The 485252-nt window shown below is 39.0% G+C and overlaps 1 protein-coding gene, 1 long non-coding RNA gene and 2 pseudogenes across 3 annotated transcripts; 3 read left to right on the top strand and 1 right to left on the bottom strand.

Annotated features, from left to right (window-relative positions):
• Positions 1-225: 225 nt before the first annotated feature.
• AKT3 (AKT serine/threonine kinase 3) lies at positions 226-314196 on the bottom strand. Of its 2 annotated transcripts, XM_041751210.1 has the most exons (14): positions 314121-314196; positions 303280-303443; positions 174632-174757; positions 145309-145420; positions 131622-131766; positions 123614-123745; positions 95256-95321; positions 93823-93891; positions 68969-69091; positions 61005-61133; positions 48573-48787; positions 41664-41751; positions 10011-10113; positions 226-3615 (listed from the first exon to the last, which is right to left on the bottom strand). In XM_041751210.1, the coding sequence occupies exons 2-14, from the start codon at positions 303323-303325 to the stop codon at positions 3530-3532; spliced, it is 1440 nt and encodes a 479-aa protein (XP_041607144.1). In that variant the 5' UTR covers positions 303326-303443; positions 314121-314196; the 3' UTR covers positions 226-3529. The 2 variants fall into 2 exon arrangements, with proteins under 2 accessions (XP_041607144.1, XP_041607151.1); XM_041751217.1 differs by lacking the exons at positions 303280-303443; positions 314121-314196 and adding an exon at positions 251367-251385.
• On the top strand, positions 32570-34251 carry LOC121488917 (annotated as a pseudogene).
• Positions 97524-148360, top strand: LOC121488929. Its single transcript, XR_005987217.1, has 3 exons — positions 97524-97793; positions 130350-130407; positions 148323-148360. It is a non-coding gene; the product is annotated as an uncharacterized LOC121488929 (long non-coding RNA).
• On the top strand, positions 219158-261022 carry LOC121472809 (annotated as a pseudogene).
• Positions 314197-485252: the final 171056 nt, after the last annotated feature.

The following is a 485252-nucleotide window of genomic DNA, read 5'->3' as shown; positions in this document are numbered from 1 at the left end:
AACCGCACTGCTGCCATCTTAGTGAAGTAGGAGCACGGCCATCCTGTGTGTGACCTGGGCTATGAGAGACGGACGTCATTCTCCTGCACACTTTATATGGGGGGGGGGGGGGGGGGTAATACCAGCTGGAGCTATTAAGAATCCTTTTTTTTTTTCCAGAAAAGAATAATGTTCCATTTTCTGAGACTACAGAACCACGTCCAACAACAATAAACAGAGAAGTAGCAGATTGACATAGTGCTTTATTTAAGCCGTCTGTACGAAGGAAAATAATGTGCATCCCTATCATATACGTGTAAAAATACTAAGGATGTACAGTGTACAAAAACAGTTTCTTGTAGTTATTTCACATCCTTGTGGGTCATATGCTTAAAGAAATGAACAGTTTTAGTATGACCGACAATAATAGTAATACAGTTTTTCTTGGGTTCATAGTTGCGTCTGCTTAAAATCCTTAACCAGATGACTAGATCTTGCGCGGATCTAATGAAAGAACTAGCAAGGTCAAGAAATGTCACAAACTATAAAGCTACAGGGAGGTAATTCAATTACCAATTTAGAGGTTTTCTTTTTATTTAAATAAATACTTTACATTTCATGCTTGCCTGTAACGCACTACCAGGAGCAAGATAAGGAGATTCTACTGTAGACAGTACGAACAGTAGCAGCAAAGTGTGTACGTTGAGGTGTAATACAGAGACCCTGCAGTTAGTAGGGCGGCCCTCCCCCCTGCCCTCGAGGAGAAGCGAGGCGCCCCTGCAAGAACAGTCAGCTGGAGGGAGCCGGAACCAGGACCGGGCGCTGCAAACAATACTGGACTGACGCTACGGAGTGAGTGTAGAAAGCAAAGCTGTGAGCAGCCTGCCAGCGACCGAGCAGACGCGGCCCGTCGCCCCCCCCCCCCCCCATGGCGGCGCGGAGGCGAGAGGGCAGGCGCCAGGGGAGTCGGGCGGGGCGGCGCGGGACCTCCACGCACGCGCGCGCACGGACACGCACACGCACGCACGTACTCGTGTGCGTACGCACGCACCCTCACGCACGTGTCCGCTTTCCCGCCCTCCCTTCCCCCCCGGGGGCGAGCGCGAAGCGGAGGAGGCTGCGCCTGGAAGCCACGGAGACGCCTGCGGCCCGAGGGAGCGAGCCCGGCTCGCGGCCTGGCCAGCGGTCACCCGTCCTCAGGAGGCGTCCTTGGCCAAGGTCACGGAAGTCCCCTGAGAGGGGGGCAGCTACGGAAGTGCTTGGTGTACGGGGTCGCCTCCACCTCGAAGGGCCGAGAGGCTCCGCGGCTCCGCGGGACGGGGCGCCTCAGCCGCCCGCTCGGCCTCGCACCCGCGCCCCTCGGCCCTGACGATGCGAGACGACTTACAGGACACACCTTCTAGGCTACTCTCTGGTCCAGGTGAGACAGTCAACAGAATTCCAAGGGGGAAGAAGTGAAGCTACATGTGTAAGTAAGAATGAACTACCATTTCCTGTAACTTCCTACTCCATGCTAAGGATGAACTTCACTCAGGTAGGAAGATGAAAAATTAGGATAAAACCTATGTCTGAATATGTCTTAGCTGCCTTAGTAAAATGCCCTTTGACCCCCGTCAGTCCCAGTGGCCTGCCCACCGCCAGCAGTGGTGTCTCGTCTACAGATCCACACTCCAGCGTCCGAGGCTAAGACATCTGCATATGAATGGGATTCATCCTCCTCAGAAAGTCACTTGCTCCTCTGACAACAGTGATCCCACGTCACGCTGCCGTCCTCCACGGGGAGCTGTCAGATCGGGTGACCACATCCTTCTCCAGGATCGCAGCCACGGCCCCGGCCCCTGGACTTCATAGGCTGCTTTGGAAAATGTCAGCTCCTAGCACCAAAGGGTTTAATCTGAAGATCATCATTAATGAAGGAGAAAGATGAGGTTTGCATACATGTCCCCTTTCAGTGAGAAATGTTGGAATCTGGGGACATGAGTATATACAGAAAAAGAAAAGTTGGAGGTGTTCTTTTTGTGTGTTGTTTTGTTTTCTCCCTGATGGCTTAATTCAGTGATAAATGTACCATGATCGGAATAAACACACCAGGTTCTTATCCCTTACTGCCTACTCTGAATACTCGAGATGTGTGCATTTTGCCAAGTACGGTGCATTTGTCACGGTCACGCAGATTCTGTTTCCTTCACGGCCCCATGTCACCAGGCCGTCAGAGCATTTCCATCTCAAATGAGCAACAGCAACATCCTTCCATCTCCTTAACCCCTCAGCACGGAGACCTGGGGATTTTCTCACTTTGAGCACCAAGGGGTTCAGTGCCAGCATCTCTTCTCCCAGAGCCCAATTCTAACCAATATGTACAATTTCAGAGCCTCATCAGATTTTGTTACAAAGGAGAAAAAGTGCATGATTCTCATTGGCGTGTACATTCCTTGCACATGGGTCAAAATAAACTGCAGTGAGTCTAGTTCATGTAAGTTGGAGCTGCATTTGCTAACATGACACACAATTTTTCTTCACTAAGAAATAAATACTACTGCAATATAAACAAAATCATAAAAGGACATTCAAAGGTTTAACATCCGAGAAAAAGCTAATCCACGAAGAACTGAAAGTCAAAACTTAAAACAAATAAGGCAAACACCTGTTTACCTTGGTGTACAAATTTTGGTGAAAAGCAGGATCATTATACCTGTCTACATTCTTCAGCCATCAGAGGTGATAAATATCAAGAAGGGAAAAAGGTTTTCAAGCACGGGGGGGGGGGGGGGGGGGGATGCTCTCTGGTGCAAATCGTGTCATAGAGCCTGTAAGCGACCTTGCCTCTGCTGTGCATATGCCTCCTTCCCTGGAAGAACAGTGTTCATCTTGCCAACGACCGCCCGTGAAATCTGGATGTCCAGGTGGAATAGCGGGCTTCCTCAGCAGTGTCCAACAGGGACTACGTGTGTATCTATCGCTCTAGCTCAACAGTTGTTCGGTCCTTCTCTCAGATGCTTCCCTATGGATTCCGGCCAGGTCTGGGTGCGAGATCCCCATGGTACGCACTGATCTCCTGTGCCTTCCTAAAATTCTGCATATGCACATCACCACCCTGCCACAATTGTTTGTTCTGAATTATAAACTAAATCTTCTTAGTCTAATTAGTTTTTGATTTATCTTCTAGAAAGTTAAAAAATGTACCTAGAATCAGTGTATCTCATTTAGCCTTCACTGTTAGGGAAAAACAAAAACTAAAAGATCGAAAGATGACAACTGGTGCACAAATGAACAATGGTGGGCTCATGACTTCCAAAGATTGTAAAATTACCTCTTAAAGTTGCTAGAATAGTAAGACAGTAGCAGCAGCAGCATGAGACCGTAGACGGAGATACAATTTCATGCAAAAACAAACAAGTGTGTTTGCGTACATGTGTGTTCTTGTGGGGGTGAGAGTGGGCTGGGGTGTCTGGAGGCGCTCCTGCTTTGTAAGAGCTACGACTGCTGTGATGTCCAGGAATCGTCTTCAGGAAGAAATCTGGGATGACAGTGAAGGAGCAGAACGAGGGCCTTACTCCCGGCCGCTGGCGGAGTAGGAGAACTGAGGGAAGTGCGGCCGCCGCTCGTTGTCCACGCAGTCCATACCGTCCTCGTCATCTGCAGGCAGAGAGTGGCCACTTAACGTCATGGTTACTCTTTGCAATGGTATCACTGGTCTATGTGGTTCTAACTTCTAGCACAATGAACATCAACAATGGCAGGTTCCTACAAACTCATGGCTCTTAACATGGAGGAATTAAACTAACTCCCCAAACGATCTCCCTTTTAAGCACACCATCTGTGAAGAAATACCACCATCACATCGTCTCCTTCAAGCCATGAACATCTTAAGGTTCAAGACACTATAAGGAACTACTATCGAAGAAAACCAGATTTTTAAAAATAAGATGGAGCGAACAATCTTCAGTAATCTTCAATTTCATGAAACTACACGTCAACATTTACAGAAGCCAGTCAGTCCTAAGGCACCAGAAGTATCCGTCTGGCATCTGGTCCCAACACCTTCAAATGTGTGGTTTATTTATTTATTTTTTTGGTTGGGGGGATGCTTTAGGTGTGACTGTGAAATCAAGCTTTGTATGCATCCTTGATCTGACACTGTTGACATTATTTACTCTCCATCTCATACCTGCCTTTGGTCACCATTCCCAGGTTCCCTAAGATGCAACATAATTTTTTTTTTTTAAGATTTTATTTATTTATGTGAGACGTAGAGAGAGGGGGGAGAGAGAAAGAAAGTGCGTGCACACAAGCTCCCTGCTGAGCAGGGAGCCTGACACGGGACTGGGACTTGCTCCCAGGACCTTGATATCATGACCTGAGCCAAAGGTAGACACTTCACTGCCTGAGCCACCCAGGTGTCCTGTAAGATGCAACTTTAAACCAGACTGAAGAGAGTAAGACAAAGAGGGTGAGATGTCAGCATCTAACACTAGCTCTGCAGGAAACCAAAAGTAGGCAGAGACATGAAGGCCTGGAAGGAAGCCGCTTTCACTTGGGCTGCCCCTTTCACCTTCCCTGCCTTCCTGTATTTGAAAGATCTCAGATGATCCCCACCCCGAAGCCCTTCTTGTAATGTTCCTAGTGATTAAAGTCCTGCACGGCCAGGAAGCTCTTCCTTGTATGTGGTCACGTATTTGGTCACCCCGGCCATACCATCTCCTGTGTACCTGCTCCAGGCACTGGGCCAAGTCCGGCCACCCTCAGGGCTCCCCATCTATGCAGGAGGTGCCTACGAAGCCTCTCCTGCTTTCCTCCAGTTGTATGGGGTCAGATGCTGTCCCACGGGGGAAGCACCAGAAGAGGGGTTCAAACACCTAACCTTTTCCTCAAGCAAAATAATTCTACTTCCTCAGATCCCTATAGGGAGCACAGTGTCAATTCTTTAAACTTTCTAGCCTCTCCAGGAGCATGGATGTCACATCAGCACACAGGCCTTTGTATGGGGGGCACCAACCCTATCACACAAGGATAATACTCTATACTCCCTGAGGACATGCATTCCTCTGGAGAGCAAATGTTTGCGCTCTTTTCTCACTGTCCTTCTCTTCAGTATTCTATTCTGAATACAGAAGATTCTAGAAATGGGGTCAAGCTGCTAACCAAAATTTGTGGCCTCGAATGTACTAGAAAATATCACTGGATTAGGTGGGAACCAATCCATGAAGAGGATTTGGGAATCCCTGCTCCGTGTAGACCACTGATCTCTGCCTCCTTATCAAATACTGGTTAGGTTCCCAAGCAAACCACATGCATCACTCAGATCAAATACCTTCCACAGTATTTTTGGCTGCACGAAAGGCAGTATGCACTTTCTGGTGTTGAGTCACAAAGAATAAAAACTAGAGAAAAGGCAGCTGAAAGCTTCATGTTCACATTCTGACATATGCCAATCACATTTCAAAGAAACAGTTTCCCCACTAACAGCTTTGTTTGGCTGCATGTTTCTGCGCAGTGAATGTGCACAGGGCCCCCAGACTGCCCGTGTGGGAGGCTGGGGCCCACATAGCCCTGGCTCCCTGGGTGGCCCCAGGCCTGGCCCTGGTCAGCAGGCCTTTCACATTCCACGGGAAGCACCGGGCTTCCAGTCCGAGGAGGAGCATCTAGTGCTCTAGGCTGCACGTCAGCTGAGAATTAAGAGAGTCTTCATTCTGTCACTCTGGTAACAAACAAATCACGTTTCCAAACATAAAGAAATCTCAACCTCACAGATGAGCAAGCAAGAGCCCACACCCTGAGGTTCTTTAAAGCCTGATTACACCACTCGCTTCGGCTTCCTCCTGCTCAGTCACAGCAAGGGGCCAGTATCTGATCCTGTTGGGGGGGTGCCCTGTGCCCACAGGTGGGGGGCTGTGGAGGGAGGGGCAGCAAACTGCCCCAGTCAGAGACTGTCACACCCCCCAACAGCTACAAACGTGTTCCTGCGATGCTGATGACATACAGGAGCCATGCTAAAAACACAAGACATGTCTGAAACCAGAAAGCAGGGATCGACTCCCCATCCCAAATCAGAATCCAAGGCCCAAGGAGCCTAACTAATTTCCTTACAGTGTTCAGCAAATGTAATTACATGCATTAAGAGCTACTCGATCTCAAAGAAATCCTCTTTTCTTGTAAGAGGAAGGCAGAGGACCATTAAGGGACAGAATGCAAGACGACACATTCCAAAATCTGTTCAATTAACACCAGGGAGAACAATCTGGCATGTGACCGCAGCTGTTTGTAGGCAAGAAACACTTGGCCGTCTAACTGCTGATTTGTCCTAAAAAGTAACTCTACTCTGTCCTAAAAGCCAGGTGGCAAGTGGGAAAACAGCAGTCACTGAGAGTACCACAGAGGGCTCTGATGAACAAACCTTCATGCTCTAGCGGCTTCAGGGCCACTCGCCAGCAACACCCCTCAAAGCTGCGAGAAGATTTTGTTACAAGTAATCATAGGCTGAGGTTTCCTTGAATCCCCTTTGATCTACCTCTTGAGGAGATCTAGGATCCTTCCAATGACCATCCCACTGAAGACCTGGCCCCTGTGCCTGGGGCAACCCAGGAGCTACAGCTCTCCAACCTTGCCCAAGGCAGGGGTAGGGGTGGGTGGGTGGGTGGGGGTCCTTCCAGGTGCTGTCACCTGCTCCCCCTGCCGAGGCGCTGAGCCGGGAAATCCAACAGACACAGGGTGCTGCTGCTGGACTCGAGTTTCCGGGGTCAGATGCCTGCAACAGCCACAGGTTCACAGGCCTCCACAGCAGGTGGATTCTGGAACCCACGATGTGAGGGACTCCAATGTGTGAGCCTCCTGCTGATCCCTGTCTCAGTCCAGAACCCGGAGTCACTGGGCATATAGAGTGCTCCCTGAGTCTACAACGATGTAGAGTCTCTCAAGAACAGCCTGCTGTTAGTGATGAAACATTCTATCATGATGTGCCATTCTTTTACTGATAGAGAAGCTGAAACGCCAGGTTCAGGTGATATTCTAGAAACCCTGCTGGGTGACTTAAGACACTTTCAACATCTCTGTCTCATTTTATAAGTTCTGGAAACAAAGCCACAGTGTGCCTGTTAATGACATATTCTCAGGGGGACAAGTGCTGTGGGAGTCTGGAGTGAGGGGAAGGCAGGCAAGGTGACCCTTGAAGGGATCTGGATCTTGACAGCCAGGGCTCTGGAATCCAGTGAGTCCTGACGGCCAGGGCAGCAGACACTGCAGAGCTTTAGACTGAACTCATCCATAGTTACGGACGTGGGTGCTGCTCTACCGGTATCTATCAGTTGTCCCCTGACCCCAGATTTGCACCCACTCTCATCTGTAGGGTGTTCGTCATTCTGGACTCAGCCTCACGCTTCAGGCAGTGTGTCCAGAACAAAGAATGCTCCAGACTGGTTCACCCGGCACTTCAATAAAACCAAAACTAGGGTTCTTCGAAGCTGTCCAACTCCGGGTACTTTCTCAGGGGGATGGCTTCCCAGGCACAGCTAGGTCTCGGGGACACTACCCAGCCTTGCACCCCCTTTCCAGGGAGGGAGTGGCAGGGCCAGGTGTGACACAGTCACTCCACCGGGCTCTCTTCACCTCTTCAGCTCCTTTTCCTTGAGATTCAGCCTCTAGGCTCTCTTCCACATGAGGATGGGACTCCTACCCTTCTCAAGCAACTACGCGCTCTGGCTCTGCATTTGTGGAGCCTTCCTATCCCTGTGACTCCAGAGACCACATGTTTAGGTGTCTTAAACGACTCCACAAATGTCATAGCTCTACTACCAAAGAGAGCAGCCTCCAAGAGGCCGAGGCTGAGGGACCTTACCCTCTCAGTGCCACTGTGGCGTCATGCAGGGAGGGAAGTCGAAGCACAAAATCCCGGCAAGAGTGCCATCTGTAAAGACTGGGCCTCCTCCCGGCCGGGAAACCACAGGCCCTTGCCATAACGTGTTTATTCCTTCGCTTCCTACATATTTGCTGACTACCGACGCCAGGCCAGATACCCAGCAAGGAGCTGGGGCCAGCAGCGAATGGGAAAGCAAGCCCCTCTCCTCAGGGTTATGGCCTCTGAGTTGCACAGACAGTAAACAAAGAAACAAACACGTTAACCAGAAGATCAGCAAGTTGTCAATGTACAGAATCAAGGGGTGGGGGAGGCGTTGGCCAATGGGCTGCACAGTTCTTTAGATGCTGGGAGGTTAAAGAAAGCTCTCTGGCGAAGTGACATTTAAGCTGAGATCTGAGGGAGTAAGAGCTGTTCATGCAAATGTCAGGGAAAAGAGCACCACAGGCAGAGACAATGGGCGACACGCATCCCGAGGCAAGGCAAGGCACGGCGCCTTCAAGGGGTGGCCCATCACAGGTGGGGTAGGGGGGTGGGGTGCATGGCAAGGTGGAGCAGGAGCAGGGACCCAACAGGGCTGTGCACTTCAGTGTGAGCAGTTTGGATTGAGAGTGCAGAGTTTGAGCCATTGGAGGCTGGTGGGCAGGGGAATGGTGGGGTCTGATTACAGTTAAGGTCCTATCCCAGTGATGAGGCCGAGCAAATGCTCTTAAGTGGAAAGCCTCAGGGGCCATTCCAACACCTCCCTGGTCTGCCTTGCACTTGAGACAACGAGACCCCCCACAGTCCACCTGGGGCCAGGGGAGACTGTGCCGAGGCCTGAGCCCCCTGTAGCCCTGAGCTACTTGCCCACCAATCTACAGGCTTTCCAACACTGTCTTCTACTCTGATGGATGCTAAAATGTCAGCAATGGCACACAACACAGCATGGGGGCCCATCGTCCCACTGGGGATACGCCATGAGCAGCTCTTCCACGTTAATAGTTCACAGCTTGGCCATGTTGGGGAATCCCACCCCAGCTACTGCTGATGCTAACTGTGCGACCTGGGAAGCTCAGTGTCTCTCTGGGTTTCAATTTCTTCTCTTCCAAAATGAAAGTTAAGAGGTCCTTAACTTCTGGAAAGTCTAAGGAAAGAAAAGTGCACACATGCGGACATAATCATATTTCTCATCTCAGGGTGCGTTCACGGGCCTTTGCTGTCAGGCCACGGGTTGAAAACTCTAGACCAGGATGGCTCCTGGTTTGTCTTTCCACATCCAATCAGGTGACTGTATCCGTGGTTGGAAGGACATCGTGAGTCAACCTTCCCTCTTGTGGATACTCGCTGTGTACACCAGTACTTCTAGCTACTCTGGAAGTACTGGTGTACTTCGACAAAGGAGAGAAGGGAGAAGAAAAGTAGGAGGGGATCTAAAGAAAAGAAAAAAAGAGCTAACACAATGGGATTGGGAGCCAAAAGATGTATGACCTGAAGGAATCTTTGGCTTTCCAAATATGACCCTGAAAATTGATTTTATCCTCATTGCTAAGCTAATGATAACAGATTCATAGTTCTCTATCAGTACGAGAGTGTTTATTAGTTAAATCTGATACCTTATTTAGGATATTTATCGAAGTGTGTACACACTAGTATACGTGGAACAAAAGTGGTACATGAATGTACTGTTTTAATAGACATGTAATTTAATTTATATGTTTCAACAAATTACTGGCACACTATGTCTTCACAAATATTATTAAGACAAAGCTAAATTTTAAAAAAGGGTGATTCAATTTAATGTAATTTTTAAAAACTATTAAGTAAGCACGAGACCAGAAGGGGGCACGTGGGTAAACTGTAGGGCAAACACGGGAAGAGTCAGTTTCTGGTCCTTCTGGCTGATGGTGGAAGAATGTATTAGAACAGTAAGGAAGGAAAAAAAAAAAAAAAAAAAGAACAGTAAGGAAGGGCTATGTTGTCTACAAGCTAGTCGGTAATTCCCAGTCTACAATTTTTCTTACTCCCCTAAACTTCTCTCTCAGCTACCTGTCTTTGACACCTCCACATTCCTAACTCCATATTCTTAAGTGGAACGGAGTAAGCCACTGTGGAATTTGATATTGAAAAGATCCAACCAAAAAAGCGGCTGTTGTCTTCTGTTCTATCAGAATATTATCAACAGCCCATTCAATTTACTTACACTTTTCAGGTGGTGTTATTGTAATAGTCTGCGCTGTAAATTCTTCATCGAAATATCTGGTATCTGTCTCAGATGTTACTTGAGGCTTAAAAGGAGGTACAAGCTGCAAGCAGAACAAAGAAAGTACTGTTAACAGATTTCAGTTTAGGAAAATTCATTTCTAGGATAAAATTAGAGAGCAAATAATGAACTCAGCAGTGCCAGAGACCAGACCGCTGAGTCACTGCGTACAGGAGACATGGCGTTTGGCTTCCCAGTCAACAGTCTGAGCACAGAACAGGAGGTACTTGGTTGTTCTGTATAACATTTGAGGGATTATGTGAAATAGAACAAATGAGAACCAAAGAATAGGGTGGAAAGAGGATACTGCAAAGTCCTAATTTCCCCCCAATCACACACATACACACAAAGCATGTGGATGCAAACCCCGGTGACAAAATGTAGGCTCTCCCCCATGCAGTGAAAGCATGACTCATCCCATCTTCCTTCCTGACGCCTGGTCCAACAGTTTATTATGAAGAACACAACTTAATGATAGTTATTCTCTAGGTCACAAAGTGCTGGACTTGAAAAGAACCACACCCGCTTACTTGAGATGGGCATTAATGCCTGCCCTGCTCTGGGACAGGGGTCTTGGGAGCCCCTGAAGCCACAGGTGAACATTTTGTCCCAAGGCTGCATCTAATTCTCAAAGGGGACTAGGATCCAAAAGAGGGTCAGAGTAACTACTCTGAGGACTGAACAGGGCTGGACGCATTTGCCTCAGAGTTGTACCCGGCATGGGGGTACGGGGCAGGGGATGTCTGGGGCTGCTGAAAGCCACAGAAGCCCAAGCCTCTGTGACCTTCACTAGCAGGGATGAGCAGAAGCAGGGATGGGACTCCTAGATCTCATGGCTCTGGCCAGAGAGTCTATGGTTCAATGTTCACAGAGGGGGTCCTGTCCCAGGGCCTGGCGTCCCAGTCCATGCTCTCATGAGTACCCTGCTGACCAGGAGATGCTGCTTGTAGAAAGAAACTCCCAAGCAGACAGAAATACAGAAAACAGAGAGACAGAAATCTGTATGTTTTATAAAAATTTTACTGAAACAAACAGAAACACACAACTGGCTTTGGCTCAATACATTTTCCCACTCTTGTCACCAAATTTATGTTAAATAATAAGGCAAAAATCTTTACATTATTCTCTAGACAGACTATGTTTTAAAAAACCAGGGAGTGAGCAGAAGGAAAAGCATGTTTTAGAATAAAGGACCACGCATCTCGGTTTATGGCACATGTAACAAGGCATTTTTTAATCTCTGGGCCTCTTATCATCCTTTCTCTCTGCCCAAGGACACAGCTCTTCTAAAGTCTCTGTTAGGAGCAGGCACTTTTTTGGGGGATGACCCTATTTAGGGTCCACTTCTGATGGGCAGTGGCTTCAACAAAACAACATGGCTCTCCTTCCACTCCCCTGATCTCACCTGGGCCAAGCTCCTGTCATGTGGGCCCTGCTCTGTGACACTGCCTGGGCCATGCAAACATTCACTCTGCTGATGGCAATCTTCCCTCTTCCACTCAAGACACAAGGGCATGCATTTCACGTGTGCCACACACAAGCATACAAGAACAGCAAAGGTGATCAGGACCAGACAACTTGGGGATTTCCTCTTTGGAAACAGAGAGGTCACTGGTTCTACCTACAGGAGACTGGAGGCTGGGGTTCTGGCTGGGGTCCCCATCCTACAAATGCCCCCCAAATGGTTCTTCCTTATCCTTCTGGTCAAAACTTCACCACAAGAAATGTTTTTTTTTTTTTTTTTTTTTTTTTTTTTTTAGCAGAGGTGGGCTTCTGGGCATGTGGAGTAGGCTGTGCTTACCTCTGCCCACTCGTCCCATCTGCTTCCTTCTGAGGGCAAAACCAGAAATCTGCCTCAGGTTTGGGGGAAAGGTGCTAACCTTTAAGTGAGAGAGAGTAGCTGACACTCAACAAAAGCTGGAACAGATCTTGAAAGTTTCCAGTGGTTACAGGGGGCTTAAGCTAGCCTCTGTTCAGGAGCCCCCATGCACCAGAAGGCTTCCCTGACCCCACTCTCCGACAGCCACCCTCCCGCCACCTCTCATCCTCACTTTGCCTCCCTTTACCTTCACAGGAGTTTCAACATCTGACTCAACACACCTACATGTGCACACACAGACATGCGCAAAACACATATATTTGTTCCTTGCTACCACCATTATACCTTCTTCCAACAAAACCTAAGCTCTGTGATGGTGAGGACTTATAAGAACAGTTTTACTGAGGTATGACTGATATGCAACAAACTGTACATGCTAAGAGTGTACAATTTGACACATTTTGACATATGTATACACCCATGAAACCATCACCCAAACCAGGATGGTGAAGTGTCTGTTTTCTCATGAGCCTATTGTGGGCTGTCCTCCCTCCTATGCCCTGGCAGGCAACGCCTGACATGTTTTCTGCCACGATGGATCTGTTTGTATTTTCTGGATTTTTATGTACATGGAATCATATAGCATGTATCCTTTGATTTTTGGTATTTAGCATGATTACTTTAACGTCCATCCCTGTCACTTCAAGTGTCACTGGCTCACCCACTGTATTGCTGGGGAACACTCCATACAGGTGTGCCACCATCTGTTTATCCATGACCTGTCAACGGACACTTGGGTTGCCTCTAGTTTGGGGCTATTGCAAATAAAGCTGCTAGGACTCTTGGGTGTCCCAAGTCTTTGAACAGAGATGAGATTTCATTTATTTTGGACAAATACCAAGGAGTGGACTGGCTGGATCACATGCTAGATGTACACTGAACTGTTTAAGAAGCTGCCAGACTGTTTCCCAAGGCAGTCACTTCATTTGACATTACTATCACCGTGTACAAAATTTCCAGTCGCTCCATGATCTTGCCAGTGCTGGTTTGGTCAGTCTTTTCACTATCAGACATTCCAGTGTGTGTTGGTGTTTCACTATGGGTGGAATTTACATTTCCCTAATGAATAATCATCTTTTTTGTTGAGTTCACTTCTTTGGTGAAGGGTCAGTTCAAATATTTGCCTATCTTTTTTTTTGGTCAATTAGTTTCAAGAGTTCTTTACATAATATGCACGCAGGTCTTTAATCAGATTTGTGATGTGCAACTGTTCTACCAGTCTGTGGCTTTTCCTTTCATTCTCTTGACAGTGCCTTCTGAAGAACACACATTCTTAATTACACATAGTCTGATTCATCAGTTTTTCTTTATGGGTCATGTACTGCCTTCATCTACAGAATCTCTGCATAACCTAACACCACAAAGGTTTTTCTCCTGTGTCTTCTTCCAGAAGCCTCTACACTTAAGGGCTGTGATCAGTTTTGAGATAACTTTGGATATGCTGCAAATTAAAAAAAAAAAACAAAACAAAACAAATGGGATTTCCAATTGTTTCATCACAATTTATTGAACTGAACTATCTTTCACTTTTATTTTAAGTCAATCATACATAAGGGTCTAGATTTTTAGGTTATTTGTGGGTAAATAAAAGATGTTATCTGTCCAGGGGCCACCTTGGTGGCTCAGTTGGTTAAGTGTCCAATTCTGGATTTTGGCTCAGGTCATGATCTCGGGGTTGGACTGAGCCTCGCTTCGGACTCCACACTCAGTGGGGAGTCTGCTTAAGATTCTCTCCCTCTGCGTCAACCTGCACGTGTGTGTGCGTACACTAACAAATAAATAAAATTTTTAAAAGATTTTACTTATTCATGAAAGACACAGAGAGGCAGAGACACAGGCAGAGGGAGAAGCAGGCTCCCCATGGAGAGCCGGGTATGGGACTCGATCCCAGGACCCCAGAATCATGCCCTGAGCCAAAGGCAGATGCTCAACCCCTGAGCCACCCAGGTGTCCCCAAATGAATCTTTTTTTTTTTTTAAAGATGGGGGTGCCTGAGTGGCTTAGTCAGTTAAACGTCTGCCTTCAGCTCAGGTCATGATCTCAGGGCCCTGGGGTCAAGCCCCATGTCAGGCTCCCTGCTTATTAGCAGGGAGTCTGCTTCTCCCTCTCCCTCTGCACTCCCCCTGCTTATGCCTGCTCTCTTTCTCTCAAATAAATAAATAAATAAATAAATAAATAAATAAATAAATAAATAAAATCTAAAAAAAAAAAAATAGATGCCACCAGTCCATAACAAGCTGTCCTGATTACTGTAACTTACTCTTAAAATTGGGTGGTGCAGGTTCTCCAACTTTGTTTTCTGTCAAAGTTGTTTTGGCTACCCTAACTTCCTGGCATTCCATTCCATATGAATTCTAGAATCAGCCTAACAATTTCTACAAAATAGCCTGTTGGCATCTTGATTAGGATTGTGTTCAATTATGTATTCATTTTGAGAGAACTATCATCTAAAAAATATTGAGTCTTCTAAATCATGAACACATTAGATCTCTCCATTGCTTTACGCTGTCTTTAATTTCTCTACAATATTTTTTAGTTTTCAGTGTGAAGGCCTTTCACATCTTTTCTCCATCCCTAAGTACTTCATATTTCTGTTGCTATCATAAGTGATATTCTTATTCATCTCTATTTTGGATTGTCTGTTGCTGCTGTATAAATTATTTTTGTGTGGTGCAATCTTTTACATATTTACTTTGTATCAAATAACTAATGGGTTAAACTTTCTTAGTTTTTTTTGTAGATTCCATCTGATTTTCTATAGATAACCACATTGTCCATGAAAAGACAGATTTACTTCTTTCTTTCCAATCTGATACATTTACTTTCATTTTCTTGCCTTACTGCATTGGCCAGAACCTCCAGTACAATGTTGAATAGCAAACGTCTTCACCTTATAAAATCACTCAGTCTTTCCACAGTAGGACGTTAGTGGTAAGTTTTCCCCAGATGTCCTTTATCAGGGTAGAGATGTTTCCCATTTCTAGTTTAGGGGGGGTCTTTTTGTTTGCTTGCTTTTGTTTAAATCAGATGCGTGTTGGATTTTCTTGAATGCTTTTCTGCATCCAATGAGATAACCATGTATATTTATTACTGATATGATAAATCATAATGATTGACTTTTGAATATTAAACCAATATTGTATTTCTAGAATCAACCCCACTTGTTAATGATGTGCTTTCCTTGTATTTATTGATTTACTTTGCTAAAATTATGTGAAGTATTTTTACATATATGTCAATTAAGGAAATTAGTCTCTAGTTTTCTTGTATTATCTTTGCTTGATTTGGTATCAGGTTAAGTGAGCCTCATAGAATGAAATGGACATCCTGCTTTTATCTTCAATTCTCTGTGTAGAACCAATACTATTCTTCATTTAAATGTTTGGGAAAAGTCACTGGTGAAGCCATAGGAGTCTTTTTTGTGAGAAACATTTTAACTACAAATATAATTTCTTTAACACATACCAGGCTACTCATGATATCTAGTTCTTCTTGGTAATTTGCATTTTTCTTTCTTTCTTTCTTTCTTTCTTTCTTTCTTTTTGTTAATTTGCATTTTTCAAGGGATTTGTCCATTCAGCAAGATTGTTGACTTTTTTTTTTTAAGATTTTATTTATTTATTTATTCATGAGAGACACAGAGAGAGAGAGAGAGAGGCAGATACACAGGGAGAGGGAGAAGCAGGCTCCATGTAAGGAGCCCAATGTGGGACTCAATCCCAGATCCTGGGATCACACCCTGAGCCAAAGGCAGATGCTCAACCACTGAGCCACCCAGGCGTCTCAGATTGTTGACTTTATGGGCATGAAGATTTTTCATACTATTTCCTATTATCCACTTAATATCCATTAAATCTGTAGCGACATTACCCCTCTCATTCATGATATTAATAACTTGTCTTCTTGCTTTTCTGTTCACTTTGGTTAGAAATTTATCAATTTTGTTAATCTTCTCAAAGAACCACCTTTCATCAATTTTCTCGATAATTTTACAGTTTTTATTTCACTGACTGCTGCCCCAATCTTTATTAATTCCTTTCTTCTGTTTACATTGACTTTAAATCATTCTTCTTTTTCTAGTTTCTCAAGATGGAAGATAAGGTCACTGATCTCAGATCTTTCTTCATTTTGAATATTGTCCTCTGGTACCACCCATCGCCCTTGAAGTATTACATTAGCTGTATCCCACAGAAAAACATGTTTTATTTTCATTTTTAGGCAGTCCAAAACACTTTCTACTTTCCCTTTTGATTTTTTTCTTTGACCCATGGATTATTTAAAATTGTACTTAGTTTCCAAATACTTGAAGAGTTTCCTTGTATTTATTATTTGACTTGCTAAAATTATGCAAAGTATAATTTTATATATAACTATATATACTATTATATATTATATAATATAAATGTTATATTTACATATAATATATATCTTTGTTTTGATTTCTAATTTTATTCCTTTTTCATTCAAAAGAACATGCTTTAAATTATTTGAATCCTTCAAAATCTACAGAGTTGTTTAGCTCAAAATATGGTATAACATGGCAAATGTTCCGTGTGATCTTGAGAAGAATGAATGTTCTTCTGTTGTCGGGTAGTGTTCTATAAATGTCAACTAAACTACTAATGTCTTCTATAACCTTAATGACTTTCTCTCTGTTTCTTCTATCAGTTACTTAGAGATAGGCATTGACATATCAAACTATAATGTGGATTTGTCTATTTTTTCTTGCATTCCTATTATGTAGCCCTACCCTTTAAGAAATGAGGACACTTGGTAAAATGACTTGCTAAAGATGATACAAGCAGCAACAAGAGTAGCCAACCCTCCACCTCTAAATCCCAAGCTCTCTCTAGTGTGGTGCCTGGACAGACATGGTGTGAAAATGCTTTTGCTTTTGAGTGCTTCTCCAGACATAAGTCAAAGTCAAGCCATGCATGCTGGGGGCATATTTTCTCTCCTCAACTCACACACAGAAGCAGAGGACAACACAGTAAAGTATAAAAATCTAACAGGGAAGCTAGAACCCTAATTATGTACATGGGGAAAAGTGTGAGAGAGAACATGCAAAGAACTGCCACAGGTCCCAAAAGAGGTGCTACCACACACCATCCTGGGTATGCCTAGCCACGGGTTTTCCCAGAGCATACATTCACTTTAAACAACTGAACACATTTCAAATATTCATACTTATGGGCTGCATTGTGCCTCCTCCCTCAAATCCACATTATTGGGAGTCCTAACCCCCCAGTGACTATATCAGCAGAGAGGGTCTTTTAAAAAGTGATTACATTAAAACAAGGTGTTACTGTGGGCCTTAGTCCAACCTGACAGATGTCCTTGTAAGAAGAGGAAATACGGACACACAGAGAGACTCCAGATGCTCGATGCTCACACACGGAGGAAAGGCCATGTGAGGAGGAATAGATAAGGTGGCCATCCATAAGCCAAGCAGAGGCTTCAGAAGAAACCAGACTTGCCAGTACCTTGATCCTGAATGTCCAGTTCCCAGAACCATGGGGAAACAAATTTCTGTTAAGTTGCACCAGACTGTGGTGCTATGTAATGTTAATTTTCTATTTTGCCTTTAAACCAGTATCATCTTAATTTTCCCTCGCTTGCTCTGGACATCTCTCTCAAAACACTCCTGTACCAACTGACACACTGCAGACTCTCATTTAGGAATGTACAAGTACTGGCAGAGTCAGAAGCACGCAACTGGAAATCTCAGCTACCTTTATATGTTAACTCAATGGATGCCATTAACTGTGAATCTGACAATGAATGCATTAAACCTTGAATGTATCTGTCTTTAAAAGCTCGTTGGTTTTCAGGAAATGTAGTTCCAGACGATGTAAACAGGAAGATCACAGTGCTGGGTTCAGGACTTCCAGTTTACCGAAGAGGCATTTATAGGATTGTGTTTCCTTGTGCAGCCTCAAGACCACAGAGTGGTAGCAACAATGCAGCCCCTGAAATCCTTCCATGCTGACCCTCTACCAGATTTGACATGGTACCCAGTCACTCTGTGTTTCTTCATAGTGTAAGTGAAAGAACAGAGAAAACATGCCCCTGAACTTGTTCAAGTAGGTCACAGTCCCCATTCGTGGTGTGGCTACAATGACCGCAGAGGAATATGGACACCAAAGTCTCTGAGGGTCAGTCTTCCCCCAACCTTCCTCAGCAACAAATCAATTGTTATTGTCCGGTCTCTATGTTCTTCTGTTTTCAGTGTTGGTGTTCTAAAAAAATAGCAGGGCTTGAAACTTATAGGGAAAGCTGATACAGACAGTGACTACAGAACCTTAATGGTCATCCTGTTTGAATGTCCACCACTCTAATATGGATCAAAAAGCCTGGGAACACACACACTGCCAACACTACTGAATGCTTAGATTTACTATGGATGATAATTTACTGCTGTAATCCTGCCTTATTAAAACAATTCAAGAGAGTAACTGAGCTTAGATAGCGATTCTAGTTTATTTAATCTCTGTTCCTCTGAAAACCCGTTTTTGCTTTTGTTTTTCTTTTGACAGAGAGTGCAAGTGGAAGGTGGGAGTATAGAGGGAGAGAATCTCAAGCAGGCTCCATGCCCAGCACAAAGCCTGACACATGGGGCTTGATCTCACAACCCTGAGATCACGACCCAAGCTGAAATCAAGAGTTAGATGCTCAACCAAGTCACCCAGGTCCTCCTCCTGAAAAACTGGTTTTATGGTGCTTTGTATGTGTGTATATATATGTATATGCATGCACGCATGTACACACACACACACACACACACACACAGGAAAAATGAGAATATGGAAAGAGGATTTATTTCTACCAAAACTAATAAATCTGTGGCAAACATTACTTAAGTATATTATCTGCTAAGCTTTATAATACCAATTAACATTTGAAGATGATCAGAAACTCAAATAACTATACTTCATTTTCACAAAACCACACAATAGCAATTCAGGTCCATAATGTTGACCTTGATCCCATAAAAAAATGCACCAAGGTTCCCACAGAATGTATCACACTAATATACCAATATTATATCATAAGTTGAACTCAGCAAAGTGAATATTTTAGCTATAACAAACATTAAATGTTTAATTAATACATCTGTTTTCCCTGCTGGAATTTAGAAGGTTTTTTTTAACACACAGTATGCATGGTTTGCACTGCTTTGAAAGTAATCCCCCAAAATCTGAACTCATGCTTTCTTTTCCTTGATCAATTTCCTCATTTATTTTTTTTAAAAGGTTGTATTTATTTATTCATGAGAGAGAGAGAGAGAGAGAGAGGCAGAGAGACACAGGCAGTGGGAGAAGCAGGCTCCAAGCAGGCTCCAATCCAAGCAGGGAGACTGATGTGGGACTTGATCCCAGGTCTCCAGGATCAGGCCCTGGGCTGAAGACGGTGCTAAACTGCTGAGCAACCCGGGCTGCCCTCAATTTCCTCAGTTAAAAAGAGCTTCACAAACATTCTGCTGGCTGTGGGTCTATGGACAGGTGATGCTGCTCACAAACATCCACAGGCACATCATATCATTTGAGCATCTCAGTTATACTTGGAGAAGAGTTGCTTATGGAGGTAAAATAACTTTCATCAGTGAAACAGAGCCCTTTCTGAAAGGCAGGGGATGTTAGTAAAAAGACTCTGCTGCTATGGCAGTGACGATGGGCAAGCCGCATCCCTTACAAGCCTCAGGATTTCACTAAGAACCTGCTGTAATAGTCCACTGTTCATCCTCCCTCCAGCTGACTGCACAGGCGTGGCCCAGCATCAGCAGTGTGGCAGCCACTCGTCAGTATTTCTGATTAGAAATGTTCATGAACATGGGCACAAATGAGGAAGTAAACTGGGGAGAAATGGTGTAAGCTGAAAAAAACTCAAGACCCTGTATCAATAGACAAAAACCAAACCAAAGCAAACAAAAACCCTGTAAAATATGAGTAGACTCCCAGGCAGTCACAGTACTGCCTTGTACAGACTTGTACAGACTTAGTCAAAGTCTAAACCTAAAATACAGAAAAAGATACAGTAATAATAAAGCTCCCAACGAGATTTATAGTATTTTTCCAACGACATCCATATCATATTTCCATGAAGATGACCAAGAACCTATCCCTGTGCCCACCTTCCCACCACCATCACAGCCACTCTCTCATGATTACATCAGACCAACATCTACAAAGGACCCAGTGATCTGAGTGCCTCTGGGCTTGGGGATAAGATTTTGGTGGCAAAGGAAGAAGGAAAGTAGGGAATTTAAAAGCTGAGCAGGAAAATGTGGAGGTTCAATTTGAGGGCAGAAAGAATCTGGATTTGTGAGGAGCTCCTATGGCCCTGTCACAGTGTTCATTCATGGATTTGTGGAAACTAACCAGAATTGGATGAAGAATCCCAAAGGCAGGAGCTAAGCTGTGCTGGCCCCCAACAAGGGTAAAAGGAGGGAGGTAAGGCATAAGAGGACCTAAACACACATGCATATTTCCTAAGTTGATTATGCATGCAAGGACCCCTGCAGGTGTGCACAGGCCAGCTAGGCTGCAGAACCACAGGATGGGAGCTATAACAAGCAGCACTACCTGCTAATTCTGGCACCTCTCAGTGAAGCTATAGCTTAAGTGATTCAACATACCCAAATCCTTATGAAGAACAAAGAAGTGGGGTTTTGAGTACCTCTTCTTTTCAACACATTTTTAACTGAATTATAAAATATTTCCATTGAAAAATCTTGTAGATCTAATCCAATCCCCTCATTTTAAAATGAAAAAAATGAGGCCCCAAATTTTCATACTAGTCGGTTATCCAAAAGCATAAGAATATAAATAAAATTCCAATTACTTTTTTTTAAAAAAAGATTTGTATTTGTTTGAGAGAGAGCAAGTGAGAAAGAGCATGAGCCATGGGAGAAGCAGAGGGAGAAGCAGACTCTCCGCTAAGCAGGGAGCCCAACGTGGGGCTCAATCCCAGGACTCTGAGATCATGACCTGAGCCGAAGGCAGATGCTTCGCCTACTGAGCCACGCAGGTGCCTCTAATTCCAATTACTTGTAATTCAGCCCTGAGGTCACACAAATGCAATAGTCTGCTAATTTGTGCCTCCTTTACTAAACTGTGAGCAACTTGGGGACATGGATCTTCCCTTTAGATGCTCAGCACACTCCTAACCCTTGCTACAAAGTGGATGAGCAGTAAATGGTGAGTTACCAGTGTAAAACAGTCATATGAGGTCCTCTGGTCTTGCAGTGATTGTGGCCCACTCAAGACAAAAGGTGATGCAAACTGCACATTTTCTAGGAGAGTCTGAGTCTGTTACTAAGAGGTGGCACAAGCAAACAAGGGAAGAGCCGAGTTATCTTTGGGAGGTGCACTGAAATAACCACACATTCACTGCTAATTCATAGCATCTAAAAAAGCTCTTTAACCTACACACATTCTTTGGAAGGCTGCACAAATGTGAATTTGGGGGGTACTTCTTTGCATGAATAAAAAGTGTCACCAGAAGCAAGACTATGTTTGACTTGCAATAATGCATAATCAAAAATAAATACTAAGTTTTGCTTCTGTTAATAGCCAAGCAGCTCCTGTTGGATCCACCCTCCTGCAGATAATTATAAACTCAGGAAAAAATCAGAACGTTCTGGGAAGCAACTGGAAACAGGTATGTATTGGAAGGAAGTTGAAAGTAGGAAGAAGGGAATGGTCCTGAATGAATTCCCCACTTTTGTGGCTCTTAGCTCCAGTCTATACCACACAGGGTTAAAATCTGGATGAGACATCTACAGTCTTACATCACAAAGAATGAAGGTTTGGGAGAAGCACAGCAGCTTCAAGTAGGGGAGCAAGGAGGGAGAATGCCACATTCTGAATACAGTCTGCCCAGGTCTCTGGCTGACTCCCTGAGCCATGCACACTCAGGGCAGACTGAGCTCTCTAGGGATGTCTGAAGAAACCAACCTCAAATTTTAACTGACACTCACTGGGGAGGACAAAGAGGCTGCAGTTTGACTTAAGCCATCATAAACTGTCCATAAATACAAAGAAAAAAAAATCAATATTCTTGTTGTAATCTAATAGATTTCAGAGGCCCTATTGTGTCTCAGTCACAATGCCCAGGACATATTCCAAAATGACTCAACATAAAAACAAACAGCAGAAGATGGCCCACGTACCACAAAGAGACAATGAGGGAGGCTGATGTGAACCAGGCCTGGACTTTGGGATTAGCAGACAAAAATTCAAAAGCAGATTTTATAATTGCACTCAATGATGTGAAGTAAAATATGTTCCTAATGCTTAAAGAGATGTAGAAATGGAGACTATTAAAAAAGGAGAATCAAATGGAAAATCTAAAATGGAAAAATACATTTGAAATAAGAAATTCACCATATGGGCTTACAGCAGTTTAAAGATTACAGCAGAGTCAGTAAACTGGATTTATCAATAGAAACAATTCAATCTGATGACCACAGGCAAAAACTGGGAAAAAATGAACAGAAATTCAAAGATCTGTGGGATCATGTCAAAGGGTCAAAGGTATTGTAATGGGAATTATAAAGGAAGGAGACAATAAGACAAAAAGTATATTTCAAGAAATAATAGCTAAAATTCTTCCAAAGTTAGTGAAAGGTAAGAGATTCAAAAGGCTCAGAGAACTCCAAGTAGGATAAATACAAAGAAAACCTCAGCTACAAACAGTCTAGTTTGAAAACCAAATCTCAGTCAGGATTCAAACAGAGAAGCAGAAACACTGTGTGTGCGTGTGTGTGTGTGTGTGTGTGTGTGTGCGCGTGTGTGCGTGTGCGTGAAAGAGAGACAGAGACTGAGAGGGAGAGAGAGGGAGAGTGAAGGAGGAAGAAGAGGGAGGAAGAAAAAGAGAGGGCAGAGAAGGGGATTAGGGGGCTCTGAACTCAATCAACTTAGGGAGGAGGCTGGCCACACAGTCTCTGTGAGGCTGCTGTCTTCATGTTTAAGGACATGTGGAGCTTGGCATCCATGGGACAGGAGGTGGGAGGGGAGGATGCATGTAAAGCAGGGAGAAGAGCTATGTGAAACCCAGAAGCATGAACTGGAGCCCATAGGATGGCTGAAATCCATGTCATGGTCACCACCTTGGACCTCAATGGTGTGGCACTCCTGCACAAGCTGGGGACCTGCATCATGAGGCTGAACATGCACGCTGGCCCAGTAGTAGCAGAGGTGACCGGGCTCACAGGGGGACCAGGAGCAGATGCAGGCCTCACCCCTGCCTCAGGGTCAGCCCTGGGGAAGTGAGCTAACAGTCAACCCACAAGAGCAGGAGCTACCAGTGGCTGTTGCTTCACTTCTGCTCTTGGAATCTTACAGGAGAATTCTGGAAAATGTAGCTCAGCCTACTCAGTGATTTATTCTAAAGCCATCACACAAACGAAAATATCTTGAAAGCAGCAGGAGAAATGATGACACATAATTTACAAAGGAACACATAATTGAATAAGCACTCACTAAACTATCAGCTTACGACTTTATATTCAGTGAAAATATCCCTCAAAAGTGAGGGCAAAATAAAGACACCATCAGATAAAGAAAACAAGTTCCTTGGCAGCATACGTGCACTATTGAGAAATCCTCATTTCTCAGTTTCTTAGACTGAAGGGGAGTGTACCAGAAAGGAACTGGGTCTTCAAGAAGGAATGATGAGAGAGGAGCACTTGCTCTGCTTCCCACAGCAGCACCAGGGACCCCGGGTCAATAACAACATCCACTTATGTGTACACTTTATAGAGTGAATCAGAGCTCAGCAAAAACAATATTTTTTTTTAATTAAGAAAAAAAAAAAAAAAAAAAAGAAGAGTATTTGAAAGGGTGAACATGGAAAAAGATAACAAATACTTAAAGTTCTAATTTAGCATCCGGACAGAGGTGAAGGTTAATATTCAAACTGGAACACAGAAGCGTAAGGAAGGAGCCAAAGACTTAAACTCATATAATAAGGTGTGGAAGATCCTGGTGACCCTTCCTCCCCACCCCCCTCAAGCATTATTTCATTCAGGCCCGGCTCTGTTCCTCCCACTAGGGACTAGAATATAATTGCCCATTTAAACAGTTGCCATTTCACTGAAATGAGTATCAAATGAGTGACCAAAATAAATTATGAAGTACCTAAATTACTCTCTAAAAGCTGTGGAGGCCGAGAAAAATTAAGGCCATCCCACCTAAAGTTTAGTATTAGCACAAGTACAGCCATCTTAGGCCCCTGTGAATAAGAGCTGAACTTTACAGGAAAAACTGCAGAATGTCCTCGCCAGGGAATCCCATATCAGAAAGACAACAGAGCCCACGCCTGTGGTAGAAATTCACATATTAGAATGAGAACAGAGCTCAATGCCCTTGAAAGCCCCATATCAGAATGTAAACAGAACTTGAGAAATTCCTCCACTCCTTCTAAAAATCCCCTAGACCAGCCTATAAAAAATCCAGCTGTAACCCACTTCAGGGTCCAAGTCCCTGCTGGGCTGTGTCGGGTATACTTGGACCCAAGCTCGAGCTTGCTAATAAACCCTCATGCGCTTGCATCGGTGTTGGCTCCTTGGTGGTTTCTCGGATTCGCAATCTTGGGCACAACAAAAGCAAGTTTTCTTTTCTTCAGGGAATCTCTGGCAAGTACGTACAATTGTGATAAGTAAAAGGTAGATCAAAATGAGGTAAGATTCTCGTAAGATCACAATGAACCAAAGATTCCAAATCTATCTTCCCTAAAAGCCCCTTTCGTGGTTTTCATGTTTTATAGTAGTTTGTTTTTTCCTTACAAAGACTAGAGCTTCAGCAGTCTCTATGAACTTCTGTAATCTTCTGCCTCGGCTGGTCCCTCCCCCCACCACACACTGGCTGGCGCCCCTGCCCTGGCCCTGATGAGGGTCCCCCAGTACCCTCTCCTCAGGCAGTTAACGTGGGCTTCATATTTTCTTCTCACTCTAAGAAGGCAGGACTCCTGGAAAGAAGGCAGGGCCTTCAGGCAGGAACTACTACCTCAGCTTCAGGACCAAATAGTTATAAAAACATTTGCCTCAGAGGGCGTTTCCCTTTCTTTCCCATCAGTGTCACCAAGAAGGCACCCCACCTCTTCTGTGAAGACTAAGCCCTCTGGCAAGGCCTCACAGTCTTGCTTGTTCTTATCTCACTTTCCCCATGTTTATCAGTCTCGCACCTACAATCTCTATATTACAATACATCTTGCTGTCTGCATAGAAACTTACCTTGTTCCATGCACCTCCACTTCCAGAGTCCTGATTGGATTTTCCCCCAGGGACAGACCAACACAAGAGCAAGGCCAAATCTAAAATCTAATCCCTTCTGTAGGCTGTTTCCCCGTTCACCCCTACTCCTTCCTTCATTATTCTTCCATTTTCTTGAGGAGACTACGCTTGGTGCTTCCATTTCTTTTACCTCCCGCTGCACTTACAAAATTTAAAAAGAACTATTTTGAACATAAAGGAAAGAATAGAAAATAATATAAAACAACTAAATCTGACTGATGTTATGTTCAGTCATAGATAGTTTCACACTTCTGGATATTTTTAAGATATAAAACATGGAGATGCAGCTGCATACCTATTGCTTTCTATTTCTATTTCTATTGCTTTCTCCTCATTAATGTTCACCCATTTAAAAAAAAAAAGATTTATTTATTCATGAGAGACACACAGAGAGAGACAGAGACATAGGCAGAGGGAGAAGCAGGCTCTGTGCAGAGAACCAGATGTGGGACTCAATCCCAGGCCCCGGGATCATGCTCTGAGCCGAAGGCCGATGTTCAACCACTAAGCCACCCAGGCATCCCTGTTGACCCATTTTTAATCCCCCAAAACTACAATTACATATAATTCAGGCAAATATTGTGGTGCTCTATATCATTGCATGTACTTTTCTCCCATAGATAGGCTATGAGAGAGATAATTTTCTTTAGTTCATTTTCAGTTTTTACAATAATGGTATCATTCCCTAAATACCTTATGTAACTTGATTTTTTATATTTATGTCTTTTTGAGATTTACCAATAAATACTTAAATAAATCAATTTACCAATTGATACTTATAAATCCAACCTATTCATTTTTTTATTCAGTATAGTATTCCACTGTTAAAATAAGACAAAATGCAATTATTACATATTCCACTATCAAAGATCTATTAAGGTTTTTTTTTTTCCTTTAAAAATCAAATACCCCTTATTTCTTTTTCTTATTTTTTTTTATCATCTTATCTTATTAGAATCTATGATAAAAGCTGCCTAGGGGCACCTTGGCGGCTGGCATAGTTGTTGGTTAAGCACCTGACTCTTGGTTTTGGCTCAGATCATGATCTCAGAGTCCTGGGATCAAGCCCTGTGAGGGGACCCACTCTCAGCTGGGAGTCTTCTTGAGATTCTCCCTTTCCCTCTGCCCTTCTCTCTCTCTCCAAAAAAAAAAAAAAAAAAAAAAAAAGCATTTTGACAAAATCCAGCATCCAAAAATGTTCAGAAAATAAAAATAGTGGAAAATTTTGTCAATCTGAGAGATGATGCACATAAAAAAACCCTACAACTAATACCTTAGTTAGTAGGGGCTATGTGAATGCTATTTCCCTCGTATTAGTAATACTTAAATGTCTGCTCTCACCATTTCTTTATGACATTGTTCTGGCGATCCTAGTCAGTGCAATAATGAAGAAAAAAGAAAAGGCATACAAATTGAAGTATCTCCTAAAAGGGACTAGCACTAGCAAATCAGTTTAACCTGATTAACTACTAAGGTTATCCTGATAAACTAGCCTGAAAAACTCATAAGACCTCAACTCAAAACCTGTTTACCTCTATTTCTTCAGTTTCTTTTATCCAGTACATGTCTGGCTTTCAACAGAAAATTACAAGGCATATTAAAGATAAAAAAAAAATACAGTTTGGGGATCCCTGGGTGGCGCAGCGGTTTGGCGCCTGCCTTTGGCCCAGGGCGCGATCCTGGAGACCCGGGATCGAATCCCACATCAGGCTCGCGGTGCATGGAGCCTGCTTCTTCCTCCGCCTGTGTCTCTGCCTCTCTCTCTCTCTCTCTGTGACTATCATAAAAAAAAAAAAAAAAAAATACAGTTTCACAATAAGAAGCAAGCACCAGAACCAGGCTCAGATATGGAAGAGATACTGGGATTATCAGACTGGAATTTAATTCCTCTATGAAAATACAGCAAGGGTTTTTTTTAAAAAAAAACATTTTATTTATTATTCATGAGAGACACAGGGAGAGAGAGAGAGAGAGAGGCAGAGACACAGGCAGAGGGAGAAGCAGGCTCCATGCAGGGAGCCCGATGTGGGACTTGATCCCAGGACTCTGGGATCATGCCCATGGCCGAAGGCAAGTGCTAAACTACTGGGCTACCCAGGGATCCCACAGCAAGGGTTTTTTAATGGAAAACTGCACTACATGTAAGGACATATGGGTACTATAAGTAAAGTAATTAATTCTCTAAGAAAGAATAAAAAGGAAATGCTATAAATAAAGAAACACCATCAGAGAAATCAAGAATGCCTTTGATGGGCTCATTAATAACCAGAGCATGGCCAAGGAAAGATTCAGTGAGCTTGAAGAAATGTTAATAGAAACTTCAAAAACTGAAATGGAAAAAGAATATATGAAAATGGACTATTCAAAAATCATTAAGCAATTATAAAAGGTATTATAAATGGGAATATGACAGGGAGAGAAAGGAGAAGAAATACTGAAGCAATAATGACTACGCATTTTCCAAAAATAGTGCTACCCACCAAGACACATATCTTCTAAGTTCAGAAAATAGCACTCAAGATAAAGATCCCCAAATCTACACCATATCATATTTAAATGACAGGAAAATGAGATACCTGATTGGCTCAGTGGTTCAGCATCTGCCTTTGGCTCGGGGTGTGATCCCAGGGTCCTGGGATCAAGTCCCATATCAGGCTCACTACGGGGAGCCTGCTTCTTCCTCTGCCTATGTCTTTACCTCTCTGTGTCTCTCTCATGAATAAGTAAATAAAATCTTCAAATTGCAGGAAATCAAAGACAAGGACAAAATTTTGAGAAGCCAGAAACATACACATGTGCACACCAAAAATCTTTTCTATAGAGGTTCAAAGACAAGAATTATACTGAATTCTCTTCAGTAACCATGTAAGTGAGAAAAAAAAATACAGTAAAATACATAATATTGAAAGATAAAAACAATGACCTAGAATTCTGTATCCAGGAAGATTAGCTTTCAAAAATAAGGAATAATGAAGACTTTCCTAGACAAACAAAAATTGAGGCAATTTTTCACCAGCAGACCTACCTTGCAAAAACTGTTAAAAAAAAAAAAAAGCCATCAGAAAAAAAGAGAATGATACAGGACAGAAGCTTAGTTCTATAGAAAGGAAGAAAGCTAGAAAAGGAACCAACAGAGGTAAAATATTTTTTTTTCTTTTTCTTTTTTTTTTTTTTTTTTGAGAGAAGGACAGGGGTGGGTAGAGGAGGCACAGAGGGAGAGGCTCCATGCTCAGTGCAGGGCCAAGTGTGAGGCTTGAGCTCACAACAATGAGATCATGATCTGAGCCAAAATCAAGAGTCAGACACTTAACTATTGACAAGCCACCAAGGTGCCCCCCTTTTCTTATTCTTAATTAATCTACCAGGTAACAGTTTGTTTGAAATAATAATACAATAATATATACAACAATTATAGCTTATGGATGAGTGAAATTAATGAGTAATGTTACTTGGGACAGGAAGGAGGAATTAGAAATACTGCTTTAAGGTACTTACACTATGAAATGGTATGGTATTATTTGAAGAAGGACTTCAGTTAATTATAAATATATATTGAAAACTTAAAGAAAAGCACTAAAACAATGTAAAAAAAATATGAGATGCTAAAAGAGGAGAAAAAATAGTCTTAGAAAATGCTCAGTTAAAACCAGAGAAGTCAGAAAAAGAGTACAACACACAAGAAGATACAAAGAACAGGACAATGACTAGAAAGCAGTAACAGTTATAGCAGATATTAATCCAACTGTGGTAATAATCACTTTAAATTTCAATGGTCTTGGGCAGCCCAGGTGGCTCAGCGGTTTAGCACCACCTTCAGCCCAGGGCCTGATCCTGGGGACCTGGGATCAGTCCCACATCAGGCTCCCTGCATGGAGCCTACTTTTCCCACTGCCTGTGTCTCTGCCTCTCTCTCTCTCTGTGTCTCTCATGAATAAATAAAATCTTTAAAAAAATATATAAATTTCAATGGCCTAAAAACACCAACAAAAACAATGACTGTAAGGTGTATAAAAACCAAAGAATCGATTATGTATTATTTACAAGAAATCCACTTTAAATGTAAAGACACTAAGAGATTAAAAGGGGATGGAGGAAGACTTGCCATGCTAATGGCAAAAGAAAGCTGGAGTAGTTGCACTATTTTCAAACAAAGCAGATTTTTTTTTTTCAAAGCAGATTTCTGAGTAAGGAAAATTATCACAGATAAAGAGGGATATTACATAATGATAACTTGGCCAATTCTCCAATAAGACATAAGAATTGCTAATGTGTATGCATAGAACAACAGAGTATCAAAACACAATAGACAAAAACTGATAGAGCTACAAGAAGAAACAGATTAACTCACTATCATACTTGGTGACTTTACCACCCCTTTATAAGGGTCTGACATATCCAGCAGGAAGAATATTAGCAAGGGCATCATTGAACTGAAAGACACCATCAGCCAATTGGATCCAACTGACATTTACAGACCACTTCATCCACAACAGCAGAATACACATTCTTCCCAAGCTCATAGACCACTGACCAGGATAGGTCACATCCTAGGCTAAAAAACATACCTTAAAAAATTTAAAAGAACAGACATTCAAGGGAATGCTCTCAGACCATAGTGGAATTAAACTAGAAATTAGTAAGAGACAGATAGCTCAAAACCCCCAAATACTTAAGAGATTAAATAATACACTTCTAAGTAATGTATGAGTCAAGTAGGAAGTCCCAGGAGAAGTATTTTCAACTAAATGAAAACGAAAGTACAACTTATCAAGACTCATGGGGTAACAGAACTTAATGGAGAATTTATTGCACTTGAATGTATTTATTTGAAAGGAAAGATCTAAAGTAATTATCTAAGGTTCCAGCTTAGGAAACTAGAAATGAAAGAGCAAATAAAATCTGTGATAAGAAAAGAAATAAGTTCCAGAGCAGAAATCAATGAAACTGAAAAAAAAAAATTGACGAAGAAAATCAACAAAACCACAAGCTAGATCTTGTCAGCTAAAACCTCTGCCACATTGAGCAATAAATTGTTTTTCTACCAAGTCCTCTGGCATTTCTGATAGTGTTTTGTGCTTGTAGATGCTACTATTTGGAGAATATTGTACATTATGCCAAAATGACCTTTCACATTTCATACTTATATACTGAAATCAACTTCGCCCAAAGTTACTATTGTTGTTTATAATATTTGACTGTTAAATCTCCAATCATCCTCTTATTTTTTCTACTTTTCTGTGTAATTTTGTTTTAGGAGACATTCTTATAAGGAACATCTTGTTATATTTTGTTTTTAATCCAATTTGAGGGATTTTAAAACTTTGGCCATTCACATTTTGCACTCTAACATTTGGACAGCTGTCTGTGTTCTTTTGTATCCGCAGTGCAACATCCCATGATCAATGAAAGGGTAGTTTATTTTATTTTTTTAAAAGATTTTACTTATTTATTCATGAGAGACAGAGAGAGAGGCAGAGGCATAGTCAGAGGGAGAAGCAGGCACCCTGTGGGGAGCAAATGCGGGACTCTATCCCAGGACCCTGGATCATCACCTGAACCAAAGGCAGACGCTCAACCACTGAGCCACCCAGGCATACCGGAAGTAGTTTTAACATTAAACCATAAGAGTGTCTGGTAGATATTTGGAGCTTATCTTTATTTGATCCAAAGCTTAAAAATGGGCCATCATTAGAGCAGGTAAGGAGTGTTATCAGTGTGAATGTCCGGGAAGTATATTTGTAGCTATGATCTGTCTTCTCTGCTAGTGTTTGTGTTATACTGGAACCTTGCTTCACTGACGGAAACCACAGTGATCACTAACATCTGCATAACTGCCATCAATCACCAAACTCCTCAAGATGAATTTTTCAGCCAGAAAATAGAGTCATGATTTAGTCAGAAAGGTGTCCCTGCAACTATTGCATGATTCTTCACAAGGGATTTGGATACACCTTGTAAAAACATGTCCTCAAACCAACTTCCCTTCCCGACTGGACATTTTCTAACACACCCGTGGCTCTCAAGTGTCCTTACACCGTCCTCCCTCCCCAACTTTCTTTCCCATCGATTTTCGCATCCCTCTCCTGCTCACAGAAGAAATATACTCCCACAGCCCTCGGTAACAGAGTTCCCAGATAGCCATATCCATTCCTGTTCTCACTTCCAGTGCTAGTCCTGTATTTCTAGCCCTTGGGTAACTGCATTCAGAATCAAACATTACTATCACTGTGCAGTCTCTTGATTTTCCGAGGTTTTCTTTTCCGAGCTCTCTTGCCTAAAAGTCTATACGAACAAAAGCTGAAAGGGTCCAATCATGTTATAGCATTTCCCTACTGGAGGAGATACTGTCCTGGTAAGCAGGTGCATCAAGCAAACAGGAGGAGCTAACCTTGCAGGAACTACCCCAAATCAACAGGCGCCCTGCTCCATTTTTTGCACCCAGTCTCAATCCACCCTGAACTGTAGGTTCTTCACAGTCAGCAGATCTTCACGGACTTCATTTCTCACTGCCTGATTTATTCTCACGTTGGCCTCCACTTCTGAAACGTCACATTCCCATCATATCCTATCCTCTGTTTCCTTCAAATACCCTCTTTTTCCAGGAATCTTTCCAAGCCCAGGGAGTCATGTCTGAGAAGTGAAGCTACATAAATGAGCCTTTGAATAAAGGTTAAAGAAAAGCAACAAAGAAAAAGCCCAAAACCAGATACCAGATGGAAGCAAGGATCTACATAAAGGAATGGAGAATGATAAAAGTTTAAATACATAGTTTTAGTCTTATTAAAACATAACTCTTGAGAGCAAAATAAAGGTCTCTTATGCTATGATGTTTATAACATGTGAAAGTAAAATGATAGCATAAAGAATGGGAGACAAAACTAATGTGCTGTTGAATGTGATGTGGTTCTAGTATCCATTGAAAGCAATCTGTCAGAAGTTAAATATGTTTATAGCAAACTCTAGAAACAACCTCAAGACAATAAAAAGAAGAGATAGCTAGTAAGATAGGAGCCAAGACAAAAGAGAATCATAAAATATTCAATAAATCCAAGAGAAGGCAGACAAAGATAAAGGAACAGATAAAAAATGAAACCAAAAACAAATCCCAAAATGGCAGGTATAAACCCAACTCTGTGAATACTTACATTAAATAAAAATGGGCTTCAGAACCCATTTAAAAATCATATATTACCTAATGAATAAGAAAAAAGGCACAGAATGGTGGCTAGGGAGGCCCATGTCTTCCTCCTCCTCCTGCTATGGGACCAGATCTCTTGATGGTGTCCAGGTAAGCTTTAAGTCTGGCTGGTGCCACCTGTCTCTACAATGCCCTCCAAGAAACAGAGTCAGGCTGTTGGCAGCAAAAAGATGGAGCAAAAAAAGAGAAAATTACGGAACATAAATTATTTATTTTTTTTTACAAAGAGGGAGGGAGAGCATGGGAGGGGGGCAGAGAGAGAATCTCCAGCAGACTTCACACTCAGTGCAGAGCCTGACATGAAGCTCAATCTCATGACCCTCAGATCATGACCTGAGTCAAAATCAAGAGTTGAACACTCAACCAACTGAGCCACCCTAGTGCCCCTAAAGTATTTGATCTAAAGAATAATAAGGGCGCAAAAAAAAAAAATAAGTTTATCAAAGCTATCAGTCATCAAGTTCAATTTAGTCAACAAAATCCATGTCAGATAGCATAAAGTGAAGCTGAAAAGAAACCGAAGACAACAAGAAGGAATTGCAAGAGCTAAATGAGCTATTTAAATCTATACTTGTTCCTCAAAAAAACAAGCAAAGGTGCAGATTCAAATCGCGGTATGTGTGCTCTTTGAGCAAAGGCAGTAAACAAAGGGAGGTAATTGTACGTTGTCCCATAATTGACTCTGGGGAGAAAATGTGATGCAAGACATAAAGAGCTTGAAAAAGATACTATGGATAAGTGAGATGAGATAAAACTGTAAACAGTGAACAAAAAGCTGGAAAAGAGGAAAAAAACCCTTAAATAGTGTGCAAACATTTCTTGAAGCTTTTGAAAACAACCAATATGGCTGGCCTGAGGGGATGATACTTATATGTTTCACTGTGCATTTCCTCCTGGATTTGTGTGAAAGAAAGATATAAAGAAGGAAGAGAAAGAAAATGAAATTGCATGAGATCTAATTGCGAGTGTTTTGCCTAGGTTCAAATATTACCAAAATCACCCTTGAACCTTTTCCTGCATGAAAAGAAAGGAAAAGACAAGAAAACACTGATGGAACTTGAACAAGATATGGAAGGAAGGCAAGCATACATCAAAGCAGGGAAAGCACTGGTGATCAGTGGGCATGAAGAGCTGGAATTTCATCCTGCTTTGGTGGGTGATAATGAGGATGCAGATAGTATCTGTGACATCCAGGCAAGAGGTGGGGAGGTGGGGGAGTGGGGGTGGGGTGGGGGGTGAGATATGATTCAGTGCACACAAACAATGGAGAATTAAACCTGTACATTCCAAGAGATGTAGATGAGAGAGGCAGAAAAGAAACCAGTCCTGAAAGATTCAGTACGTGTACTTCAGAAAACAATGAAGTGAGCCTTCCAGAGGTAGGGCTGAAGTGGTGAAGGAAGTGATCTGGAAATAGCACAACAAAGGGAAGAGGCAGGAACTTGGGAGTCAGGGCTGTTGTTCCTATCAATGAAAATCTCTGTATTGTTGAAGATTTGGATCAACTAGAAGAGTTAAACGCAGTAGATTTTTATCTTTTTTTATTATTTTTTTTAACACAGTATATTTTTAAAATGACACTAAACATGTCAATGAAAACAGTAAGCCAGTTCAGCAGGAGTGGAGAAGGACTACATTAATTTTTCCATGCGGAATCCTTCAACAAGATATTTCCCATGCCAGTTCTGAAAGGCTTAACCTCCAAAAAAGAAGTCCTCTCCCTAAGTCTTGTCTTCTGACATTGTCCACATCTCATGGTAAATTCAAAGTAGCTAATGATAAATTAAAAATATAAAGGTCATTGCATAAAATGATTGATTGTTGTAACTGTCCACTCAGATAGGAAGTGCAGCTGCTTTTCCAGCTTTTGATTTTCATTGGGCATGTGTTATTAGGAGGACAATATAAATTTAAATTTAAAACACCCTTAATTTATGTAGTTTTAAGGAGTTTTAGAATTTTTATGTTTAAAAGATGCCTAAAATATGAACACTGCACTTCATAAAGGAAACTGCATATGTAGATTCATTATTGTTTACCTTTGGGCAATGGGATGGGCATTTAAAATGGAATTTCTCCTCTGCCTCTCTCTGTGTCTCTCATGAATAAATAAAATGTTTTAAAAATAAATAAATAAATAAAATACAATGGAATTTCTCTAATCTGACAAGATCAGTTGGAATGCCCTGTTTTAAACTTTTCCCTACTCTTTTTTTGCTATAAAGTTGTAAATAAAGAGTGTTATACACACGGAAACACACACACACACACACATACACACACACATAATATATGATGCTTAAAAGAAAACTCACTCAAATGTACTGACATAGGTTAAAACTAACACGATGGACATGATAAATAAAATCAAAAGAAAGCTGGAGTACTCATATTAATTATATCGGACAAAGTAGATTTCAAAACAAAGGTTACGGTTATGGATATAGAGGAACACTTCATAATGATAAAGGTGTGAACTCACCAAGAAGATATAACAAACCTAAATGTGTACACAACCCCACAATGAAGCTTCAAAATATATGAAACAAAACTAAAAAGAGAAACAAATCCACAATCATAGCCCTAGATTTCAATAATCCTTTTCCAGTAACTGACAAAACAAGTAGACAGCAAATCGGTAAGAAGAATCGGTAGTCAAGCACCACCAACCATCTTGACTAATGGCTACTGGTAGAACACTTTGTGCAATAAAAGCGGAATATACATTCAAGTGTACATAGAATATACACCAAAAGAAACCATTTTCTGGGCCATAAAACAAGTCTCAAATTTAAAAGGACTATACTATATATACTATATATATATACTATGTTTTCCAAACACAGGAGAGTTTAGTTAGGAATCAGTAAAAGAAAAATCTGAAAAATCCATATATTTGGAAAGCAACACATTTCTAAATAATCTCAGAGTTAAGAAGGAATCACAAGAGGAATTAAAACTATTTTGAAATGAAAACATAACAAATCAAAACTTGCAAAACAAAGGTAATAGCCCTTCTATGGAAACTCACAGCATTCCTTGAGTGCTATGCTACAAAAAGAAAATGGTCCCCAAACAGTAATCTTAGCTTCTCTCAAAGAAAATAGGGAAAGAAGAGCAAAGCAAACTCAAAAGAAGCAGAATAGAGAAGTAATAAATAGCAGAATTAATTAGTGAATAATGAGCAGAAAAACAATACAGAAAATCAGTGAAACCAAAAGCTGATTCTTTGAAAAAAAAAAAAAAATCAGTAGTATTGATGGATCTCTCACCACATTTATCAAGAAAAAGTGGAGAGAACACACAAATTACCAATATTAGGATTAAAAGAGAGATCATCATCACATATATAACAAACACTGTAAAGACAATAAGGGAATATTATAAATATTTTTAAGCCAATAAATTAGAAAGCTTAGAAGACAAAAGGTCCGGAAACATTTAAGAAGCAACAGACAACCAGAATAGCCTCACAACTATGAAAGAACATGAGCTCATAGCTAAAAACCTCCCAACAAATACAAAACCCCAAGCCCAAGTGGCTTTGCTGGTAAATTCTATCAAAGATTTTAAGAACAGATAATACGAATTCTAAACAAACAATCCCATACAATTGAAGAAGAGGAAATACTTCTTCATTTTAAAAAATCAAACATGATCCTGAATGAAAATCAAACAAAGACATTTTAGGAAAAGAAGATGACGCCCCAGCCCCAGTATCACTTGTGATTTAGGGATGCAAAAATCCTTAAAAAAATACATTGTATCAAATCTAGGCATACATAATAAGGACATCACAAATAGGTGAGTTTTTCCCTGGGAATGTAAGGTTCACTTAACATTTGAAAACCAATCAGTGCAATTCACCATCTTAATAGAATATAAAGGAGAAAAACTAGAGGGTCATTACAACAAATGCAGAAAAACTTGTAATGAAATTCAACAGTTCTTCGAGATAAAAACTATTAGCATACTAGGAACAGAAGGGAACTTCCTCATCCTAATAAAGGAGGTATAGAAAGCTTACACTAACATATTTTTAGAACTTGTTATACTGAAATAATTTTAGGCTTAGAGAAGACTTCTACAAGTAGTTACAAAAGATCTCCTATCTCATTATCACACCTGCCCCTAAGGCTATATAAAGCCAAAGCACAATGCTCAAAACTAAGAAATCAGCGCTAGTACAGAACTGTCATCTGGATGTCACCACCTTCCCACTGTGCCCCTCTTCTCCATCTCCACTGTCCCTGGTTCCACAGCCACTCCTGGCCTTTCCTGAAGTGGATGCTTTTGAGGCCACATGGCCAGTGATTTTGAGGAGTGTCCCCTCCAGGTGGTTCCAAGATTACGCTGAGGTCATGCATTTTGAGAAAGAATACCACAGCAGTGATACGGCCTTCCCACAGTCTCCGGTCACAGGCTACATGGCAGCAGTCGGTCTTACTACCGGTGATCTGAATCTTGGTCAGCTGGCTTAACACATGGTAGGCCAAGTTATTCTACCCTAAAGTTACTCTCTAAAGCTTTGTAAATAACAAATGTTTGAGAGGAAATACATTAAGGCTATGCAAATATTCTTTCTCAAACTTTTGCCCACTGATTTTTAACACTCATTGGTAGATCCTACATGTAGTTAAGTCCCACCCTGGGAGTCTTATGGTGATCTCCTAGTTACCTCATTCCTTCTACTTTTGTTTTGTTCTATTTTGACATTCATGGGATTCTTTAAATGTTTATAGACTTTTTTTTTTTTTTTTTTTTTTACAGATTTTATTTATTTATCCATGAGAGACAGAGAAAGAGAGGCAGAGACACAGGCAGAGGGAGAAGCAGGCTCCATGAAGGGAGCCCAAAGTGGAACTTGATCCCGGGTCCCCAGGATCACGCCCTGGAGTGAAGGCGGCACTAAACCACTGAGCCACCGGGGCTGCCCTAAATATTGATAGATTTTGAATTTTTTTGTCTTCTTAAAGTTTTAATGTTACTTATGTCTATATAATATATCTACATAGTTGAAAATTCAAAAGTTGCAAAAGCACATGTAATGAAAAGTTGAACACACACCACAGGGATCATTAACTTAGCTCCCTCTCCTAAGGCAACCAATGTTACCAGGATCTTAATATATTTCCAGCAATATAATGCATAAGAAGTATATACACACATTTTCCTTTAGGTAACTTCATTCTACATTTATTAATTGCAATTCATCTATCAAGAAAACATGTCCCTTCTCAACATTTATTTGTTCAATCATTTATTTTTGTAGTGTGGACTTACAGAGACTTACAGATATATATTTTATTCTTTGAGTCATGATAGACTAAGGTATAATTATAAATAAGCTTTAATTATTTTGTTATTGAAATTATTCCAGCTTTCACCACTGGGACTTAAGGGTTGGCTCCTGCATCCTACTAATGTACTTCTATTTATTTATCTAACCTTGTTTTTTTACTTTTTTGGCACCTGTAAATTCCTTGGCCTTGTCTTTTATCTTCTTCATCCCAGTGATGAAGTCACTACTTCTCCAAGTAACCTTGGTTCTTTTTATTGAAGAATGATATTTAAAAACTAAGACTCAGGATGCCTGGGTGGCTCAGTGGTTGAGTGTCTGCTTTCAGCTCAGGGCGTGATCCCAGAATCCGGGATTGAGTCCCACATCGGGCTCCCTGCAAGGAGCCTGCTTCTCCCTCTGCCTATGTCTCTGCCTCTCTCTCTCTCTCTGTGTGTGTCTCTCATGAATAAATAAATAAATATTTTTAAAAAATTAAAATCTCTGCACTGTGATAATTAACACCATACTTAATGATAAAAGATGTTTTCTCCATAAGATCAAGAACAAAACCAGGATGTTCACTCCATCACTTCTACTCAACATTATAGTGAGGTCCTAGCCAATATACCGAGGCAAAAAAAAGAAAGAAAATACATACCAGTTGAAAATGAAGTAAAAACTTATTTACAAAAATATAATCACCTATGCAGACTCATCTACCAAAAAAAAAAAAAAAAAGAGAGAGAGAGCTACTAACGCTAATGAGTGAGTTTTGCAAATCTGCAGGACATAAGGTACATATACAAAATCAATTGTATTTCTATATAATCATAGCAGACAATATGAAAATAAAAATTAAAAATACCATTTATACTAGAAGACATAAAACACTTAAAGACAAGTAACAAAATACCGGTAAGACTTGAACACAGAAAATTATGAAACTTTACAGAGAGACATTAAAGAAAAGCTAAATAAATGGAAAGGTATATGATGTTCATGTATCTGAAGCCTCAATCCTGTTCAAATGTCAATTCTGCCCCAAACTGATCCTTAGATTCAACACAGTATCACACAAAATCCCAGCAGATTTTTTGTATAAGACGACAAACTGAGTGCAAAGTCTACAGAGAAATTTATCTGGATAAATTCATCTTATAAAATATCCTCTTAAATCTTAAAGCTTGAAGGCACTTCGGAGATCCTGATTTTGTGTGAGTAAAATGACTTGTCCATTTCCCCATAGGAAGGAAGAAGCAAATCTAGGACATGGATTTCCACACTTCAGTTCTGTGCTCTTCATTACATTCACAATTAAGATTAATTCTTTTTTTTTTACTTAACCTAGGAAGAGATCTAGATTTCCCTTAAGGATACTAGCCTCTCTCTATGTCTTCTCTCTAGTTTTGCCACAATATATTGAAAAGTGGCCAATAATTATGTGATAATAAATCTACAAAAGAGTAAAGCTCCCAAAGAATATTAATAAAATTGTAATTAAAAAAACACCTCATCTTAGAAGTAAATTAACCTCTTATGAAACAGTTACATATTTTAAAGACATATGAGTCCCATAAAAGTGTTTCATTTTCTAAATTATTTCCTAATTTATACTGTCTGAAGAGTAGAATTATAATTGGATTCATTACAAAAGTTACTGGCATCAACATTCCCATAATTCTGTTTCTTAGTGATATAATACAAATCCAGACAGACCCGATCACATTTCCAAAGCCTTTTAGAGACAGACTCAAAACGTGAGGGTGCTATTATAATGCTGCTGTAGTGTCCTTCAAGCATGTAAGGTGGTTAAAACACCAGAGCCTCATCGGACATCCATCCAAGTAAACCTGCAGAAGAGGTCAGCTCCTGATGAATTCTGTTCACAGAAACTTCGTAATTTTTGTGGTTGTGCTTCTTTACGTAAGACACTTAACATCTTTGCTCAGATTAAGTAGCATCTATTTTTATCAATTTTAACAATTGAAACCCATGTCTCCACAATACATCATTTAAAGCTATGTTTTGGCAGCTTCTTCTCCCTGCTTGCTAGCCCCCTCCAAGCCCATTCACCTCAAGGGAGCTGGCCAGTGTCTTACTGTCACTGCTCTGGGCGTGTCGAGCTCCATGGCAGGTCAGAGCTTTCCCTGAGTAATGCCAAACTCCCACTTAACATGGAGAGCCAAAAACTGATGAAGAAATCTTTGTGGTATATTTTAGTCTCCTGACAGGACTGAAGAAAGTACATGTTTTGCCTCCTATTGAAGTTAGCAGTGACACAATTGGGACTCACAGTTGTCTCAAGGAATGTTTTCTCTCCTTCCTTCTCTTCCTCTTTCCCCCCTTTTTTACTGAGTTATCCTTGGTGATGGTATGTAAAAGGGATTTCTGTTTGTGGCTTACAGCTTTGTATGCCAAAGAAAACCTCTGACCATGTATTATTTCTGGGAGATAGAAGAAAACTCTGATCCTTCTCTTTTACAAGGGTCTTTTGTAGTGAACTGATCTATTAAAAATAGCACACAGCCATCATTAGGGTCTAAATAGGGATGCAACCCATAAATAACACCATCACTATTATAAAGTAGATGTCTAGTTTTCTACATGAAATTAATAAACATTTAAAAATGGTTACATGCTTCTCATAAGAGTTGAGAAGGATCCAACATCTACCCCAGTGCTTGGTACATGGTGGGAGTCTAAACTTTGAGAAGTATTTAATATCATACAACTATTTCACAAGAAATGCTTAGAAAACCACCATACTCTCTATTCCCATAACGTAATGCAGAAATTCAGTACTTGTCTTTTTCCTTGTAAGTCATAATGATTTCATTCTATCTTTACTTTAGGGATTAATAAAGAAGGATATTTGGCACAAAACAGACATTTTTTTAAATTTTTTTTTTAAGATTTTATTTATTTATTGAGACACAGAGAGAAAGAGAGAGGCAGAAACACAGGCAGAGGGAGAAGCAGGCTCCATGCAGGGAGCCCGACGTGGGACCCGATCCCAGGCCTCCAGGATCACACCCCAGGCTGCAGGTGGTGCTACGCACTGCGCCATAGGGGCTGCCCAAAACAGACATTTTCTAAATGATGTTGATTATGTATGTTTCTGAGAAAACAGGGAAAACTGGAATAAAATGAAATAGGACTAACTACACAAAAGAACTAAAGATTCTAAGCAATTATGGTATTACATAAAAATTTCATAGTAAAATTTTTACATGAGCATTTAAAAATCAAAATCAGTGAAATCAGTGCCTGTACTAATAATACCTAAAATAGTAGAAATAAAATAGACAAAGATTACAACAAAGGACTAGACACAATAATTTCCTGTCCTAAGGAAAAATTACAGTATTAAACACAAGTAATAAGCAGATTATAATAAAAATAAAGTTATAAAATCAGTAGCATCCATTTTGTGGACATTAAAATTCCATTTCAAATAACAGAGAAACCCCAACTAAGAAAAATATCCATTCCTTTGTTAAATATTAAATACTAAATTGCTTTTAATTCCCTTTCAAGTAAGTTTTGTAGAAATACATTTGTAGAGTTCACTTTAAAATTAAAGACATGAAGATAAGGAAAAACATTCTGATTTCGTTTTGCTAGTTTTCTTAAAGAATAACATAACATCAAGGTTTTTATTTTTTCTCCTAATATTTAGGAAACAATGAGAAGCAAACTAATGTTACTGGGATAAAAGAAAAATCAACTGACCACACTGAGTAACATTTCAACCTGCATTTTGGGAGTCAGAATCATCGATGAATTTTTGGGCTAAGAAGTTCAATATTATATTCAAATATGTAGAATAAAAATGAAGAATATCATTATATCATTAAATTTTATTCACTTAAAAATTTTTTTTTGGCCGTAAATTCATCTTAGACAAAATATATAAGGATTGTTCCATGAAAATAACTTACCTTTTTATCGTATACATCTTGCCAGTTGACTCCAGAGAAGAAACTGTGCCTCATAATTTCTTTTGCATCATCTGGGCCCCCGCCAAGGCTAAGAGACAGAAACAAGAGTGAGAGAACATTAAGAGAGAACATTAAGATATCTATATAAGCCCAAAAGGAAACAAGAAAGTGTCCATGAAATGTAATTCTCTGTGGTATACATAGTTCCTGAGATCAAGAGCTGTACCAATAAAAAGCTTTTACTGTCAGATCTGATTTCCCTAACTTGCTATTAGTAAGAGGTAGCCTCGGGGCGCCTGGCTGGTTCAGTCAGTTGAACACCTGACTCTTGATTTTGACTCAGGTCACAATCTCAGGGTCATGGGATTGAGCCCCACATTGTGCTCTGCACTCAGCGTGAAGTCTGCTGGAGATTCTCTCTCCCTCGCCTCTCCCCCAATTTTCTACCCCTGCATGCATGCTCTCTCTCAAATAAATCTTCAAAAAGGAATAAAAGGGACACCTGGTTGGCTCAGTGGTTGAGCATCTGCCTTCAGCTCAGGTCGTGATCCCTGGGTCCAGGATTGAATCCCACATCAGGCTACTTGCAGGGCGCCTGCTTCCCCCTCTGCCTATGTCTATCCCTCTCTCTCTGTCTCTCATGAATAAATAAATAAAATCTTAAAAAAAAAAAAAAAAAAGAAAAGAAAAAGGAAAAAAAAGGAGTAGCCTCAGGACAATGTGGTACCTGAAAAGAGTACAGGCTTTGGGGACAAAACTGAAACAGGCAACCAGCTCTGGAACTTATGAATATGTGACAATGAACAAGCTGCTTACTCCCAGTGTCTCCACTGTGTGTGTGTGTGTGGGCACAACGATACCAGCCTGGTGGGCCACCATGAGGGTTAGCCGTAACACAGATAAGTGCACCTAGCACAACAAATGGTAGCAATTACCACAGTCAATTCTATAAACCAGATTTTTTTTTCTTAAAAGATTTTATTTATTTATTCATGAGAGACACACAGAGAGAGGCAGAGACACAGGTAGAGAGAGAAGCAGGCTCCTGCAGGGACCCCAATGTGGCATTCCATCCCAGGACCCCGGGATCATGACCCGAGCTGAAGGCATATGCTCAACCATTGAGTCATTCACCTGCCTCTATAAAGCATATTTATTTTGGTTAAGATTCAGATTAAACTGCATCCTTGCTACCATAAATTCCGAAATAACTAAGTAATTAGTTAGAAAAAGCAACTTGTACAGTAATTGTTAATAGATAGAAACGCTAGGGCTATTTTCATACCTCAAATGAATTTCCACAGAAATGACATCACAAATCTAGGAAATACCACTGCTACATAATTTATTATGCAAAGCACAATACACACTATGAATTTAAAGATGTTCCCCCCAGCTTTGCAGGTATTCTTACTTAACAGAGAGTGGGCACAGTGTGAAATTCAGGTGCTTTCTGGCTTCCTAAGCTTCCTATAGTTCATACTAGTTACTACGAAGAAGGAATGAAAAAAGAAAAAAATAACCCACAGAGGGAAGCAAGGAGGGAGTGAAAGAGAGAAGGGAGGAAAAAAAGAATGTGGAAAGAACAAGAAAAAGAAAGGAAAGGAAATCCATTTAAATCTGGATCAATACAGCAAGCTTTCTCTGGTCTTGCTCATGGCTACTAGGGACAGTGTGTGCCCATAAATGTTTAAGAGCCAGCAATCCAGGCAAAATGATGCATGTGCAATATTACATGTGATTATATACTGGTCAATATTACTATAGATTATATAGATATGTTTGTTATAATTTTACAGATAGAAAGGACACAAGGCACAAAATTTATTAAGAATAATAAAATATAGAATGCTCTTTTCTCTAAAGTAGCCAAGTGATGCTCACAGAAAACATTTGTTAATTTTGCTAAACTTGAAAGCCACTAACTTAGGAGGAGCTCCAACACAAATACTGGCTGTTCTTGTCATTTGTGGTGAGAGTGAAACAACAAAGACACACAGTCAGACTTTCCCTGGCTTGTCAGTTATAGGAGTGACTTCTTTGATGAATGGTGAATCATCTTGGAACAGTGGAAGAATAATCTCATTTTGGAGTGTTATTCACAGTGTTATGCATACAGACAAAACAAAGTTTAAAATGTAATCTGTGGGGCACCTGGAGGGGCTCAGTCAGTTAAGTGTCTTATTCAATTTCAGCTCAGGTCATGATCTCCGGATCATGAGCTCTGGGCTGAGCATGGAGCATGCTTAAGGTTCTCTCTCCTCCCTCCCCCTTCACCTCTCTCCCCTGCATTCTCAGTTCTAAAAAACAAACAAACAAACAAACAAACAAAAAAACAGAAATAAAAATGTAATCTGTTATTAAACATCTTCTCTATTAGTTTCTAAAATCTAAACAATCAACAAAACAATAAAGCAAGCCCTGACTTACAAAGTTTGCCAACTTTGGTGATATAAATACTCCCCCATGGCTAATCTCAAGTTAGTAACCTGATGTCACTGACGCAGAAGTGGGAAAAGGTGCACAGAAGCAGGTTGTTACATAGTATTTCTGTACAGACACACGGATAAAAGCAACCTCAAAAACACTGAAAAGAGTAAAATTTAACAAAATTATTAAAGATCGATGAATTGAGTATTTATTACTTTTGTTTTTAATGTACTTCATTTGATTTGTATGTTTATAAAATTTGATTTTTAACAATGACTGTATTAAACAATCAGCTCACAAAATCCTTGAAGTTTAACATCTGGCTTTCATGAGTTGGTACATGCCAACTCCCACACAACACTGGGTAGGAAGAAACACAAATAGGTCACAATAAACAAGCAATACTATAATCCAACAGTGCTAGCTATTATTAGGTATAAGGAATACACGAACTGGGGAAGAATCCAGGATTCCCTGACACACAGTCAGAGGGGAAAATACAACCAACTTATATCTGAGTATCTGTAGTCATGATCCATGGTTCCCACAATCTAGGTCTCCTGTCCTCAGATCATACAGAACGAACCACAGCACTTACAGGGAACTTCTAGACTGGACCAGATGGTACTAGCAGCGTTCGGTGTTGTATGCAGGACTTTCCGACTGGCGGCTCTGTATTTAGTTAACGCCAGCGCTCCACCCCCCTGGCCTGGCTCTTTCTTTCTCTATTCCAAGTTGTATGTGTCCCTCCCTGGCTGGGCTGCAAATTCTTCTGACGGCAGAGACTGGTACTGGATGATCCAAAAAGCATTCTGAGCTTCTACTTAGGAAGCCAGAAAAACAGAGACACCAAAATATGCGCTGAAAAGAATTTAACGTCCCAAAGTATGCATCAAAGTGGTCTGCCTGAGCTCATGGTATTCTCTTACCCTTACGCTATTGTTTTCATTTTGAATGACAAATGAGATGATGGGGGAGGTGGGAGCTGGGCGTAGAGAACCATAATCATTTTGTAAATAGAAGGTTTTAATCCAGCTTCAGTTATTCATTTTATGTCACCCCTCTGTTCTCTAGCAATAGCTTGGCTTTGGACATTGCCAGCATTTAATCTATATTTATCAAATACATAAAAAACTAAAGTATCAGCCATGAGTACTATGCGAGGTCTAAGAATATAATCTTAGACTGCCATTTTAGAAGCTGGGAGAGATTCTTTAACACGAACTTCCTCCAAGTGTGAAACTGTCAAAAATTTCAATGTCAATGACTCCCTAATACACAATTTAAGACTTCAAAATAATATCAAAATATGATTTGCAATAAGATATTTATGTCTAAGAATAGTAAACTCCAATATCAGAATGCCAAACTAAATCCTCAGCTACTATGGGTTCTTCATTATTAGGAACATCATGGAATGTGTATTTTCCTGGTGCTACTGATTGCACTGTGAGGTCATGTTTTCCCCATAAACTGCATAGAGGGACCAAGGAGATTCTAACAGAATGAACATAAAGTAATGGAGAGTAAGAAATAAAGGCAAAATGACAAGTGACCCTTTGGGAGAACTGACAGAAATTCAGTAAAGAGTATCAGAAAAATTCGTCAGTATTTCAAACTTTGAATAGGAAGAATAATGAGATCTGCCATAACACTACCTTATTACACTTCCAAAGACTTCAGGGTCCAGTCCTTTAGTGGCTCTTACTTATCTTTTTTTCTACCTTTTAAATTCTGATGTTTCCCCGGATTCTGTCCTCCGGACTCTTCCCATTGTATAAGTCTGTCCCAACTATTCTCATGGCTCCAGCTGTCTCTGAGACGTCGGTGGGTCCCCAAACCACATAGCCAGCCACTGTGTGTCTACTAAACACTGGCAGGATTTTTGACTGCCAGCTTCACGTTTTCATCCAGGTTTTCTTATAGATCTGACTTGGAACAGCCAAAGTGAGTAGCAGCATCCTTCCCACATGCCTCCTTTGCCTGTGTTCCCTGTCTGTTAATAACACTCCATTCTCCAAACGGGTCACCTGAGTTAGGCATCCCTCCACCCACCACCTCCACTCCTTCCCCTTCCTCACCATTTCTACTTAATTGTTCACAAAATCCGAATGATTGCTCCTTTACCGTGGCCCCTGGAAGGACCCCATCCTTTATCTGGACAATCCCCTGCACATTCTCAAGGGCTCTGCCTACCTGCCCCGGGCCCTTCCGTGTTTTAATTCATCCAAGACAAAGCTGCCAGTTACCTTTCGTAACACAAATCCAATTACACTATTGCTTACTTTTAATAATTCAGTGGCTTTTTATCCCCTTCTGAATAAAGGGTAAATATTTTCTAAGAAGCATAAAGTCGTTGCAACCTACCATTCCAGCTTCCTCTCCCAGTGTTACCCAACTCAGTCTACACTCTAGTCACTGAACTTCTCAAATGGCACGTTCACTTGCAATTCTAGATTCCTTCCCACATCAGTTTCTCTGCATGAACACCTTAGCAGACAACAACCCTTCCCATCACCACCCCCAGCTAATAATTTCAACAGGCCTGAGCATCTGTGAATACCCGTTCTGTGTCCCACATTATTCTATGAACATTGACAGCAGAGCTTCTTTGTCTTGCTTATCCTTACATTCCTGATACTTTAATGCGACATTTGCCCTAAATGAAAACAGCAAATCATTGAAAATACTCGGCCTTTCCTTTAGATTAATCCCAACCTCTACGTGGCCAAACCTTCAGGGGTTGTCCTACACATGGGCCACTATCATTCTAGAAATTTTCCTCATGTTTCCTCAACAATTATCTAGTATCTGCTACGTGTTTCCCCCTCCCTGCCCTGGGGATAGGGGGAGGGGTGGGGAGTCGAGATAGGAAAAGGAATGAGAGACACAGACAGGAGAAAACACAAATATAAGTGTGTTTTACCAGCTCCTTACAGAAGGGGCCATCAAGTTACCTGAAGGAGTCTGGAAAGGATGGCTAAAAATCCATTGCCTTGAAATCCAAGCCAAATATTAGATCCCCAAATCAAGTAGATAAAATGGAAATCCTAGCTCTGTTTAAAGATCACCTATCACCAAGTGCTGTCCCTTACATTACTTGTGAAGTAATCACACTAAATGGAACACGTTTCAAAACTTGAACCAACTATAAAATGGATGCACAGCAAATAAGACACAAGAGAAATACCAAGTAGGCACCAAGAAAGTTGATTACTCTGGTTCCACAGAAATTTGCTGTAGGGTAAATCACTTAACCTCTCCAGGCCTCACTTTTGTCCTCAATCAAATGTAAATGAAAATAAACTCTACCTATCAACTGCAAGGCTACCAAAACAGCAAAAAGCACAAAACAGATGCAAATGCCCTGAAAAAGACAACCTGAAATCACTCTACAAATACTAGGTAAACTCTCCATTACCAGGATCACAAAACACAGTTTTGAGAGGTTCTTCACGAAGCAAAAGGATGGTGTTCTCTTTTATTATGTTTGCTTATTTCTGCCAAAGGTAAAATCACGATCCTCGTGAACTTAGAAGCTAGAAGTATGTGATGGAAACCATCTAGAACAAAACCCACATTTGAGGATTCATTTACTCCTTCCTTCATTAATTCAGTCTGTCAATAAATAGAAAATGGGCAGCAACCAAAAATAGAACTTTGTAAAAACATATTAGGTGAGGGAAGATTTGGCATTAAAATATTGAAATCTATCCTCAAGATGCTTAATAGCTAAGTGATTTTCAGGGCAATGCTGATATGCCTATAAATTGACAGGAAAGGATGGCTCCATACATGTATGTATACACAAACACAGATTATAGGACATTTTTACAGTAATAGTCATTTCATATATGACTTACAAATTGTATGTGTAAATGAATATACAAATATGAACAAAGAATACTACAGTTCGCTAATTAAACAAAGGGCTGTAGGATTCTTTAGGTCACAGTTGTAGCTACAAAAGAAAAACAAGTCTTGTAAAGATATTTTGCCATTAATCCTCTCAGTCACACAGGGAAAAGAGTATCTTCAAATGGCAAACAAAAAAAGTAGTAGGGCATGTTAACACAGGTTGGAACTAGAAGAGAGTAGAGAGCATGGCTATCCTTTTTATTATGCAAATAAGCATAAATATAAAGGCCCAGAGACTGAAAGGAAAGAAAAAGGGGAGGGATACTTCCTATCCCCACAATAGCAGGTATCAGGGCAATTAAGAAATTGTTCGCTCACAATATGGATAAACCCCTCAAAATCCTTATTTGGTAAAATGTGAATAAATTTCCAAGTTAGGAAAGAGTTACAGAAATTTAAAAAATCTTCTCTATAATGCAGTTAAAAATAAGTCAGTATTTCCATGGAAAGATGTCTCCACCAAATACACTGCTCCTTGGAGTTATATTTGAATTAATTTACACATCAGAATCTCTATAACCACATTCATCAGTAACCCATTGAGTGTCATTTGTGGCTTACCGTTTATTTGGATCCTTTATCAAGAGCCCCGAAAGCAATGATTTTGCATCTGAAGAGAGTGTTCGAGGGAATTTAATGTCTTCCATTAGTATTAGTTCAAAAAGCTTCTCATGATCCTGATTGTAGAAAGGTAACCTCCCACACATCATTTCATACATGACGACCCCCAGTCCCCACCAATCCACGGCTCGGCCATAGTCATTGTCTTCTAACACCTAAGAGGGAAACCAGTGAAAAGATTCGTTATTGCACATTAACTTTTAGAGCAGCATTTACAAAACGTACGAATTTTACATCGAAGTGAATCCTAACCTGCAAAGCCTAGGTAGGTTATTCTGATATCTTCACATTTAAACTAGAAAGCATCCCACAAAAGACAAGAATTACATCAGAGATGTGAAGTGTTCAATACATGTCCTGAAGTGGCCAGTGTATGAGAAAGGGGACAGGCCATGCAGCAAATTCCAAGTAAATGACAATGCAGGGTCACATGAAAATTGTTTGCATATTTGTTTTCTCTGAGGCCTACTGAACTTTTCACTCTGGTTCCAATAATGTGGACTTCAAGTAATTCAAGTCATGCTGACTGAGCATACGAGGAACCTTATACTCTCTTGCATGGAGAACTAAGTAACTCCAATCAAACTGTGAAAGACAGAAGTCATGTAGGAGGAGTCCTACAGACAGACGAGTTCAGGGAAAGGCAAACAAGATGATCAAGCTGAAAACTTCTGGAGGCCCCTATGTGTTTAAACTCTTTAAGGAAATAGTCAACAAAGTGGATATAAAGATTTACCATTTGGAGTGTGTCCAAAACTTTAGTACCTCACATAAAATTTCTGTTAAACACAAACAACAAAAATCACGGATGCAGTTTCTCTCTGGTATATGCCCTTAAACTTATTTTCCAAAATACATTCCACGCAAAATAAATTTAGAAAGAAAGAATAGAACAGTATCAGGGTATGTTAGAGCCACTATTCAAATTGAGGCATAATAATTTGCCATTTGTCTCAGGAAAGTGTTGGTTTTTACCTTTTTTATTAGGTATGTTCCTTGTCTAATGCAATTTTTTTCATCTATTTGAATCTATTAATATATTTTTTAAAAGATTTTATTTATTTGAGAGAGAAAGAGGGAGAGCATGCAAGCGGGTATTGAGGCAGAAGAAGAGAGAGAATCTCAAGCAGACTCTCCATTGAGCAGGAAGCCTGACTCGAGGCTCAATCCCAGGACCCCGAGATCATGACCTGAGCCAAAGGCAGACACTTAACTAAATGAGCCACTGAGGTGCCCCAGGGTCTTTCAATATTTTGTTTTAAATTACTGTATCTGAATAACCTTAAACCCTACTTTTATTTGATTCTCTTAGCTTTGGGATAAATAGAGCAAGAAAACCATACCCGTGAAATTTATCAATTAAAAACATCTTATAACTGATTACATAAGAATTTGATACAGAACAAACTAGTGCACATGTTCTAAACTTTCTTGGTTTGAGTTAAGTAAGTTGTTGAAGATTACCCCATGTGACCTTTATTTAAAATTTACCAACAACTTCATAGAATTGTACATGGTATGTTTGACAGTTATACTATGATTACCTATGGATACTACAAAAGGCTTGGTAGACAGTGTATTTATATGCATGGAGAATGTAATTTTGAGAAAAAAACTATGTTACTTAAAGATTAATTCAGCAATATTTTTCAAATGTTATGATGAGAAGATTTTTAATTCAGTTGTATTACAGTTCCAAGACAACACAGGAACTGCATTTGCAAGATATGAACAGGAGTCTAGTTCCTGTGTCTTTTCCGAAAATCTTCTGTAGAGTAACAATCTAAGCAAAATATTTTGGGGAAGAATAACAAATTGTAGTTTTCCCCTTTGGCTAAAAATATTTCAAATTTCTACTCGTTTGAAATGAATAAAGTAAAAACACACAGAAAAGAAGAAATAAGCTAAAGAAGCAGAAAAAATTCAGCTTGTATACTTAACTTCAGTGAAAGGAAATGTTGTACGCATGATTTTTAAATACCAGTGACTTTTGATTATTCAAGTATCTATCTCCTGTCCAATTAGTAGAATGTACTGTTTGTGGGCCTGAATCGAAGAGATCAGGATTTTACCTAATGACAAACAATTTTAAAATCTAAGTAACCTTTTACTGAATTCCTACAACACCAACAAAACAGTGGCACATGCGAAAAAGAGCCAAATGTGGTTTTTAACCTCTTTTTTCATAAAACCATAAAAAGCATAAAAGCTGGATTAACTGCTTCCCGAACCCACATTTCACCAGCCGGGTTCTCATCCCCAGCTGGCAAAACTGGCAATCCTTTATTTTTGTTTAAATACCTGGTTTGCAGCCAGAAGGGAAAGTGAGCACATAAAAAAGGGGTTTTATTTTTGAAGAGAAAAAAGCAACTGAAAAATAAAACTGTATTGTAAAAAAATCTGTTTGATAAAATAAAATATATTTTATTTAGCTTTGTAAAATGACCACTGATTCTCAAAATAAGTGGTTTTGCTTCTGAACATACGGGGGTTAATGAATATATATATACATAATGCCACAATGAGGTCTGTGTGCTCTATTACTTTGAACTGAACAAGTCTGATGTAATATATTCTCCTATCGACATGTGAAACCCAGCAATGTTGAGGAGAAAAAAACCCCTAAAAACTCAGCCAGCCCTCTTTATCTAAGAGTCTTTGTTATCAATTATAAAGAAAGATTTCTCCAAACAGCTGGAAGATGAAATACACAAGGAATAAAAATAAAAGTGATAATATTTTATATGTGGATACAGTATATAAAACATGTAACACCACTATTCAGACATCTTTTCTCTCTCCCTAAATCTAAATTATCTCAGAAGACAGTACTTCAAAATGCTCTAGAAATTTGAGTGAAATTAAAATCCATAGCCTCCTTTATATTATTTCTTAAAGAGATTTTTTTCTCCCTTACTCAAAGCACATATTTTTCCCCAAATTACAGTAACATAAAATATTCACATTCTTTAACCTAAGAGTTGCAATTCCTTCTGGCTACCTCTGATGATTTTTCCCCCCTAGAAAAAAGGCCAATATACTTCCTGGTTATCAGGAAAGCAGATCCAAAAGGTAGGATAATTGGTAACACGGAGGCCCAACAATGGCAAAGTGGATTTCAACTCCATTGCCATGCGACTGATCATATAATTTGGATATAAATGCAAATCAAAGCCTGCTCCTAGAGAAACAACCCACTGAAAGACTTGTCTTGAAGGATTAATCTAAAGAAAGTGTCCCTTTTCCACAAAATCATTGATTTTGTACATTTTTTATTTTTTTATTTTGTACATTTTAAACTGAACTCAAGGTTTCAATATGAATGCAGACATTTGGTATTTCCTTTTAACCCTATTATCTCTGTCACCACAGAGGTAGATTTACTTTGTAACTATATTTAATGCAAAAGATAGACATAAAGAACAAGAGGTGATTTGGAACCCTAAAAGCAATGTAAATATTAAACAATGATAAGAGGTCACATCGAATCAGCATCCAAACAGAACCCAAAGGCTAGGAAACAAGGCTGAGTTTCCATTTTTCTACCAGGAGCCAGAGACTGCTTCACTTTCTGATATAATAAAACTTGTTTCAAAGAGGTCATAGCAGGTATCCATTACTATAAATTATTCTGGTAATATCTGATGAATATTTGGTAATATTTGAGGTAGATGCTTCCACTTCTAAAAACAGCCAGATGAGTTAAACAGAAATCAGCAAGAGTAGCTCTTGAATGGTTACAAATTTCAAGAATGACATCAAATTATAAACTATGTATTTTAAAACGGTACCATTGGTTAAAGTTCCCAACGTTGAATACTTATTTGGCTGATGGGCACGTTCAAAAACAATACTCCCTCCAGTATTCTTTTACCAACCAGGACTTACTGGAAGACTGGAGGCCACCAGGCCACACAATGCACCTAAGGCAAGCGATTATAAGGAGGGGATGCATGCCCCGAAGTGGCTTGCTGCTCAATCAATAATCCAGACAGAACAGATGGGGGAAAAAATTAAACATCCAAACAAACTGTCTGTACACCTATGTTGTGAAAGTAAACTGCGAGCTTGCATGAACCAATTTACCACTAATTCAAAAACGAGTTTTTCCCCCGGTAACCTTGTATTTCAGGTAATGGGTATGCATGTATTTTCTATATAAACATACACTTCTATACTTTGTCATTTGTGGAAATCCATTACGTATTCTTATCATCATAGGAATCTGCTTTAAAAAAAAACAGAAAAGGGGCACCTGGGTGGCTCAGCAATTGAGCCTCTGCCTTTGGCTCAGGGCATAGTCCTGGAATCGAGTCCCACATTGGGCTCCCCGCAGGGAGCCTGCTTCTTCCTCTACCTATGTCTCTGCCTCTCATGAATAAATAAAATCTTTAAAAAAAAAAAAAAAAAGGGAGGGCTGTTAAGTCTTCTGATCCAGATTCTAAAATGTACGAAAGCTTCAGGGGAAGTATGTATTTCATGAGAATTATGAATTCCAAGGTTTCTCAGTATTTTCTTCATAAATACAGGTTTTCTGCCTGGAGCTTCACTGCTCTGTTAATTCTCAAGAGACTGAAACTGTACAGGCCACTAGCTCTTGTAAGCTGTATGCTCTGTCCTAGCACATACACCTCAGTACAGCTGACCGCGCGCTCTCTAAAGCAATCTCTGGCTAGCACAGGCAACACGCTTGAACAAGATGCAACGCTAGTGGCCGAATCACTCTTATGCACAGCTTCCCAGAAATTTCTCAACTTCCCTGGTATCCCGGAACAACAGACATCAAGGGGTTTTAGGAAACTGGGCCTTTGCCACTGAAGTTAAAACAGCTGATGTAACATACTACAGGCAATCACCAGCATGCAGCCAGTTGGGGTGGATTTTGTCTCTGTTCTTGTGCTTCAGAGAATCTACAATTACACTTTATACTTAACCTAGAATCATCCTAAAGCACTGAATGCAAATATTCATACTGTTAAAGCCAAAACACTGTACATAGCTGAGAAGAACTTTAGGTGAAAACTAGCCGCCACAGGAACTGACTGGCCTCTGGGGAAGGAGCCCCAACTTACTGACACCAAGAGACCGTCAAAGTTGAACTAGAAATATTATTTTCATTTATATTTAAATAATATCCAATTTGGGGAGAAAGTGGGATGATTTTTTTCTTTTATTTATTTATTTATTCATTAAGAGACACAAAGAGAGAGAGAGAGAGAGAGAGAGAGAGAGACAGACAGACACAGACACAGACACAGATAGAGGAGAAGCAGGCTCCATGCAGGAAGCCCGACGCAGGACTCGATCCCGGGACTCCAGGATCATGCCCTGGGCTGAAGGCAGGAGCCAAACCACTGAGCAACCCAGGGATCCCCTGGGATGATTTTTAATATTATCCAGAAACAATATAAGCAGTAAGCCGACTCACGACAGTTTCAAGTCCTTAACTATGCTTATACGAGAGCAGACAATGATCTACCTGAACTAATGACCATGCTCCTTCACTTCATTTCTGCCTTAATATTGATGAATCCTTTCTGGAGCCATTCAGGAGGATGAAGGTTTTCAAAAAGGCCTTAAGAGGATGAGTGTTGCATGAATTATAAATACATAAAGTAAAGATGCACACAGTATAAAGTTTTAGGCTACTAAAACTTTGTATTTTTACAAAATGCTTAGGCATTTCAGGACTTAGTTTCATAATCTGTTAGATGTAGTAGAATTTCATCCAAGGGATCAGCAAACTGCAACTGTGTGCTACTATTTTGACCTATGGATTAAATGTGTAAACACATGTTAACTTGGACTCATTCATCTCTCTTAAAATCTCCAAGAGACAATACTGACAAGAACCCATACTGTAATGATGTCTTTTACATCTATTCTTTGTTGCATTTAAGATAAATACATACAAATTCCATTTCATACCTTTAAATCAAGTTGGAGATCTAACTGCTCCCCCCATCTATACCACTCTGTGCCAGCAACTACCTTTATTCTTAATTTATGGATGCTCCCAGTTCAATCTGAACAAGTGACTGTGTATCTCTGGCTTTAAATTTCTAAGAAATTTAACATCCATTTGTGCTACTACCTCTATAGCATCATGATAACTTCAAGCAAAATCTTTTTCTTAAAATCATCAGCAAAATATTCTGTTCTCTTTCAGATATTTTCAAATTATACATTATACGAAAGATAGAAAAGGTGATAGGCTTCAAAAGACAAGGGAATAAAATGACAGCAAGTGAACGTTTTCTATAAATGAGGTTCTGAAAACTAAGAACGCATCAAACAATGCATCTTTAGACATTGGAAAAAAATATTTTACACTTACATGAAATCAAATTATGTATATATTTTTTCTGAATATCAACCACAACTCGATACTACGTATTTTCCAACAGCCAAGCCATTTTTCTGCAATCTTTTTGTTAGTTCTAACTTGATTATCAAATAATTTTTATTTTTACACTATTACAGAAGTGCATTTCTCTAGGTTTCCAAAACCACCTTATTCAACCTTCCCCATCTGTCACCATCTGCTTCTTTTTAGCATGTACTTTTTTGTGTGATCACATAAGCATGTGAAAAATAACTAACATTCAGATGATTATCTGCTGGTACATTTGAGGACTGGGCATAATAAAAGTGAACTGCCAAAACGTACTTAACACTTTTAATTTTGTTGGGTCTTGCATGTAAGCTACATTTGATTTTCAAACTGTTTTACAGTTGGAAAGTTGATCAGGTACTGCTAACTCAAGAGCAAAGCTGAGACTAAATAATTAGCACTGCATAAAATGGTTTGGATTCACTGAGAGCCAAATCAAATAATAAAATTTAACAGTAAGATTTTATATGTGATTTCCAGTTTCTTTTATGATTTCTCGGTTGAAAATACAGTATCAATCACAAAAACAAAATCTCCTCAAAATATATTATTGTCCATAATGTATGGCAGGTGAAGTTTCTTTCTTTCTAATATAGGAATGAGCAAAAACATGTTCATTTACAACCACAGACAGTAATGCATTTTTAGAGATGTGGGACACTAAATGCATACTTTATACATCTGTTAAGACTTTATTTCTTCAACCTCTTAAAAAAAAAAGATGATTTTTTTCCCTTAACAATAAATATCTCTAATTCTTCATCAAAAGAGGTAAGAGAACAAATACTTGTAAATACTTTTTCCCAGAAATGGCATTTTTATATCGTAAGAGTCATCTTTCCTGGTGTTCTCTGGAGCAAGAAAAAGCTTAAGTTTACTTAAAATTTGTTTTTAACATCAGCTATGACTAACATCTCAGACAGCTAACAATTGGTTTTGACTTGATTGCTAAGTCTTTTTTGAAGTATATTTTCATATATCCTTAAGTAGCAAAGCATTTCTGCCAGATTAGATTAAGACAATGGAAAAGGCAGAGGGTGACCACCACTAGATGAAGCACAGGTGACACTGAGACCTCTCCATAATGTGTAAACAAGTCTTGTGTAGGAAGAGAAAACGCTGACAGTGAACCAGGGAAGCAGTGATCAGGAACGTATTCCAGGTCTGACAAGCAACTACAACTTAGACACCATGAAGAAAGTCTGGCACTGATGATGGAATGTACTAGAAATTTCAAGGTTCAAGAAAAGTGAGAGACACCATCTGAAGGGAAGAGGCTGGTTTCAGCTCTTGCCCACCCCTCTAACTCTGATCATGTTGATCTGATGACATTATTGCCTGGCTCTCAATTCAAAAGTGACTTTTCTTTATCCAAGAAATCAAACCTCAACCCCTTTGCATTCCAGTCCCCATCTCTCTGCCCAGTCTCCTGTCCTCCTGCTTCCCGTTCAGTTCACTGCCACTAGACCCTCCCTGCAGGCCTACCCACCCTCCCACTACACTTCTCCTCCCACTATGGTGGGCATAACTCTAGTAAACCAATTATTTTCTTGCACAGTAATGATTGTTTTCTGTCTCTCTCTTTTTAAAAAGATTTTATTTATTCATGAGACACACACACACACACACACAGAGAGGCAGAGACACAGGTAGAGGAAGGTAGAGGGAGGTAGAGGGAGAGAGAAACTCAATGCAGGGAGCCTGATGTGGAACTCCTGATGTGGGTCTCCAGGATCAGGCCCTGGGCTGAAGGCGGCACTAAACCACTGCTGCATGTTATCTGTCTCTTATCACCCGAGTAAACAGCAAGCTACTCGAGGACAAAACCCATTTCTTACTATCTTTGTATTCCCAGCCCCTAACGTAACATATGATACCTAATAAATACTCTGCAAATATCTCTTTAACTAAGGAGAATGTTCTTCAGTGAAATGGCCCCTATCAGAGACCAGAGAAAAGAACTTAAAATTCTTGTTCTTAAAAGTAAGAGTAAATACATTCAAAGTTACCCCTATTTAACAAAAATGCAATGATTGACATAAATGCTTAAAATGTAAGAATTTAAATTGCATGAGAAGTTAGTTGTTTCAGGAACTGTCATCCCCAAATGGTAATGATAGTAAACGGAAAAAAAAGGGGTCGAGACTGTAATTATAGATCAATACACATCAGCCATGGGTACAGAAATGGCTGTTAAAGACCAGACATCTGCAATATTAAAAAAAAGAAAAGAAAAAGGTACACAGAAATTTCTTACTTGTTTTTAAAAATAAAATGATAATTTCTTGGGAATTATAAAGTTTCAATTTAGAAACAACTGGACTCTTCTTGCATGAAATTCTTGGTTTTGTTCTTCAGCTGATGATATAAGCATGTAAAACAGTACCTTTGCCTCTTAGATCAACTGCTTCTGTATGAAATGTGTTTATCTTCTTCAGAAATAATTTCCCCTGATTGTGACACAACTAGTTTTGTTATTCTCAATACACGATAGTATTATCTATGGCGCAGGGATAGCAGGGATACTTGAACTCCAGAGAAACAAAGAGTGAGTTCTTCATGATATTCACAAAACAACCCTATTCTAGAAAATATGATCTCATATTTGAATAAATAAGGAAAAGTGTTCCGAAAATTTTACCTAATTCACCACAAAAATGGAGGATCTTAAACTCCAGATTTTACTTTTTTTTTTTATTTTTTTTTTAAATTTTTTTTTTATTTATTTATGATAGTCACAGAGAGAGAGAGAGGCAGAGATACAGGCGGAGGGAGAAGCAGGCTCCATGCACCGGGAGCCTGATGTGGGATTCGATCCCGGGTCTCCAGGATCGCGCCCTGGGCCAAAGGCAGGCGCCAAACCGCTGCGCCACCCAGGGATCCCCTAACTCCAGATTTTATAACAGAGAAAAATAATATTGTTGGCAGCCTGCAAGGAAATAATATTTGGAAATGTACTGTACTTCAAACTATTAGCACTTATTTATAATAGTGCAACATTCTTGAAATGTAAATTTACTAATTGAAGAAGACTGTTATAATAACAAACTGCTATGAGTTAGGTACAGGTATAGGGAATGCTAGTGTTCTCTATGTATTCCTACTTCTTAATTTCTTTTAATTACCTTTTCCTTTTGAGCATTTATAAAGCATTTATTTTATTTTATTTTATTTTATTTTATTTTATTTATTTATTTTAATTTATTTATTTATGATAGACATAGAGAGAGAGAGAGGCAGAGACACAGGAGGAGGGAGAAACAGGCTCCATGCCGGGAGCCCGACGTGGGACTCGATCCCGGGACTCCAGGATCGAGTCCTGGGCCAAAGGCAGGCGCTAAACCACTGAGCCACCCAGGGATCCCCTAAAGCATTCATTTTAAAAATGACAATTATTCATGTTTATTAAATGGTCTTGAAATTGTGACTTTGGGGGCCATCATATATGTAGCTAAAATAGGAAGAGTGGCCTTTATGAGATGGACCTAGTTAGAACCCTGATCCTCTTGCTGACAAATCCCTGCTGTGTACAGACTCCATTAAAAAGAAGTTCTGATCCTCAGTTCTCTCACCTTTAAAAAAAAACATCAGGGATGCTATCACCAAAGGTCATTCCAAACATGCAACACACATATATAGCAGATGTTCAATAAACTAATATCCATCCACCAAAGATCACTGCCTCCCTGTTTGGCTCCAGCCACACCAATCTTCTTAGAGTTTGAGGGAAGAACCGAGCACGTTAATGTCTCAGGGTTTTACACTAGCTGCTCTATGGGTCTGGAAAGCTTGTCTCCTTTACTTCCACAAGAGCTTTTGCCTTCTTAGCATTCAGGTGTCTGGTCAACCATCACTTCCTTGAGCAGCCTGTCATTAGAAGATTGCATCTTCCAAAGACAACTGCAACAGTGCCTTCTGTGCTCTTCTACAATGGGGACGTGGAGATCGATGTCACCACCCCTTCAAAAGGTGTCGGCTCAGACTGCTCAAGCAGTCAGCCTATGACAGAGATAACACATGATTTCCGAAACCAGGCCATAAAAGGAGAAGCAATGCACAAATGTTCACAACAGCATTATAGCCCCAAACTGGAAGCAAACCAAATGTCCACTGATTGAACGGATAAACAAGATGTGGCATGTCCATTCAATGGAATATTAGTTGGCTGTTAAAAGGAACAAAGTACCAAGAAAATGCTAAAAACATGGATGAATCTTGAAAACACACTATATGAAAGAAGCCAGGACACAGAACGCAGTAAGAGTAAATACATTCAAAGTATGTATTTACTTAGCCTACAAAGGCTCCCCTATTGTAGGATTCCCCTGATATGAAATATCCAGAATAATGACATCTACAGAGACAAAGTAGACTATAGCTCCCTGCAGGGGAGGGGGGCTAACTGGTCTGGGTTCTGTTGTCAATGATGAAAATACTGTGGAATCTGACAGTGGTAACAGTTACACACCTGTGTGAATGTAGTAAAAAACCACTGCTGGATTTTATGGTATGTGGCCTGTACTCTAATAAAATTATTACAAATATACCGTGAAAAAGAATTTGCAAAAAACCAACAAAACATTTCTAAATGGTTTACTAGGGGAACAAAAAAGCAAAAACAATGGGAAGCAGCTGGTGACTTGTTCCCTGGGACTTCCACTTTTAGAATCCAAAGCCAGAGAAGTCCAGACCCATGGTGAGGCTGAGGCTCTAGGTCACTACTCCAGTTGATAGCATGTCATGGTACCAGCAGACTGGAGCATCAACTGCCGGATGAGTGAGGATGCTTCCACGTTCCAGCCTCCAGCCACATGGTCCCAACACTGCTGTAAAGTCCTTCTGGCTGAGGCCCCACATGCTGTGGAGCAGAGATAAGCCATCCTTGCTGTCCCCTGATTATCCCTGACTCTGAATCAGAGATCACATAAAATGCTTGTTTTTCACTATTACGATTTGGAATGGTTTGTTACAAGGCAATAGTAATTTGAATTCTATCTAAAATAGCTACCATACCACACCCTTCCCTTTATCTAGCTTTATTTCTCTTCCTGACCCTTATATTCATTAGATGACATTATGGTACTTACTTATTTTTATTGTTTTGCTCCAGAGAGCAGGGTCTTTTATGTCTCCTGTAACCACATCACCCAGGCAAATACTTAATACGTAGTTGACACACGATATATATTTATTGAATTAACAAATTAACAAATTATTATGGAACCCTCAGCATGGGGAGGTCACTGTTTGGAACCTCCTTTGGCATGAATTCCAAGATGTAGCTACTGTCATTTCATTAACTTTCCCTATAAAATACTTTCCAATAATGAAGTATGGAAATCCACAATACTATGAATATAAACTGTCTTTGTTTTGATGGAAAATCCAAGATGGCTTATAAAACCGCAAACATTCTTGCTGATGTCATTCGATTATTTGATTTTAATGAATGGATCAAAATGGGCATAATCTAGAAATAAAATGTATATGGCCAAAAATAAGAAGTGACTTACTCTACTGAAGCTATTAGTACCTTTGTGTTCAAAACATTTAACTGCTACATATTCTTGCTCTATAATACCATGCTAAACGAGTCAGAGCAAAATAGTTTTGATTCACATTGGTGGAATTTAAGAAACAAAATAAATGAGCAAAGGGAAAGAGACAAATCAAGAAACAGACTCTTTGTAGTTAAGAACACACTGATGGTCACCAGAGGGGAGGTGGTGGGAGGATGGATGACATAGGTGATGGTGATTAATAAGAACCCACTTATCATGAACCGTGAGTCATGTACAGATATGCTGAATCACTATATTGCATGCCTGAAACTGATAAAACACTGTATGTTAACTATACCGGAATTAAAAATTTTTAAAAAGTAGTAGGTACTGCAGTGTTTTTTTAAAGCTATATGGTTTACTTCATAAAACATTATGGCCATGTTAGTTTTTCCTATGAATGGAAGCATAGCCTACCTCTGGTGCCAGATACTCTGGTGTGCCACAGAATGTCTTCATGGTGGCTGCATCTGTAATCCCTTCTTTGCAAAGTCCAAAATCTGTAATTTTTATGTGGCCATCTTTATCCAGCATCAAATTCTCCAACTGTGTAGTAAGAAAAATGACATAATTTGTTTTATAGTTTTCAAAAATAGGAAAATACTGCTTTGCAAAATTATTGAATGCTGCGTTAAGTTATTTTGGAAAGAGGACATTGCTGTAGTTAATAGAACTTTCAGCACTTACAAACCCTACAGCTTCCTAAGTCATGTGTAAAAAGAAACATGTTTTATCAAATACTTCATGATGATAAAATTATTGATTTTTTAAACCAATGGCAGTAAGAACCATTATTGTGTAAGTTCTGAGTACTAAAACCTAAGTAACTTCTCAAAGATAACAGCGATCCTTTTTTTTTTTCTTAATAAATTGTGATCTAAACAACCCCAAAGAGACGAGCATCTTCTAGATATATACAGATGGTTTTCAATAATTGCTCTTGGGAATCTATTGCTATTATAAAATATTCACTTACAGAAATGTTTTTTGGTGGTTGTTGTAAATCAAACCTAAATCTTATTTTGTAAGGTAAGGCGATATCCTCTTTTTGAAGATCTTTGTAATAAAGAAATACCAACCCTTTTAAACATAAAAAGAAAAAGAATATCAAAGTCAAACATTCAACAGTTAGTGAAAATATATAGCACAAATATTATAAAACTGGAATCTCTTTGAACCCATTAATTCAAAAACACCAAAGAGAATCATAAAGACTTAACTAAAGAACCAAAGAGCAAGATCATTGACCTCAAGTGGAAATTATAAATGTCGGGAGTGGAGGTGGGGAGTGGAGGGAGGAGTTTGTGCAAAATCAATGCAATTAAAAATAGCAAAAAATAACTGATCTTTTCCTTCCAATTTGAACCCAAATTTAGGATTATCGTCACACAAGTACACATATGAGTTCTAACTTGTGATCCTGCAGCGTTATATAGACAAGGCTCCTAAGCTTCCTCAGTCATATAGATATAACCTAAAGGTACACACAAGAAAATACATACACAAGAAACACGTGACAAATGTATTAGCAGGATAAATGACATTTAGCTTAGTTAAGGAGTAGATACTGATTCTCCTCCTTTATGTGATGACATATAACAGTGCTTACCTGAACTTCTGAAGTCAATATCAATTTCAAAACAGAACTCCATATAAGAATATAAATAGATATCAATCATATAAAATGTGATATTGTACTTTGTCATATTATCCAAGGTCTTACAAATGACTTTGTAACTTAACTTTCCAAAGTTAAGGAAGCTATATTCACTAAAGAAAACATGAGAAGAGACCTAAGTCCTTGAATATAGTACTTAGATGTGGTTCTGGCTGAACTAAATGCTCAGTGCATGTTTCATGTACTGTACAGACTTCAGGGACATAAGTATGTCTTTCCTTGGTCTACAGGAAGATGAACGAACCCTAAATATATTGTTGACTCTTTCAAAAATATAAGTTCTTTAATTTTATCTAAATTCAGATATCTTGCATCTTCCTTCTGCTCCTCCACTAACTGGAACCTAAAAACCAAGCCTAATTTGCACAGTGGCAACAGGTCCTGAATACTGAAACCAGCCAAAAACATCCAGAAAGAGTCTCTCTGTCTATGTCCCTTTCTTCAGATCACCACTGCCTGGCTCTGGTCTTTCTCTTCTTCATGCCTCTTATTTTCTATCCCTTTTCCTTCTCTTTCAAAAACACCCTCTTCTACTCTTTCCCATCTCGCCCTACTGAGAAGTATATGCCAGAGAGTCTGTCTGTTGAATAAAAAATAAAAACTCAAATTAAATCATAAAATGCTGAAAGGTCTTCTGAAAATATTTAATAAATCTCTTTTCATTAACATTATAAAAATTCCTGCTTGTTTTATAAATCAGCTTTTTAAAAAGTGATTACAATAAATAGTAAGAAATAAGGCCAGCCTAAGGGATGACAGTGAGAGGTGGAGCGAGGTAGCACACTGCAGGGGAGGCAGAAGAGGGCAAAATGGTCATATATGGAGTCAGAGGACACATATTAAGTTCAAGCTTTGTCCTTTCTAACTGTGCAACCTTGAGCATGCTATTGAGTTCTATGTCCCTCAACTTCATCTATGAAACAGAGGTAAGTAACAGGAGCATCCAAGGTGGTTGCTTTGAGAATTAGATATGGAGTGCAGAACTTTACACACCATAAGCATTCGATAGATGTATTGATCATTTATTAACAGTGGAGAGCTTAATGATGAATTAAAAGTTATCACAACGGTGTGTGCTCTTCAAGACAACACAGGAAAGTTCTGGAACAGAACCCAATAAAACACTTTGGTCAGCTCATGACATTGTTAAAAACATAGTCGATATTCCTACTGAATAAAACAACAAAACATAAATACTTCATTGTTTTTGAGCCTTTTTTTTTTTTAAGATTTTATTCATTTATTCATGAGAGGCACACAGAGAGAGAGAAAGAGGCAGAGAAAGAGGGAGAACCAGGGTCCATGCAGGGAGCCCAACATGGGACTCGATCCTGGGTCTCCAGGATCATGCTCTGGGCCGAAGGCGGCTGGGCCACTGGGACTGCCCTGAGCCCGTTTTTTAATGGTGTCCACCTCCTCCCACCAACTATTTTTGCTTTCTCACCATCTTAAAATATCATTTTTTTGAGAACGACTGCCAAAAAAACCAACTTATCCATCAAAAGTATCAACAATAGAGATGCATCCCTTGCAGAAAGGATATCTCCAAATCTACTCTTGTATAAAGATAAATTGGGGGTAACCAAGTATCCAATCTTGTTTAAAAATACATAATAATTTGATGCAGATGCCTAGCAAAGTTTCTTCAAAATGTTAAAAACCATCAGTGTTGTGATTAACGAATGTGAAGGATGCACAGAATCACCTGGAAATCTTTTCAAAGCAGATCAATGGCTTAAGTATAATAAAAATCACCTGGAAATCACTTCCTTCGTGCATTTAACACTAAAGGGGACTTACTTAATCACACATTCTGTGTAAAGGAGAAATAAAAATAAAAATATTTACAAATGATCTCTTTGGTTCTTTCCTAAATCTCATGGCTAACCTTCTTCCTTTGGCTGGCTGGAAAGCACACAATGCACAGTGTCGCTTACTGTTCAGGTCTCTCTACTTGTAAATTTCAAATCCATTTGTTTTTACCTCCAATCAGTCTAGTTTCCAAGACTGAACATAGGCATTATGTTTTTGCCCCATGGGTCCCTCCACTGGCAAAAGCAATGACAAAGTCAAATAGGAGGTTTGAGAGAAAAAATTATAATTATTAACAATCTGAGTGATGATTATCTGTCCAGTTAGAGAGGGTTGCTTTCTAACATTTCGTTCTTTGAGGAAAGAAAAAAAATGTTTAGACCTTACCTCACAGGGTTCCCATAAAAAAAATGGTAACATTTTTACCCAACAGGAGTGGACAGCCTCTACCTGACAAAAGGTCTTGATTCAGTGTATATAAAAAAATATATACTAGATTTGACATCTTTTTTCCTCTATGCTTTGTGGACAAGAAATCATTGCAAGAAAGTACTATGCTCTTTCTTGTTCTTGCTGGTGTCTAGCATAAAATAAGACCCTAAAAATCCTTGCTGTCCTTAATATAGTGCTTCTCAACACTTCATAGTACAATTACAAATGAAATCTGTAGGGCGTATCAGGATCAGTGGACAGGCTGCCTGAGGCCAGAGCTGACTGAACCAGAGGCTCCCTGAGCCACCTGCGCACTGCGGGAGGCCATGGCTTGGGCACACTTGTGACCCATCTATGGTGCACAGGCTGGGAAGCTCTGATACACGCCAGGCTGGCTAAATTTTTGTACACTCCCTAATATTCTAATATAGATACACATTCTAATATCTAAGTATCGTACTTATCTCTGAGGTATCATTTTATTTAAATGGATGACACTGTGATTAAAAGAAGGAATGAGAACAGCAGTTCCCAAGGGCTCTGACAGCTGTTGGACAGTATAAGCAATCCCCCTCACTTACTCTTAGGCTCCATCATGGCACCATTATGTCAAACCCAATGTTCCATACCAAGCTGCCTTCGGGCCCAAGAATGGCGTAAGGAATGTCCTCTGCATACTGCCCTCTCAGGTTTAGGGGTATCAGAGTGTCAACATGTCATACAAGTTGACCTGTAGGAACTTAATGACCACAGAGTTAAGACTGTGTGTTGAAATACTGAAGGAAAAACGTCTCTGCTTCGACCTGCCTGAGCTAGTACAGGATTCCTGAAGTATAACAGCAGAGAACCCACCTGTGCGGCCAGGCTGCTTAAGAACCTGCCTACACATAAGGAATGTAGCCCAACAGTACAATTTGATTTTCGAGGGTGAAGGGGTTCTTAATAGCAGTGGCTTAAAATTTTTATAGAAGAGGGAATCCAGAGTGACTGACAAGAGTCAGAAGTAGGAGCTGGAGGATGGGTCTCGAGACTCGTAGGTAAAGCCAGCACACTGCTCCGGTTTAGCCTGCGGGTTTATCTGGGGCAAGTGTCACGAGCTGAAGAAGACCGAGAAGACTCTCGGACTATCCTTTTGCACCAGCATCGAGCCTTGGAACCTACCTAATCTATTTGTTGGTTTCTCATGCTAATAATGTAAATGGTCACATTAACCATGAAATGCTGTAATTAGGTAGAGAACCAGATCAGATGAACTATCGATAGAATGTGGTAGCAATTGATGTATGATTTTCTGCCCTTTGCCCTCTTATATAAAGTCTAGAGAAATTAATTCTTAAAGAATTCCAGTATCCTTATATGCACCTTTGCATATGTCCCTACTCAGCTCATTCTGTACTTGGATGGCATGGACTTTGAAAAGAAAACTTTCACTTGCAAAATAAGAACAAGCAGAAAGGAAGATTTAATATAATTCGCATCACTGATAAAATCTCAAAAGAGACTTCTTCAAATTTTTACACTATCATGAAGATATGCCAGTTTTTCCTAAGTAATCACAAAAGATTTGAGTCCTCACTAAAAGAAAATTTCATATTATGATGTGTATTGATAAACTAAGCAAACTTACTTTGAAAAGTGCAACAAAAGTTGTAATAATTTATCTGCTGCTATGAATACCAACTTCATTAGGAACTATGAACTAATAAAATATCTTAAATTAACTTGCACATGAAATAAGGTTTTCCCTCCAATGATCAATCGGGCATCAGCAAATAGGTACGGATTTCCTTGAGAGGCGCAGTTATGATAGGCATTGCAAATGGATTTGCATTTCAATAAACATAAGGTCATTAGTAAGGAGATGATCAAGACAAATCTGAGGCTGATCAGTTAAAGTGGGTACCTAAATCAGTATTTGATGATGCTGTTTTCAATGTATCTGGTGAAAATATATTTAAAAAACCCATTTTCCTATTTTTGGCAGCTTTATTCAAATTTTAGATTTACAAAGATGTCCTCTAGTTAATCCAATGCATTCCTTCCCCCATGCAGATTTCATTTCAACTCTAGACAGGCAGAAGGGTGTAAGGAGCAGGATACCGGGCCTGGATCTAGGATTCATGATTTTCATAATCTTGACCAAGTCACCACCTTAGTCCCTGACTTCAAGTAAGTCACTTGCTAGGCTTCCAGCTTCAATGACACCACCTGTCAAGTACGGACCAACTTGAAATATCAATGATCCCACCTAAAGGATCTCATTCTGTTATGCACAAACCTGTGCACTACAGATACCAATAACACTTGTATAAATTTGAATGCTAGGCTTTTAATGTCACATGTATTCTTCTCAGTGTGTATTCATGTGGCTTCTGTCCTGTGTTCTATATTTACTCAGACCTTTAAGCTAATACTATATTTTAAGAAAATAAACTTCAGAGAGCAGAGACCACCTAACTGTCTAGTAAACTTAGTGGTTTATGAATAAGTAACTACATGGACTGGTATATATGTACATATATTGCTGTTTAATGATCTTGGTCTAATTCCAACACCAGAAAGGACAGGGCAATGAAACTCTTATTAAATGCACTTTAATATACCAACATGTTGATTCATTTTATAAGAAATGATTAACAAAGACTATTGACCAAGACCATCCCGATGATATCATTCACTGCTCAATACTGGCAATCAGATGAGCATTCTTTTCCCATTTGTTTAGGTTGATAGTTCCTGCTTCCAGCAGAAGTATTCTGAATAGGTTACTGAGTACTTACAAATTATTCTCATCTCCCTGAATCGAGGAAATTCCCCTTTCCCCTATAACTAAGATCCATAGAAGATGACACTTCATGAATGGGGAGAACAGCCTCAGAGAAGAGCTACTTCTAAGTCATTCTGGAAATGCTACATAACTATACATTTCAGCATGTCATATAACTAACTTTCCTTTCAAAAAATATCTAGATTCAAGACATGTAAACATCACTGGATTATTTGGCCATGCAGACATCAAACAGGGAGGCTTCATTTTGTCACATTCCTGATTACAAAGACTTCAGGCTAAATACAATCACACTGTTGATTTGGGTTCATTTCTGGTGCACTTTGGCATCCCTGATCTAAATGGTTTACAGTCGTATAGTTCATTTTTCCTAAATATAGTATTTATAGCTTCTTTTAAACTTTAACGCATAATAGGTTATACATATACTCTAAACTTCATTGTCAGTGTACCAAATACTTTGCGAGAGGATCAGCCTTAGGGTCATTCACAGGGTAAATGTACATGATAAGAACATCTTAAAAGAACCCAGACAAGTGCTTAGAAAACTTAGGAACCCCAGGTGTTTAAAAGGAGTAAGGTGGGCGGGTGGGAAGAATTGTGATTTCTGTTACAGTATGTAAATGTATACCTCATTTCATACAGACTGGATTTCATAAAAGACTCCTATTTCTACAAATCATACTTGAAATGAATTAATATTTAATAAATCGAGCAACTCTATATCAAATCTTAAACCAAGATTACTAAATGATTTACTTTTTTACGAAGTAAGACAGTCACATTTAGAATGTGTTCAAAATGTGTCATGGTACACATTTCCTTAATGTGGCCAATCTAATTCAAAAGAGTGTCATGAGCATTGCTACTATCTTTTATGGGCAACTCCAGGGTTCGACAAAGGATGGCCTGTGAGCGAAATTTAGCCTACCACTTGGTTTTGCAAATCCAGTTTGACCAGAACATAGCCAGCCATGTTCATGCACCTACTGCTCTACAGGCACAGAGGGAAGCAGTTGCAGAGGCGACTATGGGCAGCAGAGCCTATCTAGTTTTTACAGAAGGTCTGCCAATCCCTGAGCTGTTCCGAGAGTCTTGTCAGGAAAAAGTCAGAGAAGCCAAGTCACTACTGTCCATAAAACAATCTAGTACTTTTTAAAATGGAAACTAAACAAATTAATCAAAGGCCTTATTAAAATGCTTCAGGTATTTAAACCCGTCACAAAGTGAATACCAAAATCAAATTAAGTATTTCCTCCCAATAAATATCTTATGTATTATAAACGTTTCTTCATAACACATCATAGGATGGTAGAATGTAATAGTGAAACTTAATTTAGAATGTCTCTGGCAAAGTCACTTGACACTTTGTTGGATGTTTAACGTTACTCATAAATTTCCAGAAAAAGGAAACTATTATTGGTAGGTCATATTTGATCAGAGCAGTCAAGCAGAAACTATGGCGCACGTGAAAGACTCGGACATAAAGGAACTATGTACGTATCAGTGAATGGAATTCCTGTCAAATGCAATGAACTACGTTCTTAAACAGAGAGCTTTTTTTCCCAACTAAATCTGCTTTTCTCCAAACTGTGTAACTTTGTAATTACTTTGTGTTTGTCCCTGTAGTCTCTGCAAAAACAAATTTTGATTACTTTTTTTTTTTTTTACCTTGAGATCACGGTACACAATCTTTCCGGAATGTAGATAGTCCAAGGCAGAGACAATTTCTGCACCATAGAAACGTGTGCGGTCCTCGGAGAACACCCGCTCTCTCGACAAATGGAAAAACAGCTGCAGGGTAAACAGCAGGGACAGGATTGTAATAATTACTGATTTAGTGGGGGAAATTAACACAAACATAAAACACCTCTCATCACCATATTGTGATGATAGATAGTGTACTCTCAGTGGACACTGAGCACTCTTACACAGCAGCTGGCTTATCTTCTCCAGGTTTCCAAGGGGAGACTGCGAGCTGTTAAATCAGCGTTTTAATCAATATACCAATCTTGTTTAAGGCATTCTGCTTGCTACCCATTTAACCTTCAGTTACCAGAGGAAAAAAGTATACATCATCAGATTGCATTTCCTCCTCACTATACTGTTGCTTCCCTCTTTCAAGGATTAGGTGTTGCGTTGAGACATGATTAAAATAAATGTAGAGAACAGAGATGTAATATTTCTACTTAATTATTTGATTTACATTTGATTTCAGAGAAAGGATCGTTGATGTGCTAAAACTGATGGATGTGAACTTGTGATATTCTACAACTGTTGTTGCTTCATCAAATCTCTAGAAATGTTTTCAAAGTCCAAATCAATGTTTTCTACAATGACAAACTGTAAGGCTTCATTTTGTTAATGGCCAAAAGGGACTGAGACGCTCTTGTTATTCCCCTTATGGTTCTATGTCCAAAATAACTGCCACACCAACCTCCCCTCATATAATTACCTAAAACCATAAGCTCATTCACTTCCTGCTCATCATCTACAGGACAGACCACTGCAGTCAACAGGTATTTCCTTTCTGGCTGCTCACTGTGGCCACACACTCAGTTCCCCTCTAAAGCCTAAGCCAGCTCCTTATTTAGAAAACTGCCCATCTCGTTTCTCAGTTCAAAAATGCATCTAGGGAAGGAGCAGGTTCCAGGCACTATGAATGGACTTCCAATGCACTATTTCACTGTATTAAGAAATCTGCTAAGAACAATGAAAGTTTGTTGACAGTGCTGAGTACGCTGCCAGGTATCACGGTAGGTACTTAATACACATCTGTGATTAAAGAAATGAACCAATCAATCAGTGTCTCCTTGACTATAAGATCACAAACTAACTACACCTTCCCATGGATTACGGACTCTTAGCACTTCTACAAATGTGTAAGAATTACAGTTAACCAAGATTTGTTCCTCACACACCAAATCCTAATTTAAGCAACATAAAAAAGACTCCTTCTGACAGATTTCTTTCCTTTTTCCACCTCCACTGAAGAGTCTATCATTATTTTAAGATAATTTTTACACATACCCATTGTCACAGTAGAGTGGGAGGGAATATGAAATAACAATTGCCAAAAAAAGACTGGCTTAACATTAGTTATAGTAAAACTAAAATATCTGACTAACAGTCTCTAAACTCTAATGCTCTCTACTATCTTGTCATATTTTATCAGGTCTATGATGTTCTTGATTGGAATTCCATCATCATTTTAAGTAATAGCCAGAAACAAAGAAGTTGCCAATTAAAGCTATAACCAACCATCAAGTGTAAAAGGCATTCTGACTGCAAAAATGTTAAAATACGTCTTACAAATGATCCAATATAGTATGCCAAAAATCAAACCAATGCATACAATTGTTCAGGAATATTTTTTCAATTTACTCATTTTATATAGGCAGATAATATATATTATTAATGTGTTACCATTCAAATGGGGATGAGAGGAGAAAGAAGTATCTATCACCAGTAAAGCCATTCTGAAAAATTTCTGGGTCAAAATAATTTCTGCCATGCTTTATTCAAAATATCACTAACTTGGATGAAGGAACTCCTATGATCTCTGTGTAAATTTATGGCAATCTTCTAATGGGATGAAAATATTGTTTACATTTCCGAATTTTTAGAAAAATAATGTAAAGCCTACTACTTCCTCATCTACTGTATTAAAGATATAGATCCTCCCTAAATCAATATAATACATGCAGGCTTCTAGATCTTTATTTAGACCATATTCTTCAATTTGTCTCCCAGCCAATTTCTATAAAAATATCAGCTAAAAAAATGATACTTAAGGAGAAAACTCTATTTCTCAATCTGCTGTCCTCTGATGTCTACCCGTTTTACCTTATGGGACTTATTTTTGCAAAGATAACCAAGAATTTCTTGATTGCCAAATTCAATGATCTATTTATAGTCTGTACTTCTTCCTGTTCTGGACCTGAGCACATCGGCTGTTGGCCTCTCTTTGGCTTTGGTGATACAGCTCTCTCCTGCTTTTCTACCTAATTCTCTATATCCTCAGTTTTCTACCTTGGCTTTGAACCAACTTTCCATTTAATGAGCATTAATTATTTTAAAGTCACTGTGTTGAGCACCAGAGAGAGACAAAGATGGCATACAGACATAAAGAAATCATATGAAAACAATAAAAGACCAAAGCACAAAGAAAAAAATGGAAGGGACACAGACAATTAAAATGAGCGGAACACAAATGAATACAGTTTATGAAAACATATCACTTATAATAATCAATGAAATTGAGATAAAAACAAAAATGAGAGAATTTAGTGTATCCAGAAATAGCATTGTCAGTGAAAGTGCTGGGAGATAAGTATCTTTATACACTGGTAGCTGGGATGTAAGCAGATAGCAACTTTTCACAGGGCAATTGGCAATAGATACTAAGATGATTTTTAAAATACCATAGTTCCTCTTTAAAAAAAAAAAAGGAAAGGTAGAAGTCTACAAAAGGATATTCTCTGTAGTAGTACATATAATGGTAAAAATGCAAAAACAGCCTTCGTGCCATGTGGAAAAATAAAATTAGATTTTCATCTAGTATCACACAAAATAAAATTCTGATGTAATTCATAGTTAAATATAAAATATTAAGCTAATTAAAAACTAGAAAATAAGAATGAAAAGCCCACAGGGCCAGATTTACCCCCTTGCTCTATACAACTGGGCAAAAATACATAAAACGGAAAAATGACAATTGGGAAAAAATTTATAACAGAATCCTCCTTAGATGCTGGACAACAGGCAGTGCAGGACTAAGATCTTTGTGGAGAGAAACAAATGAGTGAGACCTAAAACCACTGGTCTTCTGTCTGAGGGCACTTTGTGGAACATGACCAGCAGGAAAGGAGATCCCAAGCATAACTCAGAGGTCTCACTATTGGAAAGTGAAAAGCAGATTTTGAGGAGGGTAAGGTGGATAGCATTTGCAGGTCAGAATGAATATCAATGAGGAAGACGCTATACAAAATCTGCACATTGAGTCTGCTGCTGAACATATAACAATGCATGGGTCAGGTTAAGCTCTATGAGAACAAGCAGAGAAGGAATGGACATCTGTATGCCAAATAATTCCTGGAGGTCACTCAGAGCTGAGATGTTCAATTTCTAACCAGTCAGAACAGTGTCATTACCCAACAGCCTGGCATTCAGTAGACATTTTAAAACAGCCAAAGTTAAACACACAAAAGCTAACAAGTATGAAGAAGAGAACAAAATCCAGACATCCATGTAAAATTCCAGTGATCTGGTACTCTGATTAACAATTACGAGACAGAGAGATGCAGAAAATGTGACCTATAACCAAGAGAAAAATCAGTCATTAGACATAGACCTTAAAAATAGCAGAAATAATGGAACAGTTTGACTTCAAAATTGAGTAGAAAGACGAGATAAAGGAAAATAAAAGTAAAAGTAAATGTGACTTCTAGAGACTAAACCTATAATATCTGAAATAAAAAATCCACAAGATGGGATTTACAACAAATAGACATTGTAAGAGGAAAAAAAAACTTCAATCAATGTAAAATCAGAGTAAAAGACACTATATAAGCTGCAACTAAAAAAAAAAAAAAAAAAAGCCTCAGGAACCTGTCGACAGTGTCAAAGAGGCTGATATATGTATTAAAGGCAGTTCCTAAAACGGGGAGGGAGACACTTGCAAAATCATGCCTGAAATTCTCCCAACTTGGATAAAAATGATAAACACATAGATAAGTGTATTTCAATGAACCCCAACATGATGAAAGTTTACAAGCATGCACACACAATCAGAACCTAAGAAGTCAGACCATATGCAAATCACAGAAAAACCAAGGATAGAAAATCTTAAAAAAATTCTATGTGTGTGTGTGGGGAAACATTACATATCAAGGAACAAATAGGAGGATAATCCTAGACTTCTCAGAGGCTATATGAGTAAAAAGGTAATGGAGCAACACACCCAAACGGCTAAATAAAAAACAAAAAAGTATCTTAAAAATTCTGCATCCAGTGGGAATAATCCATAAAATAGGAAGCACATGTATGTGAGAAAAATACTAAGGCCAGGGAAAAAAAAAACAATGGAAAAGATCAAGTGACATGACCACAGGCTCACAAAGAGCCCAAAGTACTTTGCATCCTCTCCAGGAAGGATGGAAAGGCTTCCTAAGAAATGTGGCACCTAGGGGTGTCTGTGAGGTTATGGCCTCCGTAGCACAGCAATATTAGTGTTAGAGCAAAGGCTAGTGTGACCAGGCTCAGCTTAAAAGCAAGTCTGGAAAAGATCACTGTTTATAAGTAAGAACAATTTCATCCAATAAAAAGTTATCAGGCACAAAAAGAAAGGGAAATAGAACCCATTACTAGGAAAAAATATGAATAAGTAGAAACTGACTCAGAAAGTGACACAGATGACTGAAATAGAACACTGTGATAAAACAGCTATTAAGATATAGTCTAAAAGTTCAAAAAGTAGAAAGAGAAGCATAATAAGGAAATAAAATGGGAAATATAAAAGGAAAAGTCACAAATTAAACTCCAAGAAATAAAGTCTGAGATGTCCTAGATGAAAAATGAAAAACTGGATTGAAAGAACACAGTGTGCTAGACACTGGAGGAAAACCATGATAACAGACTTCAAGACACAGGAACCAAATCTAAAATTAAATACAGGAAAAGATATGAAAAAGATGGACTGAGCATTAATGAACCGTGGGGACAGTATCCCACAGTCTAACAAGTGTGTAAGTGAACTCTCAGGACAGGACTAGAGAAACGGAAAGAACAGAAAAATATACTTGAATCATGTCCAGAAAGCTTTCAAATTTGATGAAAACTCTAAGCCCAGATTGACAGTCTTAAAAAAAATGGAAAGAAATGTGAAGAAAATCCTACAAGGCGCATCAGAATTAAATAGCTGAAAGCAAGTGGTAAAAGGAAACCATGACAGGCCAGGGCGTGGTGGTAATGAGATACAGTAACCACAAGGAACAAAGAATGAGAGCAGATTTCTTGTCAGAAATGGTGCAAACCAGGAGAAAGAGGAGAGGCAGCTTCATAGTAATTAAATATAGAACTGGCAAACCACAATTTTATACATAGCTAAAATATCTTTCCAAAAATGACAGCAAAAGAAAGTCTTCTGGGGACATTCAAAAGGTTAGAGAAATCATCCTCAGAAACACTGCACTATAAATGCTCAAGGTAATGCTTCAGGCTGATGCAAAACGGTACCAGATGTAAAACTGGGTCTACACAAAGTAAAGAAGAGACTGAAAATCATAACTGTGTGGGTAAATACACGTTGGACTTTTCTTATGTTTTTAATCTCTTTAAAAGACAGTGCTGATTTTAAACAAAAATAATGCATTGTGGCATTCATAGCATATGTAAAGGTAAAATGTATTAACAATAGCACAAAGCCTGAAGGGGGAAAATGAAGGTGTACTGGTGGAAGGGTCTTACAATAGTTAAAAATGGTACAGCCTAACTTGAATATAAAATGGGGTAAGTTTGGGGTGCCTCAGTGGCTCTGTTGGTTGAGTGGCTCTTATTTTTGACTTAGATCATGATCTCAGGATCATGAGATTGAGCGCTGTGTCCAGCTCCACACTTAGCAGAGAATCTGCTTGAGATTCTCTTTCCCTCTCCCACTGCCCCTCCCCATGCTCACACCCATTCTCACTCACTCGACTCTCTCAAATAAATCAATAAACCTTTCTAAAAATGGAGTAAGTTAAACATGAATTTGTACTTAAAAACCAGCCCCCCCCCCAAATTGCAGTCCCTCCCCCTAATTTGTAAACAATGTGTTAGTGAATTTTACCAAACTCCTGAAGAAGAGTTAATAACAATTTCATGCTCCAGAAGACAGGAGGAAGAAACACTTCTCAACACATTACACGAGGCAAGCATCACTTTAATACAAAACCAAAGATATTATATGAAACAGTGCTTATATCCCTCAAAATCATAGATGTAAAAACTTAACAAAACTTTACCAAATCATATCCAACAAAAGATGATAATATGTCATGACTAGTGATGGTTAATTCCAAGAATGAAAGATTGGTTTAACATTTGAAACCAATATAATTTGTCATATTAACAAACAAAAGAAGGGAAGACCATATGATCACCGCAAACAATGCAGAAGCAGCTTTTAAGACAACTCAATGGCCACTCATACTACAATCTCTTAAAAAACTGAGGAACCAAGAGAGAACTTCCTCAACCTGATAAAAGGAATTTAAAAATGTATAGCTAACATCACACTTATTAATAATGACAGACTGAATCTCTTTTCCCCGAGACCAGGAACAAGGATGTTCACTCCTTTCATTTAGTGTACACCGGAGTTCCTAGCCAAGTGAAATAAGGATAGACAGACAGACAAATATATAAATGTCATACAGATTGGAATAGAAGTAAAACTGCCTTTATTCACAAAGAGCAAATCTATCTACATAGAAATTCCAAAGAAATTTACCCCCCAAATTATAAAACTAGTTAAGTGAGCTACAAAAGGCCATGGGATACAAGGTCAGTACACAAAAAATCAACTGTATTATATGCTAGCAACAAACAACTGGTAATGAAAAAAATACAAAAGAAGGATGTAAGGAAAAACTTAAAAAGTTATACAAGACCTATATACTGAAAATTACAAGACATTTCAATAGAAATTATAGAAGACATAAGTAAACAGATACACCGAGTACTGCTGGATCAGAACAGTGCTATTGCTGACATGTCCATTCTCCCCAAACTAATCTATAGACTCAAAGCAATCCCATCACAGTCCCAGCAGACTTTTTTATAAAGATTAAGAAGCTGATACTATACTGATACGGAAATGCATGGGATCTAGAAGGAACACCACAATTCTGAGAAACAACAGTGTTCTTCCTGATTTTAAGATACACTTTAAAGCTATAGTAATCAAGTCAGTATGGTACTGGTGTAGAGAAAAATACATCAACTGATGGAACATAATAGGGAATACAGAAACAAATATCTGGCATCAATTTTTGACAAAGGTGTCACAGTCCTTCAATGGGGCAGAGTATAGCCTTTCCAACAAAAGATGCTGGAGTAACTAGATATTTATGTGGGAAAAAAATGACCCTCAAGCCTTACCTTACCATATACATAAAAATCAACTTAAAATAGGTCATAGACCTAAATGTCATAGGTACAACTATAAAAGCTCTAGAAGGAAATATTTGTGACTTAGAATAGACAAAGATTTCTTAGATAGCAGACCAAAAAATAAAAGCCAGAAAAGACTAGAATTGATAAATTGGGATTTCAAAGTTAAAAACTACTGATGTCAAAAAATATCAGGGAGATGATGATAAGACAAGGTACAATATGGAAGAAATTATCTGTGAAACATTTGGCAAACTACTTGTAATCAGAACATATAAAGAACTCTTATAACACAATAAGAAAACAATCCAATCAGTAAGTAGGCAAAATATTTAGACAGGTCACAAAAAATGTATTTGAACAGCCAAGAAGTCTGTGAAAAGATACTTATTATCATTAATCATCAGACAAATGCAACTTAAAACCATAATACACTTCTATACACTGACTAGAAGAACTAAATTAAAATACTGACCAAACCAAGTGCTGGTGAGGATGTGGAATAACAAGAATTCTCATAAAATCAGTATTGGAAATGTCAAATGACACCACTACTTTAGAAAACAGTTTTGCAATTTCTAAAAAAAACATAAACATATGATTACTATAAACTCGGCAATGGTACTCCTCAGTATTTATCCAAGAGAAAAGAAAACTTGTACATGAATGTGCATATCCCCTTTAATAATAAGCAGTAAGTGGAACTAATCCAAATGTACATCAAGAGCAGGGTAGATTAACAAGCCTTCCTATAGCCAGGATTTGCATCAAGACTCAGCAAGAAAAGGCACAAGGCTAGGGAGAAATGCAAAAAATGGATAAACTCAAAAACAGTAGGTTGAGGAAAAGAAACGCACGGAATGGAAAATATCGTATGAATCCATTTCAAAGAAATTTCAGACACGGTAAATCAAATCTTTAGTGTCAGAAGGCAGGTCAGTGGCTGCCTAGGGCCAGGTGTGGGTGCAGGATGGAATGAGACATGGCATGACAGGCGGTGGCAGAACTTTCTGAGGCCATGGACACAGTCCACCTCTCTATTATAATGGGGACTCCATGCATATACATGTTTGTCAAAATTCATGTACCTGTATATTTAAAGTGAGGATGTCTTATTGTATGTAGATTATACCTATGCAAAGTTGATTAGGTAATGGAAAAATCTAAATGTTCAAAAATTTGGTTAGGACTTAATAAATTACAGTATATCTATATAATCAATCACTAGACAATTAGGATATATTTTAAAATAGTGAATAAAATGGAAAATATGTGTACGGTATAAAACCAGGAAAATACACCAACATGCTAAGAGCAATTATTGCTAAAGATGGTGAGATTTAGAGTGGTTTTTCTGTTTTATACATTGAAAATTACTTGTGATTATTTGTTTAATATTAATTCCCCAAAACACCATGCATTCCTTAAATACAGAGACCATCTGTCTTGTTCACATCACATACTAGGTACACAGCACAGTGATTAGCTTATAGAAAGCAGTCAAATTTTTCAACTGAACTGAAATAGCTTTGGCTTTTTGATGTTCTGCAACGAACATGCAGTTGTTACATTTATAATCAGTAAAAAATGTACAAAGCTTTCAAATACATGTACTATTAACCCTTGTGACAAATTTAATACTCTATTATAACTGTCTTCTTGGCAGATACACAAGGAAAAGAGAAAGACTAGGCAAGTACCCTATAGTTTTGCTTTCTTGGCACCACACCTAGTATTATGCACACATGTATTATGTGCTTAATATGTCAAGAATAAAGGGAAATTCAAAAATACTTTTCAAATAATTATTTAGAGGGAAAATAGAGTTTACAGTTTTAAAGATAAAGTGTTTTTATTAGAATCATAATAAAATCATATAAAATAACTGAACGTCCCTTTGTTCAAAAATAATAATGCATTACTTGGTGTTCAGGCAAAAAGTGTATGTTTAGAAATTTAGGCTCCTTTAAGGGAAAGACTACATATTTTTTTGTGTATTGTACTTAGTCATGCTGTAGGAAAACACTAATGTAAATAGATTGACTTACTAAATAAACAAGACTGTACTTCATTACAAAACCAATAATAATGTTTTTTTGAAAATAAATTGCTGTATTTTGAAAAAGTTCTATTCTTTTTTTTAACTCAAGAAAAATTGACATATTATGTCCTACTAGTTTTAGGAATACATCATAGTGATAGTGACTTGGTATTTTTATATATTATGAAATGATCTCCACAGTAATTCTAGTTATGATCTGTCACCAGACACCATGTAAACCCTATGCTGTACACCACATCCCCATGACTTATTTATTTTATAACCAAAATTTTGTATCTCTTAGTCCCCTTCACCTATTTTACTCGCCCTCCTCCCTCTGGTAACCCACAGCTTATTTCCTGTATTTATCAATAGATTTGTTTTGTTTTGTCGTTTTTTAGATTCTACATATAAGTAAAATCATACGGTATTTGTCTTTCTCTGACTCACTTCACTTAGCATAATGTTCTCCAGATCCATCCATGTTGTCATGAATGGGAAGACTTCTTTCTTTTTTTATGGCTCAGTAAGATTCCATTGTATATGTGTATATTTGTATATATACACGGGTGTATATACAAAGTAATAAAAGTAAGTTATATGTGTATGTGTGTGTATGTATATATGACATCTTCTTTATCCAATCATCTACCAGTAGACACTTAGGTTGCTTTCAAATATCCTAGCTATTGTAAATAATGCTGCAATGAGCATAGAGATGCATATATCTTTTCAGATTACTGTTTTCATTTTCTTTGAGTAAATATCCAGAAGTGGAATTTGTTGGGTCATTCTATTTTTAATTTAAGAAACTTCCATGTCATTCACCATGGTGGCTGCACCAGTTTGAATTCCCACTAATTGTGCACAAAGGTTCCCTTTTCTCTACATTGTCACCAATGCTTGTTAATTTTTCTGCTTTTATTAACAATCTAATGGGTGTGAGGCGATATCCTATCGTCACTGTTAGTTGCATTTTCTGACAACGAGTGATGTTGAGCATCTTTTCATGTGTCTGATGGCCATCTGCATGTCTTCTTTAGAAAAATGTTTATTCAAGTCATATGCCCATTTTTAACAGAGTTCTTTTTTATATTAAGTTGTGTAAATTTTTAATATATTTTGGATATTAACCCTTTATCAGATGTATTATTTACAAATATGTTCTTCCATTCAGTAGGTTGCCTTTTCATTTCATTGGTGGTTTCCTTCACTTTGCAAAAGTTTACTTTTTAATGCAACAAACTTTGCAAAAAACAAAAAAATCTAGACATAGAAAATTTCTAAGAATTATCACTGCAAGGGATCCCTGGGTGGCACAGTGGTTTAGCCCCTGCCTTTGGCCCAGGGTGTGATCCTGGAGACCCAGGATCTGTCCCATGTCAGGTTCCCTGCGTGGAGCCTGCTTCTCCCTCTGCCTGTGTCTCTGCCTCTCTCTCTATGTCTATCATGAATAAATAAATAAAATCTTAAAAAAAAAAGAATTATTAATATTTTAAATTCAGTTTTTTTCTTGCAAATACTACTTTTATATTTTTCAGTCATTCCTTGGTAATATATATATATATATAAAAAGGTGAACTAGAGAGTAACAAAATATGCTTATTTCCAATGATGACATTATTATAATATCCACTGAGCTTAAAACCTGAATATCCTGAAGATGACTAATTAATTAAGCAACAAGACATGTCAGTCTGCATCATGTGCAGATCAAGAGGTCCCTTGGGTTTACAAAAAGACTTAAGAGAATGGCTCTGGCTCACCCACAGAGAAACAATGCAATGACACTTACTGAGCCTGTTTAGGCTGCTATAACAAAATACTTAAGATTGGGCAGGTTTATAAAAAAGAGAAATTTAGTTCTCATAGTACTGGTAAATCTAAGATCAAGGCACTGGCAGACTGAGTGTCAGGTGACAACCTCCTTCCCAGTTCACCAATGGTTGTCTTTTTGCTGCATTCTCATATGGAGGAAGGGCAAGTAAACTCTCTGGGATCTCTTTTATAAGGGGACTAATTCCTCCCACAAGGGCTTTACCCTCATGACTAATCAATCATCTCCCAAAGGCCCCACTTCCTGGTACCATCACACTGGGGGTTAGGCTTCAACACATGAGTTTTCTGGTGAGAAGGGGACAAATACACAATCTACCGAAAATACAACACAATTGGAATAGTATTAATTACATTATGAAATAAACACCTCAATACTTAATTTTATAGGATCAAATGGAAGTATTCTTACATTTAACAGGCAATTCTTCATATAATTATCTTCCAGATAATGTCTATCCTTTTCACAAGCTAAGCTCATAGTTTGCATTTATTTCAACAGAAAAATTAATGCAAAGTAATCTATGTTTGTAGTTTTTAAGTAAGGTTCTTTCAGAAATGACTGTGATATAGACATAAGTATAAAAATGTCATATTCTAATAACATAGTTCAGGGCACCTGGGTGGCTCAATGGTTGAGCATCTGCCTTTGGCTCAGGTCATGATCCTGGGGTCCTAGGGTGGACTCCAACATCAGGCTCCTCACAGGGAACTGCTTCTCCCACTGCCTATGTCTCTGCCTCTCTCTGTGTCTCTCATAAATAAATAAATAAAATCTTAAAACATAGTTTAATTTGTATTTCAAGAAATACATCCTTTAGGATGCCATAGAAAATTGAAAGGATCTAAAGTCAGAGCTGCTGGACAGTGGAACAGTTGTTTGATGGCAACTGTGTTAGCCATAAATTATTAGCTAAGGCCTCAAGTCCTATTTGTCTACTTCTTGGCCTCTTTCTTACAAGTCTGAAAAAATAAGAATTCTAGTTTACCAACTAGGTGCCTGATATCTGAAAGAGTAGCTCGTACATTGGCAATTTTTAAAGAAGTAATGCAATACAAGTTAAGACAATTTTCTGGAAGAAAAAAAAAGAAATTTTTCTGGGATTAAAAAAATCACCTACTAAAAATACTTAATAATATGAAAAGTACAAAAAATAGTTTCCTTTAAAAAATAATTTTAAATTCCCAATCCAATATTGTAATTAAAATAAATTAAAATATCTTATTAAAACCATATTATCAAGATTAAAGAAGAAACTGCTCAGTTCTAATCACATTAAATATTAATAGATTTCTTCATTTGGAAAATATACTTTTAAGAAGGTAAAAAGTTCTCAAGGTAATTATTCTAAAATATTTATATTTATTAGGATATATGTGAAATATCTGGGCTATTTGTGAAATATATCCAATACCAGTACAATAAAAATAATAAACATTATCATTTTTGAGCATTAATAGCAGTACATTCTAGCAACAATCATAAAAGCTACATGTCACCTCCAAATTACAGATGACTAAATGTAATAAGTGATTATTCCCATTACTATCTATCACAATAGGCATTAATTTTTAATAGATTTATTTACTTTACAGAGAGACAGAGTGTATGTGGGGAAGGGCAGAGGGACAGAATCTCAAGCAGACTCCTGGTTGAGCACGGAGCCCTTACACAGGGCTGTATCCCATGACCTTGAGATTACTACCTGAGCTAAAACCAAGAGTTGGATGCTTTACTGACTACACCACCCAGGCGCCCCTCGAGAAGCACTATTTTTGAGTACTGCTGCTTGTTGGGTACTGTACCAAGTGACTTACATGCATAGTCCTCAAAACACTCTTATAAAATAGATAAAATCATTATCTGCATTCAGAAATGAGAAAACTAGGCTTAGAGATGTTATAAAATTTGCCCAGCATCATATAGCTTATATTAAGTGGTAAAGCTGAGATTCAAACTTAGGTTGTCTCTAAAGCATATCATCTATTTATCATACTAAAATTATAGTTTCTATTAATTTGAGATGATACATGTATAAATTATTCTAGTAAGAAGAAATTTCATAAATTTCCTTCATAATTGCATAATATGAACTACGTAAGAGAAAGAACTTATCATAGAACACAGCTTCTCAAAGTACAGAACAAGAACAGGAATACAGCACATCTCTGTTGAAAGATCAGTACACCTATAACTGTGACCTACACAGGGTCTCACTCTCAAAAAGCTGCCCTCACCACAGCCTCTGTGCAGGCAGTTCTTCCCCAGTTTCTGCTTCCCCAAATATTTTGCTATCAAGCCTCAGTCTAAGTGCTACTTCCTCAAACGAGTAACTCAAATTATAGTTACGTAGGTTCTCCATTATTCTCTCTCATACCACAGGGTTCTGTTCATTGCTATTATAATACATTTATTGAGTTTATTTCATAATATGGCTGTTTTAATCATCCCAGTGCACCCTAAGACCAGAACACAATAAGCACTCAATAAACATTTCTGAATGATAAACAAACCTTATTGGGAAAACATACACCTTTAAATAGACCATTGGTCAATGAAAACATGACATGAGAAATTAGTAAATTTAGGAAAAGAACAGATCTAACAAATAAAAAACATGAGAATACATATGCAAAAGATGCTATATTCATATGTAAGTACAATATAAAATTGGTTTCTACAGGTTAGTTTATACATTAAAATTTTATATTAGTAAAGAAAAAAGGTTTAAATAAATGCTTTAAGTTTCCATATTATGAAACAAGGGTAAGAAAAGCAAATTAAATCAAAGTAGCCAGAAGGAAAGAAATAATAAAGAGGAAAAATCAATGAATAGACAACCCCAAAATAATAGAAAACCAATCGAACCTACAGCTGAAAATATCCATAAAAATTATTAACCTTTAGGAAGAATGATCAGAAATAAAAAGAGAGAAGACATACACTGCAATATTAAAAGAGAGACATTAACCATTGCTCCCTACAGACACTAATGCAGTAACAACAGAATGTTATTAACAATATTAAGCAAATACCTTAAAAAGTTAGATGAACAAATTCTTAGAAAAACATAAACTATCAAAGCTCACTCAAGAAAAAATAAAATGCATGGCTATACACACACACAAACACACACACACACACACACATATATATTCTTTTTTCTTTCAATTCATTGTTAAAAACCTTCCTACAAAGAAAATTCTTGGTCCAAAAATTTCAGTGATGAAATCTACCAGAAAACAGAAGAGGCAGCAATGCCTCCCAACTCACTTCAAGAGGTCAGCATTAACTTAAATCCAAACCCTGAGACATTACATGGGATAGGGAAAAAGAGAGACCTAAAGAATATTACTAAGGAACAAATATTTAAAATTTTTAATAAGATTTTAGTAAATTGGATCCAACAAAACATCAAAGGGATAATACCTCATAACCAAGTTGGGTTTATATAAGAAATGCAAAATTGGTTTAACATTAAAAAAATCAACCAACACAATTCAAGATATTAGCAGAATAAAGAAGAAAATTATATGTCCATCAAAATAGATACAGGAAAATCATTTGACAAAATATTATACCTTATCAGGATTTCTTAAAAATCTCAGCAAACTAGGAATAATAATAAATAAATTAAAAAAAAAAAAAAAGGTCTCCAACTTGATGGAGGCGGCATCTATGAAAAACCTATAGCTAACAATATACTTTTTTGGTGAAAATATGGATGCTTTCACCCTAAAATCATGTATAAGGCAAGAATGTCTGCTCTCACTATGCTGTTTAACACTGTTCTAGAGGTCCTAGGCAATAACAGAAGAAAAATGCATGAGATTAGAAAGAAGTAAAATTGTGCCTCTTCTCACATGATGATCATCTACACAGAGAATCTCAACATATCTCAAAACTTTTTTTAGCAAGAATGCAAAATTCAAGGACAATAAATATCAATGGCATTTCTATATATTATCAACCAACAAATCAAATTTGGAAGACCAATCACTTACAATAACATCAAAAACATAAAACAGTTCAGGATAAATTTAACAAAAAATGTTCAAGACCTATACACTAAAAACTATATAATATTGTTGAAAAAAATTTAGAAAATCTAAATAATTGGAAAGATATACCATGTTCATGGATCAGAACACAATGTTGTTAATATGTCAATTCTCTCTAAATTGATCAATAGTTTAATACAACCTCAGTTAAAAAGTAGAAGACATTTACATAGAAATCAACAAGCTAATTCTATAATTTATGTGGAAATATTAAGGAAATAAGGTTGTCAAAAACAATTTTTTTAAAAAAGAGCAAAAGTGGAAGACTTTTAACTTATTGTCATGAAAGTGTTAAAATCAAGTGTGGTAGGTATAAGAATGGATAGATATATAGATTAATGCAACAATACAGAGTCCAGATATCGACCCTCATGTACATGGTCAAATGATTTTTGACCAAGATGTCAGGGTAATTTAATGAAAAATATACTGTTTTCAACAAATATGCTGGAACAATTAAATATCTAAATCTAAAACAAAACGAAAAAACCCACTGACTCTAATATAGCGCCATATACAAAAATTAACTTGAAATGGATCACAGACCTAAATGTTAGTGTTAAAACTATTCACCCTTTTAGAAGAAAACATGGGAGAAAAATCTTAAATTTGGGTGAGGAAAACATGTTGCAAATTAAACACAAAACGCACAAACCACACACACAATGTACGAAATGTATTTCATCTAATTTTGAAGATTTCACCTTCAAAAGATACTTCTAAAAAAGCCTATCAAAAGAAGATATCCAGGGACACCTGGGTGGCTCAGTGGTTTAGCATCTACTTTAGGCTCAGGTTGTGATCCCGGGGAACTGGAATTGAGTCCTGCATTGGGCTTCCAGCGGGGAGCCTACTTTGCCCTCTGCATATATATCTGCCTCTCTCTGTCTCTCATAAATAAATAATAAAATCTTTATGAAAAGAAAGAGAAAGAAAGAAAGAAAGAAAGAAAGAAAGAAAGAAAGAAAGAAGAAAAAAGAAAGAAAGAAAGAATCTCCAAGTGGCAAATCAACACAGGAAAAGATGATCAATATCATTAGTTGTCCAGGAAGTTCAAAAAACTACAAGATACCACTACACACCCAACAAAAGGGGTAAAATGTAAGGATTAACCATGTCAAGTGTGGTGACGACATTAAGTAACATACTAAAAACGCAAAATGCAATTTGGCAGTCTCTTAAGAAGTTGAACAAACATACCAAATGATACAGAAATTGCATTCCTAGATATTTACCCAAGATAACTGAAAATGTATGTCCATATGAAGTTTTGTACCAGAATATTCAGTTTTTTTCATAATAGCCCAAACTTCAAAGAACCCAAATGTCTATCTACTAATGATTGCATAAGCATATTATGATACTACCATGTAATGAAGTAAATCCATAAAAAGAAACAAGCTACTGATATATACAACCATTTTGTGACTTTTTAAAGTATTATGCTAAGTGAAAGATGCAGAACACAAATGACTAAATACTGTGCTTGGAAATTATACTCGGGGGGGGGGTGTAACGCAGTTATAATTCTTAATATTTAGGTATCATGTTGAAATGCCCTGTGTTTTTTAATTCAAGGTCACCAATTGTACATATATTGTGTCTTTGGTTTTCTCTCTTTTGTATGCTCACTCTGGATAATCCAACCTTTGTGTGAGAAGCTTAATTATCCTGAAAATGTGGTGCTGTACAATAACCTGGTCAGCTCCTACAGTTCAGTCACCTCATCTGAGATTCCAGAAATGAAAGTAAGTAAGCCTCTTAGATGTTGAGGCTAGTCAAGGCTTTGAATTGTTACCTTAGATGGAGTGATATATTGGCTTAAAGATTTATTTTAGAAAACTAGTCTTGAAATTTATTATAAAAGTATACTAAAATACAGTATATACTAAAGTATATACTAAAAATATTCCCAAATTTATTTTGCCTTCAACTTTATATGTTAAAGTGAATATTATAATGTAACTTTCTTGGCTTAGGAATTTCTGAAAAAGCTTTAGATGAAAGCTATAGAATTCTGATATAACCTACATAATATATTAATAACTAAAACAGCTAAAAAATGAACTCATCAGACTACTGACAATAAAGATATTTATATACATATAAATTTAGTAAAACTTTCAAAATCATCATTGTGAATATAAGATGATACTTTTAATTTAAAAATCACCCAAATCACACCTCCATAAATTAGTAAGTAGAATTAGAATGATGACTGTCGGCACTTCTGCCTCATGTGAATTTAAAATGAGATGATTTTGGTTCAATGAAGACAAAAATGCCAGCCAAATAATGAAAATCTGAAACAAACATGAGAAGATCTCAAGATTGGCATGAAATTGAAAGGCAAATGAAAAAAATGAAGTGAATTTTATCAACATAATTAATATAGTGTACCATGGGCTAAGTATAGGCAAGAATAGCGAATAACTGAAAGTGTCAGTTTCATCCATATCGTATCCACATAGGTAGAGGACTGTGAAGAATTTAATCGGACGAGTATACATTTCTACACAGTGATTTTCATTTATGCCCTAATGGATATCTTAACTTCCAATTTCAGCCTGGAGAGAGGTTTATAGAGGTCCAGAAAGAAATAGGGCTGGGTAAGATCTGGGGGAAGAGTCCTAAGTAGAGGTATTTTTGTTTTTTATTATTATTAGTTTTTAAAGAATTTTATTTTTAAGTAATCTCTACTCCCAATGTGGGGCTCAAACTCACAATCCCAAGATCAAGAGTCACACTCTACCAACTGAGCCAGTCACATGTCCCCTATGTAGAGGCATTTTAAACCACCACCATCTTAGTCAGTTTTCACTTTACTTTTTCTTTTTTTCCCAGAATATTTTTCTCATGTAATTTTTTTAAATGATTTTATTTATTCTAGAGAGAGAGAGAGAGAGAGAGAGAGAGGCAGAGATACAGGCAGATGGAGAAGCAGGCTCCATGCAGGGAGTCCTATGTGGGATCATGACCTGAGGCAAAGGCAGAAGCTTAACTGTGAGGGCAAGCTTAACTACAGGCGTCCCTTCTTATGTAAATTTGTAAATTTAATACCTAAGCTGCCAAAAGAGAGTTGATCTGGGTATGTTAGGAGCAGTGTTACTGCTTATGTAAATTTGTAAATTTAATACCTAAGCTACCAAAAGAGAGTTGATCTGGGTATGTTAGGAGCAGTGTTACTGGTCACATTACTCAGGTGCTTTTATAATTTGTTCTTCAGATGCTGGATGACTGTTTATCCAAGGCTGCCCTGAATTCATTGTCAAACCTTGAGATCCAAACCAAGTGTTGTACATTCCATTCTATTGCCAAGGTTCACACCTTGCATCAACCCAAGAAAAAGGAAAAATCCATGCTTCTGATTAGGAGCTAGTATTTGTCAAATCCAATGCACTTTTTTCAATTGTTATCTTGCAGGATTCACTCTACAAAGTAATACTTAATATACCATACTCAGCTTCACAGGCTTCTCTTGCCTGGGTCCTTTTGCCAAGAAGCTCCTTAGGCTTCTTTCAACACCAACAACCCTACTGTTGGTATCTCCAGGCACCATTCTTGGCCACTAATGTTCTAACTTTACATACTTTTCTCACATTGGACATTTCTTCCCTCCTTTGGTTTTAGCACTCCTGATTAAGCCTATTTGTATATCTGACCTAACTCTACCTCCCTGTTAGCCCCACTAGGTACCTCAAATATAAGATAATCACACTAGAATTCATTCTTAATCCTGTGTTTCCTGATTTTTTGAACAGTCCAGTATCCACACAATTACCCCCAAGCAGTAAACAGGAAACTGTGACATTTTTCTCTTTCCATTTAGTCATTAAATCCTGGAAATTCTAGGGGCACTTGGTGGCTCAGTCACTTGAGCATCTGACTTGGTTTTAGCTCACGTCATGATCTCATGGGTTGTGGAATCAAGCCCCATGTTGGGCTCCATGCTCAGCACAGAGTTTGCTTGGGATTCTCTCTCTTCTCCCTCTGCCCACCCCCCTACCACTCCTCAACATGCATACTATCTCTTCTCTCTAAAATAAATAAGTAAATCTTTAAAAATCAATCAATCCTGGAAATTCTAGTACCTAAACATGATTAGAATTTTATTCCTTCTAATATTGCTTCAATTAATGACCCTGTAAGTTTATAAATGGATTACTAAAAACCTAAATACAGTATCCTCTCAAGTATTTTCCTGGTTTCCAATTCTGTTTTCTTCAATCCAAGTTTCATATTGCTACAAAATATTCTGAAAGATTTTCTTACAGAAATCCTTCCATGATGCTCCACTGTCTTCAGGATAAAATCTAAATTACTTGGGAGAGAAAATCTGTCCTAATACGAAGCTATTTGTTCAGAATCTTCTGGCTTTCTTCTGCAGGACTTTATGCATCACCAATACACTGTATTATATAGCTAGGCAGGTGGGGGAGATTGGCATATTCCTGCACATTCCACATATTTTGTTTCCTCTGTACAGAAATGTGCTCCTTTTCATTCATAGTGATCGAACTTATAGTTAAGCTAAAGTCTTAGCTTAGCAATCACTTGAGGAAGGATTTCATTTCCTACCTGGCATCTTCCCCCTTTCTCTTCTCTCTTCCTTTTTGGATTGATTCCAGTGCCCATTCTCTGTATCCCACAACAAGCAGTGTTATCATAGCAATAATGACACTATAAAGTACATGCATATTCTCTTGTCTATAACCCCAATTAGATAGTTATCCTTTAAAAGAGAGTACTATGTTTTCCTTATTTCTGCATCTGCTGAGGTCCAGTTGATGGTACGTACTCGTTAAATATTTAATAGGCAAATGGACTATAATGGAATAGGTTCTAAAGTTCATACATAAATTATCAAGTATAATCAAAATCATTCTTGAAAATTCCTGAGGAAGGTATTACACTGCAGACCCAACATATTGTCTCAAAATAGTTAAGCCCAGCAATTCTTCCTCCAGTGCTGAAATACCACAGTTTCTTTAGACGGATATCTGTAGTTACAATGCGCTTAATGACAATGATTTATGAAAACTATGTATTTTTAAACATCAGAGTTTATGTCCCATGAAACTCAGTGGGTGGCAAGTATAAACTGACATAGCGTAAAATAGCAAATTTATTTCTCATCTTAAGGTGACTCTGTGAACACAGTTATTGAGAAGAACGGCAGAATCACCATTTCCTTCTTTCCTTCCTCCATTCCTTTCTAACTGTATCTATCTATTTATCGATTTTTTACATCAATATCCTCTCTCAATCCACTTCCATCAAGATTATTTAGTGCTTTAAGCAACACTGGCAAACACAGGGACAATAAAAAGCATGGCCATGAGCATGCTACATTCCATGCAGTCTCGTACTCTGTTTTATGTATATTTCATGATAAACATTCCAGAACATAGGCTAAAAGGAGACTATTGCTAATTAAAAATCAAGACAAGCATGAATTAAGTAAAAATTGGGCTAGATATAATTACTTCAATAGGCCCACTGAATAAGCCCACCTCAGGGCAGTGGTTGGATATAAAGAGATTTGAGGATGCTGCCCTTTTGGTGAGCAACATTTTATCAGAGCTTCGTTTTCTTTCCTTCTTTCTTTCTTTCTTTTTTTAAGAAAACGTTTTATTTATTTATTTGAGAGACACAGAGAGAGAGAGGAGGAACACAGGGAGAAAGACAAGCAGACTCTCCGTTGAGCATAGAGCCCAACACACAGGGCTCAATCCCACACTGCAATATCATGACTTGAGCCAAAATCCAGAGTTGGAAATTTAAGTGACTGAGCCACCTAGGCACTCCCAGAGCTTCTTTTTCAACAGGCTGGGCATCTCCTACCCACAGTTCTTAGATGCCACCCAGAGTTTCCCCACAGGGTAACTTATGGAGTGTCTGTGTGAGCTTATGGCTTCCCTTACTTTACCTCTATTTCAACCTTATTTCCAAACATAAGTACCATTTTTAGTGGGTTTTTTCTATAGCAATGGAGTTTTCTAAATTTCTAGGAAGCATCCCTGGGCAGAATAAATGTCACAATGAACCTAAAGCAAAATCAAAATCAAGTAAGTCACAAGAAAGATATAGTGAACATAGGTTTCCTTTGCAGAAATGATACATTTAAGAACAGAAATAATCACATTAAGTTTCAAGAACTAAATAACTGTTAGTATTCATAAAGTACATTCAAAAGTACATCTAAACTGTATTTAAAAGTGTATCTGATAATTAAAAAGTGTATCTGATAATTTTTTAAAAGAAAGAAAAATTGGGAAATTATATATATAAAACTTTCATTTTTACTAATATACATATTTCTTATATACATATACATATATATATGGCAATGCTGTGATTATGATCCAAGCACTTGAAAATTACAGACCACATACAGAATCAGTTCACCTGCTGCAATCCATTAAATAATTTAGTCTTTATAACACATTCTCAAAACAGAAATTCTGAAAAAAGAGAGAAATAATGTAGGAGTTTCAGTGCTAAAGAAAACCATCTGGCTAGTCTGAAAATCTGCTTTTGTGTGTAAAATTTTTTCAACAATTATCATTTAATTAATCTCAGAAGTACTCTAGGCTTAGAATGAGAGTATGGGTGCAGCGGGCCCCCCCAGGGGGCTTCCCACCACACAGACCCTCTTCCCTCCTGTGAAGTCCTGTGTTTCTTCATATGTAGTTCTGATAAAAGCAATAATTATCACTTTACACTTAGTGTGGGCTTTGTACCTTATCTCCCCCACCTGACTATAAACTCTTTGAGGGTAAGATCCAGGTTTAATTCAGATTTTATATCCCATATTACCTACTAGAGTGACTTGCACAAAGCCTCAAAAAAATGCCTATTTTATAAAGACACTCAAAGAAACTCCCTCCTGAAAAAAACATTTTCAAGTTTTTTCCCAAAATAAACTATGTAGTACATTACTTTCTATTTTTCTTCCTACTTGTCAGCAGTTTCCAGTTTAAACATCCCTGTTGATCCTTGCTCCAGAGAGAATTTATTCATCTATTCACTTAATTTATTCACTCAAACAACCCAATAAATTATTTGTCTAGTTCCTACTTTGCCAGGTAGTGTGTAAGGTGCTGGGGTTATACCAGCAAAAAAGCCCTTAAGGAGCACACAGAGTCTAGCAGGAAGGATACACAAGTAAATAGGTAATTTTAAAACAAAGTGATAATTGTTATTAACAGGTGTAAATTTATGACACTGTGTAAGACTATTTCTATAATTTAAGAGTATTTCTCCAGGTTTTTGTTTGTAATTTATCATTTTCCTGATATTATGGTCTTCCCTGGTCATGTATCTATCCATCCGTCCACATTGGTCCATCTAACTTCCTTCCTTCATTTTTTAAATATATAATATATATCTGTGGTACAAAATACACAAACTGCTCAAGAACACATAATTTAAAAAGTTGTCTTTCTCACACTGTACCCAGCCATTTGGCTTATCTTCCCAAAGGTACACACTAATGCTCAGTGCATACCTGCAGAGACAGTCAACACATACATAGAAACATGTATCACACGCACATGGTCCTAGTTTCTTTTAACTATTACAATGGTGGCATGCTTTATCCTCTTCATCTTGTCTCTTTCACTTCAGAATGTATCTTAGAAGTCATTCCCTATTAGCCCACATTGGGCTACCTTCATTCTTTTTAATGGATATAAAGTATTCCACTGCGTGGATACAACATAATTAATTTAAGCAGTCTCCTTACGGAATGCTTATCTAGGGTTCTACAAATGCTGCAATGAATCTATTTATCCATATATCATTCTGTGGTGTATCTCTGAATACGTCTGTAGAATAAATTCCTGGAAGTGAAATTGCTGGCTCCAAAAATAATGAGCACTTTTTACGTCGATAGATACTAATGTAGAGGATTCAACCATTTAATTCCCCATAAAATGGGAAATATCCACCTTCATAACATAAATTATAATCCCTATTAAAAAAATGGCTCCCTAATCTGTACCCACAGTTCTGACTCCCCACTTACTCTCTCTGATATTCTCACGTTCTTTCCACATACACATTTCCTAGGAACCTTAGGGAAAACCACCACATTTATAATCTTACCCTCAACATATTCTTTGTTTAAGTACACTGTATTTGTTATCCCCAATTCCAACCCAAAGCCACTTTTAATCCTTCTCTCTTTCTACCCATACCCAATTCACTGGTCATGAATATGGACCAATCCTGTGCCATTCTATGATGTTCACCTTCTCTGTATTTTCTCAGACACCTCTGAGTCCAATGCCTGGATTATTCTCCTCCAACCACTCAAGTGCCTCCAGTCCTGTGCTCACCCTGGTGATTCTGTTCACGTGATCCTCTCTCTGCCTGAAGTATCTCAAATCAGTTCCCCTACTGAGATCTCAGTAAGAATCAAAGGTCTACCCTTAATGCCAAATCACCCACAAAGCATCTTCTTTTTTTTATTTTCATAAAGTACTTTCTAATATGAATTTATAAACACTTAGATCTTTCACTATATATGTTCTAATTTATAGTACACTTACAACATAAATTACAAACTCCTTCATAGAAAGGATCATGTCTTAGCACATTCTGATAAACCCACACTGCCTTGGCATTTAAAATGTGATTATCAAATGAATGAATGCATTTTTGCAATTAATTCCTACAAGTCATATAATTCTACAGGAGAAAATATTCCATAGGGGATATTTAATCCACTTATTTTTGAAAAATAAGACTATTTTAAAGTCTGTGACATACAATCAATCCCCTACTTAATAATTATATTTATTTCAGAAAACCCACAATGTGAAATATTTCCAGTTAAGTGTGCCAGTAAATTATAAATTTCCCTCACAATCCAAAATGGGGAGGAGAAAGGACAGGGAACAAAGAGGTGAGATGTACCACTACGCTGACTGCATTTCTCTTCAAAGCTACAAAAACCTTTCAAATCTCTTAAATATAGTCAAAGTTACTCTAACTACTATGTAAAAGAAGAGAGAACTAGCCATGACGTGCCTATGGACAATTGCTCAAGTGAGTTTAAAATGGGATAAATCTTTTACCAATTTCACAAACACTTGAAAAGAACTTTTCAAAGCATCATAAATCCTGTATTTCCAGGTTTCAAAGTTAAATAACACGATTTCCAAAAGCACATTTGTGATAAAATATTTTACATTTAAAAAACATAGGGAAAAAAAGAATATAATTATGCTTTCCAATATGTAAAAGCAGTCATAAAAAAAATTAGTGATCAGTATGTTTCATTATAAAGGATTCAGCTCCCATCTACCCACAAATCCTTGCCAGGAAGAAGAGAACTGGTACATTATAACTTATATCTTCAATAATTAAAGAAATGATGACAATACTACCATGCATATTCAAGTGGCGGATTTACTTCTTGACTCACCTCTCCCCCATTAACATATTCCATCACAAAACACAAACGGTCTTTTGTCTGGAAGGAATATTTCAAGGACTTGAAATGAAAAAGAAAAAATGTTACATTATAATCCAGAATTCTTATAACGATACCAAAATAGAATACTTAGAAACAGTAAGCTCCACGGATGAAATGAATTGTTCTTGTCCTGATGAGTCTATTTAACTCCTTAAAAGTGTTGAAGAGTTTGGAAGAACACAAAACAAATTTTGTTTAGATCAGCACTGGCTATTGTTAGGGAAAAAGTTAAAATTAAAATTTTAAGTAAAAATACACTTAGTAATTGTGATGAGCACCTGTCAATATATTGTGCTATTTGCAACTGTATTAGTTCCTGAGGTCCCCACCCTCAGGATCTTCAAATGAGGAAGTCTAAGGAATACAGCTGGAGTAGCTATGCTCCTGCTCCTAATCCAGTTTCAACACTGCTTTTTGCATACTGGGTGCAGAACTTGAGTGAATTCAACAAAGCTGTTTCATTTAACTGTATAAGTTATAAAGGTATCAGAACTTTAGAGCTATCTTAATACACTGGACAACAGACTGACAGCAATGTAACAAAGTAAGCCTAGGTATGTAACTATTTTTCTGAAAAAACTCCTACTACATAATCCTAAATCTCTAAAAGGCTCCTCCTTTGGAACATCTACCTGTTACTTCTTTTTCCTCTTTCTTTTCTACGAGTTATTTTTCATCTTAATATACTTCTTTAGAACCAGAACAAATTATGTCTCTATTATAAGCAATCTAAGTATAGGCCTAAAAAAATTAGTTTCTTTCAAAACAAGTAATATGCATGTAAGTCACTGTTTACACTTTGTCCAGTCAAGAAAACATATCATGACTTATCCTATCTTTAATTTTTGTATTCAGGAGTCCTGTGTTTCTTCAAGTATTCTCTACCTATAGGAGGTTTCAATTTCTATGAAAAATATTCAGTAAAGATTTTCTGCCTTTCACATCTGGAGACAATGCTGCTTGATCACTGAAATATGTATCAGAAGCCATTAAGCAGAGGAAACACAAAATTCTTACATTTGATACTAAGAATTTCTTGTAAGTCTACCATTTTCTCAGTGGTCTCTGTATATTTGCTCTATGGTTTTTTGTTTTTTAAGGCAGTGACATTCATGGGGGGAAAAACTTTCAGAAAAGTAATGGCCATGTAAGAGGAGGATCACAAACACACACATATTGTAAACTTCAGCCATACACTGCAATCATTCGAAAGAAATACGACCTAGAGTCTGTCTACGAAGAAAATGGCATACGTAGACAAATGAGATTTTTCATGGCTTAGTTTTGCAATAACACTCTTGTGAATGTAAGTATCAGATGAGTACACCTGCCCTCCCTTGAACGTAAAGGTCAGGTGAGCACACCTGGCCTCAGTCACTTACTGTTAAAAAGGGGTGTCGAGTGTTCTTTAACACTCTGCTTTCCGTTAGAGTATGTGCCACTTCATCCTACAAAAGAAAAAGGTAAACCTTTAATATATGGACTAAGCACCAGCAATAGAAAATATTCACTATTTCTCTAAGACCAGAAGAGGTTAAACCCAGAGACAAAAATATCAGATGCCTATGAGGTGTAATAAACGCATATACAGTCATAGTTAATCAAAGTATATTGATAATCATATAAAAGTCACCAAATAGTTATCAGGGACACCGGTGATTGAATAGTGAACCTTTCTCCTTTGAGGCAATGCCTTAACAGCTAACATTCAGGCATGGAGTAGTTAATATTCCCATGTTTGTAGTATATTTTATTCAGGAGGATATAAAGGATGTATTTCAGTAAAGAACATAGAATTTCTAAGTCTCCTACTTAAAAGAAAAAATCAGTTCCTGAAAATAGGAACACAGAATATACAGATAAGATTTATTTATTTATTTATTTATTTATTTATTTATTTATTTATTATTATTTTTTTTATTTTATTATTATTTTTTTTTATGATAGTCACACACAGAGAGAGAGAGGCAGAGACATAGGCAGAGGGAGAAGCAGGCTCCATGCACCAGGAGCCCGACGTGGGATTCGATCCCGGGTCTCCAGGATCACGCCCTGGGCCAAAGGCAGGCGCTAAACCGCTGCGCCACCCAGGGATCCCCAGGTAAGATTTAATTATCAACTATACATTTTACAAATAGCAACAGAATATAAAATTTGTATTTTTTTTTGTTTGTGGCTTCTTAAAAAAAAAAAGTCACAACCTACTTAGGTGACAATTTTAAAAATCTGGGTTTATTTCAAACCAAAAATAAGTGTATTTCCCCAATCTTGTACATAAATCTCATCTTGACATCAAAAATGAACTAGGAGAGATTTTCTTCAACATATGGAAAACTGGAAGAATGTTTCATATTTCAAAAATAACAGCCTCTTAAAGAAGAAAGGAAAGGAAGACACTGCTGAAATTAATACAGCTGGTCTCTCTGGTCTCTGCCTCCAGCAAGAGCCTAAACAAGGCTCTTGCTGGATTAATGTCTCCACCCTGTCAGCAAATCACAATTAAATTATAAGTAAGATGTGGAGAGCAAAACATTGGGTCATTGCATTATATTTATCATCTGACCTTAATCAGACCTAGAAGATAAATGAGAAATAGATTGATCAAAAATGCTAAGCCCCGGAAGCCATTCCAAGAGGGCAGGACCAGCTTCATCTGAACAAGCCAAGTGTTATTTACAACACAGAGTTTAAAACTAATAGTGAAACAAAGCATGGGTATGAAACCACTCCTGAATTATCTGTTTAATAAAAATTAGGCTTACGTGCTCAAACAATTCAAAAGCCTCTGTCAGTCACATCATACTACAGTTTCTAAACTAATTAGAACAGCACACATCTTAATGCAAACTAAATCAGAAGCAGAAATGAGAGCATGACTTACTGATTTCTAACACCCACAGTGCCTAGCATCGTGGTTAGCACACAATAGACAATAAATGTTGGTTGAACTGAACTGTTTATCACAGGAATAAATTCCAGATGTCAGGAGTGTATGATTCCATTAAATCAATCACCCATTCCCTCCACAAATATGCAACCAAACCTACTGGGTGCAAATAGGTCCCTGAACAACAACAACAACAAAAAAAACAAGGATCTCTGCCCTCAGGGAACTTTCTGTCTCCCTACACAGATGGCGATCAATGCTAAGGGTAAGGGGGGGAAAAAATGGAGCCAGGGCTACTGCAGTTTAGGAGCATCTTGTAATGAACATGAAATACATACGGCATTACACAAGTGGCTACTTTGTGACAAACACAACCAAATTCATTAAAAGCCAAAACCCTTGATGGGCACTTAAATGCTAATGACAGTGCAGGTATAAAGTGGTAAAAAAAAAAAAAGACATAATCTCTCTGCTCATGGAGTCACAGGCTAGTGGAGAAGACATAACAGATGGGTAAATATCCAACTTCAAATAAATTACTAATTCTGATGACTGATATTAAGAAAAATGGGGGAATCTATGATCATAAATGACATAATGAAAGAAAACTAACATTATTGAAAGACTATATAGGGTGGGTAATGTGATGATGTGGGAGGCAAGGGTGTGACATAATCTAATTTCTATTTTTAAAAGTTTACGCAGGCTCTTCTGAGTAGAAGGACAACAAAAATAGCAAGGATCAAGCAGAAACAACAAGGAGTCCAAGAGAGAAACCAGGATGGGTTAGACTACTGTGGTATCAGTAGGAGCAGGAAAAAAAGGGGGACCATTTTGAAATCTTTTTGAGATATAAAACTAACAGTCATAATTCAAAAGTTACCTGCCTCTACCACGAGCGAGCGTGACTCAAAAGAAACATCTCTTTGCGGGCAGTCAGAAGAAGATACACAGAAGAGATAACATTTCTGCAGGTTATGCTTGAGGATGCTAAGTGGCTGGAAGTAGCCAGCCAGGAAAAGACTACAGAAAGGTAAGTGTGAAACCCATCTGAAACCAGAAAAGATATTCTAATACTTCAGAAAATATTTCCAGAGGGTAGTTCATTCTGTGTTTTATTTTTAAGGATTTATTTACTTATTTGAGTCAGAGAGAGTGAGTGAGTGAGTGAGTGGGGCGGGGGAGAGAGGGAGAAGCAGACTCCGCTAAGTACAGTCTTACAGGATGGGTGTTCAATCCCATGTCCCTGAGATCTTGACCTGAGCCAAAAATCAAGAGTTCAAAGCTTAACCACTTAACCGACTAAGCCACCAGATGCCCCATTCTATTTTTTAAAATAAGCCTACCACATACAATAGTTATTTTTATAAATCACTTTGTAAGTTTCAGGATAGAAGATTAGTTTTTTCCTAAATTCTGCAATCTGCCTAACCACAGGGAAGAAGCCAAGGCAAGATATATGGCAACAAATGCTAAACCAATATTTATCATAAGAATGTGAACAGAATTAATACCATGTATATATCTTTCAAATGTTAAAATGTATTTTTTACCATATTTTACATATGATCAGATTAGAATTCTTCCCCCTTAATGCAGATTTAATAGTACTATACTTCACATACTAATTAGTTTCTGCTATGAAGATAAGGTATGCATCAGCTAAAAAGTAAACACAGATGCCAATAATTTTTAATTACAGTTAAAAGCAATATGTCAAAACAAAAAGTTAAAAATAACAGTGATAAAACTTAGTGGCTAAAACAATGTGATGCCTTTCAAAAAATCCACTCGTTGATCAGGACTATAAATGAAGGGGGCTAAAAATGCTTGAGTGTGCAATAGAAGTCTAATGTTTTAATGAAAAAGCTTCTGAAAATCAGTTTCATTTATATTCACCCATGGCAAAATAGTAACTAATGAATTTTAAATCTAATTTCTCTCATAGGAATAGGATTTTATTTCTTGAGGACATGAGGCAGAGAAAAGTTCTTCTCACATTTATTTTCCCAATCATCTCCAATTTACCACTCCCTTCTACTGCAGATGGTCTAAAATTCTGCCTTCATTTGCCTCCTCCTGCCCCATCCTGTCGAGCAGTTGTTGGGTATTTCATGAGGGGTCAGGAATAGGACATGGCAGAGAACTGAACGAAGAGATCTCTAACGCGCTGGTCAGGGACAAGGGATTCAGGTCCTTTCACCCCTATACCAATTCAGCAAGGTAGGCTTTCTTATTCCCATTCTGCAAAAAGAAACTGAGGTGCCGAGAAATTAACCTGTTCAGGCTGCAGTTAAAGAGTCAGTTCTGATTCCACATCTAAGGCCCATGTTAGGGTCACTTCTGCTCCACACCACTGCCTCCCATTCAAATGCTCAGTATCTCCTTAACTGGGCACAATCACTCTGTTCACAGTATTTTCTCCAACTTGAATGCAAGACTTTAATGACCTGCTCTATCAGAAGCCAGTTGAAATCAAGATATGGCAAGTTCAAAGCACTTCCTTCCTCCCTCCATCAGAGCAATAACAAAGACCCAGAAGGGGAGGAGGCAGGTGGGAAATAACCAGAATAGGGCAGAGAGGTCTGTGCTCCATTTCACTTACTCTCAACTAAACCATGGGCACTCCCACGTTATGTACTTCTTCTGTCTTGACACCATAGGTTAGCAATCTATACATTTTTTTCCCCATAGGAAAGATGTAACACATTTAAGCTCTAAATTTGGGGTCCTAACTTCCTCTTTTCAAAACTAGGGCACTGCCCAGATCAGCCCTGTCCTGCTCTCCCACTCTCCAGGCACCACACTGTCTTCTCACTGTTCCTTAACTACTATTTCTCTTTTCTTTATGATTTTTTTCACTTTGATGCAGAGAATGAAAGCACAGTTGTCCTCGGTTGTCTATGAACACTACATTATCTTTCTCAAGGATAGTCATTTGATACTTTGTTCTTGATCCTCTTGTTCCAAATATTGCTTGGATGGAGGGCTACGTGGGCTCCTCTGACTTTGATAATGATATAATCACTTGGGAACCTAGTCTTTCTTAAATTGTACAGTATGCTGCTTGTTTATCCTGCCCCCTATTTGCACTGCATTCTTTCCTTCTACCCCTTCAAATTCCCAATATTGGAATAAACCAGTCTCTACCTTTTCACCTTTCTATCCCACATCTAAAGGGGTAAGAAATCACATAAACATACTGACTAGAACCATTACAATTCCCTCTTCAATCTCAGCTGAATCTTCAGAGGATTCTTTTACTCGTCACTCTTCCAGTCCTTATTATAGTGCTCTTAAAACGTTCCCAGGGCTACTACAATGCCTGGTACGTCTGCTACTTACACCTGTCAAGCTACTGAGCTGGGACAGAGGCCCAGGTCGTCACTTTCAAGTCTAGAAGTTTTTCTCTCTATCTCAATTTTGCTCCCACATACTTTCAAAATGTGATCTACTTTCTTTGCAGAGTATTAGTCATTAATAACATTTGATACGTTTGATGACGCATTCCTCCTGAAGACCTCTTCTCTTGGTTTCTTTCTTTCTTTTTTTTTTTTTTTTTAAGATTTTTATTTATTTATTCATGAGAAACACAGAGAGTGAGAGGCAGAGATAGAGGCAGAGGGAGAAGCAGGCTCCATGCAGGGAGCCCAATGTGGGACTCGATCCCGGGACTCCAGGATCACTCCCTGGGCCGAAGGCAGGCGCCAAACCACTGAGCCACCCAGGGATCCCTTCTCTTGGTTTCTAGAACATCACAATCTCTTACTTCCCTCATCAGTAGTTCCATTTTCTCAAACTTTTACTGTTTCCTTATCTCTGAATCCTTATTCTAGGAGTACCCTCCCAAGAACTCAGTCCTCAGATGTCTTGCCTTCACTATGATTCCAAACAGTCTCTATGGTGATGGACTTCCAAACAGATCCTTCCCTCCCCAAAACGCCTGTTTGCCATCGATGTCTAGTAGAGGACTTAAACTTGGATGTGTAACAGAAACATCATATTTGGCATCCAAAACCTAATTTCTAGGGGTGCCTGGGTTGCTCAGTCGTTAAGCATCTGCCTTTTGCTCAGGTCATGATCTTGAGGGCCTGGGATCCACCCTGAATCAGGCTCCCTGCTCAGCAGGGAGTCTGCTTCTCCCTCTGCCCCTCCCCTGCTCATGCTCTCTCTCCCTCAAAATAAATAAATGAAATATATTAAAAAACCCACAAAAAGACAAACCTAATTTCTAATCTGCCATCAAAAAGCTTTGTTTCTCTCACAGAACAAAACAAAGCAAATAAAAATCTCCATTGCTGAGAATGGCAATACCATCCTTGCAGTTGCTCAGGCCAAACCCAGGCACTGATCCTCAACCCCTTTCTCTCACACCCTACATTCAACCTGTCAGGAATCTGTTGGCTCAGCATCAAAATACAACCAGGATCTGAATGTGTCTTTCCACCTCTATTGATATTACCCTGATGCATGCCACGAGTATCATTTATCGAGATTACTGCAATTAACTCCTAGCAAACTCCGTGCTTCCTACCCACCATCTATTTTCAACTCTACAACAGAAGAAATGCTCTTAAAATGAAAACCAGATGATGTTACACTACTTAAAAATTTCCAGTGGCTTCCTACTTATCTAAAGTAAAACCTAATATTCTTATGACAGCTGCAAGTACCTACACAATCCTATCCTCTTCTTACCCATGCAAGCCACGGTAGACTCCTAGCTTAGTCTGAGAACATATTACTTAGGCTGCTTGTTTGGGGCCTTTTCAACTGTGAAGCCCTCCGTCTGCAGCAACTCTCTCCTCCAAAATACCTCAAGGGCTTGCTTTCTCAACCCCGTCAAATGCTTACTGAAATTTTACCGTAATGGTGAGGCCTTCTGTGATTACTCTATTTAAAACTGCAAAACCCACAAACATCACTCCTCATTTCCCTGCCTTATTTTATTGTTCTCCATTAGTATGTATTAGCTTCTTACATACAGTGTGACTTACTCATTTAATGTGTATTTATTGTCCATCTTCAGACTAGAGTGTAATTTCCAATGGGGGAGGTGGAGTTTGGTCAGGTTTATTCATTCACAAAGTCCCAGTGTCTAGAGCATGCATGTTAAATAATTTGGGGCTCAATTTATATTTATTGAAAGAATGAGTGAATGAATCAATAAATAATGATTCTTTAGCATATGTTACTGAAGAATGACAAGCTTCATAAATTCCAAGAAGCAAACCAGAACACAAATGAATGAACTAATTCCTCCAAGAGCACAATGAGCAGATAAAGATACAGCAGATCAAACCAAATCCATTCACTATCTGTCTCCCACAGTAAACCACAATCACTGGCACAATGTTTAATACAGAGGTTCAAGAGAATCTCAAAGAGTGGATCAGAGAAGCTGGCAGATGATGTTAAGAAGTTCTTTTTAAGGTCTACCAGCAATAACTGAAGATCCAAGGACACAGAGATATTAGTGGTCAAGCCAAACCACTGGGTTTATATTTTAGTGGGCAAGTGTGCAGGAAAAGGATTGATGGAGCAGGCTTGGGCTGCTAGACTCTGTATTCATAAGAATGGCCAATCTTCAGGACTGGCACTTGGCCAGCTCCTGGGAAATAAACTCTGACCCCTTTCAATATTCTGTATGATAGTTGTTTTTATCAGAGATCTTGGACCACACAGTACCAGTCTGACTGGATAGTTTATACAAACAACTCTAAGAATGGTGAGGGCTACACTCCTGATTTTGCTCGGAATGGCTAGAATCTGAGCAGCTAAGGGAAGTCAAGCAGTGCTGCTTGCCTATGTGACTGACCTCCACAAAAATCCTGGACGTCAAGGCTTTGGTGAGCTTCCTAGGTTGGACAACATTCTGTACATGCTGTCACACACTGATGCTGGGAGGATGAAGCATGGCCATGTGAAACCATTGGGATAGAACACCTGGAAGCTTAGACTTGGTTTCTCCTGGACTCTGTCCCATGTGCCTTTCCCTTCGCTGATTTCAGTCTGTATCTCTTGGGTATAATGAACCATAACCGTAAGTACATCAGCTTTTCTGAATCCTGTGGTCCTAACAAAATAGTTAGCCTGAGGTGGGTCTTAAGGACAATGGACACAGCATCAGCTATGGGATTTATGAGGGGTGACATCAGCAAGACAGAGGGCTGGAGGCCCAGTGCTAGGCTCCTCCACAAAACCAAAACCAAAAAAAAAAAAAAAAACAATGAACAAATACAGACTGATGAATATAGCTTTGGAAAACTTCTGGACTACAGTGAAGTCAGCAGAAAACAATAAAGCAGCAGAAATCTTATAAAGCTGAACAAACAAACAAGGATGGCTAATAGGAAAGCATAGGAAACATTTTGCAGCACTCCATCCTCAAATCCAGAGCAGCCAGGCACCAAGAGGGATCTGCTCAGTAGGATTTTATGGGAAAATTAGAGCAAGAGAACCCAGCAAGCTTTATCACCACCACATATGTTTGCATCCTTGGCTACCAAGGCTGCCCACAGTCTTCACTAACATTGAACTCAGCTGACAGCGCTGCCCAAAGTCCCCACCACTGCATCTCCTCCCTGGGACTAGAATGTCATTGCAGTGAAACCCACTCCTGGGGACCCAAGTTGCTGCTGGGCCCACTCTCTGGGATCAGGATGCCACAAAACTTGGCCATCCACAGGGCCAAGCTGCAGTTGCTCTAGGCCTTACCACTGAGTCGTAAGTCAGGGATCTGACCTACCCTATAAAGGTCACACTACTGCTGCCACCGCTCTGCATCCTCCTATGTTCAAAACTAGGACTCTAATTTGCTATAACCAGGACTGTGCAGCTGCTGCCCACCCCAGCCTGCCTCCAGCACCCAGTTGCAGCTTTTATTTGCCATAAATGGGGCTGTGCCAATAATGTTCTGTACCCAACGTTGGGTCTCAAGTTGTAGGTCTGACCATTCATAACTGGGGCTGAGTTACCCAGATCCTAATTTGGGGCTCTGACCTACAATCACCAGGGCCACACTGCTGTGGCTCTGCACCCTGCCTTTGGTGTCCCAAGCAGGGGCTTTGACCACACATAACTGGACTGGTGCTGTGAATGCTCTGTACACTGCCACTGGGTCCTAAGGCACCACTGCACTGTTATCCTGCCACTGGTGCATCTGTCTCCACCCCAAGTCCTGAACACTGTGGTGATCCCCAGAGACCCAGGTCCCAGTTCCAGAGGAAACCTGCATATACCTGCCTCTCAGATACCAGCACCCCCCCCCCAAACACACTTGTGCTCCAGGGCTCAGGTGCCATGGTAGCTCTGTGTGTACTAGATCCCATGACACCAGCTCTGCGGACACTGTCAGCACATCACATCTGGTACCAAAAGGGATTCCCCCAGCTAGAACTTCCTTTTACAGGCAAAAAAAGAACAGAGGAACCCCAGCAAACTTCATCTCTGAGGACCTGAGTAGCCCTAGACACCACTGCCATCCACAGAATCTCTACAGGCTTAGCCATAGAAGACCCTGACCACCCCTAGTCTTCATGATGTTGGTCTCAGCTGACAGAGCTGCATGGGGACCAGTCTTCTGTACCCTCCCAGGAACCAGATACTGGGCCACAGCCAGCTGGTGTGCCTACAATCACCTTCAGGCAAAAGTCTCTCTCTAAAGAAGTCAGTTCAGAAAGGCAAGAAGAGATGACCACTCCTTCATATGCTCAGACATCAACACAAAGACATTAGAAACACAAAAAGGGAAGGAAACATGACATCTTCAAAGGTACACAGTAATTTTCTAGTAACTGACACCAAAGAAATGGACTTGAGAGTTACCTAAGAATTAAAAATAATTAAAGAAGTTCACCAAGACTCAAGGAAACACACAGTAATAATTCAATAGAACTCAGAAAGAGAATACATGAACAAAACTTCAACAAAAATATAGAAATCATATAAAAGAACCAAACCCGAAATTCTAGAGCTGGAAAAAACAGGGAACAAAATGAAAAAATGCATCAGAGGGCTTCAAATCAAGCTCAGTCAAGTAAAAGAAAGAATGTACAAACTTGAAGATAGAGACCTCTTGATATTATCCAGTTAGAGGGAAAAAAAGATGTGAGAATGAAACAGAGTGAAGAAAGCCTATATGATTTATGGGATACCACCAAGTGAAACAATATTCACATGTGAAAGTCCCAACAGGAGAAGACAAAGAGGGAGGAAGGAATAGGAAATTTATTTAAAGAAATAACAAAGAAATATTTCTTATTAAAGAAATAACAACTGAAAATGTCCCAAATTTGGGGATATGACCATTCAGGTACACGAAGCTCAAAGATACCAAAGGAGATTCTACGAAAAGATACCTCTATTGAGATCAAGCCCTCAAAAATCAAAGACACAGAGAATTTTGAAAGCAGCAAGAAAAAATATATTCATCAAATACAAGGAAAGCCCAACAAGGTGGTCAGTGAATTTTTCAGCAAAACCTTGCAAGCCAAGAGACAGTAAGATGATATATTCTATGATGAAAGAAAAAAGTGCCCCCTAGGAATATTTTACCCAGCAATGTGGTCCCTCAAAAATGAAGGAGAAATAAAGACTTTCCCAGAAAAACAAAAGGTGAGAGAATTTATCACAACCAGACCTGCCTTACATGAAATGCTAAGTGAAGTTCTTCAAGCTGAGATAAAAGATGCTAAGCAGGAACATGAAAACATATAAAAGAATAGAATTTACTACAAAAGGTAAAAATATAGTCAAATTCCATATTGTTGAAATAATAGCGTGTAAATCACTTTGACCTCCAGTATACAGGCTTAAGGACAAATGTGTTAAAAATAATAACAATAAAAAAATAACAATAGCTACAGTATTTTGCTACAACATCACACACAAGTAAATGTGGACATCAATAACAGAAAATGTAAAAAAAATAATAATAACAGAAAATGTTGGGGGGAACAAGTAAATGTGTAGAATATTCTCAATCAACTGAAGCTGTTAGCAGCTTGAAATAAGACTTATTACAGTAAGATGTACTATGAACATCCTGGTAATCATAAAGCAAAAGCTTACAATAGATTCACAAATAAAAATAGAATCAGAGTATACCACTACAAAAAAATAATTCATAAAAGAGCAAGAGAAGCAGAAAGAACAAAGGAACTACAAAACAATTAGAAAGCAATAAACAAAATAATAATGGCAAGTCTTTATTACTATATTAAATGCAAATGGTTTAAATTCTCCAATTAAAAGAGAATGGCTAAGTAAATTAAAAAACAAAACAAAACAAAACAAAAAAACAAGATCCAACTATATGCTGCCCAAAAGATACTTAAGCTTTAGGAACACTCATAGGCTGAAAGTGAAAAGATGAAAAAAGATGTTGCAGGTAAAACGAGCAGGGGTAAGTAACTATACTTATCTCAGACAAAAGAAACTAACTCAAAAGCTATAATAAGAGGCAAAGAAAGTCTTTATATGATGACATAAGGGTCTGCTCACCAAGAGACTATAACAATTGTAAATATATATAATAGTTAACAAATCTGCAGATTAAAACAGACAGCAATATCACAGTAGTAGGGAACTCAAATATGCCACTTTCATCATCACATCACCCCGATAGAAAATCAGTAAGGAACTAATGTACTTAAACTACACGTTAGCCAAATGGAGCTAACAGAAACAAAACATTCTATCCAATAATAATATACGTTCTTCTCGAGTACACATGGAACATTCCCAGGATAAATCAAATATTAGGTCACAGGGCAGCCTGGGTGGCTCAGCGATTTAGCGCCTGCCTTTGGCTCAGGGCATGACCCTGGAAGACCTGGGATCGAGTTCCGTATCAGGCTACCTGCATGGGGCCTGCTTCTCCTTCTACCTGTATCTCTGCCTCTCTCTCTCTCTCTCTCTGTGTGTGTGTGTGTGTCTCATGAATAAATAAATAAAAAATCTTAAAAAAAAATTAGGTCACAACTCTTAATAAATTTAAGAAGTTTAATCCATATCAAGTATCTTTTCCAACCAATACAGTATGAAACTAAAAATGAATTACAGGGGGAAAGCTGGAAATTTCACATATATATGGAAATTAAAATTCTGTGGAATAAGCAATGGTTCAAAGAAAAAATCAGGAGGGAAATTTTAAAAATCTTGAGACAAATAAAATAGAAATACAACATACCAAAACTTATGGAACAAGCAAAAGCAGTTCTAAGTGAGAAGTTTACAGTCATAAAAAGGAAGTTTCTTACATTAAGAATAAAGAAAGATCTCAAATAACCTGAATTTACACCTTAAGGAACTAAAAAAAGAACACTCTACACTAAGTTAGTAGAAGGAAAGAAATAATTAAGATTAGAAAAGAAATAAATGCAATAGAGACTAGAAATACAATGGAAAAACAACAAAACTAAGAATTGGTTCAATAAAATTGACAAATCTTTAGTGATACAAAGATTTAAAAAAAAGATTCAAATTAATAAAATTACCAGTGAAAGAGATGACATTACAACTGATACTACAAAAATACAAGAATCCTAAGAGACCACCATAAACAATTATCACCAAAATTTTAGGTAACTCAGAAGAAATGGATAAATCCTAGAAACATACAATTTGAAGTTACAGAAAATCTGAACAGAATAAAGAGCAAGAGTTTAAATTAGTAATCAAAAAACTCCCTAGAAATAAAAGCTCAAAAGCAGATGGTTTCATGGGTGAATTCTAACATTTAAAGAATATCAATCTTCCTCAAACTCTTCAAAAATTGAAGAGAAAGGAACATGTTCAAATTTGTTTTACAAGGCTAATATTTCTCATACCCAAGCCAGACAAAAACACCTTACAAGGAAAGAAATTAATAGGCCAACATTTCTGATGAATTTAGAAGCAAAAACCCTCAACAAAGAATCAACAAACCTAATGCAAGAGCACATTAAAAGGATTATATACCATGATCACATGGGATTTATCCCTAAGATGCAAAGATGATTCAACACAATTCAGTAAGTGATATACCATATTAACAGATTAAAGGATAAAAAGCACATGATTATTTCCATAGATCCCTAAACATATTTGACAAAAATAAACACTCTTTCATGATAAAAACTCTCAATAAACTAGGTATAGAAGGAATTGTACCTCAACATAACAAAGGCCATGTATGACAAGCCCACAGTTAATATCATACGCAGTGGTGAGAAGTTAAAAGCCTTTCCTCTAACATCAGGAACAAGAGGGATGCCCACTATTAGCACTTTTACTCAGCACAATACTGGAGTTACTAGCCACAGCAATTAGGAAGAGAAAATGAGAGAGAGACAGAGACAGAGAGAGAGAGAAAGACATACAAATGAAAAAAGAAAAAGTAAAATTATCTTTTGCAGGTGATATGATCTTACATACATATAAAGAAAACCCTAAAGACTCCAGCAAAAAACTGTTAGAATTAATACATGAATTCAGTAAAGTTACAGGATACCAAACCAACACACAAAAATCCGTTGCACTTCTATATACTGACAATAAAATACCTGAACGAGAAATGAAGAAAGCAATCCTATTTCCAACTGCATCAAAAAGAATAAAATACTTTGGAATAGATTTAACCAAGGGGGTGAAAGACCTATGCACTAAAAACTACTGGAATTGCTGAAAGAAACTGAAGAACACAGACAAATGGAAATATGCTCCATGTTTTTGGGTTGGAAACATTAACATTGTGAAAATGTCAGTGATACATACAGATTCAATTCAATCCCTATCAAAATTCCAAAGGCCTTTTTCACTTCAGAAGAAAAAACTACACTAAAATTGGTGTGTAGCCAAAGAAAACCCCAAAAGTCAAAGCAATCTAAAAAAAGAACAAAGCTGGAGGCAAAACACTTCTGTATTTCAAACTATATTCCAAAAGCTATATTCCAAAGCTATAATAAGAGAAACCATACAGTAAGCAAGACAATATGGTTTAAAACAGTGAAACTGGACCTCTATCTTACACTACTCACAAAAATTAACTCAATATGTTAAAAACTTAACTGTGAGACCTGAAAATGTAAAGTTCTTAGAAGAAAACATAAGGAAAAGTTCCTTGACGTTGGTCTTGCCAATGATTTTTGTGTAGACACAAAAACCAAAGGCAACAAAAGGTAAAATAAATAAGTGAGGCTACATCAGGCTAAAATGCTTCTGCACAAAACCATCAATAAATTGAAAAGGTACAAAACAAGAGAAAATATTTGCAAGCCAAGTATTTGATAAGGGGCTCATTTCCAAAAATATAAAGAATTCATATAACTCAATAGCAAGAAAGCAAATAATCTGATTAAAAAGGGGGGCAGCCCGGGTGGCTCAGCGGTTTAGCGTTGCCTTCAGCCCACGGCCTGATCCTGCAGACCCGGGATCGAGTCAGGCTCCCATGTCAGGCTCCCTGCATGGAGCCTGCTTCTCTCTCTGCCTGTGTCTCTGCCTCTCTCTCTGTGTGTGTCTCTCATGAATAAATAAATAACATCTTAAAAAAAAAGGGAGGCGGCAGAAGACTTAAAGACTTAAAAGACTTGTCTTTTTCCAAAAAGACAAATTGCCAACAGGTATATGAAAAGGTACTCAGTATCACTAATCATCTGGGAAATGCACATCAAAACTACAATGAGATGTCCTTCATACCTGTTTGAATGGCTACTATCAAAAAAAGAACAAATATTGGCAAGAAAGTGGAGAAAAGGAAAGCCTTACACATTGTGGGTGGGAATGTAAATTGATGTAGCCACTGAGGAAAACAGTATGGTGGTTCTTCAAAATATTAATTGAACCACCATATGATCCAACAATCCTATCCTTATATATATCAGAAGGAAATGAATTCAGGATGTCAAAGAGACATCTATACTCCCATGTTCATTGTAGTGTTTTCACAATAGCTAAGATACGGAAACAACCTAAATGTCCTTGAAGAAACTTTGGTATATATACACAATGGAGTATTATTCAGCCATAAAAAAGAAGGAAATTCTGCCATTTTTGACAGCATGGATGAAACTGGAGAGCATAATGCCAAGTGAAATAAGCCAGACAGAGAAAGTCGAATATAGTATGGCTTCACTTACATTTGGAGTCTTAAAAAAAAAAAAAGCTGAAAAAAGTTGATTTCATAGAAACAGAGGAGAGAGTGATTGTATGGCCAGGGGCTGGAGAGGGGAAAATGGGGAGGTATAAGACATAGGGCACAAATGTTCAGTTACAAGAAAAGTAAGTTCTGAGGATCTAATGGGCAGCATGGTGACTCTAGTTAATACCACCATATGTTATACTTGAAAGCTGTTCAGAGTAGATCTTAGGAATTCTCATCGCACACACATGAAAGGTCAACTATGATGTTCTGACTGATATTTTAACCATCTGAATCTTGGTAATCACTCCATGATTCCAAATAATCATGTTGTATACTTTTAAATACATTTGCATTGGTCAATTACACCTCAAAGTTGGGAGAAAAAAAAAAAAAAGGTAGTAAAACTTTTTAGAACAACTCTGACTTGCTAAAATGTGGCCAGAATGGGATGCCTGGGTGACTCAGTGGTTGAGTGTCTGCCTTTGGCTCAGGGCATGATCCCAGGGTCCTGGGATCGAGTCTTGAATCAGGCTCCCAATAGGGAGCCTGCTTCTCCCTCTGCCTATGCCTCTGCCTCTCTGTGTTTCTCATGAATAAATTAATAAAATCCTTAAAAAAAAAATGTGGCCAGAACTTTGTTAGGGAAAAGGAAAAATGACAAAGCAGGTGATGATGCATGGGCAGTGGCCATTTGCCTGGCCTTGTGGTCAGTGTGATGGGCAGTGCAGAGTTAGACTACTGGAGGGATGGACTACCAAGAAGGCACAGTACTACGGAAATCATAATGGGAATTTAAGAGGTTCATCAAAGTAGGGCAAGTTGATGCTCATAGAAGTACCTTCTTCCGAGATCAGCAGGTGATTGGAACCAGCAAGTGGACATCCTCCTATGCTTGAGGTGGCCACCCGAGTTCATAAAATGAGTAGATATAGGAGAGCTGTGGCAATGCAGAGTTAGGTTGACCATCAACATATCCCTCTGCACCCCCTAAGACACAAAATATCAGTAAGAACTATCTAGTCTGCCAGAGAGAGAGAGAGAGAGTAGATGCCTAGGCGGCAGATTCCCCAAGAGGAAGACCTCCCTGCTGCACACAGTTGGCAAGTGCACTATAGCGGTCCCCACCAGCATTCCTCAAGGCTATACATGGGACCTGACAGGGACAGAAACTTACTCTGGACTGAGCTTTGCATACTCAGTGGTAGATAAAAATTCAAAATACTATAAAAAGACTAGAACAGAAGATAACATACCAGTTTGGACCTTGGTGGTCATCAGACCAAGAAACATCCTTTATAGCCCATAGCAACCAATAACAGGCAAAGAGGTAGCACATCAAATGGACAGGGTATCTAAGAGTCTGATAAAGAATTGGAATGGGAAATTGTAACATCTGTTATCTAAAATGAGAGAAGATAAAGACATGCAGGAGCCCTTCATGGAGTCCATGCCTTCAGAGGTGTGCTCATACTGAACACGAGGAAAGCTGAAGGGGCTGGGTCCCTGCTTGATAGAGTCCTCCATTTTCCTGGAGGACATGGGAAAGAGGGGGTAGCAGAAGATTGTGTTATGACTCTGAAATTCTTCGCCACATCACCACAATTTTCCTTCTTCCTACCTGATGGATGTTGTGATCCTTGGACCAGGGCTACCACTATGGGTGCTTGAAGGAGGGCTCATTCCTTAGCAAGAAATTGTAACTGTACCTGTCAGTATTATGCTGGAATTCCTAAGGGCCTGATGGGATGGACTGTGTCTTCCCTCCCTCCAGGAAAAGCAGGGTTGACAGTGAATGTGGCTGTGTTGCTTAATTGTCAAGAGAGCTCACTGGTTCTGTAACTCACCCTATGAGTGAGACTGGACTGCAGGAAAGGTATGTGGTAGACCTCCGGTACTGCAGGCAATTTGCTTCAGCACATACTTACCCTAAATGGGAAGTTCATATCTCTAGGTACTTGTCTGTATTCATTTCATGTGACTGTTGTCACAAATTATCACAAACTTGGTGGCTTGAAACAACAAAAATTTACTCTTTTACAGTTCTGGAGACCAGAAGTCCAAAATCAAGATTGGGAGCTAATAAGCTCCCTTCAGAGGGTCGGGTGCTGGGGGGTTGGGGAATCCATTCCATGATGTTGTTCTGGCCTCTGGGAGCTGCCAGGAGCTTCTCGCCTTGAAGCTCCAGGACTCTAATCTCTGCTCACCATGTGAATCAAACCTGCCTCTGCCTTAATGACAACTGTCACTGGATACCACTCAGATAATTGAGAACCATCTCCTTATCTCAAGATCCTTCATTTAACTGTATCTGAGAAAAGGGCTTTTCCAAACAAGGTCCCATTAATATGTTCCAGAAATTAAGATGTGGAAATACCGTTTTGGGGTTCAATATTCAACCATTACAGTTCAATCCTGGTGCACCAAATTCACTTTTGTCTCACAGGCAAAACATATTTACGCATTCCAACATCTCCAAAAGTCTTGACTCACACTATCAACTTTAAGGCTAAAACCTCATTTAATGAACAGCAGCTCAAAAGTCTCAAATCTCATCATCTAAATAGTGAAGTTAGGTATGGGAGAGATGCAGGGATGGCCCATCCTGGGGCAAAATTCATCGACATCTGTTGCCCTATTAAACCAGAAAACAAGATACTCGCTTCCAAAATACAATGGTGTGACAGGCATAGGACAGATATTCCCATTCTGAAAGAGAGGAATTGGAAAGAATAAAGAGATCACCCATCTGAAGTTCAGCAGAGGAGATTCCTTTAGATCCCTAGGTCTGAGAAATCCTTGGTATTTGCATTTCTGCTCTCTAGGCCCATGGAGGGCCTTGTAGCCTCTGCATCTGTGCCTCTCTGTGGCTCTGGCTTCAGAGTCACACTTCCTGTTTCAGAGTAGCATGTTTTCAGCTGCATCCACCAATTGTATCATTTCTTTTACACTGCCTAGGCTTGTAACAGTTTCAGTCTATCCTATAACTCTAAATAAGTCTTGTGCACTTTGTCTATTGATTTATTCTGAAAACTGAACACCAATGTGGTGTTTGTAATATTATAAAAATAGGTAAATATCATTTACAGCAGAATCACCTAGTATGGGTAATCAGTAAAAAAGGAAAGGTTACTGTTCATCAATAATCCTAAGCTCCTCCAGGGACAATTTTCCATGTGTCCAGGCCAAACTGTCTCTGATGCTACATCCATTGGTCATGATCATTCCATATTTCACTCTGCTTCACATTTGGACTATATCTTTCTCGAGGAAATATTTACTTTTCCTTGTAGGGTCCTACATCCTTTTTTCTCCTCCTTCTTTATTCTACCATTAGAATCGACCTTAGTCAAATGATCTACGATGGAATGACCGGCTATTTATACTATGTCACCTTGAGATTTCTTATGCACACTGAACGTAAGTTCTCTTGCCTCATGGACTCCATCTCTGACTATGACATTTCCTTCTAAATTTTGCTAAAATAAGTACGACACAATTTTGTTTTTATTCCTTAATGGAAGGTAGTCTGTTCCTTGCTTTCTGAAAACTTTTAGAGGATCTTTTTAGCTTTAAGATTCAAAACTTTCCTAATGATTTAAGAAGGTGTCTATTGTCCATTTTCTTTTCTTTCTTTTTTCCCCCCAGACTTCATTTTTATGTAGTCTCTATACCCAATGTGCAGCTCAAACTCACAATCCTGAGATCAAGAGTCACAAACTCCACTGACTCAGCCAGCCAGGGGCCCAGTTTTCTTTTCTTTGGGCTCAGCGCTCAGTAGATACTTTCAATCTGAAGACTCCTTCAGCTACAATCAATTTTATTTTCTTTGATTACTTCTAAACTCTTTCCTTCTCCCTTAAATTCTTACACATGCTGAGTGCCCTTTATTAAGCCTTCATGTCCTAACTATTCTTTCAGTATTTTCTATTGCTGTATTTTTGGCTCTTCATTCTTAGATATTACCCCAAAATTTGTTTACAATCCTTGTATTAAATGTTTTATTTTAGCAATCACGCATTAGATTTATAATTACTTTCTTGTGCTCTATTTTTCAGCCTATTTTTGTTTTGTAATACAACATTTTTTCCTACTTCTCTGCAAATACTAATTAGAGACTGTGAATGTATCTTCAGTTCTCTGTTTTGTCTGTTTTCATGAGGATCAACTATTCCTTTGTTCTTCTTCATTCTATTTTATTCTGTCTTTAGATTTTTCTCATCTGTTTGGTGATCCTCAGTCCTCTGTTCATATTCTTGAATGACTAACGAGGTAGAGTAATAGAACATGGGTTCTCTTGTTGAATGGGAAAGCTGAAAATAGATTCTACTATGTGAATTAGGAAGCGAGCTGGCACACTTTAAGACTCTGATGAGGTAGAAAACAGAAAAGCAATTTGACCACTCCATTCTGACCCCAGAAATGTCCAAGAAAAGAGGGTGCCAGCTGCCAGAACTGGGAACCTAGCCTACCTAAGTCAGACAACTCAGTAACATTGTAAGAAGGTCAATTCTATTTTTATCCTGATGACATAAACATTATACCCAATCACTGTGTATGGCTGAGGATATGAGCAGGATTAGATTGACTCAGCTCATCTAATCAAAGTGAGTTTAAAATGCTGTACAGGCATACCTTTTTTTTTTTTTTTTTTTTGCTTCACTTTATTACACTTTGCAGATAATGCATTTTTTACAAATTGAAGGTGGCAATGCTGCATCAAGAGTCTATTAGTGCCATTTTTTCAATAGCATTTGCTGCTCACTTTGTGTCTCTGTGCCATATTTTGGCATTTCTTACAGTATTTCAAACTTTTTCATTACTATTGGATTTTTTTTAAGATTTTATTTATCTATTCATGAGACACAGAGAGAGAGGCAAAGACATAGGCAGAGGGAGAAGCACGCTCCCTGGGGGATCCCGATTGGAACTCAATTTCAGGACCCCGGGATCATGACCTGAGCCAAAGGCAGACACTCAACCCCTGAGCCATCTAGGTATCCCACTACTATTAGATTTTTTTAATGGAGATATCTGATCAGTGATCTTTGATATTATTATTGTAATTATTTTGTAATGCCACGAACCCTGCCTATATAAGAAAGCAAATTTAATCAATGAATGTTGTGTGTGTGTGTTCAGAATCTTCTTCTGATTGTCTATTCCCGAGTCTCCCTCCCTCTGAGGCTTCCTATTCCTTGAGACACACAATATTGAAATTAATATTTAAACCAATTAATAATCTTGTAATGGCCTCTAAGTGTTCAAGAGAAGATGTATAATCTCTCACTTTAAATCAAAAGCTAGATGTGATGAAGCCGAGTGAGGAAGGTAGGTCAAAGCTGAGAGGCTGGAAGCTAGGCCACGCTGTGAAAGCAAAGGGAAAGTTCTTGAAGGAAATTGCAAGTGTTATACTCCAGTGAACACATGAATGATAAGGAAGCAAAACAGCATTACTGCTCATATGGAGAATATTTCAGTGGTCTGGATAGAGGATCAAATAGCCATGACATTCCCTTAGGCCAAAGTCTAACCCAGAGGAAGGCTCTGACTTTCATCAATTCTGTGAAGGCTCAGAGAGGTGAGGGAGCCACAGAAGAAAAGTCTGAAGCTGACAGAGGTTGGCTCACAAGGTTTAAAGAAGTCATCTCCATAATATAAAAGTACAAGATAAAAAACCAACTACTGTTGCAGAAGCTGCAGCAAGTTATCCAGAAGATCCAGCTAAGAGAATTCATAAAGGAGGCCACATTAAACATCAGATTTCAATACAGACAAAATAGCCTTATACTGGAAGAAGATACCATCTACAACTTTCATAGCTAGAGAGGAGAAGCCAATGGCTGGCTTCAAAGCTTCAAAGGACAGGCGGACTCTTTTTTTTTTTTTAAAGGTGATAATTCAACTGGCGACTTTTAGTTGAAGCCAATGCTCATGGGCCATTCCAAAAGTCCTAGGACCCTTAAGAATTATGCTAAATCTACCCTGCCTATGCTCTTTGACCAGAACAACAAAGCCCAGATGAGACAGTACATCTATTTACAACACGGTTTACTGAATATTTTAAGCCTACCACTGAGTAGCTCAGAAAAAAAAACTCCTTTCAAAATATTACTGCTTACTAACAACAAACCTGACTGCCCAAGAACTCTAATGGAAATGGACAACAGGATTAGTGTTGTTTTCATGCCCACTAATACAACATCCATTCTGTAGTCCATGGATCAAGGGGTACTTTTGACTTTTGAGTTGTATTTAGAAGTACGTTTCAAGGGGTGGTTGGGAAGATGGCAGAGCAGGAGGATCCTGAGTTCACCTGGTCCATGGACATACCTAGACAACAGTTACATCTGTGCAACTAACCGAAGACAATCTGCAGACACGTAGAACAGATATTCCATAGTTCACTGTAAAGAGAAAGCCATGTGGAAAAAGGTAGGAGGGGCAGAGGCACAGCTGAGAACCAAACTCTTGGCAAGACTCACCACAAACAGGAGAGACACCACAACCACAGAGACACGAGAGCCATCAGATGCTGGGTCCCTGCATCAGGAAGACAAAATCCTGCTAACAGCTGGCTCTGAAAACCAATGGGCTTAACTTTAGGAGCTTTTCAAGTCAATGGAGCTTAACTCCAGGTACGTTAAAAATCAGTGGGCTTACCCATCCTTAAAGGGCCAGCAAGTAACTCACTGAGACACAGCACAGAAGCAGTAGTTAAAAAAGCACCTGGGGTATACATGAAGATTTATTTATTCATCTCAGAACATGTGCTGGAGAGGTGGGCATCTTCAGGACACATCTCCAAGAAGAAAAGTGCTATGGGCACCATTTCTCTTCCCCTCCCCCAGTCTGGAGAGCTAGACACTTGTGGGAGCCAGCACTAGCACCCTCCTCCTACCTTGCTAACAATGCTGTTCTGCCCTGGTGTTCCCTTGAAGACCAGTCCCATTCAACCCTCTAAAGTGACTCCTGCCCTGCCACATCCCACAAGCAGCCCCATGAGGGATCGGTGACATTCCAAAGTGACTTCTGTCATGGAGAGAGGTAGGGAGATAACCCACACACTTGTATGCCTAGTTTGAGCAGCAGAACCTTTTGGCTGGGTGCGCAGAAAGAAAAGTCCTGCCACGTGGTGTGCTTACCACTGTGGCAGAAAGAGAGACTATGTGCTGACACTCAGCCTAATTGCTAATCCCACCCAACGCTGAGATCCCACTAGCCTCTGGCAGGCACCCCAAAAGCACAGGGACCAAATCCTGCCCCGTGCTCCCGCAGTAGGCCAAGCAGGTCAGGGCAGCCGACTGGGCTGAAGGCAAACATTGCTCAACCACAACAGTAGGGCACACACAGCCCACATAGCAGACACCCCTGGAGCACCTTGATTTAGTGACCAGGGAGGGGTATGGCATTACAGGGTACCACAGGACCTCTTTTACATGAGGCCACTGTTTTTAGAACAGATGTGGCTGACCTCCCTAATACACAAAACAGAGACTATAGAGACACCTAGGTGGCTCAGTGGTTGAGTGTCTGCTCAGGGAATGATCCCAGGGTCCAGGGATCAAGTACTGCATCAGGCTCCCTTTGGAGAGCCTGCTTCTCCTTCTGCTTATGTCTCTGCCTCTCTTTTTCATGAATAAATAAATAAAATCTTTTAAAAAAAAGACTGTAGCAAGAGACAAAAAAGGGCATTGCATAATGATAGAGGGATCGGTCCAACAAGATGATATCACAATTGTAAATTACATAAATTATAACTATACATTTATATAAAGCAATTTACTAACAGACATAAATTGAGAGTAATACAACAGGAAGGGACTTTAACACCCCACTTACATCAATGGTGAGATAATGCAGATGGAAAAACAGCCAGCAAACAGTGGCTTTCAATGACATATTAGACCAGATGGACCTAACAGTCATATATAGAACATTTCAGCCAAAAGCAGCAGAATACATATTCTATTCATGTGCTTATGGAACATTCTCCAGGATGGATCACATCTTAGGCCATAAAACAAGTCTCAATAAACTTAAGACTGAATTATATCATGCAATTTTTCTGACCACAGAGATGTAATACTACAAATCAACTACAAGAAGAAATCTGGGAACAACAAGTAGAGACTAAGCAACATGCTACTAAACAATGAATGGACAAGCCAAAAAATCAAAGAGAAAATTTTAAAATACACGGAGATAAATGAAAACACATGGTACAAAATTTGGCGACACAACAAAAGCAATTATAAGAGGGAATTTTATAGTAATACAAACCTACCTTAAGAGACAAAAAAATCTCAAACTAATAATCTAATTTTATACCTAAAAGGGCTAGAAAAAGAAAAACCTAAAGCTAGTAGAAGGAATGAAATAATCATTATTAGAGCAGAAATAAATGAAATAGAGACCAAAAAATATATATAAAAAATCAATTAAGTTAGGAGTTGGTTCCCTGAAAACATCAACAAAAATGATAAACTTTTAGCTAGATTCATCAGGAAGGAAAAAAAAAAGACAGGACTCAAATAAATAAAATCAGAAATGAAGGAGAAATAACAACTAACACCATAGAAATACAAAGGATTATAAAAGAATTTTATAAAAAATTATATGCCAACAAACTGGACAACCAAGAAGAAATGGATAAATTCCTAGAAACATAATCTTCCAACTGAATCAGGAAAAAATAGAGAATCTGAACTGATGAACTACTAGAAATGAAACTGAGTCAGTAACCAAGATACTTAACAAACAGAAGTCCAGGACCAGGCGGCTTCACAGATGACTTCTGGCAAACATTTAAATAATCAATACCTATTACTCTCAACTACTCCAAAATACAGAAGAGGAAGGAAAACTTCCCAATTCATTCTATAAGGCTACCACTACCCTGACACTAAGACCAGATTAAGATACTACAAAAAATAAATAAATAAAAATTACAGACCAATATCTTTGATGAACATGGATACAAAAATCCTCAACAAAGTATCAGCAAACCAAATTCAACAATACATTTTTAAAAAAACATTCACCACAGTTAAGTAAGATTTAGTCCAGGGAGGTAAAGGTGGTTCCATATTCACAAATCAGTAAATGTAATATATCACACTAGTAAGAGGATAGAAACCATATGATCATATCAATAGATGCAGAAAAAGCATTTGATAAACTACAACATTCATTCACTGTAGAATTCTCAAGTAGGGCTAGAGGAAACATACCTCAACATAGTAAAGGCCATATATGAAATACCCATAGCTAACATCATAATGGTAAAAACTGACAGCCTTTCTTCTAAGATCAAGAACAAGACAAGGATGTCTTACCCTCATCACTTTTAATCAGCAGAGTACTGGAAGTCTGGGCCACAGTAATAGAACAAGAAAAAGAAATAAAAGGTATCTAAATTGGTAAGAAAGAATTAAAACTGTCACTATTTGCAGTGACATGGTACTATATATAGAAAACCCAGAAACACCAAAAAACCACCAGAACTAATAAATGAATTCAGTGAAGTTGCAGGATACTAAATTAATATACAGAAATCTCTTGGATTTCTAAACAGTAATAACAAAGTAGTAGAAAAAGAAATTAAGTAAACAATCCCATTTATAATTGCACCAAAAAGAATAAAGATGTCATTTTTAACATAAATAACTTAAAAGGGTTGAGTAGAGTAGCATAGCAGCAGAGAAGCAGTTTTTGTATGTTACTGAAGTTAAGGTGGTATAAATTCAAATTAGAATGTTATAATTTTAGGTTGTTAAATGTAATCCCCATGGTAACCATACAGAAAATAGCTACAGAATACATAGAGAAGGAAATGAGAAGGGAATTAAAATGTTTCACTATAAAAAGATCAACTAAACATAAGACAGTTGCAGACAATGAGGACAAAGAAAGTATAAAGCATATTGAAAAAAAATAGCAAAGTGACAGAATTCCCTCCTTATAAGTATTTATTTTAATGTGAATGGATTAAACCCTCCAATCAGAAGATAAGAGATGATCAAAATATGCACTGTCTACAAAAGACTTATTTTAGAGCCAAAGACACATATATGCTGAAACTGAAAGGATGAAATATTACATACAAAGGTAACCAAAAGAGAGCAGGGGTGGCTATTTCATTATCAGACCAAAAAAAAAATTTTTTTTTTAAGTTACAAAAGACAAGAATTGACATTATATATTTACCAAAAGCTCAAATCCAGCAACAAATAACAGTTATAAAATTTTTGTACCTAATAGCAAACCATCAAGATGCATGAAGCAAAAATAAGACAATTAAAATGAGAAATAGTTTTACAATAATGTTGGAGACTTCAATATCTTACTTGCAATAATGAGACAGAACAACTAGAGAGAAGTAAGAAAATGGAAAACTTAACACTATAAACCAACTAGATCTAACAAAGACACACAGAATGTTTCACCCAACAACAGATTACACATTCTTTTCAAGTGCAGGTGGAAAATTCTCCAGCATACACCATATGTTAGGCCACAAATTAAGTCTCAACAGATTTAAAAAGACAGATATCATACCAAGTACCTTCTCTAACAGCAATGAGATAAAGTCTGAAATCAGAAACAAAAAGTAAACTGGAAAATTTATAAGTTTGTAGAAATTAAGAGTCTTTATCAATGGATCAAAGGAGAAATCATAAGGGAAATTAGAAAACACTGAGAGGTGAATGAAAAGAAATACCTACATACCAAAATTTATGGGAAATATCAAAAGCAATGCTAAGTGGAAAATTATAGCCTTAAGACGCTTATGCTTAAAAAGAAAACAGATCTTGAGGTACCTGGGTAGCTCAGTTGGTTAAGTGATTAACTCCTGATTTCAGCTCAGGTCATGATCTCAGGGTCCTGGGACAAGCCCTGTGTCAGGCTCTTGCTGAAGTTGGAGCCTGCTTAAGATTCTCTGTCTCCCTCTGCCCCTCAGCCCCAAATTCCATATGCATGCACTCTCTTTCTCAAAGACGATGACAATGACAATGACAACGAAGAAGACGACAACGATAGATCTCCAATCCACAACCACTTTACAACTTCAGGGAGTGAGAAAAGAATAAACTAAAGCTAAAACTAGCAGAAGGAAGGAAATGATAATGATTAGAGCAGAGATAAAACAGAGAATAGAAAAATAGAGAAAAATAAATGAAAGTAAAAGTTCACTTTTTGAAAAGATAAAATTATCAAACCTTTATTCAGTTAGACTGAATAGAATAAATGCATAAAGAATGAAGGAAATAGAAAATACCATTAGAACCCACAGTGATAACTGTTATAGACAAGATCCACTGATGGAAGTTAAAATGAGTGGGCAAAAATTTAAGAAGAAAAAAAATACCTGTATAGTGTCAGATATCCCTCCTAAGATAGTTAATAATTACAATGGGAAAAATGCCTACAGTAGAGAAACCTGGGGAACAATGCTTTAATCGAGTGGTTAGTGTTAACATCAACAGTAATAAGGCCCGTGGACATCATGCAATGGGAACATCATGATTCAAACCCCAGGTCTTATAAGACAGACTCTGAAATATTATATTGTTAATCATTTTACTATAAGCAGACATATTTTGTTTCAAGAAATGGATAAATGGATTTATGGTGAAAATATATCAAGGATAGTACACCACGCTGGATATGCTATCACTTGTAAAATATACCCAGTTCTATAGAGTTATTCAGAAAAGTATAATTAATAGTTAGGGAAAATAGGCTTCAAGTGAGGCTAATGCATAAAAGAAAAACCAAATAGAAATGATTTACTGATGCTTCACACAGGGTAGGTGGTAAGAGTAATAATAATCATAGCAAATACTTAGAGTGATAATGTATTTATTTTCGTTTAATACTATTTTAATCTTAGTTCAATTTTATTTTCAGTAAATGCAATTATACTTCTTCATTCATTTAATCCTGACGACAACTCTATGAGATACACATTATATTATTATCTTACAACTGAGGAAATGAAGGCATAAAGAGTAATTTGTTTGGGTTCATTAAGTAAGTAGCACTATACTAGCTCCCAGAAAATATCAGTTTAATGAACAGTGTCAGGTATGATGCCAAACATTTTGCCTATCCTAATCCTTAATATCCCTGACCAGAAATACCTTTTTAAAAAATTTCTTCAATTTAGATTTAGTTAACATACACTGTATTAATAGTTTCAAAGGTAGAATTCAGTGATTCATCAGTTGCATACAACACTAGTGCTCCTTACTTCAAATGACTTTTTTTCTTTTAACAAGTGAAATTTTGCAAATAAAAAATGCAAGGCTGTGCTGGGCTGCTCAACACATTGCAGGACATTCAGCATGCATGGCCTTATTAGCCTTATGATGGTCAGCAGTTTCTTTTTAACTGATTCACTGTGATAAGCAAATATGCTTGTGATAAGCAAATATGCTCCCCCAAAACACTGCAAATGTCTCTAAGAGAGCTGTACTGCCCCAAAAAATGGGTTGTTAAAGGTTATGAAATCGTAAGATGCAAAGCTAGGGTGTGAATTCAGGCCTATAGGACTCCAAGGTCAGTGTTATTTCCAATACCAGACACAGACTTGTGTAAGAGTTGAAATGAAAACAAATGTTAGAGACAGGAGGAGCATAGCTTCAGTGTGTAGAGCAATATGCTCCAGATGATGAAACTATACAGTTGACCCTCAAACAACATGTGTTTGAACTGCAGGGGTCCACTTAAATATAATACAGTCATGTAAATATATTTTATGTCCCTTATGATTGTCTAAATTATAGTTTCTTTTCTCTAACTTACTTCATTGTACAAATACACTATATAAGACGTGACTGTTCATGATATTGCTAAGGTTGTCCGTCAATAGTAGACTATTAGTTAAATTTGGGGGGAGTCCAAAGTGACACTGGACTTTCAACTGAGCAGGGAGTCACCCTTAGCCGCCAAGTTGTCCAAGGGTCAACTGTGGTTTGAAAGTTAAAGTAGTCCATTAAGTACACCAATAATATTATGTATCATTTGTTCAATCAAACAAAACATAAGGCATGGACCAATTTCTAAAGTATATTGAATTTGTTTATTGAGGGTATTAGGATTCAGTTCAGAACTCTGGGTGAGAATTGGCATCATTAACATGTTAGTTATTTGTGTATATCTAAGCTGAATAAAGTTATGAAAGTGGGAGTTAAAGGTTCCTGAAAAAAATACAGAGACTATTATTTCTTTTAATTTTAGGATTCTCATATTTTCAAATCTATTAAGGATGCTTTCCCATTCATTGTTATATGAGCTGTGTAACTTATGGATGCAATATGATCTGTGTAAACTTATGGGTGCAAATCATTTATGCTATTTGAATTACTTTTTTAATTTAATAATAAAAAAATTCAGAATATTGAGGAAAAATATCAAAAAGCAACACCAGTGGATTAGTGATATAGGTCAAAACAGTCAAAACATTCCCCCAAACACAAAAACATAGAATAAATATTTTTATCTCCTCAAGGGAATAAAATAGCTTCAGTATACAATGTTCAGATAATATTATAAATTTTTGAAATATATAATGTTATAAATAAATCCTGATATACAGATACTACTACAACAACAGCCTACAATCAACATTTTGGTTTTTTAATGGAATTTCTACACCTAAGTCATGTGTATGCCATGAGTGCATACCATAAAGCAAAATTTAGTAATTAACTCTAGTAATCAATTACCTTTGCAATAATCACTTCTTTCTTCAGAATCTTCATAGCATAGTATTTCCCACTTGCCTTCTCTCGAACCAAAATAACTTTCCCAAAAGTGCCTTTACCTAGTAGTTTCAAATAGTCAAAATCATTCATTGTCTGAAAAATACAAATTAAAAATATAGTATGAAATATTTGATGCAATTTATTTATAAACATATAGGTATATGTTTGCAACATCTACTCAAAAGCAAATTTAACCAATTTCTAAACACACTTAAATGAGTAAGAATCAGATTGGCAATGGCTGCCTCACCAGCAAGCATGGATACTAGAAATAATTTAAGCAATTCTCAGATACTGGAGACAATAATTTTGAACCTCAAATCCCTCAGCCACTCAAGCTATCAGTCAAGTGTAGGGGCAAACAGAAAATAAAATCATTTTCATTTACTTTCGAGGACGCAAGCCTTTTTTGGATTGATTGAAGTATAATTAACATATAGTGTTATACTAGTTTCAGGTGTACAATATAATGATTCACCAGTCCTACACATTTCTCAGTGTTCATCAAGTTAACTGTATTTTTAATCCCTTTTATTTCACCCATCCCTCCCACCTGCCTTCTCTCTGGCAACCACCAATGTGTTCTCTTGTATTTAAGAGTCTGGTTTCTTTGGTCTCTTTTTCTTTGTTCATTTGTTTTGTTTCTTAAATTCCACATATGAGTGGAATCATATGGTATTTGCCTTTCTCTGACTGATATTTTGTTTAGCGTTTTACTCTCTAGCTCCATCCATGTTGTTGCAAATGGCAGGGTTCATTCTCTTTTATGGCTGAGTAATATTCCATTGTGTATACATACCATGTCTTCTTTACCCATTCATCTATCAGTGAACACTTGGGTTGTTTCCACCTCTTGGCTATTGTAAATAATGCTGCAATAAACATAGGGATGTGCATGTATATTTCAAATTAGTGTTTTTATTTACTTTAGGTAAGTATCCAATAGTGGAATTATTGGATCATATGGTAATTCTACTTTTAATTTTTTGAGGAACTTCCATACTGTCTTCCAAGGACTCAGGTTTTTTGGGGTTTAGTAGTGCAACTATCCCCAAACAACATGGTCATCAAAAATGCCCCCACAAACTTTTCCAAATACATCTAAGGGAGCAGTACCTTTCAGGGAAGCTATTTGAGAATGTACTCTAGCAAAATTAGGATGAAATCCTCAGAAGTGAAAGATAGGTGTGTAAGAAATGTTGAAAATAACCCTGGAGCTCAGTAAGAAGAAATCTCAAAAGCAGCAGTACTATATCTGAAAAAGCAATTGGTGCAATTCAGAATAGAAAAGTTAGGGACGTCTAAGAATGCCTTTAATTAATCTGTTTTCAGGTTCATTTCTCACTCCTAAGTTAGCTGTTTCCCAGGATTTTGCCAAGCAGATCTGCTATTTGCTCTCTACAGCCCCCTTTATGCATGCTTTTCTTGCTCTATTAGTGTTCTTCCACAAATTTCCATAATTTTGATATGGTTGTCCACTAATGCCTTTCCTCTACCCAGCTTTTCATTTGCGTGGACTTGTCTCTTTTTTAATGCCTTTACTATCATTTTAATGGGCTTTTAAATAGAAGGAGAGACAACCGGGTATGCTCAGTTTATCATCCTAAATTTATTTATTTTTATTTTTTTTAAGATTTATTTATTTATTCATTCAGAGAGAGCGAGAGAGAGGCAGAGACACAGGCAGAGAGAGAAGCAGGCTCCATGCAGAAAGCCCGATGTGGGACTCGATCCCAGGTCTCCAGGATCACATCCCGGGCTGCAGGCGGCACTAAACTGCTGCGCCACCGGGGCTGCCCTATCATCATAAATTTAAATTCAGTTCAGGGCTCTATGAATAACAAGTTAAGAATCTGGGTTTTATCCTATAGATAATGAGAAGTTATTGAAGACTTTTCTGCCATTTTATAACTGTATTTTTTTCCTTTCTACCATTCATCTGAAGTAAATGTCAAGAATGTCTCAAGTCAGTGATCTCAGCTTCCACATTAAGAAGCTGAACAAGAGCAAATTCAACTCAAGAGAAAGCGAATAAAGAAAATAATAAAGATAAAAGCAGAAATCAATTACATTTTTTAAAAAAGTAGAGAATATCAATGAAACCAAAAGCTGGTTCTTTGAGAAGATCAATGAAATTGATAAACCTCTAACCAGATTGCTCAGGAAAATAAAAGCAGAAGACATAAATTGACCAACATCAGGAATAAAAGAGCTGACATTACTACAGACTCTATAGACACTAAAAGGATCATGTGGGAGTATTACAAACAGCTTTATGCCCATAAAATCAACAATATACATGAAATGAACAAATTCCCTGAAAGCCTCACACAATCAAAGCTCACTCAAACAGAAACAGATAACTTAAATAGCCCTATGTCTACTAAGAAAATTGAATTTGCAGCCAAAAACTTCTCAAAAAGGAAACCTGAGAGCCAAATGGTTTCACTGCTGAATTCTATAAACATTTAAGGAATAAATGATACCAATTCTATATAAACTCTTACAGAAAGATGAAAAAAAGAGAATACTTCCCTATTCATTCTATGAGGCCATTATTACCCTGATTATCAAAACCAGACAAAACATTTCAAGAAAACTACAGACTAAATATTCCTCATATGCATTATTTGTAAAAATTCTAAAAATGTTAGAAACAAATGCTTACATTCACTTTCAACATTATCTGCTGCCTGTAAATTTGAAAATTTTTCCAAATGTCAAGTTGTAATGTCTTAACCAGTCAGTAATATCTCCAGTTCACAAAAGAAGCAGCGAAATGTATCAGGGAAGAAAGGAAAATACATTTATTAATTCAACTAAAAATCAAACATGTGGCACTAAATATACAGAATATACTTAACAAGGTTAGTGTCATTTGAATAGTACATAGTGCTAAGAAATTTTGTTTCTATTAATAGATTTTTAAAAATCAAGGAAAACCATATAACTACAAAGCTATCTGTGCTAGGTAGTCTCCAACACTGGTTGCCACTAGTGCCCTGACTTCCTGGATGCACATGCCATCCTTCCCTTGAAGAGGTAGACTCAACTTTCTCTCTCCCTGAGCTAGCCTTGTGTCCTGCTTTAAACACAGAATAGGATCAAAGTGATAGTATGCCAGTTCCAGAAGAAGCCTTTAAATCTGGCAGCTTATGCTTTCACCCTTTTGGAAAAGTCATAATTCAAAGCAGGCTTTCATGCTGTAAAGAAAGATACTATGTAGAAAGGGCCTAGATGATGAGATACCACATACCAAGAGATCACATGGAGGAGAAACCAAGAATCCAGAAACGTGAGAAAGGCTTTCTGGGATCTTCCAGACCAGCCTGTGTGCTAACTGAATGCAAATGCTTGAGAGATCCACATGAGACCAGTAGAAGTACTCACACAACCACAAAATCTGAGAAGAAATACAGTGTTACTGTTTTAAGACATTGAACTTGGGTAGTTTATTCCATGTCGATAACTGAGAGACATCATTCTCCTAACTAGGCCATGATATTTTTTGCTCAAAGCTTCATTTGAGCAGTACTCTCTTCAATGTTTATTTAAGTACACTGAAAAATGATCTTTGCTATGTCCCATTATTAAATATCATAGAAATGGAAACTGAATTCTTAGTGATAAAAATCAGAAAGGAATTTATCAATTGTCTTATGACATTTTCAGATGAAAAGCAATATGTAATAAAATATTATTATACTGCTTAAGGATTGCACTTCTGAGAGAAAAGGAGGTTTTAAAAAATATAATAGCCTTATCTTTATATTTCACAGCTTTATCAGTTTGACTGTCAACCTTTAAAAAAAGAGAATTTGCATGGAAATTAATATTAGTAAAAGCATCGTATGTGAAAAAAATCAGAAACAGATTTTGTATCTATTTTGACAAAACTTCAGAAAATTTTAAAAGTATTTTTGATACCAAATGCTCACGTTAGCATGATATACACAATAATTATCTAGTCTTTACAAATGAAATGCAACCTATTACAAAATGTTTCCCTCTTTTAGATGATGTTAAAGGAAAAAATACAGTAAGAATTTAATAAAAGATGAGAGCATGGATCCCCTGCAGAAAAATTAATCTTCTAAAACCCAACTCCCAAAATTTATTAAGTAAATATTTTACATTTTCCTTCACATAATCTCCAGCACATCAATGTAGCTGTTTTAGGTTAAGAGATGCATGGGCATATATAACAAATGCTTAATAAATGTACTCAATTCAAATACACACTAGAATATAAGAAAAAGACTAATTATGTAGTATAAAATTTAGGTTAAGAATATGAACATATAACTGAAGACGAATATGAGAAACCTCTCGGAAAAGAATACAGGGGTTTTAGCACCTTTGGTTAAGGTTAAGAACTAAACCAAACAAAGCCCCATGGGGTACTAAGTAAAAACGGGGCTTTCAAGAAATTCACCTTTGTCCAGCCAACCTCTCCACCATTGATTAGGCAGCTGCTCCTTCTTTGGACAGGCAGTGAGAGAGCACATGATTTCTGCAGGTTCCATGGAAACTTCTTCACTCTTTCTCCACATGCCAGCCATTGCTTTGAGTTAGTGTACCCAGGCATTAAATAACAACACTCCAAGAACTGGAGCCAGACATAATGGGAAAGTAGTACATACTGCTTACACTTTACACCAAGTCAGGAGATGATAAGCAGCTACTACTCTCAGAGAGGTCTACACTGGTCACTTTAAAATTAGGCAGAACTTTGACTCCTATTGGCTATTGATCCTTCTATGCTGTGCTCCTTCACAGAACTGACAGTATAGAGAATGGTTGCTTGGCAGACCAAGAGTAGGCACTTCCGAGTCCTCTAATCAAATTCCTTTGAAAGATCATCTTTTAGTTAAAACACAGAACAGCACATAAATCTGGTTAGGAGGCCTCTGCCTCTTTTCCACCACCCAGTATCTTTCCCTAAAAGATTTTTCACCCTGTGCATCAGATACTGGGTAATACTCTATCACTAAGAGAAGTAACCATTTATCTGCTTGAGGCAAGAGAAAACAGCTAAGACAATTCTTAGCAAAGCTAACACAATTAGGAGCTATCATCTTCATCCTATTGCTCATTTTTCAAAAAAGTGAACAAAGAAGAAAATGTGCGCTGTAAATTATAAGAAAGGCATTCTTATTTCAGAGTATGCAGTCTGATATTAAAAATAATAAAAACTTCTGCAATTCTTTTTAGGATACCTGATATACACAAAGGATGTAGTACTAGAGACCCAGGAAAGTGATATGACTATCTTACCCTTTTTAACCAAGTTGTTAGGGCCACATGAAAGAGTGCTACAGAGGTTCTTTTTTTACACTCCTTGTCATTTAAAACAGTTTTATACTATCTCACTTAAAATGAAATGAAATAACAGGCGCCCAGGGTGGCTTGGTCGGTTGAGTGTCTGATTCTGGATTTTGGCTCAGGTCATGATCTCATCTAGAGATTATGAGATCGAGTCTCACACTGGGCTCTATGCTCAGCACTGGAGTCTGCTTGAGATTCTCCCTCTCCCTCTGTCCCTTCCTCTGTCTACATACTCTCTCTAAATTAATTAAATCTTAAAAAAAATTTTTTTTGGAATGGACCGAAATAAAAAAGGACAATAGAAATCAGATATAGATCAAATAAAACAATGAATCCCTCCATTTTTGGCTTTTGAGATCCAGTTTCAGTGAAAGATTTCTTAGAGAATCTACTTTAAAAACCTCACTTCCTATCACTATTCTGTGATACTCAAATTCTACTGATTTTCCCAACAGTACACCAATAAAAAATGAAATTAACAAAAACACTAAGTACAATAGCTTGACATAAATATTTGAGAAACCAAGTACAATCACAGGAGAGGGTATCTGTATAATTCTGTTCTCTAATACAACTTGGTCATATAATGAGTATAATAATTATAGTGATTATAAAGGCTTATGATACATCAATTATAAGAAATAAGTTGCACACTGAAGGTATCCAGTATATAATTAAAAGTCCTTACATGTTTGAACAAGATTATTTAATCTCTGAATGTCAGATGAATCACCTGCAAAGTGAGATAATAATGATACCTAACCTCATATGATTTTTGTGAGGATTAAATGAGATAATAGATATAAAAGTACTCCTGAGAGCAGAGCACAAAATAAATGTTTACAAGTGATAGTTAGTGAAGGTGATGATTTCTAGGATAATCCACATTGGTAACTGTGAAAAGAGGAAATCACATTGTGCTTTTATGATTTATAACCAGTCTTACCAGAAAAATAATAAAATCCTCCATATTTTTGCATTTTTACATCTTTGAAAATGTCTTTCTTCATTCAAAGTTTTTCTGGTAAATAATTTCTATATTCATTTCCAAATTCTCTCATTCATAGTAAGAGTACTTCTACTTAGGGCATTTTAAACTCCCCACTTTTAACTTACAACCACCTCAATAGCAGCTTATTACTGTCAGTTAGTAAGCAGAGTTTTAGGAGGTCTACAGACTTAGAGTATAGCTGGTATAGCTTGTTTATGAATGTGGTAGCATAGAATTCAAAGGCAAGATTAATTGGGACCTGTTTTTAAATTTATGAGCATAATCAAATTTTGTATTTATTCTGTGCATGTGCACATACATATCCAAAAGAAGCTTTCTTATCTCTGATTGTTTCTTTGTTTTTTGCAATGACTACAGAGCAAGCTGGTGTTACACTGACTTAAAAGAGGGATTCATTTCAACTAACAAGTAAAGGGTAAGTCTTTAATGAAGACACAAGGAGTTCTCAGACACTGGATCAAAATCACTCACAGAATATTATTATAATTAGAATAGAAATTTTAGATAAGGAGAAAGTAATTAATAAGCTCTAGGTTGTGACAGTATAACTTCATCAAGTTCATGTTTAGCACTTGGAAAAAGGAGGATTTGAACAAGCAGTCTAACTCCAAAGAGTTCTTAATCATTATGCTAATATCAAATTACATGGGTAATTACATTAAAAGTTAGTGTTTTCCTACATGGAGATTAAATTTACAATTCATTATAACAAATATATTCTAACATGATAATGGCACGTTCATTTACTTTGAACACTTAGATCTTTAATCTTAAAATACCATTTTCATACAAGGAAGTTGGTTTTTAATTTTTTTTAACGACTTACTTATTTAATTGAGAGAGAGAGAAAGAGCACATGTGCATGCGTACAGTGGGAGTGGGAGGAGAGAGAACCTAAAGCAGACTCCCCACTGAGTGCAGAGCCCAATGTGGGGCTCAATTCCCAGACCGTGAGATCATGACCTGAGCCAAAATCAAGAGTCAAATGCTTAAGTGACTGAGCCACTCAGGCACCCAGCTTTTTAATTTTCTATATCAATAAAAACCATAATTTATAATTCTATCAATATATAACTTGACATTTACTAATCTGGAGCACTTGAGGGAGGAAAGTCTTTTCTCTCACTAGCTCAGAAGCAGACATTAAAATAAAAAGCTATTATTTCCAAGACTATTCACTTTTCTGCTGATATCAGTGAAGCTGGGGTGCCAGGTGGGAAGCACATGAGAACCACTTCTGCTTTCAGAGCTAACAAAACACCAAATGGAAAAGGGTCAAATCATTAGGGAAAACATTATTTCCAAGTTCTAAAATGATATGATATTAAAAACAAGAGAAAAATGCAAATTATAAATCAGCATGATGGCACTTTAGTCAACAAGTACCTCAGAAGTCCTACCAGCAGTGGTAAGCACTAAGCAGTGAAAACGAGGTGACTTTTATATTATTTGGTTTTAAACAATGACAGGTATTTCAGATTTACCAGGATAAATAACACCCACATCTCTATATTTGCGTATTTGCATAACGTAAGATCATTGGCCAATACTTCATGCAACACTGTGCATATTTCTTCCATACACATAATAAGCGCTATACTAAGTAGGGAATAAATTACTATTCTCTACCTTTCTTTTATGATGGGTTGTGGAAGCATCCATCTCTTCCTCCCCTATATTATCAATTTGTGAAGTTGGACTACAATTCATTCTCTCTTCTTCTTGTCTCTGAAGTCTGTCTGCTACCGCCTGAATAGCTTCTGTCCACTCTTCCCTATAAAACAAGTACAGTTTCCTGTTAATAAAGAATGGTAAATGATTCAAATATTTCCCTTGTGTAAAATATGACATCAATACAAATAAAGTCTACTCCAGGATAATACACACGCATACATGTAAACATACCCTCCCACCCTTACTCAAAAGTTAAATTAATCCCCAAAGCATTTAACATTACAGACCTTATTATGATTGTTGGAACATTTATTTAAATGTATGTCAAAGAAAAAAAAAAGGAAAGGATGATACAAAAATTCAGTTGTCCTTTAAAAGTACAGTTAAATTTTATTGCATATATACAACTTACCTATAAAGTAAACTGGCCCCCAAAAGCTGGCTGCCCCTTAAAATCCTTCTTTGTCTAGTCATTGTTAAGTTCATCATTGACATGGTCAAGGTCTTAACTGTGGTCCAACAGAAGTTCCAAGAAAAGGTTTTCAAAGCTAAAGCCTTTCACTGTTCCCATGGTTTGTAGGTAAAATAGTCTCAGGAGCACTGTTCCCATAGTTTGTAGGTAAAATAAGTCTCAGGAGCACTGGTTGAAATTTGTGTTATAGATCAAGAATTATTCATTTTCATATAAATGCTTAAATCAGCATCTGTTTCTTAAAGTCTGTTAGAATTTTGAGTGGAATTGTATTAAATCTACAGATCAATTTGGGGGAAATTGCTATCTTAAAAAATTAAATTTTTCACTCCATAAACATAGTATTGTCTCCATTTATTTAATTTCCCAGTGCAATCTTTTATGACTTTCTGTGAAAATGTTTTGCATATCTTAAATTGAATTTATTCTGAAATATTTTATTTTTTAAAGTATTGACTTTTCATTGAAGTACAGTTGACATACAGTATTATATTAGTTTCAGGTGTACAACATAGTCATTTTATGCACTATTAAATGCTCACCACGTAAGTGTAACTACCATCTGTCACCACATAAAGTTATTACAATATTATTGACCATATCTGCGATGCCGTATTGTATTACATCCCTGTGACTTATTTATTTTAGAACCAGAAATTTGTATTTCCTAATCCTCTTCATGTATTTCACCCATCACCTCATACCTTTCCCTTCTGGCAACCAGTTTGTTCTCTGTATTTATGAGTCTGTTTGCAGTTTGTTTGTTCATTTGTGTTGGTTTTGAGGTGATTATCTCATTGTAGTTTTCATTTGCATTTCTCTGGTGATGAGTGATGTTGAGCATCATTTCATGTGCCTGTTGGCTATCTGTATGTCTTCTTTGGAAAAATGTCTATTCAAGGCTTCTCCCATTTTTTAATCAGATTGGGTTTTTTGGCATTGATTTGTATGAGTTCTTTGTAGATCTTGGATATTAACCCTTTATCAGATGTCATTTACAAATATGTCCTCTCATTCAGTAAGCTGCCTTTTCATTTTGCTGATTATTTCCTTTGCAAAAGCATTTTAGTTTGATGCAGTTCCAACTGTTTATTTTTGCTTTTGTTGCCCTTGCCTTAGAAGACAGATCCAAAAAATACTACTGAAACCATTGTCCAAAAGGTTACCACTTATGTATTCTTTTAGGGGCTTTATAATTCCAGGTCTTATATTTAGGTATTTATTCCAGTTAGTTTATATTTGTATATGATGTAAAAAAAGAAAAAAAGTAATCCAATTTCATTCTTATGCTTTAGCTGTTCAGTTTTCCTAACACAATTTACTAAAGAAACTGTCTTTCCCTACTGTATATTCCAGAATACTTTGTTACAGATGAAATGACAAAATAAGTGTGGGTTTATTTCTGGGCTGTTGTGTTCCATTGATCTGTGTGTCTATTTTTGTGCCAGTACCATACTGTTTTGACTACCATAGATTTGTACTGTATCTTAAAATCTGGGATTGTGATACCACCAGCTTTGTTCTTCTTTCTCAAGGTTGCTTTTACTATTCAGGTTCTTTTGTGGTTCCATACAAATTTTAGTTCTATTAAAAAATTGATATTTTGATAGAGTTTGCATTGAATCTGTAGATTGCTTTAGGTGGTATGGATATTTTAACAATACTAATTATTTTAATCCATGAAAGTGGTTTATCTTTCCAATTATTTGCGTCACCTTCAATTTCTTTCCTCAGTGTCTTATAGTTTTCAGAGTGCAGGTTTTCATTTCCTAGATTACATTTATTCGTTTTGAATCAATTGCAAATGAGACTGTTTTCTTAATTTCTCTGATAGTTCTGTAAGCGTGTAGAAATGCAAAAGATTTCTGTATGTTACTTTTGTATCCTGCAACCTTACTGAATTAATTTACTAATTCCAATAGTTTTCTTGGTCAAGTTTTAGGGTTTTTGATATATAGTATCATTCACCTACATACAAATAGTGACAATTTTACTTCTTCCTTGCCTAGATGAATGCCTTTTATTTCTTTTTCTTGTCTGACTGCTGGGGCTAATATTTCCAGTATTTTGTTGATTAAAAGGGGTGAGAATGGACCTTCTTGTCTTTCTCCTGACCTTAAAGGAAAAGCCAGCAAATTTTCACCATTAAGTACGATGTTAGCTGTGAGTCTGACTTATGTTGAAGTACAATCCCTCTCTACCCATTTTGTTGCAAGTGAATGTATATAGCATTTTGTCAAATGCTTTACCTACATCTATGGAGATGATCATACAATTTTTATCCTGCATTTTGTTAATGTGCTGTATCACATTTAGTGACTGATTTGTGGATATGAAACCATCCTTGCACGCATGGAATAAATCATATTTGACCACGGGGAATGATCCTTTCAATGTACTTTGAGTCTAGTTTGCTAACATTTGGTGACTATTTTACATCTACATTGATCAGAGATATTGGCCTATAATTTTCTTTTTATAGTGTATTTGTCTAGTTTTGGAATCACAGTAATGCTCGCCTCATGTATTTAGAAGAAATCCTTCAATTTCTAGAACGGTTTGATAAGCATAGCTATTAACTCTTCTTTAAATGTTTGGTAGAATTTACCTGTAGAGTCATGTGGTCTTGCACCATTTACTTACTGGGAGTTGATTACTGATTCAATTTGATTACTACTAATTGGTCTGGTTAGATTTTCTATTTCTTCTTCTTTCAGTCTTGGAAGATTGTATGTTTCTAGGAATTTATCCATTTCTTTTAAGTTGCGTAATTTGTTGGCATATAATTTTTCATAGTTAGTCACTTTTAACCCTTTGTATTTCGTGATGTCAGCTATAACTTTTGCTTCATTTCTAATTTTGAGTCCTGTCTTTTTTTGTGAAGAGTCTGGCTAAAGGTTTATCAATTTTGTTTTGCTTTTCAACAAACCAGCTCTTAGTTTCACCGATATTTTCTATTGTTTTTTAAAGTCTCCATTTTATTTATTTCCACTGGAGTCTTATTTCCTTCCCTCTACTAACATTGGGCTTTGTTCTTCTTTTTCTAGTTTCTAAAGAGTAAGGTTAGATTGAGATTTTTGTTTTGTTGTTGTTTGTTGCTAGGCCTGTATCACTGGACATGGGTAGCAAAGATTTTGAACTACTGTGTTTTCATTTTCATTCATCTGCAACCAATTTTTATTTTCTCTGCATTTTCTTCACTGACCCATTGGTTGTCTGGTAGCATATTGAGTTGAGACTCCAAAAGTTTCTGGGTTTTTTCCAGTGTTTTTCTCATAATTGATTTCTAGCTTCATATTTTTGTGGTTAGGAAAGCTGGCTGATACGATTTCAATTTTCTTAAATTTTTTAAGACTTGTTATGTGGCATAATATGTGATCTGTCCTGGAGAATGTTCCATGGGTACTTGAAAATAATGTGTATCCTGCTGTTTTTGGATGGAATGTTCTGTATATATCTGTTAGGTCTGTCTGGCCTAATGTGTCATTCAAGCACTGTTTCCTTCTTTGATTTTTTTCTAGATAATTTATCCACTGATGTAAATGGGGTGCCAAAATCCCCTCTTATTATGTTAATATCTCCTTTTAGTCTGTTAATTTGCTTTATATATTTAGGTGATCCTATGTTGTGTGCATAGAAATATACGACCATTATTATCCTCTTGTTGGACTGATCCCTTCATCATTATGTAACTCCAATCTAGGTCTCTTGTTACAGACTTTGCTTGAAAGTCTATTTTGTCTGATAAGAGTATTGTTACCCCAGCTGTTTTTCTTTCACTTCCATTTGCATAGTATATGCTCTTCCAGCCCTTCCCTTGCAGGCTATAGGTATCTTAAGGTCTAAAATGAGGCTCTTGGAGATGGCATATTGGGTCTTGTTTTGTTTCTTCCCCATTGGGTTGGTCACCCTTAATCTTTTGATTGGAACTTTAGACCATTTATGTAAAAAAGTAATTATTGATAGGTATGTACTGCCATTTGTTGGCATATACAACTGGCATGTAACATTTTCTGGTTGTTTTAGTCTTCCTGGTTCCTTTCTTCTTCTCTTCTTGTCCTCTCCCTTGTGATTTTATATTTTCCTGAGGGCTAGGCTTGGATTCTTTTCTCTTCAGGTTTTTTATCTATTAAAGGGTTTTGGTTTGTGGTTCATATGACGTTCATATATAAAACCCTACTTATGTATCAGCCTATTAAAGTTGAGGTTCAATTGAATTTAACACATTCTAAAAGCACCATATTTTTACTACCACTCTCCACATTTTATGTATTTGACTTCACAATTTATATCTTTATTTTGTATATCCATTAACTAATTATTTTAGATATAATTGATTTTACTACTTTCATCTCTTTGTCTTCCTACTAGCTTTGTAAGTGATTGATCTACTACCATTACTGTGTGTTTGTTTTTACTAGAGAAATTTTTTAGTAATTTTCTTAGTTCTCATTATGGCCTTTCTTTTCTTCTTAAAAAAAGTCCCTTTAACATTTCTTATAAGGCCAGTTGAGTTGTAACAAACCTTACTTTTATTTATCTGGGAAGCTCTTTTTTCTTTCCTTCATTGTGAATGACAACCTTGCTGCATATATTATTCTTGGTTGTAGGTTTCTTCCTTTCATCACTTAGATTATATCATGCCACTCCCTTCTGGCCTACAAAGTCTCTGCTGAAAAACCAGCCAATAGCTTTATGGCATTTCCCTTTTATATAACTTGCTACTTTTAAGATTATTTTTATCTTTAATTTTTGACATTCTAATTATTATGTGTCTTAAATATGGATCTCTTTGGTTTTATTTTTTTTCTTTAGGACTCTGTACTTCCTGGACCTGGCTGTCTGTTTCCTTCTCCAGGTTAGGGAAGTTTTCAACTAGTAGTTCTTCAAAGAAGTTTTCTTCCCCCTTTTCTCTCTTCTTTGAGAATGCTATAACGCAAATGTCACTAAGTCTGATGTTGTCCCTTACACATCTTCATATTTTTAGATTCCTCTTACTTTTTGCTGTTCACTTGGTGTCTTCAGATTGTTGATCTGTTCATCTTTATCCTTTAGTCTGCTGTCAATTTCCTCCTATTGATTCCTGCTGGGTGTGGAGGGGTAGGAGTGGCTTTGGAGGGGCACCTGCCAGCACAGGTCCACAGGGCAGGGGTACGCAGTGCTAGCAAGGTAGAAGGAGTATGTCAGAACTGGTGCCTGCCAGCATCAGGCCAACTATGTTGAAGGAAGTAAAGAGAGATGGCACTGGCAGTTCTTCCATTCCCAAAGTGCCTACAGATCCCTGATCCTCCAGCACAACCCTACAATTGGTTAATAAAACTCCTTCATATGAGCCCAGAAGCTTTCAAACTACTGCCTCTGTAGTGGGTCTCAGAGTGAGTGATATTGTGCACAGAACCTTTAAGAGCACTGTCTGCTATATATAGCTCTCCACCTCTCCTGGAGTTAAGATCCACTAATGTTCAAAGCTCTTGAGTTAAGCCTCACTGATTTTCAAAGCCACAGGCTATGGAGGCTTGCCTTCCCAGTGCAAATGCCCAGGGCTGGGGGTGCCCAAGAGCTCCTCCCAGAGGACCTCTGCACCTGTGATAACTTTCCTGCTTATGGATCAATGTGTCTGGGGTCTGGTTCCCAAGTTTGTCTCTTTATCTCCTACTCTTCTTGCTGTGATTGTTAAAATATATCTTTAGCCATGGAAGAGCTGTTCAGTAGTCTTCAGGTTTTTCTTTTTTTTTTTTTTTTTCTCTTCAGGTTTTTCTGAAAGTGAGTTGTACTATATATAGTTGCAGCAATGGTGTGTCCATGAGAGGCGGTGGTCTCAAGATGTTCCTACTCTGCCATCTCCCTTGAACAAAATCAGCTGATTTTTTTTTTTAAGATTTTATTTCTTTATTCATGAAAGACAGAAAGCGAGAGAGAGAGGAAGAGGGAGAGAGGGAGAGGGGGAGAGAAAAAGAGAGAGAGAGGCAGAGATATAGGCAGAGGAACTCAATCACGGAACCTGGGATCACACCCTGAGCTGAAGACAGATGCTCAACTGCTGAGTCACCCAGGCATCCCAATTCATTGTTTTCTTAGGATGTTCCTTTCTTTGGCAGCATTCCTCACTTTCTTAGAGATCCCTTTCTGAGTTACCTATTGCTAACTATTTTTTATGCTATTGGAATATGCTTTTAAAAATTTGTAATTTTCTAATTTTTCATAGTAGTTCTTAAAGTTGGTATTTATGTTGACCTTGTACTGAAGCCTTACTAAGAAGTTGATGTACCAATTCTAATACCTTTTATTTTTCTGGATTTTCTATACATGCAAACATGTCTACAAATAAGAGCAATTTTACCTCTTTTTCTTACCTTATAATGCCCTATATCAGATCATTAGAATAATGTTAAATAAAAGTGGTGAGAGAAGACATTCTTACTGTTCCAGATCTCAGAAATAAAGCACTAAGGCTTTTACTTTTGATTATCATATAAGCTGTAGGTTTTTTATAGATAGAAGTTGAGTAAGTTCCCTTCTTTTCCTTGTCAGCTGAGTGTTCTAGTTGAAAGGATACTGAATTTTGGCAAATGCTTTTTCTGCATTTGTTGAGATGACCATTTAGTTTTTCTACTTTATCCTCTGAATATAGTGAATTTAGTTTAATGATTTCACATGATAATGCAACTGAACTCTTAGATATACTCTATTTGGTCATGATGTATTATTCTTTTTCCATTTTTTTTTGAATTTGTCAAAACTTTGTTAAATTTTGCACTGACAGGGCAGCCCCGGTGGCCCAGTGGTTTAGCGCCGCCTTCAGCCCCGGGGTATGATCCTGGAGACCTGGGATCGAGTCCCATGTTGGGCTCCCTTCATGGAGCCTGCTTCTCCCTCTGCCTGTCTCTGCCTCTCTCTCTGTGTCTGCCATGAGTAAATAAATAAAATCTTTAAAAAAATTTTTTTTTTGCACTGACATTCACAAGTATATTGGACTATAGTTCCATCTTCTTATGATAGCTTTGCCTGGTTTTTGAAACAAGAGTGCCCTTTTAAATTGGAAAGTGTTCTCTTCCCCCATTATTCCCTCAAATAGATTGTGTAGGACTGGTAATATTTCTTTGACAGAACTCATCAGTGAGGACATGTGGACTTGGGAGTTTTTATTGAGGAAAAATATTTAAATCATTAACTCAATTCTGCTCATTGACATTGGCTGTTCAAATTTTCTAATGTTTTCTAGGGTTGATATTGGTAATTCATGTCTTATCATTTTAACAATCTTCCATGATGTTTTCTATTCTTTTTTTTTTTTTCAAAGAATTAGCTCAGGTTTATTATTATTTTTGTTTCCTATTTCATTGATTTCTGAGCTCTACTGTTTCCTCTTGATGTTTGCTTTGCGTTTACTTTTCTAGTTTCTGAAAAAGAAAGCTTAGGTTATTGATTTAACTTCTTCAAGTACAGGCATTACTGTTATAAATTTCCCTCTCAGCACTCACAAATTTTTATATGCTTTATTTTCATTATAATTCATTTTAAAATGATTTTCTAATGGCTCATGTGAATTTTGTTTTTGACCCAATGATTTTTAAGAGGTATGTTGTTTAACTTCCAAATAGTTGGGGAGTTTTTCAGGTTCTTATTCTTATTGATTTCTAAGCAATTCTACTGAGGCTGGAAAGCATATTTTATGTAACTTCAATCTTGCTAAATATATTAAAAATTGCTTATGATCCAGAATATGACCTATCCTGGTGAATGTACCACATGCATTCTCTCACTTTTGAGTGTAGTATTCTGTAAATATCAAGTACATCAAGGTGATTGATAGTGTTATTCTATGATTTAGTTGTTTTTTTTTATCCATCACTTGCTGGAAAGAATTTAAAAACCTACATATATGGGTGTGGAATTGTCTACTTTTCTTTAATTCTGTTATTGCAAAAAAAAAAAAAATTCTGTTATTGCATGCATACATATTCATGACTGTTATAACATCCATGTCAACATATCCCCTTCTATTATTATCAAGTGTCCTGGAACTCTAGAATATTATTTTGAAATCTGATTTATCTTCTTTATGGCTGTTTGTGATATATTTTTACCAATCCATTTACTTTCAACTTAGTATGTTTTTATACTTAAAGTACATTTCTTATAGACAGCACATAAGTGGACCTTGTATTTTTAATTCTGTAACTCTACCCTTTAACTGCAGTTTTAACCTATTAATATTTAATGCAATTATTTATATGGTTGTACATAAGTCTACCATTTTTTCTACTTTTCTTTCTTCCTGCCTGTTTTTTTTTCATTATTTTAAAGTTTTTCAGAATTCCATTTCAATTTTCCTGTTGGCTTCTCAGTCTTTTTTTTTCCCATATTTTAATTTTTTATTTATTTACTTATTTTTAAAGATTTTATTTATTTGACAGAGCAGAGGGAGCAGGAGGCAGAAGAAGAGGGAGAAGCAGACTCCCCACTGAGCAAGAAGCCCAATGCAGGATTTGATCCTAGGACCCTGGAATCATGACTTGAGCCAAAGGCACTTAACCAACTGAGCCACTCAAGTGCCCCTGCATATTTTTATATATAGCATTAACTTCATACAGTCAACTTACATAATGTACTCTGGGTTAATTAATTTTTTATGATTCTATTTCTCCTCGTATCAGCATTGCAGTCATTATGTACTTGCTTTCCTTTTAGCAATTTTCCTTGAAATCACGACATTCATCCTCAACTTAGCAAAGTCTAATATTATATGTCTATACTTTTAAGCCTTCTAAGAAAATGTAGAAATGTCATACAACACTAACTCCCATTTTTCCCTCAACCTTAGTTTACATATTATTACTTCAGTAATAGTATAATTTTCATATAATTAAACCATAAAATGTTATTATTATTCATCAGATCAATATTCTTTTGGTTTTATCAACTTATTTACCATTTTGTTTTTCATTCCTTCCTATATCTCTTCTCCCACCTGGGATTATTTTATTCTGTCTGAAGAATACTGTTTGTATTCCTCTTCTGCAAGTCTGCTGGTGAGAAATTCTATCAATTCTTAACTGAAGTTATTGAAATGTTTGACTGAAATATTTTCATTTTACTTTCATTCTTGAAAAGTATTTTTGCTCATTAGCACTTATTTTCTTTCAGCACTTTGAGAATATCATTCCATTATCTCCAATTATCATTCCATCCCATATATTCCATGTTAACTGTTTCTAATGATATCATCTTTTCATCTAATTGGTGGTCCTTTGAAAGCAACTTATTTTTTCTATCTGCTTTTCTCTAGAGAGCCTATGAATCTGATTCAGTTGTTTTGTCTCTGTGGTTTTTGAATCTTTGAATCTTTATGTACTTGTTTATTTCTTAATGCTTATCAAACAATGTACATTAAAAATGTAAATAGTTTGAGATTACTTATATTTGCTTTTAACAGGTTCCAAAGAGACTAGCAAAAGTGGTTCACATTAACCAAATTTAAGATCTGAAATAATTTAAAGCTAGACTTTAATCCTTTAAAGGTCAGTCTAAATCTAGTTTATCCTTAGGTACCAACTTAAAATGTATTGATGTACAATGACCACTCTCTGGTAGGCCCTGGGTTCCAGAATAAGATTCCTAGATTTGATAGTTATTCCAAATGTCAACATATCCCCTTCTGTTATTATCTAGAATTGGCAGGCACCCCTGGTAAAAGAGTGAGCTCATCTCTCTGGGTTTCACCCTTCCATTAAATTTTAGTCCCTTAATTCTTTGCAGTCAATTGCCTCATGTATGCCTTTTTTTTTTTTCCCTAACATTTTGTCCATCTTTACTAAGAGTTCTTAGGTGGATTACTGACATAAATTACCTCATTCACCATAACCAAAATATGTATATATGCTCTGCAAACAAGTATTGGGCCCAAATATCTCACTAATGAAAGCATGTAATTTCTCATTCCTAACTAATGTTGGCAAATGTATTCAATTCAGAAAACAGAATGGAGATCCCTATGAAGCAAGTAAATTTAACTTTAAAATATATATAGTACTGAAAAAAAAAATAAAATAAAATATATATAGTACTAATAGGAAACTGAAACAATTTTTGTAAGCTGATCATTTATTTAAAATAAACATTAATTAAAATGTCTAACATATGTATCCTACTAAAGTTCAATAAGCCATAGTATATATATAGGTAAATTTGATATTGTAAACAAATATAACAAAATTTTATAGGTAAAAATGATAACAAGTTTGCACTGAGAACAGTGGTGTTCTAGGAAAAACAATGTTAAGCTTGAAGTGGGGACCAAAGGAGAAGAATGATTTGTAAATGAGATGTACAAGATGAGGTGGTATAGGAAGAAGCAAGCAAGGGGAAATATTTCTGGCATAGGGGAGAAAAGAGCCAAAAAGAGCCACAAGTGATGTGAGAGTCACTATAGAATTAGTACTCGGGAAACTACATGTAGTACATTGTAGTCGTAACATAAGAGGGCATATATTCATGCACATGAACATGTGCTTGTGATTGCAGCAGAGCCATAGTGATGATAATGAAAGTGATAGCTCTAAGAAAGGGAAATTATCTGGGTCTGTAAAGTGGTTCCACTATAACAAAATAAACTATACATGAAAAATCATATTTGACAGTGAATAATTTGAAGTACATTCATTAAAACTAGAGAAAAATACAAACGTATAAGCTATCATGAAAATTATGATGCATTACTTAAAAACAAAAAACAACAGACCATCCTACCTGAAAGAAAGAGATAAAATTATTAATATCTGCAGATGCTATGCCTGCAAAAGCTAAGAACATTTTTGGGGGAAAAAAACCAGTAATAACTGAAGTTCTCCTTTACTACATGTTTGCTTTTACCTGAAATTTTTTCTTTTCTCAATTTTCTTACTTCTAAGGTCTTTTCTTTCCCTCAGAAGTTAAAAACTTTATAAGGACTCTTTAATTAAAACGATGTGGTGGTCTTAGTGCTAGAATGACAAGGAAATCAAAAGGAAAAAAAGAAAAAAAAACTAAAAATACAAATATTTGTGTATGTACCATCCGTAATCAGTGAGGACAGAATGGATTATTCAATGAAAAGAAATGAAGAACAGGGATCCCTGGGTGGCGCAGCGGTTTAGCGCCTGCCTTTGGCCCAGGGCGCAATCCTGGAGACCTGGGATCGAATCCCACGTCGGACTCCCGGTGTATGGAGCCTACTTCTCCCTCTGCCTGTGTCTCTGCCTCTCTCTCTCTCTCTCTCTCTCTCTCTCTCTCTGTGACTATCATAAATAAATTTAAAAAAATTAAAAAAAAAAAAAAAGAAATGAAGAACAGAGCTAATACAACGGTCTCATCCTTTGGGAAAAAATAGTTTCCAAACTTGTATCATGCAATAAAACAAATAGAAGATTTTTTTTTAAAGATAGGGATACATATTTCATTTACAACAAGAATGGATTTTTAGACTGGCAGAGAAAACACAGAAAATACACAGCTTTTCTAGTTCTCGCTACATTTTTCTAAGTCTTCATTACCATTAAAGTCGTATTAAATCTCTAAACACCAGATTCTAGATGAATGTAGAAAAACAGACTCCAATGGTAAATACAAAGATGCTGTTTTTTCATTTTTACTAAAACTGCTTTCTTCTAGTCATAAATGCAAATAAAAACTGTTCAGAAAAGTAAAGTAGTGATATAAGTACAGGAACTAATTTTAAAGTCTTAAGGTATGACATAAATCCAGCTTTGCAAACATAAAATGGCAAAATTAATCATGCTTCGATGGGATATTGTAAATCTACTAAGAATAATATTTTCAAAGAATATACGATGGGAACAATTCCATTCATTCAGCCAGTAAACAAATACTATGCTGGGTCCTAGACTATCCTGTACAGATAGAATATTGAGCAAGAATCGTATCTTCCTTGCTAGTCAAGAATCTCATAGTCTAGTGAGAAAGGCAAACAAAGATACCTGGTCTACAGGGGTGAGAGAAGGTTTTGTACAAAATGTGGTATTTTTAAGCTCAGAACTGAAAAATAGGAATTAGCCCAGTCACAATTATGGGTAGAAGTATAAGCAAACTGAGGACTTAGCATATAGAAATGCTCAAGGAAGACAGGGGTAGACAGGGAAAAGACCTATCAAATTGTATGTATATTCAAGACCTAAATATATCTGCACAGAATAAGACTGGAAGTATATAAAAGAAAATATTATCTGTCCTTAACTCTGACTATAAAATTATGAGTATTTCATATATATTTCAAAGTACTCATAATTTTATTTCTAGTTCTATTTTTTTTTTCTAGTTCTATTTTTATTTCTAAAGTAATCACACATTACCTTTTTGCTTACTGATCAAAAAAGCATTATTAAAAGAATATTTATTTACTAGGTTTTATGGGAGGTTATTTTTGTTTTTTGGTTTTAAATCTGAGACAAGTCTCCTAAGACCTACTGTATTCCCTTGGAAAATAAGGCTAAGAACATTTAACTTCACAAAGTTGCTGATTTGGATCAAACATGACAACATCCGTGCAGGAAAATGGTTTTGTGGTTGTGGTTGTTGGACCTAACTCAGTTAGCAGCAGATAAGAGGGTATTAACATAGAACTGGGGGTTGAGGCAGGGGTTGCAGGAATGCATAGATCAGGAGGATGACAATATGGCCTTGACGAAGATGCCACTCCCCTCTTTGGCAATGAGGACAAGTAGATGCCTATCAATCTTGGTACTGTTTTTCACACGGAGCTTGGCCCCAATATCAGAATCCTTTTCAATGTAATACTCCGGGCAGCCACCTACATGATGGTATACTACTTGAAACATTTTGCTATCACTAGCCTCAAGATTGCAAATATGAACACAATCAATTCAATCATTTTTTAAAGGTAGCTTAGTTATAAAAATGTCCCAATTTGTATTTTAATTTTTAAATGTCCTGTTTTTTTTTCTTAAGAAGTATCTTACAGCAGTTCTAGAAGTTTTGATTTAATATGTTGCAAGCCTTGATTATTCATCTAGTAGACCAGAAACAGAATTATTAACGGACTATAGGATTTTACAAATATGTTCATATATATTTACAAATGGTGAAGTCAGATACACATATATCTTTGTACCGATTGTGGCTTTTTCGCAAGATAGGAAAAAAAAAATTTCTTACCTTTCCTCTGGAGTATCTACATGAAATGTTCTCTCTATAACAGTGGTCCACTGGAGACATCTGATAATAAATGTGTTTGGCTTTGGTCGTTCTGTTTTCATTAACTGGCATTCTAGAAATAACATAAAATGTCTCTTTGAATACACTTACATTTAAACCAAGAAGTAAATAGTTGAGAACCATAGAGTTCAGTCCCAGGCAAAAGCACTGCAATCTCACAGCTTTCCATGGACCTACACTCAGGTTCTTCACAACCTGACCTCAGTATTCATTTCCAATCCAACACCCATTCTGGCCACATGCTCCGTTAACCAACCAAACTGGACCATCTAAATTTCCCCAAATACATCTTGCCCCATCCTGAATCTACGCCCTTGCTCCAGCTGCTCTGACTACCTAGAACAGTGTCCACTGATTTCACACCTACCCATATGTAATTACCTACAGTCTAAAGAATATCTATCCATTAAGGCCTAGAACCAATCCTACCTTTCCATGAAGCTTTACCTATCAATCTGGTCCTAAACCAAACATCCCCCCTCCATATTCTCATTACTTATTATTGTATCCCTTATTTTATGCTATTTTGTATTATTAGGTATCATTTACAAAGGTATTCTTATCCCTTACCTCAATTATACACCTTTTAGACCATATATACCTAAACTCTTAGTAATCATAACCCATAGAGCCAGTTGGTCAAAAGGAATAAATTATGTCAGGGAATATCTCGGAACACTTCAAAGAAAAGTAGCATTTTGTAGTGGGTGTGGATTCTAATAGTATGGGTTATAACACCAGTATTCCTGGGTTCAACTTCTTTTCCTGCCATTATGAAACCTTGGACAAGTTAATTAACCTCTCTGGTGTTCAAATATTAGAGGAAAAACAAGTACCTACATCATAGAATTGATGTGGGGATTAATAATAAATAGGTACAATACTCAGCATAGTGTGTGACACTTCATAAATTAAAAAAAAATGTTAGCTAATATTATTAGGTGTATACCTGAACTGGACTTTAAGGATACATGGTACTGGACAATAAGACAAAGTGGGGTAGGGTTGTTTACTGACACTGCTCTTTAGAAGAAACAATTTCCCTGCAGTTGACAAAATTTTGTTTCCTCAGCGTTTGCATGTTCTATCATCCTACTTCCATCATTAGCAATGATGAACTACTATCTCTAAGTCTTTGCAGGACCCAGTCATTAGCCACATTGGACTAGTTCACTGACTTCCTTATACCAAAAAAGATTATTCACCCAAGGGTCCATGCTTATTTTTCTTCTCTTTTCTAACAAGATTTAGGGTTTCAGCTATCATCTCTTGGTTGACCAATATAAAAATCCAAACTTCTTTCCATCTTGGATCTTTATTTTGTGATACCCATGATTAAATAGACAGTGGATATATCTACCTGGTTAAATTACTTGTTTCTAAAATCTACTATCTTTCCTCCTGATTCTGTTCCTCTTTCTGGCTTTGATAATTTTTCTACCATCCAAACTGAAAACGTGGGGGTACTCCTGTTTGATACTGGTAGTATCTGCCATTACCTGGCTTTTCCAAGGATGCAGTTTTACTTCAGACTCTCACTGCCAAATGCCTCAACTTCCCCGTAAAACCAAGTTCTTCCTAACTCAGAAACATGGAAGGGCTAGATCCATTACTTAAAGCTAGAAACTGTATCCTAAAATACATTGGGACTCAGCACTTGTTGTGATGAGCATCAGGCGATGCATGGAATTGCTGGATCACTATATTGTACACCGGAAACTAATATCACACTGCCATGTTAACTGGAATTTAAATAAAAACTTAAAAAAGACACCTGAACTCATCTAAAAGTGAACCAATCTCTTCTACCCTTGGTCCCCTGCCAACTTCCCCTACAGCTGCATCTCAGACAGCAGCATCTCCATCCTCTCAAGTGCTCAGGTTAGAAGCCCTGGACTCACCCTTAAGTCCTCCTCCTTTTTCTCGTATCTCATTCTCGAAATCCTGTTGGCTCTGCTTTCAAAATATATCCAGTATCACTTCTCACTTCTTTCACTATTATTGGAACAAGGCATCATTATCTCTCACATTGACCACTCTGAAAATTCTAGAATAGCTCTCCAAGCCCCTCACTGCAGTCTGTTAACAATACATGCAGCCAGAAATCTCCTTAACATGATCAACTGAAAAATAATCTGTAGTGTTTCCATTTCATGAAGAATAGAAAACAAAGGTCTTTCAATGATGAACAAGGGTCCCACGTGACCTGAGCCTCCCACCCACCCCACTTTATTTTCTGACCTCCTCATCTAGTTAAGTATTCTCTCTCAGGCTACTCTGGCTTCCATGCATTCCCTCAGACACATGCTGCACCCTCTCTCCTAGCATTCTGCCCCTCACACAGCCCATAGCTACTCCCTCACCACCTTCAAAACTCTGAGCAGATCTCACCTTCTTACAGACACCTACTCTGACCACACTCCTAAACACTGATCTGCACCCCTCATCCAGGACTCCCTAGCCCCTCTTACCTGATCTACTTTTTATTTCACACCATCATCTTCAAACATCTGAAATGACTTAGTATCTTTTTTGCTTATTGTCTGTTTCCTCAATAGGAATGTAAGTTCCATTGATAAATTCTTAGCACCAAGAACTGTGCCCACCTGTGCCTAGGCAGTGTATATTTTTTCCCCCTAGCTGACACTTAATGTGTCAGCTGAATGAATGAATGAATGAATGTTGTCCATCTGGATGAATTCTGATAGTACTAAACCAACAAGAAGGTAATTTTGATGACATAAAAAAGAGGGGTAAATTTCTGGAGCAACTTCCTTATATAGTCAAGAAGGGATGGGATTTGCTCGACAAGTAGAGGGCTGGTTCTATTCAGTATAGACAGTTTAGTGGCATAACAAGACATGGAGTCAAAAGGTTCCCAAATGCAGTCAAGGGTGTACACAGCAAGTATGAGCTGCCAGAAATGATTTTCTTGTTGCTTCTACTTTTTCAAGGCATGAGGATATAAAACCATCTTTAAGAATCAAGTTGGGATCCCTGGGTGGCGCAGCGGTTTGGCGCCTGCCTTTGGCCCAGGGCGCGATCCTGGAGACCCGGGATCGAATCCCACATCAGGCTCCCGGTGCATGGAGCCTGCTTCTCCCTCCGCCTGTGTCTCTGCCTCTCTCTCTCTCTCTGTGACTATCATAAATAAATAAAAATAAAAAAAATAATATTATAAAAGAATCAAGTTGGAAGAAGATGGACTGGTGCTTTGAGAAGATATCTAACAGCCCTCTAGGAGAATGGAACAGCACACAGACTAGGGAAATATAGCAAGACAACTGGGCTGCATCAGGGGCCTGCTGAAATTTAATGATCAAGAATTCAAGCGAATGCCAGGAATCATGGTTGTGTATTTTCCCCCAGATATATTCAGCTACATGGGTGCAGCAGGTAGGTCACAGAGGACTGGATTTCCGCCAAGCTGTAATTTCACCAAGTAAGTTTGGCAAAGCAAGAAAGAGAAGAGAGGATGCAAGACATGGTGGTTTAGAGAATCAGCTGATGAATTTAAAACGGGTAAGAAGGAAAGTGAGAAGCTGATAGTGGGTAAAATAATGAAAAGGTGGGAGAACCGACAACATAAAATCTCGTTTCACAGTTAAATATTGTACAGCAATGTTACATATCTTCTGAAATATGAATGCTAAAAAATACCAAATACAGAATGCCTATTTCTCTTTTTGTTTTAAATACAAAAGTTTTAAGATACCAACACTATAAACCAGAAGGGTTTACATGTAGATCTATAAAGCAGAGACCCAACCTGACTTTCTCTGAAGACCACTGTTCTTCCTATTTCCTTCTTCAAAAAACCCCTATTACACTTCTACTCAGTGTTTAATACAGGCTGACGTGATGTCTTAGTAAGAAGTTACTGAGAAGGTAGGAATTATGTGCACAACTCCCCACATAGCACCTAGGATATGACAGCACATAAGGGGGACACCGTAAATACCTTGTGACTGAAGTGATTCAGTGGCTTTTAATGTAAAAAGCAGAGGATAGGGGGTACCTGGGGGGCTCAGTTGGTTAAGTATCTGCCTTCAGCTCAGGTCATGATCTCAGGGTCCTGGGATGGAGCCTTGTGTCGGGCTCCCTGCTCAGTGGAGAGTCTACTTCTCCCTCTCCCTTTGCCCCTTCCTCCCACTCATGTACTCCCCGTCCCCTCCCAATCAATCAATCAAGGAATGGAGGACAGACACTTCAAAGATGGGCAGGCCCAACAGAAATATTTAAAAAATGGACTCTATAAAGCAGAAAGGAGAGAAATGCCCTATCAAGTCCACCTACTCTTCAGTTTTACCACTGTTGTGCTGATGTCAGGGTGACTAAGACAACAGACTTTAATATCAGAACACCAGATCCAAATCTAGTCTCTCTCACACAAGCAGCAGGGTGATCCTAGGCAAGGCACACCTCCAAGCCCCCAGGTTTTTCATCTTTAACAGAGCTATGAGAAATTTAAGATTTTTTAAAGGCAACGTATTTTCAACACTATACGTAAATGAAGTTTAAGTGGTATGATCTTAATAACTTCTCCATGCTATAATCTAACAAGCTATTTAAATTATTATGTATGGGATTCTAAGTAATTATCAATTACTGTAATTTACAAAAATAATACCAAAAGTGATTAATTACCATTCTCACACAGACCCCTGAAAAGGAATTGTTTAGAAATGAACAAAATGCTTGTATTTACAAAAAGGATGGTTTTAGAAAAATAATAAAATAATAATATAACGATCTAAATAGTTACACACAACTTGGCTATTTTGAGTAAATATGTGAAATATTCATGGACTCAACGACATATGCCAATTAAGGGCCAAGCACTATGGATGATTCTGAGCATAGAAAGAAAAATGAGTAAGAAACTCTACATACTTACAACATATACTAAACTCTGTTATTAATCATTCTAACACACGTCATTAAAAAGTAGTATCTCACAAGTGGTATAAAGGTTTCAACCAGGTCTTTCTGAAGCCTAGTTGAACAAAAATGTTATTATGAACAAGTAGTAAAACATAAATAAGCCTATATTTTATATGTTTCAATATGAAATACTCTATAAATGAATCCTATTTCTAAACAATACTCACTAGATTGAGATGGTAAAAGAAAGAAGCAGCTACCAAAAGCTAGCTCAACATAATTCAAGTGGAACTTGGATCAGTACCAAGAGAAGAGGACACTCTACCACCAAATCCCAAGGTTTACTGCTGTACATAAACAAATGTAGTTAAAGAGCTGAATCTGACATCAAAACACTTGACATTTTAAATTATCATGTTTAAACATGTGGGCTAATTTAAACCTGAAAACTTTAGTTCTTTCTTCCTAGCCATAATACAGAATCATGAACACATCTTAGTTTTCAGTAAAATGAAGAAAAATATGGACGTTTTCAGAACATGGTTCAAGTCTGAAAACTCTCAAAAGGGATTCTTATTCTTAAATTGACTCTTATTTTTAAAGGCAATAGTGGTTAATAAATAGATTAGCCAACACTTCATTAGAAGGATATCTTCCTTTTAATTATGTAAATGTTCCCAATTCAAGCTGAGCCATGTTAAAATTTTAAAATCCAAAGTGGAAGCTTCGAATAGCAATTCTAAAAAGCTATTACCCAGATGATTAGCTATGATTCCTGCATACAAGAAAAAAGCATGTGTTCTAATATAAAATGCCAGGTAGCTAACTTTTATAGTATCACAGCCCATGACACTTACCAGCAAAGTGTTTGTTACACTGGTACTTGAATTAGTTATACTAAACTCACCTGAGCATGTTAAACTATAAGCCAAATTTCAAGTGTTCTGCTTATTTTTACACATTCTGGACCACAGACAACCAAGTTTATTTGAAGTTGTAATTACTCTAAACATGGAGGCCAATTAGAGGAATGGGAATATGTCAAATCAAAAAATGTACGCCTAAAAGAATTTTTTATGTCATCTGATCAGAATCTATGAAAATTAGATTTTATTTCAACTTCTATAACCCTTTAAATACTAATTTTTTCTTTTAAAAATAAGTTGTACTAATATTTAACGTGAAAAACAAAGGCATAATAATAGATTCCATTTATAATTAAATCACATCATTATGTGTAACAATGCTGTCAATTATAATGACCATAAAGAGTGTATTTTAAGCCCTCAGATATAGGGCTTATTGTGGATATTCTTTAAAGGGGACAGAAAGCATTTCTTCCTTTTAAGTTTTTTCTGTCTGGGAGCCAAAATGCATAGGGCGCAAGTAAGACTCAAAACATTAGTCCTAAAAAAGATTCCTTCAATCCACAGAAAGAGATGAGTCATGGGTGTGGCAGGTGCACTGGTCAAGAGCAAGTCTAGTAGAGGCTACCTGTTCTGTGCCATTATGTGCCAAGTACTGCAGGCACTGCTGGTCCCTCAGTGTTTCCTGTTTCATCCAAGCCTATAAGGTGTTCTTGTCCTCCATTCCATAAATGAACGAATAGAAACTAGCTAAAGAGCTTGCCCCAAGACACACAGTTTGTAAGAAACGGTAGAGAGATTTACCCTCAGGTCTAGCTGAATCCAAATTGGATGCTCTTCAGGAGAGCTAGGAAAAGTGCCTTAAAGGATCAGTGGCCATCTGTCCAAGCACGGGGCAGTGCACTCCATCTTCTACACTCCCCATCCCTTCCCAGTGCATGGTGCTCCTCTTTTCTATGACATCTCTTCTCCTACAAAGAAATCCAGGACATTTTCCACCTGCTAACAATATTTGAGGAGGGGAGAGGGCCCTGATGCATTTGCTCCTGGCTCTGAACAGGGCATAAGGATGGACAAGCACGAGGATTATGCCCTAGAGAATCCGGACCCTGGCACTTCTTGTTTTTCCAAGGAGGTGGGTAGAGGGAAGGTGACTGAGAATGAGGAGCAGAGGCAGGTAGTAAGGAGGCAGCAGAATCTCTGGGTCCTCTCACTGCAGAGTCTCACATCCCACAATACCAATAAAGCTAGTAAGATTTTTCAATTACTGAGAATGAATAAGCAATTGCCAAACTCGCACTGATCCAGCTCCATGTTTGTAGCTGTTTGTGTCTGAAGTATCTACCTATGATCCAGAGTTAACACAGCCTTCTCCATAGAAGGAAAAAAGGGAGAAATAATACAAAAAGTTCTATAAAAGAGGGGAGTAGGATTGGGTTTCTAACACTATATTGCACTCTAGAAGATGTTTTTCACTTTAAGATACACATTTCAAATTCTGACATTTTAATTATCATAAACTTCATTACTCTGGTTTTAACATGGGATACTATTTGTGGACTGAAATCATGACATGTTAAAGTTACGTACATTCACGATGTTGTGTGACCAAGCTGTTTTATTTACTCTCACTGTATAAATCAGCTATGCTTACTGTAGAAAAATTCATGAACAGGTACAGCTAAAATGAAAAGAAAAGTAATCATCATTCTATATTCTACTACACAAGTCTGACCAGTGTTTATGTTTTAATGTATATTCTTTCAGATCTTCTCTAAGCATTTTTAAAAAATAACAATGACATCAAAGGCTCCTGGACGGGGCAGCTGGTTAAGCATCCAATTCTTAGTTTTGGCTCAAGTCATGATCTTAGGTCCTGCAATGGAGCCCGATATTGGGCTCCATGCTCAGCGGGGAGTCTGCTTCAGATTCTCTCTCCTCCTCCTCTGCCCCACCCACTCATGCATGTGCTCTCTCTCTCTCTCTCTTGCTCTCTCTCAAATAAATACATCTTTTTAAAAAAAGACTAGCATATGGGACATATTACATAAGTGCTCTGCTCATTTAATGTTGCAAATTTTTCATTTCAATAAATGAAGGTCTACATCATCCTACTGAATAGTGGCAAAAGAGCCCACTATACTCAGATATCACAGTAGGCAGATTATAATAATCCAAAAAACAAATAGAAGTGGACCATTCAGATGTAAACAGGATGACATCTAAGCATTTTAACATAGTTTACATAGGTACTGTGTTAAAATCTGAAAAATTATCAAAAGCACCAGTTGTTTCAACTAAATAAGAAAAAAACTACTTTATATTTGAAATATGATGAAACTAGAATTTGATAGTAAAATTTTAAAAGAATCTGACAAGAATGTATGTTAGATTCCAAATTCTCTAAGGACAAGATCAATGCTCTTTGATTACCAAGTATTGTGCCTAACAACACAGCCAATCTGTGTTAGGCACAATGTGTGTCAAATGTGTTAAATGAATAAACATAAGGAGAGAATGTAGGACAAATTTAGTCATGTAACTTGTTAAATGACACTTCAATAAAGCAATCAGCAGAGATTTCCAGAAGAGGGGACTTTCCACAGGTCAAAGAGCTTCGTCTCTTTACTAAGTGAATGTAACTGAAGTGGGGGTGATGGTAGAAGACACAGCTCTCTTCCAGACCAGTAGAGGCTTAAGAAACATGCCCATTAGATATACTGTGAGGTCCTTCATGTATTCTGCTTTAAACCAGACAGTTGCAGGGGTACCTGGGTGGCTCAGTGGTTGAGTGTCTTGCCTTTGGTTCAGGGCGTGATCCCTAGGGTCCTGGGATTGAGTCCCACATCGGGCTCCTTGCAAGGAGCCTGCTTCTCCCTCTGCTTATGTCTCTGCCTCTCTTTCTGTGTCTCTCATGAATAAATGAATAAAATCTTTATTTTTTTAAAGATAAATAAATTAATTAATATAAATAAAATAAACCAATTGTTAAAGGTATTTTAGGTGACAACTGGGGAAATCTGAATATGAATTTTTTATTAGATTTCTAATAAAAATGGTGGTACTGTAATTATGTGGGGAAATTCCTTATTGTTTACACAGATCTGTACTCAGGAATTTAGGGATAGAGGTTATAATTTCCTAATTTACATTAAATGTTTTAACAAAATGATAATGCAAGTCTGGTAAAATGGTAAATGTTAAGTCTAGTAATGGATAAGAGAGTCCAAGAAGCTATTTATCTATATGTCTGACATTTCCCATCATAAAAAGTCAAAAATAGAAACCCTCTCCAAGATAATATTAGATTCTTTCCTCAAAGTACGTCCCAAAATAAACTACCCACAGCTTAAATGGCTGACAGTGGGAAAGAAACTATTTTTAAAATATAAAATATACAGGAGAATATCTAAAAGCCACTTCTACTTAATTAAACTCATTTAATGCAATTTACACTTCAGAATATTTCACTGGGCATTTATGTTTATAGGAATCACTGCTGGAATAATCCTCTTATTTAGTACAGACTCTATAACTTAAATCCTTTGCACTTCTATTTATATCAGTGGGACAATTTCTAGTCACACATGCTCAACACCACTTTGTGTTGCTTTGTGCAGGCGCACAGCAAGGTGAGAGAACCATACACATACAGACCAAGCTGGCTGTGCACTGAGTGCACCTTCCTTCCCCTAACTACTCCTACTACTCAAAACCACGAGCTATAGTCATGGCCCTTTGTCACCTCTCCATCAGCCTTGGTGATGGTTAGGGTCCCTCCTAAAATCCCCTCATTAGGTATCTTTTACTTGTTCTCGTTTTCATTTCTTTGCTGTACCTGATATTCTTGGCCCCCACTGCACCCCCACTGTGGTCCCCAGGACACTGACCTGGCCAGTTTTGCTGCCATCTCTCTGACCACTCTCGAGCATTTTTTCTTTGGTTCTCTTCCTCCCAGCTGCGCTGCTCCCTTAGGCTTAGTGTTTTGTGTTAAACTTTTTTTTTTAATGATAATTTCATCCTTAGTACATTTAGATATTTGTTAAGTAAATATTTACTGTGTGCCCACATTTTGCCAGGGAACAAGCTAGGCACTGAGGGTAGAGCAGTGAACAAAACGAGGTCCCTCGTTTTTATAACACTTGTACTTTACTGAGCGGAGGAATGGTCAAGCAATAACCAAGTAGAACAGTTAATTTATAACACAGAAGGTACTCAAAAGGATTACAAAGAGAAATGAGGGAGGGCAACAAGTTAAAATGACAGGGAGGTGGTATTACTTTAGAAAGAAGGGTTGTTAAAAGGGCATCTCTCAGGAAAATGAGGCACCAAGCAGCCATCTGTGGGAAGAGGGACGCAGGTGGAAGGAACAGTAAGTGCAGAGACCCACCGCTAGAAGGAGCCCACAGATGTGTCTGAGAAACAACAAGGAGTCCAGAGTGGCTGGAGTAAAAAGTAGGTTCAGGACACTGCAGGAAATGAGGTTGGGAAGATCTTCAATGACCTGGTAAGGGGTACAGATGGGGAGGCTCACTGGTGGCTTTGCCTCAAATGTCACCTGATGTCTGACGACTCTCAAACTTGAACCTTCCATCTGGCAAGTCTCTCATGAGGCCCTATTATTACTTCATTCTCAACAAACCTAAATGGGGTTCATTTTTTTGTTTTTGTTTTGGATACTTCAAACTGAAAATGACCACATCCAACAGTGCTTCTACTTACCTTATTTTTGTTTCATTTTCCTAATCACCCAAGAAACACATCGTCAGACATCCTTGACTCTCAACCCATAGCTGAGGCAGGAACATTCACCTTAACAATTCTTTCATGCCTCTTTCCACTGGTAACAGCCAACCAGAAACTTACCACCAAAATCTGGATCCCTGAAGTGGTCTCCTGGATGGTCTCCCCATGCCCACCTTTCTCCCTGTCCAACGCATCCCATATATTACTGGCCTCATTGGTCTTACTCAAACTCGTATTCCATAGATCATTCTCCTCAAAAATCTACTAGTCTCTGCAAGAGAAAGCTCAATCCCATTAGTCTGACTTTCAATTTCATAAGCAAGCCAGAATCTTTTTAAAACTTTATTCCCTACTATAAAAACAATGCATATCCCACCAAAAAAACTAATAGAATTCACTAAAGTCATAGGATACGAAATTAATATCCAGAAATCTGTTACATTTCTGCACACCAATAATGAAGTAGCAGGGGTGGTTGGGTGGTAGAGTGGGTTAAGTATCTGACTCTTGGTTTTAGCTTAGGTCATGATCTTAGGGTCATGAAATCAAGCCCCACGTTGGCTCCACACTCAGCATGGAGTCTGCTTCAGATTCTCTCTCACTCCCTGCCTCTGCCCTTTTCACTTGTGCTCCCTCTCTTTTTCTCTCAAATACATAAATCCTTTAAAAAGATGAAGTAGCAGAAAGAGAGATTAACAAAAAATCCACCAAGGAGGTGAAAGACCTGCACTCCAAAAACCATAAAATTTTGATGAAAGAAATTGGAGACAACACAAATGAATGAAAAAAAAAAAGTCTATATTCATGGATTAGAAGAGCAAATATTATAGCTGGAGTCATCACAATCCCAGGTTTCAAGCTATACCACAAAGCTCTAGTGATCAAAACAGTATGGTACTGGGACAAAAACGGACCATATGTCAATGAAACAGAACAGAGAGTTCAGAAATAAACCATACTTATTTTGTCATTTTATCTGTAACAAAGGATGCTAGAATGTCCAATGGAGAAAAGACAGTCTCTTCAACAATGCTGTTGGGAAGACTGGACAGCTACACAAAAAAGAATGAAACTGGACCATACACAAAAATAAACTCAAAACAGATTAAAGACGTAAACATGAGACCTGAAACCATAAAACTCCTATAAGAGAGCACAGCAGTAATTTCTCTGACATCAACAGTAGAAACATTTTTTTAGATATGTCTCCAGAGGCAAAGGAAACAAGAGTAAAATTAACCTAATGAGACTACACTAAGATTAAAAGCTTCTATATAGCAAAACCATCCATAAGACAAAAAAGGCAACCTACTGAATGGGAGATGATATTTATGAATAACATATCCAATAAGGGGTTAATATCCAAAATATATAAAGATCTTACCCAACTCCATACCAAATAATAATAATAATAATCTGACTAAAAAACAGGCAGAAGAGCTGAATAAATATTTTTCCAAAGAAAACATACAGATGGCCAACAGAGACATGAAAAGATGCTCAACATCACTAATCTTTCAGGGGAATAAAAACCAAAACCAACCTGTCAGAATGACTAGAATCAAGAAGACAAGAAATAATAAATGTTGCCAAGGTTGTGGAGAAAAGTGAACTTTTATACACTATTGCTGGGAAGAGAAACTGGTACAGCCATTATGGACAACTGTATGATGGTTTCTAAAAAAAAAATTAAAAACTGCACTACCATTATGAACCAGGAATCTCATTCCTGGGTATACCTCCAAAACTGTAATGTGTTCATTACAGCATGATTTACAATAGCCAACTTATGGAAACAACCTAACTTCCCTATGACGGATAAATAGATAATGAACATGTGATGTAAGAAAAAACAACACATGCAATTTCATGGATGAACATGGATGACATCTGAGGGCATTACATTAAGTGAAATGAACCAGGGAAAGACAAATTCTGTGTGGCATCACATGTAGAGTCTAAAAACAACAATGAATATACTTTCTGCTGATTCTTTTTCTTTCTTTTTCTTTCTACCTGCCTACCTACCTACCTTCACTGACTCTTAAACATTCCCTGACTCCTCTTTTCTTTCAGGTGTACAACACAGTGATTCAACAACTCTGTACGTTATGCTGGGTTCACCACAAGTGTAGCTGCCATCTGTCACCATTCACCGCCATTACAATACCATTGATTATATTCCCTATGCTGTGCTTTTTAGTCTGTGACTTACTCATTCTACAACTAGAAGCCTGTACCCCATCTTCTCCCAGTGTGTCCATCACCCCCATCCCTCCCCTCTGGCAGCCATCAGTTTGTGCGCTCTGTATTTATGGGTCTGCTTCTGCTTGTTTGATTTTTTTAAATGTCCCTGAGTATCCTTTTTGTTTTTTTTGTCCCTGAGCATTCTTAACTTCGGGATCTAATTCACACAGATTCCCTCATCTGAAACACTTTCCATCCCTTCTACCTAGATTCTAGTCCCTGAAAATCTCTCATGATTCCAGTCCTCATTCTCAATTCCTGCAGATCTAGTGCACTTAACATTTACATTCCACATGCCGGTACCTGATCACACACTGTTACATGCAGGCTGTTGTTTCATGCACGTCTCCTTAACTATATTTTAAGTTTCAGGGGATCTGGTATTTCTAATTGTTCTGTTTTATTCATCACAGCCAGAATTCAAACAAACAAAAAAAAGCTTCAGAAAACATTTCTGATGTAAGAGTTTATCACAAATAATCTTCTTTCTCTTGTGTAACAATCTCAATATTTTAAAGTTCACATGCCCTTAGAAACACAATTTACTTTATGATCTTTCCCAACTCAATCTTACTTATATCTTCAAAATTTAATTGTACAGTTTAGTTTACATATATGTATAAATAAATCCTGAAAACATCAATTTGAAAAAAAAGTATTTAAAGCCTAATCAAATCCTTGATTGCACAGTTATAGCTCTAACACTTAAGAGATAACTTTCCTTCCCTCATAGAAAGGATTAGAGTTATAGAATAGTTAAAGGATTTTTCCCTTGGAGAAAAATTAAAAGATGGGCCTATCTATTCAGAGTAAGACAGGGAACAGTCCAAAGAAACAATGAGTTTTGGAAGATTATAAACCAACAAGCCTATTAATTTCATGAAAAACCTATATAAAGATAACCAGAGTCATTGTCACAATCTGACCTATCTGGAAAACTCTCTAACAACTTCTGACTTTAAGGAGAAGACAGAGATGTCTCATTTTCCATTTGGGAATACTGACTCCAGATAAGCTATCCTGACTTTAAAAAGTTTCGATCACTACCATAAAGAGGCCTCTGGGCTTTCACTATAGAACCAAAATACTTCATGTCAAAATCGGTGTAAGTGATACATTGCACTGCAAAAGAAGAGCATACTTTGGAATAAGCAGTTCGCCAGGTCCAGCAGAATTTACCAAATCAAAAACAAAAACAAAAACAAAAACAAAAAACCCCCAAAAAAACAAACAAAAAAAACTCATCTTCAATCTTTTTTCCCAATTTAAATCAGTAGGGAGACCTTGATTTCCACTACACATTTCTCCAAAATTCTTTTTGAAGAGTGAAGTACCAAGTCATTATTTTGGCCTATTATCTGCTGCCTCACCACATTAAGATTTTACATGCATTATTTTTCCCTTCATCTCCCCAATAATGTTTTAGAGCATCTTTATCATTTCTACTCCACAAATAAAAGAATGGAAGAGTCTGGTTTTTAAGTCACTTAATCAAAACCATCAAGTTGTTAGGGTTGTAAAACAGAGTCTCAAATCTACGTTTTCTAGCCCTAAATCCATGGTTCCTCTTTGTATGTCACATTCTGTTTTAGGAATGTCAGCTACTTACGAGAGAAGAAGTGAAGTTTTCTTTCTTTCTAATGAACATTGTATACTATATACTTATGGGTTTTCTGCAGTTGAATTGACAGAAACAGGTGACATATAGACAGTACTGAAATCTTTTCCCCAAAGAAAACTGTCCAAATTTGTTGTTTAGTTTTTGTGCCCTCAAAAAAACTGCCATCTATTGAGAAAATTACACTGAAAATCAGCACCAATAGACTTGGATCACATGATCATAAGACAAGGGAAGCTCTAACCTCCGAGTGGAAGATCAACTGTCAAGGAATAATACTGTTTCAGAATTTCTACATAGAAATTACATTTGAAAAATGTCTCTCTGTCAGTATTAAATTATTGGTACAAGGCTGAGAGCACATTTAGAATATTTATTGGCCAAAATGTTAAAAACTGAACAGGAATTGACATGTAACATGTACCACGTGCCTGGAATCTGATAGCCAGAATTTGTTTGGGCTTGTCAATCTAAGCCAACCCTACAGATTTGCAGATTTCTTAAAATAATAATAATCTATAAAAATCAAGAGCCAGGGGTACCTGGGTGGCTCAGTGGTTGTCTTCCTTTGGCTCAGGTCACAATCCTGGGGTCCTGAGATTGAGTCCCACATCAGGCTCCCCATAGGGAGCCTGCTTCTCCCTCTGCCTATGTCTCTGCCTCTCTCTCTGGTGTCTCTCATGAATAAATAAAATCTTTAAAAAAAAAAAAAAAGAATCAAGAGCCATTGGTGGGAAAGCAATAAAAATGTAACTTCCTACAGGCACAGATACTCCTAAGAATCTTTGAGTTTCATCAATAATACTGTTTAACAAAATATCCTACATCCACAGGATGAGGATGAAGCTCAAAGGGCATGATGCTCATGAAATAATGCTATAAAGAGAGTACTGCATGTTTATTTTCAATTACTTTATAAGAATATCCTATAGAGACAGAAACTTTAAACTTCATCAGTGTGCTTTTGGAAGCAGTAACTGTTGCTGGTTGGATGATTCAATTATCATAAACTATTCTGGCATGTTTCAAAAGCATTGCCATTTTAAAACATAAAAAATGTCTAAAAATGCAACCATAGTAATAGATTCTGAGAGCATGGGTTGGGGGGTGAGGGAGAAAGACAATGACAAATTGGTCCAAAAGGACACAGAGACTTCATAGTTGGAAGACTATTGTGCTGACAATTAGTAACAGGAAGCAGAGCACAAAACAAGTGAATGAAAAAAGCTGAACCAGCAATGAAAGACCTTATTATAGGGCAGAAACATTATTGTAATAAAGGGGCAATGTCCTCTCCTCCATGAAACTCTCACACAGCCACCCTAGCCTCTTTTCTCTCTCCCTGCATTTCATTTTTCCATTAGCATCTGCTCGATTGTGTATTATTTCCACCCCAAAAGAACTCCTCCACAGCGGTCCCAAATTCCAAGGCTTCAAGGTCCTTCCCTGCACCCCAGCCTTGGGCCTCATTTAACATTACTCAAATAAACAAATAAATAAATAAATGCATTTAAATTAACATAAAGATAGGACGGGGAAAAAACAGAAAGGCAGTGATTTAGCATACAACTGCAGAGAGATCCACAAAACACGTGTCCTTCAAGTTCAATTTGTGAAAATACAATGATCATGAGTCATACTAAATATCCAGATGATTCTGCTTCTAAAAGTTAGTGTTTCTCCTCTGACTTCTCTAACATAATTAGAAGTCGGAAATGTTCACACATTAGTGGATCCTCTGCCTTGAGCTTGTTTCCTTAAAGAGAAGTAGCCAAAAGCTCTGATACAAATCTTCCCATACTGGTTGAAAATCACAAGATTTGATCCCTGATACTGACATACAAACTCATCTAGAAGCATGGAGAGCCCGTAGCTTCTGAACTGCCCATGCTAGAAAATCTCGTACACCTGAGGTGGCCTGAGATGCTTTCTTTAGTCAAGCCGTGGTATAGAAAAATCACTGACCTTGAAACCTGAAAGCTGTGGGTCTGGTTTCCAGCTCTATCACCTGACATGACCACTGGCAAACTCCAAGAGCCTAGTTTTCCGGCTATCAGGAAGAGATATTACATATCCCAGAAACCTTTAGTAGGATTAACAACACATATAAAGTCCAGAGCACACAAGTGGTAATTATACTATTATTGTACTTCTCAGTAGACTGAATGTCTCAAGGAATGACTATGTGTTGCTGACAGGCAAATCACTGCGTGTTCCCAGGAAGGACTACAAAGATCCTTCATCCTATTTCCCTCACCACACATGACATGAGTCCCGGGTGGTTGCAGGACCAACAATATTACATAATAAACTCCTATCAAATGATTGGCCACCTAGGTATCACCTGCATACCTGTCCCCTTGCTACAGCATAAATAGAATCACTATGGCATAAAATACAGTTCTGGAGAACACTGAGAGTCTATTAAACCTACTGTGTATAATCCTGGGCACAGCACAGAGTTTCTGGGGGCACTGACTAGACCCTACTTGAAGAGGGCTGTCAGCTCTGAGCTCCACATATGATTCAATGCACTATAGCCAGATGTCAGATGGACCAGAGCCCAAATCACAGCTCTGCCCTCTATCTGCTTTGAGGCTTGGGAAAGGTTCTTAATCTCTCCAGGTTTGGGTTACATAATCTCATTTGGGGTTTTTAAGGTAATTTTATTTCATATTCTTCTTGTCAAGACAAAACGTGATCACATAAATAAAGAACCTGGTACAGAGCAGGCTCCTTATAAATACCAATTCTCTTTCCTTGCTTCCTTAGGTCCCTCTTTTCTTTTTTTAAGATTTTATTTATTTATTCATGAGAGACACACAGAGAGAGAGGCAGAGACACAGGCGGAGGGAGAAGCAGGCTCCCCATGGGGAGCCTGATGCGGGACTCGGTCCTGGGACTCTAGGATCACACCCTGGGGCGAAGGCAGGCGCTAAACCATTGAGCCACCCAGGCATCCCTTCCTTGGATCCCTCTTAATTTCCTATGTATTAATTATAAAGTGGCATAAAGCACCAAATATGATGAGCATATAATCAGTTTTTACTCTACAATTTAAAAAAATTACACAAACATCTCCTTCCTGGAAATTAAACAAATAAATCAGGTAGATATCCACATTCAGTTCAACCCAAAAACGATCTATAAACCTAATCAGGTCATAAATGAGTATAGTCAGAATGGTGTGCAAAAAGAATTATTTTTACCCTTCAGAGATGGAAGGGTATCATGGAGGAAAATGCTAGGATCAGTAATAGAGATAAAACAACAGTACAGGGATCCTTAGCATCACAGGCTGGCTCATGTTATGAGGTGTTACATATTCAGTAAGTTTTTACCTGAAACAATGAGCTATATTGGCCCATTAATAATTAACTTAATGTAAAAGAGTACACAAGTGTATGGATAAATCCACATACCTGCTTCTTATACACAGTCTGTAGGTGGAGAGCCTCCCACCCAGTACCCATCGTCTATGTCACCTTAGCTTTCCTTTATTTAAGAGGTCAGGGGTTTATGTTTTTTTAAATAAACAGATAAAAAGATAATGTACCCTTTTCCAAGAGAAAAGCTATCATTTAAAACCTTTTTAGCTGAAGAAAACACACTGGCTTCAGGAGGGGATTTTAAAAAGGAATAGTATTTCTTTGCATCAGTAAAATTCTTTGATACCCTAATAGGAAAGACAATGGACAGCAATGTTACTACATGAGCTGCACATGCCACGCCAGGTAAGCTAACAGGAAGGCTCGTGCCTAACTCTGACCCTGAGAAAACAAAGTGTCTGGTACTATCACAGCATTCTGCTACAGATTTCAAGTGCCATATTCATTCCTATCATTTATCCTCCTTCCTCCTTTGATATTTTTCACTCTATACAGGGATAAAAAAATAACATACCATCTGGAGCTTTCATTCATATCTGAGGAGCTCATACTCATTTAAATCAACAATAAGAGATTCAGCTGAACTTTCTCAGAAATAACATTTCAAATTAAGGCTATTCCTGTTACCTGGAATGTGCTTCATCTTTCGAAATCTTACTATTTCTCTAAACAATCTCAATTTCTAAGAACGTCTTCTTAATGATCCTCCCTTCTCCCAAGCTCTTCTCAATGTATTAATTGTAAAACTTACTTCAGGACTGAAGCAGGAGACATCTCAGAATACCAATCCCAATGGTCTGGGGCAGAGTTTTGCTACTGTGTTATAAACTCTCTGAAACCGAGGGCTAACCCAGACCTGTGGATTATGAAAAAAACAGAGGCTTCAAGGTTAGCCCCTCGGGATACATGGGCTAAAATCCTGGCCCAGTTATCTTCCAGATAAGTGACTTCAACCAAGTCACATCACCTTCCTCGGTCTCTAAAGGAGAGAACATGATACTCTCCTCAGAGCGCTGTGAGGATTAGATGGGAGAACACATGTGAGAGGGCCTGGCATAGTGCAGTGCCCAAAAGAAGGCTGGTTTCTTTCCTTCCTTGGTTCTGTTTTCCCCCAGTACCTAGTACAATGTTGAGACCACCAGAGACTCTCACTAAAAACTTCCTGAATATTCATTAGAAGTTGGGTTTCCTAAAACTACGTTTCAATATTCATTGTGAAACTCTCATGTTTCCAAGTTGTGTTACTTTATTTTTTTTTAAGATTTTATTTATTTATTCATGAGAGATGCAGAGAGAGAGAAAGAGAGAGAGAGAGAGAGAGAGAGAGAGAGAGGCAGAGGCACAGGCAGGGAGAAGCAGGCTCCATACAGGGAGCCTGATGTGGAACTCGATCCCAGGACCGTGGGATCACACCCTGAGCCGAAGGCAGAAGCTCAACCGCTGAGCCACCCAGGCGTCCCCAAGTTGTGTTACTTTAAGTCATACACACACAAGGTGGAGGATTTCAAAAACAGAATTCAGCCTGTGACACTGTTAGGTGGGGCATCTAGGAAAGAGAGTCAAGGAAAGAGTCCGAGGCAGAATGTTTTAAGAATAATTCAGTGAAAATAATTACATGTAGGTTGTTCTTTTATGGAAATATCTTTGAATAAATGGCAGTTAACTGTTAACCTCAGGACAGGTTCAGAGAGGGGAGGAGGGAAAGAGGAGAGGATGAAGAGGAGGGAGGGAGGGAGGAGAAGAGGGAGGGATGGAAGGTAGTGCAGGGGAGGAGAGAGTGAAGAGGAGGAAGAGGGAGGGAGGAAGGTTGGCTCTGCCAGGGTACCTTCACATCATTTAAGGTAAGCTACTGAAGCTCACCTTCCCCTAAGAACAAGCCCCACTGCATCCTCCATCTTTCAAAAAAGTCATCATCTAATGGAAAAACCAAATTATTTTAAAAATTTCCCCCAGTGGATGGTAACCAAGGGATCCTCTTAAGACAGTCAGAAAGATACTGGATAATTTTATTACTTTTATTAAAAACCAAAAACCACTTGTGATTAAAATAAGGCATAAAAACAGTCACTCGGATCATTCCCCTGTGGAAGCTCTGACCTTCAAGCTTGAAAGTTTGAAGAATCTGGTCTGCACCCAGGTCCTCGGAGGCCAGAGCCACGGAGCTGCCCCTGCACCAGCCCTGATCCTCCCTCCCCTGGCCAGAGGAGGCTACAAGTGTGGTTTGGGGGTCTAGCTCATGTGGTTTAGTCACAAGACCTCGCCCTTACAGATCAAAGTTCTTGGCATTAAATGCAATTGAGATTCCCGCCCCACCCATCCAAGCAATAGCATCTGTCCTCAACTCGAAGAGTGCTGCAAATACTTTCTACCTCAAACTTCTAGAGATCTTAAAAAAAAAAAAAAAAAAAAGAACTATCAAGCAGTTTCCTTCCCATTCCAATGTAATTTAGCTGGAGAGGGAGAAATGGCTGCCATTTAACTCAACCGAGCTAAATTTTACTGAGTATCTCCCATCCTACAGTAATAGTTTTATTTGTATAGCATTTCACAATTTATAAAGTGTGTTCACATACAGCATTTCGGGTTTTTAAATATTTTTTTTACAGCATCTCATTTAATCCTCACCATAATCCTGAGAAGTAGGTATTTATTAACCTTCATATTTAAGGATGACAAAAATGAAGATCAGAGAAGTTATGTGATTTGCCCAAGATCACACAATAGCAAAGGAGCAGAACCAAGACTCAAACTCAGGTCTTTTGACTCCAAGTCAGATGACCTTCTGGCATACAGATCCTGTAATAAATGTTATAGGAAATGTTTTAAATGAGTATACACAGGCATTGTGCTCTAGAAATTTATCATTCCCTTGGGTTCTACATAAGCCGCCCCTGCCCCTTCCACTAATTTATATTCCAACAAATGAGGTTTTGAAGGTAAAGGCCCAACTATTGATTAGATTCAAGTCAATCAGGGAAGGGGGTAAGAGAGCGCTCAGGGAAGCCTCTAGGGAGGCGATGACACTAGACATTAGAAGACAATATTCCAATGAAGGAAGTGTTACAACAGTGAGATTAACTAATAGGACACTCACATAAGTCATGTGTACATTTATGCTTATAGAAGACATGGAATTGATGAAATATTTCAGAGATGCAGAGGGTTGCTCTCACACCTAGGAGCTGGATTTGAAACTCTGGATTCCACAGCCATATCCATGAAAACAGGATTCTACTTTTTCTTTTTGCACATTTGTTGTTTATTACAGAAAAAAAGGAGAAATTCTGTGGAAATTTTTTTCTTGTGGTATTAGATGAGAGGAAGAAAATATGTGACTAATTAGGGCATTATTACTCGTTGTCATTTTCCAAACATGATTTTTTTTTTATTTTTTAAAGATTTTATTTATTTATTCATGAGAGACAGAGAGAGAGGCAGAGATACAGGCAGAGGGAGAAGCAGGCTCCATGCAGGGAGCCTGATGTGGGACTCAATCCCGATCTCTATGATCACGCCCTGGGCTGAAGGCAGTGCTAAACTGCTGAGCTACCCAGGCTGCCCTATGATCTCCTTTTAAAGTGTTTTTTAAAAAGGTTTTCTCTGGGACGCCTGGGTGGCTCAGTGGTTGAGCATCTACCTTGGGCTCAGGGTGTGATCCCAGGTCCTGGGATGGAGTCCCACATTGGTCTCCCTGCATGGAGCCTGCTTCTCCCTCTGACTGTGTCTCTGCCTCTCTGTGTCTCTCATGAATGAATAAATAAAATATTAAAAAATAGGGTTTCTCCATTCCCCATTCTAAACTTTGATTATGGATTAAAATTTGCAAATAAATGAATATAGTACCACCTATAAAAATGACAGGAGGAAAGCTGATTACAGTTGCACTCATTCACTGTATGATCAGTTTTTAAGTAAGGCATCTATTCCATACAGTGAGATGCTACTATTATCAGATATAACTTTTTGTTTGCCTAAAAATCTGATCACATTTAGTAGGGGGAAAAAAGCACCAAATCTTCAAATAGTCAAGTACATAAAATTGTTTAAAAATCACTAAAAACAAAAATGAGGTTAAGAACTTCATATGTAACTCAACCTATTAGAAGTAGCAATGTATGTCAAAAAGAAAACATACGGAATATTAAGAAGGAAAAAGGAATCCTGAAACTATATAGAGTATAAACACAGTTTTGACTTGGGCAAGTGTTTAACTGTTGATATATAATACATTTAAAAATAGGGGCATCTGGGTGGCTCAGTTGGTTAAGCATCTGACTGTTGATTTTGGCTCAGGTCAAAATCTCAGGGTCATGGGATTGAGGGGAGTCTGCTTGAGATTTTTCTCTCTCTCACTCTCCCTCCGCTCCTGTGTGCTCTGAATAAATAAAACCTTTTTTAAAAAACACATTAAAAAATCACAACGATCATCTTCCTCCCATGACAAAGGGAGAAATTTGGGATTTTTCTGAGGAAGGAGATGATACTTGAAAAAGAATTTTTTTGGAAGCAGAATCTATCCTATGCATTGCTTCAAATACTCCAGAGAGAAGAATATATAGAAGGCAAGAGATCCATTAGTAGACTATCCAAATAGTCCAGGGAGGAACTGATGAAGAATTGAACTAGGATGATAGCAGTGAGATGGCAAAGTAAGGAAACCAAGACAATGCCTTGGTGACCAATGGACTCACAGAGGGAAGAGCATGGTTTGCCTTCCATTATCAACAGGTAGATTCCTTTTTTTTTGTTTTTAATCAAATACTGATTTGGACACCTAACGCTTAAAAGTCTCCAATGGTTTCCAACTGGTTTCCACTAAAAACATCATACTGGCATTCAAGACCTTTTACAATCTGATTACAATGTATCTAATCTTGTTTTCTCTCCAACAGAAATTCTCTACCTATGATATTGCCTATTCTATTCACAAAATAAGCTACTCATTAATTCCAGACTTCATATGCTTGCCTATGTATGTTGTTAACTTCACCGTGAATATCCTTCTTCCAAAATCTGTTATGACCTATCCTTCAGAGCTCCTGTTAAAATTGTTACCTAGTCACCCTTGTTTACCTTTACCTAGTCTCTCAACTTCTATAGCCACTTATTTTCTATAAAATTTATTCTGGCAACCAGCATCCTCTCTCCTCCCATTGTTATGTGTGTCCATGACTTCCAGAATCACTGACAAATTCCTACATTCAAAAACTGCACCTTATATTCCGGTTAGTGCTAGTATGGTTCTGATGATCATTCTGATGATCCCCTGCAATGATTCTATACCTATATGGTATAGAGTTATTCTAGATTTATAGGTTGATATTCCAGGTTGTATTATATGCTATGTAAGACTAAGGATCAAGCCATAAGCAATTTCTCTATTGCCATAAATAACCACAGTGAAAGCAGTAGTAGAAATCAACTGATTTTTCTACATATTTAAAATCTCTGTGTCTAATATTTATTCAGAGGTAAAGATGTTTTTTGGCAGGTTTAAGCCCCATAATTTCCTTATCTTCTTATAAGAGAAGAAGAAAAACAGGTTAGTGAGTAAATATTTCATTTCGATTTTAAAACTGGCCTAAGCAATTCAGACTGATCTATTTTTTGAAAAAAGGAAGAAAGGTTTCAGAGAGGAAAGAGATAGTGTCAGAATGCACCAAAAGTTGCAACATGGAAGAAGGTAGTATTCTAGGAGGTGGTGCTAGGGACACAGGGACACCTCTCTGTTCCCCCCACTGAGAGTAAAGGGAGGAGATTAAAAGTAGGATGAGCCCAAAGACATGGACAGATGTTCCAACTCTCCACTGAGGAACTGCTTTACTTTACCAGTTGGGCTGGTAACTTTACCAGTTGGGCTGGTAACTGTCAACATGTTATTCATGACCATGAATACTGGGTAGCCCAGCTATTGCACTCAAAGTATGTGTGAGCACGGCTTTGCAGCAGTGCTGGTGTGTATGTGCCCGTATCCTCCTTCGGTCATGATGTAATGTTTCCTGTGCAAGGGTAATCTCATTCTACAATGAGCAATTGACCAAATCATAATTCTGATTAAGATACACTTTGCTTGAAAACAATTTTTTACTGACGTTTCATTTCCACAACACTCTCTTTAAATTTTTTTTTTTCTAATTTATGATAGTCACAGAGGGAGAGAGAGAGAGAGAGAGAGAGAGGCAGAGACATAGGCAGAGGGAGAAGCAGGCTCCATGCACCGGGAGCCCGACGTGGGATTTGATCCCTGGTCTCCAGGATCCTGCCCTGGGCCAAAGGCAGGCGCTAAACCGCTGCACCACCCAGGGATCCCTCCACAACACTATCTTTAAGAAGGAACCTTCACATAAAGTTCATATGTGATCCTCCCAAGGAAAGATGAAAGTCAAATGTTTTTATCCATATCTCAGGGGGCATGGAGTCTACATTCTGCATGCCAAAGGACACCTAGCAATTTGAAGTGTTGGAACTCGAACCCCAAATCAGATCTCAAGGCTCTTAACCTAGAGAAAATGGTACAAGGGAGTGGGGGAGGGAAATAAAATGTAAATGAGGGGAGAGAAATCTGAATTCTAACCTTGATACTTGGCTACCACTACCCTAGTTCAACAACCTAAAACAGATCACTCAATTTCTAAAAGCCTCTTTCTTCTCATCTAAAACAGGAAAAATCCGGATTAGTTGTTTTCAGACAGTCATTCAAAAATGGTTATTAGGCCCTAATATATAAGCCCTAGGAGATATAAGGAGGTATATTATTTAACGCTAGGCTCTTTATCCTAAAATAACTCAGATAAGTAGATGAGACATAACATATGAACACATAACACCAAAACAATGCAATAACAACAAAAGAGAACAGTTTTGTGAAGAGCAGGGAAGACTAATTCAGCAAGGAATGAGGCTGTGAATTTAAGTCTAAATTACATCTTTTTAAAAAAGATTTTATTTATTAATATGAAATAGAACATGAGCGAGGAGTGGGGGGCAGAAGGAAAAGAAGCAGACTCCCCACTGAGCAGGGAGCTCCAACATGGGACTCCATGCCAGGACCCCAGGATCATGGCCTGAGTCAAAGGCAGACACTTAACCAACTGCCCCTAAATCTTTTTTCTTTTTAATTTAAATTCAATTTGCCTACATATAGCATAACACCCAGTGCTCATTCCATTAAGTACCCTCCTTAGTGCCCATCACCCAATTACTCCATTCCCCCTTCTGCAACCCTTTGTTTCCCAGAATTAGGAGTCTCTCATGGTTAGTCCCCCTCTAATTTTTCACACTCAGTTCCCCTCCTTTCCCTTATAATCCCTTTCACTATTTCTTATATTCCACAGATGAGTGAAACCATATGATGATTGTCCTTCTCCGACTATATTATTTCATTCAACATTAATACCCTCCAGTTCCATCCATGTCGAAGCAAATGGTGGGTATTTGTCATTTCTAATGGCTGAGTAATATTCCATAATGTGTGTGTATATATATGTGTGTGTGTGTGTGTATATATATGTATGTATGTATACACACACATATATATATACATACATATATACCACATCTTCTTTATCCATTCATCTGCCAAAGGACACCATGATTCCTTTCACAGTTTGGCTATTGTGGACATTGCTGCTATGAATATTGGGGTACAGGTATCCCAGCATTTCACTACATCAGTATCTTTGGGGTAAATACCCAGTGGTGCATTTGCTGGGTTGAATTAAAGCTTACAGGATTAAAAAAAAAAAAATTATCCACATAAATAGAGGAGAGAAAGCCAGTCCAGTCAGAGGGAAGAGCATAAACAAATTCTCAGAGCAGAAGAGCCGTGGAGTTAGTTAGCACAGGGAATCACACACATGCTTCAGTGCTGTTGAAGTGTGACTGGCCAGCAGGAGACACAGAAAGCAGAGGTCCAAAGCAGAGGTCAGACTGAGGACATGCCCACAGGATATATTAAGGAAGCTGGATTTTGTCCAGCAGGCAATGAGGATCTAGGGCAGGGCTCTCACAGTGGAATGGCATAGTCAGCACTTACCTGTGGAAGGGTCACTGTCATGAGAAGTCATGAAAAGGAAGAATGTAAGTGGTCGAATCTAGAGGCAGAATGCCTAGTTAAGAACCTAGAGTAGAGGGACACCTGGGTGGCTCAGTGGTCGAGCATCTGCCTTTGGCTCAGTGTGTGATCCTGAGGTTCCAGGATTGAGTCCCACACAGGGCTCCCTGTAGGGAGCCTGCTTCTCCCTCTGCCTCTGTCTCTGCCTCTCTCTCTCTCATGAATAAATAAATAAAATCTTAAAAAAAAAAAAAAAGAACCTAGAGTAGAGATGGTGAGCACATGTTCTAGAGTGATTATAGGAAAGGATGGACAGAAGTTCAAACAATAAGCTGCAAAATCAGTAGAAACAAATGAATTGGGAATGGGGTGAAGATGTGAAAGGTGGGAGGGAAAGCATGGAATGGACCCAGGTTTCTGGAGGGGGTATAATTGACAAGATTATCTTGAATCCAGCTTAGGACAGGCTGAGTCCCAGAAATACGTGGGGAGAGATGTCCAACAATTGCTTGAATACAACAACCTGTCGCTCAGGAGAGAGGCCTGCCCCAAAGATATGTATTGTGGGAATAAGATATATCCAGCAGGTAATAGAAACCTTCTAAGTGAAGGTGATCACCCAGGGAGCAGGAACAAAATGAGAAGTATCCTTGGCCAGAACCAGTGATATACCATGATGCAAGCAACAGGCAAAGGAAAACCAGGAAGACAGCCTTCCAGGACACAACAGGAGAGGTTATGCCAAGAGAGAAGGGTGAACAGAGGTACGAAATGCAGTCTAAGGTGTCAATCCAAGAAAAGTAGGATGGCAGGATTTCTGCTTGGCTGAGCAGGTAAGTGGTCGCTGGAGAACCTACTGAGATTGGTTTCAATCATGTGACAGAGAGAGAAAGCTAGGCGGTGGTGGATTAAGAAAGAGAAACAATGAGCATATGCCACTCTGGGGGAATTTTAAATCAGAAAGGAAGGAAAGTGGAATTTAGTGAAGATTGGGAATAGGGATTCCAAGTCCCTGCTAGTTCTCATACTTCACTTTTTCAGATGGATAAGAAGCCTATTTTGGTAAAATTCCAAGAAAACCCACGTCTTAAATTTAAATTAAAATTAAGTAACATTTTTAATTATCAGGAAAAATAGAGGACTCGTGTAGCTATCAGCAAAATGTACACGAATATGTCTCCCAACACACTTTAGAAATACCTGGTAAAAATCGTCTCTTTTCTCACATGCTCAAGGGGGCCAGGGCCAGAGGGAAACCATTGGCCAAGTAAACACTCCCTTCATCCAACTGTTCCCTCTCTTAATGTCTCATAAAAACAGTCTTTGTCCCCCTTGGCCCAAAATACCGCTCTCCCCTACATGACTGAATTCCTAGTCCCTCTTTCAAGGGCTACTCAAACCACCCCTAGCAGAACCACAGCAGGGAGGAGACAAGTGTTCCTATCACGCCCAGAGCTCCAGAGAATCACCCATCCCAGGTCACACTAGTTCCCGTGGCAAAGCTGACCCTGGTACCTCTTTGCCAGCCAGCGTCCATCTCATTGCTTGTTGTTTTGCATGGCAGTTTAAGATGGCAGGAAGTCCAATTTTAAGAACCATCAGTTTTACCCAGTTTATCTGGTGTAAGACACATGTTAACGCCCTGCTGAAAATGAAGGAGCTGCTCCACAACCTCACTTGTTCGCTGGAGTCAATCACCTACGACTACTTGGTTTTACCAGTGAAGATTCCAGATGTCGACTAATATTTATTTCGTGGGTAGACTGACAGTCAGTCACTAAACAGGATCTCTCCCCAAGAGTGCAGCATTTATCGTCGCCTCTGCCAGTGGAAGTGTTGGAGCAGATGTTGGCAGACTGTGACATACAGTATGTCTTTAAAACTTGTTGGGGTGTGAAATTTCATAAGGTCAAAAAATGCTGCATTTTGATCAGCAGATACAGGAGTTCTGTACTTTTATAAATTATTGCAGGCAAACCAATACCATTTGCTAGTAAAATAGAGAAACTAAGAAACTGGACTTGTTTCATGTAGGAGATAATATGTGTAGTTAGTGTTTTAAAAGCCAATTTCTATCACTTTAAAGCAAATGCTCACCCAAAAGATCTATAGAATGAAAACATACTCTTAAGTCAATACAAAATACACGATATTATTTTCAATTGACAACAGGATTTTAAAAATCATTCTCTATTAAAAGAAAGCCATAAATACCTAACAAGCATTCTAGTTAGGGGAAAAATGGTTTCCTTAACTAATACATACAGATTAACAGAGTTGTCACTTCTTAAAAAATGAAATCCCTACATAAGAATCCATTTATAGAAATGGAGAGGTGTCTGGGTTTTTTTTTTTTTTTAAGTTAGTATTCTTGCCACTCAACTGATTTCACAAACCCTTTGGTTTATGGCTTTACCTTATTTTAAAAAATTAAAAAATAGTATCCATAAAACGGGCTGGGGCTCTATCCAATTTTAAAATGACTTTTATAACATTCAAGGACTTTTGTTATCTTGGGTTTTTTGTTGCTATTTGATGCTATTTTTCATTTTATTTTTTTGCTTCAATCTTTACCTCCTATCTTTCTCAAATGAAACTAACACAAAACAACATACAACCAAAATCAAAATTAAGAATGGTGTCTGGCTAAAGATTTTATCTCAAGGGTACAGACTTTAGCTCTTATGCAAGAGGCTGCTTGGTGCCTCATTTTCCTGGGAGATGCCCTTTTAACAACCCTTCTTTCTAAAGTAATACCACCTCCCTGTCATTTTAACCTAACATGAGTTTTCAAATATATTTCTGAATTGATGTAGAAAAACTCTTCCATTGATTAATCAGTAATACCATCAGCCTTAAGAGCCTGGTTATAACACAGCAATGATACCTTGCCAGTGTCACCAGCAGCAGAATCTTTCCATTTATTTTGTGCTATGTTCATGAAAATATATAATTAAATCAATTTTCATTACAAACATTTTTCTGAAGTATTTGTAAGGAAGAAAAATTGAACTTCAAACATAAAATCTCCCCAGAAAATAATTTCTAAAGTAGATCATTTGTTTTTCATCATATGATCAACAAAAAGAGCTAAGGTCATTACAGGAAACTGATTAAAAATGTACCAGGTACTGCAACATCTTACAACCAATGTCACTTAGCAACCGAGTTCAAAGGTCTCTATTTATATTTTATAAAGAAAAACTTGAGGCACATATTTGGTGAATTGTATTTATCACATTTAAGTTCTATATTCAACAATATTGAATTATATAAGACCAAATACTATCAATAACCCCTATACTAAGAAACTGAAATTCTATCAAAGCTGAAAATTTCCCAGCACTTAAATACAAACCTAAACTTTTGCATAGGCTTCTCCTGTAATGCAGTATATCTGATACATGAGGTCACACAGATAAATAAATGCAAGGTGAATCAATAATCATAATGAACTTACTTGCCACTGAAAAGTTGTTGAGGGGATAAGGTAAATCCACATCTTGAGGTTTCTCTTTATATCCTATGAATGAGCCATCTGTCTTCAAAAGGAAATATCTTGGCCTCCAGTTTTTTATATATTCTCCTACATGAGGAAAGCATGCATGTTAATGCTGGGGAAAAAAATGAACAGCAGCTTTTATGTGAAAAATAAATTATGGTACAATATATGTCCTACAACACTGGCCTCCAAAAATTTAGTTAGGCAATTTTCTTTTAACTTAGCTTACAAAAGAAAATACATAAGCCTGCAATTAAGATTCAATAAAAACTCAAACATGTTTTGTTTTTAATGATTTCACACTTTGATAATTCATTTGCACTATTATTTCTTCAGAGAATCATTCATCTGAGTACACATTTTATTCAGTTTTTCATTTTATCAGATGGTTGTTAGAGCATATTTCAACCATTTTAAAAAGCCTTGGTAAATCATCCACACACAGTATCAAGGAATTTTGATGAAAAACACTTATCATAAGGAGGAACATGAAATAGATGTTTGTTTTCCATGTACTAACTGACTAATTGTGTCATTTTTTAAGAAGAAAGGGGGAAAAGTCTGTTTTCATTGTTAAATCTTGATCAGAACTTGTTTAAACAACATTTTATTGTTCTGAATAGAGAAATTACCTTCTGTGCAACGCTGTAAATAAGTCAAGGAAATGAAAGACTGAAAGACCATGAGTTACCGGAGCTTAAAAACCACACACATGCTCACACAAACCGTAATAACTGTAAGAACACATGGTACAATGCCAAGCACATAATAATCAATAAGTGCATATGTATCAAATTTTGATATAAACTATCACCTAACTACCAAAATAGACCTTTATAGCAACCAGATCCCAAGATGCTTGCCTAAGGAGGGACTCATCTTAATTTTAAGAAACAGAGGTACTCTGTGACATCAAAAGACACAGAAGGCCAGCTGGTCTCAAAATTGTCAGTTCTCTCCTGGATATTTCTACTTGGTTCTTCAATCTCAAAATGCTGAATCACAGTCCCACAAAAAACTGAACAGAGCTCCACTTTCCCTACAGGTCAGCTTCTTCCCTGGACCGCAGCTACGCAAGCTTTAGCTAACAACACAGGGCTATTCCCTGTGCTGAGGCTAGGTCAGCGCTGCCTTGGCAAGTCTCTCATCCAGGCCAACCTAAAGGGGGCTCTCACACCTCACCCTTCTGCTGCTGTGCTGTGCCTGGGCCCAGTCCTGCTCACCCCCCTTTCATCCTCACGCATTTATCCCCCTCCAGATTAATCCTGATGTGTGTACCACTTTGATTTATATAACTTTTCTGCTCAAAAATTTCTGACTCCTTCTTGTTTAGCACTAGTCTCTTAGCATCAAACGTAAGCTCCTTCATAATCTCACCCTAACATATATTTCAGATGTAAATCAGCAGTTCTCAAAGCTCCTTACCTCACACCTCTTTACAGCTTTAACTCTGACAACTCCAACAGTCTATGTAGGTAGACTACATCTAGGTTTACTGTATCAGGAACCAAAATGAAAATTTAAATTCTTTTATTACTTCCTTTAAAAATAATAAACTCATTATGTGTAATGTAACTCATACATTTTTATGAAAATAGTTACATTTTCTAAAACAAAAAAAAAATCAGTGAAAGAGCATAACTTCTTTCCACTTAAAAAAACTCTTTGATGTTTGGCTTCACAGAAGATAGCCAGGTTCTCATACCTGCTTCTGTATTCAATCTACTGTGGTATGTTGTTTCAGTTTAAAATACAGAAAGCAATCTGGTTCAACAGGTATGTAGCCAGGAAGGGCAGGAGTATTCAGATAGTTATGGTTTTCTTTGAAGTTTTCTGAAAGGCTAACTGCAGCATAGAATTTGAAACCATGTCAAGGAAACTGTTGTACCCCGTTAAGTGAAAATCCACTGGTCTATATTACACACTGAGTGAATCTTTTATACTATGCATGGTTCTGCAACACCACACTTTGGCTATTTAGGAGACCCTGGTCCACTGAGATATACTAATCTTTCAAGTATTGACACATTTTATTAGCGAAGTATCATCAGAAAAGTAGGCACTGGGAAGCCATCAAGCTCACAATGGCAGATATATTCTATTTTTTCTTCAGAACTTGATTTTCACCATTAGTCCTAAGTACTGTGAGTTCTTTCTCCTTGCAGTGATGTATTCCAAGCACCCACTCCAGTGCTCACCACGTGATAGGTGCTGAATAATAATCTACCAAATGAATGAATAAATGAAAGAGATGTATACAAATACCATCCCAGCACATAAAAAGCACTTAAAGGGAAAGAAAAAGAAACTCTAACTTCCCTCCCAAAGGGAAAGAAAAAGAAACCCTAACTTCCCTCCCTCATTTTGCTTTACTGAAAAAACATGGCCTTGGTATTAATAAACACATGCTAAATTTGCAAAACAAGAATGCTATCTATACTCAGGGGATCCCTGGGTGGCTTAGCTGTTTAGTGCCTGCCTTTGGCCCAGGGTGTGATCTTGGAGCCCCGGGATTGAGTCCCACATCGGGCTCCCTGTGTGGAGCCTGCTTCTGCTTTTCTCTCTGCCTGTGTCTCTGCCTCTCTCTGTGTATGTCTCTCATGAATAAATAAATAATATCTTAAAGGAAAAAAAAAAAAGAATGCCACACTCACAGTTCCCATTACAAAGATGAAGCAAGTTCCTTTCTTGATTGCACTTATTATTTACTTATTGTATTTTTTTACTTATGGATTCCTATATAAAATCTAAAATCATTAGACATTAAACCTCTAATTAGTAATATCATATTTAGATTTCAAATGCTCCTATAAAACAACAGATTCATACTAGTATAAGATCCTCTAAGTCTATCAGGCTAAAAACTAAGCAATAGCTTAATAGTTACACAAAAGACAAAAAAAAATCGTCTAAAAATTTTGTAAGAAAAATGGGACAGCACTACTCTTTATTTAAGCAAAGTACTGAAAACACTTATTCAAGAAATACGAAACTAAAAGAAACAAACATCAAATTTTCATTTCTAAGAATAATTTCCTGTCAGCCACTAATGCTGTCATGCTCAGTCAAAAGACACAAAACACCATCACATAAATCTTCTATCTTTTTGGTTAAACAAATCTTGGGAAATTTAGAATATTTTATGTGGTCTCCAGCAAGACTTCCGGTTGCCAAAAAGTTCTTTTAAAAATCAATCTGTTATGTCTTCCTGACACATAATACATTACACCAAGACAGTGCAGTAGTCATTCACACAGGAGTAAAATTGAAAAGTCAAAATTTACACTCTTAATAAAATAAAAAATATTATTATTTGTCACAAATTTTGGTTAACAATTTTGAGTTGATTTCAGTTCAATCAAGTCAACAATTGTACTGTCACGTGGGGCTAACTGGATCTCAAACTTTAAGACTCCTGATTTTTGATTGTTGTTTATAATATGAACGGACTTCCTGAGAAGATGTTTAGAGTACATTTACTTATTTATTTGTTCTGGGTCCTGGAGACATAGTGGTGGACAAAAAAAATAAAAAAGACAAGGACTCTAATTCTTGGATTTTGTATTCTAGTACTATACCAGGTTTCAGATACCCCTTAAAATTCAGAGGCTTCTGAATACTTCCTGAAAGCAGATCCTTTTTTATAGGTTCCCATTAACATTCTCAAGTCAAGTTCATACAATTGCATGATGTGCTGGCCTAATTAAATATTTATTTTCTAGTTCCAAAGGAGGAACTGAAAAGGGATTCTTTTTCTGCCACAGAAATGGGCCTTAGTAAGGACACAAATTCACAAGGTAGAAATTAAAAAAAAAAAAAACAAAAAAACAAGCTTTACTGCCACCTACTAGGCCTAAAACAAAAGAACATTCCTGGCTCAAGAGTATAAAAAGTCATAGCTTTCCATGTTACCACAGCAGGACACCATGTCCACTGATGGAAAAGTAGAACTGTTCCTGCAGCCTTGAGGTTCTTGTCCAGCTGGTCTTGACAAAGGATCTGAACACTCTCCTCACTGACTCGGTAGTTGAAGCAGTGAGAGTCTGGATAAGGGACATATTCTCAGGCTGTTCTAAAAATACAGCCAGATAGTCGTTGCTTTTATGGGGCTAAATGCCCAGAACAAAGGTGCTCTCTCTGCCACCAGTCCTTTTAAGATAGACTGCTAAAAGTCAACCACATCTTGTATTTTAAACATAGCATTTACACCTAAATTTATACATGCTGTATTAAAACCAAGCTGTATCATACTTTTATATTTATAGCCCATAGGCTTCAACTAATTTAAGACACACAGCTTGGTTGTAACAGGGCGGAAGTCTTGTTTTAAAAAGCAGCAGCATTTATGGGGTATCAATTCAACATTTACATGCATTGTCATGATAAACCTGCAGAAAGCGCCACAGCCACACCTGGACAGGATTCCCAGCACAATCTCTTCCCAACTTTCTATCTACCTTAATGAAGGGTGCTTGCAACTCTTTCTCACACTCCCTGGCTGGAGGTTTTATGTATTTTGAAGAAGGCCCTTTTCAATATCAAAACACATACACTTCCCAATAAGAATCCTGATAGTTTGGTTTCTGTAGTGAGCTGAATGGTGACCCCTCAGAAGATATGTATCCACCCTAATCCCTGGGACCTGGGAACACCACCTAAAATGGCAAAAGATGGGATTAAGTGAAGGATTTTGAGAAGAAGGGCTTATCCTGGATTATCTGAGTGAGCCCTAAATCCAATCACAAATATCCCTGCAGGAGGGTAGAAGTGTAAGGCAGAGGGGGTTTTTGACACACTAAGAGGAGAGGCCATGTGATCCAGCGCCATACCATTAGCCAACAAACACCTAGAGACCCCAGGAGCTGGAAAGGCAAGGAACAGATTCTCTTCCGAAGCCTCCAGATGGGGTATGGCCTTGCCTGACCCCTGGATCTCTAACTTTCAGTGTCCAGAACTACGAGAGATTTTGCCATTGTCTTTTGTTTTGAACCACCCATTTGTTGTAATTTGTTAGGGCAGCCCTAGAAAACTTACTGCGGTTTCTTAGCACTTTAACCAAAGGCTTGTTTCTAGAACCAAAAAAAAACCCCTATTGATTAAGCTCTTGGCATCACTAATACAGAGACATAGTTAATAGTTAATACCTTATAAACGCAAAGGAAAAAAAATCTTACCTTGCTCTTATCAATAGGAAAGAATGCTATTTGTCAAATGTGGGGTTAGAGGAGGTTGTCTACTAGAGTTCAGTTTTACTTGGTTATAATGCTTTCAGGTTCTGGACTTTTGCCAGCTTTCTTAATTTATTTCCTGTAGGCTCTTAAAACAAATAAATAAAAAACCTCAGTGTTTTTCAGTGAATGTTGGCCACAGAGAACATTCTTGATTTCCCCAGCTGAGTACAAATAATATTTTGGCTTTCAGGCTTAATCTTTAATAACCATCTCAGATGGGAGATGGTAGGAGTTTAAATTCATCCTCACTCGGCACCTCAATATTTTGATAGTGTATTCAAGTGGATCATCTTTATTAGCAATATGCGTTCAACTCAAGGTTATCTGATGAAGCAGACAGGTTCATTTCCCACTACTCACCTAACTTCAAATTACATTTTTATTTGATAATAAATTAATCAACCTAAATTAATCCTCACATACTATAGATTATTTCATTAATACTTCAATAAGAATCACATTTGCATTTTTTAGAAGCTGAAATCATCAAAAAAGTGCCAAAGCAGGAGCTAGGAATGTATGTCTAAAAACTAAAAGAGATTGATGAAAACATTCAAGTGGTCTTACATCTAGAATAACCAGGAACTGACTAGATTTGTTCAGACTTACAGATGGAAAAAAGACCCTTAGAAATGAATCAGCTGGTATCCTCATAAATGAACTGTGTCAATAAATATTTGGTTCATGCATTCATTCGTTTGTAAGGCTAGGCTGTGTTCTAGAACCTGGTCCTAACTCTAATTTCACAAGAAGCAGAAAATCAGATGTGCAGTCAATTCTGCACTAGCCGAGAACAGTGCAGAAATATTCATCTATTGGAGGCCTAGCCTCCACAATCATGGGCTATGCTAAAAACACAATTAGGTAGATGAACTAAGATGTCATTAAGATAGATACAGATAGAATCCAATTGAAAAGAAGCCTATACAAGTGTAGCACTGTTTTTCACAAATCCTACACACATGATCATTTAGAACTTAATTAGACAAAACACTGAAGCATCATTTTCAAAATAAGCTACTTTCCTAGGATAAAATATGAAGAAAATGAAAGATGCTGGTTACCAACAGTTGTACTGCAAACAAATCAGGAGTTCTGATTTCTGTACAAGACAGGTGACATGGCTTTTGAAATGACTAACAGCCACTCACAGGTGAGATCACATAGGCTTCCCAAGCTAATCGTTCCCTGAAGAAGAGGGTGAGGATATGCTCGTGGGCGTGTCGGACAGAGGCACCACTGTATCATCACAAAGCTGAAACAACTATAAGCTCAGCTCTCCTGATAATACATATTTTTTGAATTTCCATGTTTAATCACAATCCACATTTTTAAGATACATTATTATTTATCTCTGACATCTCAAAGGGGGAATATGAATGATATCCACACTCGCTACATCTGTTAATAAAAAATAACTTCTTTACACCTTCTTTATTAATAGAGGGGAGAGCTAATAGTATTTATACAAAAAAGCAGCTGGCCATGTTACCACTGCAGCTTAAGGCACATGGGTCACATTTTCAGACCAAAGAAACTTTACTTAAGACAAATGCCATATTGTATAATAAAAGTCACAACAAATAGTCCTTCAATATAGGATCAAGAAATTTCTGCAGTGAGGCCTCAGTTCCTTCCCCGCTCTGCCTCACCCTTGGAATGCTCTAGGCAGGATAACACAATGCTTCGGAGGCAAGGACTTCGCAGCCTCCCAGCCTCCCAGTATGGGTCTGATTCCTGGCTCTTCCACATCTCAGCCTTAGGAACTTTAAGCTCTCTACTCCCAAACTCAGATCTGAGATCAGAGAAACACAACTGTGCCCACCTAAAGGACAAGATGTGCAAGCGCCCACCTGAGCGCAGCATGAGTTAGATTTTGTTATTAATAATATCATTGTCATTTATGGCAATATCATTTACAACTCATCTCCAACCTTACATTATATATTCCACTAATGATTATATATTCCACGTAATATATTACCATAGTACACTTATTCAGGAATATTGTCATAAGTGAGGCAACAAGTCTCACTTGGGTAATAAATGTATTCTATTGCCCCAAAAAACAAAGTCTCTTTAGCTGGTGTCGGGTATATAAAACTTGAATTCTCTGAAGAAATGAAAGGGCTATCCCACAACAAAACACAGCACTGATTTAATACTTCTTTTTCTTTTCTTTTTTTTTTAATACTTCTTTTTCAAGACAGGGGTAGGATATCAGAGTTTTTTTGTTTTTGTTTTTGTTTTTGTTTTTTAAAGACCTAAAGTCTTAGATCTCTCTGAATTATTTTTATTAAATGATACAGGGCACAGTATTGTGAAAATCAAATAATTAAAAATTTCCCAAGAATAGCTTTTAAATCCAGAGATGGCAGCTTTCAGTTAAATTAATTTATAGGACTTTAAGAAAGCATTAGTCTTAAATGAAAGTCTCATGGGACAATTTTTACCTAAGACAAAAAAAGAGGTTTAATATTAATAGCAGTGTCAAGTCGATTTTCATGATTCACAATATAGTTAAGTATTTAGTTGCTTGTTGACCGATGCCAACCAAATTTACACATGTGAACTATCTAAAAGAAAACAGAGCACAATCTTTTTTCGATAGGAGATTTTTGCAAGTAATTATTAGCACTACAAACAAAAACTGAATATATAATTCACAATAGTGTGCTATGTCTTAAATATCGTAAATATAGTAAAGCCAGATATAGTTACTGCAGAAATGTATGATGATAAACATAACAAAACATTTGCAATCTCTGAAATTGTCTGTTCCATTTTTATATAGTGGATTGCAAGTGTTCCATTCCAATTAGTTCTAAGTAAAAGCCCTATGAATGTTTCTCAGGGAAAAAAGAAGTACAATCTCTCACTGAAATTATCATCGTTCTCTCTTACAAGTGTCTTGAAAATAACCCTAAGAATTTTTTTTTGTTGGTATTTTCTACACTGCAATGAGCTAGCATAGTAACAATTTTTCAACTCACAGGGACCATCTGAAACATAATTTTTTTAAAAATGGAAGTACTTTTCTACATTCTACAAGCTTACTAAATATATGTTGATCAGGTATTCCAGCTCCTACAAACCCAAAGATCTGGGTTGTCATTCCCCTTTTTTAAGTCCTTTCAAGCATGTTCTTACCTTGCCCTTGGGCAAATTAAAAGTGTCACACTCTGAGGTGTCATCTGTGCAATCTCCTTGACCGTCATCAACCAGTGCTGGCTGTGTTTCAATAGTCTGAAATTCAATGGGGTCTACAACACCACCCAAAGCACTACAGGCTCCTGCCCCGCTCCCTCATTTTCAGGTACTGCTCATAGCTCAAAGAATCACAACCCAAAGAACAAGCTTCTTGAAACACTTTCATTTAGAACTGGGGGAAATGGGCTTCTAATAGATACATTCATTCAAAAGTATATATTGAGCATCAAAATACACACGCGCACTGAGAATGCAGGATCCAGCCACAGGACCTGCCTCACAGAGCTTTAAGTGTAGAGGGCAGCTGCAAGAAGAGAGAACTGAAAAATGTGGATGCTTTGAGCAATTAAAATGCTAGATGAAAAACTCTCCCATGTCTTTTGTCATTCTTCGTGATATAAGAAGTCACATGGAGGAGTAGGAAGATGTTCCATGCTTGGCATTTCCCAATGGGACCCTTGGGCCTTGTGGAAATGGTGCTCAGTAACACTGCGGTCTGATGCCTTCCTGTGGGGAAAGGGGAGGCAGAAGTTACTAGCACATGATCCTTCAACATTTCATGGAAGAGCTAGCTGGTTTGCTGCTGTGTTGGTTCCGGGATCAGGCACTGTACCCATTCCTCTTTGAAGCCTCATGACAGTATAAGCAGAGGCATGGTAATAGTTTAGGACTCTTCTTTCACCTAACAGAACGTAGAACACACCTGAGCCTTTCAAGTTTCAAGATCCCGCCTGTGCAGTCTTTTTCTCTCATGGTTTTCTGCACAGTATTGATTAATGAGGTCATATTGCAAAACACTCAAATGTTTAGGATGATTTCACCCTGCTTGTCTGCCTGTCACATAAGGTCACTGAGAGATTTGTCTGCTCTTGTACTGGTCAATGTTACCACTACAACTGACCAGATGGAAGGTGTTTACAATTTTGGTGATTTTGCACTGTGCTTCCAAGATGCCTTAAAAGCTTTCCAGATGTACCCACATTCCTCTGCTTTCCCACATATGCTCCTTCATGATTATTTTGAAAAGTATATTATAGTCAAGAAATTGTGCTTCCACTGCATAATGCATGAACTTGTCATTTTTATATTAGGTATAGTTTTCATATCTCCTTACTAAAGAAGGCTGGGGTCCATGTTTTGCTTTGAAGCTGAAGCAAGTGATGAGAAAAGGACTCCCACACTGAACACCACAGATGTTCCAGTGCAGCCTTTCCTAAGGTCAGAACGGCTGGCCCACTGGTACTTTACCTACTTTCTCATCTTCTGTTTTCCAGAAAACTGCACAATGATCACTCACCTTTAAGCACTATGGTATTTGTTTCCAGGTATTCTATAAATCAGTTAATCAAACAACTCTGGTTCCCTTTGTTTTTTGAAAACATTACACTTCAAACCTAAAATGTGACAGTTACCAATTATTCTTATAAATATAAGAACATCTTAATGGAATTACAGCATTAAGTTTTACTTTGAGAGAAAAGCAAGGTGAATGGAGAGAGAGAGAGAATGAGAGAGAACAAAAAGCATCCACAGAAACTAGCCAACAGAAAAATAGCATCTTGGCAATTTAATGAAGAACAAACCATGAGATTAGTTTACATAGCAGTAGATATGTTGTGGAGAATTACTCAATCTGCACTCAGCTTCCTGCTGGGTTAAATGTGAGCTAAATTATTATTTTGCTTACATTTACGCCCTTGTAGATTGTGAAAGCAGAGCTTTCTTTTTAATCTGCTTTCTGCATGATAGCAAAAAGTCTCCAACTCCACACACTGCATTAAACACTCAGTCATTCTTGCACTATTTTAACAAAGTAGAAAGGGCCACAGAACGTTAAACAATTTTGAAGAAATGGACAAATTTTAAAAGATGACATTTTCCAACTTCTTCACTTTGCCACACCATATTCTCTAAATGTTTAAATTAATGTAATTTCCTACATTATATATGTGCTGCAATAAATAGCCTCAATGAGTATCAGATACGGAAGCAGGGAGTCCATAACGCAACCTACTCACCACGTATCTCTAGCACCTACCACAGAGCAGGCTGGTATTTATCCATTAATTGAATAAATAAACCTACCTCTATGTAAACCACATTCATGTCAGAAAAGCTCTCTAAAACAGAAATCTCAGTCCAACACAACCTAGCACAACTCAGCCCATTTGTTATAACAAACCGATGGATGGACAGCATATACAGCCATCACAGTGGGTCCCTGGGGCAGCTGGCAGGAGTGGTAGTAGCGCCTCGGGAGGAGGCCCGTGCCATCTGAAAAAACCCTCAGGTGATTCAACCCTCCCAGCCCTATATTCTAATTGCTGCCTCGTAAAATAAAGCCCAACAAAACAGAATAGGGTTTTCTCTTAGACCATCACCGATGGGCGTATCTCCTGTAATAAATCTCCAGTAGCACAAGACCCCAAAATGACACATCAAGCCACAAACCCTACAGTTCTGGGTCTGAATCCATGGCCTTCCCAACACCTATGTTTTTTCCTAGGCAGTGGCTGACCGTGACTTGTCTCACAGCAAAGTGGTGAACAGAAGTGCTAATAGGCGGGATAAAGGAGACATGCTCAGGCTTTACTCCCGAGACCTCCACTCAGTGACACGGAGAGACAGGGGCCAGGGTGTCCTCACCCTGCACAGCCATGCTGAGGCCCTGAGACACTGCTGACAGGCAAAGGACAAAGTTGAGATCTGAATAAGATCTCCTGAAGTAAACAAAATCCTGCTCTGCCATACTGCTCAAGCCCTTGGAAGGAGGCAGTGTATCACAGTGGTGGGGAGTACATCCTCTGAAGTCCAAAGTTCAGACGCCAACTCTACCACTAACTGGCTGTGTGTCTCTGGGCATACTGCTTACTAGCTGTGCCTTAGTTTCCCCTTCTGGAAAATGGGGACAATAGTTCAGAAGAAATGAATTAATATTTATGAAGTACACAGAACATCTGGCTAATATGGAACATTACACAGCATTTGCTAAATGAATAAAGTATGGTTACACAAAAAAGATGCAGTGAGTGCTTAATACATGTAAACATATTAAACAAAGTGGGACACGTGGGTGGACTCAGCAGTTAAGTGTCAGTCTTTGGCTCAGGGTGTGATCCTGGAGTCAAGGGATCAAGTCCCGCATCAGGCTCCCCGTAGGGAGCCTGCTTCTCCCTCTGCCTATGTCTCTGCCTCTCTCTGTGTCTCTCATGAATAACTAAATAAAATCTTTAAAATAAAAAATAAACTAACAAAAGTAAGTGTAGTATTTAAAATAAGGTGGAATTTATAATCTCATTTGGCGGGACCATTATTCCACATTAGTTGAGCAGAATAGGTGCTGGGTCTTTGTGAATGAAATATCAATTTTTGTTACCCACTTTGCTTATATCCTATTTTCATCCCATGTTATTACCGATAACAATGAGTTATGTATCATTTATGCTCAACCAATTGAAATCTGTTGTTACAATTGATAATGCTGCTGTCACAGAAACAGTCTTTCTTGATTCAGTATCTATTAACTATGGGGGAAAAAATCAAGCACTCCACTGGATCTACTACAAAACATCTCAATGTTTCTTTCAAGTTAATTATCTCATAAAACATTAGCACATACAAAAAGCAAACACAAGAGTATACAACTCATTACTTTGACACCAGTCAAAGTGCAAGTTTTTTATTGTGCAATTATTTAACCTCAAACCACTCTGAATCTGGATATGCCTTAAACCATACACTCATGTTAGGCTTTCATAAATACTTAGGAATGATACTGTATTTCAACTGGTAGTGCATTTTATATTTACATGTAATGGCTACATGTGCAGTGAAGTTAATTATTCTTGATTTGTATTGTAAAGATGTGATTATATTTAAGTTTATAAAACGGAAGGGAATATAATGTTTCCACTTCAATGAATGTGGCTAGATATTCAAGTGTGGTTCAAATAATTTCGAACATCAGAGCATCTGTTCTCCAAGAGACAGAAAGCAAAAGATACTCAAGTAAAATCATCTCAACTTTCCTAGGTAATTTTCTTAGCCTCTTTGTAAACTGATCTAATGTAGCAATCTGGGGCCAGTCCCCTGCCTTCATGTTCTTAGAAAAGGACTGAATGGGCTTGATGTGCTCAGCACCCCAAGTATGGAGACAGCTAACATTTTCAAAAGAACAGACCAAATCAAACACTATTCAATTATTCAAAGAAGTCCATTCCTCTCCCCACAGTAAGCTTATCTATCAAATAAAGAGCAGAAGAGCTGCTCCTTAATGTTAAAAATGAATTTACTTACCGTGGCCCTCTGAGGGCAGTATTACCTAACACATAGACAGGATATTTCAGAAAACAATCTACCTATCCTTCCAATAAAAATAATCTTCTAAAAAAACCTGAAATGGGTATATTTCTCATTATACATGAATATTTCTTTCCTCATCATTATCTGTACCTCTACAGGCATAGGAGTGTGTTCTCAAGTGTTTCTAGTAACTTTGAAAGGAAAGATCTTAAAATCAAGGCATCATCAAGGAAAATTACTTGAGGTATGTCATGAAAGTCATTCAAAATCCAATGAAATGAAAAATGATATAAATGATTCTGCATTATATAAATACTAAGTTCTATTACATTTCTGTCATAATGATCTCTGTAATTTGTTATTTAAAAACTGTAGGACAGGGGGATCCCTGGGTGGCTCAGTGGTTTGGCGCCTGCCTTTAGCCCAGGGCGCGATCCTGGAGTCCTGGGATTGAGTCCCGTGTCGGGCTCCCCGCATGGAGCCTGCTTCTCCCTCTGCCTGTGTCTCTGCCTCTCTCTCTCTCTCTCTCTCTCTGTCTAGCATGAATAAATAAATAAATAAATAAATCTTAAAAAAATAAAAATTAAAAATTAAAAAACTGTAGGACACCAGAACATATGAACCTTTTAGTAAAGATAGAGTAATTCAAAGAGATTAATATTCAGCACCAAACTAGAGGTGATCAGGTATCTTCTTACAAGCAGCCAATAGCCAAAAGGCTTTTATTACAAATCCCTCGTTGATTAATAAAATATAAGACAAATGACAAATGGGTAGGACCTCATTTTCATACTGCTCCTAAAACTGTAAATTTCTCCACAGGCCATGAAGAAATTTCCTAGACCTAATGCAACGTGCACTGGGTGATTTCTGCCTTTTCCTCATAAAGTACCTATTTCACCCAAAGTAGGAAAAAACTTCTCTGGCATTCACTCATCAAAGATTTTTTTTTTAGGCTGTTCAAAACACTAACTAGCCCTACATAATACAGTGACCATCCAACTGCACACCACCAATGTCCCACAATAAACCCAGCCCAAACCACAGAGCTATCTTATGGTGAGTGACCTCCTGAGGGGAGATAAAAATTATTATATGCAGTTAAGTACCAAGCTTTCCTTTTACACGGTAAGATCTACTGACATATGGTTTCCATTTAGTGAAAATACACTCTTACATAGAATTTGTATTTACTTTTAAGAAAAGCCTTTTCTTCCCCAGGTTAAGGGATGATTCTCCTCTCAGGAACTATACCAGTACCTGGCATAACTTTGAGTAAACCAGGTTCTTAAAATATGTGCTACTGGAATTAAACAGTTTTATTCTTTTTAAATTATACTATACTACACTACAGAAAGTTTAAGGTCAAAGAAAAAAAATTCTTACATTCCATAACCTAGTTTACTAAAACAAAAAGTACCAAGAATTAGCTTAAGAGTCAGTGGAACATAATGTAAATGCAGAGAAGGGAAAGAAGGTCACTTCATAAAATTCTTTTCTGTAATAAATATATATACTTAAGTTTAAATATCTCCTCAGAGAGATGCCAGGAAACAACAGCTGCTGTTCTATGCGCTTTCACTTAAAAGTATAAAATTATGAACTTTGATGCTGTGTCCCAGTCTCAAGCAAATAAGTGACTTGCCCAGCCAAAAAACTACACGAACTTCACGGTTTCTGCCTTTGTATCTTAATCATCTTCTGTTCTAAAAAGTGCTACCAAGTTTACCAACATTTTTAATCAGATTTTCTTGAAACTAAAACACATTAAAAAATTTAAGCCAAAACATTTAGCAAGATGCCTTAAAGAATATGTCAGACAGAGAAATACTCTTCTGTTTTCAACATACTGGCCAATATTTTTAAAAATTACTATTCATGCAGGATTTTTCTGAGGCACAATTCAAATGCATCTATATATCATTAACGTTAGAAGCTCCTCCAGGTTTTTTGGATTATCCTGAAAATACACCAAGTACCGGTTTCCCTCATAGGTCTTCACTGTGGGAGTCTCCTCCTAATCTGTGACGCTACATTTCATGGACTCTGGGATATTTCTGCTTCTCTGGTCCTGGAAGTTGTTTGTGGTAAACATGCCATTATTAAAAAATAAAAAAAATTAAACGATAACAATTAACTATTTGTATATGAACACTGGCATTTATCACCATGTGTTACTACATGTGAAAATCTCCTTCTGAGAAGCCAGCATCGTGTTTATAGCATTTAGATTGAGGGTTTTTTCTTTTTTCTTTTTTCTTTTTTTTTTTAGTGTAACCAATTTATTCTTCAAAACCAAAACAGAAGTCCTTAGTCACTATACCCAGTCCTATTAACCACTTCAATAGCTAAATCAGGCAAGCACTCCCAGGTGCAGCATTCCTGGACTCTTCACCTAAAATTAGGGAGGAAAACTTAGTAAAGAAAAACACTGTTTTTAAAGGGAAAACTTTGCGGAACCACCTACACACATGTGGGTACTAACCAGGCTATGCTGATCTGACCGACACTGTGGCCAGCCCTGGCCACCCTCTTCCCCTCCAGAAAACGCTGTGCCACCCCAGCACCCAGCACTACGTGAGTCTCATCAGTGTCTCCATCTGCAAAATCAAGAGCTGGGACGATCACATCATGTTTTAAAACTCCACAAGGGGATAAAACATTATTTTTAGTGTTGTTTGTTCACTACGATCATTAAATTTAGTCACTGTGATGTGTCTGAAAATCTAATTTTAAAAATAATCATAACCCAAATACAGCTTAAGTGTGGGCCATAGCAGAGAAAAATGGTAGTTTGAAAATAATGAGATTAATACTGAATTAAAGGAATAAATACAATTTATCTATTTTGCTGAATTTTTAAGTAGAAAAAGGATTTTACAAGATACAGTATGAAATCATGCCTGAATACTCTCATACCACACTCCAAAAGTAGTTACATTCAAAAGTTTTCTTACATTCTCTTTAAACAGTCAACTTCCCTTCAGATTTATGAAACAATCATAAATAACTAGACATAGGTTCTATGAAAGCACCTTACATTTCTTACACAACCTTGAGGACAGTGCATGCTCACCAGGAACACTCAGAGCACCGTGAGGTGCCCCACTCACAACAGTTACAGACCTGCAAACCTACATATGCATCACACCTCCCAAAACCAAAATACTAACAGCTACAATGGCACAGGGTCCAGACATTCTAAATATATCAGCATCTCATTTAGTCCTCACGAGATCTCTGCGTAGTGGTTCTTGTGGCATTCAGCTAGCACGTGAAGAGACTGACCCTAAAGTAGGGAAAGTACTTCCATAAAGTCACTCAGCTAAGGGATGTGATATTTAAATCTGGTCTGTGTTAAGTTCAAAGATGCTCTGCCTTAAATGTTTTAATCACCTTAGCATGTATACTTGTCCACACCGCTCAGATTTTGTCAATGGGTCTGAAGAAATGAGAATAAGACATGATGAATAAAGCCCAAAACTGCAAGTTTGCTCTTATACAAGCTTGCTTTTGTTCAGCCACTCAGTGGCATCCTGACTGTCACATCACACTTGCTCGGTTTAATAATGCCCCTACCTAGAAAACTTAGCAGGGATGTCAGCACTGACCATGCAACTACAAATATTTATACATAATTCCACATACAAAAACAAGGGCATATCTGTGGCCTTCTAAATAAAAGAGAAAACTAACACAACAAGACAAAGGCAAGGTCCAGTGTGGCTGTTGAGTCTCTAAGCCTTTCCAGCAAACACAGATTAGAGTTCACTTGAAGAGAAATTGACAGTGAGCTCAAAAGTTTTTCTAAATAGACCTGACCTCTATTTCTTTACAAAGAGTGGAAAATAACAGATAATCTTCCTTCCGTCCTTTCAGAAAGACGTTACTCTGGACACAAAGCTCTGTCCGTTATGTTTCCCTTTCAACCACACGTTAGGCATTTCTGCTTAATAACTATGCAACAAAACCCTAAACGTTTTAGGAAAACGGGAGTTTACCAAAAGTCAAAGTAAAAACTCTTTATAATTACACCACACACATTTTTTGGTAATATAAATCCAAACGAGGAAAAAGGGGGAAAGAGAAGTCAAGGCTTCTCTTTTTGTTCTTTGTTAATTCTACTCATATACTTATTGATTTTAAGATTTACAAACATTTTAAAAAATAAATAAAATAAAATTTTACAAAAATTTAGTGTCCTGGAAGAGAAACTCCTTTGAGAAACCAGAGTTCACATCCCTGTTTCTTCTCAAGTGTTTAAAGTCAAAAGGGATTAAACAGGTATTTGGTAAACATTCCGCCTAAGTGTGACCGTAGCATTTAAAAAAAATTACAGCAATACCACATCTCTGATACTTAATGACAAGAATGGCTCAGAAGGAAACCTGCCGCCAAGCCAGTACTCCATGATGACAATGCACGCCTGTCATTTACAGAATCAAAGACGATCGAGAGAGAGAAGAAGAGTATTAACCAAGAAGGCCTGGTTCCCATGCAACTCTGCTTCACGGCTAGTCCCATCTGAGTTCAAAGTAGGACAGAATTACTTGGTAAAATAAACTCGGGACTCTCTATCTCACCCCTAGTGGTCGGCCATAAAATAAATCAATTCAGTCCCAAGTAATGGTTAAAGGGACTGAGTGTTAAACTGCTCGTGTACACAACTAGAAGCATGGCAATTTACCGGCCCGACTTCCTAACCAAAATCTCCCACTAGCAGTTAACAATTCACACCCAGTATTAAGCAACTAGATTAGCTGTCGTCTCTACAGGGCAGCCAGAAAGTCTGCGTTGCCATTTAGTGGAGAAGCTGCTTTCCGAAACTATACGTGCATAAGAGAAGGAAGAGGAAGTATTAAGTCCCTAAACTAATTAACAAAATAAGGGGGAGGGGGGAGGCAGGAAAACAATGATAATTAGTATGTACCCTTGGTTAACCAAATCCACACATACATTCATTCTGTATATGCACAAACATCAGCAGCATCATAAACCGTCTCAAGTTCTAGCCATTATTCAGTTCGACATCTGCACATGTTTATGCGTCTCTCCAAACAACCTCTTGAACACCCTGCTGGAGCTGTCATTTTTTTTCTTCTCCCTATCTGGCAGATGGCAAGTCAACAATCGGCATCAACAGCAGCCGAATATCTCCCCCTCCGTCCCTACCCCCCTAAACAGACACAATAATAACTTCTTTGTGCTTTCCTACAATGCAGCTGCTTAAACCATTTCGCTACAAGGCTGCTTTGCCTTAATAAAAAAAAAAAAAATCCCTTCTGTCAAGTCTAAAAAGCAGCATAATGTTAAGCAAGCTAAAGCCACAGCACAGCTGCAAACGGGCAGACACATTGACAGCTCCTCCCTTAACAAAGCCCTGTGAATTGAAGGGGGTTCATCTGAGGCTCACACAGTAATTAGTATAAAAAAGTCCGACAGCCTCTATTATGCTAAGGGAAAAAAAAAACTGGACAGAACTGGGCTGCTGTTTTGCGTCAAGAGTTCTGCTGCAGAGTAGATAAATCATGTTGGGTTTTTTCCTCTCTTTTTAAAGACAGTAATAAGGAGGATGAGAGAAGCTAATTTGAAAACTTGGACACAGTAATTGTACCATATGGTGAGCATTTATCCTTTCTGAAATGCACGCTAACAGTCACTTACATGCACACTGCTTTGTTTTACAGTTGTTATTCTCCCTACCATATTCATAAAATGGATTTGAATATCTGATACTCAAGAGAAGTTGTGTGTAATTAGCAACAGAACTGCCTGGCTTTAATTTATTGGCCTCGCACTGCAATCTAGTAAATGCAAAACAAAATTAAACAATGTGTCCACTTGGTAAAATGTTTTTTCCTTAACTCAATAAAAAAGAAGAACGACCAGGACAGGTTCAGAGTGTTGCTAAGTTAAGGTATGGTATATTTTAAAAATTCCAAAACAAGAAGCTATAGCTATTGAAAACATTTCTACAGACCCATTTCAAAGATACCAGATCACCAAAATGACCTTTCATTAAGACCATCTGGTTCAATTCTGTATTTCACTGAAGCAGATGTAACTCTTCTCCATACATATCAGTAAATCTAGACCTAAAAGAATTTCCTTGTATGTGTCCTAAATTTTTTTCCAAGAAAATCTGTCAATTATTAAATACTTGATTCAGTACTATGTGCCAAGCACCCTGCTAGGCACAGGGAGGAGGATATAATGTCAAAAAGTCTTCACGTATCTAAAATAAAGTCTGAATATAAACTCACTTAATATTTTTGTCTACTTCAAAACCCTATAAAAATCCACCTACTATTTGAAAAAAGTCTTCAATAACATCATTGCTTATCAAGCATCATTGCTTATCAATAACAGCATTGCTTATCAAGGTCCAATATACATCAAAGTGACATTTTTCTGACAAAATATTGTGTAAAAAACAACTGTAAGAGTTTTTCTCTAATCAGAAGTAAATTCATTTCAATGCCAGCTGTGTGCCTCTAAAGATCAAAATATAAAGTGTTTATTTATCTTCGATAAACTACACTCTAAAACCAAAATACTCGACTAGAACACATAGGATCATTGAAACTTCAAGGGGAATGAAATCATAGGTCTGAATTTCTATGATTTACATGTACCCACAAGTATTGCCCTGATCACTATTTTGGGGATATGAAAAGTAAAATACTTTACTGAATTATTAGGTCAACATAGAAATAAAGAGTCCCCACTCAAGCTTGAAGTCATCTGTGATTTTAAAAATACATATGTCAATGGTTAGTATACTAGAAGACTGATCCTACTGAAGAAGGCAGGTGTAGTTAAATTGAGAAGGAACAGCCTTATTGAACAAGCTCCCCCAATGTCCAGGATCTATCTCTATGTTGGCTTAGAAGATACAAACTTTATCATCCATTACCAGTATAGTGGCTTCTCTTCATGGTACCAATCAGGCCAAAGGACCAATTTACCTTAAGATAAAAATATCTCATTTTTGTATGCTGCTTTACAATTTATGGAATATTTTCAAATATTAAAATGATCTCAAAAGCTCATTCTGACAGATAATTTGATTTGACATATACACGGATGCTTTGTTTGGGGAATTATCTGGCCAGTAATACATGTCTGAGTCTGTAAACTTTCAAACTAGGTGAATCCTATTATGTAAATAAGGTCATCATACTGTCTGGTGTCAAAAAAAAAAAAAAAAGACTCAATCTACACAATGAGAAAAATAAATGTTTTTCTAAAACTGTGCAGAAATATATATATAGTACAGTAACTATCCTGGTTAGTGAAAGAAATAAGAGAATAAAATCATTTGGACAATAGGGTCAAAGACGTGGCATCAAATGACTGGCCTCTTTATTACGCCACAGTAAAAAGCCATTCTTTGGATAAACAGGTACTTGGTTCCATTTAGGGAAATCAGGTTGAGGAAGTGTTTGTAAGCTTAAAGCTCCATTCAGTTACAATACTTAGGATGTTGGATATGAATATAAGATCTGAAAACTGAAGGGAAAGATGAGCTTGACTTCTTTATCTGATCATTAGTGCTTCCTAGCAAAATCCATCAACAGTGTCTAAACTACCTGAAACCATTTCTCACTATCTCAATAACAGTGCAAAAAATCTAATTGTACACAAAGACAAATTAAGACTATTTTAAAAGTCCTTTCTAATATGAAGAATTTGTCAAGAGTACAAATGATAGCTCTGAAAGACTGTTTTCTTTGTGTAATCACAATTCTGAGGACTATCCTTTCCCTAAGCGGGAGACGGAGAGGGAGAGAAGGAAAATCAGGTAGAAGCAGAGGTTAAGAAAATGTGCGTAAGTTAGACCTGCACAACCAAAGGATACCAGCAAGTCCAGTAGGCATCATCATTTTGATTTACCCACCATGAATCTCTTTAAGGGCTCATGCCTAACCCCCAATCACAGAAGTTGGGAGGTCCTCTTGTTAAATGTCCCCCTAAGGGTTTAAAGGTACCCAACACAATTTATAGTGGATGGCGTATTCCTAAATACTTGTGAACAGTTAGTCAAAAGCTGTGACACAGCACTGGGCAAACAGTGCAGCGGGCTACTGGTGCCCTCACTTTGAGGGCAAACAGGATCCAAGCCTTCAAGATTCAAGACTAACCCAAGCACGTGGACTTCCTCAGCAGAAATACAAGCAATGCCACAGTTTACAATACACTTCTCATTTCTGTAACAAAAGCAAAGCAATTAATAATAATCCTTATCGTAGAATTTAAAATTAAGAGGACCTACAAGTTAAAAATGATTACTTAATATATCATTATGATGATGTAGAAATGGAAGAACAGTATTTCCAGAATCATATTCAGTAGGAAGCTTCAAAGATACACCTCGATATTTTGTCTTTAGCCTCAGTGCGCTTTCAGGGCTCTTCCAGATGCCAGGAGAAAAAACCCACTGAAGCTAATACAAACAGAGGGTTATTTATTATAAGGGTATAAACAAAAATATATATATAAGAGTATAAACACCTCATCCAAAGAAAAGAGCTAGCACAGGTAGAACTTCTGCAAAGAGATCTGTGAAATTGCAAACACCACTTCCCTTTGGTCTTGTTCAAGGACTGTGCACGGTGTGGTCAGGGTCTCTATCTGTTCTCTCTTCCCCCCTGTCCTCAGCCCTCTCCTCTCCCCCGCAGAATGTCTGCTGCATCTGTCATATTGTCTCTACCTGCTAGTTCCTCAGCTTGCTAACAGGGGCTGTTCCCTCCTAAATTCAGACTGTGGGCAGCCCATAATGGCCACTCCAACTGCAACATGAGCTAGGGCTTCACCTCCCTGTTGCTTTGCTGCTTCGGTCTTTGGCCTCTCCAATCACCTGAAGAAGCTCCTGGGTCAGATGCCCACTTATCAACCTGACTGGGACAGGGGTGTTTACCTCCCAGACAACAGGAGGTGACAGTGAGCTTCCCTCAGAAAGGGCTGTGGATAAAGCAACAGATCACTGGCATCTCCAGCACACTTGGCCAGGCTAAGTGTGTGTGTATACATGTGTATGTTTCCAGAAAGAGATTTCTAGCTTAGCAGATTAAATAACTGGAAAAATTACTAATAATTAAAGGCCTTATGGAATAAGTCACTGAATATGTTATATATATAAAAGAAACTTACCCCAAAACTGCTTTGTGTTTTGATAACCACCAAACAGAACTATTAAGGCATAGGCAGAAGTCACTTGAATCCATCATTTACTGTTAGCACATGAAAAAGTTATGTTTTTACCCCAATGAATAGTTTTATACACTATATTCAAGAAGAACACAAACTGCGGAGCAGAAGCATGCAGTGTCCCCCCTGATCTGCAGGAGGTACATTCCAAGACCCCCCATGGGGGCCTGAGACTGCAGAGACTGTCCTGCAGACAGGACTGAACCCTGTATGTACAATGTTTTTTCCCTAAAATCCCTAATACAGCTAGTAAATCTTTATATCCATGATAAAGTTTAATTTGTAAGTTAGGCAGACTACAAGAGTAATAATCCACCAGGGTGGGGGAGAGGCAGGAACTACTGTGTAAATAAATGACTTCTATGTAACCATATGACAGGTCCTGTTTGTATCACAATCTTTAGTTACAATAGGAACTGTACTCCCACCACCGCCCCCCCAACAAGGATCTAAATGTCTACTCAAAAAAAGTCTTGTTCTGTAGTTTTTAAACTGTGCATGAGGATCATTCATTTTCAAAGATGAGGCAGTATCAAAAATACTAGAAGCACTGGCCAAACCACAGACAAGCCTCCAAAGGTTATTTGTCAGACGTTTCAGGCTCAGTTGACCACAGGAAAAATGTTACTAATATAAATGGTAGTCCATTCCTCCATAAAGCCCTTAGTTGAAAAACCACTACCCAGTAGATGTAATCCCAAGACTTCATGTTTTTACAACACATCATTTTGTTCTCAATCTCATTTCACATGATCCCCCCCTCAACCTGGGAGACAGGTTGGGTATTAATATTCCCATTACTATTCTCTGCCCTAGGAGACAGCAGAGAATGGGGAGATAATTTTGTTCAGTCATTTCCAAACTGCATGTATCTGAGAGAAGAGATAAGAAATTGAGCCTCTTCTTGTTAGATGACCATGTATCAAAGACAAAAAAGAAATCGGAGTGTAAGCTTGTGCCAGATTGTTCCTTAGGTCACTAGTAACACTCAGATTCTAGAATGTTATGATTTTACAGATTAGGAAACCAAGACTATGGGCTGGCAAGGGAAATGTGCATGGACTGGTTCTTTTGACTGCAAGTCCAGTACAGTTCTAGCTAACCTATATGCCATAGAGCATACATTCTATGCTATATTTGTTAGAAATCCTGGAAACATAAATCACCTTTAGCACTTCTATTTTGAAGATGAATTATAATGAGTTCAAGACATTGAACATACAACATATCTATGGTCTTCTACACGCATGGGAGGAAGTATATGGTAAAAGAAGACTGCCATATTCTTTTTCTTTTTCTTTCTTTCTTTTTTCTTTTTTTTGAAAGATTTGAGAGAAAGAGAATGTGCAGGGGGGAGGGGGAGAGGGGGAGAGAGAGAATCACAGGCAGACTCCATGCTGGGTATGGAGCCCAAAGTGGTATTTGATCCCAGGACCAAAATCATGACCTGAGCCAAAGGCCAAGAGTTGGACACTTAACTGACTGAACCACCCAAGCACCCTGAGAACTATATTCTTTTTATGACGCATGGTATGCATAGAAAGAAAGAAAACTTTCTATCAGACGTAGCTACTGCTTCCAGACCAATGATGCCCAAGGCCCAGGTCACATAGTTTCTTAGCACTTAGCACATGTGCAGCTAAAGCAGCTGTGGACAGTGATTAAAAACCTTTATCTCTTAAAGCCACTGCCACCACTGGCAAGACTAAGGACAGGGGTATTCCTAAGTTAACAACAACACATATTCTCTTTACTATCATTTACAAAGGATACGAAAATCGGAAATATCAGGTCAGTCATGTAGTTTATTTCTAACTAACATATTATTAGCTCTTCATTTTTAAAGCTTTTTTGAAAAGCTGTCTAAGCCACAAATATTTTACCATTTGCTTTCTTTATTGGGTGATAAAATCCAGTTGTGAGGCACAAAAGGTTAAAAGCTAACAACTGAAAATATAAAGTGTAAATGTTGGTAAAATGAGTTGTTGAATGTTTTCCTCTTTAAATATTCTATCCAATATTTTAATGTCTGAAACACAAGGTAAATTTACCTATATTTAGGCATTGTATAATATGATATACTGTATTTAAGATATGCATAAAACACGGCCATAATTCAATTATCTTCATGTACCAAAAAAGAATGACTCATTCAGGAAATATTTCAAGTAATGAATCTAAATCACAGCACCCAAATATATAGGTTGGCAACTCCTCTGTTCATTTAAATATGTCACATTTTCTGAATATCATTGTTGTGTCAAGATATTCATTAACCTACAATAAGCAACCAAAAAAAAAAAAAATGCACAGAGAATGAGGAGGCAAAAATTCTTTTTTAAACAACTAATCGTGTTTTTAAAATCCTCTCCAAGGGGCGCCTAGGTGGCTCAGTCAGTTAAGTGTCCAACTCTGATTCCAGTTCAGGTCACAGTCTCAGGGTCATGAAACTGAGTCCCACATCAGGCTCTGCACTGGGTGTGAAGTCTGCTTGAGATTCTTGCTCTCCCCCTCCTTTTGCCCCTCCTCTCCTCACTCATTCTCTCTCTCTCAAAATAAATAAGTAAATTCTTAAAAAAAAAAAACCTCTCCAACTCTCAGAGTTGATTTTCTTATTCACAACATCTCCTATATCTCCAACTCCCAAGGACGGCCTCTTAATTTGCTTATATTACAATTCCAGGCTCTAAATTGTTCCTACCAATTTCCTAACACAGCACCCCTAATTTTCCTTGTGGCCTCCACTTGCTTCCCCTCACTGAGTTCCATGCAGACTCCTCCCTCCAAGTGGGGTCACACTCAACTTCTCACTCCTCAGTTCCACTTCCCTTTCTTGACTCCCACCTCTAGTTACTAACAAATGAGAATTAAATTTTAAATAAATGAAATCATTCACTCTAACCAGTGTCGAATGTATTAGTGAGCTACTGAAAGAGCTAAACCCCAAGATCTTAGTGGCAAACACAACCAAAATTGACTTGAGGCTCACATAAAGTCAAACAAATGCACCTTCTCCATAGGTGGCTCTTTTCCAGGCAGTGATTTAGGCACCCAGACTCCTTCCTTCTATAGGCCTAACCAACTCCTTGGCCTTATGATTGCCAGGAGAAGGGACAAGAGGAACTGACACAGGAGATGTTTATGAGGCATGGCTGGAAGTGACATATCTTAATGCTGCTAACAATTCAGAGGCCAGAAGGGGGCCTGTTGGCCACGCCAGCCATTAAGTCAGCTGGGAAATATGGTCTAACTCCTGCTGGTGTGCTGGTGATGGCATGCACAGAGACTGAGTGACTATGTAGCCAATCTCTGCTATATGGAACTTATTCTAAGTAAATTCTTACTTTACTGCCTTGTACTGTGAAGGACACATAAAGAATGAAAGCAACTGTTTAGCTATAAATGGTACCATGCTGAAGGCAGGCAGGCAGGCAGGCAGTCTCAACCACTAAGGAACTTAAAATCTTTTTGTAAGATACCCCAATCCCACATACACACACACACACAAAACAGTCAAAAAACACGTTTCATTAGTAAAAAGTACTAAATCACATATAAGCAAGTGTCCAATATCACTAAAACACAATAAGTGCAATCTTCCTTTGCTTTACTATTTTCTTAAGAGTTCTGAGATTTTTATCCTGTATCGGGTCTCAACCTGATGTGGCCTACTTGTGCTGATCTAAAAGATGTGAGGAGAGAAAAATAGACTTAGTAACATCACAATATTGACTTAAAAGAAGAGTTTAGCCAGTTAAAGAGATACTCTCCTCAAATACAAGTATCTTTTAAAATTATAATAGGCAATGAGTGTTAATGCAGTTTGGGACAACACAAAATGCAATCACAACTTGTCTTTTTATTTTTTTAACATCTTCCTAGCTCACGGTATATCTTTCAGAAAAAATAAGCATACAAACCATTCTTTCAAAGTAGATGCTGTAACACATTCCACTGGCAAAGAGGGCTGCCAAGGATAAATAACTAGCACTCTTACAATTCTTATATCTTCTCACTGTTTTTTATATCATGGAAGGAAAAAGAAATTAACAAACCTATAAAATTTATTATTTCACTATAACCCTATTCTATCCTGCCTTCTTAAAGAAGGTATCCGCATAATATAGGCATAGAATCAACGGCTGTCAGTGCTAAAAGGAAACATTATTAGTGCAGTATTGGATAATGCTTGCTATCTGTTGCTCCTGGACAAGGAACATCAGAGGTGAGATTACCCTATAAATAACATTTTTTAAAAGATAAAACAAATACAGGCATGATGATATGCTTCCATTTTTATACTAGATTTGAATCTCTTCATATTACATAATAAAAATCTCTAAAAGAGCCAAGCATAAGACATTCCAAATAATTTCCAAACACATTTTGGAAATGAATACATTTTAATTTTGCAGTCGCTGAAATTTATACAGCTTAAAAGGTCATAGCAGGTGTTATGTCATTCTCATGAACAAAACGTTTAACATTAAGAACAATGCATACGTTTTGACATATCTGCTGAAATCATGTTGCACGTATGCTTACATTTGAACTTGTTATCATAAAAGAAACATACTATAATATGAAACTTTAAGAAAAAAAGATATATAGGTTGAAGGAGAAAGAACCTATATTTACAATTCCATCAAAGCAGCTCCATCTAATTTCTTTATTTTTCTAAAATATATTCCATGCACGCCTTTGAGTTCATGCACATGAATAAAATGCTAAAGGAGAAAAACAATATAATTACCAGAATTTGTTTTACAAAAGGCACTCCCCAATCACAAGACATCTTTTCCAGTGACCCTCGTACTCCCAGACCAAAAAGCCTTTAAATAAAGTCAGAGGATCCTCACATTACACATAGAGAGTCAACACATTCTTTCAAATGAACAAGATGAGCAAATTCCAAGCTGGAGCAAACCTGGATGAGAACGCCCAGTCTAATCCCCACCTGAAAAGGAATAATTCTTCCTAAATGCAGAAAAATGATGTGAAGATTCATGTCTTCAATAAAGTTATCAATCAACTCAGAAAAAGAAATTTCATGACAAATCCTACCACAAATATGTAACATAAAAACAAATCACTATAAATACTTTGTCTAGGAAGTAATTTATCTTTCTCTAGAAATAGATGAAAGAAATCTGGGTACTTTTTTTTTTTCAAAATTATCAAAGCTACTTTTCATTTAACATTTCCAATTTTTATTTAAAATATTCAAAATGAAACTGTTGGTGTCTATCTGTTGTCCTTTTTTTTTAATACATCATTTTACAAGTAGTAATACGGTCTGAAAGACAATTTATAAAATCAACTAGGTGTTATTATAGTCAAAATAAGCAAATCATAAATATCTGACCAGCTCAAGAAGCATTATTGTAAAGCAGCTAAAAACTCAATCCTGATATAAGGAAAACAAAGTTGGCTGGCATAGGAGAGTATTTTGAAGTGCTTTCTGAATACCTCAGTCTCACACTCAAATCAGAAGCATCTGTCCGCCAACTGTCAAGATAATGTCTAGCCTAGGAGCTTTCCTGAATTCATCACTATTCATAGATGCCTGTCACTACTCAAAAAAAAAAAAAAAAAAAAGAAGAAGAAGAAGAAGAAAAAAAGGAAAAGAAAGCCAGCCTTTCAAAGCTATTTTCTTTTTCTATATGTCACAGTAGAGGTAAATACAGAATTTATCACTTTGAACCTAGTTGATTTTGACTCAACTGCCCTTCCATCTCCAGATCTGAGACTACAAGTTAAATGTTCTTCAGAATTCTAGACAAGCCACTGGGTCACATTAATACTTCCCACTTTATGTAGTTACTGAATTCAAGGATCTGATCCCTACACTCAAAGCCTCCACACCTCACCATTACTTTCAGAACCTGATAGAAGATAAAAGCATAACCCAACCTCCAGCCCCTAAGGAAAATGGTACAACAATGCATCAAATATTTTCACTGGCTTGTTCGATGACACTACAAAATTCCATTTAAATACAGTTGTCTCTCTCAAGAACCTTCATCTGAAACTGATTCCTACAAAATCTACATCCTTTTTTTTTTTCCAAGTCAGATACAACAAATCATACATATACATCGTCCTCAAATGATTCAGAAATGCTTTTCTGGGCCATTGTCCCAATGTTGTGTGAGACAGGAGGTCCTGAAATGAAAAAGTCTACATATACCCAAAAATAATGGAGACAAGATGCAACAGGGCAAAATCAGGGGAAAATGAGGGGAAAAAAACCAGTAGAATTCAAAGAACAGTTGAGACTATTCCTCACCGAGTACTACTCAGTTGTCCTATTTTCTACTTTACATGGTAACAGAACCAGTTGGCTACATCTCTATTTTTAGTTATACATAAACCCACATACATCAGTGAGCTATTGTATGAACAAATCAGTAATCAAAATCAAAAACAGAATCAATAAGGAAGTTCATTTCCTTCCAAAGACATAATTTTTTAAACACAAAACTGAGGGAAAATTTTTACATTATAAAACTTACTGAATCTTAGAGTTAGTTATATTTTGACATAATTATGTATTAAGAAATACCCTAGGGATCTCTGGGTGGCGCAGCGGTTTAGTGCCTGCCTTTGGCCCAGGGCGTGATCCTGGAGACCCGGGATCGAATCTCACGTCGGGCTCCCGGTGCATGGAGCCTGCTTCTCCCTCTGCCTATGTCTCTGCCTCTCTCTCTGTGTGTGTGACTATCATAAATAAATAAAAATTAAAAAAAAAGAAAAAGAAAAAGAAAGAAATACCCTAGGCAGCCCCGGTGGCTCAGCGGTTTAGCGCCGCCTTCAGCCCAGGGCGTGATCCTGGAGACCCGGGATCAAGTCCCAAGTCAGGCTTCCTGCATGGAGCCTGCTTCTCCCTCTGCCTGTGTCCTCTACCTCTCTCTCTCTCTGTGTGTCTCTCATGAATAAATAAATAAAATCTTAAAAAAAAAAAAAAACCTAAACTGAACTAGATTTTCCTACTGATTTCCTTCATAATTTAAGCAAATAAGGCCTACACTTTAGTGTAAATATGAATTACCAGAGTACTTAATGCACACATAACCATCTTGCAGGATATCGAACCTAAAAATCTGAATTCCAGTTTCTGAAAAATTGCATTTTTAATAAGCATCCTACAGGATTCAAAAGCAGGTGGAGGGGCACCTGGATGGCTCAGTCGGTTGGGCATCTAACTGTTGGTTTCTGCTCAGGTCATGATCTCAGGGTCATGAGATCAAGCCCTACCTCAGGTTCTACACTCCACATGGAGTCTGCCTGAGATTCTCTCCCCCTCTCCCTCAGCCCCCTCTCTCAAATAAATAATTCTTTAAAAATAAATAAAAATACAGCACACAGACTACAGCTCATCCTAAAAAAATATTAACTTAAGTGTTAAATTCCTATGGGGAGATGATAGATACTTAAATTTTAAAATAAAATCTATCCCTCAACAAATCACAAGTCAGCAAAAACTCACAAGGTGATGGAGAAAAATAAATAAAAGGCAACTACTGTGCTAATCTGCCCTCATATATGGACGGAGAAATCAAGTACACAAGGTGTTCCCATACCATGGTAATTACAACTACATAAGAAAAGTCTTGACAAGGGATTGGCAGAGTTCCAGGAAGGAGAATTCACTTTCACTGGGGCCCAAAGGGGAACCTCGGCCAAGTGCTGACAGGGGAGCTAACCCTGAAGGACTACCGGGCAGGATCTCAGCACCTAACCGGAATGAGGAAAATACAGGAGGCCCCCCCCGTGGCAGGGGATACCTGCTGGGCCCCCCAATGATACCTGAACCTCGGGAGGTGCTGAGTGCTCTATACACTGTGTTTTTCCCTCTGCACACACCTATGATAAAGTTTAATTCACAAATGCCTAAGAGATTAACCACAATAACTAATAATGAAGCAGTAACAATAAACTGTAACAAAAGTTCTATGAATAGAACAATAAACTATAGCAAAAGTTCTATGAATACAGTCTCTCCCTGGCTTTCAAACTATCTTGCTGCTTCTGTGTTGATGTGTGAGGTGACTTGCGATGACAAAATGCCTGTGGGATGGGAGGAACAGTCCAATGCTGTGATACAACGCAAGGCTACTGCTGAGCTGACAGAGGTTCAGGAGGAGGATCATCTGCTTCACCACTGCGGGTACTGAAACCATGGCGAGCAGAACCGCAGATAAGGGGGTGCTGCTGTACCCCTGGAGGGAAAAGTGCTCTCTCTCTCTGCAAAGGTGCAGGGAAGAGAAATTACATGTGCTTTCCTGGCTGGAACACAGCGCAGCAGATCTCAGCTGTTCTTCTGTCTCTACTTCAAAGATTAGAGTCATATATATAATCGAGCAAAAATGTCACTTGCTGCACACAGGGATCGGTGAGGGTTGGAAGCAGGGACATGAAGCACAGAAATTAGGTCCTGAATGGCAAATAAGTAAAAGAAAATAACACGTGTCTTTCCTTTTAAAGGCCACTTTGGCTCTTTCAAAATACAGCTCAAATATATGTTAATTCTTCCAAAACAACACTGCCAAGAAAAATTAGCGAAAATGGTAATGTCTTATGAGATTTGAGAGTATTAATGAAAAGGATACATATGCCAAATGTATGTGGCTAAAAGATGTCATAATATTCAAAATGAATAAGCAACACACCAGTACATTTCTCACAGTAGTAGCTACAAGTACACACAGAACTGATTACATGGATTCCACTCATTTACCAAGCACTTAGTAGAAGACCAGAAGCTACTGCCTTTTTTTGTAGTAAAAGTTACTACTGCTCATAAAGGCCTAATACAGGGCAGATTTGGAGTTTAACACCTCCAACATTAATATGTTATTATGCTGGTGGGTGCTAATGGTCCTCTTAGGTCTGTCCTGACTCTTCTATTTCTGAGCGCTATAATGGATCTTAACTTTGATCCATCTATAGCTCCAAAAGCAAGATAACATTCTCCCCAGTATCAAGACCAAATCCACTTTAATAATTTATGAAAGGTACAAGACTTGATTAAATATGTGTTTAAGGACACTTTAGTGAATCCTGGCAATAACACCTGAAAAAACTCCCTGGATCAAGTCAGTTTTTCTTAAATCTACCGGAAAAAGCAGGGTCAGTACCGTTTGACCTACCTACCAGATGGAAAACTATTTTAACATATAAGGTGAACTCAAGTAATGGAGAAAATAACCTAAAAATATAGTAAATATTTAATATGGTCCTTGACCAATATCTAAGCTTGGCTTTTATGATAACTTATAACTGTAATTTCTCAAAATAACAATTTTCATGAAAAACTTCATAGTTACTCAATATATCAAACCAATATCCTCTCAACATAGAGAAAGTTCTTCATCTAGGGACAAGTATTCAGTCCCACAGCCATACAAGAGTTGTCAAAACAACGTAAGAAAATAGATAGGAAATTCTAAATGGATCAGAATGCACAAACTGAGAGTCAAATGTGTCTTCTTCTATGGTTTGCACAGCCCTTAAAGACCAAAGCATCATCATGAAAAGAGCTGGGGACAGAGTGCAAAGAGGAACTTGTTTTACCCAAACACCTGGCATCCTACATGAATCTATCCATACGAAGCCAAAATAAGGCGTATAAAATTCTGCCAACCCCATCCTCTGCAAGCAGGTGTATAGGTAAAGTGAGCCCCAGCTCCCTGCCTGAGCCAAGTGGAGCGAGGTCAGCACTGTGGGAAAACCTGCCTCTAGCCCTGGGCCCCACTGGGTCCTTCAACAGATTCCTTCCACATCCCCAGGTTAGGGTAAAAAATAAGCAATTCACATAAGTCTAAGTGTTTCTGGTGAATGTGTACACATTAACATTTAAAAGCCCAACCTACATAATAGATTCTGGGGCTAAATACACACTACCAGTCAAAATCAGGACAAGGCAGCTCAACTTGACATCTGTTAAGGAAGGAAAAATAAAGGGCAGACAACAGACAACATTTCATCCTAGGGTCAGTCTTCATAAATCAACTTCAAAGGTTTATTATTATAAGGATTCTTGCCCTTACTTGCAATTTCTAGGTTGAATTATGCAAAGCTGAAAAGTCTAGTCTTCTTCAAAAAATACTTTAGGGGTTTAGGACTCATGACCACATCCTCTTGGTCCACAGAAAAGGAACCTCTACCCTCATACTTCAAAATATTTCTAATAAAAAAAAAAAGACCCAAGAAAATGAAACATCACAAACATTCTATCAATATCAACTCTAAAATTAAATAGACCTGAACCTGACTGGAGTTATAATAATAATAATAACAACAACAACAACAACAAGAGAACTGTAACACTGGTTTGATAGTTACTTGTAAGGGAATGTTGACATTTTATAAGAATTGACCTGTGCGGCATTTAGCTCCATCTCTCTAAACCAAGTGAAAAACCACCAGTATAAAAGCTTAATGCAAAATGTTGTGATCCTATGACATTAATAGCCTAACAGAAACCCCATACAACTTAGATACTGAAGACTGGAACTACTGCATCCCTAAGACAACTTACCATCTACACTAAAAGGATTTAGGAGACCTGGCTCAAGCACAGAATCAGACTGTTCATTATTCCACTTTCTGAAACACCCATCAATTATTCAATGGGAAGTATCAAGTGTTTGGTCTCTTTAAGATTCTTTCAATTCTTTACTGTTGTATATTTATCTCTTTTTTTTTTTAAGATTTTATTTATTTATTCATGAGACACACAGAGAGAGAGAGAGAGAGAGAGAGAAAGAGAGAGAGAGAGTGAGAGAGAGAAGGCAGAGACACAGGCCAGGCAGAGGGAGAAGGAGGCCCCATGCAGGGAGCCAGATGTAGGACTCGATCCCAGGTCTCCAGGATCAGGCCCTAGGCTGAAGGCGGCACTAAACCGCTGAGTCACCCGGGCTGCCCGTATATTGATCTTTATATAAAATACACACACATACATACACACATACACCCCTGGATGAACTCATCTTAAGCCAAACATTGGTCCTCAATACATACCAACCTTGCCTTCTTCCTTGTAAGACATGCCAAGGTTCTGTCCAGGTGGTGGAAGCAATAAACCGCAGGAAGCAATAAACCTAGTTTTGTCTTAATGCATTGTGAGGAAGATATTCAGAAAGCCAGCATTTGATACTGTCAATTATATATTTTAATTATTCCAGATAAAAAATTTAAAGAGTTTTTGAGAACTTTTAGCTTGCCAATGCAACACAGGAGCCATTGTGAATTTGGATTACAAAACTTATTTTACCTAAAACTTGACAAGAACAGTTAGGACTAGACAGGCAATCACAATATTCTTTTAGAAAACAGTTTGGGGGGGGATCCCTGGGTGGTGCAGCGGTTTGGCGCCTGCCTTTGGCCCAGGGCGCGATCCTGGAGACCCGGGATCGAGTCCCACGTCGGGCTCCCGGTGCATGGAGCCTGCTTCTTCCTCTGCCTGTGTCTCTGCCTCTCTCTCTCTCTGTGACTATCATAAATAAAAAATAAATAAATAAAAATTAAAATTAAAATTAAAAAAAAAAAGAAAACAGTTTTGGTCATGCTGTCAGTTCTTTAATGTTCAAAGGATAACCAGTTGAAAGAAAACCTCAGAAAACTAAAATCTTAGAATTTTCTAAGATTGAGTTTAAAGCACATAGCCTTAAAATTACAAACCCATTAACAGTCCACAGACTTTAAGGCAGGAATCAAATGCCAGACTTCCTAGGAGAAGAAGGAGGTTCTTAGGGAAAAAAGCACCTAAGGAGTTCTAGCTGTCTTTAGGGAAAGAGCCCTAGGTTGAGGCACAAGCCTTCTGATTATCTAGGCCTCAGCCAGAGTTTCAAAAGCCAATAAAAAAGGGAATGGCCAATGAGTTAGAAGACGCAAAGATAAGAAAGTGCTTCAACAAGGAGCAGTTGCTAACTGTGCTGAATGATAGTAAGAAGTAAAAGAGGAGCAAAAAAAAAAAAACGTCCAATGGATGAGAACCATAGATGTCATGTGTGATTCTGACAAGAGCTTTTCCAGCGAAGTGGTAAGAAATATAACTAGCCTGGAGTGGGCTAGAAAGTAGAACGGTAACCACGAGGTAAGAGAGTCTAGGCTGGGGATATAGACAAAGTATTCAAGAAATTGTATTAAAAGGGGAAGCAGTAATAGAGGAGGGAGCTGGAATGGGTAGCACGTGTCTAGGGAGAGGGCATTTGTTTTTCAGATGGAAGGTACAAGGTCATGTTGAGATGCTGGTGTGGATGATTACAGAAGGTAGTGAGGGAGGGTCCTGCACTTCGAGAGAGGGATGACATAATTGAGAGGCTTAGAGAAAATGAAGACGGATGGCATCCAAACTACACAGGAAAAGAAAAGAACAGTAAACGCGCTGTTCTAAACATTAGTACATGGCAGGAATACAAACTGGTATGACCTTTCCAGATCAAGCACTTTATACATTACAAAGAAATATAAAAATTACTATCACTGAGCCAGTAATTTCATTTGCAAAACTCTATCTAAAAAAAAAATACAGGAATGATCTTAACTATGTAATGATAAAGGAGAACTATTACAATATGATATAAAATGCTTATGAAAAGTCCTTAACAACATGGGAAAATGTTTATAGTGTTAAAAGAAAAAAGCAGGGTATAAAATTCCACATGTTGGATTTCAAATACATATAAATACATGTATAGACAAAAAATGAAAAAAACACAAAATATAAAACCTTAACTCTGGGGATAGGAGGATTATAAAAGATTATAATTTTCTTCTTTATAGACTTTTTTTTTAGATTTTATTTATTTATTCATAAGAGACACAGAGAGAGAGAGGCACAGACACAGGCAGAGGGAGAAGCAGGCTCCATGCAGGGAGCCCAATGTGGGACTTGATCCTGGGACTCCAGGATCACACCCAGGCTGAAGGCAGGCACTAAACTGCTGAGCCACCCAGGGATTCCCTCTTCTTTATAGATATTTTTAAAAATTTCCCCCCAATGAATGGGTCATTTTATTTATTTTTATTTTTTTAAAAGACTTTGAGAGAGAGAGAGAGAGAGAGAGAGCGCGCGCACAAGGGTCCTGTGCTTCACTGACTGAGCCACCTGAGCACCCCTGAACGGGTCATTTTAAATACCAGAATAAAACAATTTGTTTTCACATTGTCTATGTTTTCAGTGCCTGCCTCTGTACTTACTCCCTCCTAACATGATTAAATACTTATGTTTCAAAACCATCCTTGGGTTATTTTTTATATAAGTAAAAAACCAGTATGTCCGTATCTGGGGCATTAAAAGCAATTCATCACAATCTAGAGTGAAAGCAAAGGAGTGCAACGCCTGCTGCAACTAGATACGGTGGTGGAAGGGTTCATTCATGTTTCCCACAACCCACACTTTTAAGCTAAATGGCATAACGGCATCACTCATGATAAAGGCCACAGTGAAGTCTCCGAGGATGCAGAGAATATTTGCTTTAATATATAGCAGCAAGAACTGAGGGGGCAAGAGAAGAGGTAAAGGGCAAGACCCACATGACTTCTTGAATGATCTCAAAGCAGAGGTGACAACCATGAGCAAAAGCATCCTCTAAGGCACGCGGCAAGGCCAGCCTCAAACAAGGAGCATGGAGCCATAGCACTGAAGACTAACAGCCACAGACATTTAAAAATTGTGAGAAAGAAATTATGATTTAGACCCGCTTCAGGCAAAAAGAGTGTTCTGTGAAGAAAAAGAGAAAACAGAAGGCCCCAGAAGTGGAAAACTGAAAGGTAATTTTTACACAGCCAGTATCTCGGTTCACGGAAGGGTTCATTCCTCCTTTTCGACCAATGCCTTTGAACTCAAGAAGCTTTAGTTTATCATTTCAGCCCCTCTGTTTATTATCTGTACAACCCTGGACCATTTGCTTCACATTTTACCTCAAATTTCAGGATCCTCATATTTCATTTCAAGGGTGTAATATTCTACCTATAGAGTGATTAAGAGGATGAAATGAAATAAAACACAGAAACCATTTAGTGAAAAGCCTAATACATAATTATAGTCTTCCAATTTTTAGTTTTCTTCTCCAATTTCATTTACCACCTTCAAAATTTTTGCCATGTCCAAATGCCATCTGTATTATCTATTTAATATGCTTCTTTATATAGGTGTACATATATTTTCCCTAAATAGATTTAGTTTCACCTTGCAATACTAGCTACTAAGGGGCTATGAACACAGACAGTGGCCAGATTATATGTGACAACAAAACTCTGCCCCCCAACTCCTACAACCAGCCTGGGGAGACAAAAATCACAAGCTCTGCAGCAATCTGCCCAGAACAGTAAAGACTTGGCCCATTCCCAAATCTCTGCCCCTGCGTCCAGCTGCGACCAACCAGTAAAAGCTAAACAGGCTTCCCAAACCAATCATGTAAGATGCCCATCTCCTCATGCTAACAATAGCCCATCAGGGCACACCTGGAGCCTTCCCTATTCTTGCTATGAAGCTTTCCTACTCTTCTACCTGCCTTTGAGTCAGAGACAGGTTAAAGGTGGCTGACTCCTTATGCTATACAAACTCTGAGGAAACTATTTCTGCTCTCATTTGGGGGCAGACTGTTGATTTCCACACAGGGAAGGACAGGTCTGATAGACTAATTTTATTCTAATATGTAAAAATAAAGATTGAATAAAATGTAAAAGTCCCCCTAGGTACCACCTAAAATAATTTTTAAATGTCATACTTTGGGAAATGTTGCACTGGGTTGTAGACAGCTCTGCCAACCACCTGTAGAATTCTCACATAGGTCAACACTACAACCTCCTGGGGACATAAAGTTAAAAAGCTTCCTTTCTAATCTATATAAAAAGCATCTTCTTTATTAATACTTCTAAATTAGAACTTCTGAAGTCTGATGGCACTACCAGAATATTTTTTAAAAGGTTCTATTTATTCATTCATGAAAGACATAGAGAGGCAGAGATATAGGCAGAGGGAGAAGCAGGCTCTATTGCAGGAAGCCTGATGTGGGACTCAATCCCGGGACTCTGGGATCATGCCCTGAGCCAAAGGCAGATGCTCAACCACTGAGCCATGCAGGCGTCCCGCTACCAGAATATTTTATAATACAGGGAGGAAAGTCTCAGACCTCTAGAATGCTAACTTAGTGACTGACCACCTGTCCACTATTTAAAGGGATCAGGAAGGGAAGGCTGCATGGATTTGAATGTGGGAGGGAGCAGGAAAAGAAAACTATTACCACAGACTAACAGCTTCCATAGAAGGCTATTTGCAAAGCCAGTGACCCTGTCTGCACCCATGTATAGTTCAAGATGCAAAACTTGAGGTCTAAATAATTCCTACAATAATGGGATGCTAAGCTAGAACACTAGAAAGAGAACATATTCGCTTACAGGAAAGATCCATTATTCATCTTAAACTTACCTTTTTTTCTAATAGGTTTAAAAATGCTCCAATGTGGAATGAGCTTATTTACCCAACAAGCTTAAGTATTTCTCAATCTCTGGAATTACTAAATACATCAAATTTGTCTTTAAATAATAACTCTAAACCCTAATTGGTCTAGAAATTTGCCACATTACTGCTCCAAGGTGACTTTAAAGAACTATTGTGTAACTGACACTGGTTCGTTGAAAAAGAACAAGAAGAGCCTGTGTACTGAGAAATACGCTCAAATTCAGAAAAATAATAAATACCAATGAACAAACAACAAGTATCCTCAAAGCTAGATGGTAACACAACTATTGTGATATGCTCTTGCCAATCAGCATTGTTACGGTTTGACAAAGAATCCAGTGCACCAGACTGTAGCTAATTATGTATATTCAAGTGATTAGCAAGCACTTGTTGCCTCTTTCACACCACCCTCCAAACAGCAGCCTTTGAGAGGAGAATAGACTGCAAATTTATTGAGAGAACACTGTTAATCCTTTGGGGAGACCGTAAATGTAAACAGGACTACTCTACATCAAGGTGCTTTGACAACAACAATCATCTGCATAAACACATGCTCAACAACAAACAGGTGTTCTATTTCACAACTCGCACCCATTTGATGCTTTCAAGTAAGCATTATGCACAAACTGTTAGAAGTACTTTGAAACCAGCTGCAATTACTATAATTAGCTGCTTTCCTACATTTTGTTTCCTTTTACCTGTTCGCCACTATGCTATGCCAGCTTATGCACCCTAAGTGACCAACATTTCACGGCTTTCACTTTGAAGATATAAAAAGGAGAGAATAGGGTCAACTTAAACTAATTAAACCAGAGCCTCCTGTAGAACACCCCACCCAAAAATACTAAAGCGCAACTCAAACTTTTGTTTTAAAGCTATATTAATAAGAGAGAGTTCTTTTTCAAAAGCTATTCATGTTTTTGACTCAGAGAAGACCAAAATTACTATAGTAGTGAAAAACAGAAGTTTTTGGAAGAGGAAGTATTCTAAAGTCCATCAATTAAAGAATAAGTAAAATGCAAAAAGGAAAGAAAGAAAACAGAAAGAAAAGAAAGAAAAGAAAAGAGAAGAAAAAAGAAAAGAAAGAAAAGAAAAGAAAAGAAAAGAAAAGAAAAGAAAAGAAAAGAAAAGAAAAGAAAAAAGAAAAGGAAGAAAGTTAGGACAGCCTGGGTGGCTCAGCAGTTTAGCATCTGCCTTCAGCCCAGGGCATGATCCTGGGGTCCCAGGATCGAGTCCCACGTCGAGCTCCCTGCATGGCGCCTGCTTCTCCCTCTGCCTGTGTCTCTGCCTTTCTCTCTCTGTGTCTCTCATGAATAAATAAATAAAATATTTTTTTAAAAAAGAATAAGTAAAATGCAGAGCCATCTATTCAAATGGCATATGACACAGCAGTTAAAAGTCAGGACCTAAGAGGGCCATGTGATAACTACATGGTATGAATAGAGCGCACAAATGCAAAAGAGTGAAAAGAAGGAAAATTCAGAATGCCAAGAACAAAAGCCTAACCATCACAAAAAGTATGGAGTAACCAAATTGTTATCTACAGAGCTACAAGCATCCATCTAAAATCAGGTTTCAGACACTTATGTGGCTCAGTAGGTTAAGCATCTGCCTTCAGTTCAGGTCATGATCCCAGGGTCCTGGGATCGAGCCCGACGTCAGGCTCCCTACTCAGTGTATTGTCTGCTTCTCCCTCTTCCTCTGCCCTGCTGTACTCTCACTCGCTCTCTCGTGTTTCCTTAAATAAATAAAATCTTTTTTAAATAATCAAGATTTCCCAACCTTAATACAAAAAAACCCCAAAACATGAAAGTCATACATGGCAGGGCTTCTCAATAAGAAAACTTGGGGAGGGCTGATGCTCCTAAACTTCAAACCAGTGACAGATACGCCATCAAGTCTATGTAGGTGGAGACTGTTCAGCCCTGCGTGTCAGTGTATCTCCTGGGCCTACCCAGTGTTTCCAGAGAACAGTAAAGACTGACCAATAAATAACTCATGAATGAATGAATGTGTGAGTAAGTAAATGAGAGCATAACTGAAGGCTTAAATTACATCATACATATAAAGCAAGAAGCACAGTGCCTGGCACATACTGTGGTGAGTGATAAATATGTGTTAGAAATGGCAATCCCCAATTAGTATCAGCTATAATGATCAACATTCAAATTCCTAAGAACTGCGATCAAGGAAAAAGCAAAAAGCCTCAAATGTTTGCACTTGATGCCCAATGTAAACAAAAATCCACCAGAAAAGAAAGGTTCTAATAATAAAGGAGGCTAAAGGAAGCACAGCCCTGAAAAAAAAAAAAAAAAAAAAACAGAATGAAGAACAAGGAAGGGAGGGCATGCACAACTGGTAAAAGTGTGAGTGTCAGGAAAATACTGGCCTAGAGCAGATTGGGTCTAAAGATACTTCTTCAAAGGCAAAGCAAAACAAGAATGACGAATACAGTCATAGGACAATCTTAAAGAAACTGGGACCCATGGAAAGTGCTCAGAGTTAAGAGAAAGAAGTAGAATCCTGACTCCTAAATGAGACCATCGAGGTACCTTAGAACAAAACAGAACAGAGAGCTACGAAGACTCTGCTCAAGATTTACCTCCTTTAAAAACCCTCAAAGTCCACCTGATTCCATTCAGCCCAGTGCCCGCCACATCCTGCTACTTTCCTTCCACCTGTTCAATGAACAGTGCCTACAGGGCCAGCACTTCATGATACTTCATGGCCACGTATGGCAAACTTCAAGAGCATTTGTACAACATGATGTAAATGGAGAGCAGCTATCTCCTAAGCACCCTCTCCTACCCATCCCTTCCTCAGGAACTCTCCCCAGTCCTTACAGATTGCCTTTTCCTTCCAGAAAGGTCTGGATCCCATCCTGTCACACTGGCTAGGCCACTTCCAACAACCTGCTTCCCTTCACACAGTCACTCTTCCACTTCCTTCAGTCTGGGCTGTTCCTTCTTCATGGCCTCCAGGACGCCCTTCTTGATCCTGCTGCACACAAGCTACACGAGCTTGGACAAGTCACTTTGTTCTTCTGGGCCTCAGCACACCCACCTGCAAGACAAGGCTTCTGATGGTGCTCACTTCACAAGATTGCTAAGAAAATTAAAGGACAGTGGTCACGCGAGGTGTGGGACACAGAGCTGGGCAAGTAGTCACCACTTTTAAAAGTGCAGCTCTCTTCGTTGCTCCCTGACCTCAACTCTAGGCAGAGGACCCTTCATGTATTATTACAGTCATACCTCTTTTCCTCCCACAGCACTTACCCAAGTATGGACTCCACTGTACTCTGCTAAGGAAGCTGAAAAGTACAGAGAAAAAGCAGGAGAAAGAAATAGCAAGCAAGAGAAAAAAAAAATGGACACTTAAGACAGGGATGAAGGGAGCAAGAGAGACTAGGAAAGGGTACATTTCCGTAATGAGACCATATAAAATAAAGCTGAACTCTTGTTGTCAGGCCTTCCACATGTTTTTCTTGAGCCCACAGAGACTCCATGCTAACTAGGAGGACAACTGCGTCCACTGGGGCAAATGACTGGGTGGCAGCAATGAGGATAAGACTTCGCTATGAATCAAAAGAAACGAAATCAAGAGTCAAAATGATTCCACGTCCGAATATGAGAATCAAAGTCACAAACAAATACCAGTCTAGGCTAAAGTAGGACACACTTGTAAATGACGAAGATTCCAAAACACTGTAGTACTTTGGTCCCTTCGTACAAATTAGCTGCTTCTTTTAAAATAACATAGTAGCGTTAGGACCAGAGATTGAGGTAAACACGCCCAAATTCCATCAACTGCATCTACAGACCAGGGAAGTTAAACAGCAGAAAGCAACAAAGAACAGACTCTTCACCAAAAAAGAAATGTTTGTTTTTGCAGGTTAGCGCCACCATTTTTTTCACATTTGCATCCTACTAGTCCTACTTGGCCTCCCTATTATGCAACAGTTCTTTACAATACAGCCAGCTACCCTGACAACTGGGTTCCTCTGCCAGAGTGGCTTTGTCTAAATCCTAAAGCTGCGCTTGGCTTTGCACTGAGCCCAGTGGCTGCCTGTGATCTGAATGCCAATGAAGAGTCAGCCCTAGTTGTCTAACAAGCCAGAGACTAAAAGGTCTCTTTGGGGTCAACAAACTGTCTCGACTACTTTCATAAGCTTAAGAGACTGGAAAATGAAGCTAGAAATGCATCCTATTTCTTAGGAGGACAATAGGAGAAAGTATTAAGCATCTAACATCCATCAGATATTTTTTAGGACTTCAACTTCAAATTAGAGGGGGTCTAGTAAGCCTTCAAATGTAAATAAAGTCCTGCTTCTTCTAATAGGAATAAACTTAATCTTAAAGAGAAGTGTAAATAAGTTTCAATTATCACATCAGAGGGTGTCTAGAGAACTTATCTACTCAAAACTACATAAAAAAACCCGTGTCCCAGTCCCCACTTGGTAACTGATCGAAGGAGATGACAAATATAAAGATGGTAAATCATTACACTGTAAAATTTAGTCTGGCTACAATCTAAGAAAACCAAAATTGGTTCTCTAAAGAACCAATTCCTAGCTAGAACCTACTTAGCTACATATATTAAAATGCTTTAAAAAATCCAGTAGAAGCAGAAAAATCATTTCAACTTACATCGTTTTTGTTCACCTGTCAATGAAAAATAACACACACTATTGTTTGCTTAGTTTGCCATTCAGTTACTAGTATATATTTCCTTATATTTTTAGTACTCGGAGGCTTCCTGTTTCTTCCTTACAATTAAATCTTACTTAATCGATGCCAAATTCTGTTTTACTTCCTGGACAGCTCTCAAATTTCTGCATCTTACTCTGCTGCCACAACCCTAACTCTAGATCACCACAATGGCTCACCTGGATTCCTGCAAGACTCTCCAAACTGGTCCCTGGCTAGAGCAGTCCAACAGATATATACTGCAACCCATATGCATAATTTTAAATGTTCTCAAAGCCACATTTAAAAATGTAGAAACAAACAGGTGGAATTATTTTAAATAATATATCTTTACTTAACCAAATATATCCAAGATATTATAATTTCAAAAAATAATCAATAAAAAGAATTGAGATATTTTACATTCTGTTTCTTCCAGAGCATGAATTCAAAATCCAGCATGTACTTCACACCTACAGTACGTCTCAATTTAGATGTTGCATTTCAACAGCTTAAGTGAAATGTAATCCTACCAAAACAATAAAGTGGAAGGGAAAAGATTTTATACTGCTTCTGCTTTTAATTAGAGTTAAATGAAATTTCCAGTCTAGCTCCTCAGCCACATGGGCCACATTTCCAGTGCTGAACAGCCACCTGTGGCTCAGTTATAGGGTTTCAATCTTGGTCTCTTCCAGTCCAGACTTAATATATTCAAATGTGCAAACCATTCCCACCATCTACTAGCGTAAAGCCCTTCGTCCACTTCTCAGTGATCTTCTGACAAAACCCAACCTTTCTAGCCTGCCTACAACATGAGATTGTCCTTCTCTCCAGCCTCATCTGTACCCACTTCCCTGCACTTCCCCCTTCCCCAAGGTGGTCAACAGGCTCTGGTAGGGAACATGCTGAGCTGACACTCCTCTTCCCCACTCCCTGTCTACTGGCCACCTCCAGCTTATCCTTCAGGGTTCAACTGAGATATCACTGTCTTTTCTCAGATCCCTTCCTATCATGCAACACAAGGTCTCGGGGGGTGGGGGGAGGAGGATCACATCACTCTTGTTCACTGCTGCACACCTAGCATCTATCAAAATGCCTGGCACTTTAGAAGCACCCAATAAACATGATTTAATCAACAGTGATCAGAGCTTACCTTATGCATGCCCTCACTCAACACAGGTGGCAGGAAGATAAGTGTCCTGTGCATTCATTAACGTGGTTTTACTACCACCGACCAGAAACAGACTGACCATGAGACTATGCCAAAATGAATTCTGAAACCCCAAGACTCTCAAAGTTGGAATCTTTAGTATGAACTAGCCCTTTGTGCCTAACAGATTCTTGTGTGTCTACTAGAAGGACAGTGAAGGTCAGAGGAACATTTCCCTCACTTCTTATAAGGGGAGTTCATTAGCATAGTCCCAGGTTTCTTTCTCTCCCTTTATTCACTCTATTCTGGTGAGATGGAGTCATTTTCCTGGTGGAGAGATGTGGGGAAAACATCCTGGCATGTGGAATTCAGTCTAATCCTCTTCCTTCCTTTTGAAGTTAGTCTGCTGTAGAAAATGCAAATTTGTCTTTGTTCCTACATGAGACCAGCAAACTAACCACACAAGGCCTGCAGCCTGTTTCTCTAAATAAAGCTTTATTGGAACACAGCCACACCCATTACTCTAGATAGTGTCTATGGCTGCTTTCCTGCAGAGTTGAGTAGCTATGGTTGTGAAGGAACTGTAGGGCCTACAGAGATACTTTAGTATCTGGCACTGTGCAGAAACAGACCCATGCTCTATGGCACCGTCTTCCTTGTGCTGGCTGAAATGCACTTGGAAAGTCTGCCTGATTCTGTAATTCAATCGGCAAGTCCTTTGCCTCTCACACTAAGGTGTCCAGTTTAATCTTTATTGGTGATCTGCTGTGGCCTCTATCTTTGCTCTGTATTTCAAATACTGTATACAGGCTAGATAATGAGTAATTATTTACCCTATGGCCTCTAGAAACCTCCACACTTTGTCTCTGGAAGTCTTATAGGCATAGTTATTAAGCTCCAGAGTACAAAAACATGAGGGGAGGAGTCACAGCTAAGTACCTGTTGAGGCTACCAAGTACCTGGAAACATATCTTCTGAGAGGAACGTTGGCCCTACATCTGGGAAGCATACCTCATGGACGTTAACTTCATCACACACATAATCGTTTATCTTTCCATTTTCAGTGAAAAAAAAACTGGCCCTCTAAATGCCAGCCTAGGTCACTGAAGACTGACAGAGTTGCAGGCCATGCCTGGCTCCCTCCCTCATGGCCACTGCAGGCCGCAGGGCACCACAGAGGCCAGGCAGGGCGCCATGTGACACTGAGCCTCAAAATAAATGAACATGGGCAAAGGAGAGCCTAAGAAGCAAGAGGCAAAATGTCATCGTGTGCATTCTCTGTGCCAACTTGCCAGGAGGGGCACAGGAAGAAGCAGCCAGAGAAATGGAAGACCACATCTGCCAAAAAGAAAGGACAACCTAAAGACACACCAAAGGCGGATGAGGCCCAAGACCAAAGAGAAATGAAGATTTATCTTCGTCCTACAGGGGGAAACCAAAAAAGAAATTCAAGGATCCCAGGAGGCCTCCTTCATTCTGAGCATGGCCCCAAATCAAAGGAGAACATCTTGGCCTATGCAATGGTGATGTCACAGAGAAACAGGAAGAGATATGAATGACTCTGCATGATGATGAGTGAGTGGCCTTATGAAGAGATGGTTGCCAAGCTGAAGGAAAAATACGAAAAAGATGTTGCTGCATGCCAGGCTCAAGGAAGGCTTGATGAGGCAAAAACGGGAGTCACCACCAAGGCTGAAAAAGCACCCCCCCCCCCAAAAAGGAAAGAAGGTGGGGAGGGAAAGGAAGATGACAATGATGACTAAACTGGTTCTAGGGCAGGTTTCCTCCTGACCAGTAAAGCATCTCAACCCCCTGCAGCCAACTCACTCCTTTTAAAGAAAAAAAAAGGCACGGCTGTGTAAGATTTGTTGTTAAACTGCACAGTGTCTTGTTTTGTATAGTTCACATACTACCTACTGTGTCTTTAGACGGCCCTGGCCTGGTGGCATTTCTGACAGCCACTGACCTTGCCGGCGACAGTTGAGAGCAGGCTCCTGCTCCAGCTCGTTGTTTATGGGAACCAGAGTTTTCTTGTCTTCAGCTGCCTCTGATGCAGCTTGTATGAAGTAACTGTCACTCTGGTAACTGAATACCCCTCTGTAAACTGCACACACGCACATGCACACACACACACAAGTTGCCACTGTTTTGCTGACATTCTAAATGCTACTAAGCAAATAGTTTTTTGTATCTAAAAAAAAAAAAGACTTATAGTGTTAAGTTTTCATTTATGCCCTTTGTTTTAGGAAAACATGTATAATACCTGTATTCTTTCTGCAACAAAACAGTCTTTGGACAGTATTGATTTTTGTTTCCTTGAATGTTTCTTTCTCTTGAAAGAAATCAGTATTACTCAAAAAGTAGCCTCAGAGCACCTATTTCCAGGAATGCCAGTAAAAAACTATTCTCATAATTTATTAAAGAGCATTTATCTTTTTATCCCATACTGATGCTGTTTAACTACAACCCTTCAGAGACGATTCTATCACACATACTTGTGAAAATTTACATGCAAGATTATTAATCTTGACAATAACCATAAGGACGTTAAACGGAGGGAAAGAAGGTTTTCCCTTTACAAGTTTATAGAACACAGTCCAACAATAATCTTTCACAAAATATTTAAATAGGTCAATCAGAGAGTTGCATATTTTTATCACATGCTTTTTATTCATTTCAAGTTTGTCCTATCATTTCCCTGGAGCTACGCATCTCACATTTCCAGTTTTCTACTCATGTTGCTTAAGTAGTTTAATAGAAGAATGTTAGCAGACACATGATGATATGCAAAATACTTCTGACCTCTGTACTAACTCAGGTTTATATTTGGTTGCTGGGAATACTTCCTAAAACAAAGCCAAGGGTAAGAAATAAGCAAATGAGAGCTTTTCAAAGAAATTGCTTTTGTGCAAAAATAAAATAAAATAAAATAAAATAAAATAAAATAAAATAAAATAATAAAATAAAATAAAATAAAATAAAATGATAGCTGAAGATGAAAGGACCTTCATTGTTTTTAAATAAAGTATTTGTCATCTCAGGCCATGAGTTCTTTGTATTCACAATATTCAGTACTTAAGAGACTACAATACTACTTTCACAATCCTTCAATATATTGACATGTGTCTCCTAGGAGAGCTGTCACCTTCCTAAGTTGAAAATTAAGAAATTTAAAAGAAGAACCAGTTAGAATCATACAAAAATGATGAGATTCCATGTAAATGATAAATATGTCTCTCAGGGAATTCAAAACAAACATTTGTTTTTATGTGGTCTTCTCTTTTGGTAGCATAGCAAAACAAATGTTCTAGTCTTCCTTACTTTCTCATCAGAAACCTACCTCCCCTTATAAACATCTCCTCTGAATTCCATAAAGTCTTGAGAAAGACAGCACTCTGCTCACAGAAACATTGCACATAAAAGTACTTTCAGGGATCTCAGAGTATCTTTTTCAAAAAGTGTGTAGAACATTCACTGAAACAAAACTGTATTAGGTTAGGGAACGCAGACCAGTGCTGGCCAGCTAGATGCATGACCCTGGAGGGCACAGCCTCCATGGTCACCAGGGCAAGAGAAAGGATCAGGGAAGCAAGAACAGTGCCTCAGTCCACAGTGACACACAAGATTTTCACTCTCAGGCCACTGGCTAAAAATTAGTCACCTGGATCCAACATAACTGCATGGGAAGCTGGAAAACGTAGGAACACAGGGAAAAGTTGGTCTCTACCTCTGAAACACAGCTCTAAAAAATAATGCTGAAGGAAATGTCAAATTCCCTGTTAAGAGATAAGGGTGTAACTGATCTTCAATAAAACTAAAGTTAGATCAACATTAAGTTGCATCCTCTACCATGTTGAGTATTTTTATCCTGGTGGGGGGAAAAATGTATGCTATTTATTTAAACTATTTCATCTTGACAGTCTTTTAAAATGGTATCAACAGTCTTAAGAACACTTAAAAAGATAAGCATTTAAAATTAATTTTATGGTCTGAAATACAAAAAGCAGTTTTATTAAGTTAGAAAAGACTTCCAATGAATTTCACAATTCATCACAGTATTAGAGCAAGTGATTACACCAAATGTTTTAGATAATATATAATTTACAATGTCTCTTACCTAACATAAGAAAGTTTAATTATTTTTAAATGCAGTGTCTAAAATTATTTTAGGACTGCAAGTGAATAGCAAACATAAAAAAAAAAAAAACAACTGCTCAACTTCAGCAGTCATCAGGGAAATAAAACTGAAACCACAAAGCTATATCACCAACCAATGACTAAAATAAGAAAGACAATCTCAAGTGCTGACAAAGAAACAGATTCAATGGAACTGTTGTAAAATGCCAATGGGATTATGAAGAACCAACATTTCAATGTCAACCATGCTTCAATGGAAAAAGAAAAAAAAACAAACCAACATTTCTGGAAACTGTTTGGCAGTATCTACAGAATAAGCTGAACACATGCACATCCTGTGATCCTGCAGTCCTACCTGTAGAACTGAAAATACCCAACAAAAATATGAGCAGAACACACCAGAAGACATATGGCCAAAAAGTACAAACAACCCAAATATCCAACAGTAGAACAGACAAACTGTGGCATAGTCACACAATGGAAACATTATGTAACAAAAGGCAGGAATGAACAATATATTGTTACATGCAACAAATCCAGTGAATCTCATGAATATGACATTGGGGAAACAAAGCCAATAGATTCCATATTCAAAAGCAGGCAAAACTACGATGTAAAAGCCACTCTATTAGCTTGGTGGAGGATACTGACAATGAAGAGGTAGAAGGGAAAGGTTTAGAACATAGTGGTAATGCTCTGCTTCTTTCTATGGGTGTGTTACATGGTGTACTCACTTGGGTGAAAATTCACAGAAGGGTATTCTTGGGACTTTTAACTTTACCATATCTTATACTTTAAGAATAAGTTTACCTTAAAAATTATTACTGGCAACAGAAATAAAATCTCTTCATTTTGTTATATTTTGCAACATCATCTATTAGTTCCAATATTCTTTACTATGGCCAATGGTAATTTTTGAAATGGCTCTTCTAGTCATCATGTAGGAATCATATTTGCAATAATTATTACTCATTAAGGTCCATGTGCATTAAAAAAAATTATTTATTTATTTTTTACAGAGAGAGAAGAATAGAGAATGCGCCTATGCACAAAAGTGCGGAGGGAGGATGACAGAGGCAGAGAGACAGAATCTTAAACAAGCTCCACACCTAGCAGGGAGTCTGATGTGGGGTTTGATCTCAAGACCCTGAGATCATGACCTGAGCCGAAATCAAGAGTCAGATGTTTAACCAACAGAGAGCCATCCAGGCACTCATAAAAATATTTTTTATTAACTTCTCAAAATAGGTTTCTTGAATATGTGATGCAGAAGCTTTTTAAATTATTTGTAATGGGGGATCCCTGGGTGGCGCAGCGGTTTGGCGCTTGCCTTTGGCCCAGGGCGCGATCCTGGAGACCCGGGATCGAGTCCCACGTCGGGCTCCCGGTGCATGGAGCCTGCTTCTCCCTCTGCCTGTGTCTCTGCCTCTCTCTCTCTCTGTGACTATCATAAGTAAATAAAAATTAAAAAAATAAAAATTAAAATAAAATAAAAATAAAAATAAATTATTTGTAATGAACCTGTTGAATATTTCAGTTCTAAAATAAAAGTATGAGGTAGGTGTGTGTATATATGTATGATACCAAATATGATACCAAAGACATAGATATCACCATGCTAAATATATAGGGATTTTAGAGATAATTTAGATAATAATTCCTCTTATTTTACAAAAATAGGTAAAATGATTACCAAATATGATACCAAAGACATGGATATCACCATGCTAAATATATAGGGATTTTAGATAATAATTCCTCTTATTTTACAAAAACAGGTAAAATGATTACCCCAACGTCATAAAAATAAGTGGTAACAGATGAAATTAGTACACAGCTCTCCAGAATGAAAGTTTATTATTCTTACCTCTAGACTATTCTTCTGCCCATTTAATCACTGACACGGGGAATGAAAATTTTACTACACAAGGGGTTTTCCTACAGAAGGTCTTTGAAGTTGGATTTAGTGACTTCAACGCATATAGCAGCTATATAAACTGCAGAGAGCATCTGCAGTAGTATTATTCATGAAAATAGCTGTTAAGACAGTGCTTCAGACTCACATGGTGATCATTTCACAATATATACAAATACCGAATTAGTATGATGCATACTTGGAATTAATGTTAGTTACATAAGGTCAATAAAACTATGTTAGGTAGACCCTCAAAAAAATAAGCAAAATCTGCACTGACTCTAGAACATAACTTTAATACAAGTGTCAACACATTGCAGAAACACAAATTTCCAAAGTGGAACCAAAATGAAAAGATCTTCCAGATTCACTGATGATTTTTTACTCTGCTTTGTTTCTACTTCCAGTTAGCCCTAGTTGGATACTTTCTTCACTAAATTCAAAATACAAGTAGCACTTCTAGTCAAACATGTTTCTCTGTGTATTTTGTAGTAGTTTAACATCCACGCCTAACTTGGCATGTGAGTCCCCTATCTTCTCAGATCATCTCAGTGTATTATATATATATATTTATGTAAATCATATTCTATTTAATTATTCAGTTAAAATGTATTCCATCTTTATATACCAGTGAAGTAAACCTGATTTGTCTTAAATAATATTTTCCCTGTAAATAATACCAATATAAGCCTATATTTGATAAAGCTAGTTAAACAAAACAAAAAAATTTGACTCTTTTGCTAACCAGTATGTCACTGAGTTAACAAGGCATTAATTGTCACTTGCTTGGGATATTTGTACCACCATTGTTTTAGAGAACATAGAGAGAGATGAAGAAACTTCAAAGTTTGATAACTAGGCCACAATCAGAAATGCAGATTGAACATCTAATCCCAGGTCTGTCTCATATTAACACTCTATAGAAAAGGAGAGTCACCCCATTACCTCTGAATATATAGTGCTGCCAGTATTTTTTTAATTTATCAAAGAAATTAGTTTATTAAAGACAGTGAGCATCAGAGATGACACAGAGACAGAGATACAGGGATAGAGGAGGGAAGTAGTGAGACCGTTCCCTTAAAAATCTCCAATAAACTGTATTAATATACTTATGGAAAAGAATCAGGAAGAATAGAGAATAAAGAAACCATCAGAGATTTTCGGCCCTGGATTTTATCTCTGGAGAAGGCTTATTATCTTGAAGAACATGAACATAGGGGTGAGGTGGGGTGTGTGTTGGTGGGGGCGGGGGGGGAGTACCAGAACAGGAAAGAAACAACTGCAAGCTGCCATGCTGAGCTTAAAAACAATCACCAAAAGGGGCTTTGGGAGCTCACCAGCTGCAAAGGTTTTGTATTAGGCTGTGGCTCCACTGGGAGGATGGGCGCCCCTAAATAATGATGTCAAAAGAGTTTTTACATGCCCAGGAAGCTATTCCAAGCAAACAAAAATCTACAGTTGTTTCTAATGGAGGTTAAGACCTTGGGGGATTAGAGATAGAGAGTATAGATGGCTATTATCTAAGTAAACGTATTGTTCCTAGCCCAACAAAAGAATATATTCCTGAAAAAGAATATGTGATATTTTCACTATGAAGCTCCAAACGAACAAAACAAAAAAATGAAATGAACAATCACTCTCTCCATGCACCAACAAAAATGTCAGAAGTTTCATTTTGAAAATTACATGGCAAAGTGAATTTAAAAATAAAGAAGTAATTACAGAATAACTTCCAGGAGAATTTCATTCATGGAGCATTTTTGCATCCCACTTCATTCCTTTATAACACAGAGGCAGTAACTCATAATGATTGGCTCAACATAATATTGAGGAAGCAGAATTCTGATGGTGCTGCTGGGAAGTTCTCACTGGCCTCCTCTCTCGCTAGCATTCCACTCATTACACCTCAGTAAATATAATGTATTTGTGATTTGTGGTCATTTGTCCAAAAAAACAAAATATTTTTTTTTTCTTTTTTGCAAAAGACATGAAAAGATTCAAAGAAGCCATCCTCACAGACCAAGATATCACCTAATAACATCTGGTCTTAAAAACCAATGAAAAAGTACCTTTTTTTCCCCAACCATACAAGTCTCAAAGCAAGCTGCAGTGGCATCTCTGCCTATTTCCAGTTATTCCAAATAATTGTTTCTTTCTTTGTAGTTTACCAAGTTTGTGCCACTTGATGTAAAGGGCTTTCCTTTTTTTTTTTTTTTTAAGATTTTATTTATTTATTCATGAGAGACATTATGGAGAGAGAGGGAGGCAGAGACACAGGCAGAGGGAGAAGCAGTCTCCATGCAGGAAGCCCTATGTGGGACTTGATGCTGAGAGTCCAGGATCACGCCCTGAGCCGGAGGCAAGTGCTTAACCGCTGAGCCACCCAGGCGTCCTGTAAAGGGCTTTCCTGATTAATCCTGGTTGATTATATGATGTTACCAAACAGGCACCTTTCCAAACGAAAGGGTCAATATTACATGGGAAGTACTACAGAAAACCAACCTTAAAATATAAACTGACTTTGTCCACAAACTTCAAAAAGGGATAAATTAAAGACAATTTACTTCAGACACTGTATAAGCTTTTTGCAGAACGATTTAAGGTCATAAGAAATCACAAGCTAACTAGAGGTCATCAGTGAAGAGGGGTAGGCAAAAAGCACAGGGATATATATGGTCAGAATATCACACACACAAAAATGTGACACTACTATGCCTTTTCTACCATTATGATCTTCAAATTGTTTTATACTGAGACCCAATAGTTCTAGCAGAATCTCTCCTCCGTCAAATGAAGAAAAAAATTTAACATAAACCCTAACCCTAGCCCCAAGGTACACAGATTTAAAAAAATCAAAACACCCAGATCTTATAAAATACATAATGTGCTAGAGAATTGTTTATCTATGTTGTTGAGGAAGTCAACATGGTTGTTACTTTGTCTGTTTTCACAGGCTTATTTAATAATTATATTTCACAGCTGTCCAAAATAGTTCAGAGGTTTTAAAAGAACCAAGTTGGAAAATCTTGTGGGCAGGCAGGAAGTCGGACAAGCTCCCTAAACACAGCTCCTTTATCTGAGCAAGGAAGATAAAGAAGCAAAACTACACTTGATGATCCTATCTGCTTGAAACAGAAAACAAGAAAAATATTTCTTAAAAAAAAAAAAAAAAAAAAGAAAAGACTTCCAATGAATTTCACAATTCATCACAGTATTAGAGCAAGTGATTACACCAAATGTTTTAGATAATATATAATTTACAATGTCTCTTACCTAACATAAGAAAGTTTAATTATTTTTAAATGCAGTGTCTAAATTATTTTAGGACTGCAAGTGAATAGCAAACATAAAAAAAAAAAACAACTGCTCAACTTCAGCAGTCATCAGGTAAATAAAACTGAAACCACAAAGCTATATCACCAACCAATGACTAAAATAAGAAAGACAATCTCAAGTGCTGACAAAGAAACAGATTCAATGGAACTGTTGTAAAATGCCAATGGGATTATGAAGAACCAACATTTCAATGTCAACCATGCTTCAATGGAAAAAGAAAAAAAAACAAACCAACATTTCTGGAAACTGTTTGGCAGTATCTACAGAATAAGCTGAACACATGCACATCCTGTGATCCTGCAGTCCTACCTGTAGAACTGAAAATACCCAACAAAAATATGAGCAGAACACACCAGAAGACATATGGCCAAAAAGTACAAACAACCCAAATATCCAACAGTAGAACAGACAAACTGTGGCATAGTCACACAATGGAAACATTATGTAACAAAAGGCAGGAATGAACAATATATTGTTACATGCAACAAATCCAGTGAATCTCATGAATATGACATTGGGGAAACAAAGCCAATAGATTCCATATTCAAAAGCAGGCAAAACTACGATGTAAAAGCCACTCTATTAGCTTGGTGGAGGATACTGACAATGAAGAGGTAGAAGGGAAAGGTTTAGAACATAGTGGTAATGCTCTGCTTCTTTCTATGGGTGTGTTACATGGTGTACTCACTTGGGTGAAAATTCAGAGAAGGGTATTCTTGGGACTTTTAACTTTACCATATCTTATACTTTAAGAATAAGTTTACCTTAAAAATTATTACTGGCAACAGAAATAAAATCTCTTCATTTTGTTATATTTTGCAACATCATCTATTAGTTCCAATATTCTTTACTATGGCCAATGGTAATTTTTGAAATGGCTCTTCTAGTCATCATGTAGGAATCATATTTGCAATAATTATTACTCATTAAGGTCCATGTGCATTAAAAAAAATTATTTATTTATTTTTTACAGAGAGAGAAGAATAGAGAATGCGCCTATGCACAAAAGTGCGGAGGGAGGATGACAGAGGCAGAGAGACAGAATCTTAAACAAGCTCCACACCTAGCAGGGAGTCTGATGTGGGGTTTGATCTCAAGACCCTGAGATCATGACCTGAGCCGAAATCAAGAGTCAGATGTTTAACCAACAGAGAGCCATCCAGGCACTCATAAAAATATTTTTTATTAACTTCTCAAAATAGGTTTCTTGAATATGTGATGCAGAAGCTTTTTAAATTATTTGTAATGGGGGATCCCTGGGTGGCGCAGCGGTTTGGCGCTTGCCTTTGGCCCAGGGCGCGATCCTGGAGACCCGGGACCGAGTCCCACGTCGGGCTCCCGGTGCATGGAGCCTGCTTCTCCCTCTGCCTGTGTCTCTGCCTCTCTCTCTCTCTGTGACTATCATAAGTAAATAAAAATTAAAAAAAAAATAAAATAAAATAAAAATAAAAATAAATTATTTGTAATGAACCTGTTGAATATTTCAGTTCTAAAATAAAAGTATGAGGTAGGTGTGTGTATATATGTATGATACCAAATATGATACCAAAGACATAGATATCACCATGCTAAATATATAGGGATTTTAGAGATAATTTAGATAATAATTCCTCTTATTTTACAAAAATAGGTAAAATGATTACCAAATATGATACCAAAGACATGGATATCACCATGCTAAATATATAGGGATTTTAGATAATAATTCCTCTTATTTTACAAAAACAGGTAAAATGATTACCCCAACGTCACAAAAATAAGTGGTAACAGATGAAATTAGTACACAGCTCTCCAGAATGAAAGTTTATTATTCTTACCTCTAGACTATTCTTCTGCCCATTTAATCACTGACACGGGGAATGAAAATTTTACTACACAAGGGGTTTTCCTACAGAAGGTCTTTGAAGTTGGATTTAGTGACTTCAACGCATATAGCAGCTATATAAACTGCAGAGAGCATCTGCAGTAGTATTATTCATGAAAATAGCTGTTAAGACAGTGCTTCAGACTCACATGGTGATCATTTCACAATATATACAAATACCGAATTAGTATGATGCATACTTGGAATTAATGTTAGTTACATAAGGTCAATAAAACTATGTTAGGTAGACCCTCAAAAAATAAGCAAAATCTGCACTGACTCTAGAACATAACTTTAATACAAGTGTCAACACATTGCAGAAACACAAATTTCCAAAGTGGAACCAAAATGAAAAGATCTTCCAGATTCACTGATGATTTTTTACTCTGCTTTGTTTCTACTTCCAGTTAGCCCTAGTTGGATACTTTCTTCACTAAATTCAAAATACAAGTAGCACTTCTAGTCAAACATGTTTCTCTGTGTATTTTGTAGTAGTTTAACATCCACGCCTAACTTGGCATGTGAGTCCCCTATCTTCTCAGATCATCTCAGAGTATTATATATATATTTATGTAAATCATATTCTATTTAATTATTCAGTTAAAATGTATTCCATCTTTATATACCAGTGAAGTAAACCTGATTTGTCTTAAATAATATTTTCCCTGTAAATAATACCAATATAAGCCTATATTTGATAAAGCTAGTTAAACAAAACAAAAAAATTTGACTCTTTTGCTAACCAGTATGTCACTGAGTTAACAAGGCATTAATTGTCACTTGCTTGGGATATTTGTACCACCATTGTTTTAGAGAACATAGAGAGAGATGAAGAAACTTCAAAGTTTGATAACTAGGCCACAATCAGAAATGCAGATTGAACATCTAATCCCAGGTCTGTCTCATATTAACACTCTATAGAAAAGGAGAGTCACCCCATTACCTCTGAATATATAGTGCTGCCAGTATTTTTTTAATTTATCAAAGAAATTAGTTTATTAAAGACAGTGAGCATCAGAGATGACACAGAGACAGAGATACAGGGATAGAGGAGGGAAGTAGTGAGACCGTTCCCTTAAAAATCTCCAATAAACTGTATTAATATACTTATGGAAAAGAATCAGGAAGAATAGAGAATAAAGAAACCATCAGAGATTTTCGGCCCTGGATTTTATCTCTGGAGAAGGCTTATTGTCTTGAAGAACATGAACATAGGGGTGAGGTGGGGTGTGTGTTGGTGGGGGCGGGGGGGAGTACCAGAACAGGAAAGAAACAACTGCAAGCTGCCATGCTGAGCTTAAAAACAATCACCAAAAGGGGCTTTGGGAGCTCACCAGCTGCAAAGGTTTTGTATTAGGCTGTGGCTCCACTGGGAGGATGGGCGCCCCTAAATAATGATGTCAAAAGAGTTTTTACATGCCCAGGAAGCTATTCCAAGCAAACAAAAATCTACAGTTGTTTCTAATGGAGGTTAAGACCTTGGGGGATTAGAGATAGAGAGTATAGATGGCTATTATCTAAGTAAACGTATTGTTCCTAGCCCAACAAAAGAATATATTCCTGAAAAAGAATATGTGATATTTTCACTATGAAGCTCCAAACGAACAAAACAAAAAAATGAAATGAACAATCACTCTCTCCATGCACCAACAAAAATGTCAGAAGTTTCATTTTGAAAATTACATGGCAAAGTGAATTTAAAAATAAAGAAGTAATTACAGAATAACTTCCAGGAGAATTTCATTCATGGAGCATTTTTGCATCCCACTTCATTCCTTTATAACACAGAGGCAGTAACTCATAATGATTGGCTCAACATAATATTGAGGAAGCAGAATTCTGATGGTGCTGCTGGGAAGTTCTCACTGGCCTCCTCTCTCGCTAGCATTCCACTCATTACACCTCAGTAAATATAATGTATTTGTGATTTGTGGTCATTTGTCCAAAAAAACAAAATATTTTTTTTTTCTTTTTTGCAAAAGACATGAAAAGATTCAAAGAAGCCATCCTCACAGACCAAGATATCACCTAATAACATCTGGTCTTAAAAACCAATGAAAAAGTACCTTTTTTTCCCCAACCATACAAGTCTCAAAGCAAGCTGCAGTGGCATCTCTGCCTATTTCCAGTTATTCCAAATAATTGTTTCTTTCTTTGTAGTTTACCAAGTTTGTGCCACTTGATGTAAAGGGCTTTCCTTTTTTTTTTTTTTTTTTTTAAGATTTTATTTATTTATTCATGAGAGACATTATGGAGAGAGAGGGAGGCAGAGACACAGGCAGAGGGAGAAGCAGTCTCCATGCAGGAAGCCCTATGTGGGACTTGATGCTGAGAGTCCAGGATCACGCCCTGAGCCGGAGGCAAGTGCTTAACCGCTGAGCCACCCAGGCGTCCTGTAAAGGGCTTTCCTGATTAATCCTGGTTGATTATATGATGTTACCAAACAGGCACCTTTCCAAACGAAAGGGTCAATATTACATGGGAAGTACTACAGAAAACCAACCTTAAAATATAAACTGACTTTGTCCACAAACTTCAAAAAGGGATAAATTAAAGACAATTTACTTCAGACACTGTATAAGCTTTTTGCAGAACGATTTAAGGTCATAAGAAATCACAAGCTAACTAGAGGTCATCAGTGAAGAGGGGTAGGCAAAAAGCACAGGGATATATATGGTCAGAATATCACACACACAAAAATGTGACACTACTATGCCTTTTCTACCATTATGATCTTCAAATTGTTTTATACTGAGACCCAATAGTTCTAGCAGAATCTCTCCTCCGTCAAATGAAGAAAAAAATTTAACATAAACCCTAACCCTAGCCCCAAGGTACACAGATTAAAAAAAATCAAAACACCCAGATCTTATAAAATACATAATGTGCTAGAGAATTGTTTATCTATGTTGTTGAGGAAGTCAACATGGTTGTTACTTTGTCTGTTTTCACAGGCTTATTTAATAATTATATTTCACAGCTGTCCAAAATAGTTCAGAGGTTTTAAAAGAACCAAGTTGGAAAATCTTGTGGGCAGGCAGGAAGTCGGACAAGCTCCCTAAACACAGCTCCTTTATCTGAGCAAGGAAGATAAAGAAGCAAAACTACACTTGATGATCCTATCTGCTTGAAACAGAAAACAAGAATGGGATTTAAAAAAAAAAAAAAAAAAAAGCTGGATAGATACCATGTTCTTCCTTAACAGCTGAGGGGAGAGGAGAAAGGTCACATAAAGTAAAACTTTACACTTACGGTGTGGAAAGGCACAATCATGATAACTTAGAAATAAGTGGTTTACTAGTGTGCTTATAAAAATTCGTTAGTCCCTATAAAAGCAGAACCAATCTAGCAGACAAATAACTGAAACAGTATTCAAAGGAGAGAAAACAATTTCACAAACTTTGATGTAGTGTGATTAATTTAGTAAAAATAGGGGCGCTTGTGTGGCTTAGTAGGTTAAGCATCTGCCTTCTGCTCAGGTCATGATCTCGAGGTCCTGGGACTGAGCCCCACATGGGACTCCCCGCTCAGGGCTCAGAGTCTGCCTCTCCTCCCCACCGCTTGTGCTCTCTCTTGCTCTCTGTCTCTCAAACAAATAAATACAATATATATTTTTAATTTAGTAAAAAGTTTTTACCTGCAAAAACTCCTAAAGATTGCCTGTTTATATACATCAGGCTTTCAAAGCCTTGCATTTTGAAGAGTAATGTGTCAAGGCTAGCCCTGCCATATGATTCAGAGTGACATCTAGTGGCAACTCCGTTGAACAGTACATGTTTGGTATTCCCATTTCCTGTAACTACAAACGAACAGTCCCCAGCACATGGTAGGCACTCAAACACTACTGCATCAATCAGCTACTCTACCATTAATACTTTACCCTAATATCCTAATTTCCCCATTCCTACTGAAATTCCTCCTTCCTTTCCCACCATTCCAGGCCTTCATTCTGCCTGTTTTCCCAGTCTACAAGTTCCCCTCCACACTTGCTCACTTGTCTCATTCTCTATGGAGTCCTTGGTCAGTCCTCTATTTTTCCCATCTACTTTCCTTCACTGTACACATCTTTTAAAAAATATTTTATTTATTTATTTGATAGAGATCATTAGCAGGGCAGAGGAAGAGGAAGAGGCAGCAAGGAGCCTGATGCAGGGCTCCATCCCAGGACATCCCAGCTCATCTCAGGTGAGCTAAGACTAAGACAGACGCTTGCTTAACCCACCAAGTCACCCACGTGTCCTCACTGTACATATTTTATCAATCTCTACCCTATGTCTTTTATAAAATCCATTTTCTGTGGAATTGCTCTGAGCATGGCAATATTAAATCATGAAACTAAGCCAAATGCATCAACCATAATTCATGCAACCCTGGGCAATTACTTAATTCATCTCCAGTTGACTTGAACATCTATCAAGTCAAATTGATAGATGATTATTTACCAAAAGCAATCATGTCACATCTTCTTTATCCTTATTCAAACTCTTCTCCCCAAACTCCATCTCTCTCATCCTCTAATAAGCTCACCTCCTAGAAAACATGGAAACCATTGAAAGTAAGTAACCTCAACTTCCCGACTCTGCATTTTGAAGCAGATGCTTTATTTAGAACACCCTCTATTTCTCTTCCTCCAAGGAGGATACGGACATCCTCTTTGTCAAGGGATAGCCCTTACTCTTGTGCTCCATTTTTGTTGTTATATGTAAGATCTGGTTACATCAATGATTATACCTCTCTTGAATCTTCAAAATTCCCCTCTGTATTTTGACACCTTCCCTACAACCTATGAACATGCCCACCCCATCCAAATAGCATCTTTCTTTGACCTGTTGTAATCTATTTTCTTTCATTTTATATTAAAAAAAAACTCAAAAGAATAACCTAGTGACTCTCTTCATTTCTATATCCATTCACCACCCAATCAAAACTCCACTGGGTCCAGGGAATGGTGGGAGAACCTACCTTACAAAAGTCTGGCCAGCTAATCACAACCAGCTGCTAAGCCAGGGCTAATACTGTGTACAGAGTTCTAATCAGGGCTGGTTGGCAGGCCTCTGTTTTATTATTTAACATAACTGGAAGTTTCTTTATTTTTGATACAAAATCAAAAATCACTAAATGAGAGAATATTTTCAACTAAGAAAAAAATCTACTCAATACTGGAAAGTACCAAAAAGAAAAAAAAAAGTGATATGTATTCAAAAGCATATAAGCATATAAAGCATATAAGCATATAAGCACCTGAAAGGTGCTTGGCATAAAGCACCTTTATGGCAAAAGTGACATGGCATAGCATCTTAAGTAGCCCTGAAATGTTGACTTAATTATAGTTAACCACCAGCAGTGCTTTCTGAACAGCTCTGATTCTGAAATGAACATTCTTTGTATTTGATGATACTAATTCAGCCTTTTTTGTGGTCGATGCTATAAATGTTACGGAAATTATGTACTGCCCATGTTCATTACCTAAATTTCACATAATAATAGGTTTGTTAAATTAATTTTTCCCTAAAATAGATAAAACAATTATTCTTTATTAAGGATTAATCACTTGCCAAAATTAATTGTCTAAAACAACCTCATTTCAATTACACACTAGTCTTAGATCTGGTGTTTGCAACTTTTTATTTTTTCAAACTTAACTACACTTTAAATTTTTAAATAACAGAAACCCTTTGCAGGTTTATAAGTGGTCTGCACCCTTTATGTTCATCAGTAGCTTCTGGGTACTCAGAATGTTTTGTTCCAGAGAATAATGCTATAAATAGAAAATGCTATAAACTGGAGGATGTCATCCTAGGTCTATTTAATTCAGTAAAATAGTACTAATCAGTACCAGCTAACCCAACCTTAAATCTAGGTCCTTGGAATGGAAAGGTGAGGAAAAGGAAGTTAAAGTTTTTATCACTCCTTCTAGGCACAGAATTCACTGTAATCAAGTACTTGAAATGGGAAAGTGTACCTTGGGCATAATTTCTACATCCTTTCCAATACAAACTTTTCTCCCACACCCGCTGTTATTTCTACCAGTTTCAAGGTTCTCATGCTTTCTTATATTATGTCATACCATCTTGATCTGCCTTCACTTTCCCAAATGCCCCAGATTTCAAAATATACTTCTTCCCTCTACCAAACTCTGATCTCACCAGGTTACAACGCAACCTGATTCGGAATAAGTAAAAAGGAATAAGTAAAAAGATATGCCTAAACCTTTTAAAAGATAATTTTACAAAATAATAGTAACAAAAGGGAAAGAGTACCGTTACAGTGTCGAAAACTAGCAGTCACTACTTTAATCAAGTGATCAAAGCTAACATCACTAGCAATGGAATAAATCGAAACTCAACACCACCCCAGAGGATACAGGGACACAGCATCTCTTCTGTGATAGCGCCAAAAATGTATAACCTGAATCTAACAGTGGAAAAAAAAAAATCAGACAATCCCAATTTGAGGGACATTCTACAAAATAACTTGCATGTAATCTTCAAAAGCATCAAGACCATAAAAGTAAAGACTGTGGAGCCATTCCAGGCTAAATGAAAATAAAGACAACCGAATGCAATGCAAGATCTCAGATTAGAATTTCTTAATAAAAAAAAAAAACATTATTGAAAGAACTGATAAAATCTGAACAGGGCCTGATGATTAGAGGGTAGTGACTGTTTTATCAATATCAATTTCTCAACTTAATAGTTATACTCTCCTCATACAGAAGAATGTCCTCCTTTTTTAAGAAAAATCCACCAAAGTATTTGAGAGTCTTAGAACATCTTACACTCAAATAGATCAGGAAAGAAAAGCTTCTGAGTTATTCTTACAACTTCTCTATAAGTCTGAAATTATCTCAAAATGTAGATTAAGAGTAAATAAAATGTAAAGGTTTTTACATTTGCATTCCTTATTTGCATTTTGACATAGCTTTATCTAACAATTAAAGCTCTTAACTAATAGGTTCTATAGATAGATTTCATTCATTCATTCATTCATTCATTCATTCATTATTCACTCAACAAACACTGTGTCCCTTACTCTCTGACAGGCAAGGGGAGCACAACAGGAGCAAGTGGAGAAAAATCACTGCTTTCATGGAGTTTGTATTTGATGGGAGAGACACAAGTAGAGTGTACAGTTATGTGTAGAGTGTATGTTAAATACTGATAAGTTCCAAGGAAAAAAACACAAAACAGGGAGAGGACTAAAGTTTTAGATGAGGTAGCCAAGGACATCACTGAGAAATAACTTTTAAGAAAAACTAAAGAGATGTGAGGAAACTAGGCACAAGTACCTGGAGGCGAGGGAGAGGGAAGACGGGGGAGAGATTTCTTGACATGGAGAACACCGAGGCTTTGAGCTGGGAACATGCCTGCCATCCTCCTGGAACAGCCAGAGAATGAAGAACAAGGAAGGAATCAGTAGGAAAAAGTCAGAGAGGTAATGAGGAACTCCCCATCATCTAAAGCCTTGTAGATCCCACGGAAGATTCTGGCTTTGACCATGGGTGAAGTGGAAGCTATGGGAGGTGTCTGAGTAGAGAAGCCAGATCATCTGACTCAAGTTTTTGTTTTTTAAAGATTTTGTTGGGGATCCCTTGGGTGGCCCAGCGGTTTAGCGGCCTGCCTTTGGCCCAGGGAGCGATGCTGGAGTCCCGGGATCGAGTCCCACATCGGGCTCCCGGCATGGAGCCTGCTTCTCCCTCCTCCTGTGTCTCTGCCTCTCTTTCTCTCTCTCTATGTCTATCATAAATAAATGAATCTTAATAAATAGATAGATAGATAGATAGATAGATAGATAGATAGATAGATAGATAGATAGATAGATAGATAGATAGATAGATAAATAGATAAAGATTTTATTTATTTGAGAGAAAGAGAGAGAGCGCAAGAGCGAGGAAAAGGAGAGGGAGAAGCAGATTCCCTGCTGAGTAGGGAGCCCAACGAGGGATCCCAGGTCCATGCCAGGACCCTGAGATTATGACCTGAGCCAAAGGCAGATGCTCAACCGACTAAGCCATCCAGGCACCCTAACTCAAGTTCTTGTAAGATCACATGGAAGGTACTCCTGGAAAACAGAATAAAGGGGGACAAGGACAGTTTGGATGAGCATTAACAATCAAAACTAACTTCTCCACAGTGCCAGCCCCATGTTATAAAATACAATAAAGCAGGATGTAAGATTATAAAGTGAACTTGCCTTTGGTCAGCAGGTGAACAGAACACTGCCAGTACCCAAGAGCCATCCAAATGTCCCCTCCTGCTTGCATCCTCTTATCCTTCCCCTGGAGGTATAAACATTCTCCTGACTTTTACCTAGTTTTATTATAGTATTAGCACCTAGCTATGTCTCCCAAAATACAGAATGTTTGCTGCATTTGAAGGTCATCTACATTAGAAGAAAACCTTATGCATCATCTGTACCTTACTTCTTTCACTCAATATCAGGGGTGTGCAATTCATACGTGTCTAGTGTAGCGTTAGTCCATTCATTTTCTTTGTTGTACAGTACACCACTGTGCGTACCACAACTTCTTTATCTATTCCATCATACACAGGCATGTTCCCAGTTTCTTGTCATTGCAAGCCATGCTACTGTGTACATTCCCATACGTGTTTCCTGGTGAAAACATATACACATTACTCTAAGTCGAATTCTATTACTGAGTCAGAAGGTATGCTTATTCTCAACTTTACTAGATAATACCAAACTGTTCTAGTTGGGCCAGTGTTTGTTTTGGCCAACATTTCCAACCTTTGGTATTATCAAGATTTCTAGTCTTTACCAATATGGTGTTTGTGTAGAAACTATCGTATGGTGATTTTTATTTACAAACCTCTGGTTTTGGGATGCTTGAGTGGCTCAGCAGTTGAGTATCTGCCTTTGGTTCAGGGCGTGATCCCAGAGTCCCAGGATTGAGTCCCATATCGGGCTTCTTGCATGGGGCCTGCTTCTCCTGTCTCTGCCTCTCTCAAATACGTAAATAAAATCTTTAAAAAACAACAACAACAAATCTCTGGTTTCTAATGAGGTTGCACATTTTGTGTTTCACTTTTGTCATTCTTTCATCTCTTCCTGGAACTATGAATTGAGTGCATGCACATTCTGCAAACCATTACCACCATGACTCCATAGTTCCTTTCATCTTGTAAAACTGAAACTTTGTACCCATTAAACAGTAACTCCCCAACCCCAAACTCTGAGCCCCTGGCAACCAGCATTCTACCTACTATCTTTATGAATTTGGCTTCTCTGGGTACTTCATATAAGAGGATGGGATCATACAGTATTTGTCTTCTGAGGCCAGTTCTGTGCTACACTTCCTGCCTAACCACCTGCACAAAGCAAAGCAGTGTATCACCCCGGTACTGAAAGACTAGATTCTGGTCACTGGTAAGACCCCTATCACAGGAGGCGCACCTCACCAAGTGGAATCTCTCCTATTACCTAAGTATTCAATCAGAACAGACAGAGGAGGGGATCCCTGGGTGGCGTAGCGGTTTGGCACCTGCCTTTGGCCCAGGGCGCAATCCTGGAGACCCGGGATCGAATCCCACGTCGGGCTCCCGGTGCATGGAGCCTGCTTCTCCCTCTGCCTGTGTCTCTGCCCCCCTCTCTCTCTCTCCATCTCTCTCTCTGTGACTATCATAAATAAATAAAAATTAAAAAAAAAAAAAAAAAAGGACAGAGGACAGCTGGCTGAGGCCAGACTCTGCTCCCATGCAGCCAAGCCTGTTTACCTTACCCTTGCTTCAAGTACTTACTGAATCCCAAATATTAAGTTTAAAGCTGAGATGCTGACAGAACATCCTCCCCTGGCTCCTGAAAATTTGGTCAGTCAAGGAACAATAGTTTAGAAAGATTTCTCCAATCCCTGGGATCATGTGACAGTTAGCTACATCATAGATATGCACCAGTGAAGGCTCTGTCCCAGTTACCTAGATGTCTGGGCCAAATAAGACAATGACCATCCTCCCATGACTGTATGCAGAGATCTAAGGATCTTTCTCTGCTTAATCATCAGCCACATATACATAGGAAGTGATCTACAAAGCCCACAGGACTGCCTGATAAGGATTCAATGTTAGGTAGAAAAAAATACCAGTTAACTTAAAGACAATCTTTTCAAAGACAATTATATGAATGTATTTCAAGAAATATAATATATAAGCATTTTAAGAACGGTATGAAATGCTTATTTTATTGTTAAAGACAAAATGTCCAGAGTTTTGGTTCTTTCATCCAGGAATCTTTGTTGACTGAACTCCTGATACTAATCCAAATCCCATATCTCATAAGAAATTACGAGATGGGGCTCCTGAGTGGCTCAGCTGGCTCAGGTCACGATCAACAGGTTGTGAGATCAAGCCCCATGTCAGGCTTCACCCTGGGTATGGAACCTGCTTAAGATTCTCTCTCTCCCTCTGCCCCACTCCGCCCCCTGATGCCCACATGTGAATTCCCTCTCTCTAAAATAAAGAAATATTTAAAAAAGAAATTATGTTGCTAGAGCAGTTTCTTAAAGTCAAAATAATAGGGTTTTATCAGCATACCTGGTAATTTTAAATGAAGAAAGCATCTACAGTACCCCCCTAAATTTCTGAAAAAAAGCTTAACACTGTCATGGTAATTCTGAGTTTCTGAGAAGTTCTGGCATGGACTAAACAATGTGAAATGGATAAATTTAAAATATGTTTATTAAAATTAATTTTTCATTTCTAGAGGCAAAAAAAAATCATTTATTCTCAGGCTAGATTGCTGATCATCTGTTCTCAAAATTTTTCATGTCAACAGAAAATACTAAAATAAAATCATAACAATGAATTTACTATATATTTTTTTAACTGCCAAATTTGAGACTCTGTAATGATTTGATCAACCTAACACACCATTTCCCAGAAACAAGTTTTTTAGGGAAGGAAAGATAGTGTCAAAATTATCTTTTTTATCTGACTTATGTATAATCAATGATCCACCCTCTACAGATGGCTATGAAAGCATCCAAAAAAAATGTTGCTATGTGACAGAGTGCATCATGCTCCACAAAATGGACTGTTTTCCATACTATTAATAAGGCTATTAACAGACTTCCTCTCAAACCCTACTTTTCAATAAGTCCCTTCAAGACTTCTTCATCTTGAAATTCAAGTAATTTCAGGAAAAAAGTAAGATATGTGAATGGTTAAGATTGACCTGAGCACATCTGGCAATTGCCAATTATGCATGGCAAGGTAAGGACTGTTGACACTATGTTTAAAATGTAAATCTCCTAATCTTCCAAAATCATTCACTCTCTTGGTTCCAGAAATATTTCTAGAACTAACCATAGCTTTCCAGATTGGGGCCAAGTATTTTATAGTGAATTTTAATGTTGGCTTATAGATCTGGTATTTGTCATTTACTTACTTTATGACATAAAGACAGCCTTATCTGAACAGAAAATATTTTAACAACTTATGAAAGCAAAAAAAAAAAAAAAAAAGCTATTTCTAAGTGTAATTCCTCAATTATGAAATCAAATATCAGATTTTCCTACTGAATGAAAAATTATCATCTTTCTATTCTTCATTAAATACTGTCTACTAGCTACAGAGAATTATATGGATTATTTTCATAAAGAAATATTATCTGATTTAAAGTTTGTTATTGTTGATAATTAATAAAACCAATCAACTTATAAATCATCATTTTACTCTAACTAAAATTCCTATAAGTTTTAAATAGTAAATAAACAGCCTACCCACCAGCATTTTGTTTCTGGAGAGTCTAATCATTATAACAATCACACCAATTAAATTATTTAAAGTTTATTACTCCCAGAATAAATCCCTACTCATTTTTTATACTGGTAAGCTGTATTTCAAGGAACTTTGCTACCTTTAAAACTGAGTATTCACAGATTTTATAGATTTCATTAAATGACTGAACAGCTAGTGCTTTCCAGTGAATTTCCAGTGAAGGTGCAAGTTCACCTTCATTATCTACCTTAAGGCTTGAGGTCAGAGCCTACCTAGGACAAAATATTCTAGCAGTCCCCTCAGGGATATATGTCATTATTCCCATTGGCTAAAAGCACACCAATTAACAAGAAAAGTTTTACAACAGATTTAGAACAAGAAAGAATTCATAGAACAGATGCCCATACCAAAATTCTTCATAGAATACTCAAATGTAAATGAAGACAATTATGGTGATATCAAAAAAGTTTAGTAAATCAATTTGGAAGGTTTCTAGTCAAGCTACATCCCCTAGCTGCATGACAATTTTTAAAGTAAGTATATCCCAAACCACAGCATCTGGAGTAGAGGCCAGAAGAGTGTTAAAGTTATCTCCTTAATCATTCTAGAATTTACATACCTCTTTCCCTTAAGGTTTAAAATTAAATTCTGTTCCAGTTTATTACCTTTTAGACATAAATATGGCTTTTGCTTTAATGTCAAAAGATCTGGAAACGCACAGCCTTCACTACCTTTTCCACTCCATCTATGTCCTCAGCACAACATTAAGACAGGGAGGCGTTCCCTTGAACACCCTCCAGTGGCTGGCTCTGCAGCACAACAGAAGCACTGTCATCATGAGCTCTCAATTCACTGTGGACCACTCTGAAGGACGGTTACAAAACCATCAACTTAAGACACCTGATTACAATCCTTTCAACTGTAGTAAAAACTCAACTTTTAACAAATGAAAACTGTACATCATTACCTAAAATTGCCTCTATTTGCAAAATTCTTAACTCAAGATCTCCTCTATCAATTGTGTTAGATGCTGTAAATAACAGAATGGTTGATTTCTTTTTAATCTGTTGTCATAATCAAGCAATATTCAGAAAGTAAAAGTGGAAAGAAGGAAGGAAATTAGTCGAAATGCAAACAGTGAATCCTCCTGAAAGAAAAGTACAGATAAATGTTTAAAATAAATGCCTGTATGTGCTACCCGCCAAACGTAACTATCTAACATTTTTTTCTTGGCCCTCATTCAAGGGCAATTGGAGTTAAACAACATATACAATGAGACTATGCTTCCCCAAACAGGGAGTTTACTTATTAGTCAGATAAGCAGCGTGTGCCTGTTGAGAGAAAAAAATTATTGGCTACAGTTTTAAGAAAACCTTTCATTAAAATTTATGCCAACTTAGAATAGAATTACATATTCATGTTAACATTTAAATATAAAGCATTAAATCCTGAGCACTGACCTCTAGAAAATAAGATTGGTTTAAAAATACACTGTAACAAAGAACGGTAATGAAAGAAAAACACCAAAAAAGTCTATATTTAACTGGCTGCTCTGTCATTAGAAAGGTGCCCCATTACTACCATATGTTACTCAAATATGTTATCACACCTACAATTCATCATATGTCTCCCAAGAAATTAATTAGTTCTAACTTTTTCAACTTTGACAAAAACGTCTGCATCAGTCAGATTTCTAGTTATTGCAAACATTTCAAAATTCAAAGCTTTCTTCAGCTTATATTTAACCTTTTAATTACTATTAATGATTTAGCAACATTTAGAACAGCATTCATTAGACAGATGTCTAGTTCTAGAATTTTGAATAATGTAAAGTCATTTACACATACATTTACTTGTGGTGCACATTTACTACGTTAATTTTTCAAAATAAAGTTAATAGAACATCCAGAACCATTTACTGATACATCACTTCACAGCTGCATTTAGGTCAAAGAACACTTAAAATTTTCATTTTCTCCAGATATCTAAAACATCGTAAGAACTGAGATCAGAGAACTTACAGTAATAAAATTCTATAATTATAAAACTAATATAAATTACAAAAAAGATACATAAGAGGACATGTTCATTTGAAAGAGATTTTACATGCTATCATCAGTAAAAAAGAAACAAAAGTAACCAAGCAAACAATTTTCATGAATATTCTCTTTACCAAACTTTTTAAGAGGGGCAAGAAGAGTCCTGTTTGATTTGATTTCAAATTACCAGCTGAGGCTATCCTCAACCATGTAAACCTGCTTCCATCTCCACTATTGTTTTTAAGACTTCTTCTTCTTTTTTTTTTTTTTTAATTTACTCATGAGAGACACAGAGAGAGAGGCAGAGACACAGGCAGAGGGAGAAGCAGGCTCCATGCAGGGAGCCCAACGTGGGACTTGATCCCAGGTCTCCAGGATCACAACTTAGGCTGAAGGCAGCGCTAAACAGCTGAGCCACCCACGCTGCCCCATTTCCACTATTTAAACTACTCTGTCAAGGCTACCAACCACTTCCTAAGTATTCATTCATTAAGTATCTGTTGAGCGATGGATGACACAATAGACAAGATCCCGCTCTCACAGAGCTTACAATCTAATGGGAATGAAAGGGAAAATAAACGTAGTAAATTAGTAAATAAGAGGTAGAAAGGAGTCTGGTGAGTAAACAGTACTTCAGTAGTGCCAAGAACTAACGTCTCCCGATTCCCTAAACCCAACAAAAATCCAATAAACCACAAACAACAAAAGCTTGCAGTAGCTTCAGTAAAGCCATGGAAGACACTAGTGGATTCTCCTTCAGTTATCTAAACTAACAAAACAAGGGGTAATCTAACAATCATCTCTATCTAGTAAAGAACTAGATTTCCATTCTCAAGTTACTCCTTAGGTTGAAGGAACTGTCCAGCTTAATCAGAAGGAGGGCGGCCACTGGAACCTGCTGGAACTGCCAGGAACACCTGCTGGTAGCTCTCACTCTTCTCTTTGCAGGGCCCCAGGCTCCAGCCTCCTGCAAAGGAGAATGGCACCTGCTGACTATGTAATTATTGAGCTGGAGAAAAACTTGAGAGATATCAGATGTCCTTTAGGAAGCTTTCCTTGACCTCCTCCTCAAGGAGGCTTAAGTATGTCTACCTCTTTACTCCTATATTCCATAAAAAGCAGAAATGACATTCTTACTTATGTTTGTATTCTCAGAACCTATCTTAAGTCTGGCCCAGGAGTTTAAAGGGACTTTTCATTAATAAAAGTACCATTTTAGAAAGATTATTCTGCAACACACTATATGTTAACTAAATTTAATTTAAATAAAAGATTAAAAAAATAAAGATCATTCTGATAACAATAAAACAAAAGATTCAAAGACTGAGGTTTATAACTGCTGTGAAATTATCTGTATTGTGTATAAGTGCACTGCTCTCTACTGGGGTGGAGGGAAGAGTACCCATTCATATTCAATAGATATTTATTAGGGTCTTACCATATATAAGGTTATATTACAGGACACAAAAATGTAAAAGACTGATATGGGTTTGTACCGTCACAGAGGGTTTTTCCAGGGGTGGAAAAACCCATAATTAAAAAGAAAATAAATAATAATTTTAGAATGCAATAAGTTCTGTGATGGAAATTTACAAGGCTAACTTACACTGATATTTTATTGCTTTCTTAGACACTCAAAGGTTTCAGAGTACTTTACATAGGACGTACTGCAAGGGAAAAGATAAGACCTTAGGTAGATATTGCAGAAATACAGATAAAGAGATTAGAAGTTCAAGTCAAATCAATTAGCCTTTAATAAATATCACAGTGCCTCATGTGCCACAATGTGAGCACGAATGAAATCCCATCTTAGTCCTGAAGAGCTTGATTTCTAATGAGGGAGAGACATGTACATAGATCATCTTGACTAGATAATGCATGAGGCTTATAGAGTCATAGAGAAGAGCACTTGGCTAATCTAAAAGTAGTTAGGAAGTTTCCTAAATGGAAAAAAAAAAGGCCCATAATAATAATTTAAAAATGCAAATAGCTTACATCTTTTGAAGGAAGAATTACTAGGACAAGATAATAGCATGTACAGAGGAAACTAAAGGAAGTGGAAGATAGAAACATTTCTAGCCCAGCGATTTGAAGAAACGTAGCAATTTGTCAGTAAAGATCAGGGGAATAAGTGTTAACAAAAAAAAAAAAAAAAGATGGGCTCAGTTTTGAAGATCTAAATTCATGAAGACATTGAGATATCCATGGGAAATTTCAAAATCTTCAAAGAGAGGCACCTGTGTGGCTTGGCTGGTTAAGCAACTGACTCTTGGTTTTGACACAGGTCATGATCTCAGGGTCTTGGGATTGAGCCCTGCATCTGGCTCTACTGCTCAGTGGGGAGTCTGCTTGTCCCTCTCCCTTTGTTCCTCTCCACACTCACACACACACTCTCTCTCTTTCTTTCTATCAAATAAATAAATAAAATCTTTTTTAAAAAATAAAAATAAATATTCAACTAGAACATGAAAAAGAGGTTCTTTCATTCACTGGCAACAAATATTGTGGATTCACTAACACAGTTAATATATCAAACAGTCATGAGAGCAGAACTAAGAGTTTGCAGAGAGGTTGGAAGAAGCTCAAGAACAGAGTAAGGATGGGATATAATAACATTCTGTGAGTATCAAAAGAAAATGTGTCAGTGAAAGAGTGCTCTGACACAGGGATGAACTAAGAAAGTCAGATGTCAAGGAAGCCAAGAGAGATGTTGTGTCCAATAAGTAGTGGGTAGTAAATGATATTACATGATACAAATGCTCCTAGAAGCCCAAATGGTGAAGGCCACTGACTATGGTAAACACAGGTAATGACTAGCTTTAGAGAACAGTTTTATCAGGCATAACTCCTAGTTAATCACTAAGAGGAACATAAGGACCAATATATGAACCATATTTTTGTAACAGCAATTTATTATTTTATAAACACATCTAACATTATTAGAAGATGTGAATATATAAACAAATTTTTAAAATTGTGTAAGAGTAACAGTAACAATTTCCAGCAACAGATTAACTTTTCAAATTTGTTTTCATAAGAAAAAATTTCCAAGTTAAAAAATACTCAATAATATGTTTCTTTTTTTATCATTTAGAGATAAATGAAAGATATGTATGAAACAATGTGACATTTGAGATTTGCTTCCAAATAATCCAAGAGGTAAAGGAGTAAGTAGATGTACAGTTGGTATTAATTACATGGTGTTTTGATTATGCTGTTCTCTCTACTGTTGTACATGTTTGAAAATTTTCTAAAAGACAGCTTATTACCTAAAAGAAAACAAAAATAAATATTTGTATTTATTCTAACTCAACAGTAAATCATGCTTACAAGGATCAGAAATTAACCTCAAAGTGTCAAAAGGAATGAAAACAGTAGAATTTCTATAAACTGAACTTACCAAACATATAAATAGAAGAAAATAAGCATTAAGCAAATTCTAGAAGCTAGCTTTGGTTTCATGAACATTGTAAATTATAAAATGTCATAAGACTAAAATTTTACAGTCAAATCATGAAATATAAATGCTATGTTTTTCCCAAGAAGGTGAGATATATACATACATACATATAACTCATAATAAACATTCTGGGGTAAAATTAAATTACTTAAGGCGAAAGGTCTCCGACAGTCTTACACAGTGACAGAGGTAGGAGCTATCTGTTACAGCTGACACTGGCAGGAAGCTGTTAATTCTCACATATTCTTCCTCATTTCTGTTTCTAGATGTTTTTTCACCTGAATAATTCCAATTCATCCTTCAGGTCACCACATTACTTATTTCAGGAGTCTGACCCCAGCTAAACATACTGGGAGACAATATCACACCATATCCTCCCATGGAACCCTTATCCCTATTACAGAAACAGTTCACTGTAGCACCAAGAAGGAAAGGGCCACGTCTTCTAAAAAATCTTATTGAGATCTACTTCATATATCACAAAAATCACATTTTAAAGTATAAAATTTGTGGGTTTCAGGTTGTTCAGAGGTTGTGCAACCATCACCACTAATTCCAGAACTTTTCATCACCCTAGAAAGAAACACCGAATCCATCGGCAGTCTCTCCCCATCCCCGCCTCCTCTCAGCTCCTGGCAACCTCTACACTGCTGTCCACCTCTGGATTTGCCTATCCCGGACATTTTATGTAAGTGGAATCATACAATATGCGATCTTTTGTCTAACTTTTTCCACTTAGCAGAAAGTTTTCAAGGTACATCCACTTTGGAGCATGTAACAGTACTTCTTCATTCCTTTTCTGGATGAGTGATACTCCATTTTATGGATTACATCATATTTTGTTTATCCACAATCAGTTACTGGACATTTGGATGACTTTCACTTTGGGGCTATTATGAATAACGCTAGTATGAACATTCATACACAAGATTTTATGGAAACACAGGATTTCGATTCTCTTGGATATATACACTCAATTCTCTAGCTGTGGAACTACTGGCAACTCTATGTGTAAGGTTTTTAGGAACTGCCAAACTGCTTTCCAAAGCAGCTTCACCAGGTCACAATCCCAGCAGCCTGTCTGAGAGACCCCATCTCTGTAACCTCACCAATACTTTCAATGATCTTTTTAATTATAGATATCCTACGAGTGTAAAGTGGTATCTCCTGAGATTTTGATTTCCATTTCTCTGATGGCTAATAACACCGAACATATCTTTTCATGTATTATTGGCCATTTGTATATTTTCTCTGGAGAAATGTCAATTCGGATTCTGCCCATTTTTATTTGTCATCTTTTACAATTGAGTTAGAAAAAATCTTGATATATTCTGGGTACCTCGACCTTTATTAGATATATAAGTTATGGATACTTTTTCCCATTCTGTGAGTCATCTTTTCACTTTCTTAACAGTGTCCTTTGACCCAGAAAAGGTTTTAATTTTGATGAATTCCAATTTATCAGCTTTTCATTGGTTGCTTGTGCTTTTGATGTCAAACCTAAAAAACTATCACCCAACTGAAGGTCACAAAGATTTACCCATTTTCTTCTAAGAGATACATAGTTTTAGTTCTCATGTTTAAGTCTATTTTCAGTTACTTTTTACATATATAATGTGAGGTAGGGGTTCAAAATTCATTCTGGCACATGTGGAAATCCAGTTGTCCCAGTACCATTTGTTGAAAATTATTCTTCCCCCCTGAATGGTCTTGCCACCCCAGTCAAAAATCAATTGCCCACCGATGTATGGGTATATTTCTGGACTCTCAATTTTCTTCCATCACCAACAGGCCTACATCCTCCATGTCTTCTTTTCACAGCACAAAATGTAGGAGGCACTCAACAAAAGATTTTATAGTTAAAGAAATAATGAAAGGATGAAAGTTTTGAGCCAAGTAATACCTCAGAGAGCATTATCCTAAGCCCATCATTTACAAAGCAAAAAACTAAGACCTAAAAAAGTTGACTAACTCAAAGGCAAAGAACAAGAGACTGAGGTAGATCCAAAATTCATCTCTCCTAACTTCTGGTGCAGGGCTCTTTCCACAATGTCATGCAGCTTCTCAAGTACACCAAATTGCTTTGACATCTGCCAGTGTGCCTCTGAAAACTACATGATAGACAACTGTGCACGAGAATACTTAATCAAAGGGGAACCCTTCATAAGGGTAATTCACCAAATAGCCTTACAACCAAAATGGGCCAGAAAATAATACACCACTGAATACAATGTTCCCCTCCAGCCAACTGTCCTCCCACTACATTGTCGGCTCAAGAACACAGCTAGTCACACTTTCAGTCCTGAGGTTAATTCTAAATGGAAGGAAATCATTTATGCCACAGTCAAAATGATAAAGTGACCAGGTGCCTGGTCGCCTCCATTACCCTCATCTCTTCATTTCCTACCACCACTGTGACCCTTCACGCACTACAGAGTGTTGCAAAGAATGAAGAAATAGACAATTGACATTTGTTTTAAAGATTTATTTCTTTATTTTATTGGCAATCAACATTAATCTGATTTTGCTTGACCACCCAGAAATTTATCTGCTTGCTTCTAAAAACCAGAGAAATCTAAGAGTGGAAAGCAGAAACGTAAGGGGTAACAAGTGAACAGCTAGCTCTAAGACAAGCTTTCAAAAAGATATGGGGAGAAAAAGAAGATACATGACCATGATAACTGGGGGAAAGGGAAGAGGCTAAGCATTCAAGTTTCACTGCTGCAGTTACGTGTCCACATGAGGGAACCGCTGTGGGCGCAAATGCTCCACACACAGTATGTGTAAGCTAACTAGACAGCTTCTTGTAGGTGAGGGCATATTCCAACTTCAGTGAAACGACACTCTCTTCCCTGAACTCCTCCATGAGTCCCCCTGAGCAGCTAGCTATTCCTTCCAGAGTGCCCCCACTTCTTCTGTGCACCCGCATTATCATATGAGGATAGTGTGTGCTAGTAGGGACCTCCCTTATTTGTCTCCCTTCTAAATTACCACCCGACCGAGGCCAGAACCAGGTGTTTTCAAGTGTTGGGTTCAGTAAAAAATCTAACATTGCCTGGCACACAGTACGCACTTGATAGCTCTTTGCTGAATGAATATTTTCAAACTGTTTGTGATAGTGAACACAACTGTTCAAAAATGTCAAGAACAACAAATTCATCAGTTCTTACTGTGATCATTCCCAAACATCACGATTCTCATGTAACTCATCCATATTTCCTTACTCGAGTACAAGGATCGGGGTTGGCCAATCTGCTAAAAAACAACCTGAGTATGTTTAGAACTCAATGTTGCAGTTGTTGGCCATCTCTTTTACTAATGGACCACAAGTCGCAGGGTATGTATGGTAATTTACACAGGACCTGGGAACTCATCTCTATAGAACCAGGGAAAGGAATTCCTGAGGGTGAGATGCTGTACGTCCACCACAGAGGTTTGGGTAAAAAGAAGACGACAATGACTATTAAAGGCTGGCCTGGAAGCGAAGGTAAAAGCTTTGGAGTCTGGAAGTCCTGATCTTGAGATGTGCTTCCACTGTGACCTCCTTAGAAAGGTTATTTCATCTCCCTGTGCCTCTTGCAGGTGCTCTTCTGTAAAAGGTAAGAATGCCCATCTCACCGTTGGGATCAAATGGTCAATGGGGGCCTAGCCCAGACACCCACACACCAGCATGTTGACAGGCCTCCCCCAACAGATGTCAATGTTTGAGGGTTTTTTTTTTTTTAAAGATTTATTTATTTATTCAGAGAGAGCGAAAGAGAGGCAGAGACACAGGCAGAGAGAGAAGCAGGCTCCACGCAGGGAGCCCGACGCGGGACCCGATCCCGGGTCCCCAGGATCACACCCCGGGCTGCAGGTGGCGCTAAACCACTGAGCCACTGAGGCTGCCCAATGTTTGAGGTTTTACCATAAGGAAATTCTGTTTGGATTTTCAAAAGCCCCAGTTCAGTGTAAAATACCTGCCATTAACCGTGTCTACTCATCTATCAAAGATAGCCTGTCAAGGCCCAAAAGTACTGGCATCCCCTCAACCATGATAAAACAGGGTGAGGCCTATGGAGGGTGATCCCAAATGAAGTTAAAGGAGTAAGAAAAAGAAAAAGCAGTAAGAGTCCCAAAGATGAAGCTTTTCCTATATATATATTACATGCAGTCTCATCTAACTGTGCCACTACATACATTCTTAGAAAACTCATAAATTGACCAATAAACCAATACAACCAATTTAAGGTTATTTTTATATTTTGTAAAATGTATAAGCCCTTTTTTAATGGCTCCACTTTTACTGGCTCCATATCTTTTCTGATGTCAATTTACTGACTTTTTCCCTTTGTTTGTATCACTGCTACAATACTGATTATGTTATATGAAATCATCACAGCTTTGAGGTTACATACAATATAATAATAAAGTTAATCTTGGGCACACATCATTTTTCTTCTGAATGAAAATGTTCTTCACCTGATAATTATTTTATCTTAATATTAATTGCATACCACCTCCCTGTAAGTTTTCTTACTTTCTTTCAAGTTTGATTTCTATAGCTCCAGAAGCATATTTGTCTGGTAATTACAACTAAAATAGTATTTATTAAGAGTGTAATTTTTATTATTAAAACAAAAAGCCCCAAACTGCATCTTAATGATGCACTTTTGACCACTATCACCAAAGAAATGACATACCCTAGGATCAACTATTTGCCGTTTTCCAAACCGTCAATTGTGTGCTGAGTCACAGTGTGAATTTTGATAAAATCTTAGTACAGATGGCATGATAACTAAACCATACTAATTATTAGTAAGATTTACATAAGAAAAAGCCCATCACATTGTCTACAGATCTCACAAGACAATGTAATGTCCAAACTTACACTTCATGTGTTATTTCTGTTATTAAGGGGCAATCACTACCACTTTTTCCAAATTCCAGCCCAAATTCTCAGTCACTCACCCGCCCGCCATCTTACGAATCCTGTGCTTCCTCTCCGCCTGTGGACTCCACCAAAGAGGACTCTATAAAGTAAATGTGGAGACAATTATTGCCAAAAGTGAAAGACCTAGAGATTCTTAATAGTTCTAGAAAGGCTCATAAATTAAGTCCTTGATTCATTAAGTTTGAGAGGAGAAAGTCAAAATCCAAAAGCCAGCGAGTAAGAATAGATTACACTCCAAATCTAAAACATCAAAACAAGTCTAATGTTTGAAATACAACTTTTTAAAATCCAGCAAAATGAATTTAATATTATTTGTGAAGAAAGATCTAAAAGGCACTTCTGTTTTCCTGGGCTCACAAAAGAACTCAATCTATCAATGAAATCAGAGAAAATAAAAGAAATATTTGAATATAAATAAATCAGGAAGTACATTTAAGGTCACACACATGAATAGAATGTGAAAGTTCTCTTTCCTTCTACTGTTAGCATAGTTAGGCTCTGTCTCTAAACTGGACAATCTCATCTACCTTCTTCTCCCCTGCAGGTAGAGTAAAAGCAGCATCTCTGCCCATATGACAGAAATCCCACCCTTCTTCCCACATCCCTTCTTAATTAATATTATCACATGTTCCCTATCAATGAAGAGCAAAACCATCAGATCATTTTGAACTTTCCACCATTACGCATGTAAAATTTATGCCAAGTCAAAATAATGATAACAAGAGGTTAAATAAACACAACACTTGCTATGTTAGAGGCACAGTGCTAAATACTTTCCATAAATTACTTAATTCTAACAACCACTATATAAGACAGTGTTATAGACGGGAAGTTTACGTCCCCCTCACCACTGCAACCAAAGTCATATGTGGAAGCCTCAACTCCCCCACGTGATGGGGTCTAGAGAAGGGCCCGTTGGTAGGTAATTACATTTAGATAAGGTAATAAGGGGGGACCCTTATGATGGGATCAGTGCCCATAAAGAGATATACCAGAGAGCTTAATCTGTCTCTCTCTACCATGTGAGGATACAAGAAAGTGCTGCCCACAAGCCAAAAAGAGAGTCCTCACCAGAACCCAACCGTGCCGGCACCATGATCTCAGACTTCCCACTCTTCAGAACTGTGAGAAAGAACTTTCTGCTGTTTAAGCTGCTCAGTCTCTGGTATTTTGTTATGGCAGCCCACGCTAATTCCCTATTTTACAGATGAAACAATTATGGCTCAGACAGGCTTAAATAACTTCTCTGTAGTGGACCCAGGCTACAGTGGCTGAGCCAGGGTTTAAACCTGGTTTTAACCAATACTATTGCACTGATGTCTCTAACTATTGGTGTCTAACATGTATTGCCAGCTGTGCTCGGTGTAAGAGATCAAAATAAGGTCTCCTCAAGAACTCACACATCTAATCATACATTATAGGGATCGCCAAGGTTTCCTTAAGGTTTGATACCCAAGAAATAGTTATTGAAATAAACAGAAAAACCATCAAACAACAATGTAATTTGTTAAGTGTTAAATGAATGGGTCACATAAAACAACAGAGGTTCCTAGGACAAAGCAACTAATAACTCCAAGGGTGATTAAAACAATTACTGTAAGATACATAAAGTATAAAAAAGATTACAAAAGAAATAAATGAAACACAGTCAGAAGGGGGCACGAATAATCACTTTTGGAGGGAATTAACCAGGGATTACAAACAGAAGTAACACAAACCATCTCTTCAAAGATGAACAGACTCTCACCGCTGGAATAACACGTGATACCAGGGTGAATGGACAGTACAGAAAAAACACGGAGTCTGAAAATGACTGGCTACTCCTTTTCTGATCCCATATTCAACACTGTAGCTTATAGTATAAAGTATCTTCAAGGGTGCCCTGCTGTCACATTCCTTCCTTTTCAAACCACCCTACACAAAGCATAAAAGTAATCATCCTAAAACAGATCAGATTGACTCCCTGTTCAGAAACATTCTACAGTCCTACTCTGCCCACAAGATACTATTTAAATTCCTTAGACTAGAATGTTAGACCTCTCACAATCTGTGTCTGTTTTTCCTTTTCTTCCCAATTCACCTTGAGTCATGATTCCTCTCTGCTGAAGCTCCACCAGATTATGTGCTGCTCCTCAATGGGCTGTGGAAAGTCTCCATCTGGACTCTGGCCCACCTTCAAGACCCTGTAAAAGACCTTCTGTGAAGTATAACTTTGCCTACTATCTCACTTAGGAGACCTGTCTTATGTTCATTACATTCCTGCATGTCCATCTCCAGGAACAACTAGATCAGCTGCTTGAGGGATGGCCCTGGCCCTACAGGCCAAGATCTTAAAAAAAAAAAAAAAAAATTACAACAAATCTTTTGAGCATCTGTGTCCATGTATGATAAAGGACCAGATCCTTACGATGTGATAAGAGCAGTAAGAGACAAATATACAGAGCATTGTGAGAGAACCGCCTAACTCAGCCTGCAGAGAAGATAAACTGGTTTTTAAACAAGGAATATGAAGAAGACATAAGTAAAACAGGCACAAATATGAAACAGCACCATGTATGAAAAGAACCAGAAGAAATTCAATCTTGCTAGAATGTGAAATATAGCGCCAAAAATGACAAAGTAAACACCTAACAAGACCAAAGGCTTTATATAAAGTGTGTTAAGGAACATTATGCTGTGGGCTAGTGGCTTAGAACTACAAAGTAGAAGTCTGTGCTGTATCAAAACTAGCTTTAAGCTATTCTAGAAACATTTATAAAAAGTAGTATCCTTCATATGTGACAAATCAAACAGATTTTTTAAAGATTTATTTATTTATTTGAGACAGAGAAAAAGCATGAGCAGGAGGGTGGAGCAGACGGGGCAAGAGAACCCATAAGCAAATTCCCCACTGAGCAGGTAGCCCAACACAGGGCTCAATCCTAGGACCCGGGATCATGACCTGAGCCAAAGGCAGACACTTAACTGACTAAGCCACCCAGGCACCCCCCAAATCCACTATTAATAGACATTTGGGCTTTTTCCCATTCTGTTGCACTAGGTTGTTTTGGGTCACACATGTAAAAAAAAATCTAGCCTCATGCAGATATGGGGAGAAAAAGCTAATAAACTTTTCAAATTTGTATGAATAATCTTTTACTATTATATACAATGTTCATATAGATAATTCTGCACATGTCTTTATGAAATATGCAGCGATACTAGTAAGACACTTTCCCAGAAGTAGGAGCATATACTTGTATTTTGATATATATTATCAAATTGTCCCAGAGGGATGGAACCAGTGCAGACTGAGCATTGACAGTATCTAGATCCCCAGAGAAAGGACAGAATCTTAGGAAACTCTATCCTTTAAAAATTTAATCAAGGAAGAATAATCCAGAAGAAGAATGAGATAAGCAGTCAAAGAAGCTAATCAAAGAGCAACTATGAGCTTCTAGAAGTAAGAAAAGATGACTGCTCACAGTGTCAAATATATAGCAAAGGGATCTACTAAAATAATAGTTAACTAAAATATAAAATTTAATAATTAAAGCAGCATGGTACTCATGAAAAAACAGAATGGATCAAGATAGGGTAAAAAAATACAGTAAGGAAGAATAAGGGTAATTGAAAATAGAAGAATAAAAGAAAGCTAATACTATCATCCACTAGAAGGAACCAGAACTCTGGAGAAATGGCTGATTCTAAAACTGGAAAAGGGAAAGGATATGATAAGCCTGGAATACCTTACCATGTCAGAATGTCAGAAAAGCTTTACAAACTGATGGGACATGCCAAAGGAATACAGGAGATATAGAAGCAACCCAAGCATCTATTAACACATGAACAGATAAAGAAGAAGCAGTGTGCATATACAATAGATTATTATTTAGTCATAAAAAAAACATTTGTAGGGCAGCCCCAGTGGCTTAGCGGTTTAGCGCCGGCCTTCAGCCTGTGGTGTGATCCTGGAGACCCAGGATCGAGTCCCACGTCAGGCTCCCTGCATGAAGCCTGCTTCTGCCTCTGCCTGTGTCTCTGCCTCTCTCTCTCTCTCTCTCTCTCTCTCTCTCTCTCTCTCTCTGTCTCATGAATAAATAAAATAAAATAAAATAAAATTGCAATAACATGGATGGATGTAAAGAGTATAATGCTAAGTGAAATAAGTCAGAGAAAGACAAATGCCATATGATTTCACTCATATGTAGAATTTAAGAAACAGAACAAACAATGAGGAAAAAAAAGAGAGAGAGAGAGAGACCCTTAGGGACGTCTGGGTGGCTCAGTGGTTGAGCATCTGCCTTTGGCTCAGGTCATGATCCCAGGGTCCTGGAATCAAGTCCTGCATCGGGCTCCCTGCAGGGAGCTTGCTTCTGCCTCTCCCTATGTTTCTGCCTCTCTCTGTGTGTCTCTTCTGAACAAATAAATAAAATATTAAAAAAGAGAGAGAGAGACTCTTAAATATAAAGAAATGATGGTTGCTAGAGAGGAGGTGGAGGGATAGGTGAAATAGACACACTATTTACGTTGAACACTGAGTAATGTATAGAATTGTTGAATATTGTACACCTGACACTAATATAATATAGATAATTATAATGGTATTTTAAAAAGAAATATTTTAAAGAAAAATAAACTTTTAAAAAGTTAATAATGATAGTAAAAGATTATTATCCACTGAATAAAACCAGAATTCACGAGGGAAAATGAAATTTCTTCTTTCTCATAAAAAGTCAATTAAAATGAAAAAGGTACAAGAGAACTGGAAAATCACCATGAATCCTTAATAACTGATTCAAACAAGAACCATAACAGATGCCAAAACTGGCAGGTCAATGTCTGAGGAGTAACCAGACATTACACAGTCACAAAGTATCAAACACACAGAGACAGCACTGTAACCAGTGATCAAGGTTTCCATCACCAGGACTGGGACAGTCAAGATCATCTTGTGCCTCCTGATTAAAGGAAACAGAAGAGACAGGACAACCCATGTCTATGCCGCAGGATGAGACATCATGATGTCACATAATGAGATGTGTAAGATGACCTAAGGTGGTTTTTTTTGGGGGGGGGAGGCGGGGGATAAAGTTTATTATTGGCAATATTGAAATAATAGTATTACGCTGATTATTATTTCCTTGATTTTGATAACTACACATTATGTAACATAATGTCGTTTTAGGAAACAGACTGACATATATAAGGCCACAAAGTACATTATACCTCAAATTTTCTTTCAAATGGTTCAGAAAAAAACCTATACATTTGAACATAAATGCATTTAAACATCTAAATATTTTTAAATTTATCTACATAATTTCCCTATAAATATATTCAAAATATCATATATAAAAGACAAAGAAGGTGACAGAGAGAAAAGGAGATGAGAAGAAAAAACACAAATGTAGAAAAATACTATCATCTGAGGAATGGGTATATATGCACTTCTTTGTACATCCTCCTCTGTCAAATCCCTGTTGGTGTTTTTTGCCCATTCTTCCATTGGGTCCTTTATTCTTTTTTTTCAATAATTTATGGAAGCACACTGTATAATAAGAATGTTAGGGGCGCCTGGGGGGCTCAGTGGGTTGAACATCCAACTCCTGATCTCTGATCTCAGCTCAGGTCTTGCTCTCAGGGTCATCAGTTTGAGCCCCATCATTAGCCCCACAGGCATGAGCTCCATGCCTAGCATGGAGCCTACAAGGAAAGGAAAGGGAAAAGGAAAAGGAAAAGGAAAAGGAAAAGGAAAAGGAAAAGGAAAAGGAAAAGGAAAAGGAAGGAAAGGAAAGGAAAGGAAAGGAAAAGGAAAAGGAAAAGGAAAAGGAAAGGAAAGGAAAGGAAAGGAAAGGAAAGGAAAAGGAAAGGAAAAGGAAAGGAAAAGGAAAGGAAAAGGAAAGGAAAAGGAAAGGAAAAGGAAAGGAAAAGGAAAGGAAAAGGAAAGGAAAAGGAAAGGAAAAGGAAAGGAAAAGGAAAGGAAAAGGAAAGGAAAAGGAAAGGAAAAGGAAAGGAAAAGGAAAGGAAAAGGAAAGGAAAAGGAAAGGAAAAGGAAAGGAAAAGGAAAGGAAAAGGAAAGGAAAAGGAAAGGAAAAGGAAAGGAAAAGGAAAGGAAAAGGAAAGGAAAAGGAAAGAAGGAAAGGAAAGAGGAAAGGAAAGAGGAAAGGAAAAAGGAAAGGAAAGGAAAGGAAAGGAAAGGAAAGGAAAGGAAAGGAAAGGAAAGAGAAGTTAATCCCTTACTTTTTCCCAATACATCATGCCCTTTGTTACAGAGCAGATTTAACTTTTACAAAATCAAATCTTTAAGGATTCCTAATGTGTATTCCTAATCACAATAATGGTGATGTTTGGGTGATGAGGTCATGGGTCTTCTTTTTTTAAGTTTCTTTTTATCTATATTTTACAAATCTTTATGGAGCGCTATTTTTTTTTAATGAAAAAAAAAAGGTCATATCTTTGTATTCCTTAAAATGAGCAAAATCCAATCAGGACTTTATATGGAGCCTAGAAGACTGATCCTAAAACTCAAATAGATTTATCTAACAAATTCTCTCTTATTGGCCCTCGGGAGACAAGAGGAGCTAAGGCAACCATGAAGAACAAAAGGAGTTTGAGGCTTGCGTTATAGAGATCAGTGCTTATTGTAAAGTGGTATGGGCAGAGGAAGGGAAAGAGAAGCTAAAGAAGTACAAAGAGTCCAGAAACAAACCCACATACAAACAGAACAATAATGATGGGATTATTTAATAAATGGGATTGGGACAAATTATACTTGTAGAGAACAGTGAAGTTAGATCCCCTTCCTAACACCACATGCACATGCAATATAAAACCCTCAAAGTGGAGGAAAGGAAATCAAAATGTGAAAGAACTTTTAGGTACCTTAAAAGAAAAGAGAAGACACTCCAGTAGCTAGCCTCCAGGTCAGCCTGCAATGATATGTATACCTCACAGTGATTTGCACACCCAGCTCCTGCAGCCCCCATAGGATCTCCTCCCCAGCGAGCAGGGCTGTGACTTCAAATACTAGATCATAAAACACATCGAATTTCCACCTCACTCTGCTGTCTGCCTCCCTCACTGAGGGGAAGCCAGCCTCCACCTTATGAGGATACTCAAGTGACTCTGGTAAAGGACCAAAGAACTGAGGCCCCCTCCCAATAGCCCATACCCAGTGCCAGCCATGTGAACAGACTCTCTTTAAAAGCAGGTCCTCCAGCTCTAGACAAACCTTCAGATGATGGCAGACTAACTGCCATCTCACCTGCAAACAGAGACAGAGAGGAGAACCACCCTGCCACACTGTTCCCAAGGGCAGGGAGAGATCATAATGCTTACTGTTTGTTTTAAACTAAGTAGGCTTGAGTGGCAATTTGCTAGCATTAACAGATAATTAATAAACAGACTTCTGTTACAACCTCAATGTAGGCAAAAAGGTTCTTAACTATGATACCAGAAGCTAAAACTATAAAGAAAAAGATTGATAAGTGTATCTGTATCAAAATGAAAAAGTCTGACACAACAAAAGTTAGTCCAAGTGCAACTAAAAGGACAAGCCACAAATTGAAAGAAGATATCTGTGATTTAGATAAATCATTACTACCAATAGCTAAACAATTCCTACTAATCAATAGGAAAAAGACAAATCATCCAATACAAAAAACTTTGGGGAGAAAAGACAAGAAAGAACAATTTACAAAAGAAATTAAATAGCAACAGACACATAAAAAATTTTGAAACCCCGCTGGTAACTGGAGAAATGCAAATTTTAAACACACAATACCGCTGTCACACATCAGAATGATTACATTTGACAAACCCAAGTGATGGCAAGGAGATGACGCCTCTCCTGAACTGCTGGTGGAAGACTGGTGACAACCATTTAGGTAAGGTGAAAGATGAGCATCCTTACAACTTGGCAATTTCTACTCGCAATAATATATCCTAGAAAAAAATTTCAAATAAACATTACAAAAAACCTCTTCACACCATGGTTTGTGATAGGGAAAAAAAATAGCAACCACTTAAAGCCCCTCAATGGAACAGTTCAGTAAAGTGTGATTTATTCATGCAAAACCTCACAGCAAAGCAAATGAAGAAATAAGAAGACTCTGTGTATCAATATAAAAACATCTTTAAAACATAATGTTTAAAAAAAGGTGCAGGAGATAATGTGCAATATGGTACCATTATGTAAAACTTAAAAACATACTAGTTCTATTGTTAAACATATCTATTGTTTATATATGCATTTACACATAAGAAAAAACTTAAAATACAAATGCATGAGAATGCTAAACACTGAACTCAGTATACCCCTGTATTAAGTAGAGTAGGATGTGAGGGAGGGATGCATAAATCATAATCATTGCATAAATCATAATCATATCTAATAACATGCCAAAAACAATTAACAAAATAAGAAACTGAACTAGCAAATACTCAGCAAAATGTACATGCGCAAGCTTATTCGTAACTTTTCCTGCAATGGATATCCACTGAGTGCCTGATAAGGTCCAGGCACTCTTCAACATGGCAGTGAACAAGTTCTCACACGCTGAGCTTCTGTCCCAAAAGGTAGAGGCAGTCCATAAAAACACCAACAGAAGGTCTGGTGTTGGCAAACGCTATGAAAATCAAGCAGGTGATGTGTCAGAGATGAGGGAGGAAGAAAAGGATACTATAGAATGGGTGGTCAAAGATGCTCTGAGAAGACACCTGTTCTGAGAAGTCAATGAAAAGTTCTCTGAAAAGCCAAGAGTGTCCTGGGCAGGTGTGTAAAGTCTGCGGCGGGAACAAAGCTAATTTACCTGAGGAACAACAGGAGGAGTAAGCCTGGACTCCAGTGAGTGGGAATGTGCGGACATGACATGAGGTGGAAAAGAGGCAGACGAGGAAACCCAGGTTTCAATGGAGCTTGAAGCTTATGCAACTGGGGGAAGAGCTCTCTCAAGAAAAGGAATATACAGCTATGAAAACAAAATGAGGTCCTAATTGGGCATTTCTTTGGATTGAGAAAGGAAGCTACATCAAATTATAATTCTTGAAGAGTTGTCGACCACATCAAAACATCCTAAACTATAACATGATATTTTTAATAATTAACTCACTGGTGCACTTCTATATTAATTTTAGAGACAACAGTTTAGTCTTTTATCTGAAATAAAGGGTAAAAATTTGTTTTTTATTACTGATTGTTTAGAAAGGTTTCTTGCACCTTCACAACTATTGGTGATACCATGTAAATATTTCAAATTATTGAACTGGTGAAAACCTCTTTTATGTTTCTTTCACACTTGAGCAAGAAGATTGGAATATTCAACACACTTGCAAATGGTCTGTCCTGGCTTCTCCTCCATTGCCCATGTTCTTCCAGTATGGGATGGGTGCCACAGGACAAGTTCCAATCCCCATTCATCCTGGGCCCAACACCATCGTGAGCAGATATCAGCCGGGAGGTGTTACACTGGGTCAGCTTGCAATCACTAAACTACCCATGACAGTGACTGTCAAATCACAGTATTGCATCTCACACCCCTCTCCTTGAAGTTCCCAAACTGCCAGTGTCCACTCCAGCACAGTCTGCAAGGACAGGAAATATGACAGCAAGAAAGGCACAGTGGAAAGCTATAGCGGCCTCAAGCGATTTTGGTCCAGCCTAGGAAATGGCCACTCCAGCAAGAGGCTGTAAACATTATTAGTTCTGTGGTAAGCTCACCTCTGTCCAGGGCAGTCTGAGCCTTAAAAACTATCAAAAGCAGTTTGGATTTTTGCTTCTACGTGAGACGAGAAACCAGGGGAGGGTTTTGGTCAAAGGATCTGAATTCCATTTTAGCCAGAACACACCCAGAAATGCACTGACCTAAGGCTAGCCTCTAACTCTCCTCAAAAAGGAGTACTTGAGTACAAAATAGACCAAAATTAGGCTTTTACCTCCTGAAAAACTGTATTTCCTCTTTCTCCAATCTCTGGATTTAAAATCCTAGGAACTGGGGTGCCTGGGTGGCTCAGTTGGCTAAGCATGTGCCTTTGCCACAGGTCATGATTCCGGAGTCCTGGAATGGAGCCATGTGCTGGGCTCCCTGCTCAGCAGGGGGTCTGCTTCTCTGTCCCCTCTACTTGTGGGTGTGCTCACTCTCTCTAATAAACATCTTTTTTTTAAATAAATAAATAAAATCCCAGTAACTACAAATCCAGTCATCATCACTAGCCCCACTATGACCTGTACCTGAAAAGGAATAATTTCTCAGTTTACAAGTTTTTAAGAGCTACATTAATGTGATAGAGAATGGTAACCTTCAAACACAGGATTTTCAGTTACCGAGTGTCCTTCCACAGCTATCTTAGGAACAGAGGCACTGCTCCCAGCTACATGGCCCCATCTTGAGATCCCAATCCTAGCCTTTCCACTGGTTCAGGGAAACCTTCAATAGTGCTAAGAAATCCCCTTTCTACATATATTAGCAAAACTTAATTAGTAACTTCGTTTTTACAAACAATTAAGAACTCTGAATTGAAGAGGTAAGTATGCAAGAAGCAGGTAATAGTAAACCAATCGTCAAGAACTGTGAAGTTGTAGAAAGAGCCGGGATGGAGATGGCAAAATGATCAGAAGCTGCTGAAACCAGAAATGCTGCCGGGTGATACCCTCCTCTTCTGGGGCTACTCACCGTAGCCCCGCTGTTCCACCCTCCACCCGAGCTTTGGGAAAAGGGGTCAGAAGAGCACAGAGCTCCGTACTACACAAGCATTCATGCTACTTAAATGCTACAAAGAAATAAGATATCAGCAAAGGCCCAAAAGGGGTGCTAAGCGAGGAGTCTATGTAAGAATTGACCCCGCTTAACCTAACACCCAGAAGAACCTAACACAGATGGAATAGTTATTCTAGGTCTAAGAGACTGAGCAGAACCACTACAGGAAGAGGGGATTTGGGAAACACTGGTCCTACAGCAGCTGATGTGGATAGACTCCCAGGCAACACGTTATTCATACATAAAATCTAAATAATGAAGACAACAACAAGAAGGATTTACGCATTTCAAATCCAATATATACTACAGAAAATTTAACTGAATCTAACATTTAAGTGAGAAACTGAAGCACTTGAAAAGCTTCTGATCTAGGAAAAAAACCACTAAAGTTAATGGCTTCTCTAAAATCCAGAGTTTCAGATATAAACGTTGCGACCCATAGAGTTTCTTAAGAATCAACTAGATCTATAAGATTTGTTAAGAAACACTAGCCTCTGGTCCCTATCTTGCCAATATTTTCTTTCCACCAAAACTTTCTCTGGTTAGTTGTTCTGGAATTTACCTCCACATCTCTAAGTAACACAGTATATTTGTGTCACTGCTTCTTAAACGGCCAGGGTGGAGTATTCTCTAGTGACTGAGCTGTTTCCTAGTCTTGTCACTCTCCACACTCCCCGCCCCCACTGTTTCAATACTCCGGTTATTAGATCAATTCTGGAGGCTTGTATCATGACTACATAGGGCATTCAGAACTGAGCCAAGGAGTAAAAAAAAAAATTACCCTTCTTTTCCTGTGTAACATTTTGTCTTCCCTGGAGTTAATAATTGCCTGGCTTCTCATTTACTTAGTTTACTGCATTACTTATCCCTATATATGTATCTACTATATGTTTATCTCTTATTAACCTGAGACTCTTCAGTCTGACAAATCCCCTTTGAATATATTCATTCACGTCAGATTTCTATCAATTTCATCTCCTTGAAACAGTACCTCCCTTCCTTCTGACTTGCTCTGGTCTGGACAGGTTCCCCTGGGCCTGCTGTGCAGCCACCACCCTAGGGGCCCTTTCACCCTCTCCTGGGTCCAAACCCATCTCTCGGCTCTCCTGGATCCTCCTCTTTCTTGACATATTCCCTCCTCCTCACGGGATCTGTCCTTCTCAAAATATCTTTATTTTACTCTTAATATTGATTAATCATGGGAATCCCTGGGTGGCTCAGCGGTTTAGCACCTGCCTTCATCCCAGGGCATGATCCTGGAGTCCCGGGATCGAGTCCCATGTCAGGCTCCCTGCATGGAGCCTGCTTCTCCCTCTGCCTGTGTCTCTGCCCCTCTCTCCGTGACTTTCATGAATAAATAAATAAAATCTTTAAAAATATATACTGATTAATCATTTACACTACTTAGACTAGTTTTGGATATCATTTTTCTTCAGAATTTGAAAGGCACTGCTGCTCCATTATCTTTCTGCTCTTGCTACTGCTGAGACCTCTAAAGGCCCTGATTCCTGGTTCTTCCCATGTGCCTTAATGTGGGGTCACCATTAACTGTTGTGCAGGGTATCCAACAGGCCCTTTCAATCTGAAAATCATGTCCTTTTTCTAGAATATGTTCTTGATTTATCTCATGATTATCCCCCTCCCCCATTTCTTCTGATTTCTTTCTGAAAGTAATTCTGATGTTAGAAACTTCTGGACCAGTTTTCTGATTTTCCTAGCTTTTTCCCTCCTATTTTCCAATTTTTTCTTTTACTGTACTTTCTGGGAGATTTTCCTACTTTATCTTCTGACGTCTACAAAAACATTGTTCATTCTTCTTTTCAAAGTATCTTTATGAAATCCTCAATTGGTAGGAATAATATAATTTAGTACAGGTAAACTTTGGAGATATTGTAGGTTGGGTTCCAGGCCACTACAATAAAGCTAATATTGCAACAGTGAGTCAAGTACGTATTTCAGTTTTCCAGTGCATAGAAAAGTTCTGTTTCCAATATACCACAGTCTATTAAATATGCAATAGCATTATGTCTAAAAAAAAATGTACATACCTTAACTTAAAAATACTTTATTGCTAAAAAAAAAAAAAAGATGCTATCACATAAGCTCTCAAGCAAGTCGTAATCACTGCTCACAGATCATCACAACAAATAATGAAAAAAGTTTGAATATTGTGAAAATTACCAAAATATAACACAGAGACATGAAGGAGTAAATGCTATTGGAAAAATGGCACCAACAGATGTGCTCCTTGCAAAGTTGCCACAAGCCTTCAATTTGTAAAATTTCGTAAAATTTGTAAAAAATGCAGTATCTGCAAAGTGCAATAGAACTACGTATGCTGTGTAGCATAGCATAATGTGTAAGTTCTGGTATAGATAGATCTCTTGATAGATCTCACCAAAATACTATTAATGAAAGAAAAGAGTGACAACACAGATAGCTCCTAAAACCAGCCATGCTTAAAGTCATTTACCATTTATTTAATAAGCACCTACGCAACAAAGGTACAAGATATGTTGCTAAGGATGCGCTAAAATTTATTGAATAATTAAATATGCCAAGTACTTTATCTGCAGTATTGCTTAAATCTTACAGATGAAAAGAGAAGTAACTTGTCCAAAATCACAGAGCTGATTAAGTGACACAGCTAGAATTAAAATCCTAGTTTGGAGGTACCTGGGTGGCTCAGTCAGTTAAGTGTCTGCCTTCAGCTCAGGTCATGATCCCAGGGTCCTAAGGATGGAGCCCTGAGTCTGGCTCCCTGCTCAGCAGGGAGTCTGCTCCTCCCTCTCCCTCTGTCTCTCCCAGTTCATGCTTTCTCTAAAATAAATTAAAATAAAATCCTGGTTTGTCTGACTTCAGAAAGCAGGCTTGCTTTGCCAGCACGCTGACAAACTGCCTCATATTAACAAAAACCTCTTCTCTTCCCAGGCACATGCTTCCTCAGAAGTCTCCCTTGCAGTCAAATGTGGCCACTCGACTGAGTTCTAGCTAATGAATTATGAAAAATGAGGAGTGCTACTCCTAGGCTTAGTCCACCGAAAACCTCCCCAGAGTGATCTTTCTGTGTTCTTTCCCTCTCCGGCTTCATGCAGATGAGCACATGTTGAACCACTTGCTGATGACAGTGCAGTCACAAGACAGAAGGAGCAAAAAGCAGGAGCATCGTACTTGTTTTGGACTTTGCCAAGCAAGACACAAAATTCAAGTGATATTAATCCACAGAGATTTGAGGTTTATCTGTTTCAGCAGTCAAACTCAATGTCGTATTGCCTGGAGAAACGCATACCTTCAGAGGCAATAAGCTGGGCATATTATTATCTACCACAATATATACAAACAGCACCAAGAGTGGACAAACTTGTATTTACAGAGAAAAGCTGTGTGTGCAGATGAACAATAGCTCTCACAGCTGGAGAGATTGTGGAAGCATCAGCTTTTAACATGAGTTTGTTGATGGCTAAGATTTAGGTATTAAATATGTGGTCCAAAAACAGGCACTCCAAGAAAAAAAAAGTGACACATGCCACCAGGTGAAACCTGGAAAGGTTAAGAACCTCATGACAAATAGAAATGGTGAGCAATAGTACAGGGGAAAGAGTACATATCAAAAAGTAGTGAGGGCCAGGTTGAAATGACATGTGCCCCAGGTAATGACAAGGCCCCCAGACAAGGGCCCCAGGTAATGACATTTGGGCCACCTTCCCCACATCAATGAGCTACTGAGATATCAGAGCAGAAATCCAGCGTAAGATTGTACCAAGAACAAAGTGCTTCAGAATTAAAGACTAAGGAGTGCCTGAGACCCATCTGTCACTGGAGGACATTAGTCGTCCAGATTCCATCATTCGACAAATATTTACTAATTACTTACTTTGTGTGAACCATGGCAGTGGGAAAGGGAGAAAACACCAGTGAATGCTAAGGAAAAATCAGGCAGTGTTTGGTTACAGGCACTGGGGCTCTGGTTGAGTACGACAAAGCAAAGATTCAATGATGACTGTGGTCTCCTGTCTGCCTAGAAAAGGTGCAAAACAGTCTAATCGAACAGAAAAGGTGGGAAGTGTACCTGTTTTGGAAGAAATGGTTAGTATACTTAAAGACAGTCTGAATTTGAGAAAAGAGGCACCATTTCTCATAGTGATTACTAATCCCCACATCCAACTGATCTATTCAATCAAAAGACCCAAGTCCCTTATCTGACCTAAATGGGGGGAAGAAGCATGAACAGCCCCTTGCAGCAAATGCTAGCCGTTTGAGGCAGAATTTAGAGGCATGTCTCTGTAAGAAGATAACATCAGTCCCGTGTTTCCCAAAGAGGGTTCCATGAGTCCTCAATCATCCTCTTCCTGCACAAATCACTGCCAATATCTCTCCCCCTCCTTCCCCTCAGATCCCACCGCAAAAGGTTCATGAGAAAAAGAAACGGTGTTGAGGAACTCTGAACAATCTTACAAAGCATAAGTACTTTTTGGAATTCCACAATGTACACTCATACTAAAGAAACCTTTTATTTTCTTTAGTCCAGGTATTTCCAAAACTTATTCAATGACAGAAATCTATTTTTGAGGAAAATTCACCTACTAATGATGTATGCTTTGGGAAATGGTACACTGATGGTAAGCTACTGGAAGGCAGCTAGGACTTTTTATTAATCTTTGCAAATCTGAAACACCTGGGACACAATATATGCTGAAAGAAACAATTACAGGGTTTTTAAAACAGTACAAGCCACATATTTGTGGTCATTTCCTAACTACTATTCCAAAATACCAAGGCTCCTCCTCAAGTTCTTAGAAAAGTTCTTTAGATACCTGATAAAAGCTCTGCATGGATTCATTGTATGTGAGTCCATCTATGATCCCACCACCACTACATTAGCATACTTCTTTTTGCTTTCAAAACGAAGTCCATCCTCAAAATGAATCTCACCTGACTCACAATAGATTAATTACCCAAAATAGAGCAGTAAAAACTGTCAAATGACACGTCACAGTGACTACACAAAATAGCCCTTATACTATGAGTGCTGGATGAGAAGCCTGTGCCATAAATTAAAGATAAGAACAAGGCAAGGGAAAGGAGAAGTAAATGGTGAGCCAATCTTTTTCCCTTCCCTTCTAAACAATTCAGGTAAGGGAGGGTCACTAATTCCAGGCCCCTGCCCTCCAAAGGGCAGAGAGGAAGAAAAACACTGTGCCGCTGGGTGGGGGAGAACAACCTGTGCCCCTCAGGCTTCATTCAGTAGCTTTGGGTCAAATGAATCAACATGTTTATCTGCGAATACAGCTGAGCTCATTTGAACGTTATGCACTTGAAAGGAAACAAACTTTTTTCAAATGGAACCAGTAAAATTCAGAAAGTGTTTGTTTTCCGTTTCAGCAACTTTAGTTAAGCTCTTTGTTTAGGAAGACCAAAAATTACGTGAAATCAATCTTTCATTGTGTCAAGATGTTTATCCCAAACTGAAGAAGAGTTAAGGAAACTCAGCTCGAAGACATTTGATCTAAGGGTCAAGGACACTCAGACTTCGTAAGTTCTGCCAGCAGTTTTTAAAAGTTGCTTCCTGTACTAGGGAATGTTCACTGTTCTCGCACAAACAATAATAAAAGTCATTTATACAACCACCTTCATTAGTCTTTTCCTTTTAAATTCACTGTTCAGTAACAGCAAAGGCTACAGTCATTAACTCTGGTAAGTGCTTTGAGCTCTTAATTACCATTATATTTCTACTCGCTTAATATTTGTCAAGGAACAATTTTTTTATTCACTTATTCAAAAAATATGTCCCGAATGTCAATTACGTGCCAGATCCTTGTAGATGAAAGTCAGCAAAAGAGATGTATGTAGTCGCTGTCCTCAATAGCTTTCAATCCAGCTGAGAAGAAAACTATTATGAAAGTAGACGTGTATATAACCCAAACAATGAAAAGGGGAAAAAAAAAAACCAAACATGTAAACGTACAACACGATCTAGCCCAGGGGTCAGAAAAGGATTCCTTTGGTAATGACAGCTGAGCTGAGATTAGCATAACAAACATTAAAGATAATTTCAAACACAAACACACACACCACTCCCCAAAATCATCTGAGGAATAAGAATATCCATAACCATTGGAAGCAAAGGGGTTTGTAAGCGCAATGGTAAAATCCACAGGACTCTGAAAATACTGGTGATAGCTTCATGGGAACAGCACCAAAGAGCACTTAAATCTATAGGAAGAAAAGCAATGGCCACTTCTGGCATATTTCCATGCAAAAATAGGTTTCACAGCTAGAACTATTGTCCAATGAAAAACCAAACATCAGCTATTAATCTAGTAACATCCAATTGCCTCAAGTCCTCCAAATACATAAAATGAGTTATATTAATAAATGTATCCCAAACCTCAACACCCCATAAAACCCAGCTCGCAAAAAGATATCTAAGTTTCATGGGTCTCAGAATCACATTAGAGCAGAAGCAAACTGTGAGAAATCATCTTGCAATAGAACACTTTCATTTTGCAAATCAGGAAGGAGACCCAAAGTGGGGAAGTAACACACACACAAATGACATCACTCATCTAGTCAGTAGTAGAAAAGGAGGCTAACTAGACCCTGAATCTCCTAAGTCCCCTTCCCATGCTCCTTCCACAGCATTACAAGAGCAAATCTATCAGACTACCAGGAACACATGGGTTGCAAATAAATAAGGCCAATTTTAAAACAGGGGAATCCCATTTTGAAAATGTTACACACCTTCAATTTAATTTGTCTGCACTTCCCTTAAGTCCTAGAAAAATAATGTTCCCTCTTATCACATTCCACAGAAAGGTGAAGTGAAGGAAACTTAACAGACCCTACCGCATCCAGGAGGCAGGCTGAGTGCTTTATCTACTTTAATTTCACTTAATCATCATAACTGCCCTCTGAGTTAGACATTATTCATCCCATTCTGCTGAGATTCAAAAACATTAAATAACTTCTCCAAGGTTACACATACGCGGCAGAAAAATGGTAGAGGCAGGATTTGAATTCAACTTTGTGGGACTCCAAATCCAGAGACACTGTACCACAAAAAAGTCTTTTTTTTCTTAGGAAGATGTTTACAAAAGCAGTGAGGTCTCCCAGAGAACCCACCGATGGCCACTTAATTGCTGATGGACAGTCTTTTAAGTGTAGTCTGGGAATCCAAGAATCATTTTTTACATTACTCCAAAAGGAAGTACCAAGTTTTAAACAACTACTTTAAAACAAAATGTAGAACATACTTTTAGGTTAAATATTTTGTCTATTTTCTTTTTGGCAGTGTTATCAAACTCACTGTCTCTAGCACCCGGAAAAGCATCAGCTATCTACTTCTGTGAAACACTGGCTCACAAGCAGTAAGGAGAAGGATGTAGTAAAGCACAATCATTTAAGAGAACTGTAAGAAATTTAGTAATTCTAATTTCTCCACCAATAGCTCATTCATAGCTTCAAGTGGGAAAGAGCATACTACTAAAAAATTAAGAACCAGTAGTCCAAATAGAGCGATGCACATCAAAATTAAAGGAAGATCAATATTGGCTTGCACACCACCCACCCATATCCTTGGAGTATGTTTCCACTGTCTGGGCTCTGCTAAGTCTGTTACCAATCATGGTCAGGTTCTCAGCCTCATAGCTGAGAATGCAGCTGGTGCCTCTGGTCTGCTATCATCTCCCACCCAGTTCTCTTTACCCTCATGGAAATATGCTTTTGTTTTCTCCTTCTTTTTAGGGGGAAGAAAAAACATATTTTCTCTGATACTACTATTAGAGGGCTGGATTTTGGGGGGTTTTCTCTTGACCCTTACAGTGTCTGTTTTCTCCCAATACTCCCAAGTACCGTTCCATCCTCCACCCCTTTGTTTCTGTTTGCTTATTTTGACCTTTTTATAGAGGCTTTCCCCCAAATGTTCAATGGTCTTGGAATGTTAACTCCTATCTAGAAATGAGACTCTGAAAAAAATTGACTTCAAAGGTCTGTGTGGGGAAATGGGGCTTTTAAGTATCCATTTAAGGGTTCTGTGGTAGTGAGCCTATCCATATCTGAAGATATTTGTCTTCTGCAGGGGATCAGCAGGATAGGCTTCACAGTGCTATGGAAGGAGAGCAGAGAAAACAGGCTAAGTTCCACAATTCAGGTGTAGATTTCCCTTAATCTTCCTGTTCTGAATCAATCAGCCACCTACTGCCCCTGGTTCAGAAAGCAGACACTTCTTCAATTTTATATTTTATCATTTAAATTTTATAAAGAATAAGTCTTGGGGGCACCTGGATGGCTCAGTCGGGTAAGTGGCTGACTCTTGGTTTCTGCTCAGGTCATGATTCTCAGGGTCCTGAGCCTGAGCCCCTAGTGGACTTTATGCTCAGTGGGGAGTCTCCTTGAAGATTCTCTACCTCTGCCCCCAATGCCCCTCTACCCGTGCATGCCCAAAAGCTCTCTCAAATAATTTTTTAAAAATCATCAATCAATCAATCTTGGCCTCCTGAGGCCAGGAGTGGTGGTAGTGGTTACCTATCCTACACCAAGTGTACAGGGAGAGAACCTAAGGATCCAATCAACTCATTTTCAGCTCCACTTCTGATGCCTGCCTTCCTTAGTGTCTGGTACCTCCCAAAGCCGAGCCTCTGGGGAACTTCAGGTCACAGTCCTGTAGTTCTTGCAAGTATTATGCGCTTACAGTCTTTTCCTCCCTGCTAAATCCAATGCTATGTATCCATCTGCTTCCCTATTTCAAAAGAAGTATAGCAATTTCCATCTCCTGTTGTAATCCCATTCAAAGGGGAATGAATAGAGAGTTTTTTTAAAGCTTTAGAGATTTTCAATTTTGCAAGATGAAAAAAGTTCTGGAGCTGGATGGCTGGCTGCACAACACTGGGAACGGACTTAATACCACCAAACTGTGTATGTTTAAAAGTGGTTAAAATGGTAAATTTCCTGACATATATTTTATTTTGTATATGTTACCATGATTAAAAAAAAAAACAAAACACCTTTTTTTAAAGCAAGGTTTAAAAAAGCTACCTCCTCAAAACTTCCAAGATTACCCTATGCAAAATTATCTTTCTCCCTGGATAGGGTAAGTCTCTAGTATATCCCACAGTTTACTTTCTTTGTAGCACTTACTGTTATATGAAATTATCCTATTTAATTATCTCTGTCCTCCAATTACAGTAGGCACCTGGGCCACCTTCTAACCTCACTTATGTATTATTATAGTATTATTATTATTATTATGGTAATCAGAATATGGTAGGAAAGCACTTGATAAACATTTGGTAGATAAATGTATTAATTGGTTTCTGGGTCCCACCTAGACCTATTGAATAAGATTCCGGAATTCTCAAGCTCTGATTTATAAAAAGAGAAAATTTGCTATTTATGACCCAATTAGCACCCCTCCTTCTAGCTAGTCAAAACAAGTTGACACATCTGACCCTTAAAACAGATATTCTATTCTCAGCAAAAACCCATTTGCTTTTGATTAGAGGACCGAGCAATGGGGAAGGTGAGATAAAAGAGTTTGTCATTATTTCCAAATAGGAATTCTTGATAACATGGAAGTATTTTTCCTTTAATATAATTCTTTTAAAATGTTAGCACATATGCCTTATGAGAAAAGCTTCCACATCATAAAGATGTTTAATGATCTATTTTATCATGTAATTTGAATTCTGAGTTAGAAAAAACAAAACTGTTTTCCATTTATGCTCTTGAGAAATATAATTTCCTACAGGATTCTATTATCTTCTTTCTCCTGTCTTTAAATTTCCCCTTCCATTTCTATTGCTCCCTCCTCAGCAGCAAATATACCTACCGTTCTCTATAAAAAAAACCACTCATTTGATCTTACTACACACTCAACCTACAATCTTATCTATTCCCCCTTTACCACATCAAGCTTCTTGCAAGAGTGCTTTCTCACTTCCCGTTGATTCCTCAACCCTCAACTCGTGGTAACTAACATGGCTGTCGACCCCTTAACACAGCAACAGTCCTCCCTGGCCAGCACCTTGAGCCCCTCTGATACCATGGATTTCCCACGACTGTTCCAGTTCCGCTCCTTCCTCCACATGACTTAGATTCTGGTCATCCCATTTTAATCTGGGTGTGAACCCAGTCCAACACTGACCACACTTTACTGAGCTGATTCAGGAGCTAGTGTGTCTCCCAAAGGACAAGTTACTTGAAGGCAGGCACTACTTACTCCTCTTAAGTAAGCAGACACACAGCAAAGGTTTGTGGGAGGTTGAGAAGGAAGGACTGGACCCGGGGAGGTGGATAGGGATGAAGGGAGGGAGCGGGAGATACAGGCAACAGGTTTACTCATCTTTTTATTCCTAAGTACAAAGCGGGAAAGTGAACTATAAGAGAATCTGAGTTAATGTTTGTTCAATCTAACTGAATGCACAGATAGCACTTATTTAATGGTTTGGTTTGGCTCAATTTCCCTGAATACTCACATTTAACATTCTGAGAATTATACATTTACAAGTCTGGTTATAAAAATCATACTGTTAACTACTGTTGTCCAGTTTTAGAAATTACCAGTCAACAAAGTAATAACACACTTTAGCATTCTTCAACTTCCAGATGGCACAGTTCAGTTGGGAGTCCCTGTGAGATGAGGGGCAAGTCAAATGTTATCACTGAAGTCTAGAGAGAGGGTAGTACAGAAACTCCATATATTTCCTAGAATTAACTTTTAGATCTCAGAAGAACCTGTCATAAATCAATTGGGATAGGTTTTAAAGGGCTTTTCCAAAAGTGTGATTTCTGTTACCAAAGGAAAAAGAAGATATCCCTATATTTAAAAACAAAATACATATAAATTGCTTTAAATAACACTCTTTTGTTAGGTTTCAAGGGAAAACTAGGACTTCTGGACACTAATTAAAAGTGAAAAGGAAAACATCTCTTCACAGTTAGGAGGGCAATTCCTTAAGGAAATAAGGAAACCAAATTCTACATTATGTAGCCAGAAGCAGCATTGCTCTTGGCTCCTGCTCTCCACCTGTTCCCGATTTCAAACCCCTTTCCCAGGGGTTCCCGTCTTCCCCTTCCTGGGCTCTACCCTGGCCTATCAAAGCAGCTCACTGAACATGCACGGATGCATATACAGGCTCCGCAGTCAGGAGCACACCCTTCAGGACCACACCCTTCAGGACCAGATGCGCCTACCTGTGCTTGAGTCCTGACCCCACTACCTATTGGGTGGTGTGGAATCCCAAGATTCAGCCTCTCTATACCTCAGTTTACTCACATGCTAAAAAAAAGAAAAGGGCAAAAGAGTACCGACCTCACAAGAGTGTTGCGAGAACCAAGTTTCTAGATACCCGAGCCTTAGATGCTGGGTGGCACATATGTGATCCCAAAGTGTTCGCTAAGCAAGGGACCACCTCATTTATCATCCAAACCAGGGCACTTCTGAGATTTAAAGGAGAGACTATTAATCACTGGAGCAACAGGCATCAACCAGAACTGTCCTTGGCAAACCAGGACGGAGTCACCCAATTAGTGTAAGATGAACCATAAAATATTCTTGGTAGGCAATAGTTTCTGTCCTACAAATTTCACAGAATAACCTAATATTGTTCACTTCCAGTTAAACAAACCTACTTTAGACTATAATTCTGAAAGTGGGTTCAGTGGATGGGGTGAAAGAGTAGGATAGGTCAAAAAAGTTTCAGAAATACCAAATTAAACAAATTTCTTTACCATCTAGGTTCTACCCGAAAGTCATTGGTATACTACTAGGGTGACTTATTTGATTTTAGAGCTTCGATTAATTTTATTTTGCAAATACAAAGTTTTTATGATATGAAATTTAAGTGAGAACCTGGCTTTTTTCTAATACAAAGTATGTTACCTATCTGTGGTCACTGCTCTTTTCCTTGGTACCTAGACCCTTGTCTAGGTATGTGTAGGAATGAGTCCTACACATTCGCCGAATGAATGAATGAATGAATGAATAATAAAAAAATTTCTCATTGAAAATTGTCTCAGAAACTAAAGCTAGATCAGAAAGTAAATTTTAATTTGGGATTTTAGTTGAGCTTCTTCAGTTTTTTCTGATACACGGTTCCAGTAGAGCCCTCGGGTAAGAATGGCACTGGGTGGTCCCCTGGATTTGCCCATGACTGAATGTGTTGGTGATCCAAGAGGAAAAAATATTCCTGAAAGATAAAAATAACAATACTAGTAGCCAATGTATATGGAAAATATTATGTTCAAGGGCTTACATACATTATTTCCTTTGACCTTCACAATAATCTTTAAGTGATATCTGGCTTGGTCATGGGAACCTTAGTAGATCCCATGTCCACAACTTGAGATTTTCTTTTTTGTACGTTTATACACCTCTTTTTTGCTGGCACAATTTTATGGCGGAAATTCCAACACACTCCACCACTAAGCCTAACTACCTAACTACTTGGTAAGGTAGCTAACTAGTAAGTGCTCAAATCCTGTTATGAAATGGTCCATATGAACAATCTACATCACGTGGTCTCAAAGGGCAGCATGTTTAGGTCTCAAAGGGCACAAATGCTACTGTGCCAAAGGTCACCTATATAACCATACATTTATAACCATACACTTATAATAATCATGACTTACAATAATCTTCCTAGCTGTAATTTACCAGAAAAGATGGAATATTCATATAATACAAATAATTCCACATATCAAATTTTGGAGCTGGAAGGAACTTTACAGATTCTTATAAAGTAAAATGATTTGGGGTGCCTGGATGATTCAGTCAGTTAAGCATCTGCCTTCAGCTCAGGTCATGATCCCAGGGTCCTGGAACTGAACCCCACTCCTGGCTACCTGCTCAGGTGGGAGTCTGCTTCTCACTCCGCCACTCATGCTCACTAGGCTCTACCTCTCAGTCTCACTCTCTCAAATAAATAATCTTAAAAAAAAAAAAAAAAGTAAAATGTTATTGAAGATAAATCCAATGCATTTCTGAATTTCTTTCCTTAAACTATGTAGAGCAGGTATTATTACTAATTATTGCCATTCTTTACATGAGGGGACAAGGTTTAGCAATTTGTCTAGGTGTGCACAGCTGGTGAGCAGAGGACTTGAAGTTCAAACCCAAATCTGTCTAACACCAAAACAAGGATCATTTATTTTCTTTACGGTATACAAAGATTCTTCCTACTTAACATCTTTCTGTGACCCAAATCATTCTAGTGAAAATAATAGAACTTTAGAGCTTGACAAGATCTCCCCCACCTCTCTGTTTTACAGACCCAGTGTTGTTGAGTAGCTTGATATGCTGGGTGCACACAGCTGGTCACGGAAAGAGCTGACATAAAAATCCCAGGACTTCTCCTAGAGTCACACAGAGCTCTCTGTAGCATCACAAAAGATCAATGCTTATTAATAAAAATTATACTGATACCTATCACTTGTTAAGCACCTTTCAGAAGCCTTGAACTACACTAGGTATCCTGTGTTATTATCTTAAACCCCCCACAATTTCTCTAAAAGCCCAGAACTGCTGACTCCAAAGGCAGCTATGCTTGTGTTATCATCATTACCACTTTCAAAATCCCAACTAGAAACCCAGGTTGTGTGCGTGTTGTGATGGTTGTTTTGTTTCTCTGTGTTTGTGTTTGCTGCTACTAAAATCGACCCACGTACAGCTGCTCCATTTTTGTGAAGACATAAAAATATTGTGATATGTGGCACGGAAAACACTTTTACTTATAAAAAAGGAAAGGCTTCTAGAGTATCTTTATGAAATCATAAACTAAAGAAGCTGTTAAGGCTCATTTATATAAGCAATCAAAGGCTGATTCTTTCCTCAGGAATTTGATTTCAACACAAGACTTTCACTAGACAACCTGGTTTGTTATAGAACAAATACATACACACACATACATACATATGTGCATAAGACAGGAAAGGAACATGCCAAAATTTTAGAGCCCCCACTCCTCCCACAATCATGGTGACCTCCCTCAACCCAGGCTTTCCACTATCAGCGTATGCTGTACTCCTGGCTACAGCGATAACTGGGGATGGCAAAATTACACAAACAGAATCTACTCTAATAGTTACCACATGGCTGGTGGGAAAGTCTATCTTCTTTTTGGATAGTGAGCCATGATGCTGCTGCCCTGGGGCTGCCAGTAACCACATGCATGCTACTGAGCAGAAGCCTGCTCGACAACGAGACCATCACAGAGGGAAACAGAATAGAATAGAACCAAAGAGAGAACGTTTGACATCATCAGGCATACCTGAAATCAGTTTGTTCTCATTTACATAATCTATTAAATACATCCCCTTTTAATTTTTCTTTCATTGCTCAAGCTTGTGTTGGTTCTTGTTGCTTAAAATGTTTAAAGTCTTGATGCATTACCCTCATAGAGAAAATCCTCAGTTAAAAAAAAAAAATGACATGATGGGGATCCCTGGGTGGCTCGGCGGTTTGGCGCCCGCCTTTGGCCCAGGGCGCGATCCTGGAGTCCTGGGATCGAGTCCCGCGTCGGGTTCCCGGCATGGAGCCTGCTTCTCCCTCCTCCTGTGTCTCTGCCTCTCTCTCTCTCTCTCTGTGTCTATCATAAATAAATAAATAAATAAATAAATAAATAAATAAATAAATCTTAAAAAAAAATGACATGCTGCAAAATTCTAAACATTCAAAAATTCAACCATTTTTTACACCGAAGACATGCTTTTAAATGTAAATACTAGCAAAACTTTTAAAATTAAGTCCTGTAATGCTTTTTGTTTCTAAGCAGGTGATTTTAAATCTTTATGTATTAATAATAATCACATTTTAAAATACTATTAGATTTGGTTTTTGTTTTTTTTTTTAGATTTTTATTTATTTATTCATGAGAGAGGGAGAGAGAGAGAGAGAGGCAGAGACACAGGCAGAGGGAGAAGCAGGCTTCATGCATTGAGCCGGACGTGGCACTCCATCCCAGATCTCCAGGATCACACCCTGGGCTGAAGGCTGCGCTAAACCGCTGGGCTACCGGGGCTGCCCAGATTTGGTGTTTATTTTCTTTTTGGTATTAACATTTTTCTCAGGGTAGAAAATACCATGTGACTACTGTCCTGCCCTTTAGCCTTCCGCCATGCAGCTCTCCACCTGCAGAGGGTGCAGGCAGAGGGGACCTCCTCCCTAAGAGCACCTGGGGGCATGAACAGAGAAGGGAGGGCTAAAACCAAATTCACATAGCTCATGTGCCCATCACATGCAAGTCCCTTCTTTTCCTCTTCTCTGCCTTAAGATTCCTTCCTTGTCTCTGCTCTTCCCTCATCCTTCCTTCCTTCCCTCTGCACTGAGGTTCGCCTCTCCTCCTTTCCAAGAGCAACCCCCTGCTCTCATCTCTTCCCACACTCTGCCTGCTCTCTCCCTGCTAACAACCCACATTCCCCTCTGCCATTCCCCTCTGTGCTGACAACAAGGGGTTGTCTTTCAACATTTTCCCTTGACCAAGCAGTACCGTTTTATTTCGCCTCTACTTTTGCTGCCAAATTTTACCCCAAAAATGGCTTCAATTTGGTATTTAAGCATCTGACTCTCCCTTTTCCCCAGAAATCTGGCTACCACACCGCTCTCCCCCCAAAACCACTGAAAATGAATTCAGAGCATCCTCTTACTGTGGAACCCAAAGGCCTTTCAGTTTTCACTCCCTATGTACACTGCTGTATGTGACATTAACTATCTGCTTGTAAAACCTCTCCTCTATTAGCTCTGACCTTACTATTTTTGCGCTCTTCTTAATAACTCCTTTTGTGCTTGCCTAAAGAGTCTCTTCTTCCTCCTACTCCCCACTTGCTACTAGAGTGTTTCCTGAGTTCCTTCCTCAGTCCGCTGCTCATCTTTCCATGTTTTCTGAAAAATTATACCTACCATTAAAATCTCAACTGTGTTCTTTTCCTATATGAGAAAAAATTTTACAGGTATACATACACGAACACACTGCTGTCACCCTCTCAAATCAGGACCACTCTTGAGCCAGCTGAAAATGGCATCACTAGCACCCCTAAAACCATGACACGTACAGTCACACCCCTGACATGTGGGCCCACCTTCCACTGCCTAGGATATTCTTCCATTCTCAATCTAAACGCTGCCTATCAGACTCACATGCCACTTCCCCCATGAAGCCTTTCCACCCACACCCATCTCCAAAGCAGTATGAAGTCATAGTTCTCTCCTCCATACAGCCACGGCACTAAAGAGATAATTATATTACAGCATTTTTATGATCATAGGGAGGATATATTCCCATGTGTTTCATCTCACTCAATAATTGTTTCAGGGGTAAGGGACAAATTTCATTCTTTTTCTAGTTGCTGGAACATGGTAGGCACATGATATTTGCTAGAAAGCATTCTTAAAAGGCCTAGGTTCAGGATGTCACTGATATCTTAAAACATTTCATATACCTACATTGCTTTGCACACGTCGAAGTTCAGTGATTGCTCTCTGAACACTGAAAGCATTTATTGACTACACCAGTAACTTCGCATTTATGATCTTCTGCTGTGACTATTATTCTATTTGTATATGCATGTGTCTTATCTTCTCAACTGGCTAAGTATTTGAGAGGTACGATTTTTAATATTAAGCATATTAAACTATCTAGTGTGATTCCTTACACCCCACCGGGCATTAAGTATTACATGATTGTTCGATGAGCCTCACTGTTAGCAATTCTAAGAACCATCTGACTGATCTGTATTGACTTATTGCTTTAAATTAAACCACGGTCTTTCCAAATCCATCATTAAGGGAAAAAACCATGTGTGGAACTCAGACAATAAATATCTTTAAATCCTAGCCCAAATATTTTTAAAAGAAAAAGCAACAGTGGGTTCTTTCCTTGCAAATATGAATCTATTATACATGGACATTAAAAAGCAATTTCTCTACAATTCACAATGTAAAAATTGATTTAGGCAAGTATCATCAGTGGAAGTTTAAATCAAAGTGAAGTGTTGTTAGGAACTATGACCCTACAGATTTATAAGTGGGGAAAATAGTCTTTATACGTAAGAGACCCAGAAGTCAGCTTCTTGATCATGTATGTATCATCTATGCAATATTCTCACCAAAAAAGGTTCACCATGAATGTAATAGGAAAAATCAGACAAATCCAGAATGTGGGACATTCTATAAGACAACTGAAGACATAAAATCCACCCCTCCTCAAATTTAGAATTTCTCAGAAAGAACTATGTCATAATTTTATTATTCCAAAATAATATGGGCCAGAGACACAACCAAATTAACAGTATGGACCCTCAATTTTTAAAAATGTGCTTTTTTGGACTACCATATTAGTTGCAATTACTGAATGTATTGATTTTCTTAGGTGTGTTAATGGTACCTTATTCCTGGGGATTTAGGCTAAAAGGACATACAGACAGAGCAATACCTGCAACTTTCTTCCAATGGTTCAACCCCACCTTCCCCCCACCAAAAAAAAAGTACAAGGAAAACTGTAACTGAGAAGTTAAATAGGTTAATCAGCTTGGTATTGTAACTGTCTCAGTGTATAATCGTATCAAAACGTCACACCACACACCTTAAACATACAATTTTTATTTGTCAAGCGCACCTCAATAAGGCTGGGAAAAAAATAAATGTAGCAAAACATTAAGGCTGTTTACATACTCATTAACACTATATACTTTCAATTTTTCTGTATATTTAAAATTTCCAAAATAAAAAGTCAGGAGTGAAGGTAATCTCTTCTTCTTTCCAGTCACTTTACAGATGAGCGGAAGTAAGAGCTGAGAATATGGAGCCCCACTGTATCTAACATTTATTCATCTTATATACACGCATATGAAATGGAACCCCTGGATGGCTCAGTGGATTTGAGCAACCAGCTCTTGGTTTGGGCTCAGGTCATGGTCTCAGGCTCGTGAGATCAAGCCCCGTGTCAGGCTCTGTGCTGAGTGGGAAGTCTTCTTGGGATTTTCTCGCTTCCCCTGCCCCTCCCTTGGCTCACACAAATGCTCTCTCTCAAATAAATAAAATCTTTAACATAAATAAGTATGTTTATGAAATACATAAGTTAACCTTTGAGAAGATATACTATGTAGACATTACTTACTAACAAACAAGACTAAATGATTAAATGTAATTAAGCAGAAAAATGTTTTTCTCATTTCACACATAAAATTCTGTAGTTCTTAGTAATGATTATTGGTCAGATAATTTCCTTCTCCAATATTTCATAAAACATCCATTTGCGAACATTCCTGAGTTTGCATGCTCTTCAAGTGAGTCAACTGGCTCCTGGCCCCTGTGTGGGAGGCCTTCCTCACCCTTGCGTTTAGTATCCCCTGCCCCTACTGCCTGCCACCCGTGCACATCTGCCTTCCCAGTCTTGCAATTTCAATTTAAGTGTCTCTTCATTTGCCTTCTATCAGTGCACGGCAGATTGCCACAAGACTTCGTACTTTAACAAACCTTATCATCTCATGGTTTCTGGGAGTAAGGAACTCAGGACCAATAATGCAGGAGGCATTGCTGCTCAAAAAGGAGTAAGGAAGATAAAGAACTAGTGGGGTACCTGGGTGGCTCAGTCGGTTAAGCATCTGTCTTTGGCTCAGGTCATGATCTTAGGGTCCTGCGATCCAGTCCCATTTGGCTCCCTGCTCAGTGGGGAGTCTGCTTCACCCTCTTCCTCTGTACCCCCTCCTGCTTGTGCTCCCTCTCACTCTCTCTCAAATAAATAAATAATTTTAAATGGGGCGGCGGGTAAGGAAGGAGGTGGATGGCCATCAGTGGCTCACAGCATTTCTGAAATCCAGTGGGGCCCAGGCAATTCCTGCTGAGGGTCTGCGCTCCCACTGCTTGGTTCTATTTTTGGAGCCATCCTTCTCTTCCCAAGAGGGGAGCCCAGCTGTGAAACCATGTGGTTTTATTTTCTCAGTGTGCTTCCTGACCACAGGGACTCAGGGATCCAAATACTGCCTGTCATATGCACTGGCTCTGGCCCTATCAGTCCAATCCAAGCCAACAGTGTTTCTGGCAACTCAACAGTCTTTAAAAGAGAGAAAGAGGGACATAAGGAACCATTCTGTGGGTCCCCGGTGCATTTGCTCATGGTTTACTCCATTAGGAGACAAAGGCCACACCCACAACTCTCCTGAAGACAAGCCCCTCCTCAAGAAGTGCTGAGGCCAGCTCTCTTCTTGTCCTCAGAACCCCAAATGGGGGACTGAACAGTCTCCAATGGAACACCTGGGATCTTTCTGAGATCCCAGAGGATTTTCAAGTCACATCTTCAGCTTCACTGGCAGACCACCTTTTCCTGAAAGTGTCTCATATTGGATCTTCCCCAGAACATACTACTTAATGTGAGCAATACTGGTCACACAGAGGCCAGGAATTTTCAAACTCAACCATTCCTTGCTCCTTTTTGTTAACAATATTTCCCTTAGGTTATTTCTCTCCTTCTACATTTTAGCAACTGAACTGCTAAGCTTCCTGCTGTTGCAGAACAAGGATTTCCTTCTTCAAGTTTCCACAAACATTTTTCTCACTGTTCTTTAAGCTCTCCCGCAGCTTTCCCAGAGGCCACCAAACTCACCATCAACAGTCTACCAAGGATCTTCAGGCTTTCACTAAATGCCTCAAATCTTTCCAGCTTGTATCCACCACTAAGTTCCAAAAACAGTCCTCCATTGTAAATTTTTATTTTGGCAAAACAAAACCACCAGTACAAAATCTGTAATAGCAATCGCTATGTAACAAACTACCCCAAAAGTCAGCACTTTAAATACAATGAGCTTTCACTGCACAGTTTCAGGGGAGCAAGAGTGGCTTGGCCTGAAACAGGATCTCTGATGACACTACAGCAATGACAATGACCATGGCTGTGATCATCAAAAGGCTCTACTTGAACTGGATCTTCTTCCAAGATGGCTTACTCAAGTGGCTGACAAATTCATAATACCTTGTGGCCTGTAATTGCATATTCTTCTTTTAAAAAAAGATTTTATTTATTTATGAGGGAGTGGTGAGCAAAGGGAGAGGGACAAGCAGACTCCCCACTGAGTGCAAAGCCCCAACATGCGGCTCAATCTCATGACCCTGAGATCATGATCTGATCTAAGCATCCTAGTTTTGGATGCTTAATCGACTGTGCCACCATCCCTTCCACATTCTTGATAAGAAAAGTAGTTCAGCGGCCACTCTATCTTTACATGAATAATGCTTTTCCAAGTTAAGCACTAGGTTGAATTGTTTTCTAAACTAGTCTAATAACATCTTATTTTACATGTTTTAAATCACAAAATTTGGGTAATTCATAATTTCACTGGAGTTTTATGGGTAACCTGCTAAAATCATTTTCATAACCACTTTTATGTAAAAGCATAAAAAGTGACTAGCAAAAGCTGAAGACTGTCTCAAGGCAAAGGGGCAATCTGGTCATGTTTCACTAGATCGCTAAACCAAAGATTCGGGCTCCTCATGCCACTAACACAGTATCATAGACACCACCCCAGTGTTTCTGATACTGCCTCTAGTCCAACTACCATACCTATCTATGATGTATGTTATGACTAAAAACTTTTAATAGACTGTATAAAATTGAAGTTAAAAAAGTAAAGCAAAGGGAGATAGCTAAAATATAGAATACATTAACATAAAACTAGAAAAACATATAGCCCAAACAAAACCAGCAGGGCAGAACTAAGATCCACACTGTGGAAAAATAAGTTTGTATCAAAAGAACAGAAGCTTGAGTCACTTAAACAGTCTGAAGACAAACTATGAAAGTTCACTGAGAATGAAAGGAAAGAGGAAAAGAGATAAAACATAAGGGAAGAAATAATAAATATTGAAGATAAATATCCAATCAAAAATAGTAAGGCCCCAGGCTTCTATCATGGATTAAAGAGGACCACAAGTTTTTTGCCATTCTTCCCATCAAGAAATTGAGTCTATTTCTCCTCCCCTTGAATCTAGGTTGGCCTTGTAACTTGTTTGACCAGCAAAACAGAATTAAAACAAATGCTGTGCTAGCTTTGGAACTGGCCTTGGGAAGGGTCAGTGGCTTTCACCCTCAGATGGGGGCAACTATATGCTCTCAAGCAGCTTAGGCTGCTCTGTGGGGGAAGGGAGGCATGGAGGAATACGAAGGCACTCCCAGCCAACAATGAACCCAGGACCCAAATTTGGGGGCAAGGCTTTCTTGGATCTCCCAGTTCAGCCTTCCCATGCAGCCATAGGAGTAACCCCAAGTGAGACCACCAGGGTAGCTTCCAAGTCAAATCATAAAATCATGAAAAATAATAAACCACTGGTTTTAGCCACTAAGTGTTGGGTGGTCTGTTCTGCAACAGTAGGTAACGGATGTCACTAAACAGATCTAAAACAACACAATACTGCCAAAATCTATGGACAGAGGTGTAGTCTGCAGTAGAGTTGCATCCCAAGTCCTTGCTAGAAAATATTATGTCCTAATTTGTCTGAAAACCCAGCTTGTTTCAAAAGCCCGGTTGAAAGTAATAGCTCTTCTATTTCTTAAATTATCTTCTATTATTTACTTACTTGAAAAAAAATACTCTAAATTCTATCCCAGGATTAAATCAGGCATATAAGATCAGTAAGTTTTAATATTACATCTTCAAATTTTACAAATTTTATATCTACTTAAAGATACTTTTAAGAAAACTCCACTTGGGTTTTCTCCTTCTTGGGTGTATTCTCATTCTCTGATTAATTCATTCATCTACAGTTTTTGAGGGCTTACTAAGCAGTCGGCATTAGAGTGGCAAAGATGAACATGGAATTAAGGGCAGGTAAAAATTTAACACTCCCCTAGCTTTTCCAGAAAGTTAATCCCTGCCTCATCTGTGCTTGCAAAGCATTCTGTGCAAATCTCTGTTTTGTGATAATAATAATAGTAACAGCGAACATTTACGGAACATTTACTATGTGCCTGGCCTAATTCTAAGCCTCACATGATTTCACTCACTCAGTCCTCATGACAACCATCACGAGGTAGGTAAGAAGTATCACTACTCCCACTTCACAGATGGGGAAACTGACTCATGCAGAGTCTCTTCCCCTACTTAAGACTCTAGACTCCATTTGGGCAGGTGAGCTGTTTCTTCATCTTCATATCCTCCCCAGTCTCCAGCACGTATTTCTCTATAACTAAATAAATTTTTCAAATACTAGAAATGAGTATGATTATTTCCTTTTTTTGTTGTTGTTTTTGATCATTTCCTTTACAAGGACAATTTTTCACTCCTCAAAAGCAAAAGGTGGGACGCCTGAGTGGCTCAGTGGTTGAGCATCTGCCTTTGGCTCAGGGCATAATTCTGGAGTCCCGAGATCGAGTCCCATACCGGGCTCTCTGCATGTAGCCTGCTTCTCCCTCTGCCTATATCTCTGCCTCTCCCTCTGTGTGTCTCCCATAAAAAAATAAATAAAATCTGTGGATCCCTGGGTGGCGCAGCGGCTTGGCGCCTGCCTTTGGCTCAGGGCACTATCCTGGAGACCCAGGATCGAATCCCACATCGGGCTCCCGGCGCATGGAGCCTGCTTCTCCCTCTGCCTGTGTCTCTGCCTCTCTCTCTCTCTGTGACTATCATAAATAAATAAAAATTAAAACAAAAAAACAAAAAAACAAAAAATAAATAAAATCTTAAAAAAAAAAAAAACCTTTTAGGATTAAGGAAAAATAGGCTAGGACTAAACAAATATCTCTGATTTACAGTAAAACAAACGTAAAATTAAAGTTTGACAATTCATTGTAAACTCATAAACAAGTCTAATTTGATAGTACCATATTTTACTTAGCACCATTTTAATGCTGAAACCCACAAACATCACAATGGCAACTGCATATATGGCCAACATGCACATGAGAAAATGCTCTGCATCACCTGCCATCAGGGAAATACAAATCAAAACCACAATGAGATACCACCTCATACCAGTGAGAATGGGGAAAATTAACAAGGCAGGAAACAACAAATGTTGGAGAGGATGCAGAGAAAAGGGAACCCTCTTACACTGTTGGTGGGAATATGAACTGGTCCAGCCACTCTGGAAAACTGTGTGGAGGGTCCTCAAGGAGTTAAAAATAGACCTGCCCTACGACCCAGCAATTGCACTGTTGGGGATTTACCCCAAAGATTCAGATGCAATGAAACGCCGAGACACCTGCACCCCGATGTTTCTAGCAGCAATGTCCACAATAGCCAAACTGTGGAAGGAGCCTCGGTGTCCATCGAAAGATGAATGGATAAAGAAGATGTGGTTTATGTATACAATGGAATATTACTCAGCCATTAGAAACGACAAATACCCACCATTTGCTTCAACGTGGATGGAACTGGAGGGTATTATGCTGAGTGCAGTAAGTCAACCAGAGAAGGACAAACAGTGTATGTCCTCATTCATTTGGGGAATATAAATAATAGTGAAAGGGAATATAGAGGAAGGGAGAAGAAATGTGTGGGTAATATCAGGAAGGGAGACAGAACATAAAGACTCCTAACTCTGGGAAACGAACTAGGGGTGGTGGAAGGGGAGGAGGGCGGGGGGTAGGGGGGAATGGGTGACGGGCACTGAGGGGGACACTTGACGGGATGAGCACTGGGTGTTTTTCTGTATGTTGGTAAATTGAACACCAATAAAAATTAATTTATTAAAAAAAAAAGTTTTTTAAAGAAGTCCATGACAAAGGAATAAGAAAATAAGGGGTAATATCCATTAAAATAGGTGCATGAAAAAATCCATGTAAATATAAGACCTCATACTCTGAACAAAGTCATCTGGGTACTTTGGCTCACCCCGTACTATCTGGGTTGGTAGAGTTGGAATCATCAGCTATAAAACTTGTGACTACCATTTTCATTGCATACTCTAACTGAAAAACAAAAATGAAAATCTTTATATATAATTTACCTGACACCCTTTAAAAACTCACAATCCTTTGAATACTGGATAGAAACTGAAATTTGGATTTTATAAGAGGAATAAAGTCAAATAGGGAGTATTTTACAGACATAACCCCTAACTCACTATCACCTCAAAATATGAAAGGGAGCACAAGCCTAGTACTCCTACAACCAGACAAAATGGCAACATTTTGGAGTAATCACCACAGTAGTATATTCTAGAAATGCCCGTGCAGTAAGGGCATTCTCAACCTAACCTCTAGAAAGGCTGTTGTATCTCCTGGAAATGTGACTGGCAACCAAAGTACAAACATTATAATTGTATACATCAAAACTTTTCATAGGGGACACTGTTGGTTGGCTAACATAGTATCAACTTCCAGTCCCCGCTACCCTTGCCACTTCCCCTACAGAGGCTGAAAGACAAATATTCACTTTCTTGGAGCCGTGGGGAGACGTAACCCAGTTCTGGGCAACATGACATAAAAGGAAGTCTGATAGTGAGCTCTGAGAAAGCTGCTAGTTTCCTAATAAAAGGGACAGTGTAGCTAACACTAGCCATCTTCCATCCATCTGCCTTGAACAGAAATGTCATGCTTATTAGCACAGCCATCTTGAAACCTTAGAGCAACAAGTGCAGGACAAAAAGCCAACAAGCTACAGGCAATGCGGTAGAGAGAGTCTGATTCTCCTATAATTTTATCTTTATTTGCTAAACAGCTAGCAACTGCTCACCTTTACCCTTCTTAAAGTGAAAAAAATAACCAGTCTTTGTTTTGTTACTGTTGGCTGTGTTTTCTGTTATTTTTAGCAGAATGCCTGCCTTACAAATAGACTTACAAACATTTAGAGAATATGGTGTACAATTCTTTTAGTTAAAAAAAAAAAAAGTTATAGTACTTATATAAATAAAAAAGTCCTCTTGATGCCAAGTAAGTATGACAAATTAAATCCAGGACACATATTTTTCTTTAATAACATCTCTTCTAACTATAAAAGTCACAATATTCACTTTAGAAATTTTACAAAATACCGAAAAATATAATGGCAGGAAAAAACTCACTACCTAGAGATAATCACTTTTTATATTTGGTATATTTCCTTCCAAACAATTTTTAAAGACATCAATACACAAAAGTGTACTTTTTTATTTTTATAAACTGGGATCATGCAGGATAGGACTTATTTTTAAATAATTTATTTGAGAGAGACAGTATGAGAGAGAGAATATGAGCAAGGGGAGAAGCACAGGGAGAAGCAGACTCCCCACTGAGCGGGGAGCCCATGCGGGGCCTGATCCCAGGACTCCAGGATCATGACCTAAGCCAAAGGTAGATGCTCAACTGACTGAGCCACCCAGGCACCACAGGATTTATTATTATGAACGGATACATGTACCAATTAACAATATTTCGAAAGCATATGAAAGAATAGAAAACTGAAAAACAAAAGCGTCTCTTCCACCATTCCCCACCCCATGTGCTTGCACACACACACACAATACGCGCAGCCGATCTCTTTTCCACTTCTGAAAAACAGACACTTTTAATGTTTTTGGTATTATGCCTCTGTCTCTTGATTTATCACCTGTAACCACATCAACTGACTTCCCATTCTGAAGGTGAAAACCTGGGTTCTCCCTCACCCTTCTTCCCAATTCTTACTACTTTTATTTTCATTTTTGGTTTCTCTCTTGCTTAATATTATAAAGTTAAAAAAATACACTTAACCTCTACTTCTAGGCCAATGAATATTGAATAGAATGTCTTTGCTTCCAATTATGCAAGGTAAGGAAATTAGTATTCTTTATGGCAAATAGTTTTAGTCATAAAATTCAACCACAAGATTAAAATGTGCCTATCATTTGACCTTACCCAACCCTTAATGGAAGAAAAAAAGTATGTATTTGTTGCTTGAAGCACTAGTTCATTTAACATAGGAAAAAGTGTTAGGAAAGAAATGTAACAAAGAACAGATACAGAGACCTAGAATAAGTAAGTCTATAATCTGTAAGCCCCATTGAGGATCTTTAAGTCCTCAATGAATTGAGAAAAACAAGTTATGGACCAACATGAATTTCAAAGTTTTAAAAGATGAAGCCAGAGGAAGAGAGCACAGCATTCAGGCCCAGACAATAGGAAAGGAATACTGATTAACTCCTCTTTTACACTTATCTTCTCAAAAGAGAATCATCATAATGCAAACATTGATGCCCAAAGGTGCTGAGAAGACAGTAAGTGACTTATCGCTGAGTTCCAGTTAGCATCAATAATCTCTGAGAAATGCAGAGCAACAAAAGGGATTAAAAAAAAAACTGAAAAGGGCAAGTATCCTTATTATTTTTATTGAGGAATACAATGGATGAGTCTAAACATTAAATACTAGTAAACCTGATGGGAAATTTAGCAATATCCTATAAGAGATTATTAAATAATAGCTATTGTGTATTAATGATTTAGTATGTCCCATGCACTGTGATAAGAACTAATCAAGAGTCTTGTTATCATCACCATTTTCCAGATGAGAAATTTAAGGCATATTAAGTATTTTGCCCACAGTCACTAATAAATGGCAAAGCCAAGATCTGAAGTTAAATTCCATCCTCTTAACCAGTGGACTAAACTGACAGTACACGAATACTTAAAAATGCAAAAAGCAGACAGATAAGAATAGATTGTCTAAAGCAAGCTGTATCAAGTTAGACACTATTTTCAAAATTTCTGAGTGACCATGTTACAATGGCATAGACAGATCTCTAAGATACACTGTTAAATGATTATGATGCCATTTATGAAAAGTGAGATAAAACAAACAATCCAAATGTGTATACAGAATAAAGTGTAAAGTCCCATTTCTTTAATTATCCCTCTTCCTGCCCCTCACCTAATCTCTTGGATTCTAATCTCTTGACAAGAGACAAATATTACTTATTGTTTGGTATGTATCCTTCTGGTTCTTACCTATTTTAAGAAAAACGTTGGCTTTATAGTAGTACATTCCACTTGACAGTGGTTATTTCTGAGAAGGAAATTGGGAATGGAGAAATCTTATCATACTCTATTTATTTATACACTGCTTGGATCTTTTACAAAAGGGAGTAACATATTATGTAGATAATACAAATTGTTTTAATCATAACGCTGCTCAAAGAAAATGGCAAAAGTTTCTAAATGTGACCTCAATGGCCTTCTTGGGAGGGAAAAGTCTTATATATTAAACTACAGAACAATTAAAAACTTTTACATGACAAAAACATAAAGTTAAAAGATCTATTCGAGCCAGGAAAATATCTGTAACAACAAAATGATTAATAAAGTATTGGTATTCTACATATACAAAAAGCTCTTACAAATAAATAAAAACATGTAAAATTTATAAAACTAAAGACATAGGGCCACATATATAAAAATCAACTAAGGAAACAAACAAGCAATTCATTCAAAGAAAAAAATGGCTAAAAGCATTAACAACAAAGTTAAACCTCAGTAACAAATAAATGTAAAACAAAACAGCAATATGATGGCAGGAACTAAAAACAGTAACACCCAGTGATAATTATGGCATGAAAAAGCAGAAACTTTTACATACTAGTGATAGGAATGTAAACTGGTAACATGTGGACAACAAATTGGCATATGCAAATTATCTGCATAAACAAAACAAAACAAAACAAAACATCATAAAAGTTCCTTTGAAAGGTAAAATAGAGAAAACTGACTGCAGCCTTGGAGGACAGTGGCAGCCCTACTGTGATGTACTGTAGGAACAAATAGTCCTGCTATGCTCTTCCCTACACTGACCACACCTGCAGGATCATGTTCACTTCTGGGTACCACATTTTAAGAAAAACATCGACAAACTGAGATATTTCCACAGTAGGACACCAAAATTATGTATGAGGGCTAGAAACCATGTCACACAATGAACAAATTAAAGAGAACATTTTGCTTAAAAAGAAGATTTTAGGGAAAATATCATAGCACTCCTGAAGTGCTATGGCCTAATAGTCCAAAGGCCTATTACATGGAAAATAGCACTTGTTTCATATTGCTCAGGAGGGCAAAAGAAAGACCACTAGTACTCAGAGCTATTAAATAATGAAACACTTAGGTCTTACATAGTGAGATTTTAGTTACCCATTAATACCTGAGATAACGATCCATCAGAAATGTAGTAGAAAAGATTCTTCTAGGCTGGAAAAGTTAGGTGTCATGAACTCACAAGTACTTTGTAGTTCTAAGAGAAAATGTGGATAAATATTCCAGGACTATGACCACTAACTCTATTCTTACTATAGTGTCCAGGTTGCACCTATCAGATTTAGATACTTTAGGTACTAATCTATTCTGGGTCGATCGGAGTCCTGCACAGCCACCTCTGCCAGGAATAACCATTCAGTCATTACTACCAATTCCTAATTCTGTTTTCCTAGACACAAAAACTTGACAGATACACACCGTGATCTAGAATCCCAGCATTGCCCTTACCAAAAGTCTATCCTAGATACAGGCTGCTTTCATAATTGAGATCTATTTTGTGTTCCCTGCCTTGCCTCAGCTGTCCCAATTCTAGTTCCTTGCCCTGAAATCTGTGACATACTGTTATTTGACCTTCTAAAACTGTTTTCTTCCTCATTCATTCAAAGACTGAGAGCCTACTATGTTCAAAGTACTGGTAGATCCTAAATGCAAAATACAGTTGTATTAGACACAGTTCCTGCCCTTGGGGAGTTGAAAACGGATAAAAAGAAATAATGGATCTCTGTAATAGCCAATATAAAGCCAAGAGGAAGCAAAGTGATGTAATATTGCAGACAAGGGAAATCTCATCCTAACTTTCTAAGCCTGTGTAATCTGGGAAAAAACTGAGATTATATCAGAATGTATATTTAAAGGACACAAAGGGTTTGCATTGACAAAGACACAAGAAAAAAAATATGCCAAGTAGAAAAACTGGCATAGGCAACAACATACATAAAAGAATATTTGGTGGTAGGTACATGGTTAATCACATCAGGAAGATAATGTGATTGATTACAGAATGTGAACAGATTATTAAAGAAAGTTTCTCTCTGTCAAAGAGTATAAAAACAGTTTCTTCAAGAGAGGTAACAGAATAAGTTCTAGAGGTACAGCTTCCTTGCATTCCCCACTGGGACATACATCAATAAGTGATACTACTCAAATAGTGTAAGGATTCCACCAGATGGAAGATACTCCCCTTTTTCCATTCTCACAGGGTTTTTACACTCTCCTCCTGTCAACAGTTCTGAGCCCCTCTCTCACCAGGTCCTAATAAGAGACTTTTTTTAAAAAAAGAACTCCAATATATGTCTGAGTGTCTGAAAGAAACAAAATATGAAGCAGCATAAAATTGACAATAAAGAAATCTCAGCTACTGGTCCAGGCTAAGCCCCTAACTCCAAAAATGACCTGTTTTCTAATCTGGAAGATAAATGGGTCTAAGACAAGATGACTTCTAATGTCTCTCCTTGCTTCAAATTCCATAAATTCACTTGGAAAAAAGGTTCAGCTATTTCCAGGTGACTGGAACTCAGCCAGTTGAAACCATCAGTTTCCTCAAATCTAAATCCTGCTTCTCCCTCTGCCTACATCTCTGCCTCTCTTTCTCTATCTCTCAGGAATAAATAAATAAAATCTTTTTAAAAAAAATTCTACTTCACATGACTTGTTATGAGCAACTAAATAACAAAATTAAGCGAATTATAAAACTTAAACCAATTTTTATGTCCATACATTAAAGCCTATACCTATTAGAATTTCACTTCCAGTAGTTGTAGGGTGATTTTCATTAGACTAATCTTCCCATACATAAAATTACAAACTCTATATAAAAATATAAAAAACAACTATTTTAAGCCAGTAGAAAGCACCAAAAGTAAGCAGGAACTGGAAAGAAGTTGGTACCTGAAACAAGGAAGTGCATTGGGTGAGATTTGCAATTACCTGGCTTTCTGCTTGAGAGGGCTCCCCCATTCCTTTCAAATAAGGTGGATAAAATTTAGACCAAAAACTATATAGTCTTGTTGGCTTAAAGAGTCAAATGCTGGAGTCAGATGCCAAAATGGCTAGAAAGAGAGAGAAATCCCACAAAAATGATAATGGGGCAGCCTAAAAACCTACATGTAAACTCAACCCAAATTCTAGCTAAACCGTGAGTTGTGCATGAATAGAAAAAACTCCAGTGAGCCTGACAGCAGAAATCAAAAAGTGGACAGAAAAGCTGAGATTTCAACTTGCTCTTCACAATAGGTGAAACAAAGTGTTGAATTTGAACAGAAGGACAATACCAGTTAGCAGAAATACCAAAAGTTTCTGGAGAAAACAACAGACACAAGTCTGCAAATATATCATCACAATGAACTATATGGCTGAAAATTACTAGACATATGAAGAAATGAGAAAGTGAGCAAAGAAAGAAAAGTCAACAGAAAACAACTCTGAGAAAATCCTAATGCTGGAGTCAGCAGGCAAGGACTTCAAAGCAACTATTATAAAAATAGTTAATAAATACAGTCCACAGTAAATAATGAAGAGAGATGGCAGAAGAGTCAGTGAACTTTAATAGCTTACTAGCAATTATTCTACCTCTAGAACTGAGAGAAAAAATACTGAAAAAACTCAGCCTAATTGAAAAAGACAGCCTAATTGACCTGTGAGACATTGTCAAGTATCCTCACAGGTATAACCAGAGTCCCAGAAGCAGAGGAGATAACAAAGTAGAAAATGTTCTTTAGAACTAATGGTCAATACAATTTCCCAAGTTTGGTAAAAAAAGACATAAATTTATATATCACACAAACAATCCCAGTAAATTCAAAATAGGATATGTAAAAAGTAAATAACATGTAGGCACATCACATTCAAACTGCTGAAATCAAAGCTAGAAAAATCTTGAAAGCAGTCAAGAAAACTGACATGTTGTACATAGGTAACAACACAAAATAACAGCTTACTTCTCATCAAAAACAAGGAAAAGCAGAAGAAAATGAAATAACATCTTTAAAGTGAAAGAAACTAACAATCATAATTCTATATACAATTAAAAAATCCCTCAAAAATAAAGATAAAATGAAAACATTTTAAGATAAACCAAAAATATGAGTGTACTAGTCACCAACAGGTCTGCTCTAAAAGGCTAAAGAAAGCTCTTCAGGCTGCAAGAAAACAGTATCAGAAACTCAAAATCTATAAGAAGAAATAAGTAGAAACACTGTAGGTAAGTATACATAAAAGACTATATTTGTCCTACTATTCTTTAAAAGCCATAAAAATGACATAAAACAAAAATTAAAATATCCAGAGTTTTATAACATAATTTGTATCTAATATATATGAGAACTGCAGCACAAGGCACTCAGAAGAGGGGTAAATAGAACTATAGTATTTCAAGTTATATTTTACAGGAAGTAGTAAAATATTAACCCAGTATAGAATGTGATAAATGAAGGATGCACATTATAATCGCAACCTCAACCTCAGCACTAGTGACATTTTGAAGTAAAAATTGTTTGGGAAGAACTATCTTGTACATTATAGAATATTTAGCAGCATCCTCAGCCTACTAGATGCCAATAGTACACCCACCCCAAGTCATAACAACCAAAAATGTCTCTAGACATTGACAAATCCCCCAGGCTGGTTGAAAACTACTGCCCTATAACAACCATTAAGTAATGCAAGATTATAGAGCAGTTCAGTTTTTTTTCCATTATGGCTCAGCTAACAAGACTAGACCTTTTTTTTCTAATAGCTCTAGCCTCCTACATGAAATTTTAATACCATGGATATATGTATATGTTTACACATTTATATAATGTGTCCTATTGGAAAGGCACAAACGACTGTAATATCTATGTTTTTTGCCTCTCCTAGAACCAACTATTGCCCCCTTGGGGGAAATATCCTCTCCTCCACTGAGAACGCACACTGACAGAGGAATTTAGATGAAATACTAAAAAAATTTCAATTAACCCAATAAAATATCTATATATATACATACACACATATGTATATACATATACAATATATACATACACATGAACAGAGAAATTTTTTTAAATAAGACAAATAGAAAATAAATAACAAAACAGTAGACCTAAAGTCAATCAAATCAACAACATTAACTACAGATTTGTTTTATATTTTAATGAGGCATAACTAACAAGCCAATAGCAGAGATAAAATGAGAAAGTAAAAAAAAAAAAAAAAAAATTCTAAATCCAAAAAGTACAGGTATATGGAAAGAAGGAAACCCAACCATATTACTAATTACCTTGTTATTATTAAATATGAATGGTTTCAATATGAATGATCCAAATTAAAGGGTAAAGACTGTCAAATGAGATTAAGAAAAAAAACAGAACCAGACCCAAAAATTGCTGTCTACAAGAGAGGCAGTTTAAATATAAAACACAGATAAGCTAAATGTAAGATAACATTTAAAAAGATAGAAGATGTAAACATTAATCAGAAAAAGTCTGGAGTGGTTACATTAATAATAGACACACTGAATTTCAAGACAAAGAGTACTACCAAAGAAAAATAAGAACACTTCATATGCATAAAAGACATAATGCATCAAGAAGATATAATCAGGGATCCCTGGGTGGCGCAGCGGTTCGGCGCCTGCCTTTGGCCCAGGGTGCGATCCTGGAGACCCAGGATCGAATCCCACGTCAGGCTCCCAGTGCATGGAGCCTGCTTCTCCCTCTGCCTGTGTCTCTGCCTCTCTCTCTCTCTCTCTGTGACTATCATAAATAAATAAAAATTAAAAAAAAAAAGATATAATCATTATAAATGTGGACACAGTCAATAACAGAGCTTCAAAACATATAAAGCAAAACACAGAAAAAAGAAGCATAAATTCACAATCATAGCTAGAGATTTACCTCTCTCTCAGTAATTGATAGAACTAAAGAAAAAAATCAGTAAAGTTAGATATGGCTCATCATCACCCATCCTGACCAGACATTTATGAAAAACTACACCCACAACAGCAGAAAATTCAAGAGAGACCATATGGTGGACCATAAAAAAAAAAAAAAAAAAAAAAAAAATTTAAATAACAAAAAATTCCATGACTGAAATTTTACATATTATTTTCTATACAATCAAATAAAAAGCTGAAATCAAAACACTGAGATATCTAAAAACCCCTATATGTTTTCCAATTAAGCAATATTTTTCTAAATAACCCATGATTCAAAGAAGAAATCACAAGAGAAGTTAGAAAACACTTTACACTAAATAATAAATAATAATGAAAACACATTTCATCAAAACTTATGGAACTTACTTAATCAGTGAAGTAAGATAAATCCATAGATTTAAATGCTTATATTCAAAAAAAGAAAGGTTTAAAATCAATGATGTAATATTTTACCATAATCCAGAAAAAAATACAAGTAAATTAAAATAATAATGAGCAAAAGCAATAAAATAGATAAAAAGGACAAAGAAAACAAAGTAAAAAGCTGGCTCCTTCAAAAGATTAATGAGATGTATAAATTCCTAGAAAAACTGATCAGGGACGCCTGGTTGGCTCAGTGGTTAAGGGTCTGCCTTTGGCTCAGGGCATGATCCTGGAATCCAGGATCTAGTCCCACAATCCGGTTCCCCGCAGGGAGCCTGCTTCTCCCTCTACCTATGTCTCCGCCTCTCTCCCTCTGTGTCTCTCATGATAAATAAATAAAATCTTTAAGCAAAAAAAAGAAAAAAGAAAAAAACTGATCAAAGAGAAAAAAAAGAAAGTGGGAGGACACAATTTACCAATATCAGAATTTAATAAGGAGATTATCATTACTTAAAGAATAAGTAAATTTAAAAACTTCATGGCAAATATATCAACTTAGACAAAATGGACAAATTCCTTAAAAAAACACAATTTGTCCAAACTGACACAAGATGAAACAAAAAATCTGAATAGTCCTATATCTATCTATTAATGAACCTGGATTTGTTATCAGAAATCTCACCAAAAATGCTCCAACCTGAATGGTTTCACTGATGCCTTTTACCGAATATGTTAAGTTAGAAATAAATTCCATCTTATCCAAATTCCTTCAAAAATTAAGGAGAAGGAAATACTTCCCAACATATTTTAGGAGTCTAGCATACCCATTATACCAAAACCTGAAATGAAAATGACAGACCAAAAAAAAAAAAAGAAAAAAAAGAAAAAAGAAAATGACAGACCAATGTAAATACCAAAAAAAAAAAAAAAAAGATCCTTAACAACATATTAGTATATCAAAACTGGTAAATTAAATATATCATGACCAAATGGGATCTTTCCAGCCATGAAAGTAATACACCATTGTCAATAGTAATGGGAAAAATCATATAGCCATTTCAACAGACATGGGAAAACTTTTTGAAAAAAGTGAACACCCACTCATGATAAAAATTCTCAGCAAACTACAACAGAAGAGAACTTTCTCAACGTGATCAAAGGCAGCAACAGAAAACCCACAACTAATACAATACTGATTATTATAGAATATTATGATAATGGTAAAATAAATGCTTTCCCAATAACCCAAGAAATAAGGCCAAAAGTCCACTCTCACCACTTTTACTCAAAATTGCACCAAATTCCTAACCAGCAAAACAAGACCAGAAAAATCAATTAAAGGCATAAGGATTGCAAAGGAAGCAGAACTGTGGCTCTTTTCAAATGACCTGACCACCTACACAGAAAATCATAAAACTAACATGAATAAGTGAATTTAATGAGGCTGCAGGATACAAAGTCAATACACAAAACTCAAAGGCTGATTGGGAAGCAGAGTGTATGAGTATGTGTATGCATCACAGCAGCTCTACAATTCTTGTTTTTATGCATTTATTTTAAGAGAGTCGGAGACTTAACCGACTGTGCTACCCTAGCAGCTCTACAATTCTGTAACTCTAGAATGCATATGAAAGCCTTATCATTTGATGGTTCTCTTCATTTGGTTTTCCTGGTTAAAATTTTCAAAATAAATGTATTCAAATTATGAGAAAAATAAATTTCACATTTTTTAAGGGGGAGGTGGTGTGGTAGAGGTTGGTAGAGAGAATCTTAAGCAGGCTCCATGCCCAGCACTGAGCCCAACCTGAGATTCAATCTCACAATCCTGAAATCATGACCTGAGCTGAAATCAAGAGTCAGACACTTAACTGAGTCACCCAAGCTCCCCAAATTTCACATTATAGTAAATACATTAAATCTCAGAGTTCCAACGCCATTAGAAAATAAACTTAATTTTTTAAAGTTTATGCTCCATTTGTAACATCAATAGTTGAAATAAACTTCTCTATCATGTGATTTATTCGGTTGCTATCACAGCTCTTTACTTTCTATGGAAAAATGCTGCTGAGTAGTAAACAAAGTCATACTGTCATTTTCTATCTCCATAATCACTTCATAATTTATTTCAAAACATTTTGTGAATGAAACATGAACAAAAGGTATGCAAGTATGTACAAAGGAAAAGAGAAGGCCCTTGGACTTGGACAAGCAGCCAAAAAAGTGTGCATTTTGCTTTCCATAATAGCTTATAATTGGCCAGATCACAACAATCACACATTAAACATAGACCAGCTTACACTCTTCACATTACTAAAATATTCTGCATAGTGGCATTAAGCTATTTTGAGAGAAAACTCATACACTTATTAAGTTTTAGCTTGGAGTTACCAAATACTAAAATTCTAGTTTCTCTAAACAAATCATTTCAAAGAATATAAAACAAATATCATTCCAAGGACATGGTTTATGGATATCCTTGAACCACAAACTGTTTAGTACAAGGCAAAATAAAGGAACAATTTCTTGAAAGCACAAACTGGTTACATACACAGAACACAATGTGAAAGTTCAATTTGTTAGATTTTAAGGCAACAAAAAGTTTAAGAAATTATCACATGCATGCAGCACCATCTCTTGGATTTGTACCAATTTCAAAACAGTAAGATTATGAGTTGACTAACAACACACTACAGATTTTAACTTATCAAGAAACTGGCTCTCCACATGTATAAGAGACCACTTACCTTTTTAAGAAACAGTACTATTAAGCAAATGAAATTTTATAAATTACAATCAGCCCTGGTTAAGAGTATTGCAGTCTACTTAATTCTATAATTTAGACTTTTTAGGCTGGTTAAATTTACCACTTTATTAATGGGGTTAAGTTTCTTTGCAGCAAATATCACCACTAGCTGGAATGGGATTAAAAAACCAACAAAGCAAAACTTTTGTTTTTTGGGGTTTTTTAAAAAGATTTTGTTTGTTTGTTTGTTTGTTTATGACACAGAGAGAGAGAAAGAGAGAGGCAGAGACATAGGCAGAGGGAGAAGCAGGCTCCATGCAGGAAGCCCAAGGCGGAACTCCATCCAGTTCCAGGATCATGCTCTGAACCAAAGGCAGACGCTCAACCACTGAGCCACCCAGGCATCCCAGAGAGAGCAAAACTTTTGATATCAACTTTAGAAATCTGTAGTTACCAACAGTATAGCCATAGGCTGGTCTATGAAGGAGATCATGTTAACAAGCGCTTAACATATATGCAGATGTCTCCTAGGCTAACCATCAGGGAGGAAAATGCAAGTGGCACTTTATTATTCCATGTGTGCTACATGATGTTTTCTTGACTGTCCTCTCTAACATCAACAATACCATGTTACTGTGTTATCTCAATTAATACTTACCATTTTGTAACTGCTCCAACAATGTACAGAAAAAAAATTTCAATATTATGTTACCAGAACCAAAGTTAGGAAAGCATTTGTCCCACATAGTACCATTAATTATCCTTAAGCCTGCTTTTTTCCTTTTCTGGGATGATATTTACTGAAGAACAACTTATTTACATTAAAAATAAAAATAAAATGAGATTATATCTGGGCAGCAGCTAATAAGAACTGATTCATAAATACAAATTTGAGGAAAAGGACTTAATACTCAAAGTTAAGGGCTATTATAACTCTTTTTGTCAATACTTTTATTAATAGTTTAGAAATACTCTATACATATTAGCTCATAATGCTCATCACCACACTCTGAGGTAAAAAAGGCAGATGTTATTGAATGTATTTTCAAACCAGTATACCCAAGTTCAGGTGATGATCATCTATTTGCCCAGGGTAAACAGGCAGCAAATAATAATGCATAATGCTCTTTAGAAGAAATTCTCTGAACCAAAATATGGCCAAACAACAATAGACTACCTAATGAAATGCTTGACTAAAACACAAGGTTATTATTAAAATCATACTGAAAATCTCTGAAGGAATAAATTAAGAACGGTGGAAAGAAAGAATGCCCAGTTTGGCTTCCCCTAATATTTCAACTAATGTTTCCAAAGTACAGTTAAAACTACTATCATAAATCTTCAATTCAGTGAATCTAACTTGTCATAAGTATAGGGAAAATCCATAAATTGTACAAATAGAAGACACAACCAGCAACCTCAGTCTTTCCTTCACAAGTATAAACACACCAACAAGACCACCAGATACTTGAGGAATACAACACTACCAAAAAAGAACCAGAATAAATAAACTGAAAAAGTTATTCAGAGGAGAGAAAAAACTTAAAGTCTAGTTAGTGTCCTAAGATTAAAGATTCTATCTGTAAAATAAGAGCAGGTGGTTATGAACTACAAAGAATTCCCAGAATTATAAAGTAACAGCTGAAATAACTCAGTAAAGGGCTCAAAGAAAAAGTCAAGGAATCTTCCAGAACAAGGCAGGAAAATGAAGACATGGAAGTGAAAGAAAAATTGTAAAACCAGAGCAATGATATAGATGTTCTAGTGGAAAAAAGCTGTAAAAGAATACAGGGAAGAAAGGAAGGGAAGAAATAATGAAAGAAATACAGAAGATTCCCCAGAACTGAGGACATATAAAAAAGGGTCCACCAAATCTTTATAGGATAAGTTAAAAAGAACTACATTTCATAATGTCAAGGATAAAAAGGCATGGACAGAACAAGCTTCCAGATAACAGAAACAGGTTACCTAGAAAGAAATTATTCCTATCAGCATTAAGCCTCTTTCTTTTTTGTTAATTTTATTTATTTATTCATGAGAGACAGAGAGAGAGAGAGAGAGAGAGAGAGAGAGAGGCAGAGACACAGGCAGAGGGAGAAGCAGGCTCCATGCAGGGAGCCCAACATGGGACTCTATCCGAGGTCTCCAGGATCACGCCCAGGATCACGCCCTGGGCTGAAGGTGGCGCTAAACCGCTGAGCCACCCGGGCTGCCCCAGCATTAAGCCTCTTATCAGTGAAACTGGTTCTTAAAAGGTAATGCAAAGAAAACTGTCTCACAACTGAATTCTATATCCAGTCAAGGTATGTACCGGGTGTGAAAGTGAAAAGCACATTTTTGAATACTCTGTTAATACTCCCACATATTTTCTCTGAGAAAGTACTCCAGGAAATTTTTAAAAATTAAAAAATTAAAAAACTTCTATAACATTGTAAAATAAATCCAAAACAAATAGTGGAAAGACAGGAGATCTAAGAAAGCACAGACTGTGCCCAAGAATGCAATTAAATAACATGCTATTAGCTGAGCATCTTACCCAGAAAAAAGTCAGTTTACAATAGAATATCAACAAATACCATGATAAAAAGCCAGATATGCAAGTGATAAAATGAAGAAGGTGGACAATGGGGGCAATGTGGCAACTAGAAAACCCATGAAAAACAGTTACAGCCCAAACTAGAAGCCAAACTATAAAGTACATCCTGATCTTGAATACCAACATGGCAGAAGGAGTTCATTTGTTCTCCATGGCTCCCATTGTACCCATCACACTACTTTTTGCTCAGCACTGGATGGTAGTGTTTACTTATCACAAAATTGATTATTGCTTCTCTGAATCAAAGTGTTACTATTACAAACCTTGACAACATAAAATAAATGTCCCCCCCTGGTAGGGAACCATGAGGAATTCAGGGAAAAACTGTGAAGGGTACTGATTTTTCTCAACTCATAAAGTGGCAAGTTCAGAGATGATGCCTAAGTATTTTCTAGAATTAAGAGTGTAAGTATTGAAAGTATAACCATAAAGCCTTATCAATCTCCTTCAGGGAAGTAAGAAAAGAATAGGTATTACACATTAAATTCTGCATTTTTCACAATGGTGATACACTCAATTATGTGAGATTACTCTATAAAGTTTAGCATATAATACATAAAATTGAAATAATAATCACCAAAAAATTAAAAATAAAAAAAGGTCTAAAATGGCTATCTTTGAGGAGAGAAACCAGTTTGAAGAGGTAAAAGGTAGAAAAGACTTATATTTATCATTTTATACCTTTGTGTCCTATTAACCAATGCAGGAAAAAACACAGAGAAACCTTTGTCCATTTTTTTCTTGTTTCTGTATCCCATGCACTATATATACCAACCTTCTCTTATGGTATTTCTTCAAGACACAATTAATCAAACAAACTCAAGAACCACCCTAAATCTCTGACAAAATGCAGTGACAGCAATAGTTTACACTGGTGTTAAAACTCAAAACAAGCCCACATCCATTATCCCCATAACGGTCTTATTTTTAGAGATTAATAAGTATTACCCCAAAAGGTTTAAGTGATTTGCCATGACAAAGAAACTAGGAAAGGTAGTATAAATGTAATAGACAAGCTGAAAAATAAAGGAAAAAATGCCTTCATACAGTAGTGAAATCTGAAAATCCCTTCTAAATTTAAAATAGAACATACAACAAATAAAACTTAACAATAGTTGGCTGAAACAGTTTTTTATCATGAAACACACTTACCATATGAGCAGCAATCTCATTCCTATGTTATTCCCCAAGAAAAAATGAAAATACATCACACCAAAACATGCACTCTCTTGCTCATAGCAGCTTTATTCATAATAGCCAGAAACTAGAAACAACCCAAATAGCCATCAGCTGGTAAACAGGTGAATCGTGGTATGGCCAGACTACGGAATATGCCTCAACAATAAAGGAACAAACTAATGATATACACAACATGGATGAAACCTTGAAGTATTATGCTATGTAAAAGTAACCAAACACAAAGGGCCATATGACTCCACTTATAAGAAATATTAGAAAAGGAAGATTCCAGTGGTAGTACATCAGTAGGCTATCAGGGTTGAGGAAAGAAGACATAGGGGAAAGGGCACTTTGGGGGTGATGGACATGTTTGAAGTCATAACCAAGGTGCTTGTTACACTACCATATAAACGTAGCAAAATTCATCAAAATGTACACTTAAGACTGGTGTATTTTGTTATGGAAATTATAACTCCATAAGGATAATTTTTTAAAACTCAGTCATACATAATCCCATTTAACTACTGACGACAGCTTTTCAAGCATAGGAATTACTACAGATCCATAAGGGACATTGAGATCGCTATTTAAAAGGCAACTTTTAATCAGAAAATAGACACAGTACACAGGAACTTAAAAGTCCTGAGAATGAAATAGTCCTTGTTCTACTCAATTTGGCCACGTGGATAAACACTAGTTGCCTGGCAACCAGTCTACATCCAGATTTCTTAAAAAACACATTGACCACATTAGCAGGTAATCTCAAAGAGGATAAACTAAGCTTTACGTTGAAGAGTTCTTCTTCAGTGTTAAAAAAGAATAATAACACATATGAATTATTTATCTAAAGTAGCAGTGAACAAGAAATACTAAAACTAGATCATGAAAAATAAAAACATGAAATGAAACATAAACACACACACAACACGAAAGGCCTTTCTTCTTTTGGTCTTTCACTTTAGGACTTTCCTTAGCTAACTTACAGGACTGCCAAAGCCATTGAGTTTGTGGGTGAACTCTTTCCCCTTTTAAGCCTATAAGCCCCTCCCCTGCTACCACCCAAACTGGCTTAATATAAATGTACATGTCTTTAAATGCATACAAGTCAGACACTTTTTTAGATACTAAATCACCCAAAAGACACCTCTGTGGATGGCTTGAAAACACAAAACACGAACTTTCCACAACATGCAGCACCCAACATACCAGAAGGCCAAGTTTTCGTTAATGCTGATGATAAATGATCAAAATCAAGAATTACAAAGAATCCCTAAATAACAAGCAAATCCTAACATATATGTTAAATATCATTTCTCTCTTACTGGACATAGTATGTCTGTTAACCTGGTGAACAGCTTCAGAACAATTATCAACTCCAAGGACACCGCTGTTAGCACACTTACCAAGCATACAACTTTTTGGCTTTGGTGAGTACTTACCCCTCTTCTGAACCCAGCCTTCTTTCACAACGGTAACATCGCTCATGATGGCTCCCCTCTGAGCCCCCAACTTGGAGAAATGCTACTTTGTGGTATCAGCTTTGGGGTTTGGATTCTCTGCTGCTGCTGCTGCTGCCCTTCCCACTCTCTAGTGATGACTCAGCCTGGAAGGAAGTATTGAAGAAAGAATTTCTTTTTTTTCCATTCTTGCAACTCACATAGCAATAACAAACAACTAATTCTTTGTAAATGTCTTCAACTGGCCTGACCTCACATAAAACTCTACCTCCTCAAACTGGGGAACTTATTTATTCAATAGTTCGTTCTATAATGAAAGCGCTTCCCTGGTCTTGTGACAGATTTCAAGTGATAGTGAAACTTTTAACCTAAGAGGTTGTAACAAAAAATGTCTTAAAGAAAACCAATGTCACACCTATACAAATAATACAGAAAATCTGTTTGGTGCTATGTGTTTGAGGTGAAAAGGGAAGAAAATGAAAGTTAAGTGAACTAAAAGTACATTATCACATATGTCTAGTTTCAAAATCTCTGTGGATTTAGGAATATTTATGGCAAAGCAACTGTGAATGTTTTTAATAGCTGTATTTTATGTATAACACAATGTGCTAAGAAACCAACACATGTATACTTACTCTGCCTTATTCCAAGAAATATTTTAGACAATAGATGAATTAGAGTACAACAAATTTTTAGATTACAATAAACATTATAAATGACACAAAATTGATTATTTTTTTAAAATACAGGAAATGAAACAAAGGGAATATGAAAGTGGAAAAAATATGGAGTCTCCAAGATGTGTCAAGAACAAGTGCTTACATCTATTATCCTCAGGTAATCCTCAAAATAAACCTATGAGAGTACCATTAACTTCATTTCAGAGATGAGTAAATTGAGGTTCACAGAGATTAAGCAGCTTGCCTGGGTTCAACACAACTACTGAATGATGGAGCCCAGATCTGAAAAAAAGGCTCTCTGACTCCAGAGCCTGCAGTCCTAACTCTAAAACTAGACTGCCTTCAGATAAAAAAAATTAAAAAAATTAAAAAAAGCCAGAGTAAAAGTCTACATATTTGTAAAAGTGGGGCCACAAATTTAGCAGGAGAGCTTTCAGGAAGCAATGCAAATAAGAAAACACAATGGGTCTCGGTATTTACAGCATCCATAAATATTAAAAAAAAAAAAAAAAGTTGCTGCTTCAGAAGGAATCCATTTTTTCTAGAATAAAAATCTAAAATTTATCCCATGGGTCTTTGTAAGATACCTTGTAGTGTAACAGACAAAGTCCTCAAAAATGTCCCTATATATACAGTAATGAGTTTTATAGGGCTATTTCTCATTGTCCCTCTCAACCTAAAAAGGAAAAAGATAAAATGGAGTTAAAAATATTTCCACAGAAAGGGACCAAAACATGTGGTCCAGGGTACACTGGCATTATGTGGTCCAAAAACACAGGCAAAGAGTTTAGATAACCAGAAGAATGGATGGAGGGACTGCAGAATTATACTGTTTTCTCAGATCGGGTTTTGACAAATAGTCCATAGTGGCAAGTTCAAGGTCAGACTTCTGAGCGACTATCGAACTAAATTATGGCTCATTTTCCAATGCAAATTAAGTAGAAAGCCTAATTCACTTAGCAGTGAGGAATCAGGACTAACACTCTTAAGAAAGCCTGACAAAGTCTGTGTGGCTGAATAGCAAACCAGCCCCATATGTGCCTTTGGCACTTACAGGTAAGGCCAAGACTATCCGCAGAATCACTGGTGTCTGCTAGTGCAGAGAGTCTAAAGGGATATTAAAACCTGGGTCTATTTTCCCAAAAATATGTTTGAAAGAATTCCAAGAAAAATTCCAGAAAAATACGAGAAAAATGATGAAAAAAGAAAAAAAATTCTTTGGTCAAATAGTTCAGAAAAATTCCACAAACCATATCTTTCTCTTAGAACATCACAATTAACATATTAAAGATATAAGATGCGTATAACCTCATGTAACTCAGTAAATCCTAAGCTTACTGAACCCACAGGGCTCTTTTTTTTTTTTTTTTTTTTTTAGTCATATGTACTGATATCTAGGGGAACATGCTTTGAAAAATGGCCACATAATTCAAGACAAGATTTATTACACCGTTAAAAAAGAGCAAGAAACCTTCAGTAAAGAATCGAAACATCATTTTAGTTTGATTTAGGTAACTTTCTGAAAACTGGCTACCTACAGAACGAGGTAACTAAAAAGGTTAGCTCCTTACACCACATAATTATAAAGACATTAAATATCGGGAGCCTGAGTGCAAACTGATGACTTTAGAAGGCCTCTTTGGTAGCACCTGTAGCAAAAAGCCTCATCTCATTCAAGCCATTATTGGTTTGACTATAAAATTACATTATCTGGGTAAAAAAAAAATTCCTATCTTAATATTCTTGGTATTGGAAATGGAAGAGATCAGGGACCAACATTTATTAAGAACCAAAAAACAATACAAATTCAAGAAACATAGATAAAACATATCCCTTTCTATTAAAATAATCTGCATTACAACACATGTTCTAAAGAACACTAAAAAAATACTTTCAAAATTTATTCCATTGTTTTAAGCTGACATTTCATTGCTGGGATCTCAAACAGGTAAGGACCTTCATTTTACAGTTGAGGAAACAAGAGTCCAGATGGATGAAGAGACTTGCCCAAGGTCACACAGCTGCTTTCTGAGGAAACCAAGACCAGGCACATGTTCTTTCCACTAGCACTACCCCTTCACTACAAAACAAAACAGTGAAATATGCAGATCAACCCAAATCAATGAATTTTCTTTTAAAATGGAACTGTTTTGGGGTGCCTGGGTGGTGCAGTCCGTTTAGCATCTGACTCTTGGTTTCTGCTCAGGTTGCTATCTCGGTGTGCACGGAGCCGGCTTCAGATTCATTCTCTCCCCCCCCCCCCCATCCTGCCATTCCCCCCCTCAAATAAATAAGCCTTAAAAAAAAATAAAGAAAATGAAACTTTAAAAAAACTTTTTACATAAAAATGTTTATCTGGTACTTATATATTTAGATTAGACTGCTAAACGGATGTTAAATCAACAGGACAAAATTTACAATCATCATCAGGACCACTAAAGCCACTCATTATAGAAATGGCTTTATCCACTTGCATCTTAAGATGTTACCAAATTCTACACATAATACCCAGCTTTAAAGTTGCTCCTGGGACTCTCAGCTAAAATGATATTCTTTGAAAATAGCTTAAAAGACATTTAAAAGTATACTACTCCAGAATTATGACCAATAGGCTAGAAATAAATGCTATCTTGTGTGCATAAACTGACTCTTAAGCAATGCACCATATTCTTTGGTTTAATTTCCCTATAGTGGCAAACCTCTTGCACTAAGTCATCTATGCTCTCCCACTCAGTGTTCCATGTTGCTAAAAACACTAATCTGCAAAATGATGAGCTGGACATGAACTTCACCTCCTCCTACAGTCCCAACTTCTTCAGAAGTATGTTTCTATCCAATGAGCTAACAGGCAAAAATTTGGTTTCTTTTTCTTTTAAGCCTATTGCATTAAATATTTCATTGCTGAATAATCTAATTTTGTCTATTCTTAAAAAAAATGTCATACAAAATTCTTGGCAGATTCAATTTAGAATTTAAACAAAGCAGTTACACTAAAGGTACTTTCATTCAAAACTATTTGAGAATTTGATAACAGCATTTGAATATCACTTCACAATTTACAAAACATTTTCACATCTTGTACCTCATTCAATAGCATTACTATTTAGTAAAGCAATTTGACAGTGCCTGGCACAGAAGATATACCCAACAAATACAGAGTAAATGAATGAGTGGATGAATGAAAGAGCGAAGATGTAGCTTTACATAACTAATGAAGGACAGACAAGACAAACCAATATTGTAAGTCAACAGAGAGAGGGGTATTAAGTCATCTTGAAGACAAACCTGAACTCAAATGTTACGAAAGCACCTATACAGAAATAACTTAAATTATAATAAACATTCTTCCTTATTCATTAAAGTAGATTTACCATAGACCTGCACTAATTGTGAGGACTAGCACACATTAAAATTATCTTCCTTTTCTCTGTGTTTGATACTTTTTGTTGAGATGAGGTCAAGTTTCAAGTCCGAAACAATTAAGCATCAACGATGCTCAAAGTTATCTATTGTGGAAGGAAAAAAGAGAAAGAATGACGTATTTTCTTAATGATATTTATAAAAAAATTTTTAAAGATGTTTGTTTACTTATGGCAACAAACCACTCAGTTCTAAGCACTAAAGTTCTTCAAACATCTTTCTAAAATATCACTCAAGAAACATGTAATGTACATATGTAGTCAGTAAAAAAGTACTGATTGCCTACTCTGTGAGAAGGACCACACTGAGTATATAGAGAGGCAAGCAAAACAAACTTTTTAAAAAATCTTTTCCATGTAATAATTTGTTATCAAAGTGCTTTTACGTTATTTGCGAATTTGACTAAAAACAAATCTGTACAGTAGCTACTGCAGCTACAATTCTGAACCTAGGAAACCTGTGACCAACCAAAAATGACATTATTTCTTCGCTGTTACCATAACCAGATAGTGACAAGTAAGAAGAATGACTGCCTACAATCCATGTCTTCTATCAGTTTGGTATGCTTTCTACCAAATAACCCAATATGAACTCTCAGATGTATAATAACATTTGTGAATCACTTAAAACACTTCTTTGTATTGAAATATTTTTCAAAAGTCCAGTAAACACAATGTTTTCAAATAAATTAAAAATCAAATATAACCGTGGCATCATAAAGGAAATTATACCAACAGAAGACTAGAAGGTTGACAAAGTTGAAAGGCACAACAGCAATTTTCTTTTTTACAACCTAGAACAAGATTCACAGGTTGGCAATTTCCTACATGTTAATTCTTAAGTTTAAAGCCACTATACTATCTATAATACAACTTGCTCTAAACTATATACTTCGCTGTAATTAATGCTATGTAGAGTATACTTGCCCTGCACCACAATTTTTTACATTCTTTAGATATGCCTAGTCCAATTAAATTCGTAAAGGACAACTAATGTGCAAAGACAATAGAATCTTGCTTCTTTGAAACACAAATGACTATCAAGGGTAACCAAAATACAATTCTATGGTATCTCCCAATTTCATGAAATAAGTGAAACTAACATATGCCATAATAAATACATAAGGTTATATAAAAATTTTTAAAGGGTTTGAGGGAAAGGAAAAATACTGAAATGAAACGGAAATTCAAGGCAACTTGCTCTGTACTTCAAATAACCCTCAGCCAGCCTGTCCTTCTTAAGAGTTGTTATCCTGTTCATAAACTTGTCCTATGGGAAAGTGAGCCAAACAAACGATATATTTTGGATCCTCTCTTCAAAGTACAATAACAGATTCTGTGGACTTTCTTAAAACTAATAGATATCTTCACTGTTCCACACTATAGGAAAATATTTGAATAGGCACATAAGCAAGATTTCTAACTTTCAAGCAAAATTTCAGTCCTTTCAAACTGCCAACTCTCAAAAATCAACTTTGCAAACTTTTAAGTATGTATACAAAAACGGAGAGTATTTCCCCCTTCTCCCTACCTCAGTTTAGGACATCTAAATGCCATTTCAACCAACACATCCATTATCAACCAAATAAAAAAAACAACTTGTGCTGGGTGCTATATTTAATATTCTAATTTGAAACAACTAGGAAAATGCCTATTGGATTCCCTTGTTTCACCGAAAGCCCTGAACAAGCTACAGACAAACAATCCCCTACATTTCTCATATGAAGTGTGGCTTGTCTCTGTCTCTATGTGAAGGCACCTGTAATGTAACAGCAACAGGTTGAAGGTTGCCACTCAAAGAATTTTGGTTACACAGCTAGCCATATTCTTCCAACACACATTTAAAATCCTTCTATAATCTGCCTTGGGGACCTCCTCGACAATAAAATGAAACAAAATCTGCACATATACACAAAATACAATTGGTATAAGATCCATTAAGTGTCAGGAATCGGCTTGATGGATTTTTACCCCGGGGTTAAACCGAGAGTTAACCCATAGTTATGATATCCTATAACAAAGCTTATTTACCACAACAGTTCATCAGAAAGAACACTGGGCAGGCCCAGAAACTGGGGTCCCTGTTCCCAACTCTGCCCCACTGGAGTGATGCTACTTAAGGTCCTTTAATTCTCTGTGCTTCAATCTTCTCAGCCATAGAAATTAAAGTGTAGCACTAGACAAACTTAAATAGCTTCACAGCTCTTCCAGAGCTAATATTTAGGATTCTTCGAGTTCAAATCTACCACGGGTCTACTTCACTTATAGATGGCATTTCAGGGGACACTATCATGATTATACAGTTCCTGTCCTCAGAAGTTTAATATGTGGTTTGGAAGATAAAACATCCAAACATCAATTCCACTAACACAAAACCTGGACTGAACTCCAATACTGGCAAAACAGCATCCTCCTCCCCTTCCCATCCCCCAGACTCACGAACAGAGTCAGAGGCTTTCTTAGTTAACATAGGAGAGAAAATTTCTCACTTGAAAGTCTTCTAGGGATTTCTTCTGGTAAATCATTTGGCCTTTTCCTCTGAACATCAGCAAAATAGACCCATTTACAAAAAGTGAAATCACTGCAGTTGGTGATAAATATAAAGAGAGTACTGAAAAGCCAATCTCCAGGTCAAGAAACATACATTAATTTGTCTATCAACTACCATTTGAAGGCTACCTGGCAAAAGAAACGCGTTTACATCTAAACACCAAAAGGCTATATACCACTACAATAACATATGTAAACATCTGAGGCATTTAACCTGGCCTCTGAAACAACTGAAATGAAAAAAGAATGTTATGGATCTGTCGATATATAATTATTTTACCATATTAATGTGATTTCTGTGGAAATTATTGCACTACATTACCAAAACTGGTATGTCACTGGGAAATCTAATGGTAGGTACCAGCAACATAGGAGAAATGCTAAGGAAAAAAGTGCTTCAGAACAAGGAAAGTGGGACACCCGCGTGGCTCAGGGGTTGAGCGTCTGCCTTCGGCTCAGGTCGTGATCCCAGGGTCCTGGGTTCAAGTTCCGCATCAGGCTCCCCAAGCCTGCTTCACCCTCTGCCTAGGTCTCTGCCTCTCTCTGTATATCTCTCATGAATAAATTTTTTTTTTAAATCTTTAAAAAAAATAACGAGGAAAGTTCTACAGAAATGGGAGTTTATAATTCTGCATTAATAAGTGTCTTCTCTTGTGAAAACCACCTCAAAAGTAGCAGGGGCTGTTGTGAAGATTAAACCAATTGACACACGTTAAACACACACAACAGTGCCTGGCACATGGCAAGTGCTCATCAGGCCCTGGCTGGCACTGACTCTAAAGCTGACCTAGCGCTGCCATAAGTGAAAGACCATAATAAAATTGTCTGTCAGTTTACATCAGAAGATTCAGGGCTATCCTTTCCAGGTGACTACATAAGAGTATATGCTGTATAAAACCAGGATTCAGAATACCAATGCACACTCCTGAAACCTGGATTTAAAAACAGGGCAACTCCAAATGATTTAAATATTCTAACACAAATCTACAAAAATTCATTATGTGCAAATTTATGTCAAGAAAATAAAAAATGCAAGTCAAATTATAAAACCGATTTGGTCAAAACAAATTAAATGGTTTCTTTTTCTGCCTTGTCTTTTACAGTATTCAAATATAAATTATTGTAAGTTAAGTATCTTTTAATGCTTAAAGCGTAATCACACTATTAAGACAAGATTCTATCAAATCATGCTAAAAATGCGATTAACACGAGTTAACAATAATTGCGTTATCTTCCCAAGGATGAATTATTTGAACTAAAAAGTGTAACAACAAAAGAAAGTGTAGCTATCTTTTCACAAAAATATGCAAAGTTCATCAAGTAAACTCTAAACTTCCACAATATCAATTTGTAAAACAGGTTCCTCTTTTTCAAGAAACCCAAATTGTTGGAAATTTCCATTGAATTTTTAAGAAATAAAATCTCTCATATGTTTAAGTCAAAAGCCAGAGTTTAAAGAATCTTAAATCCCTACTTTGCACAAGAGTCTATTATGCTAAGTACATCTGTCCTATGATATGTCTAACCAGAACATATTTAGATTTGCCATGATTCTGAAAACAAATTCTCATATCTAACAGTAGTAATCTTGTGAATGAAATGTAAATAAGAAAAGTTTTTTAATCAAACTAGCTCCTGGCACACAGTTCACACTCTAATACTTGCTGGAATGAATGAAATCTTATTTAAAATATTTTTACTGCTATAAAATTACATAAACTGAAAGTCCAAAGCTGAACCCCCTTAAGTACCTTTACATACACAACTTAGAGTTGTCAAACTAAAAATTAATTTTAAGTTGGAAAACTCACTAAAGTAATCATTACAGAAGTAATCATTACAGAAAGACTAAGTATAGAGGGCAAAATGAATAGAAATAATAGTTTCCTAAGTTTTTTGGTAGAAATACTTTGGACTAGGTATTTTTTTAATTCTTTTTTTTTTTTTTCTTTATTTATGATAGTCACAGAGAGAGAGAGAGGGAGAGAGGCAGAGACATAGGCAGAGGGAGAAGCAGGCTCCATGCACCGGGAGCCCGACGTGGGATTCGATCCCGGGTCTCCATGATCGTGCCCTGGGCCAAAGGCAGGCGCCAAACCGCTGTACCACCCAGGGTTCCCTATTTTTTTAATTCTGTAGGAAAACCTACTACTGAAAACACATACCGCAAACATACAACAGAACGCTACAGCTGTACATTCATCTAAATTCCAGTGCTGTCTCATTCATGTGATATATGCACTCCCTCACTTTAAAATTAGAAGCTCAAGCCAATCAAAGATATTGGGGTCAGCCCTAGTGAGACAAACAAGAAGCAGATCTTCAAATACAACCTCCTCGGTAAACTTTCAAAATCAAGATTGTGTGTTGGCAAAAGAAAAAAAGAATAAAAAAAACCCAACAGTCCCAATGTATATACTCCAAATTATTATGCATTCACCTTAAAAAGCTAATCGTTTACTAAAAACTAGATTTCGTGATTAAAAAAAAAAAAAACCACGTTCACGTTTTACACAACCACTTCCTGGATGTGTGTATTGGTTTTGGACCACCACCTCCTGGAATATTCATATTCATTTATACATATTTTGCAAGGATATTTAAGTTCTGAAAACAAACTTTCCTAAACCATGTTTATTAGACTCATCTAGCTTTGGCTTTTTCAACTATTTCCTAACAATGTATAACCTAATTTAATGAGCTTCCACCAAAAACCAAACCCCAGGGGTTGGCTAGTAATTTACAGCCTACTAAAAGATATAAAATGACCATGCCTTTACAAATATGGAACATATGTCTAACTTGATGATTTGAAGCAGTTGGCAAGGTATTATTAACTGCAAGAAGTCATCATCTCACATGTTTTTGCTACGAGATGAACTAGAAAAGTGTGAACATTTTCTTAATGGTACTACTTAATACAGACACACAGGTTTCGCTGCAAATTTCTACTTGAAAACGTAATCAATTACAAACTGCTGGGCTCTCGACCAATTACCACACTGGTGAAATGGGTTGGTTTTATTTTCACAACGTTCCCTTGATGCAAGAAATGGGAGCATCCTACCCTTGGCTTATGGGTAAGCCTTTCCCCCTGCTTTCAGAAAATATACAGTAAATACCGGTTTTGAAACCCTGGCCCCAAAGAGACTCAATTCAGCCTAAGTGAAGATCCCCGGGTAATCCCAAACAAGGAATGACCCCGCCTGGAAGTCAGGGTGTACACGGCGACCAGCCAGGCTTCAACTTTGGGCTCTTAGGGCCCAGCAAGCATCATGGCTGATGCAGACCGATGCGCAGGAGGAGGAGGAGGAGGAGGTGGACGAGGAAGAGGCTGGTTTGTTTACTTGCAGCCTGAGCCGCCGCCGCGCCAGCAGCGACAGCATCACTGGATCCGCCAAACCCAGCATCTTCCGCACATTTCTATTCTTAGCACACAACTCCCAAGCGGATTAAAACCCCACTACTATTAAAAACACAGACGAGCACGTTACCCACCTCCCACACACACACACACACACACACACACACACACCGCCCCCCCCCCGCCCGGGCCGTCTTTTCCTGCGCGCCGGCAGCAGGGGAGGGTGGGGAGGAAGGAGACCCCGGGGGACGCCGGTGCATCCTCGCCTGCACCCCACCCCGCGCGCGCAGACAGCCCCCGCGCCGGGGAGCGCGGCAGACGGCCCCCTCCCCCCAACCCAAACACGCCGGCACGGGCCGTCCCCGCGTTATATAAGCCCGCCGCCGCCCCCGCCGCCGCCGCCGCCCCCGCCCGGCCGGGACCCCCCCACGCCGCGCGGCCCGGGCCGGCGGGCAGCGGGCGCTGCGCAGGGGCCGGAGGCGCCAGGGCCGGGGCAGCGCAGACGCGGCCGGTACCGCTAGGCCGGGAACACCCTCCCCGGCCCCCCGCGCGCCGCCGCCCCCCAGCTTCCCCCGGAAAGTGAGGGGGTGCCGGTGTCAGCGGCGCCGGGCATCCCCCGGCCTCCCCACCCACGCCCGCGCCCGCGCCTCCGGTGACCCAGCCCCCGCCCACGCCCCCGGCGCGGTGACAACCCAGACGCCCCCGCCTCCCCCCACACCCACCCCCCGCCCTAGGGAGGCCCGGGGCCGGGGGCCCGGAGGGAGAGGAGGCCCGGCGGGGAGGGGGCGAGCGGGGGGCGGTGGCTGTTACCTGCAAAGGCGGCGGCGGCGGCGGCGGCCCCGCAGCTGCTCGGGCGGCGGCGGAGGATGGAGCCGGGGGGGCGGGGGGAGGAGAGGGGGCGACTCGGGGGTCCCCCCTCCCTCCTCCTCCCCTCCTGTCCTCCCCCCACCCCGCAGAGCCTCTGGCCCCCCTGGAGCCCGGTGCGGCCGGCGGGAGGGCAGGCGAAGGCTGCAGGGGAGGGAGGAGGGAGCCGGCCGGGCCGGGCCGCGGAGCTGGAGCGGGAGGCGGCGGCGGCGGCGGCGGCGGGAGGGGAGGGCGGAGGGAGGGCGGGCGGGCGGCGGCGGGGGGAGGAGGAGGCGGAGACTCTACATGGGAATCGGATATCGGCTACAAATTCAATTCATCACCAGAAAACACCGCTCGGGCGGGGGTCGGGTCACGCCGGCGAGGCGGCGGCGGGCGGAGGCTGCGGGGCCCGGGGCGCGCCCGGCGCGGGTCGGGGGCCCGCGGCCTCCTCTGGGGGGGAGGGGGGCCGCGCCTCGCCCGGGGGACCCCGCCGCCGCCGCCGCCGCCGCCGCCGCCCCGCCCCCTCCTTCCTCCCTCCCGGGCCCCGCCGCTGATCGCTGCTCGTCGCCGCCGCCGCCGCCGCCGCCGCCGCCGCCGCCGCCGCCGCCGCGGGGCTTGTTGTTGACTTTGAGGAAAACTCCTGACGTCAGGGGCTGGCTCTCGGCGACTGGCGGGAGCGGCTTCCCCGCGTCCCCGGCCCTGCCGCCGCCTCGGCTCCCCTCCCTGCCGCGCCCTCGTCCGCAGGCTTCCCCGCGCCCCCCAACCCGCGGCGCCCCGCGCCCCCTCTCCTCTCGCGAGAACATCCCCCCCAGCCCGCCGGAGCCGGCAGCGGGGGCAGGCGCTCCCGGGCGGGAAGTTCTGGCGGTGCCCGCGCCCTCGTGGCCCGCGGCGGCCCCCCGAGGCCCGGCGGCGCCCCCGGGGAGGTGGGCGGGCCGCGGCCGCCGCGCCCCCCGCGCCCCCGCGCCCCCGCGCCCCCGCGGCCCCGCGCCCCCCGGGCTCGGCCCCGAGCGCGGAGCCTCCTCGGCTGTCGGCGGAGACCTGGCGGCGCGGCCCGAGCACGCCTCTCCGGGGAGCCGCGGCCGCGCGGGACCGGCGGGACTCTCCGAACGACACCCTTCTTGGGGATACTAGTTTGCGTGGACTTGGGGGAAGCCATGATGCCCTGCATTCACTGCGGAGGAGATGGCCATCTCTTTCCTGTGAAGTTCACGGCTCCTGAGACTGTTTGCAGTGGAGACGCGGCTTGTGCAAATGGCCATGCTCTCCTGTCCATCACGGTCCGTAAAGTTACCAAAGAAGTGGTTGGGTTTGTTTTGGTTTTTGTTTTGTTTTTTTCCTGACACCATGTTGTGTCGCTTCTGGAACACTTTGCAAAGACCTGTATTGTCTCACCACGTGGCTGTCGCTGTTGGGGTACCTGTTATTTCTCCCAACGCCAGATTCCTGGTGGTGCCCTGGCTCCTCCCGGACAAGGCGCTTCCCCGCTTCCCCGCGGCCTGCCCACCTGACAGCAGCCGAGCTCCCCTCCTGTGGGTGCACCACAGCATGAAACCTAAGAGGTTTGGAAAAGGGGGAGGAACAGGGGCTAAGTCCATTTTCCCCACTTGTCGGGGACGATGCCACAACAGAATCTGCCTTCTTGAAGACACACAAGTCTCCCTGGTGGAAAAGTCCTCAACTGCTGCTTTTCCTCTTTCCCCATAGTTCCCAACACATCAAGAACTGATTAGGGAACATAGACCGTTTCCTGATACAGTGTATCGGTGTATAAACGTACACAGTTTATTCCCATAATCATCAGACCTCTAACAGTCCCTATTGGCAAAGCCATTCGGTTACAGATTTCTTTCTTGCTGTAAAACACAGTAATGGGTCACATTTTTATTCTATGATAATCCAATCCACTGATCTTTAAGAAAATAGCGCCTATGACACCAGAGCTTAAAAGTGTCTCCAAAGCTCTTGTAAAATATTCGACTCCGATAGGTGCGGTGTTCTGAATTACTAGAATCTCTTATTAATTTTAATTTTCATTTGTTTCCAATTTGAACATCAACATCTTTGTGAGAACCAAATCTGTCCTATACGCCATACTGCCCCAAAATATTTCTCCTGGTCTCACCATATTGTATTATATATCTTTGCTGATTAAATCCTAAAATTAAGTATTATATAAACTACAGTGGATTACATACTCCGAGCTTCATGTATTTGAAAAATGATAAACTTACTTCTGTTCTACTTTGCTCTTCTATAGTAGTTTCATAAATCTCTATAATAAAAGCAAGTCAGCTTTTATTACAGAATTATTATTATTTATTATGGAACTACTATTTATTTAAATAGCATTATTCTTTCCCTTAGACCATGCTATCATGAATTTGGCAGAATCTGACCATTATGGCATAATGGTACTCCATTCGGAGCATATGCTAGATTTCTCCTCTTCATTGTCAACACATCAGAGTCACACAGGGAGCAGAGCACATTTAGCCATGAGAATGTCCCTCCTGAACTTCAGGGAGAAAGCCCTCATTCTTTCTTAAGCCGGATATTCTTGGCTAACATCTCTCAGTTGTAGTAATTTATGCATCTTAAGAAAACTCTTCACTCTTCTTGACTACCAATGACTAAATTAGATACTGAGAGCTATTTCTAAGTACTTCTACCATTTGGGGGGAGTTACTTAAACTGGAAGATACATTTAAAATTTCAGGACAGGGCAACCCGGGTGGCTCAGCGGTATAGCGCCGCCTTCAGCCTGGGGTGTGATCCTGGGGATCCCCGATCGAGTCCCGTATGGGGCTCCCACCTGCATGGATTCTGCTTTTCCCTCTGCCTGTGTCTCTGCTTCTCTCTCTCTCTCTCTCTCTCTCATGAATAAATAAATAAATAGAATCTTTAAAAAAATAAAATAAAATTTCAGGACAGTGCCACTTCTCTGCCTTAATAAAAAGTTTATCTTGTCTCTGGTGTCTAGGACAGGACATGGCACAAAGCATACACAGAGTGTTTGTTGAATAAATTAATGAGTGAAAAAATGAAAAAATCTGTACCCTGTGTACAGTTTATACAATACTTTTCTTTTGAGATGGCTTATTGGCAAGATCATAAATGCACTTTGGTGACTTGCAGACCTGAGTTCAAATCCTCTCTCAGCAGAATTTATATGTCAGGCAAGTTACTTAACTTTTCTAAGCCTTAATTTTCTCCTTTGTGAACTGACAGTTACAACTACTCAACGGCTTATTATGAGAATTAAATGTAGTGAAATATTAGACAGTATCTAAAACGTAGTAAGTGCACACCAAGCTGAAATTCCTTTATCCTAAATGTGAATGTATTCATTAACATAACACTAGCTGCTACGATAAATCAACACAAAAATCTATCCATGCTCACAATAACAGAGGTGTAGCTCTCATCCATATAAAGTCCTGAATACAGGCAAGGCTCCTCCAAACATTTATTTTTATAAATACTTAGGGCCCATGTTTCTTCCGTGTCAGAGCTCTGACACGTTCAGAGCATAACTGTGACATCAAGCAGGCAGAAAAGGGGAAAGCATGGAGATCTCTCAAGTAAGGTTTCCGCACCTCACTTCCACTCACGTTCCATTGGCCAGAATTCTCCTCCAGATCCACCTAAGTGCAAGGCAGGCCATGAAATGGAGTCTAGCCCTGGAAAGGAAAAAAAAAAAAATTAGTTTTGATGAACAGCCAGGGAGTCTCTGTCACAGTTGGTTTCTGAAATAACCACATAAAGGCCATTTTCAAAAGACCAGAAGAGTAAGTAGCAGAAGGGTCGATGGCAATAATTATTAGTACAAATTGTCTTTTTTGAGGATGTCTTTTTTAAGGTATAGGTCAAATGTCTGTGTTAGTAACACATGAGAATACCTGAAGACAGATATGCCACCAATCTGATGCCACCAATCTGGGATGCTTAAAGCCCTCTGGAAACCTCCCTCTTATTTCGTCATCAAATTTTCTCTCCCAGCTATGATACTTCGTTTGCATGAACATTATTTTTCCATTCATATTGTCCTTCTTTGTCTTGGACAACTAAGTCTGATAGCAAGCAAAGCAATCTCTGGACATTATATGCAGTCTTTCAGGACACTTGAGTCACAGAAATTACTGTCCACAGTTAAATAATTGCTCAGAGCTAGAATTCATGATCTAATTCCAAAGCAACCAGCATACATAATTATTATTCCTGGCTGTGCAGGAGAATCAAGGTAAGCAATAAAATTAACACATTCATATTATATTCCCAGAACATCATTTGAGGATATAATTTTTAACTTCGCAAGGTGGTGTATGCATTTAGGTGTTTCAGAACCTGCTCTGTGGGGACTGAACTTCTCAACAGGACAACTTGCAGTAAAGTCATGACAATGATTTTCCAACCGTCCCCTGGATAATTACCCCAACCCTTCTTCAGTTGTCTCAGATAAGTACAGTACATGAAGGTCAGATAGATTTTTTTTTTTAATAGCATACGACTGCCTTGAGTTTTCTTTGATGTCTGTGATTGCCAAAGAGGAGTTGCCTTGCTTTGTTTTATATCAAAGTATAAACAATCTAGAAAATGATGGTCTTTGCGATAAAGGATTGGTATCCAAAATATATAACGAACTGATGCAACTCAACACCCAGAAAATAAATAATCCAATTTAAAAAAGGGGAGAAGACTTGAACAGATATTTCTCCAAAGACGACATCCAGATGATCAACAGACACATGAGAAGATGCTCAACATCACTAATTGCAAGGAAATGCATAACAAAACTACAATGAGATACCACCTCACAGCTGTCAGAATGGCTAAAATTAACAACACAAGACACAACAGGTATTGGTGAGGATGGGGAGAAAGGAACACTCGTGCACTGTTGGTAGGAAGGCAAGCTGGTGCAGTCATTGTGGAAAACAGTATAAAGGTTTCTCAAAAATTTAAAACTAGAACTACCCTACAATCCAGTAATCACACTACTCGGTATTTCCCCAAAAAATTCAAAAACACTAATGCAAAGGGATACATGTGCCCCTATGTTTATACAGCAGTGTATGCAATGGCCAAGATATGGAAACAGCCTAAGTGTCCAACAATTAATGAATGCATAAGATATGGTATATATATATATATACATATATATATATATGAATATTTTGCAGCCATAAAAAAGAATGAAATCTTGCCATTTGCAATGGCATGGATGGAGCTAAAGAATATAATGCTAAGGGAAATAAGTCAGTCAGAGAAAGACAAATACCATATGATTTCACTCATACACACAATTTAAGAAACAAGACAAAGAGCAAAGGAAAAAAAGAAACCTTACTCTTAACTATAGAGAACAAACTGACAGGAGGTGAGAGGGGGATAGCTGAGATAGGTGATGGGGTTAAGAGTACACATAACCATGAGGAGCAATGAGTAATGTAGAGAATGTTGAATTACTCTATTGCACACCTGAAACTAACGTGACACTGTATATTAACTCTACTGGAATTAAAATTATAAACTTAATTTTTAAAAAATATGATAGACTTTGGAATGGACTTTGGTGTCTAGTGTAACCTTCTTGACTTTATCTTGCTCCACTGAAAGTGCTCCTGTGGGAGTACCAGAATGATTCAGTCAGTTGAGCATCCAACTCTTGATTTTAGCTCATGTTAAATCAAGTAAGATTTATTTTTTTATTTTTAAATAATATGAAAATTTTTATATTTTTAATAATTTTTTATTTTTAAATAATATAAAAAGTATATTTTTTTATTTTTAAATAATATAAAAAGTATATTTTTCAAGACTCACGTGGGATATGATCTCCTTATTCAAGTTGAGTGTCTGCACCTCCCTCCAGCAGACCAACTGTTAGGCAAGTGTGGGGCACTTATTATACGTCTTGCTTTTTATGGAAGATTCTGAAGTCACTGAATGGTGAATCTCTGCTCAGTAGTCTCAGGGCACTTCTCATACATTTTCTGTTCCTTTTCCATGTTGATAGAAGTGCAGGGTCTGCTTGGGATTCTCTACCTCTCCCTCTCCCGCTGCCCCTCCCCCATTCTTACACACTCACACTTTCTCTCTCTCTCTCTCTCAAATAAATAAATAAATAAATAAATAAATAAATAAATAAATAAAATATTGAAAAAAAAGAAAAAGTGTTACTGTGAGCCTGGAGTATACAAGTCAGAGAATAATAATTTATAAACATGCCATGCTTGCCTATAGTAGGCCTCCTACTACCTCTCATCTTCTGAAAAGTTCTTCCCTTATAGATGTCTTTTTCAAAATACCTGAAAAAATCCTTGAGCTGCATGACATCTACAAGTCTTATCTATGAGCCAAAGCTTCTTTAGATGACTCATAAGAAAAAAACTCATAAAGAGTAAGGATAAAGGCACACTCCCCACTTTTGTTACTCTTCCTGCACTTCCTCCTTAAAGTGAAAGATGGATTATCGTAACCTCTTTTTCTTAAATCTCCAGAATTCCTAAAAGCTTGTCTGCACATTTGCTTGTCCAGTTGTCTTTGCTGATAAAATGTTTTACACCCGAGATCAGGATAGTCCATGTTTGAACATTCACCTCAACTTAGTTCCATAAAAACTTGTTGAGGCAGACACAAGTACAAACCAGCACCTACTTTCAAGAGGTTCCATCTATTGGGAGACCAAATGTAAATAAGCAATGATATACCAAATACGTGTGACAACAGAAATATGTATAAAGGGATAAGAGAAGACACCATGGGAGCATTAAAAATTAATGAGAGGGGAATAAGTCTGGCAACCTAAAGAGAACTTAATGACATTTTAGCTGAGCTTTAAAATGAGATCAAAAGTTGATGGGACAGTAGGAGACATTTCAGGCAGTGAAAGAAACACAAAGAAAACTAACATCAAGGACTCCAAGGGAAAAAAATGGGTGCAGAAAAAGTTTTAGGAACATGAAAAAATTTGAGCTGGTTCTGAAGAATTATCATGAGAGGAAATATGAGTGTACATTTATGCAAGAGCAGTTGAGAAGGAGAAGAAGGAAGGCTCTTCAGAGAACTTATGATGCAGAGTCAGGAGGACCAAGTGACCAGATGGTGGGCAGGATGATGCCCAGAATTCTGTCCTCCTACCGCTCGCTGGGAGGAAGGATCGTGTGTGTGCGTGCGTGTGTGTGTGTGTGTGTGTGTGTGAGAGAGAGAGAGAGAGAGAGAGAGAGAGCATGCATACACAACTTGTTATCTAATTTGGGGAGGAGGGTTGTCAAGAGGCAGGGTTATGAAGGAGAAAAGAGAGAGTGAGCCATTTTGGACATATTAAAACTGATGGACACCTGTGAGACATCCAGGTAGATATAGTAATAAACACTGTTACTAACGTGATTGAGTACTTACCCTGTACCAAGCCCTGTGCTAAGCCCTCTATAGGAATTAACTGACTTAGTATCTGCAGCATTTGGGAATGTGAAAATATGGAGATTTAAAGACTTGGCCTGAAATTCTAGGTCTGCATCAGAGCACAGGGTGAGTGACACCATGCAGCAGTGTGACACAAGAACTGAATCTTGAGACATACTCATACTTGAGGGTAGATGGAGAAAAAAAAATAGCCAAATGAGTAAGTAGAAAAACAGGAGAGGCTATGGGAGCCAACGTAGGAAAGAGTCTCAGAAAGGAAGCTTTAGGGACTCCTGGATGGCTCAGTGGTTGAGCATCTGCCCTTGGCTCAGGTTGTGATCCCGGGGTCCTGGGATCGAGTCCTGCATCAGGCTCCCCACAGGAAGCCTGCTTCTCCCTCTGCCTATGTCTCTGTATCTCTCATGAATAAATAAATAAATGTTAAAACAAACAAACAAACAAACAAAAAAAGGAGGCTGTATTATCCAGTGGAAATGCTGTAGGGAAAGTCAAGTAAAGGAGAAAATCAAGTGAATCCCTTCTGACTTTTACAACCGAGGAGTCACTGGTTAGCGTCGTGGAAGTGATCTCATCATAATGGGGATTGAAAGCTTCACCGAACTGAGTTCAAGAGAATTCGACTGATTGAGGAGGAGAGGGTAGTGCAGTGGTGTGATAGGAACAAATATTTAATGAGACCTACTACGGGCTCAGCTTTGTGCCGGCACTTTGCTGAAGTGTGGCAGGATGAGGTTTTGAAGTATTGACTGTTGCTTTCTGGTTTCCAATTCCCCTAGCTCTTTCCCACCATTTAGAGAGCCAGAAAATAATTGCCTCATGAAAGATGACAGAGTAGATTGATAAGGAAAGGAGTCCTCTCCTGGCTTTTTAGTTTCAAAAGCCTGACCCTGGGCAGGGGGCAGGGGTGGGGGGTGGAAATGATTCTAGAACTTAAAACAGGTAGTTTGGGAGAATCTTGAGGCCAAGAACAAGGCTTCACACCACCACCACCACCACTGCTAAAACAGTCCTCCAGCTAGCTGGAGGAAGAGAATACACGGGTCGAGAGGTGGGTCTCTAGGGAAGGGCTGGCCCTGTACCCTGGCCCACGGGGCCAGCCTGAGTGCGAAAAATGAGTAAATAACCTGATGGCTTTCACAATTCCAAAACGAGGGAAGTTGTGTTTCTTTCCTTGTAAGAGACTAGGTGGAGGGAAGAAGAACCAGAGGGTGACTTGTCCCTGTGGTTAATGTGGGCATTTGGAGAGCTTCCTGGGGTTCAGCATGACAAGAGCACCAATTGGATTCCCATGTGAGTAAGATTTCTGAGATTGCATGGGGCTCTAAGCAGACACCTGAGAGCCCCAAACTCAACTGTTATGAAGGATCAGCATTGCAGTTCTAACACATCAGCAAATGACAGTGAAGAGACCAAGGGACAGCTCAGCAGTAACTCTGAAGGACCAAGAGCAAGGGGCAATTGAGGTGATTGATATCTCAGAGGATGCCAGTATGCACACAACCAAGACCAAGAGCCCTTTCTCTCCATGACTTGGTACCACAGAAGCCATTCTTCCCACCACCTTCCCTCCAGAACTCCATCATGACCCCAGACAGAAAGGAAGCTTCTAACCACCCAGCAAAATAGAGACTCCAAAAATAAATAAAGTTGAGTTCTAGAAATTAAGTTATATTTCCTAAATACTTGAATTGGGGGAATTAAATTCATGCCTACCATATGTATTCTGACACTTCCTCCTCATTACAATAGCACAAATAGGAAATGTCCTTTCCACATTACAGACAATGAACTAGGTTCAGAGAGTTAAAGGAACTTTCTAGGGCAGCAAGCAAGGGACAAACCCCGGGACTTACCCCAAGGTTCTTCTTACCCCACAGCCAATGTTCTCCCCGCTAGACCACTTTGCTCTTGGAAATAATTTGGCAGAGAAGAGGAGTGATAGCCAAAAGGGGATTTGGGGTGACGGAACTTTTTTTAAAGAATAAGAGAAATTAGACAATATAAATGGGAAAAGGGAGGAAAAGCCAGTGAGAGGAAAGATACTGAAAATGAAGGAAAAAGATTATTTCTCAAGAAATGTTCTAAAGGATGTGAAAAGAGAAGAAATATAAAAGGATAAACCTTGAATGGAAGGTGGATGCTTCCCAGAGATAGGAGAGAACATGGAAAGGCTGGGTTTGGGTAGAATTTCATAGATGGTTGGGAGAAATTTGGCAGCGCTGGAGTTTGGTGGCATGGAGGAGGAAAAGCAGGGTGGTCATACTTGGAGGGTGCATGCACGGTGAAGGCTGGACCATGGCTCCTTGTGTTCAGCACCTTGAATGTCAGATGGTATATGCCATGCGTTTGGTTGAGTTCCTTCAACACTGCAGTAACTGGGAATTCAACCTGGGAGGAAACAAGCCAACATGCCTTGGGGAAATCCAAGGTTCTGTGAATGAACAGCTCTGTGGAGGGCAACAAACTCCTTCTTCCCAGCCCTCTTTTTCCCATGCAGTTTAAAGTTACACTCCTGACCTCTCTCACTCCTACACCCTTGTCCCCAGAGATTTATCTGATTGGGGAGTTTGGAAGGAAGTAACTGGGCACTTAGCCCATTCTGGGGTCCGTCTGGGAGACAAGTCGGCTCCCCCCATGCCAATAGAGACTTCTCTACCAGGCATGGCCTGTGGTTTTCTGGTCCTGGGATGAAGTGTTAGTGACCTCACCTGCATGCAGGCCTAAATTCACATTCTCCAACCCGACCTGTACCGGGCTATTTTCTGATCTGATGCCTATCTTTTGTATTCTGTCTCTCTGTTGGGATCCAAATTCACAGAAAGGAAAGGGGACAGTTGTTTTACTCTCTGAAAACATCACCCCTGTGGTACTTTTGGAGGGGAGGAAAGAAAACACTATTTAGTGTTTGGGTGGCTTTGAGGGGGGCAAGAAATGGCCAGAGTGACAAGGAATGTGAAAAATAAACATGATGTGGAATATAAGATAAAGAAAAATATAGTGGTTGCAACGTTTGGAAAATATCCATGATCTCTACTCCTATATGCAAAGCAGTTCCCGCCTAAGAGAAGAGAATCACAAACAGAATCTACCCAGGCTCCCAGTCGTTAGATTTAAATCATTGTTCTTTTATTCTCCAGATTTTTGGCTTAATTCAAAAGATTCATAAAGAACCAAGAGTGTTTGGCTCTGTTACAGAGAACTGCATCAGCTTTTTGCTGAAATCAGTTTTACCATTAACTTAATTACATTTTATTACCAAAAGATAAGTATGCTAAATGGATCCATGTATCAAAACATCTATTATAGATTTGCAGAAGTGATGGTAAGGGTGACACTATTTTTATTAATGCCTATTTTTAAATTACTTTAATTTGACCTCATTTTACCCCAAATTACCCTCCAAATGAATTTTTCAGGCTTACTCCCAAGTTAAGGATGACTCTGAAACTTTGTCCACAGCCAGAAATTAGGCAAGATTTTGTTTTGAGAATAAAAAAGATTAAGGAACATTTATATTTTAGACCAGTTGAGTGTTTCAGGTACCATATTTTGCAGATTCCACATGTAATGTAATTCTACATCTGATGCTCATTTTTGTTATTCTATAAATGAACCAGGAAGAACAAGGTTACAAGAGCTAGAAAGCATGTATTTGGCCCTTCTCATCTGTTTGGGTCAATGTTAGGATTTCTAAGGTACCATTAAGTATTGATGAGATGAATCTATAAATCATTTGTTGCTTGCCAATTGTATCACTTTTCAATAATGATATTATCAGGGGTGCCTGGGTGGCTCAGCCAGTTGAGCACCCGACTCTTGGTTTCGGTTCAGGTCATGATCTCACAGGTTGTGAGATGGAGCCCCATGTGGGGCTCTGCACTCATCAGGGAGTCTGCTTGAGGATTCTCTCCCTCTGCCCCCACCCCACTCACTAAATAAATAAATAAATCCTAAAAATATAATGGTATTATCAGTTTTCTCAAAGGCATTCCGATTTGCTAAAAGAACGAAAACAAGGCAAGTGTAATTATCCCACTGCTTATAATAAGATTACAAGGGGCAGGAACTGGGGGAAGGGGGGGAGATAAAGCCTTCAAGTTCTCATCTTACTGTAATCTTCCTAGCCCTCTATGAGATGAGGAATGTATGAGCTACCAGAATGACTCGGCTCTCAGAGGTGATGATGGGTTTGCTCTGAGCTATCGACACTCATACCTGGGCCTCTTGTGATCAATGACACACAATTTGGAGACGGCTGACTGGGGTTAATGGTGCAATCTGTGGCTTTGGAACAGAGTTCTTCTCTATGTGAAACTAATTGGCCCATATGGGGATTAAACTGGTAACAGTGTCCTCATTTGTCAACCCTTCTATTCAGTGTTTGAATCTGGTTGCACTAGAGCAATGCCCTCAATTCAGACAGTGTGTTTTCAAATCATAATATCATAACTTTAGAATGAAGAAGAGGTAATTTTTTAAATATACAGGCAATTTATCAACCCAAATCACTGTAAGGAAATCATTAAAAATGAAATAATAATTATCCTATTGCCAATTATTCTTCAGTGAATATTCCCAAGCTGTGGGAAACAGAAGAGGAGGCAAATCAGCTTCCCATTAGGAAGCTTATTCCATTGCAAATTCTAGAATTACTTTTGAAATTGTCAAGACATGCCTTCAGAGCACCCTCCTGCCTGCCCAGTGACTGCTGAGAGTTACCACCCCAACAATCTCAGCTCTCCCAAACCATTGGGTTTCAATCGAACCTGACCTTCTTCCTCACTTTATTTTTCTTTGTTTTGATGTTCATCAGAAGGCTTTCTTTACTCCTAATCCCAGAGTATTTTTAAAATATATTTACCATTTACACAATTAATATCCTGACTTTGGAAAAACAACCAACCAACCAATCCACAGTCTGCCACAAAAAAGAAGTCCAATAGTCCAACCTTCTAAATAGACTTGAATTTGGACTTCAACTCAACTGAATACATACCTCAACAATACAGCATATTTAAAATCAAAACTTCTTTATAAATTTTTCTTTCATTTTCATCTTGATTAATCTGATGACTTCCTCCAATTCAACTGATTTTTAATGAGTGCATATAAAAACAAGACCCAGGTTGTCAATTTAATGTGCTATGGCTGCACCTATATCATAGTAGAAAAGAAGAAGCCAAAGTCGTAAAAAAAAAACCCGAGACTAACAGGGTACCAGGGGTGGGGGGATAAGACTGACATTGGAGGTTTTGAACCTGCAATGAGTTGTGAATAAGCCACAGAGATCTTTTTTAGAAATATTTATTTATTTATTTTAGAGAGAAAGCATGCACACACTAACGGGGGGAGGAGCAGAGAGAGAGGCAGAAGGATTCTCAAGCAGAATCTTGCTGAGGGCGGAGCTAAGTGTGGGGGGCAGGGCACTGAATCTCATGACTTGAGCCAAAATGGGGAGTTGGGTGCTTAACCCACTGATCCATCCGGGTTCCCCAAGCCATAGAGTTCTAATGTATAGTATAATGAATGTAGACAATATTACACTATAATCATGTAATATGATAAATATTGCTACAACAGCAATCATATTACAGTACGTAAATGTATCAAAGTATACATTGTACACCTTAAATATACACAATGCTGCACCACAAATTCACTCAATTAAAAAAATAAATGGGGAAAATCCAAGAAATTGGGGAGGTAGGGAAGATTAATAGGAAGACAAGAGGGGATGGATAAGGATGAGGGAAGGTACCAAGGTGACCATATTTACATGCAATGGAAAAGCATTTTCTTTACTCTCAGAGGCTATTTTTTCCTGTCAATTTTTTTTAAATAAGTGAATTTTACACAGTTACAGAAACAGTGAGCATTTCCCACAAGTAGCAATAAAGACCCACACACAGGAAATTGACAGGACCATGTAGACCAATAGGCATGTGACTTGGAAGAAACTTGAAAAGGCATAAAGTTCTGTGGACTTACTCTAAGCAAAGTTTCATTTTAGTCCTACTGGCAGAGTTTTCACAGCTCCTTAGTGAATAGAAATTGGAATTTAACATCAAAAGTCTAATGTTTGTAATTTGTGGGAATATTTGTATCTGCTTAAACCCGCATTTGATTCTCTTGTCTTCATGAATTCTTTATTAAAAGAACTGCTTTCAATAAATATGTGTAGGATACACACTACCTTATTATGGTAATCCAAATTCTAATTCCAAGATGACTCAAAATCAGCTCAACTGCTTTCCTGCGAAAAGAGTGCTTTATTTAGTTACAGTATGCAGTATATTATATTTGCATGAGGGAGAGGGAAGGAGAGAGAGAGAGAGAGAGAGAGACGTTGAACCAATATGTATGGAATGAAGAATGCATGTAGACTTTAAGTCCTGTATTGATTTATCTTCCATTTTTAATTGTGAACTACAATACTTGTGCAGGAAGTGTGTAAAACAGGTATAGAGGCTGGCCAAAAATGTTAAAATAGACATCTACCATCCAGGTCCAAAAACCAGAACATAAGCAACACTCTTGAATCCAGTGTTCTTCTGCCTTCAAGAGTAACCACTGCCCTTTCTCCTGTAATAGTAATCCCCTTGGTTTTCATTATAGTGTTTCCTCTAATTTGTCAGTCCATAAGTTCTCAGTTTGTTTTTGTTTGATTTTCTCCTTGTTCTAAATATTATGGATTTAAGATTTATCCATATTGTTGTGAGGAACTGGATTTACCCCCCTTTTTTTATGCTATATAATATTCTGTTGTATAAATAAATATATCGTGATTTTTAACGGAGTTTATCTCTTCTAACTCTCAAATTTAATGACAAAGTTTAAAAAATAGTATCTCATTTTTATTAATATCTGAAGAATCTGTAATGTCCTCTTTTTCATTCTTAATACCATTTATGGATATGCCCTGTCCCCCACCCCCTCTCTCCCGCTCTCCCCCTCTCCCTCTCATCCTCTCCCCCTTCCCCTGTCTCTCCTTCCCTGTTCATCTCTCTCTCCCTCTCCTGGTTGATTCTCACTAGGGGTTTGCCAACTTCAACAACGCTTTGAAAAATACAACTTTTGGTTACTTGACTATTTTATACCTGTTTTGTAATTCATTAATTGCTGCTATCTTTATTGCTTTCTATCTTCTAACTTTCTTTAGTTTTATTTTGCTGTTCTTTTTCTAACTTCTTGAGATGGATGATGAGCCTATTTATTTTAGTCTTTCTCTTTTTTCAGTATATGTATACAAGGCTATACATTTTTCTTTAACCACTTCTTTTTTAAAAAGATTTTATTGGGACACCTGGGTGGCTCAGTGGTTGAGCATCTGGCTTCGGCGGGGGTCATGATCCCTGCGATCCTGGGATCAAGTCCTACATCGGGCTCCTTGCGGGGTGCCTGCTTTTCCCTCTGCTTCCGTCTCTGCCTCTCTCTCTCTGTGTGTGTCTTTCATGAATAAATAAAAAATCTTAAAAAAAAAAGAAAATAAATGTATTAAAAAATAAAAGATTTTATTTATTTATTCATGAGAGACACAGAGAAAAGCAGAGACATAGGCAGAGGGAGAAGGAGGCTCCCTACAGGGAGCCCGATGAGGGACCACAACCTGAGCCAAAGGCAGATGTTCAAACACTGAGCCACCCAGGTGCCCCTTTCTAATGACTTCTTTAGCAAAGCTTCTATGCTTGAGATATCATATTTTTATTATCTTTTAGTTCAAAATAATTTTTATTTATGTCTGATTTTTTCCTAGGATTATGAGTATTTCTTAATTCCCCCAAAGATTAATTTGTATGGCTTCAATCCTTTAAAATTTATTGAGACTTATTTTGTGTGCTAGCTTTTGCTCAATTTTTGTAAATATTCTACACGTGCACTTGAAAAAAATATGTATTCTGTAGTTGTTGGCTGTTGTGTGCTATATATCTACATATGCCCATATGTAAATCTTTAAAAATCATATTGTTAAAATCTTTTATATCTTTACTGATTCCTTTGTCTCCAGAGTCTCAGTTACTGAGAGAGGTATATTAAAATCTCTCATTATGATGTGGATTTATCTACTTTTCTTGAAGTTTTGTCAATTTTTGATTTACATGTTTTAAGGAAACACACAAATTTAGAATTCTTATATCTTCCTGGTGAATTGTGCCTTTTATCATTGTGAAGAGATACTCTTTATCACTAATAATTTTTTTGACCATTATATACATAATGAGAGAAAGAGGGCTACTGAGCTATATAGACACAAGTTTGATTGTATGTATACGTATGTGTATGTATGTGTATTTTTATATACTTATCATACATGCATATAGTAATATTTGTGTGTGCATAAAGCTATATCAGCCTTCTTTTGGTTAATATTTACATGATTTTTTTCATCCTTTTACTTGAAATCTTTCTTTAAACATTTCTGTATACTTAACACTTTGCAAGGATTTAAGAAAATGGAATCTGACATTCTTCTCCTTTGACCAAAGCATTTAGTTCATGTACATTTCGTGTAACAATCAACAAAATTGTGTTTTTAAAAAATTGGGTTAAAAAAAATCTTCGGACACCTGGGTGGCTCAGTGGTTGAGCATCTGCCTTTGGCTCAGGGCGTGATCCTGGAGTCCTGGGATTGAGTTCCACATCGGGCTTCCTGCATGGAGCCAGCTTCTCCCTATGTCTGTCTCTGCCTCTCTCTCTGTGTGTCTCTCATGAATAAATAAATAAAATCTTAAAAAAAAAATCTCCTCTCCTATTTGATGGTTTCTGTTGGTACTGCTACTTTCTGTAGCTTAATCAGAAGCTCGCTCAGCAGATCCCAGCTCAGTGCTAGGGTATAAAGCACTAAGGTCCAGTGGATCCCTTTTAATAAAGTTGGTTTCTTGCCCAGGAAGGTCCCACTGCTACAGAGCTGAATCAGTGCTCCTGCCTTCCTCCACGTCCCTTGTGAACACAGATCAGATAGGACCTCTCCTCTTCAAGTTTGCCTCTGTCCAGGATACTGAGCAATGGAGGCCTGGCTGGTATCCTCGAACTGCTCTAGGCTTCCAGTTTCCCTAATAAACCCGAATTTGCATTTATATCCTGTCATGCCCTTGGTACATGTGTGTATGGCCCTTTGCCCAATACCTTTCTTGCTTCTTTTTCACTAATTTCTTTCTCTCTATATATATTTTTGGTTCTATATTAGTTTGGCAATTACTTTTGTCTATTATTATAGTAATTACAACCTAGAAAATCAAGATACCAATGTATAAAGCTAATACCTTTTATTTTCCTCCTGAAATGATGGGGCAGGAACAAAAAAGACAATTAAATAATGTTCAAACCTTATTCCCTCCATAAATATCAAATTAATATATTTTTGCATTTGTGCGTCTTCATCAAATATCTTTCTTTAAAAATCCCTATGGTGTATTATTAATAATATTTATACAATCAGGGATTATTTTCTTTATCCATATATTTACCATTTCTTTTCTTTCCATTCTTTTTTTGCATCTTGAATTGTCCTCCTTCTAGGAGCACATCCTTTAGCTCAATAAATGATCACAAAGCAGACCTACCCATGGCATTACCAATAGGTGTAGATATATAACATTACCAGCACTCCTGGAACATCCTCCTACCCCTCCAAGTCATCACCCTTACCTGTGTCCCCAAAGGTAATTACTATCCTAACTACTAATATCATACATGAGTTTTGGCTGGTTTTGGATTTATTTAAGTGGAATCATATTATATGAAATTTTTAAATTAATCTGGCTTATTTCTGTCAATATTTTGTTTGTGAGATACACAGGTTGTTGCTCGTAGCAATATTTCATACATTACCATTGCTGTATGGTATTCCATTGTATGAATATGTCTCATTAAGAAATAAAATCCATTCCATCATCAATGGACATTTAGACTATTTTCAGTTTGCTACTGTTATCAATAATGTTTCCATGAACATTCTTGTATATCACTTGGTATGGAGGTCATTTAGGTAGATCCCTAGGAAGAAACATTGAATCATAAGATATGTATGCTAGGCTTTGCTGTCAAAGAAGTGCCTCATATGAAAACTCACTTTTACCAGAAATTAGAACTTCTGTTGCTGCATTTCTATTTTGTAGCAAGAGAATATTTATTTTTTTCTATGTTGGCTAATAATTCTTACTTAGAATTATATTCACAACTTCGATATAAATTTTATTAAGTTCCAAATTTGTTTGGAGTACAGTAACTCTGCAGCACATATGTGTATGCATATTTATGAGCATAACAATTTACAGATAAATTGTTATATTTGTCTTACGTCTCACTAATGAGTCTTATTTTGCATTATCTTGCCATTTGATAAGTAACTCCTTTTCCAGCTACCCACCTTCATTGGTATAGTATGGAGAAGGTGTGTTTTTCCTGAACATAAAATAATTATATAACATTTCATGCTTCTTTATTCTTCAGTTAGATCATGGAGGTGAGAACCTTGGCTGCCATGTTATACTTGTTAATAGTATGTGATATAAAAGGAAATAAGACTATAATCCTGTGGGTACAAAATGAGGAAAATCACTAAGAAATTCCCAAGGCCAGAAACTTGGATTGGGAAGAGGTTAACGTGAGGAACTATTGCAAACTCTGTAAATATAAAGTTGACAGAAGCACGCTGATACCAAGTACAATTTTAAGACTATTTCTGTCGAATAAAAAGAAAAAAGGAAATAAGTATAGTTTGAGGTCATTGCTCATTAATTTTTTCAGAGTGCTAAGAAAGAAGAGGCTTAGGATTATTAATTTGTTTTCAAGAAAAGATTGTGAATAAATATATAATAAAGCAAAGCAGATAAAGGATTAAAGACTCGGGACTTTGGTTTGAGACCTAGCTTTGCCATATATCAGCTATGGGAAATTGGGCAAATACATAACGAGACTTCAGTTTTGTCATATGTAAAATGGAGATGGATAATATTGGTACTTAGATCGATGGTCATTTCTAGTTGACATTGAGAGACTTGTCAGTTTAGTAAACTATCGAGTAGAATTCTAAGTCACAGATATATTGCCTTAGTCTCCTGTGGGTGTTTTATTCCTAAAAGTTTTAACTAGCCATCATATTTTTAAAATGTAGATTTCCAACTTCTTTTTCTTAAATGAACTTTATCAAGCATTACTTACATAAATACAGGTGCCTATTTTACCTGTAGAGTTTTAAATTTGTACAAATGTATAGATCTCTGGAAGTACCACCACAGTCAAAATAAAGAACATTTCTATGACCATACAAGTTCCTCTGTGCCTCTTGGCATCAATCACCTCTTGGCATTATCACCAACAAGTTCCTCTGTGCCTCTTGGCACCTCCCTACTCCACTTCCACATCCCAGATAACTATTCATCTGCTTTCAGGAACTGTTGCGTTCTCCGCTTTTTAGAACGTCATATAAAAGGAGTCATACAATATATACTCTTGTATCTGGCTTTGTTTGCTCACCATACTGTGTTCCAGTCACCAGTGTTGTGTATACCAGTTGTTCATTCCGTAATACTACTGGATAATTACTCCTTCTATGGATATAGTATGATTTATTGATTCATCCATTGAAGGACATTGTGATTGTTTCCAGCTTTTGGCTTTTATGAACACAAATGCTCTGTACATTCCTGTATAGGACTTCAGGTAGACCTATGTTTTCATTTCTCTTGGGTAAACACCAAGGAGTGTAGTAGTTGGGTCATATGCATCATACGCTTAACTTTATAAGAAACTCCAGGGGTGCCTGGGTGGCTCAGTCATTTGAGCACTTAACTCTTAGTTTTGGCTCAGTTCATGATCTCAGGGTTGTGAGATCGAACCCTGTGTAAGGCCTCATGCTTGGCACAATCTACTTGGGTTTCTCTTTCTCTCTCTGCCCTCCCCTCACCCCCCCACACACACATTCTCTCTCTAAAATAAATAATAATAAAAAAAGAAACTCCAAATTTTTTTCCAACGTGGATGCACCATTTCACATTGCCATCAGCAGTGCCTGAGAGTTCCAGTGGCTCCCCATATCCACCAATACTTAAGTCATCCATCACTCTTGTTTTCATCATTCTAGTAAGTGTGTTATGTTGTTTCATTGAGGTTTTCATTTCATTTTAATGACATTGAGCATTTTTTCATATGAAATGTCTTTGTAAATAATTTATCTGCCTTTTATAAGAATGTTTGTCTTGTTATTAAGCTGCCAGGCATATTACATGTTCTGGATGCAAGTCCTTTGTTAGATATGTGAATTGCTAATATTGTTTCCCAGTTGGTGGCCTGCCTTTTATTTTGGTAATGATGTTTTTTGAAGTGTAGAAGTTCTTAATTTTTTTTGAAGTTCTTAATTTTAATGAGATTCAATTTATCAATATTTCCTTTATGCTTTTTTGCATCATATCTAAGAAATCTTTGCATGAAGATTTACCCCCATTTTTTTCTAAACATTTCATAATTTTGCTTATTGCAATTAGGTCTATGAGCCATTTTAGGCTGATTTTTTGTATATAATGTGAGGCAAGGATTGAGGTTCGTTTTTTTCTACCATGAAAAACATGTCCGTGTGGTTCTATTTCTGAAATCTTTATTTTATTCCATTGATTTATATGTGTGTGCTTATGCTAAGAGCACATACCATGATTTAGTAGTTTAATAGTAAGTTTCAAAATCAAGTAGTTTAAAGTCCTCCAACATTGCTCCTTTTTAAATAATTGCTTTGTTATTACAATTTCCATAAAAATTTAAATGTCAGCTTGTCAATTCCTTCCAAAAATTTTTTTTTCTGGGGTCTTGATAGGAATCGTGCAGAATCTCTAGATCAATGTGTGGAGAACTAGCATCTTACAATTATTGAATTTTCCAATTCATGAATGTGGCATATCTCACCACTGATTTAGGTATTTAAATCTTTTCTTGGGATGCCCGGGTGGCAAAAGCCACCAACTCTTGGTTTCAGCTTAGGTCATGATCTCAGAGTCCTAAGACTGAGCCCTGAATCTGGCTCCAGGCTCTGCATAGAGTCTGCTGAAGACTCTCTCTCCTTCTCCCTTCACCTCTCCCCACCCCCTCCCCCACCCCGTGCTCTTTCTCTCTCAAATAAACAAATCCTTAAATTTTTTTTCTCAATGTTTTTTAGTTACATACATTTGTCAATTGTTATGGTCTTTGAAGCTATTATAAATGGTACTTTTCATAAATTTGATTCTCTGATCATTTGTTGCTAGCAATACAAATACAACTGATATTTGTATTTTGACCTTGTATCACAAGATTTTGCCAAATTAGCTTATTGACTTCTAGTTACTTTTGTATAAATTCCATATGTATATGATCATCTTCAAGTAAAGAGAGTTTTACTTTTTCTTTCAAATCTGTTTACTTTTTATTCCTTTTCTTTGCTTTATTATACTGGCTAGGACTTCCAATATAACACCAAATAGAAGTGGGGGGACTGTGGGAAGCATTCAGTATTTCACCATTAAGTAAAATGTTATAGGTTACAGATTTTTTAATTGCTGTTCTTTATAAGATTGAAAACATTTCCTTCTATTCTTTGTTTGCTAAGAATTTTTGTTATAAACTTTTTTTTTTAGATTTTATTTATTTATTCATGAGAGATACACAGAGAGAGGCAGAGACATAGGTAGAGGGAGAAGCAGGCTCCATGAAGCAAGCCCGATGTAGGACTTGATCCAGGACTCTGGGATCACTCCCTGAGCTGAAGGCAGATGCTCAACCACTGAGCCACCCAGGCGTCCCATGTTATAAACTTATATTAACTTTGTTAAAAGCTTTTTCTGTATCTATTGGAATACTTATTTGTTTTTTTCTCCTTTGTTCTGTTAACATGGTGAATTTTATTAGTTGGGTTTTGAATTTTAAACCAACCTTGCATCTCTTGGTTAAATCCCATTAGATTGCGATGTAGGAATTTTGTAGGAATTTTATTTGCTAATTTTAAACAAGATTTTGTATCTGTTCATAAAGGATATTGGTCTGTAAGATTTTTTTTAAAGATTTTATTTATTATTCATGAGAGACACACACAGAGACAGAGAGGCAGAGACACAGGCAGAGGGAGAAGCAGGCTCCATACAGGGAGCCTGATGTGGGACTCCATTCCAGGTCTCTAGGATCAGGCCCTGGGCCAAAGGCGGCACTAAACCGCTGAGCCACCCAGGCTGCCCAGATTTTTTTTTAAAAGTAGGCTCCACATCCAATGCGGAGCTTGAACTCACAAGGTTTAAACTCACAACCCTGAAATCAAGACCTGAGCAGAAATCAGCAGACACTTAACTGACTGAACCATCCAGGTACCCTGTCTGTAAGTATTCTTGTAATGTCTTATGTGTGTGTGTGTGTGTGTGTGTGTGTGTGTGTGTGTGTGTGTGTTTTAAAGATTTTATTTATTTATGAGAGAGAGAGAGGGGAGCCAGACGCGGGACTTGATCCCGGGTCTCCAGGATTGTGTCCTGGGCCAAAGGCAGGCGCTAAACCGCTGAGCCACCCAGGGATCCCTGTCTTATCATGTTTTGGTAGCAGTGTTATATGGTCCTCCTAAAATGAATTAGTAAGTATTTTCTTTACCTCTTTTGGCTGAAAGAGCTTCTGTAGAATTAGCATTCTTTCTACCTTGCTTGATAGAATTCCACAGTGAAGCTATGTCTTGGAGCATTCTCTATGAGAATGTGTGTTGTTGTTTTTTTAATTCAATTTGTGTACTGGACATGGGAGTATTCATATTTTCAGTTTCATCTTGTGTCAGTTTTGGCATTTCATGTCTTTTATTTATTTATTTTTATTTTTTAAAAAAGAGTTTATTTATTTATTCATGAGAGACAGAGATAGAGAGAGAGAGAGGCAGAGACACAGGTAGAGGGAGAAGCAGACTCCATGCAGGAAGCCCGACGCGGGACTCGATCCCGGGTCTCCAGGATCACATCCCTGACCGAAGGCGGCACTAAACCGCTGAGGCACCCGGGCTGCCCTTCATGTCTTTTAATGAATTTTTCAATTTAATGTAAGTTGTTGAATTAATTGGCATAAAGTCAATCATAAAATTAGTTACTCCCCTCTTAATGTCTAAAGCTTTATAGTGATAGCCCTTCTTTCATTCCTGATATTGATAATTTGAGTCTTATTTATATTTTAGTCAAGCTAGAGATTTATTAATATTACTTTTTATAAAACTGGCTTTTGATTCCAGTAATTTTTCTCTATTGTATATATGTTTCTGTTTTGTTGATTTCTGATCTTATCTTTATTATTTACTTCCTTATAATTGCTTTGGGTTTATTTTAATTTAAGCCTGAGAAGCAGCTTAAGTCATTGATTTAAACTGTCATTTTTTCTAAAATAAGTATTTACATTTCTCTGTAAATACTGTCTTGGTGGCATCATACACATTTTGGTGTGTTATGTTTTCATTATCAGTCAGTTAGAATATTTTATAATTTCTGTTATGTCTTCTTTGTGGACCATAGTTTCTTCAGATGTGTATTGTTTAATTTCCATATGTTTTGGTATTTTTCAGATATCTTATAATTGATTTATAATTTAAATTCACTATGAGTAGAGATCATACTCCATGATTTCAATCCTTTTAAATGTATTGACAATTGTTTTATGATTTGGTATACCTTCTATCTTCTTGAATGTTCCATATGTACTTGAAAATAATGTAATTTTGCTGTTGTTAGATATAGTGCTTTATAAATGTCAACTAGGTCATGTTTGTTGCTAAGGTTCAAGTCTTCTAAATCCTTAAAGATTTTCTGTCTACTTGTTTTATCGATATGTTCTCAAGCTCAGAGATTTTTTTCTCAGTCATGTCTAGTCTACTGATAAGCCCAGAATGAGCATTATTCATTTTTATTACAGTGATTTTTTTTTTTAATCTCCAGTGTTCTTTCTTGGTTCTTACTAGGATTTCCAACTCGCTGCTTACATTGCCCAACTGTTCTTGGATGCTGTATACTTTATCCATTTGAGCCTTTGACATATTAATCATCATTGTTTAAAATTCCCAGTCTGGGATCCCTGGGTGGCTCAGCGGTTTGGCGCCTGCCTTTGGCCCAGGGCGCGATCCTGGAGTTCCGGCATCGGGTCCCACGTTGGGCTCCTTGCATGGAGCCTGCTTCTCCCTCCTCCTGTGTCTCTGCCTCTCTCTCTCTCTCTCTTTCATAAATAAGTAAGTAAGTAAGTAAATAAATAAATAAATAAATAAATAAATAAATCTTAAAAAAAATAAAAATAAGGGATCCCTGGGTGGCGCAGCGGTTTAGCGCCTGCCTTTGGCCCAGGGCCGGTCCTGGAGACCCGGGATCGAATCCTATGTCAGGCTCCCGGTGCATGGAGCCTGCTTTTCCCTCTGCCTGTGTCTCTGCCTCTCTCTCTCTCTCTCTCTCTCTGTGCGACTATCATAAATAAAAATAAAATAAAATAAAAAAATAAAAATAAAAATAAAATTCCCAGTCTGATAATTTCAAGATCTTTGCCATGTCTTCCAAGGGTTTTACAGTTCTACATTTTATATTGGAGCCTATGATTCATTTTGAGTTAATTTTTATATAAGGTATGAGGTTTAGCTTCAGGATCCTTTTATTTATTTATTTTTTGCATATGGATATCTAATTGTTCCAGTGATTTGTTGAAAGACTATCTTCATTCTTTGAGTTGTCTTTTCACCCTTATTAAAAATCAGTTTTCTTTACTTGTGTGGGGTTATTTTTGGCTTCTTTATTCTCTTCCATTAATCTCTGTGTCTATATCTCCACACAGGCTTCTTGAATTAGGTATAGTGATTCCTCCCTCCATATTCTTCTGTTTCAAAATTATTCTTAGCTATTCTAGTTCCTTTGCTTTTCCAGAAAAATTTTGAAATAATCTTGTCTATAGCTTTAAAAAGTCTTCCTACACCTTGATAAGAATTGCATTAAAGTTATATATCAATTTGGAGGGACACCTGGCTGGCTCAGTTTGTTAAGCATCTGACTCTTGATCTCAGCTCAGGTCTTGATTGCAGGGTTATGAGTTCAAGCCTATTTAACAACAAAAAATTTATGAATCAATTTGGAGAGAATTGATCTCTTTACCATATGTTAAGTCTTCCAATCCATGAGAACAATTTATATTTCCATTTAGATTTTCTATTTCTTTTATCAGTTTTAGGGTTTTGTTTTTGTTTTTGTTTTTTTAGTTCTTGGTAGAGATGTCTTGTACATGTTTTGTTAGGCTTGCAACTAAGTATTTCATATATTTTTAACAATTCTTTTTTTAAAAGATTTTATTTATTTATTCATGAGAGACAGAGAGAGAGAGAGAGAGAGAGAGAGAGGCAGAGTCATAGGCAGAGGGAGAAGCAGGCTCCATGCAGGGAGTCCGATGTGGGACTGGATCCCAGGACTCCAGGATCATGCCCTGAGCCAAAGGCAGATGCTTAACCGCTGAGCCTTCCAGGTGTCCCTATTTCATATTTTTAGAGAGCTTCCAAAATGATATTGCATTTTTAATTTCAGTGCCACATATTCATTGTCAATACCTAGAAATACAATTGACTTTTGTATGTTGATCTTGTATCCTGCAACCTTGCTGAACTCCCTTGAGTTCTAGAAGTTTTTCCTTTTTTTTTTTTTTGATTGAGATATAATTGACACACAACATTATATTATTTTTAGGTATAAAACATAATGATTCAATATTTTTATATATTATAAAATGACCACACACAATAAATCTAGTAAATATCCATCACCACACAGTTACAATATTTTTTTTTCTTGTGGAGAGGTGTTAAGATTCTTAGCAACTTTCAAATAAATGGTATAGTATTAACTATAGTTACCATATGGTGTGTTATGTCCACATGGCTTCTTTATTTTATAACTGAGAGCTTGTACCTTTTGATCATCTTCACCTGTTTTGCCCACCCTCCAATCTATTTTCTATCTGTGAATTTGTTTGTTTGTTCCATATATAAGTGACATCATATGGCATTGATCTTTCTCTGTCTGCCTTATTTCACATAGCATAATGCCCTCAAGGTCTATCCATGTTGTTGCAACTGGCAAAATTTCCTCTTCTTTATGGCTCAATAATATTTCATTGTGTATATATACATACCACATTTTCTTTATCCATTCATCTATCAATGGACACTAGGTTGCTTTTATGTCCTGGCTTCTGTAAATAATGCTGCAATGAACATGGGGTGTAGATAACTTTTTGAGATAGTGATTTCATTTCCCTTGGATAAATGCCCAGAAGTTGAATTGCTAGATCATATGGTAGTTCTATTTTTAATTTTTTGAGGAACCTCCATACTGTTTTCTATAGTGGCTGCACTATACTAATTTACATTCCCACAACAGTGAACAAGAGAGAATTCTCCACATTCTCACCAACACTTGTAATTTCCTGTCTTTTTGATAATAGCCAATGTTCTAAAAATTTTGTTTATTTTTTTGTTGATTCCTTGGGAATTTCTACATAGACTACCATCTCAATGCAAATAGGGACAGTTTTTCTTTCTTTTCCAATCTGTATGCCTTTTATTTCCTTTCTTGCCTTATTATGCTTACTAGAGCTTCTAGTACTAATTACGTTGAATAGCAATAGCAAAGTGGTAATCTTTACTTTATTCCTGATCTCAGGGGGAAAGCATTCACTCTTTCACCATTAAGTATGATGTTACCTGTGGGTTTCTTGTAGACATTCTTTATCAAGTTGAGAAGTTTCCCTCTATTCCTAATATTCTGAGAGTTTTTATCATGAATGGCTGTTTAATTTTGTCAAGTGCTTTTTCTTCATTGATTTATATATAATGTCATATTTTTTCTTCTTTAATCTTAACATGGATTACATTTAATGATTTCAAGTATTGAATTAGCTTTGAGTATATGGAACAAATCTTGGTCATGTACAATTCTTTCTATATATTGCTGAATTCTATTTGATAGTTTTTTGTTTGCTAAGGATTTTTACGTCTGTATTTATGAGAGATACTGGTTTGTAGTTCTCTTATTTTTTTCTGGTTTTGGTACCAGAGTTATACTGACTTTATAAATGATCTGACAAGTGTTCACTTCTTTTCAATTTTCTGAAAGAGATTATATAGAATAGGTGTTAATAAATGTTAAACATTTGGTAGAATTCACTAGTGAAATAATTTGGAGATTTCTTTTTATCAGAGTTTTAAAATTACAAATTCAATTTCCTTAATAGTTGTAGGGATATTCAAAGTATCTATCTTATTTTGGGTGAGTAATGATAACATGTACTTTTCAAAGTATCAATCCATTCCATTTTAGCTTGTCAAAGTTATGTGTGTAGACTTATTATTCTTTTGATGTCTGCAGGGTCAGTGGTTATATTCAATGTTTCACTCCTGATATTGGTAAATTGTATCTTCTCTCTTTTTTTCTTTATCAACCTTGCTAGAAGTTTTTTACTTTATCGATCTTTTTTTTAATGGATTTTTATTTCCTTATTTTCTCTATTGTTCTTCTGCTCTGAGTATCATTGATTTCTGCTGCTATATTTATAATTTCCTTCATTCTGCCTACTTTGGGTTTATTTTGCTCTTCTGTTTCTAGTTTCTTAAGATGGAAACTTAAATTTTTGATTTGAGACTTCTTGCCTTGTCTAAGATAAGCATTTTGTGTTATTGTCATAAATTTTCCTCTCAGTACTGTTCTAGCTGAGTCCATCCTAAATTTTGATAATTTGTATTTTCATTTTCATTCAATTATTTGTAATTTTTAAAAAATTCCATTGAAAGTTCCTCTTTGGCCCACAGAATTTTTTAGATGTGTATTATTTAACTTCCAAGTATTTGGTAATTTTCCTGTTATCTTTCTATTAGTGATTTCCACTTTTATTCCACTGTAGTCAGAGAACATATAGTGCATGATTTCAATTCTTTAAAAATTTTCAGGTTTGTTTTATAGCCCAGGATAGGGCCTATTTTGGTATTTACTTTGGGGGTGCTTGGAAAGAATGTATTTTGCTATTGTTGGTGCAATATTCTGTGTGCGGCCAATAGATACATGAAAAGATGCTCAACATCACTCATCCTCAGGGAAATGCAAATTAAAACTACAAAGAGACATTGCCTCACACCCATCAGAATGGCCAAAATAAAAAAAACACAAGAACAACAGGTGTTGGCAAGGATGTGGAGAAATGGGAACCTTCTTGCCCTATTGGTGGGAAAGCAAACTGGTGCAACCACTGTGGAAAACAGTATGGAGGTTCCTCAAAAAGTTAAAAGAATGATCCAACAATCACACTACTGGATATTTTCCTAAATAATACAGACACTAATTCAAAGGGATACATGCACCCTGATGTTTAGCAGCATGATCTGCAATAGCCAAATTATGGAAAGAGCCCAAATGTCCTTTGACTAATGAATGGATAAAGAACTTGTGTTATACATATACAATGGAATATTATTTAGCCATAGAAAGAATGAAATCTTGCCATTTGCAATGACATGGTGGAGCTAGAGAGTATTATGCTAAGCAAAATAAGTCAGAGAAAGCCAAATACCGTATGATTTCACTCATATGTGGAATTTAAGAAACCAAACAAATGAGCACAGGGGAAAAAATAGAGAGAGAGAGAGGCAAACCAAGAAACAGACTCTTAACTATAGAGAACAAACTGATGGTTATCAGAGGGGAGGTGGGTGGGGGATGGGGGAAATAGATGATGAGGATTAAGGAGTGCACTGGGTGTTGTATGAAAGCGTTGGATCATTATATTGTACACCTGAAACTAATATTACATTATATGTTAACTAATTGGAATTTAAATAAAAACTTAAAAGTAAATAAAATACACGTTTTTGTAAAAAAAGAAAAAGTTAGCTAAATCCTATTGGTTGATGGTGTTGTTGAATTCTTTTATATTCCTGATGATTTTCTGTGTAGTTATTTTATCAGTTTTTAAAAGAAGTGTGTTAATGTCTCCAACCACAATTGTGGATTTGTTTATACATATTTAAGTTTTATAAAATATATATTTTGCTGTTCTGTTGTTTGGTGCACACATATTTCAGGTTGAATTGACTCTTTTCTCATTATGTAATATCCCTCTCTATTCCTGATAATTTTCTTTGCTCTGAAGTTGACTTCAATAGACTTCATAGGTAACTTTTTCTGAAGTCTACTTTACCTGATATTAATGTAGCCATCCCTGTCTTCTTTTGATTAATGTTTGCATGGTATATCTTTTCCCATCATTTTGCTTTCTACCTACCTACATTATCATATTTGAAGTGTTTTACTTATAGACAGCATTTTTCATCCACTTGGCCAATCTCTGTCTTTAATTGGTATATTTAGACAATTTGCACTTAAGGTAATTATTGATATTTAAGGCATTAGCCTACAATTTAATTTTTTGATCTATATTCCCTCTGTCTTATTTTTCTCTTTTTCCTTCCTTCATGTGGTTACTTGAAGATTTTTAGAATTCCATTTTGTTTTATCAATGGAATTTTTTAGTGTATTTCTTTGTATAGCTCTTGTAGTGGTTGCTTATGTATTACATTATATATATATAATTATATATAGTATGCATATATAATATACATATACATTATATATACAAATAATCACAGCCTACTGGTCTTGACATTTTACTTGTCTGAGTGAAGTGTAGAAATCTTACATCCCTTACACAATAACCATGTCAAATATTTCCTTCACATACACAGAATCAAGTCACACGGTGTTATAATTTTTGCTTCAACCATCAACCCCCATTTAGAAAACTCAAAAGGATAAGGAAAACTTACTGAACTGATCATATTTTTACTCTTTCCAATGTTCCAAAGTTCTAGTATCATGTGTCCTCTGTTTAAAAGACTTACTTACCTCAGTCATGCTTATCGGGCAGGCCTCGAGGTGATGATTCTTTTATTTTCCTTATTATGAAAATGTCTTGATTTTACCTTCATTCTTGAAGGATATTTTTACTGAATATAGGATTTGGGGTCTTATATTTTAGTGCTCAAAAAATGTGCCATTTTTTTACAGTCTCAAAGTTTTCTGAAGGAAAATCTCTGTCCTTTGAAGTATTTTTCTCTCATATATAAGATGATGCTTTTCTCTTGGTGCTTTCAAGAATTTTTCTTTCCTTTTAGTTTTCAGAAGCTTGACTATGATGTGTCTTGGCAATGATTTCTGTGGGTTTCTTTTGCTTGGGGCTTTCTCAGCATCTTGAATCTGTAGGTTTATGTCTTTTGCCAAATTCTGAAACTATTCCATCCAGCATTATTGCCTTGAATATTTTTCAGCCTCAACTTCTTTCTCTTTTTTCAGAATGCCAATGACTACTGTCTCTTGTTATAATCTCACAGATCTCTGAGCCTCAGTTTTCTTTCAAAAATTTTTTTCAGTATATTTTCTCTTCATTGTTCAGATTGGTCCATTATTTTCTTCTACATTCGAGTTGACTAATTCTTTCCTCTGTCCTTTTCTATTTTGTTGTTGCACATTACTTAAGTCTTTTATTTCAGCTATTGTATCTTTTAGTTGAGAAATCTCCATTTGTTTCTTCTTTATATTTTCAATTTCTTCACTGAGATTTTCAATTTCTTTGCCGAAACGGTTTTATTTTGTTTGAGGGGGGAGGACTCCTCATTGCAGTTGAGTAGGCGTGGGGTTCCTGCCACCACGCTGGGCCTTCATTGATACAACAGAGCTAAGTGGGGCAGGGGTGTCTCATTATTGCTGCCCACATGGCCTGTGCTGACATGAATGTGTCCTAGTCTGCTTAGGTGGCCATAATAAAATACTATAGGCTGGGCAGCTTAAATGGTAGGTATTTATGTTCTCACAGTTCTGGAGCCTAGAAGTCCAAGCTCAAGGTTCCAGTGAGATTTGAAACCTTCCTGGTTGCAGATGGCTTCCTTTTTACTGAGTCCTCACATGGGAGAGTGAGAGGGATTGAGAAAGAAAGAAAGAAAGAAAGAAAGAAAGAAAGAAAGAAAGAAAGAAAGAAAGAAAGAAAGACTGAGAGAGTGAGAGAGTGAGAGAGAGAGAGAGAGAGAGAGCAGTCTCTGAGTCCATTCTTATAAGGACACAAATTATATCAGGGCCCTACTCTTGTGATCCCATTTAACCTTAATTACCTCCTTATCAACCCTACCCCTAAATACAATCACATCTGGGGGTTAGGGTTTCAACGTCACAATTTGAGGGGGATGAAATCCAGTCCATAGCAGGATGGATGGTCATGGGACTCCTGTATCTGTTGGAGGCCTCCTCTGACACAACCCCAGAGGGGTGAGAGAGGAGTGGCTCATTACTACCATCTGGCACAGTGTCACAAAGGTGTTGGGGATAATTACTCTTGTTATTACCTTAGGTTACATAGGGCTCTGCCCTGTCAGAATGACGTGAGGCTCTCTTGCTACCCTGGAAGAGGTGTGTCGTCATGTGAGGCGGCCTGTGAGGGGACGCATGGTCTTTCGGAGTCAGGAGCAGCCCTGCTGACAGCCCACAGAGAATGGGGGACCTCAGTCCTATAGCTACCAGCACCACAAGAACTTGGAGGAGCACCCTGAGCTCCAGAAAAGAAGTGGCCCAGCTGACATCCTGACTGAAGCCTTGTGAGACCCAGGAAGGCCAGGCCGAGCTGAGCCAGACCCCTAACCTGCAGAAACTGTGAGGATAGGAGCATATGTCCATGTCAATTCAAGGTGCTGAATATATGGAGGTTTGTTACAGGGCAATGGATACCTAGTCCAGCACTCCAATTTCTGAGTCTTTCCTTTCTATGTGTGATCTCTTCTCCCTGAGCCCTACACATTGCATCAATGACATAAAAAAGTAGAAAGTGTAAATATTCAGGGGCATGTTTAATGACTTGCCTGCAGTGAACACTGATGAAAACCTAGATACACTTCTTGTCATGTGAAGTAAGTGGGCTTAGCAGAGAATAGGCTCTTCTGGGATGCCTGGGTGGCTCAGTGGTTGAGCGCCTGCCTTGGGCCTAGGGCGTGATCCTGGAGACCCGGGATCGAGTCCCACGTTGGGCTCCCTGCATGGAGCCTGCTTCTCTCTATGTCTCTGTGTCTCTCATGAATAAATAAATAACATTTTTTAAAATGATAGGCTCTTCTGCCAAAAGTTGGAGGAAACAACAAAGGGTAATAAAATTTAATATCAGAGAAGCTGGTAACAGATGGACTGTAGGCTTTAAAAAAATGAATGTTGGAACCTCTAAGGTGAATGAATGCTTGATGACTAAAAAACGGAAGACAGGTTTTACAAGTATACAGTGAAAAGAATAAGCAAAGTTGAACTATCATGAAAAAGATTGAAAATAAAAAGTTAAAAGGAACAAATCTATGATTAGCATCAAAAAGTACATCTGTGCCAAGAAGTTAATCAAAGAATAAAACAAAACAACTTTAATAACAAGGGAGATTCTGGTAGCATAATGTCGCCTGTGAAGAAACACGAAAGTCAAGACAAAATCGCCACAGAGCAAATGCTGCTGCTGCTCGATGAGTGCTAAGGTGTCACCAAAGAAACAAGATTTCGATCCAGGAGCATCAACTTCAGTCCAGAAGCACAAATATGTCAGTCATTTCTTGCCCATTTCAAAATTCCAAAGGAATTTGGGTCCAAGATACAGCATGAGTCTCATGCTAGCCAAACATTATATTATTTTCTCCTCAATTAAATTTTCTCGGTGAGCTACAAATGTTTCCTTTGTCGCTAACCACTCCAGGTGGGCCTTGTTAGCTCTGGGTTTATTGCCAGATTGTGAAGCCCACTGCTCAAGCGAGTGCTGTCATTTCCTGCTCTTCCCACATTTGCTGCCTCCCCCCTCTTAAATCACAACTGCTTACCACTCCCACTCTCCCCTTACACTTGCACCTCCTCGTGAGCTTCCACATGGCCCTACATGGTGGAAGCAGAGTTCTCTCCTCCGTCTGACATCACCTCTCTCCTACGTACTCCTCCAATGAAGCTCACCTCTTCTGGGAAAGCAGTTCTGAGATGATCTTCATGACAAATTTCAGTAGCACAGAATCTATTAATTGAAATCATCTATCTTCAATCTGAAAGAGGTCCATGCTTCCCTCCCTGCCTTAAACACCATCCCTTCCTTTCCATATTTCCCTGAGTCTTGACTGCGGAGCAAATAACGAATTACCAGCTCAAGAGGCAGAGACTGAGCCCAGGAAAGTAGGTTATATGTAGTGTCTCTCCTTTTAAAGAATAACAGACATAATTCTTAGCTAACTGGTAAAAAAAAAAAAAAAAAAAACGTTCGTGAGAATTTAGCCTCCAGTTCTGAAAATAATATAATTTCATTGCGTAATTATTAATTTAAGAAATGCTTCTTGCTAGTTATGTGCTAGGCAGTGCTCTGTGCTGTGTGCACACTTGGGGGAGGACAGACTTTTTGGTGTGTGTAGGTAGTCAGGATTAAACATAAAGGGAAAGTACAGGGGCACCCAGATGGCTCAGTGGGTGAAGCATCGACCTTCTGCTCAGGTCATGATCCTGGGGTCCTGGGTTCGAGTCCCATGCTGGGCTCCCTACTCAGTGGGGAGTCTGCTTCTCCCTCTGCCTCTGCTCTTATGCTCTTGCTCTCTTTCTATCTCTCTCGCTCAAATAAATAAATAAAATCTTAAAAAATTAAAGGGAAAATATGGATTGTGAAAAGTGTTTTGCAGGAAACAAGGAGAATTTGGTGATAAGGACAGAGAGAAGAGAGCAAGTGAGGTGGTTGGAAGTCCTCCCTGGAATTGTTTTTTGGTGGTAACATTTTTGCTCTTTTCTTTTCTTGGTTTCCACTCTTTTTTCTTCACGGGCTCCATTCCTGTTGTGTTTCCATACCCCTACCCTGTCTTTTTCACTCAGAAGCCAGTAACCCCCTGCTGCTTCTACCTAAAGAAAGGAGCCGAGTTTGCACTGTGTGGGTTCTGGAGTCAGAGTGTGTCTGGCCTGAAATTCTGGCTTCTCCACCTGCTAACTGTGCAAACTTGTGCAAATATCTTCCCACTTTCCTTATGAATAAGGTGGTGATAATTATGGTTCCTGGATTATAAGGTAGTTGCGAAAATTAATTAAAATACAACATGCAAACTAATTAATACAGTGCCTGGCATATAGCAAAAATCAGCAGATGTTAGTGATTCCTGTTACTTCATCCTGCCACATTTAAGATAAGCTGCTTTATAGGTGTGTGGAGGGGTTGCTGATTTAGCCATCTATGGCTCCCAAAGATCCAAGCAGCCCCTAAGTATAATTAACTTAAAAAGGTTCAGTTGGAAAGTTTACTATCTATCCCACGCCCAATTTTCCTTCATAATGCAACAGTAACCCATCGAAGGAAGGAGCTCACACTCACCCTGCATGTCTCCGGGTGAGGTCACTTCTCTGAGGCTCTGAGACTTCAAGCCTGGTTGGCTTTAAAAGGTACTGGGCTACAATACTCAGGTGCCCTTATTAAAAGGGAACTCTATGATTCTCTCCGACTCTGTTCTGCTCATCTCCTTAGGTTTGTGTTAAATATACTTGGACTTCGATGCAACTCCTGAACCTTGGTGTCAGAGTCCCCGGAAGACTCCACCATGGCACTCTTCTCCTCTCTCATTCTCTGCTTAGTTACTGAAGTGAGTCTCTGAGTGTTTTTGACATCTTACCCTTCGGAATTCAACTTTTCCAGAAAAGACTGTGGCCATACCACTGATCTCCATGTGTTGGTCACAAGAATATTAGTGCTTTTTTTTGCCTTTTTTTTTTTAAATTTAAAGGACATTCATCATCAGACCAATTGCTTCTCTTTTTAAAAAGATTTATTTGAGAGAGAAAGTGAGCACGAGTGAGCACGGGGAGAGGCTGAGGGAGAGGGAGAGAGAATCTCAAGCAGACTCCTCGCTGAGCTCGAAGCCCAACACAGGACTCTATCTCATGATCCTAAAATCATGATCTGAGCCAAAACCAAGAGTCAGATGCTTAACTGGCTAAGCTACCCAGGCACCCCCTCTCAATTGCTTCTTTAAGTCTCGCTCTTGGCTCCGTGAAACCACAGCCTTATAATTTCCATCTGTGCACAATGTACTCAGTGCTCATTTCCTTATACTTTTGGAAAGCATATTATAACGCTCCTATGTCACATCTGTTTACGTGGCCACTGCTATGCTGGGTGCACTTCCTTGAACACAGAGACTGTGCCTTTTTCTTTGGTACCATGCACTCAGAATAGTGTCAGACATGGAGTAGGTGCCCAAGAATGTTTGCTGATTGAACAATGCTTAAGTATGTTCCTACACTTACTGCAACCTACAATAAGACTGTTTCTTTCCACGCAGCAAGGCCTGCTACACAAGCAAGTCTAATTACATGTAAAATTTGACAAGGTGTAAAAAAGACACATCAATGGTTTCATCACTGTTTTTATATTTTAGTAGGTGGCATTTAGATTAGCTGTGCAGAGCTATTTTCCTGCCGTAAAGGTTGTGTTAAATATTGAAATAGTTCCCACGTGTGGTGACAGGAAGTGGTAGCTGGCCTGTACTTGTGAGTGAATTGGAATATACGGTATGATTTGTACATGTGTATCATGTGCCAGGGTCCAGCCCATGCCTAACTCAGTATTAGATTTGTGCAGGTACAAACAATAACACGCCAAAGACTTGAAATGTACATGGGGAAATGATACTTAACAAAATTATGGCACAAACCTAATAAGCCTTACTAAGTATTTAAAAAAAATAAAATACAGTCCATCTGAGAGAAGCATACATTTTATTTTCATTCATTAGGGTGATCCACTCACTGACTCATAGTTCTAACTTCCTTGACTAATTTGAAAAATTAGTCATTCTATGTGGTGATGTGAACATTACAACTAATGGTCTATTATATTTTTGATTTGCATAACTTGTGAATACTATCTATAAATACTAGTATTTTCCTCAAAATTGGAAATCATATAATGGCAAAAGAAAACTCAAACCGACTATTAGTGTGACGCATACAAATTGACTTTCAAAGATCTCATATGCAGAGCTTTAGCTGCAATGAACACAAGAAGCAGCAGCAACTTTTTGACTAAACAGTCTTTCTCTTTTTTCTTTTTTTAAAGATTTTATTAGCTGACAGAGAGAGAGCATAAGTAGCGGGAGCAACAGAGGGAAAGGGAGAAGCAGACTCCCTGCTGAGCAGGGAGCCCAATATGGGGCTCGATCCCAGGACCCGATGATCATGACCTGAGCCAAAGCCAGATGCCCAACTGACTGAGCCACCCAGAAGCCTCTAAGCAAAGTTTTTCTTAACATTTTGTATCAATATCCACTCTTGCTGTAAATCCTTTACCCTTCCCTATCTCCTACTTGCCTTCCCCAAAGCAGATTTAGTAGAGAAAGGGTATTCTAGAAAAACCTTGCTTTTTTTTTTTGAGAGGGAGAGAGGGGGTCGAAGGAGGGGCAGAGGAAGAGGAAAATGAAGACTCTCCACCTAGTGTGGAGCCCCTACATGGGGCTTGATCCCAGGACCCTGAGATCATGACCTGAACCAAACCAACAGTTGGATGCTTAAATTATTGAGTCACCCAGGCACCCCAAACCTTGCCCTTTTCAAACTTTCAAATCTTATGCAAACAGCCAGTGATTATTCCTTTTTTTTTTTTTTCAGCCAGTGATTATTCCAAACATATTCTTATTTCCCTTCTGAACAGGTTTTCCTCTGTAACTGCAGCTTCACGTGGAGTGAGTTGGGGTGGGGTCCGGTTAAAGTCTTCCATATAAGAAGTGTTAATGGTTGAAATGGTTTTTCCTAAACTTTCTACCATAGAGGTTCCAGAATCCTCTTCTTGAAAAATGTACTATAGCGGTTCAATGCTATTGGCTCTCAGAAGTACACACTATCCAGAATGTCACCATGGAAGGGAACAGTGGGAGAAATGATAGGGGGCAAGTCTCACTGCGTAACTGGGGACCAGGAGATTGGATTTCCTGCAGAAAAAGGAACAGATGGAAATCATAGGCTCAGCATGGCCTTGTGTCTGACGATTTGGTTCAACATCTAAAAGGCTGCCTGATGCCTACTCTGTTCTCTCCACTGGGTCTGACAGGATCATGCTTTTTTTGTTTTTTCATTTTTTGCATGTGCAGTCATGGTATTGTGGAATCTGCAGCAAAGGACTTACTGGCAAATTTCCTCTGTGGATGTGGAACCAAACGGAGCTCATTCTTTAATGCAAACTGCCTTCCTCTGTGCGGAGCCACTGCATGAATTACAGTAGCTGGAAAGTCAATTGCCAAAAGGCAACCTGCTCCAGATTCGCTGGTTTCAGATTTAAGGATAGAGAGGAATGCTTGAGAACATCTGAGTCATGATGTACTCTCAGTTATTTTGCTAGAACATTGGGGACAAGGTGCTTGGTGTTATATACTACTTGCATCTGGGTGGGGTTACAGCTTCCCGTGTTTCCTTGAGAAGGCTTATTAATAGCAGAGGACTAAAGCGATAAGTGTGTGCCATGGATAGCAGTTGAGGAAATGACCAATGCCAGCCAACGTTTATCAGGACTTGCTGTTTGTTCTTCCTCCAGCCCTGGGGAAGCAGATGTATTGATCAGATTTTTAGAGAAAAACAGCCTGCAGTCGGTTTACTGTGCTGAGATGTGATAGCCCAGGAAACAGGCTGCCAGAAAGACTCAGAGGTTGGCTACCCTGAGCATCAAAGGGAAGGCTGTAACACAGAGGGGAGGGACAAGATGTCAGTGTTGATTTCTGGTCTGACTTCTCTTAGCCTCTTAAGGTAACATCGCTGACTTTGAATGTATCATATCCAGAATCATCATATTCCAAATTTAAGGAGTCACTGATGAAAATAGTCTTGAAGATTAAGCACTTTCTCCTTCCTACCCCCACCACTAAATCTTCAGCACTATAAAGCAGACCAGAAATTAAAAGCACTTTGTGTAGCTATGAAATTGAAAAAGGAAATATACATGACCAAAGACGTCAAACTAAAACTTAATGACAAATAAACGGGCACAGCCTAAGCCACGCTGTGTTTGTCTATGTGTATACTGTGACATTTCCTGTTGGCTTTTTTCTCCTTGACTGAACCATTATGTAGGGAAACACACTTAAGTGTGTGTAAATTTTAGAAAAGGAATTTTTTGGCTTTTATAACTGAAAAGCTCAGGGATCTAACTTCAGGCAGAGCTGGATCTAGCCACTCAAATTATGTCATCAGGGTTCTTTTTCTCCATCTTTCAGCTCTGCCTTACTCTGCATTGGCTTCATCCTCAGGATGGTCTTCCCATATGATGGTTCTTAGCAATTACAGCCTCTTCCCTCTCACTTTATTTAAGCTTAATAACCCCCAAAGAATGCAAGTTTCTCTTCCCAGTTTCAGCCGAAGTCATGAAATGGATGCTCAAGCTTGGGTCTGGGGCCCGTCTCTGAACCAATTACTGTAGCCTTGGTGATGGGATACACTCAATTGGTCAGGTGTCATTAGTGCTCCACCTTCCCCAGGAGCTACTGGCCTGAAGGTGGGTGAGGGGCTCATTCCCAAAGGAAACCCATGTCCTCTCATTGGAAGAGGGAAGGGTAAGTGCTGAGCAGACAAAGCGGCAGGTTTATGGCTTCCATTGGTAAATACGTTGAATTTATCTAAGGACACGAGAATTTTTTCTAAACAAGTCTATCAGTTTTTTCCACCCGAGCAGGAGAGCCCCTTCAGGGAGCTATATGCTTATTCAAATCATGTCACCTTTTACTTACCATGGTTTTGTTTTTGTCTGAAAACTCCATTTTTGAACTGCCTCCTGAGTCAGTTCATGAACTGTAAAATAAAAATTTTCTCATTAGTTTATAGTTACATAGCATTTTTACATGAAATAGTCAACCATATGAAAGAGATTCAGATTCTTTCCCACTGTTTGAGAATGAATATGCAACAAAAAATTCCAAAAATGAAACTTAAAAAATATCACAGTGGAAGAATTATCGGATTTAGCCTAGAACCTCCTGGTACCTATTTAGAATGGGGCAAACTTGCTTGGGTAGGTAAGCCATTTTTGACTGGGTCCTTGCCCTTAAAGAAAGCTTGGCCTCACACTGGAGGTAGCACACTCATGTGCTTATCCCAAAGACTGAGTCTCTTCATGAGCATTTGAAAGATGGAATGCTTAAATATTAAGGACCAACTCATCTACTAGTACAAGCACCGAAAGTGCTGTGTTCCCCCATACTCAATAATGCCAAGACTGGAGAAGGGTGCTCCTGAGCAGATGGCTGGACAGACTAAAGCATTAGTTTGCTGAGCCTCCGTGCTTGCTAATTAATTCTTCAGTTTACTAGGATTTACAATGATTGTTCAAAACAAGACATCCCTTAAAGTAAATGCTAGGTGAAAGTCTCAACATGGTATTGATTACAAGGTGGTTATTTCAGACAGCTGAGGTGTTGTCATTCAATAACAGAATTGCCTTACCTGCCCTGTTGGTTTAATTAAGTTGTTTTCAATTTGTAGAAAGATTATCTACAGTTTTAATTTTGGTGTTCTCCTGGATGGTGTTTTCCAATTTTCTGGTTAAAATGGTAAATGAGATTCTATAGCAGATTTCATTTTACAATTCAGATATATAATATGGTTGGCATTTATTGCTGGGAAAGCAGAATATGCAGGACTGTGGTTTGCATACCCTTTTATTGAGAATTAAAAGTTGTAAATTCTAGTTTTGACACAGCTGCTTACTATATTATCACATGTCACATAACTTCTGAGTATTCCGACCTCCCTGGGAAATATGAAAGCTCAACACTGACCTATCTCATGCAGAGCAATGAGACTGAACTTAGTATCTATTATGAAAGATATTGAGAGCAAGGTGGTATTTTTACCCTATAAAAGATTATGGAAGGGACGCCTGGGTTGCCAGCAGTTGAGCGTCTGCCTTCAGCCCAGGGCGTGATCCTGGAGTTCTGGGATCAAGTCCCATATTGGGCTCCCTGCATGGAGCCTGCTTCTCCCTCTGCCTGTGTCTCTGCCTCTCTCTCTTTCTCTCTGTGTGTCTCTCATGAATAAATAAATAAAATCTTTAAAACAAAACAAAAAGCCCTAAGCCTAAGATTTTTATTGTATGGAATTCTTTAAATTTATTAAAAGAGTTTTGGGCTGATCCTTTTTTTTTTTTTTTAAGATTTTATTTATTTATTTGAGAGAGAGAGAGAGAGAGAGAAAGAGAGAGAGAGGAAGGGGCAGAAGGAACAGGACAAGCAGACTCTCCGGCTGAGCGTGGAGCCTGATCCCAACCAAGACCTTGAGATCATGACCTAAGCCTAAATCACATGCTTAACTGACTGAGTCACTAAGGCGCTCCTAGGGCTGATTCTTTTTATATTGGAATTCTGATATTGACAGCGGTTATATGCAAATGCAAGCCATGCAACTCTATTTAGAGCAGTAAAGGAAACCTCAAGAGCATTTTTATAATGAGACAGGCTCTCCAAGTGTATATTATTCCTTCAGAATAACAAGCACATTTTGAAAGATGTAATAACTTGGACAGGTTGCTAGGCTATTGTTGTCATTTGAAAAAGGAGCACTATAATCCAAAAACCTGAAATCTAAAGTAATTCAAGGCACAATAGTTTTTTTAAATCAGACACTTATGACAAAAATAGGTTAGTGGGTGTAAATGAAGCAAGACACAAAATCTTCTTTTCTTAGTCCATTTGCCTATTAGCATGAGCATCTCTTTTTGGGAGGGAACTTTAGAGGATACTTGTGAAAGCAAATTCTTGTGTTCTCTAAATCTGGTGAAGTGGGAGGGAGAATGTGATGAGACTATCAAAGGTATAACTGGAACTAGAGAGAAGGATATTAGATTTTAAAAATATGAAAGTTGATACAATTTTGTAGGTTAATAAAATGTGTAAGTTATGAAAATTATCAGTAAGTTGGGTTATCAATAAGCAACTAGCAAACTAAGTTCTCTTGCTATGATCTAAAACACTAAATTAGCTTCTCAACTACTCAATATTAAAAAATGATCACTATGAAAAAAATGATCACTATATACTAAGAGGAAAAATTAATTACGGTTATGTAAGATTGTGATACCTAGGAATAAAACTAACCAAAGAGGTGAAAGACCTGTACTTTGAAAACTATAAAACATCAACGAAAGAAACTGAAGACAAGACAAAGAAAAGGAAAGACATCCCATGCTTATGGATTGGAAAAACAAATATTGTTAAAGTATCTATACTACCCAAAGTAGTCTATACATCCAGTGCAATCCCTGTCAAAGTGCCAACAGGATTTTTTCACAGAACTAGAGCAAACATCCTAAAATTTATATGGAACCACAAAAGATCCTGAATAGCCAAAGCAATTTTGAAAAGCAAAGCAAAGCAGGAGGCATCACAACTCCGGACTTCAAGTTATACTACAAAGTTATAGTGATCAAAAGAGTATGGTTCTGGCACAAAATAGACACAGATCAATCGGACAAAATAGAAAATACAGAAGTAAACCCACAATTATATGGTCAATTAATCTTTGACAAAGCAGAAAGAATATTTAGTAGCATAAAAACAGTCTCTTCAACAAATGGTGTTGGGAAAGCTGGGCAGCCACATGCAGAAGAATGAAACTGGACGACTTTCTTACACCATGCACAGAAATAAATTCAAAATGGATGAAAGACCTATATGTGAGACCTGAAACTATAAAATCTTAAAGGAGAACACAGGCAGTAATCTCTTTGACATCAGCTGTAGCTGATGACTCAGCTGTAGCTGAGACTTCCTTCTACATATGTCCCCAGAGGCAAGGGGAAACAAAAGCAAAAATGAACTATTGGGACTACATCAAAATAAAAATCTGCACAGCAAAGGAAACAATCATCAAAACTAAAAGGCAACCTACTGAATGGGAGGAGATATTTGCATATAACATATCTGATAAAGGGTTAATATCCAAACTATATAAAGAACTGATAGGGGATCCCTGGGTGGCTCAATGGTTTTGCGCCTGCCTTTGGCCCAGGGCACGATCCTGGAGTCCCAGGATCGAGTCCCGTGTCGGGCTCCCTGCATGGAGCCTGCTTCTTCCTCTGCCTGTGTCTCTGCCTCTCTCTCTCTCTGTCTATCATGAATAGATAAATAAATCTTTAAAAAAAAAAAAAAAAAGAACTGATACAACTAAAAAAAAATACCTGATATGTCTCAACACCCAAAAACCAAATTAAATCCAAATAAAAAATGAATGGAAAACATGAACAGACATTTCTTTAAAGAAGGCACACAGATGGCCAACAGACACATAAAGAGATGCTCAAAAATCACTCATCATCAGGCACATACAAACCAAAACCACAGGGAGATATCATCTCACACCTGCCAGAATGGTTAAAGTAAATAACACAAGAAATAATAAGTGTTGGAGAGGATGCAGAGAAAAAGGAAACCTTGTGTACTGTTGGTGGGAATGCAAACTGGTGCAGCCACTTAGAAAACAGCATGGGGATTCCTCAAAAAGTTAAAAATAGAACGACCTATGATCCAATAATTGCACTATTGGATATTTACACCCAAAATATGAAAACACAAATTCCAAGAAATACATGCACCCCTATGTTTATTGCAGAATTATTTACAATAGTCAAGATATGGAGGCAGCCCAAGTGTCCACTGGCCAATGAGTAAGTAAAGAATATGTGGAATATATACAACCAAATATCATTCAGCCATAAAAGAAGAAAGAAATCTTGGCATTTGCAACAGCATGGATGAAGATAGTATAATGTTAAATAAAATAAATCAGAGAAGGACAAATACCAAGTGATTTCCCCTGATTTGTGGAAATTGAGAAACAACAAATGGGCAAAGGAAAAAAGAGAGAGACAAACCAAGAAACTTGTAATGATGGAGAACACACTTTTGGTTGCCAGAAGGGAGGTGGGTGGGGAGGTTGAGTGAAACAGGTGATGAGGATTAAGGAGTGCACTTGTGATGAGCTCCAGGTATTGTAGGGTTAAATCACTGTGTTGTACACCTGAAACTTATATAACACTGCATGTGAAACTATACTGGAATTAAAATTTAAAATAATCACAATAAACTTTATAATACTGAAATAAGAAAAAACTAAGATTTTTATTATATAGAATTCTTAAAATTTGTTAAAGAGTTTTTGGTGAACCTCTTTTTATGTTGAAATTTTGTTATTGCAAGTGGCCACTTGATGCTTTTTGCCCAAGTCTCGAGCTTGGAGCTTCCCTGTTTATCCATTGAAGGGAATGTTTGCAAGTACCTTAAACTCATTATGTCCAAAACAGAATTCTTTACTCCTCAAACATGTTCTTTGCCCAGGGGTCCTATTTCTATAAATAACTTCACCATCCATCCAGTCAGCCCAAGCTTCAGCCTAGCTGGATTCTTGATTCCCATCTCTCCTTCAATGCCTCCTGTATTAAGGAGAGCTCAGAGAAAAGAGCCATCAGGAGATATTTGTACACTACACTTGCTTTTTTTTTTTTTTTAAAGATTTTATTTATGCATTTGAGAGAGAGGAGAGAGAGAGAGAGAGAGAGAGAGAGAGAGAATGAGCCAGGGGGAGGGGCAGGGGGAGAGAGAGAAGAAGGTTCGCCACTGAGCAGGGAGCCCCACGTAGGGCTCCATCCCAGGACCCCAGGATCATGACTTGAGCCAAAGGCAGATGCTAAACTGACTGGGTCACCCAGGCCCCCACACTGCACCTGTTTATCTATAGATAGATACAAGCAGATAGGCATACAGATTCATGCAGGCGTGTCGTAGGGATTTGATCTCACACAGGGTGGGCACCAGTTATGAATCTCTGGAGAGCTATTCTCTTTGCAGGAGGTGTTGGAGCTTAAAGCCCACAGGATGGGAAGATGGATGAAAAGAGAGGGAGAAGAGGATCTGGATTCATAGCACAAGCTGGCTCCCCTCAGGGCAGCTGACCCCTACGCCAGGTCGCCAGGTCGTGTGCCCCAGCCCCTGGAGGGGTGGGTGCCTTCCGGGGGCCAGGGCTCTGCGCGCCCCCCCAACCCCCGCCAGGGCGGGACCTCAGAGTAGGTGCAGTACCCAGGCAGAGGGCTCCTGTGAGCAGCCGCGGGGGGGCGGGGGGCAGCTACAGGCCGCTGGCTGCTTGCCTTTGTTAGAGGGTGAAGGGAGGCGCCTCCACCCTCCCGACCAGCATCTCCCTCCAGGCGCACCTTCATGGGAAAGGCGCAGGAGAGGAATTCCAGGAGGACACGCTCAGCCCGGCCAAGGCCACGCGTCCCAAAGCCACGGCAGCTCCGCCGAATCAGCCACCAGGTCCTGCTCATTGGACCTCTGGATGTCCCGCTGCAGAGCCCTTCTGTCCCCGCCACGGCCGCCGTGGTCCCTCCGCCGTGGGCTGGGCCGCTGACGCACCTCCCTGCCCGCCTCCCTCCTCAAAGTGATTGATCCTCAAGCTGGCGGATCACGATCATGGACGAGAAAACCTGCTGAAGGCTGTCCGTGCCCTGAGCAGAAAAGAGCAGGTCAGCAGTAGCCCCCGCGCCCACAGCCAGCGGCCCGCGCCCACCTGCCTCTCCCGCCCCCCAGGGCTCTGCGCTCCACGCGCCAGGGAGCTTACATTTCCCGGGAACTTCCTACCCCGCCTCTGACCCTAACGCCCTCACAGATCCTGCTTTCTCTGCTGCTAACGTTTTCTTTCCTCTTGCCCCCTTGACTCTTTCCTACTAAGCTCTGCCCCTGACTTGGGTCTCATGTAAATATGGCCAGACCAGAGGGCCTTTCCCAGTTGGTGCTGAGGCCTCGGTGGCCCCTGATCCACCCTGGACACACACACCACTCCCATTGGATGGTTTCATGGATGGTTTGATCTTCTCTGCTGCGCTCTGGGAGGACAAAGACTATGCCGGTCCTGTTTATTGCTGCATTTTCAGAAGCTGGTGCATAGTAGGTGTTCAGTAGGCATTTGCTCAATCAGGGGGAGACTGCTAGGAATTGCAAAGCAAAGCCTAAAAGCCTACCTTCCCATCCTAGCCTGAGACAGGCTAGACATAGATTTCCCAATGTGTGCAATGCATATAATGATTGTTTCATGGCATCTTATACAAGGCACTGTACTGTCTGGGAGACAGAAAAGGCACTGCTGAGGAAAAGGTGTTTAAGCTGAGACTTGGTAGATGTGTAAGTCTATCCAGGACCCCAGGGTGGGAGTGAGGCAGAGGGAAGAGGATCACAGCAGAGGCTGGAGCTCACCTGAGCAGGTGGGCAGAGGTCCAGCCCCAGGAGAAAAGACCAACCCACTAGTATGCTCAGACTTGAAATTTTTTTCCTTCTGTCTGGAGGGGGAAGCCTTAAAGAACCATGAGACAGAGGGGCTTTCCACATTTGTATTTTTGGAAGTCATCTGCAGCCATACAGCAGGTGGATTGAAAAGGTGAGCAGTGCTAGGCTTCTTCGAGTTTTCAGGGATAGAAGCTTGCTTTGTTCATGGGACGCTATTGAAAGGATTCATAGGGAAAGTGGGGAAGACTTGTAGCCACATCATCTACTGGCCGGTCCGGCCTCAAGAAACTCAGAACGACGTTGTAACTCGTTCTGCACAGGCCCTCAAGCTGTGCTGTCCTGTTGCCCATTCTGCTTTAGGCAGTCCCTGCTTCTTTCTGGAACCAGGGTGTATCTGTTCTCTGCAGCTTCTCTTCATGGCTTGGCTCCCCAAGAGGGAGGATTTGATTGGCAGCCGGTTTTAATCTAGTGTAGAGCATGCTCACCCCTACCCCACATTTGAGCAGGTCTAGACCTCCTTCCAGGCCTGTGATTGGCTGCCTTTGAGTCAGAGTCTTCCAAAAGCTTCAGCCAGTGGTTGCGGGGCTGACGGTATAACACATAAGCAAATTGACTTGGGAAACCCCTGGGTAGGGGGCTGGGCTCTAAGCTTCTCAAGAAGGAGGAGAGTGGAAAGAGCCCTCCCGGGGCCTGTTCATTGCAGGGGCTGGTCCAGAGACAGCATCTCAGCTGAGAGGCTTCTGCACCAGTGAGCCGTGGTGAGGGCTGACCAAGGACAGGGACAATGTGTACGACAAAGCAGTGGTGATTGAAAACAGAGCAAGGACATAAAATTGGCAGAACTTGATGACTTGGTTGATTGGCTTTGGGACATGAGACAGCATGACTTCTACCTAGAAATGGGGGGCTGTATCTACTTAGTAATGATTAATGTATTAGGAAGCATAGGGAAAGAAAAAGCTGATTTATCATGGGGGAAGGGAGTTTGGCTTCAGATGTGTTTGCTCTTTAGACATCTATAGGCCTCCCAGACTGATGGGCTCAACAGGAATGAGTGTGTATGGAGGAGACTCTGGATTGGCCATGCAGTTGGCGCATTCAGGAGAAAGTTCAAGGGGATGGATGGATCACCCAAAGAGACTGTGCTGAATGAAGGCAAAGCACACTGCAGGGGGTTGGGGGGGAATGGGGTGCTGCCAAGGCAGACAATCCAGTGGAGGCTGAGGTGACAAAATGAGATGTGACCAAAGCACTAGTATTTTAAGCATTTGTAATGTATCAGTTTGTCTCAAATGTCTTTAATAATTATTATATTTCTGTCTCCAATTTCTCCCTACTGCTTCTTGCAAGATTTGGATATATGTCTGAAAACTAATTATATCGGATGTTTGCATCACCTTCATATTTCCTTTAGACCATAAAAGATGTCGGTGCAAGTGCGTTGAATGGATATAGAACAGGAGGTTACATTATGGGTGATTTTTAGCTTCATTTCCCCCCATATTTACCCTCGCTTGTAATATAACCAAGTCCCAGAATTCTCTACCCTTTGGTTAGTGCTGCTTGGGAAGCGGTACTCAATTTATTAGATCCAAGCTTATCATATTCATATCAAAGAAGGGAAGTTAATATCATTCTTACCTGTGGTTAATATCTTTCTTAAGGTACATCAGCTTAAATACTCTAAAATTATTTAGCAATGCCTTTTGTCTTTATTTCCAATATGTTTCTTGACAATTTTCTTGATATTTTTAGCTGCATACTGACCTACCCAGACTGCTCTCTTTCAAACTGCAAGTTATGACAGTGGACTCTGAAATCACTTTAGACAGTCATGTCAGCCTTTTAAAAAATTAAATGAACAGGACAGAAAATACTGCAGTGTATCACATACATAAAGGGTAAGTTTGATTTGTGAAAATTGTGTTTCAGTAGAGCTTTGGTTGTATGTTGTTTGTGCATGAAGCTATATATGTGTGCTTTACAGGTGCTGAGTTGGGATATAAAGTTTATTTCTTACTGTGGATCATAGTAAAAAAATGGGGGGCACATTGGCAGCTCAGTCAGTTAAACATATGCATGGGCTTAGGTCATGATCCCAGGGTCCTGGGATCGAGCCTGGTGTTGGGCTCTCTGCTCAGTGGGATACTCTGCTTCTCCCTCTCCCTCTGCCTCCTCCCCCTGCATGTGTGCATGCGCTTTCTCTCAAATATATAAACAAATAAATACATAAATAAATAAAGGCTTAAAAAATTCTTTTTTTAGAGAAACACCATTCTGACCACTTTGGGGATTGATGCATGCTAACTCAGATTCCATCATATAGTGAACTCTTTTTCATGTTGGGAATCCCAGAAATTAGTACAAATGCCTTACATGGAGTAGGACATTAAGCAAATACTTGTAGAATAAATGAGCGAGTGAATGAATGTGTGAGCATTAGTGTAGTATGGGTTAATTTCCCCTGAACTCATTATCCTACATTTTCTGATGTTCAGGATAGGCTGTGATACAGAGAGAAAATAAGGACAAGAAATCAACTGAGTCCCTTCAGGAGCTTTAAAAAAAGAAGCCTGATTTTGACAGAAACAATTATTATGCATTGCAGCCACTCCGCTGGGCAGAGAATGCCTGAAACACTAAATGGAAGTGCTATGTATAGCACATTTATAAAGTTTTGAAATATTATCACACGGCCACAATCTTGTTCATTCCATTTATAGGAAATACATCACTTGTTTTAAAAAATTCTTTGTTCTGAAACAACTTATCCTGATTCTTGAGCTTCCGTATAAAACCCAAAATGGTCCAGACTAGTGCATATTTCATTACTGCTAGGAAAATTAAAGACAGATATTTTTATATATTTTTGTCTCCTTCACAATGAACAAAATCGTGGTGATCTGGCTTTCTCAGGTACCTAGGTCATGAGACTTTCTCCAGTGACACCTTCCCAATGGGAGCTGTTCTCTCTGGGATGAGCTAAGTTTAGTCAGGTTCTCAGATGGAACTTGAATGCAGAGAGACTCACAGCTAAAAGAAACAGAAAACACACGACTGGCAGAGAGCAACTGAAGTCAGTGGTGTGATATCCTGAGAAATTGAACCTCACACCTCTTTCCACCCGGGGAGAATGTTGAACGTCCTCTTTGGCAATATCTGAACAGCTCATGCAATTTTATCAATAGAGGAAATCTGCAATCAACTTTTTTTCTAGTTCGTTTTCCTCTTCTTATTTTTTCTGTTAGCTATTTAAGTGAATTCATTGTTTGATAGAGAGCAACCAGAATTCCTTGATGAAAATATTAAACATTTTTCATCGAAACTCTGATGGCAGAGGCTCTCCAAATTTGAAATTATTCATAGCCTTCCATATAGCTGCTCACACACGCTGCCCAAAAAGTATTATTTTGTGCTGCAAGAATAGTAAATCATTTTGTTTCAACACATTTTTGTGATCATAGTATCTCAGAGTTGGGAGGAGTAGTAGACAAATATTGGCCACATATTGGCTCAACAACTGGTGCCGGCATGAGAGGAAGCTTTTCTGGTTTGCACCAAAAGAAGAACCTAAGGATAATGTAGTGATTTACTCCCAATAAGTTAAATGATTATATTTGTAGGACTGTTCTTCATTTTATGATTTTGTAGCTATCCACTCTCTTCATGTGAAGATAACCCTTTAAAAAAATGACATGATTATGATAGTTAATTTTTTTTTTTAACTTGGGAGGAAAGACTGATGACTCAACACTGGGAAGGGATAATCTAGTCCAAATCTCCACCTAGTTTTTGAATTCTCTCCTGCTTCTTCTGTGATAACTTCATTTAGCCTCTGCCAAATTACTGCCAGAAGTAAAGGAAGGTACCATCTCATGGGGAACATGCATCTGAAGAGGATGTTCCCAGAATGCTCTCGAATACCTCATAGGACTCTCTTCATTGAGGGTGTACCTCTCTGGAAATCCCCCTAATGGTCCCATTCTACACTTGATGCCTGAGAGGAGATAACTAATCATAAAATGTGTAAAGCTGCTTCATTTGTCGGTGAGATACTTTAAGATATATTATAGTTTATTTTAATGATACCCTTTACAGTATATGCACTGTAAAGAATACTGTTAAGACAAAAAGAGTTTTGTAGAACCAAATTACTTCCAGCCCCAACTAATGACTTTTTAGCTTTAGTTCATCCAATGGAATGAAACACCAGACGGAGAAAATTGAAGCATATTTTGAATTGATTATAAGAGTATTAATTTGCACTTGGGGAAAATGGATTGACAATTTAAAGTGACCATGCTCTGACCCATGATCCTTAATTCTGACAGTTTGTACATTTTACAGTCACTGTGTCACATTATTATCACAATTTCTAACCCCTTTCTAACTGTATTTTATAGTTTGCAAAGCTGGTTCACATCCCCATCTCACTTAATCCTTATGATGAGCCTGTGATATAGTCAGGGGAGGATTTCTACCTTTATTTTAGAGGAAGTAAACTAGAGCTGAAAAACAATAAGTTGCTTGCATAAGCCCAAGTAACAGGGCCAGGGGTTAATCGTGGGTCTCCTGACTCCAAATCCATAGTTCTCCCACCAAACCAGGAAAACTTCCATCCAGGTATAAGAATGAATACTTCTCTTCTTACCTTCAAATTTGATGACATCTGATGTTAAATCTACTAAGAGAACATCAAAGAATACGTGATCAATGGTGAATCTCTGGTAAACAGACTTTTAGATCAATTTGTTCTATCTAAATAGAGTCAAACAAGCAGTAAGATCAGCCTTCTACTGTTCTGTGTACACATGAGTGGTCGGTAAATATTGTTGACAGGCTGCTGCGACAAAGTGAGCACACAAAACGTAAATGATAACTTGAGAGTCATGATACTTCTCACTGGGTGCAAATCCAAAGGCATTTCGGCAGAAAATCTGGAGAGATATATATCTGGTACATAGATTTCCTCCCAAGTCAGCTTATGGTTTTGAGTGGCCAACCCCCAAATAAGCTTTTCTCTCAGATTTTTTTCTTTCACAAGACAGACCAGTGCAGAATAGTAATAGCAATTAGTATTCTGTAAGCAGCAACCCATTTTCAGCTGCAATGGCAGGGTCCAAAGAGCCTAAGCCAGAATCCATATGACAGGAGCTCAGTTCTTTTTATTTATTTATTCTAAACACATGTGGTCTCTGTAACTCATGGCTGGGGATTGTGATTATAAGGGCAAGATGATAATTTTTTGCAAAGGAAAATGGTTATTTGCTTAGCTAGAGTTGAAGGCTGCCAAACAGACCTCTATGAAATATAGAATTAGCTTATACTTTTACCTGCTGGTCCCAGCAAGTCAGCTACGTTCAACAGTTTCTCAAGGACAAGAGAGAATTCGTGCTGGCTTTATATCAAGAAGCTAACTCCAAACAGACAAGAGAAACAAAAGCCAGAGCAGGACCGATAGATAAAAGAGCCCTTGTTAGTGGACTAAAGCGGTTGCTACAAATAGGACAGCGGAAGGAGGGTTGGGAGGGGGAAGAGTAAAGCAAGGTCAAAGAAGGATGATATCAATAGAATATCTCCAAATAGCACAGAATGCAGCAAGAAGTAGCAGCAGATGTCAGTCCAGCCCCAATGTCAACCCCCGTGGAGCTATGTAGAAAGACTTGGAAAGAAACAGCATCACTGCAGTTGGTATTAGGAGTAAAGAGAGCGCAGATGATACCTTTCTCCCCATGAATTGAAAGCCACGACTCGCCACTGGCCACAGCCTCATCTCCTTTCGGACTGGCCCCATTCAAGCTTTTAGGTTTTTTTTCTCTCTATTTCAGATCTTTACTCCCCTCCTTTCCTTTTGATTTCCTTTCTTCTTCCAGACTCTTGCTGCCAATTCTAACTCTGATCCTCACCCCACTGGCTGTTTCTTGCCTATGCCACCAGGTACTCTGGTTCCAGATGCTTACTCTGGCCTCAGCAACGTTCCAGGAGTGATGATGCATAACCAGGAGAATGGATTTACTGCAGCACTCAGAAAATTCCCATCGTGATTTTAGACATTACTGGCATGGATTGACTTTCATAACTGTGGAGGAAAGCCAAAAATGTATAAAGGAAGTCTGTTTTCAGAGTTCATATTCCTTAATTTTAGTGAATGGATGTGGGTGTTTTGAAAACTTAGTTTCTTAAGAACTGCCTAAATTTCATAATTATTTCATTTTCATCCGCTCACAGATGGCTTTGCCCTGGGTGTAAAAATTGAAGAGCCAATATAAAATGATGCTACCTTTACTCTGGCAGTTAAATTTTAAATTTCAAACATTGGTTTTCAGAACCTTGGAGAGCATCAAACGCAGCCCTCCATTTCCCTCATTGGAGCCAGCTCAAGTGTAGGCTGATTTCTTCTTTAAAAATGTAAAATGAAAAATAATGGGATGAGTTGACAGTGAAACTAGATTTTGTAAAAGAAATGCCTTCCACAATAACCTATTTTTGTAGTTTAAGTTGCTGTTGTAGTGTTGCATAGCTCTTGAGAGGTGGATTTGGAGTCAATAAGACTTGGATTCAAAACCAAGTTCTGCCAATTCCTAGTTATGTAACCTTCAGCAATCTCCCCAGGCTTTAGCTCTTCTCTTCCATAAAATAGAGCTACAAATAGTAGCTACTTCGCAGGGTTGTTTTGATGGTTATGTGAGATAATCCATGTAAAACCTTTGGCACATAGCAAGCACTCATTGCTTTCTGCATACTTTCAAATGGGTTGTTTCTGACCCAGTTGACAACAGCTGTACTGACCCGTACTGAGGCTTTGGGGCTCTTTGTGGGCTTTCTCTTTCAGGGGAAGGACACGCCCAGGAAGTAAGAAAGCAACTGACTCCCAGCCTTGACAGTTTTAGTTTCAGGTTCTGGAGTAGAGGCTCCAGCTCAATGCATTCACTACCCAGACCTTTCAGCCAAGTAGGGTTTACTTGTTTGCCCATTTCAGTAGTGTTATCAGCTACTGATACTATTTTCTTGCTTTTCTCTATGCCCCCCCCCAGATAAAACCAGATCATACATCCATTTGTTGATCTCATGTATCTGTATAGAACATCTATGTAGTGTCAGTATTGTGCTAAGTGCTTGAGATATAGAGATGAGCAAAAAGAAATATGCTTTTTGTCTGGGTGGAAATTTCTTACAATGGGAATCTTGATCCAAGTTAGAGCTCACCTCTCTCTGTTGAAGCTAAAGGGGCCAGACTCATCCTTTCTCAGTCTTCCTTTCAGTTAGGGAGCCCAGGCACAGTCTAGACCTATACTCATTCACTTAGACTCACCTGCCCCAGACCTCTGATAGGGATCTGGTGATTCAAAAATGCAGGTAGAGTGAAAGATTCTTCCTGGTGGCAGCAGTGGTAGCCCCAACACCCAATTTCTAGGGCTACAGGGATGGTGGTGCTGGCATTGGTGTCTCGTGCCTAGTGATGGCACTCTTGGGGCTGTGACTCGTTACTCTGACTCGTGTTTAACATGACTGACCACACAGTGAAATCAGCCAGACTAGTGTAGTGGCATGATATGGGCTGTGGTTCTGCCTTCGTAGCCTCTTTTTGCTCCTGACCATTTTTTCTGTGGCAGTTAATGTAGCCCTCTTGGAAATTCTATAAATGATCTATTATCCTTTTAATAATCCTTTCCTTTTTGCTAAAACCAGCTGGTCAGCTTCTATCGTTGCAGTGAAGAATCTTGACTGTCTCAGCAGAGACTCAAATCCCAGATCCATACTTGAAAGCTGGGTGACTTATTCTCCCTAAACCCCAAGCTTCTTATTTATAAAATGGAATCTACAGCAGGTGAAAGAATATACATAAAGCACTTATAATATCATATCTAGGACATAGTAGATGTATAATATATGTTAGCTCCTATGAACATATTGAATAATAATAAATGAGGACATGAGACAGGTGGCAAAACTGTGAAGCTCTCAGCTGTAACGTATGCTTCTCAGACATGAAAGAAAAGGACCACATTTATTTTAAATTATTGCAGTCACTGAGAATATGATTAAACTGAAGGAGGTAGGCAAGCTTTAAGTCAGTCAACTTCAATTTCTTTCTGTGTCAGAGCATTAAATGAGATTGCCAGATATCTATATTAAAAAAAAACTCAAATAGAGAATACATCAGAATGATTGATTGAATTTTAAATTTCACCTTGATAATTAAGTGACACATATATACAGAAATAGAATCCTTAAGTATAGGGGTCCTCAAATAAATCATTACAGGTTCTGAGAAGTTATTACAGGCTCTTGCAACCAGCAGGTATAGTTTTTAAACACTCAAAATTCATGCTTACCTTCCCTGCTTGTGAATGCCTCCACTTATGATCCTCAAACCATTCCTCCAAGAATGCAGTGACTCATTTTGGATCCTTACTGTTCCAGGGGCTCTGCACTAGTCTCTGTCATCACACTTGTGCCTGTAGCATCAAGAACTTGTGTCATGTCCAAAAGCTAATGGAACCAATGTGCTTTTTTAATGCTTATGGTCAAAATTGGCTTGGACCAATAAGCATTAGTTTTCTGGAATATTTCTTCACGAGGACCATGACAGACATAGAGATAGAATTAATATGACCATCTTTCACTTGAAACTAGATCCTTCAATATTCTTTTAAAAACATTCAAAATTTCAGTGCAAATTATTGCTTTATGGCTTGACATGGCTGTTGTTTTTTCTCTATTACTGGATGCTACAATGTGTATGGCAGTCATAAATTGTGCATAGGTATTCATTATCTAAGTAGTTCTGCTAAAGTATTTGGACGTTTTATAAATGCCTTGACTTCAGGCAAAATAACTGAAGTTGTCATCACCCTGAAACATCCAGAAAGATTGCATTCTTCGTGGGTACCCACTAGTCTTCGTTCCATTATCCTCCTTTCCATAACTAGCCACCAAACTGAAACAACTTGACTAGTAAAAGCCCTAATATATATAAACAAACTCAGGGCGTGAAGATTTACACAGCTCCAGGAATGGGTGGCCTGGACTGAAAGTCCTAGCTTATTGCCACGTGAAGGTATCTCTAACAGGCAAGATAATTTATATTTTAGGACAAGGAGATGGGATGTGGAGCAGTATTAACAAACCAACATTAAAGAATGGAATGGCAAGTGATTCAAAATTAAAAAGTTAAGTATGGATTTACAGAAATTATGAAGCTTTGCTAAGAAACAAGTTCTTGGAGAAAAGAGTTTTCAACCTAATTAAGCTGGTTTTGAGGGCTTTGGTCAATAAGAAACTCCCTTCTAAAGTCAAAATCTGGGGTAGATTCTCTTTTTAAAAACATTATTATCGTGAAAACAAACAAAACAAAAGCTGCAGGTCAAAATTGTGTAGTAATAATTGTGGTGGGGCTTAGAGATTTTACCTTCGAGCACTAGCAAATTATTTGGTACCTAGCAGAGCAGAATATTATGGTGATTCATATTTTCACATAGTTAAGGATTAGATTACAATTTAATTTCTTATCTCTATGTGAAGTTTTAATTTTTATTAAAATTACTGATGGAAAATCACCTAATGAAGAACTTATGTCTGTGTATTAACTCTAGCAATTGGGTCTCATTATCCTGAAAATCTAAAAAAAAAAAAAAAAAAGAGACAAGTTTTCAAAGGATAAATCCATTGGTTTGAAATATCATTTTTCCTGTTTCATTAATGTTGTCATGTCACTTAAAAGTCTCTCAGCTGGATTCTAAGAGTGCAGTTACACTTTCATTTCCCACCTCCAATACATGTTTAGATTCCTATTTTCCTTTTGTGCTAGCTCTTGATCTTTTTATTCTTTTTATTTTGTGATTTCTTTTATTTAAGAGCTGTCTCTTTTACTCCAGAGCTCATTTTTTCCTTTATTCCCGTTATTTGACATTTTTTGGAAGTGTCGTTTGAAAATACCCTCTTCCCTTAGACAAATTACTTTTCTTAAACATAAAAACTTCTTCAGGGTGGTGATCTGTCAAAATAGTATGCAGGAAGTAAAAGCACCGAGGCTGTTATTTATCAATGGGAACTGCGTGTCGACTGGTGTAGAAAGATTTGAAAATTACCTCTAAAGAACAGTGGGAGTCTAAGCTGAATACAGATATGAGACCATGTTGGCATGATTACTGGGGAAGAGATTCATTCAAATGCAATGCTGGCAAGGAAGGAAAAATTTTTTACGACAAAGAAATACTTGGTAAATTTTTGTTTGCAACAGCCTATTACAGTGTGTGGATTTAAATAAACCTTATTACGTTTGACATTAAATATCAAAAATGAGACAAAACAGGAGCTCTGTCAGGTTCCTTGAAACTCTTAGTGCTTGCTTTCAAAGAGAATTTGCTATAGTGGCAAACAGAAATGATGCTTTAGGGAGGGTCTGCTATGTGTTGAGTACTCTTGGTCTGTGATGCCACTTGTTTCTCACAATCTGCAAGTAGATATTGTGATCCTTCTGTATAAGGACACTGAGGCTCAGAGAGCTTGAAGAATTTCCAACATGCAAACTGGGGAAGGAAATGAACAGGGACTTGAATGCAAGACCTCTTCCTTCCAAAATTTATACTCTTTCTGGCCTGCATTTATTTGAATAAATTGGCCCTACATTTATGTTAGTTTGCCTAAAGGTATTTTTATCTGTATACACTGTCTTTTCCTCTGTGATTTAAATTGAATTCCAGCTTTATGTTTGTGTCATCAGGGGAACTAATTTGTCAGGCTACCCTTAGGTCATCCCCACCGTGCTGTCACTAGGAGAAAGTGAACACTCAGTGGAGGAAAGTGATTGAGGACTCCCTGTGCAGTCAGGCTGTGCTGAGGGATGAACTCTCACTATTTTTTAATTTATCTGCAAAATAGCAACATACTGATTAGTTGCTTTAGTTAATTTATCTGCAAAATAGCAACATACTGATTAGTTGCTTAAGCATTTATTCATGCAGTACATTTTTATTAATCTGATTAATCTACATTTTTATTAATCTGTTCATATCTAGGCTCTGGGGATACAGCAGTGAACAGGACAGACAAAATCACAGCCCTCATGGAGCTTCCTTTCTAGAGGGGAGACAGGAAACAAGCAAGATACACAAAAGCATATTTACAGTTGTGAAATATACTGTTGATGACGTTTCAGCTGAGGCCTGAAAGCCACATGAGGATCTGGAGATGCAAATGGAGGTAATAGTGAGTACAAACAAAATGCACACCTAAAGTGTTCAGGGTTCAGAGAGAAGTTCTGTGAGGCTGAGTGTGGTGATGAGGAGAGCAGGATGTGGGGGTGAACGAGGAGTTTTGGCAGGTGTGACTTATAGAACTTGGTAATGGGGACTGAGTATAAGAGGAGAAAAAAGAAGGATTCCTAGGGTTTAGTGTGAACAGCTGAGTGGATGGAAAAGCCATCTGTGGAGATGGAGGTGACTAAAGGAAGCAACAAGTTTGGAAAATCAAGAGCTCTGTTTTGGACATATTAACTTAGAGATATCTAGTAGATGCTCATCCAGAGGTGATGGGAAGCAGTTGGCTCTGAGTTTGGAGCTTGGGAGAGAGGTTTGATAGTAACTATAGTTTGAAAAAAGACAAGTTTATTATGTAGTAATATGTGTGCTTATCTGGTAACATGTTACATCACAAGATCTAGCAGTGGGTATAATAACGACTGTATTTTGAGTCATGATGAAGCAGAAATGCTATTTGGAGATGTCTGCAAAACTATAGTGTAATATCAAAATGTCTGATTTCTATTGCGGATAAAGATGAAAAGTCTTGCTAATATAACTGTGCCTTGATCAACAAATGAAAATAGAGATGTCATAGATGTCATGTTTTTTTCCCATATAAGTTCACAGAACTGAATTTCTCCATGGACTCCTTTTGGGTCTATGGACACTTCTTCCATTAAAACCAAGGTGGTAGCAAAGATGAATATGGATGAATTCTGGTTTGTGGATTTGGTGGCTTTTATTTTCTAAGGAAGGCAAGGTGATCAGCTGAGAGTGGGGAGGCAGGAAAGGGGTAAGAAGGTATGAGGAATACAATACTCAGTTCTGATAGAGGAGGCAAACTTTTAGGGAAAGGAGGAGGCTAGCTGGGCTATATAGTACTACCATTAACCATGTGGGCTCAGAAGGCAGTCTTCTCTGGTTTGGAGCCAAGTTCTGACACTTCCCTACTGTGTGACCTTGAGAATGTTGCCTCATCTCTGTGTGCCTCATTTCCTCATCTCTAAAATCAGGATATTAATTGTACCTACCACATAGTGTTGTAGTCAGAGTTAAAAGTTAATACAAATTAAGAGTTTAAATTATGCCTGAGATAAATTAGGTACTCAGTAAATGCTAATCTTTGTTTTTATTTATTTATTATTTTAAAAATGTAATTTAATTTAACAATTTTTAATTTAAATTCAATTAGCCAACATAAAGTACAAACTTAGTTGAGTACTAATATCTTTATTTTTGTTTTTTTTTAAGATTTTATTTATTTATTCATGAGAGACACAGAGAGAGAGAGGCAGAGACACAGGCAGAGGGAGAAGCAGGCTCCATGCAGGGAGCCTGACACGGGACTCGAACCCGGGACCCCAGGATCAGGCCCTGGGCTGAAGGCAGGTGCCAAACTGCTAAGCCACCCAGGGATCCCCAATATCTTTATTTTTAAAACTAGATTTATAGCAGCAGTTATGGAAATGAATGCATGGATTCAGAAGATACTTGCAAGGTAGATTTGCCAGACCTTGGAGATTAATTTGAGAGGAGTGATGGAGAGAGAGGAGTCAAGACTGATTTGTACGTTTGAGTAATCTAGTAGGTGACAATGCTACTTCCTGTCCAAGAGAATAGTGGAAGAGCAGGTCTGTGGTAGAGGATGGGGAAGAAGACAAATATAATCACTTTGCCCAGTGAGTGGTCATATAGACAGACCATTTGTGGACCCAGAATGATGGGCTAACGATCCTGAGGATTGCTCCACCCCTATGTTCATAGTTATGGCTTGGGCGTTGGTTTTAATGGATTGGTTGGAGGCACTCTCCATTTGTTATTTCTATTTCTAGTTCATCTTTGTCTAGGCTAGTGGTAAGCTGACCACTGATTTTTAAAGATCAACAGTTCTAGGATGCCAAATATTGTTTACCAACAATCCCTTATTGAATTGTTCCCACTTTTCATAATCCTGTATGTTTCTCTCTTATCACCTCCTTATGTGTTAATTTAGCCACTTCTAAAGAGAATTAAAGGCAATTTTCAATATAAATAATGGAGACTCTATAGGAGCAGAAAGCATGTCTGTTTAATTCACTGCTCTTTTCCTTGTGTCTAGCAAGTACTTTTGTATATATAATAGGCATCCATAAATAGGGTTCCAAAAAAAAAAAAAAAAAGCTTAAGAAGTAAAAATCAGGTAGAATGGGAAGAAACTATATACCAAGATCCTAAGGCAAGAGTCCAGGATTATTCTTACACTTAGGAAAAAAATTGGCATTCTTTTTCAAGTGAAGTACCACCTGGCAACTCAAAGTATTTTATATATTAAAGGATCTTATGTATGTAAAATAGAATATTAATTTAGAACATGTGCTTTTTCAACTTTCAAATATTAAGAAATAATTTTATTCAAACCTTTTAAATGAATTTTTAACATTGGTGTGTACTAGTCAGAGTTCTCCAGAGAACAGAACCAAAAAGATATTTATAGATATTTATATAATGTATATATTTATATTATATATGTTTATATATGTATATATAAAAGGAGATTTATTATGAGGAATTGGCTCACGATTATGGGGGCTGAGAAGTCCCACCATCTGCTATGTGCGACTGGAAATAGGGGAAAACCAGTGGTAAAATCCAGTCAGAGTCTGAAGGCTTGAAAACTGGGGTTTCCAGTGGTGTAAATCCTAGTCTGAGGGTAGGAGAAGGATGAGATGTCTTGACTCTAGCAGCGAGGCAAAAAAATAGGGCAAATTTCCCTTCCTGTGCTTTTTATTCTGCTTAGGTCCTTAGTGGCTTGAATGGTGCCCACTCCCCCTGGGGAGGGCAATCTACCTTTTGAGTCTACCAATTCAAATGCTAATCTCATCCAGAAATCCTATAGATACACATGATGTTTAATCTGGGTATACCATGGCCAGTCAAGTCAGTTCATAAAATTAACTATCACATAGTGTCGTCATCAACAGGAGCTGCCTTGGGAGTCATTTACAACATTTTGGGGGGGGAGTGGAGAATATTATCTTTTCATGTAATTATTTGGGAGACAGCAGCTTTTGAATCCATGTAAGATGAGGTCATTGAATTTGATCTTAAGACACAAATATCATTTGCACAAGACCAGAGAGTTGGTTTAAAACATTTTGTTCTGTAGATGTATGTAATAGGTTGGATTGTGTCCTCCAAGAAGTCATGTTGAGGTCCTAACCACTGGGGCCTCAAAATGTGACCTTATTTGAAAATAGGGTACTCATAGGTAGATGTAGTTAGTTAAGGTGAGGGCATCCTGGAATAAGATGGGCCTCTAATCTGATATCCAGCAAGAAGAGCAGACAGACATACAGGGGGAAGATGGGCATGTGATGATTCAGGCAGAGATCACAAAGAGGCACCTACAAGCCAAGGGAGGCCAAGGGTTGCCAACAAACACCAGACGCTGGGAGAGACAAGGAAGGATTTTCCCTGACAGGTTCAGGAGGGGCATATGCCTTATCGACACCTTAACTTTAGACTTCCAGGGTTCAGAATTTTGAGACAAGAAATTTCTGTCGTTTTAAGTTACTCACTTTGTCATACACTGTATGACAGTCCTAGCAAACAAATACAGCATATATTTGTGATCTTTACTACCTAATGACTTATTTTAGTGCTTGTTAAAAAATGATTCATGTAGATAAGCAAATCCTGGAGACCTAACACATTTTACAGTGATTATAACCACAAAACTATATTATAAAATTAAACTTGCTAAGTGACCAGACCTTAATTGTTCCTCAAATGGGAAGAAACGGTAATTATGTGACAAAATAGAGGTATTAGCTAACACTACAGTGGCAATCCTATTGCAATATAAATATATCAGATCAGTATGTTATATACCTTAAACTTATGCACAATGCTGTATGTCAAGTATATCTCAATTTAAAAATTTTGCTCATATCTCTTAGTAGGATTTCCCCCTGCCCAATTGTAAGGTCATATGTCCAGAAATGGCCATTTAAATCTGTGATAAATTTCTTCGCCTTCTTTTAAAGTATTCAAGACTAGCTTTTTTTTTTAAAGATTTTATTTATTTGAGAGAAAGCATGAATTGTGTGTGTGTGTGTGTGGCAGGGGTTGTTCAGAGGAAGAGAAGAAGCAGACTCCTTGCTGAGTGGGGAGCTTGACCCAGAACTCGATCCCAGGACCCTGATATCATGACCCGAGCTGAAGGTAGATGCTTAAGTGACTGAGCCCCCCATGCACCCTTCAAGACTAACTTTCATTGAGATGATATCAGGCTTTCCTAAATAATACTTTGTGGTAAAAAATAATTGGTTCAGCACCTTGTAATATGAAAAAGTTTTTAAGGGCTCAAGTATAAGAGGAATTCCTCTTGTCTGAGGGTTAATTTTGCAGGAGGGTGAAATTGCCATGTATTTGGCATCTGTTGCAGAACAAGTAAAAGTAGAGTCCCTCAGCAATAGAGGGGTTTGGTCTCCCAGTCTCCTTACCTGCTCTTGGGAGCTCAGTTTAAACTCTGCTGCTCTGAAGGGATTTTATCAGGAGAGTCAATACCTAGAGCTATTATACAGCATAAAAATAACATCTGTAGCAAAGGGTTTCTAGAAAACGGCTTTTTCCTATGGCTATTTCATTTTAAGCCCAGATAGAGGCCAAGGGTATAATATAACATACAAATGGGCAAAGGCATATTTGGGGAATCCTAATTTAATGAGGTCTGTGAGCAAAGCTTATGATCTAGCCAGTGTGGACTAGTACTGTGCTAAGCTCCCTAAGGAGGGGTAGACCATAAGCCCCTAGACTACCTTCTTTGAATCTCACTTCCTTTGGATGGGCATTTGCCAGGCCTTGGACCACAACACTCTCCAGTTAAATTTCCCAGTGAGAGCCTAAGACCTGTGTCCGTACTCTGTGTTGTTGATTGAAGGACATTCGTATGCTTGGGTACCAGACATCCTTGTGACAAGATTCACATGGGGTGTTCTTGCCCAGTGGGAGGGCTGTCCCAACTTTGACTGTCAGAGGCTGCTCTCATTTCATCATTACAGGGAGAAATGGAGAAATTTATTTTTCCCTGAAAAAAAAATGCTTTGTTTTTCTTCATTACTCATATGATTCTTATTTGTTGAAGATAAATGAGAAAATATAGAAAAACAGAAAGAAGAAAGCAAAACTCACAATCCTTGGACAGTAACATTTTGTATGCCCCTCCAGATGCAGTTCTATAGACTTTTTTTTTTTCTAAAAAAAGGTACTATGAATATGTATACTCTTCTAAAATGAGCTTTTTTCCTGTTATCAACATGCGGTAAGTTGTTTCCTTTGCCTGGACTGCTGTAACTTACTTAAGCAGTCCCCTATTGGGGGTCGCCTAGATCTGTTTCCACTCTACTGGTGTTATTGACTCTTCTTCTAGCCAAAGACAGTAGAACGACTGCATCAAAAATGTGCACATTTCAAGGCTTCTCATAAGTGTTTCCCAATCATCTCTTAAAGATTGGCTCCAACTGGCACTCCCACTGGCAGCATATGAGATGGCAAACTACCTTCTTCCATTTTGTTTGTATTGTTTGGCCAAAGTAAAATTTGGTATCTCTTTTTGATGTTTCCTTTCATTGTTTTAATCACTAGTGAAGGTAAAACTACCGTCCTCTCTCACACACACACAAACTGCCCACTCCCTCCCTCTTACACAAATTCAGGCATTTTCTGACCAATATGCTCCAAACCTTAACAAATCTGCCTGAACTCTAAAATTTTGTTTACTGCCTTGTTTTCTGAATTATCCACATATTCCCAGGTACATTGCACAGGATTTCCAGCATTTTCCAGAACAAGAAGGAGATCACTTGTCGCCAGTTAGGAAAGCCCTGTAGACCACCTGCCTTTTAGCCATCATGCTGGCAATGGCTAGGACACACGTTTGTGGTTTCCCACCTTGGTTTTTAAACCCCTCCTCTGAACCGGAGACCTTTCCTTAATCCCTGTAATGGGGAAACAAGCTGGTGGAGGGTGGCTGTTCATTGAACCCAAGGCCTTCAAGAAGCAAGGGAACTCCCACAGGGCCAGGCTTTGCAGCTGCCAGATTGTGAACAGCCGCCTGCCTCTTCCATGGGTCTTCTGCATTGGCCTGGCGTGTGACCTTGACAATGGCGGGCTCTCTCCAAATGAGACAGAGGAGATGGAAACGTAGATGCTTTTCCGTCAGGGCGATTCCCGGTGCAGGTTATGGAAAAGTTCTGGGTCGGTGGCAGGTGCAGCCTAGCGGTGAAGAAGGTGCACTCTGCAAGCCTGGATCCACGTGCGGTGCCCCAGGGCCAGTCTGTGCCTCGGTTTCTGCACCTGTAGAATGCACCTGCTTCACGGGGCTGTGAGGACCCGGGCCGGGGCGGGGGGGTGGGGGGAATCGCCCACTCCCTTTGCGGGGCTCTCAGGGCCTGGAGCATTCAAAGAGCTACCTGAGCGAGAGAATGGCCAAAGGAGAGGGGAACAGAGGGCGGAGGGGTTCAAAGTGGGGGCGAGGGAACCCCAGGCAGCACAGAGGAGCTGGTTTGAGGCAGAAGGCCAGGCTGCGTGCGGGTCTGCAAAGCCTGGGAGCAGCGAGACCTGAGTCACAGCCAGCCGGGTGTCCCCGCAGCGCAGCGGGGCGGCGCCCACACGTGGAGGCACAGCTGAGCGCCGCTGGGCCAGGGTGGGGCGGGCCGGGGTGCCGGGCTGGGAGCCCGGGTGCTGGGGGCCGGGGCGGGGGGAGGGGCGGCCCTGGGGGCCGGAGGGCCGAGGGCGGGGAGTGGGGGGCCGGGGCCCCGGGGCCCCACGCGGGGAGCCAGCCAGCGCTTTGTGCGACGCTGCTGAATGGAGCTGGTCTGTGTGCGCGCTGGCTTGCACGGATTAGTCGTGCTTTCCCATGAACTACAAAAGAACGCCCGAATCTGGGACATTTGTCATCAAGGGGCAGGCTGCTCAGGATGCAAGGTAACCGGAGCTTTTCCCGGACTGCTTCAGTCTTTCGGGACGTGGGGTCACTCTAATCCTTCCTGTTTATATTGTGAACGCGTATGCAGCGAGGCTTAGCCCCGCAACGGTAAATAAGCCTCGGGATGCCGCATTCCTAAACAGCTACGTCCTCTGGCTGCTTTCTACATTTTGTTTGGAAGGGGCACTGTTCCCTCCCGTTTATTCAGTCCGGTCACAGACGGCAGCGCGGCCGAGGCGCGACCAACTCCATTCAACTCTTGTAGAGTTTAATGCTCTTGTTTGCACATTTATTTCTGTTTTGTTTCTTCTCTCCGGGCCACCACTTTGCCTTCCTATTGCTGGGAGGGCTTCAGAAGACTGTAGCAGGTAACTGTCCACACACCTCTCACTTAACAGCTGATGCTCAGCAAATGACAGCGGTGTGATGGTGCTTGTGGAAGCCAGGGGAGAAATCCTAAGGGCAGGAACGAGTTACTCAGAATTCTCCCCCAAACGGCACATGTTTCTCTCTTACTCAAGTTTGATATAGGTCAGTACCTGGGATCCCAAAGTCTGCAATTACTCATCCGTTGTTGATGAAGTTTAAATCTTGCAACCCCATTCTCGGTCAAGAGGGGAGGAAACCACCCTGGCAGCGAAGCTTGAAGTCAGGGCTTCCAGAAGAAGGTACCTGCTGCTGAAATTGAGAGCCCACCTGAAAGGGGAGGGGGCACAGAGGGTATCGGCAGATACCCCTGAGTGCCCAAGGTCCTGGCCCCATCTTAACCTTTCCATCTTCAAGGATACTGAGCCATTTTTCCTGATTCCTTCCTTTACTAGTTCATTCCACAGAGATGTACAGGAATTACAGTATTGCGAGACTTGTGCTAAGACTAGGAAGAGCACTATGGTGGAGATCCTGCCTTATGTATGTTACAGAATTATATGATAGGTTTATATTTACATATAGTTTGGGAAAAGAGCGGGGAAGTGAGAAGATTAGCAAAGCTTCCAGGAGGAAGTGGTACTTGAGGAGTGTGTTAGCAGTGGTTCCCCAGCTAGCCCTTCTTTGGAATGACTTAAGGAGGTGACCAAAATCCTTATTCCCTGGCTTCTTCCTCCACCCACAGAGTTGGGATTTGTAAGGGCAGGGCAGGGAACCTGCATTTAACAGGCAGATGAGCTGACTGTGTGGTGGGCAGCTGAGCTCTTGGTCCCATTGAAAGCAGGGTGACAGTGGGGCTAATGGAGCAGAGGTGACAAACACCTGATGTGGTGGACAGTGAGTAGCTGCACCATTTGTTCCAAAAGCATATACTTGGTATTTCTGCAATAACTATGTAGGAAGCCTTTACTTCTAGAATTTATTTATTCCTTTAGCTTGACATTTTTATTACACTAGTAGAAATCAGTAGCGGAAAACACATATTATATAGTACTTGATTTAGGGCTCCTCTCTCTCCAACAACACACACACACACACACACACACACACACACGTACACACACTACTGGGATGCATCTAGTTAATATGAGAGAGACCCATTTTTCTGGAAGTTATGAAATATCTTAGGTAAAAGGTAAAGTCTTATTTTTTTTAAAAAACTAGACTAACACATGAATGTTTATTTTATAAGTAAAGATACTTATTTTGCAGATACTTTATAAATACATGTAGTCATAAAGGTTTTTCCTATAATCAGTGGTGACAGAAAAAACCTGCAAGGTAATTGTGGAGAAAAGTTATCGTACAGAGCTGAATTGTAAGCAACAGACCCTCTCTATTTTATTTTATTTTAATAATTTAATTTACATTTTTTTAAGAAAGTGTGTGAGTGTAGGCCAACAGGGTGTGGGGAGGGACATCAGGAAAGCGGAGAATCTTAAGCAGACTCTGTGCTCAGCCTGGAGCCCCATCCAGGGCTCATTCTCACGACCCTGAGATCATGATGTGAGCCCAAATCAAGGTCTGATGCTCAACTAACTGAGCCATCCAGGTGCCCTGACCCTCTATTTTAAGCCTTGTAATTAGTCAATGATATCAAAGTATAACAATGGAGAGATTTATTAATTTTTTTCAATTAAGGGGATATTCAAGCTTGATTTTGTTTTGTAATTAAAGCTGCAAACATTTTGATAAATACTCCACAACACACATCACCTCTGGTTATTTTCCTTCTCAATTCCTCCTGAAAGTTGTAAAGAAGCTATTTCTTCCATCTGCATGAATGTCGAACTGTTGTATGCAGTTCATGAGCACCTGCATGCAAAGATTTCTTTAAACCTAACCTTCCAGTGGAAGGTTTTTCTAAGTCAAGGGAGCTTATTCTCCCTCTTCAGCTCTGAGGTTAAGTACACCTTCCCCAGGATAGCCTTTTTGGATACCTGGGTTAGGTGGGTTCCTTCATCCTGGCCCCCATTAGCTTTGCAAAGCTTCTCCTGAATTCCCCATCAAGATCGTTTTTATCTGTTTAATGCTTGTCTCTTCCACTCTCTTATTCTCCTTGAGGACAAGAAGCCATATATATCAAGCTCAAGAATGCCAGGATCTAGTATGTGCTAATTGTTCAATAATATTTGTCAGATTGGTGACTGGGTATGAATTTTTAGAAAGTAAAATACCATCTTTTCACTGATCAGTAACTTTCAGCATTAAAATTTCCAGATTTTTTCCATGTGATTGATATAGAAAATGATCCAATCATCTTATTATTTCCTGTGTTAGATCATCTCCTTTCAAGAAGCCAGGAGACATGCTTTTGTGTGTTCTTCCAAAGAGTGTCAGGGAAGCTTTGCTAGCTGTGGCAAGCAGGGATATATCTATGCTTTTGCAATCTTTTATACCAGAGTCTTTTGCTTTTGTTTTATTCTGCACATAGCTATTTTGACTGAGCAGTTGTCTATTGAGCATATATTAAGTGTTCAGTGTTCTGCAAGGCCAAAAAAAAAAAAAAAAAAAAGCAGCATTAGACTAGGTTCTTGTCCACAAGGAGCTTACGACTTACTTGAAAAGATGAAAATGGATGTAGGAGACAAGCAGTGGAAAATTGAATAATAAGTGCATGGGACTTCGTTAGTGGGACAGGAGGGAATGATATAAAGAGGTATAGAATGAGGAAAGATGGTTGGGGCGGGACATCAATGAGGCCACCATTTCACAACTGGAGAGTCTGGGAGAGGGGGTGTAGTCTGGGTGGGAGGCATTGCATTTGGACACTTGATTTCAAGAAGGCCTAAAGAAAAGGCAAGGGACACTTGCTCAAAACAGCAGGCTCAGAATTACGGTTACTGAAAAGAGTGAAAATATCACAAAACTTGATCAAATAAAAATATTATCACCAAGAGAAATGTAAGGGTAGAGACGGGAGGAGGCTAATTGCCCTACCTATTGATCCTTACTATCTAACACTTCAACCTCTATGTAAAAGGTAAAAATGCTCTAACTTCTTAAGCAACAGATTTGCTTCTTTTTAAAAAACTTGAGTGTTTTAGGAAAACAGTATCTCTCCTGGCCAAGAAATATGTGTCTAAGAATTCCATGATACTTTTCAGTTTCACTTCAAGGTATTTTTCCTGCCGATTAGAATCAAGTCACATTAAAAAAAATAAAATAAAATAAAGTCACTTAAAAGTGAATACTTTTAATTAATAAGAGAATATATAGCATGCCATCCTTATTAAATTATTTCTGTAGTTCTCCTTTTCCAGATCTGTCTCATGTGCAGAGTAAGGTCTGCGATCATGCTCATCAGTGTTAACATCAGTTAGTTCTCAGCAGTGGGATTTGGTTGATTTGTTGTCCCCGCCTTTGTACTTCTCTATGTTGCTCATTTAAAAAATGAGTATATATCATTTTGATAAATACAATGAAGTCATTATTTTTTAAAAAATGTGTATCTGTCCAAAGGAGACAGAAACTTAGGGAGAAGGGCTATCCAAAAAAGAGACAAAGGAAACTAACTTTCCTGATGGCCAGCTTGCTGGTAGAAACTACAAGCTCCTGTCTTTCCACCCCATTGTTATATATTATAAAGCTAGATCTTTATTTACCAAGCATTGGGGAATAGAATTGATGGGGCTCTCACAATGTCTTAGTCTGGAGATATTTGGAGTGGTCTAACAACCACAATTATTTTTCTACTCATTCTTCATTATCTTTGTACTCGGGGAGGAGGTCCTAGTCCCTCCTGGGGTGAAACTTGATTGGTCCAAGTCATTCCTAGTGGTCTCATGTCCCATTGCCAGTGACTGGTGAAACATAAGCATCTGATACAATTCTGGCCAATTAGATGTGCAAGGAAGATTCCTGAATAGGAATTTTCTGTGAAAGGTTTAAGAATGTCCTCATTTTCCTACCACTTTGCATTACCGCAGAAGGATGAAATGCTTGGAGCTGGGGATCCCTGGGTGGCTCAGCAGTTTGGTGCTTGCCTTCAGCCCAGGGCATGATCCTGGAGTCCTGGGATCGAGTCCCACATCGGGCTCCCTGCATGGAGCCTGCTTCTCCATCCTCCTGTGTCTCTGCCTCTCTCTCTCTCTCTGTGTCTATCATAAATAAAAATAAATAAATAAATCTTAAAAAAAAAAAAAAAAAGAAATGCTTGGAGCTACCACTGCCATCTTAAGTCTCCAAGAAAGGACAAAGGCCACAACACAACAGACACAAGGGTGGAAGGGCAGGGGTGGAGAATGGAAAGAGAGCTTCTTGATGACACAGATTTGGTTACCAAATAACCCTAGAACTGTTCCGCTTATAGTCTTGCTATGTGAGATAATCAATGCTCTATATGTTAAAAGGTACATTTAGTTTGGTTCTCCATTCTTTTTTTTTTAAGTTTTTTTTAAATTTTTATTTATTTATGATAGTCACACACACACACACACACACAGAGAGAGAGAGAGAGAGAGAGAGAGAGGCAGAGACATAGGCAGAGGGAGAAGCAGGCTCCATGCACCGGGAGCCCGACGTGGGATTCGATCCCGGGTCTCCAGGATCGCGCCCTGGGCCAAAGGCAGGCGCTAAACCGCTGCGCCACCCAGGGATCCCCTGGTTCTCCATTCTTGTAACTGAAAGCACCCTAGCAGATATATACAACCTGGGAAGCACTGTGACATGCTCATTAGTCTGGCAATAGGAGCAGCAAGAGTCTCATAAGTTTTTCCTTTAATAAAAGCCCAGGCAGAGTGAGAGAACGGTTCTACGTTGCAAATGTCTGGTACCAGTTTGGGCCATGCCCACATGCCCGGAAGGCTGCCGTTTCTTGAAATCTTACTCTGTGCTAAATGCTTTATCTTAATAATCTGCACAACAACTGTAAAACCACTTTACAGGTAACAAATCTTGAAGCACAAGAGCAAGGCTCTGTCAGGATTTGAATCTAGATCAAAGCTCTCTTTTGATAACTGGTGTTAATTCCCAGTCATCAGATTGTTAATATTTTTTTTGTGAGGTGTATTCACAAGTAATTACTGATAACCAAGCACCACAATTAAAAAGAAATACAGAGGGGCAGATTCAAAGCTATCCCCACACGAAGCGCTGTCATGATGCTGCGTTCTAGTGAGTTCACTTTCTGTGGTGGGAGCTGTGCCCATCCTACCGCCTACCTTGGCTCCGTCATCCCCCCTGGATTTCTAGCAATCCATCCCTGCACTGGGTTATGACTGTTCCTCCAAAGGATCCTTGTAGATGGGGTCTTTTTTTAAAAGATGTTATTTATTTATTTATTTATTTATTTGAGAGAGAGAGTATGTAAGGGATAGAGAGAGAGAGGGAGAAAAGCTGTGGGAGGAGCAGAGGAGGAGGAAGAGGGAGGGAAAAGAGTCTTCGGCAGACACCGCCCTGATACCGCCCTGAGAGAGAGAGCTTGATGCAGGGCTCAATCCTCTGACCTTGAGTGGAAACCAAGAGTCAGACAAACACTCCCTTCCCCTCCCAAGAGCCACAGAGATCAGCAATGACAATCCATTAGAAAATACAATCTTTAGCCCCTGTTCACCCTTCCTTATGCTCCTCCAGAGGGGTGATGCGCTAATGTGGCAGAACCAGAGTCACAACCTCGCATGTCTCCTGCTAGGGTTGGCTGAAGCACAAGGGCAAGGGTAGGTTTTCTCACCCACAGCACTTTTGGCCCTTTGGACCAGGTGATTCAATGCTAAGAGGCCTACCCTGTATCACAGACCGTTCAGCAGTTCTGGCCTCTACTTATTACAGGTCAATAGTGTCCCCCGAGCTGTGACAACAAAAAATGTGTCCAGATGTCACCAAATGTCCCCGGGGGTCAAAATCACCCTGGGCTGAGAGTCTCCGGAGTCCTGTATTGCTGCCAGCCTCTGGCCCTCTAGAGAGCCCGTGCTTTGTCATTCTGTTGCAGGTGGCTTCTGATATCAGAAGGTGAGCCTAGAGCCTTGCTGCAAGCAGACCCCCAAAAAGACAATAAAGAAACCACATTTGTAGTAAACTAAATCATCTGGCTGGAATCCTTTCTGTTTATCTCCTTCCTCTTGCCTCTTTAGAAAAGCCGTTTTGATGTTTTGTAACCTCACCTCCACGCTAGCACAGACATCAAGAGGAAATCAGAGGTGGCGACAGCGGGGTCATGGAGAGCGTGAGTGCAGCTAGCTCCTTGCCCCCGCCTTGCCCCAGTGAGGCCAGCGTGGGTGGAGGTGAGGCTGATCATCGAGAGCATTCACCGAGAGCCACACTCTGGGCTTTGGGATCCCGCTGCTCTTCCTGCAGAGAGAATCTCCCTTTGCTGCCAACCCACCCAGGCAGATCAGATCAGATTCCCTTCTCTCTTTTCCTTTTTCTTTTATTAGGACACCAAAAGTTTTCTGATCACATCCTATTAGGATTGGATAAGCGGTAAGAGCGCAGAGTGTGGGAGCGTGTCCCCCTCCTTAGGTTGGGCTTGATCTGGAAACCTGGTGAAGAGCTGGGCCCTGCTGAGGGCGGGGGTAATGCAGGAAGCCACTGCTGGGGACTGGCCAGTCTGTCAGGAAACCTTTCTTCCAAAGAAGATTGCTTTTTCCAACCAAATGCATCTAATAGATACTCACAGAGGGTAAATGAGTGAGGAACACTTGTGGCCAAGTGGGCTACAGGCTGTAGGGCACAGTCACAAGAGCCCCCGGGGAGTCCCCTCTCTGCCCTCTGCCCTTGTGTCTGCTGCCATAGAGGGAACCTGCCTTCTCTGATCCCAGACTCACAGCTTCAGCAAGCAAACACACCTGTGTTGTTGTTGTTGTTGTTGTTTTTCTTAGCGAAATGGAAGATGTAGAAGGGCAAGGTTGCGCAAATACCGGAAGGCAACAGGAGTGGAGGCTCAGCAACCCTAAGAGCCACCTGCTGCCAGAGGAAAAGTTCTATGGCCAAAAGCAGAATGGAAAACAGTAGAAAAGTGCCTGGAAAGCCAGGAAGGAAAGAGATTTTGACTATAACCTATTTGGTGGGCAGCTGGTTTCCATGGGCCATTCTTGAGAAGGCCCAAGGAAACTTCTATGTGATGGTAGAGGTTTGGAGAATGGGATGGAGGCCAGGATGTGGCCCCTTGGGGTGGGTTGCATTTCCCGCCTTTCCCAATAGCCACCTGCCCATATCTTCCCCCCTGACCAGTATCAGGCAGAGATTCATTCCAGGAGTCAATCGTTTTCACTAGTGATTGGCCTACCGAAAGGCAAGAGATCCAAGTCTGCCAATAAGATCCACAGGGAAATCTACACAGGGCCGCCCTTCCTGAATAAGAGGGAGCCCAGTCAGGCTGAAACTTGTGTATCTGCCCTTTCTTCCTTGCTGGGATGCCAGTGAGAGAATATGATACCTAAAGCTTTGTCAGCCAGCTTTGGATTGCGAGCTGACAGATACTAGAATAAAAAGCCTATACACAAAAGACGATGGTAGAAAACAAGAATGGAGAGTTGAGGCCCTTTGAGCTGCTGAACTGCCCGAAGCCACCCAATCCCTCCAGACTCTTGTGAGGAGGACAATAAACCGTCCTTACAGCTTAAGCCACGGCCAATTGTTTTTCCCTCATGCTCTAATTCATGCGAAGGGACACACCAACAACTCTCATGTTTCCTATTTCTTTAAATGAACTACTGAAGCAAGTTCTTAGGAAATGACTTACATTTTTTTTAAACTTTTTTTTTTTTTTTTAATCCCGAGAGCTAAGTAAAAGGTTATGGAAAAATGGAATTCTTTTACAAAAATAACACACTGCATACATATTTGCTTGATATTGTGAGAACCACTCAGGCTTAAAGAAACATTTTATAATGTCTGGTTTTGTTGATCTTGGACATGGTTATTTTACTCCCTGTCAAATGATGGATTCCCACTGAGAAGCAGGCACTTACTTTCCACCCCCCCCCCCCTTTTTGTTCTGATGATGCTAACAATCCCTTGTATGACAGACACAGGAAAGAATGCAGGAGACAAATGGGGGAATGCATTCAATTCACATAAGGATTTAATGAGTCAATCTAGATTACAAACCCCTCACTGGCAAGGTTGTATCTTAGCACTGACTTGCTCTCACCTTCTCTATCATTGTTTACATTCTCTCTGCCAACAACAGTAGTCACAGAGTTTAGAGTGGCTTGCTGTTTGTCAAGAGAGATTTAGTGGCTCAAGGCTTTGAGCTGTGCCTTTAGTTCCAGCTAGATGTTTCTATGTAGTTTAGATTAATAAAACATGAAGGAATTTCCGGTATAATGCATGAGCTCTGCTTTGCTTTTTGATTGCATATTAATTATATGCATACATCTTCCTTCTAAGAAAATAGGATCACACCTCTCTAAGCTTTCACTTGTTATCCAGGTTCCAGTTGATTCTTTCTCTGTTTGTTTTTGTGTGTGTGCGTGTGTGTTTTAGGAGAAAATATGTAACAAAACCAGAGACAAGTGTTTTGGCTTTTGTGGTTACTAATGACAGAAAATTATTAAAGCACCTATTTCTCTCATCCTTCATGGGCAAGAGCCATGTTAGCAACGCCTGGGACTGAAGGTCATGCTGCCTGGTTTTGTGGGGACAGATGGCCATTGCTCATCATGTTAGCAAGAAGCTCGATGCTGACTTCTGGACATCAGCTGCTCACTGTGTATATTAACTGATAATTTAGCTTCAGGTGGCATCAGGCCTTGTGCCGTCTGATCTCCTGCCACCGTAACAGAAAATATTTGGACAGCAATACCTTACTGTCCTATACTCCATGATGAGACAAAAGCAGACTCATTAATACACCTAATAATGATCATAATAAACACTCTCGCCTCTGATCGTTTGGATTTTGCTTTGCCAAGTAGATATTCTGAATTTAGGATCCCAGGGGGCAATTTTCTAAGTTATGCATGGGGGTGGGGGTGGGAAAGAAAACTCTCCCTAAAACCCTTGTGAAAAGAATACAGCAGAAGCAGTGAAGCTGGGATGAGAGAGGGGGAAGCAGGGCAGGTTTTAGGGGAGGCAACAAGAGCTCCAGTGTTATTTGATTTCAGAATATTAACTTCCTTGCCAGTTGTGGCTTTATTGACAAATTCTCTGCTTCTAAAGTAGCTTAAAGTTCTTCAGAGCAGCTCTATCATTAATTCTCATTGAATTCCTGTAAGTCACTGTCTCCATGGGTAAATAGAAGAGCCAGGCACACAGCACAGGCAGTTCTTCCTTAGGTGCTATTATCACTGGCCCCAGGTAGAGGGTTGTAGAATTTATTAATTTATAGTCCTTATCATGTTCCACAATGGGTTGGATGTAGTATCTAGAAGATATTTTGTCTGATAATAGAGAAAGTATAAATATAGAATCAGGGCTAGGGAAAACATGGACAGGATTGGAAGACCATAATCTAATATGGCATGGAGACACACAGGTCATAAAATCTTACGTGGTCACCAAGACTTACCAACCAATTTGGATCTGAGTTTCCTGGTTACCAGAGCAAAAAAAGGAAATATGGTAAATTGCTAAATAGTCTCAGTTTCCAAATTCACATTTTTCCTGGAGAAGAGCATGCTAATTTCATAGGCAACAGGCAACAGCCTTAACTAATAAAGGCTATGATGGCAGGCTTCATAAGTGCATAGAGCTGAAGTATATCCCTGTGCCTGCGCCACAGCACACCTGGCTGATGGCCTTTCCTCCAGTGCTCCAAAAGTGCTCCTTTGTACTGAGTCCGATCTTTATGTGCTGGTTAGACTTTGAGATTCCAGGACTATGAGCAAATAACATTCTATTGCTTAAGCCACTCAGCCTCGGGACATTGGTATGCCAGCTCTAACAAACTGATACACCAGCCGTGTGCAGAATCTTGCATGTTCCTTTGCTCTCTCCTGAAGAGTCACCACTGAGCTTTCCTGACTGATTTTCCCAGAGGCTCCCTCACACAGCATTTAAGGGGGTGGGGGAACCTGAAACCCATCCCTGCCCTCCAGTGGAGTCATGACCTAGGCAGCCAGGAAGGAGGTAGTTGGTGGTTTCCCCAGCTCAGTCCCCATGCTTAAAAAAAGAAACTGGACTTTATTCCCCCAGGCTGGGATATTAACCATAGAACCAACACTGATGTCTAGTCATTTGTTTCTAAGTTACAAGGAAATACCTGGGGGAAGCAACCTAAATTCAGTAGTATATTCAACATACTGAACAAAGAATTCTGTTAAAGGGGAAGGAGGCCTACTTGGAACAGGGGTTTTTTTTCAACGTGTATAACAAATAGCACAGTAGGAAGTAGAAGTATCTCTGAGGGCTAATGAGTGTCCATGGATGCCCTTCTCCGGAGATCTTTTTTGAGGCTCCCACTGTAGGGAAAGACTAGAACAATATGAAATTATTTTATATTTGGTAAGTGCCTTCCCTTCTACTTTGCAAACTGCGTGCACATTACATTATTGCACTTGATTTTCACAGCATTCCTGAAAAGTCAACAATCACTGTCCTCATTGCTGAGAAAGAAACTGGGACTCAGAGATTAAGTGGCACGTCTAAACAGTGGAGCTAGAATTTACCTAAAACCAGGTAAGTTCCCAAAGGCCTGCCACCTAGCCTGGTTTTTTTACAAGATAGAAAAGGAGCAGTACCAAAGGGAGCTCCTCCCAGCTCTGACCTCTGTTCAATGGCAGGTTGGTTCAATACCTCTGTGCTTTGGTGTCCTCATCTGCAAAATGGGTATAATAACTTGGTCTTCCTCACACTCCTAGAATTGCCCTGAGAGTGAATGATACATTGTGCTGGAGCAATTTAAACGTTCCCTGGCTTACTGATGGTGTTAGGGTGACAGTTTATCATTTTCGCTGACTGGCTGCTTTTCTCCACCTGCCTCAGAACTTCCTTGTCTCTCCTATAGTACAGCGCCCCCCCCTTTTAAATAAAGATTTTTACTTATGTATTTATTAGAGAGAGAGAGAGAGAGTGCGTGTGCGGCGGGGGGGGGGGGGGGGGGGGGGGGGGGGAGGGGAGGGGTAAGGTAGGGGGTAGGGCCAGAGAGAGAGGGAGACAGTCTCAAGGAGAATCTCACTGAGCGTTCAGCCTGATGCATCTCCAGACCCTGAGCTCATGATCTGAGCCCAACCAAGAGTCCCCCCATCAACCCCTGAGCCACCCAGGGCCCCACAGGGCCCTTCTAAGTCTAAATTTTGCCCTGCGGCATCCTGTAGCACATTACAGACCAGCAGTCCTCTCGGGGTAGAGTCCAATCCCAGCTCCCCGTCCCACTCCCACCCCCACCCCTGGAATTTTGGTTCAGTGCTTGGCCCTGTGCGCAGTAAGTCGGTCTGAAAGAGCCCCTAACCCTGAATCCTGCCCCCCTGGGACCTCTTAGCTGGGATTCAGTTTTTTTTGTTGTTGTTGTTCTGTTTTGTTTTGTTTCAGCGCAGCCTCTTTCCCTTTCAAGGAGTCCTAAGTGTTTTCCCGGGAAGGGTCAGGGAGGACGGGCACAGGACCTCCGGGGCGCCAGGACCCCCGCCGCCAGCAGGAGCCCCGCCGCCCCCGGGTCGGGTGTGCGGGAGAGCTGCGGGGGGGGCTGCGGGGGCGGCCGCTGGGGGGACCCCTCCACCTCGGGCGGGCCGGAGAGGGCTCGGGCGGGCGGCAGCAGGTGTGGGAGCAGCTCTCTGCACCTGGCGCAGGAGGGGGACCACCCCGGGCTCGGTGCCTGCCGGGGCTCAGGGAAGGGCTTCCCGCCCGGGGGCGAAAGCGCCGTGGGCGCGGGGAGGGGGCGCCGAGAGGGCTCATTCCTGCGGCTCCTTCGAAGGTTCCCGAGGCGCACGCAGCGCGGGGCTTGGCCGGATCCGGGGCACCTGCCGCAGCCCCCCCCCCAGCCCCCGCCGCGCCCGCGGGGCAAGGCCAGGCCCGGGCTGGGTTCCGCTTCCCTCTGAACGCGCACCGCTGAGCGTCCGGGCGTCTAAAGAGAGGCCGCATCTGGCGTAAAAGGTAGAGGAAGACGTGCGAAGCCGAAGGCTCCAGCGGATGTGGGAAGGCCCTGACACCCCCGCTGCGGAGCTGGCCGCGGCTTCGGGCATCTGGGCAGGGGAGCTGCGCTCGCGGCTGCGCCCGGCCTGGACCTCGTCCTTGCGCAGACGAGGGGCCGAGGGTGAGAAAACAGTTCCAAGCACGACCGGGATCCTAGTGGGGTCTCTGGCTTTCTCTTCCACCTGCGGGGACACTGAGTGGCTTTGGGCTGCTGGGAGCCACAGGAGCTCAGGTCACCCGTGGCCTCCGTCAGTGTAGCCTCCGGTTACCCAGAAAGCTGGGATCAGCGCCTGGCCCCGGGGGGGTGGGAGAGAGGGAAAGTGTGTGCGCGTGTGGCATGTGTAAGGAATGAGGCGTTCGCTTAACGTTTTCAATGCCTGCGAGTGGTGAGAGGAGAGAGACAAGTTGGTAGTTTGGTAACGTCCTCCCCTGGCTGGAGAGGCTCACAAGCCCTCCCACCTGGCCCTCCTCACCCAGGCATGTGTGCTCCCCGCGGGCAGGTAAGGCGCAAAGCAGTCCTACTGAAAGGCGGGGGAGGTGGGGTGGGGAGCAGGGTTCTGTGATTTGATTTCCAACAAACCAGTGGAGGTCATTGTGCCCAATTGCTTACTGTGGCAGCAGGTGACTTACAAAAGCACTGTGGGAAGGTAAAGCAGCTAAGTTGGTTGTTCATATTTGCTGCCTTTCAATAAAACATGCATGGGTGGCCCACGACGTGTCAGGCAGTTTCTTCTAGTGCACGCTTCGTGGAAGGCTTTTTGGAAGAATTGAACTCTGCTCTGGGCTTTGATGTTAGTGGGGCAAAACTCCAAGATGCTAGTCATTTTCATGTTTCCATCCTCACTATAATCTTTTGCTTCATTTATTGAATATCTTTACAGGGTCACACCTGTTTAAGAATGAGTTGCGAACATCTTAGTCTTTGGTGCTGCTGGACGAAATGGGTATTTTGCTCTACACTAAAATCGATTTGTAAAAGAATTTAGCACCCCAAGCAGAAGACTCATGGTCTTACCACACACCACCTACCCACACACTGCCTTGGGCAGTACTACGAAAAACTGGGAGGACAAGAATGTTCCAGGACAGGAGGAGAGAGTGATGCTGCTTTTTCTCACGCACTCCTTCTATTTTGTAAGAAGTCTCTCTCGGCACTTGTTTTACATTTCACAATAACATTGTCATCACCTATATCAATTATTTACGGTAACCTCTACAGGTTGCTTCCTTCTTTCTAGAAATGTTTGTGATTTAATTTTTGTTTTGCTAGAGTACCTCCTTGAGTGAGCTTTTCAGAAAGAACAAAATGGAATACATTTAGAATCCTTCCATAACAGAAAAATGCTTTTAGTTTGCTCTTATGTCTGAATAATTTGTTGTCAGGTATAGAAATCTTGATCAGACAGCTTTTTTTTTTTTTTTTTTCCTGGAAAGCTGGAAAACATCACTCATTGTCTTCTGATTTTAGGGTTGACTATGAGATGGTGCCAGAATGATTCTATTTGCTTTAAAAGAAGTTAAAGCAGAGAGAGTTGCTTTGGTTTGTCAGAGAGTTGTAAGATATTCCTTAGAAAGGAAAAATTGTCCCAAACCTGGTCTGGATAGAACTGATGTATTTCTCACGATGTATTTCTCAACTTCCTTCTGGGAAGAAATTAATATTCCTGATAAAATGCTTAAGTAATTTAAAAATAAACTTTAATGAGCTTAAAGAGAGCCTGCCTCTGGGAGATTAGCTTCCCACTCAGTGGACTGTCAGTCAAGAATCTAATGATCTTTCACCAGAATTTTCTACAAATGTGTCCACCAAGAGAGAAATTTTTATGTTGGTTTGTTTCTGGACTCTCCCTTTGAAGCAAATGCTCATAATTCAATTTTCTGAAGTTTTTTTTTTTTTTTTAAATCTTCATTTGAAGTTCAGAAATCACCCAGGGTCATGTCTAAATGTGAAGTATGACACTGCTCTGGACAAATCACAAGAAGGGAGGGCAGAAGAAAGCCACAAACTTGTTCCAGGATTTTAACCTGCCAACGATGGACAGTCATTTCGGAGAGGAGAGGGCTTTGGGAAGATGGTTCTGGTGGTAGTGTGCAGAGACAAAAGCATGGACCTGCTCCTCCTCAGAAAAGCACCTGCTGGCCGCTTATCAAACTTGAGTGGACTCAAAGAGCAAGTAGATAGAGTTGATCGAACAGTGCTTTCACCTCCACCCCACCTCATCCCACCCTGTGGTTCCAAACTTAAATCCTGCCCCAGATGAGCCAAATCAAAATTTCTTGGGGTGGGGCTCAAGCCTCATGACTGTTATTTTTAATCTCCTTTGGTGATCATAAGTTGCAACTAGTGTTGAGAACCACTAGTACTAATATTCTCTGGCTGCACCAGATCCCTGTCCATTAGTCTTCTCAGGCACAGTCCCAACAACTCCTACTTTTGTTCAATTTCCCTGATACCTTGATGCCATAAAGCATCTTCATTGGTTTAGATGTATTTTTATGCACCTTAGTCATCAATGCAGCAACTATTTGTAGAATTTCATTTTGTGCCAGGATGATGCTAAAATCTGGGAATCCTAGAAAGTGTAAATAAGCATCCTATTCCCTTCCTGACTTGGGTCCCAAAGGCACTGCTCCAAGCTCTCACTGTGGCCTGTTACCTGGAACATAGAAGGCCTTTTCCCCCTGCATCCTGCTTTCACCCCCAGATCATCTGCCACTCAGTCACTTGCGCTCTAGATTCCTTCACCTCATCCCTGTCTTGTTGGAGGGGCAGCAAGCCTTCCCCCCAACAGCTGTGTATGGGAGTTTGCTTCATGTCTTCTCAAACCTTCTTTTTTTATTGCCTTGGCAACTCTATGCCTTCAGCTTGAACTAGTTTGAACTAATCTCGGTGGTTTACCTACTTAATATGACACTTGTCTGGGGCAAAACTACTCTGAGTGGAGACAGTCTTTGGTCTTTGCAATCAGCTGGAGACTCAGTAGGAACAAAATGTCCTCTAGAATGTAGAAGGGAAAAGGAAAATGGCATTGAGGTTGACTCTCAGAGCCCCTTGCCTCAAACGGTATTCCTTCTTTCTCCCATCATTCTAGTGCTTTCTGCTATTATTTGCTCATGAATAAGGCATCAGGTCCTTTTTTCCTTATCTTTTTGGCCGTGTCAGAGCCGAGAGGCACAACAGAGTGGCTGGGAAGAGCGTCTGTTTGGCTGAGTGTAAAAGGGAACGTACGATTTTGTGGTCAATTTATTTTCACCTCATTCATTCTCAGGGGTACATGGTTTTCGCCTCATTGATTTTCTGTGTTCATTGACTTGAAGCCTGCTGTGTATGGGAGTTTGCTTCACGTCTTCTCAAACCTTCTTTTTTTATTGCCTTGGCAACTCTATGCCTTCAGCTTGAACTAGTTTGAACTAATCTCAGTGGTTTACCTACTTAATATGACACTTGTCTTTTGAGTAGAAGTATTATACTATTTAATCTTTGTACCACAAATGTTACAGTTTGAAGGGTTCTTACAAATCATCCTAGTCCAGCTCTTTCATTAAATATGAAAGACACTGAAAACCAGGGAGGTGAAAGGATTTGCCTAAGTTCACACGGCTAGAAAAGCAGCAGAGCTGCCTCCTTAGGAAGGAAGGAAGGAAAAGGAAGGATCGGAAAGAGAGAGAAATAAAAAAACTTTGCCTCAGATCTATCAGTGAAGGTACTTCCGGTCATAAGTCACAGAACATTTGTCTGGCTTAGGAAATATGGGCATCCCTCATCTCCCATATCAAGAAGTCTTGAGGTGAGGTGGGCTCTAGGTGTAGTATGATTAGAACTCCGGCCCCACTTCTTGGTGATTCTAGATCTCACCAATCTCCGTGTTAGCTTTTTTTCTCAGAATGGCTCCCCTCTTGGTGCTAAGGTGACTACCAGCAACAGTAGGAGTGGTATGTTTCCTTGTTCATGCCCAGATGAGAAAGACATAGGGAGAGGGAGGGAGGGAGGCAGGGAGAGAGAAAGAATGGGTCAGAATTCCTCCCTTACAGGTTGGTTGACCAACTTAGGTGACATACCCACCCCTAAACAGATGCCAGAGGAAGGCCATGAGCTTATCTGCATTCCTCAGCCAATCTCTGGCAAGGGGAATGAGTTCACTATGATTCACTTAGACCCATAAGCATCTACCTCCAGAGTTGAGAATGGGGTCAATTTGTCATGTGTTGCTCGGGCTTCATGGGGAAAAGGTTGATCAGGGTGGAGTGGTAAGGTTGGGTAGGTACCAGACAGATCTCCTACACCAGAAACCATTATGTAGTAACTTTTATATAAATAGCACGTAGTAAACAGTAAGTGGCCAACAGTTAGTACTGTTCTTATTACTATGTATTCAAGCCTGGTGACTTCGGAGGTGAACCATACATTTCGAACTTCACCTGTGTTGGTAGGGGAGGTGATAAAGTCAGGAGAGGGCTGGCCATGATTCCTCCTGCCCATAGAAACTCTGTCCTGTGATTTGAATGGCCGGAGGGGAAAAAAATTGGCTTTCCTTCATGCTTTAAGAGGCTACCCCATCTGATTTGTAGGGTTGTGCCTGAATCAGTGTTCTACTCAAAGGTGACTTCCTTAGCATGGGGGCCATGGGGAAACATCAGTCTGAGTAAGGATCCTACTGCCTCAAAAGGATTTGATCCAACACAGAACAGAAAGAGGATTGGGGCTGCACCTGAACATTTCCTCTGGAAGAAACTATAATCCTCTCTTGCCAAAATGCGATCCTTTTCAGGGGGGGTTGGCAGTGTGTGTCACCCATCAGAGTCATAACGAGGCTCCCGACCAGCCATGTGCTTGCCCTATTCCTGGCTCAGCAGGCTTTTTCCTTCTTTCTGAAGTTTTTATTTATTACCATCCATGAATGCGAGTCTTGGGGCAGAACTCCCTCCCCACTTCGAGGCATTGTTTCGACTTTTGGCCGTTCCTAGAACTTTTTACTATTCTGAACACTAGTCATCTCAATTTATTGTCCGGGCCTTTCGCGGCTGCTCCCTTGGGTGTGTTTGATGAAGAGTGCTTTGAGGTTTGTGAAAGGCATTTTTTGAGACACTTGCAGTTAGATAACATCCCTGGGTCTCAGAGATCCCTTTTTAAGCAACACCATCATCGACATTAATCATCCTGTTTTTGATGCAGAGACAAAGGATGTGGAACTGTTTCTGCCGGGGGGGGGGGGGGGGGGGAGGCTGTTTCTAGGAGCTGTTTCTTCCAGTGTGGAGAGGCAGCTCCAGCCTGAGTTGTGGGGGCGGTGTGGAAAAGCTTTTGGCTCCTGAATTACAATAAGGATCTGAATCAAGGGAGCCCACAAAGATTTTGCCCATAAAACTGTTCCACCCTTACTTTCTGCTTTGGAAGTGAGGCCCTGAGTATTAATGTTTCCCCACTGAATGCAATTACGCATGAAGAGTGCAAACAGAGGGGACACTAAGGGATGAGTCCTTGTCTCTCTCTTCTTCTGTCCTAAATAACATCCTTGAGTTCTTAGAATCTTGAGAAGCATGTGCTAGTGTGTTTCAGGTCTGGGTGAGGAGGTTTCATGAGGCTGGGCTGTTCTGTCCTTCTCTCAGGCCGGTGGGTAGAGGCTTGTTGCCTCTGAAGCTGCTGTCTAGTTCCTCTCACAGAATGTTCTGACGCCCCCACTGGCAGACTCATTTTGGCCCCAGGTCCTGAATCAGTCCTGAGAATAGAAGGATGCCTGCCATCCCTGCCCTATCCACCACCCGGCAGCTCTGAGAGCTAAACCAAATGCCCAGCAGACTTAAGATGCCATGGTTGTGCCACATCTGTTAAGTGCCCCCCACATGATGTCCTCTGCTGTCAACCAGCCCCAGAGGTAAGTGCACATCTCTTATATGTCCCTAAAGTATTGTGTCCCACCATGACCTGTGCTGCTCCATCCATCCTCCACCTGCCTTGTTCTAGCACTTCTACCTTTAATGGCCTTTACTGAGCAGAGTCCTGCTTTGAGACGAGATTTCTACTGGACAGATTTCTTTATACTATATGTGGCATTTGCTAGCCCTCCTCTCTGGAGCTGATTATTGCTCTATTCCTCCCACTCCTGGATCTGTTGTCTCAGCATCCACCAGACTTCTGATTCCTGAGGGTATGGTTACTACCTGCGTTTGTCACCCCATGGAGCAAACCTGTTGATGCCCATCTGCATCATGCCTGGGGGCTAGTCCTTCGACATTTTATCTTAGAGTGATGATTAGAACCTGAAGGCTATGATGCCTGCACAGGACCAAGACATTTTGAATGGTCCAGGTTCCCATATGTCTACCAGAGGCTGAAAGTAGAGTGGATGTATTCTCCTCCTAAAATATGTGTAGGTGCTTCTGTATCTAATTAGATATAAGTCCATTTAATGGCATTATTGAATTCATAGCATCTTTTGTCATTATTTATCTTCTCAATCAGTGGATACCAAAAATACAAGTACAACACAATACCATGTTGATATCTCAAAAGGCTCTTTTACAGTCACTCTCTGAACTAACCTGCTCTCACCGATGTGCCACCTTCCCTGGGTAGCAGTACTCTGACAGTCATGCAAAACTCCTGAGAAGCAGTTCATTTTGCATCAAATGTGAACCTTTGCTGGCCATTTTCCCTGCTAGCTATTGCAGGGACAGGAGCATCAGGGTGGCCACCTTCTGAGCCACCTCCACACCTGGCTCAAGGCACATTGGCTGCGAGCTGTGCCGGCTTCAGCACTGCCCTGGAGTGAAAGTTTTGGGGAACATGTTTCTGAGCTTTATTTGGACTGCAACTCTTTTAGAATGTCCATATTCCTCAAGGCTAATGGAAGACTTGAGTCCTAGAAATTCCCAGTACGTTGGGAGACCCAACTTTGTTGCCATTAATCATTGAGACAACCTCTAGCTTCCGAGATCTTCTAAGCAAGCATCCATATAAACATCTGATTCTGTAGGAATTGATAGAAGGAAAAAGGCAGCCAGAATCGATAACTTCCAACTTAATGTTTTGCCAAGACTAACTGACTTGTCCTGACAGTAAATTCCTGATAGAAGAAGCTGAAAGTGCTCCCCACTCCCAGCCCTGTTACGTTCCCAATACAGTGAGGCATAGGTCGGAGACACTGGATTCCAAAGTAAAGTCTCTGAACTCTGGGGGTGAGTGAAGCCTGACCTTGAACCCAATATACTCTTCTACTGGCTTTCTGAATGTCTGAAGTTATTACAGAGGAGGAATGGCTCTAAGCTGTAACAAAGGAGCTGGTGGGCAGAGAACACCAGAACCCCCCTGCCTTCTCAGGCCCAGAGGAGCTGTCCTTGGTGGATTTTTGCCCCATCTCTGCTCTGGGGGGAAAGCTATGTAAGTAATGCCTTTGTCTCCTGAAATTCCATTGTCCCAAGTGGAGGGGAGCCCTAGCTGGAACTAGGCAAGACCAGTCAGTCCCATATGGTGTCTGTTGTCCTTGGCCCACCCTTTCCGAGGCAGTAAGTGAGCCCTGCTGGGGAAATCATGGGTAGAGAGAAGATGGAAACCCTGGACAAGCCATGCCATTACCAGTAACACCCCAAAGGAAATCTCATGAACTTTGAAAGAGACAATGCTAATAACAGAGTTCCCTCATTCTTGCTCATTTAGGAAGAGCTCTCCCGGAGGCCTGGGACAACATCCTATGCTTCCCTTGTCAGGACTATGAGAAAAGCCAAGGCTAATAAGGTGATTCAGTGTGTTCTCATGGCAATGACAATCTTTCCTCAGACCATACCTTGTGCTGTAGGTATAATGGAGAAAAGGATGGGTGTGGCCCTGACCTTCCTGGAGCTTATGTTTTGAAGGAAGACACAGGAAAAGAAATATATATATATATATATTTACATATTAGGATAAGAAAACCAAATGAGTGAAGAAAGAATGCCAGTGGAATTCCTTTATTTTTTTTTAAGATTTATTTATCTGTTTTAGAGAAAGAGAGAGAGCACACCTGAGTAAGCAGACTCTGAGCTGAGTGGGGAACCCAATGAGGGATCCAATCCTAGGATGCTGGGATCATGACCTGAACCAAAATCAAGAGTCAGATGCTTAACCAACTGCACACCCCCCAGGGATTCCAAGAATGATAGTGGGCCTCCTTTAGATAGGGAAGATCTCATAAAAAGCAATGTTTATTGCTGGGTTATGAAGGGTGAGGAGGAGCCAGTCAGCTCCTGAGTTAGGTAAGAGTGCCTTGGGCTATGGGAAGAGTGAGTTCAAACATCCTGGGGCAGGAAAGAGCTCACTCCTTTTATGAACTTAAAGGTTTCTATGAGATGAGGTCATAAAACCTGCTTCCCTGCCATCACCTAAGGGCTGGGAGAAATGCCTGAGTGAAGATGAAGTAACTGAATAACTGAGGTTAACTAGTAATCCAGAATTTAATTCAAGTTATTTCAAAGGGAGGTAAAAAAATGCTCGGAATCTGCCTTATCAGACTGACCTTGAATTCTGCTGCCTAGTTTTACATTAAGACTTCAGTAGTGCTGTGATTTTTCCTACCAAATAGAATTCTATTTTGTACCATGACATGTGCCTTTAAAAGCAGGAGAGAACTGTATTCTCAGTGGGGGGGAAATGACTAGAAAGAGGAAATCTTAGCGAAAACAAAGAAGCAAGCCAAGACAGAGACAAAGCTCTTATCTGCACAACCCCAGAGTCTGGTCAAGAAACACTCAGAGAGATCAGAGACAAGTGGTAATCTGTGATAAACAGATGGGGAGACGTGGGGGATGTGGGTGGAGGGGCCTAGGAAGAGCCTAAGGGATGGGATTTGGGGAATGGAGTTTTCTAGGCCAGGTCAGGCTGCCTACAGCCTAGTTAGTCCGAGAAGGACAATGGTGTGTAGGGCTTATATGTGAGATCAGGAACTGATCTTCGTGTGCTGGCCCAAATTTATAGAATGGAAGCCCATGTGTATGTGTGTACGTGTGCCCACACATGGAGAACATTTCACAGGGACCAAGGCAAGAATGCCAAGATCCCTCCCCGAGCCTCAGAATCCTGGGCAAGAGAAAGGCCTGCATCTCACACTCCTTTCACTTCATGGCACCTCTGACTGTGTGCAAGTCATCTCATACACATTATGACTTAACCTTACCCAACACAGGAAAGAGGCACCAAACTTGGATCATGTGTTGAGTCCTTGCTGTAGTGGAGGGGAAAGTGGCCACCAGGGCAAACCTGGAAAAAGGTTGGAGCCACGGAGTGAAAGGGTGAAGATAGAACAAAGCCAGACAAGTGGTGTTCTTCTATCTCCTCTGGTGAATGGCTGCAGGGATGCTTTCTTGGCTCAGGGACTTTGCTCAACTTCCCCCATGAGACGGAATCGTCCTCACTGTTGGTAACTAGCCTGTGACAGGTAAACCTTTGGTGACACGAGTGCAGTGCACTTTACATCCCTGTATGCTGGAACCAGCCAGATCTGCTGAGAAGAGCGGGAGGAGAAACAGCCTGAAGTCGCTCATCAGCCCTTAGTGGTCACATACCCCCATTCCAATGTTGATTCCTCCCCTTTGTTGATTGGAAGCTGCTGACAACGTATATTTTTCCTAAATAGATCCCTACCTCTAAGCTCCATTTTTCCTGCTGTCCCTGTGGAAAAAAATGCACCCACGTCACACCTCACTCCCCAAATAGCTTGTGAGATAGACTCAGTAGGATGAATTTATACTCAGATTGTAAAGGCAGGCCTTATGTACTGTCCTTTCTAGAAATATTTTTTCATTGAACAAAAACTCTGGGTGTTTACCATGCATCAGACACTGAGGTATGGCCTGGGGTGGTGGGTGAGGGGAGGAGGCATCCATCTCTTGGTGGGAAAAGCAGACACACAGTGGAGTGGATGCCTATGGAGAGTGGTCAGAATTTTCGGAAAGAGGACCCGGGAGAAAGCAAGGAACTACGGTCAAACGTTGAGAATATCAACTGCTGGTTGCAGCCAGCAAAGGAAATAGGACAGAGCAATCTTAGTATGTCCCTCCCGTGATGGCCTGGGAAAATTCTCCTATGCACCTGACCAGTCGAGGTGATGACCAGTACTTGGGAGGCTTGGCTCACAAGTTTTCTGCCCTGAACCAGGCAATCTCTGAAGTGTCTGTCGGCTCTCAATCAGGTGGAAACTAGGTTGGAACTATTTCACACGAGCCCAGGTGGATGGCAAAAAGACCGACTGCTCATTTATTCTTGAGTCCTACCTTGGCAGAGAGCAGTGTACAGTGAGCCTGACTTTGAGAAAGCCAAATGTAGAGTGACTTAATATTGTCCGAGTTTTGCTCTCTGACGATCTGATTGCCCTTTATATCTGCAATGATTCGTAGGTATTAGCTGGATTGCTAGAGTGTATCTGCAATTTTAGAGCGGCTATAAATCCATTTGTTCAAGATTCCAGTATCCTGGGGCTAATCCTTACCCTTTTAGTTCCATGAGAAAATTATGATTGTCCAAGTGACTATCCAGGCAGGATGTGGTCCTGAGAAGCAAAATGTTGCTTCTCGGGACCAAAATTGCTTTGAAAACATTTATCTGAATTGAAAGGTGATAGAGCAATTTGGTTTCACTGAAAGAGATGATTGTATAAAAGCGTAACATCTACGGTAATTCTTTCTGAAGCCGTGTGGAATGCTGCCCTCGCTGATTTAGACCACAAGCCTGGGCGGCACATCCATGCCCAGTGTGAAGTTATATGGGGCACTTATTGCATTCTTCATGCTTGACACGGGGTTAGTTTACTGGATTGCACGTGTGTGTAGACCCTTGATCGTCTGACCCTATGTGCCATGTTTCTGCAATGGGAGTCTTAAATGTTGGAAATGGCTTGTAGTCTCTGGAGGTGCTAAAAGCATATATCTAGTCTTTGGGGTCCCAAAGAGTTCTTTCCATTTTCCTGTTTGCACAGTGATCACCCAGACACTGCCCCCAGACATTGCTTCTGTCTCTGTAAGTGTCCATCAGTCCTATCAGTGTATTTGACTCTCATGATAAAAGCTCAAAATAAAATCAAACCATGCTAATAGTATTTTCAGATTTTTATATCTTTTAATTTTTAGGATTTATTTAAATCTTTAAAAAGATTTTATTTATTTATTTATTTATTTATTTATTTATTTATTTATTTATGGAGTGAGCTCAAGCGTGCATACATTTAAGCAGGGTGGGGGAGGGGAAGAGGGAGAGAGAGCATCTCAAGCAGACTCCTCACTGACCTGGGGCTCTGTCTCATGGCGCTGAGATCACTACCTGAGCTGAAATCAAGAGTCAGATGTTCAACTGACTGAGCCACCCAAGCACCCCTAGGATATATGTTTAAATTATAATGCAAATCTATTTCATATAACTTTAAAACTTTCTTTTAAACTTTGTAGCATCTTGACTGTTAAAAACTATTTCTGTCCCTCCGTTTATTACTTTTTTTATTAAAGAAGAAAGGCTAAAACCCTATAGGTTTTTGTTTTTTTCCTGTCGTGTGTCCAATTTTGTCCTCCCAAAAGATGTATTCAAACCCTTATACCTGGTAACCTGTGAATGTGACCTTATTTAGAAATTGGGTCTTTGCAAATGTATTCAGTTTCATACTAGGTCAGACTAGGCTCTAACCCAGTGATGGTGTCCTTATAAGAAGAGAGATGTTTGGATGTAGCCACAGACACATGGAAAATGCCATGTGACGTCAGAGATTGGTGGTATGCGGCTACAAGCTGCTACAATGAGGATTGCTGGCAACCATCAGAAGCTAGAAATGCAACGAGAGATCCTGCCCTAGAGCCTTATGAGCTTGCGTGGCACTATAGACATCTTGAATTCGGACTTCAAGCTTCCAAAACTGTGATAGAACGTTTCTGTTGTCTTTTTTTTCCTTCCCCATTTCTGTTGTCTTTAAAAAGAAATTTTTTTTTTATTGGAGTTCAATTTGCCAACATTTAGCGTAACACCCAGTGCTCATCCCACCAAGTGCCCCCCTCAGTGCCCATCACCCAGTCAACCCAACCCCCTGCCCACCTCCCTTTCCACTACCCCTTGTTCATTTCCCAGAGTTAGGAATCTCTCATGTTTTGCCATTTCTGTCGTCTTAAGCCACGTTTTGGGGTAGTTTATTGTGGCAGCCCTGAGAAACAAACACAGCTTCAAAGGAATCCTTCAATTCAGATTATTAGATGTTGGGTCTCTAATACAGTGTTTGCCCTGTGAAGGGTTTACGAACACCTGTGCTTATGTCTGAGATCTTACAAATGACTTTTCATCTCATGGGATGCACAGAACTCCAGAGGAATGTCAGCGGCCAAGGCAAGGTCCTGCTTTACTGGAGTTCTGTGCAACAGGGGATGGGCCAGAGAAGCTTGCACTGTTGTTTGCTACCAGAGGTGAGAACTTGGTCTCCCTGGGGATCTGATCATTGTGCGATACCTGCCAATGATGTGAGTTCAATTAAGTGACAATTAAGTGACATCAGCAAAACAACCTGGTGTATCTTCCACAAATGTATCTCCTTGGTTTGGCTATTGGTTTGATGAGTTCTATCAAGGAGACAATGACATCTGATCTAATTTTATTGTTTGACGATCGGTGGCCTGCAAGTTTTACCAGGTGGGAAGTTAGGATAAGCTTTCACAAGAGGGCTGGTGGTGCCTGGTCTCACAGATGAAATCACAAACTGTGGTTTTGTCCATAATCTAGATTACAAACACACTTCATTGTATTGTATTGTATTGTTTTTGTTTTTTGCAAAATTAGCCATTATTGAAACAGAGGAATGTACTGGCCATAACATGGTAGAGTGGATAATCTTATAGCAAGAAATAGGAAAAGAAACTCCTTTGTACAATCTGATCTTTTTGTTTGAAAGATTCCTAAGCGTTGTACATTTTTTTAGGTCTCAATCTTGTACCCAGACTCGGTTTTCAGTTTGTTATTCACCTGTGAGGAACAACTGGCTTCGAGACTCAGGCTGGGATAGTAGGAAAACTCTAGAATTCAGAATGTAATTCCATCAACCATAATAGAAAGATGCAGGATTTCTCGTAGCATGGGGAATGGGGCAGATCGACAATTCCTGAGTATGCTAAATGAATATAGTGTAACCCAGCTAAGGAGCCAGCGTGTTCACTGAAAGGATATAGTCAAAGGGAAATAAGCTTTGAAGAATCAGAATTTGCCCAGAGAGGAACACGGATGATTTCCCAGCAGAGATCTCTGTTCTCAGCACTCTTCCAAGCTTGATTCATGTTTAAATCCAGTTAAAACATCATCTCCTCTGGGTGGTTTAATGACACCTCAAAATCAATACGTTCAAGACTAGTAACAGGCCCCTGCACACAGTAGGTGCTAAAGAAAAGTATTTTTGAAAGATAAATGAATAAATGGCTCATCTGCCCCACCCCAAACCTAGGCTTTCAGAATTTCGCTGCATGAATGATGCCATTTGGATTGCGTGCTTGAGCTAGAAACCTCCGTCAGTTGATTCTTTCCTCTGATCCTGCCCTATCTCACTGATCACCATCTCAAGCCTACCTACCATATCTACCTCTGCTTCCTGAGAAAAACACATGCCCTTTGTTCTGCCTCCAGCAGAACCGCCTCCCTCTGTGGCTTCCACCCTCATGGCCTGATCACTGACTGCAGGCAGCTTGAGTCACTCCCTCCAGTGAGACTCCTACAACCTTCTGTGTCACTGTGTGTGTGTGTGTGTGTGTGCGTGTGTGTGTAAATATACACACACATTCACTATATCCCCAGACTGATGATTATCTTCCCAAACTGAAGCCCCTCCTTACTTCTCTCTGTGTCCACACTGCTCAGCCTCCGTTGAGATAGAGCGGGGATGAGAACTCAGTGACCAAATCAACGGAAAGACACTGTGCTGGGCCTCGGGGAGTCCAGGGACACAGTGCAGTCTCTGCCATCCCTGGCTGAACTGAGTTGGAGCAGCAGCCCCCGAGGAGGCTGAAGACACGCAGTGAGTTCAGAAATGGCCCAGAGCAGATGCCAGGGCAGTTGGCTGGAAGTGGAGTAACCTAGGTGAGAAGTGTCTGTTTTTGTAAGCCTTGGGCAAGACTTTTTCAAAAGCAGGTGAGTGTCCACTTAAAATAAATTGGCATCTGCCCTGTGAACTTGGGCGTGCACTGCCCTGTGTTGTGCTCTGTAGTGCATCCCCATCACTGGGGTGGGGGTGGGGGTGCGCAGCTGGTGGACCAACAAGCCATTATAGGGAGGCAGCCCTTCTTTCTTCCCTCGCTGCTAATGTGCCTTGTTAGGGTGGAGGGAAAGCATGTGATGGGATGAAGGTAGCCCCCCTCCGCATCCCTGCCAAAGGCTCTCTTCCTCCCCATGGATGGAGAACACTTGGCACCCCACAAAGACTGCTGGGTGGATCTGGAGAACCATTACTCCAGAGAGGAAGCAGTGGTCCTGCCTGGAGTCTGTCCCTGGCCTGGACTCTGTGGTCACGTGCCATAATCCAAATCAGCATAACTAAGGAAGTCCCTTGGTGGAAGTCAGGGTACCACGATAGAACTTTGTGCTCACGCTCGAGTGTGTGTCTGTTTTATTGTCTACCACTGAAAAGCTCTGCAATAAATAGGGCATGTGATAATTAGGACATTGCTGGCACCGAGCAAGTTCACAAAGCAGGCAGGTGGTTGATGTAGCATCGTGAGCCTCTCTACCCTGCTTTATCTACAAGCCTGGCTCCGGTCTTCCAAGTTTCAACAGCGGTAAGCATGGGGCTCTCAGCAAGTCAGCAGGGACCAAATTCTATTTCTTTTTATCAACTGTGAGTGGATCTTGAGCCCTACCACATTTTACTTTGATCTGAGACAATATCCAGGGTAAGATAAGGCCCTTTCAGCCTAACAAATTTATCGAAATGAGTAACTGCCCTAGAACCTGTGAGTGAACCCTGGCAGAAGTTAGGTCAGTCTTCTGAAGACCTGGCATCTTTTTCAGGGGTACCGTTTGTCAATGTATTTATTTGCGAGAGAGAGAGAAAGAGAGAGAGAGAGAGAGAGAGCAAGGGGTGGGGGAGCAGAGGAAGAGGGACAAGCAGACTCCCTGCTGAGTGTGTAGCCTGATGCGAGGCTGGATCCCAAGACCCTGAAATCAGGACCTGAGCAGAAATTAAGAGACCCTTAACCAAATGAGCTATCCAGGTGCCCCGAAATCATTTTTATTCTACTGAATGGTGGATACTTAAAGCTTGCCTGTGCAAAAGGACCATTTTGTGACTAAGTTATTGACACTCCATAGGAAGTAAAATAAAAACTAGGGAGAGAATCTCTCCATTAAGTTCAGTGTACTCACTTAGTCTCAATTATGTTTTTGCTATATATTCAGGAGTTTGAAAATGCCCTTTCTACCTGAATCAAAGCATGAGTCAATGGACAAATCCAGAATGTAGAACATTCTACAAGACAGCTTGCCTGGATTGTTCAAAAGAGTCAATGTCATGAGAAACAAATGATTTTTAAAAAACACATGGGGGTACTATTTTAGATCAAAAGCTACTGAAGAGATATAACAACCAAATACAGTGTATGGTACTGGATTAAATCTCAAATGGGAAAAAATCTATAAAGGAGATTTTTTAAAACAACTGGCAAAATTTAAATATGAATTAGGTGACATTGAATTCATGTTGATTTTCATGCGACAACAGTACTGTGGTTGTTTTGGAGAATTTGTTTTCTTAGAGATGCAGGACAAAGTCCTTAGGGGTGAAGTGACATGACATCATAATCTTCAAATGGCTCTATAGAAAGAAAAGCTAGCAATAAAGCAAATGTGAACAAATGTCTAGAATTGTGATGTTATTTCAGCTTTTCAATAGGATTGAAAAATTATAAAATAAAAAGTGGGAAGAAAAGATTCAATACTCTTGATAAAATGTTTTATTGACCCCATGTGTTTGGCCAGTATGCTCTTGCATGATGTGAGCTACTTTAAAATAAAAGCATTTTAGAAATAAACGGTTCCACCATCCCCTTTCTTTTACAAAATGGTAGCTGCAGGTAATAGTTGCTTTGTATTAACATCTAAAATAACAACTTTGCAACTCCACATTGGTTCTTCTATTTTTTTTCTTCTTAATGTTACTGGTCCATGAGTCTAGATGTCTAGAGAGTGCCACACCAGTGCTTGGCTCGTGCTGTTCGGTTCCACAACATTATTTATGTCGTGGCACATACAGAAAGTAGTAATATGTGTATGGCCAATGGGGTGAGGCTGCTAATGTCTGAAGGCGACTAGCCCAGAATTTCTGGCTGCCCCCTGGATGAAGGGGTCACCATCTTGGTGCACCGGTGAGCCATCTGGGCCACACAAGTGTGCCATTGTCATAGGTGGGACTCAACTTCCACGCATAAAAGTGCTATGAACTGCTTTACACAAAATTTGAAATGTTTGCTTGAAAAAAACCATCTAGTGTATGTCCAACCGCTGTGGATTCAGGCTTTGCTTTCAATGAAGGGATATAGGTATCTTCGTGTGTCTGCAGTTGTACTAAACACCAGTGCAGTGTCCTGTCTCTCTGACATGCTTCCATCTGATCATCACTCATCTCAACACTTGTTATGATGGATCTTGAGTTGTAATGAGGTTAACTGCAAGGCAAACTCCTACAGGAGCATATGGAGGAAGCTCAGGAGCTAATGTTCTATCTCTGGCTTTTGTGATTCAGTCCAACTTGAATGTACTGAGATGAGACAAGAAATGACTCTGAAGACTGAAGCCAAAAAAGGACAAGTTAACCCAGTTTGATCCAAACCTTTTTCACAAAGTAGCATTTGGTGTTTAAAGCTCAGTGTCCTGAAGTTCTACATAATTAATTTAAATGTATTTAAATTCTCTGTTAGGAACCTGCTCTAATGAGGAAAGAGCACTGATTGGGCTTACAAAATCCCAGTGCATCCCGATAGCCTGGTGAATCTCTTAAAAGCATATGCTCCTGGTCCTTATTCCTGAGAGATTCTGATTCAGTTGTCTAGAGATCTCCCACCCTGGTGATTCTAATGTGCCATCCAATACTGAAGCCTAGAATCAGAAATCAGAGGCTAATAGTAAGAACTGGAAATCTAAAGTGCTTTACAAATAGGAGACATTCGTTTTATTATGTAGCTACTATAATTTTCTTCCTGTCTTCCCCTCCTAATTTCCCAACATGGTTGACTGATTCTATTTGGAATGGAGTTTTTCTTGTGGAACCTCTGTAGTCTTATTCTTTCTATTACTTAGCAAGGACCCGTATGCCTGTGGTTAGCCCCAGAGAGGTAACAGGAAAGTACCTGCATGAGGACGTGTGAGTGTGCTAACAGCTGAGAGTGTGCTTTCTTTCTGAAGCCAAATAGTACTGTTGTTGTGACCTTTATTGGTCTAGATTAATCATGCCTTCACTTCCTTCCATTAACATGGGCACCTCAGCATTCTCTGTCTTGATTGTCTTCACTGTGTGCCAGGTATGATACTGAAAACAGCTGGACTGTTGCTTAATTTTAGACCTATTCCAACTTCCTTTTTCATGGTACAAATATGATGGTCAAACTATAGACATGGCAATAATAATAAGATGATTTATAGCTGAGGATAAGAGTGTGACTTTAAATTGATGCTGAGATTTGCCAGATACAGTTCATATGGTCCAAGGAAAGTAAAAATCGAGTATCCTAATGATGATGATGGTGAGAGCCAACCCACAGTGTTTACCACCTGTCAGACACTGTTCTCAGTGCTTGGTTCTCATTGATACACTCAACCTGCACAACTCTACCTGTTCTATACTCTATCATCTTTATTTTACAGAAGAGGAACCTGAGGATAGGTTGGTTCTACACTTGAGTTTGCCATTAATAAGCTGTGTGAGCTTGGATATGTCACTTAAACTCTGAGGACCTGCTTTCTTTTTTTCTTTTTAAGATTTTTTATTTATTTATGAGAGAGAGAGAGAGAGAGAGAGAGAGAGAGAGAGAGAGAGAGGCAGAGACACAGGCAGAAGGAGAAGCAGGCTCCGTGCAGGGAGCCTGACATGGGACTTGATCCTGGGTCTCCAGGATCACACCCTGGGCCGAAGGTGGCGCTAAACCGCTGGGCCACTGGGGCTGCCTGAGGACCTGCTTTCTGATTGGAGTTGTGAGTCTGCTAATGATCTCTGTTCTCCTTGATTCTAACCAAGGCAGCCCACTTCTGTCCGTTTCTCATATTGATTTGGTGCAGTGATTTATTATTTTCTACTCTTGCCCTACTTTGTTTTCCATTAACCTCTTTTCCTACTTCCTCAAACTCTTCTGCATTTTGACAGACTTCACTTGTAAGTATAAACAGCTCCTCTACATATATTGACCCTGGGTTTGGGGACTTTTTAGGAGACAAACATAAGGCTTGGAACATTAATGAGTCAAGCAATGGCATTTCCCTGAAAATAAGTAAGTGAATGGTGAAAATGACAGCAATAGTACTGGTGGAGCCATAGCTCCTCGGGGTATTATTGCCATCTTGTGTAGCACTTTCCTAAATATTGATCACATAACTGCTGGCGTAGTTGTGATTTAAAGAATCAGAGTATACTGATACACCTAATAATGAGGCAACTACCTTAGGATTTGTTATCCTTCCAAACTGAAAGTGTGGACCATGAGATTGAGGAAGTAGTAGAAAATACTCAAGAAACTTAAGAGGACTGAGGTACTCTGTTTACTCCAAGTGGCTAAGGGATCAAGGAACAGTATTGCTCTCCATGGTGACTTACTCATTTCAGAGAAGCAACTATCTAAAGGAGAAGCTAAGAGTCATGAGAGCAAACTTCAAAATCATTTGGATCTTTTGATCCACCATGTCATTGGAACCTTGAAGTGTGTGGTTTCCTATCCCTTACCTATAGATCTGAGTGTTCTCGTGGTCACTGTATTAAAAACTTCTGTAAAAAAAGGCCTGATAGGTGATGAAAAGTATTCTCCACTGTGTATGCCTACCTGGCACTTGTAACATTCAATTGTGTATTTCACATGAGACCATCTCATGGAGTTTATGGATTCCTCCAAGTATTCAAATGACTCACATCAATGAAGGCGGTAAATATGTTGGGCCAAAACACCATCGGAAATGTCTTTGTCAGCAGGGAGCAGAAGTTATATTAATTAAAATGTTCTGAGAAGGTACAGGGTGCATTCCCAAAGAGTCATCAAACTATTTTAATCCTAATTAAGGATGTTCCCTCTTGGCATCTTGGAACATAGGGGATTAGAATTGAAAAAGTCTGTTGCATTTCTAGAAGTAAGGTCATCAGACTCAGACCAGATCCCTCAAGCTAGGAACTGAGCGTATCTTGATAGAGAACCACTACTTTAGTTAATCGATATTTGTTCAGTGCCCTCCCATGTTCAGAAAAGATTATGAAAAGGTATGAGGTGAAAAGATCAGAGACAGCTCAAATTTGTGTAGTGGAGCAAAGGACTCAGGACAGTGACAAAATAATCACTGACCTTTTAAGGCAAAAGTGTGACTGAATGGAGGGTATTCTTTCTGTATATGAGTACTGGCATATCCTGAGACCATGGCCCATGTGGGGCTGGATCGTCAGCATGTCCACCTTTATCTGGGAAGAAATGATGTCACCAGGATTTTTAGCCTAGGACCTAGACAAATTCATTTGTTTTATGGTAACCTGGTGATGCATTGTGTTACAGCTTAGTGTTTTCTGTGTGGATTTGGAAGCCTCATAAAGTTGTTGAGGCATTTCCTCACTGTAGCTTGTCACTTGTATAGACTGAGTACAAATCTTTGGACGTGACTGCAAGCCATTTTATCTGTTGTCAGGAACGTCATTATCAATGCTTTGAAGCATAGTGAATAGATGCAACTCTCATCATTGGAAAGGTCAGGTTAAATAATCCAAGCTGAAAAAACAGGAGGTAGATGCTGTCCTCTGGACGTCACATTCCTGGTAGAGCATCAGTTTTCAAATGACAAACTCTGGCTCATCCTCTGCCTCCGAAAACCATTTTGGAGGAAGGAACCTGGTTTAATGTTCGGAGATTCAATGTTGGTGCTCCTTAAAAAAAGTCTTTCCTAAATGAGAAAAGAGAAAAGAAAAAAGTACTCTCTCTCTCTCTCTCTCTGTCTCTCTCTCTCTCTATATATATATATATGTATATATATATATATATATTTTTTTTTTTGCATTGCAGTGATGTTGAATATTGAGGTTGAGACTATGAAAATACTTTTTTTTTTCAACTTTAAAGATGAAAGCTCATTCTTACCCAAGGAACGGTTTGTGTTGGCACTGGTAAAATTGACATTTGAGAGAGGAAAGAGAGTTAGCTTCTGGCCGGAGGGCACGCTTCTGACCTTGCTTAGCTCTACTGGGAAAGGGCCAGGGCCAAAGGCCTGGCCTTACCACCCGGGTGCACCCTTGGCTAATACTCTGCAGAGCAGAACGCAGAGAATAGGAGTGTATGACACACACATCAATCCACATGTGTAACTCTGTCAATTAAAAGACCAATAAACAGGCAGCTTAATAGAATATTATGCCACAGATTACTCTAATCAGCTCGACATATTGATTTTTGAGCATTTTCAATTTGGTTATCAGAACAAAGTTATTCTTTTTTTAATTACTTTGCCAATTTATTGTTGTGTTCAGGGGCTTCTGCAGTATTTTCCTCTTTATCGTTTCATGTTGTAGGAGATGCCCTACCACAATTAATGTTGAATGGGTTCTTGAGAATGGGTTTCATACGATCAAGACAGCATTGACCAACTTTATTCTGTTAGGTAAAGTTGGGGTGGCAAAAAGATAGATAGAGAGATGTGAAATTGTTGTGAAGGGGATTTTTGCCTGGATTCAATCTAAACACATCTCAAAAAATTGTAAAATAGAATCTACCAGCTAAGACTAATGAGCACAGAACTGCATTGATTTGGCCCAGGGTGGACAAATAGAACATCTGGCATATTTGGCACCAATGACACAGCTGGCATTGTTGGAAACGTTTCTGCAGAAGGTACAGATGCAGAAATGGGAGAATTGGTACAAACAGTGCAGATGGAACAGTTGGAACAGATGACAGTGGGCAGAGCTGGCGATGCTGGCACAGGTGTCATAACCTCAACAGCTGGCACAAGTTGTGACAATCCTGGGATTTCTTCGTACAAGGCACATGTTCATTTTGGCTTTGGCTGCAAAGCGATAAGAGCATTTTATAATTAGTAAATGTGCCATTTAAAAAAGAACTTTTTTTCCCCTCCATCCTTAAGGACATCTACCTCCAACTGTTAAAGCTTGGAATATAGAGCATTTTTGCAAATTAGAATTTCCCTGAGAAAGCCATAATTGATAAATACAGATTTCATAGGAGAAGCAATTAGATATTTTTGTTCAGACATAGATAAAATTCATGAATGGAATTTCTTCATAGGAGTTTTGTGGGAAATAAAGGTCAGATTTTTGGAAATAAAAGTACACTTTGCATTTAAAGTGAAATTTGTTATCAAATTAGCTGCGATGTGTTTCTGAAATACAGGGACTATTCCCCAATTATGTGAAATTTCCTGTAGAATCACTCTTGAAGACATGGTACAGAATTGGAAACCGGTCTACAGAACAGGTTGGGAAAACAGAAAAAAAAAAATGCTGGAATACATAATATGGAGAAATCATGAATTGCCACTTTCAAATACCAATGGGACTTGGCTCTAATTTCATTTAAAATGCTATAATTTGGGCTTGAATTAAAAATACAATATAGTATAATCTTTTGGGCAATGACATTTAATACCAGATGAAAAGTTGAAAGAACAAAGCCACTTGTTTGTTAGTGGCTAGAAATATCACCGTTTCCTTCTTCTATTTTTGTCATAACAGCCTATTCATATTATGGGAAAGCCAAACAGTATTACCTAACTATAAAATAATAAAAACATAAGAAAAGATTAGGTAATGGGCTTTTAAATTTATGTGCACATTCTCTTGAAGATAGTGAGTGCTCCATAAATTCCTGATGAGTAAATGAACCTAGGGTCTAAGAAATACCAATATTCCGAATTTTTAAAAATCACTAATTACCTTCTCTATTGAGGACAAACCTTCCATTAGAAAGAAACGAAATGGATTAGGTCTCAGCCCTCCTTAAAGCCTCAAACTCGACACATACATGTTAGCCAGCTTCCTTCCCCCAGGGAAATCATAGATGCGAAAGATTAGTTGGATGTTATATACTCCTTATCCTCAAGTAAACCCACAATTTCTTTAGGTTTTCCGGCTTATATTAAACTAAAACCGGCATAATAAACCACCTTCTAGTTATTATCAGTGCAACACTGTGAATGTTTTATATGTGTTCTGAGACTTTTGGGAAACTACTACAGTAATAGTTAATTATTTCAAACTGGACATCAGGTTCTTGGTCATTAAAAACATACTGTCTTTGTTTCCGGATGACCCTTGCATGTTGTTACCTATGGTTAATTTAAACAAGAAACCCACAACTGTGTAAAGTTATTTAGGCATATTTGATTTCAATTTTTCCATTACTTCTGCTTTGTTATAACCTCATGTTGAACCCAGCTAAACTATTCTTATTATTCAGAACTTGAATTCTATCACTTAACGTTAGTTCATTTCTTGACTGAGATGACAAAAAATGTTTCTGCTTCAAACAGATAAAATACCTTAATTTTCTAACTGTACTTTTGTGACATAGAGAAACTAAGAGAGGAGGAGGCAAGAGGGCTTACTGTTCTCTCCGGGCACAAAGATGATGACAGATGAATCCCTAGCCAAACAGGCTGGAAATGTCCACCTTGTACCTCCTCGCTTGGTTTGAAACACTGCTTCATGGCTGAACCTCAGATGAATATTGCTTCTAATCAATAAATGCCGTATGAAAAACGATCAATTCAGGAGCGTAACAGATAGGGGTATTTCCAGGATTTGGCGTCCGTTGGGTCGGCAGGAGTGTTTCTGAAGGAAGAGGATGAGGGTGAGTCATTCCTCTGAGCCTCTGCCTTCCTCAGGAATTAAACGAAAATTAAACATGAAAGATGCAATCTGCTGTAGCAATGTGATTCCTTTATCATTGTCCCAGCCACTATCTATTTCTAAGCACATTGAACTTTCCAATTTATTGGCATCTCATCTTATGTAAATATCCTTTTCCTTCTCTTAGCTCCAAGACATCAGGATGTGCTTTCATTCCTCCCTTCAAACAGTTGCTCCACATTATGCCTCTCCACCGTCCCTGGGGTAGCTTCTCTTCTCTGCACGTGGCAACGTGGAATACAGTTTTTGGCTAGACTTAGGGTAGGGAGGTGGTAAACAAAAATTAAGCATATTATTTAAAACAAAGCCACTTATAAATGTGAACAAAAATCCAGGGGAAATTTACATATTAATTTCAAGCACTGAGGAACTATTATATTCAGACGTGATCTCCTTCCACCTTCCCTGCATGGTCCCGATGGTCCCTAAATACACATCAGCCCCAGCTCCTCTTTGGGGTCATGAGCATCCACTAGCGCACTGGGTGGGGCACCAAGCTTGTTTGTGTGAAGGCAGAGCTTTCCTGCCCCAGCCCTGCAGAAGACTGTGTTCTGATTGATGAGATGCAAAAACATGCTATAAAATGACCTATTCTTGTTACTCTGTCAGAGACGGGAAAGGAGGGAAGGAGAGGCAGGTAAGAATTAGGTGGGGTGGTTTTTTTTTTTCCTTATGGAAACAGAGTAGTCCTGTATGGACGTTAGTGGGCTATTATTGGCGACCTGTAATGTAGAACCAGCCAGATTTAAGCCATGATTGATTCTCCAAAATGATTATGCTGATAACTATCATTGTGTTATGTGAATAAACAACTAATTGAAGTGTAGATACATTTACTCATGTTTTAAATATGTTTCAGTAGAAGAATATTAAAAACTTAAAAAATAAGTAGATAGACTAGGATAATGAGCTCTCGGGTGTCCATCACCAATTATTACTATTCTGCCAATTTTGTTGCTTCTTTCTCCTTGTCATCCACTCACACTTCCCCCTTCCCTTTCCTGGAGTATTTTCAAGAAAATTCAGGATGTTATTTCACCCTGAAATACTTTGCTGTTCATCCCTAAGAGACAGGCACAACTTTTTGAAACACAGTGGCCAAAAATAACAATATTTCTTTGACCTCATCCCACCTAGTCCATCTTCAGAGTCTCCTACTTATCTCAGAGGTGTGTTTATACCATTAGCTTGCTTGAAGTAGGTCCCAAATAGACTCCTGATTATGTGTCTCTCTTTTTTTTAAAGATTTTATTTATTTATTCATGAGAGACACATACAGAGAGAGAGAGACAGAGACACAGGCAGAGGGAGAAGCAGGCTCCATGCAGGGAGCCCGACGTGGGACTCGATCCCAGGTCACTCGATCCCAGGTCTCCAGCATCACGCCCTGGGCTGAAGGCGGTGCTAAATCACTGGGCCACCTGGGCGTCCCTGATTATGTCTCTTATGCTTATTTTAATCCCTCTCTTTTCATTTCATTGATAGTTGGATAAACCAGGTTATTTGTCCTTAGTATGCCTTCACTCTGAATTTGATTAGTTGCTTCCCTGTAAAGACTTTTGATCTAGCCCTATCTCTGTATTTCCCCCATGTCAGTATTTGGAGCTGTGGGCTTGATTAGATTCATGGTCCAGCTTAGGCAGGAATATTTTATCATTGATGCTGTGTCATTACTCCCTATTGCACCATGGAGCATACAGTGTCTGGTTGTCCACTCTCAGTGATACTGAGACTGGTCGGTGAGTTCAGGTGCATATACTCTTGATCCCTAAGACTATATTAATCAATTCTCAAGCTTCTTTTCACATATGGATGTCTCAGTGTCTTTGTATAATCATCAGGGAGTCTTTCAATTGTTAACAAAAAATCTTTGATATTAATTTTATTAGGGAAATGCCAAGGGGCAACATCAAGTTTCCATCAACACAAGTGCACACACACCCCTGGAATTTTTTCCATAACATACATATATATTGTGGGAGTCTAAATCTAGATTATAACCTGCTTTTTATGTCCAAATGCATAGGCCAGTTGCAGGCTGACCAATGAATAATTGTAGATCAGATCACTGATCAGTTAGCAGTTCTACAACTGCTGCTAAATATTTGTAGTCTGGTTAATTTCAGCCATATTTGTGACCAAATTGGGTCCACTGTTCATTGATATGTAATCAGTCTACAAGTGATTGGCCCAGTGGTTTCAGGAATGCTGATGGCTAAATGAATATAACTATTCTATTATTCATTATTTGGAAATTCATCATTGTTATTGTCAAATAATCGATAATTTCAATGTGGTATGATTTGTTTTTTTTTATTGTAGATCATTGATAAAGAATAAATAGAAATATAGCAAAATATGTAGAGACACCTGAGTCCAAACTATAAACATTCAGGTTGAAAGCCTATGATAAACCACATACTAAATTTGATTGTTTTAATAGATTGTTAAAGATAAATACAATTAGAGGTATATGCAATTACATATTTAACAGACATCTCCAATGTTTTAGTATTTTTAATTCTTATGTTTCCTGATTTACTTGAAAATGGAAGTGTTAATGCCACTGGTCTAGGATTAATGAATATAAAATCAGTGTTTTTCCAGTGGTGATTCATAGTAACTATAAACACTCTCAGCAACAGGCAACAGTGGAACATTTCAAGTTTTTCTAAAACCTTAATTATGAAAAATGTCTTATTTCTGCGTGAAGTTTAAGTGGCTACTGCCCTGTGGGATGAGATGGTGGCTACTGCCCTGTGGGAGAGAGCATTTGAACAGATGAGAGAGCTGAGCTGGGGGAGGTCACATGTCGTAAGCAAGGCCACATCAGCAATAAAGGACAAAGACTTTCATCAGGATCACTGCTAAATCCAGTTTGAACTTACTGCATTCTGTCTAGAAAGAAAGAATTTCACTTACTGCTGCCCACAGAGCTTTGATTATTCTGAAGCCTAGGCCTGTCCGAAGTGCTGAAGAAGCTTCCAGTTTGAACGCGCTCCGCCTGCTTCTAGGTTCCAGTGATCTTTGGTCAAAAGCTTTGTACAGTCTGTTTCCTGTTTACCTGGAGGAGGACGTTTGACTGCCATGATTCTCATCCCTCTTGCATCTCTCAACTAAAAACCTTTTCCTCCTTTTAATGCTCGCAGGGGTGCTTTACTTTTATATGTTCTTCTTTTCTCTTCCTTTCTTTTATGAAAATAGAATAAAGTTGGAGAGGAATAAGGTACAGGCTTTTATAGAATACCTGTAAGATCCTTGGTTTCTCGATCTAAGATTTTTACTTCCTCAAATATGAAAAAGTTTGCCCTGGCAACCACCCCTTTAGTTTATGTACTTTCTCCTTCCTGATAAATGCCCAAACTGTGTTGGGAGGAATTTCCTTATGAAGCTCCACTAGTCTTCAATGTGACTTCTGCCGTTGACCCAATTTTTTAGAAGAATTGCCTTTCTTATTCTCTGGCTTCCATACTTAAAAAAAAATTGAATTAGAAATCTTCCTAATTAAATACATGTTTAAATAGAGGTACATATTGCTTTTCTTAGGATATTTTTCTAATCTTCTAATAAGACTATGGCCATTAAAATTTCTTTTAAGGTTTTATTCATTTATTTATTTATTAGAGAGAGAGATTGAGAGAGGAGGCATGTGTGTCCATGCATATATGAGCCCCTGGAGGGATGGAGGGAGAGAATACCAAGCAGACTCTGCACTGAGCATGGATCGACCTGAGATCATGACCTGAGTGGGAATCAAGAGTCAGTGGCTTAACATACTGAGCCACCGAGGTACCCCTATGACCATTAAAATTGAGAAATAATGTTTTCTCCCTGATTAGGACCCCAACTTTTGGTCTTTTCACTGGATATGGAGAAAAACATATGGTGCTTTTGAGACAGTTGCTTAAGCAAATTGAGGGAAAGATCAAGAACTTGAAATTTCTGAGCCTGAAGGGGAAGCAATGAAGGGATAAAGCTCTATGGTTTGTGGTCATTGTCAAGAAGATCTCAGCAGTCATTATATTCACTTTAAAAAGCAAAGTGAAGTATATTTAGATTATAACCAAAAAATAGCAGCAAAGACAAGGATAACCTTAAGAGTAACTTTTTAATATCAGAGCAGGATTCTAAAGAACTCTTGGAATCTTTAAGAACAACAAGAATGAAAAACAATCCTTAATCTTTGATTCCTGAGAGGCTAGGTGCCGAACTGGAGGCTTGCTGGAAAATCAGTGTTTTCACCTACTTGAAGCTAGGACTCTCTTTGCTTTGCAGAAGCCTCCTGTACAGTAGGGCTGAGATCTTTTTTTTTTTTTTTAATCATCTGAGTCTAAACTTGGGCCATTTCTTCTTTCCTCTTCCTCCTCCCAGCCTCCATCTTCACAATGACAGACTGCATTCGGTAATTGCTGTCTTTTATAATTGTTCTATCTCCAAATTGGCTGATTAGGGGAGAGACCCAGCTGTCCATCAAAATGGTGTAAAGTGGCTGAAGCAGCCATCCCCTGAGCTGAAGAAAGTTAATTGCACTTTCTGAGGCTGTCCCAGTAGGAGAGGTGCTGAGAAGAGCCCTGGGAATCCCTGTTAGTGCTATTTTTTTTCTGAGCATGTCCATTTGTAACCTGGAAAAAATGTAGTAAACAGCATGTTAATTAGATTTACAGATGAAATTAAATCAAGAAGAGTTGGGAACACACCAGTGAATAAAGAAAAATGCTGCATGGGCTTTCTGAGGTTAAAAATATGGAAAGAATCAAACAGAATGAGAATTAAGGTAGACAGTTGTAACCCCAATGCTTGGGAGGGGGAAAAAACAAGCTATAAAAGTAAGCAGCAAGAGGGAAAAATCCAGAAAGCAGTGATGCCAGAGAGACCAAGGGAGAGTGGACAACAAATTAGATGTGTTTGCAATATGCCATGGAAGCTAATGTGATTTGGGGCTGTATGTGTAGAGACATCACATCATGAGGGAGAGGTGGAGTAATTTAGTGCATTTGGCAGAAACACACCTGGAATATCCTGTTCAGGTCTGTGTATCTTGGGAACACACAGATATAGAAGAACTAGGGGGAAATTAGCATAAAGCAACAAAAGTGATTAACAGGTGATGGACTGATTTTTAGAAAAATGGACTGTGTGATTTGGCTTAAGAGTCTCAAGATTGGAGCATTTAAGTTTCAGGCTGTTTTCCTGATCTTTAACCTATGAATCAGGAATTATTAAAGCGGAATTAGTATAAAAGTATAGACCCTAGCTTAACTGGACCGAAATTGACAAGAAGGAAAATAGGAAAATTTCCTGTGAATAAAAACTATGAGATTATCTCTTTAGGGGAGTAAGAGGAGCGCCAGTCTGGAAAAATATGAGTTTACATTGTTATCATACTTGTCATTCCAAAGCCATTCTATTCATCCTGGCCTTGACCCCTCAACACCGAAGAATTCAGTGGAACTGCTCATCTTTCAGGACCCGAGAACCCTCCCCGGATGCCCGTTCCTCTGCAAAGTTCTGCCCAGAGGTGCCCATTTAAAAACTTCCCCTTATAAGTGCTTGTGGCAGATGGCTTATCTTTCCGGTCCTTTTGGATGCTTCTGGTATCTGCAAAGGCAGTGACCAAAAGCAACAATTGATCTGCCGTGTCATCTCGATGTGTGGCTGGAGGCTGTCGTTTAATCCAAGGGTTGGCTTCTGATGGCAAAGGAAAGATGAATCTAATTTTAAGAAAAATCTCAAAATGATAGCTGGAGGAACAGCATTTTGTACTAGCTAATGAGGCTAATTTGTTCTTAAAATACAAGTTGCTGTGTTTCCTAAATTTAAATTCCCTTCTGATGTAAATACAGAAGATATAAATATAGAGAAGAGATGTATGCTGTATTTTTTTATTTTGCAATTTGGAGCCCATTCTAAAAGGATCTGTCAGAGAAGTGATTTTATTCTCTAACTTCGGGGAGACCTTTATTTCCTGGCTTCAAATACATGGAAGGACAATATTAGCATGAGTTTTACAAGAAGGAGAAGAAGGTGAGATGATTTCCTCCTGGCTAGAGATTGTAAAATGCATTGTCCTACAGATTATTTCCTATACCGATGTGATTCTCAACTTCCTCATCTGGAAAATGAACATCGGGGAGTGTACTGCTTTCAAAGTAATTAAATAATCCACTGACAAATGCTTTATTAACATTTAGGTATTTAATTAAATCTGCTGGAGAGAAAGTTCTTATCCCTAAATCAGGAGGTTTCCCTGCCTTCTATTCACTGTGGTGGGGAAAAGTAATTCTCGGGTGGTGTTGCTATAGAAGATTGTCTTATTCTTTTCATTTTGAATGATACAAAGAACAGAGCAGAGTCTTTGGATAAATTAAAGCAAACAATAAAATGGAAGACCTTAACAATAAATGCCATTAATTTTCTAAAGACTGTTTGATCAGCTATTTAAGAGTTCGGACCACATCCTAGGAGAAATAGATACTCTCTGAACAGAGCAATAGCATTTAATGCATAAACTAACACAGAGCAAGGATCTAAGGTATGTTTTCATATCTAGTTTATCTAAAGGATCTCTTCAATCCTTTCACTCTATATTTTGCTTCTGAACACTGGACTCTGATTTTTTTTTCCTTTTTTTTTTTTTTTTTTTTTTGCATGTGACAGAGAAATGAGCTGCCCCAGCCTTATCTCATTTTAAGTGCAGATCTAGAAGTGGAAAAAGTTATGTTATTTATATGAATTAATTGGTCAATTATGTCTGAGATTTTGGATGCATCTCTAACAGATAAACTTTGCCATTCTTGACACCTATAATTCACTTTAAAGCAGTTAAAACTGTTACTCAAAGGAACTTAAATTGCTCCTCACTGACCCATCTATGTCTTCACAAGAGACCATATGAGAGCTACCTCAGCTGTAAAAATCAGTGCTCAGATTAAAGATTTCCTTTTTTCCCTTTCTATCTGGATTTGGCAGAGTTTCTCTAAAACTTGCTCCTCCCTATGTATTTTCTTCTTTACTGTAGTACTGCTGAAAAACGTGAAGGAAGAGCACGCCAGGTCAAAGGAAGGAAGGATCTCTGTGTGGAGCCAGGAGGCCTCGATGCAAGTTGCTAACATGCTAAACATGCTTTTGCCATCACGTGTGAACTTGTTGCCGCGGTGGCAAGACCCTGCCTCATCCGGCTGCTGTCGGCATCTCCAGTCTCGTGCTGTGCCACTCCCCTAGCCTCAGCCACAAAGGCATGCTCTCTCTGGCTTGAATATCCTGTCTTTGCTGCCTCTGGGCCTTTGCACTTGCTGTGCTTTCTGGCAGAAGACTCTTCCCCTAACTCTCTCTAGCTGGCTTTCTCCTCTTTTGGGTCTCAACGTAAATGTCACTGCTTCAGAAAGGACTTTCCCACTTACTCAGTCTCCATTAGCCCTGGTGCTGTTACCTTTTCTTTCTTTCTTTTTTTTTTTTTCTGTTACCTTTTCTATAACATACTCTCTATCATATCACCCTATTGTCTCTGCCCACCCTCTTCCTCCTCCTCTCTCTCTTCCTCCTTTTCTTTCCTAGTACTTAACACAAATTATCTTGCCTTTTTGCCTGTTTGTTGACTATTTCCTCCCCTAAAACGCATGTTCCCTGAGAGCAGAGGATGTGCCTACTTGCTCTTCACATTTTCTTCAGTGCTGAGAACAATACTAGACCCACAAAGGTGAACCAATATCTGTTAAATGTTGGACATGATTTTATAGAAATATTGCATCGCGCATTTTCCAAACATTTTTACTTGTAGAAATGGAGGAGGAAAGGAACATTAAAAATCATTGTTTTAGAATACACTCATGCATGTTTCTTAAGTACGACTATATCAAGCTATCAGGATATTATAAACGTTGCCAACTTCAGCAAACTCATCTGAATATACACACGGATGCCAGGGTAGTACCATCAGAAAAACAACAAATCGATAAGTTAGATTCTTGCAGATGAAGAAGAAATTTAAGCACTAACGAAAAGATACAGACTGGAAGGTCCTTCAGGTCAAGAGCCTTCATTTCAATAATTCTTTTGGATCCTGTAAAACAATTGTAGAACATGGAATGCACCCACAGCCTACAGAAGGGCTGAAATAGAATGGAATGTTGTCATAGTAGACGTCAGGGAAAAGCCAGTGGGGAGGATGTGAAGTAGGTTCCATTCTCATTCAAAGAGCATTAGCAGTACAAGGCATCTAGCACTGCTCCCTTGCGTTTCCCAAATTACAGAGGCCTAAAATGAGGAATAAATCCATAGAAAGGAAGGCACCTAGGCCTGCTTCCAGAGCACATGATACAGAAAACAAAAATTGCATTTCTCAAGCCCTTGTGAATCTAAGTACTCATAAAGACTCCTGGTCAGCCATGCCCTGGGTCTAGGAGAAGCAAGGAAATCTCTACCAGGGTCACTGCTACAAGTGCAAAGGGAAAATTTGCCCACAAGGTGGCAATAGCTAAAGGCCCCTTCTAAGGGTCAGGGTCAAGGTCAGGTATCATGTAAGTGCTATGCATATTCATTAAATTCCCATCACAACCCTGTGAAATACATACTATTGTCATTAACATTTTTATGGATGAAGAAACCAAGATACAGAAAAGGGAAGTGATTTATTTGCCCAAGATCAGTCTGCTAGCAAGTGACAGAGCCATACTAGAACCAGGAGAGGTTGGCTCCAGAACCTGCAGAGGCTGAAAATGCTCATGCTTTTTACTGTGAGATCTTGGTTTTGAGGATATCCTCAGTATTTTCTCTTATCTGTGTAAGCAGGAAATTGGGTGGTAATTTAAGGCCAACAGTGCCTTACCATGCCTGAGCAACATACTAGAAAGAGTGTGTAGTGATCCCTCTGTAGTCAGCCTCCTCCAAAGGGGTTGATGGAAAGAGGCCTGCTTCTTTCTGCAAGCACCACAGCATTATGCAGGGGGCAGTAAGGAAAGCATTCATGGCTTCCTGAACAGGGTCCACCTGGCTTTCTGCTGCACTCCAAATGATGCTTGGTGGCAACACTTGTCCCAAGGTCCCACACACCTTAGGAGAGGCAACACAGCAGAGAGAAAGGGACCAATGGGGACACTGGAAAGAGGCAGTCCTGGATTTTAATCCTGGCTCTGCTGCTTAATTACCAGCATGGCTGTTGGCAAATTATTTAACTCCTTTATGCCTCAGTTTTTTCTTCCACAAGATGAGATCGGTCATACTCACTTCCAGAGCTGTTGTTGGCATAATTAATGAAATAAGACCTGTGAAAATGTCTATCACATAGAAGGCACTCAGTAAACACTAGCTCAGTCTCCTGAAACCAGACCAAATCCTTACCTGGAGATAGTTGAAATTATGTTTGAGGTCTTGCATGGTGTCAGAGTATGTTTCTCAGCATGGGGCATGGAACACACAAAATTGGATTAGCAGTTTGCATTTGTGTGATAGAAATGGAGACCACTAGCACCATGTCAATTCTAAGTCACTGAAATCCACACCAGTTTTATTATTGAAGGTGTAGACCCAAGTTTAGCAATATAGGCATGTGATGAAGGGTGATGGAGAGCAATGTTTGCCCTGATGGCAACAAGAGAGTTAAGGCAATTAAACTAGATTTTACCCTCCAGAGTCCAACACTGTTTCTCCAAGTACAGTGAGTTACAGAGATAGCACATCATGTACCAATAATGAAAATAACTCTGTGAACAGCACGGAAGTAAGTAAGTTGGGGCTACTTCCACCCACACAGAGATGAATTTTATGTGCAGAAGCCCAGTGGAATATAAATGAATTGCTGTATATGAGAAATAAGGAACAAAAGGCTGAGACTCTGGGCTATATTTCAAGAAGAACCTGCATATTATTTCCCCTATCTCCCCACAGCAAGATCATGGACTTCCTTTCCTCAAGGCTGTAGCTAGTTGTAATAAAATGTCATGCACAGTGTGAGTGAAAGCCTGCATTTGGAGGCACTCTGTCTCAAGAGCCCCTGGTTCTCATCATAAACTCTCTAGATGCTCTTCTATGTGTCCTTATTCAGGGCACACTTCACTGGCAGCAGGTGTTTGTTCATTTTGATAAATGTCAGCTTCTTAACATTCACTTTGGAGAGGGAAGGGTGACAGACACCATCCTGCCCTTGCTGAACTGATGGCCCTTCCACACTGTGTGCTGGAGGGAAGAAGCATATAAGTGTTAGAGCCACATGGCTGGAGCTGGCCCTGCCTCTCTTCCCCTTGTCAATGTAGGGCGACCCAGCATCCGAAGACATGCTCCAGATGTCCTGCCATCATCTGACTGATGTAGACTCTGGGGAGCCCCCAGCCTCCCGTGATATACAAGGAGACAGGAAGCCCAGGGCTTCCAAGTGGTGCCCTAGGGGTTTCTGAAGTGCACTAATGCACTAATTGAATATCACTGTCCTGCTGCTCCTGTCCCTGCCTGTTCCTCTTTTCTTCGTTGTTTGCTTTCTGAAGGCTCACTTAATCAAATATGCCACTCAGTCCGTTGATGCTGAGGCGCTGTCCAAGGTACCAACCCTACAGTTAGTTGCTGCAAATTGCTGTTTACTACCAGAGGGTATGCTCCATTTCTGCCTCTGTGAAATCTTCTCTTTACAAATATAGTGGGTAATTATGGGTAAAGTATAAAGTGACTAAATAATATTAATTGAGATTTTTGAGATAAAATGCAATGATGTGTAACTTTGCAAGTAGTGGTCTTTCCACTATTTATTTAGAATTTTAAGGGAAGCATCAAACTGAGGTGTGTCCAACTAAATCCTTCTTTATGGATCAATAATTATTGACTTATTATCTGCTGTGTCACAGCACTGTCATAAGTCTTGAAAAGGACTTAGGAAGGTTTAGACATGGTTTAAGCTTTCACGAAGCTTACAATCAATCTAGTTAGGAAGATATAATAAATAATGTACATGTCTGAAGTAGCTCAAGCAATATGCAATTATACAGTTAAAATTTTTAAGGGAGCAATTATATAAATGCTTTATTTTAAGCTCTTTAGACTTATACATGGCCTTGGTTAGCATAAACTCATACTTTTCCTAATTTTTAAGAAAGATTTATTTATTTGAGAGAGAGAGTGCATGTTGGTGGGGTAGGGGCAAAGGAAGAGGGAGAGACAATCTTTTTTTTTTAAAGATTTTATTTATTTATTCATGAGACACAAACACACAAACACACACACACACACACACACACACACATACAGAGGCAGAGACACAGGCCTGCCTGTGGAGAAGCAGGCTCCATGCAGGGAGCCCGACATGGGCTCAATCCTGGGTCTCCAGGATCACACCCTGGGCTGAAAGCAGCACTAAAGTGCTAAGCCACCTGGGCTACCCAGGGAGAGACAGTCTTAAGCAGACTCCAAGTTGAGCATGGAGTCTGATGCAGGGCTCAAGCTCATGACCCTGAGATTATGTGACCTGAGCTGAAACAAAGAGTTAAACACTTAACAAATTGTGCCACCCAGGTGGCACCCCTAATTTTTTGACATAGCAAATACACATATGATATTTACCATTTTTAAGATGACAGTTCTGTGATACCATGGTAAATTTTATAGCATGAACTCAACTGGTCGGAGAAATTGAGAAAGGTGGAAGACTTGAGAAATATGATGCTCTCAAAAGAGATATGACTTGAGCTCTTGTTCAAAGAAGACAGCTAGGACTGGGACAGATAGCAGGGGAGAGCAGAGATGTGTCTGTGGCAAACCAGTGAGATTTACCGAAGTGTTCACATCTGGGTTGGAATCTATGCAAAGTACTTACTCATTTTTTTTTGTGACTGCTTAAGTGTGAAATAATAAGCTATACAATAATAATTCTGATAAATGTAGAGTTTTAGAATCAGTAATTTTATCTTAAACAAATTAAGAACTTGAGGGTCATTTTGCAATCTGGTTACAGCTTTTGTTTGAATACATTCAATAAAAAATTTCCCCAGAGGCTAAGTCTCAAAGAATAGCTCATTAAACATTGCTATTATTTAAAAATGGTTTCAATCTTTCTATTTTTTTTTTGGAACTTTTTTTAAAAATTTTTTATTATTTATTTATGATAGTCACAGAGAGAGAGAGAGAGGCAGAGACACAGGCAGAGGGAGAAGCAGGCTCCATGCACCGGGAGCCCGACGTGGGATTCGATCCCGGGTCTCCAGGATCGCGCCCTGGGCCAAAGGCAGGCGCCAAACCTCTGCGCCACCCAGGGATCCCTCTTTCTATTTTTCTATGTAATAAATGGCCCACTTCTATAAAGGTCACAATTGCTATCTCATCTGTTTGCAATTGACATGGCTATTGGAAACTTCTGATTTTTTTTTCAAAACTAAAATTTTCTATAGGGCTTGTCTTTCTAACAGCAAGAATAACCGGCTGAAGATGCTATGATACTTCAAAGGATACACAGGTATCATATTACATAGGAAAATGCAAAGCAAAATGAAGTAGAACAGAAATAAATCAAATTCCATGACACATAAGGAACTCCTGGTTGGAATTTACTACAAAGAGTCCTAGGGTAAAGCACAAAGTCATAACACCTGGGTCACACCCAAGTTTTGGCACCTTGGTCACCTTAGTAAAAAAACACTAGTGAGTTTCAGTGTCCTCCAAGCCAGCCATTAGCCAAGCCAACAGCACCTTCCTCTTCATTAAATGTCTAATTAGCTTATATAAGCTGGAGGTAATGCCTGTTTTTTCTAATTTTCATGGTTTTGTTAAGTATCAACATGATCATGGTATACTAAAAGAATGTAAGATGTTTTTATCAGCACAGAAGCCATCCAGAGTAACTGGGACAGGTGGATCCAACAAGCTCCATTTTAAGAGGTATTCTTGAGGCACATTTGGATTACATAGTGAAAACTGGACTGTTTGCAGTAATTCTGAGCATGATTTAAAAACTTCCACCCAGGACGCCTGGGTGGTGCAGCGGTTTGGTGACTGCCTTCGGCTCAGGTCGTGATCCCAGGATCACGATCCCAGGATTGAGTCCTGCATCGGGTTCCCTGCATGGAGCCTGTTTCTCTCTCTGCCTGTATCTCTGCCTCTCTCTCTCTGTCTGTGTCTCTCATGAATAAATAAATAAATCTTTAAAAAAATTTTAAAAATAAAAACTTCCACCCGTATGACTTTGGACTTATCTTGTGTTTACTAGAAAGCTTGTTTATTTTTAAAAAAACTTTTTAAAGATTTTATTTGTTTATTCATGAGACACACACACACACACACACACACACACACAGAGAAAGAGAAAGAGAGAGAGAGAGAGAGAGAGATACAGGCAGAGAGAGAAGCAGGCTCCATGCAGGGAGCCCAAAGTGGGACTCTATCCCAGGTCTCCAGGATCAGGCCCTGGGCTAAAGGTGGCGCTGAACCGCTGAGCCACCCAGGCTGCCCCGAAAGCTTGTTTATATATATGTTTTCACCATGGCTCTGACTTTGGGCTTATTCTGGTATTTATTAGAAAGCTTGTTTATATGTATGTTTTAACCATGGCTCTCCCATTATCTTTCTCTGTGCGAGGCCCCTTAGGTGGCATTTGCCTTGAGGGTGTGATTTTTGTTTTCAAAGAGGGAAATTTTACAAATTGTGCTTCACTTTTATTTCAGCTTGAGCTGTTTTCTCCTGGGAAAACAGCTTTTTGCTTGGCAAAAATGGATGTGAAGCATTGGCGAAAACGAAAGGCCGTTTTTATTGCAAAGAAAACTGCCTTTTGCTTTTGCCAAAAAAAAGCAAAACATATGAGACAAAACCACAAATATTTCCCTGTTTGCAAACCCTGTGAAAACGTGATTTTTCACCAGTGGTGAGAATATTTTCCCACACTACTCTTCCCATTTCTAAAAATCATGGTTTCGATGGTAAAAGTCATGTTTTACACCTATAACACCTTATTGCTATAATCAAATATTGGGAGTATTGTTATTAAACATGTGGAATATATTTCTGCTGGATGTAATATTGGAAGAACTACAGCTCGTACCAAATAAGACTATGTTTCCAACAAAGTAAAATGAAAAGGGTACTAAGCAATTGTGGGCTGTGGACACTGAGCAGGGAAGATTGCAAAGGGAAGGGGTCTGGGGTTCAATTTGGATTTAATATAGAGAATGTAGCTGAATGAATTAAGACTTCAGAGAACAGTAATGCAAGAGCATAAAAGGGTGGTAATACTATCACCCAATGCTGTAGAAACAGCATTGAAATGGTGTTTTAGAGAATTGCATCCAGTCCTGAATGAATGGTTAACTGGCAGCACAACCTTTGGAAAATCAGTTCAGCCTCCTGGGGTCTCATATTCCACTTGTGAAATGCTAAGATTCAATTAAATGACCATTCATATTCCCTTCTGATCTAAAAGTTTGCAATAACGAGATCGGAAGTACATTTGTAAAATATAGAAATTGTGAATATCAAGGGATCTCCCCTAATTGGCTCTCTTGATTCCAAAATAGCCCACTAAAGTCAGAGGGTTATTTGGTGTCTTTAATAATTTATGTGAAGAGGTGTGCATAACAAATTTAATAGGGAATTTTTGTCTCCATGGTTGTCCTTAATATCAATGTGTTTTTCCTCATGCCTGCCCTAAGTCCTTCCTGCTGTAATTAGGCTATTTTTTTATTTCCCCCAGTGAAGTAGTAAGCATTTACTCACATATTCCATATTATTAAAATATTAATACAGATGTGATTCAATCAAAGTAAAAAATTTGCTCAGGAAAGTGACATGTAAATAAATTTGTGATATGTGAAATGCTATTTTGAAAAAGGTTTAGTTTTTAATGCAAATGTATGGTGAATGTTTTATCAAGCAAGAAATCACTTTATCAAAGGAATATGTTTCCCCCAAAATGAATTTATTTTATACACATCTATTTTCATAAATATTGTAGAGAACCCTCAGAAGTTCCTTGCTGTTCCTGACCCTCATCTTTCAGATCTGGGTCTTCTGTTTCTCTCTCTCCCTAAGAGCTACCTATAATTGAATGACAGCCGTGAGTCAGGCACTGGAGTAGGCATTCATTCTTCTTCTATGTATCAGGTGTTTATTGACTGCTGATGGTGTAACCCTTAGACATCTGAAATTTTTTTCATTCATTCCCTAGAGCAAGCTCTAGGAAGGAGTTCTCATCCTGTGTAACGAGGGTGGCCTTCTTTATGGCATGGGTTGCTGAGAAAGTATTGCAGGCAGTCCTCAGAGTCCCTTCTTCCCTCTGCTGGTCTGTCTCCAAAGCTCTATCATTCTCAGCAGGGTTTTGACAGGACTTTTGTGGCTAGGATGAGATGACAGTCGGGGACTCTTCATGTGCTGCCTCTACAGAAGAACAATGCCTACTGGCAGAGGCTGCATCCAAATGCAAAGCCAGTGAAGCCCACAGCTCCTTCAGTGCCCCTTGTTCCAAAGAGGTTTCCTCCACATTGGTTAAGTGTTTAGAGGGGCTCCTTTCTTGTTATAGTTGGTGGAAGGTCTCTGGCCACAGTGCCAGGGCTCTTTGAAATCCTCCCATCCTTATTTTGTGGGGACTCAGAGTTGAACTGGCCTGGCTCTTTGGGAGAAGTCACTTCTGGTTGGTTCTGCATGGGCCAGTAACATGGGCAGACAGACGTGATTCATGAGTGGCCCACGTGCCCAGACGTTCTGGGCATGCAGGATAGGTCTGGTCACAAGCAGGCTGTGGCCTAGCTCTCATGGAAACTGCACTCCAGTGATGAGAAACCAACAAATAAACAGTAAATGGAGAAGTAAATGAGAAAAATATCAGGTAGCGGGGTGATATGCCAAGATGGTTTTGAGCAGTTAATCCTCAGCTGCATCAAACACAAAGGTCTTCAAAAAAGTTTCTAACACTCCATTTACTACCTTGACATGAAAGTAACAGATCTGTAAGTGTAATTTTAAAAATATACACTATAATAGTGTATAATGCATTTATATATAAATATAATGCATTTATAATGCATTATATAATGCATATAATATATAATGCATTTATATATAAATATAGTGCATTATAAATATATTTTCTATAAAAATATACATAGAAAATAAACAGAAAATATTTTAGTTTATGATAAATACGAAATAGATTTTTACTTGTATATGTTTACTAAATATGAAAAGGAAATAAGAGGAAAGCAATTTGTCAAAAATAATATATATATGTATTATATATATATATGCTTGATCTCAACCAGACTTGATAATGCCGTTTCTCTGGTGGTTACCCCAGCTTTATTTAGATTTTTACTTATGTTTATTTTTCACTATCAATGCTTAAAGCTTTTGTATATTTATGTCTTCCTCTTGAATGAAAAAAAGCTCTTAGTAGGCTTTTTGTTTCTTCCTCCACTCTCTCCTCCTGGCACATTGCTATTGTCTGGAGTTTTAAATCTGAAATGTTAGAGATATTTTTTGGGAGAAGGGAGGGGTAGATTATTGCTTTTTTTGTTTTAACTCGACTTTCTTAATGTATTTCTGAGTTTATTTAAAGTTTATTTTGCAAGAGTACAATTTGGTGGTTTTTGGTATAGTCACCAAGTCGTGTACTCATCACCACTGTTTAATTCCAGAACATTTTTTATTGCCTCCTCAAAAGAAACCTTGTACCCATTAGCATTCACTACTCGCCTTCCCTGCTTAGCGCTTGGCCCTCACTAAGCTACTCACTGTCTCTGGATTTCCTATTCGACATTTCATATAAATAGAATCATATAATATGTGGCCCTTTAGCTTATTTAGACTAATATTTTCTTTTCTTTTCTTTCTTTTTCTGATTCCTGTTTCTTTAGGGTGATCTGCTCTTTCCCTCTGTAAGCTTTTAGAATGAATGTTGTTTTAGCTTTCATGTTCCTCAATTTCACTGTGGTGAAAAAACACACAATTATGTTTTTTTTTTTCCCCCACCCTCTTTGATCTTGTCTAGCACTGTATGAGACCTTTCAATGTAAACATTCTCCCTTTAATTCTGGGAAATTATCTCTCCAGATTTTTTTCTTCTAATTTATTTTTTTCACTCCTTAGAGACCCTACTATGCAGACAGTGATGGTTTTACTTCCTCTTTCTATGTCTCTTTGCTCTCAGTCTCCTTTTCTTTATCTAATCTTCCAGATCACCAAATCTTTCTTCAGCCATATCCATTCTGATATTTAATTTACCCATGGAATCCTTCACTTGGAAAATTATGTTTTTCTGTATATAGTATTTCTAATAGCTTTACCTCCATAGCTACTTGATGATTCCCCTTTATGTTAGAGGCTACTAATTATGCCTGTATAAAATTATTGTTCTTTCTTTCCTGTTGCTTTTGCTCTGTCTGGAACAATTGTTTTGGTATTTTCTCTATGAGTTCATCTTTTCTTCTGTTGGGACTCCCAGCTATGTTGACTACCAATGTGCTGAGGCAAAGGGAGAAAACTTTCGTTGTGCTTTTCAGCCTAAAATAGGTTTGGAGGGTGAGGCTTCTCCTCGAAGTATACAGAATCTCCTATTGCTGACTTGCTCAATCACTCCCTGTGTTCCCTCCTATAGACATCATCTGTTCCTTAGGGAACCTTCCCCCACCCCCAGTACTTCTGTCCTAGGAGAGGTGGTTGCAGGTGAGTAGCAAGGAGAAGATGCTCAGTATCCTGCCAGCCTGCCTGCCTCTCTCCCATGTTTCCTATTCTGACGGGCACTGATGTTGCCCTCATGTGGCCTTTTCAGCTCCACTTTCCCAAGGTGATGGGCTAATGTTGCTGCATAAAATAATTTCCACCGATAAATGCGATGCAGGGGAAGAGAACCATAGGGAGGAAGGAATCCAGTGGCTCAGGCCCTCTCCAACTCCAGACCACACTGCTCCAATCCTAGTTGTGGAGCTCAGCTCTGGAGTCCTCCAGCTGTGGCCTCTCAATCACTTCTGTGGGGTCTCCACCCAGAGTTAGATTTAGAGGAAGGTGTCAGGATTCTATGCTACTTTGTTGTTATTCAGTCTTAACATATCATCATTTGTCTTTCCCAATACGAAAGAAATATTTATTTGATTTCAACCGAAGCTATTCCAGTGTTCAATTGGTAAGACATTTGGAGTAAAATGTGCAAGCCATTGGATTTTAAGTGCACTTTAATACCGTATATATACAAAAAGAGACCTTTTCCAAACTCAGTCAATGGTCTGATTAATATTTCATCTCAGAAGCCTAGACACGAGCCCAGCCAGCAACTCCATTCTGAGGCAGATAGGATTCAGTTTGTTTGGTGCCTGGCTCTCAACTTCCAAATTCAGAAAATGGGAACATGCTTGTGAGGACATCCATCTGTATAATTGCCAGCTCTGATTTCAAAAGGCAATCCAGTAATACAACTTTTGGAGAGGGTGGTTTTTAGTAAGGGGGAGTGCAATTGAATTATTTCTTCACTCAAAAAATATTTTTTGAGCACTCATACTGCACCAACTCTATGCTAATATATACATAAGACTTTCTTTTATGTCAGTGATAACTGGAGTTTTAAAGTATAAACTGACCATGGGATGCCTAGGTGGCTCAGTTGGTTAAGTGTATGACAGGATATGATCTTAGGGCCATGAGATCAAGCCCTGCATCAGGCTCTGTGCTCAGTGAGGAGTCTGCTTAAGAATCTCTCCCTCCCCCTCCCCCCCAACTCTCTCAAATAAATAAATAAATAAATAAATAAATAAATATTTTAAAAAATAAAGTATAAAATGACCATGTATTTCTGACAATACATGGTATAGCCTGAAGAATGAGTCTTATTGTCTACTTGTTCTTTTTTTTTTAAGATTTTATTTATTTATTTATGAGAGACAGAGAGAGAGAGAGAGAGAGAAAGGTAGAGACACAGGCAGAGGGAGAAGCAGGCTCCATGCAGAGAACCTGATGTGGGACTCTATCCTGGAACTCCAGGATCACACCCCGGGCTGAAGGCGGCTCTAAACCGCTAAGCCACCCAGGGATCCCCGCCTACTTGTTCTATTAAAATTCTGACCTTTGCTAAAATTTGGCCTATGTTATCCATGAAACTTTGCTCAACAACATTTTGATGGCTCAAGAAATACTGTATCAGACAGACAGCTATTTCCTTAGACTATCTAATTAGACTAGAAAAAGTTAGCATCCTGGCTTGCAGATGCACAGCTGAAAGCAGAGAACCAGCAGATGGACTCCTGGAAGGTATGAAGTAGGTGCTGTAGCCCAGATGCAGCACAGTACATTATCTGGAGAGCTAGTGAAAATACCAAGTCCGGGATCTTTCCAAAAGATATTGAACTAGTGTCTATGCGGTTGGTGGGGCCTCAGCTGTATGTGGGTCTGTCCAATGCTGGTCTGTCCTGTGGCTGTAGGGCAGACTAGATGGCAGACACCTACATGGGAAGAAGGAAAGGAGGCCCAGGGAATAGACAACATTGGAGGGTGTAGGGGCAATGAGAGAGTGACAATGTATTCAGAAGACTGCTCAGTTATTAAGTCCTGATAAATAAGATTGTGTGTCAAGATAAATGCATGAGATGATAGAATCCTTGCCAGGATGGGTTGTGAAAAGGAAGCCAAGAGTTAGATGTAAAATGAGAGAAGCAAATTGAGATCCAGAATACTGGACCACAGTAAAACCTAATTTTTAAGTAGAGCCTTGTGTCTGTGGTCATGGCATGAAGACCCCTGTAAGACTCTGTTGGTGGATAGAGATTCTTCTTCAAAGGGGAAGGTAGCTACTCATTTTTCTATTCATGAATTAATTAATTTATTCATTTGACCAGCAGCTAGATGTGGCATATTTATTCCTCAACAAATATTAAGGGTTTCCTACATACCGGCACTCTGTAAGTGGTAAAACAGGAGAGTAGGCAGAGATCAGACTGTCTAGGGCCAGGGGAAGTTCTGTCTTTGTCCTAAAAGTTAATCTGGGAAGTCATTGAACAATTCTTTTTTGGGGGGAGGGGATTTTATTTATTTATTTGAAAGAGAGAGAGAGAGCATGAGAGGCTGGGAGGGGCAGGGGGAGAGGAAGAAACAGACTGTACTAAGCAGGGAGCCCGACATAGGACTTGATCCGAGGACCCTGAAGTCATGACCTGAGCTAAAGGCAGATACTTAAGTGACTGAGCCACCCAGGTGCCCCTCATTGAGCAATTCTAAGAAGAGATATAACACAGATCACATGTTGAGAGGCCACTCTGCGGGATTGAGGAGGAAGGATTGTAGGCCATGGGCATGGCTGCAGGGCAGATCGTTGTAATTGGTACTGGCTGAATATGGGCAAGGTCTGAGGGAGAGGGATATGCCAGGAGTCCCTCCTGGATTTCTGGCTCGATCAACAGGATGGATGGTGGTGTTATTCACCGAGAGGAAATGCTGGAAGAAGGTAGGCTATGAGATCCTATTAAGGTCCTTAAAGTCCAGCTATGTCCTCTACTTCTGTTAGCCCTAATGGCCTAATGGGCCACTTGGGTTACCTCCACAGAGCATTGACTTGTTGCACTGGAAAAAACGTTTTCTAAACTAGTTGGTGACTGGTAGGAGAAGGCCATAAGGTAAAATAACTGGGCAGAGATGTAAAAGTACCGGGTCCCACCCCAGTGACCGTGGGGAGGGAAGAACAGGATGGGTTAATCTTGGAAATTCTTCACTGTAGTTATGAAGCCACTGATATCCACCCTTCTGGATTTCTGCCCCAATATTGATCAGGGTTGGCTAACAAGTACTACCTGTTAGAATGTCCTTCCCTTTAGTTTTCTCCGACTCCTCTGGAGCTTACAAACAGACACATGTCAAAAAGATAGGCAGAAGATATCATTCAGTCAGATAATGATATTTATCGAGCTCCCTGTTTACAAAACACTCTACTAGTTTTTCTACGAGGTTAAAAAAAAAAAAATGCCTCCTCCCCGCCCCCTCCCCCCCCCCCCCCCCAACCATGGCAAGATAAAACCTGGGCAGGGCTCTGTGTTCCAGCCCCCTTTCTGGCAGGGAGGTTGGCACTGTGGGGCAAGCAAGCTGCTCTAGAGAGAGGTCCTCCAGGCTGCCACTGGGAGGGGATCAGGGCCTCTAATTTGAAGGTATTGTGACCCTATGCTTGGGGTAGCTGTGCACTTGCTGAGAAACAGGTAGGGGCCAACGATGGTGAGCTGGGAAAGAGGCTTGGAGCAGACACCAGCGTGGAGAAACACAGATGCAGGTGTGAAATGGGAGCCTAAGGGGCTAGGACCCAAGGGGAGCAAACACCTGGGAGCAGTATTATGCTCCAGAATCATCTGGATAAAATGATAGCTGTTTCAGCCCTTCCAAGTTTTGTAAAAGCCCCTTGGCAGCCTGATTCTGACAAAGCTGATCCATAGGCCTTTATTTGGAAACTATTGCTGACTTTCAAGATATGATGAGAGTCCACTCTGTGTAATGGCCAGAAGTAGGGTGGGCCACTTGGGATCTGTGAGCACTTTCATCATGCTTAGGGCCTGAGCTTTGTCTTTATTAGTTAGTACATTGGCTTGGCTGTTTTTACAGAGATGAAAAACAGAGGGCTAAACCAAATAGAAGATTCCTTTCTCTTTTGTAAAAAAGTCTGAGCCGGCAAGGCATCCAGGATAGTACCTTGGCTCTGCTCCGTGATGTTATCCGAGAGCCCCAGACTCCTTCCTTCTTGCTGCCTGCCTTCCCTTGGGGTGCTTTTTCCCATCCATTTGATCAAAACCTGCTCACGAGCACTATGTCAGTGTTCCAGCCCTCAGGAAGAGAAGAAAAGGAAGCACGGGCATTAGTGAACATGGGCTGCTATAACAGAATACTGTAGACTGGAAGTCTGAGATCAGGATGCCAGCAGGATCAGGTGCCACTGAGAGCCCTCTTTCTGGCCTGTACATAACCACCTTCTTGCTGTGTCTTCACATGACAGAGAGCTCTGGTTTCTTCCTCTGCTCATAAAACCCTTAATTCCATTGTGGGGTCTCCACTGATAAGATCTCATCTAAACATAATACCCTCCCAAAGGCCACATCTCTAAAACCAGCACATGGAGTTAGGCCTTCAACATATGAGTTTCATGGGGACACAATCATTCAGTCCACCACCTGCAGCAAATGGCTCCCTTTTAACAATGTAACACAAAAGGTGCAGATGCCCCTCTCATTCACAGCCTGTTGGCCAGAATATGTTCATGTGGCCTTATCTGCTGCCAGTGAGGTGGCGGAAAGAAAATCTTTCACTGGGTAGCTATTGCCCAATGTTGGCAATAGTGTTGGGAGTTTGGTCATTAGAAGGTAAAGGGGAAGATGATACTGAGAGTTAATCAGATGTCTTTCTAAATGACTAGGAGTCACTATACCTCTCTTTCCCAAGCTATTACTTTCTATCATTATGCTCTGTCCTTCCCTTGTATGCCACCTTCCTTTGTTTATGGACCATGACCTTAGACACTATGGAGGTCACTTGAAGGCTGTGACCAGGTCTGTGTCTGTCATATGGGATGTCCTATTTTTTTTTTTTTTTGATGTCCTACTTTAAGTTGCCTGGGTTTTCCTAAGGTTGGGTGGAAGCAGGAGGAGGGACAAGGCTCAATAAATGGATGGTCTGGTGGTCCTGAGCTCACTCCTAGCAGCCGCTTACATATTGATTTAAGATACTTCCTTCAATGCTTAAGATGGGGATTCCCAGTTTTGCTTGTTTGTTGGATCTCATTGGATTAGTGCACATTAACCTGTACTTTCTACATCATATGCATCTATGTCACTACATAATAAAATCCAATATTTAGCCTACAGCATCTTACCCATCAGATATCCCTTATTCATCAAAAATTCTCAAATTTAATAGGAAAAATATTTTTTTAAAAATGTAGGGGTGTCTGGGTGGCTCAGTCGGTTAAGCATGTCCAAGTGCACTCTGAGAGTCTTCTGGGCTTTGATGCCACCTTGTCCCACCATGCTATACCGGCTTCCCAGTGTCAGAGGGGGCATCATCCATCCACTGGGTCAGTCCACTTATCTCCTTGCAGACATTGCCAAATGTCACCTGGAAGGCAAAATCACCTGCAGTTGAGTACTGCTGTGGAGAACTATCAGACATCTCCCCTACAAGGCACACTGCTCACACTGAGATTGAGGATGAGTACTTACAGAAGAGTCAGGGACTCTTCTCTCAGGACACTGGTTCTTCCCAAAGCTTCCACTGATGTGGGAAATTGGACTTCAGTCTGGGTGAAAATATATATCATATTATTTTATTTATATATCATTCATATACTTATTTGAGAGAGAGAGAGAGAGAGAGAGAGAGAGAGAGAGAACAGTATGGGGAGGCAGGGAGAGAGGGAGAGAATTTCAAGCAGACTCTGTGCTGAGTATGGAGCCTAACATGGGGCTTGATCCCACCATCCTAAGATCATGATCTAAGCTGAAACCAAGAATCCTTAACTGACTGAGCCACCCAGGCACCCCACACATCTTATTCTTAAACTTTCCACAACAGAATGATAACTGTTTCCTCACATCTGATTTTAAGGCATATTGTTCTTGCTCTAACCAAAACACCAAATCGTTGCACTGAGGCAGTGGTTAGACATTCATTTCACTCATATGTGGAATTTAAAAAACAAAACAAAAAAAGAAAATGAGAGACGAACACAAAAACCAGACCCTTAAATACAGAGAGCAAGTTGGTGGTTGCCAGAGGGGAGGTGGATAGGGGATGGAGGAAGTAGGTGAAGGAGAAGAAAGTGAAGGAAGTAGGTGAAGAGCACACTTGGTGTGATGAACATTGATAATGTACAGAACTGTTCTTTAAAAAAAAAAAAGATTTTATTTATTTATTCATGAGAGACAGAGAGAGAGAGGTAGAGACATAGGCAGAGGAGCCTATGCATCTCCCCACAGGGAGCCCGATGTGGGACTCCATCCCAGGACCACAGGATCATGCCCTGAACCAAAGGCAGACACTCAACCACTGAGCCACCCAGGCAACCCTAGAATTGTTCAGTCACTGTATTGCACGCCTGAAACTAATATGACACTGTATGCCAATTACACCTGGATTAAAAACAAAAAAAGAATGATACCCAGGGATGTCCAGGGTATACTACAGACATCTGATATTTGAGAGGCAGGCTAATCAACATGTTTATGTTCTTGTGCATGTTGTCATGCACAAACCTTACTGTGCATCACAGTCTCTGGGGATTTTGTTTAAATGCATGCATAGGTCCTATTTCCACATATTTTGATTCAGTAGTTTTGAAGTAAAGTTCAGGAAGTTACCTTTTCTGAAAAGCCCTTCCAGGTTCATGGGCTCTACTTTGAGAAATTGTATTTATTTTTCCAAGTGCTGTTTCTGTGTGAAATTAGTCAATAAGAGGAGCTCTTGCAGTAAATTAATTAATTAATTAATCTCATCCATAAATAAATAAATAAATACATGTTAATCACACCCAGAAACACCCTCACACACATTCACAATTAATATTTAACCAAATGTCTGGGCACCCTGTGGCCCAGTCAAGTTGACACGTAAAATTAACCATCATGCTCTGATACTTTTAGATGATCTGTTTTTCTGATTGCCTTATTTGCCAGTTTATTAAATTTTGTAAGGCACTGAAATTTTTTCATTCATTCTGGACAAATATTTATTGAATAATTATTTAATGCAGGCAGTGAAGATATAATAATGGTGAAGAAGAAGAATACAATCCTGCCCTTGAGGAGCTTTTAACTAAAAGGGAAAGCAATTTGAGTTTCCGTAAATGTGACAAGGTAGGGGAGGAGAGACAAAAGTTCAGAGGTACCACTAATCTTGTCTGAGGATGGGGAAAGGAGGGCTAAGATTTGAGATAACTAGGGAAGATAATGGAGCAACATTTAGGGAAATGTTGAGAACACAAGATGTGCAAGGGGTAAAGGTAAGATATACCATAGCATATTCTAAAAACTGAGACATGACCAGCATGGTGGGAGAGGAGATGTGCCACAACATACAGGCAAGAGCCAGATGGTGGGTACCCTTGTAATCATATTGGGTAATCATTGGGTAATCATTGTCACCTTAAGGACAATCAGAAGCTACTAAAGGGTTTTAAGAAGAGGAGTTTTTCACAGAATCAGATCACTCTGGATTCTGTATATACAAGTCCTAAATAAAAAATGAAAACACACTCATTATGTACCAAAGTCCAGTTTAACTGTATTTTATTGTACAATAACTTTACCTTTCTGCTATGCAGTGCATTATAGTAGCCAGAGTACCAAACTGGTATTCCATTGTAATAATTTTTCATTAACTTTCAGAATATGGGAGTGATTTAATTAGCCTAATGAAACACGGAGTGAGGGTTTATAAAGGGTAAGCCATATAGACCACCTCTGACAGAAATGCAGATTCACCAAGATGGCAGTATTGCACCTAATGTGTATTTTTGTCTCTTTCTCTCAACCTGACTATTCATTTCTCTCTTCTTGTCTGGCACTGTTTCCTGAATCACTGCTAGTGATAAGTATAATCAATTCTTATCTTGAATCACTCTACAGATTGAAGATAAGTATTAGTTAGGACTCTTCAAGTTGCAAGTGAATGAAATCCCAGCTCAAAATGCTTCAGGTATGAGGCCCAGAGATCAGCTGATGAGCTCCTGCTTATCTTTGCTGTGGGTCAGTTTGGTTCTAGGGAAGCACTCAGCTCATGGTGGCAAATGGCTGTCAGTAGCTACCCTCTTACTGAGTCTTTCCTTCTCAAGACACCCAGTAGAAAGAATTCCCCTTCCTCGACAGTCTCAACAAAAGTCTTGGATTGAGTTCCATTTGTTCTAGTTGGCCTCGGTCACATGTCCACCTGGAGCCAGGGGTGGGGCCTGTCCCACAAAAAGCCAGGGGGACTGAGTGTGGGGAGGAGGTCAATACAGGGCAGAAAAGGCTATAAATGTCCACATGAGCACCAAAGGGGGCCTGAGTGGCAGCCTTTCAAATGTCAAGCCTGAGAAGATGTCCTGATGGGTCCCCTCAGTGCTATGTTTGCCAGAGCTCACCTGAACCCTTTGGAAACATCTGGTGTTGCCCTACTGGCTCCAGACCTTTGGTTTTGATAGTTCTCTTCCATTTGCCCCTTGCTGTGGCCTTCGGTGTCCTCCTGCTCTCCTTTCCAACTGTGGCTCCGGCAGCGACTCCACCATTCACTTGTCATCCTTTAAGTTTTTCATATACTGTCCCAACCTGGTACCTACAGTTTCAAATGTAGCCACACAACACATGGGCTGAGCATGTAAAAAGTGTGAATTCTGGACGCAACTCCACTTGTATCCAAATGCCATCCACTGGATTCATTAAATGTTGCCACGCATGTCCACATGACACAGAAACAAGGCAGAGACTTGGAGATTTCAGGAGAACCTTACCCAACTCGCCCCTTTCTCTTTGGGCCCAATGTAGGCACATCCTGTCTTTGGAGTGCCATAGTGGGAAGTGTTGTCTCAATGGCCATGACCTTCCATTATTTTTAAATGGCTGTAGCCAAACAAAAGACAAATGAAAACTTTCTCTGCTTGACATTGAAAAAATTACTGGCATGTCATATGGTAATTCATTAAAGAATTCTCATTCATCAAAACAATTCATTTTTGTTTGAAGAGGCTGAATAAGCAGTTTCTTGCTGATTTCACTGTCAGCCTCTCTGGCCACATGTGGCTCCAGTTCATTTGCAGCGATTTTATTCCTATTATGAAGAGCTTCGGGGGCATATGCAGAATATTTTAAATCAAATTAGGCTATTTTACTCAGATATCTCCATATAAGCTGGTCTCTCCCTTTTACATTTTTTCTTTTTTTTTTTTTTAATTTTTTTTCATTCTTTCTTTTATAATTCTAACACCTGGGACTTGAATGTAATCACATTTTTTTTTTTTTTTGCTTTTTTGTTTCGTTTTGTTTTTTGATGGAGAAATTCACACCAAGTAGATTCTTTTTTTTTTCAGAAATTGAAATATACCTGATTGATTTTAATCCACTAATGAACTGAGCACAGGAAATTGTTCTCAGGCAATTTTAGAATATTTGTTATCATGGTATCCTAAGTGAGGGGGAATTGTTTTAGTAGTTTTCAGAGTTCTGAGCCCTTAACTAGGTTTTGTAAATGTGTGTTTCACAAAATTCTTCATGATAAAGCACACCTGGTTCGTACTCTATGTTAGCTATGTTTAAGCACAGAAAGATAGCTGCTGTGTTCTCTTTAATCTTTTCTCAAAAATCTTTAGTCAGGAGTATTTCCCAATATCAAATGCGTATTATTTATCCAGTGGATTTTATCTTTGAAAACACTGTTTCCCTTTCTTTAACCTTTCAGCTGATCCTGCTGTGAACCTGGTTCCCTTCTCTTTGACTTTATCTTACCTCTCCTCATGGCTTCTTCCCCTCCTGCAAATAACAGGGTTGTAAAGCTCAAAATGCTAACCGAGGTCACACAGGTATTTTAAATGGGTGAATAGGTTGGGAACAATAAAAGGTGTATGGGGACTCTGGGAAACCAGACTCTCTGGCCAAGGACAAGGCTGCCACCATTCAGCTCCAGCTGAGTCCCCAGGAGAGAAGTCAGCATCAGATTTGCCAGATCTCACACTTTCATGAGAAGCCAGAAATGTAGGTTTTTTGTGAAGTGTTCCAATTTTAGAAATAGACAATTACTTTAAAAATTTACAGTCATTTGTCCCCAAAGTCTGCAAATGTCCCATAGGCCACTAGAAATTGTTTTTTTCCCCCCGTGCTTTAACCATATTTGCATCCATCGTAATCTGATTATGCCAGACGCATCTTGCCCCTCCTCCACTCCCTCAGTTTTTGGCACAGTTTTGCAGTAACTTGGCAAATACCTAGTGAGGGAGAGCCCTTCTCCTAATGGCCATTCCAGGCATTGCAACTAGAGCTCTTCCAATAGTGAGTTCTTCTAGGCCTCACACTTGCCACTGGTCTAGACAGTGATTTGGGATGTGATTGGTTAGGGAAGAGGTGGCTACGTCCCTTGATGCCAGAAAAGAATAGAGCAGCTGAATTTTATTCTCAACCTGCCCACTTCCTTCTTATCGCTTGTCATCATCCCCTCAACAACGCCTTAGTCTGCACACAGCCGTACATTCTGCTGCCATTTTGTGACTTGTTTTCCCTTTTTCACCTGCTCTTGATGTTCATTTTGTTCAAACATTGTGTTGAATCTGAGATTTCCAGTGCTATAAAAGGACTAAAGAAGTGGTATGTACTAGGGGCACAAGGGTGGCTCAGTGGTTGAGCATCTGCCTTTGGCTCAGGTCGTGATCCCAGGGTCCCGGGATGAGTCCTGCATGGGGCTCCCCACAGACAGTCTGTTTCTACCTCTGCCTATGTCTCTGTCTGTCTCCGTCTCTCTCATGAATAAATAAATAAAAGCTTAAAAACAGAAAGAAGTGGTATGTGCTCAGTTATACCAATACTCTACTTAGCCCATAAATTTAGATAATTGGGAGTTCACTTTATTGTAATAATGATACCTTAGATTTGTATAGTACTTAAATTTTTAAAAGCATTTTCACAGTTATTTCATTTTTATCTTTACAAAGAAACCCTGTAGCTCAGTACTGAGACATGTCATCCTCTTTTCATAGATAGGGAAACTCCTGTCAGAAAGGTCCAGAGACTAGCCTGATGCTGGGGTCAGACACATGAGGCTCTCCAAAGAAATTCTCAGGGCAAATATTAAAATAGAATATTGGCTGACATGTGTTTTCAGTGAGTTGTTTCTCTTTTCCTGTGATTTCACTATTTTTAGCAAAAGTAATTTAATTACCAATGGGATCTATACATGAGCGAATATTTATAGAATAGGTGACTGTAGTGTCCCAATTTTTGGTCTGGTTAATCTGATTGCTGTATTTATGAGCCACCCGGCTAGTTAGTAGGAGGTCAAAGACCAGTATTCATTTCCTGAGTAGGATGATTTGCTTTTTTTTTTTCTAATTAGAACAGGCAAAGTAATATAGAAAGAGGGGGAAATGTGAGGTTTTAAGGCAATGTGCCTTGTACATTGTACATACCTTGTACATACCTTGCTAAAGTTTTTAAAAGCACTACACAACTAACTCATTACTATCTTATGCTCTAGCAAGATCTTTGGGGAAAATATATTAAGTAGGATTTTTTTTGGTAACAAACAAAAGAAAACAAAAAGGAAAACCCAACTGATTATAGCTTTATTTTTATTTTTTTAATTTTTTTTGATCATAGCTTTAAAAAACATATTCTCTCCCCCAACTGCCAAAGTTGGAATGATATGAGCAACAAAATAAATAAAGTAGTATTGGGTCATAACATGAAATATAAAATAAATACCCATAAGTCCACACTGATATGAATAAATTATTGAATAAGTAAATAGGTAAATAAATGAGATCATAAAGACAAATCTCCTGCATGTAGGAATTCTAAATTGATGTACTTGTTCCACCCTCAAGAAGTGGGGAGTGTAACTTTCCACGCCTTAAGTGTAGGCTGCTCATAATGATGTCCCTCCAAAGAGGATAGTGTGTAAAGGGAGGAAAAGTCAATCTACAGTGGAGACACTGGACAAACACTATACCAGGCAGATGGTCAAGGTTAGTATCAACTGGCCATACTGCTTTATGATAAAAGCAAAGCTAATTACTTTCCTATGTGGATGTGTGAGGTTGGCTTCCCCAGCTTGAATACAGCACTCTGGTCCCTACTAAACTTCACCCTCTTAGTGTGTCCATTTCTCCAAGTTGTGTGAATCATTTTGAAAGTTAACCCTTAAAGATTCTATATTAAGTGCAGGCATTTACTTTTCTCCTCTCTGGTCAGTGGCTGCTGACTGGCTTGACCATTCACTGTAGTCATCTCTCAAACTGACCAGGGAAGGCTGCTTGGCTCTGTTCTCTTCGTTGGGCTAGTTTGGAGGCACTTACTTGCAGTGTTCCCTGATAAGCTCTGATAAGGCAAAAATATTTTGGCAAATACCTAGTGAGGGAGATGACATGTGCATATAACAGATGCTCCACCAAAGTCCCTATACATCTCTCCAATTCTTCAGTCCTATTACAATACTGCATCCTGTCAATTTCAGCTTCTCCAACTGGTGTAAAGGTTAGATTTCCTGTTTGTAGTAACATGATTTCTAATAGGTTATGCAATAATTATTTGTAAATAATTACTACCAGTAAATGTGATCTCACAATCTTTCTTCAGATGTGAGGTAGGAGGAAATCCTAAAATAGGTAAAGTTTTATGGGTCCAAATGATGACAAATGTTGACACAAATCAGTTTACATTTGTCCTAAAACCAAGAAAAGGCAAGAAATCAGAGTGAGCATAGGAGGGAATCTGAAGATTGAGGTCCAAAAGTGTAGTTTGTTCAAGAGGCACAAACAAACAAACAAAGGAAGACCTTGAAAACCACATATTTTCTGGCAAAGAGAGTGTAAGCCGACTGTGGTAAATGTGTACTCGAGGAAACCACTGGAGTAAAATTGTTGCTCCCCTCTTACTTCTCCCCTTTATCTGTCAATGTAGACAAAAGCAAAGAATAAAACCAATAACAAACAATTGTCTAATGATCATTTCTGAACCTTCTACACCCCCTCTCTCTTACCAAAATCCCCAAGAGGCAATGATATGGGCACGAGTCTTATGATAGCTGAGGGTCTGAGTAGAACAAAAAGGCAAGAGGAACAGCAAATTAGCTCTCTTTGCTTGAACTAAAGCATCCATCTCTTCCCATCCCTGGACTTTGGTGCTCCTACTTCTTGGCTTTTGGATTTAGACTCATACCATTGGCTCCTTTGATTCTGAGACCCTGAGACTCAGACTGAATTATACTACCACCTTTCCTGGTTCTCCAGTTTGCAGGTTGTGGCAGACTCTGGGACTTGTGAGCCTCCACAATTGTGTGAACCAATTCCTATAATAAATCTCATGTATATATCTGTGTACATACATCCTATTGGTTTTATGAAATACTCTGGGGAGTTATGAGTAATACAGATTGTAGTACCGAGAGTGGTTTTAGAGAAACAGAATTTTAAGGATGAACTTCCTGAATTAGTTCTGTTGTTTCTGCAAGTGGCTCTCTAATCTGATTAAAGATGCAAATGACTCTATCTCCAATAGTATGACTCTATCTCCAATAGAGAGCACAGAACTGTTTATAAAAATATGCAAAATGTTTGCATTGGATACTCCTAATTGGCCACTTATAAGAAACAAGGGGCTAAGTAACTCCGTTTATGATCCTTTGGAACATTTCTGGAAAACTAAGGAATGACTTCAGTTGGTTGCTTTTAATGTTGCTGAACAGAATAGTGAGGGAAAAGGATGAACTCAAGCATTCAGATTCCCAGCTCGAGAAGCACCACAGAGGTGACCCAAGAGCCTGTCTGCATCCTGAAGGAGGGCTTTATCTCCTATAGCAGTGAGGCTCAGTTGCTGAAAATCAAATGCAAGACCTCCTCCCATAACCACTGAATTTACAATGCAAGATGAACTCTCAGCCTTGCAGCATTCCTACAGTTAAAGTGAGGGCTTGGTTGGGAAAGAGTGGGACCTATGCATTGGTGTGGGGATATGGGAGGACTCTGGTGAAGCTGGGGACAGTGAGCCCCTAAATCTTGTTGAATCTCCTTGCCAGCAAAGAGTTCTCCTTAATCACAGACGAAGTGGCTTTCCCACAGTGAGTTCCCTGATCAGAAGCAATGCTTTGTGTATAATCAGAAGTAATGGAACAAAATGTGAAGATATTTGTGTGCCATGTGAATGCTCACTAAAAGATAACCTCAGCAGAGGAGGATTTTAATAACCGGGTAGATGATTTGACCCACTCTGTGGATACTGGTCAATCTCTTTCCCTAGCCTCACCTATCATTGCCCAATAAGATCATGAACAAAGTGGCCCCCACGATAGCAGGGATGGAGGCTATTCATGGGCTCAGCACAATGGACTACCACTCATCGAGGCTGACCTGGCTAATGCCACTGCTGAGTGCCCAGTCTGTCAGCAGCAGAAGCCAATACTGAGCCTTCAATATGACATCAATCCCTGGGGTGATTAGGCAGCTACTTGGTGGCAGGTTGATTACATTGACTGTTTCTATCATGAAGGAGCCAGTGTTTTCTTCCTACTGGAATAGACACTTATTCTGGATATACATTTGCATCCTTCCATACAGTGTTTCTGCCAAAATTACCATTTGTGTACTTATAGAATACCTTATCCTCTATCATAGTTTTCCATGCAGCATTGCTTCTGATCAAGGATAGATATATGGCACCATAAACCTAAAACATGGAGAGGAGTAAAGGAAAGGTTCAAACTTAAACAACCATCAACAATACAGGCTGCTATATGCAGAAGATGTTACACATAAACTTAGTGGTAACTACAAATCAAAAACTACTAATAAATATGCAAAGAATAAAGAGAAAGAAATCAAAATATATCACTAAAGAAAACCGGCAAACCACGAAAGAGAGAAAGACAAGAAAGAATCAGAGAAAACCTTCAGAAACAAAAACAAGTATTAAAATGGCAATAAATACATACCTATCAGTAATTACTTTGAATTTAAATGGTTTAAATGCTCCAATCAAAAGGCAGAGGATGACAGAATGGATTAAAAAAAAAAAGGTCTATCTATATGCTGCCTACAAGAGACCCATGAGACCTAAAGATACCTACAGATTGAAAGTGAGTGGATGGAGAAACATTTATCATGTAAATGGAGGTCAAAAAGAAAGCCAGAGTAACAATACTTTTATCAGACAAAATAGACTTTAAAATAAAGACTGTAACAACAGACAAAGGGCACTATATAGTAATAAAGGTGTCAATCCAATAAGAAGATACAATCGTAAATATTTATGCACCCAACAAAGGAGCACCCAAATACATAAAACAGTAACAAACATAAAGGAACTAATCGATAATAACACAATAATAGTAGGAGACTTCAACACTCCACTTACATCAATGGAGAGATAATCTAAACAGAAAATCAACAAGGAAACAATGGCTTTGAATGACACACTGAGTCACATGGACTTACCAGATATATTCAGAATATCCACCCTAAAATAGTATGGTGAATAATCTTTCTCATGTGCACATGGAACATTCCCCAGAATAGATCACATATTAGACCACAAAACAAATCTCAACAAATTCAAGAAGATTTAAGTCATATTATGCATCTTTTCTGACCACAGTGCAATGAAACTAGAAATCAACTACAAGAAAAAATCTGGAAAGAATTGAATCTCCATTCAATAAATGGAGGTTAAACAACATGTTACCAAAAAATTGATTGAGTCAATGAGAAAGTAAAAAAAGAAATAAAAAATTACATGGAAACAAATGAAAGTAAAAACACAATAGTCCAAAACCTTTGGGTTGCAACAAATCTAGTTCTAAGAGGGATATTTATAGCAATATAGGCCTACCTCAAGAAGTAAGAAAAATCTCAAATAAATGGCCTAAATTTATACCTAAAGGAGCTAGAAAAAGAGCACACAAAACCCAAATCCACCAGAAGGAAAGAAATAATAAAGATTAGAGCAGAAATAAATGATCTAGAAACCAAACCAAACCACCACAACAAAAAACAACAACAGTAGATCAATGAAACTAGGAGTTGGATCCCTGAAAAGTTCAACAAAATTGATAAATCTCTAGCCAGACTCCTCAAAGAAACAAAATCAGACATGAAAGCAGAGAAGTAACAACTGAAACTACAGAAATATAAAGGATTGTAAGAGAATATTATGAAAATTATACACCAAAAATTAGACAACCTAAAGGAAATGGATAAATTCCTAGAAACATATAAGCTACCAAAACTAAAGCCCAAAGAAATAGAAAATTTGAACAGATCAATGACCAGCAATGAAACTGAATCAGCAATCAAAATCTCCCAATGAACAAAAAAGTCCAGGATCAGGTGGCTTCACAGGTGAATTCTACCAAACATTTTAAGAAGAGTTAACACCTATTCTTTTCAAACTATCAGAAAAAATTTTAAAAAACTTCCAAATTCATTCTAGAAGGCACAGCATTGCCCTGATACCAAAACCAGATAAAGATACCACAAAAAAAGAGAACTACAGGCCAATATCTCTGATGAACATAGATGCAAAAATCCTTGACAAAATACTAGCAAACTGAATCCAATGATAAGTTAAAAAAAATCATTCATCATGATCAAGTGGTATTTATCCCAGGGTTGCAAACTTGGTTCAATATTCACAAATCAATCGTGACACATCCCATCCATAAGAAAAAGATAAGAACCAGATGATCATTTCAATAGATGCAGAAAAGCATTTGACAAAGTTCAGCATGCGTTCATGGTAAAACCCTTCAACAAAATAAGTTTAGAGGGAATCATAAACCATATATGGCTTTAATAAAAACCACATATGAAAAACCCATAGCTAACACCATGCTCAATGGGGAAAAACTGAGAGCTTATCCCCTAGGATCAGGAATAATACAAGGATATTGACTCTTACCACTTTTATTCAACATAGTATTGGAAGTCCTAGCCACAGCAATCAGACAACAAAAAGAAATAAAAAAGGGCACCTGGGTGGCTTAGTCAGTTAAGTGTCAACTCTTGGTTTTGGCTCAGTCATGATATCGGGGTCGTGGGATGGAGCCCCAGGTCAGGCTCCATGCTTGGCAGAGCAGGGAGTCTGCTTGAGGATTTTTCTCCCTCCCCCTTTCCCTCTCCCCCTGCTCTTATACACACACTCTCTCAAGTAAATAAATACATTTTTTAAAAAAGAAGTAAATGCATTCAAATCAGTAGGGAAGAAGTAAAACTTTCACTCTTTGCAGATGCCATGACCCAATCTGCATCATCATGCTCCTATTAGAATAAGGCATATGGGAGCCAGGTAATAAATGGAGGCCTTGACCTGGACTGATTCACAGTAGGTCCACTGGGTCAATGAACTCTCCAAATGGTCATTTCCTCAATATAATATGTAATTGGAATGGGCTTACTTGGTCATTGATGGAACTTCACGTTCTCTTTGGTTTGTGAGTTTTTGGAGCAATAACTACTATAATAGAGAAGTCTAAGCAGGGAGCTCTGCAACTGCTTCCATCTCCCCAGCAAAAATACTAAATGAAAATGATATTGTAGCCTACAGAGAGTAGTAGAACATTAGTGCCGCCCATAAAGACCTAAAGTATCTGGGGAGTAGTGGTTCTAATCATAGCCCACATTTAGTCCATCAGTCTGAGCCCTATGAAGACCCAGTAGATTCTGGAAGCTGTAAACTACTGTGGACCCAACCAAGGAACAGTACCAATACCTCCTGTCATTCCAGATTTGTTGTCATCGTCATCATTGTTAGAGGAGAGAAACACAACCTCGGGTACATGGTATGTGTCCCTGATCTTGTCTGATTCTTTTCCATTTCTATCAGAGGAGAGTTCTAGAAGCAGTTACATTCATATGGAGTAGACAACAGAATATACTTACGAACTTGCCCTCAACCTGTTAACTCTTATGCTCTTGGCAATAATTTAATCCAAAGGGAACATGGACTGTCAGACCATCACATTGGTCTGCTAATCTGATGACACCAAGGTAATAGGTCTACATGAGCAGGATATGGCAAGTAATTGGAGACCTTGATGACACATGTGCTCCAGAGGCTAGGCAATAAAAAACCCTACAGGGATTCAAGAGCTCATCTTATCTGTGGACATTTAGTAAATGACAAGATAATGCACTGGGTACTTCTCCTCACTAAGAAGGAAACACACCACTTGTAAGCCTTTTTGGGTTCTGAAGGCCGCATTTACCATGTGGGAATACTACCCTGATACATTTACAGGGTAATATAACATGTAAAGTGACATGAAGGGCTGTCAACTTTGGGTGGGGCCCCTATCAGGAAAGAGCTCTGCATCAGATCTAGGCTGAGAAGCAAGCAGCCCTGCTTCTTGGACCATATGACTGACTAGCAGACTCTCTGTTATTAGAGGTATCCGTGGTGGGAAAAGATGCCATGTGGAGTTTATGGCAAGCCCGATAGGAGATTGACAACATGGACCCCTCGGGTTCTGGAACAAGGCCATGCCATCTGCAGCAGAGAATTATACACCATTGAAAAAATAGCTCCTGGCATGCTAATGGATCCTGGTTGAGATGGAGTGCCTAACCATGGGACATTGAGTGACCATGTGGCTAGAACTGCCTGTGATAATCTGGGTTCTGTCCGACCCACCAAGTCATAAGGTCAGGCAGGCCTAGGAGCAATCCATCACAAGACAGAAGCAGTACATCCAGGATGAGGCATGAACAGGGAAAGTGGAAAAAAGGAAACTCCATGACCCGGTGGTCCAGACATTCATGCCACCCATCACTGTCACACCAACTCTCCCCCCTCAGCTCGCATCTATTATGGTCACATGTATGCTCATGAGGTCTCTTATTGATCAACTGACAAAGAAGAAGGCCAAGCTTAGCATAGGAAGAGTTAGATTAGCTTCACGTGCAAGCCAAAATAGGTCATGACTGTATTATAGCCCCTCCTAGGAGTGGCCTTGAAAGACAGAAGTAAGGGGAAATCCTCCTCCATTGTGGATCTTTGGACTATGTACTTGATCATTTACTTTCAAGAAAAATGAAGTGGCCAATGCAGAGACTCAAGAGAAAGGCAGAGTCTAGGCCATAGGCTAGGAAGGAACAAACTGGAAATATCAGGGATGAGGACTCTGGGGGAGATACACAGGGCTCTAACTATGGTAGTACCTGTTAAATGCCCGCCAAAGGGCACCTGCTATGGAAGAGGCACCTACCCACCCAGATACAAAATGACTCGCCAGTGGATGCCAACCAGCTTCTACCATTAGTCACCCAAGGGCTGGTGCACTGGTGCATAGACCTTAGGGATAGAAGCTGCCTATAGGCTCACCAGGCTCGGGTTCTGCTCACCACAAGCTGGTGGAAGGAATTACCACCTTGGCGGAAATAATTGATCATCAGAGGGCTGGGTAGGGCTGCTGTCATACAATAAGGCAGGGGAGAATTTGCTGGCCTCCAGGTGATCTATGGTGACATCTATTGGTGCTGCCCTGGCAAATTGTGTTGATAGACAAGTGCAGCATGCACAGCCTGAGAAGCACAGGGTGGCCAAGAGCCAAGGGATGAGGCTTGGGTTCACCCTACCAGGTAAGCCATCTGTGTAAGAAGAGGTACTGAGAGAGGAGGATAGAGAATGGGTGGAGGCGGCAGGTGGAGATGACAAGCAGTTGCAGTCCAGGCCACCCACAGCCGCAGGGGTCATAATTTGTCCCATTACCCTTCCTCTTGAAGTTTCTCCAGGGAAAGAGACCAGGGAGACTTGTAGATGCCTGGTTTCCCAGTTGGTGTGAAGTTACCACATGAAGTAAGTGGACCTGAGTGTGCAGAACAGGACTGGAGTGGATGTGGTGCATGGCTGAGATCCCCCATCCTGATCCAGGTGGTCATCACCTCACCTCCAGCAGCTCTGGCTGCAGAACCCCTCTAGCTGCACCCCCACATCTGGGGCCAAAGGGAGCTGCCCTCTCAGGCCAGGGTCCTGCCCTGGAAGCCCCTGCATCTAATGTCTCCTTGATGTGGGGCTGAAAAGACCTGGAGCCTTTGCCTCATCCCGTCCAGCTCTGAAAAGAGACACTAGCCCTGGAGCACCTGTGCGGGTGGCCGAAGCCCTGTGGTAACAGCACCGAGGGTGCCCAGTCCTGGTCCCCTCTCTCCCTCGTGGGCGGGTCCGCGGCACCCCCATCCCTCACCCCTCCAGCTTTGTAAACTTCCTGCCAGTGTAGCTCTGCCTCCCAATCTGTTTCCCAGGAACCTTAACCCAAAATGGTCTGAGACTGGATCTGCAATAGAGAACCAACAGAAACCGCACACGTCTCATTCAATCGGAACACGGACCGCATGCTTTTAAGGATGTTTCAGCCTAAATAGGAGCATTCAGGTGAACGATGGAAACATGAGATTTGCAGTTTAGAGTTTTACAAAATTCTTTCAACTCAGGCACAAACATCTCCATCCTGCTGTCCACCCCCTCCATTCCCCCCTCTCCCCTCCTGTGTGTACCCGAGGCGTTTACTAGAACAAACAGCTCTGGTTCGGCAATGCATTTATTTGTGCTGCACCCAAAAAAGGCAGAAGGCAACACAGAAAAACAAAACCCAAAGGCAAACACTGAGAAAGTGTTGTTACCTTTCCAGCCAATCATGTAAACACCCGTGACTAACTCGTCTCTTTTTGGAGAAGCGATGAATGTTTATATTTAAACACCGATCGCAAGAAGTGTCTAGTGAAAGCCCTGAAACCTTGAGGAAAAGCTCAAGTTCCATCTTATTTGAACTTCCGTCCAATTCAATTTTTCTGTGATTTTGACCGAAATGAAATGTTTGTGGAGAACGGAGAGAAAGGGTATCTTTAGGTTTACATGGTGGGCTCCATGCGAACAGGTGCTTAAAATTCACTGCTAGATAAACTAGACTCAGATTCAAAACTTCACTTTTGTCGGGTGATGCATATTTCAAACTTTTACTTTTTTTGCTGACAGAACCTTGTTTTTTTTACCCCCCCCCCTTTTTTTTCCAGCAGGAAGGCACAATCATTCTACAATACTGCCAAATATAACAAACATCTACAGATGGGTTGGTCTGCAGCTGGAGGCTTTAACTTTGTAGTATTTATTTGAAATATCCAAGCCAGCAGAGCAGGGCTAAAGCACAGTGGGTACAATTCACAATGTTTTGGCTCTGGAGCAAATAGCAGTTGAACTTAGTTTTTCCAGCTAAAATGGAATTTATGCAGATGTGCTTTGCACTAAATTCATTAAACAATTACATCCTGGTGCAGTTTTCACATTTTTGTAAAGGATCTGCATAAGCACTAATTAGATCTAAAACAATGTTACTGAGCAAATTACAGTTCCGATTGTTTGCCTCGTCTTTGCGTTCCGCATCTGCTTTGCAGTGATGATGATAATTTAGGTGCAAGCAATACAAATGCTGGTTTTTGTTACATTTAATAGAAATATTTATTTAAAACATACTATAGATTAATTGATAATGTAACCGGCTTTACAGAGCCTCCAAATGTTTTCTCATGGACATTGAGCAGTGTAAAAGCGGAATATATGGAATTACAGTAGCTGAAACTTCTCACGCTTGTAAACTGGCATTTCTCCTCGAGGTTTGCTATTGAAAAGCAACTTTGCATTTCATTTGGCTGCAAGTACAAGCTGGGTTAGCTGAATTGCAGCAGTGCCTTTCAGAGTGCGGCATTGGACGCAGAGGCATAAAGACTCCCATAAACGGCTCCCAGCCACCACTCCCCACGCCACCCCTTCTTCGGGCACTGGTTTAAAAGGATAACTTAGTATTGGAAAACCACTCGATGCTCAAGTATTTCAGACATCAGAGCCTGCTTTCTTCCTTCCATGTTTCTCTGCTTTTTATTTCACATATCATTAAGTGTAAGAAGGCATATTAACATTTAAACATCAAATCAATCCTGCAGAAGTGAGGACATTCAGTGAAGGTTTCTATGGCAACTTTGAATGTACCAACTTAATGCAGGGCTTGCTGCAGCCCGGTTACCTCCATTAGTGCTCTGGTCCTAGACATATTCTCTAACCTGCCTGCCCAGCCATGCAGTTGTGAATCCTGGGTATCATCGTCCTGCTCTCACTCGGGATAACAGCTACTACAACTACCTAGCATTATTTTTATTCCTGGGAAGGGGGCCAGCTTGGTGAATCAGTTTGGCTGCTAGTCTCTTAAAAACTACTCCTGTTATTTGACTTTTCAAACGGTTACTTTTATTGTTCACTGGAGCCAGCCATAAAAAGAACAAACTCTGTGCCAGCCCCAACAGAGATTAAGAGGCAAAATGACACTCCAGATTTAATCAATGCAAAGTCCAAGTTTGGAAATATCTCCTCTCCAAGCAGGAATACTAATTATGAATGCAAAGCACAGCAGCTATTAATGGTGCTTTCAAAATTTAGCATCCAGTTTCCTTTACTCTGGTAGATTGCCTCCCCAACCTTTCTATGGGCCCTTCCATTTCATTCTGCAGTTCCTGCGAGGCAAGAAAGATCATAACTAGAAGAATGATAATTCCTTCTACAGACCTGATTGGTAAGCCTGAAATTGCTGTGCTGGTTGAATGTGAAATTATATCCTCCTTGAAGGAAAACATAATTTAGCACTGGAGCTTTGGGTTGTTTTAAGGTAAAATGTCACTATGCCTATGTAAAAAGGCAAAGTAAAACTTGTATCAGAAATGTTATTTTGGGGGGCGCCTGGGTGGCTCAGTTGGTTAAGCATCTGACTCTTCAGTTCAGGTCATGATCTCAGAGGGGTGAGACTGATCCCCCCATGGGGTTCCACACTCAGCAGGGAGTCTGCTTGAGATTCTCTCTCTCTTCCTCTCCCCTCTGACCCTTCCCCCACCACTGCTTTTGCACATGCTTTCTCTCTCTCTCAAATAAATAAAAAAATCTTTAAAACAATGTTATTTTTTATTAGAAAAAGAGACTAATCAGTATTTCCTAACTTGAACTCCAAATTCTTATTGTTTTACCTTGAGAAGATACTTGGTTCTGTATATTACTCTTATTTTGTGTGTTACCATAAGGGGGAAATGAGGAGAATTTAATTTTTTTTTTTTTTTTTTGAGAATTTAATTTTTTATCAAATTAGAAATAATGTGAGTTTTTTCCTCCAGCTTCCAAAAGTTACGTTTGGACTGATAGCAAATAGAGAAAGCACTGAAATAGCCCAAACACTGAAATTTTAGAAAGCTATGAACAATTGGGAAAGGGTTAGTATGACAACTTTCAAGATTATTACAGTGTTACTTGCTCCTATAGCTGATAAAATACATGCTAGTCTATGTAACTGGTAAAGAGATGGTCAAATTGAAGAACAGGGCTCTTGGTAAAACTGAGTTAATTCAACTATTGTGCTTTTGGCCGTAGGGGACTCCATTTATAGTTGGTTGGCATGAAAGAGACCATTTACTCTTCCTAAGTGTCTCTGGAAGTCCCTGGGTAATGGCCATCTCTGGGCCCTATGGGGCCTGGGACCATTCTTTGTTCCATTTTATTCCTCTCCTTCTTTTTTTCCTGGCCTTCCTCCTTCTCCCGCTCAACAAGAAGTTCTGGGTTCTTTCTCTGGGCCAAGCACCATATTAGTCATTATAGATCCAGAGCTGAATGAGCCTGAGGAGTGTGATGGGGAACAATCACGCATCTTTATCCAACATGGCCCATGCTTGTCGTTCCTGACTATCTTATGCTGTATATTGGGAAAACCCCAGAGGTTGGGTGCCATGTAGCTGTAGTTATTATGAAGTAACCTTAACAATCTGTGGGGCCAAACTCCTGAATTGTCTTCATCAGAATACATGATCCAATATAATATTAGATATTACTCATCCGATACAGTATTACATATAAACTGACCCACTGATGTCCATCCTGGAAAAATATGAATTTCTGTAATCAGAGGATGCTAAAGGTTCCAGGGGCCCCAGAATGTCTCTCCATACAGCTTTGTCTTTCTGTATAGCTGGCAATTTCTATTTCCAGCATTAAAGTGTCCCCTTAAATGAACCTTCTCTAAGAAGCTTATCTCTTTAACCAGTTTCACTTTATATTTCCCAGATTGACTTTAAATACCAGGACTCTTAAGTACTTCTGGTAGAAATTTGCTAGTCTAGATGGTATTACTGCACTGGACAAGGGGCTAATTCTCTACTTGTCGTAGTGTCCCCTACGTGTTCAGACAGGACAGCAAGAGCTCCTTGTTCCTTATACGAGAGGAGACTTTTGCATGTGGACTTCTGTATCAGAAAGACTGGTGCTATAGGAAAAGGAGCATAGGCTAAACTTTAGGCTATTGACTGTTAAATGAGTTTTTGTTTAATCTGAAAGGAATTAATCAAACCTCTTCTATCCAGTGCTTTACAACAGGAGAGAGGAAACAGTATTAGTGTTTTCTACTTGTTGATGGAGACAGACACCTAACCAGATAATTTCAAAATAAAACAGCAGGTGGGGAAGGAATGAGTACACCAGAGTCTCCTAACCCACTGTCTTTGAGGCTTAAAGAATCAGCACATGTTAACTGGGCTAAGAAGACTATAGAGGGCTTCCAGGCAGAAGGAATGGTGAACAAGTCATGGAAATCTAAAATGGCATAGTTTCTGGAAAAACTACAGGCTGCATGGTGTTAATAAAGCTGAGAATCCCAGGTGAACCTCTGAGAGAGAAAACTTGAGTGGAAAATACAGACCAGACTTGTGCCCTTTGGGAACAAAGGAGAGAACCTTGCGTTTCACTCTATAAGCAATGAGAAGTCATTTCAAGGGTTTTAAGTACAAACTAATCTCCTCTACAATATTGTCTCACTATCTAGGAATAATAATAACTAATAGGTATGTAGTGCCGGCTATTTGCTAGATGCACATCTAAGTGCTTTAAATGCTTTTTCTCATTTTACAGAAGAGAGAAACTCGACACAGGTTAAGTAGCTTGCCCGAGGTAACACCTGTAAGTGTAGAGTTTGAACTTGAACACAGGTCTCAATCACTGTAGCCAGAGGCAGAGAGAATCTGCAAAGTTTCATAGAGAAGTGTTGAAACACCATGGTTTTTGACTCGAAACTGTTTTTCTTTAAAATTAACACTAGGTTTGCAAAATCATAATTCTCTGGAATATAAACTCCTTTTTGTTTTCTCTGTTCACATTTTTGCTTTCCTTTTTTTTTACATTAGAAAAACTTTATTTTTTATACAATAAATTTATTTTTTATTGGTGTTCAATTTACCAACATACAGAATAACACCCAGTACTCATCCCATCAAGTGCCCCCCTCAGTGCCCGTCACCCATTCACCCCCACCCCCCGCCCTCCTCCTCCCACTACCCCTAGTTCATTTCCCAGAGTTATGAGTCTTTATGTTCAGTCTCCCTTTCTGATATTTCCCACACATTTCTTCTCCCTTCCCTTATATTCCCTTTCACTATTATTTATATTCCCCAAATGAATGAGAACATACAATGTTAGTCCTTCTCCGATTTACTTACTGCACTCAGCATAATACCCTCCAGTTCCATCCATGTTGAAGCAAATGGTGGGTATTTGTCATTTCTAATGGCTGAGTAATATTCCATTGTATACATAAACCACATCTTCTTTATCCATTCATCTTTCGATGGACACCGAGGCTCCTTCCACAGTTTGGCTATTGTGGACATTGCTGCTATAAACATTGGGGTGCCGGTGTCCTGGCATTTCATTGCATCTGAATCTTTGAGGTGAATCCCCAACAGTGCAATTGCTGGGTCGTAGGGCAGGTCTATTTTTAACTCTTTGAGGAACCTCCACACAGTTTTCCAAAGTGGCTGCACCAGTTCACATTCCCCCCAACAGTGTAAGAGGGTTCCCCTTTCTCCGCATCCTCTCCAACATTTGTGGTTTCCTGCCTTGTTAATTTTCCCCATTCTCACTGGTGTGAGGTGGTATCTCATTGTGGTTTTGATTTGAATTTCCCTGATAGCAAGTGATGCAGAGCATTTTCTCATGTGCATGTTGGCCATGTCTATGTCTTCCTCTGTGAGATTTCTCTTCATGTCTTTTGCCCATTTCATGATTGGATTGTTTGTTTCTTTGCTGTTGAGTTTAATAAGTTCTTTATAGATCTTGGAAACTAGCCCTTTATCTGATACGTCATTTGCAAATATCTTCTCCCATTCTGTAGGTTATCTTTTAGTTTTGTTGACTGTATCCTTTGCTGTGCAAAAGCTTCTTATCTTGATGAAGTCCCAATGGTTCATTTTTGCTTTTGTTTCTTTTGCCTTTGTGGATGTATCTTGCAAGAAGTTACTGTGGCTGAGTTCAAAAAGGGTGTTGCCTGTGTTCTCCTCTAGGATTTTGATGGAATCTTGTCTCACATTTAGATCTTTCATCCATTTTGAGTTTATCTTTGTGTATGGTGAAAGAGAGTGGTCTAGTTTCATTCTTCTGCATGTGGACTATCCATTGGAAGAAAGACAGTCTCTTCAACATTTTTGCTTTTCTTAAAGAGCACAGGGCAGAGCATTATTTGCAAATCTCCTTTTCTTCTAATATCTCTGTAAGAGTTATAGATCACCTAGTATACTGAATTGGCTCTTTTTGTGAATCACTGAAGAATGAAAATACCATTTCCTCCTCTCATGTCCCTCCAACCCAGTGGTTCCTTTCCTGGAGACTTAAGAGCAGAATTATCTGATGAAACTATGTGTGCTGATGGAAATATTCTATATCTGTGCTACCTAATACCATATGTATGGCCAATGAGCACTTGAAATGTGGCCAGTGTGACTGTGGTATGGAAATTTAAATTTTATTTAGGGACGCCTGGGTGGCTCAGCGGTTGAGCACCTGCCTTCGGCCCCGGGCGTGATCCTGCAATCCTAGGATCGAGTCCCACATCAGGCTCTCTGCATGGAGCCTGCCTCTCCCTCTGCCTAAGTCTCTGCCTCTCTATCTCTGTGTCTCTCATGAATAAATAAAATCTTTAAAAATAATAATAAAATTTATTTAAATTATTATTACTTTAAAATTATTATTATTATTTTAAATTCAATTTTTATTTAATTTTAATTACTTTAAACTTAAATATCTACATGTGGCCAGGAGCTACTGTTTTGGGCAATACAGACATAATACATTTCCATCACTGAAAGCTGTATTGGATCGTCTTGCTCTGAAGCATTTTCCTTTGCTAACCAACTGGCGTCTGTAATCCTAATATTACTGAAAATGAGAGACTCCACCATAATGGCCTATTAACTTCTACCTTAGAATTCTTGTTGGTGGTTTTCAGATTTTTTTTCACTTTCTTAATTTGATTTTGGATCTCATCTATGGTCTACTGAGGTAATAATTATTCTCTGAAAGCAAATCTCATGAGATTAGTGTTTCTTACACAAAATCAAGAAGTTTTAAAGCTCTCATCCTGAAGATTCCACTTTAAAAAATCCTGTTAGGATTAGTGAATGAGTTCAACAAGGTTGCAGGATACAAGTTCAATGCACAAAATGCAATTACATACATATATACTTGTACTAAACAAAAAAGTCCAAAAATGCAATTAAGAGAACAATTTAATTCAGAATAACATTAAAAAGAATAAAATACTTAGGGAGAAGTTTAACAGAAGAAGTGAGAAACTTATGCTCTGAAAGTTACAAAACATTATCAAAAGAAGTTAAAGATCTAAATAAATAGAAAACACCTCATGTCCATGGATGGGAGGACTTACTGTTATTGATGATGACAATACTCCTCAAGCTAATCTGTAGATTCAAAGCCATCTCTCTCCAAATCCCAGCCGTCTTTGTAAAAAGCAATAAGCTGATCCTAAAATTTATAGGAAATTCCAAGAGACCCACCACAGTCAAAAACAATCCTGGAAAGGAAGAACAAAGTAAAAAGACTCATACTTCCTGATTTCAAAGTTTACTACAAAGCAACAGAAATCAAGACAGTGTGGTATTGGTACAAATATAGACATATGGATCAACAGAATAGAATCAAGAATACAGAGATAGTCCATGTATCTATGGTCAGCTGATATTAAACAAGGATATCAAGTCCATTCAATGGGGAAAAAAACAATCTTTTCAACAAATGGTGTGGGGAGAGGCAAAATGCAAAAGAAGTTGGACTTTTACTTCACACCATATACAAAAATTAAACTGAACTGGATCAAAGACCTATATGTAAGAGCTAAACCATAAAGTTCTTAAAGTAAGTCTTTATGACCTTGGATTTGGCAAAAAATTCTTATTTATGACACCAAAAGAAAAAATAGGTAAGTTGGACTTCATCAAAATTAAAAACTTTTATGCTTCAGATGACACCATCAAGAAATGAAAAGATAATCCCTAGAATGGAAGAAGATATCTGAAAATTATACATCTGATAAGGGAGTTGTATCTAGAATATGTAAATAGCTCATAACTCAATAATAAAAAGGCAAATAACTCAATTTAAAAATGGGCAAAGATCTGAATAGACATTTCTTTAAGAAGATCTACAAATTGTTAATAAGCATAAGAAAATATGCTCAACATCATTAGTCATCAGAGAAATGCAAATCATCACCATGAAATCCTGCTTCAGACCGCATAGGCTGACTAGAATTAAAAATTCAGATAACAACAAGTGCTGGCAAGGATTGGGAAAAACAGAAGCCTTATATACTGCTAGTGGGAATATAAAATGTTTCAGCTGCTTTAGAAAACAGTCTGACAATTCTCCAAGTGATTAAATATAGAGTTACCATATAATCCAGCAATTCCACTCCTAGGTATATATTCAAGAGAAATGAAAAAGTATGTCTGCACAAAAATCTATACACAAATGTTTATAGCAGCATTATTTGTAATAGCCAAAAGGTAGATGAAAGTCGAACAAATGGATAAACAAAATGTGGTGTATTCATAAATGGAATTTTATTTGGCCATAAAAAAATGAAGCATTGCTACATGCTACAGCATGGATAAACCTTGAAAACATTAGGCCTATGTGCAAGCAACCAGTCACAGAAGACCATGTAGTGTATGATCTTATCCATTTGGAAATCCAGAATAGAAAAATAGAGACAATAGAGTAGTGAGTGCTTGCTTAGGGCTGGGGTGGAAAGTGGGATGGAGATCAGGGATAAGAGGTGATGGCTAAAGAGAATAAACATTTTTTTCCCTTAAATTCAGATATAACTGACATAAAATGTCTTCTTAGTTTCAAGTGGACATCACGGTATTCAATGCTTTTATATATTCTGAAATGATCCCCATAATAAAGTCTGGTTATCATATGTCATCGTACAAAGATTACAGTATTATTGACTATATCTTCCCCATGTTGTACATCAGATCCCCAAAACGTGTTTATTTTATAGTTGGAAGTTTGCACTTCTTAATCTCCTTCACCTATTTCACCCCCCACAACCCATCCCCTTCTGGTCACCAACAGTTTGGTTTCTGTATCTGTGAGTCTGTTTTTTTGGTATTACTGGTTTGTTTTGTTTTGTTTTTTATTTAGTTGTTTTTAAAAGCACACACAAACAGGGGTGGGGGCAGGGCAGAGGGAGAGGGAGAGAATCTTAAGCAGGTTCTACACTCAGCACTGAGCCCAATGTGACATTCATCTCATGATCAAGATTATGACCTGAGCCAAAACCAAGAGGCAGACCCTTAACTGACTGAGCCACTCAGAAGCCCCTGACTTGTTTTTTAGATTCCACATATAATTGAAATCATATAGTATTTATCTTTCTCTATCTGACTTATTTCACTTAGCATAAAGCCCTCTAGGTCCAAATATGTTGTCACAAATGGCAAGATTTCATTCTTTTTTATGGCTGATTAATATTATATGTAAGTAAAAATAAATAAACAAATAAACAAACTAATAAATATAAACACACACACACCACATCTTCTTTATCCACACGTCTATCAATGGACATTTAGCTTGCTTCCATGAATAATTCTGCAATGAACATGGGGTCCATTTGTCTTGTCAAATTGGTGTTTTTGTTTTCCTCAGATAAATACCCAGAAGTGGGACTGCTGGATGATCTGATAGCTCTATTTTTAATTTTTTTAGGAATCTCCATACTATTTTCCACAGTGGCTGTAACAATTTACATTCCCACTAACAGTGCACAAGGGCTCCCTTTTCTCCACATCCTCACCAACACTTGTTATTTTCTTGTTTTTTTGATAACAGCTGATCTGACAGGTGTGAGGTGATAGATATCTTATTGTGGTTTTGATTTTGATTTGTATTTCTCAGATAATCAGTGATGCTGAGCATCTTTTCTTCTGGCTGTTGGCCATCTGTATGTCTTCTTTGGGAAAAAAAATGTCTGTTTCAGTGCTCGGCCCATTTTTTAATTAGGTTGTTTGTTTTTTCGATATTACAGTATATACATTCGTTATATATTTTGAGTATTAACCACTTATCAGGTGTGTGCCTTCTCCCATTCAGTAGGTTGCCTTTTTGTTTTATCAAAGCTTTTCTTTGCTGTGCAAAAGTTTTTTAGCTTGATGTGGTCTCATTTGTTTATTTTAGCTTTTGTTGCCCTTGCCTGAAAAGACACAAAAAAGTGTTACTAAGATGTCAAAGAGCTTATTTACTTGTGTTTGCTTCTAGGGGTTTTATGGATTTAATTTTTTAAAAAAGATTTTATTTATTTATTCATGAGAATACACACACACACACAGAGAGAGAGAGAGAGAGAGAGAGAGGCAGAGACACAGGTAGAGGGAGAAGCAGGCTCCATGCAGGGAGCCTGACGTGGGACTTGATCTTGGGTCTCCAAGATCTTGCCCTGGGCTGAAGGTGGTGGTAAACCGCTGAGCCACTGGGCTGCCCTGGATTTAATTTTTACATTCAAGTCTTTAATCACTTTGAATTTATTTTTGTAAATGGTGTAAGATGGTGGCCCAGTTTTATTCTTTTGCATCTAAGTGCTTAGTTTTCCCAGCAGCATTTTTCTAGTTCCTTTAGGTATAAAGTTAGATTGTTTATTTGAGATTTTTCTTGTTTCTTTAGGTGGACATGTATGGCTATGGACTTTCCTCTTAGAAATGCTTTGGCCAGGGGCATCTGGCTGGAACATTCAGTTAAATGTCCGACTCTTGGTTTTGGCTCAGGTCATGATGATGGGGACATGGGTTTGGGCCTCCTGTTGGGCTCCATGCTGAGACTTTCTTTCTCCCTTTGCCCCCTTGCCCAGGATAAATAAAACAAATCTTAATGCTTTGGCTGTTTCCCATAGTTTTTGGAAAATTGTTTTTCTATTTTCATTTGTCTTGAGATTTCTTTTACTTTCTTCTTTGATTTCTTTATTGACCCATTGATGTTTACTGGCATCTCATTTTGTCTCCATGTGCTCATGTTTTTTCCAGTTATCTCCTCGGAATTGATTTCTATTTTCATAACTTTGTGGTAAAAAATGATGCTAAATATGATTGCAATCTTCTTGAATGTATCAAAACTTGTTTTGTGGCCTAATGTGTGATCTGCCCTGGACAATGTTCTGAGCACACTTGAAAAGAATATGTAGTCAGCAGTTTTTGGATGGAATGCTCTGTATGTATCTGTTATGACCATCTGGTCTAATGTGTCATTCAAAACCATTGTTTCCTCATTGATTTTCTGTCTGGATGATCTATCTATAAGTGGGGTATTTAAATCCCCTACTATTATTGTATTATTGTCCTCTTCTCCTTTTATGTCTGTTATTATTTTCTTTATTTATTTAGGTGCACTTTTGTTGGGTATTTAAATACTCACAAATGTTATATCTCTTCTTGGATGGACCCTTTATCATTATACAATGTCTTTTTGTCTTTTGTTAAGTGTTTGTTTTAAAGGCTATTTTGTCTGATATGAGTATTCCTACTCCAGCTTTCTTTTCATTTCTATTTGCATGGAAATCTTTTTCCATACCTCCACTTTCAGGCTGTGTGTGTCTTTAGATGTGAAATGAATCTCCTATAGGTAACAAATGGGTCTTTAAACATTTTTTTAAATGTATTTATTCATGAGACACAGAGGGAGAGAGAGAGAGGCAGAGACATAGGCAGAGGGAGAAGCAGGCTCCATGCAGGGAGCCTGGCATGGGACTCAATCCCTGGTCTCCAGGACCACACCCTGGGCCGAAGGTGGCGCTAAACCGCTGAGCCACCCAGGCTGCCGGGTCTTATTTTTTTTAACCCATTCAGCTGACTTGTATCTTTTGATTGGAGCATTTTGTACATTTACATTTAAAGTGATTATTGATAGGTATGTGCTTATTTTTACTTTGTTAAATGTGTTCTGGTTGCCTTGTACAGCTTCTCTGTTCCTTTCTTCTTCTTTCAGTATTGTCCTTTGTGGTTTGATGGTTCTCTTTAGTGTTATATTCAGGTTCCTCTCTATTTTTGTGTACTTTTTGTAAGTTTTGGTTTGTGGTTACCGTTAGGTTCATATACTGACCTATATGTACATAACAATCTATTTTAAGCTAATAGTAATGTAAGTTTGAATGCATTCTAAAAGCACTACATTATTACTCCACCCCACCCCACCTTTTGTTTTCTGTCATATTTTACATCTTTTTATGTTATGTATTCCTTAACCACTTTTCATAGATAAAGTTAATTTTATTATGTTTGTCTTTTAACCTTCATTACTAGCTGTTTAAGTGACAGATCCACTGTCTTTAGTATATATTTGTCTTTATCGATAACATTTTTTTCTTTCACATATTTTCTTATCTCTAGGTATGACTTTTTTCCCACTTAAAGAAGATGCTTTAACACTTCTTGTAAGGCCAATTTAGTGATGATGAACTCCTTTGGGTTTTGCTTGTCTGGGGAATTCTTTATCTTGCCTTTAATTCTTAATGATAACTTTGTCAAGTAGAGAATTCTTGGTTGTAAGCTTTTCCCTTTTTTGGCACTTTAAATAAATGTATCTTTGCCACTCTCTTCTGGCCTGCAAAACTTCTACTGAAGTTGGCTAATAGTTTTATGGGATTTCTCTTGTTTGTACTATTTGAGATTCTCTTTGTGACTGTGTAAGTTTCTTTCTAATTTTTGCCATGCTAATTATAATATGTCTTGGTGTAGATCTCTTTGGGTTAATCTTGTTTGAGACTGATTCCTGGACCTGAATGTCTGTTTTCTTTCCTCATTAGGGAAAATTTCAGCCATTATTTCTTCAAGTAATGTTTTCTGCCCCTTTGTCTTTTTCTTCTCCTTCTGGAACCCTTAAATGTTAGTATGTTTGATATTCCAGGGGCCCCTTAAACCATTCTCACATTTTAAGTTCTTTTTCCTTTTTGATGTTCTGGTTGGTTGATTTCTACTGTTCTGTCTTCTAGAATGCTGATCCATTCTTTTGTATCATCTAAGCTTCTGTTGATTCCCTACAGTGTATTTTTCATTTCAGTATTGGATTCTTCAGCGCTGATTGACTCTTTCTTATGTTTTATAACCCTTTGTTGAAGTTCTTACTGTGTTTTTCCATTCTTCTCCTAAATTTAGTGACATCTTCATAATTGTTATTTTGAATTTGTCATGTAAATTACTTATTTCCATTTCATTAGAGTTTGTTCCTGGGTTTTATTTTGTCCTTTCATTTGGAGCATATTCTTCTGTCTCCTTCTCCTCCTCCTCCTTCTTCTTCTTTGGCTTTCTGTATTTGTTTCTATTAATTAGATGGGACATCTACTTCTCTGGGTCTTAAAGGAGTGCCCTTGTGTAGGAGCACCTCTTGTTTAGACTGCATGGCAGCTTTAGCAGGCCATCTGGAGCTAGAGCAGATGTGAGCTAGAGGGTCCCTGGTCATGTTGTGTCAGGGTTGCCTTGGCAGGATAACTGGGGTTGGAGCAGGCACAAGCCAGGGGCTCCCAGGGCCACCTTGGCAATTTGGCTGGAGCTGGTATAAGCATGGTCTAGGGAGTCTGGGGTTGCCTGGTGGGATGGTTAGAGCAAGGGCAAGCACAGAACAAGCAGTCCCAGGGCATGCCACACCAGGGCCATGCTGATAGGATGGCTGGAGCCGGGGCAGGTGTGGGCGATGGGATCCTAGGGCAGGAAATGCCTCACTGGGCCACCTGGGGGGATGGTTAGAGGTGGTGTGACCAGGTAGGGCAGCCTTAGCAGGCTGGTGAGAGTGTCTGGACTCTGCTTCCACCTTGTGCTATCAATGTAGAGGGGAAATGTTAAAAATGGTACTCATGGGCACTTCCAACCTTGGAGAGAGTCCCAGCAGTTCCCAACCTATCTGGTTGACACTCTGGGGTTAGTAAATAGATTTCCTTCACTTATACTCTGGTTACTTTTTAGCTGCTGTTTTTCATTGTGCCTGAGGCAGGGGGAGTCTGAGCCTCTGAGCCCCTCATTGATATCCCTCCTTATTGCAGATCACCATGTTGAGGGTGGGCTTTCCTTAGAATGTCTCCCTCTCTCCTACCCTTCTCTATGTAGTTTTGCTCTATTTGTTGTGCAGAAGCAGTTAAATCAGTTCTTCTTTAGGAAGAATTGCTCTATATGTGGGTGTACATTCAGTCTTTCCATGGGAGGAGGTGAGTTCAGGGTCTTCCTATGCTGCCATCTTGGATTATGTCCCCCAATGTTTCTTCTTGAGGTGATAAAATTGTTCTAAAATTGACTGTGATGATGGTTCCCTAAATCTATGAACACACTAAAAACCATTGAGTTGTACACTTTAAATGGGTGAATTTTATGGTAGGTGAATTATATCTCAATAAAGATTTTTTTAAAAGAAGCTTTAAAGTATTTTGAAGTGTCCTATTTAAAAATCACAAGATTCAAGAAATTTAAAAAAATTGATGTATTTATTTATTTTATAGAGTGTGTATGTATGCACACATGTGTGAGCACAAGTGGGAGTGAGCAGAGAGAGAGGGAAGGAGACAAGCAGACTTTGAGCTGAGTGCCACGTGGGGCTCAACCTCACAATCCTGAGGTCCTGACCTGAGCCTAAACCAAGAGTCAGACATTCAGCTGACTGAATCACCCAGGTGCCCCAACAAATTTTTAATTTTCCCTCAAATAGGTCCATTTGATTTGGAAGATGTTTTTCTTCTCAAGATCCACCAAAAGATAGGGGCATAAGTAGGAGTCAGATTACCTGGGTTTATGAGCTTTGAAAGCTTTATAACATTGGACAAGACACTTAACCTTTCTCTAAGCATCTTTTTCTCACTTGTCAGATGGGAACAATAAAGAAAGTATCCACTTTGTGGTGGTGGTGGTATGAGGCCTGGACAAGCGAGTGGCTGTGTAGCACTCAGGCAATTCCTGCTTCCAGCAGGTGCTCAGTGCATACCAGTCATTATTATCAATAAGTAACTGATGTTAGCATTAATTATGGTAGCAAAGAGAGTAACTTGGTAAAACAGCCTGCAGATTTCAATGAAATAATTAAATCAGTAAAAAAAAATAAATCGAACTATAATAGTTTTTATTTGGCTTTATCATGGTTATAAAAAGCAGTGATTCCTCACATTCTCTATAATAGCTACTACCAAAAACAAACAAACAAAAAAACTCCAGAAAATAAGTGACATTGAGGATGTGGAGAAATTGGGACTCTTGCACACTCTTGGTGGGAATGTCAAATGGTGCAACAGCTGTGAAAAACACTATGGCAGTTCCTCAAAATTAAAATAGAACTACCATATGATTCAGCAGTTTCACTTCTGAGTATATACCCCCAAAGAATTGAAAACAAGGTCTCAAACAGATACTTGTACACACCCATGTTAATAAAAGCATTTGTTGGAAGCAAAGTGTTCCCTGACAAACGAAAAGATAAATAAAATGTATAGGCATACAATGGAATCTTATACAGCCTTAAAAAGGACACAAATTCTGATACCTGCTACAACATGGAGGAACTGTGAGGACATCACGCTAGGTGAAATAAACCAGTCATAAATAGATAAATACTGCATGACTCTGCTTATATGAGCGAACTAGAACAGTAATCTTCATGGAGACAAAGTAGACTGGTGGCTGCCAGGGGCTGTGGGAGGGGGAATAGGGAGTCATTTCATGGGTACAGAGTTTTCATTTTGCGAGATAAAAAGAATTCTGAACTTCAGTTGCATGACAATATGAACGTATTCAACACAACTCAACTGCACCCTAAACATAGGTAAGATGATAAATTTTACATTGTGTGTATTTTACCAAGATAATAATAAGAGTAAAAGCAATGGTTGCCTGTGTTATCAACTCAGAGTTTGAGAGGTGATGCAGGGTCATGATGAAGAGCAGGCTTTAGACTCCTGCAGACCCAGGTCTGGATCCTAGCTCCGCTGCATATGGAAAGGGGTGACCCTGGGCAAATTCCTCCATTTCTCTAGGATAAAAGCTATAAGGTTGGGAACGTTCTCTTTATCCAAGTATGAAATGGTAGCTAGAGAAGACTATGCCTATAATACATGTTTGTTATTTTTTTTCTATTAATGCTAATTCAAAAAATATATATTATTAGGTGTACATCTAAGCCCAGTGGCCATACAGCTAGGAATGCCAGATAAGGTATAGGACACCCTATTAAATTTGAATTTAATGTAAACAATGAAAATTTAAAAATAATTTTTTAGTATGCCTTAAATGTCGCATTATATCCCATGCAGTATTTAGAATATACTTCTCTACTAGATGGCTATTTATTTTTTATCTGAAATTCGAGTGTTTCTAAGTGTCCCATATTTTATTTGTGACACTGGACAACCCTACATAGGACATTATTGTTTTTAATTCAGATAAGTGACAAGGGTTAGCTGGATGGAGGAAGAAACTGCTTTTCCTCCAAACCAAGCCAATTCATTCTTGTCCTAATTCCTGAGTCTGGCTATTTGCAAAAAGGCAGGACAGGCAGAGAAGTAAAATGACAACTGGTTCTTATCTACTGATCTTCTATTTTGTCTCCTAATTATAGTTGCTCTGAAACAAACAAACACAAGGGTTAATGGCTCTCCTGTTTTGTTTTCTCTTCTCCATCCTTTTCCAGTAAACATCTGTGAAATACCCTTGCCTCCGCATCATAACCACCATTCTCCTCAAAAGCAGAGCTTCATCTGTGAAGGAGCTGGTGGTCCTGAATTGCTATAGAGAAGCTGTGCTTTGATAAAAATTAATACTGGTTATTAACATGATCAACTAACAAAACCTTCACTCCTACCATCCTGGAGTGTCTATGATGTTATGAGGCCTAAAGTTATTTTAATACTGTGGGCCCTACTTACACTCACCAGATAGTCTCCTGCTGGGGACAGGGCTGTGTCATTAAAATGGAATCCACTGAGAGAGACGGTAGTCACATTCACTGAATAGAGGCACTAAAGCCATGACCAGTATGTTCCGGACCTTATCTCAGCATATCCACAGACTATATGCTTGTGGCTTTGTTCAGTTTGCTAGGTGGGACCTTTCTGCTCCATGAAAGTTTGTATTTGCATAGACATTGTGTTTGATATTTACAGATGGTGGATGTGCAGGCATTAGAAAGGGCAGCTAGGAGGCACAGATCTGTGTTTCTGTCACCCTTGTCCTGGGACTTGAGTGTGCCTTATAGACTGAATGTTTACATCCTTCGGAAATTCATCTGTTGAAACCTAATCCCCAGTGTGATAGTTTGAGGAAGTGGGGCCTTTCAGAGGTCATGAGTCATGAGGGTGGAGCCCCTCTGCGTGGGATTGATGCCTTTATAAAAGAGACCCCAGAGAGTTCCTTTGCCCCATCTACTATGTGGCACAGCAAGAAGACGGCCATCTATGAACCAGAGAGCATACCTCACCAGATATCAAATCTGCCAATACTGTGATCTTGTACTTCCCACACTCCAGAACTGTGTGAAATAATTTTTTGTTGTTTAAGTCCCCCAGGCTATGGTATTTTTGCTATGGCAGCTCAAAGGGGCTAAGAGAGCATGTCACTGAATCTCATAGAGCCTTGGTTGGCACCACTGTACAACTGGAGCTAATGCGTGTCCTTGAGAGCAGAGAAGGATCCACTCACAAAGGAACTCTGAGGACATCGCCAAGACTCGGTGTATGTGGAAAGGGCACTTTTGACAAAAGTCTCTTTCCATTCTCTGCACTCTAGACCCCCTCAAGGTTGAGGGGGTCGGGTTGGGTGGCCAATCTTCCTGTGGTCCACCCTCAACTCTGCTCATTGGCCCCACCCCTTGCCTTCCTGAGCCATCACCAAGCTCGTGCTGGAAACTTCTTGACCATGGCCGTCTTGGAGAAACTCAGCCATGTAGAGACCCTATGGGGGCCATCATGGATGCTGAAGTGTTAAGAAGCTGCCCACTCCCTTTTGAGGAACACAACACACCTGGGGTTTTAATGAATATTTGGTCATTAAAATTACACATGTAAAAGCCCAGTTTCCCAAAGCCTTCACATTTATGTTACAATTCTTTATAAATTTAGTACATTTTATATAAAATAAGAGGAAACAACTTTGATTAGTTTTCGATCGACTCAACTTGAAAGGACTAAATACCCCTTGAGCCATTAGTGTCATTTACATTAATTATTCGTTTCTCTTAAATTGCAGTGATAAATTTAGCACATTTAATTTTCTTCCTAAGCGACCTCAAATGCTTGATCCAGCAAGCTAATGATTCTGGCACACAAAATCTTCCAATGGATGATCTTAAAGTTTTGTAAATCTAGTACATTGGAAGTCATAAATATTGCAACTCTTTTAGTTCTCTCAGACTTTCAAACAGTGTTTACCAACTTAGGAGAATTATCATGTAACATTCAACTTCTGATTGTAAAGTCTTGAAATTGCATTTTTAAACTCGTACTCAGGGGAGTGTGGTGACTGGCAGGATGTGGGCCTGGGAGGTCTAAGACCAAAAGGGCTGGGGTTAATAGAGATAATGACTTCAGAGGAGCTAGTATGTGTTCTGGGCGGAGATCCAGGCTGTGGAGAGGAAGGTGGATTCAAGCAGGTGCTGGTGTTGCAGGCAAAAGGCCCAAGTAAAGGTTCAAGCACCAGAGTGTGTAGGGAAAGAGAAGAGAAAAGGCGAGACAGAGCCTAGAACTTTGGGGGGCCTGGTAGAAGCTGACGATCGACCCAGAGAAGAATTCAGGAGACTAAGTCAGCAGTCTCAGCAGTCGGGGGCTCTGGGTCCTGTGCTCTTAACTTTTGGAGCCAAAAGGAGACCCTTCAGGAGTCATGGGCTCACCCTGTGCTGTGTGAATGTGATAAATCTTTAACTTTTATTTATTTATTTTTTTTTTTACTAAAATCTGTTTCCTATCGTGTCTTTTTTTTTTTTTTTTAATTAACTTTTATTGGTGTTTAATTTACCAACATACAGAAAAACACCCAGTGCTCATCCCGTCAAGTGACCACCTCAGTGCCCGTCACCCATTCCCCTCCAACACCCGCCCTCCTCCCCTTCCACCACCCCTAGTTCGTTTCCCCGAGTTAGGAGTCTTTATGTTCTGTCTCCCTTCCTGATATTTCCCAACATTTCTTTTCCCTTCCTTTATATTCCCTTTCACTATTATTCATATTCCCCAAATGAATGAGAACATACACTGTTTGTCCTTCTCCGATTGACTTATTTCACTCAGCATAATACCCTCCAGTTCCATCCACGTTGAAGCAAATGGTGGGTATTTGTCGTTTCTAATTGCTGAGTAATATTCCATTGTATACATAAACCACATCTTCTTTATCCATTCATCTTTCGATGGACACCGAGGCTCCTTCCACAGTTTGGCTATTGTGGCCATTGCTGATAGAAACATCGGGGTGCAGGTGTCCCGACGTTTCATTGCATCTGAATCTTTGGGGTAAATCCCCAACAGTGCAATTGCTGGGTCGTAGGGCAGGTCTATTTTTAACTCTTTGAGGAACCTCCACACAGTTTTCCAGAGTGGCTGCACCAGTTCACATTCCCACCAACAGTGTAAGAGGGTTCCCTTTTCTCCGCATCCTCTCCAACATTTGTTGTTTCCTGCCTTGTTAATTTTCCCCATTCTCACTGGTGTGAGGTGGTATCTCATTGTGGTTTTGATTTGTATTTCCCTGATGGCAAGTGATGCAGAGCATTTTCTCATGTGCATGTTGGCCATGTCCATGTCTTCCTCTGTGAGAGTTCTCTTCATGTCTTTTGCCCATTTCATGATTGGATTGTTTGTTTCTTTGGTGTTGAGTTTAATAAGTTCTTTATAGATTTTGGAAACTAGCCCTTTATCTGATATGTCATTTGCAAATATCTTCTCCCATTCTGTAGGTTGTCTTTTAGTTTTGTTGACTGTATCCTTTGCTGTGCAAAAGCTTCTTATCTTGATGAAGTCCCAATAGTTCATTTTTGCTTTTGTTTCTTTTGCCTTTGTGGATGTATCTTGCAAGAAGTTACTGTGGCCGAGTTCAAAAAGGGTGTTGCCTGTGTTCTCCTCTAGGATTTTGATGGAATCTTGTCTCACATTTAGATCTCTCATCCATTTTGAGTTTATCTTTGTGTATGGTGAAAGAGAGTGGTCCAGTTTCATTCTTCTGCATGTGGATGTCCAATTTTCCCAGCACCATTTATTGAAGAGACTGTCTTTCTTCCAATGGATAGTCTTTCCTCCTTTATCGAATATTAGATGGCCGTACATTTCAGGGTCCACTTCTGGGTTCTCTATTCTGTTCCATTGATCTATGTGTCTGTTTTTGTGCCAGTACCACACTGTCTTGATGACCACAGCTTTGTAATACAACCTGAAATCTGGCATTGTGATGCCCCCAGCTAAGGTTTTCTTTTTTAAAATTCCCCTGGCTATTCGGGGTCTTTTCTGATTCCACACAAATCTTAAAATAATTTGTTCTAACTCTCTGAAGAAAGTCCATGGTATTTTGATAGGGATTGCATTAAACGTATAAATTGCCCTGGGTAACATTGACATTTTTACAATATTAATTCTGCCAATCCATGAGCATGGAATATTTTTCCATCTCTTTGTGTCTTCCTCAATTTCTTTCAGAAGTGTTCTATAGTTTTTAGGGTATAGATCTTTTACCTCTTTGGTTAGGTTTATTCCTAGGTATCTTATGCTTTTGGGTGCAATTGTAAATGGGATTGACTCCTTAATTTCTCTTTCTTCAGTCTCATTGTTAGTGTATAGAAATGCCATTGATTTCTGGGCATTGATTTTGTATCCTGCCACGCTACCAAATTGCTGTATGAGTTCTAGCAATCTGGGAGTGGAGGCTTTTGGGTTTTCTATGTAGAGTATCATGTCATCGGCGAAGAGGGAGAGTTTGACTTCTTCTTTGCCAATTTGAATGCCTTTAATGTCTTTTTGTTGTCTGATTGCTGAGGCGAGGACTTCCAGAACTATGTTGAACAGCAGTGGTGAGAGTGGACATCCCTGTCTTGTTCCTGATCTTAGGGGAAAGGCTCCCAGTGCTTCCCCATTGAGAATGATATTTGCTGTGGGCTTTTCGTAGATGGCTTTTAAGATGTCGAGGAAAGTTCCCTCTATCCCAACACTCTGAAGGGTTTTGATCAGGAATGGATGCTGTATTTTGTCAAATGCTTTCTCTGCATCTAATGAGAGTATCATATGGTTCTTGGTTTTTCTCTTGCTGATATGATGAATCACATTGATGGTTTTACGAGTGTTGAACCAGCCTTGTGTCCCAGGGATAAATCCTACTTGGTCATGGTGAATAATTTTCTTAATGTGTTGTTGGATCCTATTGGCTAATATCTTGTTGAGAATTTTTGCATCCATGTTCATCAGGGATATTGGTCTGTAATTCTCCTTTTTGGTGGGGTCTTTGTCTGGTTTCGGAATTAAGGTGATGCTGGCCTCATAGAATGAATTTGGAAGTACTCCATCTCTTTCTATCTTTCCAAACAGCTTTAGTAGAATAGGTATGATTTCTTCTTTAAACGTTTGATAGAATTCCCCTGGGAAGCCATCTGGCCCTGGACTCTTGTGTCTTGGGAGGTTTTTGATGACTGCTTCAATTTCCTCCCTGGTTATTGGCCTGTTCAGGTTTTCTATTTCTTCCTGCTCCAGTTTTGGTAGTTTGTGGCTTTCCAGGAATGCGTCCATTTCTTCTAGATTTCCTAATTTATTGGCGTACAGCTGTTCATAATATGTTTTTAAAATCGTTTGTATTTCCTTGGTGTTGGTAGTGATGTCCCCTTTCTCATTCATGATTTTATTAATTTGAGTCTTCTCTCTCTTCTTTTTAATAAGGTTGGCTAATGGTTTATCTATCTTATTAATTCTTTCAAAGAACCAACTCCTGGTTCTGTTGATCTGTTCCACAGTTCTTTTGGTCTCGATATCATTGAGTTCTGCTCGAATTTTAATTAACTCTCTTCTTCTGCTGGGGGTGGGGTCTATTTGTTGCTTTTTCTCTAGTTCCTTTATGTGTAAGGTGAGCTTTTGTATTTGAGATCTTTCCTGTTTTTGAATGTATGCTTGTATTGCGATGTATTTCCCCCTCAGGACTGCTTTTGCTGCATCCCAAAGATTTTGAACGGTTGTATCTTCATTTTCATTAGTTTCCATGAATCTTTTTAATTCTTCCTTAATTTCCTGGTTGACCTTTTCATCTTTTAGCAGGATGGTCCTTAACCTCCACGTGTTTGTGGTCCTTCCATATTTCTTGTTGTGATTAAGTTCTAATTTCAAGGCATTATGGTCTGAGAATATACAGGGGACTATCCCGATCTTTTGGTATCGGTTCAGACCCGATTTGTGACCCAGTATGTGGTCTATTCTGGAGAAAGTTCCATGTGCACTTGAGAAGAATGTGTATTCAGTTGAGTTTGGATGTAAAGTTCTGTAGATATCTGTGAAATCCATCTGGTCCAGTGTATCATTTAAAGCTCTCGTTTCTTTGGAGATATTATGCTTAGAAGACCTATCCAGGGTAGAAAGAGCTAGATTGAAGTCACCAAGTATAAGTGTATTATTATCAAGGTATTTCTTGAGTTTGGTTATTAATTGGTTTAAATATTTGGCAGCTCCCACATTCGGGGCATATATATTGAGGAGTGTTAAGTCCTCTTGTTGGATAGATCCTTTGAGTATGAGATAGTGTCCCTCTTCATCTCTCACTATAGTCTTCGGGGTAAATTTTAATTTATCTGATATAAGGATGGCAACCCCTGCTTTCTTTTGAGGACCATTTGAATGGTAAATGGTTCTCCAACCTTTTATTTTCAGGTTGTAAGTGTCCTTCTGTCTAAAATGAGTCTCTTGTAGACAGCAAATAGATGGGTCCTGCTTTTTTATCCAGTCTGAAACCCTGCGCCTTTTGATGGGGTCATTAAGCCCGTTCACATTCAGAGTTACTATTGATAGATATGAGTTTAGTGTCATCATATCTATTCAGTCCTTGTTTTTGTGGATTGTTCCACTGAACTTCTTCTTAAAGGGGAATTTTAAGAGTCCCCCTTAAAATTTCTTGCAGAGCTGGTTTGGAGGTTACATATTCTTTCAGTTCCTGCCTGTCTTGGAAGCTCTTTATCTCTCCTTCCATTTTGAATGAAAGCCTTGCGGGGTAAAGTATTCTTGGTTGCATGTTCTTTTCATTTAGGACCCTGAATATATCCTGCCAGCCCTTTCTGGCCTGCCAGGTCTCTGTGGAGAGGTCTGCTGTTACCCTAATATTCCTCCCCATAAAAGTCAGGGACTTTTTTTCTCTTGCTGCTTTAAGGATCTTCTCCTTATCTTTGGAATTTGCAAGCTTCACTATTAAATGTCGAGGTGTTGAACGGTTTTTGTTGATTTTAGGGGGGGATCTCTCTATTTCCTGGATCTGAATGCCTGTTTCCCTTCCCAGATTCGGAAAGTTTTCAGCTAGGATTTGTTCAAATACATATTCTGGCCCTCTGTCCCTTTCCGCACCCTCGGGAACCCCAATTAAACGTAGGTTTTTCTTCCTCAGGCTATCATTTATTTCCCTTAATCTATCCTCATGGTCTTTTAATTGCCTGTCTCTTTTTTCCTCAGTTTCCCTCTTTGCCATCAACTTGTCTTCTATGTCACTCACTCGTTCTTCCACCTCGTCAAGCCTCGTCGTTAGGACTTCTAGCTTGGATTGCATCTCATTTAATTGATTTTTAATTTCTGCCTGATTAGATCTAAATTCTGCAGTCATGAAGTCTCTTGAGTCCTTTATGGTTTTTTCTAGAGCCACCAGTAGCTGTAAAATAGTGCTTCTGAATTGGCTTTCTGACATTGAATTGTAATCCATATTTTGTAACTCTGTGGGAGAGTGGGCTGTTTCTGATTCTTTTTTTTTGAGGGGTTTTCCTTCTAGTCATTTTGTTCAGTGCAGAGTGGCCAAAAACAAGTTGTATTGGGAAAAGGAGAAAAAGAGAGAGAAGGAAAGAAAAGAGAAAAAGAAAAAAGAGAAAGAAGAAAAAAATAGGGGAAAAAGAGAAGAAAAAGAAAGAAAGGAGAAAAAAGAAAAAAGGGGGGGTGGGGGAAGCAATCAGAAATCAAGAAGTAAGAGAGAAAAAAAAAGCGCAAAACAAAACAAAACAAACAAAAAAAAACAAAAACAAAAAAACAAAAAAACAAAAAAAACCACGGGGGAGTATCTTCCGATTCTGTGTAGTTTAAGTCCCTTGACTTCCCTTGGAACTGGTCCGTCTCGCTGGTCTTCTGGGGGAGGGGCCTGCTGTGCTGATTCTCAGGTGTTGGCACTTGGGGGAGCTGCTCTGCCCCTGCCTGGTGCAGGGCTCGGTGGGGGTTGTTGACCCCGTGAGGCCCCGGGAGGAAGCCACAGTGGCGGGGGCAGCTCTGGGACTCTGGATCCAGCCCCCGCAGTAGCTCCGGGGCTCTCCGTCTGCAGGGCCTGGGGGCTCCGGGGCGGGGCCGCTGATCTGCTCAGTTCCAGGCAGGAGCGTCCTCGCTGTCCTGGGCCCTCCCGGCCTCTGCCTGTCCCGGGGGAGGCCGGATCCTGGGCTGTGTCCCGGCGCCCTGTGCTCCGGGGCCTGCGCTGTTGGATTCGCGCTCCCGGCGGTGCAGCCCCCTCCGCGGAGCCGCCGCCCGAGCCTCTCCGAGCTGTTCCCGGAGCCGCGCAGCCCCCTCCGCGCGGAGCTTCTTCCTCTGCGCGAGCCGCCGCCGCTGAGCTGTTCCCTGAGCCGCGCAGCCCCCTCCGCGGAGCCGCCGCCCGAGCCCCTCCGAGCTGTTCCCGGAGCCGCGCAGCCCCCTCCGCGCGGAGCTTCTTCCTCCGCCCGAGCCGCCGCCGCCGAGCTGTTCCCGGAGCCCCGCAGCCCCCTCCGCGGAGCCGCCGCCCGAGCCCCTCCGAGCTGCTCCGGGTCCTGCCGAGCGCTGCAGCCCTTAGGGAGCTCGGCGCACTCTCCGGGGCGCAGTTCCTCTGTTACTGTCCCAGGGAGCCCGAGGGCGTCCCCGCCTTTCTGGGGATCCTGCTCCAATTCCCCGGGAGGCCTTTCCGCGGGGAAGGTCGGTGCAGCTCCTGCTCCTCCGGGACGGGGCTCTCCTGTCCTGGGGACACTCGCCCCGGCCTCAGCCCGGCTCCTCGCGGGCCCCTCCCCCTTGGAGGCCTTTTGTTCCTTTATTTCTTTTTCCCCGTCTTCCTACCTTGATAGAAGCGCGAACTCTTCTCACTGTAGCGTTCCAGCTGGTCTCTCTTTAAATCTCAGGCCGAATTCGTAGGTTTTCAGGATGATTGGATGTTTTCTAGGTAATTTGCTGAGGACAGGTGACCTGGAGACCCTACTCCTCCGCCATCTTGCCCCCCTATCATCTCTTTAACTTTTAGAGTTAAGTCTCCCAACCTGTCAGATCATGAAGGCATCATGATAAAAATGATAAATAACAATCATGATAAATAATAATTTCTGATGTAAGTGGAGAAACCAAAAAAAAATTTCTAATGAATGTCCAATTTCTAAATAAATAGGCTTTTTTTAAAATGGAAATTGACCAAGAAGAAGTAGGCTGTGATACAGGAGCAGAAACTAGGGAAGGGTTTCCTAGAAATAAGAGGGATTGAGTGTCCTCTAAGACTATTGAGGGTGGTGAGGAAGAGGCTGGGGAGACAGGTAGCCCTGGAGGGAGCACCAGGTCACAGGGTGGCCACAGCTACATGTGGCAAGTCTGAATGGAGGTGTGCTTTAAGTGTAAAATGCACACTGTGTGGAAGGCCTTATGGAAGAGACGATGTCAAAGATTTAATTAATACTTTAAAAATTTTGATTACATCAACTCTATACTCTAGATATTGAATCTATAATCTAGAAATTCTAATATACTGAATAATAATATTGAGTTAAATAAAATGTATTAAAATTAACAAAATAATATTTATTTATTTATTTATTCATTTATTTAAAGAGAGGGAGTGCACGAACAGAGGGAAAGGGGTAGGGGCAGAGGGAGGGGGAGAGAGGGACTCTCAAGCAGGCTTCACATTCAGCACAGAGCCTGATGCGGGGCTCCATCTCACAACTCTGAGATCATGACCTGAGCTAAAATCAAGAGTTGGACACTTAAATGACAGAGCCACCTAGGTGCCCCAACATACTAATTTTTAAATGTGACCACTAGAAGGTATTCAGTTGTTTATGTGAATTATTTTTCTGTTTGGCAGTGCTGGGTTAGAGTCCTGAGCTGGATGAGAAAGGATCAGGGAAGTATATCCCTACAATCGATTTTTTTTTTTTACACTGCGGTGTCTAATCCTTGGTTGAACTTGTTTAAATTGTTGGGTTCCCCCTTTCCTCCTTCCAGGTCTTTACAAGGTCTGCTGCATACTTAACTTTCTCTATGTGAGGTTTTTTTCTGTGAGTAGAAATTGTGTTGCACATGTGGGTCACTGGAAGAGGGCAGACACAGTTCTAGGGGAAGAGGTTATCACGACAACAATAAGCCTGCTCCACCAGGAATATATAGACACTATGGGAGGGGTTTTGATTTCTACAAGGTGTGGCTTCAGGGCTCTGAGTCTCAGTCATGTCAGGTCTCATGAAGTAGCAGTGTCCCTAGGGCCACTGGGGTTACATCAATTTGTAGGGATTGCGAGTTTATAGGTAGAAAGCCTATGCTTAAATGTGATCAGTGATGACAGGGTGCAAATCCCCATGATAAGCAGGAGGAATTGACTGCCCACTGCTTTAACTATCTGGCTGCTTTCCAGAATGTTTCCAGTAAGCGAGGTGGATGAGCTTGGAGGAGAACCTAGTGATCAGGTGCAGACACAAACATGCGTTGAATGGCAGCAGACCCTTTCTGTTAGACCTCTGTGTGGCCGAGTCTAGCCAGTGTTCTCACACTCCTCCTGGGACTGCTCTCTTACTCACAGCCCAGGTTTACTGAGGACAGAACATTCCTGCTGCTGAGCCTCCTGGGTTTGACTACCCACGCCTTCTGTGACCTGGTTCCCATCCAGCCACCCCTTGTAAATCTTCACAGCAGCCCTCTTGGAACCAGTTTCTGGGAGAAAAGACTCTAGTATTTTGTTAAAGACTCTAGTATTTTGTTAAAGACTCTCTCTGTCATCAGAGGCTCCCTTCCTGTTCCCACCTTTTGGCCTTGAGGAAGTGAGAGAAAAGATTCCATGGAGCTCACATCTCAACACCGGAGACAGCAGAGTTGTCAATGACCTTCCCATCTGACACCTAAGAAAGTCAAGGTCCACAATCCCCAAACTGAAATCCTTTGTGTCAGATGGGATTTTGAATTCAGGCTTTTTCAGATATTAAGAAGGTAATATGGTACATAAAACGTGGAACACATAAAATATATATGAAGCATATAACATTCCACCAAGTTCTGGGGAAGCACCCATAAACAAAGGCATTATTGTTTCTGTAGCAAAGCAAGAGAAGATTCACACTAAGAAATATAAAGTCTTCAAATAGCCTCATCTCCATTCAGGACAAGTTTTAATGACAGGTGAGTTTGCTCTTCACTTACTAAAGACAAACAAATAAACTTCTGGTTTTCAGAGCTTTCTGAATTCTGTAACCACAATGCGCAAGTGTGGACCTAGACTCTCAGTGGGCACCTGTGCTGTGCTCGCTGGTGTGGGCTTCACTGCCACCGTCAGGGCCCCAGGAGACCTTGCTAGCCCTAGAAAACCTGGGGCAACTTTGGCATATTTAGGGGTTAATTCACCATTTGTGATTAACCAAAGTCTGAGAATTCCCTGAATGGGAGTTCCCCAAACAGCCTATTTCTGTTCCCATTGCTTTTTGGGGAGCCATAATGAGGGATGGCAGGGGAAATTTTTTTTTCTGCATTATTCAATTCTGAAGCCTCACTGAGAATCAAAGACAGGTATTTTATTTTTTGCCATTTTTCTACTTCATGTCTAGTGTATAATTTTATTTTTAATCAACAAGCATTTTCATTGCATGTATATATCAGGTACTGCTGTAAGATAGGGACTATTAGGAGCTTTGGTTTACAGGTAGGATGAGGCTCAGGAGGATCAAAGAGCGTGGTCAAGGTCACACAGCTAGCAAAATGGCAGAGGAAGAATTAAAACCCACAAGTCTAACTTCAAAGTCTATGCTCTTAACCACTATACCACACCCCTTATGAAACATTGGGTTTATGGGAGGTTAAAACACATAGTACACACAAGAAGAAAAGCACTTAATTTTTTTTTAACAAGAAATAAATGTGATTTACTTCTTCCAGGGAGTTAAGCCATGCCCTGAAAGCATTAACTTTCCATCTGTGGTCACTTATCTCTCACCCAAAGTAAGATTCAGTATGGTATTTTTTTTTTGGAAGAATTGGCAGTTAAATATGGAGCTTGTTGCCCCAACAATTATATATTTTAATAGAAGAATTTAAAATTAAGTAATGTTTGTAAGTGTAAATTGAATTTCTAGAGCTTAGGAATAATTTACATTATAAAGAACTTCCTAACTCTCTTCTGTGCATGAATAGGCTTAAAATATGATGATGACTATTATTGTTCATGATACTATAGTTATGACTTTGAACATGCAAAGTGCTTTAAAAATCACAAATTATTAATGAGAATATTGCTCTTGAAGATTTTTATGGTTAATAAGGAATATAATTATTCTATAGAAAGAAATGTTTCATACATTGTCATAATTTGGGGTGAATAAACAAAGCTAGCATAGGGCCACATCATTAGGCATTTAAGGAAGGTTACCCTTCACTGAATAGATTCAGAATTCAAGGATCAAAAATATCCTGCCAATGTTTTGGAAGATGAGGCTCAAATACACTTTGATTAGAAATCTATACCCAGCAAATCCATCTGTTTCTATACATTTGTACTCACTTTACCTTCATTTCTTAAGTAGGAGATTTCACTTGGCAAAATCCCCATATTGCCTCCAGTAGACCGAGAAGAAAAGTGATATGGATACACTGGAGGTCCCTGGGTCCCCCCCAAGAAGCCAGGCATGAGGAAGCCCACCATCTGGGGAAGAGTTGGTGTGGCTGGGGTTGACTGAAAGGAAAGAACACAGGGGAAAAGCTGATTTTTTTTTTCCACTGGGAGATTTATTTGCACTGGGTGAGTTGATTATTAATCCATAAAGTTCCTTCCATATCTACCGAGGCAGTGATTTCTCATCTCTAAAAGTCCTAAGCAAAACAAACATTTATTAATGGTATGAGGCAGGATAAGTTATGCTGCAGTGCAGTAATGTCTCGGTAACTTCATACCACAAAGGGCTATTTCTCACTTAAGAAGTCCACTGTGGGCTGGGTGATTTCCCGGGCGTCTGTCCACCAAGCTGTAACTCGACAATCCAGGCCAATCTTGCAGGTCTGCCACATTGCCGTGAACCCTCCTTAACTGTCCAGGCAAATGAAGGGAAGACACAGCTGGAAGGTTGAGCATTGCCCCTTCTGAGTTTTGACCTGTAACATTCACCGGTTCATAGCCCGACGGACAGAACTAGTTTCATGGCTCCACCCAAGGGAATGTGGCCAGTAACCTGGTTTCTGTTGCACTGTTTGAAATGAGAATCATCATCCCAAACTGAGTATCAGTGACAATTATAGACATCTCAGCCTCCTTCTCTTAAGGAAAACTCAGGGAGCTGTATTTGTTGTGTGGAGTATTTGCTGACATGATGACGATGGGGGATGATGATGATGATGATGTGGGATAATGATGGAGGATGATGATGATGATGATGATGATGGGGTACGATGGGGATGACAATGATGACGAAGGTATGAATGAAGGCTCCCAGAAGGCAGGGACAGTGTTTATGTGTCTTGGTATCCCTCACCCGGGCATGTACATGCGTCGGGAAAAGGATTCAACAAAGCCTTATGGGGGAAAGAAATGAAGGAATGAGGCACTCTGTATTCATAACTTCCCGAGGCATTTCTTACTGCCATTCTTTTCCCGCAGACCCCAGTTATATCACATCCAAAGGCATTCTACAAGCCTGAAATAGCTTCCTGCTTGCCATCATTCATCTTGATGAGAACTGGAAACCATGGTCTTGCTGCTCTGGTAGCAGTTAGAAAACAATAGGAAGCAAGTAAATTGCCTTTCAGATGTAGACCATGTTTGCCCCTTACCTAAATCTCTTTCCAAGGAAGCATATTAGCCTTCAGATACATTTTGCATGTTAGACCCCTTGGCCATGTCTTTATCCAAACCATTCCTTACACCGTTCTCTCAATATGAAACGCTCCCACCACTATCAGCATTCCTGCTCGTGGTTATTTTTCTCATCACAGTAATGGGCCCGTATTAACCACATGTTGTCTCTCATCTAGTTTCCTGTGCGGTCGATGACACTCCCCTTGTGAGGCGGTTTGGCCCTGCAGCCACTGCCCAGATAATGGCCCGTCTTGATGTTTTGGCTTTGGCCTTCTTAGAACCCACTCATGAATGACCAAATGGCCCTTGGCTGGACTCCTAAAAATAACTTGTTTTGCCTGTTGCCTTGACATCTGACTGCAAAGTTGGTGATATGTATTATTAAGTAAATGGGAATTAAAAAAAATTTTGCTGTGGTTTATGTACTGTTGATCTCATGCTGTGGTTTGAAACAATGTCAGGATTGCTACAGACTCTTTTGAGTTTATGGATGAATGTAGGTACGCCCGAGTACAGGGTTCTTCTACTTCTTGGAGTGAAATCTTTTATGCAGGCTTTGGTTTTCTCCTCTAGGCCTGGTGTCATGCAACGAAACTCTGTATGTACACGGTCATATTTTCATCTGTGTGCAGGCTGCCCCCTTGGGGTTTGAATATTAGCATTTACTGATTTTTCCTGCCATATACATTTAAGTGCAAAGAGTTTCATTTAGATGCAGAAAGGCCTGGAGGTTTGAGGGGGCGTAAGTTTTCAATAACGAGCTTAGTATGTACAAAAAGGTAATGGGCAGTTTTATATGGACTATTTATAAACTATCGAAGGGGAAAAAAGCACACTTCATTCTTGTTATGAGGATAAGGCACACTGGATGAGAAGACTGTGTTCATTCAAGTTTAACTGCTCTCTATCAAAAGGCTTGGAACGGGTGGAAATCAGTATATCAAAAAGACAGCAGGCCAACTAAAAACACCATACAATATTAATCCCAAGTAGTCCTATTTATCTTCCTCTCTGCAATTTATTAAAGCCCTGGCAATACTAAGAGAAGCCTGAAAAATGAGGAAGGGAATGATCCCACTTTTTAGTTATTTGATAGTCTCATAATTGTAATCCAATACTTTGACTTTGGCCTCTTGTTTGAACATGTCTTTGGTTGTAGACCAGGTTGTTCTTAACTGGCTATAATCTACTTTCTGGATTTTCTAATTGAAAAAAAAAAAACACATAAACACACATTAATCGCATGTCCTCGTGCTCTAGCCTCTTATTTACTAAGAAATGCATTAATTCTTTTAATGGTATTAAATGAGTGTCCAGACTGTCGGTTATGGTTTTCTAATTGCTAACAGTCCACCTGCACTTTTTCAAACTTTCTTTTTTTCTAGTGCTCATATGTTCACAGGAACGCAGTCCAAATGGTTAGGGGTTATAGCTAAGTTGCAAGTGTTTGACACAGGGGTGTATTATAAAAATGCCCAGACTATACCCTGCCTCCTAGAGGTGAGGACAGAGACTGCAGGGATCATGCAATCATTTTTGAGCAAGAACATGATCCTGTCCTTTTATACCTAGCTGGTGGCCAAAAGCTATGACAAGTGCATTCGAAACCCCAGCTAAGGCTGTGTTTCATTCACCTGCAGAGGTGAGGCATTTCTCAATCTTTGACAAGTAATGGATTCAACAGGGAGGCTTTTCAGACACACATTCCTGGATTCCATGGCCAGACCTTCCCCTTGGAGACAAGGCTTCAGTAAGGCTCAAGTGGGATCCTGACAACAATAGTTTGTGAAAAATCCCCAGGTGATTCTAATGAGCACTTAAAGTTGTTGAAGTTGCAACCAATGCCTGTGGTCAGACCCCCAAGCCTGAATACATGGAGAAAGATTCAAGGGAATCAGGGGATTAGCCCAGCTCCGGTTCTTTCCCAAAATGCACTGGGATCCTGGAAAATTCCTGATAGTTCTCCCAAACTTCAGAGCCATAGAGAGCTGAAAAATCTCTCCTTTTCTAGGCCACAAAATTCTGGCAGGTGGTTGGTGATTTCTTTGTAATAGATAAGAATGGAATGGGTTACTTTATACAGATTGGGAACCTTACCTTCTTTCAAAAACTATTTGAGTGCTGCACTGTGTGCCAGACTTGTTAGATGTGTAACAAGTAATCCTAACATGTGGCACAAGTAATCTTAAACCCAATCATTCTAAATTGGGGCTTCCTTAAGACTTACAAAAACCAATTAGGGGCACCTGGGTGGCTCAGTGATTGAGCGTCTGCCTTTGGCTCAGGTTGTGATCCTGAGGCCCTAGAATAGAGTCCTGCCTCAGGATCCCTACGGAGAGCCTACTTCTCCCTCTGCTTATGTCTCTGCTTCTTTCTCTGTGTCTCTTATGAATAAATAAATAAAATCTTAAAAACAAAACAAAACAAAACACCAATTAGAAGCCTTTCCATTTTCAACTTAAAACTCATCTTGGTTTTACAAATGTATTTTTTATAATTTCCTCTTTCTCCTATGTGAACATCAATACTTCAGATTTCTTTTATTAATACAGTAATTTTTTAATGCACTCTTACATTTCAACTGAACAATCCAAAACACTAAAGCTTGCTTTGATTTTCACATGAGAAATAGACAAATACTCTAAAATGTACTTTCTGCCTATCAGATGCCTCAAATCTCTGGAAGACAGCTAAACTTCAAAACCAAACCATGAAAGGAAATAATAGCTAATAGTAGCAACATCTTCTGGACGGCTCTGAAAATGGAGGTTGTAAACTTTTTATTCAAATGAAGGAGGGATTCTCAGGATAAAAGGTGATGGGCAATATCGTGTCCTATTTGCAGGCTACGAACTAGGAATTCAGTTTGAAATGGAATCTCGGACTTGAGTACTCTTGACTCTATTATTCTTTATCTCAATCATGTTTCCTCAAATGGATTGTCTTTGATAGTTGCCTAGAATTCAAGGGAAATAGTGGTTAAATAAAACCATCATGATTGATTTTCTAGGGAAAAATAGGGTTTTATCTATCTACCCACCCACCCATTTATCTGTACTCTATCTCTGTCATTTCTTGCTTTCTCTTATCCTTCCCCCATCTGTTTTTGGAGGGTCTAAAACTTAAAAATATCTTAAATGACCTTATATCTCACAAGTGTCAGCACATAATCACAAAGCCTATTAAATATTCAACAGAAGTATAAGGAAAAAAAATGGAAAAATCTCTATCTACCTTGGTGACCCTTTGTTACCCTGTCTGGTATATTCCAAGGCCACCACTTAAACACATTTTAAACTGTTTTTCTCAGCAATATGTAGACTTATGGAAACTTTTCTTAATGTCATCCATATATGCTAAAGAGTTACCTCTCATCATGGAAAAAGCACATGAACAAGGAGAAAGAACAATAGTGGGAACGAAAAGAAAAGTAGTTGGCCAAAAAAGGGAGGGAATATCGTCATTTATGACAACATGGATGGACCTCAAGGACATCATGCTAAGTGAAAAAAGTCAGACAGAGAAAGACAAATAGTATATGATTTCACTTACACAAGGAAGCTAAAAAATAAAACAAAACCTCAAAACTAAAAAAGAACAGAATGGTGGTTGCCAGAGATGATGGGTGGAGGGTGGGAGAAACAGGTAAAGGGAGTCAAAAGGTAAAAAGGGAAAACAAAAATGAAAACATCATGTTGCCTACCTTAAGTATATATAGTTTTTATTTGTCAAGTAGACCACTACAAACTAGAAAAAAAAAACTAAAACAAAAGTCTTCATGTTGGAGGAATGTTCTGTTTTACCTATAAGAAAAAAACTAGCTATGAAATTATTTCAGAGTTTCATTAAAGAGCATTGATAAAAAATGTAAAGTATATTGAACTAAGTATATTACAGGAAAAGTTTGTGCATACTGCTTAGAGCAGTTGGACTCGGTCCTTTTTAACCATAACCAGTCTATAAGGTTTTGCTATAAATATCATGCAAAATAATTTAAGGGTGTTCAGTATCTAAATACATATATATAATATGTTATGAGAAGGAACAAGGGTAGTTGGCCAGATCTTGAGACTGAAGTCACACCCTTTAGGGAATCCATCTTCCATGATCAGAAACATTGAGAGTCTTAGATGTTTCCCTACAAAATGACCTAAAAAGAATTATTTTGCCACACGATAAGCTGTCTCCTTGAGCATGTGGTGCTTGTTGAATTTGGCCTTTGGAACAGGAGGTAGAAACAGGGATACTAGAAACTCTACTTTCTGTTTATTTCTTTGGGAAAGAACTAATGCTCCTATTCCTTCTCTTCTTCCTGAAACACAGGGAAACTGCGCTTCCCAGGCTCTCTAGCAATTGTTCTGGGGCCACGTGGCTGAGTTCTGTCTGCTAAAACGTGGTCAGAAGTGTCAAAAGTCACTCTAGGCTCGGAC

Source organism: Vulpes lagopus, chromosome 1 (genome assembly GCF_018345385.1).
Source record: "Vulpes lagopus strain Blue_001 chromosome 1, ASM1834538v1, whole genome shotgun sequence".
Classification (NCBI taxonomy): Eukaryota; Metazoa; Chordata; class Mammalia; order Carnivora; family Canidae; genus Vulpes; species Vulpes lagopus.
The sequence above is the reverse complement of the archived record's forward strand: the minus strand, read 5'-3'. Positions and strand labels throughout refer to the sequence as shown.

Excerpts from the sequence above, each read along its gene's own strand:
- AKT3 (XM_041751210.1), bottom strand. The coding sequence starts at position 303,325 with ATGAGCGATGTTACCGTTGTGAAAGAAGGCTGGGTTCAGAAGAGGG. Across the intron at positions 131,767-145,308 it reads GTAGATACTCCAGAGGAAAG|GGAAGAGTGGACAGAAGCTA; the intron begins GTAAGAAATTTT and ends CTTGTTTTATAG. Across the intron at positions 41,752-48,572 it reads ATAAAGGATCCAAATAAACG|CCTTGGCGGGGGCCCAGATG; the intron begins GTAAGCCACAAA and ends TCTGTCTCTTAG.